Here is a 576716-nt window from a genome sequence, read left to right on the forward strand (position 1 = left end):
AATGGGGACCTGAAGTGAATGGAGAACACTCAGTGCATGTGCTGCCTCCTCCATTCAGTGCTATGGGACTTCAGATAATCCATAGTAAATCCCATAGTGAGGAATGGAGGTATAAGCATGCATGTATGATGTGCTAGACCTTTGCTTTTACAGCCCCATTCCTGAGATAGGAGCTGGTCACAGGGGTGGGACAAACACTTCTTGGACTCTTATGGCATATCCTATCAATATGCCATAAATGTACAAAATGGACCTAACCCTTTAAGACTGGGTCTACTTAGAGACCAGGGCCTGGGCGCAACTGCTACCATTTCACCCATGTAGTCATGGTAATTGTTAGACCGGCTTCAATCTAAAAATGAAGACATTGGGGGGTTGTATCAGGGTGCTGTGGCTTTAATATAAGCCCTGAAATCTTGTCATACTAAGGTCATATTTTGGAAATTGAAACCTTCTTATTTCTGGCATTTTTTGCTTAAACATACGATTCTATTATATCCATATCCTTCTGTAACAAATTGAAATCCTAAAGCTATTACTTCTTTTTGTTGTTCCGTTATCTTGATGTGTTTTCATATTTTTTTTTTAATTTCTTGCTTGTTTGCTATTTTGTTAGAAGATATGTGTCCTTGTGCCAAGAAGCTGATCATTACCCCGACCCCACGTCACCTTAGGGGTTGACCAGGATCAACTCCTATAAAGCTGAAACCCACAAACTAGCGGCTCTTTTAAAAGACAGCAGGAGGGAAGTGAGTTCATGAAATGTTTCCTTGCAAAGCGAATAAGAAACATGTGTTTCCTTTTCAAGTTTACTTAATGCAGTGCAATCAATGTGCCTTTCAGTCGGTGATAATATAATTGTAAGTGCGTAAACCAAATCTATAGCCCCCCCCCTTCCCCCAGCAGTGATGTCAGTGCAGGTAAACACTCAGTTATGAGGATGTGGACTTTGCAAACCGGGGACCTAATGAATGGGGTGGGACCTATGGCAGGACAACAGGTTACTTCTACTCCCCGGCTATAATAAACCATTCTGTACAGTATCCATAGGTTTCTATGGGGCAAGCGTATGTCAAAAGAGTCGCTTTTTTTGCAAAGACAGATTTGCATCTGGATCACTCTATGCTTAGGCACCTACGCTTTGTGAAAACGGGGGAATGGACGTATCCAAATGTATGAATGTATCTGTGCAGTTCGCATTTGAATCTGTGAGAAGGCCCGAAAAAATCCAAATATGTATGAGGATGTGTAATTACTAGTGTGGAGCGAATAGAAGTCCGCGAAAAGGTCTTCGATCCGAATTTCAGGGAAAATTCGATACGCTGCGTAGACGAATTTCCTCGTGCTTCGTTGGTAACAAATCTATTTCCCTGAATAAAAAAAAAAAATCATGCTTACCTCCTCCATTTGAGTGCGAAGATTCGGCTGCCGCCATTTTGATTCAAGATCCCGAGCAAAATTCCGTGCACGGGCCGAGCGAGATTTCGCACTGGATTTTCAATCAAGATGGCGACGGCTGGCTCTTTGCGATCAAATGGATGAGGTAAGTATAATTTTTATTTATTTTTATTTTATACTTTAAAATTAATGTGAGATGTGGCAATCAGCTATGAACACGACATCTGAGGGGTACAAAGACGGGGGCGGTGTAATTGTCGCTCCCTGTCTTTGCACTCACTGCTTACAAAGAAATGCTCTTCGTTACAAAGTAATTAGTCACAAAGTGAATTTTTTTTGTGAAATTCGGCGAAGCAGCCAAATACATTTTCCAATTCTTTTTTCATCTCTAGTGAGGATCACAAAGTCCCAAACTTCTGATTAAGTGACCTATCAATTCAATTTGTCATTAGTTTATTAATTGTTTGCGAGCATAGCCTATGAATTAAAAAAAAAAAAAAAAAAACCTTAAAGGGGCTATCTACCGTCAGCAAATGGCATTTATCAAGTAGAGAAAGTTAATACAAGGCACTTCCTAATGTATTGTTATTATCCATATTGCACCCTTTGCGGGCTTTAGGCCTAGTTCACACTTCAGTGATTTCCGCCAGTGATTTTCAGCCAAAGCAAGGTGTGGGTCCAAAATGCAGAACGAGTGCAGAGCTTTCCTATACCTTATCAATGGAGGCTCCATTCCTTGTTTTGGTTGAAAAGCCACTGAAGAAAATCACTGAAGTGTGGACTAGGCCAAAGGGCTCATGCGCACGAACATATTTTCTTTCCATGCCCTTTCAATTTTTTTGCGGACCTTATGTGGAACTATTCATTTCAATGGGTCCACAAAAAACTGATGGTACTTCATGTGCGTTCCGTTTCCATAAGTCCGTATTTCCGTTCTGTAAAAAAACTGAACATGTCCTATTATTGTCCGCATTACGGACAAGGATAGGACTGTTCTATGAGGGGCCAGCTGTTCCGTTCCGCAAAATATGGAATGCACACGGACAACATACTTACTTTTGGATCCTTTTTCTTGGGGACCGCAAAATACATACGGTCGTGTGCATGAGCCTTTATGCTGTGCTCATTTCAAGGGATTATGGCCCCTGCTGCAACGCAGATATGAGGTGGTCGGGAGCTGCTGCGCACGTGCGCCTATGTGCGCTCCCACAGTCCCTTCCACATTGTGCTGTCCGATTTTTTTCAGGACCCATAGAAAATGAATGGGTCCAGATCTGGTCCAGATCTGTTCCGCAAAAAACGGAACAGATCAGGAAAGAAACAACGGACATGTGAATGGACCCTAACCCTGGCTGTACTGTATGTGACCTCACTGTGCCTATTAACCCTGTACTATGATGTCACCCACTGTGCATGTTCACCCTGTACTGTTAGTCACGGTACAGGGTTAATAGGCACAGTGATGTCACATACAGTCAGGGTTAATATGCAATGTGACATCACAGTACAGGGTTAATATGCACTGTGACATCTCAGTATAGCCAGGGTTAATGTGCACTGCAAATATAAGCACTGTACTGTGTTGTCACTGTGCATATTAACCCTTTACTGTGATGTCACTGCATATTAAAGGGGTACTCTGGTATAGGAAAATAAATTCCCTATCCATGTATCTATGGGAGAGCCGCAGATACAGCACTTGTGTATCTTCAAATCTTCCATAGAGATACATGGAGGGGGAGTGTTGACCACACCACCGCTCCGTGCAGTGGTTGACACATCTTATTTATTGACGACGGAGCCGGGGTGCCGTACGGGAGATCACGAGCATCCCAGTGATCTTTGTGGGGGCCTCATGTTCGAGTTTCGCCTAAGGCCTCACAAAGTCTAGAGCCGCCTCTGATTCCAGTAGATGGTAACTGTAGAAATTCCTGTGCACTGAGCTCCCCCTAGTGGTGACTACAGGCAGCCAGTTTTGTCATTTCTGTACATTGGAAGCAGGAGATTTATCAATGTATTTTTGCGTCTGGTGTCAATACATTGAAAAATATGCTGTTCAGAATGAGCAACATATTTAGAGAGCATCAAAGCAACTTTTTCCAACATAGAAGTTGAATAAAGTGAGGTGGATCACCAATATTTTTATAAAATGTTTTTTTTTTTTTTTTTCTTCCACTTAATTTTTTAAAAACTTTAATTTGTTAGAAATCTGGGACGTTGCGTTTTACATTGCCTGGCGGTAATTGTCACAATTGAACTGGAAAACTCGGTTGGGCAGGGGGGCCTGTCACCAGGTAGCGTCACGGGTATCAAGATAGAGCGGAGGTGCACCCCCTGAGCTGCCACCCGGTCCCCTGTCCCTGCCTACTTGCACCACTCGCCCTAGGTGACGGGGCACAACTGGGCGACAGTCCCTGACCTGCGTAAGTGCAAGCAGACAGATAGAGACAGCCAATGAGAGGTAGCACTAGAGCAGACAGAGAGGTAGAACAAGCAAGGTACCACCAAAAACGGAAGGGAGAGGCGGGTCAACTAGCCAAGGTCAGTCCAGGAGGTCACGTCAGAACAAGGGAAGAGACAGAGACAAAATCCAAAAGCAAGCCGAGGTCAAAATCCGAGAGGTAGTGTCGAGGTTCAGGGAGCAGACAGAAGAGGTGTCAGGAAGCAGATCAAGGGTCAATTCCAGAGGTCAGCTTAATAATAATAATGATAATACACAGCCTAAGGGATGAAAATCACAGGCAACCTGTGGCCAGCAGGTTTCCTGTTTAAATAGTGGAGGGAAAGGGTCATGTGACATGGCCAGCGTCGCATGATCCCTCCTCCTTGACAGTAGCCGAGCGCCGAGTGCCTAGCTCGGCGCTCACCCCAAGTTGGTCCCCATGGCGACGGGGAGCGTCGGCCACCCCTGCAGGAGGAGTGCGGCCGCCCCTGCAGGAGGAGTGCGGCCGAACGTCCCGCCTCCCCCGTCACCATGGCAAACGATACGCCGCAACCAGGAGAGCGCAGCCAGGAGACCTGAATGTCCTGGCTGCCGCGAGATCGGGGGCTGACAGCGGCGCAGGGAACCAGATGCCCGCCGTCTGCCTCTCGTTGCAGGGGCCCATACTAAGTTTTGATTTGTAGCCCTATGAGATTTGTGTATGCCCCTGAATTTTATTTTTTCTTTATTGTAGCCAAAAAAATTCCATTATAAGCACAATCCACTGCTGATATCTGTGTCAGATTTCACTGTAGTTCTGGCATTCTATTCATGAACCAGAGGCACAGGATAGTAGGGTACTCACTAAAATTATATGGAAATATTGGTATATTATTTTTCAAAAAGAAATTCTGCCCATGTGGCTGTTCCTGAAAAAGATCTCTGACCGAGGGGCCATCCACTTTTCGGGCCACTTTTCTATGCCTGAATAGTCAGTCCATCCCTTTCTATAATGGGTATCAATCTGTTGCACTCTCAGACAAAAGTGCTCAATAGAAAATATAAAACATACGTGCCTGCTACACAAAAAGTGTCAATAGGATTACGATACATAGCGCAGATCACAATCTGTCCATTCTTTAATGGGTATACAGTCCTGTGTGCCCCCTCCTGGGGCTTATGGTATTAAACTCCATGTTTCAGACACCACGTCCTGGATTTTATTCTTGTTATTGTAGCAATGAGTTCACATTCACTGTCGCTTCTTACTTGGACAGGTGTAACAGGAAACATAGTTAATAGAAAGGTATTATTTCTGGACGTCTACAAGTTTGTGACAGGTCATTTCCACCTTATCCCGACAGAAAGCACTGGATATAGTGACAGCTAATAATAATAACGTGTTCAGCAAAACACTATAGTAGAAAAAACATAGTAATTTTGTAGCATATAGATAGATAGATAGATAGACAGGCTTTCTATTCTCAGTGTTGTTTGGTAATGACCACACCTCTTGTCAGGTGTAGCTGATGGTCATTACTGAATTCCCTATTTAGTTTGGTTTCACACCTCAATCCATGCGGTTGATATTCTCTGCTTGGATTTGGAAGAGTTGGTGTTTGGACCTTTCCTGTTTTCCTGCTCATCCATTTTCTATAAGATAAGTGGTACTGCTCTTTGCATTTGGTTGTTCCCTTCTGCTTGTTGTTACTAAGCCTCAGGGAGACGTTGGTTCATTCACCTAGGAAGGAACCAGTTGTCTCATTCCCTGTAACTACCTTAGGGCATTTCAGGGCTCCTATGGTTTAGTTTCCGGTGTATGTATTTTCCCACCTTCAGGGTTTATACATACTGACAGGAGTCAGGGCCAGGTTTAGGGGTTTCCTAGGAGGTGACCGTTCCCCTCTCCCTAGCCTTGAGGCCTAGCTCTCTGTCTTTCCCCTTCTGTTGTTATTCTGGTGTCCCTCCCCTCCTCAGTATCTGTGACAGATAGATAGATACTGTAGATAGTTAGATACCATAGAGGGACATCCACTTCAGGAGACTGTCTGATCTCTGCCCAGACTTCATCTTCATGGAGGAGGAAGAGAGACTCTCCATACTGCTGGGGGAAGAGGAGAACACAACGGCCATAGCAGCACAATATATTACTGCCTGCCATAGACTGAGAGGAGCCTGATATACCATGGACTCCTATACCCCCAACCTGGACGTGTCCCCACCCCCAACCCTACCCAATTATTTCCCACTTGCTTTGGCAATGCTAAAATGTATTTAGTCCTGCCAATAAAGTTTGTTTTATTTTATTTAGATAGATTGATAGATAGATAGTTAGATACTGTAGATAGAGATAGATACTGTAGATAGAGATAGATAGATACTGTAGATAGTTAGATACTATATATATATATATATATATATAATAGATAGATAGCTAGATAGACACACGGTAAATGAGAGAGGGGGAAAGATAAATAGGTAGAACATATGAGACAGAACATAGATATGAGAAAGATAGATAGATAAATTAGATAGTTAGATACTGTGGATAGATATTAGTGTTGATCACGAATATTTGAATTTCAAATTTTTATCGCGAATATAGGTACTTCGAAAATTCGCGAATATTTCGAATATAGTGATATATATTCGTAATTTCGAATATTCAATTTATTTAAATATTTTTTTAGATATATACAACGAATATAGAGCAATTTAGCTAATATAGTGCTATAATCTTCTTTGTCTAATTTTTGTCTAATAGTTGTAATTTTTTAATATAGTGCTATAATATTCTTTGTCTAAAAGTTTAAAAATTTGCATTACGAAAATTCGCATATTACACGATCATTACCTTGCCGATTTTTCGAGCAAAAAAATCGTAGAATATAACGAATATTCGAATTTGCAAATATTCAACGAATATTCTAGAAAATATTAAACAAATATTCTACAAAATATTTGCGAAATATCGCGAATTCGAATATGACCCCTGCCGCTCATCACTAGAAGATATAGATAGATAGATTACACATTTGTTTTATTCTGTAACTATGGAGATATAAGTGTCTGAATAGAAGCTGTATAGAAAATGTTATGAACTTTTTAAACAAGATTATTTGCAAATGTATATATTTATATATTTACAGTATATACTGGTAGTTAGATGCTTTGGAGCAATAAAAAATAATAGCAAAAGTATTGATACCCAAAAATAAATTTCTGACCTCCTTAACCTGTGGTAGATTACAACCCACATAGTTCGTCATTTCGTAGCACTGTTCTAAGATACTGCTGAAACATAGCGGAAATGTATTTGTCGGATGTTTCGTACATGACACAGGTCAAAGCATTTCTTTTAACAGTGATCTATTATCCACCCTCCTCCTCACATTCTGCATTCCTCTCCACCTATGTATTCTGTCCTCCTCACTTCTAGTGAGTAATAACAGCACATGTCTAACGTATGGGTTTAGACAGATGATGTCCCAGAAGTCAGAAGCCCCCCAAATCAGAATGTTATGGCATGTCCTCTAGCTGTTACAGCATGAGGCTTTCCTCACACCATTACTCCCTAAGGCCATGCAGAGAAAGATGGGCGCACCCTTTCTTCCTCCTGGACATATTCTGATGTTAGGGCTCCTGCCTGATGGTAGTTGTAGTGGCTCTGATGTTAAGTGTTTATATGGGTGTAGAATGCAATGTGCAGCGTATGGCATAAAATCAGACCAAGTGCAAAATAGGAGCTGTAGTACTACCAATTATAGCAGACACAGTTCCAATTATATACAGTGCAATTCTTTCCCAGATAGCAATGTATGGATTTAGGCAAGGATTGGAGTTATGTTAACTGCTATCTCTCTCAGTAGAATCTATGGCTGGTAACAGAACTTAATAGCAATATCAATAATAGCTATAGTGTCCACTGTGGGATACAGGGTTTTGAAGGCATGTCTGGCCAGGACGTGTCCAGGTGTGAAGGGTGTCTTAATGATGTCCCTCACTGCAGCAAAGTTTGAATGGCTATAGTAGCAGATTACCTTGCTAGCTCTTGTGCTTAGCCATGCAGATCCCAAATTCTCCTTTATCTTCCTCTCTTTCTCTTTTTAATACCAAGCACAGCCACTATCTAGTGCAGTGGTGGCGAACCAATTGCACGGGTGCCAGAGGCGACACTCGGAGCCTTCTCTGTGGCCACCCATGCCCTGGAAACAGTCTATGGTACCAATATACCTTAGACTCTTCCTGTCCTTCATCAGCACAGGGAGCACTATGAACGGCACAGGCAGTGCACTGAATGTGGGCAGGCCATGATAGCTAAATGATAAAGCACATAGAAGATATACTATATTGGACTGTAGTATTCAGGTTACATTGCCGTGTTGGCACTTTGCGATAAATATGTGGGTTTTGTGTTACAGTTTGGGCACTCTGCCTGTCAAAGGTTCGCCATCACTGATCTAGTGGATGGCACTGTGTTTGGTAAGCTACAAGGAGACCACAGCACTCACTGGGGTGCTGCACCCTCTTCAAACAACGGATCAGCAGGGTTGCTAGTAGTCAGACCCCCGCAGACCAGATATTGATTGTTGAGCGCGAATATTCGAAAAGCGAATTTTTTTCGCGAATATCGCAACTTTGCGATTTCGCCGAATATTTCGAATATAGTGCTATATATTCGTAAAAACGAATATTTGTTTTTTGTTTTTTTTTTCACAAAATTACAGTACACATATAATTGATTGTTTCCCAAAGGTCCAAAAGCTCAGATCTTACTCACATTGCCTAGAAAGTGATTGAGGCGCGAATCTTCGTAAGGCGATTTTATTAGCGCACATGCGAATATCTACACTTGTCCCCAGAACAGAGAGGCAAAGGCCTGTGCATGTGCATTCATATAGTATAGCACCATATTCGCGAATATTTCGAACTTCGTAAAATTCGATTTACGAATATTCGTATTTTTTATTTTAGTTTCCACCTTACAGATTACATTGATCAACTACAGTCATCACCCCCCACTGTATCTCGATTGATTCCCAAAAGTCCAAAAGCTCAGATCGTACTCACATTGCCTAGAAAGTGATTGAGGCGCAAATCTTTGTAAGGCGATTTTATTAGCGCACATGTGAATATCTACACTTGTCCCCAGAACAGAGAAGCAAAGGCCTGTGCATTCATATAGTATAGCACCATATTCGCGAATACTTCGAACTTCGTAAAATTCGATTTACGAATATTCGTATTTTTTATTTTAGTTTCCACCTTACAGATTACATTGATCTGTACTCTGTCAACTACTGTCATCACCCCCCACTGTATCTCGATTGATTCCCAAAAGTCTCACATTGCCTAGAAAGTGATTGAGGTGCGAATCTTCGTAAGGCGATTATATTAGCGCACATGCGAATATCTACACTTGTCCCAGAACAGAGGCAAAGGGCTTTGCATTCTTACATTAGTGATTGAATTGAGTTGCGAATCTTCGTAAGGCGATTTTATTAATGTAAATGCGAATATCTACACTTGTCCCCAGAACAGAGAGGCCTGTGCATTCATATAGCATAGCACCATATTCGCGAATACTTCGAACTTCGTAAAATTCGATTTACGAATATTCGTATTTTTTATTTTAGTTTCCACCTTACAGATTACATTGATCTGTACTCTGTCAACTACTGTCATCACCCCCCACTGTATCTCGATTGATTCCCAAAAGTCCAAAAGCTCAGATCTTACTCACATTGCCTAGAAAGTGATTGAGGTGCGAATCTTCGTAAGGCGATTTCATTAGCGCACATGCGAATTTTGCATAGCATAATATGTATTATGCGATGCGAAAATTCGAATTATCGCATATGCGAAATAATAACGAATTCGAATATTCGCGAATATTTTACGAATATTCTTTCGAATATTCGCGAAATTTCGCGAATTCGAATATGGGACATGCCGCTCAACACTAATATTGATGACCTTTCCTCAGGACACAATAAAATACTGTAGGTCATCAGTATTAGGCTACTTTCACACTAGCGTTCGGGTGTCCGCTCGTGAGCTCCGTTTGAAGGAGCTCACGAGCGGACCCGAACGCAGCCGTCCAGCCCTGATGCAGTCTGAATGGAGGCGGATCCGCTCAGACTGCATCAGTCTGGCGGCGTTCAGCCTCCGCTCCGCTCGCCTCCGCACGGACAGGCGGACAGCTGAACGCTGCTTGCAGCGTTCGGGTGTCCGCCTGGCCGTGCGGAGGCGTGCGGATCCGTGCGGATCCGTCCAGACTTTCAATGTAAGTCAATGGGGACGGATCCGTTTGAAGATGCCACAATGTGGCTCAATCTTCAAGCGGATCCGTCCCCCATTGACTTTACATTGAAAGTCTGGACGGATCCGTACTAGGCTATTTTCACACTTAGCTGTTCTATGCTAAAAATAATGCAGACGGATCCGCCCGAACGCTAGTGTGAAAGTAGCCTTAAACAATCTAAAAAGCTCTATAAGACAAAAAAAAATGCTTTGGCCATTGGTCAAGTTTTTTTCCCACTTTTACCTTTTATAACATTAGTAAAGATCAAGACCCTTTATTCATCTCTGTTTAGGTACAAAGAAGAGGAAGTGATGTTCTGCGTCAGCTCAGGTGACATCAGAAGAACCCACAGATTGCTGACTCTTCCCCAAATATCTTGTTACATGGAAAGGAAACATTGTCATGTATCACTTTCATTCGAGAGGGTCTTCTTGTCTCAACCTTTCCCTCAGGCAGCAACAAGCCTTTCTTCTTGATCATATTTCAAGACACAAATTTTGCAAAAGTTTTAGATCTTATCATGGGCTTCCAACTTCAGTCCCCATTAAAAAAAACACCTCTGCCTTAGCCCGACCGCAGACGGACAAAGTGTCATGAGAGTAAGAAATGTAACCGTAAGAGATAGAAAAAATAGATTAAGCAATTTGTAACAGAAACTACAGTTTTCTCCCCAAAAAAGCACATAATGTACCTTTCTCCAGTGGCGGAGCAGATAAATGGAGTGGTTCGGAGCTCTGGAAAAGGCTTTGTTTATTTGGAATGAGAGTGATGAGAGATAAGCACCATCTACGTTGCCAGTTTTCCTGAGTCGATGAGAAGCCTCGGTATCACTGGTTTTCCACTATGTAGTATATGTGCATGCTCACTTCAAGCTAAGATATGATTACTACCGCTATATTGCTTGCTATTCTACCACAAGGGTGCAGGGTTTTCTGTGCAGGGACAACATGGGTAATAGCTTCTGTTTACCCTCTGCCCATATCCTGTATGTCTGGGGTAGGCAACCTCTGGTACTCCAACTGTTGTAAAACTACAACTCCCAGAATGAAGACTGGCTCTGCTCTTCTAAGAAGTCTGATAGAAATGAAAGGAGCATGCTGGGACTTGTAGTTTCACAACAGCTGGTGTGCTGAAGGTTGTTGACCTCTGTTGTATGTTTATGCAATGTCTTAAGTAACACTTTCAATCGGTCTATAAGATGCACCTTTGTTTACAAAAAAAAGAAACGGTTACTTTGTATCAATATGAGCGAATCAAAGCCAAACGAACTGACTTCGATCTGAATATCAGGAAAAATTTGATTTGCCACGAAGCTGAATTTCCTTGCGCTTTATGGTAAAGAATCTCCAGTAGAGATGGCCTTGCGGTTCGCCCGGCGGTCATTTTGTGGCGAACTTCGTGTGTTCGCGATTCGTCGAACATGCAAACATATGGAGAAATTCGCGCCTGCCATATTCTTTTACATTGTGAAGAACTTTGACCCATGACACATCCATCAGGTGGTACAGGACAGCCAATTGAGACGTTTAAGCACATGGACATATGCCCTACCTTATAAATAAACCTGATCTGGCCGCCATTTTACATTCAGTGTTTTGCCAGTGTAGGGAGAGGTTGCTGTGTGGAGCAGGGACAGGCTGTTAGGGCCACCAAAAGCTAAGTAATAGGGCCACAAAAGTCCTTTTAAGCACTGGTATAGGTGTGCTATCGATAGGTGTGATATTACTGAGGGGTGCGATATACTTATAATATACTTTTATCATGAGTCAAAAACACATAGATCTATATAGTGATCACCTGGAAGTCAGGGTCCCTGGGGCTAGGGGCTTACTAGGGCCATTTTTATATAGGGTAAGGTTCCGGACAGGGTCGCTCTTATCAGGGCGGGTGGTCTGTGGTTAGGCTATCAGGGCCAGAATAGCACCCCCTGTAGGGCAATATCAGGGACAGTTCTTTGCTCATCCTGTCCTTCAATACCACATCATCATCTAGCCCAGGGATGGATGTTTTTTGCTTTCCCTCCGGGATACATCGATGTGCACTGGTTTGGTGCCGCCGAGCACCTGATTTAGTGCCGCCGAGCACTTGTTATTGCCGACCACATCTATGCTTTTTGCTTAACTTTAATAATTTCATTTGTTTTTATTTTGAAGGATATCTTTTCCATTCACACGTCAGCAAAATGGGTCCACATCCGTTCCGCAAAACCCATACAGACCCATACATTTTCAATGGGGCCGGAATGTGCTGTCCGCATCCGCATTTGCGGATCCGCACTTCTGCATACGCGTTTCCGTTTCCGCAAAAAAATAGAACATGTCCTATTCTTGTCCGCAATTGCAGACAAGATTAGGCATTTTCTATTATAGTGCCGGCGATGTGCGGTCCAAAAATTGCGGAATGCACATTGCCGGTGTCCGTGTTTTGCGGATCTGCAAAACACTTACGGACGTGTGAATGGACCCTCATAGTAAAATGATTAAAGGTTACGTTTTATCTTTATGTATATTCTAATGGATTGCCTTCCTCGTACAATGTTATAATATACTTTCTATGTTAGACAGTATATTATAGTGCATTTGTATTGCGCGGCAGTTGTGTGCGGTTCTGCTACGATACTGCAGGTATATAGAGGGACGAGCGTTATTGGAACAAATAATTTCTACTGGTGTGATATACCAGTCGTCCCCCAAAAAACGGATTGAAGCGGGGTGTTATATACCAATATACTTTCTTTATAGTGCATTTGGGTGCTGTATAGTGCATTTGTGCATGCGCGTACGCAAAAATAAAATTCTGATATTTTGCATTGAAAAAATTTATGAATGGAGATCGCAAATTCGAATAATACACCTGGTCGGTCACTGTCCATGTTGTGGGACTATTTGTGCACTTCTAGTAATTATTTCTTGGCTGCAAATATGAGCTGAAGGTTTTTCAGGTTCGCCTGCCATTAAAATGATTGGGACCCACCGCAAACTTGTGGTTCGCGAACATTTAAAGGTGTTCACGCGTTCGCGAACCGTCCCGGCAGATGTTCGTCCATCGCTATTCTCCGGTATTTTTCCTGAAATGGAGGTAAGCAAAAAAATATAAAACATACTCACCTTACCTATTTGCTTGCAGAGAGGCCGCCATGGCCATCTTGATTAAATAAACCACGTCACCATGTCACCTCGCCCGGCCAGCGTGATGACATGATGACATCACCGTGTGAGATTTTGAGCCGTTTCTTCAATCAAGATGGCCGAGATGGCCTCTCCGCGAACAAATCGATAAGGTGAGCATGTATTATTATTTTTTTAAATGATTTAATTAATTCATGTCAGATGCCACGATCAACGATGAACGTGGCATGTGAGGGGTACTCCGTTCTGATCTCCATTCCCCGTCATTGTGCCCGCTACATACAATGGAATGCGATTTGTGACAAAGTAATTGAAAAAAAATTAATTTTTTTATCCCCATGTAATGGATTATATAGTAATTGGAGGAAAAGCTAAATATTTTATGCAGAACAAAGAGTTATTTCTTTACGACCAACATTTCAGATTTCCATTAGATTATATATATATATATGTTATACAGAGAAACCTTTATTATATCACCAGAGGCACGCAAACCCTAGCGTTTTCAAGAAGTGTACAGAACAGGGAGCATATAGCGCAGGCGGGAAGTGAGCATAACCAGAATGTAACCAAAGGATCGAGATGTCCCGGGGCAGAGGAGCTTGTAATCGACTTGTTACAGTGTAATATTACAGAATGGTGAATTTAATTCACAAGAGATAAAATTACGTTAATAAGTTACACAAACGTATTCTACAACGATCACATTCAGATACAATGTTGCATTTAGGCCTAGAATGGAATTCATTCATAATATTCTTTTAAAATAACGTCCACTTTACGGAGTTCTCCTATACAAACAATCAAACTTCTATTATATACAACTAATATACACTTAAAGTTTTGTGTCACAAAACATATTCCATAGTTTTCAAACCAGCACCTGGATCCGAATACTTTTGTAATTGCATGAAATTAAAAAGTTTGCATAGCCACTGAGCTATTCAATAAAATGTATCTGTTTAGCGCCACCTGCTGTTTCTTCTCTCCTTTATGTTTTGTCCATCTCACTGAGCTGGTCGAACGGACTCAGTTTAAACCTTCAACTGCCACCAGCCTTATGTTCCGTTAGAAGCTGTGGCAGTTAAGCCTCAGTCACACAGCCAGTGTTCGGTCAGTGATTTCCATCAGTGATTTTTGAGCCAAAACCAGGTGCGGCTCTAAACACAGAACAGGTGCAGATCTCTCCCTTAGGCCTAGTTCACACGAACGTTTTTTTGTGGTCCGTATACGGTCCGTATACGGAACCATTCATTTCAATGGTTCTGCAAAAAAAAACGGAATGTACTCCGTATACATTCCATTTCCATATTTCCGTTTTTCCGTTCCGTTGAAAGATATGTCCTATATTTGGCCGCAAGTCACGTTCCATGGCTCCATTCAAGTCAATGGGTCCGCAAAAAAAATGGAACACATACAGAAATGCATCCGTATGTCTTCCGTATTCATTCCGTTTTTTCTGAACCATCTATTGAAAATGTTATGCCCAGCCCAATTTTTTCTATGTAATTACTGTATACTGTACATGGCATACGGAAAAACGGAACGGAAAAACGGAAAGGAAACGGAAGCACAACGGAACTCAAAAACGGAACAACGGATCAGTGAAAAACGGACCGCAAAAAAACTATAAAAGCCATACGTTTGTGTGAACTAGGCCTTAAACCTTATCTCTATGTAGCTTCCACTCCTGGTTTTGGCTCACAATCACTGATGGAAGTCACTGACCAAAACACTGACATGTGAATGAGGCATTAGAGGGAGAGAGCTGCAGCAGAAAGGACACACTCCCAGGCTGAAGATAATCTAGCAAAGCAATTGGGGCAATGAATGGGGAGATCTCTGGATCCATGGGAGGTACAGGGCTGGTTCTAGCTTTGTAAGAAGGAGATTGTCCTGTACTATATGATGTCTGATTTTAATTTTTTACATCAATCATGGGATAAACCTTATTAAGGGAAAACTGTCACCACAATGTTGGACTATTATTTTATTTATTGTGCTCATTAATAGAGGTGACATATTCCGCAGCGCTATAGAGACATTATCATTGTTTGCTGTCCCCAACGGAGCTCACAACCTAAAATCCCCATCAGTAAATCTTTGGGAGGAAACCCATGTAAACATACAGAGAACATACAGACTCCATGAAGATGTTGTCCTTGGTCATATTCCAACGTAGGACCCCAGCGCTGCAAGGAACCACTGCTAACCACTGAGTCACCGTGCTGCCTATTATCTGCTGTAATACATGAGTAGCACGTAAAGGGAACCTGTCATGTGGATATTTGATTATAATCTAACTAATTATATACAATCATTAACTACTAAAAAGTGCCTTAGATGTATTCACTTACTGGTGTGACAGATGGTTACTTCATAATATACACACAAAGATGCCGCATGCTAATGAGCTGATTTGAGTCCAGTGTGATGTCAGTGAGTCCAGCGTTTATTTAATTCAGAGCTATAGCCATTCCCCTGCCCACCTGCTGCTGATTCATATGGAAAAAAAACTGTCATTCAGCAGCAGGTGGGCGGGGAGAGTCAGGAGCTCATGAATATTCATGACTCATCATTATCAGCTGGAGCTTTTCAATACAAGATGTTGGCAGATTGACTGGGTCAATTAAAGAAAGTGACCCAACATTTTGCTAAGAGAATCAATCACTTATTTATGTTGCCCTTAGTTAGGACACCATAAAACTGGTGACAGGTTCCCTTTAAGGAGTCCAGATCACCACTTTTATTTTCCTACTACATCTCATTCTCCTGCTGTCAGCTCTCAAAGCTGCATTGAAATATATTATCAGGGCTGCTGTGCAATCTCCATTATATTAGCAGAGCAGTCCTGGCTTCGTATTCCAGTACAACTTTGAGTACTGACAGTGGGGGAAGGGGGGCAGTAGGAAAATAAAAAATAGTGTCCTGGACTCCTTATCTGCTGTTTTATTATTATTATTAAAGAGCCATCCATTCCATAGCGCTGTACATATGAAAAGGGGTATACAAACATAATACAGACAATTGCACTAAGCATGAACAAGACGAGTTACAGACCGGTACAGAAGGAGAGAGGGCCCTGCCCGGGAGGGCTTACAATCTACAGTCGTGGCCAAAAGTTTTGAGAATGACACAAATATTAGTTTTCACAAAGTTTGCTGCTAAACTGCTTTTAGATCTTTGTTTCAGTTGTTTCTGTGATGTAGTGAAATATAATTACTCGCACTTCATACGTTTCAAAGGGTTTTATCGACAATTACATGACATTTATGCAGAGTCAGTATTTGCAGTGTTGGCCCTTCTTTTTCAGGACCTCTGCAATCCGACTGCGCATGCTCTCAATCAACTTCTGGGCCAATTCCTGACTGATAGCAACCCATTCTTTCATAATCACTTCTTGGAGTTTGTCAGAATTAGTGGGTTTTTGTTTGTCCACCCGCCTCTTGAGGATTGACCACAAGTTCTCAATGGGATTAAGATCTGGGGAGTTTCGAGGCCATGGACCCAAAATGTCAACGTTTTGGTCCCCGAGCCACTTAGTTATCACTTTTGCCTTATGGCGCGGTGCTCCGTCGTGCTGGAAAATGCATTGTTCTTCACCAAACTGTTGTTTGATTGTTGGAAGAAGTTGCTGTTGGAGGGTGTTTTGGTGCCATTCTTTATTCATGGCTGTGTTTTTGGGCAAAATTGTGAGTGAGCCCACTCCCTTGGATGAGAAGCAACCCCACACATGAATGGTCTCAGGACGCTTTACTGTTGGCATGACACAGGACTGATGGTAGCGCTCGCCTTTTCTTCTCCGGACAAGCCTTTTTCCTGATGCCCCAAACAATCGGAAAGAGGCTTCATCGGAGAATATGACTTTGCCACAGTCCTCAGCAGTCCATTCACCATATTTTCTGCAGAAGATCAATCTGTCCCTGATGTTTTTTTTGGAGAGAAGTGGCTTCTTTGCTGCCCTTCTTGACACCAGGCCATCTTCCAAAAGTCTTCGCCTCACTGTGCGTGCAGATGCGCTCACACCTGCCTGCTGCCATTCCTGAGCAAGCGCTGCACTGGTGGCACTCCGATCCCGCAGCTGAATCCTCTTTAGGAGACGATCCTGGCGCTTGCTGGACTTTCTTGGACATCCTGAAGCCTTCTTAACAAGAATTGAACCTCTTTCCCTGAAGTTCTTGATGATCCTATAAATTGTTGATTGAGGTGCAATCTTAGTAGCTACAATATCCTTGCCTGTGAAGCCATTTTTATGCAATGCAATGATAGCTGCACGCGTTTCTTTGCAGGTCACCATGGTTAACAATGGAAGAAAAATGATTTTAGGCATCACCCTCCTTTTAACAGGTCAAGTCTGCCATTTTACCCCAATCAGCCTGACATAATGATCTCCAGCCTTGTGCTCTGCAACATTCTCACCTGAGTTAACAAGACAATTACTGAAATGATCTCAGCAGGTCCTTTAATGACAGCAATGAAATGCAGTGGAAAGTTTTTTGGGGGGATTAAGTTAATTTTCATGGCAAAGAAGGACTATGCAATTCATCTGATCACTCTTTATAACATTCTGGAGTATATGCAAATAGCTATTATAAAAACTTAAGCAGCAACTTTTCCAATTTCCAATATTTATGTAATTCTCAAAACTTTTGGCCACGACTGTACATGGTATGGGAGAAGGACACAGTAGGTATTTTTGCAGTGGAGTGTATAGTCCACAATTATGGTGACAGATTCCCTTTCACCTCTTCTGACATGTGTTAGTGTCTACTTATTTAATACCAAATCTGGCGCATCTATTTTTATGAGTCTATGTTGTGCTATTCCTCTATTATTCTGAGTAGAAGCTTATGGATGAATTGACAGCAGTTTGCCATAAAGGTCCACCTGGGTATTTGCAGTCGGGGGGGGGGGGGGGTGCCCCTTCACAATCTGACACTATTCAAGTCAGTGGCAGACCATCCAGTGACATACTCCCAACTGATAACACCAAGACCTTTATTGCAGACAGGTGGCAATTCATTTATAAAGTTATAGTATGAATAATAGAGGAATGACACAACATAGAGTCATAAGAATGGATGCTCCAGAGTTGTTATTACATGGAGAGTGCAAGTAGTTATAAAACAGACGTGTCAGGAGAGGGGACAGGTCCTCTTCGTTACAGTGAGTAAGAATAAATTCACAGTCATGTGTGTCCAGATTATATTTACCTCTGACCTGTTTGATTCTGTAACTAGAAATATTATTATGTAAAATGGTTTATATATGAAGAGTAGCAGCCCGAATACAAAATATAACAGCCAGGATTCATACTGAACACAATGAGATCTTGGAACGTTTAACATATGAATCAGTAAAAGATCCCTGAGCTGAAAGACGATTGTATAGGGCCACAGGAAACTCTGCTCCTCCTGGATTTCAAAGCTTTAGTGAGTCATATACTGTGACATTGCCCATTCAGCAGGAACCTTCTGCTTTGTGCTGGGATCTTATGGAATGCATGAAGTCACAAAGAGATGCTGAATGTAGAGGAAGTTATGGAACATTTCAACAGATACTAACATTGCTTCAATAATTCCAGTATTCCAGCTGCGTTCTCACAACAGGAAGAAGCACAGGTGGAATAACGAGACTGCATTCCCAGCATCCTGTCTATGCCTATTTATTCTATTCTATTCTATCTATCTATTGTGACACAGTGAGAGGTTTTGTCTGGGAAAACAGGTATTTTCCTCCCTGCATGTGCTGCTGGGCTGATTTACAGCCAGGTGAGGTCAAATAACGGACTGGATTTTAAGTGCTGGTCCGGGTTTTGGCAGCACCTGGCTGTCCTTAAATAGGCAGCTGGGCTCAGAAGCCAGGTCTTTCTGTGTCGGGATCTGGGAGCCTTGTGTCTGGATAAAGGCTTCAAACCACGGTCACCTGACCAAAAACTCCTTTTACGGGTCCTATCTATATGTTAAAACTTTAACCTTTACTATTTATTTTTAAAACAAAAATACTCAGAGAAACCAATACTACAAAGTAATTTAAAAATATCAGGTTGCAGTTTCGGGCTAAGTCAGTTCATTTTTGTCTTTTTTGGGCCGCTGTCGCTCGCTCTACATTCTATTTAAGAGGTGGTTAACCTCATGGATACTCTGTGGCCATGTATCACCGCAGGTTAGCAGGTGTGTTTTCGATGGTGAATTGTTTGGTGTCCCTATAGGTCCTAAGTATAGGAGTTTCTATTGTAAATAGATGAGATGTATTCCTATATCCCTATGCGACAGACATCCATCATTCATTCACACATTCACACGCTGGGAAGCTCCAAACACAATATGCACAATATGTATTGAGCTGGACAATAATTGCGACCCTACTGGTTGTGGATCTTGCCCTATACTGCAACCTGTCTAAAAATTGTAGATTGTCACTACCCCACCCGACATGTTTCGCCGCGATGCGGCTTCGTCAGGGGAGTTGGGGTAATAGCCGCTATCTTACCTTTGTCTTCATTGTTTGCTGCCCCATTGAAATAAATGTTTCCAAAAAAATGTGCGGAAAACATACAGCTGTGTGCACGGGGCGTAATGCTAATAAACCTAGAATATATTTACTGGCACAAAGTTCAATAATATTGCACTTTATGGAATAAAGAATATAGGCCTGATATTTCCACATTTGACTGGTGTAAAATTGTAGGACAAAAACAGGTAACAGGTTTACTGGAAAAAGTTGAAAACTGAATATCGGAATGGTCTACACATGGCAGTAAGATGGCCTTGTGATGGAAGTCTTTACTATCTCCCATATGTACGGTAATTATGAAATATGGAAACCTGCAGTCATTCACGTCAGTATTTCTGAGAACAGACAAGTGCCCGGCAGGCACCTTAAAGGGCTTGTGTCACTAAACATATTCTACATTTTTGAAACCAGCTCCTGGATCTGAATACTTTTGTAATAGCATCTAATTTAAGATGTAGTATAGCCTGTGAGTTATTCAATAAAATGTATCTGTATAGCGACACCTGCTGCTTGTTCTTTTCTTTACTTTTTTTCTGTCTCACTGAGGTGGTCACTAGGGATGAGCGAACTCGAACTGTATAGTTCGGGTTCGTACCGAATTTTGGGGTGTCCGTGACACAGACCCGAACCCGGACATTTTCGTAAAAGTCCGGGTTCGGGTTCGGTGTTCGTCGCTTTCTTCGCGCTTTTGTGACGCTTTCTTGGCGCTTTTTGAAAGGCTGCAAAGCAGCCAATCAACAAGCGTCATACTACTTGCCCCAAGAGGCCATCACAGCCATGCCTACTATTGGCATGGCTGTGATTGGCCAGAGCACCATGTGACCCAGCCTCTATTTAAGCTGGAGTCACATAGCGCCGCCCGTCACTCTGCTCTGATTAGCGTAGGGAGAGGTTGCGGCTGCGACAGTAGGGCGAGATTAGGCAGATTAACTCCTCCAAAGGACTTGATTAACTGATCGATCTGCAGCTGTGGATCATTGAGCTGCTGATCCTCAATTGCTCACTGTTTTTAGGCTGCCCAGACCGTTTGTCAGTCACATTTTTCTGGGGTGATCGGCGGCCATTTTGTGTCTTGTGGTGCGCCAGCACAAGCTGCGACCAAGTGCATTTAACCCTCAATGGTGTGGTTGTTTTTTGGCTAAAGCCTACATCAGGGTGAAGCTGTCACACCAAGTGCATTTAACCAGCAATAGTCTGTTCATTTTTTGGCCATATACAAAATCAGGGGCAAGCTGCGCCTGTCACCAAGTGCATTTAACCCTCAATGGTGTGGTTGTTTTTTGGCTAAAGCCTACATCAGGGTGAAGCTGTCACACCAAGTGCATTTAACCAGCAATAGTCTGTTCATTTTTTGGCCATATACTAAATCAGGGGCAAGCTGCGCCTGTCACCAAGTGCATTTAACCCTCAATGGTGTGGTTGTTTTTTGGCTAAAGCCTACATCAGGGTGAAGCTGTCACACCAAGTGCATTTAACCAGCAATAGTCTGTTTATTTTTTGGCCATATCCCAGTCTAATTCTGTCACTAAATCCATACCGGTCACCCAGCGCCTAAATACTAGGCCTAAAATTTATATCCCGCTAAATCTGTCCTTAGTGCTGTAGCTGGGCGAGTTATTTAGTGTCCGTTCAAGCACATTTCTTGTTCTGGGTTGAAATACAATTCCCAATTTAGCAATTTCATAATTTAGTGGTTTCTGCTATATCAGAGCTATTTGAAATCTATCCCTAAAAGGGTATATAATATTCAAGGTGCACATTGGGTCATTCAGAATAACTTCACACACACCCGCTACTGTGTATTTCCAAGTCTAATTCTGGCACTAAACCCATACCTGTCACCCAGCGCCTAAATACTAGGCCTCAAATTTATATCCAGCTAAATCTGTCCCTAGTGCTGTAGCTGGGCGAGTTATTTAGTGTCCGTTCAAGCACATTTCTTGTTCTGGGTTGAAATACAATTCCCAATTTAGCAATTTCATAATTTAGTGGTTTCTGCTATATCAGAGCTATTTGAAATCTATCCCTAAAAGGGTATATAATATTCAAGGTGCACATTGGGTCATTCAGAATAACTTCACACACACCCGCTACTGTGTATTTCCAAGTCTAATTCTGGCACTAAACCCATACCTGTCACCCAGCGCCTAAATACTAGGCCTCAAATTTATATCCCGCTAAATCTGTCCTTAGTGCTGTAGCTGGGCGAGTTATTTAGTGTCCGTTCAAGCACATTTCTTGTTCTGGGTTGAAATACAATTCCCAATTTAGCAATTTCATAATTTAGTGGTTTCTGCTATATCAGAGCTATTTGAAATCTATCCCTAAAAGGGTATATAATATTCAAGGTGCACATTGGGTCATTCAGAATAACTTCACACACACCCGCTACTGTGTATTTCCAAGTCTAATTCTGGCACTAAACCCATACCTGTCACCCAGCGCCTAAATACTAGGCCTCAAATTTATATCCAGCTAAATCTGTCCCTAGTGCTGTAGCTGGGCGAGTTATTTAGTGTCCGTTCAAGCACATTTCTTGTTCTGGGTTGAAATACAATTCCCAATTTAGCAATTTCATAATTTAGTGGTTTCTGCTATATCAGAGCTATTTGAAATCTATCCCTAAAAGGGTATATAATATTCAAGGTGCACATTGGGTCATTCAGAATAACTTCACACACACCCGCTACTGTGTATTTCCAAGTCTAATTCTGGCACTAAACCCATACCTGTCACCCAGCGCCTAAATACTAGGCCTCAAATTTATATCCCGCTAAATCTGTCCTTAGTGCTGTAGCTGGGCGAGTTATTTAGTGTCCGTTCAAGCACATTTCTTGTTCTGGGTTGAAATACAATTCCCAATTTAGCAATTTCATAATTTAGTGGTTTCTGCTATATCAGAGCTATTTGAAATCTATCCCTAAAAGGGTATATAATATTCAAGGTGCACATTGGGTCATTCAGAATAACTTCACACACACCCGCTACTGTGTATTTCCAAGTCTAATTCTGTCACTAAACCCATACCTGTCACCCAGCGCCTAAATACTAGGCCTCAAATTTATATCCCGCTAAATCTGTCCCTAGTGCTGTAGCTGGGCGAGTTATTTAGTGTCCGTTCAAGCACATTTCTTGTTCTGGGTTGAAATACAATTCCCAATTTAGCAATTTCATAATTTAGTGGTTTCTGCTATATCAGAGCTATTTGAAATCTATCCCTAAAAGGGTATATAATATTCAAGGTGCACATTGGGTCATTCAGAATAACTTCACACACACCCGCTACTGTGTATTTCCAAGTCTAATTCTGGCACTAAACCCATACCTGTCACCCAGCGCCTAAATACTAGGCCTCAAATTTATATCCAGCTAAATCTGTCCCTAGTGCTGTAGCTGGGCGAGTTATTTAGTGTCCGTTCAAGCACATTTCTTGTTCTGGGTTGAAATACAATTCCCAATTTAGCAATTTCATAATTTAGTGGTTTCTGCTATATCAGAGCTATTTGAAATCTATCCCTAAAAGGGTATATAATATTCAAGGTGCACATTGGGTCATTCAGAATAACTTCACACACACCCGCTACTGTGTATTTCCAAGTCTAATTCTGTCACTAAACCCATACCTGTCACCCAGCGCCTAAATACTAGGCCTCAAATTTATATCCCGCTAAATCTGTCCCTAGTGCTGTAGCTGGGCGAGTTATTTAGTGTCCGTTCAAGCACATTTCTTGTTCTGGGTTGAAATACAATTCCCAATTTAGCAATTTCATAATTTAGTGGTTTCTGCTATATCAGAGCTATTTGAAATCTATCCCTAAAAGGGTATATAATATTCAAGGTGCACATTGGGTCATTCAGAATAACTTCACACACACCCGCTACTGTGTATTTCCAAGTCTAATTCTGGCACTAAACCCATACCTGTCACCCAGCGCCTAAATACTAGGCCTCAAATTTATATCCAGCTAAATCTGTCCCTAGTGCTGTAGCTGGGCGAGTTATTTAGTGTCCGTTCAAGCACATTTCTTGTTCTGGGTTGAAATACAATTCCCAATTTAGCAATTTCATAATTTAGTGGTTTCTGCTATATCAGAGCTATTTGAAATCTATCCCTAAAAGGGTATATAATATTCAAGGTGCACATTGGGTCATTCAGAATAACTTCACACACACCCGCTACTGTGTATTTCCAAGTCTAATTCTGGCACTAAACCCATACCTGTCACCCAGCGCCTAAATACTAGGCCTCAAATTTATATCCCGCTAAATCTGTCCCTAGTGCTGTAGCTGGGCGAGTTATTTAGTGTCCGTTCAAGCACATTTCTTGTTCTGGGTTGAAATACAATTCCCAATTTAGCAATTTCATAATTTAGTGGTTTCTGCTATATCAGAGCTATTTGAAATCTATCCCTAAAAGGGTATATAATATTCAAGGTGCACATAGGGTCATTCAGAATAACTTCACACACCCGCTACTGTGCATTTCCAAATCTAATTCTGTCACTAAACCCATACCTGTCACCCAGCGCCTAAATACTAGGCCTCAAATTTATATCCCGCTAAATCTCTCGTTACCGCTGTCCTGTTGTGGCTGGGAAAGTTATTTAGTGTCCGTCAAAGCACATTTTTTGTTCTGGGTTGAAATACAATTCCCAATTTAGCAATTTCATAATTTAGTCGTTTCTGCTATATCAGAGCTATTTGAAATCTATCCCTAAAAGGGTAGATCATATTGAAGGTGCACATAGGGTCATTCAGAATAACTTCACACACACGCTTCTGTGCATTTCCAAGTCTAATTCTGTCACTAAATCCATACCGGTCACCCAGCGCCTAAATACTAGGCCTCAAATTTATATCCCGCTGAATTTGAATACAATACATTGGGCCAAATAATATATTTGTTGTTGTGGTGAACCATAACAATGAGAAAAACATCTAGTAAGGGACGCGGACGTGGACATGGTCGTGGTGGTGTTAGTGGACCCTCTGGTGCTGGGAGAGGACGTGGCCGTTCTGCCACATCCACACGTCCTAGTGTACCAACTACCTCAGGTCCCAGTAGCCGCCAGAATTTACAGCGATATATGGTGGGGCCCAATGCCGTTCTAAGGATGGTAAGGCCTGAGCAGGTACAGGCATTAGTCAATTGGGTGGCCGACAGTGGATCCAGCACGTTCACATTATCTCCCACCCAGTCTTCTGCAGAAAGCGCACAGATGGCGCCTGAAAACCAACCCCATCAGTCTGTCACATCACCCCCATGCATACCAGGGAAACTGTCTCAGCCTCAAGTTATGCAGCAGTCTCTTATGCTGTTTGAAGACTCCGCTGGCAGGGTTTCCCAAGGGCATCCACCTAGCCCTTCCCCAGCGGTGAAAGACATAGAATGCACTGACGCACAACCACTTATGTTTCCTGATGATGAGGACATGGGAATACCACCTCAGCATGTCTCTGATGATGACGAAACACAGGTGCCAACTGCTGCGTCTTTCTGCAGTGTGCAGACTGAACAGGAGGTCAGGGATCAAGACTGGGTGGAAGACGATGCAGGGGACGATGAGGTCCTAGACCCCACATGGAATGAAGGTCGTGCCACTGACTTTCACAGTTCGGAGGAAGAGGCAGTGGTGAGACCGAGCCAACAGCGTAGCAAAAGAGGGAGCAGTGGGCAAAAGCAGAACACCCGCCGCCAAGAGACTCCGCCTGCTACTGACCGCCGCCATCTGGGACCGAGCACCCCAAAGGCAGCTTCAAGGAGTTCCCTGGCATGGCACTTCTTCAAACAATGTGCTGACGACAAGACCCGAGTGGTTTGCACGCTGTGCCATCAGAGCCTGAAGCGAGGCATTAACGTTCTGAACCTGAGCACAACCTGCATGACCAGGCACCTGCATGCAAAGCATGAACTGCAGTGGAGTAAACACCTTAAAACCAAGGAAGTCACTCAGGCTCCCCCTGCTACCTCTTCTGCTGCTGCCGCCTCGGCCTATTCTGCTGCTGCCGCCTCGGCCTCTTCCTCCGCCTCTGGAGGAACGTTGGCACCTGCCGCCCAGCAAACAGGGGATGTACCACCAACACCACCACCACCACCTCCGTCACCAAGCGTCTCAACCATGTCACACGCCAGCGTTCAGCTCTCCATCTCACAAACATTTGATAGAAAGCGTAAATTCCCACCTAGCCACCCTCGATCCCTGGCCCTGAATGCCAGCATTTCTAAACTACTGGCCTATGAAATGCTGTCATTTAGGCTGGTGGACACAGACAGCTTCAAACAGCTCATGTCGCTTGCTGTCCCACAGTATGTTGTTCCCAGCCGGCACTACTTCTCCAAGAGAGCCGTGCCTTCCCTGCACAACCAAGTATCCGATAAAATCAAGTGTGCACTGCGCAACGCCATCTGTGGCAAGGTCCACCTAACCACAGATACGTGGACCAGTAAGCACGGCCAGGGACGCTATATCTCCCTAACTGCACACTGGGTAAATGTAGTGGCAGCTGGGCCCCAGGCGGAGAGCTGTTTGGCGCACGTCCTTCCGCCGCCAAGGATCGCAGGGCAACATTCTTTGCCTCCTGTTGCCACCTCCTCCTTCTCGGCTTCCTCCTCCTCTTCTTCCACCTGCTCATCCAGTCAGCCACACACCTTCACCACCAACTTCAGCACAGCCCGGGGTAAACGTCAGCAGGCCATTCTGAAACTCATATGTTTGGGGGACAGGCCCCACACCGCACAGGAGTTGTGGCGGGGTATAGAACAACAGACCGACGAGTGGTTGCTGCCGGTGAGCCTCAAGCCCGGCCTGGTGGTGTGTGATAATGGGCGAAATCTCGTTGCAGCTCTGGGACTAGCCAATTTGACGCACATCCCTTGCTTGGCGCATGTGCTGAATTTGGTGGTGCAGAAGTTCATTCACAACTACCCCGACATGTCAGAGCTGCTGCATAAAGTGCGGGCCGTCTGTTCGCGCTTCCGGCGTTCACATCCTGCTGCTGCTCGCCTGTCTGCGCTACAGCGTAACTTCGGCCTTCCCGCTCACCGCCTCATATGCGACGTGCCCACCAGGTGGAACTCCACCTTGCACATGCTGGACAGACTGTGCGAGCAGCAGCAGGCCATAGTGGAGTTTCAGCTGCAGCACGCACGGGTCAGTCGCACTACAGAACAGCACCACTTCACCACCAATGACTGGGCCTCCATGCGAGACCTGTGTGCCCTGTTGCGCTGTTTCGAGTACTCCACCAACATGGCCAGTGGCGATGACACCGTTATCAGCGTTACAATACCACTTCTATGTCTCCTTGAGAAAACACTTAGGGCGATGATGGAAGAGGAGGTGGCCCAGGAGGAGGAGGAGGAGGAGGAGGAAGAGGGGTCATTTTTAGCACTTTCAGGCCAGTCTCTTCGAAGTGACTCAGAGGGAGGTTTTTGGCAACAGCAGAGGCCAGGTACAAATGTGGCCAGCCAGGGCCCACTACTGGAGGACGAGGAGGACGAGGATGAGGAGGAGGTGGAGGAGGATGAGGATGAAGCATGGTCACAGCGGGGTGGCACCCAACGCAGCTCGGGTCCATCACTGGTGCGTGGCTGGGGGGAAAGGCAGGACGATGACGATACGCCTCCCACAGAGGACAGCTTGTCCTTATCCCTGGGCAGCCTGGCACACATGAGCGACTACATGCTGCAGTGCCTGCGCAACGACAGCAGAGTTGCCCACATTTTAACCTGTGCGGACTACTGGGTTGCCACCCTGCTGGATCCACGCTACAAAGACAATGTGCCCACCTTACTTCCTGCACTGGAGCGTGATAGGAAGATGCGCGAGTACAAGCGCACGTTGGTAGACGCGCTACTGAGAGCATTCCCAAATGTCACAGGGGAACAAGTGGAAGCCCAAGGCCAAGGCAGAGGAGGAGCAAGAGGTCGCCAAGGCAGCTGTGTCACGGCCAGCTCCTCTGAGGGCAGGGTTAGCATGGCAGAGATGTGGAAAACTTTTGTCAACACGCCACAGCTAACTGCACCACCACCTGATACGCAACGTGTTAGCAGGAGGCAACATTTCACTAACATGGTGGAACAGTACGTGTGCACACCCCTCCACGTACTGACTGATGGTTCGGCCCCATTCAACTTCTGGGTCTCTAAATTGTCCACGTGGCCAGAGCTAGCCTTTTATGCCTTGGAGGTGCTGGCCTGCCCGGCAGCCAGCGTTTTGTCTGAACGTGTATTCAGCACGGCAGGGGGCGTCATTACAGACAAACGCAGCCGCCTGTCTACAGCCAATGTGGACAAGCTGACGTTCATAAAAATGAACCAGGCATGGATCCCACAGGACCTGTCCGTCCCTTGTCCAGATTAGACATTAACTACCTCCCCATAACCATATATTATTGGACTCCAGGGCACTTCCTCATTCAATCCTATTTTTATTTTCATTTTACCATTATATTGCGAGGCTACCCAAAGTTGAATGAACCTCTCCTCTGCCTGTGTGCTAGGCCTAAATATATGCCAATGGACTGTTGCAGTGGTGGCTGACGTGAAGCCTCATTCTCTGCTATGACATGCAGACTGATTCTCTGCTGATATGAAGACAGATTCTCTGTTACGGGACCTCCCTCCTCTGCCTGGGTGCTGGGCCTAAATATATGCCAATGGACTGTTGCAGTGGTGGCTGACATGAAGCCTGATTCTCTGCTATGACATGCAGACTAATTCTCTGCTGACATGAAGCCAGATTGTCTGTTACGGGACCTCTCTCCTCTGCCTGGGTGCTGGGCCTAAATTTATGACAATGGACTGTTGCAGTGGTGGCTGACGTGAAGCCTGATTCTCTGCTATGACATGCAGACTGATTCTCTGCTGACATGAAGCCAGATTGTCTGTTACGGGACCTCTCTGCTCTGCCTGTGTGCTAGGCCTAAATATATGCCAATGGACTGTTGCAGTGGTGGCTGACGTGAAGCCTCATTCTCTGCTATGACATGCAGACTGATTCTCTGCTGACATGAAGCCAGATTGTCTGTTACGGGACCTCTCTGCTCTGCCTGTGTGCTAGGCCTAAATATATGCCAATGGACTGTTGCAGTGGTGGCTGACGTGAAGCCTGATTCTCTGCTATGACATGCAGACTGATTCTCTGCTGACATGAAGCCAGATTGTCTGTTACGGGACCTCTCTGCTCTGCCTGTGTGCTAGGCCTAAATATATGCCAATGGACTGTTGCAGTGGTGGGTGACGTGAAGCCTCATTCTCTGCTATGACATGCAGACTGATTCTCTGCTGACATGAAGACAGATTCTCTGTTACGGGACCTCCCTCCTCTGCCTGGGTGCTGGGCCTAAATATATGCCAATGGACTGTTGCAGTGGTGGCTGACATGAAGCCTGATTCTCTGCTATGACATGCAGACTAATTCTCTGCTGACATGAAGCCAGATTGTCTGTTACGGGACCTCTCTCCTCTGCCTGGGTGCTGGGCCTAAATTTATGACAATGGACTGTTGCAGTGGTGGCTGACGTGAAGCCTGATTCTCTGCTATGACATGCAGACTGATTCTCTGCTGACATGAAGCCAGATTGTCTGTTACGGGACCTCTCTGCTCTGCCTGTGTGCTAGGCCTAAATATATGCCAATGGACTGTTGCAGTGGTGGCTGACGTGAAGCCTCATTCTCTGCTATGACATGCAGACTGATTCTCTGCTGACATGAAGCCAGATTGTCTGTTACGGGACCTCTCTGCTCTGCCTGTGTGCTAGGCCTAAATATATGCCAATGGACTGTTGCAGTGGTGGCTGACGTGAAGCCTGATTCTCTGCTATGACATGCAGACTGATTCTCTGCTGACATGAAGCCAGATTGTCTGTTACGGGACCTCTCTGCTCTGCCTGTGTGCTAGGCCTAAATATATGCCAATGGACTGTTGCAGTGGTGGGTGACGTGAAGCCTCATTCTCTGCTATGACATGCAGACTGATTCTCTGCTGACATGAAGACAGATTCTCTGTTACGGGACCTCCCTCCTCTGCCTGGGTGCTGGGCCTAAATATATGCCAATGGACTGTTGCAGTGGTGGCTGACATGAAGCCTGATTCTCTGCTATGACATGCAGACTAATTCTCTGCTGACATGAAGCCAGATTGTCTGTTACGGGACCTCTCTCCTCTGCCTGGGTGCTGGGCCTAAATTTATGACAATGGACTGTTGCAGTGGTGGCTGACGTGAAGCCTGATTCTCTGATATGACATGCAGACTGATTCTCTGCTGACATGAAGCCAGATTGTCTGTTACGGGACCTCTCTCCTCTGCCTGGGTGCTGGGCCTAAATTTATGACAATGGACTGTTGCAGTGGTGGCTGACGTGAAGCCTGATTCTCTGCTATGACATGCAGACTGATTCTCTGCTGACATGAAGCCAGATTGTCTGTTACGGGACCTCTCTGCTCTGCCTGTGTGCTAGGCCTAAATATATGCCAATGGACTGTTGCAGTGGTGGGTGACGTGAAGCCTCATTCTCTGCTATGACATGCAGACTGATTCTCTGCTGACATGAAGCCAGATTGTCTGTTACGGGACCTCTCTCCTCTGCCTGTGTGTGTGCTGGGCCTAAATATATGCCAATGGACTGTTGCAGTGGTGGCTGACGTGAAGCCTCATTCTCTGCTATGACATGCAGACTAATTCTCTGCTGACATGAAGACAGATTCTCTGTTACGGGACCTCTCTCCTCTGCCTGGGTGCCGGGGCCTAAATATCTGAGAATGGACTGTTCCAGTGGTGGGTGACGGGAAGCCAGATTCTCTGCTATGGAACCTCTCTCCAATTGATTTTGGTTAATTTTTATTTATTTAATTTTTATTTTAATTCATTTCCCTATCCACATTTGTTTGCAGGGGATTTACCTACATGTTGCTGCCTTTTGCAGCCCTCTAGCTCTTTCCTGGGCTGTTTTACAGCCTTTTTAGTGCCGAAAAGTTCGGGTCCCCATTGACTTCAATGGGGTTCGGGTTCGGGACGAAGTTCGGATCGGGTTCGGATCCCGAACCCGAACATTTCCGGGATGTTCGGCCGAACTTCTCGAACCCGAACATCCAGGTGTTCGCTCAACTCTAGTGGTCACACATACTAAGTTTAAAACTTCAGCCATAAATTCTGTTAGGAGCTGTAGCAGTTACAGGAAGAGAGCTGCAGCAGAAAGGACACACTCCCTGATCTGCCAGGCTGAAGATAATCTAGCAGAGCAATTGGGACAATGAATGTGGAGATCTCTGGATCCATGTGAGGTCCAGGCCTGGTTCTAGCTTTGTTAGAAAGAGATTGTCCTGTACTATGTGATGTCTGATTTTCATTTTTACATCAATCATGGCCTAACCCCTTTAAATACATTTGTGGTAATAGGAAGTCCATGGAGTTCCTAAATATTCCCTAGTGCAGTGAGAGTATGCCGCCACGAATAGTTGAAGGCTGTAATAATTGCACACATGGTGACAATAAGGAGATTTATCTCCTCTTCCTTCTAGTACAGGATCCCTATGGTGAAAATGCCATAAAGTACGTACAATGCGGAGCATAGAGGTAAAACAAGATACTTAGCAGACAAAACAATACGCAATCAAACTTTGCTTAGTTCCAGGTTGTGGCGAAGAACAAATCCAGTCAATTACGGCAGTAATTTATACCGTTTCTCCTCATTGGAGTGAAGGCAAGAATGTTTGATTTTCTTTAAGATTTATTGCCACGTCTGCTGCTCATTATGCCTGCGAGCAGATATGTTTCCTGATGTTCATGTGAGTTTGAGTCCAGGCGGTGTTTTTATGACTGATGTCTGATAATAAACCATTTTTGATACCCCCCCCCAAAAAAAAAATTGTGACATAATCCATACCACTTTGTAAAAGAGGCGCTCCGCAGGGCCGGCCTTACAGGTATGCGACATACAGTATCCGGTCACCTAAATTCCATCAGTCTAAAGGTGTGGTAAGAGAAATACGGACCGCGCACCAAGGCGAACTGGTATCGATGCGTCAGAGCATGCCTGGGGGGCCCTCAAAGAAACAAAAAAAAAACTAAATAATCTAAAAATGCAGATATTTAATCCATAGAGTCAAGAAGTGCAACGTTTTGGCTGAGCATCAGTCTTTGTCAAGCTTGAAAAAGGCTGATGCTCATCCAAAATGTTGCATTACTAATCTCTGCAAATTTAAAGGGCATCTGTCAGCAGTTTTGTACCTATGACACTGGCTGACCTGTTACATGTGCACTTGGCAGCTGAAGCCATCTGTGTTAGTCCCATGTTCATATGTGTCCGCATTGCTGAGAAAAATTATGTTTTCATATAGGCAAATGAGTCTTTAGGAGCAACGGGGGCGTTACCTTTACTCCTATTGGCTCCGCTCTCTCTGCAACTGCCGTGCACTCTGCACTTTGATTGACAGGGCCAGGCAGTGAAAACAAGATCACTGCCTGGCCCCGTCAATGAAAGTGGAGACAGTGCAGCAGTTGCTGAGAGCGGGGAGCCTCTAGGTGTAATGGCGACGCCCCTGTTGCTCCTAAAGGCTTATTGTGATAGTCTGCAGGACCCAGTTTACATATGTGTATACTGTAGGTATATATGGGGGGGGGGGGGGCACTTACGCTGGAATCATATGCTGTTTTTGAAGCATAGCTCTTGATGTAAGAAAAGTGTAAGACAAGTCCTTCCTTCATAATTCTTACTTTTTTTTACAAAGGAAAATGTATCAAAAACTGAATGTGTCACCCCAGCGTTAGGGTCCATTCACACGTCCGCAAAATGGGTTTGCACGTCCGCAAAATGGGTTTGCATTCGTTCCAAAATTTTGCGGAACAGATGCGGACCCATTTATTTTCAATGGGGCCGGAATGTGCTGTCTGCATTTGCCGATCCGCACTTCCGTTCTGCAAAAAAATAGAACATGTCCTATTCTTGTCCGCAATTGCGGAGAAGAAAAGGCATTTTTCTATGAGAGTGCGGTCTGCAAAATGCGGAACGCACATTGCCGGTGTCCGTGTTTTGCGGATCCGCAATTCGCAGATCCACAAAACACATACGGATGTGTGAATGAACCGTAAAAGGGACACTTCCATTTTTAAAAAAATCACATATTAACAATTTATATGTCACTATTCTATGTATTTTTCTCTTTTAGTTTTTTTAGAAAAAATGGATGGCTTTCTGGATATATTATTTTTAGTCACTCCATGTATTCTACTTCCTGTCCTGGCTCTTTAACTTCCTCTTTGTTTGGACCTTTACCACAGCAGACAGTCTCTCTTAACTCTCTCAGTCAGACCCCCACTGCGACCAGAGGGAGGCCCACCTGTAGTGACTCAATTAGAGCATCATGCAATACAGTAACCAGTGGCATTTGAAGATGGAGTTTGTATGTTCTCCCCGTGTTTGCGTGGGTTTCCTCAGGGTACTTCAGTTTCCTCCCACTCCCAAGACTGGAGAAACCTTATAATGTGAGCCCCATTGAGGATAGCTTCATGCTAATGTCTGTAAAGCGCTGCAGAATATAGTAGTGCTATAAAAGGGCATAAAATAAATAATCAATGCAATGGGTGTCTTTATTTAGGCCTATCATGAGAACAATAGAGCTGTCATGGTGTTATCCTAATTCTACACCTACTATTATCATGAGGATTGCCTAGCAGATAACATCTTCCTCTCACAGCAGCAGTGAACTGACAATGAATTTCCCATTTTTATAGAAGTTGTATAATTCTGAGCTGACTGCTACAGCAGGACAATTTTTTGCATTTTGTTTTCAATGGTATAGAGTTGCCGAAATTAAAAAGAAAAAGAGCCACAAATTCGAATACAATTTGCTTTCTACAAATATTAAGCTTAAAGAATACCCTTTTCTGATGGAATTGTGCCTTTTAGCTGGTCATATTAGCTATCAGAACTTAGGTTAGACATGACAATGGAGACCAAAAGGAGCTGCAGAAATCTGCAGAAACCAATGTGACAGAGACGAAGCGGCCCTGCTGTTTAGCACGCAACCCTACGACCATGTCCATGGCGCTAGCGGATGTTCTATCAATGATCAAAACCTGATAAATCTTTTAACTGGTTTTGTACAAAACCTTCAGGCCTTGGCAGCAGCTGCCTGACACTAGTTGATGGAATTTTGTCTATAGTAGCAGTTTTAAATCCTGTGCATCTCATATTTCCCCCAAATGTATTCAATTTAAAGTCTAAATATCACATCTGTTATATGGTAAGAGCGCATAACCTTACTTTTATCCACATTAAATTTCTTCTCCTATTTCCATTAACAACCTACAATTTCTATAATTTTCCCAGCAGTGTAATCCTGTCCGCTTCTGTAAGAATTAGGCTATATAATTTAGGGTCATCTGCAAATATGGAAGTTTTAGACTTTAAACCCCCCTCCCAACCCCCTCCATGGAATTGATTGGAAAAAAAACCTGCTTGGTTCTGGTCCTAGAGGGACATTTGTGATAAGTTTTATTAAAGGGGTTCTCCAGCAATTTAATTTTGATGGTCTATCCTCAAGATAGGTCATCAATATCAGATCGGTGGGGGCTCTGACTCCTGGCACCCCTGCTCTCACTGGAGCTCTGGTGAGCTCTGCAGCCTCCTCAGTTTACCATAGAGGCTGTGTTTGGATTTGCAGCTCAGTCCCAGTCTTTTGAATGGGACTGAGCTGCACCCAGTCCACTTGACCAATATATGGTGATGTCACTGGCCTAGGAATAGTCCTAAGCTTTCATAGAGAGCTGAGGCCTCTTCAAAAAGTTGAGGGGGTGCTAGTAAACAGAAAACTAATATTGATGACCTATTCTGAGGATAGGCCATCAATATCCAATTCGCTGATAACCCCTTTCAGGACAAATCTGTATTTATCCATGTTGCCCACCAATTGCCCTAATTTTCTTGTCATACCAGACGCACCAAACTGGTCTGTTCCTGTAGACATCACGGGGAGTGCATAACTTCTATATTAGGGTCATTTATAAGGAAAAAATGTAATGTTAAATAAAAAATGAGAAGAATATGGATCATGAGTGCAGAGGTTTTAGACATGTTGCTGAGGCAAGTTCACTATATAATGTCTGACTTGGACAGTTCCCTTTTTTTCTGGAAGGGTCCCCTGCAAACATGAGAGAATTTCTTAATATTTGTTTCGGAGCTGATTCAGCCTTGTGATTCAGATATAAATCGATTCGACCCAAATTTGAAGTATTTTAAATGCTTGGAAAGGTTTCACCTAAATCGAATCTCAAAAAAAACGAGTCCAAATTTGTTTTTTGTAAAAGTTGTGTCGAAATTTGATTCTAAAGAATCGATTTGCTCATCTCTAGTCCCTTCATATGTTGACCAAGGTGGTCCTACAACTGAGATTGCCAATGATCAAGTGTAATCTGTGGGGGAACACAGCTGCAAGTGTTTAATTTCCCTGAGGTACGTCCGCAGAGAAATTTAAGCATTACACAATATTCATTGAAATCCAAGGGTTGTGCATGTTGGGTCCTACAGAGTAAGAGAGGATCTTTGTAGCTGCTCTGGCCAATTGACGAGGGTCCTAAACATGGGATCCCTAATGTGGGGACGGTCCTCCCCGAGTGCTGGCTCTCAGTTGGGTGCCAGAAGCAATGAGCGCTTCCATCAATACATATGGGAGCGCTCATTGCTGGAGCACAGAGAGCTGGGTACTGTCACTCACCACTCAGTTCCCCGCGCTCCCCTCCTCCTTCAGGCCGACGGAGCTCTGAATGGCAAAGCAGGAAGACTTCTCCCCGCTCCACTATTCAGCCTGCAGACACAAATCGCGCTGCTGGCATTTGTGGGTGGAGCCTGCAGCACAGAAATCTGCATAAGCTCCGCCCACACCGTGCTGTAGAGAGATCTGTGCCTGCAGGGAAGAGAGGTATGTGAGCTTCATGAATGGGACAAGGTAAGTAGTTACTGTGGGTTTTTTTTATACAGAGGCTGCACAGAGGGCTTTATTACTATGGAGGGGGCACAGAGGGCTTTATTACTATGGAGGGGGCACAGAGGACTTTATTACTATGGAGGGGGCACAGAGAGCTTTATTACTATGGAGGGGGCACAGAGGGCTTTATTACTATGGAGGGGGCACAGAGGACTTTATTACTATGGAGGGGGCACAGAGAGCATTACTACTATAGAGGGGGCACAGAGGGCATTAGTAATTTGAAGGGGGCACAATGGGCTTTTCTACTATGTAGGGGTCACAGAGCCAGAGGGCATTACTACAATGAAGGGGCACAGAGGGCATTATTACTGTGAAGGGGGCACAGTGGGGATTTCTAGTATGGAGAGGGCACAGAGGGCATTACTACTATTAAGGTGGCACACTTGGCATTATTACTGTGAATGGGCACAATGGGAAGTATTACTATGAAGGGGCACACTGGGCATTATTACTATAAAGTGGGCACAATGGGTATTATTACTATGAATGGGACCCAATGGGGATTATTACTATGAAGGGGGCACAATGGGGATTATTACTGCGAATGGGGCACAACGAGGGAATTACAACTATGAAAGGGGCACAGGGATGGCATAACTACTGTGAGGGGGCACAATGTGGGCATAACAACTGTGAGGGGGCACACATCTGTACAAAACTACTGTGAAGGTTGTACAATGAGGGCAATTCTACTGTGAGAAGTATTTAGGGGGGTGGTGCCAGAGAAAGGACCCGCCCCAGGAGCCAAACACCCTAGGCACGCCACTTGGACCCCTCTCTATTAACCTCCCCACCTCCAACTCTTATAATCAAACATGTAGCTGCTAAACAACCGTGTTTCCAAGCTCTCTACATTAATGAACAACTGAACTGGTGTGGCACAGCTAGAGCTTCTACACTTTTTCCCCCAACTGGCTCAAAAAGGAAAGTCTTAGTAGGAAGGAGTGGATCTTCATGGGAAAGTGGCAAAGTCTAAGATGCACTGCTTTGTGCCCAAATTGCACCACAATTCAGGCATAAAATAATTTTTCAAAGTAAGCCAACCAATTAGTGATGAGCAAATCGAATCGCCACACAGCCGAATTTCCTCGTGCTTCATGGCTAATTTGAAATAGTGTAAAAACAAAAAAACTATAATACTTACCTGATCCATTTGCTCACGACAGGCCAGCTGCCATCTTGCTTGAAGATCTCGGCTGAAATCCCATGCATGGTGATGTTGTCACGAGCAAATGGATCAGGTGAGTATTATATTTTTTTTATTATTGTACACTCTGTTATTAACATCAGGTCCGGCAATCATGTATGAACGCAGCATCAGGGGAAATGGGGCACAATCGCTGCTCCCAGTCATTGCACCCACTACTTACAAAGAAATGCACTTCATGACAAAGTAATTATGCTCCGACAGAGGAACAGCCTGCTGGAAATCCCCGTATTGGGCATAGACGTCACCATATCCCCATAGACTACAATGGAATGCTGACTTTTGGACAGACAAAAATTCCTAAATGCACGATTTTTTGTCAGGCAGAAAGCCAACAATTCGGACTGATCCCCTTTGGATCCCTTTGCAGTCTATGGGGATCCTTTTGCTGATGACATTATCTGGCTATGCTGTATACGGTGAACTCCATCAGGCTGTTCCTCTGCCAGAACAGCCTGCTGGATATCTAAAAGCAGATGTGACTCTAGCTTTTGACAAAAGTGTCTACCCCGAACCATATTTATCATCCAACCTAAGCCCTGTGATAAATTTGATGCAGGTCTAGATGACCTGTCTGAGTTTACGCCATCTACAGGATTAGTAAATCCAGGCCATTCTTTGTACAGTGCTATATTGGCCCTATAAATATAATGGGAGATCAATAACCTAATAAACACTCAAGCAAACAGTAGACTATAGACCAGTATATATAGTCAAAATTGGCCCACATGGTTAGCAAAAGACGGGGCACTTGTTCTTAAAAACAAATAAGCAGCACTGGGTAACATGGTTTTAGTCATTTTTTATTCAAAATCCAAGCTCTCGTGAAATCAACAAAAGCAAGTCACAACCCATAAAACCTAACCAAAAATAGCTCTTTTTCTGCAACTGAAAATCACACAGTTCACTAGAAAACACACATATGTGCACACATCGTTGTGGTTCTGAAGTTGGTGGTAGTACTTACAGATCATGGTGGTGATCTCCACTCTTGCACTCCCTAGAGCAGTAATTGGAGGGCACACCTTTTTTTCCTTTGGGCACATCTTGGTTTCGAGACTCCTGCCTGGGGTTGGTTAGAATGCCCTTGATGTTGGTTGATTTGTTGGGTTCCAGGCAGGACCGATGGATAGTGGAGACAATGATCAGTTGTAATAAATAAAGTCTCTCTTTACTAAGTGGATTATAGGGGTAGTAGTAGTACAAATAGCAACAAGGCACAGTTCCACTGTACAGTATATCACAGTGCAATATTCTCTCAAGAGCAGCATATGGACTCAGCAGTGATGTTGGTTACAGCCTTCCTATTTCTTTCTAAAGAATCATAGGCATGCAATAAGGACCTTAATTAAGTCCTTCAGCAGTTCCCAGGCTGATGGATGCAGAAATTCAAGAACGAGTGGTCAACCAGTCTTACAGTGTTGTTGGATGTTTTAGCAATATTTCCTTCCACAGCAGCAAAGCCTTTCTGCCTTATACGAGCACAAAGCTTGCTGTCTGAAGCTTGCATGGCCTTGTTAGTTCTAGATCTTCTTAGATGTCTGGATTCTCCTTCTCTCTGGAGTACTTTGGTAGTAGGATGACTTCCATGGCAATTGTAGGCTCAGAGATAAGGGTTCCCTGGACTTGGTCCTAGCTGTGCAAGAGCTGTAACACACACGTCTTCTCTATGCACTGCTCAGACTAGTCTCCCTCGACCGTAACTAGTCAGGGGGCGGACCTGGTCCATCCTCTGACAACATGGCACAATTTGCATTGTACTAAGTGCATGTACAAAAATTGCAACATTTAACTCAACAATCATTGCATTAACTTTGTGAATTACAAATAACACTTTGCAGTAGTCCTTGGGTACTGCAGTTGGGAAAAAAAGTTTGAGCTCGAAATTGTCTTTTTATTTTTATTTTAGAGAGCCTATTTTAAAATACTCTGATGTCCAGTACTGATCAAACAGATGGCGCTCCCCATTCTGGACCCTTATATCTTTAGATGGTCATAAATACTTGACATACATGTGTGGGGCCTCCTGGCTTTCCCCAGATGGCAGATAATAGGTAAGATAAGGACTGAAGAGTTAGAACTCCGTAGTAAAATTTTTGGGGTGATAAGCGGTGCCTGGCAGCGGCCCTTTTCTATCGCTATTCAGGATATGCTTCCTAAGCAGGGGCGCAGCTATAGGGGGTGCAGAGGTAGCAGTTGCTAATGGGCCCAGGAGCCTAAGGGGGCCCAAAAAGACTTGTGCCACATAAGAAGACACCAGTATTATACAAAGTGCATGCTGGTCAGGTTGCACCTCTGACTGGATGGAAGGGGTTAGGTCAAGAATTTGCTTCCCTACCACTGGCCACAGAGCACTGAGGGAAGGGGGGCACAGGGTGAACTCTTGCACCAGGGCCCATAAGCTTTTAGCTACGCCCCTGCACCTAAGTAGTACATGTCTACTGTATGGAGAGAACATTTTAAAGTTGCTTTTAGACATAGTTTTTCCATATTTTTCTGAATGTTTTCATCATTGATGTTCTCAGAAGGCTCACTGTTTTTGGATTCATGTTTTACAAGGTTTTCCAACAAGAAAGCAGGTGTGAGAACAAGAGAGCTTTCTCTGCTGACTGCCTGACACAGGGAGCAGCTCTATATCATCCTGTTCCATTGACTTTGGAGGTTACATCAATCAGTAGTTTCTCAACACCTCAAGGGACAGCACCGGAGACAGGTGACATACATGAAAAGATGTGCTTTCTAGTAGCAGAGAAAACTATCTATAATACTTAAGGGCAGTAATGTTGTTTTAATAAATTGACTTAAAAAATGTTCCACAATTATATATTACAAAGATATACAGGTAAAAGTAAAAAAAAAAAAATTAACATAAAATTCCTTTTGACAAAAACAGAAACTGATATCCGGGGTTACTAAATGGTTCTATAAATCTTTCTATTAGAAGAAGACAAGTAAAAATGATAAAACTTCCTGCTTCAGTTGATTATGTGCAGCAAGGACACTATTATGCACACAGATACTTTACTAGTCGGAGGAAGAAAACTGGTTTTCATGGACATGAGACGGGGCTCAGTCCCTTTATTTATAACACCCAAGAGTCAGTGCTACTCGCATTGTTCATACTGCATAAACTGCACACTGACAAACTACACACAAAGGCAACATAGTACGGAAATAAATGTGATTCTATTCCAAAATCTTCTATTTATCTTTATCTGATAGTGATCTATCTATGTAATATTTATCTATCTAATACTCATCTGTCTATCTATTTAATATTTATCTGTTATTTATCTAACTATATCTGTCATCTATTTAGCTAATATCTATCTATCTATCTATCTAAGGCCTCATGCACACGACCGTTGTGTGCATCCGCGGCCGTTGTTCCGTTTTCCATTTTTTTTCGCGGACCCATTGACTTTCAATGGGTCTGTGGAAAAATCGGAAAATGTACCGTTTTGCAGCCGAGACCGTGATCCGTGTATCCTGTCCGTCAAAAAAATAGGACCTCTCCTATTTTTTGGACGGACAGCGGTTCAAGGACCCATTCAAGTCAATGGGTCCGTGAAAGAACACGGATGCACACAAGATTGGCATCCGTGTCCGTGATCCGTGGCCGTAGGTTACTTTCATACAGACGGATCCGAAGATCCGTCTGCATAAAAGCTTTTTCATAGCTGAGTTTTCACTTCGTGAAAACTCAGATCCGACAGTATATTCTAACACAGAGGCGTTCCCATGGTGATGGGGACGCTTCTAGTTAGAATATACAACGAACTGTGTACATGACTGCCCCCTGCTGCCTGGCAGCACCCGATCTCTTACAGGGGGCTGTGATCTGCACAATTAACCCCTCAGGTGCTGCACCTGAAGGGGTTAATTGTGCGTATCATAGCCCCCTGTAAGAGATCTGGGGCTGCCAGGCAGCAGGGGGCAGACCCCCCTCCCTCCCCAGTTTAGATTTCATTGGTGGCCAGTGCGCCCCCCTCCCTCCCTCTATTGTAATGATAACATTGGTGGCACAGTGTGCGCCCCCCCCACCCCCTCCTCCCTCCCTCTATTGTAATAATAGCATTAGTGGCACAGTGTGCGGTCCCCCCTCCCTCCCTCTATTGCTTTAACATTGGTAGCAGTGTGCGCCCCCCCCTTCCTCCCTCTATTGTTTTAATACATTGGTAGCAGTGTGCGCCCCCCCCTTCCTCCCTCTATTGTTTTAATACATTGGTGGCAGTGTGCGCCCCCCCCTTCCTCCCTCTATTGTTTTAATACATTGGTAGCAGTGTGCGCCCCCCCCCTTCCTCCCTCTATTGTTTTAATACATTGGTGGCAGTGTGCGCCCCCCCCCTTCTTCCCTCTATTCTTTTAATACATTGGTGGCAGTGTGCAATAGAGGGAGGGAGTGGGGGGTGCACACTGCCACCAATGTATTAAAACAATAGAGGGAGGAAGGGGGGGGCGCACACTGCCACCAATGCTATTATTACAATAGAGGGAGGGAGGGGGGTCTGCCCCCTGCTGCCTGGCAGCACCTGCATGTACACAGTTTTTTTGTATATTCTAAACTGAAGCGTCCACATCACCATGGGAATGCCTCTGTGTTAGAATATACTGTCGGATCTGAGTTTCACGATGTAGCTCATATCCGACAGTATATTCTAACATAGAGGCGTTCCCATGGTGATGGGGACGCTTCAAGTTAAAATATACCATCGGATTGGAGAAAACTCCAATCCGATGGTATAAAAGAACTCCAGACTTTACATTCAAAGTCAATGGGGGACGGATCCATTTGAAATGGCACCATATTGTGTCAACGTCAAACGGATCCGTCCCCATTGACTTGCATTGTAATTCAGGACGGATCCGTTTGGCTCCAAAACAACTTTTTTTTGATGTCCGTGGATCCTCCAAAAATCAAGGAAGACCCACAGATGAAAAAACGTCACGGATCACGGACCTACGGACCCCGTTTTTGCGGACCGTGAAAAAATACTGTCGTGTGCATGAGGCCTAATACTTATCTATTTACTATCTATCTGTCTACATTCATCTGTCATCAATCTATCTAATATCTATCATCTATCTATCTGACTATATCTGTCATCTATCTATATAATACTAGTTATCTGTCTATCTAATGTATCTACAGTGCTGCCCATAATTATTCATACCCCTGGCAAAGTTACTTTTATTCAACCAGCAAGTAATGTTTTGACGGGAAATGACATAGGTGTCTCCCAAAAGATAATAAGACGATGTACAAGAGGCATTATTGTGGGAAAAAAAAACATTTCTCAGCTTTTATTTACATTTGAGCAAAAAGTGTCCAGTCCCAAATTATTCCTACCCTTCTCAATAATCAATAGAAAAGCCTTTCTCGGCTATTACAGCGATCAGACGCTTCCTATAATTGCAGACCGGCTTTTTGCAGGTCTCCACAGGTATTTTTGCCCATTCATCTTTAGCAATGAGCTCCACATCTTTCAGGTTGGAGGGTCTTCTTGCCATCACCCTGATCTTTAGCTCCTCCACAGATTCTCAATTGGATTCAAGTCTGGACTCTGGCTGGGCCACTCTGAAACATTAATGTTGTTGTCTGCTGACCATTTCTTCACCACTTTTGCTGCGTGTTTTGGGTCATTGTCATGCTGAAATGTCCACTGGTGCCCAAGGCCACGTTTCTCTGCAGACTGCCTGATGTTGTCGTTGAGAATCCTCATGTTTTGCTCTTTTTTCATGGTGCCGTTTACTGTGATTAGGTTCCCAGGTCCATTGGCTGAAAAACACCCCCAAAGCATTAGGTTCCCACCACCATGTTTGTCAGTGGGGATGTTGTTCTTTGGGTTGAAGGCTTCTCCTTTTTTACGCCAAATGAAGGAAACATCATTGTGACCAAACAATTCAATTTTTGTTTCATCTGAGCATAACACAGAAGACCAGAAGTCTTCTTCTTTGTCCAGATGAGCTTTTGCAAAGGCCAAGCGAGCTTTTGTGTGCCTTACCTGGAGAAGTTGCGTCCTCCTTGGTCTGCAGTTTGCAGTGTCCGTTGCATTGTCTGCCTTGAGACATTGCCACCAGCAGAGCCCGGATTCACCAGGATGGCCTTGGTGGTGATCCTTGGATTCTTTTTCACCTCTCTAACTATCCTCCTGGTCAGCACAGGTGTCACTTTTGGCTTCCGACCACGTCCTCTGAGATTTTCCACGGAACATCTTGTATTGCTTGCTCAAATGTAAATAAAAGCTGAGAAATATTTTTTTCCACAATAATGCCTCTTGTACATCGTCTTATTATCTTTTGGGAGACATCTATGTCATTTCCCGTCAAAAAATTACTTGCTGGTTTAATAAAAGTAACTTTAAGTCAAATTTGCCAGGGGTATGAATAATTATGGGCAGCACTGTATATATCTATCTATCTATTTACATCTATCTGACTATATCTGTAATCTATGTATATAATACTTATCTGTCTATGTATCTATTTAATATGTATCTGTTATCTATCTAACTATATCTGTCATCTATTTAGCTAATATCTATCTATCTAATACTTATCTATTTACTATTTATCTGTCTACATTGATTTGTCTATATCTGTTATCAATCTATCTAATATCTATCTATCTATCTTTCTACATCTTTCTGACTATATCTGTCATCTATCTATATAGTACTTATCTGTCTCTCTATCTATCTATTTATCTCATTCTTATTTGTCTATCTATCTATTTAATATTTATTTGTTATCTATATAGCTATATCTTTCTATATCTGTCATCTATTTAGCTAATATCTATCTACATTTATCTGTCATGTATCTATCTAATACTTATCTGTTATCTATCTATCTATCATTTTGCATATTGGAAATTGGGATAAGAATAAAGAAAATGAAAATAATGATACATACATAAAACACATTTATATGCGAAATAGATACTTTACTATATATCTGTGTGTTTTACTAACCCTTAATTAGCACTTAATTATCTCTGCAGGTTTCCAAGCACAATTTAAATGGTCACTTTCATTGGACTGTTAGATCTTGCAGAATACCCTATGGATTCCTCCAGGGTTCTGAAACATTTTTTTCTTTTCTTTCTAGGTTAATTTGTTTCATCGCCTGACCTGTACGAGTAACATGCAGCTGCAAACCCTCATTGCTAGAAGATGAAGTCATGGCAGAGAGCAAAACTCATAGGATGTTCTCAGTAACCCTATTCTTCTTCCAAGTGCAGCAAATGCACACACAGAAAAGCCATTAGGTAGAATAATGAGCGGGAGGGCGAATCTCCTCCATGGACTTTATTGTCCATGGCACCCCTCTAAGTCCCAAGGCTTTCCTGGAACAAATGAGCTTCATTGTGTTACCTGATAACCCATGGAGAGAGTAGGAACTCTACATCCTAAACATAGAATGACATCGAGTAGGTCTGCAGTCAATAACCTGGTCAAAAATAGCATGTGCAATTGCCAATGCCTGCCTTCATCATAGGGACTATCATGTCAATAATATACCATGTAATGCCATACCGCTCTAATTGCAAATCATCAGTAAGGTTCTCAGATTCGGAATTTAAAACATCTGTCCAAAAAGAGAGTTTTTCATGTTCTTATCAAGGTAAATCATATTTTGTGGCACAGCTGTGTTGTGTAATGTTAGCAGATCCGAGGTCTCCTTCAGGTCTCGGGCTCAGTGTACATAGAGTAACCCTTAATCTTTACAAACCAATTTAGATGCATGCGGCGCTTTTCATTATTTTAAATTGTATCCATTCATGACGGTGTTAGACACATATGAAGGCATTTAAGCCCGGGGAAAGAGAATAATTGCAGAATGTAAGGGTTCCAAACGGTTCTGAACATAATACGAAACATAATAACACACAAGGGCCTCATTTTATTGGCACCTTTGACAAGTAGAGTACGGCCGACTCGGGATATGTTTTAATGTGATACATGTGAACTTTAAAGAGAATTTCCACCTTTACAAAAATATCATTTTAGCAGTTTCTTAGTTCAAACTGTTTTTTTGGTAGTTTGATGAGAGTGGCGATCACTAAGGAAAGCCATCTCAGGTCCTATAGGGGTTTTTATCTGGATTTTTAGGTGACAACTTGTGTGGAAGTTGTAATGGTGACCACATTGTCAACCAACTGGGAACTGGCTTGATGACTTCTTCTTTAGGGCTTGTGCACATGGCACAGAGCCTTCCATAACCTTGTGTGCTGCCATGCAGGTTCTGATGGATGCCATATGTGCATTGCATCTAGTTCAGCATGCTACCCTTCTATTCCTGTTGGAATTACAGGATATAAGAGTAAAGTTCACTTCATGAAATCATTGGCTGACAGTGGTCCAGCAGAGGCTTCATGGACCTCTACAGTAGTGATGAGCGGCAGGTGCCATATTCGATTTCGACGAAATTCGCGAATATTCGATAGAATATTCGTTTTATATTCGTCGAAATCGAATATTCGTTATTATTCTAGTTATCGCGAATAATATGCGATTTAAATAATCGCACATGCGATTTTTAACTTAAAGGCTACTCTCCTATTGAAATAGCAATGTGATTAATTCAAGTTATATTAATCGCATTTGCGATTTCAATGTAATTCTCAAATCCGACAGTACATTCTAGTATATGGAGACATTCCCATGGTGATGGGGACGCTCCATGAGCATGGAATATAGCAGTGCTAACTAAGTTGGCACTGCTAAGTTGAAATCGCCATGCGATTATTTTGTGTTATATTAATCGCATTTGCGATTATCTTTTTTTTTTTTTTTTACTATGGTTGGCTTCAATGGTAGAATTAGCGAATATGACGAATATATTCGTTATAATCCACAAAACGAATATACGAATGTATTCGTCATATTCCACAAAACGAAGATAACGAAGTATTCTCCATCTTTGTTTTATCTACCTATTCATCAACTTCGCTAATTCTAGCAATGATATAGGAAAGTTTACTATAGAGACAGATAAGTATAATTCGCTATGCGATTATATGACTGCTTTTTTTATATAAATAGAATAATTATAATACCTGATAATTATTATCATCTATTTATAAAAAAAAGCAAAGTAATATAATCGCATAGCGAATTATACTTAGCTGTCTCTATAGTAAACTTTCCTATATGATTGCTAGAATTAGCGAAGTTGATGAATAGGTAGATAAAACGAAGATGCAGAATACTTCGTTATCTTCGTTTTGTGGAATATAACGAATATATTCGTCATATTCGCTAATTCTACCATTGAAGCCAACCATATAACACGAAATAATCGCATGGCGATTTCAACTTAGTAATGCTATATTCCATGCTCATGGGAACGTCTCCATATACTAGAATGTACTGTCGGATTTGAGAATTACGTTGAAATCGCAAATGCGATTATTTCAAGTTATATTAATCGCATTTGCGATTTTCTAGTATATGGAGACGTTCCCATGGAGATGGGGACGCTCCATGAGCACGGAAGGCGGCAGAAGCGGCAACGGGCACTGACTGGAGCAGCCAGGAAGCCAGGAATCCAAAGGACAGGTAAGAACAACTTTAGGGAAGTGGGAAAGGAAAAAATATAACAATTAAAAAAAAAAAAAAAAAACGAATATTCGAAATATCGAATTTATAGCACTATATTCGAAATATTCGCGAATTAGCAAAGTGCCGATATTCGCGAAAAAAATTCGCTATTCGAATATTCGTGCTCAACACTACTCTACAGCAGATATATTACAGCTACAGAAAAAAAGAGAAATTAAAAAGTCATGTGCATGAGGCCTTAGCATTATAATTTACCAGGGCCAGATTTTAGTTGATAGACCAAGAGGTACAATTCTGGCGTGCCAATCTTAAAGGAGTTATCCAAGACTAAACTTATTTTTACAGACTCTTCAGAGCGGGTGGACCCGCGGTGGGGTTCATATTCACCTGCTCCACACCGATGGATTTTGACTTCATCATTCCACTACTGCCTTGGCAGGTCTCGGGTCTCTGGGAATCAACATCCTGTTGACGGTTGTCACGTGACTGCCGAGACCTGTCATCTATGTGGTACATCATTGGGTTACATGCTGCACAGTGATTGTCTGCAACGGTCACATGACACCCGTCAACAGGCTGTTCATTCCCAAGAGACCCTTGCTGAGGAGGCCATGGACCAATGCAGCAGGGACCAAGGAAAATATGAACATCACCAACACTCAAAAGTTTAGTCTTGGATAACCCCTTTAATAAATAAATGCATAACCATTAACTTTTAGGTACCCTAAAATGGTAAAAGAAGTCCAACTTTTCCACTGATAAAAAAAAAATAAGCAAAAATAAAAATGCAAAACAATAAGGACTGCCAAAATGGGAACATAGAAGTGCATTCACACTTAAAGGTGTCACTCCTTCAAGAGTATACTACAAACTAAACAAAAATAACAGAGAAAAATACTCTTGGGAGTAGCATTTTTGCGCATATTTGTCCCACCTATCTCACAGGCGACCTTGATTAGGTGGTACATATAGGTGTGCATGCTCCTGGCTGAGAGTCTCAGATTTTATCATATAAGAATGAGGAATTAGTCCATATATAATGTTTGCATCTATTGTGTTAGTGCATTATTTTCTGTGATTTTCTTCGTCATGACCAGCAAGATATTTCCACTGAAACAGATGAGGTACTATTTCTCATTATGCAGTGTGCCTAGGTAGACATGAAGAGTCTTAGAGACCATTTATTCCAGGTCCCCCACAATGTGCATTCCTATTTTGTTAAGCAACTGTTATGTTTACGTGCAACGTGATTAGTTCACCAGCAGGTGGCAGCAAACACGGCAGAGCTGTACTTAGGTAGAATGGAGCGTTTTGGATCGTCAGGTTCTGATCCTTACTCATGAGGATAGGGAAGAGCTCACATATCACTTTGTTTTTCTTCATTGCAAAGGATTGAATTGAGACAGGTCAATTTCGCTTCTATCTCCTGTAGCAAGGAGAGAGCGCGATATGCAAGCACTTCTCTCTCTTAGTTTTAGCAATCAGTGGGGATCTCAGCACTCAAACCCCCACCAATCAAAATGTTTGATATTTCTCTGTGACATATCAAAAGTTTTCTCAAAACTCAGAGACCTTTTAAGTTTGGAAAAGAAAATTGTACACGGCGGGGTGAAGATTTCTTATATGAGTCATATATTAAGTAAAAAAAAGCATGTTATCTGAGCGTGATCTCCCAGGACAGGATCCAATCTATAAAAATATATGTACAGCAGATGTACAGAGCTATATTAGATATGTTCATCAGTCAAGTAGTCAAGAAGATATTTGATGTAGGCATGTGAAGGAGGCAGAGTCCTCCACAAACTTTTTCCTACTAGTCTCTGCAGTTATGGAGTCCATTTTGTTTCTCTTACATTACATTTTTTAGCATTTCAATGTTTCTATTGTCTTTTTTTAAGTTTTGCAAAAACACTTTACGTCAAATCATTGATCCATACAATAGGACCCAGCTGTAACAGTGTCAAACAATGACAAAATGTAACCAGGCATGAGACATCCCTCCACCCCAAAAAAAGCTATGACTTAAACAAAAGTTTTGTGCATTGTAAGTCCAATTTGGGAGTAATCATGAAGTCAGCCTAGTCCTTATCAACTGCATCCATCATTACATTCCCAAAATGACTTTGCTAATTAATTGGATAAGTACTGGAAACACTTACACTTGTGTAATGATATGAACTCTGATCTTTTCTTCCCTAAAACTCTTAATAAGAGTTACAATCTATTTAGATATGATTAGAGAAATCCCAGACCGGCCAACGTGTTTCATGTGCATGGAATCTAAGAAACAACAGTATTCATTCCTGAGGTCACACGCAGTCCAAGTTCGTTTGATTAATTTTTGTTGGATCTCATTTTCATACCTCCCCCTCATCTTGTTTTCCCATTGAGAGAACTGCTGTTGATGGAAATTTCAGCAGACCACCCATAAACATAATAACTTAGGGTCAACTTTACACCATCCACCTACTGTGATAGAATATTCGCCCTCATCACCAGGCACTGCACAGATGCCCTGGGTAACTCTGCAATATGAGGCAGGTTATGTATCACACAATCCTTGAGTCACTTCCTTTCCAGTATATATTTTCAGATGGCCGTGGTTAACTTTCAGAAGAAAGATCTCTGTCCAAAAACTTTTGTTAAGCTGTTGCATCAGGGCTCATCAGGATAAAGTTCATGACAAATAATCAATCAAAAGTCCTATGAGATCTTATGGTAGAAAATAGAAGGCTTCAAGGACAGGGATGCATATGAGCTGGTCTTAGAGTACAAGCTAAGAGAATTCTTACTATAATAGACATGTAGGACAAGGAAGGACATGTAGGACAAGGAACCTTACTGTCCAGACTTTATGTATCAAGTAAAATTCAATTTAGATTTGATTCGGCCGTTTGAGCAATCACATTCAATTTGGTCCAAATAACTTACATTTTTTCAAATCAAAGGGGGCCATATTTATCATGACTCTGACAGCTCGCTCCACTTTAGCATATGGCTAAAGTCAGTTTTAGCCAAGTCAGATTTATGATCGGCCTTTTAAGACTGTAATAAATGTGGTTTGACGGTAGCAGTTTATCCGTCAGTAAGCAGCTTTACACAAGTCGCACATCTTTACGAAAAAATTGCACGTTTTTATGAAAAAGTCGCACGTTCTATTAAAAAGTCTCATAAGATAAGCATGGTCCTCACTGGAGTGAAATTGCGACTTTTCGGGACTTTTTTGCAACTTTTTAAATAGTCCCAATAGCAAATCTGTCTAGAGATTCATTTACATAAGAAAACACGCCCACTTTCAGAAAACTGGCGAGCATAGTGCAGAGCAGAAAAAAGTCACAAATTTGTGCGCAGTTTTAGCGTTTGGGACTTTTTTTTGGGACTTTTTCATTCCATTATTCTGACCTGAGCTAATGATAAATCTGGCCCATTGAGTGTTCCAATTGCCTTAAAAAGTAGTGGATGGCATTCTGGGGTCTCCTAAGACTGAATGCAACTCATTGCAAGGTCTTTAATGCCAAACCAGGATTAGTAATCTTAAAGTGACAGCAACAGATATGGTTATGGGTAATCATATAGTTGCTGGTGGTAGCAAACAGCTTCTTTAAAAGCAAACTGCTCTGGAGAATTTTTACATAAAAAAAAGGTCTAAAAATGTTTAACTTTTTGTGAAAAATTTCTGCTGGTGTATATACATACACACAACACCTGGGGTCATGTGATCCTTCTTCCTCCTTTTTTTGTCTTCTGATCTGATGGCTGATACCATTTTGAGAAATTCACCCAAATCAAAGTGTCGAAAATTTGGAATTGACCAGAATTTTTGAAAGTTGCTCTTGTTCTGTCAATACCTATTCATCCTGGTCTCCCCAATATGCATGTACACTCAACCAAACTAACTGTACATGTGTTCTCAAAAAGGACATGGGAATAAGCCGCTGCCAGACACCTGTGGTGGCAGCTAATTTCCCTTGAGAGCAAAAGGATCGGGCATGTTGACACTCAACATGCCCAACTTTTGTTTTCCATAACATCTACCATTGCAGAAGAATTAGGAGGCTCCAATACACATTAGATGGACAGCTGACAGGTTTATCCTGCATTCTTCTAAGGTCTTCTTCTTTTTTCCCATGACCACCTTTTTGTAACCCAATAAAATCAAGATACTCTGACCCATGCTGCTGCACATTTAACCCTCCAAACCCCCTTACCGTATGCTAATTCCTCCTTCTCCACAAATGTTCTTTATGTATTAGTGACTGTACCAGAGGCATAGAGGGAACAATACATATTCATCGAAATGGCACAAATCTAACTGGTATTATGTCACAAGTTGCTAAACTATGATGATTAAATCTGTTAAACATGGTTTGCCTGTGGAGGACTTCTTTAACTTTAACTTCTTTAGTACAGCATTCGGTTATTTTTCCTATTCAGTTGGGGTTTTCTTGGGTGACAAATTCTTAACTATCACTGAGTTAGAGTTGTACTTGTGTTGACTTACATTTGGTCAATGACAGTCCTACTGCAGATTTGGCTTCAGCTGAGGCTTTAATATAGAGGACACTGAAGGTTCTCTTAGGCCTGTTTAGCTTTCCATTCTTCTGATCCATCAGATGAGAGAGAAAAAAAACTGGATCCTGGAGATGGAAAAAGTCCAACATGCAGAAGATGAGGGAGAGAAAAACAACTGGATCCTATGCGCAAGCAGAATGGATCCATCTGACTTCCGTTATCCAGGACAGAAAAAATAGTCCTGTTGAAAGGACTCATGTTAATGGTGCAAAACCGTTATGTCCTGCCATAGACAGGTATTAGGACGGAGCAAAACGGAATGCCTCTTAAAGGCTTCCGTTTTGCATTCTGTCCTAGAATTCCGTTATATTCCATTATAACTCTGTTATTACAGAACCTATAACGGAATTCAATAACGCCAATGCGAACCCACCCTAACTGATGCAACAGGATCCGTTTTTTCTTACAGGATACTTTTTTTTCCCCTCTTCTGATGGTTTAGAAGAACGGAAAGCTAAACGGTAATATGAACTCAGACTTAGTAGAGTTCCATAAATTTGAATTTTCAGCATTTGCCTGGAGTTAGTTAGACTTTCATTGTCAAATTGCGCTGTTGCCAATTCCTGTCACTCAGCCATCTCGACACCTCATTCTATAATTTTACTTACTATCATGCTATACGTGTCTGGACTGAAAAACATTTCAGATCTTGGCCCTTGGGAAATTTGAAGCATAGGGGACAAAAAAGTGTCCTTTTATTATAATGCCTCCATATGCTCCTAGCTGTATCTCAAAAGCAGGATAAGAGACGTGAAGCTGTAATCCTTAAATAAAAGCTCCGGCATTCTTTCCCTTCTATGGACATTTTCTTATCAGCAATTTTGCTACATATATGTTTCTTGACAATCATATCCACATTTGTGATGATGGAGATCTAAATAAACTTGCTTTCTGGTGTCCAAAGATATTTGCGGAAGCAGCTCCCATAGATCACTTCTCAGTTGCAGCAAAGGTTCCCAGATCTTATCTGAACTGATATATGTCTGATATATATCAATCACACATTTAAAGTGCGAGTTCAAATGTTTTAAAGAGTAACATTAAACCAAAGTAGAAACTAAACCTCCAACTCACCAAATATTTACACTATTGTGCATATCCTACCATATACCGGTATTAAAGAGGTTAACCCAGGATTATTGTAAGAAATTAAAATCAGACATCACATAGCACATGACAACCTCTTTCTACAAAAGCTAGAACCAGCCCTGTACCTCACATGGATCCAGAAATCTCCCCATTCTTTGCTCAATTTGCACAGTAAGTGTCACAAGGAGAGTCATGGGAATCAAGATAGAGCAGAGGTGCACCCCCTGAGCTGCCACCCGGTCCACTGTCCCTGCCTACTTGCACCACCCACCCTAGGTGACGGAGCACAACTGGGTGACAGTCCCTAACCTACTAAGTGCAAGCAGAGAGAAAGAGACAGCAGTGAAGAGGACAGGCACTGAGAAGTAACAATAAGCGGACAAGAGGTAGAACAAAATCGGAAGGCGAGGCGGTTCAACTAGCCGAGGTCAGTCCAGGAGGTCACGTCAGAACAAGGGAAGAGGCAAAGACAAATCTGTAAAAACAAGCCGAGTTCAAAATCCGAGAGGTAGCGTCAAGAGGTGGATCGAGGTTCAATTCCAGAGGTAGCTTAATAACAATAAAGAACACAGCCAATAGGACGAAAATCACAGGCAACCTGTAGCCAGCAGGTCGCCTGTATTTATAGTGGGGAGTGAGGGTCATGTGACGTGGCCAGCGTCACATGACCGACAGACAAACAAGTCGAGCACCGATTCATCTGCTTCGGCGCTCAAGGCAGACCTAGAAGCAGGGAGCCTCCCAGCTAGCAAGGCCACCCTGGGAACAAGGCCAAACACAGATCCTCGCTCCTGAAGCTAAGCAGCAGGTCTGTGGCTGATGGGAGACCGAGTGTGCCTTCGGTGACCCGTTACAGTAAGAATTATTTTAAGCTGGTAGCTCAGAGGCATGTCCTTTCTGCTCCAGCTCTCTTCCTATCACAGCTCAGAGGGCATGTTCTTTCTGCTGCAGCTCTTTCCCTGTAACTGTCACAACTTTTTACAGTTGATCTGGCTGGTAGCAGTTGAAGGATAGAACAATGGAACTGAGCATGTGTGACCACCTCAGTGATGTTCCTGAGGTGGATGGAGAAAAAGGGAAAAGAGCAAGCAGCAGGTGGATATAAATCACTATACAGATAGATTTTATTGAATAATTCAGTGACTATATTAATTATTTAATCACATGCAATTACAAAAGTATTCAGATCCTCGCTTAAAAATTTAGACTACATTTGATGGGACAACCCCTTGCAGTAATTCCCAATGTTTTAGGTCCTTTTCTGCTGCCATCAGGAAAAGAGTTCAACAACCCTGTTGGGAAACTTTGGTGAAAGCCAGACAGAGCCCGGGCACAGAATGCCTCCATAAGCTATAGCAAAGGGAGATTAAAGAGGTTGCTTGGGCTGTCGATATTGGCTTATCCTTAAAGGTGTATTAGGCAGCCCGATTTAACAGGCCATTGTTGGGAAGTAAGCGTTCTTTCCTGGTATTCATCTGCTCTCTAGCGGAGGAGACTACTACTGCAATTACATACAACTATCTACTCCTCAGTATAGGGAGGAGTGATCTTAATAACATAGATCTTCCCTATACTGATACGTGATTAGACACCACGATCTGCCGCCTGTAAGCAATAATTTTGTAACCTGTCAAAAGATTTGGATTGCCCAATGAACGATTGTTCAGTGGGCAATTGGCGGCAGTATTAGACTGCCAGATCATCACTAACGATCGTTACTATGAACACCCGTTGGTGATCATCTACTGAAAAATCTGCAGGTGTAATACTACCTTTAGGATAGGTAATCAATATCAGATCGGTGGGTATTCGTTACCCAGCACCCAATCAATCAGCTGTTCTTAGCAGGTGCCAGAAGCAAACTGTGTATTGACTGCAGCTCAACTCCCATTCCTGTGGTCCCACTTATGGACCTCTCATCTGCTGAGAGAATGCAGATCAGGTGACTGCTGTTTTCCGATTCCCAGACACCTAACTCTTAATACAGTTCAATAGAGAGGTGGTGGTGGTTGTCCATGACCCTCTGTATTGACGTCTATGTGAGATACGGGTAAAGACAAGCAAGTAACATAACAATAGGAATCATTACATTAGGACATCTCCACAATATTCCTTATCCTTTGTTCACCTTTTTTCTGGATCTCCGCACAGTTTCTATACCTAAGTACAGTAAGTTTAATGAGTACCAGAATCTTATAATTGAAAGAACATTGCTTCTAGTAAATAAAGTGTCTGAAAGATGAGTTCCTGACATGTTTAAAACCCGAGAGCTAGTCAGCAAAAGAGAATGTTCATTTTAAAGGTGGAGGAGACACAGGTGCCGATAAGTGTCTGTCCTTTAGCTGTCCCTGAAACAACACCGGATGTAAAAATTGGCAAATATTTAACAGCAAGCAAAATTTCTAAGTGTATTTATATTTACTTAATCTAAACAAATCATATTTGTCAGCCAATGATTTCATATTTCTTTGGGTTTGTTAAATAGAAAGACCTTCTATACTGGACACATTCCAGACTATATCACAGAATATGTCCATTTTAAGGGGAATGTCCAAGATTAAAAAAAGCTGCACCACATCTGTCCATGGGCTGTGTCCCATATTACAGTTCAGCTCCAAAAATGTCTGTGTTTCATCCAGGACTCATCTTGAAAAAATAACAGTTGTTGGTTTTAATTTGTATGGTGAGTACTAGATATAACAAACATTTTTGGAGTTTGGAGATGTACAGTATGCCTCTCCTTGCATTGTCCCCATCTCTTTGGGAAGTGTAAGTTGGATTCATTCACCTGAATGGTGGTAAGCGGAGATACGAGATAAAGCCTAAGCACAAGAGAGGAGCATTATTTTGTGGAAAAAAAGAAGACCCTTTGTTTTAAGAATCTAATGCTCCAAATTCATTTGAGAAATTAGCTGACCCTAGAGTTGAGCAAGACTTTTCCAGGCATTCAAAGTAGTTTTGATTCGAGTAGAGTCAATTTGTAACAGAATCAAATTTCTTGACCGATTTGGATGAATTTTGGGAAATTTGCTCATCTCAGGCTGACACTATTCGTTTTAGCTGACTCTAGCCTTGTTGCTACCTTGAGGTGGAGAACAAAACGACACTCCATATCCCTTCTAAATGGAAATGTGAAAGTTCAAGGATGGGCTACAGAGTAGCCTTGGAAAGCATTCTGCCTGAAGTCCTTATATCATTGGCCAATTTTCTTACACCAATGCCAAACAAATTTAATAGAAGCCCATAATTCCTCATCAAATATGCATAGCAGGGCTAGTTTGTAGCTGTCATCCTGGCTTAATTTGATGGGTCTAATGACAATCACATTTCTTTAAGGCTCGAAAGACCCATAGTTATAGGTTGCCATTCAAAGAAACTAGAATTGATTCCGCAATCTTTTGCCTTGACCTATGGGGAAGTAGCATCAGAGGTGTCTGGCAGCTTCTCATCTCATCCAGCTCTACTGAAACAACATGCTTGCTAATGAGTGGTTCAGGACTGCTTATTTTTGGCAAAATAGAACATAGAAACATAGAATGTGTCGGCAGATAAGAACCATTTGGCCCATCTACTCTGCCCAATATACTGAATACTATGAATAGCTGCTGGCCCTATCTTATATGAAGGATGGCCTTATGCCTATCCCATGCATGCTTCAACTCATTCACTGTATTTGCAGCTAGCACTTCTGCAGGAAGGCTATTCCATGCATCCACTACTCTCTCAGTAAAGTAATACTTTCTGATATTACTTTTAAACCTTCAAATGAGGTCTCACTAGTGCTCTGTAGAGCGGCATGAGCACCTCCCTCTTTCTATGTGTGTGATGACCTGAATTCAGAAACCTTATCACAGAAAGCTCCAGCAGACCTAGATCTACCAGCCAGCGCCCAGCTCTGAAAACTGGGAACCGAGTAGCAGAATTTATCTAAATCAGAATTACAATATTATTGAGGGTATTAATGGGCTTGTCCATATGAGAAGACTTAGACTATTAGATATGGCACCACGTTACATAGTTAATACGGTTCTCAATACCTTCATTTAGAAGCCAAGGCTGACAGTGGCAACAAAGAGCTTCTCCTTTTTTGGAAGACCTGGCACATCCATGCATTATATTCAGATTGTGTAATGTCTCATTTCTCCTGTTGTGGCACTGCAGGGAAAATAAAGATATGGTGCCAGCTTTTCTCAAATATTAGAACTGATCTCTGGAGGTCTAATCAGTTGAACGCCTGAGATTAGCTTATTTTCACGAAAACCTTCTAAAGAAATAATGTCCAAAGCAGACAAATCCTTTAAGTGTATGGAATACAGTATATAGAAAAACCTTATATGCCAAATTGAGGAGGTACAAAAAAAAAGGCAAAACGTGAAAAGGATTCATTTATACTTGTGGAGGTACCTCAGCTAGTTAGACATTTACCAGTATCATTCTTATTTTTGTACTTTGTTGTATATACTGTAATTGGTTACAGGTTCATATGTGTTCATTATAATTTAATAGAAAATATTCTCATTACATTATATTTCCAAGCCTAGATGACACATAATTTGCATAACAACATTTCTTTAAAGCCAACGATGGTCAAGGAAGCGATCTTAGACCAAGGAGATTCTCAATGGCCTTAACTATCAGAACTATTCTATTGGGCAATTTATTTAGTAGATAACGGAAATGCATGTCATGTATCTACCTTAGATATTCCCCTGGCTACAAAGCATATGCTTCCACTAACCTAAATACTCATAACTCAAAAAAAACCTTTTTTTTCCATAATCTTTGAAGGGACAATGTGCTTCTAATTATCAATGGGCTTCACACAGGTTACACTAATCAGCAATGAATTGCCAGTTACCAACCTAATAGATCAACCGGTGAAAGGTCTTTGTGGGCCACTAGATACAATGCCAATTTTCTGAAGGGATTCATCTGGAGGTCCCTTTGAATAACAGCACCTACATGTGAACATCTTTTTATTTACTTTGTTCTCCTTAAAAATGATGATTTGTGCTACTCCAGAGTGTGGAACCACGATGTCAACCAAAGATTTGAATTTGGGCTACTCTTAAACGTGTTAATTTCTCAGTCCTCATTCACTCTATAACCCCTTTACAGGGATATGGACTTTGCTGCAGGGGAACAACCAGGCCCTACCTCCTAGAGTAGTCTCTGTATGATTGACAGTTGACCCACAGGGGGTCAGAGGCAAGCTGAGGGCAGGACAGGCAGAGTACACACAATACTGTAAATTGTCTGAGGTCAGGGAGGAGAGCAAAGGATCAATATAGAGATCAGGTACAGGTCAGGCAGCAGAGGGCCTCAATCAAGGAAATTGGCAGAAGGTAGGTACATGGGCAAGCAACAAATCTAACACACTTTTGCAAGCTAGGAACCTATTGCTCAGACACACTACCACAGGAAAAGGTGCCTTCGGTACCACAAGATATCTAGCCACAGACTGGAGCACATCAGGGTGCGCAAGCCCCACATGTGCTGGACCTTTAAGAGCCAGGGCAGAGTGCAGGAGAAGAGGAAGGAAGACCTTTCCAGCAACCAGGACGCAGCCTGTTTTGAGGGACAGAACAACCCTCTTGGCCGGGCCTTCTGGGAAGGGGAGAGCAGGAGGTGGTTCTGTGCCACTAAAATACAGAAACCTATGGTGCCATGGACTTCTGTTGTGAGCAAATCTGACTTATTCTGTGTATAGGTGATGTTATTATGATTTATTCCCATCTGAGACACATGGCATAAAGACATAGTTATGAGTTAAATTTTTGGGGCTCCTGTCAATCATGAGAACCATTCCCATAAACTATAATGGAGCAGCATGCAAATGTGGCCACCTCATATTCTTCTGTTTGTGGTGCCAAACAGGATTAGAAGACCGTAGTTCTCCAAATATATGGGAGATCAGAGATGAAACTCCCACCTATCAAATATTTGCTCCAGGCCTGCACTAGGGATAACACAGTAACAGTTTTTCCAAAATTGTCAAGTTGCCCGCCATAATGTGCCCCCATAGAAGTAGCAGCCACATAATGTCATATAACTTTTCAGGGCAATCAAGACACATTTGATTCAGAAAGAATTTATTTGAACTGAATTGAATGTGATAACCGAATTGGATTTTAGGAACTTCACTCATCCCTTGTTAATAGCTGAAAGTCCTTTAACAAGGAACAGGGTCCTAAACAAGGAACTAAGTAAATTCCGTTACAAAGAGCTGTATTTAAATAAAAGTTAGCCCAAAATACAAGTGTACCTCCATCGTGTCAATTTTAGATTTTCTTTTGTCCAGTACCCTTAATTGCCTCCTTCTGTACATTATATATTCCAATGCCATAATGGAACATATAGCATTAATAGAAATAAATCCCATGGGTTTTCAATGTTCCTTGTTCTATTTAAAACCTAAACTTCCTCCATCTAAACATATCACAAGTCAAAGAGGAATCCAAAAATGTTTTTGATGTCTCAACATGACTTAGTTTCTCCTGTTGGCCAGAGGTGATTATTATTATTAGAAATTACATGGCAGGACCTAATATTTAGAGGAAAATGACGAGCCTCACATGATATTTGTATAAATAAAGGTCCGCGGCGATACAGTGCCGTATACAAGATTTTGTTTTCGAATGCAACTGGACTGTAAAATCAGATTACACAAAGATTTAATCCTCTGCCATGAAGCACATACTTTCACAGCAATATATTAAAAACAGACTCATTCTAATATTTTAAGGAACATTCTCTTTTTTTTTTGCCAAAATGCTAGAAAAAAAAGGAATAGTTTCAAAAACACCAAGTTTTCATTCCCAGCTCTGTTTTTCTTTTAAGTTCACTTTGTTCATAAACTTGCAGTCAGTCGTCATGGAATTAGGGCAGGATTGTGGGTGACTTTCTTTATAATTGGAAGATGTCACACTGAGGTTGTAGTTAATGTATCACATATGTCTACAGCATTTTACGACAATTTTTTATGCTCCTGTTTAAGATATAGACCAAGAGCTCGTAATGCTGGTGGTCCATGGCCATCAGCATCTTCCTGATCATGATGGCTGCTGCCACCAGGATACTCACCTCTCCCTTAGCTTTTTGATTCCACACTGTAGGTCTCTTCTGCCCATCTCTGTTCCCTATCTGTTAGTTCATGATCTGCTCCCTTAGGGTTTGTACCCTCTCCCTGGTTCTTGATGAGCCAGTGCGTAGACTGATCTGTTATCATCAGGCAATGTCCTTGTATTATTTAAGGGGTCTTTCTCCAGGGGAGGGTACATCATCAATATGGTATTAGCTTGTCTAATCCTGCAAAGGTGTATTATTGTTTTGTCCTTACCTCCTGTGCCTGATCTCTGCCTCTTTTACGGATTAACCCTGCTCTGCCCGTCCTGACTCCTGTCTGACCCTGTGCCATCTGCCCTGACCTTCTGCCTGTTTACCATATTGTAGGACCAAATCTTGTACTTTGACCTTGCTGTTGTCTGTCCCCTTGGTGTCACACACCAGTGTCTCTTGGCCCAACTGAGTCAGCTGTCACTGAACAGAGACTACTTCAGGAGGGAGCAGCATGGTGGATCCCCTGCAGACAGACTCAAGACTCCTGTCTCAGGCATGAACTAATGTGTACAGCGCATACAAAGTCCAACTCCAGAGCCCCTGCTGCATCTCCCGGGTGACGCTAAGGAGGCGCGTACCCGTCACTGCCTGCTATTGCCTAAAGATTTAATCCGTGCAACAGGGAGATGCAGCGGCGGCCATGCGGGGAGCAGGAGCTTCATGGGTGCTGGGGAGGTAAGTATAATTATATGAGGGGCCCGGGTATTTAGGGGGATGTTTTGCACATTGGATAACCCCTTTAAGGAGTCCAGCTGTTTCTGTAACTCCCATGGACTTAAATGGAAAGATCTATGTGCATGCAAGGTCATCTCTTCATTCAATTACTGTGTAGATATGGTGAATGGTCGCCTCACTTGGCAGAACCATGATAGGTTCTTCTGATAAATGTACATACATGCCATAAATGGTTTAGGCCATAAAATAACCTTTCACTAATGACATCCTCGTTAGATGCCATTGACAACAGAAAAGAAAAACCTGTATAACTGAAACTTTTGATCCCTGGATTGATCCAACAATTTTGAACCACCATTTTTAAAGCTTTCCAACGCTAGAGGGAGCTTTGATCATCACTGTAAATCTACTTAATAAAGGTTGTGTGGCAAAATGAAAGTAGCAACGGCTATAACATTACATTTTTTAATGGTACTTCATTTTAAGATTATCAAATATGGAAATACGTTGTTGTTTTTTTTTCATTGATTTATATATCATTACTGCATGGTGTTTTCATAGCTCCCATTCACTTCTACTGTCTTAGCTGTTTTCAAAACTCTATCCTCAGTTGGCCACCACATAGAACAAGTATTCCAATTCAGCCTTTCATGGAACATCAACTTAATGAATTTACCCAGTTTCTATTTTGTTATCCCATTGTTTTACCCTTCCTGTGAGTTCACTGGAGCTGAAGAAGGGCATGTCTTCAGTGTGAAATGTAAAGGACACTTGTTCCTGTTCTTTATTCTTCAGAGTAGCGACTTGTGACACTAATTGTAAGGTACAAAGCTGCTTAACTGCTAACACACAACTCAGGTTATTAGACAGCATGAAGTCTAATAAGAGACCTGTCAAAATGGAGCTGCCTCCATACGAACAGAATGGAGACTGCTGAATCCATGACCTGCTACTGCCTAGAGAACTAGTAATGTCTTCTACATGTCCAAGGTAGTGATGGACATCTAATAATCCTAACATTTTACCTTGGCTAAAAACTATGCAACAGTTCATACTTTGGCTGTGTTTTATATTCCCCATCTTCATTGTTGTCCCTTACATTCCCAATTCCTGTCTGTCAATATTCTCCAACAATGAATTTCCTCGCCATGCTTGTTTTCTAGTTAGTCCTTCCCAGGTTTCCTCTTGGGCTGCACCCATTCTCTAGAACTCACATCTTCTTACACCAAACATTCACATGGCGGAGAGTCCTAAAATGCCTACTGAACAGCAAAGTGATTAACTGATCTCTACTGTATAATAACTTTAAGTTAAGAAGGTTGTCTTCATTGCAAAACCTCTGTCCATTTTCCAGTTTTATTTCCCAATATCCATATATGCTCATTTTATCTAATCATGTATTCTTATTATTCATTATTAAAGCGCTATTCATTCCATAGCGCTGTACATATGATAAGCGGTGCACATACATGATACAGACAATTGCACTAAGCATGAACAAGACGAGTTACAAACTGTTACAGAAGGAGAGAGGGCCCTGCTCGTGAGGGCTTACAATCTACATGGTATGGAGGAAGGACACAGTAGGTGACGGTAAAGTTGGTCATGTCGGTATAGAGGCAGCAGGGTCACTGGTTTTAGGCTTGTCTGAAGAGGTAGGTTTTTAGGTTTCTTTTGAAGGATTCCACTGTAGGTGAGTGTCTGATATGTTGGGGTAGCGAGTTGCAGAGTGTGGGGTATGCACGGGAGAAATCTTGGAGGCAATTGTGGGAAGAAGTGATAAGAGGAGAGGAGAGAAGGAGGTCTTGTGAGGATCGGAAAATGCGTGTGGTGATGTATCGGGAAAGTAGCTCAGAGGTGTAGAGAGGGGACAGGTTGTGGACGGCCTTGTATGTATTTGTTAGTATTTGAAATTTAATTAGCTGGGCAATAGGGAGCTAGTGAAGGGATTGGCAGAGGGGAGAAGCAGAGGAGTAACAGGGTGAGAGGTGGATGAGTCAGGCAGCAGATTGGAGGATAGATTGGAGGGGTGCAAGAGTGCTAGATGGAAGGCCACAGAGGAGAATGTTGCAGTAGTCTAGGCGGGAGATGATGAGGGCAGGTACAAGCATTTTTGCAGACTCAAAGTTGAGAAAAGCGCAGATGCGGTAGATGTTTTTGAGTTGGAGGTGGCAGGTGGTGGAAAGAGCTTGGATGTGTGGTCAGAAGGAGAGGACAGAATCCAAGGTCACTCCAAGGCAGTGGACTTGGTTGACTGGGGAGGGTGTGAAGCCATTGATCGTGATAGATAAGTCTGTTGGGGGGGTTGAGCAAGATGGGGAAAGATGATGAATTCTGTTTTATCCATGTTAAGTTTTAGAAAGTGAGAGGAGAAGAAGGAGCATATGGAAGTTAGGCATTGTGGGATTCTGGATAGTAAGGTGGTGATGTCTGGACCAGAGAGGTAGATTTGTGTGTCATCAGCATAAAAGTGATACTGAAAGCCATGGGACATTATGAGCTGTCCCAGTCCGAAAGTGTAGATAGAGAAGAGCAGGGCTCCTAGAACAGAGACTTGCGGGACACCAACAGAGAGGGAATCGGATGAGGAGGTGGTGTGAGCGTGGGAGACGCTAAATGTCCGCTCTGTGAGGTATGATGTGATCCAGGAGAGGGCCAGGTCAGTGATGCAAGAGATTAGAGAGTTTGTAACAAAAGGGAGTGGTTGAAAGTGTCAAAGGCAGAGGACAAGTCAAGGAGAAGGAGGACAGAGTAATGTTTTTTGGTTTCGTCTGTTAGTAGGTCATTGGTGACTTTGGTAAGGGCAGTCTCAGTTGAGTGGTGGGGTCAGAAGCCAGATTGTAGCCTGTCAAAGAGGGAGCAGGAGGAGAGGTGAGAGGACAGTTCAGAATGGACATGTTGCTCAAGTAGCTTTGAGGCATATGGAAGAAGGGATATGTGCATATTATATGTAAAGCATATTATGCATATTGTATATAATAAAGAAAGGGAGCCAAAATCTAAAAGAAAAAAGGATACCTTCATGATTTCTTCAGAACAATAATTACCTAAAATTAAATCCTTTATAAACATACAGTGCATTTTCCTTCCTCCTTGACATATTACACCGAACACTACAGAGAGGCGCCATGCCGCCAAGACGTAGCAAGTCCCTTAAGTAGCAGGTCAAGTTAAAGGGTGATTGAATTTTAAATAGCAAAAATTAACAGCCTAACAAGATTTACCTGTTCAATCATCTGGAAGAGCTGCTCATTTCATTCACCCGTGAAACGTCTTCTTACCAAGCTGACCAAATGACATATTCAATATACACCAATGTCTGGACTGGGAATTTAATTCTTGTGTGTCCTTACTAGGTGAGCAATGACCTGGAAGATCTCAGTCATCAGAAAAAAAAATATTACCCCAGGCGCAGTTTCAATGAACCCGATCATCACACCTACAGTTCAGTGCTTAGGTATGTGGCTGTTTAAACAATTACTTCCACTTCTGTTGAAGAGTATAGGACTTGAGAGTAGGGAAGAATTAAAACATATACTTTGAAAGAAGACTATGGTCTCTTGACTTTTGCCCATGGTTATATTTTATAGAGGACATGCTAGGATGGATCTGCCCTGTATTGTATCTTTGGCACCCCCTCTGTGTACTCATAACTGTACCATGCTCTATCTCATTATAAAAACTAGGGATAAACAAATACCAGTAGATAAAAATTTCTATTGGGTTTCATTTAGCTGAATTGATTCTAATTTCCTCGCGTTTCATGGTAACAAATCATTTTTTCCTGAAAAAACAAAAATCATCTCATCCATTTGCTTGTGGAGAGGCTGTCGCAGCCATCAGAAGACGCGCCAAATCTCACGAGCGCTGCTGTGTGTAGTCACTACGTAATCACGCTGGCCAGGGGTGGTGACGTCATCACTAATGATGTCCCTGCTTCCGCTCAGCATGTTCATTTGGTGACATCATCACATCAGCTCGTGTGAGATTTGGCACGTTTTCTTCAAGTCCTCAAGTAAAAATAGAAGAGGTGAGTATTTTTAAACCCCAGATTAACCCCCTGATAGGCTGAATGTAACCCTCAGATGTCGCAATTAACATTGAATGCGGCATCTCAGGGGTTCAATAACGGGGGGCAGCTACATACAATGGATTGCGATTCGTGACAAAGTAATTTTTCGCAAAAAGATCATCTCTAAAGCAACTATAGGGGGCAAGCTGAAAATTAAAGGTTGTGCAAAGCTAGTAGTCAATAAAAACCAATAGGATTACATAACAAAGTCACCCATCCAAAAATGAATAAAATATGGCGATCTTTGTTACAGCCACAACAAGAAGATAAAATATTGACTCCAATAAAGCCCTATGTGTCCCTACATACATGTACACACCTAATATTCAATATGAACAACAATAATGCCTAGACAAGAAAGGAGAAAAAGCAATACATCCTTAATAAATGTCAAAGATATACCCATAAGATTTTAAAAAATGTCCAGGTTAAGGTGCCCCATCTTCTGGGTATTTTCATCCCACATAATGCTTTTGTGGCTTTAAAGCATACCTGAGTTTAAAAAAAAAAGTTTGCATAATGGCTGTGCTTTTTTGTACAATCATAACTGTGAAGGAACAGCCGTCTTATTCACTGTTTAAGCCGCACAGCTAGATGCATTTCACTCAGAAACAAGGGCGTCTTCCTTCTATGGATATCTGCCAAAACTGTACTGCTGCAAGTCCTTTCCCTTACTTCCCACTATGTTTGCTTTTAGCTCTGGAGCACACAGAACAGATAAGGAGGGATAAATCACTGAAAGGCAGGATGCTCCTATGAATTCAGAAGCTGTGTAGAAACAGTTCTTTTACTAGGCTCAGGGTCTCAGCTAGCTCTGACACGCCCCCACTTCCTTGCAGTCATCTTCTATGTCTCTATTATCAATGATGGATCCTGCCTGACAACAGGCAGTGGACTGCAAGATAGGTGGAAGTGAGACCCCTAGTGTCCATAGCTTTACGGCTTATTTTTCCAGCTGGATGCAGGGAGACTTTTTAGATGATGGGATTTAGAAATTTTCTAGTTACTCCATTCCCTATTAAATGAAATAAAATTGTGCAAAAATCCAGTAACTCTTATTATTCATTTTTGGATGTGCAACTTTTTAGGTAGTCCTCCTTTTCTAATGTTTAACACAATGTCTCAGCACCTATTACCATGTAGTGCTCAAATAATACCAACAAATGACATCTCTGTGCATAAATGAATCTAATTACAGTGTTCAATATCAAAACAATGCTACAATAAATTAATATTAAGATTTGTCCAAAACATGGATGATTCCTAAGCAGATGCACAGATCACACAACCTAAACGCCAGCCCTGGCCTGCACCTATAAATATTTTAACCTATTGCCACAACTTAGTCATAGCTAGGCTGTCCTTCACCCAGGGAATATATTTTGTTTTCTGTTTTAGCCCTGTATTTAAATACCCAGGCTAAGGAAGAGAGGCACGCTGTTACCCCACTGGCATCCAGCACCTGGGGTACTCCTGACTGCAAAATCTCATTCATCTGCTATCATAAGTGTACCTGGCTTTCTTCCATGTCTCTATATTGATATTCTATTAGGACAGATTTAACATAAAACTAAAATTCACATAAGTGTTCAATGAAATTATTATTACAGCCAGTACAAACCATTCACTGTGTATACATACTGTATATGAATGTTCTACTGCATATTTTTTACTTATCTTATCTCGATTAGATTCGGAATAACATTGTGTTTTCTTCTAAGCTAAATCCTGCACTACATTGCAGGAGCTACAATGGAAATAAGCCAAATGGGACTAAGCTGCTAGGTCACATGGAAAAATGTTGAGCTTTTAAGAATAGATCAGCAGATTTTTTTACTTCACTTTAGATGTGAATGGGGAAGAAAGAAGTAACAGAAATGTATTAAATTAATTTGCAGATTTTAACTTAAAGGGGTTTTCTGGGATTTTGATATTGATAGCCTATCTTCAAGCTAAGTTATCAATTTCCGATTGGTGAAGGTCTGCGTCACATTGTAGGGGAGGGGAGGTACATAGAATGACAATAGAAGGAAAATGACCAGAAACTAGGCCTCACAGCTAGGGAAAGGGAAAAGGTCACCACCTAGGAAACCCTAAACCTAGCCCTGACTGCTGTCAGTATCAATAGACCCTGAAGGTGGGAATATTCATACATCGTAAACCTAGGCCCTAGTAACCCTGAAAAGCCCTAGGAGTAGTGATAGGGTCTGAGACCACTGGTTCCTTCCCAGATGAACGAACCAGCGTCTCCCTGAGGCCTAGTAAACAACGAGCAAATGGGAACAACAAAATACAAAGGGACTTCAATAGAAACTGGATGAGCAGGAACTCAGATGAGGACAACACACCAGCTCTTCCAACTCCAGGCAGACAATATCAACCGCATGGTATGAAGTGTGAGTCCAGACTAAATAGAGGAGCAGTAATGACCACAAGCTACACCTGAGACAAGAGGTGTGGTCATTACCAACAACAACACTGCAACAAGTGAAAACAGATAGACTGTCAGATAACCTAATGTGCAGCCAGTCTCTCAGATCTTCTAACTTCTGTCACCAGAGAGACTGTGACAGTCTGACTCTCAGCATCCCCTGTAATCAGCTGTTTGCAGTTTTACAAGAACAGTGTCATCCATTGTATAGCAGCTGTGCTTGTATTGAAACTTATGCCAATATATTCGAATGGGACTGAGTTGCGCCTTCACCACGTCAGCGATGTACGGTGACGTCACTGGCCTAGGAAGAGCCAATGCCTCTTCACACAGCTGACCGGCGAGAGTCAGACCCCCGCTGATCTGATATTGATGACTTATCCTGAGAATAGGCAATTAATATTAAATTAATGGGTAAACCCTTTAAAGATGACCTTTCACCTCTGCTGACATGACGGTTTTAATAGCTTCATGCATTCCCCATGTTATAAAAATACTGTGACATCTATTCTCATGGCTCTATGTTGTACCATTCCTATATTATTACTACTAAAAGTTATCAATGAATTGCTAGAAGTCTGCAGTAAGGGTACAGAGGGGTGGTAACCAGTTGGGGGTGTTTACCTGCACAGACTCTCTCTAACCAATCAGTGCTGCCATTTTCAGACTGTGCAGGTACAACCCCCCCCCCCAACTTTTTAACCCCCTCTGTACCCTTACTGCAGACTGCTAGTTATTCATTCATAACTTCTAGTAGAAATAATAAAGGAATTGCTCAACAACAATTAAATAAATACCAATTATGGTTTTGTTACTATAGTTTTTTTGCAGACTTATGTATCTCTATGGTTACAGACTACAAACAAAACCCTGTGTAGTTGGATCTGCAGTCATGTGTTACTGCCTTCCTCATGATGTCCCTTCTACTGTCTGTAGGTTAGCCAGAAGAGGGGCAGTGGGAAGGAAGTAACACATGACTGAAAGATATGACCAACACAGAGTTTGTTTGTGGTGTATAAGTGTGGAGATATACCAATCTACATAGGAGCTGAATACCACAAAACAGTAGGACAGCTTTAATCAAAATCATGTGAAAAGTTGCCTTCTTTATTTTAGATGCATTATTCCACTTAAAAAACGATTGCAAAAATATGCATACCCCTTAAGTAAGTTGTCTCTATATACCTGCTATGAAATACCAAGACTTTCCAGACAGGAACATGTTATATCAGAGTGTGGTTTACACATTCATTGGTGCATGAATCTCAGCAACAGATCACTTTAGGGTGCCCAAACCACAAAACCTTTCATGTTTCCAGCCAAAAAATATTTATCTAACACAGATCAAATTGGCTTGTGTGTGGTCTACCAAGAGCTCATTCGTGAACGAAAGCATGCATATTTCATCTTAATCATGACCTGTCACATCACATTCCTAGTCTTCTCATCCAATCTAAGGCAACCTAATCCATGTGAGCCCATTCCGGCTGCTCTTGACTGAAGCAACATGATACAGTATAGTTGGGATTTGTCCTTTACAACTATATTTGTGGAATTCTGCTGTGTTTCCACTGGCAAATGAAAGTAAAATTCTGAAATAGTATGAAAAGTTCTGTTTGTGTGGAGCAAGATCGTGGTAAATGAATATAGGTTGTTTTGAAAGATGGCCATGAGATTCAATTCACCTATAAATCTTTCCATTTTGATCTTGTGGAATGCAGAAATTTAGGTTGGTATTTAGTCTGAGGAATGTGGAGCAGTGGAAACAGTATGGAGGAATTCCAGTCAAATACATAGCATACTAAATTCACTATAAAAGTTTTTTTATGACATCAAGTCTTGGAGAAGTTGGGCTACCAAAAAATGGGATTTTGAATGTAACTTTGGAACAATGATATTACAGTAAAAGAAAAAAAAAAGAACAACCAAATCTAAAGCAGGTTACAAGAATATCACAAAGTCATGTGAGACCCTTCAACCACAAATCCAAGAGTTCGATTTTGGCATGCCTTTGTCGCATTTTATGTCACATGCCATGTTGTTGCGTGATCAAAGTTGCCATGAAGATTTGGGATTACGGTTATCCTTTGAGTCAACCAAAGAAAGGTAGGAAGAGATGATTGCCCAACTGGACTGTTAGTTGACACTACTTAATCCATTAGAATTTGTCAGAACTAGAGATTAGCAAATTTCTTCGTTTTGGGTCTGATTAGTCCAAATCAACTGTAAGATTCAATTTGAGTACAAATTGGTTCTACATGAATGGAAAGTACTTTAAATGCCTGGAAATACTCTCTTGCTCTCTCCTAAGAATCCAAAAATGTTCTCAATAAATTCTGATTCTAACAAATCTGAATTTTTCAAGTACATTGGCCAAATCAGTTGGCTCATCTTAGTCAGAATCTATCTATATCCAAGTTTACATTGCTGTGGAATAAACCTGTTGGAGAGTCAGGTAGCCTTGGTTATGATATTGTAGACAAATTGCAGTCAATATCCTAACATCTGTAGCATTGTCATCACAGTGTGTGTAGCGCTCAACACAATGACTAACTAAAGCCACAACGCTGATGTGCACAGAGCTTAAGTCTTTGACAACTGCTTGCCCCTCATATTGCGACTGAAAGAAAGTGGTAAGATTTATTTTTCCATACTAAAAGTCTAAAAATCAATGTAAATACAAATATTGGTTAACAAATAAAATAATCTTTTTGATAATAGGAAAAGTTATGGCCAGCATGTTACCTGGTCATAAAGGTACAAAATATCTCTGGTACTAAAAGGTTAAAAAAAAATCTTCTGAGAAATGGCATGGTCATACTGCGGTAATTCTGGAGGCTCAGTACTAAATGGACAAATATTATGGACCTTTTTGGAGAAACTGACCTGGAACAACCACCTCATCAGCATTTTCCTAATCCAGTCCTGCTGTTGTGCTGTAATAAGACCCACATGGAAACCGTCTATTTTAAGAAACATTCAAAGAAACGCACGCATCAGAACTGAAGGGTAAATGTGAGATTAATTTTTTTTTAATGGAACACAGCAAATAAAAACAGAACAAATTAGTCATTTCCTAGAGAAAGTTGTTTCAAATTTTCAATTAATGGTAAAGTACTGTGGTTAAATTCCACCTCATCATTTTACTGATGTGCAGTGCAGGTACAGGATCTGGATTCAGGCTGCCAGTCTTGAGCCTGGGCAGGTCTGTTCCTTATGACCTCTCCAGTGACAAGGACCAATGTCCAGGGGCTACGATATGCATATACTTAATAGGATTATGATTACAACTTGCTTAACGTGTACCTACAAGAGCAGCAGAAGATACCTTCAGAAGACAATGCCATTTGGAAGTAGGTTTGAAGACATTTATCACTAGGGTCTATTTCTTATGGGTTAATTGAAAAATAGGGCTATCCAATATGGAGGACAAGGTGGCTCCCCTGTTTGCTGGTATGAAACCGGTGCACTAATCAATATCAATATGACTCACGTGGTCATTATTTAATTTAAATTTCTACAAACTGTAAATGATGGGCACTCTGCATCCAGAATCAACAACTGCCCAAAAAAATAAATAAAAAACTATGGCTCTTAGAATATGGAGACACTAAAACATGATTTTTTTTGTTTCAAAAATGCTGTTATTGTGTAAAACTTAAATAAATAAAAAAAAGTATACGTGTTCATATTAGGTATCGCCATGATATAACAAGAACTAACCCCTTAGATGAACACCGTAAAAAAAAAAGTGTAAAAAAAAAAGCAATTTTTTGTCACCTTACATCACAAAAAGTGTAATACCAAGCGATCAAAGAGTCATATGCACCCTGAAATAGTACCAATCAAACCGCCATCTAATACTGAAAAAATAAGCCCCTACATAAGACAGTTGCCCAAAAAATAAAAATAAACTATGGCTTTCAGAATAAGGATACACTAAACAATTTTCAAAAATGCCTTATTATGTAAAGCGGAAACAAACAACAACAAAAAAGTAGTCATATTTGGTATTGTCGCGTCCGTAACAACCTGCTCTATATAAATACCACATGATCTAACCTGTCAGATTAACATTGTAAATAACAAAAAATACAAACTGTGCCAAACCAGCTATTTTTTGTTACGTTGCCTCTGAAAAAGTGTAATATAGAGCAACCAATAATCTTATGTACCCAAAACTGCCACCTCATCCCTTAGTTTCTAAAATGGTGTCTTTTTTGGAGTTTCTACTCTAGAGTTGCATCAGGGGTCTTCAAATGTGACATGGCAACTTAAAATTATCCTATTGAAATCTGCCCTCCAAAAAAAATATGGCGCTCCTGTACTTCTGCACCCTGCCGTGTGCCTGTACAGAAGTTTACGACCAAATGTGGGGTGTTTCTGTAAACTACAGAATCAGGGTAATAAATATTGAGTTTTGTTTGGCTGTTAACCCTTACTTTGTTATTGTAAAAAATGGATTAAGATGGAAAATCTGCAAAAAAGGGAAATTCAGAAATTTCCTCTACATTTTCCTTTAATTCTTGTGGAGCACCTAAAGAGTTAACAAAGTTTGAAGTTTAAATACCTTGAGAGGTGTAGTTTCTAAAATGGAGTTTCTATTATGAAGCCTCACAAAGTGACTTCAGACCTGAACTGATCCTTAAAAAGTGGGTTTTGAAAATTTTCTGAAAAATTTCAAGATTTGCTTCTAAACTTCTAAGTCTTCTAACATCCCAAAAAAAGAAAATGTCATTTACAAAATGATCCAAACATGAAGTAGACATATGGGAAATGTAAAGTAATAATATTTTAGGAGGTATCACTATCTGTTTTAAAAGCAGAGAAATTGAAATTTTTAAAATTGTGAATTTTTCTAAATTTTTAGTAAATTTGGTATATTTTATAAATAAAAATGAAATATTTTTACTCAAATTTACCACTGTCATGAAGTAAAATATGTGACGAGAATACAATCTCAGAATGGCCTGGATAAGTAGAAGCGTTTTAAAGTTATCACTACATAAAGTGACATGTTAGATTTGCAAAAAAAAATGGCCTGGACCTTAAGGTGAAAAATGTCAGGGTCCTGAAGGGGTTAAGTCGGCTTTTGCATTTAACTTAAATTATTTCGATTAATGACCAAGTAAATTGGTACAGTGAATTGGGGTAAAATCTGTGTTGCTATACATTTTCTTTATCCCTTATTAAACAAAAACACTTTTGTGAGTTAAAAAAAAAATTATTGTTCAATTGGAAAATACCAAAACTCAACACCCGCCACATCTGTTATATAATATATATATTACCGGCTCTTGTATCAGCTAGTGGAAAAATGTCCTGTTAGGTCTGAGGTAATATGCACTTTATTCGGCATTGTGCAAATGTAAGCGCCATTCATTGAAGTGATATTTTACCAGGCGTGATCAATTCATTGTTTCCATAAAAAAAAACAACTCAAATTAAGCAAACACTTGACGTGCTGGTTATTTCAGCTGTAATGATTTGTCATTGGGTGTAAAGCTTTTATTTTACACACGGACTCTTGGTATTTATAGGGAGGTCTGGAAAGTCCATTGCTCAAACAGGTAACACTGTAAAGTTGTAGAGCCGCAATGAAACTCTTTGCAGCAGAATTAGAATGTAAAAGGTAACGCCACTAAAATGATTTAACAGAAATATTGGATGAGAAACGGCTGCATAGTGGAGAACAGCAGCACATCAGTGCAGAATAATCATAGGCAGAGTGCAAGATTGAAAAGATCTCATCCATAGTGGCCTATAATGGGGCTGCTCACTTTAACATTCCCTTTGGTATTAGAACAAGCAAAATAAGTAGTGTTGAGTGATCATGCTCGGCTGAACTGCTTTTCGACTCAAGCATCGCTATGCTCGGCACATGGCGGTACTCTGCCGAGTACAGCATGTGCTCGGGCGCCATTCTCGAGTCTCCTCCCCGCATGTTTCGCGGCTGCTATGCCTATAAACGTGCAGGTAAGTAATGCCCTCACTGTAATGCCAGTAGCCATGTTGGCTACTGGCATTACAGTGATTGACTGGCCGGAACACGTCATCGTGCTCATTTGTAGTCAGGGAGAGCTGCGCTTCGGAAGGGACAGAGTGTAGGGAATCTGATCGCCATTAATTCAGTAGAAAAACGTTTCAAAGTCCTTTTAAAGGCTATTGTGTGTGGTGGCAGGCTGGCAGTATTTTATAGCTACAGTACCAATTCTTTTTAACAGCATTTTCAATACTTATTCTATAGAGGGTGTCTGCAGTGACTAGTGACATCTGTATTATACCTTCCGTGTTTCAGGGCCAGAGATTGGAGAAATATAACTGAAAAAAATAAATAAAAATTCCATCATTTTTAATAAAAATTGAGTTGTGACATCTGTCCAATACCTTCTGTGTGTCAGGGCCAGAAATGGAAGAATATAACTGAAAATTACTATATTTTTTCCAGCATGTTTAATAATTTTTATATAGAAGGTGTCAGCAGTGACTTTTGACATCTGTCCAATACCTTCTGTGTGTCAGGGCCAGAAAATGGAGAAATATAACTGAAAATTACTATATTTTTTCCATAATTTTCAATAATTTTTATGTAGAGGGTGTCAACAGTGACTTGTGACATCTGTCCAATACCTTCTGTGTGTCATGGCCAGAGATTGGAGAAATATAAGTGAAATCTATTTTCCTTTTGCCATACTTTTAAGTACTTTTTCCATATACTGTGCTTGCTGAGAACTGTGACATTCGTGACACATCTTGTGTGTCAAGCGTACATATAACATTTAGTATGCGCAAGTCGAGCAGTAAGGGACAGGGAATTGGCTGTGATGCTGATGGTTCACGCAGAGGCCGTGGCCCTGGGCGTGTTGAAACTGTGCCTGCTGCCAGAGCACAAGAAAAACAATTATCCATGATATCTAGCTTCATGTCCCAGTTTGCAGGACGTCACAGGACAAAACTCTTGAAGTCAGACCAGTGCGACCAGGTGGTCGGTTGGATTGCAGCAGATAATGCTTCCAGTCGGTTGCTCCCTTGCTCCAAATGTTTTTGAGGGTCACCAGCAGGCCATCAATCATAATTTTTCATGGGTGTGTATGATGCCCTCCTTTATGTGTAACAAAGGGTGTTTTGGAGTGCTAGTTCCTTGTAATTTTTGGCAGCCCTTTCACTTAGTGCATAGGCTTTATGAGTGTAGGAGTCCCACTACCTGAACTATTGCACCACAATATGAATGAGGCCCCCCATTATGTGATATACAGGTTGTATCGGAGTGCCTCTTCCTTGTAGTTTTTGGCTGCACTTGCATTTTATATACAAGTAAATATACAGGAAAGAATGTTTCTTAACAATTTTTCGGTTTTGTGCGTATTATTGTCAGTCTGTAAAAGTGGCATACTACTCGGACAACATCATTCCCATCAGCGACCTGGGAGTCCAAGATGCATCCAGACATCCTCCTCATGCTGCTCCCGAACCATTTCACTGGTGTTTCCATCAATTTATGACCTTTTCCTATGAACCAGGCACCCTCCCCTCTTCATAGCAGGGTGTGCCTGGTTTAATGCTCGGGTTCTCCCATTGACTTCCATTATACTCGAGTGCTTAGTAGAGCACCCGAGCATCCCGATGTGTTCGGCCAGAGACCCGAGCACTTTGGTGCTCGATCATTACTAAAAATAAGTACAAGTGGTCCTGGTACCAATAATCAGTTGTAATCCCCAAGAGAAACCAGCAGTAAGTGTTCAATTCTTCTACAGTGCTGTCACAGGGGAAATAATGTATTACATGCTGTCCACTGAAATCAACAGTGATGGGTCCACTCAAGATGCACTTTATGAACATTCCAGCCAATTTAGGGACTTCTCTATTAACCGAAAATACCCTAAAATGCTACAACTATACAAAGTGCTGTCATCAATGCCAACCATGTGTCTCCATGTACAATATTTGCTTCCTCCAGTTTCCCCCAACTTATCGCTATATGGTCAGGAATTAAGATGGCCATCTACATGAGGTAAATATTGGTCAACAGTGCTGCATTCAGAGGAAATTACTGATCTATTGTGTATGGTGGAGGGTGGTCTACCAATTACCTCCTGACAGCAGGTGTGGAAAAAAAGTTTAGGTATGCTGGATTTCTACCTGCCAGATCCAAGTCAAGCAGGATATCTCCTCTCTGAAAGATCATGCACTCTCAGACAAGCCGGTAGAGTCAGGGCTAGAGTTAGACAAGGAAGGTACTTAGCCAAAAAAAGGGCACATGTTTACTTGGGGTTCAATCTAGAGATGAGTGAATCAATTCAATTTTTTTTACATTCTGATTCGTAATGGTCAAAATTTCTTTAGATTTAAAATGGTAGAATTTTTGCTGAGAGAGAGAAGAAGAAGAGGGAGGGAAAGAGATGGATAGAGGAGGGACAGAGAGGGAGAGAAAAGGTTGGAGAGAGATAGGCATACACTTTTCCAGGTCTTTAAATTACTCAAATCAAATTTCTCGTATCTGACCTGAAACTAATCTCTAGTTCAAACTTTTTCATAAGCAACATAGTCTATACTCTAAACTAGTTCTTGAGAGTAGATAATGGAGTAAGCTACTTCCATACAGTATTTTTATATATTTTTTTAATAAAAAAATATACTGTATATTTTGCTTTAAAAAATTACAATCTGACATTCCATCCAAGTTTATCTGAAAATGTAAATTGTCTTTTAATATGCAAACTATGCAAAATCAACATAGTTTTCCATGGAAATAGATTTAGCAGCCTTTGAATATCAGTCTTTAGGAACAAGGGGACTAAAAGGCGGTTGGTGGTCTGTAAAATGTCTGTAAAATGAAACATAATTTTTTTTTTTTTAAATGCAGATGCCAATGTGTCTCCAAGCCATAACCAATGCATGATGCAGTCATATAATTGTCACATGATGAAAGATGACACATCATCACTACTTTATTGCTTTCATTGGACACAGCATTTGCACATCATAAATGCAAGTAAGCAACTTTTTATTATTCAGCACATTTTCTGTCCTAAAACGTCCCTTTCAATATGTTTTTGCAGAACAAAAATAGTTTGCCCCAAAAATGTGTCAAAAACCATCTGTAGAAATTGCCTGTACATTTTTCCTCTGCGACACGTTATTGCACATAATGTTCTGCTCTAATTTTTATATAATAGCGTAAGGTAATATTTTTTTCTACTCTCCCTGCCAATAGAAAGTGATTCAGTAAAAGAAAAACATACAAAGAAACATATTACTGCAGTAACATGCTAAATTAAAATGATTCGAGTAACCAAAGACTTAAAGACGTTTGCCAGATTTCTGCTCAAAAGAAATTATATATTCCGAGCCTGATCTTCTCTCTCTTCGCATTTCTGTCTTGTACATATCAGCTCCTGGCTTAACATCAATTTCCTGCAGTTAAAAGTTTATAAAACGCAATGTTCCTGGGCACACTGCCATTTATATAGAGACTTCAATGCTCTCTATGTTTCTACTCAAATGTCACTTGGAGATTCAATATTGTAATGTTTTCTGTCATCACCCTCATCTTCATAAGGATACAATCTAATACCAATGATTCTGTATCTAATATTTTTGCTCCAGGCAAAGTTAGACTTTGCAGTGGTTACCGTGACTTACGTAGATCGTTTCTACCCATTCAATGATATCAGTGTCATTTGGCTGGAAAGGGTTCCATTGGATTTCATCATTTATGGTTGGTGCTGTCCTAGGCACAATGGACCTCAAGAATTGTTGCCAAAATTAACAAGTGCACTATGTTCACACTACATTTCAGGATTTCAGTCCTCCTCACTGAACGATCATCATGTTCCCTCTTTGTGGGTTATACTAAGCATTGGTGAGGACTAAAAAAATAAATAAAAAAAGTATTCTCCTTCCTTCCCATTGCGTCTTTTCTGACTCACTGATGGTGGTGAGTGACGTCACTAGTTGCTGCTCCATTCCAGACTAATCATGGTTTATGGCAGTGATCCCAAACTTCTTACCAGAGGAGAACCCCTGAAAAATGTTTCCACTTGTGGAGAACCCCTAATACCATTCCTGCCTCAATGAAACTTGGTGAAGCAGTCTATAATTCTTGTCCATTGCTAAAATTTGGCTCAGATATGGTTACTGATTGAAATCACTGCCTTCCCTGTTGTAAAATTGACAGGTCTTGTTGTTGGCATGTTCTATATCTCCTAAAAACCCTGGTTAGGAGGAACTGGTCTATAGGCATGTTAGGCATAGACATTGAGAGAATTGCCCAAAATTGACTCCAAACCTAATGGACATACATAGGGCGACCCTACATAATTTATTTATTTTTTCTTCTTGGTGGGATAAATGAATTCTGATTAATCTGTATGGAGTCTTGATGACACAAAATGTTTGGACAGCACTACATTTTAAGACTTAACGGTATTCTTTTTCATATTTACAGAAATATTGTTAAAGGGGAGTGCAGTAATATTGACCTATCCTGAGGATAGCTCATCAATATCTGATCGTGGGGGTCTGACTCCTGGTACTCCCACCAATCAGCGGTTTGAAGAAGCCGCAGAGCTCCACTGAGTGTTGCAGCCTCTTCTCGAAAATTAGATTTGGCTGCTTCGACGAATTTTACAAACAAATTCGCAAAAGTGCATTTATTTGTAAGTGACGGGTGCAATGACAAGGAACGCCGATTGCACTGGATGCCACATTCATCACTGATCATGGCGTCTGACATTAATATTAAGGTCTATAATACATTAAAAAAAAATTAAATCATATTTACCTGATCTATTTGATCGCGAAGAGCCTGCTGCCGCCATCTTGATTGAAGATCCAGCTTGAAATTGGCCTGCGTGGTGACGTCATACGTCACTACACACAAGATCTTCAATCAAGATGGCGTCAGTGGACTCTTCGCACTCAAATGGATGAGGAGAGTGTGATTTTTTTTAAAATTCCATTTCAGGTAAAATCAATTCCTTGCCACAAAGCACAAGGAAATTCAGCTTCGCTGAAAATTTTCCCTGAAATTTTGATCTTTGATTTGCTCAACACTACTAGTGACATCACATTCATCAGTCACATGGCCTATGTGCAACTCAGTCCCACTCAAGGGCCTTGATCGTATTAGTACAATGTACTCATGTGGTATGATGTATGTGTGTGGTATAGCGGTACTATGTACGGTTTGTACAGTATGTACAGCATTATAGTCCTTCCACAGTCAAAGAAATGGATTTAAAACATTTTTAGTTCATCCTTGCGGGGTATATAATATCCCGTATTCAAATATTTTTTTTTAACCCCATTTCAGGTAAAATCAATTCCTTGCCACAAAGCACGAGGAAATTCAGCAAATTTTCCCTGAAATTCCTGACGTTTTCTGCTATCATGTCGGCTTCATCAAGCACCAGGGAAAAGTTCTGAATTTAGCATTCTTGATTAGTGCTGATCGCGAATATTCGAATCGCAAATTTAATCGTGAATATCGCCGCTTCGAGAATTCGCAAAGATGTAGAATATATATATATTTTCATCAGTAACCTCCCTTCTTGCTTGTGGGCCAATGAGAAGGCTGCAATGTCTTTGTCTGAGCTTAGCAACATCCCTAGCAACCAATAGGAAAGCTGCCTCCTCCCCCTTACTATATAAGAACCTCCCCAGCAGCAATTTTCTGTAGTTTTATGAGAGTTCTGAGAGAGAGAGAGAGCAGTGTCATTGCTGTGCGCTGTGCTTTACTGTGTCATTACATTAGATAGATAGATAGTTAGATTATATATATATAATACAGATAGTTAGTGGGAGATAGTCAGTGTAGGTTATATCCTGATATAGTGGAGCCGATAGGTTCTGCTGTCCATACATACATGCTACAGACATAGTGCTGTGATGTCACCAATCACTAATATGTAGTCAGACCTGCTAAAATGTGAAATTGCACGTATTGTGCAAAAATATTTGCATCATTAATTGTCGATTTGCTCAATCGTGAATACATTGGAGCACTCTATCTGCATATAAAGCTATTGTAATGTTCTGCCGTGCCAACCATTTTCTCCAGTCTCAGGAAACTTCTAGCAGCTTGGAAAATGTAGCAAAAGTGACCCACGCCTGTATAGCGCGCGCTTTACGCGAATATTACATTGCTGATTTTCGCAATCAAGAAAATAATTGCGATATCTCAAATTCATTACATTTATGAATATTCACCCAAATATTGTGAATTCGTACAGTGTCCCTGCCGCTCATCACTATTCTTGATTAGACTTTGATGATTTATCCAGAACTTGGCTGCCCTTACATTCATCAGCTATGGCTTATGCAGTGATGACAGCAAGTTGGATTCCAAGTCAAAACTTTCTATAAAAAAAGACCAGTATATTTTTTTAATACATCGGAACATTTAGGTATAGGAACTGGAACCAGTCCCTACTTTAAACATTTGGAAGAGGGCTGTGCCAACAACATTTTAAATTATATTTTATTAAGAATTGTGCATTTGGTGTATGCAATTTCTGAGAGTGTAAAAGTGGGTTAGGTCCACAAGCTGACCATAGGATGGAAGAGAGAAAGCATACTCCTCCTCAGATTGGCTTTTTATACTTTTATTAAGGTTCATATTTCCTATGTAATAAAATTAGAGTGTTGCTTTTGGCATTTCAATTAGGCATCTTCCATGCGCTCCCTACTGGTCCATATTTTAGAACCAATGGCAATGTGTGCTGCCATTAAAAATCCATGAAGGTACAACAATGGCCTTGACATTCCTATGAGTGCTGTGTTAGGGAGCTATAGCGTGGCCATGTGTGAAGTTGAAGGACATGTCCACATAAGGGGTATGCATGCAAAACTTCCTCTTTGATTTCAGTGTGGAATCCACATGTCAGGGGTGTCACTACCATAGAGGCAGACCATGCGACTGCTATGGGGCCCCAGCCAAGAGGGGGCCCAGTTGGGATCATCTCCTTTTCTACTGGAGGTAAAATCTTTGTCAGGACTCTACCCTCTAAAGGAACAACTTTTAGCAATTTGAGGCAGTGGAAAATTGACCCAAGGGTCATTGAAAGGGAGTTAGGCGGAAACCCTTCTGTCCTGTGTGGGGGGAGGGGCTGGTTTGATCCTTGCTACGGGGCCCTTACTTCTCTATGTACGCCACTGCCGCATGTTAAACCATAAAGCAATTTTTTCCACTTGCAGTTTTAAAACATGCACCACATAAAAAAGAGGTGTCCTGTCCATTCTTGATGTGGATTCCATGTATAATCCGCTTCCAGAATTTCCATTTAAAATGGCAAGAATGAAAATCCTTGCCTAAACTGCACCAAAAACCACGTTAAAAACATGTCGCTATATTGTATAATGAAGGGAGACATTTTGATCTTTGCTATGGGGTTCTCCTCACTTTTGGTCCATGGTAGCGCACATTTTCATTTTTCTTAACAGTAACCTCCAGGAATAATAGATCAATAACTAAAAATCATAAAAATAAATAAAAATAATCTAACCAAAAACCAAACCCCGATCAAGTCAAATCCTCTAACAACTATGACCACTGACCACACATCTGCAAAGCCACCCCATGCACTTTCTGATCCTGAGATAAATATCCCTAATTCTCCTGCCAAAAGCTTGGCCATAGGGACGTAGAAGTTAATGAATTGACATAAATGCCTTGTTATACATCTGTTAATTAATTGACCTCATATGTAATAACTAAGTGGAAAACTCTGTACCAGACAACAGTGTCCCTGATGAAATCATGATCTTCCCATCGGTATGTCTGGATTTAAGCTCAGTAACAGACTCCACTCTGGAATCTGTTGTCTGAGTTTCGATAAGGACATATTTCTAATACTAGCTAATAAAAAACAAACCAGACTTTGGTTGGGCTCCGCTCCAGATCCCAGTCACTCGTGAGTTAGGGTGGAGCTATGATCTATTCCCCAACTTCTTATGATCTCCTTCCCTGACTCTTCAGGTGTTTATCCATGCAGTCTCGGACTCTGCCTAAAGACTGTCATTTGCCTGAAGCTAAGCTCAAGGAACAGATATCCTTGTAAGAACAACAACTAGCCTGGTGTAAGACTGACTGCCAAGATTTCAACAGAAAACCACTGTCAGCGAATGGTGCTTTCATATATGCCTCCTGAGTGCAAACAAAAATATATATTAATCATCTTTGAAGTACGTTCCGGAATTGGGAGGCTTGTTTTTTATGTGACCAGTCCACCGACAAAGAGTAAAGTGTTTATTTTCCACCAGTCAGGGCTGCCATCTTGAAAGGGTTAAAGATATCAGCAGGAGGGTTTAGGGTACAGCCACACGTCAGGTTTCCTGATGCAGCTTTGGAAGCCGAAACGAGGAGTGAATTCAAAAAAAGAGAAGTCATGTCTGTCCTTTATACTTTCTTTGCTTTTATGAACCACTCCTGATTTTGGCTTCCAAAACTGCATGCAGAAACCTGACGGCTTTGCCATACCGTTAGTCCTGTAATAGCAGTCCCCCTACCACCATCATTTTATGGAAGAGTCTTTTGCTTACTTGGGCTTCCTAAAGTTTACTTCAAGAGCTTTTCATAAAGTTTGATGGCCAAAATGGATAAAGCATTGCAGAATTGAATTAGACGACCCCTTGACTCCAGTGGCTCACAAATAAGAACCACAAGTAGGAATCAACCCAAGAGACTAGACGACAGGATGGATACTTGGCTCCTAGGAAAAGTACAACTGTTATAATTTAATTCATTCTTTTCTGACTAGTTGCCGATGGTGGAAGCCATGCCTGAGGTCCTAGAGCAGACATCTCAATTTTTTTCTTTAGTTAGAAGATATTGCAATAAGCCAAGTGAAGTTGCATGGAATATAAATATTAGAGATGATCGATTTTTTTAAAAATTCGATTCGCCGGTTAGCCCAATTTTTGGGGAAAAATTTGGTTCGATCCGAATATATTAGTGGCTAATTACATTTAAAAAACTATAGTTTCCTGGCTGCTGAGAGCATTTATAGCGGTGTGGAACACCGTGCCTTGTAGTAACACACATAGGGAGTCTGCCGTGGTAGTGAAATAATTCTGTGAGTCAGTATGACATGCAGATGACAGGCGTCACTCTTAGAATCACTGCCCACTTCACTTATTTGGGCAGTTATGGGGCCAAAACTGACCAAGTAACTCAAGTATGAACTCAGCCTTACAGGTCAATGCTAGCGCCAAGAAGAAGCGCACTCCTTTTATACCGTCGTCAGCTGATTCCACATAGATGTCTACAGAACCTGTTCTATTAAACGCTTATACAAGTAGAGCCCCCCCCCCCCCCCGACAGAGTGGAGAGGGTGTCAGCAGTACGTTTGTGTTGATGTCACAGATTATTTTGCCCTTCCTCTGATCCGTCAGTACAATAACCCACAAAAAACGGATCCTGTCTGGGGAGCATCCGCCTTTGCTCGGTCAGTATTTGGTCAATGATCCATCAGTATTGCTAATGCCAAAAAAAACAGGAGTGGATCCAAAACAGAGAAGACCGAGTCAACCATTCAGGAACCGATGGGTTGCTGGTCAAGACACAACCGCTCGATGACACCGGGAGCTCAGGCCTCTCGCTGCGACTCCTGCTGCTATGTCCCCTTACTCTGCTGCGACCTGTGCCTGCGCCAGAAACATTTAGGCCTCTGCCCCTCCCCTGTGCAGGGCCTGCCACTTCTCTGTCTGACTGTTAGATCAAATATTTTTTTATTTCATCACTAATACACAGCAAACAGGGCTTTAGAATATAGGCCCTAATTTTTTTCAACTCTTACACAACACAAAACGTTTTTCAACAGATACGTGCAACGCTGAACGGCGAATATATTTTTATTTCGCCACTAATACACGGCAAACAGGGATTTAGAATATATCACTGCACCGCAGAAGGGCAATATATATTTTTCTTTTCCCACTAATACAGGGCAAAAAGGGCTTCACAACATATAACTGCACGCACAAGGGCAAAAAAAACGTACTCTAGAAATATTTCCTTGTAATAAACCCTGTTAATGCCTGTATCACACAGCACTTGCACCCTAATAACGAGAACGGTTTGCTGGAATTACAGAGCTGTATAATGGCAATTTGGATCCGCAGTCAGTGCAGCAAGGTGTAATAGGATTGTTCCTGTTACCCAGGCTGTAACCTCCCCGACTGAACCCTGTTCTGCTTCAGTACTGTGGAACAATAATTCCTCCCATCCTTTCCCTGAACTTCTATACAGAAAAATAAAAGAGTTAGTCTTTTCTACCACTGTCCCTAGCGCCTGCTGACGTCTCTCTCTGCACTAAGTATGCTGGTAAATGGCAGAATCTAAGATGGCTGAGGCTATTTATAGGGCTGTGACATCACAGGGCTGTCTGGCTGCTGATTGGCTGCACGTATGGCATTATGGGTGATCCCGCCTTCCCAGAGTTCCTTTCTTCATGTCCTCACACGTGCAGCAGACATTTTAGGAAAAAATGTGATTCGTTCCCTTCCTTACCTTTGCTCTTGGCTCAACATATCTCAAGATCCATGGGTGCAACTACCAGGGTAGCAGGCATTGCAGCTGTTGTGGGGCCCCAATAACTAAGGGGACCCATCAGCACTTAGACGTATGTGCAGTTAGGGACCTACAGTATATGAACAATGGAAGAGTGCGTTACTTTTTGCATTATTTCTGTGCTGTGATATCCAGGGGCGTACCTAGAGCATTTGGCACCCGGGGCGATCCGATCCATGTATCAGTGGATCCGTAAAAATCATACGGACCTCTGAATGGAGCCTTACAGGGGGGTGATCAATTACAGGGGGGTGATCAGGGAGTCTATATGGGGTGATCAGTGGTTCATAAGGGGCATCTCCTCTCCTACATAGCGCCACATACCTCTTACATCCAGTGATGTCACCTTTGATGTAGACGTTCTCTTTCCTCATCTTCTCCATTCAGACCAGACCGCCATGATGATTTTTCTGCCATCTCCCGTCTCTGCAGAGATTGAGAAACAGACATTAGTTTCCTGCCACCCCCAATACTATACTGCAGAAACAGTCCCCCTGGGAATACTACTATAGTGCCCTAGTAATCATGTTCCTCATAGCCCCCAGTAGTAGTAAAGCTCCCCATAATACCCCCTAGTGGTACTAATTTTCCCTATAATATGACAGTACATGAAATACCCCCGCTTAGTGCCCGCAGTTGAGCTAATGTCCCCATAATGTATGCCAGTATAAAATACCCCTATATAGTGCCCCAGTAAATGCCCTCATACTGCTCCTCTCCCCCTTCCCCATAGTGTCCCCCATAATATGCCAGTAAAAAAAATGCCCCTTAGTGCCCCCAGCAGATGCCCCTATAGTGCTCCTCCCCCACAATGTGCCAGTAAAAAAATGCCCCTTCTTAGTGCCACCATATGCCTCAATAGTGCTCCACTCCCCCAAAGTGCCGCTCTCCCCTATAGTGCCTCCCATAATGTGCCAGTAAAAAATGCCCCCTTAGTGCCACCAAATGCCAGTGCCCCCCATAATGTTCCAATACAAAAGACCACTTTAGAGCCCCCACTTCCCCATAGTGCCCCCAAATAATGCCCCTATAGTAACACCAGATGCCCCATAGTGCTGCTCTCCCCTATAGTGCCCCCCAGAATGTGCCAATAATTAAAAAAAAAAGCCCACAGATACCCCCATAGTGCTCCTCTCCCCCATGGTGCCCCCCCATAATGTGCCAGTAAGAAATGCCCCCATAGTGCCAGCTCCCCCCCATAGTGCCAGCTCCCCCTCCCCATAGTGCCAGCTCCCCCCCATAGTGCCAGCCCCCCTATAGTGCCAGCTCCCCCTATAGTGCCAGCTCCCTCTAGTGCTAGTTCCCCCATAGTGCCAGCCCCCCCATAGTGCCAGATCTCCCCCATAGTGCCAGCCCCCCCTATAGTGCCAGCTCCCTCTATAGTGTCAGCTCCCCCTATAGTGCCAGATCTCCCCCCTATAGTGCCAGATCTCCCCCCATAGTGCCAGCCCCCCCTATAGTGCCAGCTCCCTCTATAGTGCCCCCCCCATAGTGCTAGTTCCCCCATAGTGCCAGATCTCCCCCCATAGTGCCAGCTCCCCCCATAGTGCCAGCTCCCTCTATAGTGCCAGCTGCCCCATAGTGCCAGATCTCCCCCCATAGTGCCAGATCTCCCCCCATAGTGCCAGCCCCCCCTATAGTGCCAGCTCCCTCTATAGTGCCAGCTCCCTCTATAGTGCCAGCTCCCCCTATAGTGCCCCCCATAGTGCCCCTCCATAGTGCTAGTTCCCCCATAGTGCCAGCTCCCCCCCCATAGTGCCAGATCTCCCCCCCCCATAGTGCCAGATACTGTGTGCATTACCCCTGTTCATTAGGAAAACCAACATAATCATAAGCTTCTCACATTCATGCTACTCTATGTGGTTAAGGTGGTGTAGGGCCCCATTCCAAGTTTTGCTATGGGGGCCCCATGGGTCCTTGTAATCAAAGAAGATAGGGGCACATCCAAAAAATCAAAAGGAAGAGTGCCGGTCCTCGGTATATAAACCACAATATATAACAAGAGAGAGAAAGAATACCGAAACGGGAGCCGCACATCTACAAAATTTACAAATTTATTAAGGTAACAGACACAGCATAAAAAAGTTTAAAATCGTTGTATACAACAGATCCGGGCCATGTAAGCCGTGTATCGGCGCATGCCCATCTGAATCACCACAAATTCATGTATGAACCCCCACATCTATCAGCATGTAATAATATAAAGTGCATGAAATCCATCAACAATAGATAAGAGTTAATGAATACTTATCATAGTATTGGCATGATGAGGGGGGTCTGTGGCGGTCAGAAAGAGAGCCCAACGCGTATCGCCAGACTTGCTGGCTTCCTCAGGAGTGCCTCAAGGGTCCTTGTTACATAACTGCCAAGATATGTGACACAAGATGACCAACTCTGAAAAAAAACATGATTTTTTAATACTCGCAGCAATACTTGCAGCGCTGGGGTTATGAGTTCAAGTCAAAATATCTACAGGATAGATCATCAATATATGATCGGGGGGTGAGGAGAATGGGGTCTGACTCCCAGCACTCCTGCCGATCAGTTGTTTGAAGAGGAGGCAGCTCTCATGCCAGTGCAACTCCATCTTTAAGACAATGTTGTGATGATTACTAGTACTGTGATGTAGCCATACTGTATATTTAATCATCCTTTTTTTAAAGGGTCACTGAGTATTCAAAAAGCTTTTGATATGTTATAGAGACCAGTGATAAGCGGCAGGGGAAATATTCGAATTTGCTAATATTTTGTAGAATATTTGTCATATATTCGTGAATTCGAGATTATATCCTTGATTGCGAAAATCGGCAATGTATTATTAGCGTAATGCGCACAAAATAACGGTGTGGGGTAGGCAACTTTTCTATTGGTTGCTAGGGATGTTGCTAAGCTGTGACAAAGCCTTCTCATTGGCCCACAAGCCAGAAGAAGGGAGGGATAATCACCTGATGTGTACTGTGTAAAAAAAAAAAAAAAACATTAAAAAAACGAATATCCGTCATTACGAATATATATCACTATATTCTAAATATTCGTGAATTCTTGAAGTGCTGATATTCAGGATAAAAATTTGCTTTTTGAATATTTGCGCTCAACACTAATAGAGGCATAACAAAAGTGTTAATCAGTGGGAGTCAGTACTGAGACCCCGACCGATTCCTAGAAAGAGGAGAGAGAAGAGAACGCATAGCTTGCTCTCTTTCCTTGCTGCGGAAAACAGAATCAAAATGGGCCCAAAGAATTCTATTCAGCCTGTCTCCTCTCAGCACTCAGACCCCGCACTAATAAAAACTTTTTCATATGTCTCTATGACATATCAAAGGTTTTTTGAAAACTCACTGACCCTTTGTAGGAACTGTCATGCATATTTTTCTTCTTGGAGATACCTGTGAAAGTATCAATGTAGTTCTTAAGGTGAATTGTCTGTGGACTTACCTGCTACTCAACTTTCATAGTTACAAAAACTTTTAAGATGTTTTCAAGAGGAATAATAATTTTTTTAAAGGACAATAATAATTCTAATAAGGTAAAAAAAAAAAAAAAAAAAAAATCATTACTCAGTTCCCTGATTCCTCAGAGCTGTGCTCAGGATTCTGCTCTGGTCCCTGCTGCTCTCCACCTCCTGGTCCTGACACAGGAAATGACTGGAAATGGCCACTCAACCAATCACTGGCAGAGGCAGGTATCTACTGCTGCCCATGATTGGCTCGATATACAGTTCCAGACAGCAGAGACCAAAGCATCCTTAGAGGCATTCCCTCTTTTAATGTCATGAGAAAGATTAGGTTGCCAAATTAAAGACAAAAAGTGCTTTAATATGTTAAACATGAACATCATGAGCAGTATATATAAGGCTACTGATCAGTCCTCTCCATTTGCCCACTAACGCAACATGGCTGTTGTTTGGAAACTGGCTGTGTCAACAATATGATCAAATACGCTATGGGACCTATAAACATTATATACCTGTCCTCTGCCTTCGACACGGTTGACCACTCCCTTCTGTTGCAAACTCTCTCATCTCTTGGCATCACTAACATGGCCCTCTTCTGGATCACATCATACCTCACAGAACGGACATTTTGCGTCTCCCACTCCCGCACCACCTCCTCGTCTCATTCTCTCTCGACTCTGTCCTAGGACCCCTGCTCTTCTCTATCTACACTTTTGGCCTGGGACAGCTCATAGAGTCCCATGGATTTCAGTATCACTCTTATGCTGACGACGCACAAATCTACCTCTCTGGTCCAAACATCACCACCTTACTATCAAGAATCCCACAATGTCTATCTTCTATATCCTCCTTCTTCGCCTTTCGCTTTCTAAAACTTAACCTGGATAAAACAGAACTCATCATCTTTTCCCCATCTTGCTTAACCCCCCCCCCCCCCCCCCAACAGACCTATCACGATCAATGACTGCACACTATCCCCGGTCAACCAAGTCCGCTGCCTTGGAGTGACCTTGTATTCTGCCCTTCCCTTCCGACCGCACATCCAAGCTCTTTCCACCACCTGCCGCCTCCAACTCAAAAACATCTCCCGCATCCGCGCTTTCCTCAACTTTGAATCTGCAAAAATGTTTGTACATGCCCTCATCATCTCCCGCCTGGACTACTGCAACACTCTCCTCTGTGGCCTTCCATCTAGCACTCTCACATCCCTCCAATTTATCCTCAACTCTGCTGCCCAACTAATCCACCTCTCACCCTGTTACTCCTCTGCCTCTGCCCTCTGCCAATCCCTTCACTGGCTCCCAATTGCCCAGCAAATTCACTTGAAAGTACTAACAAATACATACAAGGCCGTCCACAACCTGTCCCCTCCCTACATCGCTGAGCTACTTTCCCGATACATCCCCACACACACTCTCCGATCCTCACAAGACCTCCTTCTCTCCTCTCCTCTTATCACCTCTTCCCAGAATCACCTCCAGGATTTCTCCCGTGCATCCCCCATACTCTGGAACTCACTACCCCAACATATCAAACTCACCTACAGTGGAATCCTTCAAAAGAAACCTGAAAACCCACCTCTTCAGACAAGCCTACAACCAATGACCCTGCTGCCTCTATACCGCCATGACCAGCTTCACCCGCACCTACTGTGTCCTTCTCCTATATCATGTAGATTGTAAGCCCTCACGGGCAGGGCCCTCTCTCCTTCTGTACCAGTTTGTAACTCATCTTGTTTATGATTAGTGCAATTGTCTGTATCATGTATGTGCACCCCTTTTTATATGTACAGCGCTATGGAATGAATGGCGCTTTAATAATAAATAATAATAATTAAATATATTAGTAAACCTAATATAGACCAGACTGAGAATGCACATTGGATGACTGCTACATCTACCAGTTAAAAAGGCAAACTCGCCTCTCAGCAAAGATTACAGGAACGAAACAAACATCTGTCCTATTTAGAATGTTACATAAACACGTAATCACTGGCTGACTTCTACAGAGACGTGACAACCTTCATCTTCCCAAAACCGTAACTATAGAACAGAGCCTGCTAAGCCCGTCTCCGAAAGAAATCAACAAACTAGGTTCCAAGATTTAACTAATTACCCCTTAATTAACCAATTAATCTGCCTCTAATTAGAGAGAAGACAACTTTCCGTGATTTTACAACCTCAAGACATTTCATACCTTTCTGGTTTCTTTCAAGAACTTGATACTATATATATATATATATATATATAATGTGATACACATGAAAAAAAAAATTTTATAGTTCAACATAAAAAGAGATAAAATATTAAATAATATTTTTTAAAAAATGAAAAATTGTTTATTTTATCATTAATATGGTTTGCAGGTGACTAGGGTCAAAATGAGAAATGCCCACAGTAGTAGTGTGCTTCTATAGGTTGATGCAAATGTGTTAGAATGATCACCAAAAGTGGATCCAACCTGGCGTGGTCAATGAGTGGCATGTGTCACTGAAGATGTCGGGACAGGATGTGGGGATTTCTATATCAAAGGTTGTGGGACATTAAGAGTACCAGGAAAGTAGTCAGAATCAGAATTATTCAAGAATAGAGGTGTAATTTGAGGCTTCTGGGCCACTTGCAAAAGCCATAACTTGGTCCCCCCACATATTCCCATTTATAATGATGTCTTCTTATGTAGACAACGGACAGTTTGGCCCCCTTAGGCTCCACAAGCTGTGTACATCTGCTACAGCTGTACCACTATAGATATATTCTTGCAGGGAAGATTCAGAAGGTAACCAGATGACAGAAAACAAGGTTGATATAAGGTCCAGCAAAGAGAGTACCAAGCGTAAATCCAAAGGAGAGAGACAGAGGGAAGTTTTGGACGTATCAAGTATAAAAAAGTATAATTACATTCAGCTGAGATAGCCCTACAGGACATTGTGTCTGGTTTAAGAGTCAGTTTCCTGTGATAGACTCCTTTTAAGAATGTCCATTAGTCAGGACAAACGTGATCATGTAAGTGGACAGGTTATTGGCAGGACTGATATACAAAGTATCTAGGTCCCATACAGTCAAATAGTTATGTCTAGGTTACTTAGGATTTACTTGAAATTCAAAAAGTTCAGTAAAAAATTTTACCCCATAGTTATACGATGCATATATGTAAAGAAAAAAGCAAAATGTGGATGAAATAATTTCACAATATGACTTCATGCGACTTCGTGCTCTGGAGCTTTCCTAGAGGGAATTGTCGCCATTTGTCTCCTCTAATATCTAATTTGCATGTGATACAACTGGGATCTGTTGTAACAATCAATTAATGATGATGAAGACCAGAGTAGCTGGCCACACAAGAAATGACCAGGGTCGAATGCCCCAAGAGGAAAAGATTTGGGTGACACATGTGAAGAACCGTGGACAGATGAGAATATCATTAGTCTGGAGTTAATGAGACTAAACAGGAAGTAAAATAGTTAAATGTAAAAAAAAAGTCTACTGAGAATTGTATGTCATGTAACTACCAACGACGTGGATATTATTTACCATTAGAAAGTGTTGGCATATTTCTCAGAAGCAGTCATGTCTTTGTGTCATTTGGAAGTGGCTACAATTTCACTTTTCATCTTGTAGAACTCATTTTGATAATTAGTAATGAGCGGCAGGGGCAATATTCGAATTCACAATATTTTATGAATATTTGGCTGAATAGTCGTCATATATTCGGAAATTCGTGATCTCCAGTCATTTTCTTGATTGCGAAAATCGGCAATCGGAAAATTTGCACTAAAAATTTGCGATACGAAAATTTGCGATCAACACTACTCCTAAAGTCAAAGATATTGCAGCCTTCTCATTGGCCCACTAGCAAGAGGCAGTGAGGGATCATGGGTACTGATGAAAAAAATCTAGAATATTCGTGATTACGAAGTTATAGCATATTCTAGATATAGATTTATTCTAGATATTCGCAAATTCTCAAAGTGCCAATATTCACATAAAAACATTTGCGATTAGAATATTCGCAATCAACACTAGTGATAGTCAAACCTCTTGTGCTGCTACTGGTTTTGCTCTTCTTCACCATTAAACCCTCATACAATTATAGACTTTTTCCATAACTCCATGTGGGGTCCCCAGCTTGTGGCCCCCAGTGTAGTTGCAGATTGGTGGCAGTTGTACTTTAGCTGTAGTGGAAAAAACTAGTATGAAAGTCAGTATAGTGAAGGGTAATTACCAGGAAGAACGGTACAGCAGTGAACCATTGCTGTTCCACTCAACTTACCCAGTGGCCTGGATCCCTTCTTCCCAGTGGGTACAGCTGCCGGGTATGCTCTGGCTGTCCATACAGGTTGTTGAAAGTGGAACAGAGGAAAACAAAAATCCATAACCTGTGAAGTGGTAAAAACGACTCCGGGAAGGAGAGGACGAGCGCCAAACTTCTAATCTGTGATGTATATATAAGTGATGTAAAATAATAGATGGATAGATAGATATCCGGATAGATAAACATACAAGACAGATGGATATAGTATTGTTATCGTTGATTCTTGATGGTATTAGTGCCAAATGTCTTTCACTGTAATCAAAATAAAATTACAACTGGACTAGACCCGAACTCTGGACATTTCCCACCAAAGGAAGAATCTCAAACGGTGCTCAAAGAAGAAATAATATATATATAAAAGATAAATGCTTAAAAACAGGTGATACAAGCCAAAGGCTTTTCCACTCACTTAACAAGTGGGGTCACCTCCAGGATAAACTCAAGACACTTGGGGTGATTCCCCCCTGATCCGAGGTTGTTCGTAGAATGGTAGAGATCCAGGTAAGTGGACCAAATCTGCAGTGAAGATGGAAGCAGCAGCCGGATCCTTTTACTTCATGAAATCTCTCTTTATTGCAAATAAAACAAGCTCAACGCGTTTCGGGGGTCCATATAATATCCCCAGATGTGTTAAAACCTTGTTTACACTGATTTGAGCAGCCTACTTCTTTTTAGTGACTTTTCATCCCTATCTTTACATCATCACAGTCCTGTTGGCACCCTTCTCTCCTCCTCTTCAGGGACATTCAGTTGATCCCTAGATAGAGTTGGGATAACCTCGTTTTCTTTTTTAAGTTCTTGATAACATACAGGTTGTTGTCCATTGCTAGGACGTGTGTATATGCTCCCTTAAAGGGATAGCACTTGTGCTGCCTAACCTGACCTGTGCTTGACCTCCACATTGATTCTTTGCTGAATGCTTAGACCTCAGACCAATTCCCATATTGCATGCACTCCATCAGTCCTGACTTCAGCCTGTCTCTGACTATGTACACTGCCTGTCCCCAAAAGAAGTTGCCACCTGGATTTAACTAAACTAATAGTTATGAGCCTCCTATTGGATAATTACTGCCTGGGCGATTATCTTTCAGCTGGCAACAAGTTATTTAACCCCAACTGGTGCAATGAGTTGCTTCTCATTTCTTAAACAACCATGTCGAAAGACACATCTCGTGGTCGTGGAAAAGATGTTAGTCTGCTTGAGAAGGGTCAAATCATTGGCATGCATCAAGCCGAGAAAACATCTAAGGAGATTGCAGAAACTACTAATATTGGGTTAAGAACTGTCCCAGGATAGTGGGGACCCATCATATTTGAGGAAGAAATTTGGCGGGTAAAAAAAAAATCCTGAATGATCGTGATCAGCGATCACTTAAAGGGGTTGTCCAGGTTCAGAGCTGAACCTGGACATACCTCCATTTTCCCCCCGCCAGCCCCCCTGACATGAGCATCGGAGCAGTTCATGCTCCGATGCTCTCCTTTGCCCTGCGCTAAATCGCGCAGGGCAAAGGCATTTTTCTGAGTTCCGGTGACGTACCGGGCTCTCTATGGGGCTGACAGGCAGCCCGGTGACGTCACCGGCACTGATGGGCGGGATTTGGCTCTGCCCTAGCCAGTAAAACGGCTAGGGCAGAGCTAAAGCCCGCCCCTCAGAGCCGGTGACGTCACCGAACACACTGCTGGGCGGAAGTTACCGCCCGGCAGTGTGTTATTGAAAACACAAGAGCCGGTGCCCTGCGCGATCTAGCGCAGGGCACTGGAGCGCATCGGAGCATGAGATGCTCCGATGCTAGGCTCAGGGGGGCTGCCGGGGTGAAAATAAGGGTATGTCCGGGTTCAGCTCTGAACCCGGACAACCCCTTTAAACGTTTGGTGAAATCAAATCGAAGAAAAACAACAGTAGCACTCAGGGCTATGTTTAATAGTGAAAGTAAGAGCCTTTCCACATGCACAATGTGAAGGGAACTCAAGGGATTGGGACTGAACAGCTGTGTAGCCGTAAGAAAACCACTAATCAGTGAGGAAAACCAGAAAAAAGGCTTCAATTTGCTAGGGAGCATAAAGATTGGACTCAGCAGAAATGGAAGAAGGTCATGTGGTCTGATGAGTCCAGATTTACCCTGTTTCAGAGTGATGGGCACATTAGGGTAAGAAGAGAGGCAGATGAAATTATGCACCCATCATGCCTAGTGCCTCCTGTACCAGCCTGTGGGGGCAGTGCTATGATCTGGGGTTGCTGCAGTTCGTCAGGTCTAGGTTCAGCAACAGTATGTGCTCCAAGAATGAGGTCAGCTGACGACCTGAACATACTGAATGACCAGGTTATTCCATCAATGGATTTTTTTTCTTCCCTGATGGCGGGCTCAAATTGTGAAAGAGTGGTTCAGGGAGCATAAGACATCATTTTCACACATGGATTGGCCACCACAGAGTCCAGACCTTAACCCCATTGAGAATCTTTGGGATGTGCTTCAGGGGTTGTTTTTATGAGTTAGTTCCTTTTTATGAATCGTACCAGAAATTGTTAGAATATTTTACTTGTTACAATATATCAAATCACTTTAGGATGATAACTTCCAACATAAAGAATCATAAAATTGACAGTTATAATTATAATTGTAATTTTTATTTTAAAAATCATCTCATAAGAACTCATCAATTCAGAAGACTAAATGGTGAGTGAATACAAGATCTGACACAAAGAGGTGAGAAGTACAAGAGGAAAGATTGAAGCAACTCCTAGCTACCTTGTTACTATGTCCCCTTTACATGACCTTTTAGCCCTGCTCTATGTCTCATGTAGGTTGTTTTTTTTTTTCATGTTGATAGCGCTTGTCACTCATGTGGCTACTTAACCAGCCCTTACCAGCTCGGAGTCACATATTTAATCTTCTGTCCATCGGTAACCATGATATAACCCAGCTTCAAGTGAAAGCTCCCCAAGATAAATTCATTTATAATCATAGCTGGTGCCCCAGGGAAGATTTATCCACATGACAAAACCACCCTGAAGTATCATTCTTCCTGACATTTCTGCTGAGAACAAGGTCATGGTTGACCTGACACAACTGTGAATGTAATGCAAGATGAACCACATCCTTCAAATCTACAGCAGGAATCTCTGTAGGACTACTTCAGTAGCCTCATTACTGTTGGGTACAAGCCATGCCACATAGTCATAAATAAAATAGACGATTCTAGTTCCAATTCATGCTACATTGCCAAATTGTTCCCGAGTAGCTAATTCATGCCAATGCCACCAAGGTGTCTGGAGAGATTTCTGTTTTCCATGGTTAGAAAGAGAATTTACAGAAAAGATGTCTTGAAGTGTACCTCTACTGAATATCTCCAGGTCGATCTGATATAAAGAAGTTCAAGAGGGGCCTGGATGCATTTCTTAAGAGTAATAATAATATAAAGGGCGCTTGATTTCTGGAGATGGGTCGTACATCTAGGGATTTATTCTGATTCTGAAAATAAAAATCTCTAAATGTGACATCACATGGCCTAGGAAGAGGTCTAAGAGAATGCCACAGCCTCTTCATACCGCTGATCGGTGGGGTTGCCGTATCGATCCCCACCCATCTCGTATTGAAGACCTATCCTGATAGGCCATAAATATGAAAATCTCAGAAAACCCTTTTAGTTCACTGCAATTTTTCTCAACACAAAAAAACCCCTTGAAAACTGTCATGGAAAAGTAAAAATTTTCATTTATAAATTTTCATGCAAATTATACTCACACTCAAATTATGGTTCCTTACTTGTCCACAGGTTGTATGTGGTATTGCAGCTAAGCCTTATTTGGTTCAGTTAAGGTGAGTTGCAATACCATACACAAGTGGACAGGTGTGACACAGTTTTTTTTGGGGGGAGCCATGTTTTTCTAATCCTAGACAACCCCTTTAATTGCACTATATACAATACATCAGCATGCACTTCAATGGCATAGGATTTCAGCAACATGTCAGTCTACTGGTTGGACTTCTTGGCACTGTCTGAAGAAAAACAGTATACTGCGAGTTCAAATCTGCAAATTTTAAACGCAGACATTACTTTTGATAAATGTTTTCAGCGGGGGTGGGACCTTATTATTTCTGTGCACGCCCATGCATAAAACTGTTTATAGCTGAAAATAAATAAAATGAGACATAAATCAGGAAAGCTTTCATTGTCTGTTCAGGGCCAACAAAGGCATCTGGTGCACTTCAACATCATTCCTCCCACAATTCTCTAGGCTGCCCAAAGCTGAGTGGTGACAAAGCATCGATGGAACACTTGTCAGCTATGGGAAGATGACTTTCATCCTTCTCCTCCACAGCGTCGAAATCTCAGTTCCACCGGGACCATCCTTGGGCAGAATGAAATGAACAATGTGACAAAGACTTCCTTCTACGTCACCACGTTGTAAGTCCCTTGTATGTCTCCAGATTGGTTGTGTCAATATACTTATTAATCAAGCCTCTTGTGTGTTTTGCAGATTAGGGCATAAAGGACGGAACTTCATTTGATATATCTCATTATAATATGTGTCACACACCCTCTGCTCTCACCAAGGCTTATACTGACCAGATCACCTCGCTCAACGCAAGAACAAAGCATTTCAATGCACTGATACATTGCTAGTCAGACACACAGGAAGAAAACCTCATTCACAAAGGGAAACATTGTCTCAGGGGTTGGCAGACAGACTGCAGTTTGCCCTAAGTCGTTAGTTGTATGTTTGTTTTATATGGAGTGTGTCTTGCGTCTCTCATGTAAAATGGAAGCAATACTGGCACAGCAATTCTCCAAATGGTGGGAACTTCAGACAATTCTGCAATATTGAAAGGATTGTTCGATTGTTTAATATTGATGACCTATCTGGAACCCCCACCAATCAGCTGTTTGAAGAGACCATGCTCCATGACCAGCATGATCTCTTCCTAGGCCAGTAACATCACGTTCATTGGTCACATGGACTAGACACAGCTTAGTCCTATTCAAGTGAATGGGCCTGAACTGCAATGCCAAGCACAGCTGCTATCCAATGGTCGGCGCTGTGCTTGTTAAGCTGCGAGGAGGCTGCAGCTGTTCTGTCTTCATACACGTTCACACAGTGTGCAGTCTGGGGATCTGTCCTCTAGCCTTGTGAACTTGTAGTATGTCTCTTCCAAGGAGTAAGACTATCTGGGCTTCTGGGTCCAGTTCTGGTATCAGGTGAGCTATACGCTTCAGATAGGGGTGGTATGCTGCTACCTCTGGTGTAGGTATCTCAGAACGGTTGTCAGGAATGTGATTGCACTCCAGTATGGTTGGCAGGGACAAGCAGGTCTGACCATCTATGGACTTCACTTTGTACCCAGTTGCTTTCCTCCCCGCCGTCTCAACGGTACCTGCACACGTTTTTAAGGAGTAGGGAGAACCGGTCCATACGATGTTAAGGGTGTCGAAGAAGGTGGCTTTAGCTAAAGACCTATTGCTTTGATCATCCAAGATTGCATATATCTTGATCGCCTTATCTCGGTGACCGACTGGGTATACTTTGAAAAGGTAGATTTTTGAGCAGGACTTCCCTCCAGCGAGTCCTTTACAGATCTCTGTACAGTGAGAAGTGACTACTGCGGTGTCTATGTCAGTATCTATCTGCTTCCCGTCATGCTCCTCTGCTTGGGGTGATACCTGAGAGGGTGGTCTAGGGTGTAAAGCCGTGCTGTGTTCTGTGCTACCGCATTCTGTGCATGTCACACTGACCTTACAGTTTCTGGCGAAGTGCGATGTCGTAGTGTAGAACCTGAAGCAGATGTTGTTTTCTATGAGGAATTATTTGCGGTCCTCTAAAGACTTCTCCCTGAAGGCTCTGCATTTTAATAGAGAATGTGGTTTCTTGTGCAGGGGGCATTCTTTGGTAAGATCTTTTATTTTCTTCTCTTCTTGAGAAGACTTAAACAGCTTGTAAGGAGAACCTGTGCAGACAACGTTAGTTTTGTGGACTGCCACTGGTGTTTTTTGAGGTTTGACACCAGGGGTAGTGGGACATGACAATTTAAAGTCAAAACTGGGATTGTGTCTGATCCTTGCCTGTTGAGTAACAAAGTCTGCAAACACCACAAAGGGGGAAATGGTACATTATGAACCTGCTTATAAGGAAAACCATGCACGATCCACTTCTCCTGTAGGTTATAAGGGAGTTTTTGGACAATCGGATTGACACCTCTGGCAGTGTCCAGGAACGCTAGCCCCAGCAGATCTCCTTCTGCCTGAGCAACCTGTACCTCTATCAACAAGTCACTGAGTTCCCTGAGCTTCTGGTAACTCCTACCCACTATTCTGGGAAAATTATCAATTCTCTTAAATAAAGTATTTTCTATAGCTTCTATTGACCCATTACACTCATCAAGTCTTTCCCACACCATCTTTAGGCCTTTGCCAGAATAGTTTATGTTAATGTCTCTGATTCTTTTGGTGTGTTCAGCAGACTCGCTTCCAAGCCACTTTACTAAGAGATCTTACTCTTCACTATAGGAAAGATCTAAGTCTCTTATGGCGTTCTGGAAGAAGGCTCGCCATGCCCTGTAGTTCTCGGACAATCAGTGAACTTTATAAGTCCTTTGGTAACCAGCTCCCGTTTAACAAAGAACTTAGCGAAGTCCATGGCGCCCTCGTTAGCGCCAATACTACCCGGTGTGTTGTTATTATGCTGCTTGTGTGGTGTATCACCATACCTTTTAGGGGTTTATGGCAGTCTGTATAATACCGTTCTGACGGAAATGGTATCCCTTTAAGTCGAAGAAAAGGTTGCAGCTTTCGTTCTGCAGAGCAGTAGTTGTTGTCAGCATCGTGTTGTCGCATAACGTCCTGCTTGAAGTACTGTGGTTCACGGTAGGATCTTTGGCACTCTGTATAAGCTGGCTGATATACTGGATCACAGTTGTCATCTGTCTTGGGATGCTGATGGACATATTCTGAGACGCGTTGTGCTGGATCTTGTTGATCTAGGTCTGGCCCAGGTACTTGTGTTTCTCAGATTCAGGGTACTCCATGGCTTCTAGCTACTCTGCTTTGACTATTGCAGCTGGCACTTCTTTCTCTGCGGCAAGTTTTTCTAGTGATGCTTGCTGGAATACTCTCTCCTTTTCCATTGGCGCTTGCAGTGACACTTGATATGCTTGCTTTAACTTTAGTTGCATCTCTTGTGCAGCAAAGGAAGATTTTACTTTTGCAGCCTCAGCTTATGCACAGGCGAGAGCAGCTTATTGAGGCATTGTGTGGCTTTTACTGACTGCTAAATGTCTCTGTGCGGACTCAGTCTATGTAGAAACGGACTTCAGCGTGGTCTGGATCGTGCTGCACTTGCTGGGGGCTGCACTCTAGCTTCTTGTGACTGTATGGCAGCCGCTGCAATCTTATATGCAGGACCGCGTGTGGAATGGCGGCTCCGTGTAGTCAGATCCACTCAGGGGCGTACACAGAAATCACTGGGCCCCATAGCAAGAGTCTGAATTGGGCCCCAACCCCGCCCACTACCCACCCCTGGCCCATCCCACCTCCTGGCTCCTCCCCTGCCACACCCCCATTTGCCAATAAAAAAAATGTATACATGTTCTACTGAAACCGTTAGAAACCTTTAAGAAATAGGTGCTGAATTCAGGTGCTTATAGCGCTTTATAATCCATACTCTCTCTGTATGGGAGTAAGGATCTCAGCCATGTACAGCACACATCACTGCTCCTGCCCGTCTGCTTTGGTAAAGTCGGGCATAAATGGGCGATGTCAGGCTTTAGCAAAGTGGGCACAGGGCGCCATATGTATGCGAGCACAACTGAACGAGTGCAGGGAAGGAGCCCGCATATATATCACTCCTCCTGCCTGTGCCCACTGCGGTAAAGCCTGACACAGCTTTGTTACCAGCACCATTTTTTCATCACTTCTCTCACCCCAAAAAATGTAATAAAATGTGATTTAAAAAGTCACACACACTCCAAAAGGGTATCAATAAAAACTACAGTTCATCCCGCAAAAAATGAGCCCCCACACAGCTCAGTAGATCATATAACTATAAAAAAGTTATGGGGGTCAGAATATGGTGATGTAAAAAAGTAATAATTTTTTTTTTTATCAAAGTGTTAATGTATTTTTACACTATTTAGACATAAAAAACCTATACATATGTGGTATCGTTGTAATCGTACTGCCCCAGAGAATGAAGGGCACAGGTCAGTTTTGCCACAAAGGTAAAGCTGTAGGAACAAAACCCCTAAAAAGGTGGAAAAATTGTTGGGTTTTCCCACAAAAAAAAGTTATGGCTCAAGGAAGATAGGGAAGGAAAAATAAAATGCAAAAATGAAAAAACCTCTGGTATCCTAAGGGTTAAAGAGGCTATCTAATCCCTATTATGCCCCCCCAAATTGCCCAGGCACCGCATACAGTTAATACTTATGCCCAATGGGGGGGGTGCAGACAATAGCAGGCTGCGTCGGAAATGAGCCTCCCTAGCGTCACCCGCGATGCTAGGGAGGCTCGTTCCCATTGTGGCCTGCTATTGGCTGCTCCCCCCTATGTCGCTGGATGTATTAATCTGCGTGACGGGAGGGAGGCAGTGGCGGCTGTGTGGGCATCAGCGACTCTAGACTCGACGAGTACGGGGCACTTTAAGGATCACTCGCATCACGGCGTAGAGCGCACCGACATCAGTCGCACGTCCGGCAGCGCCTGCATCGCGCCAGTCAATTCTGGTTTGTGCAGGCGCGGCCACTCAGGAAGTGGAGGAACAGACTCTGAGGAGCACAGCTGAGGTACTCCCTGGTCTGTGCTGTGGGCCGTCGGGGATTGCTCAAAGGGGGGGGGGGGGGGGAAGGGCAGGCGCTGGTAATTTTGAAAGGGGTTAATAATACCTACTGTGTGGGTCCTGGGAACAGCTGAAAGGGGGAAATAAATAAGTGTGAAGAGGGGACTGAAGGGTCTATGTGAAGGCCCTTCACACTTTCACAGTATTTATTAACCCCTTTCAGCAGTTCCCCATTCACAGTATTTATTAAGCCCTCAGGGGACTGCTGAAAAGGGTTAATAAATACTGTGAATAGGGTACTGCTGAAAGGAGTTACCGTTAATAACTACTACTGTCCCTCCAGGACACCCATGACCCCTCCACAAGTTCTTACCTCTCCTCCACCCGTTTCCCGGCAGGCGATGGGGGCGTGGCTTCGCGGAGGTGGGCGTGGTTTGTAAGTTCTAGGGGCGTGGCCGGCGAGGTCCGTGAAGCCAGTGGCCACCCTAGTCTCTATGTGTGCCTGGCTCGCTGCTCCTGCTGCCTGATACACTGGCCAATCAGCAGCAGCAGGATCCTTGCCGGGGAGGGAGATGCAGCCCGAACAATGGGTGGGGTTGAGGGAGAAGTTCAAGAACGCCGCCTGAAACTATGAATACACCGAGTCTGTCACTGTCTTGTGCAGAGTAGGGGGCGGAGCCTTCCATGTGCTCCGGGCCCCCCTGTGCTGCGGGCCCCATAGCAACGGCGTGGTCTGCCTATATTGGCAGTACGCCACTGGATCCACTATTGCTGGTGACTAGCATCGGTTTTACTGTTCTGTCTTCATACACGTTCACACAATGTGCAGTCTGACATTCAGTATAAACCATTCCTGTCTTCGAAATAAGAGAACTGTTCTCTGTAGTCAAATTTTTTATTGGCAAAACAGGAGTATTGATGCAGTAAAACTTTAAGAATAAAAATAGTTTGTATAAGTATAAAGCATACAAGATAGCATGTACAGCAGAAAGCATAAAACCACATGCACTACAACATTACATTAAGGCCGAATGCACACGGCCGTTGTTCACGGCCGTGTGCGGGCCGTGGAACCGCGGCCTGGATCCCTGCCGAGAGCAGGAGCGCACGGCGTCATTGGTTGCTATGACGCCGTGCGCTCCCTGCTGCCGCCGCAATACAGTGATACACTGGTATGATCTATACCAGTGTATTACTGTACTGTGGCAGCAGCAGGGAGCGCACGGCATCATAGCAACCAATGACGCCGTGCGCTCCTGCTCTCAGAAGGAATCCAGGCCGCGGTTCCACGGACCGCTCACGGCCGTGAACAACGGCCGTGTGCATTCGGCCTAACTCTGAGCAAATGTCCAAAAATGGCTGCCTGTACATAGAACTGCATAGCTAACATCTAACAGCTACATGTTCCTAGAGTAATACTACAGCTAACTAAACATCACTGCATAACATATCCCTGAGTTTAAGATGGGGTTGGTATGCTGCTACCTCTAGTGTAGGTATCTCAGAACGATTGTCAGGAATGTGATTGCACTCCAGTATGGTTGGCAGGGACAAGCAGGTCTGACCATCTATGGACTCCACCTTGTACCCAGAAGGAGAGCTGCATGGAACAGCTCTGCTGATGTCCTGTAAAATTGAGACTGGGATTCTCTTTCCCAGAATGCCTTGCACTACCCACAATGTTTAGCACCTCCCAACAATACAATAATCTTTATTAACAAGAAACATAGGTGTAATACATTTTTACCACTGCTAGATGGTGCTGTTACCTAACTAATAACAAGAATAGCAAACTGAAAGCAGAATTGATCTGTAATGATACTGAAATGAAACTTCCAGTGCTGGAAGAAAACAGCAGCTCTCACCAGGGCGGTGGGTAACGGGAGTCGGACCCTCACCGATGGCATACTGATGATCTATCCAAAGGATAGGTCATTAGTAGGGTTGAGCGAACCCGTGGAAGTTTGGGTTCGCCGGGTTCGGTCGAACTTCAGGTCAAAGTTCGGGTTCAGGACAGGACCTTGACCCCAACTTCACCCCGAATCCGGACCCCATTTAAGTCAATGGGGACCCAAACTTCACTTTATTATTTTCTGTTATAACATGGTTATAACGGAAAATAATAGCATTCTTAAAACAGAATGCTAAATAAGATGTCTACTGAGCGGTAAAAAAACAAAACAAAACTCACCTCATCCATTTGATTGCACAGCCAGTATCTTCTTTTCTTCAGGACCTGAAAAAAGACCTGCGTTGACTACACTACATGGTGAGCGCGGTGACGTCACCGCAGGTACTGCTGAATGAAGATAGAAGGACCTGCGGTGATGTCACCACGCTCACCACATGGTGAGCGTTGTGATGTCACCGCAAGTCCTTTTGCAGGTCCTGAAGAAAAGAAGATACCGGCTGCGCGATCAAGTTGATGAGGTGAGTTTTTTTTTTTGTTTTTTTTTTACCGCTCAGTAGACATTTTATTCAGCATTCTGCTTTAAGAATGTACATTTTTTCCGTTATAACGCAAAATAATAAAATCACTCGAACACCGACTCTGAGCCCGAACTTCAGTTAGAAAGTCCAGATTCGGATCCGGGTACCTCAACTCTAGTCATCAGTATTAAACACTCGGACAGCCCCAATAAGGTGTTCTCAGAAGAAATCGAACCACAAGGGAGCAGCCATATGAACACATGCAGATGGTGAACAAGCACTTCAAACCGCAGTCACATAGTCCATAAGGCGGTAAAGACTATAACACACTCGACTGACACGTTTCAGACCTTAACGGGCCTTTAATAATGTGAACAGCAACATAGATTTCTATTAAAAACTATGGGGAGCTGATTACAATTGGATTTTGGCACAGAGTATTGCCTGGAATGCTGGCCATACACATTAGAGGAACATCATCTGAACCTTCAGATTTTAGTGGGACCGGCCAACCATCTAATGTGTTCAGGGTTGTTCCGATAATTCCCAGATGAAAGAAGGGTCGGACATGTTGGATTTCAACATGCCCAAAGTGTGCATGTGTATGGCAGGAATAATAGTAGTCCAAGCTGCCAACAGCAAGGTGCGTAAGGTCTCCTAATATTCAGATGTTGTGGATTTGATGTACAAAAATCTGCAACAATTTACAATACAATATACTAAGCGGTAATTCAGGGCATGCTGTGGATTTTCAAAAAACATATTCTGTTGTATCATGAAAGTTGCATGTAAATTATTTAACACATGAAGAATCATTCAAGGCCAAATCATTGCTTTTAAGAAAAAATGAATTGCTCATGGAGGTGCTGTAAGGGGGCACACAAGGGCCAATGACTGCATTTGCCACTTGCACATAGAGTCAGTAGCACATGTGCATGAACCTTAAGATACCTGCACAGAGGTGTGAGGTGTTGCACCAAAAATGTGTATGTGTTACTGCAGGAACCCCCAGGGGAGTGCTATGTGGAGGACAGGAGAGGTAGTGTTGGCCAGAGTGGGTGTAGTTTAATGGATGGAGGGTGTCTTATTTCTTCTCTCTGAGCATTCCCTGGCTTGGTGGTCCTACCTGGTGTTCGATGGGGTGCCTTTGGTGTAGATGAGTTTTGGCGTGCAAGACAGAATAGCAAGATGATAGGGGTTGGAGGATGGGGGGTGGGGTCAATGACTTGGCCCATTTGGTTACTTTTTGGGAATACTGTCAAGTAAACAAAGGAGCAGGGGAAGGTATCAAAATGTTAGCATTAAAGGGGTTTTCTGGTTCCATAATTAATTTTTTATTTGCTCAAACACTGAATATTTTTGCCTGATACCTGCATCACTGCATCCTGGCTGGAAGTTTACCCACTGTGTTTGCTAATCAAACCTAGCATGCTTTGTTCTGTATTGTTTCTCCACCTAGTTCACGTGGAGAGGAAATGTGCAGAGTGCATTACTGCTGCAGAGGGAACAGTATGGCAGGTGGAGCAAACCCTGAGAAACATTACAGAGCAAAGCATGCTAGGTTTGGTTAGAAAACTCAGCAGGAAGCTAATGAAACAGGAAGTTATACATGTAAAGATCCTGCCAGGATGCAGTGATGCTGAGAACAGGGGAAGGATGGTGTTGGTAAATGGGTCAAAATAGCATTTGGGTTTCTCTCCCCTTTAAGGCTTCTACAAAAGTAGAGGTTGTCGGGATTTTTACTATTGATGACCCATTCTCAGGATAGGTCATCAATATCAGATTGGCGGGTGTCCGACACACAGTACCCCCACCTATCAGCTGTTTGAGGAGACGGCACACGCAGTGCTCACATGCCGTCTCTCTTCCTACTCGCCGCTGTATTTCTATGGGACAGCAGCAGTGGATAGGAAGAGAGAAAGGAGACGGCACGAGCGAACTGTGCGCATCGTCTCCTCAAACGGCTGATCGGTGCCCGGTGTTGGACCCCCACCAATCTGATATTCATGACTTATCCTGAGGATAGGTCATCAATAGTAAAAGCCCAGACAACCCCTTAAAAAAAAAAAAAAAATCATACCCCAGGAGGAGTGAGTATCACTGGATGGATGAATTATCATTCAGTAGTTTGTGACAACTCTCTAGGGGCTACTCTGATTGTTACTACTGAGCTTTAACAAAATATATATTTCTAAGGATCCATTCACACAACCATATCCATTTAGTGGTCCGTAAATTGTGGATCTGCAAAACACACACACCGGCCTTGTGCATCCCACATTTTGCTGTCCTGGACATTATGCTAGAAATGCCTATTTCAGTCCGCAAATAGACAAGAATAGGACATGTTCTATCTTTTTTGTGGGGCCGCGGAATGGACATAGAGATACGGGCATTACACAGTGTGCTATCTACATCTTTTTTGGCCCCATTGAAATGAATGGGTCCACATCAGATCTGCAAAAAATGCGGAGCGGATCAAAAATACTGTGGATAGACCCTTAGAAACAGTTGAATATGATTTTTAACATCTTGACATCTTGCCCTTTTAGTAAATACATGTATTCCCTATGAAATAACATTGCTATACCATCTTATAATTTGACAATTGGGTGTTATTAGTCAGGAAAGGGTGGTGGGGGGTGTCCACATACTCTCCTACATTATCCAATGTGTACTAAGACAAACTGTGTAGAGACACACACCCCTTTGTCAAGGGAAATGCCCAGTTGTAGATTTTTTTTTAGGGATATGCTTGGTATTTCAATTCACCTTAGTTGAAACGAATGGGGATGAGCTGTAAAACTATACACAACGATAGGACAGGTGTGATGCTGTTTTTGAAAAAATAAGCGGTCGTGCGGTTGTACTGTCCTGTACAATCACTATGACGGGAATCTTTCACCCGTTTTATGCGACCCTATCTGAAGGATGCATAAACTGTTGACAGAAACCCTGATTGAACTGCTGGTTCACTTACTTTTTTGACCTGTTGTTTTCTTACAATCCCTGTTTAGCAGCTTCACCCCCAGTTCTCAAGTCCACTCAATAGAGTGTAAATCCTCATACTCTTGAGCCCCTTGCCCTCACTACCACCTCTGCCACTGATACCACCACCTCTGCCACTGATTGAAAGCTTTCTTCCTGTATGCAGTTAAGAAAGAGAGATGTTAGTCATCAGCGGGAGGACGGGTGTAGCCAAAGCTCATGAATAATGGAACTCAAGCTCTTGGAGTATTAAGAATACGACTTGATCAAAAAAGTAAGGGATCCAGCGTTTCATTCTGGTTCTCTGTCACCAGTTTTTTCTGCCCTCAGTTTGGTTTATTGAATTGTTACTAAGTAAGTTATAGAAATGAGCAAACTGATTCTGAAATTAGTAAATTTGACGGGAATTTTTCAAAATTCTCCTCTTTTTTTTTTTTATTCACTCTTGATCATCTTGGCTTCCAAAACTGCATGCAGAAACCTGAACGTGTGGCCAGACCCTAAGAAATTCACTCAGGTCTAGTAAGTTATTTTTGTTGTCTGTCTACATATTTGCCTTCACTTCTTAGCCTCTGGTGGATGACTTGCTTTTATTCAGTCTTTACTGGGTGCCTAAGATTAGCAGGGAATACCTGGAGGGCTTGAGCAGAGCACACCAAAAATAAACACTTTGCGGTTTTCCTATTGCTGCCGATTAGTAAAAGTCTTTTTGACACCACGTCTATAAGCACTTAATTGCCTCATTAATAGTTCATTACCGGGCAGCAGACGACACATTGACTTTGAAGTTCTGTCCTACTTAGTCCTTTTCGAGCCATGCTCCACTAATTAGACTTGAAGGTCACTTCCTGCTGATTTTGTGCACTGGTAATGACTTTTAAGAAAAATGAATTCTGGAATGGGAATAGCTTTTTTTTTTTTTACAATAATCATTTGTATTCTGGAGACAGCCGGGTTCCTCTGGGGCTTTGGGGAAACACTATTTTCATTGCACTGTGTAGAGTTAAACATAATTCAGTCACTTAGCAGGCCGGGATGAATGGAACTCATTGCCTTTTTGCTGCCGAGGCAAATCTTGTAGAGACGGGCAAATAAACAACATAGTGGAGTACAGCAAAAATGCAACGTACAATAACTCAATAGCACATAAGCATATAGAGATCTGGCAATGTGGGATTATCAGGTATTCTCTTGGTTTTTCTATCCAAATCTTACAGAAAAAAAACCTAAAAAGTTGGCAATGGACTTCATATGTACAGATTAGTGTTGAACGAGCATGCTCGGCCGAACACCGCGTGTGCTCGAGCTCGATGCTCGATTCAGTCTATTAAATCTAATTTAGCCTCCATTTCTATGCAGAAGATCGCTGTACAGTGAGGGAATCCCTCAGTGTGAGTCCGTGGCTTAGGAATCCCTGCTCTGACTCTATATATAGCTATGTCCATATATGGAGGCAGTGCTTGGGGACACCCAGAGGATTTAATTCTAATTTAGCCTGTATTTCAGAAAAGTTTCTGCCAGGATTCAAACTCACAACTTTCTGCATTAGAGGCAAGACACTTAACCACTCAGCTATAATAGCTTCATAGCCAGTTACTTACAAAAAAAAACTTCTACTGTATTGTACGTCTACTGAGACCTATACAGTAGAAGTCTCATATTTTATTTTATTTTAGTTATTGGTTATGCAGATATATAGTGTGGTGGTTAAAGTTCTGCGCTATGATGCAGAAGCTGTGAGTTCAAATCCTATCACAAACTTTTTTTCCAGGGCCACTTTTAGTTCCCCTGTGCACCATGGTGCCTGCTGCATACCTGTGTGCATAAGCCTGTGGTCACAGGAGCCTCAGAACTGGTAAGGCCTTATTCATACAGTCATTGTTTGGTCAATGGTTTCCAGAGATAAGGTTTAATGCTTTCCTGTGTTTTAGACCCGAACCTGTTTTTTGGCTTACAATTGTTGAAGGAAATTGCTGACAAAAACTGACTGTATGAACATACCAACATTGCAGTTGGTAAATAAGGTGAAATAAACACCACCCCAGGAATACCGAAAACTGCGTAGGACTGCCCATTTATGTAAAACCTTGCCCATTTTTGACCCAAGAAAGACCAAAAATGAGGGACAGTTCCTGCAAATTTGGGACTGTTGGCCACTATGTGTGAATTAGGCCTGACAGTTATGCAGTGCTACGCTGGAAACAAGATCCAGATTATCGGAATGCCTGGACTATTGGATGCCAGAAAATTCAGAAATTATATGGAGTGACGATTATATTTGTTGCTTGATTATTTTCATGAATTTATTCTCAAATCCTGACACCCCGGCACTAGTTTCATCTGGATGTTTGGGCAGGTTCACACATGAAAGACAATTTACACTATGGATATTATCAGATTTTCTGCAGATACTGTATTTACTGTATGCGGCAGATTTTGCAGTTTTTGTGAATGAATGAGTACTGAGTAGAAACAACAATATTCAGTCTCTGTAGTAATAATAAGATGGTTTATTATTTGTTGCCCCATTCCTCTGTACATTTTTTAAAGAACATATTACAAAATCTGCACTGTTATGGTACCAATCATGGTCTGTTAATGCCAGATTAATGCCATTTTATTGTGATTATAAATGCAATTCTACCACTACTACACTAAATACTACTATACTATTGCTGCTATTACTACTACTAGTATTGTTATTAATACTATTACTACAACTACTAATGCCACTACTACTACTGGTACTGATACTATTACTGTTATTACTACAACTGCTGCTACTACTACTACTACTACTAGTGTTATTACTACTAATGCTACTACTAATGCTATATTCATTACAACTCACACTACTACCACTACAACTATTATTTCTGCTACTACTACTATTACTACTACTACTACTGATATTACTAATTCTACTACAACCACTATTACTACTATATTATTACTGCAACTAGTACTACTACTGTTATTACTACTCTTGCTACCTCAACTATTACCAACACTATTACTGGTACTTCTATCACTACTACAGTTATTAGTACTACTGTTGTTACTACTGCTACTACTACTATTTATATATAAATATATAATTATACTACTGCTGTTTCTACTAACACTTCTGCTGCTACTACTGCTATATTGCTATTGCAATTAACACTTTTGTTACTACTACCGCTATTACTATGACTACAGGCTCATGCACACAAATGTATTTTCTTTCCGTGTCCATTCCGATTTTTTGAGTGCCATAAGCAGAACCATTCATTTCAATGGGTCCGCAAAAAAACAAAAAGAAACAGAAGTTACTCTGTGTGCATTCTGTTTCGGTATTTCTGTTCCACAATCAAAATAGAGCATGTCCTATTTTTGTCTACGTTACGGACAAGGATAGGACTGTTCTATTAGGGGACAGCTGTTCCGTTCCACAAAATACAGAACACGCGGGGATGCCATCTGTATTTTTTGCACATCCATGTATTGCGGACACATAATAAATATTATCATTTTTATTATGATTAATTTGTGTAGTATAAAATGTCATATAATGAAATTTGGCATGTTTCAGAGATGTAAGGATGGGTTCACATCTGCGTTCTGGATTCCGTTATGGCTTTCCGTTAGAACATGGTTATAACGTAAAATAACGGAATCCATAAGACGGAGGTCAAAACAGAAACCTTTAGAGGCATTCCGTTTTGATCCGTCTTAATAGAAGTCTGTGGGAATAATAACAGATCCGTCTGGGTCCCGTTATGCAAGACGGAAAACAAAGTCCTGTCGACAGGACTTTTTTCTCCGTTCTGCATAACGGAAACCAGACGGATCCGTTATTATTCCCATAGACTTCTATTAAGACGGAAAGCAAAACAGAATGCCCTTTAAAGGATTCCGTTTTGCATACCGTCATAATACAAGTCTATGGGCAGAAGAACGGATCCATCCTTCCATCTTATGGATTCCGTTATTTTCTGTTATAACCATTTTATAACGCAAAGCCATAACGGAATCCAGAACGCAGATGTGAACCCAGCCTATTATGTATGAGGGTGATGCTTACGTTCCATAAATGCATTTATTTGCTGAAAAGTCAGAAATGTATACATTGAAGCAAAAAAGAATTGGCTTCCTTTCACTCTTTCCCTGTGCGAATTCCCTCTTCATCTTATCCAAATGTTCATTTCCCTTCCAGTCCCTCATTATACTCCCCAGTGTCTTTTCCTCCTCGACTTCCATCAACACCTCCTTTAACAAGCCTTCTAAACCTCTATACCACCATTCAACCCTATCTCACCCTTCACACCCTTGTCACCTCCTCCACACTCCTCCTCTTCACTTATGGCCATGTCAAGTATTCACTTTCTAATTTTCCTACACTATGACCCTTGTATTTCCTGAGTTTTTTCTTCCTTTTTTTGAGATCTACAAAAATAAAGGATAAAGTGTCAATATTCGGTTTCCGTTGTGTAGCTGCAATCCAGATTTTTAGGATTGCATATGAAATATTTTTATAGGATTATATTCCATTTATAGATTAATTTAGAATAGTTGTCTCCTTATTATTAGTAAAATTATGGATATTTCCTATGTCACCCAGTGTGGCCCACCAGTCTTATAGATGCTTGAGTGATTGTAGTCTAAAGATCATGATCATATTGGATAAAAGTTGGCTATACCTGCTGATTCTGGTCAGAGGCTCATATTCTAATTTGCATGGAGCCACCTAACTGTTCCCCAAGGGTAGAGGTCAGAGGGAAAAAGTATCAGTCATGATGTAGAGTCAGGAAAGATAGCTGTCAGCTGGATAAGTACTTGGTCAACAAGCATCTAATATGTATGACCTTAAAGCTGGCCACTGACATTAAAGAGGACCTTTCACTTGAATAAAACATCTAAACTAACTATACAGGCATGTAGAGCGGCGCCGCATCTCCCTGCACTTACTGTTATACCTGGGCGTCGCTCCATTCTCCCGGTATAGCCTCCAGTATCTTCATAGTTAGGCTCCACCCAGTGGAACCTGCCGGCGTCTCATTCTCCCAGGCTGTAGCGCTGGCCAATCGCAGCGCTCAGCTCATAGCCTGAGAGAAAAAAAAGCCTCTCAGGCTATGATCTGAGCGCTGCGATTGGCCAGCTCTACAGCCTGAAAGAATGAGAAGCCGGCAGGTTCAACTGGGTGGAGCAGCACTAACCTGTTTTCACTCCAAACAGGTAGCAAGCCTTCATCCAGACACAAGGCTCCCAGACCTGAACACAGAGAACTGGCTTCTAAGCCCAGCTACCTATTTAAGGACAGCCAGGTGCAGCCAAAACCCGGACCGGCACCTAAAATCTGGTCCGGTATTTGACCTCACCTGGCTGTTATTCAGCCCAGCAGCACATGCTGGAAGGAAAAAACCTGTTTTTCCAGACAAAACCTCTCACTGTGTCACAATATATATATACACAAAATATTACATAGACATACTGTATGCTTCAAATTCTGAGGGGGGTTCAGTACCTCCTGCCTCCCATTGCCTTCTTAGAAATAGGCTATTAGTAATTAGGCAATGAAGGGCAGGGACTGAAGCATATGTCTATGGTGAGCTGCTGTGTGGTGAGCAGTGAATAGTGTCCTGTGTGTGTATATATATATATATATATATACATTAGTATATATATATATATATATATATATATATACACACTAATTACCGAGTGTAAACTCACCGTGTCCCCCTCCCTTCCACCCTGCAGCACATGTGTCTGTGCAATGCTGGAGATACCTTTCCGGCCGGCCGGGCTCTGCAGGTCACAGTGGTCAGGAGTAGGGATGAGCGAACTCGAACTGTATAGTTCGGGTTCGTACCGAATTTTGGGGTGTCCGTGACACGGACCCGAACCCGGACATTTTCGTAAAAGTCCGGGTTCGGGTTCGGTGTTCGTCGCTTTCTTCGCGCTTTTGTGACGCTTTCTTGGCGCTTTTTGAAAGGCTGCAAAGCAGCCAATCAACAAGCGTCATACTACTTGCCCCAAGAGGCCATCACAGCCATGCCTACTATTGGCATGGCTGTGATTGGCCAGAGCACCATGTGACCCAGCCTCTATTTAAGCTGGAGTCACATAGCGCCGCCCGTCACTCTGCTCTGATTAGCGTAGGGAGAGGTTGCGGCTGCGACAGTAGGGCGAGATTAGGCAGATTAACTCCTCCAAAGGACTTGATTAACTGATCGATCTGCAGCTGTGGATCATTGAGCTGCTGATCCTCAATTGCTCACTGTTTTTAGGCTGCACAGACCGTTTGTCAGTCACATTTTTCTGGGGTGATCGGCGGCCATTTTGTGTCTTGTGGTGCGCCAGCACAAGCTGCGACCAAGTGCATTTAACCCTCAATGGTGTGGTTGTTTTTTGGCTAAAGCCTACATCAGGGTGAAGCTGTCACACCAAGTGCATTTAACCAGCAATAGTCTGTTCATTTTTTGGCCATATACAAAATCAGGGGCAAGCTGCGCCTGTCACCAAGTGCATTTAACCCTCAATGGTGTGGTTGTTTTTTGGCTAAAGCCTACATCAGGGTGAAGCTGTCACACCAAGTGCATTTAACCAGCAATAGTCTGTTCATTTTTTGGCCATATACAAAATCAGGGGCAAGCTGCGCCTGTCACCAAGTGCATTTAACCCTCAATGGTGTGGTTGTTTTTTGGCTAAAGCCTACATCAGGGTGAAGCTGTCACACCAAGTGCATTTAACCAGCAATAGTCTGTTCATTTTTTGGCCATATACTAAATCAGGGGCAAGCTGCGCCTGTCACCAAGTGCATTTAACCCTCAATGGTGTGGTTGTTTTTTGGCTAAAGCCTACATCAGGGTGAAGCTGTCACACCAAGTGCATTTAACCAGCAATAGTCTGTTTATTTTTTGGCCATATCCCAGTCTAATTCTGTCACTAAATCCATACCGGTCACCCAGCGCCTAAATACTAGGCCTCAAATTTATATCCCGCTAAATCTGTCCCTAGTGCTGTAGCTGGGCGAGTTATTTAGTGTCCGTTCAAGCACATTTCTTGTTCTGGGTTGAAATACAATTCCCAATTTAGCAATTTCATAATTTAGTGGTTTCTGCTATATCAGAGCTATTTGAAATCTATCCCTAAAAGGGTATATAATATTCAAGGTGCACATTGGGTCATTCAGAATAACTTCACACACACCCGCTACTGTGTATTTCCAAGTCTAATTCTGGCACTAAACCCATACCTGTCACCCAGCGCCTAAATACTAGGCCTCAAATTTATATCCCGCTAAATCTGTCCTTAGTGCTGTAGCTGGGCGAGTTATTTAGTGTCCGTTCAAGCACATTTCTTGTTCTGGGTTGAAATACAATTCCCAATTTAGCAATTTCATAATTTAGTGGTTTCTGCTATATCAGAGCTATTTGAAATCTATCCCTAAAAGGGTATATAATATTCAAGGTGCACATTGGGTCATTCAGAATAACTTCACACACACCCGCTACTGTGTATTTCCAAGTCTAATTCTGGCACTAAACCCATACCTGTCACCCAGCGCCTAAATACTAGGTCTCAAATTTATATCCCGCTAAATCTGTCCTTAGTGCTGTAGCTGGGCGAGTTATTTAGTGTCCGTTCAAGCACATTTCTTGTTCTGGGTTGAAATACAATTCCCAATTTAGCAATTTCATAATTTAGTGGTTTCTGCTATATCAGAGCTATTTGAAATCTATCCCTAAAAGGGTATATAATATTCAAGGTGCACATTGGGTCATTCAGAATAACTTCACACACACCCGCTACTGTGTATTTCTAAGTCTAATTCTGTCACTAAACCCATACCTGTCACCCAGCGCCTAAATACTAGGCCTCAAATTTATATCCTGCTAAATCTCTCGTTAACGCTGTCCTGTTGTGGCTGGGAAAGTTATTTAGTGTCCGTCAAAGCACATTTTTTGTTCTGGGTTTAAATACAATTCCCAATTTAACAATTTCATAATTTAGTGGTTTCTGCTATATCAGAGCTATTTGAAATCTATCCCTAAAAGGGTATATAATATTCAAGGTGCACATTGGGTCATTCAGAATAACTTCACACACACCCGCTACTGTGTATTTCCAAGTCTAATTCTGGCACTAAACCCATACCTGTCACCCAGCGCCTAAATACTAGGCCTCAAATTTATATCCTGCTAAATCTCTCGTTAACGCTGTCCTGTTGTGGCTGGGAAAGTTATTTAGTGTCCGTCAAAGCACATTTTTTGTTCTGGGTTGAAATACAATTCCCAATTTAGCAATTTCATAATTTAGTGGTTTCTGCTATATCAGAGCTATTTGAAATCTATCCCTAAAAGGGTATATAATATTCAAGGTGCACATAGGGTCATTCAGAATAACTTCACACACACGCTTCTGTGCATTTCCAAGTCTAATTCTGTCACTAAATCCATACCGGTCACCCAGCGCCTAAATACTAGGCCTCAAATTTATATCCAGCTAAATCTGTCCCTAGTGCTGTAGCTGGGCGAGTTATTTAGTGTCCGTTCAAGCACATTTCTTGTTCTGGGTTGAAATACAATTCCCAATTTAGCAATTTCATAATTTAGTGGTTTCTGCTATATCAGAGCTATTTGAAATCTATCCCTAAAAGGGTATATAATATTCAAGGTGCACATAGGGTCATTCAGAATAACTTCACACACACGCTTCTGTGCATTTCCAAGTCTAATTCTGTCACTAAATCCATACCGGTCACCCAGCGCCTAAATACTAGGCCTCAAATTTATATCCAGCTAAATCTGTCCCTAGTGCTGTAGCTGGGCGAGTTATTTAGTGTCCGTTCAAGCACATTTCTTGTTCTGGGTTGAAATACAATTCCCAATTTAGCAATTTCATAATTTAGTGGTTTCTGCTATATCAGAGCTATTTGAAATCTATCCCTAAAAGGGTATATAATATTCAAGGTGCACATAGGGTCATTCAGAATAACTTCACACACCCGCTACTGTGCATTTCCAAATCTAATTCTGTCACTAAACCCATACCTGTCACCCAGCGCCTAAATACTAGGCCTCAAATTTATATCCCGCTAAATCTCTCGTTACCGCTGTCCTGTTGTGGCTGGGAAAGTTATTTAGTGTCCGTCAAAGCACATTTTTTGTTCTGGGTTGAAATACAATTCCCAATTTAGCAATTTCATAATTTAGTCGTTTCTGCTATATCAGAGCTATTTGAAATCTATCCCTAAAAGGGTAGATCATATTGAAGGTGCACATAGGGTCATTCAGAATAACTTCACACACACGCTTCTGTGCATTTCCAAGTCTAATTCTGTCACTAAATCCATACCGGTCACCCAGCGCCTAAATACTAGGCCTCAAATTTATATCCCGCTGAATTTGAATACAATACATTGGGCCAAATAATATATTTGTTGTTGTGGTGAACCATAACAATGAGAAAAACATCTAGTAAGGGACGCGGACGTGGACATGGTCGTGGTGGTGTTAGTGGACCCTCTGATGCTGGGAGAGGACGTGGCCGTTCTGCCACATCCACACGTCCTAGTGTACCAACTACCTCAGGTCCCAGTAGCCGCCAGAATTTACAGCGATATATGGTGGGGCCCAATGCCGTTCTAAGGATGGTAAGGCCTGAGCAGGTACAGGCATTAGTCAATTGGGTGGCCGACAGTGGATCCAGCACGTTCACATTATCTCCCACCCAGTCTTCTGCAGAAAGCGCACAGATGGCGCCTGAAAACCAACCCCATCAGTCTGTCACATCACCCCCATGCATACCAGGGAAACTGTCTCAGCCTGAAGTTATGCAGCAGTCTCTTATGCTGTTTGAAGACTCCGCTGGCAGGGTTTCCCAAGGGCATCCACCTAGCCCTTCCCCAGCGGTGAAAGACATAGAATGCACTGACGCACAACCACTTATGTTTCCTGATGATGAGGACATGGGAATACCACCTCAGCATGTCTCTGATGATGACGAAACACAGGTGCCAACTGCTGCGTCTTTCTGCAGTGTGCAGACTGAACAGGAGGTCAGGGATCAAGACTGGGTGGAAGACGATGCAGGGGACGATGAGGTCCTAGACCCCACATGGAATGAAGGTCGTGCCACTGACTTTCACAGTTCGGAGGAAGAGGCAGTGGTGAGACCGAGCCAACAGCGTAGCAAAAGAGGGAGCAGTGGGCAAAAGCAGAACACCCGCCGCCAAGAGACTCCGCCTGCTACTGACCGCCGCCATCTGGGACCGAGCACCCCAAAGGCAGCTTCAAGGAGTTCCCTGGCATGGCACTTCTTCAAACAATGTGCTGACGACAAGACCCGAGTGGTTTGCACGCTGTGCCATCAGAGCCTGAAGCGAGGCATTAACGTTCTGAACCTGAGCACAACCTGCATGACCAGGCACCTGCATGCAAAGCATGAACTGCAGTGGAGTAAACACCTTAAAACCAAGGAAGTCACTCAGGCTCCCCCTGCTACCTCTTCTGCTGCTGCCGCATTGGCCTATTCTGCTGCTGCCGCCTCGGCCTCTTCCTCCGCCTCTGGAGGAACGTTGGCACCTGCCGCCCAGCAAACAGGGGATGTACCACCAACACCACCACCACCACCTCCGTCACCAAGCGTCTCAACCATGTCACACGCCAGCGTTCAGCTCTCCATCTCACAAACATTTGATAGAAAGCGTAAATTCCCACCTAGCCACCCTCGATCCCTGGCCCTGAATGCCAGCATTTCTAAACTACTGGCCTATGAAATGCTGTCATTTAGGCTGGTGGACACAGACAGCTTCAAACAGCTCATGTCGCTTGCTGTCCCACAGTATGTTGTTCCCAGCCGGCACTACTTCTCCAAGAGAGCCGTGCCTTCCCTGCACAACCAAGTATCCGATAAAATCAAGTGTGCACTGCGCAACGCCATCTGTGGCAAGGTCCACCTAACCACAGATACGTGGACCAGTAAGCACGGCCAGGGACGCTATATCTCCCTAACTGCACACTGGGTAAATGTAGTGGCAGCTGGGCCCCAGGCGGAGAGCTGTTTGGCGCACGTCCTTCCGCCGCCAAGGATCGCAGGGCAACATTCTTTGCCTCCTGTTGCCACCTCCTCCTTCTCGGCTTCCTCCTCCTCTTCTTCCACCTGCTCATCCAGTCAGCCACACACCTTCACCACCAACTTCAGCACAGCCCGGGGTAAACGTCAGCAGGCCATTCTGAAACTCATATGTTTGGGGGACAGGCCCCACACCGCACAGGAGTTGTGGCGGGGTATAGAACAACAGACCGACGAGTGGTTGCTGCCGATGAGCCTCAAGCCCGGCCTGGTGGTGTGTGATAATGGGCGAAATCTCGTTGCAGCTCTGGGACTAGCCAATTTGACGCACATCCCTTGCTTGGCGCATGTGCTGAATTTGGTGGTGCAGAAGTTCATTCACAACTACCCCGACATGTCAGAGCTGCTGCATAAAGTGCGGGCCGTCTGTTCGCGCTTCCGGCGTTCACATCCTGCTGCTGCTCGCCTGTCTGCGCTACAGCGTAACTTCGGCCTTCCCGCTCACCGCCTCATATGCGACGTGCCCACCAGGTGGAACTCCACCTTGCACATGCTGGACAGACTGTGCGAGCAGCAGCAGGCCATAGTGGAGTTTCAGCTGCAGCACGCACGGGTCAGTCGCACTACAGAACAGCACCACTTCACCACCAATGACTGGGCCTCCATGCGAGACCTGTGTGCCCTGTTGCGCTGTTTCGAGTACTCCACCAACATGGCCAGTGGCGATGACACCGTTATCAGCGTTACAATACCACTTCTATGTCTCCTTGAGAAAACACTTAGGGCGATGATGGAAGAGGAGGTGGCCCAGGAGGAGGAGGAGGAGGAAGAGGGGTCATTTTTAGCACTTTCAGGCCAGTCTCTTCGAAGTGACTCAGAGGGAGGTTTTTGGCAACAGCAGAGGCCAGGTACAAATGTGGCCAGCCAGGGCCCACTACTGGAGGACGAGGAGGACGAGGATGAGGAGGAGGTGGAGGAGGATGAGGATGAAGCATGGTCACAGCGGGGTGGCACCCAACGCAGCTCGGGTCCATCACTGGTGCGTGGCTGGGGGGAAAGGCAGGACGATGACGATACGCCTCCCACAGAGGACAGCTTGTCCTTATCCCTGGGCAGCCTGGCACACATGAGCGACTACATGCTGCAGTGCCTGCGCAACGACAGCAGAGTTGCCCACATTTTAACCTGTGCGGACTACTGGGTTGCCACCCTGCTGGATCCACGCTACAAAGACAATGTGCCCACCTTACTTCCTGCACTGGAGCGTGATAGGAAGATGCGCGAGTACAAGCGCACGTTGGTAGACGCGCTACTGAGAGCATTCCCAAATGTCACAGGGGAACAAGTGGAAGCCCAAGGCCAAGGCAGAGGAGGAGCAAGAGGTCGCCAAGGCAGCTGTGTCACGGCCAGCTCCTCTGAGGGCAGGGTTAGCATGGCAGAGATGTGGAAAACTTTTGTCAACACGCCACAGCTAACTGCACCACCACCTGATACGCAACGTGTTAGCAGGAGGCAACATTTCACTAACATGGTGGAACAGTACGTGTGCACACCCCTCCACGTACTGACTGATGGTTCGGCCCCATTCAACTTCTGGGTCTCTAAATTGTCCACGTGGCCAGAGCTAGCCTTTTATGCCTTGGAGGTGCTGGCCTGCCCGGCAGCCAGCGTTTTGTCTGAACGTGTATTCAGCACGGCAGGGGGCGTCATTACAGACAAACGCAGCCGCCTGTCTACAGCCAATGTGGACAAGCTGACGTTCATAAAAATGAACCAGGCATGGATCCCACAGGACCTGTCCGTCCCTTGTCCAGATTAGACATTAACTACCTCCCCATAACCATATATTATTGGACTCCAGGGCACTTCCTCATTCAATCCTATTTTTATTTTCATTTTACCATTATATTGCGATGCTACCCAAAGTTGAATGAACCTCTCCTCTGCCTGTGTGCTAGGCCTAAATATATGCCAATGGACTGTTGCAGTGGTGGCTGACATGAAGCCTGATTCTCTGCTATGACATGCAGACTAATTCTCTGCTGACATGAAGCCAGATTGTCTGTTACGGGACCTCCCTCCTCTGCCTGGGTGCTGGGCCTAAATTTATGACAATGGACTGTTGCAGTGGTGGCTGACGTGAAGCCTCATTCTCTGCTATGACATGCAGACTGATTCTCTGCTGACATGAAGCCAGATTGTCTGTTACGGGACCTCTCTCCTCTGCCTGTGTGCTAGGCCTAAATATATGCCAATGGACTGTTGCAGTGGTGGCTGACGTGAAGCCTGATTCTCTGCTATGACATGCAGACTGATTCTCTGCTGACATGAAGCCAGATCCTCTGTTACGGGACCTCTCTCCTCTGCCTGTGTGTGTGCTGGGCCTAAATATATGCCAATGGACTGTTGCAGTGGTGGCTGACGTGAAGCCTCATTCTCTGCTATGACATGCAGACTAATTCTCTGCTGACATGAAGACAGATTCTCTGTTACGGGACCTCCCTCCTCTGCCTGGGTGCTGGGCCTAAATATATGCCAATGGACTGTTGCAGTGGTGGGTGACGTGAAGCCTCATTCTCTGCTATGACATGCAGACTAATTCTCTGCTGACATGAAGCCAGATTGTCTGTTACGGGACCTCTCTCCTCTGCCTGTGTGTGTGCTGGGCCTAAATATATGCCAATGGACTGTTGCAGTGGTGGCTGACGTGAAGCCTCATTCTCTGCTATGACATGCAGACTAATTCTCTGCTGACATGAAGACAGATTCTCTGTTACGGGACCTCTCTCCTCTGCCTGTGTGTGTGCTGGGCCTAAATATATGCCAATGGACTGTTGCAGTGGTGGCTGACGTGAAGCCTCATTCTCTGCTATGACATGCAGACTAATTCTCTGCTGACATGAAGACAGATTCTCTGTTACGGGACCTCTCTCCTCTGCCTGTGTGTGTGCTGGGCCTAAATATATGCCAATGGACTGTTGCAGTGGTGGCTGACGTGAAGCCTCATTCTCTGCTATGACATGCAGACTAATTCTCTGCTGACATGAAGACAGATTCTCTGTTACGGGACCTCTCTCCTCTGCCTGTGTGTGTGCTGGGCCTAAATATATGCCAATGGACTGTTGCAGTGGTGGCTGACGTGAAGCCTCATTCTCTGCTATGACATGCAGACTAATTCTCTGCTGACATGAAGACAGATTCTCTGTTACGGGACCTCTCTCCTCTGCCTGTGTGTGTGCTGGGCCTAAATATATGCCAATGGACTGTTGCAGTGGTGGCTGACGTGAAGCCTCATTCTCTGCTATGACATGCAGACTAATTCTCTGCTGACATGAAGACAGATTCTCTGTTACGGGACCTCCCTCCTCTGCCTGGGTGCTGGGCCTAAATATATGCCAATGGACTGTTGCAGTGGTGGCTGACGTGAAGCCTGATTCTCTGCTATGACATGCAGACTAATTCTCTGCTGACATGAAGACAGATTCTCTGTTACGGGACCTCTCTCCTCTGCCTGTGTGTGTGCTGGGCCTAAATATATGCCAATGGACTGTTGCAGTGGTGGCTGACGTGAAGCCTGATTCTCTGCTATGACATGCAGACTAATTCTCTGCTGACATGAAAACAGATTCACTGTTACGGGACCTCCCTCCTCTGCCTGGGTGCTGGGCCTAAATATATGCCAATGGACTGTTGCAGTGGTGGCTGACGTGAAGCCTCATTCTCTGCTATGACATGCAGACTGATTCTCTGCTGACATGAAGCCAGATCGTCTGTTACGGGACCTCTCTGCTCTGCCTGTGTGCTAGGCCTAAATATATGCCAATGGACTGTTGCAGTGGTGGGTGACGTGAAGCCTCATTCTCTGCTATGACATGCAGACTGATTCTCTGCTGTCATGAAGCCAGATTGTCTGTTACGGGACCTCTCTGCTCTGCCTGTGTGCTAGGCCTAAATATATGCCAATGGACTGTTGCAGTGGTGGGTGACGTGAAGCCTCATTCTCTGCTATGACATGCAGACTGATTCTCTGCTGACATGAAGCCAGATTGTCTGTTACGGGACCTCTCTCCTCTGCCTGTGTGCTAGGCCTAAATATATGCCAATGGACTGTTGCAGTGGTGGCTGACGTGAAGCCTCATTCTCTGCTATGACATGCAGACTAATTCTCTGCTGACATGAAGCCAGATTGTCTGTTACGGGACCTCTCTCCTCTGCCTGGGTGCTGGGCCTAAATTTATGACAATGGACTGTTGCAGTGGTGGCTGACGTGAAGCCTGATTCTCTGCTATGACATGCAGACTGATTCTCTGCTGACATGAAGCCAGATCCTCTGTTACGGGACCTCTCTCCTCTGCCTGTGTGTGTGCTGGGCCTAAATATATGCCAATGGACTGTTGCAGTGGTGGCTGACGTGAAGCCTCATTCTCTGCTATGACATGCAGACTAATTCTCTGCTGACATGAAGACAGATTCTCTGTTACGGGACCTCTCTCCTCTGCCTGGGTGCCGGGGCCTAAATATCTGAGAATGGACTGTTCCAGTGGTGGGTGACGGGAAGCCAGATTCTCTGCTATGGAACCTCTCTCCAATTGATTTTGGTTAATTTTTATTTATTTAATTTTTAATTTAATTCATTTCCCTATCCACATTTGTTTGCAGGGGATTTACCTACATGTTGCTGCCTTTTGCAGCCCTCTAGCTCTTTCCTGGGCTGTTTTACAGCCTTTTTAGTGCCGAAAAGTTCGGGTCCCCATTGACTTCAATGGGGTTCGGGTTCGGGACGAAGTTCGGATCGGGTTCGGATCCCGAACCCGAACATTTCCGGGATGTTCGGCCGAACTTCTCGAACCCGAACATCCAGGTGTTCGCTCAACTCTAGTCAGGAGGTCAGAGCAGTAAAGCGCTGCTAACCCTGCTGGGGCCGCTCTCTCTCACAGGGCTCTGCTGCTGCTAAAACTCTAATGATGACAGGTACATCATGCAGGAGAAGCAGCAGAGTATATCAGACTAAACGATTTGACAGGAAGCTGCAGGGGCAAGGAGGAAGGGAGCAGTGTACTCAGGTCAGAAAGGGGGTGGGCCATTCAGCCTGGCTGGGCCCCTTTAACTCACGGACCCCTTAGCAACTGCATAGTCTGCATCTATGGGTGGTACGCCAGTGCTGTCCACACACTCAATCACACTTCAACCTCTCCACCATGGCCAAGACCAAAGAGCTGTCTGAGGACACCAGGGACAAAATTGTAGATCTGCACAAGGCTGGGATGGGCGAAACACAGATCTGCACAAGGCTGGGATGGGCGAAACACAAGATGACTGTCAATCTTCCTAGGTGTGAGGCTCCGTGCAAGATCTCACCTCGTGGGGTAAGGATGATTCTGAGAAAGTTCTGGAATCAGCCCAGAACTACATAGAAGAGTCTCAAAGATTACCATTAGTAGCACACTACTCTGTCATGGATTACAATCTAGCTGGGCATGCAAGGTCCCTCTGCTCGTGCCAGCAGGGGCGGATTGACCATAGACCCTACAAGTAAATTTCATGGAGGGCCTATGCCCAGGGGGCCACCCAAGCTTTCCTGTTGGCCACTTTGAGTTTTCTTCCAGGGTCACTTTAAGTTCTCAATCCATCCCTCCATGCCAGCACATGTCTAAGCCCATTTGAGGTTCACCAATGACCATCTGGATGATCCAGAGGATACATGGGAGAAGGTCATGTGGTCAGATGAGACCAAAATAGAACTTTTTGATATCAACGTCACTCGCCGTGTTTGTAGGAAGAAGAAGGATGAGTACAACTCCAAGAACACCGTCCTAACCATGAAGCATGGGGGTGAAAATATCATACTTTAAGGGTGCTTTTCTGCAAAGAGGACAAGATGACTGCACTGTATTGAAGGGAGGATGGATGAGGTAATGTATTGCAAGATTTTGAACAACAACCTTCTTCCCTCAGTCAGAGCATTGATGATGGGTCGTTTCAGGGTCTTCCAGCATGACAATGACCCAAAACACACAGTAAGGGCAACTAAGGAGTGGCTCCATAAGAAGCATTTCAAGGTCCTGGAGTGGCCTAGCCAGTCTCCAGACCTGAACCCAATCGAAAATCTTTGGAGGGAGCCGAAACTCAAAGTACTACAGGAAACTTCTGACAGTTCAAGTGCACCCACGATAAAAATTACAGACCTCTCCATTCTTCGTAGGTGGGAAAACTTGCAAAATCACCAGTGTATCAAATACTTATTTTCCCCACTGTATATTGGGGTGAAACTCCCCTCCTGGCAAGACCTGCAAAAGGGAAGCATACTTTCCTGCTCCCCACTGTTGGGTCCCAGCTGGAGGACCCAAATGAGGCAGCCAAAGCCAGGGAGTGAAGGAGCCAGCTGTACAGAACAGGTTAGTATACTTCCTTTTTGCAGGTCTGGCCAGAACAGGTATTTGCCAAATATACCTCCAAAAGGTGGCCAACCACTTTAAGTAATGGCCTAATTTTTGTTATTTGATGAGCTATTCCTATGTACACTAAAAGACAAGAAATGACAAGAAATGCCCAGTGCTGTATAGAGTAAAAATATTCAAGTGCTTTATGGAAATGATGTACTATTGAGATTATGTACTGGTTAGAAAACAGTTAACTAGAGACCATCCAGTAAATTGAAGAAATTCCAGAATAAGTAAGGACATTTGGATAGAGCAATCATCAACAAACACAATGTACTACAAGTGCTGCCTGCACATCCACAGCCAGGGATTTATCTACTGTAGCTAATGCAAATGCAGAACCTCAAGCAAGAAGCCAGCCTTGTGTTATACAGCATGTGAGATCTGTCTCCGCCAACATCATTTCATCGGGAATCAAGTCATTTGTGTAAACTGTTTCAGCCACAAGATGTTTCGGTGCTGGAGAATGAGCGAGGGTAATCAACGAGTTAGTAAACATACTGTCTGGCGGAAGATCATTACCCCAAGCTGTACAAATCATTGCTTGCACAGTCAATTTCATGAAAATATTTTGTTCCATCTTATTACTTCTAAATGAATTCTCTCGCACAGTCTAATAAACTGAGGAGCCACAGGGGAAGAGTCCAGTGACTGCTCTCGAAGTGTTTGTAGGCAACTAGTAGGTGTGAATGTGTCTGGTAATTGGCTTCTGAAGTGCTATTTGGATGAAAAAATATACCTGCCGCCATAAGGAACAAGCTCATACTAAACCTGCAGCACTCCAGCTGTTGTAAAACTAGAGCACCCATCATGCCCTGCTGTAGGCTGTCCGGGGATGCTGGGAGTTGTAGTTTTGTAACAGCTGGAGGGCCGCAGGTTGGGAATCCCTGCTGTAAACCCTTGTTGAAAGGCCAGGAGGGCTTGCAAACAAGAGGGGATAAGCCACACATTTTCATTAGGACCTAGTGCATCTCCCCCGATTCATGGGCAGTTCTTTAAAACAGGGAAGCACATTCTGCTCTCCACGGTACCATTCGGGGTGGCTGCCATCCATCCGGATACAGGCATGCTTGTTTGCGTCTGGTAGCTGCTCACATATTGGGCCACATTTACTAATCCTCCAAATAATGCAAACTTAGTCAGTCTACAGATTTGCCATATTTATTGCAGTGGTTCAGGAAGGATGGTAAATTTTGTGCATGGCTTGACACTTTTGTCTTACTTTATACTACCTATTGGTTGTCTTACTTAGCAGCAGCATTTTGTCAGTTGTAAAATCATGTACTTCTTTGTGATTCAAAAATGCCCTTTAAACTTCTTTAAATAGTTAAAAATCATATTTATTGTGACATCTGCCCCCTGAGCGGTGACTCTCTTTATTATGTTCATCACAATGAGACCGATACTTCAGAACTAGAGATAAGCAAATCTATTGTTAAAGAATTGAATTCAACCTCGATTATTTGTAAAAATTAAGGTGAAGAGAGAAAAATATGCATCTGTAGCAGCTCACTGCCAGCGCCTGGGGTATCTCTTGCCCCTTAGGAGGTTTCTACTATTATATGTCCCTCTTATAGAGCAAGTAAACGTGACGCCAGCTGCCGTTAAGTAGCGGGAACTTGAAGTCCCCTTTGTAGATGGTAATGTTGGTACCCAGGGTAGGATTGCCAGAGTAGTTCAGAGTGGCCTACAGTCTCTGTAGATGTTATGTACACGTGTCATGCTCTTCCTGCCTGGATGTCCTTGGATCCCATACGTGGTGTAGTCCAAGGCAAGTGCAAAAAGGGTAGTTGAACTTGGATAATGAATAAGTAGAACAAATGGAGTCCAGAGTTGTAGTAATGTTGAACAGTTGCTTTACTTAGCATAAACGATGATCCAAACAGTTTCCAAACTGTATCTTGGTCATCAGCAGGTTTTGGCTTAACATTGGCAGGCAAATACTCTGCAACAATTTCAGCTCTGCTATGCTAGCTGGAGTAAATAGGAACTTTCCTCTTCTGCTGGAACTTAGTTTAGCTGTAGTCTCTTACTTGAATCCTAGGAACTTATTGTCCTGGCTTTAAAGTACCTCAAGCTCACTTATGCTTGGGTGTGCACAACCTCAAGTGATAAGGCTGGTGTAGGACTAACAGAACCTGTCCAGATAGGACCAGGCCTGATGCCTTACCCTAGCAGGGGTTAAGTCGAGGGGGTAGGGTAGACTGACCTACTCACTACCTAAACTCCTCCCTCTCTAGAGAGGGCTGGAATGGAACTAGAAGGTTCCTCTCCAGGTAAACTATCTTGCCAATGCAGCCGCCATCTGCTGGTGTACCAGGTAATTGCATGAACATAACCAGTTACATAGACATAAATATGCACATTATTAGGAGATGACAAGAGGTACATTAGGTAATATAACTTAGTATATAGGAGACAGTAGCAAGGTACCAAAAATAAGTGGTAATGGCACTCCAGGACATTACACATCCTAGGTGACCTCAGAGAGTGTTTCAAATCAGTTGACCTATTAGGCCAATTCAAACCTGAATTGAATTTTGAGCGTTTCACTCATTTTATTCAGAGAGCTCCGAAACTGTAAATCATGTCCAAAAGGAATTAATCTGGAACTTAAAGGGGTTGTCCGGGTTCAGAACTGAACCCAGACATACCCATATTTTCACCCAGGCAGCCCCCCTGACAAGAGCATCGGAGCGACTCAGAGCAGGGCAAAGGCTTTTTCAGGAGATCTGGTGACGAACCGGACTCTCCATAGGCCTGCCAGGCGGAGGCTTCCGCCCAGCAGTTAGCTCCATGACGTCACAAGGAGCAGCAGTGTATTATTGTTAAAAAAACACCCTTGCCCTGCGCAATCCAGCAGGAGTGCATCGGAGCATGACATGCTCCAAAGCTAACATCAGGGGGACTGCCTGGGTGAAAATATAGGTATAACCGGGTTCAGATCTGAACCCGGACAACCCCTTTATTGTAGAGAATCATTTAAACTGGCAAGGAATGCCCCAAAGGACATAATTTGAGAAGCTGCTTTATTTAAAGGGCTCTTAAGATAAACACAGTATTTATTTATTTATTTTAGGCACTTATTTAGCGCTACTATGTTTCACAGCCTGGGGTGGATTTGGAACTTAATGTGGCCCTGGAAACAATACTAAATGTGGCCCCGTTTTGTAGTTGGGCCAAATTGACAGAAGGCAGGGCAAGCAATACCATATTGTGGCACATTATACTGCACCAACAAAGCAAAATACCACAGTCCATCACAAAATACTGTCACCAGCAAAAAATATATCCCCCAAAACTTCCACTGGCCAGCCATGAGGAGGGCTCAGGAGGCCCCCTGGGCATTGGCCTACCGGGAAATTTCCCCGTAAGGTCTATGGCCAATCTTCCCCTATCCACAGGGCTTTACAGATATTAGCATCAAGCTGGCCCCAATGGGGTTCACAATCTAAGGTCCCTATCAGTATGAGAGGAAACCCACACAAACATAAGGAGAACATATAAACTCCAGGCAGATGTTGTCCTTGGTCATTTTTGAACCCAGGACCTCAGTGCTGCAAGGCTCCAGTGCTAAACACTGAGCCATTGCAAACTTAATTTCTGCATCTAAAAGTTCCAAATCAGTTATTGTCAAAATTCACATATTTGTATAAAAAATAACCCAGACTACTAAATACCAAGAAAATCAGATAATTATGTAATAAAATTGTTCCTGTCTATGTACTAGTTTGTCAATGTGTTCTCTTTTGTGTTCGTCTTTGGGTTCCAGTGGGAAATCATCATAAACCATTGTGGTATGGAAGCAAAGATTTTGGATGTTCTGGTTCTGAATCATCACTATTTAATGTCAGCCCTTGGAGGAGAGGAAACTATATTACTTATGTCCACAGGATTATCCTAAATTCTCGTATTTAGTGATACTTTTTTTCATCTGCGACTGATTTTAACCATTCTCAGTTATTTTAAGGGGTAGGGGTTCTGTATAGTACTGACAAGTAGCTAGAGATGAACAAAGTTCTAAACAAATGTATTTACCTGCTACACCAAATTTCAAAGAGATTTGCTTTGTGACGAATTGCTTTACTTTGTTGCGAAGCGCATCTCTTTGTGAGCAGCGGGTGGAATGACGGGACACAGCAATGGTGCCACCCCACCACCTCGCTCCCATCATTGAATCCCTCAGATGCTGCATTCATTGCTGATCGCGGCATCTGAGGTGACCATTGAGGGCTGACAGGGGTTAATCTGTTAAAAAGAAATAAATTTAAAATACTCACCTTATCCATTTGCTCGCGAAGAGTCTACAGTGACCATCTTCATTGAAGATCCCGCACTAAATCTCTTGCGGTGCTGGATGACGTCATCATGCTGGCCACACCATACGTCATCGTGCACAACATTTCAAGAGGGATCTTCAATCAAGAGGGTCACAGTGTACTCTTCGCGCACAAATGGATGAGGTGAGCACGGAGTATGATTTTTTTTTCACCACCATTTTAGAGAAAATGTATTCGTTACCATGAAGCTTTGCGACTAATCAAATTTTTCCTGAAATTCAAATCGAAGTCCACTTCGCGAACTTAGATTCGTTCAACACTACAAACCAGCTGTTTTTTTATAAATATAGTTGATTCATTGTATACATTGTTCACAGCCTACATATCGTTCCTATACAAGTTTTGCTCACAGAGGAGGATTGCTCGCTGCACGTTCAGGCTGGGGCTGCGTTCTGAATGTAGCACGACAAGTCCTTAGAAATGCAATTTTGCTGCAATTCAAAAATGTACAGTATAATGGCTACTCTGGCGTTGACTCGAAATGTATCTTAAGTCAAGATTTCAGACAGCTGCCTGCTGAGCAAACTATCTCTCCTAAACACTCACATGCACGCTCATCTTGGCTGAGAATGCAAGTGTTCTCAATCGGGAGAATCGAGTAAGATGCAGCATGACTCCTCTGACAGTGGCTTATCTTACTTGAGAAAAAAAGGATTGGACATGTTAAAATCCAACTCTCACCTCCAATATTCAAGAAAGCCATACACATTTATTGCAGCTCAGCCCCATTAACTTCTATAGGGCTGAGCTGGGCCTAGGCCATGCGACTGATGGACGTGATGTCACATGGCTTAGGGAAAGCTGAAAGAAGGCCGCGGCGCTACAGCGAGCACCGGTCTTTTCTCAAACAACTGATCTGTGGGGGTCCCAGGTCTTGGACCCCCACCAATCAGATAGTGATGACCCATCCAGAGGATAGGCCCTCAGTATTAAAGTCTCAGAAAACCCCTTAGGATATAATTGCATTTCACACCTTTACTTTTTGTTAGAAGAGATATAATGTGTCGAACAACAGCTTCCAAAAATACTGATACCACAACATTGTATCTAATCAACTTCTCGTGTCTATGTGCCCATGATAAACCGATCAATGGCACCTTTGGGTTTTTCTTAGACATATCTATCCACAAGGGAAACTTGAGGTAATCATTGATTGAGTTTTTTGTATCCTTAAACATTCAAACAGGTCATTAGAATAGCTGGAAGGGAATTTCTAAGTGATTGAGTAAATTAGATAAACAGAGAATTTCACAGTTTCCAGAGAAGGTCTATTCATTGTCAAATCTTAATGAATGCATTTCAAATGACTCTCAATGACTTGTGAAATAGAAAAGTCATTAGTCTGATACTCAGGATTGTGTTGCCAACCATTATCTGACATGAACATATATGCACATATATCAGCAAATGAAGGTCACATTTATTGATCTCCCTCAACAGTTTGGTTTCATCTATGTGACTGGTAGACCTAGGGCTCTGCAGTGTTACAACACTTCTCATTACCTAAAAGCTAAGAATTCTGACCGATGAAGCCAACTGTCTAATATAGCATCAACCAGTTCACCATCAAAGAATCAGAGAAATAAAAAAGTCAGCAAAAGCATAATAGCTATATTATACGATTTACAAAAATACATACAAATAAAAAAAATCAGTTACAAAAATTAGTAAGGGTAGGTTTACCGAAATACGGTAGCCTGATCCGGCAGAGGAACAAGCTACTAGATTGCACTGTATCTGGCATAGCCAGATACTGCAGTTTACTACTGGAGCCCATTGACTATAATGGAATCTGACGTGCTCCAACTTGGCTTTCGGACAGACAAATACCACAGTTTTTTGTCTGGCCAACAGCCTGCATTTATGTTGGAACAGGTTAATGGAACAGGCTGACGGATCTCGTGACGCTAGTATGAACCTGGTGTAACATAGTACGTTGCTTCATAGTTAAAAATGAGCAATTCTAAACTTAGGAAATTCGAGCTGAATTTTTCAAAAAGTTCTGTTTGTAATAAACCCGAATTTTGTGTGAATTCTTTTGGGAGAATCAAGATAGAGATGAGAGAGAGAGAGATAAAAATAGAGAGTTACAGAGAGAGAAGTTTCTTCAAACAATCAAACCTCTTTTGATTAGGGTCAAATTTTTTCAAATGCCTGATTGAGCCGAGTTGAACCAGAAACTATTTTTTAGAACTTTGCTCATCTCTAATCATAGTTATCTCAAGCTGGAGAAGTACTTAAAGATTTGTCTATGATACAACCTTTTTTCTTAATAGGCAAATATTTCCTACGGTAAATTCAGTGTGTATTTTTCTTGGACAATAATGAACTAAACTCTTTACAATAGCAGTTTTTTACAACTTGTGACTGGGAACATTTTTGAAGCATGAATAATAGTTTCCTGGACAATAGTGAATCAAACTCTTTTGTAGTTTTTACGACTGAAAATATTTTTGAAGCATGAATGATAAGTTTTCCAACTATGGAGCAGATAGTTCTTAATAACATACACATAATAATTGTAATGACTGAATCTTTTAGATCACTGACAATATTTGTTACTTTTATGGCCAGCCTAAAGGGGTTGTCCAGAATTTTTATAAGGATGGCCTGTCCTCAGGAAAGGCCATCAATATATGATCACTGATCAACTATTCTGGTGTAGTTCCGGAACTGGAGGCAGGTGACAGAACTACACACCTCCGTTCCATTGTGTAGTGGATGGAGTTGGTTATGGCAGCCCTGCTGCAATTCACTTCCATGGGAGAAGGCTGTGGTAAGCAGCTCCATCTACTAAACAATGGATGGAGTTGTGTAACTCTGACATGACTTTCAGTGGCGGAACTACTGCAGAAGAGCTGATTGATAGATGTGTGGGATGTCAGATTCCTGCAGATGAGATATTGACGTCTTATCTGGAGGAAATCGACAGCCACAACTCAACACTAAATCCAGATTTGCTTCAGCTTCAGTTTTCCCTGTGGATTTTCTAAGGCTTTGCTGTAGGAATATTCAACCCAACATTGGACTATCCTACCTGAGTAGCCGAGGATCCTCTGGTGGGTCCAGATTCTGATACCATTGTGGGCCCTAAAGATCTTGAACTTTGGAGCTCTCATAGGAGACAATAATTGGCCATTGAAACAAGACCTTTTAGAATTTATTGATAATATGGAGGTTGGGCCCCAATAATAAATTTTCTCTGATGGGCCTAAGGAACCCCAGTCCGACCCTGATCCAACCAATGTGAACCCAACCATATTGGCATTGTCCATTTGTGAGCAAAGTTTTCTATTCTCGTGCATAGAACTTTTTAGAGCATTATTTTTTTTTAACATCGACCTAGTCAAGAAACGAATCAACCCTTATTGAGGCTGAAAATTCCCTTGACATACTTGGTCATTTTCTCACATATAAAGTTACTAAACCCCTGCAGCCTTAATTATTGTAAAATTTACTTTTTTTTCATAACAAAGACTACAGTCCAAATCTCCAATTCCTAAGAAAATCCCCAGATAATGCTAATTTAGTCGCTGTCCGGTTTCACATAATTCTTGAGGTTCTTCCCCAGAACTGAATAGGTCTCAACTGACTTATGTGTGAGGAGTGTGAGCATTGTGTAATGGAATCTCAGGCCGGGTGGAGACACATTGAATAAACAGCTTATCTTCTCCTGAGGAGTTTCAGGCACGGGCCTCAAAGCCAAACTGAGTAGAGCCTCGGCCAATAATGTTTTTATGGGGAAAAAATGTTCCGGAAATATAGCAATAAAAAAATTGAATTTATGTGTAAAATATTATATATTAGACAGGTTTAATATTGGACGCATGTCAGGATACAAGTCAAAGAGCTCGGATTTCCCAATAAATAGACAGTTTTATTCCTTTTTCTTCCATTAACACACAATAGCGAACAGTGATAGTCTCAGTCCATGCAAATCGAGCTAAGAACACAATCATTTGACCCCTATCTGACCAGCATTCTGGTATCTATTTCTGTTGGGATGTTGATCATTAAAGGGACACTTCCATCAGAAATTGGAATTTTATTTAATCTTGATTAGAGATGAGCGAATCGAATCCAATGAAGTGGAATTTGTTCAGAATTTCAGGATAAATTTGATTCACCACAAAGCCGAATTTCCTCCTGTTTCCTGGTAGCGAATCAATTTAACCTGAACTAGTGTAAAAAAAACTAAAAAAAAATCATACTTACCTCCTCCATTTGCTCGCGACGGGCCATCTTGATTGAACATCTCGGACGAAATCCCGTGAGTGGTGACATTTGACGTCACCATGCCAGCCAGCGTGAAGACGTTATTAGAGATGAGCAAAATTTTCCAAATTTCCTTTGATCCAAATTTGTTCGCGGCAAATTATGTTAAAAAACGGCAATTTCCTGGCTGCAGAGAGCCTGTATAGTGGTGTAGAACACTTGTTTTGTAGTAACATGCATAGGGAGTCTGCTTTGGTAGTAAAATAATACTGTGAGTCCGTATGACATGCAGATGACAGGCGTCGCACTTAGAATCACTGCACACTTCACATATTTGTGCAGTCACGGGGCCAAAACTGACCAAATAACTCAAGTGTCAAATCAGCCTTACAGGTCAATGTAAGCGCCAAGAAAAAGCGCACTCCTTTTGCACATCGTCAGCTGATTCCACATAGATGTCTACAGAACCTGTTCTATTAAACGCTTATACAAGTAGAGCCCCCAACAGAGTAGGGAGGGTGTCAGCAGTAAGTTTGTGTTGACGTCACTGATTATTTTGCCCTTCCTCTGATCCGTCAGAATAATAACACGCAAATAAAGGATCCTGTCTGTGGAGCATCAACCTTCACTAGGTCAGCATTTGGTCAATAATCCATCAGTATTGCTAATGCCAAAAGAAACAGGAGTGGATCCAAAACAGAGATGACATGTGAATGGAATATTTGCATGTCTTCTGTGTTTTGTACCCACTCCTGCTTTTGGCTACCAAATCACAAGCCAATTCTAATGGGACCATACAGGCCTTACAGCTGCTACACAGACAGGATCCGTTGTGCATCTCATTTTACCTCATTTTGACAAATAAGAGGAAGGGTCAAATAAATGATGATGTCAGCAAAGCCAAAAATGATAAATAGTGGCCGGGTCATGACGTGGGGAGGGTGGGAACAGCATGAGAAGTCAACAGAGTGACCCTATAACATAGTGGTGAGGTGAAAGCAGCTTAAGGAGACCACAGAGTGGCTTAATGACAGAATGACAGAGTGTGGAGGTGGTGGCAGCTTGAGGAGACCACAGAGTGGACGAATCACAGAGTCTGTAGGTGGCGGTAGCATCAGGAGGCCACAGAGTGGCAAGGTGACATAATGTGGATGTGACAACAGCATGAGGAGACCACAGAGTGGCAAGGTGAAATAGTGTGGAAGTGGCGGCAGCATCAAGAGGCCACAGAGCGAAGATGATGGGTGAAGATGGTGGGTGAAAGAAGGAGCACTTGGCATCAGATGTGTGGCATCAGTCGGATGGCAGCATCAAAGTAGTAGCTAAGGCAGGTTGCCAGAAGAAACCAGTCTCTTTTGTCAAAGTGTTGGTGTGGCAGCATGGATGATCTAGTCTGATGCATCAGGAATTGGTGGGTGGAAATCCTGACTGATCCACACCTGATTCACCTTGACAAAGGTCAGTCAGTATCGCCACCTTTTTGGTGGACATGCGAGTTCTTCTTGGGGAAGCTATGGCCCCCTGCCGCACTAAACAACCGCTCTGATGCCACACTACTGGCCAGGCAGGACAGCTTTTCCAGGCAAACTCTGCTAGTTGCGGCCACAAATCTAGTTTGGCTGCCCAGTAGTCCAGTGGATCTTCAAGGTCGGCTGGCAGGGTGCACTCCAAGTATGCCACCACCTGCTGGTTCAGGTTCTGCTCCAGGTCTAGACGCTGGTGAGTAGTGTTGGGCGCGAATATTTGAATCACAAATTTTAATCACGAATATCGCCACTTGGAGAATTTGCGAAGATTTTGAATATAGTGCTATATGTTCGTATTTGCGAATATTCTAGATTTTTTTTTCATCTGAACCTATGATCTCTCCCTGCTTGTGTCTGTCTGAGCTTAGCAACGTCTTTAGCAACCAATCAAAGTTGTCTACCCCTTACTATATAAGAACCTCCCCAGCAGCCATTTTCTGTAGTTTTTTGCAGTTCTGAGACAGCAGTGACATTGCTGTGCTCTGTGCTTTGCTGTGTTATTACATTAGATAGATAGATTATATATATATAATACAGATAGTTAGTGGGAGATAGTCAGTGTAGGTTATATCCTGATATAGTGGAGCTGATAGGTTCTGCTGTCCATACATACATGCTACAGACATAGTGCTGTGATGTCACAACAATACATAGTGCACCAATCAGTAATGTGTAGTCAGACCTGCTAAAATGTGAAGTTGCACATATTGCGCCAAAATATGCACATAATCATTTACCGATTTGCGCAATCGCGAATATTTTGGAGAACTGTATCTGCATATAAAGCTAATGTAATGTTCTGCCGCATATTACATTGCCAATTTTCGCGAACTAGAAAATGTATGATGAATATTTGCCCAAATATTCGTGAAATATCGCAAATTCAATTATTCCCCCTGCCGCTCATCACTATTGTTGAGTAGTTTCTTCACTATGCGAGTGAAGAAAGCTGCTCATCAGTGACTGTCGACTCAGGCTGCTGCTGATGGAGCTGGTACTGCACCTGCCACCCCACCCCTCCCCAGCAGCCATGGCAGTGAAATGTGAGAGCAGAGGGCCCCCCGGTCAGACCTGCGAGAGATGGACGATGGCGCAGATAGGCTGCAGCCAACTGACTACATAGGATGTCTCTATAGCACTTCATTTTGTCCTCCATCTCAGCGGGTGTACAAAAGGCCCCCATTTTGGACCAGTAGCAAGGGTCCAATAAAGTGGAGAGCCAGAAGTCATCCCTCTGCTGAATGGTGACAATTCGGCTGTCACTACGCAAGCAAGTAAGCCTGCAGCGTGCCATTTGCGCAAGTGACTCGGAGGGACTCCCTGCCTCCATCTCCACTGCATACTTCCACAGTTTGTCTGGGTCCTCTGCCGCATCTTCCTTATTGCCCTGTAGCTCCTCTGGCAGCTCCTGCTCCTCCTCTCCTGTCACCTGTGTAGAAAACAACTTTTGTCTCTAGACATTGCTTGTGCTCCAATATCCTCCTCCTCTACCTCCTCCTCCAGTTCAACCCCCACAGGGCTTATATGGCCGTGAGATCTAGGCGTTACATCTCCAGTCCCCTGACCAGCCATATTTACCAGCATCTGTTCCAGGACATGAAGCAGTGAAATGGCATTGTTCATCCCGTAGTCCTGGCTACTGACAAATAGCGTGGCGTCCTCAAAGGGCCTGAGCAAACGGCAGGTGTCACGCATGAGCTGCCACTGGCTAACATCGAAGTTACACAGGGGAGTACTTCTGTCCGCCTGGATCATCAGGAAATCGTTGATGGTCTTTCTCTTTTCTTACAGTCAGTCCAACATATGGAGGGTGGAATTCCAACAGGTGGAAACGTCGCATATCAGCCTATGTTGGGGGATGCCGTTCTGCTGCTGCAGCTCAAGAAGGGTGTGTTTTGCGGTGTACGAGTGGCTAAAGTGAATAAAAAGATTTCCTGCCATTTTTAGGATTTCTTCCAGATGGGTGGAAAACTTCAGGAACCACTTGACAACCAGATTGAACACGTGTGCCATGCAGTGCGTATGGCTCAGCCCTCCTTGATGCATTACCGACACCATGTTCTTCCCGATGTCAATCACCATGGTTCTGATTTTTATTTGTTTTGGAGAAAGACAGGATTTGATTTCTTGCTGAAAGACATGAGCAGTTCCTCCTCTGTGTGACTCCATTCTCCTAGGCAAGCGAGGTGCAGAACAGCGTGACACCGTCGTGCCCTGCACATGTGGTATGCTGGAGGAGCACTGTGACTTGTCCCTGCAGTGGAGGATGAGGAGGCAGAGGCGAACATTGTTGCTGAACGGCAATTAGTCCCTAATTATTTTATATTTTTACACAAAAGGCTTTTCAAAAGATAAGTGCAACGATGAAAGGCGAATATATTTTTATTTTGCCAGTAATACACGGCAAACTAGGCTGTAAAATATCTCACTGCACCGCACAAGGGCAACTAGGCCCTAATTTATTTCTATTTTTGCACACAAGGCTTTTCAACAGATAAGTGCAACGATGAAAGGCGATTATATTTGTATTTCGCTAGTAATACACGTCAAACTGGGCAAATAGGCCCAATTTTTTTCTATTTTTATACAAAAGGCTTTTCAACAGAAAAGTGCAACGATGAACGGCAAATATATTTGTATTTTGCCACTAATACGTGACAAAAAGGGCAGTAATTTTGGCACTTCACCACACAGCGGCTAATAAGCCCTTTATTCCACTAATAGAAGCTAAAAAATGCTTTAAAACAGATACTGTAACTGCACCGCACAAGGGCAAATAAGACATAGAAATATTTCCTTGTGATAAACCCTGTTAGTGCCTGTATCAATCTGCACTTGCACCCTAATGAGAACGGTTTGCTGGAATTACAGAGCTGTATAATGGCAATTTGGATCCGCAGTCAGTGCAGCAAGGTGTAATAGGATTGTTCCTATTGCTCAGGCTATAACCTCCCCGACTGAACCCTGTTCTACATAAATGCTGTGGACTGATTACTCCCTATCCTTTCCCTACACCTTGAATAATCTTTCCCTGAACTTGTAAATTGTTTTTTCTTAGCACAATGATGTTTTTTCTATCACTGTCCCTAGCGCCTGCAGACACGTCTCTCCCTGCACTAAGTACGCTGGTGAATGGCAGAATCTAAGATGGCTGCCGCTATTTATAGGGCTGGGACATCAAAGGGCTGTCTGGCTGCTCATAAGCTGCATGCATGGCATTATGGGTGATCCCACCTTCCCAGAGTTCCTTGCTCCATGTCCTCACCCGTGCAGCAGCCATTTTAGGAAAAAATGTGATTCGTTACCATGAAGCGCAAGGAAATTCACATTCGGTGCGAATCGAATTCTTCCTGAAATTCGTAACGAATTCCACTTCATCAGCTTCGATTTGCTCATCTCTAGACGTTATCTCGGGCCGCACGAGATTTCATGCAAGATCTTCAAGCAAGATGGCGGAGGCCGTCCCGTCGTGAGCAAATGGAGGCGGTAAGTATGATTTAAAAAAATTTATGTTCATTTTACACTGTATTATTATTCTCAGATGCCATGAGCATGTATGAATGCAGCATCTGAGGGGTACAATGATGGGGAGCGGCTCCTTGTCATTGCACCCACTTCTTACAATTTTTTTTTATCTGACAGGTAATCCTCATGATACGAATAGGTGTAGAATGGGTATACCAGTATGATAGCTATATCGTTCTCTTGACTGGCCTAGGCGAAGCTGTCTACAGAAGAGCATAGCATTAATTAGTGGAACGTGTGTTGCTATAATTGAGTCACTAAAGGGAAGTGCTCTCTGGCCGAGATGGTCTGACAGAGAGAGTTAACGGGACTTGAATGGCGTATTGCTAAGATATGCCCTCAATATCAGATAGGGACAGGTCCCATGCCTGAGACCTGCTGCTATCTCCAGAATGGGACTCCAAGTGCTTGCTTGAGTCATAGAGGTGAATGGAAAGGTGGCCATGGGGTGGTGGGCTCGCCATTCCCAAAAATAGCAGGGTATGCTTGCTTTGCTAATTTTGGAACTCCCATAGCGATGAATGGAGAATGCGCTGTGCATGTGCAGAGAGCTTACCTTTAGTTCGGGGACCCTATTCTCTAGATAGGTGCGAGTCCCAAAGGTGGGACCCACACCTACCTAACATTGATTACATTTCCTAGCCATATGCCATGAATGTCCCAATAGTCCAGAAAATCATCCACCCATTTTTTTTCACATCTAAGCTGTTAATATGTGAAACCATTTTGATAGAAGCGTCCTTTTAAAATAATTGTCTCATGCAGATAACCCCTGTCCATAAGTCCTGTTAGGGCATATGGACACCATAGAGGGGGTCAAGCAGTCAGGCCACTCCGCCAGAATAGACAGTGGCTGCCCTCATGGTGGACTCCAGCAGCTCTTCCATTACATGTATGAATGTACATCTGAATCGGTGGCCTTGTAATACTACATTTTCCCTGCCTTGGCCTTGCTTCCCCAAGTAAAACCAGTAGATTCCTCTGGTAGCTGCATTTTGAACGGGGGTTATCGCTGATGAGACAACCCTCTTCCAACCTTATGATGGGGATGATCTGCACATGTATTTCCTCTGCCCTACGAAGGAGATTTATGAAACTGAAAGAAAAATTATCTTTGTTGCCAAAAGCAACCAATCAGAACGCAGCATTTATTTTTCCTCTTGCTCTTGGAAAATGAAAGCAGTGCTGTGATTGGTTGCTATGGGCTGCAAGTTTTTCTTTAAGGTGCATCCACAAGAGACCGAAATGCTGCTGCTCATTTGCATATAATACAACTTAATTTTTCTCAGCAATGCGGACACATATGGATGTGGGACCAACACAGATGCCTTCAGCTGCCAAGTGCACATGGAACAGGTCAGCCGGTGTCATAGGGACAAAACTGCTGACAAATGACACTAAACTGTGTAAAGTAATTAACACTAAAGAGGATAGTATACTGCTACAGAGGGATCTGGATAGATTGGAGGCTTGGGCAGATAAGTGGCAAATGAGGTTTAACACTAACAAATGTAAGGTTATGCACATGGGAAGGAATAATGCAAGTCACCCGTACATACTAAATGGTAAAACCCTCGGTAACACTGACATGGAAAAGGATCTAGGAATTTTAATAAACAGCAAACTAAGCTGCAAAAACCAGTGTCAGTCAGCTGCTGCCAAGGCCAATAAGATAATGGGTTGCATCAGAAGGGGCATAGATTCCCGTGATAAGAACATAGTCCTACCACTTTACAAATCGCTAGTCAGACCACACATGTAGTACTGTGTACAGTTCTGGGCTCCTGTGAACAAGGCAGACATAGCAGAGCTGGAGAGGGTCCAGAGGAGGGCAACTAAAGTAATAACTGGAATGGGGCAACTACAGGACCCTGAAAGATTATCAAAATTAGGGTTATTCACTTTAGAAAAAAGACGACTGAGAGGAGATCTAATTAATATGTATAACTATATCAGGCGTCAGTACAGAGATCACTCCCATCATCTATTTATCCCCAGGACTGTGACAAGGGGACATCCTCTGCGTCTGGAGGAAAGAAGGTTTGTACACAAACATAGAAGAGGATTCTTTACGGTAAGAGCAGTGAGACTATGGAGCTCTCTGCCTGAGGAGGTGGTGATGGTGATTTCACTAAGAGGGGCCTGGATGTATTTCTGGAGTGTAATAATATTACAGGATATAGCTACTAGAGAGGAGAGGGGTCGCTGATCCAGGGAGTTATTCTGATGTCTGATTGGAGTCGGGAAGGAATTTTTTATTTCCCTAAAGTGGGGAAAATTGGCTTCTACCTCCAGGTTTCTTTGCCTTCCTCTGGATCAACTTGCAGGATAACAGGCCGAACTGGATGGACAGATGTCTTTTTTCGGCCTTATGTACTATGTTACTAGATGCCCTTTAAACCTACGATTCTAAAAGTTACTATTATAAGTGATTATAAAATGACAGCTCCCTGGTTTCTATCATCCTTTCTAGATTCTCTGCCGCTTTTCAACATGGGATTTTTAGAAAAACTTCTCTGAAAAAGTTTGTGGCTTAAAACAATTTTAATTGCCATAAAGAATGTTATTTAATCTGATCCATACAGAAATATGGGAGGAAACGACAACAACAAAGGAGAGTAAAATGCTGAAAAAGAGAGAAACAATAAACTTCAGACGTTTGAAACAAAAACAAAGGGAATTAGGCAATTCCTAAGGCTTTGTAAGTGGTTGAAGAGAGACGCTAATTATGCAGAGCAAGAATATTTGTGAATGTCTTTGTACGGGCGGATGTAGCCTTATATTTTGAAATTTCTTGCTACGGATTTCATTGTAAGGCGATGCCAGCAACGACTCACTGTGTGATCCTTGATTAAGCCTCATTCACACAGTCAGTGTTCAGTCAGTTATTTCCATCAGTGGTTTTGAGCCAAAACCAGGTGCGGCTCTAAACAGAACGGGAGCAGATATTTCCCTTATACCTTATGTCTGTGGAGGCTCCAGTCCTGGTTTTGGTTCACAATGACTGATGGGATTCACTGAACAAACACTGACGTGTGAATGAAGCTTTAGGAAGATTTATTTTAGATGAATGTCATTGTCCATTTTCTTAAATTCTAAACAGCTTTTTTTCAGTAATAAACTTTAGCAATGCTTTATAAATAAATATTATTAACCCCTTCATGACTGCCATAAACGTGCTAATTACACATGACCCGTGCAGCTAGCACGTATATAAACGTTATGGCACCTCTTTAATCCAAACACTACAAAGCGCTTCTGCCCCTGCAATGCTGCTTTCACGGACAGCATACAGTCGAGTAATGCCGGCAAGGGACCAATCAGGGTGGTCCCTTGTTGGCGATCGCCCCGATTGGCTAGCCTACGCAGACTAACCAATCGGTGTGCGTCACTGTTAAAATGCCGGTTTCAGGCTCTGATCTGCACTCTGCAAATCAGAGCCTGAAATCAGGTACCATATCCTCCATGCCTTCAATCTGTGCCCCCAATATGTGAGCCCCCTTCTGTGCGCCCTGCCTCCAGCTTTGCCGGCCGTGCACTATGTATATGCCGGCAACTGTGCACCCATCAATGGCCTCTGCCCATCTGTGTCCCTTCCCCAGCCCTCATCTGTTCCCCTTTGTGCGGTGCCACTGCTGTATCTGATGGCGGCGGCTCTGTTCCCGAGCCGCCACCATTAGCAGCGAGTGTCCACTGTATGCTGAAACTCTGCTGTAACCCCTTAGATGTCCCTCTCTCAACCATTGGTCTACCGCGCTGCGATTAAAATTATAATAAAGTATACTTAAATTCGCCAAAACTGACCAAATAACTCAAGTATGAACTCAGCCTTACAGGTCCATGTTAGTGTAAAGAAGAAGCGCACTCCTTTTACACCCACGTCAGCTGATTCCACATAGATGTCTACAGAACCTGTTCTATTATACAAGTAGAGCCCCCCCCCCCGACAGAGTGGAGAGGGTGTCAGCAGTGAGTTTGTGTTGATGTCACTGATTATTTTGCCCTTCCTCTGTTCCGTCAGAACAATAACCCACAAAACAAGGATCCTGTCTGAGCATCCGCCTTCACTCGGTCAGCATTTGATCAGTAATCCATCAGTATTGCTAATGCCAAAAAAAAACAGGAGTGGATCTAAAACAGAGATGGCACGTGAATGGAAGATTTACATGTCTTCTGTGTTTTGTACCCACTCCTACTTTTGGCTACTAAATCACAAGCCAATTCTGATGGGACCATGCAGGCCTTACAGCTGCTACACAGACAGGATCTGTTGTGCATCTCATTTTTCCTTCCTTCTGACAGATCAGAAGAAGGGTCAAATAAATTATGATGTCAGCCAGACTGAAAGGCAAAATAGTGGACCAGTCATGAAGTGGGGAGGGTGGGAACAGCATAAGAAGTCCACAGAGTGGACCTATGAAATAGTGGTGTGGTGTAAGCAGCATGAAGAGACCACAGAGTGGCCCAATGACAAGGTCTGGAGGTGGAAGAAGTATGAGGAGGCCACCGAGTGGCACAATGACAGATTCTGGAGTTGCCAGCAGTATGAGGAGGCCACCGAGTGGCACAATGACCGAGTCTGGAGGTGGCAGCATCAGAAGAAAGCCACCGAGAGGCACAATGACCGAGTCTGGAGGTGGCGGATGCAGCAGCAGCATCATGAGATGGCCACCGAGTTGCATAATGACAGAGTCTGTAGATAGCAGCAGTATGATGAGGCCACCAAGTGGCAAGGTGACATAGTGTTGATATGGCAGCATCATAAGGAGACCACAGAGTGTCAAGTTGACATAGTGTTGAGATGGCAGCAGCATCAGGAGGATACCATAGAGTGGCAAGGTGACATAATGTGAAGATGGCTGCAGCAGCAGGAGGAGACCACAGAGTGGCGAGGTGACATAGTGTGAAGATGGGGACAGCAGTAGGAGAATACCACAGAGTGGCAAGGTGACATAGTGTGGAGAAGGCAACAGCAGGAGGAGATGTGTATTGATTTCTATTATGTGTATTGATTTCTAACAAAATATTGTATATCTTTTATATATTGTTTACGTGAATTTTGTTGGGGGTTTTTGGATTCTGTGTAGGTTTATAGTTATGTTCAGCTTGGCCCTTTTACCTTTTAAATGTGTTTGGAGGTTCATATTGGTAATCTATTACAGAATATCTGGCAGTGCGGCACCTCTCAGTTCCTACAGGTTATGTCAAATTGCGGCATTAACAACCCAGAAACATTTTCCGTTCTCACAATTATCTTTCTAGTTAAAGTAGGATGTGTAGATTTCAAAAATGCAACATTTTCCTAAACCTCCGGCAATGATTTTTTAGCTACAATAAGAACAGTAAGGAATATAAAACTTTACATTATGTTTTATTCTTCATCCTGGAGAAACCGACCACATTTTTCAATGCCAAAAATAAAAAAAGAGAAGCCCTCCGGGTATTATCCAAAATACAAGATCAAATGTATGATCAAATGTATGATTAAGCTGTTACATTTTTTCTTTTTCTCGTCATGAATTAATGTGCACCTTTTTTGATCTGGGATTTCCCCCCATAATAGAAAGTACTGAATGCTATTTATCAAAAGCCTCGGGGAGCTAACAGAGCCGTTGTGAAGGTAACAATACCTACCTTTTAGTTTTATTAAATGTCAAGGTGCCTCAAATACAACAAACCATAGCTGTTCAATGTGTGGATAATATAATAATCGGATATGTAACATAACATTTCAAATTTGTATTCCCAGTACAATTCTGCTGTATTAAAGCGACCCTTGGGTTCAAGAAAAGAAATTCACATGAAAACAAAAAGAACGCTTACCTGGTGCCCTTCTTTTTATCTTTTCAGCTGCACCTCCTCCAGTTCCCAAGCTCTTATTCTGGCATCCAAGATAGCTGCAAAGATTCTGATGCCCATTACCTGATGCCCACTGTGTGCTGGTTGTCCACAACACTTCCTGCTTGCCCAGCCTGCTTTTGGATTGGCCAATCTGGGGGCAGCAGAAAAGTGTCTTGGACTACCACATGTGTGTTGGATGAGAAACATTGCAGTCATCATCAGGGGTGTAGCTAGAGGGGATGCAGAGGTACCAGTTGCTACCGGGCCCAGGAGCCCTAGGGGGGCCCAAAAAGCCTTGTGCCTCATAAGAAAACAACCAATATTATAGAAAGTGCATACTGTTCAAGTTACACCTCTGGCTGGAGGGAAGGGGTTAGGTCAAGAATTTGGAATGGGGGAGGAGTGCTGTTTCAATTTTTGCCTCGGGCGGCATGAAGGCTATGTGCTTCCCTACCCCTGGCCACTGAGGGAAGAGGGGCCCAAGCTGAACACTTGCACCAGGGCACATGAGCCTTTATCTACGCCCCTGGCCATCATCGATGGAAGAAGAAGAGATGGGAATAGGCAGAAAAGATAAAAAGGAGGGACCTATGTTCTGTTCGATCCCCAGTTAATGTGAATATTTTTTAAAACTGAGGGTCACTGTAATTTACCATCAATGGGACCTGAGTTTCGGTCTAGAAATAACAATGTGTATTCCACTATGATCGAATATGTATTAGAAAAATAATGCCATATGTACAGATGATTTTTTTTATAGCTAAAGCTTAAAGATGACCTCTGGGTTCCTGAGCTGTCTGTTTTAGTAAATTCTTGCATTCTCTAGCACATATCGGTATCTCACATCTGTCGCAGGCCCCCCTCACCAGATGCTAACTGCCCCTTAATGTTCACAGAATTACAGTTACAGCTGCAGAGTCCTCTCGATCTCCTCCTTACGTTCACCCTTGCAGAGATGAAGTAGGAAGTTAAAAGTAGGGCAATTCTAGAGCCTGGAGAGGTGAGTAACCTGTGATCCATTAATCACTGCCATAGAGTACCAAGGATCCTTACATGAACCTCTTCATTGCACTAGACCACCAGGTATACTATAAGTAACCCAAATACTGCCTAGGGAATTAACCCCTCATAGTCCTAGACCACCATCTATACTTAAAGGGGTTGTCTCACCTCAGACATTGGGGGCATATTGTTAGGCTATGCCCCCAATGTCTGATAGATGCCTGCCCCGTCTCTGGGACCCACACCTATCTTTAGAACGGAGCCTACAAAGTGAAGGAGGGTGCACAGTCACCCGTGTGTGATGCGTCCTCCTTCACTTTGTGGGCTAAGGTCTTAAGATAGGTGGGGGTCCCAGAGGTGGAATCCGCACCTATCAAACATTGAGGGCATATCGTAGTGATATGCCCACAATGTCTGAGGTGAGACAACCCCTTTAAATGAATCCCTTAACTGCCTTAGAACACAAGAAGTTGTCTAATTATCCACTTCACTGTTGTAGATCCCCAGTAAATTTTACATTAGCCCTTTCACTGCTCTAGATTACCAGGGATGTGGATCCTAACACCATTACTGTCATAGATCAACAGATATTGACATCAACCCCTTCACTGCTCTAGACCACCAGGGAAACAGAGAGAGAGAGCAGACAGTGCCAGAGATGCATCTGAAGGTTATAGGTGGCCATGAAAAGAAGTTACATAAAGGGGCCCAAGCTATAATTTCGCACTAGGGAATTAACCCCTCTTAGTCCTAGATTACACTATATACTGGCATTAACCCCTTCATTGCATTAGAGCACATGAAGTACTGTCATTAATATCTTAACTGCCCTAGACCACCAGTAATATTGTCATTGGCCCTAGGTTACCAAATAGGAATAGAAATTAACCTCTTTACTGACCGAGTTCACCAGAGATACAAATAATTAGAAATAATATTCCCAGAGATGAAAGTTATAGTTCGGATGCAGCCAGTGGCCATGAAGGGGCCCAAGCTATATTTTCGCACCAGGGCTCATGAACCATTACCTATAGCCCTGGTTCCAAAATATCATCATTAAAAGTAACTGACCGCTTACAGAACAGTGCAACCTTTAGGGACCACTCAAACTCCAGGGCCCGCATATGACCATACCTGCTGCATTCTCTTTAGCAGCACCCCTGGCGTTCTTAAAGTGGGTGCTCATTGCACAACCCTCATCTGTTAGCCAAAGTGTAGCTCTTGGTCTGCCTATCCCTGCTTGTCCGTGGACACATACCGAAAAGGTGATTGATTTATTTGAAAACTCTTTAATACTTAATTTCTGCTGTGGTGGCTAGTGTTCAGCCAATAAAATTATCCAAAGTGGACTTCTATACGAATTTCAGGGAAAATTCAATTCACCGCGAAGCAGAATTTCCTCGTACTTCATGGTAACAAATACATTTTCCCTGAAATGGTGGTAAAAAAAAAACAAAAAAAAAATGGTTACCTCTTCCATGAAAAGGCCGCCACAGCCATCTTGATTGAAGATCTTGTGCAAAATCTTATACGCAGTGATGTCACCACACCGGCCAGTGTGATGACGCCATCATGAACTGTGAGAGATTTTGCGCTGGATCTTTAATCAAGATGGCCGCGGCGGCCTCTTCACGCTCAAAGGGATAAGGTAAGTACAATGTAATTTATATATATATTTTAGATGATTAATCTCAGAGGCTGAGATTAGCGATGAACGCGGCCTCTGAGAGGGTCAATAACGGGGGATGGTGCAATGGTCGTTCCCCGTGATTGCACCCACTACTTACAAAGAAATACGCTTTATGACGAAGTAATTCGCCACAAAGTAAAACTCGCCGAAGTAGCCGAATCACATTTTTAAGAACTTCGCTTATTTCTAGTGGTAGCACTGCAGGGAAATTAAATAACTTATGCCAGAATCTTCACAAATTATGGTTGACCATGGGCGTCCCAGCAGTGACATCCCATGTGTTCCTCTTGTGGTCAGGAGAACATTCTAACAAAAATTGATTCTCCAAATTGTGCAATCCTTGAATAAATATTACTGTCCATTATGTTGAAAAAAACTCTTATCCTTTCCATCCTTCCAGCATGGAGTGTGAAATGTATGGTCATAAGCAGTAGTCCTAAGTGCTAGTTGATACTGAAAGTTCAGTAGATAGAGGTGGCTGGGCATTCGTCTAAGACACAGGTCTATTTATCAGCCGCTTACAGCTGAATACATCCCAAGAACTGGCAAGCAGATTGAAAACATCCAAAGCAATTAGAAGCACAATGATTCTTTCTGCCGTCATCTGACAAGCTGATTTTACGTTTCACTGCAGGCGGAGTGCACACAGTTGTTATTCTGTCCCTACACCCATTCAGCATTGTATCCCATGAGCTATACGTTGATGGAAAGCAGTTTGCCTATAAAGATGAATACATATACAAATTTCGGAATGTGGTACGTCATGCTACACTCTCCTGATAGGAAAAAGAGGTGTAAAGACTAATTGTTACGTCTCTTGAGTAGAAAGTGGAACTTTAAGGCTGTAACTGGTTTGGCGCTGCTGGTTAGTCTGGGCTGTGGAGTCTAAGGGATCACTCTGGGTTTTACACTTAACACAGTCAAAGAGGTATGGTTTTTGTTGCAGGATGACCCCCTCCAGGTCGCAATCACCAGTAGAAAGCCGGATGCAGCAGCAACTATACCTGAGAATAGTCAGGAGAAAATCCACTGGCCATCACAATGGCCAAGTCAGAGGAAGAGGCTTGAGAGAAGTCAGAGCAGGGCCAGTAGGGCTAAACTGGAGCATTGTCAGACAGAGTCGTGGGTCAGAACCAAGAAGGTAGTACTAGAGAGTAGGGATGAGCGAACTCGAACTGTATAGTTCGGGTTCGTACCGAATTTTGGGGTGTCCGTGACACGGACCCGAACCCGGACATTTTCGTAAAAGTCCGGGTTCGGGTTCGGTGTTCGTCGCTTTCTTCGCGCTTTTGTGACGCTTTCTTGGCGCTTTTTGAAAGGCTGCAAAGCAGCCAATCAACAAGCGTCATACTACTTGCCCCAAGAGGCCATCACAGCCATGCCTACTATTGGCATGGCTGTGATTGGCCAGAGCACCATGTGACCCAGCCTCTATTTAAGCTGGAGTCACATAGCGCCGCCCGTCACTCTGCTCTGATTAGCGTAGGGAGAGGTTGCGGCTGCGACAGTAGGGCGAGATTAGGCAGATTAACTCCTCCAAAGGACTTGATTAACTGATCGATCTGCAGCTGTGGATCATTGAGCTGCTGATCCTCAATTGCTCACTGTTTTTAGGCTGCACAGACCGTTTGTCAGTCTCATTTTTCTGGGGTGATCGGCGGCCATTTTGTGTCTTGTGGTGCGCCAGCACAAGCTGCGACCAAGTGCATTTAACCCTCAATGGTGTGGTTGTTTTTTGGCTAAAGCCTACATCAGGGTGAAGCTGTCACACCAAGTGCATTTATCCAGCAATAGTCTGTTCATTTTTTGGCCATATACAAAATCAGGGGCAAGCTGCGCCTGTCACCAAGTGCATTTAACCCTCAATGGTGTGGTTGTTTTTTGGCTAAAGCCTACATCAGGGTGAAGCTGTGACACCAAGTGCATTTAACCAGCAATAGTCTGTTCATTTTTTGGCCATATACAAAATCAGGGGCAAGCTGCGCCTGTCACCAAGTGCATTTAACCCTCAATGGTGTGGTTGTTTTTTGGCTAAAGCCTACATCAGGGTGAAGCTGTCACACCAAGTGCATTTAACCAGCAATAGTCTGTTCATTTTTTGGCCATATACAAAATCAGGGGCAAGCTGCGCCTGTCACCAAGTGCATTTAACCCTCAATGGTGTGGTTGTTTTTTGGCTAAAGCCTACATCAGGGTGAAGCTGTCACACCAAGTGCATTTAACCAGCAATAGTCTGTTTATTTTTTGGCCATATCCCAGTCTAATTCTGTCACTAAATCCATACCGGTCACCCAGCGCCTAAATACTAGGCCTCAAATTTATATCCAGCTAAATCTGTCCCTAGTGCTGTAGCTGGGCGAGTTATTTAGTGTCCGTTCAAGCACATTTCTTGTTCTGGGTTGAAATACAATTCCCAATTTAGCAATTTCATAATTTAGTGGTTCCTGCTATATCAGAGCTATTTGAAATCTATCCCAAAAAGGGTATATAATATTGAAGGTGCACATTGGGTCATTCAGAATAACTTCACACACACGCTTCTGTGCATTTCCAAGTCTAATTCTGTCACTAAATCCATACCGGTGACCCAGCGCCTAAATACTAGGCCTCAAATTTAAATCCCTCTAAATCTCTCGTTACCCACCGCTGTACTGTTGTTGCTGGGCAAGATATTTAGTGTCCGTCAAAGCACATTTTTTGTTCTGGGTTGAAGTACAATTCCCAATTTAGCAATTTCATAATTTAGTGGTTTCTGCTATATCAGAGCTATTTGAAATCTATCCCTAAAAGGGTATATAATATTGAAGGTGCACATAGGGTCATTCAGAATAACTTCACACACACGCTTCTGTGCATTTCCAAGTCTAATTCTGTCACTAAATCCATACCGGTGACCCAGCGCCTAAATACTAGGCCTCAAATTTAAATCCCTCTAAATCTCTCGTTACCCACCGCTGTACTGTTGTTGCTGGGCAAGATATTTAGTGTCCGTCAAAGCACATTTTTTGTTCTGGGTTGAAGTACAATTCCCAATTTAGCAATTTCATAATTTAGTGGTTTCTGCTATATCAGAGCTATTTGAAATCTATCCCTAAAAGGGTATATAATATTGAAGGTGCACATAGGGTCATTCAGAATAACTTCACACACACGCTTCTGTGCATTTCCAAGTCTAATTCTGTCACTAAATCCATACCGGTGACCCAGCGCCTAAATACTAGGCCTCAAATTTAAATCCCTCTAAATCTCTCGTTACCCACCGCTGTACTGTTGTTGCTGGGCAAGATATTTAGTGTCCGTCAAAGCACATTTTTTGTTCTGGGTTGAAGTACAATTCCCAATTTAGCAATTTCATAATTTAGTGGTTTCTGCTATATCAGAGCTATTTGAAATCTATCCCTAAAAGGGTATATAATATTGAAGGTGCACATAGGGTCATTCAGAATAACTTCACACACACGCTTCTGTGCATTTCCAAGTCTAATTCTGTCACTAAATCCATACCGGTGACCCAGCGCCTAAATACTAGGCCTCAAATTTAAATCCCTCTAAATCTCTCGTTACCCACCGCTGTACTGTTGTTGCTGGGCAAGATATTTAGTGTCCGTCAAAGCACATTTTTTGTTCTGGGTTGAAGTACAATTCCCAATTTAGCAATTTCATAATTTAGTGGTTTCTGCTATATCAGAGCTATTTGAAATCTATCCCTAAAAGGGTATATAATATTGAAGGTGCACATAGGGTCATTCAGAATAACTTCACACACACGCTTCTGTGCATTTCCAAGTCTAATTCTGTCACTAAATCCATACCGGTGACCCAGCGCCTAAATACTAGGCCTCAAATTTAAATCCCTCTAAATCTCTCGTTACCCACCGCTGTACTGTTGTTGCTGGGCAAGATATTTAGTGTCCGTCAAAGCACATTTTTTGTTCTGGGTTGAAGTACAATTCCCAATTTAGCAATTTCATAATTTAGTGGTTTCTGCTATATCAGAGCTATTTGAAATCTATCCCTAAAAGGGTATATAATATTGAAGGTGCACATAGGGTCATTCAGAATAACTTCACACACACGCTTCTGTGCATTTCCAAGTCTAATTCTGTCACTAAATCCATACCGGTGACCCAGCGCCTAAATACTAGGCCTCAAATTTAAATCCCTCTAAATCTCTCGTTACCCACCGCTGTACTGTTGTTGCTGGGCAAGATATTTAGTGTCCGTCAAAGCACATTTTTTGTTCTGGGTTGAAGTACAATTCCCAATTTAGCAATTTCATAATTTAGTGGTTCCTGCTATATCAGAGCTATTTGAAATCTATCCCAAAAAGGGTATATAATATTGAAGGTGCACATTGGGTCATTCAGAATAACTTCACACACACCCGCTACTGTGTATTTCCAAGTCTAATTCTGTCACTAAACCCATACCTGTCACCCAGCGCCTAAATACTAGGCCTCAAATTTAAATCCCTCTAAATCTCTCGTTACCGCTGTCCTGTTGTAGCTGGGAAAGTTATTTAGTGCCCGTCAAAGCACATTTTTTGTTCTGGGTTGAAGTACAATTCCCAATTTAGCAATTTCATAATTTAGTGGTTCCTGCTATATCAGAGCTATTTGAAATCTATCCCAAAAAGGGTATATAATATTCAAGGTGCACATTGGGTCATTCAGAATAACTTCACACACACGCTTCTGTGCATTTCCAAGTCTAATTCTGTCACTAAATCCATACCGGTCACCCAGCGCCTAAATACTAGGCCTCAAATTTATATCCCGCTGAATTTGAATACAATACATTGGGCCAAATAATATATTTGTTGTTGTGGTGAACCATAACAATGAGAAAAACATCTAGTAAGGGACGCGGACGTGGACATGGTCGTGGTGGTGTTAGTGGACCCTCTGGTGCTGGGAGAGGACGTGGCCGTTCTGCCACATCCACACGTCCTAGTGTACCAACTACCTCAGGTCCCAGTAGCCGCCAGAATTTACAGCGATATATGGTGGGGCCCAATGCCGTTCTAAGGATGGTAAGGCCTGAGCAGGTACAGGCATTAGTCAATTGGGTGGCCGACAGTGGATCCAGCACGTTCACATTATCTCCCACCCAGTCTTCTGCAGAAAGCGCACAGATGGCGCCTGAAAACCAACCCCATCAGTCTGTCACATCACCCCCATGCATACCAGGGAAACTGTCTCAGCCTCAAGTTATGCAGCAGTCTCTTATGCTGTTTGAAGACTCCGCTGGCAGGGTTTCCCAAGGGCATCCACCTAGCCCTTCCCCAGCGGTGAAAGACATAGAATGCACTGACGCACAACCACTTATGTTTCCTGATGATGAGGACATGGGAATACCACCTCAGCATGTCTCTGATGATGACGAAACACAGGTGCCAACTGCTGCGTCTTTCTGCAGTGTGCAGACTGAACAGGAGGTCAGGGATCAAGACTGGGTGGAAGACGATGCAGGGGACGATGAGGTCCTAGACCCCACATGGAATGAAGGTCGTGCCACTGACTTTCACAGTTCGGAGGAAGAGGCAGTGGTGAGACCGAGCCAACAGCGTAGCAAAAGAGGGAGCAGTGGGCAAAAGCAGAACACCCGCCGCCAAGAGACTCCGCCTGCTACTGACCGCCGCCATCTGGGACCGAGCACCCCAAAGGCAGCTTCAAGGAGTTCCCTGGCATGGCACTTCTTCAAACAATGTGCTGACGACAAGACCCGAGTGGTTTGCACGCTGTGCCATCAGAGCCTGAAGCGAGGCATTAACGTTCTGAACCTGAGCACAACCTGCATGACCAGGCACCTGCATGCAAAGCATGAACTGCAGTGGAGTAAACACCTTAAAACCAAGGAAGTCACTCAGGCTCCCCCTGCTACCTCTTCTGCTGCTGCCGCCTCGGCCTATTCTGCTGCTGCCGCCTCGGCCTCTTCCTCCGCCTCTGGAGGAACGTTGGCACCTGCCGCCCAGCAAACAGGGGATGTACCACCAACACCACCACCACCACCTCCGTCACCAAGCGTCTCAACCATGTCACACGCCAGCGTTCAGCTCTCCATCTCACAAACATTTGATAGAAAGCGTAAATTCCCACCTAGCCACCCTCGATCCCTGGCCCTGAATGCCAGCATTTCTAAACTACTGGCCTATGAAATGCTGTCATTTAGGCTGGTGGACACAGACAGCTTCAAACAGCTCATGTCGCTTGCTGTCCCACAGTATGTTGTTCCCAGCCGGCACTACTTCTCCAAGAGAGCCGTGCCTTCCCTGCACAACCAAGTATCCGATAAAATCAAGTGTGCACTGCGCAACGCCATCTGTGGCAAGGTCCACCTAACCACAGATACGTGGACCAGTAAGCACGGCCAGGGACGCTATATCTCCCTAACTGCACACTGGGTAAATGTAGTGGCAGCTGGGCCCCAGGCGGAGAGCTGTTTGGCGCACGTCCTTCCGCCGCCAAGGATCGCAGGGCAACATTCTTTGCCTCCTGTTGCCACCTCCTCCTTCTCGGCTTCCTCCTCCTCTTCTTCCACCTGCTCATCCAGTCAGCCACACACCTTCACCACCAACTTCAGCACAGCCCGGGGTAAACGTCAGCAGGCCATTCTGAAACTCATATGTTTGGGGGACAGGCCCCACACCGCACAGGAGTTGTGGCGGGGTATAGAACAACAGACCGACGAGTGGTTGCTGCCGGTGAGCCTCAAGCCCGGCCTGGTGGTGTGTGATAATGGGCGAAATCTCGTTGCAGCTCTGGGACTAGCCAATTTGACGCACATCCCTTGCTTGGCGCATGTGCTGAATTTGGTGGTGCAGAAGTTCATTCACAACTACCCCGACATGTCAGAGCTGCTGCATAAAGTGCGGGCCGTCTGTTCGCGCTTCCGGCGTTCACATCCTGCCGCTGCTCGCCTGTCTGCGCTACAGCGTAACTTCGGCCTTCCCGCTCACCGCCTCATATGCGACGTGCCCACCAGGTGGAACTCCACCTTGCACATGCTGGACAGACTGTGCGAGCAGCAGCAGGCCATAGTGGAGTTTCAGCTGCAGCACGCACGGGTCAGTCGCACTACAGAACAGCACCACTTCACCACCAATGACTGGGCCTCCATGCGAGACCTGTGTGCCCTGTTGCGCTGTTTCGAGTACTCCACCAACATGGCCAGTGGCGATGACACCGTTATCAGCGTTACAATACCACTTCTATGTCTCCTTGAGAAAACACTTAGGGCGATGATGGAACAGGAGGTGGCCCAGGAGGAGGAGGAGGAGGATGAGGAAGAGGGGTCATTTTTAGCACTTTCAGGCCAGTCTCTTCGAAGTGACTCAGAGGGAGGTTTTTTGCAACAGCAGAGGCCAGGTACAAATGTGGCCAGCCAGGGCCCACTACTGGAGGACGAGGAGGACGAGGATGAGGAGGAGGTGGAGGAGGATGAGGATGAAGCATGGTCACAGCGGGGTGGCACCCAACGCAGCTCGGGTCCATCACTGGTGCGTGGCTGGGGGGAAAGGCAGGACGATGACGATACGCCTCCCACAGAGGACAGCTTGTCCTTACCCCTGGGCAGCCTGGCACACATGAGCGACTACATGCTGCAGTGCCTGCGCAACGACAGCAGAGTTGCCCACATTTTAACCTGTGCGGACTACTGGGTTGCCACCCTGCTGGATCCACGCTACAAAGACAATGTGCCCACCTTACTTCCTGCACTGGAGCGTGATAGGAAGATGCGCGAGTACAAGCGCACGTTGGTAGACGCGCTACTGAGAGCATTCCCAAATGTCACAGGGGAACAAGTGGAAGCCCAAGGCCAAGGCAGAGGAGGAGCAAGAGGTCGCCAAGGCAGCTGTGTCACGGCCAGCTCCTCTGAGGGCAGGGTTAGCATGGCAGAGATGTGGAAAACTTTTGTCAACACGCCACAGCTAACTGCACCACCACCTGATACGCAACGTGTTAGCAGGAGGCAACATTTCACTAACATGGTGGAACAGTACGTGTGCACACCCCTCCACGTACTGACTGATGGTTCGGCCCCATTCAACTTCTGGGTCTCTAAATTGTCCACGTGGCCAGAGCTAGCCTTTTATGCCTTGGAGGTGCTGGCCTGCCCGGCAGCCAGCGTTTTGTCTGAACGTGTATTCAGCACGGCAGGGGGCGTCATTACAGACAAACGCAGCCGCCTGTCTACAGCCAATGTGGACAAGCTGACGTTCATAAAAATGAACCAGGCATGGATCCCACAGGACCTGTCCGTCCCTTGTCCAGATTAGACATTAACTACCTCCCCATAACCATATATTATTGGACTCCAGGGCACTTCCTCATTCAATCCTATTTTTATTTTCATTTTACCATTATATTGCGATGCTACCCAAAGTTGAATGAACCTCTCCTCTGCCTGTGTGCTAGGCCTAAATATATGCCAATGGACTGTTGCAGTGGTGGCTGACATGAAGCCTGATTCTCTGCTATGACATGCAGACTGATTCTCTGCTGACATGAAGCCAGATCCTCTGTTACGGGACCTCTCTCCTCTGCCTGGGTGCTGGGCCTAAATTTATGACAATGGACTGTTGCAGTGGTGGCTGACGTGAAGCCTGATTCTCTGCTATGACATGCAGACTGATTCTCTGCTGACATGAAGCCAGATCCTCTGTTACGGGACCTCTCTCCTCTGCCTGGGTGCTGGGCCTGAATATATGCCAATGGACTGTTGCAGTGGTGGGTGACGTGAAGCCTCATTCTCTGCTATGACATGCAGACTAATTCTCTGCTGACATGAAGCCAGATTGTCTGTTACGGGACCTCTCTCCTCTGCCTGTGTGTGTGCTGGGCCTAAATATATGCCAATGGACTGTTGCAGTGGTGGCTGACGTGAAGCCTCATTCTCTGCTATGACATGCAGACTGATTCTCTGCTGACATGAAGCCAGATCCTCTGTTACGGGACCTCTCTCCTCTGCCTGGGTGCTGGGCCTAAATTTATGACAATGGACTGTTGCAGTGGTGGCTGACGTGAAGCCTGATTCTCTGCTATGACATGCAGACTGATTCTCTGCTGTCATGAAGCCAGATTGTCTGTTACGGGACCTTTCTCCTCTACCTGGGTTCTGGGCCTAAATTTATGAAAATTGACTCTTACAGTGGTGGGTGACGTGAAGCCTGATTCTCTGCTATGATATGAAGACTGATTCTCTGCTGACATGAAGCCAGATTGTCTGTTACGGGACCTTTCTCCTCTGCCTGGGTTCTGGGCCTAAATTTATGAAAATTGACTCTTACAGTGGTGGGTGACGTGAAGCCTGATTCTCTGCTATGATATGAAGACTGATTCTCTGCTGACATGAAGCCAGATTGTCTGTTACGGGACCTTTCTCCTCTGCCTGGGTTCTGGGCCTAAATTTATGAAAATTGACTCTTACAGTGGTGGGTGACGTGAAGCCTGATTCTCTGCTATGATATGAAGACTGATTCTCTGCTGACATGAAGCCAGATTGTCTGTTACGGGACCTTTCTCCTCTGCCTGGGTTCTGGGCCTAAATTTATGAAAATTGACTCTTACAGTGGTGGGTGACGTGAAGCCTGATTCTCTGCTATGATATGAAGACTGATTCTCTGCTGACATGAAGCCAGATTGTCTGTTACGGGACCTTTCTCCTCTGCCTGGGTTCTGGGCCTAAATTTATGAAAATTGACTCTTACAGTGGTGGGTGACGTGAAGCCTGATTCTCTGCTATGATATGAAGACTGATTCTCTGCTGACATGAAGCCAGATTGTCTGTTACGGGACCTTTCTCCTCTGCCTGGGTTCTGGGCCTAAATTTATGAAAATTGACTCTTACAGTGGTGGGTGACGTGAAGCCTGATTCTCTGCTATGATATGAAGACTGATTCTCTGCTGACATGAAGCCAGATTGTCTGTTACGGGACCTTTCTCCTCTGCCTGGGTTCTGGGCCTAAATTTATGAAAATTGACTCTTACAGTGGTGGGTGACGTGAAGCCTGATTCTCTGCTATGATATGAAGACTGATTCTCTGCTGACATGAAGCCAGATTGTCTGTTACGGGACCTTTCTCCTCTGCCTGGGTTCTGGGCCTAAATTTATGAAAATTGACTCTTACAGTGGTGGGTGACGTGAAGCCTGATTCTCTGCTATGATATGAAGACTGATTCTCTGCTGACATGAAGCCAGATTGTCTGTTACGGGACCTTTCTCCTCTGCCTGGGTTCTGGGCCTAAATTTATGAAAATTGACTCTTACAGTGGTGGGTGACGTGAAGCCTGATTCTCTGCTATGATATGAAGACTGATTCTCTGCTGACATGAAGTCAGATTGTCTGTTACGGGACCTTTCTCCTCTGCCTGGGTTCTGGGCCTAAATTTATGAAAATTGACTCTTACAGTGGTGGGTGACGTGAAGCCTGATTCTCTGCTATGATATGAAGACTGATTCTCTGCTGACATGAAGACAGATTCTCTGTTACGGGACCTCTCTCCTCTGCCTGTGTGTGTGCTGGGCCTAAATATATGCCAATGGACTGTTGCAGTGGTGGCTGACGTGAAGCCTCATTCTCTGCTATGACATGCAGACTAATTCTCTGCTGACATGAAGACAGATTCTCTGTTACGGGACCTCTCTCCTCTGCCTGTGTGTGTGCTGGGCCTAAATATATGCCAATGGACTGTTGCAGTGGTGGCTGACGTGAAGCCTCATTCTCTGCTATGACATGCAGACTAATTCTCTGCTGACATGAAGCCAGATTGTCTGTTACGGGACCTCTCTCCTCTGCCTGTGTGTGTGCTGGGCCTAAATATATGCCAATGGACTGTTGCTGTGGTGGCTGACGTGAAGCCTCATTCTCTGCTATGACATGCAGACTAATTCTCTGCTGACATGAAGACAGATTCTCTGTTACGGGACCTCCCTCCTCTGCCTGGGTGCTGGGCCTAAATATATGCCAATGGACTGTTGCAGTGGTGGCTGACGTGAAGCCTCATTCTCTGCTATGACATGCAGACTAATTCTCTGCTGACATGAAGACAGATTCTCTGTTACGGGACCTCTCTCCTCTGCCTGGGTGCCGGGGCCTAAATATCTGAGAATGGACTGTTCCAGTGGTGGGTGACGGGAAGCCAGATTCTCTGCTATGGAACCTCTCTCCAATTGATTTTGGTTAATTTTTATTTATTTAATTTTTATTTTAATTCATTTCCCTATCCACATTTGTTTGCAGGGGATTTACCTACATGTTGCTGCCTTTTGCAGCCCTCTAGCTCTTTCCTGGGCTGTTTTACAGCCTTTTTAGTGCCGAAAAGTTCGGGTCCCCATTGACTTCAATGGGGTTCGGGTTCGGGACGAAGTTCGGATCGGGTTCGGATCCCGAACCCGAACATTTCCGGGATGTTCGGCCGAACTTCTCGAACCCGAACATCCAGGTGTTCGCTCAACTCTACTAGAGAGTAGTCAGATGGAGTCATTGGTCTGATCCAGGAACATTTTACTAGACCGTAGTATGACTAAGTCATGGGTCAGAGCCAGGAGGATCATCTGGAGAGTAGTCTGATGGAGCTGTGGATCAGAGATCAGGAGGATCATACTGCAGTGTAGTCTGATGGAGCTGTGGGTCAGAGATCAGGAGGATCATACTGGAGTGTAGTCTGATAGAGTTGTGGGTCAGAGATCAGGAGGATCATACTGGAGTGTAGTCTGATAGAGTTGTGGGTCAGAGATCAGGAGAATCATACAGAAGTGTAGTCTGATGAAGCTGTGGGTCAGAGACAGGAGGATCATACAGGAGAGTAGTCTGATGGAGCTGTGAGTCAGAGATCAGGAGGATCATACTGGAGTGTAGTCTGATGGAGTTGTGGGTCGGAGATCAGGAGGATCATACTGGAGTGTAGTCTGATGGAGCTGTGGGTCAGAGACAGGAGGATCATACAGGAGAGTAGTCCGATGGAGCTGTGGGTAAGACATCAGGAGGATCATACTGCAGTGTAGTCTGATGGAGCTGTGGGTCAGAGATCAGGAGGATCATACTGCAGTGTAATCTGATGGAGCTGTGGGTCAGAGACAGGAGGATCATGCTGGAGTGTAATCTGATGGAGCTGTGAGTCAGAGATCAGGAGGATCATGCTGGAGTGTAATCTGATGGAGCTGTGAGTCAGAGATCAGGAGGATCATATTGCAGTGTAGTCTGATGGAGCTGTGAGTCAGAGATCAGGAGGATCATACTGGAGTGTAGTCTGATGGAGCTGTGGGTCAGAGACAGGAGGATCATACAGGAGAGTAGTCCGATTGAGCTATGGGTAAGACATCAGGAGGATCATGCTGCAGTGTAGTCTGATGGAGCTGTGGGTCAGAGATCAGGAGGATCATACTGGAGTGTAGTCTGGTAGAGCTCTGGGTCTGAGACAGGAAGATTGTACTGGAGCATAGTGAAATGGAGCTGTGGGTCAGAACCAGGAGAATTGTGCTGAAGCTTAGCCAGATGGAGCCATGCGTCAGAGCCACTAGGATTGTACTGGAGTGTGGTCAGATGGAGGCTTATCCAAGTCTGGAGGATTGTACTGGAGCATATTTAGATGGAACTGGGTGTCAGAGTCAGGATGATCATGCTGGAGCATAGTCAGTAGAGATGTCCCGAACTATTCGCTGGCGAATAGTTCCCGGCGAACATAGCTTGTTCGCGTTCACCGCTGCGGGCGAACATATGCGATGTTCGGTCCGCCTCCTATACGTCATCATTGAGCAAACTTTGACCCTGTACCTCACAGTCAGCAGACACATTCCAGCCAATCAGCAGCAGACCCCCCCACCGCCAATCAAAAAGCAAGGACGGCAGCCATCTCAGATTCATTCTGAAGCTGCAGTGTCACAAAGTTGTAATCGCAATGCGATTAATACAGGTTATATTATTCGCATTGCGATTACAACTTAGAGCTGCTGGGTTCCTAATGGTTGTATTGCTAGAATATAACGAAGATTGAGAATATAGCGCTATATTCCTTATATTCGTCAATTCTAGCAATACAACCATTAGGAACTCAGATCTAAGTTGTAATCGCATTGCGAATTCAACTTAGAGATAAGTTCCTAATGGTTGTATTGCTAGAATTGACGAATATAAGGAATATAGCGCTATATTCTCAGTCTTCGTTATATTCTAGCAATAAAACCATTAGGAACCCAGCAGCTCTAAGTTAATTTGCAATGCGATTAATATAACCTGCATTAATCGCATTGCGATTGCAACTTTCTCAAATCCGACAGTACATTCTAGCATGGAGCCGTTCCCATGGTGATGGGGACGCTCCATGAGCACGGAAGTCGGGAGAAGCTCTAAGTTGAAATCGCAATGCGATTAATTCAAGTTCTATAAATCGCATTGCGATTTCAACTTACCACACTCTGCGTCAACTACGTAATTTTCCATGGGAGTTTTGCCATGGATCCCCCTCCGGCATGCCACAGTCCAGGTGTTAGTCCCCTTGAAACAACTTTTCCATCACTATCGTGGCCACAAAGAGTACCTGTGGGTTTTCAAATTCGCCTTCCTATTGGCTGGCGCATGCGCACTTCGCTCAACGAAGCCGCTGCCAGGAGTCCGCGGCGCATCAGGCTGAGCCTAGTGCGCAGGCGCCGGATCTGGCACAGGGACGGGTGGATTGAGGAGGCGGCGCTGAGGTGAGTAAGGCAGCGCTGGGCACCAGACGCGATGGGTGCGGGCGGGCACCCTGGATTAACGTAAAACCCCCTGGGCACCTTAGGTAGGTGAGTGACAGCTTATAAAAACCTGTTTTTTGGGCTAATAGAGCCACAAGCAGGTTTAATAAGGGAAGTTTAGGATTAATGTTATTAGCACCGACATGGCCATATGTTTAGCTTATAGGGCTCAAATCTCATGACAGAATCCCTTTAAAAGGATCCTCTGCTCAGGATCCTCATATCTTAGCCAGAGTACAGTTATAAGGAGCACTTCTTTCTCTGGAAGACCTATTGTGTAGACAGACAACTCAGCTTAAACAGGGGACTGGATCTCCTTAAAGAGACCAGCCCTGTTGTAGACTTCCTGGAAGTACCATCTGGTTTGGAGACTTATTCAAAATAATATGTAAAGAGATCTCATTCAAGGAAAGGGAACCATCTTGCTAGCGCCAACTTGTGGAATTGGCTCCCTATGAGTCAAAGTCCAACTTTTTAACAAGCCTGGGGACATGCCAAGGGAAAATAGGCAAGCCAAACATCCTATTAATTTGAAAAGGTATTGTGTAATACTTCATTTCCCCTGTGGGGGTGCTGCAGGAAAAACAAACTCTTCTGCTAGGTTTCCCAGCAAACTATAGCTAATCAGCTAAGAAATTGCCATGTATTATACATTTATTGTACAATTGTGGGGATACCAAATATGTGTATGTGTATATATAGTTTATTTTACTTAAAATATGCGTTTTCTGTTGTTTTGTTGGATCTATCGGTATTATTGTTATTTTTATTATTAATCATTTTCTTTATATATATTTAACTTTTTAGAATGATTTGGAATTTTCATGTATTTTGCACTTTTTCCCACTTGGGCTCTTCTTGTTAGGATCGACTTTTGCATATAATCACACGGTCACTGTGTATCTAGGGCATGGATGAGTGATTTGCATTGCAGAAATAATATAATGTTATAAACTAAACTAAAGTGGAATATGTCAGCACTATATAAGTGAGTAAAATAAATAAGCAAAAAGGAACTTCACTACAAGGGAGAAAAATTGAATTTTCATATAATTGTTACCCCTGTAAGAAGCTTCGGCAAAGGGAAACCTTGATTCGAAAGAGGAGATTAAAATCTGCACTGAAAATCGAAATATACTTATAGGTTGTTAGAGTGTAATACCTTCTTTAGAGGGAGAAATGATGTCAGGAGCTTCTGATAAGTCATAGATACACGTGAGAAGATCACACTGATCTTTACTTGATAGATAGCGTGCACTGATTTCCAGATGAGTTGCTAGAACAGATCTCATGGTGAATGTATTATTTCTGAATTATGCATTGAAATGTGACTTTGACCACTAGATGGCGCATCATTTCAAGGCTTTGCTCCTCCCATTAAACTGTTATTGTTGATGACACCGCTGCTTTGAACATTTACAGGTGAAACTCGAAAAATTCTAATATCGTGCAAAGTTCATTTATTTCAGTAATGCAACTTAAAAGGTGAAACTAACATATCAGAGACTCATTACAGGCAAAGCGAGATATTCCAAGCCTTTATTTGTTATAATTTGGATGATTATGGCTTATAGCTTATGAAACCCCAAAGTCACAATCTCAGGTCCCCTTTGCTTAGGGGGTATGGGTTAATTAGCTGACTAGAGGGGGACACTTTGAGCCGAGAATATTGAACCTTTTCACAAAATTATAATTTTAAGCTGCATTAATGCAATTCCTTTTAATTTGCATCACTGAAATAAATGGACTTTTGCACGATATTCACATTTTTTTAGTTTTACCTGTATATCATGTAACAGAAATAAACAGCGGCACTTCCAAATCAAATTCCATCAAAATCCATGAATTGTGGGTGGTATCCCTCCAAGGCCAGTGAATATAAAATTTAAAGTAAAGCGAAAGGGAGATGGACTTGCCTTATTCACCCCCAAATGCAAAGTTTCTGACCAACACAATGTATACAGTATATATAAATATTTTTCTTTCTTCCTACTTTCACCACTAGAGGGATCTTATGAGCTTACTGCATAAAACATATACATTTGAACACAATGAAAAAAAAAACTATGCAGTAAGCCCCCCCTAGTGGTGGTTGCAGGCAGGTACAATTTTATATTTTAGATGTATCTCTGTGTAGTGTGTTTGGGGGTTTGAGGCTCTGTAGCAGGAAAATGAAGCTCCAGCCGCTATAAAGATATTCTAAGAAATGAATCAGCATGGAATGCTGTACCTAAAATTGACATGGTGTTAAAAAGGCAGACATTTACTGACACCTATGAGCACATGCTATTAGCACAACATGTTATAAAGAAGGAGGGTATGAGCAGACTGATATCTTTGAAAATAATCTGTATAATTTGCAGTCAATCTATGTAATGCTGTGTTCTTCCTGGGTTTAGGAGTCCAGGGGGCGGTCCTAATCAGTGATTGACAGCCTCCCCTGTGCATATAGGAATATCAGCTCAAATTTCTACACCTGATCTCTGCTATTGAGATGCATGCTATCTCATGCTAAATAAGAGAATAAGAGATTTGGAACAATTTGCTTTTAGTAAATAAAATATACTATCATAAAAAATGCAGACACTAAGACAATGGTACACTTTAGATGTCAAATGCACACAGCTTTTAACAGCGACATGGGTTCCCACAGTGAAAAGATAATTATATTGTAATAATACAATAAACCCACTACTTACTATACCACTTGTTTATCCACGTTAGTGAAAGGTCAGGAATGCTGGCAGAATCCAGCTCTGAAGCCTATAGAATAGTGAATGCAGCTCTGAACAATAAGAGCAGGTTCACACATTGTAGCACGGTGTGGAAACATTCTGCGCCACGTGTTTGTACATGTGTTATAACTAAATCCTGTTTAAAGGGGTTGTCCAGTATTTTTCTACTGATGTTCTGTGACTCTTCAAGATACGTCATCAATATCTGATCAGTGGGGGTCCGACACTCTGCAATCCCGCCACTCAGCTGTTTCAAGGTATCTCCTGTTCCATCCGTTGTGTAGTGGACGGAGCTGGTAATCGCAGCAGTGAATGGAAGCAGTAAACATTTATCACCTATCTTGTGAATAGGTGACTACCCTTTTCTTATGGGATAACCCATTTAATTGGGTTTTCTGTGATTTTTAAGTTTTATGATTTTCATACTCATGTAGTTGCTTACCTCATATACAGCTTCTCCATGATTTTTTATTTTTTTGTAATGTGGACTCTCCTGACCCAGTTGGCGTAAACCAATCTCTCTGGTTTGTTTCCATCCTGTAGGTAGCACTTCCTGTTGCTGTATCCATCCAAACCCATGATGCACTTCTCCTTCCTCTGCCCCAGCACCGCTCCTAACCACACCCAGCTAGTTACATAGCCACTCCCCTATTACTGCTCCTAACCACACCCAGCTAGTTTATGGCTCTTCCCACTAGCTAATTACATAGACACTCCCCTATCACTTCTCCAACAACACCCAACTGTCACGGCTGTTTAAGGGTAACAAGAGTATACACAGTAAAAAGAGCTACTGACCGGACCCAAACTAGGGAAGAGAAAGGGTGACCCCTGTCAGACCCTCAACACTCTCCCTATGCTGCTAAAGCACATGCCCGGATCCAAATGGTGGAACGAGGCATGCCCGCGTACCTTAGACTGATGAGCCCTGTAACCCCTACAATAGTGGAAGGGGCACGGCCTCCGATGCCCTGCACAGAATAAGGAGGGAACCGGGGCCACCTCAGATCCAGTCAGGAAATCACCAGGTACATAACAAAGTCTGCACACTTAGCTGATGGAGCTGCAGCCGTAGAGAAGACGGATCCAAGGACCGCTGGCAATATCCGGAGTGCTTGCAGCAGCAGAACACAGGTCCAGAGAACTAGTAGCTAAAGGAGTGAAGATACTCAAGGCAGAGCTACAACTGAAAGGAGAAATATAATCCACGCCCTGCAATAGGAGGAGGGGTGATTTAAAGGCAGAGAAATCAAACGCAGGAGAGACAGCTGAGAGTAAGACCTCATCACAGGGGCGGAGAAACAGAACAGTGAGAAAACCTCCAACCCTAAGTGACATCATCACAGGGGTGGAGACACAGAGCTTTGAGAACGTCTCAAAGCTCTGGTAGTGACAGTACCCCCCCTTCTACGGGTGGACTCCGGACACCCAGGACCCACCTTCCCAGGATGAGCCCTATGAAATGCCCTGATAAGGCGAGTGGCTTTAATGTCCGACATCGGAACCCACATCCTCTCCTCAGGACCATAACCCTTCCAATGAACGAGGTACTGAAGAGAACCGCGGACAATGCGAGAGTCCACAATTCTGGAAACCTCAAACTCCAGATTGCCATCAACCAAAATCGGAGGAGGAGGCAAAGAGGAGGGTACCGTGGGCTGGACATATGGTTTTAAGAGAGATCTGTGAAAAACATTATGTATCTTCCAAACCCGTGGAAGATCAAGGCGGAAGGCAACAGGATTGATGACTGACAAAATTTTATAAGGCCCAATAAACTTGGGGCCCAATTTCCAGGAGGGAACCTTCAGTTTAATATTTCTTGTAGACAACCACACCAGATCACCCACATTCAGGTCCGGACCAGGCACACGTCTCTTATCAGCCACACGCTTATACTTCTCACTCATCTTTCTGAGATTACTCTGAATCTTTTGCCAAATGGTAGACAAAGACGAGGAAAATCTCTCCTCCTCAGGTAAACCAGAAAGAGCCCCTCCCGAGAATGTCCCAAACTGCGGATGGAACCCATATGCACCAAAAAATGGTGACTTATCAGAAGATTCCTGACGACGGTTGTTCAAAGCAAACTCAGCAAGAGGGAGAAATGAACACCAATCCTCCTGGTTCTCTGCCACAAAACAGCGCAAATATGTCTCCAGATTCTGATTGAGGCGCTCAGTCTGACCATTCGACTGCGGGTGAAAAGCAGAAGAGAAGGACAGCCGAACCCCCAGGCGAGAACAGAAAGCCTTCCAGAACCTGGACACAAACTGCGTGCCTCTATCGGAAACAATCTCAGAGGGAATGCCGTGCAATTTAACAATATGATCGACAAAAGCTTGCGCCAACGTTTTAGCATTGGGTAAACCAGGGAAAGGAACGAAATGAGCCATCTTGCTAAAACGGTCCACGACCACCAGGATCACCGACTTCCCCGAGGAACGAGGAAGATCCGTGATAAAGTCCATGGACAGGTGTGTCCAAGGACGGGAAGGTATGGGTAACGGGAGAAGGGAACCTGAAGGTCGTGAACGAGGGACCTTAGCGCGAGCGCACGTCTCACAAGCCGCCACAAAACCCTCCACAGACTTACGAAGAGCCGGCCACCAAAATCTCCGAGCAATGAGATCTACCGTGGCTCTACTCCCGGGGTGACCAGCAAGAACTGTATCATGATGTTCCTTAAAGAGTTTGTGACGTAGCTCAGGAGGCACGAACAACTTCCCGGAGGGACAACGGGCAGGTGCCTCAGACTGGGCAGCCTGGACCTCGGCCTCCAAATCGGAATATAGAGCAGAAACAACTACCCCCTCCGCCAAAATGGGACCCGGGTCCTCGGAGTTTCCTCCTCCCGGAAAACAGCGAGAGAGAGCATCAGCCTTCACATTCTTGATCCCAGGGCGGAAAGTAACAACAAAATTAAATCTGGAGAAGAACAGAGACCATCTGGCCTGTCTCGGATTCATACGCCTGGCCGACTCCAGGTACGCCAGATTCTTATGGTCGGTAAAAACGGTGATAGGGTGCCTGGCCCCCTCCAACCAATGGCGCCATTCCTCGAAAGCCAACTTGATGGCCAACAACTCCCTATCTCCCACATCATAGTTTCTCTCTGCCGGGGAGAGTTTTCTAGAGAAAAAGGCACAAGGTCGCCATTTGGCAGGAGAGGGGCCCTGGGACAAAACTGCACCCACACCCACCTCGGAAGCATCCACCTCAACAATAAAAGGTAAGGAAACATCGGGATGCAGCAAGATGGGAGCAGACGCAAAACTCTCTTTAATCTTAGAAAAGGCTGCAAGCGCCTCCTCCGACCAAGAGGAAAAATCCGTCCCCTTTTTTGTCATGTCAGTAAGGGGTTTGACAATAGAGGAATAATTCAAAATGAACTTTCTGTAGTAGTTAGCAAAACCCAGAAAGCGCATCAATGCCTTCTGATTTTCAGGAAGCTCCCACTCCAGCACAGCACGGACCTTCTCCGGATCCATGCGAAAACCAGAAGCAGAGAGGAGAAAACCCAGAAATTGAATCTCTGATACCATAAAAAGACATTTCTCCAGCTTGGCATACAGTTTATTTTCCCGCAGTATCTGCAGGACCTGAAAAAGATGATCCTGATGAGTCTGAACATCAGGGGAAAAAATCAAAATATCATCAAGATACACCAATACAAATTTCCCCATTAAATGATAGAAAATACTATTAACAAAATGCTGAAAGACGGCCGGAGCATTCATCAGGCCGAAAGGCATAACGAGATTCTCGAAATGCCCGTTAGGGGTATTAAAGGCCGTTTTCCATTCATCCCCCTCTCTGACCCTGACCAGGTTGTACGCGCCTCTCAGATCCAATTTGGAAAACACCTTGGCCCCAACAATTTGGTTGAAGAGGTCCGGGATCAGAGGAAGGGGATAGGGATCGCGAATCGTGATACGGTTCAGCTCCCTAAAATCTAAGCAAGGTCTCAGAGAGCCATCTTTTTTTTTAACAAAAAAAAAAACCCGCGGCAACAGGCGACTTTGAGGGACGAATATGCCCCTTCTCGAGACTCTCAGAGATATAGGTTCGCATTGCGAGTCTCTCCGGTTGTGAGAGATTGTAGAGGCGTGCCTTTGGCAGCTTGGCGCCGGGAATGAGGTTAATGGGACAGTCAAACTCCCGGTGAGGAGGTAGCTCCTGAACACCGCTCTCGGAAAACACATCCGAGAAATCAGAGAGAAATGATGGCAGAGTTTTAGTAGACACCTCAGCAAGAGTGGCTGTGAGACAATTCTCTCTACAAAAGTCACTCCACTCATTTATTTGCCTTCCTTGCCAATCAATAGTGGGGTTATGTCTAGTGAGCCAGGGTAGCCCCAAAACTAGAGGAGAAGGCAATCCGTTAAGGACAAAACAAGATATCTCCTCCACATGAGTGTCACCTACAGCTAGCCGGATATTGTGAACAATGCCTTTCAGAGATCTCTGCGAGAGTGGGGCAGAGTCAATAGCAAAAACAGGTATATCCTTTTCTAATGTACAAACCTGAAACCCATGCAAAGCTACAAATTGAGTGTCAATAAGATTGACGGCCGCTCCACTATCGACAAAAATCTCACAAGGAATGACCTTGCTCTCTAGCGCCACCCTGGCAGACAGGAGAAAACGGGAACTGCAGGTCAGAGGAAAAGCATCAATTCCCACATCAACTTTGCCCAAAGTAGCAGATGAAGCAGAACTTGATGATCTACCTCTTGAGGTTTTTCTCTTATTATCGCTCTTAGTACAGTTCAGGAATCTCCTAGACGGACAAACATTTGCCAAATGACCTATGCCCCCACAACAAAAACACACCATATTCTGAGGACTAAATCCTCTTTTATCAGGGGCAAGTCGGCCTAGCTGCATGGGCTCCTCCTCAGAGGGGAGCGAGACAGGATGAGACCCCTGCATACTGAATGAGTCCGCACCATTGCCCCTAGACTGACAATGGCTGGACGGAGAGGTCTTGTTTCTTTCCCTTAGACGCCTGTCAAGGCGTACCGCCAATGACATGGCAGACTCTAAGGATGTTGGTCTCTCATGGAAAGCAAAGGCATCTTTCAAACCCTCTGAGAGACCATGACAGAACTGACTTCGGAGTGCAGCATCATTCCAGCCTGAATCAGCTGCCCATCTCCGAAATTCAGAACAATAAAGCTCCGCAGACAGTTTGTTCTGGCATAGAACACGTAAGTTCGATTCTGCCAGAGCAACACGATCCGGGTCATCATATATCTGCCCCAGGGCCACAAAAAACCTCTCCACGGATCGCAGGGAAGGATCCCCTGATGGCAGCGAAAAAGCCCAAGTCTGAGCATTACCTCTGAGCAGGGAGATGACAATCCTCACCCTCTGTTCCTCATTACCAGAGGAGTGGGGACACAAACAAAAATGGAGTTTACATGCCTCTCTGAAGCGAACAAAATTCTCACTGCCCCCGGAGAACGTTTCCGGAAGTGAGACCTTTGGCTCGCAACAGACTCCATGAGCCGGAGCAGAGCCCAATGCTTGTAGCTGAGTCAGAGATTGACGGAGATCCGCTACTTCCAAAGAAAGACCCTGCATGCGGTCAACCAGGTCAGAAAGCGGATCCATGTCAACAAGGACGGTTTTGGTGGATTATAATGTCACGGCTGTTTAAGGGTAACAAGAGTATACACAGTAAAAAGAGCTACTGACCGGACCCAAACTAGGGAAGAGAAAGGGTGACCCCTGTCAGACCCTCAACACTCTCCCTATGCTGCTAAAGCACATGCCCGGATCCAAATGGTGGAACGAGGCATGCCCGCGTACCTTAGACTGATGAGCCCTGTAACCCCTACAATAGTGGAAGGGGCACGGCCTCCGATGCCCTGCACAGAATAAGGAGGGAACCGGGGCCACCTCAGATCCAGTCAGGAAATCACCAGGTACATAACAAAGTCTGCACACTTAGCTGATGGAGCTGCAGCCGTAGAGAAGACGGATCCAAGGACCGCTGGCAATATCCGGAGTGCTTGCAGCAGCAGAACACAGGTCCAGAGAACTAGTAGCTAAAGGAGTGAAGATACTCAAGGCAGAGCTACAACTGAAAGGAGAAATATAATCCACGCCCTGCAATAGGAGGAGGGGTGATTTAAAGGCAGAGAAATCAAACGCAGGAGAGACAGCTGAGAGTAAGACCTCATCACAGGGGCGGAGAAACAGAACAGTGAGAAAACCTCCAACCCTAAGTGACATCATCACAGGGGTGGAGACACAGAGCTTTGAGAACGTCTCAAAGCTCTGGTAGTGACACCAACTTGTTCATAGCTTCTCCCACCCAGCTAATTACATAGCCACTCCCCTATTACAGCTTCTAACCACGCCCAGTTAGTTTATGGCTCCTCCCACCCAGCTAGTTACATAAACTCACTCCTTTATCACTGCTCCTAACAACCCCCAGCTAGTTTATAGCTCCTCCCACCCAGCTAGTTATATAGACACTCCCCTATCACTGCCCCTAACCACACCTAGCTAGTTTATAGCTCCTCCCACCCAGCTAGTTACATAAACTCTCCCCTATCACTGCCCCTAACAACCCCCAGCTAGTTTATAACTCCTCCCACCCAGCTAGTTACATAGACATTTCCCTATCACTGCCCCTAACAACCCCCAGCTAGTTTATATCTCCTTCCACCCAGCTAGTTACATAGACACTCCCCTATCACTGCCCCTAACAACACCCAGCTAGTTTATAGCTCCTCCCACCCAGCTAGTTACATAGACACTCCCCTATCACTGCCCCTAACAACCCCCAGCTAGTTTATATCTCCTCCCACCCAGCTAGTTACATAGACACTCCCCTATCACTGCCCCTAACAGCACCCAGCTAGTTTATAGCTCCTCCCACCCAGCTAGTTACATAGACACTCCCCCTAACCACACCTAGCTAGTTTATAGCTCCTCCCACCCATCTAGTTACATAGACACTCCCCTATCACTGCCCCTAACTACACCTAGCTAGTTTATAGCTCCTCCCACCCAGCTAGTTACATAGACACTCCCCTATCACTCCCCATAACCACACCTAGCTAGTTTATAGCTCCTCCCACCCATCTAGTTGCAAAGACACTTCCCTATCACTCCCCCTAACCACACCTAGCTAATGTATAACTCCTCCCACCCAGCTAATTGCATAGACACTCCTCTATCACTCCCCCTAATCACACCTAGCTAGTTTATAGCTCCTCCCACCCAGCTAGTTACATAGACACTCCCCCTAACCACACCTAGCTAGTTTATAGCTCCTCCCACCCATCTAGTTATATAGACACTCCCCTATCACTGCCCCTAACCACACCTAGCTAGTTTATAGCTCCTCCCACCCAGCTAGTTACATAGACACTCCCCTATCACTCCCCCTAACCACACCTAGCTAGTTTATAGCTCCTCCCACCCAGCTAGTTGCAAAGACACTTCCCTATCACTCCCCCTAACCACACCTAGCTAATGTATAGCTCCTCCCACCCAGCTAATTGCATAGACACTCCTCTATCACTCTCCCTAATCACACCTAGCTAGTTTATAGCTCCTCCCACCCAGCTAGTTGCATAGCCACTCCCCTATCACTGCCCCTAACCACACCTAGCTAGTTTATGGGCTCCTCCCACCCAGCTAGTTTCATAGACACTCCTCTATCACTGCCCCGCCTATGGACATGGCATCACAGGAAATACAAAATAGCTGCATAGACAACAGCCCAGAACATAAGATAGGAATAATAAAGGTAAAAGAAAAACATTACAAAATTACAGCGACCTTTATAAATTATCAATTTTAAGGGTATTGATGCAAACTGGAAAACCCTTTAAGGCAAGTGGGGCAACAGGGGGGTCAATAGTGATCAGTGCACTAGTAAAGGGCAGTGTCTTTGTATACTGATGAAGCAGCGGTTTTGTGTGACTACCTAATGCCGTCCGATAGGGTTACCCTGAGATAATACCGGTAAGGATGCGTTCACACACATGTACTTAGCAAATCCATTGTGATTTTTACAGCATCCGTAGTTCGAAATTGGATTTCTGCTACAGATTTGCAGTTCCTAAAAAAAATCCCAAAAATCTAATAAATGGATTTTCGGATTCCAAAATCTGCGCCGCGGTAATTATTCTGCACCAACTTTTCCCGGTACAAGTGAATGGGGCATAAAATATCGCATTCATGTGTATCGTGGGTAGAAGGTTGTGGATGTTGCCGGGATCTTATCGTCATGATCTCCAAACTTTTGTAGAAGAAAAGGGACACAATCTGAGATCTTTGAAGACATTTTCCATCACACAGAATACACCTCACTGCAAATTTGGGGAAATCCTCACAAGATCTCCTGTGTGTGAATAGTCTCTGTGGTACTGGGCGTCCCTGCTGCGTCAAAGTAAGAGAATAGAAGCCAAGGATTGTGGCTCTGGTTTAGCATTGTCCTCAGAGTCCTCTGTTCCCAGCCCAGCCTTGCACAAGCTCACAAATTGCAGGCGAACATCTTTCTGCTGGACTTGGGGGGGGGGGGTGGAGAGAGCTGTGTGGCTGCACCCTCTAGTGGGAGGAGAACACTGACAAGGAGTTTAGGATGGGACTCTCAGTAACTTCCCAGCTGTTACAGAGTGTGATACTGACATGCAGAGCTGGATCTGCCTTCATGTGCCTCTCCACCTAGCAGCCCCCAGCACACCCCTCGCCCCCATTAGCCCCCTGTCACCCTGGCAATACCTCCACGCCACCTCTTTTATAGCCAGGAGCATGGAGGAGCCTTGCATTGCCCTGCCACCCCATCCCTTCTGAGAGAGCACAGGGGATTCTTGCAGGCAGCCACAAATAAGAACTTCTTTGCACTTGTTCAATGTGGAAAGAGGCTTTCTGAAGTTGTCACTTTACAGGGGGAACCATGTGGACCTCGGCTGGCATCCTGTGCTACTTGGTCGCGTGCGCGCTTTTGTGGCAGGAGATCCTGTGCAGGAGACTTCCAATGGATACTGGTCAATGTGGACTGCCCAAGTCGGTGAGTGAGATACCAAGTACTTCTGGAGTCCTCTTTAGAGTGCAAGCTCTTTTGCTCAATAGAGTCATTCGTCTTGTGTCCTCCTGAGTGTGTGAATTTTGAAACTGTCTATCTGTCTATCTACTAGCATACATGCAACTTTGTATATATTTTTATTTATTTATTTTATTATGTATGTATTATTTATGTTCATATATAAACATATCTATCTATCTGTCTCATATCTATCTATCAATTTATTATCTATTTATCTATCGATCTATCTATCTCATATCTATCTATCTATGTATCAATTTATTATCTATCTACGGTATCTATCTATCGATCTCATATCTATCTATCTATCTATCAATCTATTATCTATCTGTCTATGGTATCTATCTATCTCATATCAATTAACCTATCAATCTATTATGTATCTATCTATGAGATCTATCTATCTACGGTATCTATCTATTTCATATCTATCTATCTAGCTATATATCTATCTATCTATCTATCTATCTATCTACATATCTATCTCTCTTGTATCTGTCTATCTCATATCTATCTATCATCATCTATCTTGTAAATGCTATATTTAAATTAACTTTTTTTTCTCCTGAAAAATCCCCCCCCAAAAAAATGTGAATTATAGCCCAAAACACAATGAATCTTATGGGTTAAGACGTGCAATAACGATCCTACTGTTCTGTAGGAACTCATCAGTCTGGTTTAGGATGGGGGGCTGGGGTGGAAAGAAAGCTTTTGATTTAAATCCTATTTATCGGAATCTGCACTGAGAGGATTCAGTCCATTATTTGCGCACCCCATGGTGTCTCTGAACTGGGATTGACCGCTGGACAAGATGCTGCTTGCTGAGGAGATGTCTTTCTTGACGAGTGATAGGAAAATTACCATGTGTCACCTAAGCTGGCCTGATGATAAACATTTATTTGGGGCCTTAGAAGAATGATATGCTTGGTAGGGGACAGGACCCCTTTCCTAAAGTGATATTAAAAGGCAGGAACCTTCTACTTAAGAACTTTGAAAAACTTTGATTTAATGTTCTCCTTCTGTTTTTTTTAATTTATTTTAGCAAGAAGAGCTGAATTCTTTCCTATGGACAATCAAGAGGAATCCACCTGCTTATCTCTTTGGAACTATACACGTGCCTTATACCAGAGTATGGGATTTTATACCCCAGAACTCGAAGAAAGCATTTCAGGATAGTAACAATGTCTACTTTGAGCTGGACCTTACAGATCCTTACACCATCTCAGCTCTGGCCAGCTGTCAAATGCTTCCTCAGGGGGAGAATCTACAGGACGTTCTGCCCAAGGACCTGTACAGGAGACTTAAGAGGCACCTGGAGTATGTGAAGCTAATGATGCCCCATTGGATGACCCCAGACCAGAGGGGCAAAGGGCTCTACGCTGATTACCTTTTCAATGCCATCGCTGGCAACTGGGAGAGGAAGAGACCTGTATGGGTGATGCTCATGGTGAACTCTTTAACGGAGACAGATATAAGGTCTCGGGGCGTCCCAGTTCTGGATTTATATTTGGCACAAGAGGCTGACAGGATGAGGAAGAAAACTGGAGCTGTGGAGAGGGTAGAGGAGCAATGCCATCCACTTAACAGGCTCAACCTGTCCCAGGTAAGACCTTGAGTTTTTGATGTAAGTTAACAACATGGAGTTTTTTTCAGAAATAGGAGCTAGTGGCATCAATGAGGCATAAGTCACACTGTACCTCATGTCTCAGTGATATGCACTTTAGAATTGCTTACATTTTGGCTTGGGAACTATACGTAGACACCTATTAGTATTATATCTGGACAGTGCCCATAGCCTTACGATGGAGAACGATGACACCGAGGGGTAAAAATGTGGCATCTTGTATTTCATTACATCTTGACCATGGCATCTGATTAGGGCAACCCAGATGAGTGCATTGTGATGTTGCTAGGGTCATGAAGCAGACCTTTCCACAGGGCCGGAAAACCATGCGTTGATACTCTACAGGTAGCCATGGACTACCACAATGTGGACCACCAAAAGATGCATTTGATAAGACATACATGTCTGTTGAATTTAGATACTGAAGCGCTACAGTCAGGGGCGGAATGGAAACTTAAAGTGGCTCTGGAAAAAACACTAAAAGTGGCCCCGTTTTGTAGTCGGGTCCAAATCGATGGAAAGCAAGGGCCAGCAATACCATATTGTGGCACTATATACCGCCCCAACAGAGCCAAATACCATAGTCCATCACAAAATACTGCCAGCAGCACAAAATACATACCCAAAAACTTCCACTGGCCGGCTGCGAGGAGGGCTCAGGTGGCCCCCTGGGCATTGGCCCACCGGAAGATTCCCCATGTAAGGTCTATGGCCAGTCTGCCCCTGGCTACAGTGGTGTCCATTTACTTGCATCCCTTCAAAGGATTCACCTTCAGGTTGTCCCAGCCACAATGTCCAACTCCTGGGCAAGCTGCAATCAGTTGAAACTTGCCTACAGGTTTCCGTCAGGGACTATGAGACGCATAGTCTATGGGCAAAGATATGATGTGACATTGCAGCGGGGACTGATGGCAATGGCCAAATGACACTGGAGCGTATCCCAAAACTGAGAAGAACCCTTCATAAACTTCCAAAGAAAATCCACAGTAACTTTTTAATGGTGTCAAGAGCTTGTAAAATTTGCTGACACCAGAGACGTAACAAGGAATTAGCAGCTCATTATTACTGCCCCCATGTCCAGCTCCAGGAGTGCTGGCAGTACTAGGTGTCCACTTCGGCCAAGTCACGAACGAACACAGGAAAAATAGAACAACGCCCAGGCCTGACCTTATCACGTGTGACACAATACACACATGTTTCAGCAATCTGGCTTTTATCATTGCACATGAATGGGAATTCTCATTAGCAGAAATCTTACTCCATTGATTCCCATTCAAAGAGTTTAGAATTGGGTGAGCGTCCCTTTTCGGGGTTATCAGAGATGATTAAGCATTCTCTCCATCAGCGTCGGGTGGTCGCAGGTTGCCATCAACCTTATTCTTCTAAGAAGGTGTTTGCAGAATTGTTTGAGTTTTACTGGGGGAGGACGATGTCTGTAGGGTCCTGGTGTTTGCTTCTCTCCACATTGAAACACAGGGGCCCGATGATGCATAAAGGGGTCTTCTGGATTTACTGAATACATATGAAAAATAGGAGAAAAAGAGAGAGAGAGAGAAAGACAGAGAGAGAAAGAAAGAAAGAAAAAGAGAGAAAGAAAGAAAGAGGGAGGGAGAAAGAAAGAAAGAGAGAGAGAGAAAGAAAAAGAAAGAGAGAAAGAAAGAAACAAAGAGAGAAAGAAAGAAAGAAAGAAAGAAAGAAAGAAAGAAAAAGAGAGAGAGAGGAAGAGTGAGAAAGAAAGAAAGAAAGAGAAAGAAAGATAAAGAAAGAGAGAGAAATGAAGAAAGAGGGAGAGAGAAAGGGAGAAAGAAAAAGAAAGAAAGAAACGAAAGAAAGAAAGAGAAAGAGAAAGAAAGAAAGAAAGAAGAAAGAAAGAAAGAAAGAGAGAAAGAAAGAAAGAAAGAGAAAAGTAAAAGGGAAAAGGAGAAAGAAAGAAAAAGAGAAAGAGAGAAAGAAAGAAAGAAAGAAAGAAAGAAAGAAAGAAAGAAAGAAAAAAAGAGAGAGAAAGAAAGAAAACTGTAACTGAATATTAATAGTGTATTATATATGGGATAATGTATCCTCTGGTGTGAATTATATGGCTGTTGTAAACCATGGGGTTAGGCGATCATATGCTTGAAACATACAAGGTTGCTTTTTACAGCTCTTTGTAAATCCAGGTAAATAATTTACAGATGGAAGTGGGATATGAGATAGATAGATGGATATAGTATTAAAATAGTTTTTCCACTGACAGATATTTGTGACCCATTAATGAAGGATCAGTGTGTGATTGGTTGGGTCTTACTGCTCCTTTTTTATTGTACTCTGTTACAATGTATCATATTCTTTTCAGCCGTTTCTCAGTTATATCTATATATCTATTTCTAGGAAAGCTGGGTGACAATCGATATCACTGCTATCCTAAGTGGTGTCAGCTTCTGAATGGCTCATGTGTCTAGTGAGGATAATGGGGGGGGGGGGCTGTATCTCTGCTTGCTGTGCCTCTTTAAAACATCTGTCGCCGCTCTGCATCGTAGTTTTGCTGCGGTTTTCTCCTTTGACTTCAATGGGAAATCTGCTGAAACATCTTTGAGGCTTTTGGCACTGAGTCATTCCCGATTCAATGTTTTCCAGGTCCCCTGTGTAAAGTGTGTTATCATGGGGCACCGGGCGGGTTGTATGTTTATCCGCAGCCTACACGTGCTGGATGCAATATACATCTGGGCTCCAACAACAATACTCGCCCGCAGACAAGTTTACAAATTCTCTGTCACAAGTAGACAAACTGCAAACACAGTAACACTGCACAAAGCGCAAGGCTGCGCCGGGGGCGAGGGATAGTCAGAGGGGCAGACATCGGTTCCTCAGTTATTCCTCCATATTTATTAATAACTTAAAATCTGTATATTATATAGCGCTGAAATACTCTGCATCGCTGTACCGACATCAACCCCACTCATTTCACACACCCATCACTGGAGAGAACGGTTTCCCTTTAGAAAAAAAATAAAATCTTCGCTTTATCAAAATGATTAGGCTGAATTCACACACAGCGGATTTCTTTCAGAAATGTCTTCATCTGCCCAACTCTTATAAATGGGGGTTTTACAAAAATATCCACGTGCGGCAGAAACAGCGCCATTAGTCTCAGTGGAGGTAAAATACGAACATTATTCCTAACATGAAACTACATTTGGAGCCACCTTAAATAATAAAGTTGAGCATTGCATAAATAGCAATTCCTAAAGATGATTTACAGCATTAAGATATGGAGTTATTCTAAGCATTACTCCCAAAACTGCCAGGGTTACACGGATGCGATTTTTATTGCAGCATTACCTATAATATTACTGAATACGCTATTATGGAATTGCTACTTATGCAATTTCTTTAGATATTTTTTAAGGTGGCAACAAGATAAAAAATTTACTTTCGAAAATCAAAGCGGAAGGGAAATTTGACTCTAAAGCAGCTGCAATTTTATCCACGTCATTTGGGAAATAACACAAGAAGAAAGGGTGTCATATTATTATTTTTTTGGGTGGTGTCACCTAATAGCTCGCGGGATTTGATCGCCCTCCGTACATCCGCGAAGACGTCGGACTGACAATTTTCTCCTCAGGTCACAAACTCTGTCACAGCCAAAGAAAAACACGACTGGCAGAAAACCAACGTTATTTGATACCGCCTGTCTGGATGTCGGTAATAGTGATCAGAGGGACGATTATTTACCCGCCATCCGCACGCCAATTATAATAATGGCCGCCCTGTCATAACTGCTTGTGATTGGATCTTTGGTTCCCGGTGACTTTGATTGACAGGTCAAGAACGCTCATCTGTGTGCATAATGTCACTGTGAGCATTCCTCAGGAGCGGCTTCGATAAAAGGGGAAGTATGGTAACCAGTTTAACGCTAGATGCCTTGCAGAAGGTGACGAGGAAATGTTCTGCGCAAACTTCCGATGGTCCGGCATCCAGGCGACCGTAACGAGATGTTCCAGACTATCAGCATTTCAATAAGGGCTCATGCACACCAACATATTTTCTTTCCGTGTCCGTTCCGTTTTTTTTTTTTTTGCGGACCGTATACGGAACCATTCATTTTAATGGCTCTTCAAAAAAAAAACGGAAGGTACTGCGTGTGCATTACGTTTCCGCATGTCCGTAGTTCCGTTCGACCAACGGATCTGCAATATGCGGATCTGCAATTTGCGGAACGGAACGGGCGGCCCATTGTAGAAATGCCTATTCTTGTCCGCAAAATGGACGAGAATAGGACATGTTATAGTTTTTTTTTGCGGGGTTACGGAACGGAGCAATGGATGCGGATAGCACACGGAGTGCTGTCCGCATCTTTTGCGGCCCCATTGAAGTGAATGGGTCTGCATCCGAGCCGCAAGAACGGCGGCTCGGATGCGGACCAAAACAACGGTCGTGTGCATGAGGCCTTAAAGAGGACCTCTCCTGACGTGACTACTTGCATTCCCTATGCAATGACAATTCCGGTGCATTTATTCCTCCATTATTCCTGCTATGAGTTTTATAACTGGGTGTTACCAGTGGGGGGGAGGGGGGGAGTCCCTGCACAGTTACCAGTGAGGGGGGGGGGGGGGTGTCCCTGCACAGTCACCAGTGGGGGGGGGGTCCCTGCACAGTTACCAGTGGGGGGGGGGGGAGTCCCTGCACAGTGGTACCATGTGGGGGGTGGGCCCTGCACAGTCACAGAGGGGGGGGGGTCCTGCACAGTCACCAGAGGGGGGGGGGGGGTCCCTGCACAGTCACCAGAGGGGGGGTGTCCCTGCACAGACTGGCACTAGCAGCACTGATTAGAAGAGTCAGACTGTGCAGGGCTTCACCTCCGACTGGTAACACCCAGTTGTACTTCTATTTCCAACTTCTAGGAGGAATAACAGAGGAATGGCACCGCATAAGGATACATGTTCCATCCAGAATTGCCTTTTCATGGGAAATAACATAATTTACTAAAATAGACATGTCAGGAGAGGTGACAGACCCTCTATAAGTTAGACATCTCGGCCCCTCGGCCTTGGCAAGGGTGTCCGGATACGGAACGGGGGCAGAGAAGTGACTCTAGGCAGTTGGGGAAGGAAAGGATAGCCGTTATCCGGAAGAACGTGTCTGACCCCCATGGGTGGCCATAAACTCCAAATACATAGATTCTGCTGCCCCCTCCGCACACATGAACACTCGGTCTGGCCGGGCATGCGTGTGTTCTCTATAGAAGGAGGGGAATATGGGAGGTGTAATAATTATCACCCATAAGAACTAAGGATTGGGCATGTTGATATTTTTTTCCTGACATCTACCGTCGAGGGAACGTCACACATTAGTCAGTCCTGACACCTAAGGGGGTCTGACAGCGCCCCATACAAATTAAACCGTAGGTGAATTGCGGGATCGATCTATGGAGCTCTGTACCTTGGACCGTGTTCACATGGTGGGTTTTTTTCTGCACCAGAATCCAATTTCAAGGGAAACCCGTGCTGTAGTTCATATGTCCTATTTATGGATCCTATGTCGCATAGACATGCAGTATGTGCCCAAACGATCTGTGGAGATAAGTGGCTGCCTCAGATTTCTGGCGCCACTTATCTCACGAGGAGAAGAAAAATCCTGTGGGATTTACGGAGGGTCTGCAGGGTAAGTCCAATCAATGGCTATGCTACGAATGAGATCCCAGGGGGGCCCGACCCAGCCCTGATTGGAGCACTGATGGGATTACCAGGGTGCTAATTGTGTTTTCCAGAAGAATAGGAGACTGTTCTCACACATCCCTGTACAATGGGCCGGTTTTCTCAATGGGTTAACCCTTGCAGCTCCAGAGGCTGAAACTCCCACCCGCTGTGATTGAGTTATCAGTAATTCAGGGACTTTCAGTACAGATTATTTGGCTTTTTGATGTCAGTTTGCCTCTCATCAGTATCTGCCGCGCAGATGTGCGAACCTGATTTGGACCCAAATGGTGCATCCCAGGTCCTGTGAATATTATCAGGACTTGTCAACAGAGGTCAGCAGCCCTGCTGTGTCCAGCAAGGGGTCGGTGGCCGCAGAGATAATAAAGTCTTCTATAAACCTTTTGATGTAGTTTATGAAATATTTGTAGTTTACTGGTACAGTATACAGATGTAGCAGAGCTGAGTATGTCATTGAACTGGTGTTTTAAGCCTAAGGTTGGGGCTACATGGCGGTCTTGGCTGCGACCATCAATCGTTGTCTTCTATAAATCCTTCAATATCGTTATGCAACATGTATAGTTTACTGGTATAGGTACAGTATACAGATGTAGCAGTGCTGAATCTGTCATTGAAATGGTGTTATATGCATAAGGCTGGGGCTACGTGGCAATCTTGACTGCGAACAATTATCAGCCGCACAGCCATTAAACTGAATGCCGTTGGAGCATGACTTAATGCAAGTTGCTGTGACCACGGCCCCAAAATCACAAAAAAGTGTTGTGTTTTTTTTTTGCGATTCTGGGGTCTCTGCAACTAGCAAGTTTGACAACCTCATTTAGTTCAATGGCTGCCCTGCTACATCCAAGGAAAGTTATTTTGTGCCTTTCTATTGTTCTTTATTTTTATTTTTTTTATAGACCGTGTTCAAGAGTGAAGGGTGTCTCAGCAATGTCCCTCTCACTGCAGTAAAGTCTATCAGCCTTTAACAGCCAATACCTTACTGACTGACTCCAATGCTCGGCCATGCAGATTCTGGACCTTCTAGTTCTTTCCTTTCTCTTTTTCTGGAGAACTGTGCAGTAGAGATGGCTTTCTCTCTGTGGATCCCTCAGAGATAGTGATTCTCAGGAGTTCAGGCCTAGTCCTCTGAGGAGTGAGCACATCTAGCTTCCTCTCACTTCCTCCTCTAGCAAATTACTCACTGAGCTAGGGGCGGACCTAAGTCCAACACCTAACTTCTCACACAAGGGCAAGATTTTTAACCCCGACTGATCCATAAAGTAATATGCTGGTACAAGGCATAAACGTATGAAATGACATCAAATAGCATTACATAACAAAAACAATTCGCAAGTGCCCTACTCTGGGGTACGGCAAATTATTCCCTGGTCCTGGGTTTCCAAGCATCAGAGACTATCCTGAGGAGAGTGGGCATTTTCCCCTTTTGACTTCCCTCTAGTCCGGCGCAGGCTTCCTTTGGTAGATATTCCTTCATTTCCTCAAATCTGGCACCGTACCTGCACCGTTGACGTTTCAACTTTTCGTAGACTCATCATGGCTTTTCTCAGAAATGTATGAGGCGGCCAATGGTCCCCTGCCTAAAATGTTATGGCTGACCTCCGTAAACCCATCCAAACACTTTTCTCACTTTTAAGTCATGAGTCGCGTTACATTAAATCAGGACTTTAGCAGAGTTTTTCTTTTAATAAGGCAAAAATCGGTGTCACGTTATATTACCGCCGTTTCCTACACCGCTATATTCTTTTCACCTCCAACAAAATGAATTTCCTTGCATAATATTTCTGCTTTTATCAGTTTCCCAGCCAAAGTAATTTAGCCGTGGCAGACATCCATTCTGTGAGCCCTTGGTGTAATTAAATATAACATTTTAAGATGACTCTGGCACCATTAATGTGTTCCTGACCTTACATTACTCTGTTACGCATTTTAAGCATTTGGGGGTTAACCCCTTAAGGACCCTGGGATTTTCCATTTTTGCGTTTTCGTTTTTCACTCCCCACCTTCCCATAGTCCTAACTTTTTTATTTTTCCATTCACATAACCTTATGAAGGCTTATTTTTTGCAGGACAAGATGTACTTTCTAATGGCACGATTTACGGTTGCATACCATGTAGTAGGGAGAGGGAAAAAAATTCCGAATGGGGTAGAATTGGGAAAAAATGCAATTCTGAAAAAGGTTTTTATTTTTTTACACTGTACACTATGCAGTAAAATTGACCTGGCATCTTCATTCTCCAGGTCAGTACAGTTCCAACGGTACCACACTCGTATAATTTTTCTTGTGTTTTAATAATTTTTCTTGTGTTTTAATACTGAAAAAAAAAATTCAACCTTTGAGGAAAAACTATTTTTTTTTCATAACCATATTCTAACCCCTATAACTTTTTTGTAGCTATGTGTAAGGGCTGTGTGAGGGCTCAATTTTTGTGGGACAATATGTTCTTTTCAGTGATACCAATTTTAAGTGTGTGCGACTTTTTGATCACTTTTTATGAAAAAAAATTATTGGGTAGTTAAAGTGACCAAAAATGGCAAATTGCCAATTTTTTTTTTTTCAGCTACGCCATTTGCCGTATGCTATTAATATTGTTATATTTTAATAGTATGGGCATTTTCACACGTGGCAATGCCTATGATGTTAATTTTTTTATTAGTTAAGTATTTTTATTTTAAGGAAAGGGGGGTGATTTGAACTATTTTTTTATTTTTATTTCTTTGTAAAAACTTTTTTTACTCCTTTTTATACTTTTTTTTAAGTCACCTTGGGTGACAATAACTGGCAATCATTTGATTGCTCATAGTATTCAGTGATGTCTAAATAGCCATCATTGAAGACTTAATTTGCACTATATCAATACAAGGCTGCCTCCTAGTGGCCTGTATTGATATATACATCTAATTGACTCTGAAGCCTGCTTGAGGCTTCGGTCAATTAGCGCAAGGAAACAGGTTCCCCGATCTCAGCCGGGGAAAGCTGTTACCGGACCGGAAGCGCACGACTTCCGGTTCCGGTCTGCGCAGATGCCGTGGTCACATTTGACTGCGGCATCTGAAGGGTAAGCCATGTTTAGGGAGCGGGCGCCATGACGTACAGCTACATCATGGGTCCTTAAAGGGACATATGTACTCTATACGGTATTATTTTAACTTTTTTTTAAAACTTTGTAGAATTCTATATGGAAATGTTCCCATAAAAACCTGAGGTTTCCTAGGGTGAATTACAGACACGGGGTGGCCTAAATCAAATACTGCTGTCCAAAAGTTACTGGAAAAAGTTCTGAAAACTCTTTATAGCCACTAGGTGTTGACTCAGAAGATGTTTCTTCCAGAGGGTATGATGTTCACCAAATATGCCATGCTCTGGGAACGCCCCCAAACAGCATGGGGACCACCTATTAATGGGTGGTGTTAACTAGGGATGAGCGAACCCGAACTGTATAGTTCGGGTTCGTACCGAATTTTGGGGTGTCCGTGACACGGACCCGAACCCGGACATTTTCGTAAAAGTCCGGGTTCGGGTTCGGTGTTCGTCGCTTTCTTCGCGCTTTTGTGACGCTTTCTTGGCGCTTTTTGAAAGGCTGCAAAGCAGCCAATCAACAAGCGTCATACTACTTGCCCCAAGAGGCCATCACAGCCATGCCTACTATTGGCATGGCTGTGATTGGCCAGAGCACCATGTGACCCAGCCTCTATTTAAGCTGGAGTCACATAGCGCCGCCCGTCACTCTGCTCTGATTAGCGTAGGGAGAGGTTGCGGCTGCGACAGTAGGGCGAGATTAGGCAGATTAACTCCTCCAAAGGACTTGATTAACTGATCGATCTGCAGCTGTGGATCATTGAGCTGCTGATCCTCAATTGCTCACTGTTTTTAGGCTGCACAGACCGTTTGTCAGTCTCATTTTTCTGGGGTGATCGGCGGCCATTTTGTGTCTTGTGGTGCGCCAGCACAAGCTGCGACCAAGTGCATTTAACCCTCAATGGTGTGGTTGTTTTTTGGCTAAAGCCTACATCAGGGTGAAGCTGTGACACCAAGTGCATTTAACCAGCAATAGTCTGTTCATTTTTTGGCCATATACAAAATCAGGGGCAAGCTGCGCCTGTCACCAAGTGCATTTAACCCTCAATGGTGTGGTTGTTTTTTGGCTAAAGCCTACATCAGGGTGAAGCTGTCACACCAAGTGCATTTAACCAGCAATAGTCTGTTCATTTTTTGGCCATATACAAAATCAGGGGCAAGCTGCGCCTGTCACCAAGTGCATTTAACCCTCAATGGTGTGGTTGTTTTTTGGCTAAAGCCTACATCAGGGTGAAGCTGTCACACCAAGTGCATTTAACCAGCAATAGTCTGTTCATTTTTTGGCCATATACAAAATCAGGGGCAAGCTGCGCCTGTCACCAAGTGCATTTAACCCTCAATGGTGTGGTTGTTTTTTGGCTAAAGCCTACATCAGGGTGAAGCTGTCACACCAAGTGCATTTAACCAGCAATAGTCTGTTCATTTTTTGGCCATATCCCAGTCTAATTCTGTCACTAAATCCATACCGGTCACCCAGCGCCTAAATACTAGGCCTCAAATTTATATCCAGCTAAATCTGTCCCTAGTGCTGTAGCTGGGCGAGTTATTTAGTGTCCGTTCAAGCACATTTCTTGTTCTGGGTTGAAATACAATTCCCAATTTAGCAATTTCATAATTTAGTGGTTCCTGCTATATCAGAGCTCTTTGAAATCTATCCCAAAAAGGGTATATAATATTGAAGGTGCACATAGGGTCATTCAGAGTAACTTCACACACACCCGCTACTGTGTATTTCCAAGTCTAATTCTGTCACTAAATCCATACCGGTGACCCAGCGCCTAAATACTAGGCCTCAAATTTAATTCCCTCTAAATCTCTCGTTACCCACCGCTGTACTGTTGTTGCTGGGCAAGATATTTAGTGTCCGTCAAAGCACATTTTTTGTTCTGGGTTGAAGTACAATTCCCAATTTAGCAATTTCATAATTTAGTGGTTTCTGCTATATCAGAGCTATTTGAAATCTATCCCAAAAAGGGTATATAATATTGAAGGTGCACATAGGGTCATTCAGAATAACTTCACACACACCCGCTACTGTGTATTTCCAAGTCTAATTCTGTCACTAAACCCATACCTGTCACCCAGCGCCTAAATACTAGGCCTCAAATTTAAATCCCTCTAAATCTCTCGTTACCGTTGTCCTGTTGTAGCTGGGAAAGTTATTTAGTGCCCGTCAAAGCACATTTTTTGTTCTGGGTTGAAGTACAATTCCCAATTTAGCAATTTCATAATTTAGTGGTTCCTGCTATATCAGAGCTATTTGAAATCTATCCCAAAAAGGGTATATAATATTGAAGGTGCACATAGGGTCATTCAGAATAACTTCACACACACCCGCTACTGTGTATTTCCAAGTCTAATTCTGTCACTAAATCCATACCGGTGACCCAGCGCCTAAATACTAGGCCTCAAATTTAATTCCCTCTAAATCTCTCGTTACCCACCGCTGTACTGTTGTTGCTGGGCAAGATATTTAGTGTCCGTCAAAGCACATTTTTTGTTCTGGGTTGAAGTACAATTCCCAATTTAGCAATTTCATAATTTAGTGGTTTCTGCTATATCAGAGCTATTTGAAATCTATCCCTAAAAGGGTATATAATATTGAAGGTGCACATAGGGTCATTCAGAATAACTTCACACACACCCGCTACTGTGTATTTCCAAGTCTAATTCTGTCACTAAACCCATACCTGTCACCCAGCGCCTAAATACTAGGCCTCAAATTTAAATCCCTCTAAATCTCTCGTTACCGTTGTCCTGTTGTAGCTGGGAAAGTTATTTAGTGCCCGTCAAAGCACATTTTTTGTTCTGGGTTGAAGTACAATTCCCAATTTAGCAATTTCATAATTTAGTGGTTCCTGCTATATCAGAGCTATTTGAAATCTATCCCAAAAAGGGTATATAATATTGAAGGTGCACATAGGGTCATTCAGAATAACTTCACACACACCCGCTACTGTGTATTTCCAAGTCTAATTCTGTCACTAAATCCATACCGGTGACCCAGCGCCTAAATACTAGGCCTCAAATTTAATTCCCTCTAAATCTCTCGTTACCCACCGGTGTACTGTTGTTGCTGGGCAAGATATTTAGTGTCCGTCAAAGCACATTTTTTGTTCTGGGTTGAAGTACAATTCCCAATTTAGCAATTTCATAATTTAGTGGTTTCTGCTATATCAGAGCTATTTGAAATCTATCCCTAAAAGGGTATATAATATTGAAGGTGCACATAGGGTCATTCAGAATAACTTCACACACACCCGCTACTGTGTATTTCCAAGTCTAATTCTGTCACTAAACCCATACCTGTCACCCAGCGCCTAAATACTAGGCCTCAAATTTAAATCCCTCTAAATCTCTCGTTACCGTTGTCCTGTTGTAGCTGGGAAAGTTATTTAGTGCCCGTCAAAGCACATTTTTTGTTCTGGGTTGAAGTACAATTCCCAATTTAGCAATTTCATAATTTAGTGGTTCCTGCTATATCAGAGCTATTTGAAATCTATCCCAAAAAGGGTATATAATATTGAAGGTGCACATTGGGTCATTCAGAATAACTTCACACACACGCTTCTGTGCATTTCCAAGTCTAATTCTGTCACTAAATCCATACCGGTGACCCAGCGCCTAAATACTAGGCCTCAAATTTAATTCCCTCTAAATCTCTCGTTACCCACCGCTGTACTGTTGTTGCTGGGCAAGATATTTAGTGTCCGTCAAAGCACATTTTTTGTTCTGGGTTGAAGTACAATTCCCAATTTAGCAATTTCATAATTTAGTGGTTTCTGCTATATCAGAGCTATTTGAAATCTATCCCTAAAAGGGTATATAATATTGAAGGTGCACATAGGGTCATTCAGAATAACTTCACACACACCCGCTACTGTGTATTTCCAAGTCTAATTCTGTCACTAAACCCATACCTGTCACCCAGCGCCTAAATACTAGGCCTCAAATTTAAATCCCTCTAAATCTCTCGTTACCGTTGTCCTGTTGTAGCTGGGAAAGTTATTTAGTGCCCGTCAAAGCACATTTTTTGTTCTGGGTTGAAGTACAATTCCCAATTTAGCAATTTCATAATTTAGTGGTTCCTGCTATATCAGAGCTATTTGAAATCTATCCCAAAAAGGGTATATAATATTGAAGGTGCACATTGGGTCATTCAGAATAACTTCACACACACGCTTCTGTGCATTTCCAAGTCTAATTCTGTCACTAAATCCATACCGGTGACCCAGCGCCTAAATACTAGGCCTCAAATTTAATTCCCTCTAAATCTCTCGTTACCCACCGCTGTACTGTTGTTGCTGGGCAAGATATTTAGTGTCCGTCAAAGCACATTTTTTGTTCTGGGTTGAAGTACAATTCCCAATTTAGCAATTTCATAATTTAGTGGTTTCTGCTATATCAGAGCTATTTGAAATCTATCCCTAAAAGGGTATATAATATTGAAGGTGCACATAGGGTCATTCAGAATAACTTCACACACACCCGCTACTGTGTATTTCCAAGTCTAATTCTGTCACTAAATCCATACCGGTGACCCAGCGCCTAAATACTAGGCCTCAAATTTAATTCCCTCTAAATCTCTCGTTACCCACCGTTGTACTGTTGTTGCTGGGCAAGATATTTAGTGTCCGTCAAAGCACATTTTTTGTTCTGGGTTGAAGTACAATTCCCAATTTAGCAATTTCATAATTTAGTGGTTTCTGCTATATCAGAGCTATTTGAAATCTATCCCTAAAAGGGTATATAATATTGAAGGTGCACATTGGGTCATTCAGAATAACTTCACACACACACGCTTCTGTGCATTTCCAAGTCTAATTCTGTCACTAAATCCATACCGGTCACCCAGCGCCTAAATACTAGGCCTCAAATTTATATCCCGCTGAATTTGAATACAATACATTGGGCCAAATAATATATTTGTTGTTGTGGTGAACCATAACAATGAGAAAAACATCTAGTAAGGGACGCGGACGTGGACATGGTCGTGGTGGTGTTAGTGGACCCTCTGGTGCTGGGAGAGGACGTGGCCGTTCTGCCACATCCACACGTCCTAGTGTACCAACTACCTCAGGTCCCAGTAGCCGCCAGAATTTACAGCGATATATGGTGGGGCCCAATGCCGTTCTAAGGATGGTAAGGCCTGAGCAGGTACAGGCATTAGTCAATTGGGTGGCCGACAGTGGATCCAGCACGTTCACATTATCTCCCACCCAGTCTTCTGCAGAAAGCGCACAGATGGCGCCTGAAAACCAACCCCATCAGTCTGTCACATCACCCCCATGCATACCAGGGAAACTGTCTCAGCCTCAAGTTATGCAGCAGTCTCTTATGCTGTTTGAAGACTCCGCTGGCAGGGTTTCCCAAGGGCATCCACCTAGCCCTTCCCCAGCGGTGAAAGACATAGAATGCACTGACGCACAACCACTTATGTTTCCTGATGATGAGGACATGGGAATACCACCTCAGCATGTCTCTGATGATGACGAAACACAGGTGCCAACTGCTGCGTCTTTCTGCAGTGTGCAGACTGAACAGGAGGTCAGGGATCAAGACTGGGTGGAAGACGATGCAGGGGACGATGAGGTCCTAGACCCCACATGGAATGAAGGTCGTGCCACTGACTTTCACAGTTCGGAGGAAGAGGCAGTGGTGAGACCGAGCCAACAGCGTAGCAAAAGAGGGAGCAGTGGGCAAAAGCAGAACACCCGCCGCCAAGAGACTCCGCCTGCTACTGACCGCCGCCATCTGGGACCGAGCACCCCAAAGGCAGCTTCAAGGAGTTCCCTGGCATGGCACTTCTTCAAACAATGTGCTGACGACAAGACCCGAGTGGTTTGCACGCTGTGCCATCAGAGCCTGAAGCGAGGCATTAACGTTCTGAACCTGAGCACAACCTGCATGACCAGGCACCTGCATGCAAAGCATGAACTGCAGTGGAGTAAACACCTTAAAACCAAGGAAGTCACTCAGGCTCCCCCTGCTACCTCTTCTGCTGCTGCCGCCTCGGCCTATTCTGCTGCTGCCGCCTCGGCCTCTTCCTCCGCCTCTGGAGGAACGTTGGCACCTGCCGCCCAGCAAACAGGGGATGTACCACCAACACCACCACCACCACCTCCGTCACCAAGCGTCTCAACCATGTCACACGCCAGCGTTCAGCTCTCCATCTCACAAACATTTGATAGAAAGCGTAAATTCCCACCTAGCCACCCTCGATCCCTGGCCCTGAATGCCAGCATTTCTAAACTACTGGCCTATGAAATGCTGTCATTTAGGCTGGTGGACACAGACAGCTTCAAAGAGCTCATGTCGCTTGCTGTCCCACAGTATGTTGTTCCCAGCCGGCACTACTTCTCCAAGAGAGCCGTGCCTTCCCTGCACAACCAAGTATCCGATAAAATCAAGTGTGCACTGCGCAACGCCATCTGTAGCAAGGTCCACCTAACCACAGATACGTGGACCAGTAAGCACGGCCAGGGACGCTATATCTCCCTAACTGCACACTGGGTAAATGTAGTGGCAGCTGGGCCCCAGGCGGAGAGCTGTTTGGCGCACGTCCTTCCGCCGCCAAGGATCGCAGGGCAACATTCTTTGCCTCCTGTTGCCACCTCCTCCTTCTCGGCTTCCTCCTCCTCTTCTTCCACCTGCTCATCCAGTCAGCCACACACCTTCACCACCAACTTCAGCACAGCCCGGGGTAAACGTCAGCAGGCCATTCTGAAACTCATATGTTTGGGGGACAGGCCCCACACCGCACAGGAGTTGTGGCGGGGTATAGAACAACAGACCGACGAGTGGTTGCTGCCGGTGAGCCTCAAGCCCGGCCTGGTGGTGTGTGATAATGGGCGAAATCTCGTTGCAGCTCTGGGACTAGCCAATTTGACGCACATCCCTTGCTTGGCGCATGTGCTGAATTTGGTGGTGCAGAAGTTCATTCACAACTACCCCGACATGTCAGAGCTGCTGCATAAAGTGCGGGCCGTCTGTTCGCGCTTCCGGCGTTCACATCCTGCTGCTGCTCGCCTGTCTGCGCTACAGCGTAACTTCGGCCTTCCCGCTCACCGCCTCATATGCGACGTGCCCACCAGGTGGAACTCCACCTTGCACATGCTGGACAGACTGTGCGAGCAGCAGCAGGCCATAGTGGAGTTTCAGCTGCAGCACGCACGGGTCAGTCGCACTACAGAACAGCACCACTTCACCACCAATGACTGGGCCTCCATGCGAGACCTGTGTGCCCTGTTGCGCTGTTTCGAGTACTCCACCAACATGGCCAGTGGCGATGACACCGTTATCAGCGTTACAATACCACTTCTATGTCTCCTTGAGAAAACACTTAGGGCGATGATGGAAGAGGAGGTGGCCCAGGAGGAGGAGGAGGAGGAGGAGGAAGAGGGGTCATTTTTAGCACTTTCAGGCCAGTCTCTTCGAAGTGACTCAGAGGGAGGTTTTTGGCAACAGCAGAGGCCAGGTACAAATGTGGCCAGCCAGGGCCCACTACTGGAGGACGAGGAGGACGAGGATGAGGAGGAGGTGGAGGAGGATGAGGATGAAGCATGGTCACAGCGGGGTGGCACCCAACGCAGCTCGGGTCCATCACTGGTGCGTGGCTGGGGGGAAAGGCAGGACGATGACGATACGCCTCCCACAGAGGACAGCTTGTCCTTATCCCTGGGCAGCCTGGCACACATGAGCGACTACATGCTGCAGTGCCTGCGCAACGACAGCAGAGTTGCCCACATTTTAACCTGTGCGGACTACTGGGTTGCCACCCTGCTGGATCCACGCTACAAAGACAATGTGCCCACCTTACTTCCTGCACTGGAGCGTGATAGGAAGATGCGCGAGTACAAGCGCACGTTGGTAGACACGCTACTGAGAGCATTCCCAAATGTCACAGGGGAACAAGTGGAAGCCCAAGGCCAAGGCAGAGGAGGAGCAAGAGGTCGCCAAGGCAGCTGTGTCACGGCCAGCTCCTCTGAGGGCAGGGTTAGCATGGCAGAGATGTGGAAAACTTTTGTCAACACGCCACAGCTAACTGCACCACCACCTGATACGCAACGTGTTAGCAGGAGGCAACATTTCACTAACATGGTGGAACAGTACGTGTGCACACCCCTCCACGTACTGACTGATGGTTCGGCCCCATTCAACTTCTGGGTCTCTAAATTGTCCACGTGGCCAGAGCTAGCCTTTTATGCCTTGGAGGTGCTGGCCTGCCCGGCAGCCAGCGTTTTGTCTGAACGTGTATTCAGCACGGCAGGGGGCGTCATTACAGACAAACGCAGCCGCCTGTCTACAGCCAATGTGGACAAGCTGACGTTCATAAAAATGAACCAGGCATGGATCCCACAGGACCTGTCCGTCCCTTGTCCAGATTAGACATTAACTACCTCCCCATAACCATATATTATTGGACTCCAGGGCACTTCCTCATTCAATCCTATTTTTATTTTCATTTTACCATTATATTGCGAGGCTACCCAAAGTTGAATGAACCTCTCCTCTGCCTGTGTGCTAGGCCTAAATATATGCCAATGGACTGTTGCAGTGGTGGGTGACGTGAAGCCTCATTCTCTGCTATGACATGCAGACTGATTCTCTGCTGACATGAAGCCAGATCCTCTGTTACGGGAGCTCTCTCCTCTGCCTGGGTGCTGGGCCTAAATTTATGACAATTGACTGTTGCAGTGGTGGGTGACGTGAAGCCTGATTCTCTGCTATGATATGAAGACTGATTCTCTGCTGACATGAAGCCAGATTGTCTGTTACGGGACCTTTCTCCTCTGCCTGGGTTCTGGGCCTAAATTTATGAAAATTGACTCTTACAGTGGTGGGTGACGTGAAGCCTGATTCTCTGCTATGATATGAAGACTGATTCTCTGCTGACATGAAGCCAGATTCTCTGTTACGGGACCTCTCTCCTCTGCCTGGGTGCTGGGCCTAAATTTATGACAATGGACTGTTGCAGTGGTGGCTGACGTGAAGCCTGATTCTCTGCTATGACATGCAGACTGATTCTCTGCTGTCATGAAGCCAGATTGTCTGTTACGGGACCTCTCTGCTCTGCCTGTGTGCTAGGCCTAAATATATGCCAATGGACTGTTGCAGTGGTGGCTGACGTGAAGCCTCATTCTCTGCTATGACATGCAGACTGATTCTCTGCTGTCATGAAGCCAGATTGTCTGTTACGGGACCTCTCTGCTCTGCCTGTGTGCTAGGCCTAAATATATGCCAATGGACTGTTGCAGTGGTGGGTGACGTGAAGCCTCATTCTCTGCTATGACATGCAGACTGATTCTCTGCTGACATGAAGCCAGATTGTCTGTTACGGGACCTCTCTGCTCTGCCTGTGTGCTAGGCCTAAATATATGCCAATGGACTGTTGCAGTGGTGGGTGACGTGAAGCCTCATTCTCTGCTATGACATGCAGACTGATTCTCTGCTGACATGAAGCCAGATTGTCTGTTACGGGACCTCTCTGCTCTGCCTGTGTGCTAGGCCTAAATATATGCCAATGGACTGTTGCAGTGGTGGGTGACGTGAAGCCTCATTCTCTGCTATGACATGCAGACTGATTCTCTGCTGACATGAAGCCAGATTGTCTGTTACGGGACCTCTCTGCTCTGCCTGTGTGCTAGGCCTAAATATATGCCAATGGACTGTTGCAGTGGTGGGTGACGTGAAGCCTCATTCTCTGCTATGACATGCAGACTGATTCTCTGCTGACATGAAGCCAGATTGTCTGTTACGGGACCTCTCTGCTCTGCCTGTGTGCTAGGCCTAAATATATGCCAATGGACTGTTGCAGTGGTGGGTGACGTGAAGCCTCATTCTCTGCTATGACATGCAGACTGATTCTCTGCTGACATGAAGCCAGATCCTCTGTTACGGGAGCTCTCTCCTCTGCCTGGGTGCTGGGCCTAAATTTATGACAATTGACTGTTGCAGTGGTGGGTGACGTGAAGCCTGATTCTCTGCTATGATATGAAGACTGATTCTCTGCTGACATGAAGCCAGATTGTCTGTTACGGGACCTTTCTCCTCTGCCTGGGTTCTGGGCCTAAATTTATGAAAATTGACTCTTACAGTGGTGGGTGACGTGAAGCCTGATTCTCTGCTATGATATGAAGACTGATTCTCTGCTGACATGAAGCCAGATTCTCTGTTACGGGACCTCTCTCCTCTGCCTGGGTGCTGGGTAGTGTTGAGCGCGAATATTCGAAAAGCAAATTTTTTTCGCGAATATCGCAACTTCGCGATTTCGCGAATATTTCGAATATAGTGCTATATATTCGTAAAAACGAATATTCGTTTTTTGTTTCCCCCCCCCCCCCACAAAATTACAGTACACATATAATTGATTGTTTCCCAAAGGTCCAACAGCTCAGATCTTACTCACATTGCCTAGAAAGTGATTGAGGCGCGAATCTTCGTAAGGCGATTTTATTAGCGCACATGCGAATATCGGCACGTCCCAGAACAGAGGCAAAGGGCTTTGCATTCATACATTAGTGAATTGAGTTGCGAATCTTCGTAAGGCGATTTTATTAGCGCACATGCGAATATCTACACTTGTCCCAGAACAGAGGCAAAGGGCTTTGCATTCATACATTAGTGATTGAATTGAGCTGCGAATCTTCGTAAGGCGATTTTATTAACGCAAATGCAAATATCTACACTTGTCCCCAGAACAGAGAGGCAAAGGCCTGTGCATTCATATAGTATAGCACCATATTCGCGAATACGTAGAACTTCGTAAAATTCGATTTACGAATATTCGTATTTTTTATTTTACTTTCCACCTTACAGATTACATTGATCTGTACTCTGTCAACTACTGTCATCACCCCCCACTGTATCTCGATTGATTCCCAAAAGTCTCACATTCCCTAGAAAGTGATTGAGGTGCGAATCTTCGTAAGGCGATTTTATTAGCGCACATGCGAATATCTACACTTGTCCCAGAACAGAGGCAAAGGGCATTGCATTCATACATTAGTGATTGAATTGAGTTGCGAATCTTCGTAAGGCGATTTCATTAGCGCACATGTGAATTTTGCATAGCATATGTATTATGCGATAATTCGAATTATCGCATATGCGAAATAATAACGAATTTGAATAATCGCGAATATTTTACGAATATTCTTTCGAATATTCACAAAATTTCGCGAATTCGAATATGGGACATGCCGCTCAACACTAGTGCTGGGCCTAAATTTATGACAATGGACTGTTGCAGTGGTGGGTGACGTGAAGCCTGATTCTCTGCTATGACATGCAGACTGATTCTCTGCTGACATGAAGCCAGATTGTCTGTTACGGGACCTCTCTCCTCTGCCTGGGTGCTGGGCCTAAATATATGCCAATGGACTGTTGCAGTGGTGGCTGACGTGAAGCCTCATTCTCTGCTATGACATGCAGACTAATTCTCTGCTGACATGAAGACAGATTCTCTGTTACGGGACCTCTCTCCTCTGCCTGGGTGCCGGGGCCTAAATATCTGAGAATGGACTGTTCCAGTGGTGGCTGACGTGAAGCCTCATTCTCTGCTATGACATGCAGACTAATTCTCTGCTGACATGAAGACAGATTCTCTGTTACGGGACCTCCCTCCTCTGCCTGGGTGCTGGGCCTAAATATATGCCAATGGACTGTTGCAGTGGTGGCTGACGTGAAGCCTCATTCTCTGCTATGACATGCAGACTAATTCTCTGCTGACATGAAGACAGATTCTCTGTTACGGGACCTCCCTCCTCTGCCTGGGTGCTGGGCCTAAATATATGCCAATGGACTGTTGCAGTGGTGGCTGACGTGAAGCCTCATTCTCTGCTATGACATGCAGACTAATTCTCTGCTGACATGAAGACAGATTCTCTGTTACGGGACCTCTCTCCTCTGCCTGGGTGCCGGGGCCTAAATATCTGAGAATGGACTGTTCCAGTGGTGGGTGACGGGAAGCCAGATTCTCTGCTATGGAACCTCTCTCCAATTGATTTTGGTTAATTTTTATTTATTTAATTTTTATTTTAATTCATTTCCCTATCCACATTTGTTTGCAGGGGATTTACCTACATGTTGCTGCCTTTTGCAGCCCTCTAGCTCTTTCCTGGGCTGTTTTACAGCCTTTTTAGTGCCGAAAAGTTCGGGTCCCCATTGACTTCAATGGGGTTCGGGTTCGGGACGAAGTTCGGATCGGGTTCGGATCCCGAACCCGAACATTTCCGGGATGTTCGGCCGAACTTCTCGAACCCGAACATCCAGGTGTTCGCTCAACTCTAGTGTTAACTTAAGTCCCACCCATTTTGAGTTGGGCCAGCCTGAATTTGTAGGGACAGTCGCTGCAAATTCGGAACTGTTGGTAACTATGAGGAGGATTTATCAAAAAATAGAATAATCAGATCCCAGTTCTCCTTTTTCAGAGCTGCAACCTGATTGGTTACCATGAGGAACTTCTCGACCAGTTTTGATACTTGTCCCTCAAGGAGGCCAAGGATCTATTGCTAGGACGTGTCAAGGATTGCACCAAAATTTGATTGTGAAGCTTTTTGGACAGAAAAGGTTGAAGGGCTTCTCTAATTCAGTCTCCAATGTCTAATCTAAGGGATATTTTCATATATTCGCCACTTGAGGTTCTCCAGATCTAAGAAGCCTTTTGAAGCTAACCCTGGAGAGAAGACACTTTGAGATGTACTCACCCTTCCGTCGCTCCACCAATTCTGCACCGTCATGGCGAGACTGGCTCTTCCTCCGACCGGATGTGCTCCTCTTTCTTCCTGTTTAGCTGTATTGTGTAGATGTAGCTGAACAGGAAGAAAGTGGACCACATCCGGTCATGTCTCCAGAGGAAGAGCCCGCAGCCAGTCTGGTGGTCATGTCGTGGAATCGGCGAAGTGACGGAAGAGACGGTTCCGCTCAAAGTGTCCTTTCTCTAAAGGTTAGCGGAAAGAGGTATTTTAGGCACACTCCTGGAGAACCCCTTTGATGTATTTTTTTTCTTTCAAATTCATAGATGTGGGTTGTAAATCCATCAACTTGTAAGTGAGAGAGCGGACTAGTAGGAAACTGGAAATCACCGACCACATGGTTCCCATTCTCGGATCATTACAGCTGTCATTTATATCATGCCAGGCACAGAAACTAAAGGTGCCGGGGATGTAGTGATAATCTGGAGGCGTCACTTCTGTCAGTAGCAAACCACTGGGGAAACGTGGTCACAAGTGAGGACCTCATCAGCGGCTCTCACAATGTGATGAAAGGGCTATAACAGCTAAAGTTTAGCTTGGTTTGGTTGATATGAGCTGATTTTCATATTTAGACTCATTGAAAAAGACCTACAGGAGAACATTATTTAAAGGGGCACTGCTGACAGAAAGGGTATTTTTTCATTTAATATGTATAGAAAACATTTTTAGAATTTTGGGCTATATTTCCTTGATTTCAACAGTACTATGCCACTGACTTTTAAGTAGAAATGATTGTCTTTCTGTAGCAGCCAGCACAAATGATAAGACCTCTTATATAGATAGGTAATCCATTATCAGTTTACAGCTGTTGTGAGGGGAAGATGTTATCTGAAGGGTAGTTGTCATGATAATAGCAGATGTAGAATTAGGGTGATAGTATGACAGCTCCTTTTTTCATTTCATTGACCAAGATATAGATGTCAAGAGAAGAGCTGTTAGGTCTGTGGTCCATGCCCGCCCCCCCCCCCACCCCCTTTCTGTCCCCTGCGGGCATGGACGTCGCATCATGTCGTCTGGTATACAGGTCAACAGCGTTCTCTTCATGCTGCTGTTTCCATGCTCCTTAGGGCAAGCATGCTGACCTCCAACCTCATAAAGGGCCAGTGTGCAAGCTCCCACATCCTTCCCCAGCCAATGGCTAAATGGTCCTTGGGTATTTAAGGCACCCTCTCTAAGCATAGGGTGCCTGAGCATTAGGTTCCTTGGTGACCAGCGAAGGTGTTTGATAGTCTAGTGCTGTTGAGATTCACTAACGTTTATCCTGCGTTATTTTCTGCCCATGTCCCTGCTGTGCTCCAAGTTGTGTTTCCATCTTGCCTGTTTGCTCCTACACTTTTAAGCCCAAGTCCAGTTGGTGTTTAGGCTAACTCAGTCTGTCTTCTCTGTTTGTGCTCCAGTCAAGTTCCCAGCCTGCCTGCCTTGTGTGTGCCTCACTACTACCCCGACCGTAAGTCTTTCTTATATGTATGTTAACTGTGTGCTGCCTGGATCTCTAAAACCAGCATGCAAGCCTTGGTGCCTTTTCAGACTGTACCTGCGGTTTTCCTGCATTTTTGGTGCGTTTTCTATATCCAGAGCTCCAGGTGCTTTACTACACTGGGACTATCCCAGGAGTTAGTGGTCTGGTTGCTCACCTGCAGTGAAGTCCAGATCCCTGTATAGAGGGTTAAAGGTTGAGTACCGTAGAAACACCAGAAAAATGTTCTTAGGGTTAGCCCTACGCCAAATTGGTTAGTTGGTTTCACACTTGCTGATCTGTAACAAGAGCATTGGATTTATTAGTGTAAAGTATGATGCTCTAATTGAGTCTGTCACCTCCCTTCACTCTCTGGTCACAGTAATGGTCTGATTGAGAGAGTTGAGTGTGGGATTTGTCCACCCAGGACCCAAAGTATTCCTACCCCTCAATGTCCTTCCATGACCCATGGACCATCTCACCGTCTTGTATCAGCTCTCACCAATGGCACAAGGCATGTTGTGACCAACCATAACTGGTCCCTCAGGTTCCAGGGGCTCTATAGCACCCCTGAGCATGGGTCAGTCTAGCTATATCTAATTCATCTTAGGTCACAAAGTTTTAACAAGATTTACAATTTTTCACCTGAATCTCCCCTTTCTTTGGAATCTTTTCTATTTCTATAAAAATATGAGTTATTTTTTTATCAATGATTTTGATTAAAACAAACAACAACATTTTTTAAGGAATTTCTCTTGAGTGTGTGCCTTCACAGCTTAGTGAGCCATAATAGACTTGGCGCCTTTCTTATACAGTAGACCGCAGATTTCATCACGTTAAAACCACAGACTATAATTGCTAAGAGATTTCGCCAACTTGTCCCACAGAAGAATCACCAGTCTGGCATTACAGAGGAATTCTGCTTCTCTTCTCTCATGCCATGTAGGTAAATGCAGAAATCTAATGCATAATACTTCACTCCGAGAAAGATCTAGGTTTAGGAACTGAGAAGCCATTTTTTCATGGTCAATTCTTTATTTTCTATATTGTATGTAACTATGCATAGAGACTTTTTTATTTGCAATTTGCAGAATATTTTTACCCTCCTCCCTACCCCAACGCATGTTTATTGCATGTATGTATAAACCTGCAACTTTTTGGTTGGACTTGTAGGACACTCCTTTGGAAGATACAAAAATATTGATCTGTTATCCATCTGCCACTGAAAAATATGTCCGTTGGTCTATAGTAATTTATCAACCTTCTACTTTAACCTTCTAAATTTTCAAAACATTTTCCTAAGGCCAATTTATAGCTGACATTATTAATTTAGATGCAGACCAAGTGGTCCCAAAACAGGTTGGCTGCATCTCTTAGTTATGGTCATGGAGAACCTATTCCTAGGAACAAGAGTATGGGGGGAATAAACCCAAGGATCATAAAAAGGAGGTGGTGCAAACAAGCACCTCAGACGGTTATGGATGTGGTTGTATTAGCTAGTGGACCCTTCACAGTTATGTACGCCATGAACTATGGAAACCTATGGAATCCAACTACCGTCAGCAACCACCATATTGAACTATACCTTCATCCTCCTCCTTTATCAGTGCCCCATAGCGCCCCTAGTATCTTCAGTGCCTGCCAACACCTCCGAATTAAAAACCATAAAATGCTAGTGGGATCTAAGTTTGAAGGGGTTATCCCCTGACTTATGTAAAATCTGAAAATCATAAATATAAACCTACATATCTAGAACATGACAACTTATTTCTAACAAATCTAGAACCAACCTTGTTCCTTACATTGATCCCGGGATCTCCCCATTCATTGCTCCAATTGTTGTGCTAGATTTATGTCAAACTGTCAGCTTAGGAGGTGTGTCTTTTCTCAGGGTGGTGTCCTTTCTGCTGCAGCTGGTGGTAGTTGAAGGTGGAACATGAGCCTGTTCTTCCATCTCAGTGAGCAGAAGAAATTAGAAAAAGCACAAACAGCAGGTGGCGCTATACAAATAGATTTCATTGAACAATTTAGTAACTAGAATATATTTTTAATTACATGCAATTACAAAAGTATTCAGATCCAGGTGCTGGGTTAAAAACTGTAGAATATTTTTCATGGGACAACCCCTTTAAGAATTACATTTTTAAAGGGGTTTTCTGTGTGTTTAATAATGATGGCCTCTCCTCGGGGAAGGTCATCAGTATCTGATCAGTGGTGGTCTGATACCTGATCAGCTGTTCGAAGAGGAGGTGGTGCTCGCAGCTTACCAAGCACAGCACCATACTTTGGATAGTGGCTATGCTTAGTATTGCAGCTCAGCCCTAATCATTTGAATGGGACTTAGCTGTGTCTAGGCCATGTGACCGATGAACTTGACCTTACTAGCTTAGAAAGACGCAAGGTTGATCATGGAGGTACTGGGTGTTGGGTGCCCACTGATCAGATACTGATGACCTATCCTGAGGATAGGACATCAGTATTAAATATTTGGATAATCCCTTTAATATAAATAATTCCTGCTGAATTATAATGCCATGGGTGTCGTCTTCTGAGGATGTGGGTAATGCGTTGTGGTGGCTCAACACTGACTTTGCTGTCAGGTTTTCTGATTTGCACAAATGTTCAGTTATCGAAAATGGTGTCAATTTGTTTTGAAATTGGAGAAACATGTATGATGGAGACAACAATTCCAAATTATGTGGCCATGTTCAGATCTGCTGCCGAGGGTAACATCAACTGTAAATTGAGTCCTCTGTAAACAGGAGAATTAATCTGGTTGTCTGTGGGTAAAGCCTTCAGCCATTTAACACCTTCTCACACATCTCAACCAGCAAAGACCTAAACAACATGACTGAGTCCAAGTCAATACACGTGGTTCTTATTTATTCAAATGTACGAAGCAGATTATTTAAATGAAAACAAAATGTCCTAAACTTGTGAGTAAAAGGGTGTCGAGAACAGCATGTCAGCCGAGGTGCTTAACAATTCCTCCATATGAACCCCCCACAGATTACTTATATAAACAGAACAGATGCATAGAGACTGGAGATGAGAAAATTTCTCAGAAATTCGATTCGGTCGGTTCAAGGAATTTGCCGAAAGGATTTGTTTCTATCCGAATTAATTTGTGGCGAATCACATTAAAAACAGCTATTTCCTGGCTGCTGAGAGCCTTTATAGAGGTGTAGAACACTGTGCCTTGCAGTAACACGCATAGGGAGTCTGGTAGTGATACAATACTGTGAGTCCGTATGACAGGCAGATGACAGGCGTCGCACTTCACTGCACACTTCACGTATTTGGGCAGTCACGGGGCCAACACTGACCAAATAACTCAAATGTGAACTCAGCCTTACAGGTCGATGTTAGCGTCAGGTATAAAGAACCGTGCAAAGGCCCAAGATCCTACTATAGCGTGAAAGAGCGCACTTCTTTTTTACCGTCGTCAGCTGATTCCACATAGATGTCTACAGAACCTGTTCTATTAAACGCTTATACAAGTAGAGCCCCCGACAGAGTGGAGAGGGTGTCAGCAGTAAGTTTGTGTTGACATCACTTTGCACTTCAGAACAATAACCCCCCAAAAAACGGATCTTGTCTGCTGAGCGTCCGCCTTCAATTGGTCAGAATTTAGTCAGTAATCCATCAGTATTGCTGAAGATATGTGGATGACAGTGTGTCATCCACAGAACCCTCATAAGTGTTTCATCCACAGATCCTCCATAACAGTGTGTCATCCACAGATCCCCCATAACAGTATCATTCAAAGATCCACCATAACAGTGTCATCCACAGATCCCCCATAACAGTATCATTCAAAGATCCTCATAACAGTGTCATCCACATATCCTCAATAACAACGTCATCCACACAGTCAGTGCAGCAAGGTGTGATAGGATTGTTCCTATTACCCAGGCTGTCACCTCCCCTACTGAACCCTGTTCTGCTTCAGTACTGTGGAACAATTCCTCCCTATCCTTTCCCTGAACTTCTATTGAGCAAAATATAAGTTTTCAAGTCTTTCCTGGCACCGTCCCTAGCGCCTGCTGACGTCTCTCCCTGCACTAAGTACACTGGAAAATAGCAGAATCCAAGATGGCTGAGGCAATTTATAGGGCTGTGACATCACAGAGCTGGCTGCTGATTGGCTGCATGCATGGCATTGTGAGCGATCCCTCATTCCCAGAGTTCCTTGCTCCATGTCCTCAAACGTGCAGCAGCCATTTTAGGAAAAAATGTGATTTGTTACCACAAAGTGTGATGAAATTCAGATTTGGTGCAAATCGAATAATTCATGAAATTTGGATCGAATTCCACTTCGTCAGCTTCGATTCGCTCATCTCTAATAGAGACTACTTCCAAAAGCTATAAATGGCCAGCTGGATTCACGCAGGATATGTATATTGTGTGGTTTGGTAGGATCAAGGTATGGTTGTATTTCGAGATGAGCGAATCGAATCCCAAGAAGTGGAATTCGATCCGAATTTCAGGATAAATTCAATTCACCTTGAAGCCGAATTTCCTCGTGATTCGTGTCAGCGAATCGATTTAACATCAAATAGTGTAAAAAACAAAAAAAATCATACTTACCTCCTCCATTTTCTCGCGACGGGCGTAATGACGTAATCTCGAGTCTGAGAAGTCAATAGGGAACCATTAGAATGAAGTTATCTTAAAATTAGAGCCAATTGACCAACTTGAGACAGTAGGGGGGACATTTATGTAGATGCCGGTCCTCGTCCCTTCTGTGCTGGTGGTTCATCAGCCTAAGTTATGTAGGGATGCCGGCCTCTACTTAACTTAGGCGGACTTTACACTTGTCTAAATATACCCCAACTCCCTTGCTTGCATAGATTTAGACCATTTTCTGTTTTATACGTAGAAAATTATAAATGAGACCGGCCTGCCGGCCCACCCTTTTACCCACCCATGTCATGTCCCCTTTTTTAGACCTGGCGTGAGCGGTGGAAAAAGTTGTATATTGTTGCGCAAATAACTTTGCTCCACAATCTGCGACAGATAGACGCCAAAAAGTGGTGTACGTCTGTTCATAAATGACTTAGTTTAGGACAAGGTTTCTTTTCAGGGTGTCCTAATCAAGGATACAAGCATGCAGCTCCTATGCAGGCATATGTGTCTCCATGGATACAGACTACAAACAAACCCTGTGTGTAGTCTGATCCTGCAGTCATGTTTGACTCCGCTGTCTCTGTCCCTTATTTGACAGGGGAAATGAGGAAAGATGGAACACATGTTTTCAGGATTAGGCTACACTTCTTAAAGGGATTGTACACTAGTTTCCAAACCTCTTAAACTCGCGGGACCTGCATTGGTGATCATACTTACCTGATCCTCGAGGCTGGGTCCTGGCTCGTTCCCTGCTTGTTTCAGGTCCCTCTTTTTTTATGCGGTCAATCACTGGCTTCTGCTCCTCTTGCATCATGGCAAATGGTCTTGTGACACAAGGAGAGCAGATCACCGTTGCGGCCAGTGACTGGCTGAAGTGGCGTCAAACTGGAAGTTTACATGAAGGGACCTGAGATAAGCAGTGGATGCTGGGAAGTGAATGAACTGGGACCCAGTACCAGGGGTCATATAAGCATGATGACCAACGCGGGTCCCATCAGTATGGAAGGTCTAGAACTTAGTGCACAATCCCTTTAAAAGGGTTGTCCAAGGGATAAAAAAGGGGCAGAATAGATTAAAAATATAAAACAAGCAATAGTCATGGATTCCTGCTGAGATGATTTCAAAGCTTAGCAGGTACTCACCAGGCCTATACTTCCTGGTACTTCTTGATATGCAGGAAAGGCCCGCTTGGCCAATCACTGGCTTAGTAAAGTCCCTGTAGTCCAGTAGATGATCCAGTAAGCCTCAGAGAATGGCTACAGTGGTGGATCTGTGAGATGAGCATTGCTTATTTTATTTTCTTAACCCATTTTTCCAATTTTCTAAGAATTTTAGATCTGCCAGACAACCCCTTTATCCTTATCATTCCGAACATTTAAAATAATGTACTGAATAAGATGCAATCTCTGCATTGGAAGAGTATCTTTACTTTAGAGCTTGCACTGGTGAAGATGGTGCTAAGCCAAGTGTCCTACCCTAAAGAGGAAGTTGCCTTTTCCAGGGCTTTCCAAAGAAGCCAAAATAAAAAAGAGAAAGTTTGATTAGTTCTTGCTTCGACAGTGTTGGAACATGGCTGAGTAAATGAGGTCAGCTATCTTTCAAGTAAGTAGAGCTGAGTTATCAACCACTCTATCTTAGTGGATGAAACATTCCTTTAACCCATCCTTTGTTGCAACATGATTAGGCTGAAGTTCAGATATCGGAGACAGGACAAGTGGGATAAAGTCCATTCTTCACCTTCCAAGTAAAGAAAACAAAACATGGAAACAAAGAGGTCTGTGTCAGCCGTGGAGAAAGCTTCTCCAAAGTCATGAGGAAGACTTTCAAGTTTCATACACCTCAAGTTTCCCCCTCGGTGGGGGAGGCCATGCACTCAGTAGTCTTTGTTGACTCAGATAGAATGGACAGCTACTTTGGTGTCGTCTTAAGTCTTAATTCTACTTTAACTCTACTTCTTTCACTCTTAATTGGTTTGTCATAAAGATATGTCTTCTGTCTTATCTGTGGATGACACTTTACCTCCCTTCTCATGCCTTTCATGTCTGGTGGTGACTAGACATCCTGGAAAAAAGTCTTCTTAGTCTTTCCATACCATGAAGATGAGTTAAGAAAGCTGTGGGAAGGTAGTGAGTGCAGTGGTGCAAGACAGGGACTGTTGTAAGGATAATAATTGATTCTTATTAAAGGGGTTAATCAAGAGTAAAACAGACCTCCCAGAGTGGCCGATCTGCGGTGGTCCGCACCACTGGGTTCGTGTCTAATGCACCTGAGATGGCTCTTCCTCTCCTTTCCGCACTGGGACTAGGTCACCGCTATGTGGCCACCTGTTGAGAGGAAGAGCCGGCCTGGGAGCGTTAGACAACAAACTCAGTGGTGGGGACCAAAAAGTATGATCTCCACCGCAGCCTGCCCATTCTGAGGAGTCTGTGTTACTGTTTTACAGCCCCTTTAAAGGGGTTGTGCAAGAATGGGGGGCGGGGGGGGGAAGGTTTGGCAAACACCAGAGGTTGAAATCGAAGGAGCCCAGTGGAGCAACACAGGCCTGGAGAAGGAGCAGGGAGCCGACGCTGGGAAGCAGGTAAGTCATCTTTCCTTTACAGGTCTGGTAAAGTTGGGGGCGTTGCCAAATCTCCCCCCCCCCCCCCAACCCCTTTAATGGTGGGACATGGAGTAATATACATCTAAGCTAGTAGGTCTTTTTTAATCAGCCTCAATATGCAAATCAGCTGGCACCAAGCAAACCAGAGAAGCCCGTCTTTCTTAGCAGTAGCAGTGAATATTTAGGCGGGTTGGATGTTGCCCCTACTGCAGTTAGTCAAGACGGTAATGAATACAGAAAAGGTGACAAGAAAGTCTTCAAGCAGCAAATTTACTTCAGGTCTGAGAAATGTGACACTCGTTCAAAGCCTGGGCCTCGGAGAAAATGAAATACACCACCTGTCACCATGGATTTTTGGAAAATGCCCAGATCACAGCCATCTCTGCTTCATTACGAATGTCAGAGACTGTAAGTGACTCTGGCATTTCTGTAAGAGGTGGCTTTGGATTTCAGTCTATAAGCCATGACTCAGCCTTTCAATCTACTCGTCTTAAGCAGCAATGAAAAGCTGACAAGAATAATGGCGCTCCGGACCCGCGTTCCTGACCTCGTCTACCTGGATGTCTGAACTGCGCAGAGTCAGCAGTCATCTTATTCACAACGTCTCTGCGTAGAGTGACTATCGCCTTCCGGAAATATAGAATAAAAAATAAGAGAGAAAGAAAACACTTTCCGTATGGATTTACGATGTAGGGGAAGAGATTGTATAACTCCTGAAAGCAGTAAAAAAAAAAAACTCTGGCAGTAATTATTTTAATAGCCAAATGCGGGAAGATGGGGGGGGGGGCAGATATTTTATGGAAAGATGGATTCTCATCAGGGGTGTAACTAAAGCGTTCAGGTCGGAGGTCATTCATAACACACAATGCTCCGGGTGCCATGTTTTAAAGCCTCTTGTTGGAAGAAGGAAGGATTTCTATTACCGTCCATTGACTTACTGTATTCTTCCACTTCTCTCAGAAACAAAACAAAGTTGTTTTGTGTATCATATGGATGACTGGAGATGTGGAACTAAAAGAGAATCTATCTATCCATCATCTATCTCATATCTATATCCATCTATCTATCATCTATCTATTTATCTATCATCTTCTATCTACTACTATCATCTACTTGCAGTTAGTTAGGACAGCAATATACCGGGCATTCTTTTACTCTGCGATTTGGGTGTGTACTATCATCTACTATAGCTATCTATCTATCTATCTATCTATCTATCTATCACAACTATTATCATCTACTCTATGTATCTATCTATTTCTCTATCTACTACTACTATCATTATCTATCTATCTATCGTGTATCTCATATCTATATCTATCTATCATCTATCTATCTACTACTACTGTCAAGTATGTATCTACTATCATCTTCTATCTACTACTACTATCATCTACTATATCCATCATCTATCTCATCTATCTATCTATCTATCTATCATTATCTATGGGTACGCCCATTGCTCATATATAGTTCAGTACATTATTCTCTGCTTAACTCTGTGTGAAATTCGCAGTCCATGCATAGTTCACATGCATAGGAAGACGGGTGTGCGGATTTGTGCCCTGTGACTTATTCTGGGAATAATCCTCATGCCGATCTGTGGCGGTGAAGCCTTGGATTTCTGCCGAGGAATATACAGGGAACACGTCAGACAGTAATCTGACATGTGAACATAGGCTGTAGACTCTTACCGAATTCCCTTCAACTGTTTGCTTTAGAAGTCACCCTGGCATTGGAATATTCTGTATACATAAAAAGACAGTGGATGATAGAGAAAAGGCTCACATAATATTTCATTATAGGACTGTAACCTTGGTAAAAAGTGCAAGCAGTATTACTGATGAAGCTAGAAAAACATGATAATATGAGCTCTCTGGCTTGTACTCAGGACACAGGGTGGCCTCAACTCAATGGAGTCTTAACTTTACAAGAAATTGCTTGATCCAATAATTAAAATTTCTTATTCCCCTAAAAAAAAAAAAAAGTTTAGATAATGGCTGTGCTTCTTTGTACAATCATAACTGTCAGACCTCATATAGTACAGGACAATCTCTTTCTAACAAAGCTAGAACCAGCCCTGTACCTCACATGGATCCAGAGATCTCCCCATTCATTGCTCTGCTAGATTTATATCAAGCTGACAGCTAAAGAGGAGTGTCTTTTCTGCTGCAGCTCAGGGGGCGTGTCCATGCTCCACCTATCACAGCTCAGGGGGCGTGTCTCAGATCTCCCTATCAAAGCTCAGGAGGCAGAGGAAGGATGAAACTGAGCATGTGCGGCCATCTCAGTGAGCAGGACAAAGAAATAAGAAAAAAACAAACAGCAGGTGGAGTTATACAGATACATTTTTTTAAATAACTCAGTGGCTATGCTAAAGTTTTTATTACATGCAATTACAAAAGTATTAAGATCCATGTGCTGGTTTGAAAACTGTAGAATCATTTTCATGGGACAACCCCTTTAAGCTAAATTCTTATCCGTTTGATCTAGTGTTAATGACCCTACAGATCTCTGATGGATTTCAAAATGTTTAATGAAGACCAACTGGATTTTTTATTTTTTTTGCCAAAATACGTAGAATGCAATAATAAAAAAAAATAAATAATAATAATAATAATAATAATAATAATAATTATTATTATTATTATTATTATTATTAAGGCCCCCAGTTGTGTCTTAAATAGAATTTAAGGGATTAAAAATGATATGTAACAATTCACTTTATAATGATTTCTGACAGTATAGATGAAACATAGAAACATAAGAGGGGCAGCCTGCACCATTTTCAAGACCTCTGCTTGCTTTCAGGTTTACAGGTTTACATTCAAAGACTAGGTTAGTAACGAACCCTTAATGATTATTATAAGCTGTCACTTTTTCCCATTCTCTTTGTTACGTATATGGGCCCCCTTGGTGACTGTGTCATGGTCTTACCTTCTTGCTGTTCTCCTTCGTTTGACATGTGCTGGCGGCCATCTTGGTTTCTGGGTTTCTTGTAGCCTCCCACCCTGCGGCTTCTCCTTCCCACTGGGAGGAGCTGGATGCCTAGCTCATATATATAGGAGGTCTGTGGCTTCAGTTCCTTGCTTGGTCCTCCTGTGTTCACATGCTTCTAAGACTGCTGCTGCTTCTGGTTCCTGATCCTGGCCTCGTCTGACTACCCTGCTGGTTCCTGATCCTGGCTTCGTCTGACTACCCTGCTGGTTCCTGATCCTGGCTTCGTCTGACTACCCTGCTGGTTCCTGATCCAGGCTTCGTCTGACTACCCTTCTGGTTCCTGACCTCTGGCTTCGCAAGACCCTGCTTCGGTTTAGCCATCCGTTTGGACTTTTGCCTTACAGCTTGATTTTCAATAAAGCCTTCTTATTTCCACTTATCTCTTGTTGTACGTCTGGTTCATGGTTCCATGACAGACTGCTCACTACGGCCCTAGCAGTCAATCTATCTTGTATTGGCAGGCTCTAGGTGATATGGTCAAATTTAAATACAAGTATTGGCCCCCTCCCAGCCCGAGAGTATCCTGAAATCCTACTCCAGAAAACCAGAACAGAGCAATTTAGTGTTGGAAGGAAGCATTACCAGGTACATTAAGATGCTTATCTTACAAACAGACCTGAGGGTCTCATTTATAGTTTTTAACCCTTTCCATGCCATGGTGGAAACAACTTTATGTCTGGGGTCCTGTCATTGTTATCGAGATATCAGAATATAAATATTCACACGTAGGAGGGATATACACAAATACAGCATGACATCTATTATGTTACATGGGTTCTCTAATACTGTATGTATCAATTCTCAGCTTTCTCACTGCTTGCCGTCTGGGAACGGAAGCCACATTTTTTCCCTCCATCAAAGACAGAAAAGATCACCTTCTTATCCCTTCACTCTCAGGCGCACTACAAAGTGCAGCAGAGCTCTCTCTTGTGCCAAGCTACACAGCATAACGGCGAGAATGAATTTTTAACAGTGTGCCACGGCCGGTTTTTACGCATGCGCATTAAGTGGGCGCTTCCTCCGCGGGGGTGCTATAACTTTGAACTACCCGTGGATCTGCGCTGATTCTCATCACTTCCGGTGCGGCCGCGTCACCGGAAGTGACTAGGGTATAGCATCCTGATAAGGTATAGTATTCTGAAAGAACACCGGCAGCAGAGCGCCTATTACACAGCACGATCCTCCGCCTGCAAACCAGGATTTGTTAATATGTTAAAAGATCCCTATTTCCCGATGAACGAGCGCTTGTACAGTTCTGTACGCCTTTACTCAGCTGATCGGAGCCTGGAGACATTGATCAGCTAACCTAAGGATAGGAAATGAAGGTCCCAGCAGCAGTGATGGTCAGTTCGCAGTGTTCGCCAGCGAACACATGCGGGCTGCCATCTTTAGTAAGGTAGACTCACCTGTCCGGTGATGCACAGGTAAGCCCTTACCTGTGCCTGTGCCAGGAGCCGGTCTGAAATCAAATGCGGTCACTGGGAGCAGGCAGTTCCGAGAACAACCCGATGAAGGCCCCCGACGGCTGTTCTCGGAACTGCCTGCTCCCGGTGACTGCATTTGATTTCAGACCGGCTCCCGGCACAGGCACAGGGTAAGGGCTTACCTGTGCATCGCCGGACGGGTGAGTCTACCTTACTAAAGGTGGCAGCCCGCATGTGTTCGCTGGCGAAAACTGCGAACTGACCATCACTGCCCAGCAGTTTAGAGCAAAATCAGGATATAGGGTAAAGGCTTTTACCATTCAGATCTCCGTACTCCGTGCACTCAGATGACCCCTCGCTCAAACACAACAAAACAACCAGCAAAACAAGAATAAAAAATAAGAATTCATAAGTAAAAAACTGAAACAGAGAAACAAACATTTCCAATAAGCACTTGCGGTTCCCAAATCTGAGCTAATGTTTTCCTAGAGGCTGGAAATTGCTTCCTCCAGGATATCTGGGATCAGGACTTTCCAACCTCTAAAAAAAGAGAAGAGAGACCAGGACTGTTATTTATTATGGGGGATAGAGGGTAATTTGAAGTGACAGCACAAATTGGACCCGGAAAGAAGGTAATGACAGGGGAGCAAGACATTCCCCCATTAGACAGGAACAGCGTGTGTTCTGAGGACAGCGTTCACGACAACCAGAAAAACGTACACTATGTCAAGTATGTAAGAAGTCAAACATATCAAACCACAATCCTTTCACTGATGTATCCAGAAGACCCATACTTTATAAACAGCATTATCTATCCACCTATCTATCTTCTACCTATCCTTCCGTTTCCATGTGTATTAATTCATCTATATCTATTGTGGGGTTTCGCTCTGGTAGACAGGATTAGCGGACGCAGTATAGAGGCAACAGCAAGTTCTTTGGATCAAACCAAACAGTTCTTCACACTTTAGGCAAGTGACAAAACAAGCAGTCATAGACAAGCAAAAAGTCACCTTGCGGTGTTGGTGGTTATTCACACCATGCGGTAATTCTGCCTCAAAGAGTCCTTGCTGATAGCAGCACCAACCTGTTTTCACGCCAAACAGGTAGCAAGCCTTCATCCAGACGCAAGGCTTCCAGATTCCAACACAGAGACATAGCTTCTCTGAGCCCAGCTGCCTATTTAAGGACAGCCAGGTGCTGTCAAAACCTGGACCGGCACTTAAAATCCAGTCCTGTATTTGACCTCACCTGGCTGTAAATTAGCCCAGCAACACATTTCCCCGACCAAACCTCTCACTGTGTCACACTGTACAATACGTGGACATTTGAGTTAAGCATTCCCATTAAATGGTTGTACATCGTTATAAGCTCCTACTATCAGAAGAAGTAACACAATGTAAGTGGAAAGATTAGTTAACCCTTTAGATTGCTTGTTCTAACTTATGATGTTTTTATGACTTTACACTGCTCCTTGCTCACTTACTAGTGGATTAGTAACATAGTTTATAAGGCTGAAAAAGACATCCGTCCATCCAGTTCTTTCTCACAAGAAAGAAAGATAGATAGGTAGATAAATAGATAGCAGGGGCGGATTGGCAATAGACCAAATTTCCCAGTGGGCAATGCCCAAGGGGCTGCCCGAGCCTCCTCATGGCCGCCCAGTGGAGGTTTTTGGGCATGTATTTTGTGATGCACTCTGCTATTTGGCTCTGTTGGGGCAGTATAATGTGCAGCAATATGGTATTGCAGGACCTAGCTTCCATCAATTTGGTCCCAACTACAAAATGGGGTCACTTTTAGTATTTTTTCCAGGGCAATAAGTTCCCAATCCACCCCTGATAGATAGATAGATAGATAGATAGATAGATAGATAGATAGATAGAAAACAGGAAGATAGATGGATAGAAACAGATGGATAGATACAGGGCTGGTCATAGACCCTACAGAGAAACTTCCCTAAGGGCTCATGCACACAAACGTAGTTTTTTTCCATGTCCATTCGGGGGGGGGGGGGGGAGGGGTTTCGGACCATATGCGGAACCATTCACTTTAATGGGTCTGAAGTTAATCCGTGTGCATTTCGTTTCCGTATGTCCGTATTTCCGTTCCGCAAAAAAATAGAACATGTTCTATTATTGTCCGCATTATGGACAAGGATAGTACTGTTCTATTAGGGGCCAGCTGTTCCGTTCCGCAAAATACGGAATGGCACATCTGTATTTTTTGCGGATCCGTATTTTGCGGACCGCAGAGAACATATGATCGTGTGCATGACCCCTAATGATCTGAGGGTAGATAGATATGAGATAGATAGATAAATAATACATAGATAGATGATAATAGATAAATAGATAGATGATAATAGATGAAATGTAGAACCAGTTATCTATTGCTGTAACTAGCGCTCTGTGTGTGCGGCTCAGCAATACTCCGCAGTTCCCCCTCGTCGTTACAGATTTATACTTGTTAATCTTCCGGTAACCCCGAGTGTCAGGGTGAGTCCGCTCTGCTCGCTGTTTTGTTACATGTGGGTTTAATCCACAATATTTTACCGAAGGAGAAGAGAATGTGCCATGTATGAGTGTAAAGCAGAGCAGGGCAGGGTTATGAAAATGTGAGTCGTCCAGACGCGGCTCTGCGTGAGCCCAGGTTTAATTGAGCTCTGGCTATGATATGATGGAGGGTTGTCACGGACCCTCACAATCATCTTATTCTCAGCAGTTAGGAGCCGGGGTTACTGCAGGGAGGACTTGTGGTGAACCCTATCCTTCAACCTGATGTTTGGCCTCTGTAAGCCTCCTATGTGCATGCTGGGCCTAACCAAAGAAAAATGTTGGCCGCTGGCTTTTCATCGATATCAATGAAAATAGATGATGATATTTGCTTGTTTTATCTGGTTCTCGTTTCTTTAAAAAAAGTTGAGTTTTCTTAAAGGGGTTGTTCACTTGGAGCAATTATTTTTGCAAGAAGAGACCTCAATGATAGCAGATTAAAGGTCACCCCACTGTCACGACACCCAGCGATCTGCTGTCATGTGTGTAGGAACCTTAGCTGTAGTGCCATCACAGGAGAAAGGGTCTATTACAAAATGTATGTGTCACGACCATGTTGATGGCCGTGACTCCTTGGGAGCCGCATACAGTTGCCCGCGGTTTGGGTTGTAGTGTCAACCGCAGCGGGAGGCATATTGTTGTGGGAGAGGATGCAGCTGGCAGCGACTTCCTGGGAACCATGTCCTGAGAGTGGAAGTTCCCTTCTCCTATCCCCTTGTCTGAGTCCCTCACGAGTTTTTTAAAAAAATTAGGGGACGCCAAACGAGGCAACGGTGAAGGGATGGCGGGGAACGCCACTCACCGCGCCGTCAGGTGAAACCCCCATAACGCTCTCCCTCCGAAGAGCACGCATGCACCCCATCAAAAAAACTCGTGAGGGACTCAGACAAGGGGATAGGAGAAGGGAAATTCCATTCTCAGGACATGGTTCCCAGGAAGTCGCTGCCAGCTGCATCCTCTCCCACAACAATATGCCTCCCGCTGCGGTTGACACTACAACCCAAACCGCGGGCAACTGTATGCGGCTCCCAAGGAGTCACGGCCATCAACATGGTCGTGACAGTATGTGTCTTTCAGCAGAGGAAGAATAGTCTTCTGAATTTGTAGGAGGTAGTGACCAGTTCACGGATGAGGGTTATGGAAACAACCACAGGGCTCCAACTTAGAGGGGCTTTGACATGGACAGGATGCTTTATTTTCTATAAGATTTTGGGAGTGATTACAGCAGCAGAAGATGAGTTACATAGTGAATACGGTAGAAAAAAAGATATATGTCCATCAAGTTCAACCAAGAGATAGGTGGGGACGCGAATCCCAGAGTTTTCTGCTCTTGTGGAAGGCAGTAACCTGCCCACTGATGTGATTATGTGAACAGCCTTTATAGGGGCCGTGTGATGCATTGGGTGGTGATAGAACACCTTGTAGTCATGGAAATGATTGCAACAGCGGGGGATGAGTGTTCTGATCCTATGGAAGGCAGTGACCTATGCATTCATATGTAGTCAGAAGTGTTGAGAGTGAATATTTGAAAAGTGCATTTTCTTCTTGAATATCGCAACTTCGAGAATTTGCGAATATTTCTAATATAGAGCTATATATTCGTTTTTTGAATATTCATCATTAAAAAGAAGCAGGGACGAATCATTACTTTAGATGGAAAAAAATTGCGAATATTCTAAAAACAAATATATAGCACATTATACTACAGCGCTATATATGAATTTTTGACTAATGCCTCTATTGATCGCGTAATATTTGCATATTACGCGATCATTACCTTGCCGATTTTCAAAAAAAAGAAGAAAAGAATGTAGATTATAACAAATATTTGAATTCACGAATATTCTACGAATATTCTAGAAAATATTTGCGAAATATCGCAAATTCGAATATTGCCCCTGACGCTCATCAGTCAACACATGGCTGTATGTGAAGGATTCGAAGTCGCGGCTTCTTCAGCATCTTAGTGGTCATGCTAAAAGGTTTCCAGGGACGCTGCTTCTTTCAAGACCTTAGTGGTCATACTAAGGGGTTTCCAGGGACTCAAATACTGACGACCTAACCTCAGAATAGGTCATCCATATCTGATATCAGTGGAGGTCAGCCTGCCATCACCTCTGCCGGTCAGCTGGCAGCGCTCAGGCAAGCTTTGTGGCCTCTTCTTCAGTTTGTGACTTCACTTTCATTGGTCTCCTGGCCATTTTGCAGCTCAGTCCCATTCAAGTAAAAAGGACTTAGCTGCAATACCAAGCACAACCACTATCCAATGGATGGCGCAGTACTTGGTATACAATGAAGAGGCTGCATCATGCACTGCGACACCTTCAAACAGCTCGTTGGCAGGGATGCTGGGAGCAGCCCCACCACCACCACCACCACCAATCAAATATTGATGGTCTATCCTATGTGTAGGCCATTTATGTCCAGGACAATCCCTTTAGTAGGAGGCTAATGTGGTGTTACATTTTGGAGATATTCCCCTGAGAAACCAAAGCTTTAATTTCATTTTCTGCATTATACTTGGAAAGTGTGGTGGTCACCGGTATATTTTGGAAACTAGACACAGAATGTAAGGAAAGTAACTGAACGTTCAATGCCATTTATGCAAATATACGCGTTCTCCGCATTGTACATCGTGTGCCAGGCCGTGAGCAGCAGCATACAGAAGCAGGGTTTAAGATATTAGAAATTCCTATTTTCAGAGACTTGTAACATTTCATGAATCATGCAGAGACGAGGAGGATAATGATTGGACTCGGCAGACACCTGGCGTTTAAACGCCAAGCCGCGATCAAGGGAAGCGTTAAGATTCTAGGAATAATCACTTTAGCAGACCTGACTCCGTACATTAAATACCAGTTGGCTGACTGCATCAGTCACCGGATGCCAAGTGCCCAAATTATTCCAGCTGGCATGAAATCAAAACCAGAAGCTCAATAAGATATGAATGATATCAGGTCCTTCATTCCTGGTGTAAAGAGGAAGCTGAACTGTGTCACCAGGTTAGCCGTGGAAAGAGTCCGTCCACTGATCAGTCCAAATGATCCCTACAGTATCTGCAAAACCCATTAGGTACCCAGCCAGCGACTAAACTAGACTGGGGCGTAACATGGGGAAAGTAACCAGAGAAACCAGTGAGACCTCAGTGGACAGAAAGGTGTCATGGATATAAAAGACTGTATGAAAACAATCTAGAAATGACGGCAAGATTGTAGAATAACTATCTATCTATTTATCTATTACTACTATCGTTATCTATCTATTAATACTATGATCAACTGTCTATCTACTACTACTATCATCTAGTATGTATCTATCTACTATCTATCTACTACTAATACCTATCTACTGCTACTACTATCATCAACTGTCTATCTATCTATTACTACTATCGTTATCTATCTATTACTACTATCATCAACTGTCTATCTACTACTACTACTATCATCTACTATGTATCTATCTACTATCTATCTACTACTAATACCTATCTACTGCTACTACTATCATCAACTGTCTATCTATCTATTACTACTATCAACTATGTATCTACTATCATCTACTCTATCTATCTATTATTACGATGATCAACTGTCTATCTACTACTACTACTACTATCATCTACTATGTATCTATCTACTATCTAAAGTGCTGCCCATAATTATTCATACCCCTGGCAAATTTTGACTTAAAGTTACTTTTATTCAACCAGCAAGTAATTTTTTGACGGGAAATGACATAGGTGTCTCCCAAAAGATAATAAGACGATGTACAAGAGGCATTATTGTGGGAAAAAAACATTTCTCAGCGTTTATTTACATTTGAGCAAAAAGTATCCAGTCCAAAATTATTCATAACCTTCTCAATAATCAATAGAAAAGCCTTTCTCGGCTATTACAGCAATAAAACGCTTACTATAATTGCAGACCGGCTTTTTGCAGGTCTCCACAGGTATTTTTGCCCATTCATCTTTAGCAATGAGCTCCAAATCTTTCAGGTTGGAGGGTCTTCTTGCCATCACCCTGATCTTTAGCTCCCTCCACAGATTCTCAATTGGATTCCAGTCTGGGCTCTGGCTGGGCCTCTCCAAAACGTTAATGTTGTTGTCTGCTAACCATTTCTTCACCACTTTTGCTGTGTGTTTTGGGTCATTGTCCTGCTGAAATGTCCACTGGTGCCCAAGGCCACGTTTCTCTGCAGACTGCCTGATGTTGTCGCTGAGAATCCTCATGTATTGCCCTTTTTTCATGGTGCCGTTTACTGTGATTAGGTTCCCAGGTCCATTGGCTAAAAAACACCCCCAAAGCATTAGGTTTCCACCACCATGTTTGACAGTGGGGATGTTGTTCTTTGGGTTCAAGGCTTCTCCTTTTTTACGCCAAATGAAGGAAACATCATTGTGACCAAACAATTCAATTTTTGTTTCATCTGAGCATAACACAGAAGACCAGAAGTCTTCTTCTTTGTCCAGATGTGCTTTTGCAAAGGCCAAGCAAGCTTTTGTGTGCCTTATCTGGAGAAGTGGCGTCCTCCTTGGTCTGCATCCATGGAACCCAGCAGTGTGCAGTGTCCGTTGCATTGTCTGCCTTGAGACATTGCCACCAGCAAAGCCCAGATTCACCAGGATGGCCTTGGTGGTGATCGTTGGATTCTTTTTCACCTCTCTAACTATCCTCCTGGACAGCACTGGTGTCACTTTTGGCTTCCGACCGCATCCTCTGAGATTTTCCACAGTGCGGAACAGCTTGTATTTTTTGTTCAAATGTAAATTAAAGCTGAGAAATGTCATTTCCCCTCAAAAATTACTTGCTGGTTGAATAAAAGTAACTTTAAGTCAAAATTTGCCAGGGGTATGAATAATTATGGGCAGCACTGTAGATATCAACTACTACTATCAACTATCTATTACTACTATCATCAACTGTCTATCTACTACTACTATCATCTACTATCTATCTATCTATCTATCTATCTACTATCATCTACTCTAAATATCTATCTATCCTATAATTTTGCTATTAAAAGAAAGCTAAATCTGGACTGTCCCTAGTAGGCGATATACTAGCAGTGCCATTGCCCAGCGTGTTCCTGGTGCCCGTCTTCGGCTGGCAGAGCAGTCTTTTGCAGTCTTCTACAAGATACTCTACTTCAGCTGAGGTAGAGGAGCACAGATGGAAATGTTTGACATTTCTTGGCACAGATCTGCCTATGGTCTGTGGCTTGTTGAAAAACTAAACACTGCAAATTAGCATTCAATTGAGTTTGCAGTTAACTAGCGGCGGTCCTTTCAGGCACTTCTTTATTGACACATCTTTGAAGTCTATAGAACAATCTTTAATAGTAGAAAACCCTGGAAATGAGACATAAAGTGTCTACTGCAGCAGCTGAAGGATCAAGTGAAAAGCAAACTGTGAAATAAACATCTAGCGCCATGTGCACAAACAATGCATGAGCTTCAGCTCTGTCTGCCGGAAGCCGCTGCTCTTCCTTACATCTCTCCATAGCCACATTTATTTACACTGCCTTGAGATACGACAGACACTGGTTTGCTCTAATGAAGTAAATTAGAAACTTTGATGCTTTTAAAAAAAATTACAGGAGTGCATTGAAAAGCCAAAGTGGTAAATATCCTCCACAAGCCAGAACATCTAGAAGGAAACCAAGGTATTCGGAGTAGATGTGGCAGACCAACATGCATATGCCACCTCCTCTGCCTGGCGGAGAAAGGTGTCCTTCAGGAAGACGAGTGTGTCAGTGTGTAGAGTGCTAAAATAATACCGCCATACAGTGATCAAATAATACCTCCATACAGTGATCAAATAATACCGCCATGCAGTGTTTAAAACTTACCTCCATACAGTGATCAAATAACACCTCCATACAGTGATCAAATAATACCACCATGCAGTGTTTAAAACTTACCTCCATACAGTGATCAAATAATACCACTATACTTTGCTTAAAGAGTAACTAAACTTTTAAACTTGTATTCAACTTCAAATGCCTAAAATAATTTTTCTAATATACTTTATTAATTGACTTAGACTTTTTATGAAAGAAATTCCCGCCTAAATCCCTGATTTCAATTGCGCTTTAAATTCACTATTCTGGCACTATGCTGGCGGTGTACGGAGTACGGACTCTGCATTGTATCAATGGGGCTGCAGAGAACGGAGTAAGGGCAGGAGCACACATTGCTGCTCCTGCCTGTGCCCCCTGATGATTGCTAAATCCTGGCATAGCACATGGGTACCCTGTAACCATGTGCTGTGCCAGGATTAGCTGAGCGGAGCGTGCTCCTGCCTGTGCCCGCTTCACTAAGCTAAGAGCTTACGTGCAGGACTTTACGTGCACAGGCAGGAGCACGCTCCGCTCAGCTAATCCTGGCAAAGCACATGGGTACGGGGTCCTGATGAGCTATGCCAGCATTTATCCAACCTCAGAGGCCACAGGAAACAATGTGTGCTCCTGCCCGTACACCATTCTCTGCGGCCCCATTGATACAATGCAGAGTCCATACTCCATATACCAAAATAGAGGGTTTAAAGCGCAGTTAAAATCAGGGTTTTCGGTGGATTTATTTTTTGTAAAAAGTCAAAATAAATTTAATAAAGTACATTAATAAAATTATTTTTAGGGCATTTGGGACATTTAAAAAAAAAGTTGAATAAAAGTTTAGTTGAATAATACCACCATACAGAGATCAAATAATACCACTATAAACAATACCAGCATAGTAACATAGTACATAAGTCCGAAAAAAGACATTTGTCCATCCAGTTCGGCCTGTCATCCTGCAAGTTGATCCAGAGGAAGGCAAAAAAAAAAACTGTGAGGTAGAAGCCAATTTTCCTCACTTTAGGGGAATAAAAAATTCCTTCCCGACTCCAATCAGACATCAGAATAACTCCCTGGACCCACGACCCCTCTCTAATAGCTATAGCCTGTAATATTATTACGCTCCAGAAACACATCCAGGCCCCTCTTGAATTCCTTTATTGTACTCACCACCTCCTCCGGCAGAGAGCTCCATAGTCTCACTGCTCTTACCGTAAAGAATCCTCTGCTATGTTTGTGTACAAACCTTCTTTCCTCCAGACGCAGAGGATGTCCCCTCATCACAGTCCTGGGGATAAATAGATGATGGGAGAGATCTCTGTACTGACCCCTGATATATTTATACATAGTCGTCTGTTTTCTAAAGTAAATCATCCTAATTTTGATAATCTTTCAGGGTACTGTAGTTGCCCCATTCCAGTTATTACTTTAGGTGCCCTCCTCTGGACCCTCTACAGCTCTGCTATGTCTGCCTTGTTCACAGGAGCCCAGAACTGTACACAGTACTCCATGTATGGACTAGCGATTTGATAGTGATGAAATTTTGCCAACATACATACAGTAATTAAATACCACCATACAGTGATCAAATTATATGAACTTACAGTGCTTAATTGGACCCCCATACAGTGACCAGATAATACCACTATACAGTGCTTAAAAATTACTGGCATACATTGATCAAATAGCTCCATACAGTGCTCAAATAATACCATTATACTTTGCTTATTAATCCCACTACACAGTGCTCAAATAATACCACCATACAATGCTTAAATAAAGTGATCAAATAATACCACCACGCAGTTCTCAAATAGTACCACCGTACAGTTATCAAATAACATCTCCATACATGCACTTATAAAAACACAATATGTTGTTGAATTAATATTCAGTAGAATTAATAATGGGACTCGTGGTGCTCACAATCCTTGGATGCCAGGCCATCTATGGTGCCCCCTTCAGGAGGGACAGGTAATGCACCCTGTTCGACCTCACTGGTTATAGACCTCTAAGGCTGGCCCTGACCGGCCCTGAGATTCAATATTCGCAGTAGCGTAAAGAGGACTGGAAACATGATTTCTCTGGAAATAAAGGAGTTGGGGAGGGGGGGGGGGTGTGTGTTAAGGTTTCAGATGGAAATTTCACCTCTTTTTACAATTATTTTTAGACCGAATTTTACAACGTTGGAAAGTCGAGTCAAATTTAACAGATTAACTTTGACTCGGGGCTTTGCGTGATTAAGTACTTAGGGTCCTTTAAAAGACACATTGAACCTATGAAACAGATTTCCTAATTTATAAAAGTAAAACTTGCAGATCAATGGGGATCTATCGGTCTGCTCGCCCTTTATTTTTCACCATCCACATTCTATACAAGGGTAACATTGTGTGGAGCAGGTTTATGAACCCATTCGACCACGATGCGGGGAAGTGGCATTTACGGCGTTACCCCCTGTGCACGAAAAGCCCTATTTTCTCCAGGACACAAGAGCATTTGTCCTCTCTGTAGCGGCACAGCCTGCCATACGATCCGACTACGTATAAACCATGAAACAATTTACTTCCACGACACGCCGGTGAAAATGTCCATTAAATTTAACAGTTCCATAAAAAAAAAAGCTTTAGTTAAGGATTCTTTGTTAACTGCTGAACGGCTGCGAGATGTGTGAGGGTATCACGGCCAGCGCTGCGCAGGGTAAGCTAGTAAAAGCAATTTTGCAAGCCTAGAAGAGAACATTCTGCACTGGTGAAGGGGACTCAATCCACTCTCGCCATTCGCCATAAAAAGGACTGTCTTTATGGCGCACAGGTGCAATGTAGACGTTATTAGCTGACGTCCCCTTTAAAAGGAAGACGCTTCTAGAAAAAAGCTTTAAAGGGCGCTCCACGTGACGCTTTAAGGAGAATATTTGGGTAAACTTCTACATGTGGGCATTCCAGTCGTATTAAAGAAAACCTTCATATTGATGTCTCCTGCTGACCCTTTACTAGTCCAGCATGGGGGAGTATGTGCGAAGGTGGGTGCAGGGTTCTAGAAATGGGGTAATTTGCAAAGCCAAAAATAACAAAGATGGACATACCACGTGGACAGACTGTGCAGCTGCATAGGGTCCCTGCAGATAAGGGAGCGCACTGGTACCCTAATAAAAACCATAATAGTAATAGCGCTCTTTTTAAGCCACTGAGATTAACCAATGGTGTTTCAGTCAGGTAGGCAGTTATGACATCAAAAATGTCTTTCTATCAGGTACTGTATGTAAGCTGCTGTGACATCACAAGGGGGTTTCAGTCAGGTAACTGCTGTGACATCACAAGGGGGTTTCAGTCAGGCAATTGCTGTGACATCACAAGAGGGTTTCAGTCATGTAATTGCTGTGACATCACATAGGGGTTTTAGTCAGGTAATTGCTGTGACATCACAAGGGGGTTTAATTCAAGTAACTACTGTGACATCACAAGGGGGTTTCAGTCGGGCAATTGCTGTGACATCACAAGAGGGTTTCAGTCAAATAACTGCTGTGACATCACAAGGGGGTTTTAGTCAGGTAATTGCTGTGACATCACAAGAGGGTTTTTGTCAGGTAATTGCTGTGTCATCACAAGGGGATTTCAGTCAGGCAATTGCTGTGACATCACAAGGGGGTTTCAGTCAGGTAACTGCTGTGACATCACAAGAGGGTTTTTGTCAGGTAATTGCTGTGACATCACAAGGGGGTTTTAGTCAGGTAATTGCTGTGACATCAGGGGCGTTGCTAGGGTCTGAAGACATCCGGGGCACGAGCCCACATGAAGCCGAGCCCACATGAAGCCACGCCCCCATCCAATGAAGCCACGCCCTCATGGGGGGGCCTTCACAGTAGTTATTAACCCCTTTCAGCAGTCCCCCCTTCAGTGAATGGGGGACTGCTGAATGTGGTTAATAACTACAGTGAAAGGCCTAGCCATCTGGGCAACCCCATAGATCATCCATAACAGTGCCATCCACAGATCTCCCTCCCCATAACAGTGCCATCCACAGATCTCCCCTCCCCATAACAGTGCCATCCACAGATCCCCCCTCCCCATAACAGTGCCATCCACAGATCTCCCTCCCCATAACAGTGCCATCCACAGATCTCCCCTCCCCATAACAGTGCCATCCACAGATCCCCCCTCCCCATAACAGTGCCATCCACAGATCTCCCTCCCCATAACAGTGCCATCCACAGATCCCCCTCCCCATAACAGTGCCATCCACAGATCCCCCTCCCCATAACAGTGCCATCCACAGATCTCCCTCCCCATAACAGTGCCATCCACAGATCCCCCCTCCCCATAACAGTGCCATCCACAGATCTCCCTCCCCATAACAGTGCCATCCACAGATCTCCCTCCCCATAACAGTGCCATCCACAGATCCCCCTCCCAATAACTGTGCCATCCACAGACCCCCCTCCCCATAACAGTGCCATCCACAGATCCCCCTCCCAATAACTGTGCCATCCACAGACCCCCCTCCCCATAACTGTGCCATCCACAGATCCCCTCCCCATAACAGTGCCATCCACAGATCCCCCTCCCCATAACTGTGCCATCCACAGATCCCCCTCCCAATAACTGTGCCATCCACAGACCCCCCTCCCCATAACTGTGCCATCCACGGATCCCCCTCCCCATAACATTGCCATCCACGGATCCCCCTCCCCATAACTTTGCCATTTACAGATCCCCCTCCCCATAACTTTGCCATTTACAGATCCCCCTCCCCATAACTGTGCCATTTACAGATTCCCCTCCCCATAACTTTGCCATTTACAGATCCCCCTCCCCATAACTGTGCTATCCACAGATCCCCCTCCCCATAACTGTGCCATCCACAGATCCCCCTCCCATAACTGTGCCATCCACGGATCGCCCTCCCCATAACATTGCCATCCACGGATCCCCCTCCCCATAACTTTGCCATTTACAGATCCCCCTCCCCATAACTTTGCCATCCACAGATCCCCCTCCCCATAACTGTGCCATCCACAGATCCCCCTCCCCATAACTGTGCCATCCACGGATCCCCCTCCCCATAACATTGCCATCCACGGATCCCCCTCCCCATAACTTTGCCATTTAGAGATCCCCCTCCCCATAACTGTGCCATCCACAGATCCCCCTCCCCATAACTGTGCCATCCACAGATCCCCCTCCCCATAACTGTGCCATCCACAGATCCCCTCCCCATAACTGTGCCATCCACCACAGATCCCCCTCCCCATAACTGTGCCATCCACCACAGATCCCCCTCCCCATAACTGTGCCACCCACCACAGATCCCCCTCCCCATAACTGTGCCATCCACCACAGATCCCCCTCCCCATAATTGTGCCATCCAGCACAGATCCCTCTCCCCATAATTGTGCCATCCACCACAGATCCCTCTCCCAATAACTGTGCCATCCACCACAGATCCCACTCCCCATAACTGTGCCATCCACCACAGATTCCCCCTCCCCATAACTGTGCCATCCACCACAGATCCCCCTCCCAATAACTGTGCCATCCACCACAGATCCCCCTCCCCATAACAGTGCCATCCACAACAGATCCCCCTCCCCATAACTGTGCCATCCACCACAGATCCCTCTCCCAATAACTGTGCCATCCACCACAGATCCCCCTCCCCATAATTGTGCCATCCACCACAGATCCCTCTCCCCATAATTGTGCCATCCACCACAGATCCCTCTCCCAATAACTGTGCCATCCACCACAGATCCCACTCCCCATAACTGTGCCATCCACCACAGATCCCCCTCCCCATAATTGTGCCATCCACCACAGATCCCTCTCCCCATAATTGTGCCATCCACCACAGATCCCTCTCCCAATAACTGTGCCATCCACCACAGATCCCACTCCCCATAACTGTGCCATCCACCACAGATTCCCCCTCCCCATAACTGTGCCATCCACCACAGATCCCCCTCCCAATAACTGTGCCATCCACCACAGATCCCCCTCCCCATAACAGTGCCATCCACAACAGATCCCCCTCCCCATAACTGTGCCATCCACCACAGATCCCTCTCCCAATAACTGTGCCATCCACCACAGATCCCCTCCCCATAACAGTGCCATCCACCACAGATCCCTATCCCAATAACTGTGCCATCCACCACAGATCCCTCTCCCAATAACAGTGCCATCCACAACAGATCCCCCTCCCCTGCAAGTGCAACTTTAACTTTTGCTTAACTAGTCTTACTCAGAGAAGAGTCTCTCTCTCAGCTAGTCAGCTCCAGGCAGTTCGGGTGGTGCTCACTCACTGACGTCCCGCGCCTGCGCCGCCTAGTGGGAGGAGCAGGCGCCTGACGTCAGTGAGTGAGCGCCGCCTGCACTGCCTGCTGTTACCGGAGGCAGAGCTGCAGTAAGAAATCTAGTTAGATGAGCGGCGCGGGGGGGCGGATGATTATTAAAGTTAAAAGTTAAGTCTGCAGGCAGGGCAGGCGGAGATTAGGATTATTTAAACATACAGTTTTGGAGTGTGGCGAGCGGCGGGGCCTGTGTAGCGCAGGAGAGTCAGAGCGCCAGCCGGCCCTGCCAGTGCCAGCAATACATTCGGGGCACTGGTCAAAACATCCGGGGCTCAAGCCCCGAATGTTTTGACCTAACGACGCCCCTGTGTGACATCACAAGCAGGTTTCAGTCGGGCAATTGCTGTGACATCACAAGAGGGTTTCAGTCATGTAATTGCTGTGACATCACAAGGGGGTTTCAGTCAGGCAATTGCTGTGACATCACAAGGGGGTTTCAGTCAGGTAACTGCTGTGACATCACAAGAGGGTTTTTGTCAGGTAATTGCTGTGACATCACAAGGGGGTTTCAGTCAGGTGATTGCTGTGACATCACAAGGGGAATTTAGTTGGGCAATTGCTGTGACATCACAAGGGGGTTTCAGTCAGGTAACTGATGTGACATCACAAGGGGGTTTCAGTCAGGCAATTGCTGTGACATCACAAGGGGGTTTCAGTCAAGTAACTGTTGTGACATGACAAGGGGGTTTCAGTCAGGTAATTGCTGTGACATCACAAGGGGGTTTTAGTCGGGTAATTGCTGTGAAATCACAAGGGGGTTTCAGTCAGGTAACTACTGTGACATCACAAGGGGATTTTAGTCAGGTAATTGACGTGACATCACAAGGGGGTTTCAGTCAGATAATTGCTTTGACATCACAAGTGGGTTTTAGTTGGGTAATTGCTGTGACATCACAAGGGAGTTTCAGTCAGTTAATTGCTGTGACATCACAAAGGGGTTTTAGTTGGGTAATTGCTATGACATCACAAGGGGGTTTCAGTCGGGCAATTGCTGTGACATCACAAGGGGGTTTCAGTCAGGTAATTGCTGTGACATCACAAGGGGGTTTTAGTCAGGAAACTGTTGTGACATCAGAAGGGGGTTTTAGTCAGGCAATTGCTGTGACATCACAAGGGGGTTTCAGTCAGGCAATTGCTGTGACATCACAAGGGGGTTTCAGTCAGGCAATTGCTGTGACATCACAAGGGGGTTTCAGTCAATTAACTGCTGTGACATCACAAGGGGGTTTCAGTCAGGTAACTGCTGTGACATCACAAGGGGGTTTCAGTCAGGTAATTGCTGTGACATCACAAGGGGGTTTCAGTCAGGTGATTGCTGTGACATCACAAGTGGGTTTTAGTCAGGTAACTGCTGTGACATCACAAGGGGGTTTCAGTCAGGTAACTGCTGTGACATCACAAGGGGGTTTCAGTCAGATAACTGCTGTGACATCACAAGGGGGTTTCAGTCAGGTAACTGCTCTGACATCACAAGAGAATTGTATTCTGTTAAGCTACCATGATATCACAAGGGGGTTTCAGTCAAATAGCTGCTGTGACATCACAAGTTGGTGCCAGTCAGGTACGCTAAAGTGACATCACAAGACAGGAAAGCGATTGACAGTGACATCACAAGTGAGATTGGGTTAGTTAAGCCACTGTGACATTAGAGGTGTGTTGTTTGTCGGGAAACTGTTATGTCTAAGCTGAGCAGACATGTGTCTTTTGTAAGACTCTCCTGCCCTCCTGGAGTCTCGGAGCGCTTTGTTTTTTAAATTATTTTTATTTTATTTTATATTTGAGATTTCGGGACATTCCAGGAGGATTGGTAAGTAAGAGACGCATCGTATACTTCAGCTATAACTGCATGGCTTATCAGGCTTTTAGATAATGTTGTGACCGATGGAAGACCACTGCTCTAGATTCTTCCAAACTTCTCCTTCTTTCTATGTGGTTTGGAAAAGCTTAATGAAAGTCATTAGATGAAGTAACTCTACGCACCTCATCATTTTTTCATACCTCAGCCATGAGTGCGGGTGTGAAATGATAGTTCATGAAAAGCTGCGAAGAGCAGGAAGAGAGGTGGGGAGACTGCTTATGTGCGCGGTAATGAAGTGTTCCTTCCAGGCTAAAGTTTGGATGGTACTCCGGGTAAATGGCTGCAAATATTGTAGTGGGCTTTAAATTTCTACCACAGCTTCAGGTTAGGTTTATCATACAGCTAATAAACTATCTGTTCAAGTGTATCTGTCACTTTATGCTTGTGCCTGACTATATCACTATAGCCGTATCTCTTAGAGAACTGGTAGACCGCCAGCTACAGAGTCAAAATATATGTATCTCAAAAATTAAATTTTATATACCCTTCTATCAACATATGACAATCTAGAATACTTTAGAACCTGGTACCTGTCATGTACCGTTAAAGCTGGATTTTTCCATAGCTAATAGGTAACTGTTGATAAGGTTGGGAATATAATGGCGGATTTATTACCAGCACCAGCATCCACCCTTCAGCCCCATATACTTCAGTAGTAAAGCCTCTTAGTTCTAGTCACCTACCTTTCCGTTTTATGTTGGGTCATGATTAGTGTTGAGCGACGTGAATCTTTCAAAGTGGAATTCGGTCCTAATTTTGGGAAAAATTCTAAACTAAGCTGAATTTCCTCACAATTCGTGGGAACTAATAATTTTTCCAAAAATGGTGGCTGGAGTTGCCTTAAAAAGAATGAAAAAATAAATAAAAATACTCACTTCATCCACTTGCTCGCACAAAAGCAGTCCACTCCTCTTAGATCACTGATGACGTCACCATGTGATCATGCTGGGAGCGCGTGGTGACGTCATCACGCTCAGCGCAGGTCCTTCGGCAGGTCTTTTTCAATCAAGAGAGGAGCAGACTGCCTCAGGGCGCGCAAGTGGATGAGATTAGTGATTCTTTTGGGGTTTTTTTTAAACCCAAAAGGCCCTATTGCACTAGCGTATTACCGTTTTTAACAGCCGTTAGACGGGTGCACTGTCTAAGCAGCCATTCAAAATTGTCCCATTGATTAATGGGCTGAATGGGGTTTTAACATTTAACGATTCATGACAAATTAATTTGTAATGGATTAAATTTCTTGTCAATCTTCGGCAAAGAATCAAATTTTTCAAAACTTGGCTTATCTCTAGTCATGATCAAGTCATTCAGACCTCTGAATTTAAAGCGAATGTTTCCCCCTTTTACCTCTTTAGCATTGATAGATCCTAGGTTCTGTGCTGATTAATTTCTTAATACTTCTCAAGAGTGGTTGGCACTCCATCGATACGGAGCCCCAGATGCCTTGCCTCCATATAGTAAAATTGCTGGCTGCAGTCACCACTAGAGGGAGCTTGCTGCAAACTGATTCTACAGTACATTCAAGTCAGTAATAAAACAGTAGGCAGTAAGCTCCTGAGCTCCACTAGTGGCGGCTGCAGACAGACAGAACTGGCTGTCATAAAATGGTATAAAAGTATATTAAGAAATAGATCAGCAGTGCATTCTGTTGCTATTTCATGGTGTGCAAGGTTGGAGATTTATATCAATGTTTAAATGTTTAAAGGATAATTGTCATATTTTCATAAAAAAATCAATTTTTGCATATGTTACTGCTGTAGCAGCATTATTCATAAAGCAATCTTTAGTTTCTTCACTTACCACTGTTTTCCTTGAGTTTTGCCCTTATTTATGGCTGTTTTGAATCCTACATTATGAGGATCTTCTCAAGATGGCTCCTTTGCCAGTTCTCTGAGGCCAAAACTGCATTCCCTCAGGTCACATACAAACTTGCTGTAGCCAGCAGCTTCCTGCCAGCCAATCAGATTGGATTACTGAGAGACACGCCTCCTCACTCTGAAGCCTAATGCAGGCCTGCAGTGTGAAGGACCGCCCCGCCGTCTTCCTAGCCGGAGACCGACAAGCCATAGCAACGGTCTTTTAAGGGAGCAGTGGAAAGGGACAGGAGACATTACTGAAAGCTGTTATTATAAGGTAATTACAGATCTTTTGGCAATCGTTGACAGACTAACTCAGGTATACATGCCGAGCTCTAATAAACTAGCAAAAAAAATAAAAATATGACAGTTATCCTTTAAGGCCAAACAGTGATAGATTTCAAACGGGAAAAGCCAAAGTTATTTGTATATTTTTAGGCAAAAGTCATAATTGCAGGGTGATGGCCAAATATGTCCACAATCATCGCCCATGTAGCCCTATCTTAATTCTGCAAAATAGACAAACGCAGGTGGGACGACTCTCTGTAGGCTGGTGGCGTTGAGACGATGACAAAGAGGACAATAGGCTAAAATTTAGGAATGTTAAGCCTTGACCATCATGGGTATTAACTTAAGGACTTTAGTATTTATCCATCCCTGAAGTTAAATTAACATCAAGCTCTTTAAGAGATCTGGACTCACAATGTCCACTTTGTGTGGATAACCAGGCACTTAGGTAGGACTATGTAGATACAGTCTCAGTAAACATTTTTACTTCATGAGGCCAGTACTTTCCAAATAAGAATGCAAATCCAACTTTAGACTTCACTTTGACTTAATGATCAAATGGTCATTTACCTTTTGGTAGTTCTTACGGTCCTATACCCAACAAATTTATCATCAGCTTCTGGTTTCTTGTCATTGAAAAGTTTGCACATCTAATGGAGAACTTTAATGTTTAAACCCAGGAGAACTCCACCTGTTGTCAGGATTATAAAGTGGCCTCTTGCTGGTAAAGTACTCTTAGTTTTGCCGTAGTTGGCATCCTGAGGCTTTTCAATGGAAAGTAGGGATGCAAAGTATCTTTCCTACAAGAAGAAGAAAAACTCTTTAGTGCCACAGGAGCTTCCTTATATAGTCCAACATCACTAGGACATAAGCCTCAGAAGAACCATCTCCATAAGGAAGAGAGATCCATCTACAGGCAACTGTTTTGTGGTTTTTTGCTTCTCATCAGTGCAAAGCAGAATACCGGATGGTTGGGTTAGAAACCTTTGCTGTGGGTCTGGGGAAATATATTTCTCCTTGTGAAGACTGCCAAGTTGGCATACAGAGTCTTATAAGTCAGGCACTGATACCTCAAACCCATGTCAAAGGCCTCTCATCGAGTCACCCAGATTCACGTCAAAGGCCTCTCACTGAGCCAACCAGTAGCCTGCTCTCTACCAATGAGGGTCAAAAAACAAACAAACAACTGTCTGCAGGTTGGTCTCTTTTCCTTATTGTGTAGATGTTGGTTTTGCTTATATCCTTAGTCATGTTGAAAGGCCTGTTCAAATGTCAGGCACTGACTTAAAGGGAAGCTACCCCCAATAGGTGGCACTAGAGAGATAGTTTTTCTTTTTCCTGGAGGAAAGCTGCTTTGCATCTGATTTTCAGTATCATGACATGCTCCTTTGGACTTTATAGGTAGATAGATAATTATCCCTAGAAACATTGCTTGAATTTCTTTGTACTAAAGGCATACCCATGCCACTATGTATGAGCTCTTGTAGAATTTGATTAGATTCTGACTCATCAGATGATTGACAATTAGCACTCTTCTGGTCTACAAAACCCCAACTGACTGAAGTAACGCAGAAGCATTTTCTTCATTTCAAAACTCGGCGCCTGTAATGTATTTAACACCGAATTCCCACTACCATGGAAGTTATTAACCCTATCACATCTTTAAATCAGGCCTTTCTGCCTCAAGATGAGCTATTCATTGATCTAAAGACTGTTTATGTGCCTTTGACTGCTCGGCGCTTCATGTTTATATGTTCAACTCAGCAAGCTACTTGTTCTCCGAAGTAAAGAATTCCACCCATGGGGATTTCTATCGACTAAAGATGTTCCACTGTCTTGTTCATATGATTATGGCACCAGGGAGCTAGCTAACGATAGACAGACAAGTCCCATCTGAAAGACATTACCATAGTCTGTCCCAAGGTCTGTTCTCAATCCACAGCACAATGAATCAACTGAAAAAGATTACACCATCCAACGAGTCAGGATAATTTGGGTATTTAAACAAAATGGTGCTAAGGTGTTACCGGACTTGTATACGGTGTCTCTTCCACTTGAAGCTGTCAGCAGCTCATGACGTACGCTACTACATGGTAATATTTACTATAATAAAACTGGATATGTTAAGAAACTGGACTGGTTCAAGGAAGAAGCGTCTTCGAATCATGATTTCATGTCTCTTATTGCCCTCCCAAAGGAACAATTTACCAGTTATGGGTCTAGTTATTCAACTAGAATCCAAGTTTGTGTAATGGGATTTTAAAAAATATTAGAATTTCATAAACAATCTGTTATATACCAGGGTAGAGGGTATAGCTAGAGATGTGTCAGCAGGTCATGTGCCCCCACTAATAGATGCCTACCAACCAGTCTCTTTGCTTTTGTCAGGGTATTTAGATACAGAGCTAGGGCAGTAAGCAATATATTTTTCCAAGTTGATGGAAAGCCTAGCAACGAGTCTATTCCCAGGTAATGCAAATTAGTTCTCCTCCACATGGAAGAAAACTTTCTCCCTTTTGCCACCTACTAGAGGTAGCTATGCTTTAAGTTAACGTTTGACCCATTAAAGAGCTTTGTAATTATGACTTCCAACTTAAGCCATTCCTAGACTGTTCCAAAAAGAAGAAACACCCATCTGTAGATAGTTCTTTAGGGGTTCTTGCCCCCATCAGGGTACTTTTTGGCTAGGTTAGAGGTAGCTCTCAAAGGTACAGTTCCAGGAAACAACAGGGTGTTCCTTACTTTTGGTGGTCTCTGGTTTAGATAAAGTTTCTGGTCGTGTCCCATGGCTCCTTAATGGGTCATACATTGACTTACAGGCTAGCTTCCTCCAATAGATGGCACTAGAGAGACAGTTTAGCGGTTTCTGGAGGATAGTCATTTTCATACCTTTTCCCAGGGTGCATTGCTTGTAAGACTAGCCACGCCATCTGGCAGTCTTTGCAAGGAAAGACAATACTCTCCAAGGGTAATGGTAACATGTATCAGTGACATGTAGCCAAAATTCAGATTAAAATTGTGTAAAATGTAACAATAAAATGTCCTAAGCAAAAATTTCAGACTGACTATTAAAGTGTGAATTGCCCCAGGACAGCGTATATTGTGGAAACGTTCCTCTGTGCCTTTGAGACGTCACTGTCATGGAAACCATACCGTTAGTGACAATTTTGTCAGCTTGTTCCACGGAGCTTGGTGACAGCAGCTCATAACGATGAAGTGTTTATTCCTCATAAAACTGTCTACGGGGTTTTTCATATTATTATTGGCCCCAGAAGAATATTTTGTTATATGGCTACTTGTAAAATCTACTGTACATTTCCATCTAGTTTAATTTGCATTAGGTTTTAGTCCCTTTGCTATAAAATGTCGTGTTATATTTACTTCCTGTGAAGTAGATTTTTTTTGTGTGTGAAGTAAAGTCTGATTTCCCTTACCAGGTAAAATTTTAAGTTCTTTTGTGTCAAATTTATGATTGTACTAAGGTTAACTAAACGAACCATCAATGTCTGTCACTTTCAATATCTCATGGTTATATTTAGTGTTGAGCAAATTGATGTATCTTAGGTGGACTTTGATCTGACTATCAGGGAAAAATAGATTTGCTGTGAAGCCGAATTGGTTCATGCTTTGTGGTAACAAATCAATTTTGCCTGAAATGGTGCAAAAAAAATAAAATCATACTCACCTCATCCATTTTAGTGTGAAGAGGATGAGAATGACTGCCTTGCTTCTCTCAGTCTGATGATGCGTCCCCCTCTTAAAACCTGTCAACTTGGCAAAATGTGCATCCAAAAGTAGCCTCTGAGAGCCATTTTATAGGACATCGAAATAAGCACTTGTACGCCCTCTCGTGCCAAGAACCAGTGTCCTACTAGACCACACCTGAAATCATTTACATCTTCCTTGAAACATACCTATAACTGCATGCTGAGATTTGCAGCAATCCAACATTTCTGTCCAGGTGCGGTATTTTTTTGTGAATGAGTGTATGTGATTTAATAAACTGCATTGATTCATACTTTTCTGTTGTTTGAACACTTTAAGCAAAAATGGTATAGGACTCATTGAGACATTGCTCCATTTGCCTTCTTAAAAGGGCTTACGCCATGATTGATGCAAGAAATAAAAATCAGACATTATAGAGTACGTGACACTAATTCTAACAAATCTAGAACCAGCCCTGCACCTCACATGGGTCCAGAGATCTTCCCATTCACTGCTCCAATTGCTCTGCTAGATTTTCTTCAGGGAGCATGTGCTTTATGCTGCAGCTCTCTCCCATAACTGCCGCAGCTTCTAGCAGAACATATAACTGGTGGCAGTTGAAGTTTTAAACTGAGCACGTGCGACCACCTCAGTAAGTTGGACAAGAAATAAGGAAAATAAAAAACAGCAGGTGGCGCTATACAGATATATTTTGTTGAACAGCTCACTGGCTATATGAAATGTTTAATTACACTCAATTACAAAAGTATTCAGATGCAGGTGTTGGTTTGAATAGAATATTTTTCTTGGCATAACTCTTTTAAGATAAAAAAAATTGTGAAAAGCCAAAAATCTGAAAAAAGTGTCTGCTTAACCAATATTTTTCCATTATTGCTGCTTTTCGAAGTATATTTTTGTCGTATTGACATAGTCATCTTTCAGTGAATGCATTCATTGGAGAATTATTTTCACCATGTACAAAACCATCTTCCTAACTTGACCTCATGGCATTAACTTGGAAGGGCAAAGTCGAAGGAAGTCTCCTATATAAACACGGCCTGCCTTAATTTTTTATTTTATACTGAAGACTTTTTTTGCAGACATCGTGTCTCTAACATCCAGGCTGATATATAGGTTTCCTAATGGGGTTGTCAGGTAAACACATCAAAGAAAATGATCATGGCTGTATCAAGGGAACTTTACTAAAACAACTCCTGCAGAATTTGACCTAGTGTTACACCTCAGGAGAGGGCAGACGAGATGCCCCTTACAAGGCTTCTTGTTTCTTGAAGAACTGATCGTGTTGCTTTGGTTATTCAATACTCATGTCATTACATGAAAACTCATATTAACTCATTTGTCTTGGAGCTTGTATACATCAATCGTTGACTACATGTAGAGGCATGAGAGTCTAATGCAACTGGTACGGTCATGTCATTTTCTTGTTTGATCTTGTTAGGTTCTTGTTAGGTTATTTTAGGTCATGAATATTAAATTACATTGTCTGCTATAGATTACATTACTAAATAAATCTGTTTATAGTGACCTGTCTGTTGACAGTGAGGGGTCCAAGGTAACGACTGTCATAGGCTGCCCCTGACCTACCAAATTCACTGGTTGCTAAGAATACACTGTTTGTCAATTTGTCAGTCCACATTTCCTTAGCAACTAGGTCTGTCTCAGATTACTTGCCAACTCTCCTGCATAGTCCTGGACTCTCCAGAGAAATATCTCTCATCGAGAAACCAAGAAATCTGGCTGGTACTGTTTACAGTGGATAGTAATGAGAACATTTCTGGAAATTTCATTTCAGTCCAATTCAACCAAATTGGCTGTCCTGTTTGATTCAGCTTCTATTTGACCCGAATCAGAAGTGCTTCAAATGCCCTGAAAAGCTGTGGATGATATATATTCTGGTTTTCTATCTCTCCCTAAATTCTTCCGAATCGAATCAGCAAAAATTTTGACTCTATAAAATCAAAAATTTTGGTCACATTTTTATTCTACACAATTGATTTATCTCTAACAGTAGGCATCTATATTGGCACTGTATATAGCTGGAGCCAACTACCAACTAACTGGCTCTGTTTATGGGGACATGCTGTTAACCATTGTTAAAATTGTCCCTCTACTGCAATTTTGAGCATGTAGTCATCGTATTTAAAGGGGTCGTCAAAAGGTTATCAATATCAGATCGGCAGGGGTCTGACACCCGGCACCCCCGCCATTCAACTGGTTGAGGAGAATGCGCGCGCTATGTCAGTGCAGACTTCCCTTCAATGTTTACCTGCTCGCCGTCCCAACCACAGTGGTGAACAGGTGTAATTACAAGAAGTCGTCTCATTCATTTCAATGGAACAGCTCGTTCTTATACACTTGAATAGGAACAAACCATCCGATTGAAATGTGACAGCGAGCAGGTAAACAATGAAGGTAAACAATAAGGGGAAGGCTGTGCTGGCATGGTGCGACCCTCCTCTTCAAACAGCTGATCGGTTGGGATCATGGGGGTCAGACCTCCTCTGATCTGATATTATTGACCTATCCTGAGGATAGGTCATCAATAAAAATAACTTGGACAACCCCTTTAAGGCTATGGATACCTTTACAGTGATTTATTTTCTTAACTTTCTTAACAGTCATAATCAAAAATGACTTACTCTTTTGCTTCTACAAAGTCACTCAACTAGATCCTGCAGCATCTGAATCTGACCACTGCTCCTGCTACCTTCAGTGTTAGAGATAGCAAAAGGAGCTTGTGAAGAGGGAGCAGAGGATACAAGGAGGAAAGCTCACCCAGGCTCTAGATAGAGAGGAGAGCACACATAAGGCATTTTGTAGGGGGAGAAGACAGAATCATCCTGGACACACAGATCAAGCATGCATACTGAGAGGCACATGTCCACATTACAAAAATCTGTAAACTGAATATCCGGGGGTCTGAAACTGAACAAAGGAATGAAGAGTGCAGACTGAAAATTACTGCAACTTTTTGTTTTCAAAGTTTCCAGCAGCATACTGTAAAAAGTTTTTCTCCAGAATGAAGCAACGGAAGTGAAAGCTATCATTACATTCAGCTGAACAAGCTAGCTGGTTTACCAATGAGCTTCCTGGTGACAGATCCCCTTGGTATTGCATGCTTCAGGCAACACATCTTCTTTCTTCCTTAAAGCTGTCAAGTATGTAAAAAGGTACAACCTAAAGGAGGAATCTGGCTTCCAATTTTTGGTTGACGGGAACAGTTAATACTGCACATACTCATTGACTCCTCCAAAATATGAAACACACCAATAATAGGGGATTTATGCTCTTTCCTTTTGATCTTTAACAGTCACGTAGTATCTTCCTTCAGACTCAGCAAATTACTCAAAATCTTCAAGTCCATGCAGTAGCCAGCCTACAGGATATTGAAACTTTTGTGCGAAAAATTGAACGTGACAGGCACAAGAAAGTTTCCTACATGGCTGTCTAAATTTAGCTACTGGTTGCATTACCTCGGATTGTGATAGATCGCTTCGTATTTCGTCTCTGTCCTCATGCAATTCATCCATGCCATGCCTTATATTAACATTAGCATTTCGAGTTCCAAATAAATGGCCAAGTTTGTCCGGCTAGCAATCATATCAAAAGCTCTGCAACCCAATTCTGACCTCAGATCAAAAGCAGATGCTCTTGCAACACTTTGCAGCAAGGGCCTAGTCACCAGGGGGAAAAGCTTCAGTAAAAGACAATTTATCATTGCAACATGAAAGCCTGTTCAATACTAAACAGATGTATAGAAATATGGGTGTCGGGCATTTGATTCATTTGTCTCCTGCCAGAAATCATCCTCATTTTGATGCAGAGAAAAAAAATTGGTGTTTTTATGTGCCGAGATTTTCATCCACGCACTCAAGGGCATACAAAAAGTTACCAGAGATTATTATTATTTATTATTAAATTTCCATGACATACATACATAATACAGACAATTGCACTAAGCATGAACAAGACGAGTTACAAACTGGTACAGAAGGAGAGAGGACCCTGCCCGTGAGGGCTTACAATCTACATGGTATGGCAGAAGGACACAGTAGGTGAGAGTGAAGCTGGTCATGGCGGTATAGAGGCAGCAGGGTCACCGGTTGTAGGCTTGTCTGCAGAGGTGGGTTTTTAGGTTTATTTTGAAGGATTCCACTGTAGGTGAGAGTCTGATATGTTGGGGTAGAGAGTTCCAGAGTGTGGGGGATGCACGGGAGAAATCTTCGAGGCGATTGTGGTTCTTATGACAATACTATGAATCCAATAGATGCGCTGTTCATGAGTAGTGTAGATCGCAAATATTCTAATCACAAATTTTTATCGCAAATTTTCCATGCAAATGGTTTTTCAGCTGAAAAACAAGGCAGATTCTGCTCATTTGCACGTCTTTCCCATATGCCCATGTTTATGCAAATGAGTTGACATTAGAAAACTGTATAGAAAGGTTATTGAATATTATGTTAGGACGATCAGAAAACTTTTTGTCACCCTAATGATAATGATCTAGGTGCGCAGGTCCACCCAAGCCATCCAACAGATATGAAGCAATTTTGAGGCTTACTGGCTCTCAGTCAGAAGAGAGCTGGTTTGGAATGTCTCCTAGTGCACAAGGCTGCCATTGTAAGGTATGCTGTTATCTGTCTGATGGATAGGTTGTTGGCTTGCACATACCCGGCTTTTGGCAGATAGCCTTTGTGTGGTTGTCTATTGTATGTCATAGGTAATAGGAGTCCAAGATGCATCCAGATGTCCTCCCTATGCTATTTCCAAACTATTTTGGTGGAGTTTCCATCAATTTCTAACCTTTTCCTGTGAACCAGACACCCTTTCCTCTTCAGAGCAGGGGGTGCCTGGTTTAATGTTTGGGTTCTCCCATTGACTTCCATTATACTCGGGTGTTCGGCCAGAGCACCCGAGTACCCGGGCACCAAAGTGCTCAATCAACACTAGTCATTTGCATTAATATCATATATGTCATATATCTTGGAAGCAGAATACCATAGAGATAAATTACAGGTGCCATTTTACTCAATCATATTCTGAGCGGACACCGAACGGACCCCATTATAGTCTATGGGGTCTTTAAGCTCCGTTACGCTCAGTTAAGTCTCAGTTATCTGCAGAATCCGTCCTTTCCGTTCTCCTGCTCCTCAACGGAGCCGGAGAAATGGTGATGTGAAAGGAGCCTAAGAATTAATATATGCTTGCAGGGAATAGCGTCCAAGTCTGTGAAGGGGAATAACATACCACCATGGAAAAATAATTTTTTAACTTGCTGCTCTGTATATAAAGTCTGTTTTATTAATTGCTAGAAACAAAATGTGCTTATTTTCCCCCCAGAAGAAAAATTTTGCTAAGATGTTTGATGCTTTTAACCTCTGAGAACCACCAAATACAGTAGTAAATTATAGAACCAAATCTTTTCATGTACATTTTTTTTACAAGTGTTAAGAAATGGGTCTAAAACAATAAAAGCTTGTTTTCATTTCTACTGCGTACACTGTAACGTAGCTAATGTACCATCTCAGGGATACAGGACTTATGGCGTGCAGTAAATTCCCCCAAAAATATGTAATGCGCCATTTTTACCTTTACCATTTTACCGTTTTACCATTTTGGCTGGCACTTACTATACGTGTCTTTCAAAGTGGGTATGATTTTACTGCGTGCTGTATGGCACATATTACACTGTAATTCAGGGGCGTAGCTAAAGGCTCATGGGCCCCGGTGCAAGAGTTAGGCTTGGGCCCCCCTTCCCTCAGTGCTTTGTGTGTCTTCTTATGCAGCACAAGGGTCTTTGGGCCCCCTCAGGCTCCTGGGCCCGGTAGTGACTGCCACCTCTGCACCCCCTATAGCTACGCCCCTGCTGTAATTTCAGTCTGGTATTAAATAGAGATGAGCGAATTGAAACCCACAAAGTGGAATTCGATCTGAATTTCAGGATAAATTCGATTCACCTAGAAGCCGAATTTCCTTGTGCTTTGTGTCAGCAAATCGATTTAACCTGAAATAGTATTATATTGCTCACGACGGGCCACCAGCCTACATCTTGCTTGAAGATCTCGTCCAAAATCCCGTGCAGCGCGAGATTACATCATTGCGCTGGCCGGTGCGATGACGTCATACATCACCATGCCAGCCGGTGTGATGACGTAATCTCACGCCGCACAGGATTTCGGCCGAGGTCTTCAAGCAAGATGGCGGCGGCCGGCCTGTCGCAAGCAAATGGAGGCGGTAAGATTGATTTAATTTCTGTTTAATTGTTAATTTTACACTCAGATGCCGCGATCATGTATGAAGGCGGCATCTGAGGGGTACAATGACGGAGGCGGCGCTATCGCAGCTCCCTGTCATTGCACACGCTACTTGCAAAAAAATGCACTTCGTGACAAAGTAATTCATCATGAAGCTAATTTTTGGGTGAAATTCGGCGAATCAGCCGAATCAAACATTTAAGAAATTCGCTCATCTCTAGTATTAAACCTAGAAAATTAATCTGCAACCAGTGACTGTCCAGCTGCTGTGCAACTACAACTCCCAGCATGCCCTGACAAAGATCAGAGTATTCTCATTTAGGCAATCCCTTGTAAATGGAATATATCAGCAGTGATAGTTTGCTACAATGTATCAGTATGGTGAAATGTATTAGTCTTGGGTCCTGGGTGTTTGTTTTCGCCTACAATGATTTATCTATTCCGCGTTTTGGCTTCTCAGCAGCATATAAACAATTTAATTACTTTGACGGGTTGTGGAATTGTTTGCAGTTTGCTAATTACTGCCAACTTCACTGCCGATGTTTTATGCTTCTGTCAACTATTTCCAGACTGGAATTTTGGAAATTAGAATAAGGAAACATATTTATAAAGATTTTTAGGTTGGAACGATGCTGTGAGACATTGATAACTCAGCGGGATGTCAACATTTACGTAGTGCAACATTCTAGAACATAGGTTTAAATGTGCAATTGTGATTAAAACTCAAGAAATCTGAATCATCCCCACTTGGATTGTCTCACAAAGACAGCAGCTTGTTGAATAGAAGTTAGCTTGGGGAGCAGCTGATCTCAATGGGTCTGGGATCTCTAATCCTTATAGATCAGCTGATCGCCATGGGTCTGTGATCTCTAACCCCCTGAGATCAACTGATCGCAATGGGTCTCTACCTTTGAAATCAGTGGATCATTATTGGTTTGGGTCAACTAATGTTCAGAAATCAATCTGATCGCCATGGGTCTCTACCTCTGAAATCTGTGGATCGTCATGGGTTTGGGTCCTCTAACGTCCAGAAATCAGCTGATGGCCATGGGTCTGGGATCTCTAACACCCAGAGATTCACTGATCACCATGGGTTTGGCTCTAACCCCCTGAGATTATTTGATCGCCATGGATTTGGGTTCTCTTCTAAGATCAGCTGATAACCTTGGGTCTGGCTTCAATCCTCTGATATTAGCTGTGACTGCAGATGTTCTGTGCAGATTTAGTGAGGCTGTCTGCCTATATGAAGATCATATTAGAGTGGGGGACTCACTATCAAGTCCCCTTTTAAATTGTTTCCTCCATTTTGCATTAACAGATGCCATTCTCCGAATGTAGTCTCTGTAGTGGAATCATTATCCCAGTTTATGGCGTCACGCTGCAATAAAACCTTCTTTTTTTAAATGGCTGAGCACATGCTTGTCATATTCTATCTCACCTCTTGTGACCTCCAGGTACTAACCTTGGGAAAAACTAAATCTGTTTTCTTAGCACTATTAATGAAGAATGCACCATAACTGAAAAATACTACAGGAACCACATAAATATCTCATAGCAAAAGGCCTGACCGGCTCATTTTTTTTGCCTCAAATCCCTCATGACATCAGCTCATTTGTCCAAGATGTTATAAACTTCAGCTGAGAGGTTGACTTCTCTCTAGATGTCTAGTGTCGACATAAAGATGTTACTGAATTAGGGTTGTCATCTGGCACATCTTTTTGTGAAATGTATAACTATGAATCATTTATACTTTTAGGGTACAGGCACAAGTTCAGGTTTCCTGCTGGAGTTTTGGAAATTAAAACCAGGAGTGAAAGTGCAGTATCTGTCCTTAATGCTTTATCTCCTTTTTCCATTCCTGATATTGGCCTCCAAAATTGCATCAGGAAACCTCACTGGGTGGCCATACCTTTAGTTACAAAGTAAGAATTTTTTTTTTATTCCAGTCCCGATAACCCTTCTTTCACTCCTCCTTGCCTCCATTAGGTTCTGTGTTTAGGCTATGGACACTTTTGAAGCAGTTTTTTTTTATCATTCCATTCTACTCATTTTGAACTAAAATATTTTTTCAATTTGTCTTCATAAAAAATTTTCAACAGTCTTTCTTCTATAGCTTTCAGTTTCAGTACATTTGCAGATGATTGCTTCCCCCTTTTCAGGAAAATCCACCAGAGAACTGCTCTGATGGATAAATCCGTAGCCTTTATCTTTACACCCCCGGTGGCTCATAATTCTCATTATAGCTAATTTCTAATCAGTTCAAAAAGAATTTAGCTTAAATGCCTGTTCATGAGCTGTCAGAGGTTCAGAGATAAGGGCTACAGATCAAGCCTTCAAAACTGTTTTCTGATGGATTCACTGAAAAGGAGAAGACTTGTCTGCAGATACACTGAAAATGAAAGCTGTGAAGGGAAAACTTTTGAAAATGCTTAATAAAAAAACTTTTGAAAAAATTATTTTAGCTCAAAATGAACAGAATGGAATGATAAAAAAAAAAAAATGCACCAGAGGTGTCTGTAAAGGGATGCTCCATAAAAAAAACTAGGATTTCACATTTAACTATGTGTTTAATTTCTTATTCAGACTTCCTATGTACCAATCAGAAGCTCAAATCTAGCAGCTAAACCCATCAACCTTGGAGGGCCTTCTGACTCCCTCCCAAAGGCAGATGTCTGGGGAGAGAAAGGTTGGGTCTTCTGGATTCTAACATGTCCAATTCTCTTGTTGCTGGAGAAATAAACCACTACTGACATGTCTGGCAGCAGTTTTCCCCCCTTTATCATTCAGAACAGAGGACCGGGGAAAATAGCTGTTGACCGAATGAGCCAATAGTTAGCTCATGTGAATGGCCAGCTCAAAGTTCTGCTTGTATGAGTGCTGGGTTCCAGAGTTTTTGACCAAAACACTGGAAATCTGACAGTCTTCAGTCATAACTCAATGGAATTTGTTGGATCATACCTGCAATGGGTAAAGGTATTGGATATCCCTTATAGTTGGGAAGCAACTATTATTAGAAATTTACTGGTGCCTACATTTTGGAAAATTTTTATTCTCTGAACACCATAAATTGTAAATTCCAGTTGAGGGCCTTAGGCTACTTTCACACTAGTGTTTTTGCTGAATCCGACAGGGTTCAGCAAAAACGCTTCCGTTACTAAAAATACAACCATCTGTATCCGTTATGAACGGATCCAGTTGTATTATCTGAAACATAGCCAAGACAGATCCATCATGAACTCCACTGAAAGTCAGTGGGGTACAGATCAGTTTTCTACTGTGTCAGATTGTGTCAGAGAAAACTGATCCGTCCCCATTGACTTACATTGTCTGTCAGGACGGATCCGTCCCCATTGACTTGCATTGTGGGTCATGACGGATTCGTTTTGCTCCGCATCCTTGGACGGAAAGCAAACCGCAGCATGTTGCGGTTTGCTCTCCGATATGAGAATGGAACGGAATGCATTTTGGAGCACTCTGTTCTGTTCAGTTAAGTTTTGTTCCCATTGAAAATGAATGGGAACAAAACGGAAGCGTTTTTTTCCGGTATTGAGCCCCTATGACGGATCTCAATACCGGAAAGTATTAACGCTAGTGTGAAAGTAGTCTAAGCTGCTTTAAACCCTTCTCACCATCATTATGAATATTAATCTATCTGATCATACACTTTAGAAGAATGTTGGTGATTTTGGTGGAGCCAACTGACCATTTAGCATGTATGGTGTTCTCCCGACTCTTCTTTGACAGAAGATGTCAGTGGAAAGAATGCTTGAGTGTGTCGAATTTAAAAATGCCCTTTACTTCTATGGGGAAGCTTCCACCATCTGTGGTGGTTGTGCTTGCACACTATAGGAAAAAGCATCCTGGTGACCGGACTTAGGCTGGTGCTTTTTCCTATATTGTGCAAGCACGACCACCACGGATAGATGGCAGGGTGGTCTGTAACCATGGAAACAAGCAGTGTATAATGTGATGGAAAAATGAATCCAGCCAGCAAAGGAAGCAATATGGATAATAACAATACATTAGTAAGTGGCTTGTATTAACTTTCTCTACATGATAAATTCTACTTAATGAGAGGACCCCTTAAGTGAGAGGACCCCTTAAGTGAGAGGACCCCTTTAACACAGAAGTGAACATGCCTTAAAGTGTATCGTTAGCTTTATATTTCTGAAGCCCTTTCCTGTTTATCGTGGCTTTCGTTCAGTCTGGCTGGTTTCATCATTTGCTCATCCGGCAAGCTCTATATACTGTATAAGGTGAAGTATTTAGGGGTTTTGACTATGCAAGCATGGCAGATGTCCAACTCTCAGGCTTGAGTTAGATTTTGAACTCTGGCGATGACATTTATTTGAATGAAGATAAATACGGAACATTTTATCATTAATAATTTAAACAATAGGGAGCATCTGATAAGAAACATATGTTTGGAGACAATTACCAACCAGACGGAAAAAGTGATCCCCTCAACCATCTCATTTACTTAAGAAAGCCTAGATGCAATCCAAACCCATACATTTCAGCTCGCTGGCTGGCGTGTAGCACGCACTCCGGCCTGTTTCTGTTACGTCCTAAATAAACCATTTTTACTCTTCTTCTATACATCTTTTTAAAAGCAGACTTTGGGACAAAGGGAACTTTGCAACAACTGCTAGTAAATATTCTGAAAGGAGTTATCCAGAAAAAGATACTTATGACATCCTCAGGATAGGTCATCAGTATCAGATCTGAGAAGATGCGACACCTTGGGACCCCGCAGATCAGCTGTTAGAAGAGCCCTCCAGCGTTGCAGCCATGTGATGTCACTGTACATTGGTCATATGGCCTAGTTGCAGAAATCATCCAGCGAATTAGGATATATATATATATATAAGGTGGGTTATGTATTCAAAAGTAATAAAGTCCAGCTAATAAGTAACCCTAACAGGATAAATATTTATAAATTTTAATTACTATATAAACAAAAAATGTCCCAATATGTCCAGGCGTACACCAGGCCAGCCAAATGATTAGGCCAGAGTGTATGTCTTGGAAAGCCCTAAGCTATGATCCTAAATCTTGGCCCTAAGCCCAGGGGCGGCCCCTAATGGTGGAGACCCCCTGTCCTCGAACCTATCTATACACTCCTACTTGTACCCTAGTACATTAGGTTCGTTAGTGGCCTAGATTTAAATGTGGTGGGCTGGTGTAGGCGTGGACACAGAGGATCAGTGAAAAAAGCGCACAGTGTATACAACCCTGCCCATGCGGAGATGAGCAGGTACACGGTGCGACACGTTAAATCTAGAGACACCAACAAAAAAGGATGGTATATAATTTCACAGACTAAATCTGTATAAACCCCAACGCGTTTCCCCCACTGTGTGGGATCATCAGGGGGTAGGTAGAAATACGGTAAATAGATGAGAAAAACAAAAGAAAGTAACTCTGACAAACGGAAGGAAGTCCAAACAGTGTTGGCATATCCATGATATATCCGTATGGCAGGTGGTGTCACAATAAAGACATACAACGTTAAAAGATTGGACAAATGAAGTTCCCGGGAGGATTTAGAGGGAAAGGGAGTATTAGTACCGGACGTCTTGATCTATCAGATTTGTGTATGTCACAACATAAACATGGATATCTGTAAAGAAAAAGAGAGAAGGTACATGCTATATAGTGCGTCCAAATGTACTCAAATATATAAGCACCCGGTAATGTGAGACACCTCCACCAGCGTATATCAAGTAACAGGAGGTAACTCACTGAGTCAAGACAAGATATAGAGCACAATGGTGGCCAGGATTGATACCAAGAGGCACACCCCACAGTCTTCGATGTACTGGTACTCAAAGTCTTAATTTTGAATGTCCGGAATCAGCGTGACGATACACTAAAAGGTAATACAATGCCACATAACTGTAAAAACAAACGGCAGATAGGTCAGTGGCCAGATGTAATAGAAGCGAAAGTTACCTTAAGATGTTCATTAGATAGCGTGACCCGACCTCTCAGGTTATGGCCATCTACTGGTTAAAATCCACTAAGTGGCAAGAAAGTGCATGTCACATATACGAACAAAAAGTCAGCTCATGTCTAGGCACCATATAATAAGTATTACTCACTGTTGGTGGTGAATCCCTCAAATAAAGTGGATGTCCTTGCCTCCCAGGGTCCAATAGTTAATCACTAGAAAGAGACCATATTTATACTGGACGCCTAATTGGTAAATGGCGTTACCTGTCTTAGGGCGGTCCCTCCGATGTGTATACTAATAATCCCGCCATGGATATGATCTGTGCCGCAGTGAAAAGCGGCGTGCGTTCCACCGTGGAACGCCTGCCGCCGAACATCCGGTTCCACCAACCGGATGTAACGTCAGGGAGCCATGCGTTCCACTCTGGAACGCAGGCCGATCCCAGACCAGCGCAGCGCAGGAACAGGCGGTCAGGTGTGGCATCATCAGAATAGGCCCTGCGTTCCAAGCTGGAGCGCATAGGGCCAGGAGAATATAGAAAAATTAACGAGGATTAAGCCTAACCGATATATAGTTATAAGACAACAGAGGCTGAATCACTCATGAGTGATGACACATTATGAATCCCTGCCAGTCAGGAAATATCAGAGATAGATTAGGCAGCAGAAAAGGATACACTAAGTAGATCGATGATAAAGAATTTATATAAGTGAATATAGACGGAGGGATATGAAGACACCCTAAAAGACCTCTCCAGATAGGGACATGGCAGGCAGAGGCCACCGGGTCTAGAGGAAAAGTGGCCTACAGAAAACATGAGAAAGTCAGTCTTTCATTCATTTCATTCAGGCCTAGTTGCAACTCAGCCCCATGCAAGTCAATGGGGCTGAGCTGCAGTACCAAGCTCTGCCACTATACAATGTACGGCGCAATCCTTGGAAAGCTGCCAGGAGCCTTCATTGCTCCCCAGAGCACCGGGCTCCCTGAAACAGCTGATCGGAGTGGGTAGCGGGACTTAGACCGCTGCTGATGTGATAATGATGACCTATCCTAAAAATAAGTCATCATTGTCTTTTCCAGGATAACCCCTTTAAGCCAATGTTTTTCAGCAGAACTCATCATCATTTTCTCACCAGAGCTAGTAAATCTTCTTTTGGGTGTGAACTGAGAGACCAGCATCAATAAAAGATAAAGAAATGGTAAGGTCGGCATTCTATGGCCACTGGGGCAAGAACGCTGTCATTTGATAAAGATCTAAATTGTGTGAGATCCACATTGACTTTTATTGATTGTATTTGATTTTAATCAATACGCCATGTCACTTAAAAGGAACGTATCACCTATATTTTTCCTTATTAGAACCAAATTCAGATAGACATTCCTTTTATCTGTTTTTCATTTTATTTATTTTTTATGCAGATTTTGTTATTCTATTTACTGTACATGATTATGGGGGTGTCCACCATGCCCCGAGCCGCTGTTAACAGCTTTCAGAGATTTGCTTTACAGCAGCCGTTTGCACTATAGGGCATATTAGGCAGGAGCTGTTCATTGACTTTTATGGGAGAGCGTTGTAGACATGACCTGTGCAGAGGTCACTCTGCAGGGAGGGGGAGGAGTTGAGCTCTGACCATCAACTATGAATGTTGGAATCTGTGTTATCAATATACAAGTGTTATCCTTCAATGTAATCCTGCCTTTTGATCATACTGTAATGACTGCTGAGAAGTGATCTTTACAGAACTGGAATTGCCAACCTATTATGAGTCTAAGGGGCCAGAAGGAAAATCTGCAATAATTCAGGATAGTAGCAGGGGAAATTTTATGGACTTCTAATCAACAATGCAAACATTTACTTTTCAGGTCAAGGGGATCCTTGTTTCCTATAGGGCTTCCCCTGGCCAAGCTCCATAGACATTAAATATGGGAGAGGGTTGTAGATATGCTCTGTGAGCAGTGCAGAGGTCACTCTGCAGGGAGGGGGAGGAGGCGAGCTGTAACCATCAACTATAAATGTTGGAACCCATGTTATCTATATACGGGTGTTATCTTTCAATGTAATCCTGCTTTTGATCATACTGTAATGACTGCTGAGAAGTGATCTTTCCAGAACTGAAATTGCCAATCTATTATGAGTCTAAAGGGCCAGAAGGAAATCTGATATAATTCAGGATAGTAGCAGGGGAAATTTTATGGACTTCTAATCAACAATGCAAATATTCACTTTTCAGGTCAAGGGGATCCTTGCTTCCTATAGGGCTTCCCCTGGCCAAGCACCATAGACATTAAATATGGGAGAGGGTTGTAGATATGGTCTGTGGCCTTGCAGAGGTCACTCTGCAGGGAGGGGGAGGAGGCGAGCTGTGACCATCAGCTATGAATGTTGGGATCTATGTTATCAATATACAGGTTTTATCTTTCAATGTATTCCTGCTTTTGATCATACTGGAATGACTGCTGAGTAGTGATCTCTGCAGAACTGGAACTGCCAACCTAATTTGAGTCTAAGGGGCCAGAGGGAAATCTGCAAAAATGTAGAATAGTAGCAGGGGAAATTTTATGGACCTTCAATCAACAATGCAAACATTTGTTTTTCACGTCAAGGGGATCCTTGTTTCCTATAGGGTTTCCCCTGGCCAAGCTCCATAGAAATCTTTTGGACAACCAGTTTTGGTGGGATCTGTGAGCCATCTAATCTCTACTGCCCATCAAAGACGTTGGATTTTATGCAGATCTTACCAATATTGTCTCAGTCTTAAATAGCTCTTGTCTATGGCCCCCGTTCTATCATCCTTTGTCAGCGGGATCTTATAAATGCCTAAAGCTCTCTTCAGTATCCAGCTGGTAACTGGAGAATTATGTGGTTGATTCATGGAGATTCATCTTGCTTCTACCCAATGATAATAATCAGAAACCACATTAATAATTCTTAAATTTCGATTTCTGTGACCCTTGCCCAAGATCTGTCAGCCATTAGAATAATTGTTGCACACTTTTACGTCTCTTGATAAATTCCTTCTCAGGATGATGTTATAACCACCAGAGAACACAGATAAGATCCACTGGCTACTGGTCGGTAGAAGGAAAGCCTGCAGTAATGAACATTGAGTAAACACAGCACTTATCTGTAAACAGATTTAATTAGAAATCTGTTAAAGCTAAACCACCATGACCGGGCTGCCCGGGGATTAGCTGCAATTTCATGCTTTTCTGTGGTCGGCAAATAAAATGTCTTTAGTATCTCAAATTCCTTTTCTCTACTTATTCTCTTCAGTCATTTTTCTTCCTTTTGCCACTCCAAAGCGACTCTCCATGCTCAATAGCCGATCAATATTTATCTATGTGTTCCTAGCAAAGAGCTCCTTGACACTGCAACATCTGTGTTTGCTCAGCTACCAGGACAACACAGTGCAGACTTTCATCAAATCAATCTTTCACTTGACGGGTCAGAATAACGGAGGCTTTTCAGGGTGGCTGTCTCTAAGCAGGAGGTGTATCTAAGGAGTCCTAACATTGGAATGAGACTTTGGAGTGAAGGGAAACTTTTTTTTTCCCCTAAAGGTTTTCAAAAACTTTTTATTTTCCCAAAAGTAAATTACAACTTGTAAGGGTTACATTGTAGCTGAAATATGAAATTCTGTCCAGATCATATGCCTATTAGGGATTTGTTTTTCTTTTATTGGCTATTGGAGAACTAAATGTTTCATGCAGTAAAAAAAATTATAAATATTTTCAATAATTACGAATGCTGGAACCTATTCCCATAACAAATGGGTTGAGTGTAGTTGGATGAGTAATATAATTGGTGTTCTTGTAGGAATAAAAGGGTTGAGCCACCTATTTGTTTTCCATTCCTGGAATGCATTGGTTGAATGGTTCACCAATAAAACTTAGCCAAGTGATTTGACCAGCATGTACATATTTATAGCTGGAGAATCAGTAGACTGGATAAAACAGTCTACAGATAATGGATTTCAGTACAAGAGATCAGATATGAACTGACTGCATCATAAAACCCTATGATACAGGAGCCCTGGAGATCCGGCAGACACATGGACCATGTTTCCCCGGCCGGTCATGGTCATGAGCAAGAGCCCTTAACCAAATGGAATTGATTAATCTCCCAGCCCTATGTTCTGGGCCTCCTAAGGTCCAGGGCATGACTGCCACCTCTGCACTCCATGCCTAGGTATTGGACAGCTGTCAGACTGGCCATGCTAATATGAAGAGATATGCAGTAAGTTTAGTGAATGCAATGTTCACCTTGACATTCAGTCCCCGCCATGGTGGGAGCCTGTTTAAATTTCACTGAGAAGGCGGCATTGATACTTTAAATAAAGAGGTTTTTCAGCTTCTGGGGGGAAATCCATGCAGTCGGTTTTATTTCTGTAAACTATCTTATGTTCTTCCCCCCAAAAAGCCCTTAAAGGAATCAGAGCAGATACTCTGTATAAAGTTATCAGGAAATAGTCATAAAATTGCTATGCTCTAAGGAATACGTTTATTCATTGCGAGCACTGAAACCACAGAGCGGAGGAATGCTTACACCGAGTCAGATCGGAACCCAAATAATTAATATCTCAGGTACTGTAGTTCCTTTATCCTGAAGGAGTACGGCACAGATCTGAATAGTAAAAGGGACTTGTGTTATGTTCTCTCCCTTGCCTTAGTTGGACACAAAGATATTTTAAGCCTTTTTTATATATTTTTTTATTTCTTTCAGGATATTACCTTCTCTAAGAGAGCAAAACAACTTGTTCATTTAAGCCCCTGGGATCCAATCTGTCAAGAATTGGAAAGTCATAATCCCACTCCTCCCTGACACTTCATGAAAACTTGTTAAACTGCAAAGCAGGGGTGGGTCTATAGAGTTGTGGCCCACGCCCTAGAAGATAAATATCTCCATTACTAAACCCCTACTAATGGCTCTGAAAGGACCTGTTGAGGATGGATCTTCTCTAGCTACCAAGTTCCATAGTAACTGAGGCCACCAGAAATATTTGACTGCGTCCTCAACAGGGCCATCTACAGTACTTTGTAGAAAGTATTTCTATTATGATCCTTCATTTTCCAATGTCAACATTTAACATGGACTTGGCCCCCAAAACCCTATTCCATTGGACCCCATAACAGCTCTTTGTAAGAATTAATTGTTTCCTTCAGTCTTCTAAATCTTTATGAGATCTTAAAGACATATTCCCTGTCAAGAATACTTCTCATGACAGTATAACCGGTAGGGATTCTTTGAAGAATAATGGGGCCCCATTATCTTTGCTTGGGTGGGGTATCATATCTTTAATGCAGAGTCGTAACTTGAAGCTGTTGGGCCTTGCTGCAAAATCTGTAACAGACCCCACCCCCCACCGTCTGTATAGATGTCTTCATATCTGGCACAGGACAATGGCCACCTATGAACCCTCTACATCTACATTATGTCCCAGTTTCCATGCATTCCAATTAAATGTAACTACACAAGGTCACCCGTGACTCTATTATTAGTCAGACGTAGAGATGAGTAATTTGTATTGTACATAAATTAGAATCGACCCAGACTTTGTAAAAACATGAGGTGGATCCGAAACCACATTTTTTGTGATTTGATTGGGTTGAATTTTGGAACGAGAGAAAGAAAGACCTTACAGTTCGCATTTCAGGCCAATTGGAGAATTTTCGATTAGGGTAGAATTGATTCAAGCCCAAAACAAATCGGGCTACAGATTCGGTCAATGGACCCTGAATTGAATGTTGAGTAATTCTCTAGAGGTTTCCATATTTCACATCAGCTTGTATGGCCACCTCTTCATTGAAGACATGGAATTGGTCCCTCTTGTTCTTATCAATGGTGGTGGTCTGACTGCAGTGACTTCCACCGAAGGACACGTCATGAATTCTTCTTGCAGTACCCCTTTATGAAAACCGATACCCCTGGAGTTGTAAGTCAGCAGCAGCTGGAATGCTACAATTTGCCTGACGCTGATTTCCTTCGTGGATTTATCTTTACACTCAGACACATGACATTCATCTTGATCAAATAAGTCAAATCAGGCCAGTCATTATGAGTTTGGAAAGAGAAGAAAGCGATGCAGAGTAGCTGTTCCACATGCATCTATAATCAAACCCCCATTAGCTCATTTGTTCGTGTTTGTTTTATTTCTCAACAAGGTTAATGTTTATTTTATGAGATGAAAAGGGGAATGAAATGGTCCCTAATCTCATGGTGTATCCATAGCATAGTTTATCGCTGAACATATGGTTATGATACGTTTTTTCCAGTTCCACTTTGCAGTCATCACAATGCCGGCTACGTTGTGAATTATGAGCGGGGTGGAATGTATTTGTATCATGCACTTAACCCTAAACATACCGGACAAGCATCTACTTGAGATGGTAGAACTTTACCTTTCTGAGGTTTCTTGGCCTCATGCACAATGCACAGCAGTATTATGGATCTGTAATACGGTGCCTGTAGCCTGCTGTGGGACCAAACTGCAGTATCCTATGGAAATCATTATAAAATAGCGGCATCTGATGCTATGTAAAGCAGGTAGACCTTAGAAGCATTGCTCCTGTGGTGCTTCAATATGATAGCACTTTAGTGATCTATGGCTCTTTAAAATGGAAATGTGAGGACTATATGTATCCCTCATCCAGAGGTTTTTCCTATTAGAGTCCTTTCAAATACAGTAGAAAAAAAATCACAGTATACCCCATCTTATGACATAAAAATGGAGGTATTGTCTCCTAGAAGTCTTGCTTTTCTCTGAAGATATGTTACCCAATGGAGCCTATAAGGATGCACTGTTCTGTACTAAGGAACCATACAGCCTTGTTCACATAGTTCTGGCGTGTGCATGATTCGTTAGGTCTCCTGCACACTATGCACATTTTGACATTTAGCCCTCCATAGCTCCTGGTCAGGGGTGGATTGGCGATAGACCTTACAGGGAAATTTCCCGGTGGGCCGATACCCAGTGGCCTGCCTAGGCCCTCATCACAGTCGACCAGTGGAAGTTTTGGGGATGTATTTTGTGATGGACTGTGATATTTAGCTCTGTTGGGGTGGTATAATGTGCTACTATATGGTATTAGTGGCTCTTCCTTCCATTTGGACCTGACTACAAAACGGGGCCACTCTTAGTGTTTTTTCAAGCACCACTTTAAGTTCCCATTCCACTCCTGGTGATGTATCACATCTCAGAAGCATCCCATGAAGCATCGGTGATCCACCACAGCCAATGGTTGGCGGAGTGGCATTTCCTATAGTTTCCTCTGTGTGTAGAGCCAGGAGCAGGAAGTAGAGAGCAGCAGAGACCGGAGCAGTGGCTGACAATGGCCGTGTGCTGTTAGTGAGTTAGTTCGTTTTTATTTTTAACTGTTTCTGCCCACCCCTTATTTTTTATTTCTCCCTCCAGAAAATCCCTTTATTACCATATGTAGAATTTATGTGATATAGATCTGATCTATTGTTGTGTGCATGAGGCCATATGGCAGACAAAATAGTAGCAATAAATGATGTCACCCCTAAGAAATGAATGTATAAAATATTTAAAGAGGTTGTCCGGGTTTAGCTCATATCCCTTTCTATCTCGTTCTTCCCCTACTCAGCCCCCTGATACGAGCGTCGGAGCATTTCATGCTCTAATGCTCTCCTTTGCCCAGCGCTTTATCGCTCAGGGCAAAGGCATTTTCTGGAGATCCAGTGATGTACTGGGCTCTCCATAGGTAAAGCTAGGCGGAGGCTTCCACCTAGCAGTGAGCCCGGTGACGTCAGCGGCACTAACGGACAGGCTTTAGCGTTGCCCTAGCCTGTAAAACGGCCTCTGCCTAGCAGTGTAAAAATGTAAACAATAAGGCCCTTGTCCTGCACAATACAGTGCAGGACAAGGGAGAGCATCGGAGTATGAAATGCTTCGATGCTCATATCAGGGGGGCTGAGTAGGGGAAGAAGGGGATATGGCCAGGTTCTTCTCTGAATCCGGACAACCCCTTTAACAGAAAATAATGACTCCTGGGTGTGTAATAACTTCTGACTTTCTTTTTACTTTTAGCAACAAATGCTTTAAAGGGGTTCTCTATTCCCACAAAGGTTGTTTTCTATTTGCATTCAGAACCTCAAACTTTGCATATGTATGTGCTGTTTTTCATGTAAGCAGTTTCCTTCCCATGCTCTCAGCATCAGTGCATCCAGGCAAGATGTTTACATACCGAACTTCCTGTTCTCATCATCAGCTTCCTATTATGTTTTGAAACCAAACCCAGCATGCTTTGCTCTGTAATGTTCTGCTTAACTAACATGTACAGGGGAGGTCTACTGGGCGTGACTACTGCAGAGGGAACAGTGTGGGAAGTGAAGCAAGCCCCGCGAAACATCACAGAGCCAAACATGCTAGGTTTCGTTAGAAAACCAAACAGAAAGCTGATGACAACTAGTGACCAGTGATGGCCAGTTTGCAATGTTTGCCAACTAACACATGCGGGCTGCCATCTTAACTCACAAGTCCGGCGATGCACAGTTAAGCCCTTACCTGTGCCGCGAGCCGGTCTGAAACAAATGCGGTCACCGGGAGCAGGCAGTTCCGAGAACAGCCCAATGAAGGCCCCCGTTGACTGCATTTGTTTCAGACCGGCTCGCGGCACAGGCACAGGTAAGGGCTTACCTGTGCATCACCGGACTTGTGAGTTAAGATGGCAGCCCGCATGTGTTCGTTGGCAAACACTGCGAACTGGCCATCACTGCTAGTGATGAGCGACATAGGCAATATTTGTTTTCACCATATTTCACGAATTTTTTGCATAATATTCGCAATAAATTAGTGAATTTTAGAATTAGCGATCTCCAGTCATTATTTCCACGGTTTTGCAAATCGGCACTAATAATGCAAATTTTTTAGCGCAATACATGCAACTTCACATTTTATCAGGTCTGAGTAGATATTACTGATTGGTGCACTATGTGACATCAAAGCACTATGTCTGTAGCATGTATGTATGGACAGCAGAGAAACAGTAATTCCTATCACACTACCTAACACCCTGCACTGGATCAGCTACACTATATCACTATCTAACCTACACTGACTATCTCCACTAACTATCTGCATTTTATATATATATATATATATATATATATATATGTATATAAGCTAACTATCGATCTAATGTAATGACTCATCAAAGCGCAGAACACAGCAATGTCACTGCTCTCTCAGAACTGCAAAAAAACTGCAGAAAATGGCTGCTGGGGAGTTTTCTATATACTGTAGTAAGGGATAGGCAACTTTCCTATCGGTTGCTAGGGATGTTGCTAAGCTCTGACAAAGATATTGCAGCCTTCTCATTGGCCCACAAGCAAGAAGCAGTAGTACTGATGAAAAAAAATAACAAGAATATTTGCAATTACGAATATATAACACTATATTCTAGATTTTTGCGAATTCTCAAAGTACCGATATTCGTGATAAAAATTAGCGATTATAATATTTTGCGATCAACACTAATGACAACAGGAAATTCCTCATGTAAACATCCTGCCAGGATGCAGTGATGCCGAGAACAGGGGAAAGGAAATAGTAATGTAAAAAAAAACAGCACATGTTTGGGGTACTGAATACAGATTTATAAAAATCATTATGGAACAAGAGAATTCCGTTAAATATGTGCTTGAAAATTGTAATCATCATAATCTGCAGCATTTATTTTTCATCTTAATTGCAAAGAACTTGCACCATTCTTTTTCTTCCCTAAAAATGGCCCGGCTTGTCTCGAGTCAATGGTTTGGTTTTCCTATCAGCGATTATTTTATGGGCAGCTGACAGGCTGTGTAAGAGGATCAGGATACTGGGTTTATTAGAGGTGACTTTAATACAGGCTAACACAATAGTTGTATTGTTAGCGAGCGCTGGGTGCCCTGTGCCGAACACTTAGACCAGGCGCTTATCGCAGCGTCACTCTATAAACAGCCCATTAAAGTCAAACCTTTTCTGATTTTCACTCAGTGGGATATTTGTGCACATCCTTCTCACAATCCACGGCTGACGACTCTCGCCCTGTGCTATAGTCTCCGGTAGGAGCCAAGTCTATCTGTAATGAAACAAAGCTGCTGTCTGGCGTTCTCTGCAATCTCATGGGTACATAGCGCTTGCTTACCGTGTGCACTTATCTTTCTAGTTCATATCCTGGAAGGAGAAGTAGGAAGCATTGCTAGAACTTGAATGCGGTGTAATACAAATTTTCAAAAGATTTCAACGGTTGAAAAGATTTCAAAAGATTTATGCGGATTTCACCCTCTGAATTGCAAATAACTTACATATGAACCCAACGTTATAATACATTTTCTATGACAGTCTGACAATCCAGAATATCTGATACACTGACTGACACCTGTTAGCTCCCATTGATGTTAGGTTAAAAGTAGGGATGAGCGAACCCGAACCTCACCACCGGGTTCGGGTAGTGAAGGAATTCGATGACATAATGCAAAATGGAAGCCTTTAAGAGGCATTCCGTTTTGCATTCCGTCAAAACAGAAGTCTATGTCCAAGCATAACGGATCCGTCAGGTTTCCGTTATGCGGGACGGAAAACACTGTTATAACAGAATCCATAACGGAATTCCTTCACTACCCAAACCCGATAAGGTTCGGGTTTGCTCATCCCTAGTTAAAAGAAGTGCATTTTGACTATAAAAATATGAAAAAAATGAAATTCATATACTTTAAGGGGTATTCCCATCTCACACTCTGAGACCCGCTCCTGTCCTCAGAATGGGGCTCCCAAAGTGAAGGAGAGCTTCCCTCACATGCACTGGGTTCTCTCCATTCATCACTCTGGAGAGAACCCAGCTGCTTTTTTGAATCACATAACAGTCAATGAAGAGCGCCAACATGGAGACCACACCTATGGGACTGCCAGAAATAGCTGAGCATAGGAGCGAGCGCATGCTCGGCTGCTCTCCGATTACTTCGGGGGCCCTGTTCTAAAGATAAGAGTGGGGACCCACACCTATCTGACATTGATGACGTATCCTAGCAAATGCAATATGTCATCAAGGTCTGCTCTGAGACAACTCCTTTAAATTGAACTGACTTTATTTCTATTACCTTATATCAAGTATGCTCGACACAAGCGGTAGGTAGGCGCATCATGATGATCCTACTCATCTTGTTGGTCACTGAAGAACAGGAGGACTGAAAAGCTAAAAAAATAATATTTTTTACCTTAAAGGCGTGATCCAGCCTATTCTAACTGATGGCCTATCCTCAGCTAATCGGCAGAGGTGCAGAGTATCAGGTCCCCACCGATCAGCTAGTTATGAACTACTTAGAAAAGGCTGGACAAAAATTGGCCTGACCTCAAGCGGTTTAGTGAAAAAATGCACTCTTCCTCCAATATCTCAATAAAAAAAAAATAATAATAATCTGTTTAAAAATATGAACCCCCTCCGACCAGCAGGAGAAGGGTTGTGCACATAGGAGCTGAGGTTGATGTCGAGGTTTTATAGAATGGGGGGGAAGGTGCAGCAGACTAGGTGGGCCGAGCCGCTCTGAACTGCTGTCAAGTTCCGTGTTTCTACAACAAGACCAGTGCATGCAATAAATCTCACAGCATAGATTTACAAGCCGAATGAAACATTCTGAAAAATGAAACTCAATATCGCAGGCAAGATAAATATTCCCGTTTCACACCGAGGACTTCATCTTTTTTTTTTTTTTCAGGCCTTTTCATTCCACTGATGTCACACAGTGAATATTTTATATCCAGTAAACAAATGCTCCGGGGAGATATTAAAAGGAGCTGCTGCTAATTTGTAGTGTGCCACTTTTTCAGTGCTGTCCAAAATTTCACATATATAAGGGGGGGGGGGGGTCCTTGGCTGGAAAGAATGAGTTTTCTGTATTTTCTATGCTGTTAATATTTGATCTTATGGAGACGCGGGATAGAACAGAGAGTCTTTTTAGCATGTACATATATAAACACGTGTATATTTCTATAATCTATGCACAGAAGGCCCGTTAATGTCATATACAATCAGATAAAATATAAGAAATCAAAGGTCTGTATAAGAGGAGCCTTATCCAGGCTGGCCTACGTGTTCTATGAATGGGGTATCATTAATATACAGGTGGATTAGTAGGTGGTCCATTCATAAAATGAAATGTATTTGAGTTGTCCTGATCTGTTAAAATCCCTTTCATGCATTTGTGGGTAATGACCAATATGGAGGTCATGTCAGTTTTTGTAATAGTAAAATAAAAAAAATGATATAATATAATAAAATATATAATAGTAAAATATAAAATATTAAATTAATTTTTATCAGTGGTACATGTCAATGTACTGTATGCTTCTTTGTGATAACTATTATAAGGGCAAAGTGGCATCTTCCATACCTTCTTGCAGCTGCAAATTCATTTTTCCCTGTAGGCTCTCTATAACAGTTCAGGAACCTTCTCTGTCACCAAAACAATCCTTCTAGTGTAAAACAGAAAATAGAAGCTAAGAAAGAAGAGGTGAAGCTTCTGAGCTTGTGAGCTTCATGCTGTGAGAGGGGAGAGGGGGCATCTACTTGGTTCAGAGCACCCTTCACCTGTTTAGGACAACACGTGTTAATTGTATGGTGGGTGGTGCTGTGCTTTAAACCCATTGTAAAGATCTGGCATGGGTTTAGTAATGTAGCAAGAGCAGGTTAGTCTCTGACAGCTGGGGACTAGAAGAAGACTGTCTACATAGCGCTCAATGTGGGCTACGTAGTGAATACAGGCAGCAACCATGTTGCTCCTCTTTTGGATCCAAGGGTCACATGATCAACAGGTCCTACATGAAATAGAAGAGCTGCAAATCAGCAAGGACTGCATATCTTCCAGCAATGCAGGGGATATCAAGTGCACCGGTCTTGATAAATCTCCCCCAATATGTCTGCCAGTGACTAATAATACAACAGGAGGCAGTTTTTTCCTGTAATTGTGGCTGCAAAACAAACAAACAAAAAATTTAAGATGAATGCTCTCTGGGAACATATTGGGGGAGATTTATCAAGACCGGTGCCCTTGATATCCCCTGCATTGCTGGAAGATGTGCAGTCCTTGCACCTAAACAAAAATCTACAGCAGCTCTAAGATGCCATAAATTGTTGGCTTCATTTGCACTAGAAAACTGGTGGAAATGGTGATAAATGTGTTGCTTATGCTGACCACACCCGCAGTGAAAAAACTGCCTTTTGCTATCTTTTTAGTTAAAAAAAAATTGCATTCAAAAAGGAACAAACACATCGTTAGCAACTTTTTAAGGAAATGTTTCTTCCACAAGGAGATGATAAATCTCCCTCATTATGTTCCCAAATATCCAAACATGAATAAAAATAAAATACAACTTAAAAAAAACTACACTGCCCACTTCATCAAAAAAGTAGCCATTACTGCTTTGTTCACCCCGGAATATACATATTAAATATCAAACTAACAAAACAATATGGAGAACCCATTCTAGCACTTTGTTTCAATGTGAATTTGAAGATTTAAAGAATAACGATCTTTTTTGTTACTTTTACCTACAATTTTTTTTAATAATAAAACTAAATAAAGAAAAATAACATTCTAAAAATGTAATAACAACAGCTTTATCTGTCACAAAAGAAACAACACAGCATATAAAAAAAAAAAACTTAGAGCCATTAAACCACCACGTATGCAAAATCCTACTCAACAGGCATGGATAGAGAAATGGTATTTTTAGAGAAGCGAGGGTATGGGTTGGTCAGGAGAAGCAGGGTAAGGACCAAACTATGGGTTACACTAAAGTTGCCTAAAGAAAGAAGAAAACACTCCATTTGCCCATCCATCCATACAGGATCTTGCGGCACAGGAATTTTGGCAAAACAGCAATGGAGACCAGGTCATTTAAACCCGCCTATTAAACAAAGCTCCTCCTCTATAATATGACCAGAAGGAGATGGTTTCTTAAATAAAGTGTAGGGTTACACTGCACCAAATCCTACTGCCCACCCACGTTCCGTAACAATTTCAAAAATATAAAAGTCCAAGGAACCGGAACTCCAGTAAAATCACAAATTTATTTATTTTATTTTAATTTTTTTACATTTTATTATATTTATAATTTATCATTTTTATTTTTGTTCGTTAACACATGCTTGTTTGCAACGTTTCTGCCACACATGACCTTTATCGAGCCAGTGTCTAGCTTTTATTTATTCATATGGAATAGAATTTCAGATTCCCATGGTTTGATGTTTATTTATGCAATTACAAGTAGGAGGTATAGCCACAATAGGGCTCTAAACTAGGTAAGCAGGACACGTAGAACGCACAGGGCGGTGGATGCACAAATGAACATACAGGCAGCCATACACCATGAAACCACGGTTTAGACAGGCTATCTGCGTTGAATATTATTAGACTGTGATGCGGTGTCAGTGGTCGAGTGCATCCACCGCCATGTGCTTTGTAGGGATGAGCGTCAGGGGTTATATTTCGAATTTGTGATATTTCACGAATATTATGTCGAATATTCGTCATATATTCGCAAATTCGTATATATGTTATATTCTACATTATTTTTTTACGCGAAAATCAGCAAGGTAATGATCGCGTTATATGCAAATATTATGTGCTCAATACAGGCTTGGGTCCAAAAAATATATATAGCATTATAGAATATAGTGCTATATATTTGATTTTACGAATATTCGTCATTTTTTCCATCTGAACACATGATTCCTCCTTGTTTGTGGGCCAATGAGTTATTGACCCACAAGCAACTTAAGCAGGGAGGAATCATGACTTCAGATGGAAAAAAAAATTATGAATATTCAGAAATATATATATATATAGCACTATATTAAGTATAGTGCTATATATTTGTTTTTTAGAATATTCTTCATTTTTTTCCATCTGAAGTGAACACATGATTCCTATCTGCTTCTTGCTTGTGGGCCAATGATGTCATTGGCCCACAAACAAGAAGCAGGGAGGAATCGTGTTCAGATGGAAAAAATGACGAATATTCAATATAACGAATATATAGCACTATTCGCGATTAAATTAGTTATTCGAATATTCGCCCTCAACACTAGTGCTTTGTGTGTATCCTGCTAATCTGGTGGATTGCCCTATTATGGATATAACTTCCACTTGTGATTGTGGAAATAACCATCTAACCATGGGAATTATTCCATATATATAAGTGAGATTTTGGCTAGATAACGGCCATATGTGGCAAAACTTTGCAAACAAGCATATTTTAAGTAAATTTAAAAAATTCTGATTTTATTTCAGTTCTTGTACCTTGGACTTCCATTTTCTATAAGGTTTTTGACCTATGGGCCAGATTTCTGCAAGAATTTCCTTTTGTTTATTTATTTGATTTTGTGCTTTTTTTGTTTTTGTCATTTCTAGTTTTAGTTTCCCTTTAAGACTGTAACGTTTAATGAAGCAGAATATTAATTGGACAGCTGTATCTACCTCTCTGGACTCCGTGCTGCCTTTTCATGTTAACTATAGCTTTCTAAATTCCCACTGGCATGCCAGACACTCTCGGGCAGTGACAGCCTTGCCCCTTACGTGATAGAACTGCTGATGGAGAAGGTGTGGGGACGTCATTCTCTGACCTTAGTTAATCTACGCTACTCCGTCTCCACAAACACAGCTTGTTCAGACTACTGATCTCCCTCTTTTTTTTTTTTTCAGTGTGTGGTTTCTTTATACGCCGGTCTAGAAGCAATAAATATTTGGGAATAAAGTAGCTGGTATTCATTTAAGGTTAGTTTGGGGCTTGAGGATATGATGAATAGGCTTTAATTTACATGCCGGCGGTTTGGTAAGTGGTGGCTTTTGCCACTAGACAGCCCAAAGCCCACAGCAGTCACATGTAACTAGATCTAATGAGCTGTGTGCTGCTATGTTTAGTGAAGATAGATGGAACGTGTAGAGGTCTGGTGGTGCTTTTGATAAGTTACGACACCTTAATTAATAAAGAAAACTTCATCTTGAAGATTGGAGAGCTGGGAAAGTAAAGTTGTGTAGGCCAGTTACGAAAAGTAAACACCATGTAAATTGATATTGTAGAAATAAAGGCTATAGGACTGTAAAACATATTTATTTCATTTGACCAACGGCCATCCAGATAAGAGATGATAGACGTGGTGGCCATTTTATTTGAGCAACATTTACAATACAGGGTTTTTTGGGGATTTTCATATTGAAGGCCTAGCCTCAGGATATCTCATCAATATCATATCTGCAGGGCCGAACACCTGGCACCTCGGCACATCAGCTGTTTGAGGAGTGCCTTCTTGCAGCTTACCAAACACAGCATAATACAATTAATAGCAGCTGTACTTATTATTACAGCCCAGTCCTTCCTTTTTTGGGCAGTGGATGTGGATCCACTGTGCCAAACAACCCATTTAACTTTGGGTTAGTCTTGAGCGCGCTATCCTGGTTGTCCCTGGGTACATATCATTTAACCTTTATACAGGGATCTGGCCATCGCTGCAAGAAAGTCACCAGGCCACTACCTCTTGGACTAGTCCTGATGTGGTTACTTGCTGACCCATGGGGTTCAGAGACACAAGTTCATGGCATCAAGAAAACCCGTAAATGTGTATTCAAAAACAGGTCAGGGTCCAAAGGTCAGGGAAAGCTGCTCTGTATCAGGATGGTGAACAGGTAAAGGTCAGGTCAGATGTCAGATGGTTAAGATCCAAGGCCAAGGTCAGTACACAGGCAGACAAATAGATTCTAGCTCTATACAAGCGCCAGCAAGCCAAAGAGGCCTAGCAAGATCTATAGAGACCAATTGCACAGGCAAAGGTCAGCAGCATAGATAAATAGGAGGGTTGATGAGCTCATTAGTCAAACAGCTAAGCACAGGGTCAGAAAGGGCATTAACTCCTGTAGTGCTGCAAAGAAAAGTCTCTCTGATACCCTCACATGAAGGGACCTTACAGCCAGGCTGAAGCCTACAACAAGGGACACAGGAGTCTGATGGCCAGGCAGAAGCTAGGTGAGTTATGCAGCACCCATGCCCACCACAGAGAGCAGAATGAGGGGGGTAGTCACTATGACAAGCCCCATTCACTTTAATGGAACTAAGATGTGCCTTGCTCATGTAACTGATGAGAGTGTTGTTACATGGCCTAGAAAGAGGCCTAAGCGCTCACAGAGTGCTGTGGTCTTTTCATATAGACTGCAGTACCCCGGCACACCCTCTACAGTTTGTCTGCTTCCAGCTTTGCGCACTGAAGCTGCTGATCAGTGGGGGTGCTGGGTGTTAGACCCCCATACATTTTCTATTGATGACCTATCCTGAGGATAGCTGTATGGGCAGTTTAAGGGTAAGGGTTTTAATAGAAAACTCTGCACAGCCCACCATCAACTTAGGTTGACCCAGTATAAACTTTTGGATGTCCAATTGTGTAAAGACTTTCATGAATCAATGGAATGATTGATCCTAGTATCCCGAACAGGTCTTTGATTGCCTCCCTGCTTTATACAGGCCCCGCTCAGCCCATAAATCTGAATCTTTATGCAGTGTTACATTTTCTCCTCTTTGCTCTCAACTTCTGATTTTCATGCGTGTCAAATTTATTCTAGATATTCCGGAGTTAACCATGAGCCAAAAATGGTACATACTAGATATATTAATAAATAATGCAAGTTCTATATGTGGGAGCAGGCTCACTGAACCCTCCTAAGTTTAGTGCATGTGAAGCTATTTTGCAAAAGCCTTAGGCTAGGTTCCCACAAGGAGGTCACGATGTGAGCAAACCCCCACTCACCCACAGAGGCCAATGACTGCATGGATTTGATTCATACCCTCTAATTCCATAAATGGAAGCTGGGGTGAAGTTTTGGCTACCTTGTGACCACTCCGGTGGACAGCGGATCAAGACTGGCATACGGGAACACCAATCTTGATAAATGTCCCTCATAATATCCAATGTCATTGAGAATGTAACAAACTTTTAGCTCTCTGTGAGGTTAGTGACCGCACATAGTGACTGACAGGAAAACCAAGGACGGATAACTCTGTTTTTAATAATCATTTAATCTATGCCCAACCCCAACATGTGCTCAGTATAATGATGATCTCTAACTCTCTGTATGCACCACAAATAAGGTCTCATGCACACGACCATTGTTTTGGTCCACATCTGAGCCGCAGTTTTTGCAGCTTGGGTGCGGACCCATTCACTTCAATGGGGCCGCAAAAGATACGGACAGCACTCTGTGGGCTGTCCGCATCCGTTGCTCTGTTCCGTGGTCCGCCCAAAAAAATATAACCTGTCCTAGTCTTGTCCGTTTTGCGAACAAGAATAGGCAGTTATATCAATGGCTGTCCGTGCCGTTCCGCAAATTGCGGAATGCACATGGACGCCATTCGTGTTTTGCGGATCCGCAATTTGCGGACCGCAAAACACGCAACGGTCGTGTGCATGAGGCCTAAATGTGATGGCGATTACTATGGCTTATGATGTATTAACTGAAGTTATGAGGTTGAAAAATTCCAGGAAACAGAACACAAAATATTTAGTCATCTGATATGTATTTTGAGATTCTTCAATTTATTTTGCAATTGTAAATCAGATAGAAAAATGATCAAATATATAGACAGTAGGAGAGATAGACAGATAAAAGAAAGAAAGAAGATAGATAGCAGATAAATACTGTATATGCATATGGTATAGATAGAACCTGGATAGGTAGATAGATTTTTGGTTTGATTTGTGTTAATCATGTATTAGGATCAATTACCCTGTGGGCCTATACACTCACTGTTTTTCGCTGGCCCAGTGACGTCACGACTAGTATTACTGACCTGGGCGTGGCTAAGCTCCGTTCCCTTGAATGGAGCTTAGCCCCGCCCACGCTAGATGATACTAGTCGTAACGTCACTGGGCCGGCGGTAAACAGTGAGAAGGCTGCGGCACTGCTGGAGCACCGCTGCCTTCACAAACAACTGATCGTCGGGGGTCCCGGGTGTCGGACCCCCGCCGATCAGATGCTGATGATCTATTCAGAGGATAGATCATCAGTTTAAACAAAGTGCAGAACCACTTTAATTTACTTTTTGGAAGTGCCGTGGAATTTTTCAAATTTAGATAGATAGATAGATAGATAGATAGATAGAATGTAAGTAAATGGTTCCCTCATACAGTCTATGTACACAGGGAATATAGTGTAACTATCACTGCACAGCAGTCCTCTCATCACTCTTGTGGGTATCATCATCATGTTTAGGACAGCGGCTCTTCCTCTGATATCATGAGAAGGCAGATCCCATATTTACCATCTGTCACTGAGCTTTCCATGGAACCAGACTGTCTTCTCCATGATCTGACAGATGACATTTCAGGCTCTAATTATGGGGCAGGAATTCTGCGTGGCTCTACAGGATGAACCCTGGAAAATACTTGCAGGAAAGGGTAAGCAAGGCAATGACCTAAAGGAGTATCTTCATGGTATAACTGGGGGACAATTAATAATTACATCGCCCAAATTTCTTAAGTCCTGAATGTCCAATCTTCATAATTATAATATGGAAGATGGAGGTGGATTCCTACTGGCAGTTGCCATTTTTGGGGTCTATTCAGTGGATACAATCGGGCATAATAGTGTTGAGCGCGAATATTCGAATTACGAATATTTTTTTGCGAATATCGCAACTTCAAGAATTCGAAAATATTTTGAATATAGTGCTATATATTCGTTTTTTGGAATATTCATCAATGACGAATTTGAATTCGCAAATATACAACGAATATATTCTACAAAATATTTGCAAAAGTTTGCGAATTCGAATATGGCCCCTGCCGCTCATCACTAATTGTAGGATGGTTTAAAGGGTTATGCGGTGGGATTGGGGATCAGTGTTTGATTTTGTGGGGGTTTGGGCACTGGGACCCTCAGCAGTTGCTAAATTGGAGGACCCCAGCCTATTATCCTCTTCCACTGTGGGCAGCAGTTGTTCTGAGCAGTTGCCAAGAAGGCCATTTCCCTCTATGGGAGGTATTGAAATATTATCCAAGTGATTGAACCCCCACAGATCTAGAATTTATTGCCTATTCTGTAGATAGATGTTCACCTCTCTCTAGAATTTTCATAGAAATCTAATCTGCTGGAGAATTATTTGCACAGGAGGAATGTCACCTGGGGCTGGGGGTGTATTCAGGACATGATGAAATGTTTAACACATAGAAACCTGCAAGAAAAACCATCTCAAGCCAAAGCTCGCAGTCAGGCTATGAATCTGACCCAGATAATGTTTGATCAGGGAGGTAATATAGTGACATCTGTTATTAATATAATACCTGCCGGGGTGAAGTGAAGGCTGTGACAGAGACGTATGGTGCCCACACACACATTGCACCACAGCTGTTGGCACAGACCTAAGTGTTGAGCAATTCTGGCAAATAATTCTGCCTCTCTCCAAAAACTATATAAAAAACACTTTACCAATTGATGTGCCTTTGTCGTGATACAATCACATAAATCATTGAACATAATGGAGGAAGAACTTCAGAATAAACTCTTTGTAATAAGCAGTTACGGGGTCACTACTAATAAACCAGTTCAGATAATTTTCAGTGAGGACATCCCCAAAGTCCAGGGATTGTGGTTTGGGACCCATGGCAATCATCTCCTGAGAACCACTTCCTAGTTCTTCTTACATAGTATCCAATTAAATCATCAGTTGCCCTTTAGAAGGATTATGCCTTGATGATGTGAAAAATGAAAATCAGACATCATATAGTACATGACAGTCTCTTTCTAACAAAGCTAGAACAAGCCCTGGACCTCACATGGATCCAGAGATCTCCCCATTCATTGCTCCGATTGCTCTGCTAGTTTCTTCAGGCTCAGCAGATTGGGGAGTGTCCCTTCTCAGGTAACATGTTCTTTCCACTGCAGATCTCTTCTTATCACACATGGGGGGGGGGGGGTGACCTTTCTGCTGCAGCTCTCTCCCTATCATAGCTCAGGGGGCATGTCCTTTCGGCTGCAGCTCTCGCTCTATCACAGCTCAGGAGGCATGTCCTTCTGCTGCAGCTCTCTGCCTATCATAGCTCAGGAGGCATGTCCTTTCTGTTGCAGATCTACTCCCTATAACATCTTAGGGAGAGGGTTAATGCACAGCCAGTTCACATGAAGAGACTTTGGAAATTTCCAGACTCTGCACTGAGAAGCTAGTCATTTTCCACTGCTGTCATAAGGGACTATGCGGAGCAGAGTTTTGAAGGGAAAAGTCAGAACCAGTGAACTTTTGACGGTCTGGTTTGGCTCCGTCAAACTGTTGTTTATGACCAAAAACTGTTTGGTCATTCCCATTGACTAATATTGAGGCTTATATGGCAGCCTTGAATTGCAAAATTGTTTCTGTTAGGCTGTACTTCTACGGCTTCACCCCCCCCCCCCCTTCCACTAGAACATTCTAGATCAGTTAGAAACTTTATAGAAGTAGAGCAGTGAGAGTCCCTAGTTGTCTGCAGATATGGACCAGCGTTTAGTAGAAAAGACTGTGCCAGACTGCACGAGTGACCAGAAGAAGATGCCACAGACCCTGGGTCATCAGCCCTTTGGCCAGAGTTCCAGACTTTTATGAAATAAAGGCACAGCTAGTTCAGGCCTTTCCTCTGCACAAAACCTTCTGCTACCAGAGTGGAGACTGGCGAAACGGGCTCAGTGCACTGCCTGCATTGTTTTGCACTTGATTTCCTCCAGTAATGAAGCACACTGGACTGAACTTATTTCCCATTGGGGTGCATCATGCCTTACTGTCCCCTCTAGAGACCAGCAACATGTGGTGACACCTGAACAGTGCCCAGGACTTAGCTTAGCATTGGGAGCAACCTCAAACCTGGCCACTGAAGATATACTTTTCAACAATTTATTTCAAGAGAGATAAGCTGCCGCCAGAGTTGTCTGGCAATGGTTTACTCTCTTATTCCCATTGAGAACACATGCACGTTCCATGCATGACCACTGTGACTGACCAAGGATGCATAGCCTATTCTGATTATTGTGATTTGTCCCCGTTCTGCAGAAGTGTCCAGGTCCTTTCAAATGTAAATGCCACCACAAGATGCAGATGCTCCTGGAAAACAGCTGTGGTTGACACTTCAGTTAATGTTTATGTAGAGCCCGACACCCCATCCTGCAGATAAGATAATGGACCCTCAAATAACTTTTTATACTTTTGCATCCTTTGTGGCATCGTCCATTCCATAACTGAGTCAACAGAGGAACTCTCCACTCGCCTAAATTTAGCAGCGGGTAAACCGTGACACACGGCTCAGCAGGCTCCGGCTTGCCAAAATCTGATAAATAGGTTAAATCCTGTTTATTTACTGCTCAGAATGGGTGCATGCAGCAGTAATTGTATCTCAGCTCTGAATTGTCCTCTTCCTGGAGACCAGGACCTACAAATCTGGTTCACATCAGACGACGCTTTGACGAACACTGTCAGGGAATTAATGCCGAGGAATTTCTCTTGTTTTTCTATTGACCAAACACATAAACATGACATTTTGAGAGAAAGTTGAACGTTCCTTCTGATTAAATGTTGTTTATAGATGCACAGATGTAGCAGAGCTGAATTTGCTATTTAACTATTTCTTCGGTGCACTCGGACAAGCCAGTAAATTAGGATTGTCAGTAGGTGGACATTGGCACATTGTAGCTGCTTGGTTTCAGTTCTGCTGCACTGCTCTGCGCATGATTGCATGAAGAAATGCTGAAATAGAGAAGAACACTGCACAGGGAGGTAAATATGGTCCAGATAGGTGGCTGATGCCTGCAAACAGTAGCTCAGGTGCTCTTCTGCAATGGTTGTGCACAGGGATGGGATTCAAATTCCTACTCAACATCGGACACACGGCGTCACGACACATGATAATATATACATTTACCGTATATATGCAACACACATAAATACACCATATACATGGTACACATATATAAATACACCATAAATACACTACACACACATACCACCCAACTAAGGAGCTAAACTATCAGCGGCGCGCAAAGCAATGGAATTAAACATCTCCAGCTGCCCTGCCGCCGCCAGAGTACCGGAACGGGACTCAGCCGGTAACACGGTTCTCTGATTCAGTTGTAATTTTAGCAACCGGATCTGGAGAACTGGAGCCAACAGGTTGAATCCCATGCCGGTTGTGCACATGCAGAACACTTGGTAAGGTAATATGTGGGGTCCAATTTTCATTTTACTGAGTCCCCCATCTCTGTATTTGCACCCTAGAATTTTTGGGTTAGGTCATAGCTAGGCTTTGGGGCAAAAATCCAGTCTTCTGCCCTACCTGCCTTCGTAAACATTCTGGATAAGACCCTATCATAGAGGCCAAGGATCGGGCCAATATTGGAAATGATGGTACGCCGTTCCCGATAACTGGCCTATGGAAATGTGCCACCGATCATACAACAAATGAGCAAAATGCTAAGTTGCGGGGTGATCGCATATTTCATGAGGCGCTTAAAATGGTCGTCAGCAAAACGTTGCCATGTGTAGACATGTGATGCAAATAGTATGTGAATGGGGGCGAATGATCGTAATAACGATTGTCCAACCCTCTTTCACTCTGCATTGGAAAAGCCCTTTAATTGAGCTCCAACTGAAATATATTTCATAAGAAGACCCTAAGAGGGGCATTAACCATTGTGGCTTAAAAAAGTCACAAATTATAGGGCACGTCAGAGATGCACCTAATTTATTAAGAGGCATCCCATGATTAATGTCAAAAATGAAAATCATATATCATATAGTACCTCATCCAGGGATCTCCCCATTCACGGCTCTAATCGCTCTGCTAGATTTATTTCAAGCTGGCAGCTCAGGGGGGGGTGCACTTTCTTAGCGGGGGTGTATTTTCTATTGCGTATGTTGGCAGTTGAAGGATGGAACTGAGCATGTGTGTCCATCTCAGAGAGCTGGACAGAGAAATTTGTAAAAGAGCAAACAGCAGGTGGCAATATACAAACAGATTTCATTTAATAACTCTGTAACTATAATACATTTTTAATTACATGGCATTACAAAAGGATTTATATCCAGGTACTGTTTTGCAAAATGTAGAATAAGTTTCATGGGACTTTAATAAATTAGGTTCATTTCATTCCGATGCACAGGGGATCAAAACTGGCTGTCACGAGAAGGGGATGGGGAAGGTGCAAACTGACTCCACCCACACCTCTGTCCCTGCCTACTTGCACTTACCCGTCCTAGGCAACGGAGCCCAACTGGGCGTCAATCCCTAACCGACAAGCCGAAATACAAGAACCAAGTCAAAAGTCAAAGGGAATATACACAAGGTATAGGACCTTAATCACAGGCAACCTGTGGCCAGCAGGCTGCCTGTAAATTGGGGAGAGAATGAGTTGTGGCCAGCATCACATGACTCATCCTCCTGCATATTGCTGAGCGCCGAGTGTCCAGTTCGGCGCTCAGACTTATCGCCGAAACTACGGGGGCGGAGGACACTGACCACACTAGGGAGGCGTGCGCGTCCGGGTCCTCTCCACCCCCCGTTGCCCTGAAGAGGAGGACGCAGTGTACATCCTTGCTCCGAAGTTATCGTATGGGCGTCGGCGGCACAGAAGAGAAGGAGCGCGAAGCTGGTGCCCTGTGACACTGGCATATGGGAACACTAGTCTTGATAAATGTCTCCATAAGACTCCCAGTAGTTTGTTGATGTTTTCCATGATACCCAGCACCTGGGCCACATACCTGACCAGTTTTTAAAACATGCCCCTGATTGGGGTGTGGCCTATGTTAAAAAGAGGTTCATAAATATATAAAGGTGTAAACTATTCAATTGATATGAAATTTGGTTAAAAAAGGGGCTATGTGCACAGAAAGCATCTGCTCCCGGAGGAACCAGCATAATGCAGCGTGAAAATACAAACATGTGCACTTTTCCAGTTCATTGCCAAATCCAGTATCATACTCCACTGGTGCAGCGTGCGTGTCTTTTCCCTTCACGTAAAACAAACAATTATTTTCTGCGAGATAAACATATCATTGGGGTTTTTGTGCCGTGGCCAAGTCTTTGATTAAAATAGGATGGAGCGTAACACGACTTATTAATAGCGTGTTATTCTAAACTGTTTGGCTTTTTTAAGATCGGTCTGTCTGACCTCATTAAGAATGACATGAAGACAGATACGAAAATTACAGCGGTGGTATCATACGGTGGATCGCCGGCAAGATATGGAATGAGTGATAATATCTGAGAGACCAATCTAGAATATATTATAATATGAGCGGCACTAGCCCTTTTAAGGCTCCGCATCCATTCCACAAAATTAATTTCAATTGTGTGCCGTTTGCATCCGAAGTTCTGTTTCACTCCCCGCAAAAAAGATAGAGCATGTCTTATTCTTGTTCGAAATTGTGGGCAAGAATAGGAATTTCTATCATAGGGCCAGCCATGTGCGGACCCAGGGGCGTAACTAAAGTTCTATGGGCCCCGGGGCAAACTTTGATTTGGGCCCCCCCCACTGGGCCCGACCCCCCCCTTCCCGTCATACACAGGGGACTGGCATAGCAGCAAATCCTTCATAGGGGCCCAGCCTTGGGGGCAAAATCATGAAATATATACAGAGCGGGCAAAATGGATATATATATATATACAGGGGGCAAGGGCAGGGTCATAACGATAGGGTCGTAATGCCCCTGCCTTTATATAAATCCATTTTGCCCCTCTGTATATATTACATGTGTCCCCTGTGTATATATTACATTTTTTGCCCACTCTGTATATATATATAAAAAAAAACACTTTACCCCTATATATGTCATGATTTTGTCCCCCAGGCCGGGCCCCTATGAAGGATTTGCTGCCATACCAGTCCCCTGTGTATTGCCACTGTGCCACACTGCCAGGTGCCCCTCTGTGAGTTAAGAAGCCAGCGGTGTTTGCACATTTACACACCTTATCTGAGAAGACTGCTCCACTCCCGTCATCCGGCGTGCGCCGTGGGCCCGGAACTGGTGAGATTACAGCAAGAAAGCAGCGCCGGATTGGTGGAGGTGTGGCCAGGGGTGGGGCAGGATGGATCGTGTAATTAACTGTGAGAGCGCAGAGCTGTGCCGCCGGTCAGGCACGACCTGACTGGCCATTATAAGATTAAACATTTTTAAATCACTCTGCGACCGCGATCGTTACCACTGGCAAAGGGGGCCCTCTGGGCCCCCCTGGCTTAGGGGCCCGGTCGCAACTGCGACCGCTGCGACCCCTATAGTTACGCCACTGTGCGGACCGCAAAACACTTACAGACGTCTGAATTAACCCTAAACCAGTTTCCTTCCAGAGCATTTGATAGTGTAATCAAGATGGACCGCTTAATAAGTCAGTAGCGTCTATTGGACATTTTTTTTGCAGGGGCTGTCTCCAGGGGCTGATTGGATACTTAAAGTGCCCCTGGAAACCTAAAAGTGGATCCATGTTGTAAACAGGTCCAAAATGACAGAAGGTGGGGCAACACAGGTAGGCAGGGTAAACAATACTGCAGTGCAGCACAAAAATACTGCCCCTGCGTAACCAAATACCACAGTGCAAAATGCCACCACCCTCGCTACAGTATTCAAACCATAAGTACCTGATGCTCCTACGTTAGTGTTGAGAACATTATGTTCCCGGACAGTGGCCCCTTCAGCATCGGCCCACCGGGAAATTTACCTGTAGGATCTATGGCCAGTCCACCTCTGGCTGTCTCTAATTTTCAGAGACAAGAAAAACTACAGGCCGGGGGTAATTCCCTAGTGTGATATCTCCTATACCAGTGAAAGGCCTCTAGAGTGGTAAACTCATTACCAACTGGTGTTGTGCAATTCCAAACACAACACCAGATAAGAGCATAGAGCCTCTTGGACCAAGCAAACCTAGGCTGCTGCACCTCTCCTGCCAGACACATCCACCGGAGGCCGGAAGCAAACTTAGGAACAGAAGAGAGGGAAAACTTGGGATTGGGATAGAAATTTTCAGAGACAGTCACTGCAAATTTGGTCTTTCCCAGGCCAAACATGGGTGTGGCTTGTGTAAACGGTCTGTTACAGGAAGAATTGGGCACTGTGTTGTGGTCTCCGTTATAAACCCAAACCACAAGGTAGATGTAAACAGGAGCTCAACTGGCATGATGGCCATCAGTCTTTTAGTTTCATTATTATATAGAATTATTGTCCCATATTAGGGAATTTCTTGCTCTGATACAGTACATAAAGTGTCTTTTAGACCTGATGTACACTCTGGGACAGTCTATTTAGAACCTACCTCTACCACACATATGCCAAACATTTCTGTTGGTAAATTTGGGGCATTTAAGTGGACACACCCCAAACTCAGTAAATCCGCTTCTGTGACCCACATTGATCTTCTCTAATCTGGCAGCAAGTGTTTCGTGCCCCTGCAGTGCCACCACAGGAGAAATAAAGTATTACACAGGTCCGATTGACATTAATAGGCTATCATTTTAATGCATGGACAAGGTGGGTCCTCCAATGCAAGAGGTGCTCCATGAAGACTTTGTTCTTAAAGGGTTCTGCAGTTCTTTTAAACTGATGATTTATCCTCTGGATAGATCATCAGCATCTGATTAGCTGTTTGAGAAGTGCCAGAGTGCCGTGTCCTTTTTTTTTGTTACACTCAGGTTCAGTGACATCACAACTAGTATCACTGGCCTGGGCGGGGCTAAACCCCAATAAAGTGAACAGAATATGGCTATCTCAGTCAACCCCATAGACAGCGAATGGAATAGCAGGGACTATGTTCTTCCTCTCTTCCTCCCTGTGATATTGCAGTATGGAGAAACAGTGATTTCAAAACCCCCAACTTGTGATTATTGGGTTCCCCGCAGTCAGACGTCACCTTGAGTAAACAATTTATAGCCTATCCATATGATTGATTAGGGTCTTACCAATGAAATGCTATATTAGCTTCATTCTGATCATTGATGGAGATCAACCCCCCCCCCTCCCAACAACAATGATTATGTTTGGTGGGTTCTAATCTCCACCAGTGATCAGAATGAAGGAGAAATAGCATTTCATAGGTAGAGATTGCACCCTCATCAATTAGATAGATAGTCCATCAATCATTTACTCATGATAGTTGAGCCCTGGGAATCCCACTGCTGGGTCCCATATGATCATTAGAATGGGGGGAGGGGGGGGTCTCAAGCCACATGAAGAAGGAGGGAGGAAGAGCTTGAATGGAGTTTGTGAGAAACCCCCTTCAAGGTTAATACTGCTTCAGTCAATCTACCTGTTGCTTCTAACTACTCACACCATCTAAGTATCATGGGACAAGTAGCAGAGCAAAGCCTAAAGCCAAAATAACTTTTTTGTTGTTCCCATCACGAAAGCCAAGTAGTATATTTCTGCCATATCCCTTAATCCGAGCACAGAGATTGAAATCCAGGGCATCACTAATGAGGTATGACCTCTTCTCTCCCACACAGGCGCACATTGCAATTACTGTGCCCTGATTAATGGGAGGTCATGTTAATTATGGCTGCAGAAAGAACACTAAAGAGACCATTTGACAAAATCTGTTTGGAGCATGGATTAGGCCGCCACCAGTTAATGTTTGTCGAAACCCTTCTCCTGAAAAGGTCCCTTTCAAAACCTAATTCTCCACAATACAGTATTTCACCCAAAGGGAAAAAATGGCTTCAGAAAGACGTGCAGGGAGAGATCATAAATCAGGAGAATTGAAATGTTATTTTCCAAACACTGAGTAATAATTTTCCATCATTTCCTTGAGTAAATAACTTGCATTTTATTTATTAGGTGGCATTTTCTGCAGGCACTGACTTCATAAGTGGATTTAGTTTTGAAGTAGAAGGCTGAATAATCTTCGAGGAAATTGTAAGGGAGAGCCATTTTGAGAGTCTCCCATGGGATGGCATTGCTCTCCATTAGTTGAGGTGGTAATGATAGCAGATGAGACAACGACTTTGGGTTAGGTCCTATATCAAAATTTTGCTGAAGGAGTAAAGTCACCAGAGATAAATTGCTGCAAAAATCACAAGAGATTTCAAAGCAATTTTCATGTTACTCTGTGGAGAAAAAAAGGAGCTACAACTTTTTGGGGATAGGGCTATAATTGGACTTTGAGATATAAATTGCTAAATTTTTGAGTACCTTGCAGATTTCTTAAAATTTCTTGCTGTGAAATCACTCTATAATCCCCGCCTGTAGCAATTAAAAAACATCACTAGCTACTCACTCGACAGCAGGGATTTGAAAAAAGTTTGCAAGCGACTAGAGATGAGCGAATCGATTCTAAAATTCGGAAAGTCAAAACTTTCAAAAACTTCAAAATTTTGTGTGAGGAGAGTCAGAGAGAGACTTTTCCAGGCAATCAGAGCACTTTTGATTTGGGTCGAATTTATTCAGAACTAAATTAAATTGGACAGTCGATTTAGTCGATGCAAATAGAATTTTATGAAATTCACGAATCTCTGCAAGCTACTCATTACATTCCTATGCATAGCGATCACTCACTTTTTTTTTCTTTGGTGGGGGCATTTTATCATTGTAAACATTTTTCTGAATACGAAAAACAGTCTTATCTTTTTTTCTCTTTTCATAGTTCATGTGATATGAGATAGTGACTTGGTAATGCAGTTGATTGTTGCAGTGATTTTATGCTCTTTAATTTATTTTTTATTTATTTTTTTAAATCATTTATAAATAGTATTTAAATATAATTTTTATTTTATTTTTGCAGAATAAATATAATTGGACATCAGTATTTTTGAAGTGTACTCTATCATAATGTTGATTGCGAATATTCGAATCGCAAATTATAATCGTGAATTTCACCACTTTGAGAATTCGCGAAGATGTAGAAGATAGTGCTATATATTCATATTAGCGAATATTCTAGATTTTCTTTTATCTGAACCTATGATCCATCCCTGCTTCTTGCTTGTGGGCCAATGAGAAGGCTGCAATGTCTTTGTCTGAGCTTAGCAACATCCCTAGCAACCAATAGGAACGTTGCCGACCCCTTACTATATAAGAACCTCCCCAGCAGCCATTTTCTGCTGTTTTATGGAGTTCTGAGAGAGAGAGCAGTGACATTGCTGTGCTCTGTGCTTTACTGTTTAATTACATTAGATCGTTAGATAGCTTATATATAATACAGATAGTTAGTGGGAGATAGTCAGTGTAGGTTATATCCTGATATAGTGGAGCTGATAGGTTCCAGTGCAGGGTGTTAGGCAGTGTGATAGGGATTAGTGTCCATACATACATGCTACAGACATAGTGCTGTGATGTCACAAGTTCACAACAATATTTAGTGCACCAATCAGTAATATGTAGTCAGACCTGCTAAAATGTGAAGTTGCACTTATTGCGCAAAAATATTTGCATCATTGGTGCTGATTTTGCAATCGCGAATATATTGGAGCACTCTATCTGCATATAAAGCTATTGTAATGTTCTGCCGTGTCGACCATTTTCTCCAGTCTCAGGAAACTTCTAGCAGCTTCAAAAATGTAGCAAAAGTGACCCACGCCTGTATTGCGCGCGTATTTGCACGAATATTGCATTGACGATTGTCGCAATCAAGAAAATAATCGCGAATTAGCGAATTTATGACGAATATATATACACTGCCTGACCAAAAAAAAGGTCGCCACCAAAAAAAAAAAGGTCACACACTCTAATATTTCGCTGGACCGCCTTTAGCTTTAATTGATTATTAGCCTTCGCTGTGGCATTGTTTCGATAAGCTTCTGCAAGGTCACAAGATTTATTTCCATCCAGTGTTGCATTAATTTTTTCCCAAGATCTTGCATTGATGATGGCAGAGTCTGACTGCTGCGCAAAGCCTTCTCCAGCACATCCCAAAGATTCTCAATGGGGTTAAGGTCTGGACTCTGTGGTGGCCAATCCATGTGTGAAGATGATGTCTCATGCTCCCTGAACCACTCTTTCACAATTTGAGCCCGATGAATCCTGGCATTGTCATCTTGCAATATGCCTGTGCCATCAGGGAAGAAAAAATCCATTAATGGAATAACCTGGTCATTCAGTCTGTTCAGGCAGTCGCTGACCTCATTCTTGGAGCACATACTGTTGCTGAACCTAGATCTGACCAGCTGCAGCAACCGCAGATCATAGCACTGCCCCCACAGGCTGGTACAGTAGGCACTGGGCATGATGGGGGCATCACTTCATCTGCCTCTCTTCTTACCCTGATGCACCCATCACTCTGGAAGAGGGTAAATCTGGACTCATCAGACCACATAACCTTCTTCCATTGCTCCAGAGTCCAATCTTTATGCTTGCTAGGAAACTGAAGCCTTTTTTTCTGGTTTTCCTCACTGATTAGTGGTTTTCTTACGGCTACACAGCTGTTCAGTCCCAATCCCTTGAGTTCCCTTTGCATTGTGCGTGTGGAAAGGCTCTTACTTTCACTATTAAACATAGCCCTGAGTTCTACTGTTGTTTTTCTTCGATTTGATTTCACCAAATGTTTAAGTGATCGGCGATCACAATCATTCAGGATTTTTTTCCCGCCACATTTCTTCCTCGAATACGATGGGTCCCCACTATCCTTCCAGTTTTTAATAATGCGTTGGACAGTTCTTAACCCAATTTTAGTAGTTTCTGCAATCTCCTTGGATGTTTTCTCTGCTTGATGCCAGTGATCTGACCCTTCTCAGACAGACTAACATCTTTTCCACGACCACGAGATGTGTCTTTTGACATGGTTGTTTAAGAAATGAGAAGCAACTCATGACGCCTGAGCGTCTGTGATGTTTGTGCACTATATACTTCTCGCCTACCACAGCCATATTGGAAAAGTCAAAGGATCATACAAGTCCTTGCGCATGCGCCGAACACCATGAATTTCCAAATGTCTAATTCCACACTGGCCGGGCAGCCATAGTAATGGTACAATGTAAGTAAATACCAGGGCAATTGGAAGAACAGACCACGGAGTTGGATGAATGTCCACCTGTCAAGCGGGCATCACCCTCTCTTCACCAGGAGAACAACGGGGGCAGAATTCCGCATATCACTGCGGGCTCCGCCTCGATCATCCCTGTGGATCCAATCTATAAGCCCATGAGGGTTCTCCTCAAAACATAACATCACAAAAATATAAACCTTTCTTTTTGTCATGGCGCAACCTAGGTATGATTGAAAATAAAAGTTATAAAAACTAAGGGGTCGTAGATGTCTCCGGCCAGTGCAGCAAACATCCATCCTTCCTCTTGTCCTCCATCAGTATATCATCTATAAAAACTTTTAAAAAAAAGCGTGTTAGTGAAATAATAATAAAAATTATATTAAATATATATTTTCGTCCTAATATAACTACCAAATAAGCTAGAGAAGTCCCTATCACACCTGCAGGGACCGAGGGCAAGCCACCATATCACAATACATTCCACATGTTATACTCCACATTCAGGCCATTAGGCCTAAGACTATTAAGGGTATGCATCTATTGTAATTCTTTTTTCTTAAGAAGATTCAATCTATTCCCCCCTCTTCAGGGCATGGGAAGTTTGAATCCACTATTTTTACGAATTGGAGTGCTGCCCGCTTTTTGTCTTATATATATATACAATTTTCATATCAAATAGCCATTCTTTATTTCTACCAGTGTGTAACTTGCCCGCAGAGCTGCACAAGATCACGCACTTTTAATATTTTTGTACTTGATTGTTTTAATTATCCAATAATCACACGTGTGGTGTAAGGGCTCTTTCACACTTGCGTTCTTGTCTTCCGGCACAGAGTTCCGTCGTCGGGGCTCTATGCCGGAAGAATCCTGATCAGTTTTATCCCCATGCATTGTGAAATGTGTGAAATCCGTTCAGGATGCATCAGGATGTCTTCAGTTCCAGAACGGAACGTTTTTTGGCCGGAGAAAATACCGCAGCATGCTGCGCTTTTTGCTCCGGCCAAAAATCCTGAAGACTTGCCGCAAGGCCGGATCCGGAATGAATGCCCATTGAAAGGCATTGATCCGGATCCGGCCTTAAGCTAAACGTCGTTTCGGCGCATTGCCGGATCCGACGTTTAGCTTTTTCTCAATGGTTACCATGGCTGCCGGGAGCGGGGGGGGGGTGGGGGGGGGGGGGGGGAGTATACTTACCATCCGTGCGGCTCCCGGGGCGCTCCAGAGTGACGTCAGGGCGCCCCAAGCGCATGGATCACGTGTTCGCATGGCACGTCATCCATGCGCATGGGGCGCTCTGACGTCACTCTGGAGCGCCCCGGGAGCCGCACAGACTGTAAGTATACTGCTCCCCCGCTCCCCGCTCCTATTATGGCAACCAGGACTTTAATAGCGTCCTGGCTGCCATAGTAACACTAAACGCATTTTGAAGACGGATCTGGACAACGCAAGTGTGAAAGAGGCCTAAATATGTCATTTGCACCATGAATTTGTCACTGCTTGATAAAGGTTCCAAAGGGAGAACCGAAACGTTGCATCTGGTGAAATAAACACAGATCTATTTTTGGGAAGTGCCGTGGAATTTCCTTTTTCATTTATGGTTTGACGGGAGGATCGCCGCCGCAGCCGCTGGCACCCTTTTTTCCTACTATTGTTTGCAGTGCTGCCCAGCCGCTTTGACATATATATAATTTTCGTTTCAAATGGCCATTCTTTATTTCTAGCATGCCCGCAGAGCTGCACAAGATCAGTTACAATAAATGCACTTGTTCTATCATCCATGGACCCCTGCACCTCAGAAAAAAATTCACATCCATTTTGACATAATTGTGTGTCTACTGGTGTCAGCTTTTTTTTTTCTCCAAAGAACAAAGGGATAGTGTGTTTTCTTGGTGTCAAAGTTGGAAATGTAAGTAATTTTGTGGACATGGGAAGCTGGAGAGGAGAGTAATGCCCTGAATTCCTGAGGGACATGAAATGTATTTTAGATGAATAAGGGTCAGTGTTGATTTGTAGGGCTGACAATCATAGTCTTCCAGAAGGAACAGTAAAAACTCTTTTAAGTTACACTTCAATCATGTGCTCTACACCCAGTAAGGACATCTGTATATCCTGAGGTAGGAGAGGCTGGTTTGCAAATTTTTGGATATTATGTCAAATCACCTTCAGGATCATTAATTGTAGACATTCCTTTGATATTTACAATCCTACCCATTAACTACTAATTAGGTAATATGTACAGTATGTCATGTGATCCATGAGAAATTTAGGGCATAAATTCACAATTTTTTATATAATTGCAACGTTATTTTGCACTGATTCCTGACTTATGGCATATAATATACTCCAGAGCTGCATTCACAATTCTGCTGTTTTGTATCGGAAACAGTCAATAAACATGGTGTAAAAAAATGTGTAACAGATTACTGATGAAGTAGGAATGGACTGACCATTAGGACATCACAGTAGTCTCAAGAGCCTATACTTTAAAGGGAATCTATCACCAGCGACCTCACTTTCCAACTGTTTGCATAGACACCTAGCTGTGGTTCACCTGATTAAAGGGGTTTTCCAGGATTTTAATATTGATGAGCTATCCTCAGGATAGGTCATCAATATTAGATCGGCGGGGGTCCGAATTCTGGCACCACCACCGATCAGCTGGTTGAAGAGAAGGCTGTGCTTCGTGCCAGCGCTGCCTTCCTTTCATTGTTTATCTGCACGCTGTCGACATCGCAGCTCTGAGCAGGTGTAATTACAAGAAGCCATCCTGTTCACTTCTATGGGACGACTCTGTAGTATACAAGAGTATAGGAACGAGCTGTCCCATTGAAGTGAATGGGATGACTTGTAATTAGACCAGCTCACTGCTGCGATGTCGATGGTGAGCAGGTAAGCAATGAAGGGAAGGCAGCGCTCGCACAGAACATGGCCTTCTCTTCAGCCAGTTGATCGGTGGGACTGTCGGCTGTTGGACCCCCGTTGATCTGATATTGATGACCTATCCTTAGGATAACTCATCAATATTAAAATCATGGAAAACCCCTTTAAAACAGTTTTTTTTTTGTAAATCATTGCTCTTGGTTCACCCAAGCTCCACTCCTTTCTGTCCCTAGCTGCTGTGCCACTGCCTGGTCATGTCAATTAAAGCAGCGAGGGAGGGGTTGGGCACAGAAAGGAGCTGGGTTTGGATGCAGCAAGAGCAATGGTGACGCCCTCATTGCACCAGAGTCCTAATTTGCATATTAAGAAAACATATCATGAATCAAGAACGGAGCCTCAAATCAACAAAAGAGCAGAGCAGGTGAACTGAACTACAGCTATGTGTCTATGCAAACAGTTGGATAGGGAGGTCATTGCTCACAGATTCCCATAAATGTGTATATGCCGTCCAATTGCATTGTGTTACCCCAGGTCAAGGTCATTAGAACTATCATGGTTGGTAGGGGCTATTCACCCCCTATTTTTGAGATTGAAAATTACCAGAGCAAAGTCTCTGAATCCATTAAGCCAGAAAGGAAGGATGAGGGATTTCAGCTCTGAAGTCTGTAGAATTGTGAGTGAAGCTCTGAGCTGTAATACAAGCTGTAACTCAGTATCATCACAAGAGAAATAATGTACTGAATGTGCAATGTTTATCCACTTATTATGCAGATTTACAGTGACAGGGGGCTCAAAGCACAGGCATGGTTGTAGAGCAGGGGAGTCAATGGCTCCCATAGTGGCACTTAAAGGGGTTATCCAACCCTTGAAATGCTCACCCATATGCCTGGGCCCCTCCTGCTATTGGCTGCAGTGGCTGCCGTGCGGGCTTCAGAAGCAATGTGGGTGCCAGGGAGCAAGGTAAGTACATTGTGTGTGAGGGACCCGGGCATATGGGGGAGCATTTCAGGGGTTGGATAACCCCTTTAATCCAAACACCCACTAGAGTCAATATTGTTGGAAGCCAGTTTACTTCTTAGTACATTTTTGGAGCATGAGGGGAAACCAGAGTACCCGGAGGAAACCCATACAAACATGGGGAGAACATACAAATTCCATGCAGATGTTGCTCTTGGTTGGAGTTGAACCCAGGACCCCAACAGTGCTGACCACTGAGCCACCATGCTGCCGAGATTTAAGAGGTATTCCCATCTTCATCCATAAAATATGCCATAAATGCCCAATAGGTGCAGGTCCCACAACTGGTGGCCCCCATTCTCCATATGCTTCAGAGGGCAAGTGGCCATACTTATTCATTATAGTTCATACAGTGATCGCTAGCTTGCGTTGTGTTGATGAAGGATGGTTACTATGGATTAGATCATGTTTGCTCTTTTTTCCTCAATATAATAAAGCAAACATTTGGCGGTTTTAATTTGGGTGATTGATCGTAGAGGACACCAGCTGCGCCAGCCAAAAAGAAGTGTATCTAAGCAAGCAGAGTTTACCATCCCATAGCACTTATAAGGGTCCAGTAACCCTGGCCAGAAGAAACAGATAGGTTGCCCACAGAAACCTGTTAGATATGTGCTCTCATTTTCTAATGGTACAATGGGAATGGTTGTCTTGGACAAAATTATGTTTTTTATTAACTTTCAATGAAATGTCCCACGTTATATGGCAAGATAGAATGTTCTTCCTTTGTTGATTCTGTTTGCGGTGATCTATAAAGAAAATATATTTAGGTAGGAGACACTAATCATTTTTATATTCTTCATTTCCAGGTTTTATTTGCTTTAAACCAGACATTGCTGCAACATGAAAGTCTACGGGCAGGAAGCTTTCAAGCCCCCTACACGACTGAAGATCTTATAAAACATTACAACTGTGGAGACCTCAACTCCATCATCTTCAGCCACGAATCTTCACAGGTTTGTGCTCATTGAGAATACATGTGTGGGAAATTATTTTCTTCCATGAAAATTTGCGGTATATCATTTAAAGACTAGTTAAATGTTCTTTGGGAGGGATCACTGGTTGACATTCTTTCTACACTGAACAACATAGAAACTACACAGTGGCTACGGAAGTGTCTCGGGAGCCCCAGGAGAGGAATAGTGATGATGTCACCACATGGATGAGATCAACCAGCATAGAAAGTAATCAACTGCATATGGGGATATGCTCCTGGGCTCCATTGTCTTCATTGGGGCATAAGGAGCTTGTTGAACCCAATAGAGTCTATACCTTCAGGCTCTACTCCATAACTTGCTCCAAGTCGAAGGGTTTAATAACATAAGTTATTATATATATATTCGTAATTGCTCTTTTTGAATTATGAGTATTTTGTGTAAAACTAAATAAATAAATACATTTACAGATGAGAAAGCCCATTTAAATTTTGAGCCAACACCATGATCAGTGAACAGCAGATATTGCCTAGAACAGTGATGGCTAACCTCTGGCACTCCAGCTGTGGTAAAACTACGACTCCCAAGATACCCCCTTGCTTGGCTGTTCAGAGATATGCTTTACACTAGGGCCATAAGAACCTTTAGGGTCCATTCACACGTCCGTGTGTGTTTTGTGGATCCGCGGATCTGCAAAACACGGAAAGTGGCAATGTGCGTTCCACATTTTGCGGACCGCACATTGCCGGCACTAATAGAATATGCCTATTCTTGTCCGCAATTGCGGACAAGAATAGGACATGTTCTATTTTTTTCGGGAACGGAATTGCAGACCCGGAAGTGCAGGTCTGCAATTCCGTATCCGGGCAGCACATCGTGCGGTCCCTTAGAAATGAATGGGTCCGCAATTCCGTTGCGCAAAATGCGGAACAGAATTGCGGACGTGTGAATGGACCCTTAGACTGGAGATGACCGTTGCCCTGATGCCCCATTACTTAAGTTGCCGTCTCCTCTGTTTTCCATCCTGCTCCTCATTTCCCAGCCACGGTGGTTGCAGTAACGGGTGTCTTCTGTAGGCTGTGGCCTGCATGTTCAGTCTAAAGGCCTTGAGGCCTGTATCATAGAGTGCAGACTCACTCCCAAACTTTTAAAGGACCAGTATGCACGTCCAAATCCTTCCTCAGCCAATGGTTGGTCACTCCTGTGTATATAAGGTGACATCTACAGTGGAAGGGTGCCTTAGCTTTAGGTTTTCTAGTCACTAGTAATCTGCAAAGGTATATTCTCTGTCTGACTACCCATGTACCGTACTCTATCCTGACTACCAACTCTCACTTATAGCCGCTTGCCCTGACCTTTGCCTGTTTCTCAGGTTTCCCTACTGCCACCTGCCCTGACCCTAGACTTGCCTCACGGATAGATTTGTAGGCTGCCTGCCCTGGCATAAGTTCATCTACAGACTATGAATATTGACTGACCCCTTGGTGCTTCACACCAGTGTTTCTGACCCCTCCTGGGTCATACGCCAACCATTCCAGCACTATCTCAATATGTAGCAGCCTGGCAGCTTCCCCACAGCCAAGTCTAGATCCCTGTATAGGGGTTACAGGGTACATACCAAGGGACTGCCAAGATAACGGCTTTGGCTTTAGCTCAAAGCCAAACCAGATGGTTGGTACAGTGCATCCACACCCACTGCCCGTAACATTGACTTCTATGACCGAGTGCTGTACTCATACTCTGTGGCCTGTGCAGGGAGTGGAGGGGGTGAGCTGTGAGCATCACCTATTGTTAATAGTGGACCCTGTGTCACCTTTTATTGTAATCCCACCTGGGATGATATTGAAATGACTGTTGAAAAGTAACCTCTTCAGAACAGGAAGTGTAAGCCTGCTGTGAGGCTCACTGGCTAGATTGAAAACTGCAGAATTTCATGATCTTTTTCTATATAGTTACTTACATGGCAATTAAAAAAAATGCCAAAAATCATTAAATAAAACATGCTTTTGTCATTTTCTGATGACACATTCCCTTTAAAGTAGAAATTAGCTACATAATTTACTGTTAGCAAGAGGACAAGAAGGCGATTTTTCACTCCTTTACTTCTTTTTTAATATTTTCAGCAGCTGACAATGCTGCTTACTATACACTGGTCCCTTAGGTGCCGCCTTCCACTATGTTTAGGTTGAGTCAGTCGGACGTGAATAACCTCTGCTCACAACTGGCTCTACCTTCCCCCTTCATGCCCTTATGACACATTTACTCTACACGTGGCTCTCATTTGCCCAGGGAAATAATGGGATTACAGCTCTGTCCCTCTGGTTGGCCCTCATGAGCACTAGGCTTGTTGATTCGTCTGAAAAGATTTGGAAGGAATGTGCAGCAACAAAGCCCAATTATATGGACTTCCCGAGTCTTTGCACATAAGTCCTCTCATCATAACTAAAGGCTTAAGAGCAATTCTTAGTTTATATTCAAAGGGAAGGCCAGCGCATTGCCTGGTAGTCTAATGATTATCGGAATAAGTCGCTGCACTAACATACTCTCTCGGCTTAAGCCCTCTGAGTCATTCGCCACTCAATGGATTACTACACATTACCCAATGTCAAGGAGTCTTAAAGGAGATGTCCATTCTATATGTTGCTATATATTTTACAGAGATACATTGTTATCAGTGAATGTTGTACACTCACTTTCACAATTATAGGCCTACAATCTGTGGTTCTCCTTGCTGTTGTAAAACTAAAACTCTCAGCATCCTGGTTTTGCAACAGTCAAGGGTTGGAGACCATGGATCTAAAAAATGCACCTGTATGGGGAAATTCTCAACATATATAATGCTATTGTATGGGATTCAATTCCATTTGTCCATTTTGATGTGTCTGATGGCAACCAGTCATTGAGGTTTCTACAGTCGTTACATTGCAAAGGAGCTTCTTCAGCAGTCATATTAGTTACATTGCTACTATGTATTTTTTTATGCACAACACTTTACAGACATTAGCATCAAGCTGTCCCCAATGGGGCTCATATCTAAATTCCCTATCAGTATGTCTTTGGAGTGTGGGAGGAAACCAGAGAACCTGAGGAGAACATATAAAAACTCCATGCTGATGTTGTCCTTGGTCAGATTCGAACCTAGGACCCCAGCGCTAACCACCGAGCCACCGTGCTGCATTGCAAAACCAGTTAATATCCCTACTAAAAACTTAGAACTTAAAATGATTCATATTGAAGTCAATTTTTTTTATGAAAACAAAATGATAACAAAATTTTGAATCCAAACACCAAGTGTCAGTTCCCCTTTACAGATAACTTAAAGCGGAAGAAATTTTTTGAAAAACACTTCCATATTTGTTGTCATATTCCTTCCTGTCTGTGGCCGGTGGGCAGTGACCTTTGGATAGTAGTGTGGGGGGGCCTGAGGCTACAAGTTGACGTTATGATAAATGGACGGCCTGTGTGCTTGACTGACAGTCTGAAATGACCTCTTGTGTTACTCTTTCGCTGACTCATTCATTTAGTAGCATAAGATTGTTATCAGTGATGGTCTGATGCCTTGTCTCATAAAGATCATGGTAGACTCTGAACTACTTACTGCCATCTCGTTCTGGAGAGATTTTTTTTATTTATTTTTTTTACTCTACAGCGGTTTGTAGGTGAGTAAAAGTTATTCTATTATTCTGCTATAAGTCATCAATACTTTAGGATTTTTCTACTGTGTCGATAAAGATTTTACTTACAAAAGCGATCACATTTGAGAGGAGTCTATTTCATTAAAGTTTACAAAGACATCAATTACAGTCCTTAAGGCCTCTTTGCCACGGGTATGTGCGCCCCGTGGTCGTGCTGCGGCCTGCAAAATGCGGGCCGCAATGCATGAGCACAGTCCGTGGGGCAGCCGCAGCGGATTGCAGACTCATTCACTTGAATGGGTCCGCGATCCTGCCGTTCCGCAAAAAGATAGGACATGTTCTATCATTTTGCGGAACGGAAGTACGGGACGAAACCCCACGGAAGCACTCCGTAGTGCTTCCGTAGGGTTCCGTTCCATCCTTCCATTCCGCACCATTCCGCATCTCCGGATTTGAAGTGAATAGGTCCGCATCCGTGATGTGGAATGGCCACGGAACGGCACCTGTGTATTGCTGATCAGCAAATACGGTCCTCAATACGGCCACGGGGCGCACACGCCCGTGAGAAAGAGGCCTAAATCGTTTTTTTTCTGCAAAACATATTCTATATTTTTCAAACCAGCAGCTGGATCTGAATACTTTTGTAATTGCATCTAATTCAACATTTACTAAAGCCACTGAGTTATTCTACGAAAAGTTTCTGTATAGCGCCACCTGCCGTTTGTTCTTTTCCTTATTTTTTAGTCCACCTCACTGAGGTGGTCGCACATATTATAACACAGGTAGTTGCTTCATATCTGTTCTCTGCAGTGAATTAGATGTCATATGGCCCTGTTCGTAGCAACGAGAATCCATACAATTTACTTTCACTTTCTTTGCCCAAGTCACTTTTTAGAGCCACTCTTCATAAAGTTACATAGTTCAGATAGTGTTGCAGGCATGCTCTGTGGCCTGTAATTGATGTCATTGTGCAAGGAGGGGAGTAGAAAAGCTTTGTCCATCACCTACTGTGAATGGAGGATTCTGGGTTATCTATTTATAGCTGTTATCCTTCCTTGCAATTTTGCCTGTGTTGGTGATGAGATGACTTCTGAGAGGTGATCTCTTCCAAACAAGAAAGATCAGACTATTATTAGGCTCAGTGGTCAGAGTAAAAAAAACCTGCAAAATGTAGATTTTTTGTAATCTAGTTTTGATGTGAAAAATGTAAATTTTTATAAACAATATTGAGCCTTTCTGTCACAAAGTTTTTCTAGCTGTGTGAATAGTACTTTTTACTTTCACTTTGTGCCGGTCATCTAATAACCCTTATCTCTAATTTACGAAGAGGCCATAAGCACTTATTTAAGCCACATTCTTATCTGCAAGATGAGAACTGAGTTATAAAGAGTGTTTATGATGTCAGAGATGAGGAGCCAGTCAGATTAGCTGGCTGAAGGAGCAGAGAGAAATTTCCGATCTCTCTTTTAGAGCATTTCAGCCCTGTGTAGAGAAAAGGGCTCCATATTTGTAATAAAGACCAATTGAAAAAAGGATTTTTAGCTCAAAATGAATACAATGCAATCAGAAAAAATGCCCCAAAGGTGTACATAACCTTTAACCCTTTCACCCCCGGAGTTCTTTTTGTTTGTTTGTTTTTTTGCGTTTTCATTTTGCACTCCCTGCCTTCTCAGAGACATAACTTTTTTATTTGTCTGTTCACATAGCCTTAGGAGTGGTTGATTTCTGCAGAACAAGTTGTACTTTCCAACGCCACCATTTAATATTGCATATGATGTTGTGGGAAGCGGGAAAAAAATTCCAAATGGGGTGAAATTGCAAAAAAAAGCAATTCCACCACAGTTTTACGTTTTTTTTTTTATGACGTTTGATGTACGATAAAACTGACCAGTTACTTTTATTCCACAGGTCAGTACAAATCTGGCGATACCTTATATGTATAGTTTTTCTTGCGTTTTGATAGTGATAAAGAAATTAAAAAGTGGGCATTTGGACGCTTTTTTTTTTCGTTTTGCCGTATGGGGAATAAATTTGTTTATTTTTTTATACTATGGGCGTTTTCGCACATCGCGACACCCATGATGTGTATATATTTTTATTTTTTTAGTTCTTTTATTTTTAATTTAAGAAAAGGGGGCAATCTGAATTTTTATGTTTTTTTATTTTTAAAAACTTTTTTTTTTACACTTTTTTATAGTTCAATCATCTGATTGCTATTATCAGAGACTCCAATGCACTTGCATTGGAATCTATGATGATTTCAGTACTTTCCTATGGAGCCCTATTACAGGCAAGGGCTCCATAGGAAATACTATGCAGCAGCCTCCTGTCATTCACAAAGATAGGGGCTGCTGCACACACGCTCCGGCTCCTCCGATCGCAACACGGGGAGCTGGAGCATAACCAGAAGAGAAAGCTTTCGGTTTTCAGCGCGCTCAGATGCCGTGGTCAGGATTGGGCTGAGGGGTTAAATGTCTGCAATCGGCATTACTGCCAGTTGCGGACATGATCTGTGGGTGTCTTCTAAAAGAAGCAGGCGGCCACCCGCGGCTATTGCGTCTGCAGTGGGCAGGAGTGGGCGCCATCTTTAAAGACCCGACCAGTGCCGTACTATTACGGCGCTGTACGGGAAGGGGTTAAAAATATATTTAAATTTAAAAAAAACTTGATTTGAATAATAGGTCATTTTCTGATGACACATTCCCCCGTAAGAACCGACTGAAACCAGAAAGTGATTTTACTGTTTAAACATAATTTTTGAAATGAGTATGTTAGCAATGATTGTTGAGCTGAATTATGGCAGCAGATATCATCACACGAATAAATTTGACTACAAAAAAAAAATGAAAAGAGAAATATGATAATGATGGAGGAATCTCATGTCAAATGTGCTGTAATCTCCGGTGATAAAAGTGTCACGGTTTGTCTAAGAAGCTATCCGGCACTTAAGAGAATTTCAAGTGAAAGCAGAATTCTGGAATCTGAGAAGCAGATGTTTCGGGCCGGGCTCAAACAATATCATGATCCTCAGTAAATGAAAGACAAAATAAGAATCAGATGGTGAAGACCCTATCGTGATCAAGAGATAGAATGAGACGGCCCCAGTCCATTTATTAAAGAGAGATGATAGCCTTGTAAGGAGAAAGGATCATCTTGTCATCATGTACAGCATTTTGTCATTTTGTAGCAAAAGAAAAGCAGGACCGGTACAGGGGTTAAACAAGAATGGCAGCTCCATTAAGTTAAAGAAAGCAGAGATGGCAGCCTACTATGTTGAGGCGTAACTTGAAGCTCCTGGGCTCCTATGCAAAATCTATATGGTGCCCCAGCTACCTAGAGGCCTTTAGGCCTCCTTAGGCACCAAGGCCCAGGTGTGACTACTGCCTTTGCCTCGCCTATAGTTAAACCAGGTCCTACATTCAAAAGAGAATCAGCTCAGGTCTAAACAGGAGATTCTCTCCAAAGTTGTCAAAGCCAGGAACGATTTCTCTACTGTTTCTTTAGATTATCACTAGGGATGAGCGAACTCGAACTGTATAGTTCGGGTTCGTACCGAATTTTGGGGTGTCCGTGACACGGACCCGAACCCGGACATTTTCGTAAAAGTCCGGGTTCGGGTTCGGTGTTCGTCGCTTTCTTCGCGCTTTTGTGACGCTTTCTTGGCGCTTTTTGAAAGGCTGCAAAGCAGCCAATCAACAAGCGTCATACTACTTGCCCCAAGAGGCCATCACAGCCATGCCTACTATTGGCATGGCTGTGATTGGCCAGAGCACCATGTGACCCAGCCTCTATTTAAGCTGGAGTCACATAGCGCCGCCCGTCACTCTGCTCTGATTAGCGTAGGGAGAGGTTGCGGCTGCGACAGTAGGGCGAGATTAGGCAGATTAACTCCTCCAAAGGACTTGATTAACTGATCGATCTGCAGCTGTGGATCATTGAGCTGCTGATCCTCAATTGCTCACTGTTTTTAGGCTGCCCAGACCGTTTGTCAGTCACATTTTTCTGGGGTGATCGGCGGCCATTTTGTGTCTTGTGGTGCGCCAGCACAAGCTGCGACCAAGTGCATTTAACCCTCAATGGTGTGGTTGTTTTTTGGCTAAAGCCTACATCAGGGTGAAGCTGTCACACCAAGTGCATTTAACCAGCAATAGTCTGTTTATTTTTTGGCCATATACTACATCAGGGGCAAGCTGCGCCTGTCACCAAGTGCATTTAACCCTCAATGGTGCGTTTGTTTTTTGGCTAAAGCCTACATCAGGGTGAAGCTGTCACACCAAGTGCATTTAACCAGCAATAGTCTGTTTATTTTTTGGCCATATACTACATCAGGGGCAAGCTGCGCCCGTCACCAAGTGCATTTAACCCTCAGTAGTGTGGTTGGTCAAGCTATCACACCAAGTGCATTTAACCAGCAATAGTCTGTTCATTTTTTGGCCATATACTAAATCAGGGGCAAGCTGCGCCCGTCACCAAGTGCATTTAACCAGCAATAGTCTGTTCATTTTTTGGCCATATACTACATCAGGGGCAAGCTGCGCCCGTCACCAAGTGCATTTAACCCTCAGTAGTGTGGTTGGTCAAGCTGTGACACCAAGTGCATTTAACCAGCAATAGTCTGTTCATTTTTTGGCCATATACTACATCAGGGGCAAGCTGCGCCCATCACCAAGTGCATTTAACCAGCAATAGTGTGGTTATTTTTTGGCCATATCCCAGTCTAATTCTGTCACTAAATCCATACCGGTCACCCAGCGCCTAAATACTAGGCCTCAAATTTATATCCCGCTAAATCTCTCGTTACCGCTGTCCTGTTGTGGCTGGGAAAGTTATTTAGTGTCCGTCAAAGCACATTTTTTGTTCTGGGTTGAAATACAATTCCCAATTTAGCAATTTAAAAATTTAGTGGTTTCTGCTGTATCAGAGCTATTTGAAATCTATCCCTAAAAGGGTATATAATATTCAAGGTGCACATAGGGTCATTCAGAATAACTTCACACACCCGCTACTGTGCATTTCCAAGTCTAATTCTGTCACTAAACCCATACCTGTCACCCAGCGCCTAAATACTAGGCCTCAAATTCATATCCAGCTAAATCTGTCGTTAGTGCTGTAGCTGGGCGAGTTATTTAGTGTCCGTTCAAGCACATTTCTTGTTCTGGGTTGAAATACAATTCCCAATTTAGCAATTTCATAATTTAGTGGTTTCTGCTATATCAGAGCTATTTGAAATCTATCCCTAAAAGGGTAGATCATATTGAAGGTGCACATAGGGACATTCAGAATAACTTCACACACCCGCTACTGTGCATTTCCAAGTCTAATTCTGTCACTAAACCCATACCTGTCACCCAACGCCTAAATACTAGGCCTCAAATTTATATCCAGCTAAATCTGTCCTTAGTGCTGTAGCTGGGCGAGTTATTTAGTGTCCGTTCAAGCACATTTCTTGTTCTGGGTTGAAATACAATTCCCAATTTAGCAATTTCATAATTTAGTGGTTTCTGCTATATCAGAGCTATTTGAAATCTATCCCTAAAAGGGTAGATCATATTGAAGGTGCACATAGGGACATTCAGAATAACTTCACACACCCGCTACTGTGCATTTCCAAGTCTAATTCTGTCACTAAACCCATACCTGTCACCCAGCGCCTAAATACTAGGCCTCAAATTTATATCCAGCTAAATCTGTCCTTAGTGCTGTAGCTGGGCGAGTTATTTAGTGTCCGTTCAAGCACATTTCTTGTTCTGGGTTGAAATACAATTCCCAATTTAGCAATTTCATAATTTAGTGGTTTCTGCTATATCAGAGCTATTTGAAATCTATCCCTAAAAGGGTATATAATATTCAAGGTGCACATTGGGTCATTCAGAATAACTTCACACACACCCGCTACTGTGTATTTCCAAGTCTAATTCTGTCACTAAACCCATACCTGTCACCCAGCGCCTAAATACTAGGCCTCAAATTCATATCCAGCTAAATCTGTCGTTAGTGCTGTAGCTGGGCGAGTTATTTAGTGTCCGTTCAAGCACATTTCTTGTTCTGGGTTGAAATACAATTCCCAATTTAGCAATTTCATAATTTAGTGGTTTCTGCTATATCAGAGCTATTTGAAATCTATCCCTAAAAGGGTAGATCATATTGAAGGTGCACATAGGGACATTCAGAATAACTTCACACACCCGCTACTGTGCATTTCCAAGTCTAATTCTGTCACTAAACCCATACCTGTCACCCAGCGCCTAAATACTAGGCCTCAAATTTATATCCAGCTAAATCTGTCCTTAGTGCTGTAGCTGGGCGAGTTATTTAGTGTCCGTTCAAGCACATTTCTTGTTCTGGGTTGAAATACAATTCCCAATTTAGCAATTTCATAATTTAGTGGTTTCTGCTATATCAGAGCTATTTGAAATCTATCCCTAAAAGGGTAGATCATATTGAAGGTGCACATAGGGACATTCAGAATAACTTCACACACCCGCTACTGTGCATTTCCAAGTCTAATTCTGTCACTAAACCCATACCTGTCACCCAGCGCCTAAATACTAGGCCTCAAATTTATATCCAGCTAAATCTGTCCTTAGTGCTGTAGCTGGGCGAGTTATTTAGTGTCCGTTCAAGCACATTTCTTGTTCTGGGTTGAAATACAATTCCCAATTTAGCAATTTCATAATTTAGTGGTTTCTGCTATATCAGAGCTATTTGAAATCTATCCCTAAAAGGGTATATAATATTCAAGGTGCACATTGGGTCATTCAGAATAACTTCACACACACCCGCTACTGTGTATTTCCAAGTCTAATTCTGTCACTAAACCCATACCTGTCACCCAGCGCCTAAATACTAGGCCTCAAATTTATATCCAGCTAAATCTGTCCTTAGTGCTGTAGCTGGGCGAGTTATTTAGTGTCCGTTCAAGCACATTTTTTGTTCTGGGTTGAAATACAATTCCCAATTTAGCAATTTCATAATTTAGTGGTTTCTGCTATATCAGAGCTATTTGAAATCTATCCCTAAAAGGGTAGATCATATTGAAGGTGCACATAGGGACATTCAGAATAACTTCACACACCCGCTACTGTGCATTTCCAAGTCTAATTCTGTCACTAAACCCATACCTGTCACCCAGCGCCTAAATACTAGGCCTCAAATTTATATCCAGCTAAATCTGTCCTTAGTGCTGTAGCTGGGCGAGTTATTTAGTGTCCGTTCAAGCACATTTCTTGTTCTGGGTTGAAATACAATTCCCAATTTAGCAATTTCATAATTTAGTGGTTTCTGCTATATCAGAGCTATTTGAAATCTATCCCTAAAAGGGTATATAATATTCAAGGTGCACATTGGGTCATTCAGAATAACTTCACACACACCCGCTACTGTGTATTTCTAAGTCTAATTCTGTCACTAAACCCATACCTGTCACCCAGCGCCTAAATACTAGGCCTCAAATTTATATCCTGCTAAATCTCTCGTTAACGCTGTCCTGTTGTGGCTGGGAAAGTTATTTAGTGTCCGTCAAAGCACATTTTTTGTTCTGGGTTGAAATACAATTCCCAATTTAGCAATTTCATAATTTAGTGGTTTCTGCTATATCAGAGCTATTTGAAATCTATCCCTAAAAGGGTATATAATATTCAAGGTGCACATTGGGTCATTCAGAATAACTTCACACACACCCGCTTCTGTGCATTTCCAAGTCTAATTCTGTCACTAAATCCATACCGGTCACCCAGCGCCTAAATACTAGGCCTCAAATTTATATCCTGCTAAATCTCTCGTTAACGCTGTCCTGTTGTGGCTGGGAAAGTTATTTAGTGTCCGTCAAAGCACATTTTTTGTTCTGGGTTGAAATACAATTCCCAATTTAGCAATTTCATAATTTAGTGGTTTCTGCTATATCAGAGCTATTTGAAATCTATCCCTAAAAGGGTATATAATATTCAAGGTGCACATTGGGTCATTCAGAATAACTTCACACACACACGCTTCTGTGCATTTCCAAGTCTAATTCTGTCACTAAATCCATACCGGTCACCCAGCGCCTAAATACTAGGCCTCAAATTTATATCCTGCTAAATCTCTCGTTAACGCTGTCCTGTTGTGGCTGGGAAAGTTATTTAGTGTCCGTCAAAGCACATTTTTTGTTCTGGGTTGAAATACAATTCCCAATTTAGCAATTTCATAATTTAGTGGTTTCTGCTATATCAGAGCTATTTGAAATCTATCCCTAAAAGGGTATATAATATTCAAGGTGCACATTGGGTCATTCAGAATAACTTCACACACACCCGCTACTGTGTATTTCCAAGTCTAATTCTGTCACTAAACCCATACCTGTCACCCAGCGCCTAAATACTAGGCCTCAAATTTATATCCTGCTAAATCTCTCGTTACCGCTGTCCTGTTGTGGCTGGGAAAGTTATTTAGTGTCCGTCAAAGCACATTTTTTGTTCTGGGTTGAAATACAATTCCCAATTTAGCAATTTCATAATTTAGTGGTTTCTGCTATATCAGAGCTATTTGAAATCTATCCCTAAAAGGGTATATAATATTCAAGGTGCACATTGGGTCATTCAGAATAACTTCACACACACCCGCTACTGTGTATTTCTAAGTCTAATTCTGTCACTAAACCCATACCTGTCACCCAGCGCCTAAATACTAGGCCTCAAATTTATATCCTGCTAAATCTCTCGTTAACGCTGTCCTGTTGTGGCTGGGAAAGTTATTTAGTGTCCGTCAAAGCACATTTTTTGTTCTGGGTTGAAATACAATTCCCAATTTAGCAATTTCATAATTTAGTGGTTTCTGCTATATCAGAGCTATTTGAAATCTATCCCTAAAAGGGTATATAATATTCAAGGTGCACATTGGGTCATTCAGAATAACTTCACACACACCCGCTACTGTGTATTTCTAAGTCTAATTCTGTCACTAAACCCATACCTGTCACCCAGCGCCTAAATACTAGGCCTCAAATTTATATCCTGCTAAATCTCTCGTTAACGCTGTCCTGTTGTGGCTGGGAAAGTTATTTAGTGTCCGTCAAAGCACATTTTTTGTTCTGGGTTGAAATACAATTCCCAATTTAGCAATTTCATAATTTAGTGGTTTCTGCTATATCAGAGCTATTTGAAATCTATCCCTAAAAGGGTATATAATATTCAAGGTGCACATTGGGTCATTCAGAATAACTTCACACACACACGCTTCTGTGCATTTCCAAGTCTAATTCTGTCACTAAATCCATACCGGTCACCCAGCGCCTAAATACTAGGCCTCAAATTTATATCCTGCTAAATCTCTCGTTAACGCTGTCCTGTTGTGGCTGGGAAAGTTATTTAGTGTCCGTCAAAGCACATTTTTTGTTCTGGGTTGAAATACAATTCCCAATTTAGCAATTTCATAATTTAGTGGTTTCTGCTATATCAGAGCTATTTGAAATCTATCCCTAAAAGGGTATATAATATTCAAGGTGCACATTGGGTCATTCAGAATAACTTCACACACACACGCTTCTGTGCATTTCCAAGTCTAATTCTGTCACTAAATCCATACCGGTCACCCAGCGCCTAAATACTAGGCCTCAAATTTATATCCTGCTAAATCTCTCGTTAACGCTGTCCTGTTGTGGCTGGGAAAGTTATTTAGTGTCCGTCAAAGCACATTTTTTGTTCTGGGTTGAAATACAATTCCCAATTTAGCAATTTCATAATTTAGTGGTTTCTGCTATATCAGAGCTATTTGAAATCTATCCCTAAAAGGGTATATAATATTCAAGGTGCACATTGGGTCATTCAGAATAACTTCACACACACACGCTTCTGTGCATTTCCAAGTCTAATTCTGTCACTAAATCCATACCGGTCACCCAGCGCCTAAATACTAGGCCTCAAATTTATATCCCGCTGAATTTGAATACAATACATTGGGCCAAATAATATATTTGTTGTTGTGGTGAACCATAACAATGAGAAAAACATCTAGTAAGGGACGCGGACGTGGACATGGTCGTGGTGGTGTTAGTGGACCCTCTGGTGCTGGGAGAGGACGTGGCCGTTCTGCCACATCCACACGTCCTAGTGTACCAACTACCTCAGGTCCCAGTAGCCGCCAGAATTTACAGCGATATATGGTGGGGCCCAATGCCGTTCTAAGGATGGTAAGGCCTGAGCAGGTACAGGCATTAGTCAATTGGGTGGCCGACAGTGGATCCAGCACGTTCACATTATCTCCCACCCAGTCTTCTGCAGAAAGCGCACAGATGGCGCCTGAAAACCAACCCCATCAGTCTGTCACATCACCCCCATGCATACCAGGGAAACTGTCTCAGCCTCAAGTTATGCAGCAGTCTCTTATGCTGTTTGAAGACTCCGCTGGCAGGGTTTCCCAAGGGCATCCACCTAGCCCTTCCCCAGCGGTGAAAGACATAGAATGCACTGACGCACAACCACTTATGTTTCCTGATGATGAGGACATGGGAATACCACCTCAGCATGTCTCTGATGATGACGAAACACAGGTGCCAACTGCTGCGTCTTTCTGCAGTGTGCAGACTGAACAGGAGGTCAGGGATCAAGACTGGGTGGAAGACGATGCAGGGGACGATGAGGTCCTAGACCCCACATGGAATGAAGGTCGTGCCACTGACTTTCACAGTTCGGAGGAAGAGGCAGTGGTGAGACCGAGCCAACAGCTTAGCAAAAGAGGGAGCAGTGGGCAAAAGCAGAACACCCGCCGCCAAGAGACTCCGCCTGCTACTGACCGCCGCCATCTGGGACCGAGCACCCCAAAGGCAGCTTCAAGGAGTTCCCTGGCATGGCACTTCTTCAAACAATGTGCTGACGACAAGACCCGAGTGGTTTGCACGCTGTGCCATCAGAGCCTGAAGCGAGGCATTAACGTTCTGAACCTGAGCACAACCTGCATGACCAGGCACCTGCATGCAAAGCATGAACTGCAGTGGAGTAAACACCTTAAAACCAAGGAAGTCACTCAGGCTCCCCCTGCTACCTCTTCTGCTGCTGCCGCCTCGGCCTATTCTGCTGCTGCCGCCTCGGCCTCTTCCTCCGCCTCTGGAGGAACGTTGGCACCTGCCGCCCAGCAAACAGGGGATGTACCACCAACACCACCACCACCACCTCGTCACCAAGCGTCTCAACCATGTCACACGCCAGCGTTCAGCTCTCCATCTCACAAACATTTGATAGAAAGCGTAAATTTCCACCTAGCCACCCTCGATCCCTGGCCCTGAATGCCAGCATTTCTAAACTACTGGCCTATGAAATGCTGTCATTTAGGCTGGTGGACACAGACAGCTTCAAACAGTGTCATGTCGCTTGCTGTCCCACAGTATGTTGTTCCCAGCCGGCACTACTTCTCCAAGAGAGCCGTGCCTTCCCTGCACAACCAAGTATCCGATAAAATCAAGTGTGCACTGCGCAACGCCATCTGTAGCAAGGTCCACCTAACCACAGATACGTGGACCAGTAAGCACGGCCAGGGACGCTATATCTCCCTAACTGCACACTGGGTAAATGTAGTGGCAGCTGGGCCCCAGGCGGAGAGCTGTTTGGCGCACGTCCTTCCGCCGCCAAGGATCGCAGGGCAACATTCTTTGCCTCCTGTTGCCACCTCCTCCTTCTCGGCTTCCTCCTCCTCTTCTTCCACCTGCTCATCCAGTCAGCCACACACCTTCACCACCAACTTCAGCACAGCCCGGGGTAAACGTCAGCAGGCCATTCTGAAACTCATATGTTTGGGGGACAGGCCCCACACCGCACAGGAGTTGTGGCGGGGTATTGAACAACAGACCGACGAGTGGTTGCTGCCGGTGAGCCTCAAGCCCGGCCTGGTGGTGTGTGATAATGGGCGAAATCTCGTTGCAGCTCTGGGACTAGCCAATTTGACGCACATCCCTTGCTTGGCGCATGTGCTGAATTTGGTGGTGCAGAAGTTCATTCACAACTACCCCGACATGTCAGAGCTGCTGCATAAAGTGCGGGCCGTCTTTTCGCGCTTCCGGCGTTCACATCCTGCTGCTGCTCGCCTGTCTGCGCTACAGCGTAACTTCGGCCTTCCCGCTCACCGCCTCATATGCGACGTGCCCACCAGGTGGAACTCCACCTTGCACATGCTGGACAGACTGTGCGAGCAGCAGCAGGCCATAGTGGAGTTTCAGCTGCAGCACGCACGGGTCAGTCGCACTACAGAACAGCACCACTTCACCACCAATGACTGGGCCTCCATGCGAGACCTGTGTGCCCTGTTGCGCTGTTTCGAGTACTCCACCAACATGGCCAGTGGCGATGACACCGTTATCAGCGTTACAATACCACTTCTATGTCTCCTTGAGAAAACACTTAGGGCGATGATGGAAGAGGAGGTGGCCCAGGAGGAGGAGGAGGAGGAGGAGGAAGAGGGGTCATTTTTAGCACTTTCAGGCCAGTCTCTTCGAAGTGACTCAGAGGGAGGTTTTTGGCAACAGCAGAGGCCAGGTACAAATGTGGCCAGCCAGGGCCCACTACTGGAGGACGAGGAGGACGAGGATGAGGAGGAGGTGGAGGAGGATGAGGATGAAGCATGGTCACAGCGGGGTGGCACCCAACGCAGCTCGGGTCCATCACTGGTGCGTGGCTGGGGGGAAAGGCAGGACGATGACGATACGCCTCCCACAGAGGACAGCTTGTCCTTACCCCTGGGCAGCCTGGCACACATGAGCGACTACATGCTGCAGTGCCTGCGCAACGACAGCAGAGTTGCCCACATTTTAACCTGTGCGGACTACTGGGTTGCCACCCTGCTGGATCCACGCTACAAAGACAATGTGCCCACCTTACTTCCTGCACTGGAGCGTGATAGGAAGATGCGCGAGTACAAGCGCACGTTGGTAGACGCGCTACTGAGAGCATTCCCAAATGTCACAGGGGAACAAGTGGAAGCTCAAGGCCAAGGCAGAGGAGGAGCAAGAGGTCGCCAAGGCAGCTGTGTCACGGCCAGCTCCTCTGAGGGCAGGGTTAGCATGGCAGAGATGTGGAAAACTTTTGTCAACACGCCACAGCTAACTGCACCACCACCTGATACGCAACGTGTTAGCAGGAGGCAACATTTCACTAACATGGTGGAACAGTACGTGTGCACACCCCTCCACGTACTGACTGATGGTTCGGCCCCATTCAACTTCTGGGTCTCTAAATTGTCCACGTGGCCAGAGCTAGCCTTTTATGCCTTGGAGGTGCTGGCCTGCCCGGCAGCCAGCGTTTTGTCTGAACGTGTATTCAGCACGGCAGGGGGCGTCATTACAGACAAACGCAGCCGCCTGTCTACAGCCAATGTGGACAAGCTGACGTTCATAAAAATGAACCAGGCATGGATCCCACAGGACCTGTCCGTCCCTTGTCCAGATTAGACATTAACTACCTCCCCATAACCATATATTATTGGACTCCAGGGCACTTCCTCATTCAATCCTATTTTTATTTTCATTTTACCATTATATTGCGAGGCTACCCAAAGTTGAATGAACCTCTCCTCTGCCTGTGTGCTAGGCCTAAATATATGCCAATGGACTGTTGCAGTGGTGGCTGACATGAAGCCTGATTCTCTGCTATGACATGCAGACTAATTCTCTGCTGACATGAAGCCAGATTGTCTGTTACGGGACCTCTCTCCTCTGCCTGGGTGCTGGGCCTAAATTTATGACAATGGACATTTGCAGTGGTGGCTGACGTGAAGCCTGATTCTCTGCTATGACATGCAGACTGATTCTCTGCTGACATGAAGCCAGATTGTCTGTTACGGGACCTCTCTGCTCTGCCTGTGTGCTAGGCCTAAATATATGCCAATGGACTGTTGCAGTGGTGGGTGACGTGAAGCCTCATTCTCTGCTATGACATGCAGACTGATTCTCTGCTGACATGAAGCCAGATCGTCTGTTACGGGACCTCTCTGCTCTGCCTGTGTGCTAGGCCTAAATATATGCCAATGGACTGTTGCAGTGGTGGGTGACGTGAAGCCTCATTCTCTGCTATGACATGCAGACTGATTCTCTGCTGTCATGAAGCCAGATTGTCTGTTACGGGACCTCTCTGCTCTGCCTGTGTGCTAGGCCTAAATATATGCCAATGGACTGTTGCAGTGGTGGGTGACGTGAAGCCTCATTCTCTGCTATGACATGCAGACTGATTCTCTGCTGACATGAAGCCAGATTGTCTGTTACGGGACCTCTCTCCTCTGCCTGTGTGCTAGGCCTAAATATATGCCAATGGACTGTTGCAGTGGTGGCTGACGTGAAGCCTCATTCTCTGCTATGACATGCAGACTAATTCTCTACTGACATGAAGCCAGATTGTCTGTTACGGGACCTCTCTCCTCTGCCTGGGTGCTGGGCCTAAATTTATGACAATGGACTGTTGCAGTGGTGGGTGACGTGAAGCCTGATTCTCTGCTATGACATGCAGACTGATTCTCTGCTGACATGAAGCCAGATCCTCTGTTACGGGACCTCTCTCCTCTGCCTGGGTGCTGGGCCTAAATTTATGACAATGGACTGTTGCAGTGGTGGCTGACGTGAAGCCTGATTCTCTGCTATGACATGCAGACTGATTCTCTGCTGTCATGAAGCCAGATTGTCTGTTACGGGACCTCTCTGCTCTGCCTGTGTGCTAGGCCTAAATATATGCCAATGGACTGTTGCAGTGGTGGGTGACGTGAAGCCTCATTCTCTGCTATGACATGCAGACTGATTCTCTGCTGACATGAAGCCAGATTGTCTGTTACGGGACCTCTCTCCTCTGCCTGTGTGCTAGGCCTAAATATATGCCAATGGACTGTTGCAGTGGTGGCTGACGTGAAGCCTCATTCTCTGCTATGACATGCAGACTAATTCTCTGCTGACATGAAGCCAGATTGTCTGTTACGGGACCTCTCTCCTCTGCCTGGGTGCTGGGCCTAAATTTATGACAATGGACTGTTGCAGTGGTGGCTGACGTGAAGCCTGATTCTCTGCTATGACATGCAGACTGATTCTCTGCTGACATGAAGCCAGATCCTCTGTTACGGGACCTCTCTCCTCTGCCTGTGTGTGTGCTGGGCCTAAATATATGCCAATGGACTGTTGCAGTGGTGGCTGACGTGAAGCCTCATTCTCTGCTATGACATGCAGACTGATTCTCTGCTGACATGAAGCCAGATTCTCTGTTACGGGACCTCCCTCCTCTGCCTGGGTGTGTGCTGGGCCTAAATATATGCCAATGGACTGTTGCAGTGGTGGCTGACGTGAAGCCTCATTCTCTGCTATGACATGCAGACTAATTCTCTGCTGACATGAAGACAGATTCTCTGTTACGGGACCTCCCTCCTCTGCCTGGGTGCTGGGCCTAAATATATGCCAATGGACTGTTGCAGTGGTGGCTGACGTGAAGCCTCATTCTCTGCTATGACATGCAGACTGATTCTCTGCTGACATGAAGACAGATTCTCTGTTACGGGACCTCTCTCCTCTGCCTGTGTGTGTGCTGGGCCTAAATATATGCCAATGGACTGTTGCAGTGGTGGCTGACGTGAAGCCTCATTCTCTGCTATGACATGCAGACTGATTCTCTGCTGACATGAAGCCAGATTCTCTGTTACGGGACCTCTCTCCTCTGCCTGTGTGTGTGCTGGGCCTAAATATATGCCAATGGACTGTTGCAGTGGTGGCTGACGTGAAGCCTCATTCTCTGCTATGACATGCAGACTGATTCTCTGCTGACATGAAGCCAGATTCTCTGTTACGGGACCTCTCTCCTCTGCCTGTGTGTGTGCTGGGCCTAAATATATGCCAATGGACTGTTGCAGTGGTGGCTGACGTGAAGCCTCATTCTCTGCTATGACATGCAGACTGATTCTCTGCTGACATGAAGACAGATTCTCTGTTACGGGACCTCTCTCCTCTGCCTGTGTGTGTGCTGGGCCTAAATATATGCCAATGGACTGTTGCAGTGGTGGCTGACGTGAAGCCTCATTCTCTGCTATGACATGCAGACTGATTCTCTGCTGACATGAAGCCAGATTCTCTGTTACGGGACCTCTCTCCTCTGCCTGTGTGTGTGCTGGGCCTAAATATATGCCAATGGACTGTTGCAGTGGTGGCTGACGTGAAGCCTCATTCTCTGCTATGACATGCAGACTGATTCTCTGCTGACATGAAGCCAGATTCTCTGTTACGGGACCTCTCTCCTCTGCCTGTGTGTGTGCTGGGCCTAAATATATGCCAATGGACTGTTGCAGTGGTGGCTGACGTGAAGCCTCATTCTCTGCTATGACATGCAGACTGATTCTCTGCTGACATGAAGCCAGATTCTCTGTTACGGGACCTCTCTCCTCTGCCTGTGTGTGTGCTGGGCCTAAATATATGCCAATGGACTGTTGCAGTGGTGGCTGACGTGAAGCCTCATTCTCTGCTATGACATGCAGACTGATTCTCTGCTGACATGAAGACAGATTCTCTGTTACGGGACCTCCCTCCTCTGCCTGGGTGCTGGGCCTAAATATATGCCAATGGACTGTTGCAGTGGTGGCTGACGTGAAGCCTCATTCTCTGCTATGACATGCAGACTAATTCTCTGCTGACATGAAGACAGATTCTCTGTTACGGGACCTCTCTCCTCTGCCTGGGTGCTGGGCCTAAATATATGCCAATGGACTGTTGCAGTGGTGGCTGACGTGAAGCCTCATTCTCTGCTATGACATGCAGACTAATTCTCTGCTGACATGAAGACAGATTCTCTGTTACGGGACCTCTCTCCTCTGCCTGGGTGCCGGGGCCTAAATATCTGAGAATGGACTGTTCCAGTGGTGGGTGACGGGAAGCCAGATTCTCTGCTATGGAACCTCTCTCCAATTGATTTTGGTTAATTTTTATTTATTTAATTTTTATTTTAATTCATTTCCCTATCCACATTTGTTTGCAGGGGATTTACCTACATGTTGCTGCCTTTTGCAGCCCTCTAGCTCTTTCCTGGGCTGTTTTACAGCCTTTTTAGTGCCGAAAAGTTCGGGTCCCCATTGACTTCAATGGGGTTCGGGTTCGGGACGAAGTTCGGATCGGGTTCGGATCCCGAACCCGAACATTTCCGGGATGTTCGGCCGAACTTCTCGAACCCGAACATCCAGGTGTTCGCTCAACTCTAATTATCACCCATTCATCCACTTTAAAGGGCTTCTGTCACCCCACTTTTTTTTGGGCTGGTGAAATTAGTTATATTGCGATATATGACAATATAATTGTGTTACTTACTTTGATCCAGCAGTTTCTGCAAAAAACGAAGTTTTATAATATGTAAATTCGGTCTCTAACAGCAAGTAGGGCGGCTACTTGCTGCTAGCTGCTGCAGAAATCCGCCCCCTCGTCGTGTTGATTGACAGGGCCAGCCGGGATCTCCTCCTCCGGTCGGCCCTGTCGGCATTTCAAAAATCGCGCGCCTGTGTTGATTCGGCACAGGCGCTCTGAGATGAGGAGGCTCGTCTCCTCAGCACTCCCTCAGTGCGCCTGCGCCGATGACGTCTTCTATTTCGGTGATGTCATCAGCGCAGGCGCACTGAGGGAGTTCTGAGGAGACGAGCCTCCTCATCTCAGAGCGCCTGCGCCGAATCAACACAGGCGCGCGATTTTTGAAATGCCGACAGGGCTGGCCGGAGGAGGAGATCCCGGCTGGCCCTGTCAATCAACACGACGAGAGGGCGGATTTCTGCAGCAGCTACCAGCAAGTAGCCGCCCTACTTGCTGTTAGAGACCGAATTTACATATTATAAAACTTCGTTTTTTGAAGAAACTGCTGGATCAAAGTAAGTGACACAATTATATTGTGATATATCGCAATATAACTAATTTCACCAGCCCAAAAAAAAAATAATCACTTTAGTGGGGTGACCGAAGCCCTTTAAACCTTCACCAGGTGTTCAAGAAATCCAATCTCATCTATGAAGCAGGACAACCATTCATGACTGATGTGCTGCAACTTTTAGCTTCCTTTATTATGCAAAATGTTGAAACGTTGGGCACAGCCACTTCCAGATCCCTAAATCACATGATGACATGGATTATTTAAGTTGAGATTGGTAGAAGTTCCACTACCTTGACTTGCCCAGATATGTTTGTACTCTATAAAGTCTGTGGACCCATTGGTGCTCCTTTTGACTTCCCCATAAATCTCTCCCTGTGCCCGCCTGCATGACTGCTACATGTTGGGGGGCCACTATTGTGTAGAAGTTCCACTACCTTGACTTGCCCAGATATGTTTGTACTCTATAAAGTCTGTGGACCCATTGGTGCTCCTTTTGACTTCCCCATAAATCTCTCCCTGTGCCCGCCTGCATGACTGCTACATGTTGAGGGGCCACTACTGTGTTGGATTTTGAAATTATAAGAGATTTTTTATGCAATCCCAGTCTCAAACCTACTATGAGGGCAATGAAAGACCTCAACCAATCTTAGATACAGATTGATAAATGTCATCCACTGACAAATTTACTTTTGGAATGGAATATGGAGACATGAACTACCTTGACCATACATTTCATGGCCATGTAGTTGCAGGGGATCCAATGGTTCCATGTCCCAAGTGGCAATGGGGCCTACACCACATGTCAAAGGAGAAGAACCTGCAGCAGCCTCTCAATTGCATGTGTGGTGATGCACTGGAGTGCTGCACAGCATCATGCTTGCAAGAGAGATGGCTGTCTTGGCTCATGTACATGATAACACCTCATGGACTCTGTAGAATGGTGCACATAGTCCATATAGTTCCATATTTCAGACCCATAGGCACTTGTACAGTACCATAGATGTTGTGTTCTAAACCTGCAATGCAGTTATGTCAATGGGGTCTGGTTTGCATTCAATTCCTTTGAAGGATCTTTTGAAGGATCAATGGCCTATAGAAACAGCAGTGTAACCTACCTCTAGTATACTGTGGTAGCAGATATTTCAGTGCCCCCTGTTTTTATGTTAGTGATTAAGATACCCTTAAACAACAACATACGTTTCTGGGCAAGTCAGTCCACATGCCTGCACGGAAATCTATGCCACATGTGTAACCACTTTACAACAAATTGGAACACAGTGAGTGTTTAATTTATTAAATGCATTTTAATATGGAGCAGTAACACTGACTGTCCCACTCATTAGTTGGTGAAATATATGCACAGGGTTCCGGAATGCTGTAGAAAAATACCCAGAATTTCATCATTTGAAATGAAGCCAGTCTTTATGTGTCTCATTTGTAAAAAATAAAATAAAAATATTTTAAATACTTCATAGAGGAGGTTCTGGATCTTAGATCTTCTTTAAATTGAATCAGAATAAAGTCATCTCAAGAGGGTTGTCTACTTTTAATAATCTCTTTTAAGTAGATGGGCCACCAGAGGATAAAGCGATCACCAGCCCCAATCAGTGAGGGAATCAGTTGGCATGCATTCAGTTCCCCTATAGTGCCACCACAGGAGAAATGAAAACGTACCCAATTTCCATTAAAATCAATTGGCTTTGTGCTCTGGCTAATAGATCAGGAACCTTAACGTAATTAAGGACTTTCCACAGAAGAATACCCCATTTCAGAAAGTAATCATCCTGCCAAATCCGATTCTTGCTGATATTATTTGGATAAACCTGCAACCTCTGCAGGGTAAATGCAGTATTACATGACAACCATTCGAATCAGGGGCGTAGCTAAAGGGGGTGCAGAGGTGGCAGTTGCTACCGGTCCCAGGAGCATGAAGGGGCCCAAAGACCCTTGTGCCACATAAGAAAACACCGGTATTATAGAAAGTGCATGCTGGTCAAGTTGCACCTCTGGCCGGAGGGAAGGGGTTAGGTCAAGAATTTGGCATGGGGTTGTTGTTGTTTCAATTTTTACCTCAGGCAGCACGAAAGCTATATACTTCCCTGTCCCTGGCCACAAAGCACTGAGGGAAGGGGGACCCAAGCTGAACTCTTGCACCAGGGCCTATGAGCCACTTGCTTTGTCCCTGATTCGAATAAATAGTGTTCCATGTAATGCATGAATCACTCAAGCCTCCAGAAATAGCTACTCAATTCTGGTCCATGGATGGTGGATCTAAGTGAGGAACACCCTTCTAGAACATTAATATGTACGCACAGGGGTTGTCTTCCTAGGACAGATCCTTTAAAGATGCTTCTTACCAACTTTGTCCATTTTTCAACTGAAAACTAAATTAAATGAAGATGGGAAAATGTATTTTTGGAATACTCCCAAGTGGACTGAAGGGAAAATCTTTATGGTATGCAGAAATTGTTATGGATATTGTACTAATCCTTCACTGAAATCCTTTAGAAATGCATATGAGTGATAAAGCGGATTTGATTTGGAAGCAATAGTTTTTTTTATCTCTATAAAAAGAGGCAGAGACCCTGGCTTCATTATCTAGGATGTTCTCTGTCAGATTGGAGATAAAAAATATGGGAGAATATCTGATAAGTGGACGGTGAAACAGCTGCCGAGATATTTTACATGTGGATAAAAAGAAGGAAGAATGCAATGAAAAATATCTATATGAAGATAAAAATGCAGCTGGATTTCACTTGGGTCAGGTCTATCTGCGTGCAACATATTGGTTTTATTTGGGATAAAGGGAACTATGTAAATGGTAGGCTCTTAACATTACAGATCATGATCGTTAATGGGATCTAGATTCAGGAATGTATTATGATTTACCCATCTGATACCCATACGGTGCAATGTTTCTTTAGGTGGAAATGAATTTATAAGCCTTTCCCTCCAATAAACCGTATGTATACTTATGTAACCACACATATGTTTTCCTTCTCTTATTCTGGAGACTATTTAATCTGACAGCAGTTTGTGCAGTGTCAAAAAAAGAGGGCCAAGAACCCCAAAACAGATGGGGTCTTCAGATGGGTCTCTGATTTGGCTGATGGGATCAAATTTGCATTTTTCCCCATGGAGCATTGCCTCAAACATAAGTTCCCATACACCACTAGGTCTTTAATGAGGACCAGTATCCCCCTCAGCTGCATCCAAGGCAGCCTCTCCGAGCAACCAATACACTGCTCTTTACTAGGGTTGAGCAAACTCGTGAAAGTTCGGGTTCGCCGAGTTTGGCCGAACTTCAGGTCAAAGTTCGGGTTCGGGACCCGACTTTGACCCGAACTTCAACCCGAACCCGGACCCCATTTAAGTCAATGGGGACCCAAACTTGAGTGTGGTGATGTCACCCCAGGTCCTTTTGCAGGTCCTGAAGAAAAGAAGATACCGGCTGTGTGATCAAGTATCAAGTGGATGAGGTGAGTTTGTTTTGTTTTTTTAACCCCTCAATAGACATTTTATTTAGCATTCTGTTTTAAGAATGTTATTATTTTCCGTTATAACCATGTTATAACGGAAAATAATGATATCACCCGAACACCAAACCCGAACTCGAACTTCAGTGAAAAAGTCCAGGTTCGCGTCCGGGTATCCGAACTCGGAAAGTTCGGTATGAACCAGAACTTTGCAGTTTGGGTTCGCTCAACTCTACTCTTTACTGATCAGGGGCAAGAACTCTGAAACAGCTGTCTATGTTACACATGGGTGTCTCTGGTTTAGCAAAGGCCCTCATTCGTTCCTGATAATTGTCTGCTTGTCAGAGGAGGTGAGAGCAACATTTACATGCAGCAATCATCTCCGATGTAAGAGGACAAGAGATCTCTGTTGTGATCACTCATCCCCATAAAGAATCGTTATTTCTGAGCAACAGAACGTGCTGCGTAAATGATGATTTCCATGTCCACATTTGCTTGTTCATTGGGTGATCGGCAGCACAAGACAATTATCGGGAATGAGAGTTCCTGAAACTTTCTTTCTCAATAATTTCCCTGATCATTGGCCTGCATAAAGGGGCCTTCACACATGATTACTAGTGTTGAGCGAGCATGCTCGGCCAAACTGCTGTTTGGCTCGAGCATCGCTATGCTCGCACATCCGAGAGCTCAGCCAAATACTGCGGGCGCTCGAGTACAATTTAATACAATGAAAGTCAATGGGAGACCCGAGCATCAAACCAGGCACCCCCTGCTCTGAAGAAGAGAGGGTGTCTGGTTCACAAAAAAAGGTTAGAAATTGATGGAAACCCCATCAAAATGGTTTGGAACCAGCATTAAGAGGATGGCTGGATGCGTCTTGGACTCCTATTATCTACGACATATAATAGACAACCACACAAAGGCTATATGCCAAAAGCCAGGTATGAGTCATGAACAGCACCATCTATTGGTTTCATGGTCTTATGACAAGACTATCAGTCTTGTCACAGGACTATAAAACTAATAGATGGCGCTGTTAATAGTAGTATAGATCTAAAATTTTCCATGCAAATGGTTTTTCATGCTGCATGTCTTTCCTATATGCCAATGTTTATGCAAATTCGTTTTTACATGACAAAACTGTATAGAAAGGTTATTGAATATTATGTTAGGACAATCAGAAAACGTTTTGTCTCCCTAATGATATTGATCGAGGTGCGCAGATCCACCCAAGCCATCCAACAGACCTGAAGTAACTTTAAGGCTCACTGGCTCTCAGTCAGATAACCTCCAAAAAACTACTTTAAAACCAATAGGCTGTCAGTGTAGTGCATGGAAAAGGAAGGTACTCTAGGGAAAAAGTCACTCTCAGCATTAACTAGAGAAGGTCCTGAATGGGGGGGCCTCTATTAATTCAGAATTCACTACTAGGGTAGGCTTCTAAATCAGACAAACCCTTTATAGCTATTATAGCTTCCCATCCAAAAAGTGAAAGATTTTTTTACAAATTTTTCCTCTATGAGTCTGTGAGTACAGACATTACTAAACGTAGATTAAATGCAGTCTTGCCCCAAGCATTGCCTGATTAATAGGTGGGATTTTACTCAGTCTTGTATATTTAAATTAATTATGGCCAAGTTTTAAAATTTATGATCACGACCATGGTTTTGTCAGTTTTTTGAAGCAATGGAAGTGGAAAGTTGGCGTGTCAAGCGCTAAGCACTTCAGGGAGTTCTGTGCAGTGCTGACTCCATGTCTTACAGTGCAGCTTCAAGCTGTGCCGGTGGTTAATGGCCTGCTAATTGCCTTGGACTGTGTCTTGAGTTCCTGATCTGTGTCTGGTCGTTAAGGAGGCAAATGGCGAAATAAATCAGTGTAACAACAGCTGTCTTTACTGCAGTGAATCATGGCGAATGTCAAACCTTAAGAATGGAGATTGAGCTGCAAGAAGTTGGGATGATTAATGCAGCAGGCGTCAAACAGCTGGAGCCTGATTATACGACTGTAGACTGCAGGGCAGGGCAGAATCATCATATGTCTTACTTTAGTGGCCATCCAGGAGGAACCACTGATATCTCCATCATGAGAGATACTTCTAAACCAGGGATGCTCAACCTGCGGCCCTCCAGCTGTTGTAAAACTACAACTCACACCATGGCCTGCTGTAGGCTATCCGGGAATGATGGGAGTTGTAGTTTTACAACAGCTGGAGGGCCGCAGGTTAAGCATGCCTGTTCTAAACCGATCGTTGTCCACTGCCTTAGTGTCCCGAAGATTTCTGGCTTCTCTATGTTCTACATCTCAATAGTCTAAGCGAAAATATGAGTGTCCACCTAGTTCTGGTTTACAGGCCCCCCCCCCCCTTCCTAATGTCATTTAAAGGGAACCTGTCATCAACTTTATGCTGCCCATACTAACAGCAGTATAAAGTACAGACAGGTGCGTTGATTTTAGCGGTCTGTCATTTATAAGTAAAAAGTAAGTGGTTGCCAAGAACCAACATCACAATCATTGCAGACTGGGCCTGGAAAAGAGTCACGGCCACCTAAGAAGAGACATGGTTATTAATGATCTCCTGCTCTCCTACCCACCTGCTGATGACTGACCGTCTTCTACCTAGTCTTCTCCCTTTCTCTCTAGGAGAGAACTGTCAGTCATCAACAGATGGGTGAGAGTGCAGGAGATTAGGAATAACCAGGACTCTTCTCAGGTAGATTTGACTCTTTTCAAGGCCTCGGCTGCAATGATTATGATGCTGGTTCTTGGCAACCATTTACTATTAGCTCATGAGTGACACACCGCTGACATCAGCATTTCTGTCACTAATTTAGGCTGCCCTCAGTGAAGTCAGCAGAAGGTTGATGACTGGTTCCCGTTAAGGATGGCAAGTTTTTAAAACACTGCAATCCCATCTACATGAGAGAGGCCCTGTAAAACATGAAGTGGTTATCCCTCAACAGGAGAACTCAATTAAAACTGTCATGGTTATAAAGCCAATCTGATATAGGGTCACCTACCCCAGACCTCCATACGATGGCTTTTGAACATTGACTATTTTATACTGACTAAACACAGTTTTGGCAGCTATTTTTAAGGCATGATGGTCTTGGAGAATTGACTTCTATTGACCACTTCACCTAAAATGCTAAATTGGTGGGATTGAGTTATCTCTGTTCTTGTCCATTGTTGCACATTATAAGCGGTAAAACTCCTGGCACAGAAAGTCTTTAATGTGGGATAACCTTTTTTTTTATTTATTTTTACAAAGAAGTGAGCAGAGTGAGTTAAAGAGAATTAAAGAAGTCTTACTAACCTCAGTAATACCCCACCGCTGTCGTTCTGATGCCTTGCTGGTCCTCGATGGTCTCGATTTGCCAGTCCCATCTCAACACACAGCAAAGCACAATCTGCAAATCACTGACTACATTGGTAATCCATCTCAACCAATTAATGTCTGAGTGGCTATTTCCTGAAATTTTTTGTGTGTTGAGATGGGACCAGGAGGTGAAGACCAGCCGGGACCAAGTAAGTGTCCAGGGATTGGTTAGGTGAGTAGTGCTTCTTTTATGTGTTAATTTTTTTTAGCCACCTACCTAAAATGTTATCCTTTGCCAGACAACCCCTTTCAGAAAATATAGTAGAACAGTGGTGTACATAGAGAAGTAAGGACCCCGTAGCAAGAATCAAACCAGGCCCCCCACACAGGACAGAATGATTCCTGCCTAAACCCTTTTCTATGACCTTTGGGCCATTTTTCCACTGCCTCGTTTGCTAAAAGTTGTTCCTTTAGAGGGTAAAGTCCTGACCAAGCTTTCACCTCCAGTAGGAGATGATCCCAACTAAGACTGGGCCCCCTCTTGCCCTGGGCCCCATTGCTGTCGCATGGTCTGCCGCTATGGTAGTTACGCCCCTACAGTAGAGTTACCTGCTGTCCAGTGAAAACCCACATGTAGCATATTGTGATATCATCATGCTCTGTGCGTCTGTATTATTTAAATACTTACATCTGCTACATTTGTACTTAACGCCAAAGGTCTTAACACCAATATAGTGTCTGTATAATGGCAGCAAGACTTGGACCCACTGTGGTTCTACTGAACCAAACGTAGATTAGATAGAAACTTTAAAGCACTTGGCTGTGTTTTGGATATTGGTGGCATATCGCTAGGGTATGCCAATAATGTCAGATAGGTTTGGGTCCCACCTCTGGGACCCACTCCTATCTCGACAACTGGTCTCCCAAAGTGAAGGAGATCACGCCGCACATTTGTGGAGAACTCTCCATTCATCGTTATGGGATTTCCAAAAATAGCCAATAGTCCCATAGCTTGGAATGGAGAGTTCACCATGGATGTACGGCCACCTCACTGCTATCGAATTGCCAGAAAAAAAACCTCAGCCAGTTCAGAACTCACATAGGGGTGACTTTGTATGCGCGGCTGCTTTCTGTTTAATTTTGGAGGTCCTGTTCTGGAGATAGGAGCAGGTCCTAGACATCTATTTGATACTGATTGCATGTTCTAGCTCCTAACTCATAGAATTGGGCTGTGTCTCAGATGGGAATACTACCCCTTTAAGAACTTTGAGCCTTCCGGTTTTATATGTAGCTTACAATAAGAATCTAAAACTGGATAATGACTGGTAACGGGCTATTTAAAAAAAAAAAGAAGCTTCCATCCTGTAAATATTCAGGTGTTGCAAAACTAAAACTCTCCAACTCCTGACAGCTATATATCATGCTGGGAGTTGTAGTTTTGCATCAACTGGAGATTTACAAGATGGAAGCCTCTTCTTTAAAACAGCACAGGACCAGTCATTATTCAGTGCATTGCAAAATGCCAAACCTTGTCTGGTATCTGTCTGCATGTAACATAAGACCGGGAATTTATTCAGATTGGAAAATATTTGAATTTTAAGATTTGATTTGACATTTTATCTTCAATGTCAATGTACAAATCAACAAAAACAGGAAAATAAATAAATAATATATATATAAAGTGAATAGCTCTGTTAAAAGGCATCTGGCACCGAAGGGGTTATTTGCCCTGAGGCTCACACGAAGCAACATGAGTAATGCTATATTTAAGCTGCCTGCACTATATATGGTATAATGAGTGCTGATTGTGATCATTCCTTGTCAGATGTTTTGGTAGAGTGAATGGCTACCTTTTACATCCAGTCTTTCCCGGGTGAGCTGCAGGCCGGTCTATACATGGCTCCATCAATCATAATTAGGGTTTGTTTTATGCAACATAAAGAAATGTCCTTTTACATCAAACAATCCAGGCAGAGACTGATTGCCCAGGTCTGCACGCTGCTCCGTCCTCAATGTTTTGACAGTTTTGCAGCGAGTCAATGTAAATTGGTGGTTATTGTGTGCTGCTAATGTCTGCATTTATTCTCCTGTCCACCTTAAAAGCTCCTAACGCATAGCATTGGGCTGTGAAGCATGGGTGTCGTAGGAAAATGCTTTGAATTTCCACACAGTCCAACAAAGGGCTGGAATGCGATTGACGGTGCTGTTCTATGTACTACAGTTACAGAATATGATGTATATAGTCTGCAAATGTCATCTGTAGTCAACAAAAAGCATAATAAGGACACAAATAGCAATTGTCTCAAGGACAGAGCCTAATTATATGTAACAACTGTCATAACTATGTCTGTAACATTGTATCTCAGCCTCAGGATAAATATTATGAAAGTCACCTGCCTACAACATTAAGACACTTTGATAAACCTGCCGCTTGTGTAAAAAGTTAAAAAAGTATTAAAGAGACACTTTACTTTAATCCCATCATGCAATAAAAATATGTATTTATAAAAATTAAATAGGTTTTTCCATTTCAGACATTGATCATCAGTGTCAGATAGGTGTGGGTCCCACCTTATCTCCAGAACGGTTCCCCCAAAATGAAGGAGAGAGTACGGCTACAGGAGTTTCGAAAGTAGATGAGTGCTGGCTTGGCTATTCCTGGCAGTCCCAGAGCAGTGAGTGGAGCGCCCATAACAGCGAATGAAGCTCCATTCTGGAGATAAGAGCGGGTCCCAGAGTCACAAGGGTGTCACGACCTATCGCTGAACCTATTGTGCCCGGGGTCAGAAGGTTGCGGTGGGTGGCCTCTTGCTCGGTTTCAAGGGATCGCTCCATGACTTAGTTGTTGGAATGGATTCCGGTCCAGGTTTCCCTGCTTTGGTTTGCGATCCTTTTTGTCCCATTTAGGAATCGGTAGCTTTTCCTTTCAGCTGTTCTTTGTCAGTCACTCCCAGCTACTATATATTTTCCCCTTCTACCTCCCTTGTTGCCAGATATAGACCTGCCTTCCAGATTTTCTATTCTGACCTCTAGTGGAGTTGGAGTTGCTGTGGAGCTGTTGGAACAGTTGGAACTGGTGCTGTCGGATCTCCGGTTCTCTCCTGTTTGTTGTCTGCTCTTTTTTGTCTCCCTCCGGGATTTTATGTGGTGTTAGTGTTGTGTGTCCTTTCCCTGTTGTTACCCTAGATGTCAGTGGTGAGGACTAGTGCTCCCATCGCCCTACTCACTACCTAGGGCTTCTTTCAGGGTAAGCCAGGGGCGAGGCACGTGAATGGCGTATGGGTGAGCAGCCCGTCTAGGGACATCAGGGCAGCCAGATGCCAGTGCTAGGTGAGTTAGGGGTCACCACTCCTCCCTCTCCCTAGTGAAAGGGTACTCTCCTTCCCTCCTCTCTGTGCCGCACATCTGTTACCTGCCATATCAGATGGGATACCCAGAGGTGGAACCCAAACAATTATAAGCACTGAAAGCAACTAAAAATTTCTTCTGGTCAATGTTTTGCCACCACATAGTTTTTTGGTCTAATATTCTTTGCTGTTTATTTTCTTAACATTAAACAATTTGGGCAGCCTGCAGCCACCACTAGGGGAAGCTTGGGAGCTTATGGGGGTTTTACCCAGAAATTACTACTGTGGCCTTTTTTTCCTTTAGGTTCAACATATACTAAGATGTGTGACACGAAATTACCATCTTTTTACAAAAAAACAAACAAACAAACATTCACAAAAAATGTTTTCACAATATTGTGTCATGAGATTTCTATCTTGTGTCTATGCACAGCCACCCCGTGGTAGTATTTTGAATTGCAGCCTGTCGAGAGTTTTGATAGCTTGTCTCATTATTGTGTTGAATTTGATTCATGAGTAAAGATGAGCAAATTGATTTGGAAATTCAGCCTAAATTGTTTGAAAAGTTCTGAAAAGAAGAGTTTTCAATGTTGAGCATTCAAAGTTTATCGAATAGAAGAAAACAGCTGAGCCTCCCAAAGGCATATACTTATCAGCTATGGATAGATAATACACTTATTTCATTGAGAAAACCCTCTTAAAAGGTCTGTCCATCTTTTTGGACTTTTTTAACTGTCAACCTCGACATGTTGTACCCATTGAAAAAAACATACCTGTTTCCTGCTGCTCCATGCAAGCTATTTGCCTTCATTTGGTAGACTTCAGGTCCGGTCCCGTAAACTTTCAGACAGAAGGGGTCATGTGTGCCACTGACCCAGCAGTGACATGGCGCTTGGAGACACCTCACCATTTAGGGCAGTCATTGGCTGCAGTGGTACATGTGACCCCATGCATCGCATAGTTTGTAGGACAGGGACCTAAAGACTGCTGAAGGGAGCCAGAGACCGAGGGAGCTGGAATGGGGCAGTGAAGACAACAAGCTGGGGGTTGACGGCTAAAAATGTCCAAAAAGATGAACAACCCCTTTAAACTCAATTATAAATGTGGAAAACATAATCTTTTATGTCAATACCAATAATATGTATAGATTTTCCATCATTTTGGATAATGATGACATTTTCTTTTCTTTTCTTTTTTTTATTGCAGGTCCCAAATTTTATCAACACCACCCTACCACCACATGAACAGGTCACAGCTCAGGAAATAGACATTTACTTCCGTCAGGAGCTTATCTATAAACGCAATGAAAGGATGGCCAGAAGAGTGATGGGTCTTCTGAGAGAAAACCGGGACAAAAGCTTCTTTTTTGCCTTTGGTGCAGGTAGTGTCACTGCATACTATATATATAAAAATGTAAAGAATTAGGCTCTGCTCACATCTATGCTATTTGTTCCATTCAAATCAGTGTGACAGATTCTTCATACAAGAGGTCTGAATGGTGCTCAGTGGACACTATCAACTTTTGATGGGGCCCATTGGGTTTCCATTGAAGTTTCCATCATTTTGACAGAAAATCTTGATATTGTTTTTTCTTTGTCTTTGTAAAAATGATCAACAATGGTCATGGGTAGGAGTTCAAACATTTAACAAGAGTTGCTTATCCATGTATGATACCTATTATTTGAATTCATAGTATATGACAATGAGAATATTAAGGCAATCTCAATCCAGTGCCAGATCACCCTGGTTGTACCTCATCTTCCGTGAGGCAAAGGATATTGTGATCTTCTCCCCCCCCCCCCATCCTCACGTCTTTGGTCATGTAATATTTCTAAGCATGATTTAGCCTTTAGAATGATAATCTTGACCATAGACTTTGGAGGCCCAATGTACATCTCTATGTAGATGGGAGATTGAGCCTTCAGACAATGTGAACACCAATTACCTTGGGAGAAAATAATAAACCAGTAAAATGCAATGGAAAAGATCCATAATTCCCATAAATATTCACCTCCAGTAGTGTCTGATATTAGACTGTTAGTAGATCCAGATCATTACAAAAAAAAAAAAAAAAAAAAAAAACAGGCTCTTGAGAACTATCTAATCCTAATGGGTTATAGTAGGCAACTTTAAAAATCTGGTGTGTAGATGGGCAGCCCATCCAAGTGCAGGGCCATGTAGCTTAGTTCCCTATCTTCAATCATGAGTCTTCTAAGTAGTCAGATTCCATAAAATGTGTTCATGGGGTCAACTTGTCTATAGGAACAGACAATTTTACAAACTTGTTGAGGAACGCTAAAAATTTTTGTAAATTCCTGCACATGACATGGTCTATCACCATAAAGTCCTAATGTCTAGAGATAAGGTGAAGGTAACCATAACAAGATGGATATTGTTGACAGATATGTCTCCCAATTTGGCTGAATGTGCAGCCAGACCCCTCTGGCAACTGCTTATCTTCTGCCTCATCCTACTTTTCGTTGATTTTTCAGGAGGCCAATATTCACATTAGATTGTTTGCAAATCCTGCCAAAATTGATAAGTTTTGACCAATTTTATCTAATGGATGCAAGAGTAATCGAGTGGTAGTTCTTTGCCTTTCTTGTAGAAGAAGGCCATATCAGAAATGATCATTTTAAGGTTTACTAATCCTTATACACTGGACTTTTTACCATATTTTTTTTTGCTTTTTTAGGGTTTGTAGACCTTTAAGAACAATGTTCTTGTCTAAGAACGTTAGGGACAAAACATACGGAAATGTTATGGCTGTCAGAGGATACAGAACATGACCCACTCAAGTAAAACCAACACAAAACTGTTTTTTTTTCTTTGTCTACCATATTTACTAGAATGAAATAAAGTTTATTCATAAAGCAGCCAACTTCTGCTTCCTGCCATGGAAACCATTTTTTTGTTATCGAGCCCCAAGGAAAGAAGATGGCCTGCCAAAAAAACAATGAGCTGCTGAAAGTAGGATTAAACTCAGGGTTACCCACTTCAAAGGCAGTCATGTTGGAGACCACTTGTGAATGCTAATCAGACGTCCAGAGCTGACTGTAAAGGAAGATTATACCCCTGGCTCTTTGAGATGGTAACAGCCATCATTCACGGGGCCACTATCTCAGCTGGAGGTGCCATATGCAAATAGGGGTGCATGGTGTGGTTCATGTTATACATTTACTGGATTACAGGAGTTGACAAAACGTTTCCCCTTTCATCTCTGTCTCACAGACAAAGCTTTTTCTGTTCCCTCTTAGCCTGAAGGAAGCCATACGGGCAGAGCCATTAATATTAATTATAGAATTAATTCAGAAGACGTTCACACACAGAACGTTTCCTTGTTTAGAGTATAGGAGCAGAGCCACCAACATGTGTGATTCCTGGAGAGCCGTCCAGACATTCACAAGAGCTTTCATTCTGGGAACCCCTTATCTTACAGAGGGGACAGTTTGGGACTTCCTACCCATTACCATTGACCTTGGTTTGCTAACTGTGGATAAACACTCATTCAGCAAGATGCATTGCAAGTTCTGCTTTATGGTTAGTACATAGGTGTAAATTGTGGTGCATGCTGCAAAGGGAATTTGTAGCCGGTTGAAGAGAGGTATACTGTAGGTAAATTTGATTCGCCGCAAAGCCGAATTTCCTCGTGCTTCGTGGTAGTGAATCGATTTAACCTAAAATAGTGTTAAAAACAGAAAAAAATCATACTTACCTTATCCATTTGCTCGTGATCGGCCGGCCGCTGCCATCTTGATTGAAGATCACGTACGAAATCACGTGCCGTGGTGACGACGTCATCTTGGGCCGCGTAAGATTTTGCGCCAGATCTTCAAGCAAGATGGCGGCGGCCGGCCTGTCGCGAGCAAATGGATAAGGTAAGTATGATTTTAAAAAAAGTTCTGTTAATTTTACACAGTTTTTACTCCCAGATGCGGCGATCATGTATCAACGCGGCATCTGAAGGGTACAATGATGGGGAGCAGAGCTATCGCAGATTCCTGTCATTTCACTAACTACTTACAAAAAAATGTGCTTCGTGATGAATTAGTTCGTCAGTAAGCGAATTTTTTTGCAAAATTCCGTGAAGCAGCTGAATAATTTTTTTAAAACTTAGCTCATCTCTAGTTATAATGATGAGTGTAGTAGGACATGTAGCTTGCACCACCCTGGTGCCCCCTGGAGAACGCACTCTGGTGTTGGGGCTCCTGCTTGATGGTAGTTGGGGTGGCCTCGATGGTGATCAGTTGGCGGGGTACAAGGCAAGAGGTGAAAGACAGAGGCAGAGGGACGGTCAATAACCTGGCCCGTGGGTTGCACTAAATAAAGTCTTTCTTTAGTGAATTGAAGATGGGAGTAGTAGTACATGCAGCAGTAAAAGGCACAGTTCTAAAGTATATCCATACGCGACATTGATGGTAGTTGTAGTACTCCCTGGTTCTCTCTCTCTCTCTCTAAGGACACTTTGCAGTTTCTCAAAATACCCACAGGCATGCAGTTAGGTCCTTGTTAACCCTTTCTGAAATTCCCAGACTGACGGGTGCAAATCTAAGACACGGTCAATCCGAACATGTGCATGTATGGGGGAGTTGGGAGGGTAGTCATTCGGCCAACCGCCATTGTAAAACTAGCTTAAGTCACGGAGTCACCTGGGCTTCATTAAAATGCCTAGTCAGTTCTCTCTTGTTCCATGGCTTTATCTATGGCAGATTGGGAATGAATGTATACAAAGATCAAACAAAAATTTAATTTGTAGGGATTTTTTATTGTAAAGCAAGAGATAAGCAAGAGATAAGCAAGCATAGCCAGATATATTTGGCAGCTGCTTATCCCCAGATTTCTAGTTCATGGTGCAAGCAGAAGACTAAAGATCCAGCCTCTAGTAATACAGTATATCAAAGCTGCATTGTCACCTCTTCTGATGCCTACTAATACCTATATATTGATGGAGGCATGATTTCCGTGTCTTGATGCTAGGAGTGTCTGGGAACCATTGGAGGCCACTGGATGGTGGGGGCCCTGGACAATTGCCCCCTTTGTCCTCTTGTATTCCCATCCCAGGGTATGAGAGTCAGTTTACCTGCACACATTCTTTATAGTGGCTCCATTGCACGCAGCCTATCTTCATTTTCAGGTTGCTAGTCCAGGCTTAGCATCATGCTGTATGTGAAAGTGACTGCAATACAACGCAGCATTATGGGACTTGTCTGTGCATTTGGCAGAAGTTCCCGTCTCCGGCTTTAATTAGTCAGTCAGGTATTTTTTATATGTATTTTATATTTTTTTGCTTTACTACCTGCTAATATAATTAGCTGTGAACGGCAAAGTATAAAGTCTCAGATTTGCTGGTATAATTGGAGGCAATCATCTGTAGACAGCACGCATCCCTTACTACGGAAGATGTGCCATTTCTAGGAATTTTCTCTAAGCTTCTGCAGGTATATATATATCTAGAATAGAGTGAAAAGTATTACCATGCAATGAGCAGAACATTTTAAATGAAGTATTAGTGCAATATACAAGCAATAGAAATATTGTAAGGTTTTTATGTACGTTACATTTTTCTTTTCTGGTAGCGCCCCCTGCTTGTTCTCCTTCTGGTCCTTCCACTCCCTTCACTTCTGGATTTTCTTGCCCTCTTATGCAAAAATATAGATAACATTTTAGGATTTTAAAGAGAGTTGTGTCAATGACAACCTCCGCTCTGCTATATCTATTGTCTATAGATGTTTTGAACTAATTTAAAGGGACTCTGCTGATATTAGGAAAACTACTGGGTGAATACAAGTGTCCCAGTGTTCTCATTGCGGTCTCTGTCGCCAGTTTTTGTTGTCCTCAGAAAGACAAAGGAACTTACGTGAACACATGAAAGCGCAGATTTTCTGTCAATTTGTGAGATTAATATTCCCAATTACAATAAAATCTTACACATTGAACTTATTTCATCCTGAAAAGCTTTAGAAAAGTTCATCATTTTTGGAGGGCTTGTGCCTAGAGACATCGGGAATGGACTCATTTACACGTATTGGACTCCTCCCTATCAGAAATAAGGACTGATTTATAGCGAGAATGCCATAAATCCAAGTTGTCCCCTTCCACTGCTGCATGTCCGGCAGGCACATATTTGTAAATACAGAGATGCTGCTATAACACTAGCTGAAGAGCGCCTTCTGCTGGTGGGCAGATGCAATGACTGCTTAAAATGTCAACACATGCAATGCAATGAATATAATGAAACTGACACCTGGCCCCTGACTCTCTCGTTCTCCATAAACAGCACTTTCAGGACCTCTGAGGCTATTTATCCTATCCAGATGTACGGGATTAATTGTTTAGCCTAGTTGAACTGAGAAACCACCCCAGAATTCAGGGCTTTATGTTTTTTGTAGATTTTTCTTCTAGTTTTAATCTCTTCGTGATTACTTTGCTTGTTTGACTGTATTGACTTGGACAACCTGTGGACGCCGCTTGCTTTAAAGTTTAAGCGTATTGTGTATATTTTGTGCCTAATGTTGGGTGTTAATACTCAGCTGTGGTAGATCAGAGGCAACGTAGGACCTGGTGACCATTTGCTTCGTCTATGGTGGAAATTCACACAGCAACTGAGAACAACTATATTATTGTTTTATGGAACTGGGGAAACAGAAGAAGTGATTCTCGGGTGCAGGAGTTCTGTAAAATGTCATCAAAACCATTTCAGTGGAGATCCAGAAAATGGAAGCCCAACCAATGTTGAGAACATACAAAGTAGTGAGGTGGTTACTCTTGCCTGGTCACTTCCCCATTGAACAGGTCTTCAAGTCCTTGGTCAGAAAACCATTTGGAACTATATATTATTTTTTGATATATTTTTTTTAGAGTTAAATCATCAGTGTGAGATAGGCATAGACTGCAGGCAGGCCTGGGGGCCATCATTAGGCCCTGATTTGCAGGGTGTTGATGCCTGAGAGAAGGACCCTACTGCCTTTAAACCCCTTAAATGCCATTGACCGCTATTGACCACACCATTTAAGGGGTTAAGTGTCCTGGATTTGTGCTTCTGCTGATCTGGGCTATGCAGACCTTATTTTAGGCCTCCATAAAAAGGTGGCGGCCTAGAATAAAGCCCATTAATGACCACTGAAAAACCACTCTCTGAAATCTTAGTTTCATCATATAATTTTTTACAACTTTTTGTCATACGTTGTAATAGACTTTTCATGTGTAATAATGTTGAGTTTGTTGTTGGGGAAATATTGACTGTAGTGTTCTTTCTTCAATGAGAAGAACCACTGAAGACTAGAGGTGAGAAAAATTTCTTGAAATTTGCTTTGGGTCTGATTCTAACAGATCAATTGTTAGATTCAATTTGGTGGATGAATAAATTGTCCCTAATCAAAAGTGTCCCAACTGCCCTCCCCAAAAAGTTTTGTATGACACTCTGGTGTCTGCTAGGACTGTATCCCACCCCTTTTATGTTCTTTAACGCCAAGACAGCATTACTAATTTCAAAGTGATGGTGACATACTGTATATGGCTATGGGAGAACAAATGGCAGGCAGAGGTGGCAACAAACAGCCTGTTTAATAACACACTGCATTGTCAGATTATTTTTTTAACCACTTCAACCCCGCTAGCTGAAACCCCCTTAAAGGGCATCTGTCAGCAGATTTGTCCCTATGACACTGGCTGACCTGTTACATGTGCACTTGGCAGCTGAAGGCATCTGTGTTGGTCCCATGTTCACATGTGTCCGTATTGCTGAGAAAAATGATGTTTTAATATATGCAAATGCGCCTCTAGGAGCAATAGGGGTTTTGCCATTAGACCTAAAGGCTCTGCTTCCTTTGAAACTGCCACACCCTCTACTTGAATTGACAGGACCTGGTGTGATGACGTTTACACTGCCTGACCCTGTCAATCAAAGTGCAGAAGGTGCGGCAGTTGGAGAGAGAGCTGAGCCTCTAGGTGTAACGGTAACACCCCCGTTGCTCCTAGAGGCTACTTTGCATATATTAAAACTTCATTTTTCTCAGCAATGCGGACACATATGAACATGGGACCAACATAGACGCCTTCAGCTGCCAAGCGCAGATGTAACAGATCAGCCAGGTGTCATAGGGACAAACCTGCTGACAGATGCCCTTTAGATTAAAACATGGTTTACACATTTTCCCTTTTTGTTGTTCTCTTTTTCCTTTACTGTCTTCTGACCTATAAAATTATTTGCCGCCATTTTGAGAAATTTTTCAGAATCGAATCGCAAAAGATTCTGATTTGACTGGAATTTGAATTCTCGAGAAATTGGATGGGAATTTGATTCATTTTGAATTGACTCTTTTGCACACTGTTTTGGGCTTTTTGTCATGTACTAGTCAAGCAGCTACAAACTTTGTAGGTCATTAAAGTAATTTTAGAATTTTTGAATTTTTTTTTAGGAAAAGTCAGGTTTTCATTTTTTCTTTTTTTTTAACCAAATAGAAGTAGATTTTTTAGCAATAGTAGCCTATTTTTGCTGTATATGGGGGGCACCAACAGCAGGGAATCTTACAGCACATATGCACCTGGTATGGTCAAAGCCATTGATGCTTTTCTTGATTATTATAAATATACTTATATAGAGATAATTTATACAGCTTGGCTCATATAGCCAGAGCCTGAACTCCCCTGTGATAATTGAAAATGGAGGTAAAGTTCCCTGAACATTCCAGATACTGGAAATGCTGCAAAAACTCTTCCGAGACGAGGAAATATTTCTGATTCACTGAGCATTGTCCAGATGGCTTGCACAATTGTAGCTGCAAGCTAATAGACTTCTGCTCAAGATATGTGGCAATTGGAGATCGATTACACCGTCTTCCAGTCCAAGAATGTCTGTCCTTTATTACGGAGCAGTGAGTCATATCAGTATCCTTATATGAATATGCTCGGTTTTCCAGAGAGAACCCTTAAAGTTTTGTCAAATTGAACCATAGCCAAAGACACTTAAGCTGTTAGAATGGAAATTAATTTTTTGGCACCAGTCCTTCTGCTTAGAAGTTAATGCAGAGTTCTGGTACATTTCATTTTTATGTTAAAATAATGTTATAGGAGCTGTTAGTAGAGAAAAAGTTTAGGTTTCAATGGTAAAATTGTCCTCCAGTACAGACTGCAGTTAAACAAACCAGACCAAGAGAGGCACAAGGACTAATTCATAGACCGGTTCTTACCTGATTATTGCTATTTAGCTTGTTCTTTACAAAAAAAGTTAATCTTTCCATCTCCATGAGCGCCTTCAGTTGTCTCAATTGTTAAGTGCTTCACATCTATCGACTTGTATGTTGCAACAACAGTAGGACAGCCTTGTTAGACGTTCTCAAGGGTCAACTAGACCATAGGTCTTCTTGACACATTTTAACCTCTGGGCCGAAAACAAGAGTAGACCCATACTGTAGTTTAGGGCTTCCTAATCTTCTACTGTCAGAACATTAAATGTCGGGACCTCACCATTGGTCAATGTCTACTCCAAAAATTACACATACCTCAGTTTATGTTAAGAAAATTGTCTTCTAAACACAGTCAAACATTAAAAAAACAGCTAGTTATGTTTCTTCACCAGCAATTAGTGTAACCACAAAAGGACTTGAGCAGCAGATTGCCTTCAACTGGACCTCACCAGCACCTTAAAATTTGAGAAGCACTTCTGTAGTTAAAGGAATTGTCCCATAATCAACACTGCTGACTCTGGCTATCTTTATCACTTCCAGAAACTTTGAAAGGAGACCCAGTACATGACCATTCCCCATTGAAGCAGGGGATGTGGGTCCCCTATTCAAGTGATGGATGGGACTGTCAACGATCAGATACTTATAACTTATCCCATGGAAAAATGCTTATTATAGGACAACTGTGTAGACCAAATCTTGCATTTGCTATTTTTTTTTAAAAGCTTGGTCCAAATGGGTGTTTCTGGGCTATAAAGTTTTTTTTGAGGAGTTCATTATCGATGGCCCAACCTCAAGATAGGTCACACTCCTGGCACCGCTGCTGTTTGAAGAAGTAGTAGTAAGCGCTGTGGCCTCTTCTTGTAACCATGATGTCATGTTCATCTGTTACATGGCCTATGAGTCAAGTGAATGGGCTTCGGCCTCAACACCAAGCACAGCCACTATACAAGTACAATTTATGATGCTGTGATTGGCATGCTGTGACGAGGCCGCAGTCTCTTCAAACAACTGATTGATGGGGGTTCTGGGAGTTGGACCCCCACCGATCAGATATTGATAACCTATCCTGAGGACAAGCCATCAATATTAAACTCCCAGATAACCCCTTTAATGATGGTGAAGCAGATCGAGGGCCAGTGGGGCATTTTATATTGTTATGGAACCCCCTTTTTTCTTGGTGTATATATCATAGATAGAGATGAGAGAGTCTGAATGTACTCTGTGATTCGATTTGGATGCAAATCAATGCTACCCAATCAAAAGTACTTTGAATGCTTGGAAAAGTAGTCTCTCTCTGTGTCTCTTCCTCACTCTCTCTGTTGCTCTTTCTTTTCTTGAAAAATTTCCCCGAATCGAACCTCAAGAAATTCTGATTCTAACAAATCAGAATTTGTTTAAAAATGTGGGTCCAATTTTCATTCTAAAGAGTCGATTTGCAAATCTCTAGTCATAACAAATCCAACTTTCAAGAAGTAATGTCATTGCTAAACCACCATTGAGATGTGGTGTGACATTAAAACAGCATACTGTATACTTAGGTGGGTGGTAGGTACATTAACAGGGTCAACCAATCATATCTAATTTTCCTGATATCCTGATGTCTTACCACTACCATGCAACTCCTTTGGTCATTTTTATATTAAGACAAGTAGATAGAGTAAAATAGAAATGTAAAAAAGTGAATAAAGCTATGAAATTCCTGGAGCTATTCATATAGAATCTGCCGCCCTATACATTTCGCATTGGAGACTATTTACCTTTCAGTGTTTTTTTACCCTCGCGGGTAGTTCACGGTCTAATTGCCCCATTTTCATTGTTTGTGTTTAATGCCGAGCGTCGGCCTTACGCTAAGTGCTACTAAGGGATTGTTGTGGTTTTAGCAGGGTCGTAAGGATCTCCCATGACATCTTCCAGTCGGGCGGCAGGGTTGGTTACCACTGATCTTGTCACGAGACCTTCTACCCAACATACAAAGGGGTCTTTGAGAGCGCTACCTCTGACATCCCTCTGAACCTCCTGCAATTCTTGTGTGTTTATCATCACCTATGGTAACAGGCTTTAAATATCAAGTGCTTGCCGTGTCAAACTGGACCCGTTAGAAATGGCTTTTAACCTCCATCTACTCAAAGTATCCCGCAATAAACTCACGGGAATTACTCAGGAACAATTTCCCCTTTGTACGGCTGAATTCCTCCTGCACAGGAGAGGAGAATTGTAGGACATTTCAGTAGCAAGTACCAATAGGTCTATTAACCTCTTCATTGCCTCAAGGTAGAGAGGAACTTTTATAATCCGGGAAGCATTATCGTCATCATGTTTTAAGCACATTTCCGCTATGCTATTTTTATACTGGGAGGCTATCAACGTTCCTATGTAATTTCAAAAGGAACCTGTTGCCTCTCCTGACATGTCTGTTTTAGTAAATACTTATATTCTCCTTATAATTCTGGGGCATTTTTTCTCATAGCTCTATGTCATACTGTTCCACTGTTATTCCTCCTAGAAGTTTATGAAGAAATTAACAACTGGGTCTTACCAGAATGCCTGCACAGCACATGGACCTTAGAAACCTGTAGTTTGGAGATGGCTCATTGAGGTGTTGTGGTCATGCTCTGGACTTGTAGAGAGAAAGGAGAGGAGGAAAGCTGTTACCATCAAAAGCATAATATTAAGAATAGTCATGGACTGAGGCTGTGACGATTAATTCTGCTGATAAGTGTTTTTGTTTAGAGTTTGCTTCCCTGCCTCGTCTGGCCTCCATTCTTGATGTTGAAAGCCACGTACTACGGTGACAGACTCGTAAACTAATCTGTTATTTATCCTCATGCACCACATTATGTAGCTTGGATGGGGAATTGTTATTGCTGCAAATGATCTTGGTAAATTAATTACATGTTATACCAGCAGAACCTTTTCATTTTGTTTGCCTTTTCCCTTGCTTTGCTTATTGCTGCAATGCAATTTATATAAACAGTTTTCTTTGCAAACCACCATTACCCTCCTAAGGCCATCCCTGTCTGTAGACCCAAGAGGATTTATCATCTATATACAGGGCAACCAGAGAATTTTTTTTTGAAAATCCCTGCAAATTCTTTACAGGATTCTTGGGTATTTGAAATTCCAGAAATTATTAGAAATTTTTCAAGACCAGAAGCAGCAGTCGGGTTCAAAAATGATAGTAGCGTATTTCATCAAATTATTTTATTTGGATTCAATTTTGGCAGGAGACATCTTTATGGTCTTCCAATAATTTCCAATATTTCACAATCTGCCACGTCGTCAGGTTCTGTTGATGGAAGATTAAAAACTTCTGCAGATTTGACAAAAACAAATTTCACTAAATGCAGCATGACTCCGTGACGGACCCCAACAGACCCCATTGTAAGTCGGTGGGTCCCATGGGAGCCGTGGTGTCCATTTGAACACCATTTCTCTGCTTCACTGTAACACAGATGTAAATCAGATCCTGTGGGACAATTATTAAAAAAAAAAGATTCCCGTTTTGGCCTACTAAGGAGGTCATCTTCAGATGACGTATAAAATCTGACTCATCCGGCGATGATTCTATGACAAACAGTGTACGGTAGCTATAAGAAGTGCAGAAGTGGCAGGTGCATCTGAGCCCTGATGCCTGAGGAGCTAGAAAGATCTTCTACCATATAAGAGAAAGCCAGTATTATAAATGGCACATGGTAGGGGGGTGGGGGTCCTGCTATACATATTGCATTGGGGTTCGGGAACTTTAGGTTAGGCCTCCGGACTGGACCTTGAATGCCAGAACTAATATTGTCTCCCTAAAGCCTCCTTTCTTGCCACTCCATTTTTTGCGTTCCGTATACGGACGGTATACGGAACCATTCACTTCAATTGATCTGCCAAAAAAACGGAAGGTATTCCGTATGCCTTCCGTTTCCGTATTTCTGTATTTCTTTTCCGTTCAAAGATAGAACATGTCCTATTATTGTCCACATAACTGACAAGGATAGTACTGTTCTATTAAGGGCCAGCTGTTCCGTTCTGCAAAAAACGCAATGCACACGGTTGTCATGTGTATTTTTTGCAGATCCGTTTTTTTTTGTGGTCCGCAAAATACTGAAAGCCATATGGTCGTGTGAAGGAGGCCTAGGGGTAAGTTCACATCATCATTTAGATTTCCGTTCTTCTGATCCGTCAGAAGAAGAGAGAGAAAAAAAACAGGATCCAGTAAAAAACGGATCTTGCTGCATCAGTTGTCTTCCGTTTGAGCCGTTTCCGTCTAAGATCCGTTTTTTTTAGATGGAAACAAAAGTACTGCATGCAGGACTTTTTTTTCCCGTCTAAGGGTACTTTCACACTAGCATTAGAAGAATCCAGCAATGGATTGCCGGAACTGCCTGCCAGATCCGGAAATCCGTATGCAAACAGATATCGTTCTTTTCTGGATCCATTAAACTTTTGCATTGAAATACCAGATCCGTCTTTTCGGTATCATCCAAAATAACGGATCCGGTATTTAATTTTTTCAAAGCTAGAAAGAACTGTGCATGCACAGACCGGAAAACCGGATCCAGCGATGCGGCAATTTCCGGAACACTTGGTACCGGATTCGGCATTAATACATTTTAATGGAAATTAAAGACAAATGCGGTAGTGTTCCGGGATTTTGGCCGGAAAAAATACCACAGCATGCTGCAGTATTTTGTCCGGTCAAATACCGTACAAGGGACGGAACGAAAGTCATCCTGATACATACTGAACGGATTGATTTCCATTCAGAATGCATTGGGACAAAACTGATGCGTTTTTTTCGGGATTTCCAGATTTTTTACTGGATTTCAATACCGGAAAAGAATAACGCTAGTGTGAAAGTACCCTAGAAAAAACAGATCTCAGGCGGAAATGGCTCAAACGGATGACAACTGATGCAACAGGATCCGTTTTTCTTTTTCTCTCTCTCTTCTGACGGATCAGAAGAACGGAAAGCTAAACGGTGATGTGAATGCACCCTTACATGATCATGATGATGGACGTCATGAATTTCAGAAGTGAGAGATGAGCAAATTTAGAATCAAAATTTGACCCAAATTTAAAACAAAACAAACAAAAAAGAAAGAAAGATTATTTCAAATCAGAATTTCTTTAGATTCAATTCAGGCAAATTTTTCAGAGAGAAAGAGAGATCAAAACTTTTCTGGACATTCAAAATACTTTCCATTTGGGTATTTAAGTTCAATGAATCGGACCCGAAAGGAATATTAAGAAATTTGGTTATCTCCATTTCAGAGGTTTTTATTGAACACAAATCACCAAATACGCAAAAACCGCAGACAATTTTAAGGATTGGTTGTGCTTACTTTGTTGAAACGTGCAGTTACAAGGAGCTTTTTTCTTAAGGGCCTCATATCTGTATTACGCACACAGCCCATTGCAGTCAATGGGATCCATATAATGGCAGTGATACATGGAAATGAAGCACTTGTTGCCAGGTGCCCCCCAGATGACAGAGCGCAATACCAGCCAGAAGCAGAACACCCTATGATCAGCTCATCAGGGAACCTCTCCATGTATGTGTTCTATGTAGGACACTGTACAGATTTGCTTAGAAATACATAAAAATATTGACTTTCTTCTTATTATTTCCTTTTTCTGTTTAGATACATTTTTAATAGTTTAGCCCTTGAGGTTAAAAAAATATGTTTTTAACAAAATATCAAACTGTAGCCAAGTGCAAGATACGAGATACAAATCACATAGCATTTTGTGTCTCCATAACCTAATAAAAAACTTCTTCCCCCCAAGCACAAGGTCACTGTTTTTGACCTTAAATGTGCAACCATTTTTATGCTGCTTTATGTTATTTATTAGAAAAACAGAGGGGTGTACTCTGCCCAAAGGGGAAGGGACTGATAAAATGCAGAGCATTTCCCAATGTGTCCCCTGCCGAAAGTAATGATGCTTTCCTCCGATGCCATGGATATTAAAACTCAGAGTTCACACTGAAAGCATTGTTTCTTTTTTTGGATATGTAGGTGAACCATACTTCTTGTAATAACTAGTTCAATATTTTGATAATGACCCCATCTCCTAAAGACAATCCCCAAAAGTCTACAGTGGTAAAAATAACATATGGTCAGAAACTTTAAAGGAGCTCAACCGTGTCTCCCTCTTCCTCCTCGCAGTCCTGTGTCTGGCTGTAAGACAGCTGGCTGCAGCAGGATCCTCTCCCTCCTCTGCCATGTCCTGTAGTAGGACAAGATTATTATTAAACCTCCCCCTTTTAGAAAGCACTGTCTTCTCAGCAAGAGATTTCTGTAAGACTATTTGTTCCAGAATCATAGAGAAAATGCTATAGGTGGCACTGGTGAGACACTTTTCCTTCTACTGGTGCAGATTTTGACTCGTAGGGAGCCACTTCCACAAGGTGGAGCTAGGGAGGGAGATGATTCTCTTTCTTTGCATATTATGTTCCCATGGAGCATTGCCAATAAGTCTCCGTATCATGGAACACTTCCAGTGAGTCTCCATACAGGACTGGTCTCTACTACAATAAAGACAGTTGAACAGAAGCCCTTTGTGATTGGCTGCCCCTTCATCTTGTAACATTCTAGAAGCGATCCAGGCTGGGGGGGGGGGGGGGGTGTAAGGTTTACAGGTGTATTATGCTTAACCCCCCCCCCCCCTCGTGAAGTGAGTAAAAGTCTATGATACTTTATGTATACTATTATACACGTGTCTTTTTAGGTTACCGATTTTATGCATAGCTTTACAAATATGTCTTAACCTTTTATGGTCTATATTTACCTACTATCTGTTGGCTTTACGGTTCCAAGTACACTCATCCCCTGGACACTCACCTACGCCATATTCATTGCACGAGGTGTTATTACCATTATATAGACCACATAATATAAACCAAAGATTACATACAGGATATTGGCGCTCGTTTGGGGTTTTCGGAATAGGTGTGTTTGGGTGGGACCCCGCCACCCTTAAGCCTCCTATCTCCTCTTATCCCTCTTTAATGAGAGTCAGTACCCTGCTTAAGATTTTACTGGAGAAGAGTTATTCTTCATAGTACAATATTTCCCATTGACCTAAAGAATCCCTAACAATGGAGAATCAGTAGTATAGATAAGCAGGTGCTCTAAATTAGTAGCAGTAGTGTGTCTGTATCAGCTGGCATGTGTTTTCTGCCTGTAAATTAAAGGGGTTCTGCAGTTTGTTTAAACTGATGATCTATCCTTCTCACTGTTTACCGCCGGCCCACTGACGTCACGACTAGTATCAACTTGCGTGGGCGCGGCTAAGCTCTGATCACTTGAATGGAGCTTAGCCGCGCTCAGGCCAGTTGATACTAGTCGTGACGTCACTGGGCCGGCGGTAAACAGTGAGAAGGCCACGGCGCTGCTGGAGCACCGCTGCCTTCTCAAACAGCTGATCGGCGGGGGTCCAGGGTGTCGGACACCCGCCGGTCAGATGCTGATGATCTATCCAGAGGATAGATCATCAGTTAAAACAAACTGCAGAACCCCTTTAAATGTATCATTTAGGCTTCTTTCACAGTTGCTTTCGAGCACTCCAGCGGGCTGTTCTGGCAGAGCTCTCTGCATCCGGCATCGCCGAAAGTTACTGCAGTGCCTGCCCGACACGTTAACTATAATGGGATCCGGCAGATAGGACTGCTACCCAGCAAATATGCTGGATTTGGCTGGACAAAAAACATTGCATGCAGCGTTTTTTTCGTCCAGCCGAATCCCGGTATATTTTCCGGGTACTGGCCAGATCTCTGCCAGACCCCATTATAGTCAATGGGGCCGAAAGACATTGTGGTAGCATCTGGCAATGCGGGATGCAGAGAGCTATGGCCAGGCTCGTACTGGCCCACAGGGGTACAGGGGAATCCACTGGTGGGCCCCTGAGCAAGGTGGGCCCCTAGTCTCCCAACCCCTGCACATGTAGCACATAAGGCTACCGGATCCGTGCTGCCGATAGTGCAAGCGTGCCACCGGAAGTTCCTGCCGCGGTACGGCATACATGCTGAGAGGCGGCCGGAATAAAACTACGAAATGTTCACCCGCCGGAACAGCCTGTCGGAGAAGGCTGCCGCTAATGTGAAAGTAGCCTAACACAGTACACTGACTGCACTACATACATATATTCAATTAAAGAAACCACCCAGTGTATTATTATAGACACGGTCAGAGCTGATATGGCTTCTAGGTATAGAGGAAAGTACCAGTGTCCTCTTTTCCCCAGGACCTACCTTCTCAAAGTAACTCCAGGGACCCCCATATTCAATCATCTGGCAGCATCCTGCTGCTGTGTGAGCAGGTAATATTTGAATGCATCCGTACGGCGGGCCCCCAAAATACATTTTATTGGTGCGCCCTAGGCACCCCAGTCCGACACTGGCTCCGGCAGGCTGTTCTATACTGAAACTAGCATTACTTATACATGTTTAATATTACACTTTGGGTGCAAATTCTTTTTAAAGAGTTTTTACAAGAGTCTAAAATCATTGACCTATTTTCCGCAATATCGGATTAGTGGGGGGTCATCAATATCAGATCAGTAGCACCCCTACTGATTAGCTCTTTGAAAGGGACGAAGGGCTTGGACGACTGCTGCGGCTCCTTCACAGCTCACCACGCACAGAGCCATATACTGTATAATGGCTGGGCTCGGTAGTGCAGCCTAGGCCCTTTCACTCGGATGGGACTGAGCTGCACCGAGGCCAAAGTGACCGATGAATGTGACATCAGTGACCTAGGAAGTGGCCACAGTGCTCACAGGAGCGCAGCGGTCTCTTCAACGGGGGTGCCGGTAGTTGGACCCCCACTAAATATGTTATTGATGACCTATCCCATCAATATTTTACTCCGGAGCCCCATATGGAATGCAGTAAAACCCTATTGCAGGGATGGACAAACTGCGGTTCTCTAGAGGTTGTAAAACTACAATTCCCACCATGCCCTGCATGTAGGCTGATAGCTGTAAGCAGTCTTTGCATGCTGGGAGTTGTAGTTTTGCAACAGCTGGAGAGCCGCAGGTTGGCCATCCCTGACCTATTGATTATCTGGGTAATACGGATCCTGAATAAACCTGTGTGCCGAGTAGTCTAGACTTTATAGAAATGTAGCCAGTACTCAAATAAAAACTCACTAGAAACTAATGAAAAACACATAAAAAAGCATAAGGTGCAAAACATTTCATACATTACCGGTATTTCTATATATATCCATTTTTTTATGTGATCTGCGCCCGCTGCTCACATAATGGTGGAGGTGGATTGTGACTTCGCACAATGCCTATGGGCTCATGCACACGACCGTTTTTCACAGTTACGTATACCTGAGGGTTTTTCCCCCTGATTTAAGTCCTCTTACGTTCCGTTATTCCACAAAACATATCCATATGGTTTCGATATGCGATCCGTTTTTTGCAGATCGGAAACTGAAACAGTAACTTATTAATCACCGAACACATGAGTAATATAGGCTGGGCATAGCATCTCTACAGTATGGATCCACGAAATACGGATGACATACGGATGTGTTCCGTGTGCGTTCCGTATTTTTTGCTGACCCATTGACTTGAATGGGGCTTCGGACTGTGATTTGCGGACAAAAATAGGACATGCACTACTTTTTTGCAGAATGGAAATACGGAAATGGAATGTACCTTCCATTGTTTTTGTGGACCAATTGAAGTGAATGGTTCTGCATACAGTCCACAAAAAAAACAGAAGCGGAAAGAAAATACGTTTGTGTGCATGCAGTATGCTTTACCCTTCTATGGAAAGCTGAGAGATCTGCGTCCTCCGGCTTCTTAAAGAATGCAAAAAAAATGAACAGTCCGAGCAGCTGTATAGAAGCCGGTCAGTCATAACATCCAACAGCTAAAAGGCCCTTTATTGCCTGATCTGGCGGCATGGCATTCTTCATTACCGTCCAAATGATCCTAAATTTTCCTGATTCTGCAATCCACCCACTAACGCCAGTCTTCATTAAGATAACAGTACTGCTGCATTGATGTGGGAGGTCATGGTTGAATGAGAAAGAAACCAGGTCTGTACTTTGTGAAATTATCAGATCTGATTTGTTGTAGTTGGGAAAGTTGGTGACACACACCAAGAACCTCAACGTCTCACTGTTACAGGCAGTGTTTGTGAAACCACTATGTCAACCAACTGGTTTGACTTTTGTGCTAATTCTATGGGCATTATCGTTATCTTGGCAGTTCCCTGGTATTCACCCTTTAACCCCAATACAGGGATCTGGGCTTCGCTGCAGGGAAACACCATTCTGCTACCTCCTGGAGTGATCCTGGTGTAGTTGACAGATAACCCATGGTGGTCAGAGACACTGGTGCAAGCAGGGACAGACTGGGAACTTATAGTGGCCCTGGAAAAAACCCCTCAAAGTGGCCCCATGTCTTACGCAGGTCCATATTAGGTGGGGTTTGCAATACCGTCCCAGCAGAACCAAATACCACAGTGCAGCACAATATACTGCCCCAAATGGTGTCCCTCTGTGGTGGCCATCAATAGCTGCCATGTTCTGTCCTCCTCTTCCAGTTGTCTCTGATAAAGATATGGAGCAGGGGACTTAAGAAGTTAGATGCGGGCCCCAGCAGTTGAATTAAGGAAAGCATATGCGGTTTCCGGCCAGGTACATGAGTACCTCATTCTCACAGCGTTAATTACTGCCAGAAGCTCATTTTGAACCCGGCCAGCAGCAGAGGGAGGGCTTGGGTGGATCCCTGGGCAGCGGCCCACCTAGAAATTTCCCTGTAGAGTCTATGGCCAGTCCGCCCCTGGGTGCAAGAGGCAGGATGTAGTCAGCAACAGGCCAAGGTCAAGGCAGGCAGAGTCCATATGAATCTGTGAAACAGGTTCAAGGCCAAGGTTGGCAGCAGAAGACCACAATGGTAAAACAGGCAAGGTCGGTACATGGGCAGACAACAGAGAACAACACCTTAGCGAGGAGCTAGCATGCAAGGAACCTTAACTTCTTAGGTATGGAGTCAGAGGTCAGCACTGCATAGATAGAGCAAGAGCTAATTAGTAATTAACAGCCAGGCAGTAGAACACAGAGCAAAAATGGGAGTAGTAGTTCAATGAATAATGTTCCTAATAGCAGGTCTGCAATGGACATGGACTGCAGATGTAACACTCAGACTGCCAACTGTATTTCTTAATGATGTGAGGCTGTAAGATGACTTTACCAGACAGAAGGACAGCTTCATTTATACCTGCATAAAAAATTGCGATAAAAAATTGCAATACGAAAATTTGCGATCAACACTACTCCTAAAGTCAAAGACATTGCAGCCTTCTCATTGGCCCACAAGCAAGAAGCAGTGAGGGATCATGGGTTCAGATGAAAAAAAAAATCTAGAATATTTCCGATTACGAAGATATAGCACTGTATTCCAGATATTAGCGAATTCTAGAAGTGCCAATATTTGCGATAAAAATTTGCGATTAGAATATTCGCGATCAACACTACATAGCACTTACATGGCAAAGGTCTTGATAAAATATGTCCTAGACAAGTAACAACTGGCTTAGATCAAGCAAAGTAGCCAATGTGCCTCAAAATTTGCCGGCCTCTTACAGAGGACCTGTCACTGCTGTTTCATAAACTATTGTATTCCCCATGTAAATGAGCATTCTTAAGATCTTATGTTGTAGATATCCTCTATCATTCCTACTAGAAGTTTATTAATAAATGTACAACTAGATGTTACCAGTTGGGGGGGGGGGGGGGGGGGCGGAGTGTCCCTGCCCCGTCTACTCAGTACTGCCAGTGTCAAACGGTAACACCCAGATGTACATTTATTCATAAACTTATAGCAGGAATAATAGAGGAACGGTACAAAATTGAGTTATATGAAAAAGATGCTCCAGAATTGTTATTGCGTGGGTAAGGCTACTTTCACATCTGCGTTTTCCTTTTCCGGTATTGAGTTACATCAAAGGAGCTCAAAACTGGAGGAAAACGTTTTAGTTTTATTCCCCATTCATTGTCAATGGGGACAAAACTGAACTGAATGGAGTGGAGAGCACCAGAATGCATTCCGTTCCGTTTTCGTTGCGTTCCCATGATGCACACAAAAGCGCTGCGTTATGGGATACTGATCAAGACGGATCCGGCATGAAAGACAATGTAAGTTCGATGATGCCGGATCCGATTTCTTGGACACAATAGAAAAACGGATCAGGCGCCCATTGACTTACAATGGTTTTAGTGAGGGATCCGTCTTGGCTATATTAGAGATAATACAACCGGATCCGTTCATAACGGATGCAGACTGTTGTATTATGATAACGGAAGCGTTTTTGCTGAACCCTGATGGATCAGGCAAAAACGCGAGTGTGAAAGCAGCCTCATACAAGCAGTTTCTAAAGCACGCATTTCAGGAGAGGTGACAGGTCCTCTTTAAGAAAATGGCTGTTGGAATGATGTATCTGACCCTTAGGCCTCTTTCACATGGGCGTGTCCGGATTAGGTCAGGAAGTGTCCCGGTGCGTTGCGGCAAACCCGCGCGAGTAGGAACGCAATTGCAGTCAGCTTTGACTGCTATTGCGTTCCGATGTTCAGTTTTTATCACGCGGGTGCAATGTGTTTTGCACGCGCATAATAAAAAACTGACTGTGGTACCCAGACCCGAACTTCAGGTTTGGGTTCAAGGTTGTGTAGATTGTATTATTTCCCCTTGTAACATGGTTATAAGGGAAAATAATAGCATTCTGAATACAGAATGCATAGTACAATAGCGCTGGAGGGGTTAAAAAAAATAATAATAATTTAACTCACCTTAATCCACTTGTTCGCGCAGCCGGCATCTCTTCTGTCTTCATCTATGAGCAATAGGACCTTTGATGACGTCACTGCATTCATCACATGGTCCATCACCATGGTGATGGATCATGTGATGAGCATAGTGATGTCATCAAAGGTCCTATTGCTCACAGATGAGGACAGAAGAGATGCCGGCTGCGCGAACAAGTGGATTAAGGTGAGTTAAATTATTATTATTTTTTTTAACCCCTCCAGCCCTATTGTACTATGCATTCTGTATTCAGAATGCTATTATTTTCCCTTATAACCATGTTATAAGGGGAAATAATAATGATCGGGTCCCCATCCCGATCATCTCCTAGTAACTGTGCGTGAAAATCGGACAGCATCCGCACTTGCTTGCGGATGCTTGCGATTTTCACGCAACCCTGTTCATTTCTATGGGGCCTGCGTTACGTGAAAAACGCACAAAGAGGAGCATGCTGCGATTTTCACGCAACGCACAAGTGATGCGTGAAAATCACCGCTTGTGTGCACAGCCCTATAGAAATGAATGGGTCCGGATTCAGTGCGGGTGCAATGCGCTCAACTCACGCATCGCATCCGCGCGGAATACTCGCCCGTGTGAAGGGGGCCTTAATGTTTTTGCCCACGCTACGCCCAGGTACTACATACTACACCCAGATACTGCACTATAACACAGCTATACAGGAGACAATGGCAGCTTAATCCAGTGCTTCCCAAGAAGCAAACAGTGAATGCTGTGAAATGTATGGTAAGTATTTGAAGGGTTAAGGGGGACACTTTTTCCAACGTTTTAAGACATTTAAACAAACCCAGGCAGTTTGATGTGACCTTGACTGTCATGTTTAATCTCAGGTAGAAGTTACTTAACGCAATCTGCTAGAGCGGTCAAGACAGTGTTTAACTGGGATAGTGACGGCCCTTGTGTTAGTGGGAGCTGTTAGCCCCGTGTTATTGCTAAACTCAATTAGCCACTGAATTGCTATAAAACAGATTTTACAGGCGTGCGGAGCAGTTTATAACATCCCCTCTGTTTGACTCTGAGGAGCTATTTTCGCTTCCCTTTAAAATTGTTTGAATTTCCAAATGATTAAATTTTGTGTAAATATGCTAAGGACAAGGCTTATCAGCATCGGTCATACACCCCACCCCACCCCCGAAACCACTGAATCCCTGGAGGAGGACAATGAGTAACACTCCAGCTACAGGGGAGTTTCAAGCTCTGCATTTCAGACAGAGGTTCAGAAGAGAAGTCAAGTATTATCCATTTTATCAAAATATTGTGTCCTTGAAATCATTTTCTAGACAAGGACACGGCGCGGCTAAGAAGTTACAATATTGCAACATTTGTATCATTCATCACATGATTCTATTTATCGGCAGGTTCCTTCTGTATAAAATGTCTAATTTTGCAAGTGCATTGAGAAACATTGGGGCACATTTATTGAGAACAGCGTTTTTGAACGCCGGTCTTAATAAGCCCCTTCGCCGCCTTCTACATAACGTTGGCGTTTCCACCGTCGGTCTAAATGTAAGTCAGCTTCCTTGCTGTTTTACATTTAGACCATTTTCTACGCCTTAAAACAGGCGTAGAAAATGATGAATGAGAGGGTCCGGCACGCCCATGCCACGCCCGCTTTTGTAGACCTGGCGTGAGTTGGGAAGAATTTGCAGATTCGGCGCCAGATATACGCCACAAAAGTGGTGCTTTTCTTCTCTATGTACCATTGTTGCAGTATATGGAAAAGCATAGTTATGGGCAGGTTTGATGAAAAAAAATAGACCTCAGCAAGGTCCCCTCTTGAAGGGCCCAATAACATCTGCATGCTTAGCCTTCTTGGTTAAATATCCTTTAGGCACTAATTATCTAAGACCTCAAGGTGGGGCCAACCAGAAAACTTGTGCATCCATTGGCCACTGTGGATGGACATCGTTTGGCCATTGTTATCGAGCAGCGAGTGTGAATCCACTGTGCAAACTACCAGTTTGGCATAGGGCTAACACTAAGAGTATTATTCCGTTTTTTCTAGACTTCGCTGCGGGTCAGCAACCCGACCACTATCTCAGGGGAAAGTCCTGGTGTAATTGGCAGCTGACCTACCGGGGTCAGGAAGAACTCCAGTGCAAGCACCCGGAGCCCAGAATGCAGAAACCTCAGCAAAGCCACAGGGAAACCACAGGAGCAGACTGAGCAGTCACCAAAGCTTGAATGCGGGATTAGAGATCCAGACAGCACAGTTGTAGCATAGCTGGTAGGAGGTCCAGGATAAACAGGCATGCAGGGTGGTAGTGATGACATAGACGTGGCGGGCAGGCTGGATACTTGGCAGGAATACAGACAAGGAAGAGGGACAGGGTAAAAATAAACACAAACAGAACTAAAAATGGGACTGATAATGCAGGAACAGGCAGGGCAGGTACAGGGCTGGAGACAGACAGGAACACAGGCAGGATAAATGCAGACAAAACAGGAGAATGTCAGAAGCATAAGGCTTCAAATATCTTTGCTCTGGCACAATCTGCCTGGAAAGGGTGCCTTAAATACACAGGGACCCCCAGACATTGGCTGGGGAAGGATTTGGAAGTGCATGCACTGGCCTTTTAAGGGGCTGGAGGTGAGTGCACACCCTAAAGGAACAGAGGTTGGAGCACTAGGCAGAAGAGAAGCATGGAGGAAGCAGCATAGTAAGTAGGGCGGCGTCCATGCCCGTAGGCTGTCCTAACCGCCTTGTGGGTCTCACCCTTAGGGTTCCTTGACATGGCCCGATGATGAGCCACAGTGAGGGGCGAGCAGTGCTCTTTTGAAGGGTCTTTACACCAGTCGATGCAAACTGCATGGGTGCTGAATGATTTTTAGTACATCTGCATATTGTCAGCAGCATATCCCCTGTTTACACTGGATGATATGCCGCTGACTATTATTGTTGCGTTTGCGTGATATTTGCTAATTTGTTGGCTGATCGGTTGGGTGTTTAGATGGGTTGATCATTGGAAAAATGAACAATCCTAGGAACCTTCGTTCCCAATCATGTGTCCATGTGAAAGGACCTTTAGGCTCCTTGGACACCACTGTCCATCGAGAACATTGTGCTGTGCTCCTTGCTAACACCCTATGAAGCCTGGGGTCCTGGGTTCGAATCTGACTAAGGACAACATCTGCATGGAGTTTGTATGTTCTCGCCATGTTTGTGTGGGTTTCCTCCGGGTTCTCCGGTTTCCTCCCACACTCCAAAGACATACTGATAGGGACCTTAGATTGTGAGCCCCATAGGGGACAGCTTGATGCTAATGTCTGTAAAGTGGTGTGGAATATAGAAACCTAGAATGTGTCGGCAGATAAGAACCATTTGGCCCATCTAGTCTGCCCAATCAACAGGCGTAGCGCTATATAAGTGCATATAATAATATGAATGCCCAAATTTCAGCTTATGCATACGTCACTTTTACCTTGAGCTAGCGCTCTAGATACCAAGCTATTCTCCCATTAGGTAGATCCGGACCTTCTTGGGGTCTATTCATTTGGAAACCGCGAGGAATACCCCTGAAAGGACAAAATAGCTTCCAATGTTACAAAAGTTTTGGCAGCTCTTAAGAAGAAGTACCTTTGTGGAAGTGTAAATAAAACTTGAGGGGTATTTTCTTCACAAAGTACTCTGTTTATAGAAAAAAACGTAATTACTGAAATATGCTTCCCATCGGGATATCTGCAATTATGTTTTATTTAAAGCCTCTTTTTGCAGAAGAGAAAAACGGCTGAATTTGTTTAAAAAGTCTATTCTTAATTAAGTGGAAACCTAAAGGAATGCAATTATTTCAGAGAAGTCATTTAAGATGTGAAGGCTTTTTTTTTCATCCCAATACGAGTCCATTTTTCCACAAATCATAATCAAAAATAGGTTCCAATTTGTTTCACAAACTTTCTCAAAATGAATTTCTATGGAGCACAGATGTTCGAAGGGATTTCTGAACGTTTCTCATTTATTGAGAAATATATCATTTTGTTTTAGGAAAGACATATATTACCCTCAGTAAAGGGGGAAAAACCGATTGGAAACTTTTCTAGCATGGATGGTAAATGTATTACTCGACATTACGTCCCGTGGACAGTGCCCCCACCCCTCAGAGATCTAATGTCTCTTTTTTAATAATTATATTTTTATGATTTGGAATAGGAATAGAAGAATACTTATGTTAATAGCGTATCTGTGTTTGCCAGGTCTGTGAAGACCGAGTCGTTAGTCTGCGTCTGACATCGTGTCTGATGGATGACATATTTGTGAGCATGAACTGGTGCACATTAAACTATTAAACTTTCAGTTTCCTCAGCAGATAGATAGAGAGATAGATAGATAGGAGATGGATAGATAGAGAGATAGATAGATAGATAGATAGGAGATGGATAGATAGATAGATAGATAGATAGATAGATAGATAGACAGATAGACAGATAGATAGGAGATAGATACATAGGAGATAGAGAGGAGCCTGATATACTATGGACTCCTATACCCCCACCCTGGACCTGTCCCCACCCCCAACCCTACCCAATTATTTACCACTTGCTTTGGCAATGCTAAAATGTATTTAGTCCTGCCAATAAAGCTGATTTGATTTGATTTGATTTGATAGATAGATAGATAGATAGATAGATAGATAGATAGATAGGAGATGGATAGATAGATAGATAGATAGATAGATAGATAGATAGATAGATAGGAGATGGGTGGATAGATATATAGATTCCATAGATAGATAGATAGATAGGAGATGGATAGATAGATAGATAGATAGATAGATAGATAGATAGGAGATAGATAGATAGACAGATAGACAGATAGATAGGAGATAGATAGATAGATAGATAGATAGATAGGAGATAGATAGATAGGAGATGGATGGATAGATAGATAGATAGATACCATAGATAGATAGATAGATAGATAGACAGATAGATAGGAGATAGATAGATAGATAGATAGATAGATAGGAGATAGATAGATAGGAGATGGATGGATAGATAGATAGATAGATAGATAGATACGATAGATAGATAGATAGATAGGCAGATAGATAGGAGATGGATAGATAGATAGATAGATAGATAGATAGGAGATAGATAGATAGTAGATAGATAGATAGATAGATAGATAGATAGATAGATAGATAGAAGATAGATAGATAGATAGATAGATAGATAATAGATAGATAATAGATAGATAATAGATAGATAATAGATAGGAGATAGATAGACCTAGAACTCTGCAAACACTTTCTCCAGGTCCACAGGGGCACCTCAAACAGCGCCTGTCGAGCAGAACTGGGCAGATTCCCACTCTACCCTGCTGTCCAGAAGAGGGCGCTATCATTCAGATTCCATCTACATAGCAGCAGTCCCAGCTCCTACCATCACAAAGCCTTGCTACACCAAGAAGCCCCAGAAAAACAAAGCACCCCGCAACAAGTCACCCAAACCCAGCCTGCCCAATCCACCAACCAATATAGCCTGACAGAGGGCGAAATCCAAAGGACGATACACAAGTACAAAGAGGAGTATATTAGCGTCTAGAGGAACGACATAAGAACATCCCAGAAGCTGACAGTATACCAGAGCCTGCAGAGGGAGTGCAAACTGGCCCCATATCTGGAGAAACTCCCCAATCCAAGAGACCGACAGATCCTGAGCGTGTACAGACTGAGCGCCCACAGCCTGCTCATCGAATCCGGGCGTCATCGACAGAGGTACATGCCCAGGGAGAGCAGACTGTGCCAGCAGTGCGACCAGGAGGACCGTGGAGGATGAGGCTCATTTCCTGCTGCGGTGCCCCAAATACTCAGCAGTGAGGGAGACTGACTTCAGGAGACTGTCTGATCTCTGCCCAGACTTCACCTCCATGGAGGAGGAAGAGAGACTCTCCATACTGCTGGGGGGAAGAGGAGAACACAGCGGCCACAGCAGCACAATATATTACTGCCTGCCATAGACTGAGCGGAGCCTAAAATACCATGGACTCCTATACCCCCACCCTGGACCTGTCCCCACCCCCAACCCTACCCAATTACTTCCCACTTGCTTTGGCAAAGCTAAAATGTATTTAGTCCTGACAATAAAGCTGATTTGATTTGATTTGATAGATAGATAGATAGATAGTAGATAGATAGATAGATAGATAGATAGATAGGTAGATAGGAGATAGATAGATAGGAGATGGATAGATAGGAGATAGATAGATAGATAGATAGATAGATAGGATATAGAATAGATAAGATAGATAGATAGATAGATAGATATATAGATAGCTAGACTCGATCGCTAGCTCGATATCTAGACTCGGCTCTCTCGATGCTCGATCGCTCTAGGCCTGGCTAGATCGCTGCCTCGCTCGCGCTCGCTAGCTCGATCGAGCTCTCGCTCGCTCGCTCGCTCGCTCGCTGCTCGGGTTCTCGGCGCTGGCTCGCTCGGCGCTCGCTCGGCGTCGCTCGCTCGCTCGCTCGCCTCGCTCGCTCGCTCGCTCGCTCGCTCGCTCGCTCGCTCGCGCTCGCTCGCTCGGCGCTCGCTCGCTGCTCTCGTTAGGAGATAGATAGATAGATAGGAGATAGATAGATAGATAGATAGATAGTTAGAGATAGATAGATAGATAGGAGATAGATAGATAGATAGATAGGTAGATAGGAGATAGATAGATAGATAGATATTTAGAGATAGATAGATAGATAGGAGATAGATAGATGATAGATAGGTAGATAGGAGATAGATAGATAGATAGTTAGGAGATAGATAGATAGATAGATAGATAGATAGATAGATAGATAGATAGGAGATAGATAGATAGATAGATAGATAGATAGATAGATAGATAGATAGGGTCACCATAGAGGGCTTAGGGGGATATGTGGTTGGGGGCTTGTTACCAGATAGAGGGCTGATATGGCAAATTAAAACTTTGCTCTAGATAGATAGATAAATAGACAGACAGATAGATTCTAGATATACAGGGACACATCTTAGGGGACTGTGGAGGACATGTGGTTGGGGTCTGGGTGCAAGGGAAAGTGGCAAAAAACGACCTACCTTGGCTGGGATGTGTAGACACAGGGCTAGGAGAGAAAATTGAAACATCTTGAAAGACAGACAGATATTTAGGCTACTTTCACGTTTGGTGCGGATCGGTCATGGATCTGCACAGACGGATCCGTTACTGATAATACAACCGTCTGCATTCGTTCAGAACGGATCCGGTTGTATTATCTGTAACATAGCTAAGACGTTTTCTATTGTGCCAGATTGTGTCATAGAAAACGGATCCATCCCCATTGACTTACATTGTGTGCCAGGACGGATCCGTTTGGCTCAGTTTCGTCAGACGGACAACAAAACACTGCAAGAGGCGTTTTGTTGTCCACCTACAGAGCGGAATGGTGACTGAACGGAGGCAAACTGATGCATTCTGAGCGGATCCTTTTCCCTTCAGAATGCATTAGGGCAAAACTGATCAGTTTCGGACCGCTTGTGGGAGCCCTGAACGGATCTCAGAAACGGAAAGCCAAACGCTAGTGTGAAAGTAGCCTTAGATAGATAGATAGAAGATCTACAGAGAACCTTTCCTGAGTAACAAAACATCATTTTTGTAGCTCTGAACTATTTTAGAGGAAATACACGGATTCTACAAGTCAAATAAACCACATAATTGGGGAGCAGGACGCAGGCACCAGCCATGCGCGGTCAGTGCTGCGTTATCGGCAGTATATTTGTGCTGCAACCTGAAGACTTTCTGAAAGCAGTTCTCATCTGGATGAGCAATAACGAGTCTTTTCAAGTGCTGACAAGCTATTTATAAGGGCAATTTTCTCCTAACCCAATCTGGAGGGTAATTACTGCTGCACATGTTTTATAACTTGTAACTTTCTCCAGTCCTTTCATGTCTCCCGCGCGCCGCGTACGTCAGACTTTATGTTTACGTTACAGATTCATTTTGCAGTTCATTTCTAAGCTGATTGGACAGATGTCCATGCGATCGCAGTAAATGATATGGAAGCTACTTATGACTAAGAAATGACGAGAGCCCTTTAAGAAAATGTTCACAAGTTCTAGAACACACGCGGCTTCCTGTTCCCACTCAACGCGTTTCGTTGTCACATTCCTCAGGTCACTTCTGCGGTTCACCTCTCTGTTTGCAAAACCGGTTATAATTCTGAAACATATTTCTTAGGATTTGCTGAAATGGGATGTCTGGCAGACGGTATATATGTATTTTCTATCCATAGCAAACCTGTGCACAGCCCTTATGGGTTGCCTGAAGAATGGGATCCCAAATCAATATCCCTGCACATTGGCAATAGGGAACCTGCACAAGGATCCCACAAGCCACAACCATGGAAGCTACAACCATCTCAGTGGGCACAGGGATGGGGTGAAGAGAAGCTCAGTTCTAGGCCCAATTTTTTAGACATTTTTGTTAGTCGACCTATTACCAAAAGGGCGTGCCCTTTTTAATTTTGCCCTTTGGTTCATTCTCCCCTATGTCGTAGGTTTACACGTTGGTACTTAAAGGGGTGTACCACCATTTAATGTTATGGTAACATCCTCATTTAGCATGAAAAACTCTTAATTAAATGTAAAAAAAATTCTCCAGTCGTGAGATATTTTCTATACGTCACTATGATGGTGCACTATAAAGTGTTTAATCTTTATAGTAATGTGCACGTCCACCGACAGAGGTGGTCGCACATGATCAGTTCCTTCCTTCAAGTGCCACCAGCGCTATCTAGTGTTAGAAGCTGTGACAGTTACAGGAAGAGAACTGCAGCAGAAAGGACATGCCCCCTCAGCTGTGATCTAAAATAATAGTAACATAGTTTATAAGGCTGAAAAAAGCCCTCTGTCCATCCAGTTCAGCCTGTTTTCCTGCAAGTAGATCCAGAAGATGAGCCGGCCGCCCCCATCTTGCTGGAAGATCTGGCGCAAAATCTCGCACAGCCCGAGATGACGTCATCACGCCGGCCTGTCATACGTCACCACGCATGGGATTTCATGTGAGATCTTCAAGCAAGATGGCGGCGGTACGTTATGATTTTTTTTGTTGCACTATTTCAGGTTAAGTCTATTCGCTACCACGAAGCACGAGGAAATTCGGCTTTACGGCGAATCAAATTTATCCTGAAAGTGGAAAGCCATCACTATCTGATTGGTGGGGGTCTGACAGCTGAGACCCCCTGTCGATCAGCTGTTAAAAGAGGATGCTGCACTTCGTTGACCACTGAGACCTAGGCCAATGATGTCATGGCCTAGGCGAAGCTCAGTCCCATTTAAGTATATGGGGCTGAGAGCGATACTGAGCACACCGCTATACAATGTACATGGTAAGCTGTAAGGAAGGCCTCCCTAAACTGCTGATCGGCAGGGGTCCCGAGTGTAGGACCACCACCGATGAGATACTGGTGACCTCTCCAGAGGATAGATCATCTATATAAAGCAGTTGGAAAACCCCTTTAATCACTGGATAGCCCCTTTAAGGGCTCCTGTATATGGCGTAAACCGCGCTATTTTTTCCGGGGAGGTTGTTGCAGAATTTCTCATCACGTCTTGAAGCACGGGCCAGTCCTATTTAGTTACAGCTGCCTTTTCGGCCCCTGAACCGTGTTCACAGCACAGTATGCCGGTATATCTATCTCCCAAATCAAATAAGCACTAGAGTCCTTCCTTCCACCACACGTCGCGTCTTCTCAATAACATTACCATTTAAAAGCTGCCGTCGCATTAATTCCAGACTAAGGGTAAATACAGCCTCGCGGGTGGAATAATCCATCGGGCGGCATACTTCTGAAGACATGAAAAAAAAAAACGGAATATTTCAGGACCTGCCCCTCTTTATATGGAGCGCTGTGAACTTTATCCATTATCAACAACATTCCACTTGAACCCAGAACTATGCAAACACAATAACATTATCTGATTGTGGCGCCTAAATTAGAACAAAGTGTTTAGGAAATGAATGATGCTTAGCGGAGAATTTACATTCGCAATATGCTAGTCACACAGTGCTTACCGCCATGTGCTGCTCGCTGTGCACTCAGGATTCTCTCCGTTGTGGTTTACTCATTATTTCTTCTTTATTTACAGTCAACATTTTTTTTAGTGGAATTTTCAATATTTAGATTTCACCCCAAAATTGGGAACCTCTACATACAAGCTGTAGGTAGCATGAATATAATGTACAGCTGCCAACTTCAAACTGACCACAAAGGATGCGATCGGACTGGATTGCTCTTGTCACTAATGCAGGATAGCATGTCATCAATGCAGGACGTGATGTCACCAGCACAAGGTGTTATGAGTGCAGAATGTGATGTCACCAGTGCAAGATGTCGCATCATGAGTGCAATGTATTACATTACCAGTGCAGAATGTTATGTCACGAGTGTTATGTCATCATTGCAGGCTGTGATGTCATCAGGTTAGGATGTTATGTCATTATTGCAGGATGTTATGTCACCAGCACAGGGTGCTATGCCACCAATGCAGAATGTAACTTCACCAGTGCAAGGTGTTGTATCATCAGTGCAGAATGTTATGTCACTACTACAGACAGGTGCATAGCTAAGTGCCTATGGACCCTGGTACAAGAGTTGAGCTTGGGCCCCCCATCTCTCAGTGCTTTGTGTGTGGCCAGGGTCCGAGAAGCACATAGCCTTTGTGCTGCCTGAGGGTAAAATTTAAACGGACCCCCCCCCCTTCCATGCCAAATTTTTGACCTAATCCCTTCCCTCCAGCCAGGGGTGTAACTTGACCAGCATGCACTTTCTATAATACTGGTGTCTTTATATTAAACAAGGGTCTTTGGGCCCCCTCAGGCTCCTGGGGCCCGGTAGTGACTGCTACCTCTGCACCCCCTATCGCTAGGCCCCTGACTGCAGGATGTTATGTCACCAGGATGGGGTGTTATGCAATCAATGCAGAATGTAATATCAGCAGTGCAGAACGGGATGTCACCAGTACAGGATCTTATGTCACCAGGACAGGGCTTTTATGTCATCAATACCTGCTGTGATGTCACCAGTGCTGCATATTATGTCACAAGTGCAGGCTGTGATGTCACCAGTGCAGGATATTATGTCACAAGTACAGGATGCGATGTCACCAGTGCAGGATATTATGTCACAAGTGCAGGCTGAGATGTCACCAGTGCAGGCTGAGATGTCACCAGTGCAGGATATTATGTCACAAGTACAGGATGTGATGTCACCAGTGCAGGATATTATGTCACAAGTGCAGGATGTGATGTCACCAGTGCAGGATATTATGTCACAAGTGCAGGATGTGATGTCACCAGTGCAGGATATTATGTCACAGGTGCAGGCTGAGATGTCACCAGTGCAGGATATTATGTCACCAGTGCAGGATGTGATGTCACCAGTGCAGGATATTATATCACAAGTACAGGATGTGATGTCACCAGTGCAGGATATTATGTCGCAAGTACAGGATGTGATGTCACCAGTGCAGGATATTATGTCACAGGTGCAGGCTGAGATGTCACCAGTGCAGGATATTATGTCACCAGTGCAGGATGTGATGTCACCAGTGCAGGATATTATGTCACAAGTGCAGGATGTGATGTCACCAGTGCAGGATATTATGTCACAAGTGCAGGATGTGATGTCACCAGTGCAGGATATTATGTCACAAGTGCAGGATGTGATGTCACCAGTGCAGGATATTATGTCACAAGTGCAGGATGTGATGTCATAGGTTCAGGGTGTTATGTCAGTAGTGCAGGATATTATGTAATCTCATCAGTGTAGGATATAATGTCACCTGAGCTCTTACGCTGCAGTGCAACACGTAGTTGAAGCCGTAGGAAAAGCATTTTTGCAGACTCGTCACCAAGGCTGGAAAGCCTGATGCGTGATTTCAGCTCTGCTACATCCTTCTGGTTCGTGAATTCAGCTCGGAAATATAATCAAGTTGATACGCAGTCTTAGCACGAGATAAGTATTGCAATACATTAACTAAATTCTTAAACTTTCTATGTAGAAAAACTCTTTCTCATAGAAGGTTATAGAAGAAGGCAATGGGGCCAAGGTGCAATACCACACACAACCCACAGAAAGGTGTGGTGCTGGAAGAAAGAAACCATGGTTTTCGAATCCTCTGTAACCTCTGTAACCCTTTACTTCACTCAGTCATGGTCCCTAAAAGTCTCAAAATAAGCACCAAATCTTTTGTGGACCAATTTTGAGAAACTGAGGTGATCAAACAAAAGCGATGCTGTGCAGTAAGCGTTCCTCTGTCAACGTCTTTCCATCAGTTTCCATCTTCAAGGCGTAAACCTTTAGGTCAGATAATAGTCATTGTCACAGGCGTGGTGCCAGCTCTTAAGCAGATCTCGGAGACTGAGAAGCCTTTATGGACTCTGGTAATCAGTCTGCCATGGTTCCTTAATGCTCATCACCCTCCCCCCTACCGTCCAGTCCTTTATAATTACATCTTTTGTCACCTTGGGAGAAATTAAAATAAATTGAGGAGAAATCGCCTGTTTAGATTACAACATGCTAATTACACTCCAAGGAGAGAGTGTCTAGTTGGAGGGCCTTTGATGTGGGAATTGCGGCCCGCACGGTCCTGCTTGATTCATGTTCTTCCTTACAAGTGCTTGGCAGCTGAAAGTACTCAGGAATTTACTTACTTTGAAGTGAATCGGAGAAGTCCGAATGAGAACCCATAAAGGGAATGTCGGATTGTTCTTATTGCCTCATTCATGTCCATGGCAACTGAAATGAAACCAGAGAGAAAACATTTAGGTCTTGTCAGAAGAGGGTCCATGGATGGAGGATCAGCTTGCTGCCCACACACGTACTACAGTCCTGAGGGGTTTTAAGGATGTCATCCCGCATGGCGAGGCATGCTGGTGCTGAAACGGAGAAGGCACTCAACCATGTAACAACATCTCTGCCATTGCCAAGAGTTTTCCTAGAAGTGCAGTGTTTAACCTTCTCAAGGCATCAATAGGCATCGGCCCAAGGAATCCAAGTTTTTGATGTGTATATTCCCTATTCACAGAACCACTACACATTATTATTTTTATTGTTATTATTATTATGTTTTTATTATTATCACAATGATGATGATCATTATTATTCTTAATATCGTGTTATATTATTATGATGATGATGATCATCCTCATCATCTTTATTATCATTATTATTATTTATATACACTGCCTGTCCAAAAAAAAGTCGCCACCTGGATTTAACTAAGCAAATAGTTCTGAGCCTCCTATTGGATAATTACTGCATGGGTGATTATCTTTCAGCTGGCAACAAGTCATTTAACCCCAACTGGTGCAATTAGTTGCTTCTCATTTCTTAAACAACCATGTCGAAAGACACATCTCGTGGTCGTGGAAAAGATGTTAGTCTGTTTGAGGAGGGTCAAATCATTGGCATGCATCAAGCAGAGAAAACATCTAAGGAGATTGCAGAAACTACTATAATTAGGTTAAGAACTGTCCAACGCATTCCAAAACTGGAAGGATAATGGGGACCCATCGTACTCGAGGAAGAAATGTGGCGGGAAAAAAATCCTGAATGATCGTGATCGGCGATTAAACGTTTGGTGAAATAAAATCGAAGAAAAACAACAGTAGAACTCAGGGCTATGTTTAATAGTGAAAGTAAGAGCCTTTCCACAGCCACAATGTGAAGGGAACTCAAGGGATTGGGACTGAACAGCTGTGTAGCCGTAAGAAAACCACTAATCAGTGAGGAAAACCAGAAAAAAAGGCTTCAATTTGCTAGGGAGTATAAAGATTGGACTCTGGAGCAATGGAAGAAGGTCATGTGGTCTGATAAGTCCAGATTTACCCTGTTCTAGAGTGATGGGCGCATCAGGGTAAGAAGAGAGGCAGATGAAGTTATGCACCCATCATGCCTAGTTTCTACTGTATAAGCCTGTGGGGGCAGTGCTATGATCTGGGGTTGCTGCAGGTGGTCAGGTCTAGGTTCAGCAACAGTATGTGCTCCAAGAATGAGGTCAGCTGATGACCTGAACATACTGAATGACCAGGTTATTCCATCAATGGATTTGTCCTTCCCTGATGGCACGGGCATATTCCAAGATGACAATGCCAGGATTCATCGGGCTCAAATTGTGAAAGAGGGGTTCAGGGAGCATGAGATATAATTTTCACACATGAATTGGCCACCACAGAGTCCAGACCTTAACCCCATTGAGATTTTTTATTTTTTTTTTTGGTGGTGGTACAGGCAGTGTATTAACCCTTAGAGGACTTTGCATTTTTCGGTTTTTTGAGTTTTCATTTTTCACTCCCTACCTTCCCAGAGTCATAACTTTTTTATTTTTCCATTCACATAGCCTTATGAAGGGTTAATTTTTTGCGAGATGAGTTATATTTTCTAATGGCACCATTTACGGTTGCATACAATGTAGAAGGAAGTGGGGTAAAAAAATTCAAAATGGGAAGGAATTGGAAAACAATGTAATTTATGTTTCTTTTGTTTTTTTTATGGTGTTCACTACACAGTAAAATTGACCTGTTTCCTTTATTCTCCGGGTCAGTACGATTAGAACTTGCATTTTAATACTGGGGAAAAAAATAAAACCTTGAAAAAATGTGTTTTTCCATCATAATATTTTGACCCTTAACTTTTTTGTAAATATGTGTATGGAGCTGTGTGAAGGCTCATGTGGGGCGATCTCATGTGGGGCGATCTTTACTCTTCATGATACCATTTTGAAATGTGTGTGACTTTTTGATCACTGTTTGTAAAAAATGTTGGCGAGTTGAAGTGACAAAAAATGCAGTGTTTTTTCTGCAATTCGCCATACGGGATTAATATAGTTATATTTTATTAGAACAGGTGTTTTCACACTCGGCGATGCCCATGATGTAAATTTATTGGTTATGTATTTTTATTTTGTAGAAAGGAAGTGGTCTGAATTTGAACTTTTAAATTTTTTGTATTTTTATATTTAAAAAAATGAAGATAAGCTTGTCGGGGCAGCTGGTAACATCCCCTTCCTTGGCATGCCCCTTTTAGGGAAGGTGGCGAGGACGGCAAAAAAAATCAGACAGATGCGACAAGTTTTTACAAAGTTGCAAACACATAGGGGGCAATTTACAAAAAGATATACGCCACTTTTGTGGCAGAATATGCAACTTCTTCCCCACTCATGCCAGGTCTAAAAAAAGGGGGTGGGGATGGGCCGACAGGCCCGTCTCAATCATTATTTTCGACTCCCGGTTTAGGTGTAGAAACTGGTCTAAACGTAATACAGCTGGGAAGCTATTTTACATTTAGAATTGGCAGTGAATACACCGAAGTTATGTAGGACCCTAAAGAGAGAGTGGACCCCCTCCATTGACTGAGATTATCCTAATAGTATATATAGGAATGGGTTTTCTAAATGGGACAACCCCTTTAAACCAAAGTTAAGCATAACTTTACTACTGTATTTTTTTACTGTTTTTACTTTTTTTTATATTTATACTAGTCCGGGCTTGGGGGAAATTCCTTGTATTAATGATCTGTGTCAGATGTCAGAAGTTAGGCATACTTTTTTTTCACATTTCACACAGATGTAAAAGAAATCGCTTCTATACTGTGACTAAACTTTGCCGAAACAAAAGCTACTGTGCTAAAGACCTGTCACTCGTTGGGTGCGTGAACTGGTATTCAAAAGGCACCACAACCTGCTTTTTATGTTTCTCCTTTGTAACTGTCTCATGTAGATACTAGGAGTTGAATAGATGAAATATTTTCTCGATATGGCTTTTTAGAAGTTGGGAATGGAACAAGTGATGATCATGGCGGCCATTTGGGTGATGATCATGGCGGCCATTTTGAAGTCAGACATTTTGAATCCAACTTTTATTTTTTCAATAGGAAGAGGGTCTTGTGACACATTAAACTTATTGGGAATTTCACAAGAAAAACAATGGTGTGCTTGGTTTTAGCGTAACTTTATTCTTTCATAAGTTATTTACAAGTTTCTGACCACTTATAAAATGTCTTCAATGTGCTGCCCATTGTGTTGGATTGTCAATGCAACCCTCTTCTCCCACTCATCACACACTGATAGCAACACCGCAGGAGAAATGCTAGCACATCCTGCTAGATGCTTGCAGTATCCGTAGTTTCAGGAGCTGCACATCTCGTATCCTCACAGCATAGACAATTGCCTTCAGATGACCCCAAAGATAAGAGTCTAAGGGGGTCAGATCGGGAGACCTTGGGGGCCATTCAACTGGCCCACGATGACCAATCCAGTTTCCAGGAAACTGTTCATCTAGGAATGCTCGGACCTGACACCCATAATGTGCTGGTGCACCATCTTGCTGGAAAAACGTGCCAGCTTCAGTGCATAAAGAGGGAAACACATCATCATGTAGCAATTTTGCATATCCAGTGGCTTTGAGGTTTTCATTGATGAAGAATGGCCCCACTATCTTTGTACCCCATATACCACACCATACCATCAATTTTTTGGTTCCAACAGTCTTGGAGGGATCTATCCTATGTGGATTAGTGTCAGACCAATAGCGGTGTTTTTTTTTGTTAACTTCACCATTCACATAAAAGTTTGCCTAATCACTGAACAAAATCTGCGTAAACTGAGGGTCCTGTTCCAATTTTTGTTTTGCCCATTCTGCAAATTCAGTGCGCCGATCTGGGTCATCCTCGTTGAGATGCTGCAGTAGCTGGAGTTTGTAAGGGTGCCATTTGTGAGTAGCTAATATCCGCTGAAGGGATGTTCGACTAATGCCACTCTCCAGTGACATGCGGCGAGTGCTACGCTGTGGGCTCTTGCTGAATGAAGCTAGGACAGCCACTGATGTTTCTTCATTAGTGACAGATTTCATGCGTCCACATTTTGGCAAATCTAACACTGAACCAGTTTCACGAAACTTAGCAAGCAGTTTGCTAACTGTAGCATGGGAGATGGGTGGTCTCGTAGGCTGTCTTGCATTGAAATCTGCTGCAATGACCCAGTTACTGCGTTCACCAGACATCAACACAATTTCTATCCGCTCTGCACGTGTTAACCTCGGCGACATGTCAATGGCTGTAAACAAAGAGAAACTTGTAAATAACTCATAAAAGAATAAAGTTATGTTAAAACCAAGCACACCATTGTTTTTCTTGTGAAATTCCCAATAAGTTTGATGTATCACATTACCCTCTTCCTATTGAAAAAACAAAAGTTGGATTCAAAATGGCCGACTTCAAAATGGCCGCCATGGTCACCACCCATCTTTAAAAGTTTCCCTCCTCACATATACTAATGTGCCACAAACAGGAAGTTAATATCACCAACCATTCCCATTTTATTAAGGTGTATCCATATAAATGGCCCACCCTGTACAAGGAATGTGTTTGCAAATATGCATAAGCCACCCACTTTCAATCCCACAAAAACAGAATGGTTGAGTGGAATACCCAACAAACAAGGCTTTCCCTCAGTTGGGTATACTTGTTCGGTATCTGAGTTTCCTGACCAAGTTTGTGTAGTTTGTTTGCACCCCAGCCTCCCAGGACCTAAAGCACATGACCCTCCAGGCCCCTTTCACCCTAACTGCAATCTAGGAGGGCCCCCTGCAGGGATGTGAGTCTAAGATGCCATCCCCCATGCCCCGACCATTTGTTTAATGTCCCACCAACTAAATCCTCATTTGAAGGACATGTTTAAACTCTACCCTTTATCTGAACAAATGCACCCATATACAGAGAACACCCAATTTTTTGCAAATATGCATACGCCTGTCCATGCACCAATTCCAAGCATACAAAAACAGAATAGTTGGGTGGTATGACCAAAAATCAAGGCTTTCCCTCAGTTAGGCACAATTGTTTAGTGTCTAAATACCCTGTCCAAGACTGTATGGATTGTTAACACCCCTGTCTCCCAGGCCCTTAAACACATGGCCTGATAGGGCCTTTCCACTCTAACTACGCTCTTGAAGGTCTCCATGGAGGATTTGATTCTAAGATCCCTTCCCTCAGTTACCCAGAATTATTTCATGTCTTCTAAGTATTCAAAAAATATTCATCATCACAAGCCAATAACAAAGTAGTAAAATAACCTAAAAATGTCCTAGCATCATGCCATCTACTTCATCATCTATCTATAGCAGAGCTGTCCACTGATGAACCCCATTGTCTGCGTTGTGTGTGGGCTCTCATACAGGGCCAGACCATGGGCCCATCTTTCTTCTTATTTGCTAGTATGACTGTGAGCATGATATGATGGAAGCCAGTTCTAGATGAGGACATCTTCTACAAAATGAAATATTCTCACTTATGTAAAAAATCACGTAACCATGTTTGAACCAGTCCTCTTGATTTCCTCTAACAACTTAGAGTAGGACAAATACTGACCTATAAAATGAAGACATTCTGAGCCCTACTCCGAGGTTAATCTGTTTAACCCATATGTTGCTGAGGGATGTGAAAAGCATGAACTAGACCCCCAAGAACAGAAGATGAAACAGCTTGTCTGCGGACACTATCTGTATAGGAGGCTTCTTCCAGCCTTCACATTTTCATGGTGACTATGAACATGCAACTCACCTTTGAACTCAAAATTGGTGAACCAAGAGACCTTTCCCTGACACTGGCGACCCACCTCCCTAACAGACCCTGTAATTTGCTGAAACAGTTCGAGCTGACTTGTTCCTTTGTCTCCTGAAGCTGCTTGGCTGTCGGGATGTTTGTGTATCTCCACACATAGGCCCAGTTTTCCAACAGGAATCTGTGCCTTTCATTTCACACACTGGTAATGATTTTTTTCCCCCTCTTCTCCTTTTTGATGTTTTGGAGCTAATTGCCCTCCATGAAAAGTGTTTTGTTTCCTGCCTAGACTTGGCTGTGAGAAGCCTCTCTTCCAAACGCCAAAGGGCTTATATAACTCACAGGGATACTCGGCCAAAATACATGAAATTTTAGATTTTTTTAAAAATATTTTTATTCTTTGAATGTCACCTTTTCATCCTTAGGCAATATCAACCAATTGTCTAGCAGGTATGTGACATCAGTTAAAAATAATTTGCCAAGTTTCTCAATCATGTGAATGTTATTTTTTGAAATATTACATTAGATAAGAATGTAATCACTGTATTCCTAAGTTTATCAACTTTTTGTCTGCATTTCTTTGGCAGTAGAATTTGTTTTGTGTTTGAGCAGCAGAACTTTCTGGAATAGCTTCAGTGCAATAATGTACATGTGTTTTTTCTTCGTGGACATGGATAATGCTCAGGGAAAAATTAATTTTGACTTCTGTAGTTCCAGAATATTTCACAGCAAGATTGTCCTCATATCAGACCTTGTCCCCAGTGATGCTCACAATCTAAATTTCATATCTAAAACATAAACTCGGGAAACCAATTAACATTTAGTATGTGTTTTTGAAATGTGGGAAGAACCTCATGCCAACACTATGCTCTCCATACAGAGTTTGTCCTTGGTCAGAATTGAACCCAGGGTCTCACATGCAGTGCACATCCATGAACAAGTGAACACTCATGTGTCTTTAATAAAAAGCGAGGAATAAGACAGAAACCTTGAGTTTCAGCTTATGCCTTCTGAGGAAATCCAGCAGCCACATTCTTTTTCACCACAACACCTGCCTACTGTAGAGTCATGACAACACATACACATTAGATGGTTGGCCAGTCTAATGTGTATAAGCAACCTAAAGGGCCATTTCATGGTTTTAATATTGATGACCTTTCTTCAGGATAGGCCATCAAAACCTGATCAGCAGTAGTCCAACAACCAGCACTCCCACAATAAGCTGCTTCAAAGCAGCTGCATAACTGGAAGTTGGCACTGGAACTACACAGCTCCATCCATCATATAATGGTTGGAGCTGGCAACTGCAGTGCTTTTCCCATTGAGGTGAACGGGAGCAGTGCTGATGCTGAATCAACTGATCGATGGGGTTGTGGGCTGTCAGATCCGCACCTATCAGACATTGATGGTTTATCCTCAGACCATTAATAGTAAACTTCTGGAATGTCCATTTAAGTCAACACGGATTGACGGGGTGGATTTTTCCTATGACCATTAATAGTAGACTTCTGGAATACCCCTTTAAGCCACCATTGCATCATCCAACCCCTTGTTATTTTTTCACCATATATTAGAACAGTCTGGCCTCTCCCCATTGATATCACATGCTAAGCATACATGTGTACAGTGGGATCATTGGCCAACATCTAGCCAAGGCTTGGGTACAATCCATTTAGATTAAATGTCAAAAGGGTGTAAAAAATGAAAATCAAATATCATATAGCCTCATGCACATGGTTGTATTACAGATCCAGTTTACAGCCTTAAGAGGGCATAAGCCACCTACTTTATTTCTGTTAGATTCCATATAGATTCCATAAATGTGGCATGCACTGTCGGACTCCTTGTGAATGGAAGTACCAATGGGCTTAGCTATAGGGGAAGCAGCTGCTTTGGGACCTAAACTCAAAAGGGGCCCATACAGGGGAAGAACTAAAAAATTTTATTGTCTGAACCCCCTCAACTGTATTATACAATGACATTATATACAGTGTCACTGTAGGAAACGGATGAAGCGGCTGCCAGGCCTTGTCTAAGAGATTGATCTTGACTAGCCACAGGAACTGGGGTTGAATGGGAGGAAAGGGTTGCAAGAAGTTTTGGACGGGGGCCCTTTCAAAAATTTGCTGTGGGGCCCAGTCATTTCTAGATATGCCACTGAAAGTACTGTATGCTCCTATAGAAGCATTGTCTCTAGGGAGGACGATTACGGTACACATGGGGTCCCACAAAGCCTGCATAGAAATGCTTGGTCGCCGTAAAGCTCTGTACCAGTGTGCATGATCCCTAAGTGCTTTGGAAATGCTTGTCCAGTGGGCCCTGATCTACTGAATAGCCCATTGGCTTTTTTTAAGGGTAGAAAAGCTGACACCGATTACATTCAGGTTTTCAAAAATATAAGGGCTATCCCTATCATTAATTTCCTTAAGTATCTATGAACCATGTTTTTTTTTTTTTTTTCCAGGCCCACCATATTGATGACCTCCCTTGAATGGTAGTGGAGCTGCAGCGCCCCAGCTCAGCCACAACAAAGTATATGGAGCCTTCTGATTTTTTGCTCCATCCACCGTATAGTGCCAAAAACAGCTGATCGGGGGGGGGGGGGGGTCTGGTGTTCAATTCCCTTCCTCCCCGATTTAATATTGATGACCTATCCTGTGTTACTGGTTATCAATATCACCAAGCTGAGAAGCCCCTTCAAATTGTTCATTTCGCTTACTCAATACTCTACTCAAATCTGCTTGACTTTTTTTTTTTTTTTTATTGAAAATATTTGCTTTACCCTGTGTTGCCCTATTTCAAATCACATATCTGCATTGAATTTAATTTAAAAACAAGGAAAAAAAAAATACTATAAATGTAAAATTGAAGTTAACTTATTTCAGGGTAACATTTCTAGTGCACATTTAGCAGAGTCTACCTTTCCTTAAGTGTAGGAACCAAATCCTTAAGTAAACTGTGTTTTACAAAAAGCTTGTTTTAATAGCTGAGGATACTGAAACGCAGAAGAGCCCTCGTAGGAAAATGTTGTGTATGCAGCCGACCATTTACCGGTTCCTTACTTTCCTTTCCACTAATATTTATATAAGAATGCGGAGGATTTCTGCAGAATGTTGAGGTTGGAGCAGACACAACGGAATAATGTTGAGTTATTATCAGGTAGGTTTTGTAGACCCTCGGATAATAATGCATCATTCCTGTACGTTCTCAACATTTATTTGACGTGAATGTGACTAACCCATTGTATGATTGAGAAACGTCTTTACATTTTATTCTATTGAATTGTTAACGTAGGCTTAAAGGGGTTGTCCAAGATCTATATATCAATGGCCTATCCTCAGAATAAGTCATCAATATCTGATCATTGCTGTCTGACTCCTGACACCCTTGCCGATCAACTATTTGAAAAGGCCAGTGACATCACGTACATTGGTAACATGGCCTAAGTCTAACTCACTCCCGAATATATGCCGGCTTGTGTGTGTAGTATTTTTTTTTTTCATCTGAAAGCCAGCATATATGCCGGATAGTGACTGCATCAGAGTGCCAGAGTTCACAACTCAGATGTGAACCCGGTCTTCTGGCCAGGGTGAAAACTGCAGGATTTTAGGATTTGTTTGAAATGAACTGTAGAAGTTTAACATAAAAACTTGATTTCACTCCTTGGTTACCTCCACCATACATGTAGTCAGGGTTTTAAACTGACCAGTCATTATTTGATTGGACATTTCCTGTAATTTCCTGTGTGAAAGTGGAAACCAGCGGGGACCCGGTAAAAATCTGAATGGCAGCGATGAGGTATCGGTGAATTGAGTATTGCTTCTTTTATTGTATTTTTTTTTAAACTCATTCTGACACTTTTACAAAATAAAAATCCCAGATGACAACCCCTTTAACCACATGACCAGCCTATTGTGGGCTGACCCAGCATTTTTCTTCCATTTTTCATCGTCACCTTCCAAAAGCTATAACTTTTTAATCTTCTGTCTATGTAGCTGTACGAGGGCTTGTTTTTTGCTGGACAAGTTGTCATTTTTAATGGTGCTATTTTGGGGTACACAACTTTCTGATTAACTTGCCACTGAGTTTTTATGTTATAAATTTAGCGGTGTTCATTTTTTAGCATAAATATAATATCTTTATTCTCTGGGTCAGTACGATTACAGCGATACCAAATACATATATTATTTTTTTACGTTTTACTACTTTTGTGCAATAATTTTTTTAAATGAAAAAAATCTTTTTGAAGGACCCATAACTTTTTTTATTTTTCTTTCTATTGAGTTGTGTAGAGGCTTGATTTTTGCAGAAAGATTTGTAGCTTTCATTGGTCTCATTTTGGGGTAAATAACTTTTTGATCGTTTAAGTTTTTTCGGTGGGGACTAAGAATAAATGAGCATTTCTGGCATTTTGTTCTGTTTTTATTTTACGGCATTTACATGATAATTGTGTAGTGTGGGTCATTGCAGACCCGGTCATACTAAACATGTGAGGGAGATTTTATTTTTGCAATATTTGAAAAGAGTATTTTCAATGGAAAAAAAAGTGTATCTTTAAACTGGAATTTTTTTAATTTAACATATTTTTTTGTAACTTTTTTTTAATATTCCCACAAGGGGGCTACGTGACAACAGGTCAAAATTTTGATTGCTTTTAAAATACAATGCACTATCCCTATAGTTCATTGCATTTTAATGTTAGTGCTATACTGACATTGATCAGCAGGCTGCGCCAGAGAGGCACAGCCTGCTGGAGAAGTGGAGACCACTCAAGGCAGGCATGGGGACTACACCAGGTACCAGCCTGCCTATACACACATCGGCACCCTGCAATCGCATTTGTGGGGTGCCGATGGGAGATAGAGGAAGTCCACTCCTTCTGTCCCCACTTACATGCAGTGGGTGCCATTGCTCAAGGCATGTAAGGGGTTAAACAACCTGGATATGCACTAGATTTTGAACTGGATTTTTATTGTATTGTATGTCTTACTTACACTCCCCTTATAGGCTCTTAAAACATGTTTCACCTGTAATGTACAGTATATCGCACATGCAAGTATCACATTTGTGTCCAAGGCAGTAAGGTTTACATATCAATACAGCTATATGCAGTAAACTCCTATATGCAGAGACGAGACTTTGATCACATTGCATTGGCCTAATCAGAAACAGATTACTCCAAGAATATTTAGGGATTTTTGCAATTCTGAATCTGAGTTTATGATTTAAAAAGACGTCTTACAATACCCTGTACTTACTGATCAAGGAGAGGCATTCCACCAAAGGACTTTGATGATAAGTCTCCAATCTTAAAAACCAAATGTGATCTGTGTAGCAGAAGGAATTGACTTTCCACATCTGGTCAAATAACTATGGAAGTTTCACCCGTAAGAGCAATCTACATGATTCAGATGACATCCTATCGACACATGATTAAAGATGACCGTAGATTTAAAGAGGACTTGCACTTGCTAAAACCTTTTAAGGTACCTAACTCCAGCAGTTCTACCCCCCTGAGTAATCTGCAGGATTTTTTTTTCCATTTGACCCTTCCCCACATTCCCAAATTTTAAGGGCTGGAAGGTTTGATGCCCAATATTCAAATGAGCCACGTATAGAGGGCACCAAGTGGAATTCCTGGTAAACTCAAAGAAATGGGCAAGAGTAAAGATCTCAGGGACTTTGACAAGGCCCAAATTGTGATGGTTGAATGACTGGGTCAGAGCGTCTCCAAAATGACTTGTGGGGTCTTGCCAGTATGTAGTGGTTAGTGCCTTCCAAAGATGGTCGAAGGATGGGCAATTGGTAAACCAGTAGCATTTTCATGGGCGTCCAAGGCTCATAAATGCATGAAGCCTTAGCATTCATGTGGATGTGACACATACCAGCTATCTAATCATTGTAAGGACCAAGCACCCCCCTTATGTCAGCGGCATTCCCTCATGACAGTGGCCTCTTTCAGACTTATAATATGCCTGTTGAACTGCAAACATAGTTCAGGGACAGTTTGAGGAACATGGCAAGGAATTCAAACTATTGGGGTGACTTCCAAATTTCCCAAATCACAATCCAATTGAGTATCTGTAGGATCTGATGTAAAATCAAGTCCGAACCTTCGAGGTCATGCCTCACAACTTACAGGACTAAGAAGATATTCTGCTAACTTTTGAAACCATATAGCATAGGACACCTTCAAAGGACTTTTGGAGCGCATGCCAAAGCAATTGGAGTTGTGTTGGTGGCAGCAGTGGGGTCTATATAATATCAGGCAAGTGATTTTAAAGGGGTTGTCTGAGTTCTTTTTTTTGTTTTGTTCTTTATATGTTTCTAACTAGGCAAATGTAAGGACTTTGCAATTCACTTACTTTATCTCCAGTTGCTGCTTTTTCAGGTTTCACTGAGGCACTGAGGGTCACATGACCTGTGATGTCAGCTTCTCTCCCTGCTCTGACGATGTTTCATGTACAAGGTACAAGCCTAAGAGATCAGATATGAGTCTGTACATGAGATGTCACTGTGCTGGCCACCCCATGCCCCCCCTGCACTGCCGTCTTCTGCAGTCTGCTCTCTCCCTGGATTCTTATCCCCTTCAGCTGCACAGACTCAGGGCTGAAGGCTTTACTGAGTAGCTGCAGGCAGTGAGGAGACAAATGCTGGGCACAAGATGCTGACAGAGGAGTTCTGCAGAGCATTGCATAAGAACAGGTAGGGGGAAGATCCTGTGTGTATCAGCAGTGTCATTATACAGCTGGGACTTGTAGTTCTACACATACAACATGCTGCTGAGTCTCCCAGCAGGCAGACATGTCACTCAGGGCACCACGTGTATTCACTCCCTTTGCAGAGCAGGGGGAGGGGCAGAGAGTGTTGTTATTGCAGGTAAAAAAGGGCCAGAAGAGAACCAGGGAAATTAGGAAATAGATATTTTTTCCTCAAAAACTTGCTTAGCTTAGTTATATATTGCTACCCATCAGATTTATGGTGCTATGTATATTTTTTTCATAACTCTAACAACCCCTTTAATGTTATGGCTGAATAGTATATAAAAATATAGATAGATAGATAGATAGATAGATAGATAGATAGATAGATAGTCCACATAGTATAGGAATGTTCAGAAAGGTAATCCATGAACTCTCAACACTTTATTATCAATTCTATCCGTGAGAAAATGAGAAGGAACTTAAGTGTGACCTGGTATTCTTTCATTGGCACCAGATTGTTAAGAGTCTGCCAAGCTTCCCTCTGATAAGACATGTAACACTTTCACAGAGCTGTTTCTTTTCAACAGGGGCTCTTTTCAGAAAAGCCATCACTTTTTTTTTTTGTGCCCGGTGATACTGTTCCACTTGTGGCGGATAATGTTGAAACTTGGCTCTCAGAAATGTCATATAGATGAGGAAACACTGTAAGGTCAGGAGGACAGGAGGTACTGGCCAAGAAACATCAGTGAAGGCTAAAATGGCACCTTCTTCTTACATAGCAAAATTATAACTTATAATTTACTAGACTGTTACAGACCTATACATGTTCCAGGGATGCTATATTATCCACTAGAATCAATGCTGCTAAAAAGGGTTTGGTTAATTTTAACGAGGAACCTCAAATAATGTGGAATCCAAAGTGATGTGCAATGGGAACTTACAGTGAGCCATGAAAAATGGCCTAGTAGATACCAGCACAAGCAGTTCCTTATATTAGAGCTTAGACACAAGGCTAGACGAGAATAGAGGGGAGTGCCCACAAAAGTATGAAATAAGTGATGCATCAATTCATAAGCCCTCTCCAAAACAGAAATACTATCAAACTGTTCCCAAACCCTCTAAACCAGAAGGACTTACAAGAGTCAGGGACCACTGGCTTCCCATCTTTGAAACCTAAGGTAAGCCCATCTGTGTTTTAGTATTTACAGAAGCTGTCTATCAAACACACTTTGCAAAGTGTAGAGATGACTATACACTTTCAGTAGGCCTTTCAATACAACTTGGCAGGCAGTTATTTCTAATAAATGACCCATATTATTATTATTATTATACATACCCATACACATGAATCCTCAGTGTTTTCAATGGGGGAAAGATAATAAACCACTGTCTAACAATTTTACCAAATGTTGGATGGTCCCACCAAAATCGGCAGGTTTATGGTCAACTTTTTTTTGTCTTCTACAGAAGGATCTGGGCTACAAGGGCTGAGAAACTTGAAAGCCAACCCTCATCCTTTTTTAAGAACCAATGTTGAAAGTTTCAAAACCTTGGAAACTGATGCACAACCTAACTCAGTGTCTTCTGTGGATCTCAGAGGGTAGCGTTTCTCCTTGTGGGAGCACCGGAAGTGGCATAGTTAGTCTTGAAAACCAGGAAGTGCTCAGTGGGGAAAAGGATATGCAGATTAACTGTCTGTCATGTCACCTTGTGAAGGTAGCTACACTTTGGTCAATTTCCAACCATTTACCAGGTTCTCTACCATGATTTTAACCCTGTGCGAAGAGTCTTTTCCAAAAGGAGAAGAGGTCCCGTCTGCAGACAGCTGTCTCTGAGATCTTGACCATCATTGGTAAAGAGTAGGCTTGACTGACTAGATTAGAGACTTTTGATGTACTGTAGGTAGGAGAAACTGTGCCTTCTTGAAGAGAGTGCCAGTACTGGCATAGGCAGTCTTATAGACCACAGAGTGCTCCCTTGGAAACTGGATATGCAGATTAGCTCTCTTCCAAGAGAAAGAAAGCTGCTTCTGTAGTGAAGAAGAAACAATTTAGTGATCATAAGAACAACACCATCCAGCCATGAACACTTTTAGATCTACAATGTAGTATTGAGATTGCCTATCAGTTCTGGACTTTGCTATGTAGTAACATGCACAAGAAAACCATTGGTCGAATAAGATGATGTTCTTCTGATCTCTACAGAGACAACAAAGTCAACAATTAGTGGACAATTGGGGGCTCATCAGAATCAACTATATGGTTCTTCATGGTAAATGCTGTTAGCTAGGACACTTAAAATGCAGACCAAACTTATCTAGAGAAGAGATCCCTCTGATTTCTGCAGTATGAGCGGTACATGTTGGGAAAATCCTCATATAATTATGTCACACGACAGGAAGAGATAAACATTAATTGAGGATGTGACGGTTGTACACCTGGTTTTGAAAGGGTTACCAGTCGTAGCTGCATGATTACACATCAGTGAAACTCTCCCTGGGGTGTGCATGCATGTGCACTAGCGTGCACGCTACAGCTGTTCCTCTCACATTTGCAATACGTTCCCAAGGCAGGAGACACACTGACCTGAGTTTTCACCATCTGTCACAATAAATTAGGATAATAGCATTGTGTCTTTTATGTTTTATTACATGGAGGACGAAGAGGGGGAGGCAGTGAGAAAACTGCTCAGCAACTGAACACCTAACCTGTAATAATTAATAATTATAAGATAGCCATCTCAAGGTAACCAGTAAAGTGACGCTCTCAGATTACTGGAAAAAGTATTAAGCAGAGTGTTTAATACTAATGATCTATCCTCAGGATAAGTCATCAGTATGTGATCGCTGGAGGTCCAACTCGCTTTGGTGAGCACTACAGCCTCCTTGCAGCTTGCCAAGCACATGGCACCATCCATTGGCTTGTGGCTGTAAATGGTATTGCAGCTCAGACCCATTTACCTCGACAGGTCATGTGAGCGGCACTCCGTTTTTCAAGCAGCATATCTGCGGACCCTCACCAGATACTGATTACCTATCCTGAGGATAGGCCATCAGTGTTAAACACTCCGACGGCCCCTTAAAATACTAAATGTAGCCAAGATGTGAACGTAATTTCGCTGATCCAAATGTGCAAGACAGAGCCATACTTGAGAGTCTATACAGCGACATAAGGGTCTTGTGTGCCGCCATGCAATGCTCAGCCGATTGCTGTGTGCTACAAAAAAGGCCCATGAAAGTACAGTAAGGCCCCGGGCACATCTAGCGGTATCTTGTTACTACTCCATATGTTGCAGAGCCATAATTCTGCCATGGACATTTTCCTGATTGACACTGTTTAACCAAAATGGTAAAAAATAAATTAAAAAAATTGAGTTTTTTGTGATAAACAAGTTTATATTATAGAATTATCACAAAATACTTTTGTATCTGGAGGAGGGAAGGCTCTAGATCAGGGATCAGCAACCTCAGGTACTTCAGCTGTTCTTAAATTGCAATGCCCAGAATTCCCCCTTTCACTTCTGTGGGAGTTACAAGAACAGCCAAGTATGTGTACATGCTGGGAGTTGTAGTTGTAGTCACAGCAGCTGGAGTGCCGAAAGTTGCTGATCCCTTCTCTAGATGTGTGTGGCTGTTAGGTGACAAAGTCCTGGTCAACCCTGCTCTGCTCCAGTCTCAACCAAGTACAGAACATGTTTGCCTAGCGGATATAAGCTAAGGTTTGATTAGGTTAGACATTGCACGCCATTTTCACATACCCTTGCTGTGGGATTCTGATGCTGTGGACCATCGTCTTATGACAGCCAAAAAAAGCACCTCTTAGGTCTCATGGACACGAACATATTTTCTTTCCGTGTCCATTCCGGGTTTTTTTGCAGACTGTATATGGAACCATTCATTTCAATAGGTCCGCAAAAAAAACGGAAGGTACTACCTGGGCATTCCGTTCCGCAAAAAAATAGAATATGTCCTATTATTGTCCACATTACAGACAAGGATAGGACTGTTTTATTAGGGGCCAGCTGTTCCGTTCCGTATGTCATCCGTATTTTTTGTGGATCCATTTTTTTTGCGGACCGCAAACTACATACGGTCGTGTGCATGAGTCCGATACCTATTCCTTCTAACCTCCCATGCACATGCATGTGTTCTCAATAGGGAGAGGAGAATAAGCTGATGCCTGATACCTCTGGTAGCAGATGATCTCCCGTGAGAACAAAAGGATTAGGCATGTTGAAATTCACCTACCCGATCCTTTTTTCTCTAGAGTTTGGATACCTTCATTCACTTTTGGCTACTCTCAAATTCACAGCACAGCCGTCCAGCAGGCTGTTTCAGCATAGAATTCTGGGAATCAGCCGTACAAAAACCATTGCGTGCAGCGTTTTTTGTCCGGCCAAATAATGACATATTTGCCAGATCTCCGCCCGACCCCATTATAGTCAACGGGGCCAGCAGGCATTCTGGTAACATCCGGAAATGCTGAATCCAGGGAACTCCAGCATACTGTTCTCTGCTGGAATAGCCTGCCGGAGAGCTGTGCCGCAAATGTGAAACTAGACTTAGATGGTTGCCTCCAAAACTGATGGGCTTGGACAGAAATCATCTAGCTGTCTTGATACTACAACTCCCAGCATGCATACTCCGTGCTGCTCTTCTCAGAACTCTCATTGAAATGAATGGAGCATACTGGGAATAGTAGTTTCACAACACCTGGAGTGCAGAAGGTTGCTAACCCCTGATCAAATCTGTATGGCCACCTTTAATCTGGAGGACTCAGCACGTGCATGTGTTCCTTCCTTCATTTGTTCATCTGCTCTGGTTTTAGTGGCTATAATTTCCAGTAGGCTGCGCATTATTTTGCATTGCACATGTTAATGGCATTTGTCTTACGTTCATAGGTCATTTCCTGGGAAATAATACCGTGATTGATGTTCTGAAGCAAGTAGGATATGAGGTTGAACACACACCTGCAGGACAAAGCTTTACAAAGTAAGATTATTCTGGATTTTGTACCCTCATGCTATTATTTTTGAACATGTGCATTTTATAGCTGTCACTTGTGGCTTTTCCCACCCAGGATTAAAATACCAAGGAAGCCTCCACCAGTGGCCAACTAGCTGAAAGGGCTGGCCAGTGCTAAGGATATTGCAAAACTTTCTGAGACTGCCCCATTCATCTGAACAGGGACTGCAGTAATCCAGAAAACCAAAAGAACCTCATTGATGAATAGAACTGATTTTCAGTCCCAGGAGTTTCTGCAACAAATCTTAATATATATTGATAAGGAGCTGATACTGCAGCAGGTTAGGGTTGAAGAAGCTTTAATACATGGTTTTAATATTTTGAGGCAATGGTCAATAAGTTGTCACAATAACCTCCTCTTGAATGTTCTTCTTTAAGATCCATAGTTCCTACTTTTGACTCAAATGTCTCCATTCCTGGAAGTGACTGGTTCATATTGTTTCCAATGTGTATATAATGTCATGATTTTTTTGCAACTTAATCCTATTATAAGTCTCCATTTTTAGAATTATGGGTCATTGATTGAATATTAAAAAAAGTTTTGGAAGGTTGACCTTTCCCACAACAAACCATAAGGATCTTTTTCAATGGATGCCTTTCACACAGTATTTATATATTTTTTTCACATTAGTGGTTACCTTAATTTTTTAAAGGGTTTCCCTAAATTGAAATCTGCAGTCTTCTTTCCTTCATTTATGTTAAGACCACTTGATATTCCGTATGCAACCTGCTCCTAGTTTCAGACTCATGTACAGTAGTTGTTAGAGATGAGCAAAGTTTTGAAAGATTCGATTCGGCAGCTTCACCAAACTTTGACAATAAATTTGATTTGTCATTAATTATTTTGTCACAAATCACTTTGCATTGTATGGAGCGGGCGGAATGACGGGGAACAGCAATCACGTCGCCCCCCCCCCCCCCATCATTTAACCCTTCAGATGCTCAGGGGTTAATTTGATGTTAAAAAAATAAATAAAAATAAACTCACTTCATCCACTTAATCGCGGAGAGGCCGCCCGCTCCCGTCTCGATTGAAAAAATACCGTCACTGCATGGTTACGACACTGGGCGCGCCCCTCAGCTATTTTGTTTTTAAAGAGCAGAATGGAGAATTAAATGAGTTCTTTAATTAGTTTCTATGGGTAACAAAGTTTCTTAAAGAGGTTACTCCATGATTAATGTGAAAATGAAAATCAGACATCATATAGGAAATGACAATCACAAGGCTAGAACCAGCCCTGTACCTCACATGGATACAGAGATCTCCCCATTCATTCCTCTAACAGTTCATAGACGTGTCCTTTCACGGGGGGGGGGGGGGGGTCCTTTCTGCTGCAGCTCCCTACCAATCACCGTTTAGGAGCGTCCTTTCTCCCTGTAATGCTCACAGCTTCTACCAGTAGGTCCAGCAGGTGTCAGTTGAAGGATGGAACTGAGAATTTGCCACCACCTGATAGATAGTATTTAGATGGACACAGAAATAAGGAAAAGAACAACCAGCAGGTGGCGCCATGCAGATAGATTTACTAATCTATACGAAAAATGTAATTACATGCAATTACAAAAGTATTCAGATCCAGATGCTAGAATATTTTTCATAGGACAACCCCTTTAAATGTCCCCAATTGTATTTGTCTGACCTTCCCCATGAATGATACTGCAAGAAATTTGATGGATTTCACATGAATTTACTGTACTCTTTTGTCACATTGCTGGTGGTCTTGCCGCAGAAGTGTCTGCCTCCGTATCCATAAGTCATAAAATTTAATTTTAGTACAGACAACGTTTTGGATGAGAATTCCACCATTGGCACAAAAATCTTGTAATATCACTTTGAAACGACTACTTAGAAGGAGAACATAGTTTATGTTCAAAACCACTGCAGTATAATAAAACCACTCAGTCTGGAGACATGAAGTGGAACAAGTTTTCAAAAAGAAAGAATTGACAAAAATGGAGTCTCTTCAAGGGCAATACCATGATTTATGCCATGATCTGGATTAGTTAATAAAAGTAGAATATCATTTTTTTTGCAACACCAAGTAGGGCAATAGCTATAGGCGATGGAGAGGTAGTATCTGCATACAGGCCATTGTGCCTGAGGAGATCCTAAGGCCTCTCTGTCAAAACCTTGATATAATAAATTGCACATGGTCGGTGGGAGCCTATCATGGATTTTGCCTTAGGGCCCAGAAGCACTTTTGCACCTAATATATGTCTAAGTATTGAAAGATTTTGTATATTTTCAACTTTTTTAGCGAAGAGAATGTTTAACTGATCGTCCTACACAATTCAAAGTCAGTGAATGCTTGCTGCTTCAACTAAAGAACAACCACATCCCTTAGTCTCTGACTTCTGTAGGTCCATTCAGCCCATTCAGCCAATCAACACCTATAGTCATGATTATACTTTGATCTGCCCAGTCGCAACTTTGTATACTAATCTTGAAGACTACTCTTATTCAGTAAACTATGTCAAGAAGGTCCAGTGAAGATGTGGTATGAAAGGGGTTGTACAAGATTAGAAAACCATAGCTACTTTTTACCCCAAAACAGTGCCAAACTAGTCCACAGGTTGTGTGTGATATGGCAGCTCAATCTTATTCACTTCATTGGAGTTGAAATGCAGTGACCAAAATAATCCATGGCACTGTTTCTGAGGATCCTCTGGTAGACTCAGGCCCTGATACCATAGAGAGCCCAAAGGTCCAGGAGAAAAAAAAAAACATTTGGCTTCCTTTGGAGCCAATCCATGGCCACTATGGTCTATTTCTTTGATTAAAAACCTATTAGACATTATTGATGATATAGCGGTTGGGCCTCAAGAATAAATTCCTCTAATGGGTCCAACACTGAAAAAGATATGATTTTCCAATCCAGCACAACCCTTCTAATGGGGTATGCATGTTCTAGTAGTCTTTTAATCTAGTTTCTGATAGCAGGGGATGTCCAGTAATCTGTGCATCCATAAATCTTCAGCCCCTGTCTTCTCTACTCTGGTATTTCAGTGCACCCAAAAATTTGCAATACTCAGGCTACCACACTTAAAATGAGATCAAAAAGCAGATCAAAGAAGTACAATTAGCCTTAGTATGGTCAAGGAGACCTATGAAACCCCCTGGCAACTGCGACTGGTGCAACTCCTATAGTTACGCCATTCATCCTACTCTTGAACCAGTAGCAAAGGGTGCCTTTCCTACTTTTGCTACCACTTTGTGGTAGAAATTACAATATGTCACAGTGATAGGAGCCCTCCTTGTTGATGACATATCCGACTGGCTTTATTTGACCCGAGACGACTCCTTTGAGTTACGACAAGTTAGTGCAGTACATTCCAGAAAATGAGAATAAGTTATGTTAACAAGTCATGTGGTTGATATCTGTGATGCGTACTTAAAATTTAATCGTACACATTAGAGATACAGTATTACAGTATAGTGGTCAAACCCAGTGGGTGCAGATGACCATCTAATGTGTAACGGGGCATGAAGATGTCAGCGGGAGAAGAAGGATTGGGCTGTTGGATTTCAAAATTACCGATCAATTTGATTTTGAGGAAATAAGCCACCGGCAAAGTTATTTGTCTGTGGTGTTTGTCAGGCTCCCGACTGAAAGCACATGCACTCATGGCCAGGCATGGCAGTGTACTGTATAAGGAGGATGGGAGAGATAGCCAACAGGTATTTCATGTGTATGGTCACTCTAAGGCCTGCGGGTTGTACTGAACCAAAGGATTGATTGAATTATACATACCATACTTAGTGGGGCGTGAGGGTCAACTTGGTCTTTATTATTGTACTGTACATGTATCCTTATGCTTTCCTGCTACTGTATTGGGGTTATACTCTGGTATAATAATTGTATATGTCTTTATTCCAGATTGGTTACTTGTATTCTACTACATGGTTAACATGGACAATGTAATTTTGGGTCTTGGCGGTCATGTCTTCTAATTTTATTTTTTCATTCTATGTTAGGCACCTCTTGTAAAGGGAGTTATTTTCCATTGAAAAATTAAGTTTGAAATAGTAAAAGAATATTTTCTGACCACATGTTATTTTCCAGATTCCATCGCTCTATACTTCTTTTTTTATTTTTTTTTAATCGGCCAATATTGCCAAAAGTAGAGCTATGAAAGTAAGTAAGTCTAGCCAATGTTTCGGCTGACTTCTTGAACCTGAAACAATCCCCTCTGATAGCGCATACCCTGGTGTCTGATTCCAGCTATTTAAAAGCGAGCTATTGATTTTGGAAACGGATCATGGCTTTAGATTTAACAAGTCAGCATTGTATACTTGTGATCTAGTGTTGATAAAGCACCAAAGTGCTCGGGTGCTCGAGTAGAACACTTTGGGATGCTCGGGTGCTCTACAGAGCACCGGAGCACAATGGAAGTCAATGGGAGAACCAAAGCATTAAACCAGGCACCCCGTGCTCTGAAGAGGGGAGGGCGTCTGGTTCACATGAAAAGGTCAGAAATTGATAGAAACATCACTGAAAAGGTTCTGGAACAGCATGGGAAGGATGTCTGGATGCATCTTGGACTCCCAGGTCACTGCTGGGAATGATGTTGTCCGAGTTGAACGCCAATTTTACAGACTGATATGCACAAAACCGAAGAAAAAAAAATCGACTTTAGTGGAAAAGTTTTTAGGAAACATTCTTTCCTGTATATTTACTTGTATAAAAAGTGGAAGTGACAAAAATTACAAGGAAGAGGCACTCCGATACAACCTGTATATCACATAAAGGAGGGCCTCATTCACATTGTGGTACAATTGTTCAGGTAGTGGGACTCCGACACTCATAAAGCCTATGCACTAAGTGAATGGGCTGCCAAAAATTACAAGGAATCGGCACTCCAATACACCCTTTATTACACAAAAAAGGAGGGCATCATACACACCCTTTAAAAATTATGATTGCTGGCCTGCTGGTGACCCTCTAAAACATTAGGGGCGAGGGACTGCTGATGATCTGACCATCTAAAGCATTAGGGGTGAGGGTCTGCTGATAAGCTTGCCATATAAAACATTAGGGGTGAGGTTCTGCTGATAAGCTTGCCATATAAAACATTAGGGGTGAGGGCCTGCTGCTGAGCTGACCATCGAAAAAATTATGGTTGAGGGCCTGCTGCTGAGCTGCCCCTTTAAAACATTAGGAGCGAGGGCAGCCTAATAAGCATGTTGATATGATAAAGGAGGAGGAAGAGAAGGACGAGTAAAGGAAGATCGACCAACCATATACCCTTTTTTGTGGTGGAAGGGCTGCATGGGAATACAGTGTATTCAATACACCATAAAAGCCACATTTAAAGTTCCTTTATGTTCAGCCGCTTTCCTCTGGTGAGTAGATAAGTCAGGAGCAATCCAGGCCTTGTTCATTTTTATAAGAGTCAACCTGTCAGCATTTCCAGTTGACAGGCGGATGCGCTATTCAGTTATTACGCCCCCAGCAGCACTAAATACCCAATCTGACAAAACGCTAGTGGCAGGGCAGGCCAGCACCTCCAAGGCGTAGAGCGCCAGTTCGTGCCACGTTTCTAGCTTGAACACCCAATAGTTGTAAGGCACTGAGGGATTATTGAGGATGCAGACAAGGTCTGCCATGTACTCCTTCAGCATCTTCCAAAATGTTTCCTCCTTGTGACAGTAGGCCGCGTATCAGGGTGAGGGTGCTGTCGGGGTGTCACGAAACTGTCCCAGGCCTTGGAGATTGTTGCCCTGCCTCTGTTGGAACTGCTGTGTGTTCCCCTTCGTCTCCCCTCCTCGGTTGCCCAAGGAACTACGTACTCTGCTGCCAGCGTTGTCAGCTGGAAATGTTTGGAGCAATTTTTCCACAAGGACCTTCTGGTATTGCACCATTTTGCTAGTCCTCTCCACCACAGGAATGAGAGATGAGAAGTTCTCTTTGTTGTGGGGGTCGAGAAGGGTGAACAACCAGTAATTGGTGTTGGCCAAAATGCATATAACGCGAGGGTCACGGGAAAGGAAGCATAACATAAAGTCAGCCATGTGTGCCAGAGTCCCAACAGACAAGACTTCGCTGTCCTCATCAGGAAGATGACTCTCAATCTCCTCATCCTCTTCCTTCTCTTCAGCCCATCCACGCTGAACAGATAAATAAACCTGCTGTGGGTACTACCCTCTGTAGCGGAGGCAACCGTTTCCTGCTCCTCCTCCACCTCATCATCCAATTTGCGCTGAGAAGATGAACGGAGGGTGGTCTGGCTATCACCCTGTGTACTGTCTTCCCCCATTTTAACCTCTTCAACATGCAAAGTGTCCTCCTTTATTGTCAGCAGCGAGTGTTTCAGTAGACACAGAAGTGGGATGGTTACACTGACAATAGCGGCATTGACGCTCACCATCTGTGTTGAACAGTTGCGGGCCTGTTTGGTGTGGCCAGCCTTCTACCTTTTTCCACCCCACTGCCTCTTCTATCCTGTTGCGGTGCTGTGAATCAACCCTGCCTAACAAAAAAATAAAATTTAATTCCCTACACTATCTGTCCCTTCTACAGCACAGCTCTCCCTGACTAAGACTGGCCGAAACCATGTGTCATCGGGTGCTTTATAGTACCCGATGACGCGTTCCAGCCAGCCAATCACTGTAATGGCAGTAACCAACATGGCTACAGCATTACAGTGAAGGGCAGTACTTACTGCTGGTTGCGGGGAGGAGACTCGAGCAACGTGCTCGAGCATACATGGTATTCGGCTGAAGACAGCGATGTGCTGAGCATCGCGATGCTCGAGCCGAACTGGTGTTCAGCCGAGCATGCTCGATCAACACTATTGTGATGCTTATATGATTGTCCTCCGTCTTGGAGGCATGGTGCCGAAAGCAAAGGCGTTGGACGTTAAGTATTGGAATGTGGCTTCTCTGGTGAAAAATCCAACTGGAGAACCTACCGAGAATTACGTTTTGATCTGTGTTCCTGCAAGATCTTGCGGTCAACTGATTGTCTACTTCTTTAATATTTATTGACAATCTACAATGAATAAAATCTCAAATGTTCAGAAAATATTTTCAGACCAAAAACAATAAAGTCGGAATTAGAACTTTTAAAGTCTAGAGCCGCACTCCTATAGACGTGCCAGGATGTGTGTGGATCACACGGATAATGTTTCTAAAAGTAATAGAAGAGACATCAGAGGCTTAACATGAAATAGTTTAACCATAATTATAGACAGCATGACCACAACACCGTTCTATTAAAAAAATAAAGGTTTTGAAGTTTATACACCAGACCACACGAATATCATATTAGTGGACGTTTCAACCAGAAAAAAATCATAGATAGGTCTGTAATGTTGGAGAACATTTACGGCCACTAAAAATATTCTGTAGTTTGTTTTTTGTCTTTTTTGTGCCACTCACTGTCTGGTCACTGATTTTCTTTTCAAAAAGGGGGCTAGAATGGATAAAAAAATAAAAACGTCATACCTTACCCAAAGATTGGTATTGTTACAATGGATTTGCAAACACAACACAGATATCACACAGACTTCATCCGTATTTTTGCAGATCCGCATTTTGCAGACTGCAAAATACATACGGTAATGTGAATGCACCCTTAATCAGTAACAAATATTTACCAAAAACAACTATAGGGACAGTGTCGGACTGGGGTACCCACGGCCCACCAGTAAAATTTATTTTGGGGGCCCACAGTACGGATACATTCAAATATAATAAATAATCTAACAAGTTTTTTACATAAACATAGGCTGGTGGTGGTGCTGTACATTCCCTGTGGGCCAGTCCGAATCCCCTGTGATTCCCCTGTACCCCTGTGGGTCAGTCCAAGCCTGTATAGGAAGCCATTACAATTCCTAAATAGGTCATTACCCAGACCACCAAAGACCTACTTGGGATAACAGTCAGTATGGCTGCCCACTATTGGCAGCCATTACAATTCCCAAATAGATCATCACCTACACCTACACCACCAAAGACCTACCTGGCATAATAATCAGCATTTATGGAGTCATGTTCCATAAAAAATAAGATTTGTTTGTCTAGGGTTTGTAGACCACTAAATAACAACCTATAAACACCCTATAAGGCCCATTAGACACCCAGTATACATTAAAGGGGTTGTCTCATGAAAAATAGTCCACTTTTTTCAAGCCAGAGCCATGATCTCAATACTTTTTTAACTGCATGTAGTAAAAAATGTAGTATAGCCAGTGGTTGTTCAAAAAAAAAGTATCTATATAGCGCCACCTGCTGTTTGTACTCTTCCTCATTTCACTGTCCACCTCGCTGAGGAGGACACACATGTTCAGTTCTATAAACTGTGACAGTAAGAGAGCTGCTGCAGGAAAGACACAGCCACTAAGAAGGTACATGCCCTTGAGGTACCAGTCTGAAGAAAGGTACCTGCGAGTAATTGAATCCATGAATGGGGACATCTCTGGACCCATGTGAGGTACAGGGCTGGTTCTAGCTTTCTTAGTAAAAGATTGTCATGTTTTACATCATGTTTCTTTTTCCTTTTTACATTAATTGTGGGATAACTCCTCTAACCATGTGGGGAACTAATAACATGTATAAAAATTAGACAAATTAAAGACATATTTGCAGATATATTTTGTTTTTTGGAAAATATCTTCATGGGATTAGCGAAAATAACACGTGGACATCTATGTAGTGCCTATACCTCGGTGCGGTGCTTGGTTCTTTCAGATTTTTACACTAACGAGGCGTTTAGACATTTGTACGCCCCTTGCTTTAGAGAGAGAGCCTCAGCAATAACAGACACTGAGGTCCATGGGGAGCGTCCCTTTTTGTGTTTCTGAGAATCTCAGTTCAGTGTTTTAAGTTTAAATACTTTGTGGTCACATTTCACAGGGCCTTCTGGGGCTTCTAAAGATTATGATACACTTTCTTTCACCCCAATAAATCCTGTTTTATGAGTTGAAATCGGGACCTCCATCTATAAATACAACAATGGCAGCATTAGAGCGTTAGGATTTCCTTCCAGGCAAAGGACCTGCAATCTTCACAGTCAGTGTCGCTCCAGGCGATGTCAAGCACTGCCTAGCAGGGCAGGCAGAGATACTCCGCCATACGGTGCACCTACTGAGTACTGGATAAAGCACAATGGTGCATTGAAGCTTTACAATGACATATGGTATTGCTTATGCGGATGTTCTTTAAGACGTGTACACACATGGGCACCTTCCCAATTACTTCTGCTGCCAGTAGATAACTCTGTATCTAAAACAGGATTCCCATTTAAAGGAGATGTCCACCATCACAACCATTATTTAAATTGCTAGTCCAGTGCATCAAAAAATTTGACAATAATCCTTATTAAGCTATCCTACCGTTTTGTGTCTACAGCTATGCGTCTCCATGGTAACAGACTACAAACAGACCCTGTAGTCACATCCTTTTTATTCAGCGCCCCTTGTTTTCTGATCTGCCACATGTCAGTGAAGAACAGATAAGAGCACACATAGGAGTGAGTTTGACTGCAGGGTCAGACTACACAGGGTCTGTTTGTAGTCTGTTACCATGGAGATGCATAGGAGTTGTACACACTGTAGTACTGTATGAAATCTATTTGAAAAGTTGCATTTTTCATTTTAGATGCATCAGGGGAAAAAAAATATAAAGTACTGAGAAGGTCGACGTTTGTCAGTTCCTTACTCTTCACAAGCCAATCGGAGGGTGCTGGTTCCTTAGCCATCTACTTTAGAGCACTGCGCAAGTGGCTAATTTCCCAGTAAGCGTCACCACAGTGGAAACAAAGCATTACACAGCTTAATTTGAAATAACTGGGCTCTTCCTGGATTCTGAACACTGCCACTGGTATTGAAAATCAGATGCAGGGAAGTGAATGGATTGAAGCTGTAATACAACATACAACCTGCGGTCAGATGTGGTGCTAGTAGTCCCGAACAACCCCTTTAGGCTAGAATCACACATACAGTTTTTGGTGCAGTTTTACTGAGCAGTTTTTATCTCCATACACGACTATTTGGAATACACAGTGTATGAGTGCTTTTAGCATTGGAGCATAGCATTTAATATTTGGAAACAATCAACCTATAGCAGTAATCCACTGGGTCACTGCAGTAATCGTCACGCAGATCCTGCTGCCAACTCACACTGTGTATGGGCACTCTTAGGCTGGTTTCAGACGAGTGAGTTCCACGTTCCAGACTCCCAGGGTGAATATCAGACAGCACCCGTCCTGACCTCCCAGAACTGCGGGGGTCGCATAGCATTATATTGATTTACGATGCTATGTAACCCTTAGAGTTCTGGAATGTATTAGATAACAGCATAATGCTGTCAGTGTTATCCAATACATCCCAGACCTGTAAGGGTTACATAGCATCATAAATCAATAAAATGCTATGCAATCCGGCAGTGCTGGGAGTTCTGGGTGCGGTCTTATACTCACCTTGCGAGTTTGGAGCATGAAATTCGCTTGTGTGAAACCAACCCTAAAAGGGTTAAACTATGATTAATGTAATAAAAGAAAATCAGACAACATATAGCACATGTCAATCTCTTTCTAGCGAAACTGGAACCAGTCCTGTACCGCAAATGGATCCAGAGATCTCCCCATTCATTGCTCCAATTGATTTGCTAGATTTATGTGAAGCTGGCAGCTTAGGGGTGTGTCCTTTCTCAGGGGGCAGCTCTCTTCCTAACACAGCTCAGCGGGTGTGTCCTTTCTCAGGGGGCAGCTCTCTTCCTATCACAGCTCAGGAGGTGTGTCCTTTCTCAAGGGGTAACTATTTTTCTATCACAGATCAGGGGGTGTGTCCTTTCTCAGGGGGCAGCTCTCTTCCTATCACAGATCAGGGTGTGTGTCCTTTCTCAAGGTGTAACTATTTTTCTATCACAGATCAGGAGGTGTGTCCTTTCTCAGGGGGCAGCTCTCTTCCTATCACAGATCAGGGGGTGTGTCCTTTCTCAGGGGGCAGCTCTCTTCCTATCACAGATCAGGGGGGGTGTCCTTTCTCAGGGGGCAACTCTCTTCCTATCACAGCTCAGGGTGTGTGTCCTTTCTCAGGGGGCAGCTCTCTTCCTATCACAGATCAGGGGGTGTGTCCTTTCTCAGGGGGCAGCTCTCTTCCTATCACAGCTCAGGAGGTGTGTCCTTTCTCAGGGGACAGTTCTCTTCCTATCACAGATCAGGGTGTGTGTCCCTTTCTCAAGGGGCAACTATTTTTCTATCACAGATCAGGGGGTGTGTCCTTTCTCAGGGGGCAGCTCTCTTCCTATCACAGATCAGGGGGTGTGTCCTTTCTCAGGGGGAAACTCTCTTCCTATCACAGCTCAGGGTGTGTGTCCTTTCTCAGGGGGCAGTTCTCTTCCTATCACAGATCAGGGTGTGTGTCCTTTCTCAGGGGGCAGCTCTCTTCCTATCACAGATCAGGGGGTGTGTCCTTTCTCAGGGGGCAACTCTCTTCCTATCACAGCTCAGGGTGTGTGTCCTTTCTCAGGGGGCAGCTCTCTTCCTATCACAGATCAGGGGGTGTGTCCTTTCTCAGGGGGCAGCTCTCTTCCTATCACAGCTCAGGAGGTGTGTCCTTTCTCAGGGGGCAGCTCTCTTCCTATCACAGATCAGGGGGGTGTCCTTTCTCAGGTGGCAGCTCTCTTCCTATCACAGCTCAGGGTATGTGTCCTTTCTCAGGGGGCAGCTCTCTTTCTATCACAGATCAGGGGGTGTGTCCTTTCTCAGGGGGCAGCTCTCTTTCTATCACAGATCAGGGGGTGTGTCCTTTCTCAGGGGGCAGCTCTCTTCCTATCACAGATCAGGGGGGTGTCCTTTCTCAGGGGGCAGCTCTCTTCCTATCACAGCTCAGGGTGTGTGTCCTTTCTCAGGGGGCAGTTCTCTTCCTATCACAGATCAGGGGGTATGTCCTTTCTCACGGGGGCAGCTCTCTTCCTATCACAGATCAGGGGGTATGTCCTTTCTCAGGGGGCAGCTCTCTTCCTATCACAGATCAGGGTGTGTGTCCTTTCTCAGGGGGCAGCTCTCTTCCTATCACAGATCAGGGGGTGTGTCCTTTCTCAGGGGGCAGCTCTCTTCCTATCACAGATCAGGGGGTGTGTCCTTTCTCAGGGGGCAGTTCTCCTCCTATCACAGATCAGGGGGTATGTCCTTTCTCAGGGGGCAAGTCTCTTCCTATCACAGCTCAGGGGAGTCAGGGGGTATGTCCTTTAGGCTGCAACTCTATCCCTTTCAGAAGAACAGGGGGGGGGGATCTTTTCTACTGCACCTTTCTCTGCCATAGTTTCTAGCAATAGATGTGGTTGGTGGCAGTTGAAGGAAGGAGCTGAGCATTTGTGTCCACCTCAGCGAAGTGGACAGAGAAATAAAGAAAAAGAGCAACCAGCAGGTGGCGCTTCACAGATACGTTTTATTGAATAACTCTGTGGCTGTAATATATTTTAATTACATGCAATTACAAAAGTAATCAGACCCAGGTGCTGGTTTCAAAAATGTAGAATATTATTCATGGGACAACCCCTTTAAGCACGTTTGATGGACCTTTATCTTGGAGAAGCTCTCAATCAAATGCACAGAATTGGGTGCACCAGTGAAAATGCTGCTCTTGCAACGGCACTAATATATGTACATTCTGAAATAATCGTATCTGTTAGTGCTTGGAACGGACAAATATTTTGGACAAGTCCAACACGTTGGTCACAGGTGTTTCCGGGAACTGCGATGTTTCGGGGTAGTTGCCCTCGGCTAAATTAACAGCAGCTGCGGTGTGTGATGCACTCAAGTAATCGGAATCTGCCAGTGAAAGTCTTTCTAAACCAGCAGATAGACGAGGCCGGAGATTTGCCCTGGAATGTTCCTTCTTGCCAAATGAAGCTGACGAAAGCCAAACCGTTTTTGGGGGGTTTTATTGCAGTAGTAAGATTCCTGTTTATAAGTTTACTTTGCTGGGTCTGTAGGGGTGGAAGAACATGCCGAGAAAGATCCCAGTGTTGTTCTAGCACACAAACCTCACATCTAACAGATCATTAGTGTCTTAGAGCTGGCGCAAGGAGTAACACATGGCGGGGGGGAGGACGGGTAAAGGAGAGACTTTCTGCGCAAAACGCTGACAATATGTTTTCTGGTGTTCTGCACAGAAGGGGAATAGCTCTGCATTGAGGGATCTCTATAGAAAGAGATGTAGCAGAGCTGAATATGTCATTTGATAGGTTGACTTTGTAATGATAAAGATGTAACAGGCGGATTTCTGTCTCTTTGGGGCTGTATTATTTGTACAGTGAGATAGATAGATAGATAGATAGATAGATAGATAATAGCAATTACCTATGTGTCTATCAATCTATCTATCTATTATCTATTTGTTTACCTATTATCTATCTATCAATCATTTATCTATCAGTTTACCTATTGTCTATCTACTATCTACCGTATTTTTCACTTTATAAGACGCACCCGATGATAAGACGCACCCCAGGTTTAAGAGGAGGAAAAAAATATATATATATTTTGCATCAGACCTCCTATCAGATCCTCAGATCAGACTCCCATAAATATCAGGACATCAAATCAGCCCTCCATGTCAGACCCCCATCAGACCTCAGATCAGCCCACATTGTCAGACCCCCATCAGACCTCAGATCAGCCCACATTGTCAGACCCCCATCAGACCTCAGATCAGCCCACATTGTCAGACCCCCATCAGACCTCAGATCAGCCCTCCATGTCAGACCCCCATCAGACCTCAGATCAGCCTTCAGTATTAGACCCCCATCAAACCTCAGATCAGCCCACATTGTCAGACCCCCATCAGACCTCAGATCAGCCCACATTGTCAGACCCCCATCAGACCTCAGATCAGCCCTCCATGTCAGACCCCCATCAGACCTCAGATCAGCCTTCAGTATTAGACCCCCATCAAACCTCAGATCAGCCCACATTGTCAGACCCCCATCAGACCTCAGATCAGCCCACATTGTCAGACCCCCATCAGACCTCAGATCAGCCCACATTCTCAGACCCCCATCAGACCTCAGATCAGCCCACATTGTCAGACCCCCATCAGACCTCAGATCAGCCCACATTGTCAGACCCCCATCAGACCTCAGATCAGCCCTCCATGTCAGACCCCCATCATACCTCAGATCAGCCTTCAGTATTAGACCCCCATCAGACCTCAGATCAGCCCACATTGTCAGACCCCCATCAGACCTCAGATCAGCCCACATTCTCAGACCCCCATCAGACCTCAGATCAGCCCACATTGTCAGACCCCCATCAGACCTCAGATCAGCCCTCCATGTCAGACCCCCATCAGACCTCAGATCAGCCTTCAGTATTAGACCCCCATCAGACCTCAGATCAGCCCACATTGTCAGGCCCCCATCAGACCTCAAATCAGCCCACATTCTCAGACCCCCATCAGACCTCAGATCAGCCCACATTGTCAGACCCCCATCAGACCTCAGATCAGCCCACATTGTCAGACCCCCATCAGACCTCAGATCAGCCCACATTGTCAGACCCCCATCAGACCTCAGATCAGCCCACATTGTCAGACCCCCATCAGACCTCAGATCAGCCCTCCATGTCAGACCCCCATCATACCTCAGATCAGCCTTCAGTATTAGACCCCCATCAGACCTCAGATCAGCCCACATTGTCAGACCCCCATCAGACCTCAGATCAGCCCACATTCTCAGACCCCCATCAGACCTCAGATCAGCCCACATTGTCAGACCCCCATCAGACCTCAGATCAGCCCTCCATGTCAGACCCCCATCAGACCTCAGATCAGCCTTCAGTATTAGACCCCCATCAGACCTCAGATCAGCCCACATTGTCAGGCCCCCATCAGACCTCAGATCAGCCCACATTCTCAGACCCCCATCAGACCTCAGATCAGCCCACATTCTCAGACCCCCATCAGACCTCAGATCAGCCCCTATTGTCAGAGCCCCCATCAGACCTCAGATCAGCCCCCATTGTCAGACCCCCATCAGACCTCAGATCAGCCCCCATTGTCAGACCCCCATCAGACCTCAGATCAGCCCTCCATGTCAGACCCCCATCATACCTCAGATCAGCCTTCAGTATTAGACCCCCATCATACCTCAGATCAGCCTTCAGTATTAGACCCCCATCAGACCTCAGATCAGCCCACATTGTCAGACCCCCATCAGACCTCAGATCAGCCCACATTCTCAGACCCCCCATCAGACCTCAGATCAGCCCACATTGTCAGACCCCCATCAGACCTCAGATCAGCCCTCCATGTCAGACCCCCATCAGACCTCAGATCAGCCTTCAGTATTAGACCCCCATCAGACCTCAGATCAGCCCACATTGTCAGGCCCCCATCAGACCTCAGATCAGCCCACATTCTCAGACCCCCATCAGACCTCGGATCAGCCCACATTGTCAGACCCCCATCAGACCTCAGATCAGCCCACATTGTCAGACCCCCATCAGACCTCAGATCAGCCCACATTGTCAGACCCCCATCAGACCTCAGATCAGCCCACATTGTCAGACCCCCATCAGACCTCAGATCAGCCCTCCATGTCAGACCCCCATCATACCTCAGATCAGCCTTCAGTATTAGACCCCCATCAGACCTCAGATCAGCCCACATTCTCAGACCCCCATCAGACCTCAGATCAGCCCACATTCTCAGACCCCCATCAGACCTCAGATCAGCCCACATTCTCAGACCCCCATCAGACCTCAGATCAGCCCTCCATGTCAGACCCCCATCAGACCTCAGATCAGCCTTCAGTATTAGACCCCCATCAGACCTCAGATCAGCCTTCAGTATTAGACCCCCATCAGACCTCAGATCAGCCCACATTGTCAGGCCCCCATCAGACCTCAGATCAGCCCACATTCTCAGACCCCCATCAGACCTCGGATCAGCCCACATTGTCAGACCCCCATCAGACCTCAGATCAGCCCACATTGTCAGACCCCCATCAGACCTCAGATCAGCCCACATTGTCAGACCCCCATCAGACCTCAGATCAGCCCACATTGTCAGACCCCCATCAGACCTCAGATCAGCCCTCCATGTCAGACCCCCATCATACCTCAGATCAGCCTTCAGTATTAGACCCCCATCAGACCTCAGATCAGCCCACATTCTCAGACCCCCATCAGACCTCAGATCAGCCCACATTCTCAGACCCCCATCAGACCTCAGATCAGCCCACATTCTCAGACCCCCATCAGACCTCAGATCAGCCCTCCATGTCAGACCCCCATCAGACCTCAGATCAGCCTTCAGTATTAGACCCCCATCAGACCTCAGATCAGCCCACATTGTCAGGCCCCCATCAGACCTCAGATCAGCCCACATTCTCAGACCCCCATCAGACCTCAGATCAGCCCACATTCTCAGACCCCCATCAGACCTCAGATCAGCCCCCATTGTCAGAGCCCCCATCAGACCTCAGATCAGCCCCCATTGTCAGACCCCCATCAGACCTCAGATCAGCCCCCATTGTCAGACCCCCATCAGACCTCAGATCAGCCCACATTGTCAGACCCCCATCAGACCTCAGATCAGCCCACATTGTCAGACCCCCATCAGATCTCAGATCAGCCCACATTGTCAGACCCCCATCAGACCTCAGATCAGCCCACATTGTCAGACCCCCATCAGACCTCAGATCAGCCCCCATTGTCAGACCCCCATCAGACCTCAGATCAGCCCCCATTGTCAGACCCCCATCAGACCTCAGATCAGCCCCCATTGTCAGACCCCCATCAGACCTCAGATCAGCCCACATTGTCAGACCCCCATCAGACCTCAGATCAGATTAAAATAAAAACCTCCTCTTACCTATCCTGCGCCGCAGCTTCTCTACACCTCCAGCAGAAGTTGCGCTCCCCTGTCTTCCTGGCCCGCGCTGCTCTGTCACCTGACTGCGTGCAGCATGACAGTGAAGCGCCAACACCAGCAAGGAATTCTGTGGAGGATGAGTACTACAAGCAATTGCGGCGCTTCGCTCCCAACTCCTTGCACCTAATTCATACTATTGAGCGCTTCCATAATGTTAGTGCTCACTAGTATTCGCTTTATAAGATGCACGGCCATTTTTTCTCCCACTTTTGGGGGGAAACAAGTTTGTCTTATAAAGCAAAAAATGCGCTATCTATCTATCTATCTATCTATCTATTATCTATCTATCTCTCTTAATAGATAGATTTGAAATAGATAGCTAGATAGATGGTAGCAATTACCTATGTGTTTATCAGTTTACCTATCATTTATTTATCTATCCATCATTTTAAGGTCTATGGGACTTATTTACTAAAGACCAGTGTTTCAGACATCAGTCTCAATAATCAGCAAGCATGTCTCTTTAGACATTTTTTACATATCTGTAATGTCCAGGCTCCAGAAACTGAAATCTATGTCTCCTGGGATCTGGCGTAGATTTTCAGTTGTAATTTGTGCCAGTTTTCTGGAGTAATTTTCTATAAACATGTCATGCGGCAGTGGTTCTGCTCCTCTCACTAAGGACTGTGTATTACAAATTTTTGTGCAAGATATACAGATAGATAGATAGATATGTAGATAGATATGTAGATAGATAGATATGTAGATAGATAGATAGATAGATAGATAGATAGACTGATAGATATGTAGATAGATAGATAGATAGGAGATGGATGGATAGATAGATAGATAGATACCATAGATAGATAGATAGATATGTAGATAGATAGATAGATAGATAGATAGATAGATAGATAGATAGATAGATAGATAGATAGATATGTAGATAGATAGATATGTAGATAGATAGATAGATATGTAGATAGATAGATAGATATGTAGATAGATAGATAGATAGATATGTAGATAGATAGATAATTAGATAGATAGATAGATAGATAGATAGATATGTAGATAGATAGATAGATAGATAGATAGATAGATAGATAGATAGATAGATAGATAGATAGATAGATAGATAGATAATAGATATGTAGATAGATAGATAGATATAGATAGATAGATAGATAGATAGATAGATAGATAGATAGATAGATATGTAGATAGATAGATAGATAGATAGATAGATAGATATGTAGATAGATAGATAGATAGTAGATAGATAGATAGATAGATATGTAGATAGATAGATAGATAGATAGATAGATAGATAGATATGTAGATAGATAGATATGTAGATAGATAGATAATTAGATAGATAGATAGATAGATAGATAGATATGTAGATAGATAGATAGATATGTAGATAGATAGATAGATAGATAGATAGATATGTAGATAGATAGATAGATAGATAGATAGATAGATATGTAGATAGATAGATAGATAGATAGATAGATATGTAGATAGATAGATAGATAGATAGATAGATATGTAGATAGATAGATAAGATTGGACGGGTCACGGTGTCAGTTCTTTCTTGCTCTGCTTCCTACGATCTTAGCAGCAGTGAGAATTCCGCAGAACGCACTGATTTGAGGTCGCGGTTTGGAGGCCTGAGAAGAGGCTGAGATCTTCCAAGTACTGGCAGCGCGATGGAAAAAGCCATATTGCCGGATCACATGCAGAGTTTTTATTATTTTGGCAGCCGGTGAGTTTCCCTTTCTGTAGAGGCAAAAGAGGGAAATTTGGCCTTCTTTACTGCTGAGGAGGTGTAAGGATTTCGCTTTTTTTCCCTTTTTCATAGAATGAGCGCACTTTGTAGCCTGTGTGCTATTATATTACTTCTATTCAGAGTAACAGCTCAGCAGGTCTCCGCATTACATACTACAGCCAAACGCGCGGTTGGGGGGGGGTCACTAATGGGGTACTCCCGGGGATTTGTAGTTGGGTTATAGAGATATGACTGCCATGAACCCGCAAAGTGCTTCTCCTCAAATGATTCAAAGGTCCTTGTTTTTTGCCTTTAGCGTAGAGATAGTTCTGGCGATGCTGCTCGGTGGCGATGTAGCAGTGCTGGATTTGTCAATGAACGCTCATTCAGCTGACATGATTATTCCTCTCCACTGTGCGCGTTTGTCTTTGGCTCGGCCAAGCATGCATGTCTTTTCAGTGGTGACAGTGAAATCAGTCACTTATCTAGCACAGACATATCTAGCAGTCAGTTATCTCTTGTGGCAATAAAGAATCCAGTGTGTTGAAATCCAACATGCCGGATCCTTCTTTCCGCCGGCATGTGTCTTTGTAGGAAAATCGGTAGGCCGGCCACAATGGGAGGTTTCCACTGACTTACATTGTACGTGGCGATCTTATCTGTTAGAGTCTATGTCACAGATTCCAGGAAACCTGCCATGCCAAATAACGCTGAACGCAGCTCTATTGTATCCAGAAAAATGATGGACACCACGATGGAAACCTGGCCGGTCCCATTATGGTCAATGTGGTCCACTGAGTGCCGTCAGGGTTTTACCCATAATGTTCCTATAGCATTTGCCTTATTACAGAGGTAGTCTCCTCTATAAGGATATTTAGTAATGTCTGTGTGTTTGACTAGTTAGATAAATCATCAGGGGCGGACAGGGAACATAAAGTGGCCCTAGAAAAAAACAACTAAAAGCCGCCCTATTTTGTAGTAGAGCCCAAACTGACAGAAGGCAGGGTCAACAGAAGAAGGCGGGGCCAGCGATACCATATTGCGGCACATTATACCGCCCCAGCAGAGCCAAATACCGCAGTGCAGCACAAAATACCTCCCCAAAAACTGCCTCTCTGTGGTGGCCAGAGATAATGATGCATAGATAGATAGATAGATCAATATTAGATAGATAGATAGATCGATATGAGACAGATATATTAGAAAGATAGATATTAGATAGATATTAGATAGATAGATAGATATGGGATAGATATTAGATAGATACATAGATATGAGATAGATAGATATAAGATAGCTAGATAGATAGATATATTAGAAAGATAGATGATAGATAGATATATAGATAGATAGATAGATAGATATTAGATAGATAGATATTAGATAGATAGATATTAGATAGATAGATAGATAGATATGATATAGATAGATAGATACATAGATATGAGATAGATAGATAGATAGATAGATAGATAGATAGATATGAGATAGCTAGATAGATATATTAGAAAGATAGATGATAGATAGATATGATATAGATAGATAGATAGATAGATATTAGATAGATAGATAGATATATTAGAAAGATAGATATTAGATAGATAGACAGAGAGATAGACTGAATGAGTTAGTGATTATATGTAGGTGATATATCAACACATATCTATAGATAATTTTTCCCCTTAGAATTTAATCATCAGGGGTGGACTGGGAACATAAAGTGGCCCAATTTTTCAGTGGGGCCCAAATTGACAGAAGGCAGGGTCAACAGAAGTAGACGGGGCACATTATACCACCCTAGCAGAGCCAAATACCACAGTGCAATGCAAAATACCTCCCCAAAAACTACCCCTCCAGAGATAATGATGGATAGATAGATAGAACAGTGCCGAATTAACTCTGCCCTCACTGAATTTATTGCTCCATCTTCCTTGATTGATAAACAACGTAAAGCTATTTTCAATACAACCCAAGACGTCAGATAGAACTTAATTAGAACCAAAAATGTCCCTCCCAATATCCTCATGTTGTAAGTAGGGATGAGCGAACTCGAACTGTATAGTTCGGGTTCGTACCGAATTTTGGGGTGTCCGTGACACGGACCCGAACCCGGACATTTTCGTAAAAGTCCGGGTTCGGGTTCGGTGTTCGTCGCTTTCTTCGCGCTTTTGTGACGCTTTCTTGGCGCTTTTTGAAAGGCTGCAAAGCAGCCAATCAACAAGCGTCATACTACTTGCCCCAAGAGGCCATCACAGCCATGCCTACTATTGGCATGGCTGTGATTGGCCAGAGCACCATGTGACCCAGCCTCTATTTAAGCTGGAGTCACATAGCGCCGCCCGTCACTCTGCTCTGATTAGCGTAGGGAGAGGTTGCGGCTGCGACAGTAGGGCGAGATTAGGCAGATTAACTCCTCCAAAGGACTTGATTAACTGATCGATCTGCAGCTGTGGATCATTGAGCTGCTGATCCTCAATTGCTCACTGTTTTTAGGCTGCACAGACCGTTTGTCAGTCTCATTTTTCTGGGGTGATCGGCGGCCATTTTGTGTCTTGTGGTGCGCCAGCACAAGCTGCGACCAAGTGCATTTAACCCTCAATGGTGTGGTTGTTTTTTGGCTAAAGCCTACATCAGGGTGAAGCTGTCACACCAAGTGCATTTAACCAGCAATAGTCTGTTCATTTTTTGGCCATATACAAAATCAGGGGCAAGCTGCGCCTGTCACCAAGTGCATTTAACCCTCAATGGTGTGGTTGTTTTTTGGCTAAAGCCTACATCAGGGTGAAGCTGTCACACCAAGTGCATTTAACCAGCAATAGTCTGTTCATTTTTTGGCCATATACAAAATCAGGGGCAAGCTGCGCCTGTCACCAAGTGCATTTAACCCTCAATGGTGTGGTTGTTTTTTGGCTAAAGCCTACATCAGGGTGAAGCTGTCACACCAAGTGCATTTAACCAGCAATAGTCTGTTCATTTTTTGGCCATATACAAAATCAGGGGCAAGCTGCGCCTGTCACCAAGTGCATTTAACCCTCAATGGTGTGGTTGTTTTTTGGCTAAAGCCTACATCAGGGTGAAGCTGTCACACCAAGTGCATTTAACCAGCAATAGTCTGTTCATTTTTTGGCCATATCCCAGTCTAATTCTGTCACTAAATCCATACCGGTCACCCAGCGCCTAAATACTAGGCCTCAAATTTATATCCAGCTAAATCTGTCCCTAGTGCTGTAGCTGGGCGAGTTATTTAGTGTCCGTTCAAGCACATTTCTTGTTCTGGGTTGAAATACAATTCCCAATTTAGCAATTTCATAATTTAGTGGTTCCTGCTATATCAGAGCTATTTGAAATCTATCCCAAAAAGGGTATATAATATTGAAGGTGCACATTGGGTCATTCAGAATAACTTCACACACACCCGCTACTGTGTATTTCCAAGTCTAATTCTGTCACTAAACCCATACCTGTCACCCAGCGCCTAAATACTAGGCCTCAAATTTAAATCCCTCTAAATCTCTCGTTACCCACCGCTGTACTGTTGTTGCTGGGCAAGATATTTAGTGTCCGTCAAAGCACATTTTTTGTTCTGGGTTGAAGTACAATTCCCAATTTAGCAATTTCATAATTTAGTGGTTTCTGCTATATCAGAGCTATTTGAAATCTATCCCTAAAAGGGTATATAATATTGAAGGTGCACATAGGGTCATTCAGAATAACTTCACACACACGCTTCTGTGCATTTCCAAGTCTAATTCTGTCACTAAATCCATACCGGTGACCCAGCGCCTAAATACTAGGCCTCAAATTTAAATCCCTCTAAATCTCTCGTTACCCACCACTGTACTGTTGTTGCTGGGCAAGATATTTAGTGTCCGTCAAAGCACATTTTTTGATCTGGGTTGAAGTACAATTCCCAATTTAGCAATTTCATAATTTAGTGGTTTCTGCTATATCAGAGCTATTTGAAATCTATCCCTAAAAGGGTATATAATATTGAAGGTGCACATAGGGTCATTCAGAATAACTTCACACACACGCTTCTGTGCATTTCCAAGTCTAATTCTGTCACTAAATCCATACCGGTGACCCAGCGCCTAAATACTAGGCCTCAAATTTAAATCCCTCTAAATCTCTCGTTACCCACCGCTGTACTGTTGTTGCTGGGCAAGATATTTAGTGTCCGTCAAAGCACATTTTTTGTTCTGGGTTGAAGTACAATTCCCAATTTAGCAATTTCATAATTTAGTGGTTTCTGCTATATCAGAGCTATTTGAAATCTATCCCTAAAAGGGTATATAATATTGAAGGTGCACATAGGGTCATTCAGAATAACTTCACACACACGCTTCTGTGCATTTCCAAGTCTAATTCTGTCACTAAATCCATACCGGTGACCCAGCGCCTAAATACTAGGCCTCAAATTTAAATCCCTCTAAATCTCTCGTTACCCACCGCTGTACTGTTGTTGCTGGGCAAGATATTTAGTGTCCGTCAAAGCACATTTTTTGTTCTGGGTTGAAGTACAATTCCCAATTTAGCAATTTCATAATTTAGTGGTTCCTGCTATATCAGAGCTATTTGAAATCTATCCCAAAAAGGGTATATAATATTGAAGGTGCACATTGGGTCATTCAGAATAACTTCACACACACCCGCTACTGTGTATTTCCAAGTCTAATTCTGTCACTAAACCCATACCTGTCACCCAGCGCCTAAATACTAGGCCTCAAATTTAAATCCCTCTAAATCTCTCGTTACCCACCGCTGTACTGTTGTTGCTGGGCAAGATATTTAGTGTCCGTCAAAGCACATTTTTTGTTCTGGGTTGAAGTACAATTCCCAATTTAGCAATTTCATAATTTAGTGGTTTCTGCTATATCAGAGCTATTTGAAATCTATCCCTAAAAGGGTATATAATATTGAAGGTGCACATAGGGTCATTCAGAATAACTTCACACACACGCTTCTGTGCATTTCCAAGTCTAATTCTGTCACTAAATCCATACCGGTGACCCAGCGCCTAAATACTAGGCCTCAAATTTAAATCCCTCTAAATCTCTCGTTACCCACCGCTGTACTGTTGTTGCTGGGCAAGATATTTAGTGTCCGTCAAAGCACATTTTTTGTTCTGGGTTGAAGTACAATTCCCAATTTAGCAATTTCATAATTTAGTGGTTTCTGGTATATCAGAGCTATTTGAAATCTATCCCTAAAAGGGTATATAATATTGAAGGTGCACATAGGGTCATTCAGAATAACTTCACACACACGCTTCTGTGCATTTCCAAGTCTAATTCTGTCACTAAATCCATACCGGTGACCCAGCGCCTAAATACTAGGCCTCAAATTTAAATCCCTCTAAATCTCTCGTTACCCACCGCTGTACTGTTGTTGCTGGGCAAGATATTTAGTGTCCGTCAAAGCACATTTTTTGTTCTGGGTTGAAGTACAATTCCCAATTTAGCAATTTCATAATTTAGTGGTTTCTGCTATATCAGAGCTATTTGAAATCTATCCCTAAAAGGGTATATAATATTGAAGGTGCACATAGGGTCATTCAGAATAACTTCACACACACGCTTCTGTGCATTTCCAAGTCTAATTCTGTCACTAAATCCATACCGGTGACCCAGCGCCTAAATACTAGGCCTCAAATTTAAATCCCTCTAAATCTCTCGTTACCGCTGTACTGTTGTTGCTGGGCAAGATATTTAGTGTCCGTCAAAGCACATTTTTTGTTCTGGGTTGAAGTACAATTCCCAATTTAGCAATTTCATAATTTAGTGGTTCCTGCTATATCAGAGCTATTTGAAATCTATCCCAAAAAGGGTATATAATATTGAAGGTGCACATTGGGTCATTCAGAATAACCTCACACACACCCGCTACTGTGTATTTCCAAGTCTAATTCTGTCACTAAACCCATACCTGTCACCCAGCGCCTAAATACTAGGCCTCAAATTTAAATCCCTCTAAATCTCTCGTTACCGCTGTACTGTTGTAGCTGGGAAAGTTATTTAGTGCCCGTCAAAGCACATTTTTTGTTCTGGGTTGAAGTACAATTCCCAATTTAGCAATTTCATAATTTAGTGGTTCCTGCTATATCAGAGCTATTTGAAATCTATCCCAAAAAGGGTATATAATATTCAAGGTGCACATTGGGTCATTCAGAATAACTTCACACACACGCTTCTGTGCATTTCCAAGTCTAATTCTGTCACTAAATCCATACCGGTCACCCAGCGCCTAAATACTAGGCCTCAAATTTATATCCCGCTGAATTTGAATACAATACATTGGGCCAAATAATATATTTGTTGTTGTGGTGAACCATAACAATGAGAAAAACATCTAGTAAGGGACGCGGACGTGGACATGGTCGTGGTGGTGTTAGTGGACCCTCTGGTGCTGGGAGAGGACGTGGCCGTTCTGCCACATCCACACGTCCTAGTGTACCAACTACCTCAGGTCCCAGTAGCCGCCAGAATTTACAGCGATATATGGTGGGGCCCAATGCCGTTCTAAGGATGGTAAGGCCTGAGCAGGTACAGGCATTAGTCAATTGGGTGGCCGACAGTGGATCCAGCACGTTCACATTATCTCCCACCCAGTCTTCTGCAGAAAGCGCACAGATGGCGCCTGAAAACCAACCCCATCAGTCTGTCACATCACCCCCATGCATACCAGGGAAACTGTCTCAGCCTCAAGTTATGCAGCAGTCTCTTATGCTGTTTGAAGACTCCGCTGGCAGGGTTTCCCAAGGGCATCCACCTAGCCCTTCCCCAGCGGTGAAAGACATAGAATGCACTGACGCACAACCACTTATGTTTCCTGATGATGAGGACATGGGAATACCACCTCAGCATGTCTCTGATGATGACGAAACACAGGTGCCAACTGCTGCGTCTTTCTGCAGTGTGCAGACTGAACAGGAGGTCAGGGATCAAGACTGGGTGGAAGACGATGCAGGGGACGATGAGGTCCTAGACCCCACATGGAATGAAGGTCGTGCCACTGACTTTCACAGTTCGGAGGAAGAGGCAGTGGTGAGACCGAGCCAACAGCGTAGCAAAAGAGGGAGCAGTGGGCAAAAGCAGAACACCCGCCGCCAAGAGACTCCGCCTGCTACTGACCGCCGCCATCTGGGACCGAGCACCCCAAAGGCAGCTTCAAGGAGTTCCCTGGCATGGCACTTCTTCAAACAATGTGCTGACGACAAGACCCGAGTGGTTTGCACGCTGTGCCATCAGAGCCTGAAGCGAGGCATTAACGTTCTGAACCTGAGCACAACCTGCATGACCAGGCACCTGCATGCAAAGCATGAACTGCAGTGGAGTAAACACCTTAAAACCAAGGAAGTCACTCAGGCTCCCCCTGCTACCTCTTCTGCTGCTGCCGCCTCGGCCTATTCTGCTGCTGCCGCCTCGGCCTCTTCCTCCGCCTCTGGAGGAACGTTGGCACCTGCCGCCCAGCAAACAGGGGATGTACCACCAACACCACCACCACCACCTCCGTCACCAAGCGTCTCAACCATGTCACACGCCAGCGTTCAGCTCTCCATCTCACAAACATTTGATAGAAAGCGTAAATTCCCACCTAGCCACCCTCGATCCCTGGCCCTGAATGCCAGCATTTCTAAACTACTGGCCTATGAAATGCTGTCATTTAGGCTGGTGGACACAGACAGCTTCAAACAGCTCATGTCGCTTGCTGTCCCACAGTATGTTGTTCCCAGCCGGCACTACTTCTCCAAGAGAGCCGTGCCTTCCCTGCACAACCAAGTATCCGATAAAATCAAGTGTGCACTGCGCAACGCCATCTGTAGCAAGGTCCACCTAACCACAGATACGTGGACCAGTAAGCACGGCCAGGGACGCTATATCTCCCTAACTGCACACTGGGTAAATGTAGTGGCAGCTGGGCCCCAGGCGGAGAGCTGTTTGGCGCACGTCCTGCCGCCGCCAAGGATCGCAGGGCAACATTCTTTGCCTCCTGTTGCCACCTCCTCCTTCTCGGCTTCCTCCTCCTCTTCTTCCACCTGCTCATCCAGTCAGCCACACACCTTCACCACCAACTTCAGCACAGCCCGGGGTAAACGTCAGCAGGCCATTCTGAAACTCATATGTTTGGGGGACAGGCCCCACACCGCACAGGAGTTGTGGCGGGGTATTGAACAACAGACCGACGAGTGGTTGCTGCCGGTGAGCCTCAAGCCCGGCCTGGTGGTGTGTGATAATGGGCGAAATCTCGTTGCAGCTCTGGGACTAGCCAATTTGACGCACATCCCTTGCTTGGCGCATGTGCTGAATTTGGTGGTGCAGAAGTTCATTCACAACTACCCCGACATGTCAGAGCTGCTGCATAAAGTGCGGGCCGTCTGTTCGCGCTTCCGGCGTTCACATCCTGCCGCTGCTCGCCTGTCTGCGCTACAGCGTAACTTCGGCCTTCCCGCTCACCGCCTCATATGCGACGTGCCCACCAGGTGGAACTCCACCTTGCACATGCTGGACAGACTGTGCGAGCAGCAGCAGGCCATAGTGGAGTTTCAGCTGCAGCACGCACGGGTCAGTCGCACTACAGAACAGCACCACTTCACCACCAATGACTGGGCCTCCATGCGAGACCTGTGTGCCCTGTTGCGCTGTTTCGAGTACTCCACCAACATGGCCAGTGGCGATGACACCGTTATCAGCGTTACAATACCACTTCTATGTCTCCTTGAGAAAACACTTAGGGCGATGATGGAACAGGAGGTGGCCCAGGAGGAGGAGGAGGAGGATGAGGAAGAGGGGTCATTTTTAGCACTTTCAGGCCAGTCTCTTCGAAGTGACTCAGAGGGAGGTTTTTTGCAACAGCAGAGGCCAGGTACAAATGTGGCCAGCCAGGGCCCACTACTGGAGGACGAGGAGGACGAGGATGAGGAGGAGGTGGAGGAGGATGAGGATGAAGCATGGTCACAGCGGGGTGGCACCCAACGCAGCTCGGGTCCATCACTGGTGCGTGGCTGGGGGGAAAGGCAGGACGATGACGATACGCCTCCCACAGAGGACAGCTTGTCCTTACCCCTGGGCAGCCTGGCACACATGAGCGACTACATGCTGCAGTGCCTGCGCAACGACAGCAGAGTTGCCCACATTTTAACCTGTGCGGACTACTGGGTTGCCACCCTGCTGGATCCACGCTACAAAGACAATGTGCCCACCTTACTTCCTGCACTGGAGCGTGATAGGAAGATGCGCGAGTACAAGCGCACGTTGGTAGACGCGCTACTGAGAGCATTCCCAAATGTCACAGGGGAACAAGTGGAAGCCCAAGGCCAAGGCAGAGGAGGAGCAAGAGGTCGCCAAGGCAGCTGTGTCACGGCCAGCTCCTCTGAGGGCAGGGTTAGCATGGCAGAGATGTGGAAAACTTTTGTCAACACGCCACAGCTAACTGCACCACCACCTGATACGCAACGTGTTAGCAGGAGGCAACATTTCACTAACATGGTGGAACAGTACGTGTGCACACCCCTCCACGTACTGACTGATGGTTCGGCCCCATTCAACTTCTGGGTCTCTAAATTGTCCACGTGGCCAGAGCTAGCCTTTTATGCCTTGGAGGTGCTGGCCTGCCCGGCAGCCAGCGTTTTGTCTGAACGTGTATTCAGCACGGCAGGGGGCGTCATTACAGACAAACGCAGCCGCCTGTCTACAGCCAATGTGGACAAGCTGACGTTCATAAAAATGAACCAGGCATGGATCCCACAGGACCTGTCCGTCCCTTGTCCAGATTAGACATTAACTACCTCCCCATAACCATATATTATTGGACTCCAGGGCACTTCCTCATTCAATCCTATTTTTATTTTCATTTTACCATTATATTGCGAGGCTACCCAAAGTTGAATGAACCTCTCCTCTGCCTGTGTGCTAGGCCTAAATATATGCCAATGGACTGTTGCAGTGGTGGGTGACGTGAAGCCTCATTCTCTGCTATGACATGCAGACTGATTCTCTGCTGTCATGAAGCCAGATTGTCTGTTACGGGACCTCTCTGCTCTGCCTGTGTGCTAGGCCTAAATATATGCCAATGGACTGTTGCAGTGGTGGGTGACGTGAAGCCTCATTCTCTGCTATGACATGCAGACTGATTCTCTGCTGACATGAAGCCAGATTGTCTGTTACGGGACCTCTCTGCTCTGCCTGTGTGCTAGGCCTAAATATATGCCAATGGACTGTTGCAGTGGTGGGTGACGTGAAGCCTCATTCTCTGCTATGACATGCAGACTGATTCTCTGCTGTCATGAAGCCAGATTGTCTGTTACGGGACCTCTCTGCTCTGCCTGTGTGCTAGGCCTAAATATATGCCAATGGACTGTTGCAGTGGTGGGTGACGTGAAGCCTCATTCTCTGCTATGACATACAGACTGATTCTCTGCTGACATGAAGCCAGATTCTCTGTTACGGGACCTCTCTCCTCTGCCTGTGTGTGTGCTGGGCCTAAATATATGCCAATGGACTGTTGCAGTGGTGGCTGACGTGAAGCCTCATTCTCTGCTATGACATGCAGACTGATTCTCTGCTGACATGAAGCCAGATTCTCTGTTACGGGACCTCTCTCCTCTGCCTGTGTGCTAGGCCTAAATATATGCCAATGGACTGTTGCAGTGGTGGCTGACGTGAAGCCTCATTCTCTGCTATGACATGCAGACTAATTCTCTGCTGACATGAAGACAGATTCTCTGTTACGGGACCTCTCTCCTCTGCCTGGGTGCCGGGGCCTAAATATCTGAGAATGGACTGTTCCAGTGGTGGGTGACGGGAAGCCAGATTCTCTGCTATGGAACCTCTCTCCAATTGATTTTGGTTAATTTTTATTTATTTAATTTTTATTTTAATTAATTTCCCTATCCACATTTGTTTGCAGGGGATTTACCTACATGTTGCTGCCTTTTGCAGCCCTCTAGCCCTTTCCTGGGCTGTTTTACAGCCGTTTTAGTGCCGAAAAGTTCGGGTCCCCATTGACTTCAATGGGGTTCGGGTTCGGGACGAAGTTCGGATCGGGTTCGGATCCCGAACCCGAACATTTCCGGGATGTTCGGCCGAACTTCTCGAACCCGAACATCCAGGTGTTCGCTCAACTCTAGTTGTAAGTCCATGACCCGGCCCAGCGCTTCACTGGATGTCTTCACAATTCTGCATTATTAACGCACCGTCAGTAAATTATCATCTGTTGTAGCCAAGTTCTTCAGCAACTGTTGACAGGAACCATACAAGATTCATTACTCATTGATTAATATGTATCCAGAAGCTCACGGCCAAGCGTTCTTTTGGCTGATAAACGCACGTTTATATTGTACAGGCGTAAATCACTGGAGAATGCCTGGCCTGCAAGATGGAGAATCCTGACACCTGGAAAGCAGCAGCGCTATGGCTGCGATGGACCTCCACTACGGCTGCTGGCACCATGTAACTGGCAAACATATCATAGAAATGCTCAAGGAAGGAGTCAGGAGATTTTTTAGATCTTCGGCGCCTCTGGTTTGTCTAATATGTTCTGCTCCTTTCTTTAACTTTGTGCACCAGAATTACAATTCCCAGGATGCCCTACCTTAAAGGGGTTCAGAGCTGAACCCGGATGTATCCCCATTTTCACCTCTCCAGCCCCCCTGATATGAGCATCAGAGAATTTCTTGCTCCGATGCTCTCCCTTGCCTTGCGCTGGATCACGCAGGGCAAGGGCTTTTTAGTTTACAATGGCACATTGCTAGGTGGAGGCTTCCGCCTAGCAGTGTTCCTGGTGATGTGTCCAGCTCTGATGGGCGGGCTTTAGAGCTAAAACTGTCCCATTAGTGCTGGTGATGTCACCGGGCTCACTGCTGGGATGAAGCCTCCACCTAGCAGTCTCTATGGGGAGCCTGGTACATCACCGTCTCTCCTGCGCAATTCAGCGCTGGGCAAAAGAGAACATTGGACCATGAAATGCTTTGATGTTCAAATCAGTGGGGCTAGAGGGGCGAGGATAGGGATATGTCCGGGTTCAGCTCTGAACTTGGACAGCCCCTTTAACTGGAAGTGGCACAATCACTTTCGGCACAACACTTGTCTAGCTACTGGCAATTGCTTTAGGGAGATCCCTTTAGAGGGGTTGTCTCAGCTCAAACATTGTGGTATATCGCTGGGATATACCTCCAATGTCCGAGAGGTGCCATAGATGGGACCTGCACCTATCTCTAGAACGGAGCACCCAAAGTGCCCTCCATTTATTTATTGGAGTGCCAAAAATAGCTGTGTGCTCGGCTATTTTCAGATGTCCTATAGAAATGAATGGAGATCTCACGGCGCAAGCAAAGCAACCACTCCATTCGGTTATATGCCCCTGCTGGAAATAGCTGAGCCAGCACTCGGCTATTTTCGTGACTCCCATAGAAATTAATGGAGGTCGAGTGCTCACGCGCGGTGCACACTTGTTGACTTTGGGGGCTTCATTCTAGAGATACTTCACTTCTGGGACCCACACCTATCTGACATTGATGGCATATCCTAGAGATATCAGAACTTTTTTTTATTATTGTGTTTTACTCATTTTGGGCTAAAAATCATTTTTTGGGTTGGTCTTTATTTAAAAAAATGTAACAGTTTTTCTTCTACTGCTTTCACTTTAAGTGCATTTGCAGACTGGCAGGCTTCCTGTTTTACACTGAACCCATCAAAAAACTGCTCTGACAACTCAATCTGTAGCCCTTGTCTCTGAACTCAGGACAGCTCATAAACACTCATTGACGCTAAATTATTATCAAGCTGATAAGAGTTTAGCTAGAATGAGTGTTTATGAGCAAACAGATCGAGCTGTCAGAGCAGTTCCCTGACGGATGCATGGTAAAACAAAAAGCCTACTAGTCTGCAAATGAAAGATGTAGAAGAAAAACTGGTAAAAATTTTAACTAAAGACCAATTGAAAAAAAACAACATTTTGGCCCAGAGTCAGCAAGATGATGGTGACTCCTTCTCCCAATTGAACCTAGTAGTTGAAAGGAGTCCTCTAGTTTGGGAACAAGTACCTGCGGCACATGTGGCAGGCTTTCCCAGGACAATGCCTGGAATCCAGGACTGTTCCACTGGATCCGGGATGGTTAAAACTGAGCTATGTACTATGAGTTGAAGGTGAAGGACACATAATATGTGAATACAGTTCACAGCCTGTTCATCATAACATGGAGATATTTTCCTGAGCATGTGAATGGGGTAAGAAACCTGACATTCACATGCATTACCAGTGAAGTTTTGCCAGATGCTCTCAGGATATAGGTGCAGAATCCACACCATGCTCATTTTAGAAATCTTATGACTTGTCCAATGAGCTTTGTCCATCTTGAAGTTCTTGCATTTCTGTGACAGAGAGAGATTGAGAAGGAGTTGGAGCCCTTTCATTCTCGGGAACATGGGATCCCTAGCAGTTAGACGTCCACTGTTCCCAGTATGTTACAGATGTTTTTACCCTTATCTTTCCAAAAATTTCACCAGCAACCTCAATTTCTCACAATACAAATTCAGTACATTATCTTGGCATGCTGGAAAACCCTCAACAGGATGCAATGCATGCCGAAGCCATTGGCTGGCCACATGTAGACACATATAGCATAATCGTCTATATAGCAGTATCGGAAAATCATGTATTTTTTTTAAGGCTGGTAATCTTGCGCTACGCATCTCATGTTAGGTCGAACCAAGAGGAAAGGTATAGAAGGACACATGTGCACATGATCTGCAAAAATAGGCAGTTAGAGCAGTTTTTGGACTTTTACCCACTTCAATTTTCAGATTGCGCAACTATGAGTAATGCTAGTACCGTTTTACAACCGATGGTCATGAAGGGAAAGGTATGTACTATAAGGTCATGGATGTAGCCTGACACGTTTTCTGATGTGGTAATCTGCCATAACTCTTCAGCAAGCCAACAAGGGTAATATGGCATGATCTCCAGTAGGGGTCCAGTTTGGTGGCCACTACTTCAGTTTTGACAGAAACTTGTACAGATACCATAAACTTAAAAAAAAAAACTTAACTGACGACATGTTTTCCAAAAGTGATGACATTGCCTTTCATACCTACTAGATGACATACTCTCACGCAGTCATCAGTCAGCTTTCATTAAGGTCATTAGTACATGAGATATATATTTTAAAAAGGTGAAATGTATTATTTTTTAATATCGTGTCCCATTAGCACAGTTTACTGGACTTTACGTAGTGTACAATGGGAGCATTGTCATGATGTGTTCATTGGAAGAGCAACAGCAGCAGACCTTGGCTGAAGTTCTCAAATGACTACGTTCATACCAGGCAGCGACTTAAAACACCAATCACTTCAGAGCTACCACAAACTGTATAAACTTTAATTACGACTTTCAGTTTTCATTGGTGTGTAACTTGGCCGAAACGAAGGCTCTGAATTAAATTTGGCACAATTGTTTCTGCTTTAAGCCAGAGGAAATTTTCTTAATTAAAGAGAGTCGAAGAAAACTCATTGGATTTTTTTTATTTTATTTTTGCTACGAGGTTTACCATGTAAAATGTTTATTTTACTGTTCACAGAATCTTGTTAGACTAAGGGAAATAGACACCTTGACCAGTTCCTTGTCGCCACAGTCCATGGCTTTAGCATGCACATAACATGCTGCATTGAGGAATCATGAGTTTTCCATGGGTTCGTTGCTGACTTAAGGTTGAGGTCACTACAACTAGAGGAGATAGAGCAGAACAAGAAGCACAGTCCCAGCTGCTTAGGTGCTAAAGGATCAGGATTTGTAATATTCTGTAGGCTCGTCATGTCAGTTTTTCCATCTGTAGTCAATTTAATACATGGTTAGGCTGAGCCTGTCTTGGGCTTGGACTAGTAAAGTCACCGTGGCCAACAGTGGTGTTACTTCATGTGCACTCTTCAGCTGATTTTTGAAGTTTGCCTGTTCCTTGGGCCAGCAGACATCTTGATAGTTTTCTCTTCATCTTCTCAAAGTAGATAAGCACCCTCAAATATAACTACGCTTAACCATGCTGCACCATTAATCCCCATGAGCCCATGTCTGATATATTTATAATCCCCCTTATCTATTGGACAGTTGCCGAAAGCCTCATCCTCAACTCTACCTCCATTGCTAGTGGCACTTCTGTATAAACTTCAGTTTTTGAAATTTTCTTCTGTAGACCTATCTGACCACCCCTATAGGCTTTCAGCAAATGATAGATATCGGTTTGCCTGAACCGGCGGTTTCTCAACCATGATGGAAACTGTACAGCTGGACAATCACAGGTTGGGGAACCTTGGCTTATAGTTATACACAGATTTTAGCCATGTGCAACCATGTTAAATATACTTGATATATCTCATTCTTCTTTATTTCATTTTTTGACATCTGGAATCACTTCTGCTATGAAAGAAAATGTAAGCAAAAAGTTTCTCATCTACATGTTCTACGTTGGCTCGGCCTTAATGTTAGGGCATGGTAGCCTAATGCAGAGATCTTTTTCCGACAATAATTAAAATGGTCATCTAAGTGTTCAACAGAACCTACTGTATCTTGGCATATCACGAAACAGAAAGACGAAAAACAAACACATTTACTTTACAAAGTGGCTCCAAGAGTAGCAAACTTTGGGGGAACCAATTTGCACAGCAGGTCCCCTGAAAAGAATACAATCTGTGCCGTCAGATTAAATCTCTTATTTATTTTACTCTGCACATGTTTCCAGAGGGAAAAAGTTCAACAGGATATATAGATTTGTCGAGTTTCGTAAATGCCGCTTCTGAGGCACACAAAAGCTCCTTCAGTGCAGAAGTTGGCACAATGGGATAAAAGTGAATGAATGGCCACAGAGCTGTCTCGCTATCTATTTTGTCCAATGTCTCACAAGCAAGGGTATTTATTTGTACAACCATCAACAATATGCAGTCTGTCAACAAAAAGTGCAGTCTGGTATGGACATATATCATTGGAGAATCAATGGGTAGCATTTACAGCACTGTGGTCATGGATGTCCATGGGTTTGCATCCAATTTGGTCAAATCTCCACATATTTTTTTCTGTGAGTTTCAACTCAAGCTTTCGACCCACATTTCAAAAAAAGTTGAAATCAGTTGTTAGCACTTGCAGCACTGTCGCCAAGGGTGAACATAATTTTGGATCCAACCTGGCCAAATTTCCATTGAGCTGTGTTTCTCAGGGTTTTCAACTAACTCAAGCTTTTGACCCACATGCCAAAGACATGCTAAGATCAATAGACATCCTATGACATTGACCTTAGATCTTGAGCTTCTATGGGCCTACAGCGTGTGATTATGTTATCTTTGCAATATATAGCTGTTATGTACAATGAATACCATATCTGCAGGTAGTATTTACTGTCCTGCACTCCACTAATTAGTAGAACTTGGACCAAAGATGAGGAAAAACTTGATATTAAGGATGAGTGAATCAGGATTTAATCCCCCAAAAATTTTGTGTGAGAGAGAGACTAGTATGCAACTCTGGGTTTCTCAGCAATACATATGCATTGTCTGGGAGGTGCTCTTTCTCATTATGTAAAGAGCCTAGTATGTGTAGCGTACTTGTGCAGAGTATTAGAGGCCAGGCAATGTCCCTCTGGGTTACTGGGGAAGATATTCAAATTAGCTTTCCTAAGCCTATTTGATGCCAGCAGATGTAAGATGTGCTAATTTTCATACAATTCTCCCAGAAACCCAGAGAAAAACTGAATGGCTTACAATACTCCTCATGCATACTCGGCGCCCTCCAAAAGAAGAAATAGTACCCCAACAAAGGCCATTCAGGTTGCCAATCAAAGTTTCTCACAAAAAATATAAGTCCCATGAGACCAGAGAATGTCATATACCAACTGTCAAGGCTATTCGACTATATTTACATCAGGAGATGTAAGCTAGAGCTACAGCCGATCGTTAATATTGCAGTTGAAATTAGACTTATTTGGATAACTCCTAGCAACAAGGAAGGATATAATATTGCGTGTATGTATTATACCGTGGATAATGTAAGTGGGCTTCAAACTCGTTCCTGATCTCTGCAGGACCTCTTAGCGTTCAGTTGTCAATCAGCATTCTTCTGTGCTATGATCCACTCTTTTTAGCAAGACAGTTTTACAAAGCATAACAATGATTGCCAGCTGTGCTGCCCAGGAGGCTCTGCTCAGGCTGAAGCTTTTTAGTTCCACAAATCAGCACCATCGGTATTTAGTAATAAGATTTTCCAAACATGCTTGTTTACACAGCCAAAGAGATGTGTGGGCTACAGCTGCCCTGAAATCATATTTTACTCACTTTCATTTTACTTTACCTCTAAAGACCATTTATGGGTCACCTCTTCATATGCATGGCTGGACTTTATGGTGGATTTCCAGATTATTGGTTCCAACACAAGACATTAAGCTTGAAACTCTTGGGTCTTCACATCAACATATCTCATTTCACAGTGCACCATATACAGTATAGTGGTATATCAAACTTTTTTTCTCCAGAATGAAGCAATGAAAAGTATCATTACATTCAGCTGAGGTAGCTCTACACAAGGCATTATGCGTGGCATAACAGAGACTGGGGACAGATTTCCTTCAAGCATACTTTGGTATAGTGTAATGTCTATAGCTAATTGGCTGTTCTTTTGTGTTGCAGATTAATCTTTATGGCTAAATCTTTAGAAGTAAACCGTTTTAGTTTCCATTTTGGTTTCTATCCCCATTATTCTTGGAGGTCACAGTTTTTTCTTGACAGACCGCCACCCTGAAACAGCTGTCTACAAATGGATATCTCTCCCTTTTGGTGTACACTCTGGCTTGGCTAAATTCCCCAGTCATGTAATGGGTCGGACATTGAGTTGGTGGACTTAGATGGTTTTCTTTTTTCTGAATAAGAGAGAATCCCATTACTAGTTGTACCTTATTAGAATAATATTATCAAGTACTCCTCAATAGGGTTGGGAGAACCCGAACTGCAAAGTTTGGGTTCGTACCGAACTTTGTGAGTTCGAGTACCCAGACCCAAACCCAAACTTTTTCACTGGGGTTCAGTGTTCGGGTGATTTTATTATTTTCCGTTATAACATGGTTATAACGGAAAATAATAGCATTCTTAAGACAGAATGCTAAAAGAAATGGGCATTGAGGGGTTGAAAATAATTAAAAAAAACTCACCTCATCCATTTGATTGCGCAGCCGGTATCCTCTTCTTTCTTCATGACCTGCAAGAGGACCTGTGATGACGTCATTGCACTCACTACTTATCTTAAGAATGCTATTATTTTCCGTTATAACCATGTTATAACAGAAAATAATAAAGTGAAGTTTGACCTGAAGTTCGGCCAAACGGGCGAACCCGAACTTCCACGGGTTCGCTCATCCCTACTCCTCAACCTTTCTGTGATCTTATTAAGATATCGATATGACCTATTTCACTACACACAAGACAAAGCACATCTTCAATCAGGATTATTTATATAATGCAATGTCATAACTTCCCCATTGTGTTCCTGTATGGACCTTACGTAATGATCTTTTGGCCAGTACAGCCCTAATCCGTATCCAAGTTCAAGACTCCTTAAGAAGAAACTAATACCTGGCTTGGATTATGATGACTGAACCATAGAATGTACCTCCATGATACATTTTTCAACTTATAAAAACAGCCGACACACTTGGAGTCACTACCCCTGAGTCCAAATGCTGTATGGGTCCTTCAAAGGTCTTCTCCAACCACTTTGAAGGAGTTTTAGTGATGTTTCCAAATGACGACAAACCAATTGTCTGAGTTATAGTTGGCTCAGTACTCATGCTTGATCTTTGCTTTTTGAACTTTGAAAATTTAGGGTGATTGAGGAATCCCATGTTATAATGATCTTGGAACTTTTTAATAGATGCTTGACTGACTTGATTAATAGAATGTTACCTTACAATTCAACCATGTAATGAAGTTGGCCATATATCTTCAATAGCTATGTGACAACACTTATTCGTCCCCACTGCCTCATACACATGCAAGCTGGACTTGTGAGAATGTGTTCTCAACAGGGTGAGGGGAGTAAGGGGTGGAATCCGTAAATATCGGGCACTACTATGCGCTGCCTAGATACTGTCCAGCCCCATTCACTATATTGGGGACTGGCAGAGAACCAGCCGCCACCCGGCTGCTCACAGCAGTTTTTGTCATCCGCTTCTTGGCATATTTGCTGGGTAGCAGCAGAATCTCCACCAGTCCCAATTATAGTGAATGGTATCTAGGCAGCGCACAGTAGCGTCCAGTATTCATGGATTTCCCGGCCAGAACAGCTTGCCGGATCTGTTTTAGCACAGATGTGAAAAAGACCTAAGCCACTTATAAAAACCTCTGGTGGCACCATACCTCCCTGGAGAATAAAAGGATTGGGAGTCAAAATCAACATATAGCTTCACTAGTATGATGTTGAATCGGCACAACCCATAGATATATAAGATAGTTGACCAATCCTGCTCAATCGGTAGTTTTGTCCTACTATACTTTTATGTGTACAGTCACCTTAAACCCAGATAGACTTACAGTAGGGCACGGTGAACCTGGCAATGGCCTACAGCTTATGGTAGAATAGTCTGAAAACGTGTCTTCATCTCTCTAAAAGTCAATCAATTTTTTATGCTTGATTTGCTTTTTTTAATTGACTACATTTGTATTCTTTCAAAGACTTTATAACCAGGGCTGATAGAAATTCCATAATGTGTACTAGCCACAGGTCTGATAAAATCACATCTTCTAAGTACATTATGCCAGACAGGCTGTCCATTGACATAAATACCCGTAGCTAAAGTTTTCAAACTCAAGCACTAAGTTGTCACGAAGGAACATTTTTGCAAATTGATGTCATTCATGAAGTCAATTTTACTGTCTTACCCTGGTCTTGTTCAGTCTCTAATGTAAATAGGTGTTTCACTCATCTCGGTTCTCAAACTATTTATGTACAGGTCCTTCTAAAAAAATTAGCATATTGTGATAAAGTTCATTATTTTCTGTAATGTACTGATAAACATTAGACTTTCATATATTTTAGATTCATTACACACCAACTGAAGTAGTTAAAGCCTTTTATTGTTTTAATATTGATGATTTTGGCATACAGCTCATGAAAACCCAAATTTCCTATCTCAAAAAATTAGCATATTTCATCCGAACAATAAAAGAAAAGTGTTTTTAATACAAAAAAAGTCAACCTTCAAATAATTATGTTCAGTTATGCACTCAATACTTGGTTGGGAATCCTTTTGCAGAAATGACTGCTTCAATGCGGCGTGGCATGGAGGCAATCAGCCTGTGGCACTGCTGAGGTGTTATGGAGGCCCAGGAGGCTTCGATAGCGGCCTTAAGCTCATCCAGAGTGTTGGGTCTTGCGTCTCTCAACTTCGCTTCCCAATATCCCACAGATTCTCTATGGGGTTCAGGTCAGGAGAGTTGGCAGGCCAATTGAGCACAGTAATACCATGGTCAGTAAACTATTTACCAGTGGTTTTGGCACTGTGAGCAGGTGCCAGGTCGTGCTGAAAAATGACATCTTCATCTCCATAAAGCTTTTCAGCAGATGGAAGCATGAAGTGCTCCAAAATCTCCTGATAGCTAGCTGCATTGACCCTGCCCTTGATAAAACACAGTGGACAAACACCAGCAGCTGACATGGCCCCCCAGACCATCTCTGACTGTGGGTACTTGACACTGGACTTCAGGCATTTTGGCATTTCCCTCTCCCCAGTCTTCCTCCAGACTCTGGCACCTTGATTTCCGAATGACATGCAAAATTAGCTTTCCAGTCCAGTGCTGCTTCTCTGTAGCCCAGGTCAGGTGCTTCTGCCGCTGTTTCTGGTTCAAAAGTGGCTTGACCTGGGGAATGCGGCACCTGTAGCCCATTTCCTGCACACGCCTGTACACGGTGGCTCTTGATGTTTCTACTCCAGACTCAGTCCACTGCTTCCGCAGGTCCCCCAAGGTCTGGAATCGGTCCTTCTCCACAATCTTCCTCAGGGTCCGGTCACCTCTTCTCGTTGTGCAGCGTTTTCTGCCACACTTTTTCCTTCCCACAGACTTCCCGCTGAGGTGCCTTGATACAGCACTCTGGGAACAGCCTATTCGTTCAGACATGTCTTTCTGTGTCTTACCCTCTTGCTTGAGGGTGTCAATGATGGCCTTCTGGACAGCAGTCAGGTCGGCAGTCTTACCCATGATTGCGGTTTTGAGCAATGAACCAGGCTGGGAGCTTTTAAAAGCCTCAGGAATCTTTTGCAGGTGTTTAGAGTTAATTAGTTGATTCAGATGATTAGGTTAATAGCTCGTTTAGAGAACCTTTTCATAATATGCTAATTTTTTTAGATAGGAATTTTGGGTTTTCATGAGCTGTATGCCAAAATCATCAATATTACAACAATAAAAGGCTTGAACTACTTCAGTTGGTGTGTAATGAATCTAAAATATATGAAAGTCTAATGTTTATCAGTACATTACAGAAAATAATGAACTTTATCACAATATGCAAATTTTTTGAGAAGGACCTGTATGTGTGAAGAGGGAACTGTCTAAGCCGAGCATTACGTTTATGTGAACATTGTCTACCAAGCATGACTAGGTGGTAATTGTTACCATTTAAATTCCTCTATCGTGTGCGCCGTGCCCCATGCTCGTGTTGGAAACTTAAACTACTTTCTTGAATGGGAGTTCCATAGACTGTACCACTACCGGACGTTTCATATGGTTGTTTACCACACGCCATTTAAAAGGCCTTTGTTTCTTTGATTTGATTGGAATCTGTCTTGCATATTTTCGACATCTGCCGTGCTCCAAATTTAGAAAGTGTTTTTGAAAAATGTTTATTTCAGCTTTTCCCCAAACACAGCCGAAAGCTATTACTGAACTAGTTTATAAGAAGATGTGGATATAAATATAAGAGGTGGATATAAATAATGATACAAGTACTAATGTATTATGCATTAATTACAATGGAGGTCATTTTACTCTACGCCAGTTTTCTGGTGTACAAAAGTGGCAATAAAATGTATAACTTTTTGGCTTTTTACCACATCCTTGACACTTTTCCCAAAAAAAGCGGGCAGGTTGCGTGTGGGAGGAGGTAGGCCACGGGTGGGAACTAATCATTTAACATATATACAGCCCTACCCATTTAACACGTGCCCCAGAAAACTGGGGCCCATTACGCCAGAACAAGGTTGAACTGGCCCACCAGAGAACCAGAAGATACTCCGGTCGTCCTAGGCTATGATACAATAGCGGCCCCTTAAGGTCCAGGATGAAACAAAAAAAACATTTGGATCTGCCTTTTGAGCAACTCACTTGCCATTAGGGCCTATTTCTTTGGTTCTGAACCTTATACACCTTATTCATGTGTTTGGGACCCGAGAATAATTTCTTCTGGAGAACCCAAAGAACCCCAGTCCAACACTGCACTAGAAATTTACTCCAACCCCTGGCTGGAGAAGACTTAATTTCTGGTGCACGGGCAACAGAAGATGCAACACATTTATTAAGAGGCATGCAGCTTTTAATAAATTTGTTGTATCTTTCTCCAGCTGTTTTTACAAAGGCTGGCTGTCTAGGTAAATGGCCACCATTGCATCTTGCAACCTTTTAAGCAGTAAGCAAAATGCATAAATCAGAGTGTCAATGGGTATAGTTTGCAATAGTTAAAGGAGTGGATTCATGTAACAGCCACAAATATGGCATATGGACATCATAGAGGGGGGTCCCATGCTTGGGACTTCACTGTATGAACAGGAACCCACCAAGGTAAACTTACTTTATTCTGTCCATGTATGACATCTAACTATCAGGAAAAAACAGCTTATCTTTGGGAGGGGGTCCGCTGTTCAGGTCTCTCATACCTCATATATTAACCAGAGCAGATAGTGGATGCAAAGAACATCTCTCACTATGGAGAACCCACCACATCAGTGCATTACACAGACAGTCTACTGCTGCCAGGGACCACTTTTGAATGCTTTGTTTTCCTGTGGTGGTGCTACAACCTATTGCTAGAGTACCAGGTAGCAGGACACTCTATGATCAGCTCATTGGGAAATCTGTGATCCAGGATTGTAAAAGGTTTCAACTGTTTTAAAGAGAGTCTGTCAACCGTTTTGATCATGTGTACCTGCAGATAGAACTAGGTGGGTGCCAGGAAGAGAGGGACAAACATACCAGTGCTTTTATTGTCAGGAGCAATGTGAATATGAAGTTTTATTTTGCCATATTCTGCTCCTGCAAGTGCCCAGGGCTCTCTGCACTGAGCTGCTTCACAGTCCCTCCCCTCTGCTCTGATTGACAGCCACATTGGTCTCCTGGTTGGATGCAATAGCTGCCACTCGAAGCAGAGGGGATGGGCAGCTCAAGGTCTATCACAGTGGAGCTAAACCTACTGGCCACTTGCAGGAGCAGAACCTGGAACAATAAGACTTCATACTTCTACTACTCCTGATAAAAGCTCTGCGAAAGGTCAATTTACTGTACTTAAATTTTGATTGATCATCAATGAATTTTATTGAATAAGTATGCCAATTTGTAAGTTATAGGTTACTGAAGCAAAAACGGTTACTAAGGTCAAAATCAAATGTCTTTTTCACTTGCAAGACTCCGAATGGTATTTACATCCATTTTAAATCAATAATGCTACTTCCGTCACCAGCTCTAGCCATGGGTGTTAACACCTCAATCTCACAATTTGTAAAAGAACTGCTTGAAAAGTGGAATGACGCATTTTACATTTAAAGAGAACCACAGAAGGTTTGCATTAGGACCTGGAATTAAAGGGGTGCAGAATGTGAGCTACGACTCTGAGGCTTTGTAAACCTGTTTTGGGTTTTTATGGTTGTAAGTGGCCAGAATGTCTGAGGTTGTGGCACATAAATACAGCAAGATGAAGTGTTTCAATACAGACATATGTCATAATAACTCTACTTAGATTTTCATTTTTGCTCTCAGTAATGTGCATTAGACCGCTCACAATGATGTGTTATTGTACTGACATCACTTGCTGTGTAAGAACAAGTCCTGCATTATAGACAGGCTTTTGATCCTTTTCGCCTGGTAGACGACGGTATGCAGGACGCATAGCGGTTGTGCAGCACACCTAGCATCACGCATGGCTTATCTACAATGAAGTCATGGTTGTATGGAGCCATTTCAAAGTCCCAGACTTAAAATTACACCCAGACTTAAAATCGGACATCATGTAGTTCATGACAATCTCCTTCTAACAAAGCTAGAACCAGCCCTGTACCTCACATGGGTCCAGAGATCTCCTCATTCATTGCTCTGCTAGATTTATACCAAGCTGACAGCTCAAGGGGAGTGTCTTTTCTGCTGTAGCTCAGGGGGCGTGTCCATGCTCTCCCTATCACAGCTCAGGGGGCATGTCCATGCTCTGCCTATCACAGCTCAGGAGGCAGTTGAAGGATGAAACTGAGCATGTGCGGCCATCTCAGTGAGCAGGTCAAAGAAATAGGAAAAAAACTAACAGCAGGTGGCGCTATATATACATTTTTTTGAATAAATCAGTTGCTATGCTAACTTTTTAATTACATACGATTACAAAGTATTCAGATCCAGGTGCTGATTTGAAAAATTTAGAATATTTTTCATGGGATAACCCCATGAATTCTGCCCCAAAAGAAGCACGCTGTAGGGGGTAAGTAAAGTCCTCTATAATTCTTGCCTGACAGTTGCTCCTGCTATGTCTGCCCCATGCCAATCAGTTTGCCAGTACAGGGCTGGTTCTAGCTTTGCACAACATGAGATCTGATTTTCATTTTTTACATCAATCATGGCATAACCCCTTTAATGGAGCGCAAACTTATCAAACCCATCCTTTAAATAAGGATAATGGTATAGATGAAGAAACCATAATCACTAGGTGTGTACACATTAGAAGATAACTAAACGCTCTAGTGAATGGGGCTGACCTGCAATACCAGACATAGCCTGTAGAAAAGAGTGGCACTGTTTCTGGGAAAAAAAGGTATTGAATATAACCAAATGCAACAAATAATTAATGTAACTGACCTTCACTTAGCTGCTTCTCATGTTAATAATAATGTCTTATGAAAAGTACTGGTATTTATCATATATTAAAAAGTTTTATTCCAATTTTCAGCATAAAACTAGAGGCCAGCCAAGCTGAAGACCACGTGACAGATGAACCTTCAATGAAGTATTTTGACCATATGCCATCCACGTCATCTTTTCCTGAAGAGCCCGATGATGAAATGCTGCCTCCTCATCTCCTTCTACCAGACAGTATTAGTCAATTAGAAGAATTTGGGAAACAAAACAACTGGCACCGGAAACACCACAGAGACCAGCGCAGGCGGCAGTTTAATGACCTCTGGGTCAGGTTCGATGACAGGTTTGTAACTCTTCTGCATTCCATTAAAAGGGGAAGTCGAGTCATAGGAGTTTTGACATCTAAGTTCATTCTTCATGAATCCATATATCCTCTGAGAGTTCTCATGTTTAGCGCAGAAGTCTTCATTCTTACTATATAGATGACACTGCTTCATTTCATGGTGGATTAGTAGAATGGGTAGAGCCTTGAGGGAGCTATGCTTGGTGTTCTTATGAGAGACCACCAAAGATGGCACATGATGATCTTGAATCTATGGTCAATTGCTTGGGCAGGCAGTCAAAAAGTTGCTGTCAGAGTCCATGGTACGTCGGGAAGAGGTTGTTGATACAAGCCTAAAAATTCTAAGAAGCATTGTAAGAGAAGAGTTAACCAGTTATGCAGTAATGGGATAATGTGGAGATTGGAAGTTTCCTTCTTCTTTATTTCATGGGATTAGGTTGGACTTGGTTGGTTGCTCATTTGGTTACCGTTGAGATCATACTTTGACCCATATAGGGTATTTCATGGGTGGTGTAAAGGAATTTTCCCACTTTATGAAATGATGGCGTATCACTACAATATGCCCTTAATTTAGGATTGGTGGGGTTAGACCACTAGGACCTTCACCAATCCACAGAATACAGAAGACGGCGCACTGGTGTAGTACTGTGTTCCCTTAACTTTTTTCTCTGCACAGCGGCACCCTGGCTGCCCACTGCAGGTAAAGCTTAGAAAGGGAGTTAGTGCTAATTATTTTCAGTATCCATGTGGGTCCCAGAACTTAAACCCTCATTGAATCCAGCATGTGGCACCAACTCAGATAAGCTTCATCTGCACTGCAGACTTAGGGTATTCTCACATGGGCCAAAGATAGATCAACATCGAGCAGAGATTGAGGATATACAAGTGCTCGTTATAAGTTCCTTTCGCACAGCCCGATGCAAAGTGAAACAGGGACAAACGATTGTTATTACGGTCATTTTGCCCCTATTCACATTGAATATTGTTGGTGGGACATCCCTGTGCTACCAACAAATCACAATTTTAGGTGCTGCTGGAAAAATTTGATCACTCTACAGATGATCCTTTTGCTCGTTTTGTCTAGAGATCGGTAGGAGCTTTACATCGACTAATTATTGGGAACTAGCATTCGTATGAATGTTCATACCCAAGAATGTAAAAGGGCCTGATCAAACAAGAAAAAAAGTTGAATGAATGTCAGGTCCTCCTGTTATGGTATGGAGCTGTGGAGGTGGGCCCATTTTGATCATTGCCATCTGACCCCCATTCTCTATGGTTGCCCTCGTTGTCCACAATTTAAGCATGCAGTGACCCTCCATGGTTTATTCTGAAGAGGTGCTTGTAGACCTTTTCCAGTATCAGCTAGTACATTGAAGATTGCCCAGGGACTTTAAGAAGAACTCGGGTAGATATTAACCTTGCTTCTATTGACATCACCGGCCACCAAAGAAAGTGTTTTTTGTAGATATTTCTACAGCCTTTATTCTAAAGCAATCTCTCATTCAGATCAGAAAGCGGCGTCTTGACTCTTGAGATAACTTCTGCCTCTGTTATGTCATTTAATCTCACCGTGTTTTTTACTTCATTGAAAATCTCTAAATGTTACCGCTACAACCAAACATTTAATTTCCTCTGACTGCATCTGAAAGGTAAATTTCCCTGTATGAATCAGATCTGTTTCCATCACAGAGAGATGGAATGCGATACCTTTTCAACATAGGAAAATAATTTCCTCTTGAAAGCCAGACGGCACGACTTCTAACCGGAAGTTTGCGGTGAGCTCATTCCTCGCCATATGGCGGATTTGACGCTTTACATTTTCAGCATCAACTTTTTTCAAATCTGGCTACAAGGCTTTTTTTCCCCTTTTTTCTCCTTATAAGAAAAAGTCTTAAGTGACTTGCTTGACCCATTCATGTCATTAGGTTTTACATGTATCCAATCCAAGCAAATAGTAGGTGACAGTGTATAAGTGTATTACTTGGATTTGGTTGCATTCACACGACATTTCATGGTCTTTTTGGATTGGGGTGTGCATCCATTTTCTGGTCGTGTATCGTTTTTTAACGGACATTTTGCATTCATTTTTGACTGTTAAAAAACAGCCATTAAAAACGGATGAATTTCATAGGTTTCTTTTTTAAATCCCAGCTCCAGCAGTGCCCTCAGTGTATACAATGCCTTTCTGTAGTGCTCTCTGGACATATAATGGCCCCTTTGGTGCCTCCAGGATCTATAATAGCCCCCATAGTGCCCCCAGTCTATATAATGGCCCCATAGTGCCCCTTGTTTATATGACCTCATAGTGACAATAATAATGTCCAATAATGCCCCCCACACCACACCCTTAGTGCACACGCTTTACACACTTACACACATTCCCAGCGCGTTATGTCACATTGTGTATGGCATGTGGTACTGATACTGTATGAGTTCCAAAGTATTTTAAAACCAGTCCTCTATACCTTTATTTGGTACAGCATGCTGTTTTTCATGGTGGCATATGTAGTGTACCCCAAAAAACTTCCATACAAGTATATGAGATGACATGGGCATACAGAAAACTGTAGGATAGTGAAAACTGGGTCAGAGCCACCATATGGTAGTATGCACGAGGACTTAAAGCGGCATTCCCATGTCGGACATTTGTGGTATAACCAACGGATATATCATAAATGTCCAATATATGTGGGAACCACAACTATCTCTGGAACCCGCACCTATCTCAAGAACGGTGTTCTTTCACATGCCCAGATTTCTGACTGGAGTGGTAGCCACATAAGCATACTCAACTGTTTTTGAAACACCCACAGAAGTGAATGGAGAGAGCAACATATGTGCAACCACCTCTCCAGTCACAGCAGCCATGAGATGAGGGACCTTTCTCAAAAGAGTTGGGAGCCATATACGTATATTGGACATTTAAATATCTGGGATGGTAATGACTAGAGTTGAGCGAACACCTGGATGTTCGGGTTCGAGAAGTTCGGCCGAACATCCCGGAAATGTTCGGGTTCGGGATCCGAACCCGATCCGAACTTCGTCCCGAACCCGAACCCCATTGAAGTCAATGGGGACCCGAACTTTTCGGCACTAAAAAGGCTGTAAAACAGCCCAGGAAAGAGCTAGAGGGCTGCAAAAGGCAGCAACATGTAGGTAAATCCCCTGCAAACAAATGTGGATAGGGAAATGAATTAAAATAAAAATTAAATAAATAAAAATTAACCAAAATCAATTGGAGAGAGGTTCCATAGCAGAGAATCTGGCTTCCCGTCACCCACCACTGGAACAGTCCATTCTCAGATATTTAGGCCCCGGCACCCAGGCAGAGGAGAGAGGTCCCGTAACAGAGAATCTGTCTTCATGTCAGCAGAGAATCAGTCTGCATGTCATAGCAGAGAATGAGGCTTCACGTCAGCCACCACTGCAACAGTCCATTGGCATATATTTAGGCCTAGCACACAGGCAGAGATGAGGTTCATTCAACTTTGGGTAGCCTCGCAATATAATGGTAAAATGAAAATAAAAATAGGATTGAATGAGGAAGTGCCCTGGAGTCCAATAATATATGGTTATGGGGAGGTAGTTAATGTCTAATCTGGACAAGGGACGGACAGGTCCTGTGGGATCCATGCCTGGTTCATTTTTATGAACGTCAGCTTGTCCACATTGACTGTAGACAGGCGGCTGCGTTTGTCTGTAATGACGCCCCCTGCCGTGCTGAATACACGTTCAGACAAAACGCTGGCTGCCGGGCAGGCCAGCACCTCCAAGGCATAAAAGGCTAGCTCTGGCCACGTGGACAATTTAGAGACCCAGAAGTTGAATGGGGCCGAACCATCAGTCAGTACGTGGAGGGGTGTGCACACGTACTGTTCCACCATGTTAGTGAAATGTTGCCTCCTGCTAACACGTTGCGTATCAGGTGGTGGTGCAGTTAGCTGTGGCGTGTTGACAAAAGTTTTCCACATCTCTGCCATGCTAACCCTGCCCTCAGAGGAGCTGGCCGTGACACAGCTGCCTTGGCGACCTCTTGCTCCTCCTCTGCCTTGGCCTTGGGCTTCCACTTGTTCCCCTGTGACATTTGGGAATGCTCTCAGTAGCGCGTCTACCAACGTGCGCTTGTACTCGCGCATCTTCCTATCACGCTCCAGTGCAGGAAGTAAGGTGGGCACATTGTCTTTGTAGCGTGGATCCAGCAGGGTGGCAACCCAGTAGTCCGCACAGGTTAAAATGTGGGCAACTCTGCTGTCGTTGCGCAGGCACTGCAGCATGTAGTCGCTCATGTGTGCCAGGCTGCCCAGGGGTAAGGACAAGCTGTCCTCTGTGGGAGGCGTATCGTCATCGTCCTGCCTTTCCCCCCAGCCACGCACCAGTGATGGACCCGAGCTGCGTTGGGTGCCACCCCGCTGTGACCATGCTTCATCCTCATCCTCCTCCACCTCCTCCTCATCCTCGTCCTCCTCGTCCTCCAGTAGTGGGCCCTGTCTGGCCACATTTGTACCTGGCCTCTGCTGTTGCCAAAAACCTCCCTCTGAGTCACTTCGAAGAGACTGGCCTGAAAGTGCTAAAAATGCCCCCTTATCCTCCTCCTCCTCCTCCTCCTGGGCCACCTCCTCTTCCATCATCGCCCTAAGTGTTTTCTCAAGGAGACATAGAAGTGGTATTGTAACGCTGATAACGGTGTCATCGCCACTGGCCATGTTGGTGGAGTACTCGAAACAGCGCAACAGGGCACACAGGTCTCGCATGGAGGCCCAGTCATTGGTGGTGAAGTGGTGCTGTTCTGTAGTGCGACTGACCCGTGCGTGCTGCAGCTGAAACTCCACTATGGCCTGCTGCTGCTCGCACAGTCTGTCCAGCATGTGCAAGGTGGAGTTCCACCTGGTGGGCACGTCGCATATGAGGCGGTGAGCGGGAAGGCCGAAGTTACGCTGTAGCGCAGACAGGCGAGCAGCAGCAGGATGTGAACGCCGGAAGCGCGAACAGACGGCCCGCACTTTATGCAGCAGCTCTGACATGTCGGGGTAGTTGTGAATGAACTTCTGCACCACCAAATTCAGCACATGCGCCAAGCAAGGGATGTGCGTCAAATTGGCTAGTCCCAGAGCTGCAACGAGATTTCGCCCATTATCACACACCACCAGGCCGGGCTTGAGGCTCACCGGCAGCAACCACTCGTCGGTCTGTTGTTCAATACCCCGCCACAACTCCTGTGCGGTGTGGGGCCTGTCCCCCAAACATATGAGTTTCAGAATGGCCTGCTGACGTTTACCCCGGGCTGTGCTGAAGTTGGTGGTGAAGGTGTGTGGCTGACTGGATGAGCAGGTGGAAGAAGAGGAGGAGGAAGCCGAGAAGGAGGAGGTGGCAACAGGAGGCAAAGAATGTTGCCCTGCGATCCTTGGCGGCGGAAGGACGTGCGCCAAACAGCTCTCCGCCTGGGGCCCAGCTGCCACTACATTTACCCAGTGTGCAGTTAGGGAGATATAGCGTCCCTGGCCGTGCTTACTGGTCCACGTATCTGTGGTTGGGTGGACCTTGCCACAGATGGCGTTGCGCAGTGCACACTTGATTTTATCGGATACTTGGTTGTGCAGGGAAGGCACGGCTCTCTTGGAGAAGTAGTGCCGGCTGGGAACAACATACTGTGGGACAGCAAGCGACATGAGCTGTTTGAAGCTGTCTGTGTCCACCAGCCTAAATGACAGCATTTCATAGGCCAGTAGTTTAGAAATGCTGGCATTCAGGGCCAGGGATCGAGGGTGGCTAGGTGGGAATTTACGCTTTCTATCAAATGTTTGTGAGATGGAGAGCTGAACGCTGGCGTGTGACATGGTTGAGACGCTTGGTGACGGAGGTGGTGGTGGTGGTGTTGGTGGTACATCCCCTGTTTGCTGGGCGGCAGGTGCCAACGTTCCTCCAGAGGCGGAGGAAGAGGCCGAGGCGGCAGCAGCAGAATAGGCCGAGGCGGCAGCAGCAGAAGAGGTAGCAGGGGGAGCCTGAGTGACTTCCTTGGTTTTAAGGTGTTTACTCCACTGCAGTTCATGCTTTGCATGCAGGTGCCTGGTCATGCAGGTTGTGCTCAGGTTCAGAACGTTAATGCCTCGCTTCAGGCTCTGATGGCACAGCGTGCAAACCACTCGGGTCTTGTCATCAGCACATTGTTTGAAGAAGTGCCATGCCAGGGAACTCCTTGAAGCTGCCTTTGGGGTGCTCGGTCCCAGATGGCGGCGGTCAGTAGCAGGCGGAGTCTCTTGGCGGCGGGTGTTCTGCTTTTGCCCACTGCTCCCTCTTTTGCTACGCTGTTGGCTCGGTCTCACCACTGCCTCTTCCTCCGAACTGTGAAAGTCAGTGGCACGACCTTCATTCCATGTGGGGTCTAGGACCTCATCGTCCCCTGCATCGTCTTCCACCCAGTCTTGATCCCTGACCTCCTGTTCAGTCTGCACACTGCAGAAAGACGCAGCAGTTGGCACCTGTGTTTCGTCATCATCAGAGACATGCTGAGGTGGTATTCCCATGTCCTCATCATCAGGAAACATAAGTGGTTGTGCGTCAGTGCATTCTATGTCTTTCACCGCTGGGGAAGGGCTAGGTGGATGCCCTTGGGAAACCCTGCCAGCGGAGTCTTCAAACAGCATAAGAGACTGCTGCATAACTTGAGGCTGAGACAGTTTCCCTGGTATGCATGGGGGTGATGTGACAGACTGATGGGGTTGGTTTTCAGGCGCCATCTGTGCGCTTTCTGCAGAAGACTGGGTGGGAGATAATGTGAACGTGCTGGATCCACTGTCGGCCACCCAATTGACTAATGCCTGTACCTGCTCAGGCCTTACCATCCTTAGAACGGCATTGGGCCCCACCATATATCGCTGTAAATTCTGGCGGCTACTGGGACCTGAGGTAGTTGGTACACTAGGACGTGTGGATGTGGCAGAACGGCCACGTCCTCTCCCAGCACCAGAGGGTCCACTAACACCACCACGACCATGTCCACGTCCGCGTCCCTTACTAGATGTTTTTCTCATTGTTATGGTTCACCACAACAACAAATATATTATTTGGCCCAATGTATTGTATTCAAATTCAGCGGGATATAAATTTGAGGCCTAGTATTTAGGCGCTGGGTGACCGGTATGGATTTAGTGACAGAATTAGACTTGGAAATGCACAGAAGCGTGTGTGTGAAGTTATTCTGAATGACCCTATGTGCACCTTCAATATGATCTACCCTTTTAGGGATAGATTTCAAATAGCTCTGATATAGCAGAAACGACTAAATTATGAAATTGCTAAATTGGGAATTGTATTTCAACCCAGAACAAAAAATGTGCTTTGACGGACACTAAATAACTTTCCCAGCCACAACAGGACAGCGGTAACGAGAGATTTAGCGGGATATAAATTTGAGGCCTAGTATTTAGGCGCTGGGTGACAGGTATGGGTTTAGTGCCAGAATTAGACTTGGAAATACACAGTAGCGGGTGTGTGTGAAGTTATTCTGAATGACCCAATGTGCACCTTGAATATTATATACCCTTTTAGGGATAGATTTCAAATAGCTCTGATATAGCAGAAACCACTAAATTATGAAATTGCTAAATTGGGAATTGTATTTCAACCCAGAACAAGAAATGTGCTTGAACGGACACTAAATAACTCGCCCAGCTACAGCACTAAGGACAGATTTAGCGGGATATAAATTTGAGGCCTAGTATTTAGGCGCTGGGTGACAGGTATGGGTTTAGTGCCAGAATTAGACTTGGAAATACACAGTAGCGGGTGTGTGTGAAGTTATTCTGAATGACCCAATGTGCACCTTGAATATTATATACCCTTTTAGGGATAGATTTCAAATAGCTCTGATATAGCAGAAACCACTAAATTATGAAATTGCTAAATTGGGAATTGTATTTCAACCCAGAACAAGAAATGTGCTTGAACGGACACTAAATAACTCGCCCAGCTACAGCACTAAGGACAGATTTAGCGGGATATAAATTTGAGGCCTAGTATTTAGGCGCTGGGTGACAGGTATGGGTTTAGTGCCAGAATTAGACTTGGAAATACACAGTAGCGGGTGTGTGTGAAGTTATTCTGAATGACCCAATGTGCACCTTGAATATTATATACCCTTTTAGGGATAGATTTCAAATAGCTCTGATATAGCAGAAACCACTAAATTATGAAATTGCTAAATTGGGAATTGTATTTCAACCCAGAACAAGAAATGTGCTTGAACGGACACTAAATAACTCGCCCAGCTACAGCACTAAGGACAGATTTAGCGGGATATAAATTTGAGGCCTAGTATTTAGGCGCTGGGTGACAGGTATGGGTTTAGTGCCAGAATTAGACTTGGAAATACACAGTAGCGGGTGTGTGTGAAGTTATTCTGAATGACCCAATGTGCACCTTGAATATTATATACCCTTTTAGGGATAGATTTCAAATAGCTCTGATATAGCAGAAACCACTAAATTATGAAATTGCTAAATTGGGAATTGTATTTCAACCCAGAACAAGAAATGTGCTTGAACGGACACTAAATAACTCGCCCAGCTACAGCACTAGGGACAGATTTAGCTGGATATAAATTTGAGGCCTAGTATTTAGGCGCTGGGTGACAGGTATGGGTTTAGTGCCAGAATTAGACTTGGAAATACACAGTAGCGGGTGTGTGTGAAGTTATTCTGAATGACCCAATGTGCACCTTGAATATTATATACCCTTTTAGGGATAGATTTCAAATAGCTCTGATATAGCAGAAACCACTAAATTATGAAATTGCTATATTGGGAATTGTATTTCAACCCAGAACAAGAAATGTGCTTGAACGGACACTAAATAACTCGCCCAGCTACAGCACTAAGGACAGATTTAGCGGGATATAAATTTGAGGCCTAGTATTTAGGCGCTGGGTGACAGGTATGGGTTTAGTGCCAGAATTAGACTTGGAAATACACAGTAGCGGGTGTGTGTGAAGTTATTCTGAATGACCCAATGTGCACCTTGAATATTATATACCCTTTTAGGGATAGATTTCAAATAGCTCTGATATAGCAGAAACCACTAAATTATGAAATTGCTAAATTGGGAATTGTATTTCAACCCAGAACAAGAAATATGCTTGAACGGACACTAAATAACTCGCCCAGCTACAGCACTAAGGACAGATTTAGCGGGATATAAATTTGAGGCCTAGTATTTAGGCGCTGGGTGACCGGTATGGATTTAGTGACAGAATTAGACTGGGATATGGCCAAAAAATAAACAGACTATTGCTGGTTAAATGCACTTGGTGTGACAGCTTCACCCTGATGTAGGCTTTAGCCAAAAAACAACCACACCATTGAGGGTTAAATGCACTTGGTGACAGGCGCAGCTTGCCCCTGATTTAGTATATGGCCAAAAAATGAACAGACTATTGCTGGTTAAATGCACTTGGTGTGACAGCTTCACCCTGATGTAGGCTTTAGCCAAAAAACAACCACACCATTGAGGGTTAAATGCACTTGGTGACAGGCGCAGCTTGCCCCTGATTTTGTATATGGCCAAAAAATGAACAGACTATTGCTGGTTAAATGCACTTGGTGTGACAGCTTCACCCTGATGTAGGCTTTAGCCAAAAAACAACCACACCATTGAGGGTTAAATGCACTTGGTCGCAGCTTGTGCTGGCGCACCACAAGACACAAAATGGCTGCCGATCACCCCAGAAAAATGTGACTGACAAACGGTCTGGGCAGCCTAAAAACAGTGAGCAATTGAGGATCAGCAGCTCAATGATCCACAGCTGCAGATCGATCAGTTAATCAAGTCCTTTGGAGGAGTTAATCTGCCTAATCTCGCCCTACTGTCGCAGCCGCAACCTCTCCCTACGCTAATCAGAGCAGAGTGACGGGCGGCGCTATGTGACTCCAGCTTAAATAGAGGCTGGGTCACATGGTGCTCTGGCCAATCACAGCCATGCCAATAGTAGGCATGGCTGTGATGGCCTCTTGGGGCAAGTAGTATGACGCTTGTTGATTGGCTGCTTTGCAGCCTTTCAAAAAGCGCCAAGAAAGCGTCACAAAAGCGCGAAGAAAGCGACGAACACCGAACCCGAACCCGGACTTTTACGAAAATGTCCGGGTTCGGGTCCGTGTCACGGACACCCCAAAATTCGGTACGAACCCGAACTATACAGTTCGAGTTCGCTCATCCCTAGTAATGACCCTTTAAGGGAAAGCAGAAATCCTAGTGGTTTGGGACATTTCACTTAATGTAGACATCTGGTCAGTACCTGCACCATGCATTAGAGCTGAAAGGTCATGGGCCAGCATTTTAGACACCGGTCTTAATAAAGCCTTGCACTGGCGTTGGACCCGCCGCAGTTATGTAGATGCGCCGGCCTGTACATAACTTTGCTTTATCCAGTGCCGCTTCTAAATGTAAGATAACTTCCTAGCTGTCTTACATTTACACCTTTTTCTACACCTAAAATAGGCGTAGAAAATGGTAAATGAGACCGGCCTGTCCCCTTCCACATCCACTTTTTTAGACATGGCGCGAGTGGGGAAAATTTGCAGACTTTTGGGCCACAATCAGCGCCAGAAATATGCCTAATATAGGCGTATTTCTGTTTAATATATGACCCCCATAGTGCTTACCCCTGTTTTTGAACACTATGATAGCACACGTAGCCATGTATAGAGGGTGAGCCAAAAGTGAGGAATCACCAAATATCTGTACAATGTTTAATGTTGGATTAATCACATCGCTAAGGCTACTTTCACACTAGCGTTAATATTTTCCGGTATTGAGATCCATCATACAAAAAGCACTTCCATTTTGTCCCCATCCATTGTCAATAGGGACACAACGTCTTCTCATACCAGAGAGCAAGCATGCTGCGGTTTGCTTTCCGTCCTGGGGACGGATCCGCTTTCTCTGACACAATCTGACACAATAGAAAACGAATGCGTCCTCTATTGACTTTCAATGGAGTTCATGACGGATCCCTCTTGGCTATGTTAAAGATAATACAACCGGATCCGTTCATAACTGATGCAGACGGTTGTATTATCAGTAGCAGAAGAGCTTTTGTTGAACCCTGCCGGATCCAGCAAAAACGCTAGTGTGAAAGTAGCCTAAAACAATATATTAGATTACTACTTGCTGGTCTATTGCTTGAAGCCGCCATCTTTAAAAAATTGCAATTGAAAATTAAAAGGAGGTCATTTTTGATGCTGTATTTTTGTTGATAGCAATGGGTGACATCTCTAATATCATGTCCTCAGCTTTTAACAGATGTCTGGGCCCTCCATATTAAATGAATGATGTGGCCAATACACATCTGTCAAAGTGAACAAAACTCTCGACAATCTTTTGCCATTTTATGTAAGAAATTCTAATCATTTGACTCTTTTTCTTCTGGTAACAAAACCACTTCTCATCATATCAGATATTTATCAGATGAGAACAGCAATGAGGGTAATCGTTTCCATTCGGCAAAAGTGCTTTCAGCTGAAGTTGTTTTTTTGAAGTTCAAACTTTTCCTTTTTTTTTTCTTACGGTGGAAAATATTTGAGAAATAGCTTCCATCATCGTCAATTTCTGTCATTTTTTTCTGATTTGCCCCTACTTTGGATGGCAACGGATCTCATTGCAAATCCAACCAGCCCATGTCTGTGTTAGGTATCGAAAGAAAAAAAATATAAACACCTTGGCCAAGCTAAAATCATAAATGGTGACAAAATTAAATTGGAAAAAGCACAAAAATGACTTGATGATCATGTCTATGGCAGACATAATGTTGTTGCCTGATCTCCCAGCTGCATCCTTCCCCTCCAATGGATACAAGGATCACTCATGTCAACCTTATGGAAGTTGTCTCCTCTCCATTGTCAGAACAGAAGTTCCATTGGTGCATTTTAATACATGTCACCAAAAACTGATCTGAATGTAGGTGTCATATTTAGGTTAATATAAAAATTATTGTATGTCATCTGAAAACAGCTCCTGCCCATATGTCAATTTCACATGACTAATGGATCACAACACCTGGACCTCCCAACGATCCACTGAACCAGACTTAGATCAACCTAGGATCCTGTGATGATCTAAGTCCAGTTCATTGAAACCATGGGAGGTCTGGGCGTCAATAACATATTCAGGCTTGTGCTACAGTATTTGCTACCCTGATCATGTTGATATTGAGCATATCCAAGAAGAAGAGGACTAACCTGAGCTGAGGCCACCTGTTCTCTTCATGGGCTTCTTCAAATGCACACTTAGGCTACTTTCACACTAGCATTTTTGATGGATCTGGCAGGGTTCAGCAAAAACGCTTCCGTTACTGATAATACAACCATCTGTATCCATTATGAATGGATCCGGTTGTATTATCTTTAACATAGCCAAGATGGATCAGTCATGAACTCCATTGAAAGTCAATGGGGGGCTTGCATTGTAGGTCATGACGGATCCGTCTTGCTCCGCATCCCATGACAGAAAGCAAACTTCAGCATGCTGTGGTTTGCTCTCCGGTATGAGAATGCAACCAAATGGAAAGGAATCCATTTTGAAGCATTCTGTTCTGTTCAGTTACATTTTGTCCCCATTGACAACGAATGAAGCTTTTTTTTCTTTTTTATATTAACGCTAGTGTGATAGTAGCCTTAGCTGTGGCTGTCTCGTCAGTGTGGCCTAGGATAGGGAGAAGCTGCAACACTTATCAGAGCACCGTGGATAATTGATAGTGGTGAAGGGGGTTGAACCTAAGAAGGACAAGCAGTAAGTTAGTTCAAGTTAAGAAGTAGCTAAGGTCACATTTTTTTAAGCATGTAGCGCCAATCTGAACCAGTAGTATGGTCCCAGTAGCCGTTCTTCAACAGTACAACACCAAGCCGCATGATGCTTGTGCTAGTATAGCCTTTAGCGTCTCTGGACTTGTCTCAAATCAAGCTTGACCAAGTGCATTTAGTGTGGCAGAACATTCCTCGGACAACCATTGATGCTCATGGATAGCATGCCTAGGCACGTAAATGTATTTCTGCACATGGCACTCATACTGAATAAGTCAAGAAGATGTTCTTAATATTTAGTTTCCATTTTCTATCATTTGTATATCATTACCATGTCTATCCATCTTGTGATTTCCATAACTCCGTGACTTTTCCTTCTTGGTGTTTTCAATTTCTATGTTAAAGTTATATTATATGTAGACGATCACCTTTCGAAAACTATCAAGACCTCATGTTCCATGTCAGCAGCAGCAAATAATATAAACTCAGAAACCACTGCACTTTCTTGGGGGATCACAAAAAGAAACCTCCTCTCCTTTAAATGGAAGACATTTAGCAATTACATGTGCAGTTCGTTTTCTTGTGTTGTGCCATGGCGACTGTGTGTTGACAAGTCTGGTCAACTCTCTCTTGGCCTGCCTGGTGCAATATAAATAATGTCTGCCTGTGTTTCTATTCCACCTACTCCTGTCCTCCAGATGATCAGCACCTCATAGCCGTCCTTAATTGACCCCTCTTTCACATGACAACCCCACCCTATGTTTATGTGTATCATAGACGTGGTCCATTCCGTTGTGTTTTTTGTTGTCCAGAGTAAACAGACTTTGTAACGTCACATAGACAAAAGCTGCTTTGTAATGGGTGAGAAAAAGTTCACAGCATTTTTTTTGACCTTCATTCCAAAAACTAAACAGACAAAATCAAAAAGAGGACACCTTAGGGCTCCAAGTTAAAGGTCTGGTCTAATGTGCTTATATCCTATGCAGGTACATGCAGATGCAGTCAAGCTAAACTTGATGGTTAATGTGTTAAGTAAAGAATGGCAAGAAAAAGAGAACTAATTTTTCAATGGATTTCAATGGCTTTTATCACAAGATAACCAAGATAACACTGTGACATGTGTTATCCGAGTCAAGTTTAGCTTGACTACATCTGTACTAATCTGGACCAGAATGGAGATATTGAACGTCTGGTCTAAGGTTTTTGTGTCCTATTCATCTACGTCCCAATCTGAGCTAGAATGGTAATACTGAATGTTTGGTCTAATGTGCTCATGTTCTGTGGAGGTACATCCCAGTCTACAGTAGAATGGTGATATTGAATATCTAGTCTATTATGTTCATGTCCTAAGCAATTACAACCCAATTTACTTACTAGGAATCCCAATCTATACTGGGCTATAGTGTTGATATTGAATATCTGCTCCTTTGTAGTCATGTCTTATGCAAGTGAATTCCAGTCTGGGTTAGACTGGTGATATTGAATGTCATGAACCAGCGGGTGTGAACCCACTATGCCACGTGTCCTACCTCCTCTAAGGGCGTTGTCTAAGTGAACCCCTCGATTTTCACAGTACCCCTGATGGTGAGGATAGACTTTCCCGAGGGGAACACCAGGTCGCTACCTCTCGAGGAGGATAGGCACACGAGGCAGCTTGTCCAGGTGGACCAGGAGGTACCAGAGAAAGGTACCAGAGGTACAGGCATTGTCAGCAGGCTTAGTCGTAACCAGGAGCAACAGTGCAGGACTGAAGGATGAGGCATAGGCGTAGTCAGACAGGCAATAGATTAGGGCAGGCGGCACAGGTACAGGTCAGGCAATCCGGATCAGCAACAGGAGAGTCAAGGCAAGCAGGCAGAGATCAAACAGGTAGCAGACTCTAGGAATACAAGTACGAGTCAGGAACACAAGCGGATATCAGGAACCTTAGCAGGACACAAGGACCTTGACACTGAGGCATCTGGTAAGGGGGCTGAGCCATTTATATATGTGCAGGAGGGCTAGGATTGGTGAGTGAGGTCACATGACCTAACCCATAAATCACAGGAAGTGACGCGCGCTGACTTTTAAGGAAGTGCTGCAGGAAACAAACAACAAGCATGCTGTGGCCAGGGCTGAGAGCAAACTGTGGAGAGGATCCCAGAACAACAGTACCTACACAGACAGAGGCCAGGACTGCAGCTGTGAATGGAAAGCACTAGCAGCAGATCACCGCTGAACATGATGCCCGGGACCGCGGTGGTAAGCAGGGGAACAGCGGCGCACAGCAGCCGCTGTTACATCGACAATCTGGTCCAGGGTTGCCAACTGGCTAGAAATTTATGGACAGTCTATAAAAATAAGCAACCTGTGTCCGTAAAAGAATTATGTTTTAAGGCTGGTAGCACTTGATTAGAATATTTCATTAGTAATTATCATAATTTTACAGCTCACAGTAAATGCTGGTACATTATCATCAGTATATTGAGCTATTGAACTATTCATAAGTATTACTTAAAATTTTTGTCATTCATTATGGTTTTTTCACCATGGTCCATGGTTTTGGGACAAGTTGTCCTGGTGGTCATGTCCTGCAATAGACCATAGGAGACCAGATGGATGACTTGCCTTGAGTCTACTTAGTAAAGAACAACTATAAGGTTAGATGATACAGTTTTATACTAAGTAATTCATTGTTTCTTTAGATACTTTATTAACACACAGTTCTTCTTAGTTCAGTATTCAAAGCACCTTTTTGATGTTCATGTAATAAAATTTTACCCTTTACGATCTGGACACTGTTGACAAAAAACTTTGTTAACAGCTCATTGCAATCTCCTCATAAATACATTGCTCTAGGATGTTTGAGGAATGTTGAGAGTTTGTTATAAAGAAGACACTTTGGTCGTAATCTTGTTTTGAATCCTACCCAAGACCACCCAAACAATTTGTCTTAGCAAATCAGGCTTGCTTTTAGCTATGCAATATGAATTGCTTTTCTTTGGCGTATAACAATGTCCAGGTCTCTCGTTAGGATGACATCGTTCTGATCCTGAAGGACTAGTTTAAACATAATTGCATCTCTTTTCCAGGATGGAGAGACATCTTTAAGTGATTACACACGGATTAGGGTGTGTTGAAGAATTTTTAATAAAAACGATAATGCATCAATATGGAGTTAAGTCTAGTTGACACATAAAAAAGGCCATTTAAAAAGATTTGTCTAAACTAATAAAAAAGTCTTTGTAGGTGTTAAGCCTCAGTTTAAATTACATTTAAAATGTTAGGTTCACCTCTGACATTCATACTTCTTTTGGTTGTCAACTTTAAAAATTATTTATTCAGTTTATATATGGATAAAACTAAGCAACTAACTTTACAGCTCGACTTATGGCACACAGATGGGAGGGGCTGACAACATGTTGACAGGCACACCTCTTAAAAGTATTTTTCAGTTTGCATCCACATCCTTTAAAATAATCATTTATGGAGGTAGCTGTAATTTTGTAATATAGGACTTTTACCTTTATTACTCTTATCTGTGCTGTGGTCACATGGCCATGTCCATGTAGCTCTTTCCTATTTCCTATGTTATTTACATGGGCGGGGCATTGCTAGAGGAGTGCCTATGTAACCAGCTGGGTGGGAGGAGCTATAAACTAGCTGGGCGTTGTTAGGGGCAGTGATAGGGGAGTATCTATGCAACTAGCTTGGTGGGAGGAGCTATAAACTAGCTGGATGTTGTTAGGTGTCACGGCCTATGGTGTACGCTGTGACACTGTTGCCACACTTGCAGTTGCCAGCGGCAACATGTTGCTGTGAGCACACGCAGTGGCAGTGTCTCGGCCTTCTGGGTAATTGCCGTGACATGATTGTCACGCCTGCTGTTGCCGGTGGTAACGTGTGTTTGCTTGTGTGGCCACTTCCCCTTTAAGTGGCTTCCTTCCCCTGTCTGGTGTTGGAAGGGTTAACTCCCTTCCTAGGGTTTTGTGAACACTGGGTTTGTGTGGGTGTGGCTGCTTGGGCTATTTAGTCTCTGCTGGAAGCAGCCTGTAGCAGATTGTTCCTCCAGGCTTGGTGTGTGCTGTGTGTGCTGGTGGTTCACCGCTCCTGGCTTTACCATCTTTCCAGTGAAGGCCACCCTTGTGGTCATAGATGTTCTTATGGTGTCTCACGTTATTGCAGCTATGGTGTCCTGGGTTTCTATGTGGTTTGTGGTGTGTGCTGTGTCCTTTTATGTTGGTGTGGACATCTGCACTTGTGCACGGGTTCCAGTCAGTGTGTTTGTGGCAGGTAAGTGTGTTATGGGTGTCACTTACCTGCCATCTCCATATGCTGTATGTGTTCCCCTCTTCTTACAGCCTGGCCTTAGATAGAGAGTCCTGTTTCCTTCATTACTGGGATGAACAGGTCATCTCTCCCCTGCTCCTAAGTGAGAGATTTCCAGGGCGACTCAGAATATTAGGTATCCAGGGTCTGAGCCGCCCCACCATCGGGGTCTGCTCATACGGTGAGGAGTCAGGGAGAGGATTAGGGATGTTGTAGGAGGTGACATGCTCCCTTATTACTCCTTTTTGGCCTGGCTGATCCCCTTTACCCTTTGACACCACACGGTGGGGGGTTTCCCCCACTCCCCGCCATGACATTAGGGCAGTGATAGGGGAATGTCTATGTAACTAGCTGAGTCGGAGGAGCTATAAACTAGCTGGCCATTGTTGGGGGCAGTGATAGGGGAGTGTCTATGTAACTAGCTGGGTGGGAGGAGCTAAAAACTAGCTGGACGTTGTTAGGGGTCGTTATAGGGGAGTGTCTATGTAACTAGCTGGGTGGGAGGAGCTATAAACCAGCTGTGGCAGAGGAAGGAGAAGTGGATCATGGGTTTGGCTGGATACAGCAACAGGAAGTGCTACATACAGAATGGAAACAAACCAGAGGATTGGTTTACATGGGTCAGGAGAGTCCAGATTGAAAAAAAAAAAGCATGTGGAAGATATACAGTCGTGGCCAAAAGTTTAGAGAATTACATAAATATTGGAAATTGGAAAAGTTGCTGCTTAAGTTTTTATAATAGCAATTTGCATATACTCCAGAATGTTATGAAGAGTGATCAGATGAATTGCATAGTCTTTCTTTGCCATGAAAATGAACTTAATCCCAAAAAACCTTTCCACTGCATTTCATTGCTGTCATTAAAGGACCTGCTGAGATCATTTCAGTAATCGTCTTGTTAACTCAGATGAGAATGTTGACGAGCACAAGGCTGGAGATCATTATGTCAGGCTGATTGGGTTAAAATGGCAGACTTGACCTGTTAAAAGGAGGGTGATGCCTGAAATCATTGTTATTCCATCGTTAACCATGGTGACCTGCAAAGAAACGCGTGCAGCCATCATTGCATTGCATAAAAATGGCTTCACAGGCAAGGATATTGTGGCTACTAAGATTGCACCTCAATCAACAATTTATAGGATCATCAAGATTCAAGAACTTCAAGGAAAGAGGTTCAATTCGTGCAATTCTTGTTAAGAAGGCTTCAGGGCGTCCAAGAAAGTCTAGCAAGTGCCAGGATCGTCTCCTAAAGAGGATTCAGCTGCAGGATCGGAGTGCCACCAGTGCAGAGCTTGCTCAGGAATGGCAGCAGGCAGGTGTGAGTGCATCTGCATGCACAGTGAGGCGAAGACTTTTGGAAGATGGCCTTGTGTCAAGAAGGGCAGCAAAGAACCACTTCTCTCCAAAAAAAACATCAGGGACAGATTGATCTTCTGCAGAAAATATGGTGAATGGACTGCTGAGGACTGGGGCAAGGATCAGGAAAAAGGCTTGTCCGGAGAAGAAAAGGTGAGCACTACCATCAGTCCTGTGCCATGCCAACAGTAAAGCATCCTGAGACCATTCATGTGTGGGGTTGCTTCTCATCCAAGGGAGTGGGCTCACTCACAATTTTGCCCAAAAACACAGCCATGAATAAAGAATGGTACCAAAACACCCTCCAACAGCAACTTCTTCCAACAATCTAACAACAGTTTGGTGAAGAACAATGCATTTTCTAGCACGATGGAGCACCGTGCCATAAGGCAAAAGTGATAACTAAGTGGCTCGGGGACCAAAACGTTGACATTTTGGGTCCATGGCCTGGAAACTCCCCAGATCTTAATCCCATAGAGAACTTGTGGTCAATCCTCAAGAGGAGGCTGGACAAACAAAAACCCACTAATTCTGACAAAATCCAAGAAGTGATTAAGAAAGAATGGGTTGCTATCAGTCAGGAATTGGCCCAGAAGTTGATTGAGAGCATGCGCAGTCGGATTGCAGAGGTCCTGAAAAAGAAGGGCCAACACTGCAAATACCGACTCTGCATAAATGTCCTGTGATTGTCGATAAAAGCCTTTGAAACGTATGAAGTGCGTGTAATTATATTTCACTACATCACAGAAACAACTGAAACAAAGATCTAAAAGCAGTTCAGCAGCAAACTTTGTGAAAACTAATATTTGTGTCATTCTCAAAACTTTTGGCCACGACTGTACATGAGGTAAGCAACTACATTACCATAGTAATTCCAGAAACCCCTTTAATTCAATTTTGTAGTGGAGTCTGTGAGATCTAGGTTTCCATATATAAGGTTAATCTGCAGTGGTGTAAATACTGCATATACAGAATTGTAGCTAGACGTTCCTTCACCTGGGGCATAGATTCCGTTTGCTACCTTAGCCCTAGACTTGTCGACTATATAGATAGATAGATTTTTTTTTTGTAAGAACTTGCATTCCCCAATAAATATTTTGGGCCAGTTTTTGTTAGCGCTCTGCATACTGTCAGCACTGATTGGATAGTATAGAGAAACGTCCCACTGACAAGGAGAATGGTAACGTACAGTTGTCAATTTGTTCGCAGATTTCCAGAAGAATAGCAGAGAAATTGCACATTGCAGGATTTTAAGAAAAGATGCTCTTTAAATAATTGTACCTCTTCAGGGGGACTGGGAGATGTTATTTTTTCTACAGCTGGTTACCATGCAAAGCCTTGTGTGAGGAATATACTTTCAACAAAATAAAGTGGTATATAAAGCTCTGTGCAGACTCTGAACAAGAAGGGAATTCTTGAGCTCACTAGCTATGAACATCGTGAATGTAGTTGTCGGATAATGCTCTGTATCATTCACTAGTGTTGGACTTGGGGTTCCTTGGGTCCACCAGAGAAAATTATTCTCCGGGTTTGACCTTTATATAATCTATAAAGTCTAGTATGTTTTGAATCAAAGAAATAGACCCTGGAGGCAAGAGATTGGTTCCAAGGTTAGCACCAATATTTTTTTTTTCTATTAGACCTTTGGGGCCCACTATAGTGTCAGAGCCTGGGTCCACCAGAGGATCCTCTGGTACTTTGGCAGGCCAGTCTGGTCCTGTGTATAACAATGCACATCACTACTGACACTTTACACCAATGTTCCCCAACCTGTGAATCTCCAGCTGTTGCAGAATACAAATCCAATCATGCCCTGACAGTCCTGATAGGGTCACTTTGCTTTAGACCATGAATTCCCTCTGCGTTACTCGACACCTCCATAAATGAACAGGTCCACCCCCTGCCAATGAAGAGTTAACTTAGTTACTGTCTAGTTATATAGTGAGTAGAGAACCACAAGGAACTGAAGATTTAGGCACAGACATTAAGTCCATTTACATATTATAAGGTGCGAGAAACCATTTTTATTATGTCTTTATTAAAGGCAGCACCACCTTAAATCTTTTTTTTATGGAAAAACCAAGCTGAAGCAGTCTGCCAAGAATGGTATGTTAAGCTTAGAGCGGCCAGTAAATTTGACCTAAATCAGGCAGACGTACAAAGTAAACAGAGAATAAAATGGGAATGTGGATGTGAAAATGCACCGTTCTGTAAAGCTTCCCATTTTTGGTGGTAAAGTCCAACATTCCTGGACCTCACTCCTCATGTGCCACTTACCGTAAATGTCATTCTCTGCCCTTGCAGAGCCTGTGTCTTCTCGGTGACACAAACAGATTCAGCTCAGGTTTTATGCCTGCAGTTGACTATCATATAGAGAATAGTAGAGCAGTTCCTAAACAGGTGAGTCTTCATAACAGTTCTTCTTCTGTAGTAGGTTTTTCCTCCAATGGAAGGCTCCGATGTCTAGGCATACAGTGGTGCATGTTGCCAGAGGTGGACTTTACCACCACAGAAACTAAGCAAACGTTTTGGGCACCAGAGATCAGGGGGCTCCCTGCTGTCTACAAATGGTTGGCTGAAAAACTGACTAAAGGGGTAGACCTTCTGCCTGAGCAGCAGGTTCAACTGCACTGCTCAGCTGAGATTGGGGATTATCAGGCCGACGGGTGCAGAGCTTAATGATACAATGGGGGCCGGTAAGACATAACTTTACTTGGAGACCCAGAAATGCCAAATCTGCCCATTGACTGAAATTGTAAAAAATAAAATAAATACAATGTACATTTTTTGTTGTTGTGGCACACTGTTTCCTATACAATTGAGCAAAGATATGCTGATGCATACCACTCCTTCTATCCTCCGTCAGGTAAATGGAGCCTTTTTGATATGTTTAATGTAGGTCCTAGTCAATGGAATGGCTGGCCGTATTCTTCTCCGTTAAAGCAAAGATACAATTTTAGACAACTCTAAACGCCTCCACCTTCTTTTACCCAAAGGCGACAATTTCAGACTGTGGAACTTTTTATGGATAATTTGCACCCAGCAGTCTCCAAGTTATTAAATACCTTTAGATGATTTTTCCACCCAAATCCATAAAAGTGTACAACATCAAGAGGACTAAAACAATGGCCTGTACAATTTATATGTCCACATTTTAACTACAGTTTGGAAATTTCTAAAAATACGGGTTGGAGAAATACATGCACTATCCAAAAGGACCATTAAATATCCCCTATGGCTACCTCAACCTTCTTCGTGGTAAATATCTGACAACGGTCCAGGAAAATATAATGGCAATGTTACGGTAATGGCAATTGAATGTATTCTATAAAATATTAATAGAAAATCTCCAGGTTTGCGAGAGGATAATGTATACCTCGGGATGAAAGAGAACACCTTTCAGCAATTTCAGTCCTGAACGTTCTAGTATTGTTGCATACCACTTCTTTAAATATTGGATGTGCCAAACCAAGTGTGTGGTTCTGGTCCTACAAGAGAATTGTGTGTGTCTCTTAAGTTTGCATGCACACAAATACTCCATCTGATTCTTACCCAAGCTGTAGTTATAAGTGGAAAAATGAGAAGTAGTAGAAACCTTTATTATCCTTCTCTAGAAGGTCTCAGTGGGACCGTTTCTTCTTGTGGAGAGTGCCGAAGCTGGCATAGGGAATCTTATTGGTCAAGTAGTGGGGTAAAGTATATGCAGATTAGCTCACTTCCAAGGTAAAGAAAGCAGTCTGTGTAGTGCTACCTATTGGAGGTACCTAAGCTATGATCAATGTATGACCTTTAAATAGGCCTTGCAATATAACTAAGGATATCAGCCAGCCATAGAGCCTCCTCCAAAATGAATCCCATCCTCAGACATCGGTTTTAGGGTTTTTGCTCCTCATCAGTACAGACCAGGGTGCTTGGGGGCTTCATGAGAGGTTTTTGTTTAGTCTCGTGATGAATATTTCTTATTGTGGAGAAAGCCAAACCTGGAATAGGTAGTCTACGACTTCTCACGCAGCCTATAAAGCACCCTGCTCTGTACTGATCAGACACTGACTATAAAGTAGATACCTTCAATAGGTGGCACTACAGAGACAGCTTCTATCTGCATATCCTTTTTACCAAGGAACATTGAATAGTCTGTAGGACTCTCTACTCTAGCTTAGCACCTCCGTGAAAGGTCTCTCACCTAGCCAACTAAGTACCCTGCTCTGTACTGATGAGGTGTAAAACCCTTGAGTTGGAAAACCCCATGAGAAACCTGGCTCCCTTATGACACTTTGCCTTTTCATATCTTCTAAACCTTGTACAAAGTTGCCGTCCAATGTCTTTCAGAGTTCGTTAGTGAACAACCACTGAGTAGACCATAGAGATCATTAACATATTTTACAGGAGCTATAAGAACACAATGGCTCCGATACTTTTATATCAGTATGTCACTGGGTCAAAAAGCTGGGTTTACACAGGTGATGCAGCGGCCGATTGTCCACTATCCGCCGAGTGCGAACAGTCCACTGCTCGTTAAGTGAAGGAGACCACACATTTACATACAGGGATCTTCACTGTATGTGGACAGGAGATCACTGTTGCAATCCCTCATCCTCATCCAGAATCATGGCTTCTGAGCAGCAGATCGTTGTTTAGACCACACAATCGGCTGGCCAGAAGCCATTATCAGTGGTACCTGCACAAGCAACAGGATCACCCGATGAACGAGCGTTTTGCTTGTTTATCAGGCGATCAGCGACACATTCAGATGGGCGGATTGTCAGGAACTACTGTTTGCAAGAACTGTAGTTCCCGATAATCTGCCCGATAATTGGTGCGTCTAACTCTTGTAATCTCTTTTTCCATTCACTCTCAATCTAACTCTTGGAAGGTTTTCCAATTCCGTAGAACGTTGTATTTTGCTTTGGCCATTGCATGCAGCGATAGGCACAGAGCAGAACTTACAAACCACAGAACTTACCCAATAATTCAACGAAACATGCACTATTCATGTCACATAAAGAGGCACATAGAAACCGTGGACCACCCTGTTTGTAAAAGTTATTTTTCCAGCAAATGTGAGTAAATTGAAGGTTTGGCCAGAAAATTTATACAGAGGACATTTGGCGGCAAGAATATAAATGCAGGTTAACTGATACCTAGCCGAAAACCCAATACAGTTTAATTCTGGCCATGATTGACTTTCCAGTAAAGAGTGAGACGTACCCTGTTAAGTTTTATATACATTTCTCCACTAATAATATTTAATTGGTTCCCTGTAAATTTATTGCACAGAACAATATACCATACAAATGTACCATTTAAGGTTGCAATGGGCAATCATTTATTAAAGGGAAAACTTACCCCATTCATAAGTGTTTATTTCCTCTTCATTTCGAAACCAATGTTGAGTGAAATTTATAGATGTGATGTAAAACTCAAATTTCTAGGAGAAAAATGTTTCTAATGGGAAATTTATGATGGAGAATTAGAAAAAATAAACCTTATCAATTCTAAACTTGGAATCATTGAGGAGCAAAGAGGAAAAAGTGACCAAGGATGAAATGTCTAAAGACATGGACAGGATCAGGACATTGTGGAGTAGCTTCAACTTTGCAGCACTGTAAAAGGATTTCAGAAATTTAAGTTACAATATACCCACAGGATCGCCATCAGACGAGGGAATGGGCTCCCATGACCCCTATTTCACCAGGGCAGATGACCACTGGTCATGGAGAATAAATGAAGAGGCAGCTGCACATCCATGTGACTCTGCATTCAAAACAATATTTAGCACCTACCCACAAGGAATATTTAGCAAATACGAACTGTTAGGAACCCCACGATCACTAGAATAGTGGTTGTGAGTCCTCCATTCCTCCTCACTGCAGGACCACGGTAAGGAGGTGTTTGATTACTGTACATCTGAGGAAAGCTCTCTCCATTGACCCCAGTGCTCAGCTGTTTATGTCTGCCCTCTAGCTATTGAATGGAGTGGCAGGGCGTATGCATGACCACTGCTTGAAAGTTCAAACCTCCCTACAGTGGTCATGTATTGAATAAGAACAGGAGTTTCGGGAACTCCACCAGACATTTATTAAGGTGCTTTGAAGGACAGTCCCTTCAATGACAATATTTCATGTTGAATCCCCCGGCACCTGTGGCACTACCAGTCAATTATTTGATGTAGAATATTCTGGTAAATGGTAATCGTTAAACATCAGATATCAAGGTTAAACATTTCTGAGAAGGTCCATCATTTGCTTTTGAAATGCCTCTCTGTATTCATAGTTCAGTCCTTCCAGGGATGGTTCTTATTATTTCTGGCATGTCTTTGTTGGCGTCTTATTTTTTTATATGATTGTATGAGTAATATATATACTGACAGTTGTGTTGGTTATGTGTGCGCTTTGAAGAGTACACATCTGCTACTTGTCGTGCTATTGGGTGCTTACTTGTAGCACTTTATAGCTGTGTGTATTCAATGTGCATACAATACTACTTCTGGCCTCTTTGTTCTTCAGCCGCCTCAATATCATATGGATTCTACGCAATACCCCGTTACTCTTTACTCATCTGTCCATGTATAATAGTAACATAGTATATAAGGCCAAAAAAATACATCCAGTTCGGCCTGTTATCCTGCAAGTTGATCCAGAGGAAGGGAAAAAAAAAACTGTGAAGTAGAATCCAATTTTCCCCACTTAAGGGGGAAAAGATTCCTTCCCGACTCCATTTAGGCAATCAGAATAACTCCCTGGATCAGGTCCTGCACCCTTGCTCCATTCAGCTAGCTTCCAGTCCCTGACTTATTCCAGGATATGGACAGGATTGCGTGCACTGCTGCAGCCAATGACTGGCGTCAGCAGTGCTGTGTCTCCAAGCAGAATATCACTGCTGGGTCATGTATGTGGGTAATTAATTTTATTGATCACTGCTGGGTCATGATGATGTTGGGATTTAATCTCATTGTCCATGGTAGAGCAACTCAGAGAACTATAGCAGCACAAGAAAAGTCTTGGAGAGTAGAGGGAGAGAAGGCTTGGACTGGCCCACAGGGGAACAGGTGAATCCCCTGGTAGGCCCATGCACAAAGGTGGGCCCCCAGTTCCTCATCCCCTGCACATAACACAGACGACTGACACAGAAGACAACACATATAGATATGCAGTGTACAGAATTTCAAAAAACCCTGATACCTTATTTAACAAAACACACAGTTTATGTGGTTTATCAGGTGGCGGAGAAGACTTTTTAGCAATAGAGGCACGCCAACCAGTATTCTTTTTTCTCAAGGACCTGCCTTCTCAAAGTTGCTGCTGGAACCCCCATATTCAATCATCTTCCTGCTGTTGTGGTAGCTGGTAGTATTTGTTTTTTAGTTTTACAGTGGGCCCTTACAATAAATGTTACTGGTGGGCCCTAGGCACCCCAGTCCGTCACTAAGTGAGAGGTTCAGATCATGAAGTATGTTAGTTTGCATGGATGGACCGACGGGTGGCTAGCCATACATATCCACAAGAAAGATTGTTCTAAACAAGGCACTCTATTCTATTAACTGAAAATTCTATTGGAAAGAACCGAAAATGCAAAACAAGAATTACCGTATATACTTCTTGGAGGCACAGCAAATATTTCATCCCCTATTAACACATTTAAGGATTTTATTTAGAGACTATAAATATTTCATACCCCGCTCTGACCTTGCTGGAGAGAACTGAACATTGCTCCTCACACCTAGCCACCAAGAGCTGGATAAGATAGGCCAAAGTGCCTGTGTTTACAATATAGTCCCTGCTCTAGATAACCGAATTATCAGGGAGCAAATAGCTCTGACAGCTGGGCCTGTAGGTCTGCACAAGGCACTTTGCAACCTGTCACCAACTGTCCCTGAAAATCCATGATATCTGACCAGAGAATGTGTCTGTCACAAAGGTGAATGGAAAAAAGACACAGAAGATTGCTGTAATGCATCTAAGTGTTTTCATGTAAGCTCATGCATAACTTGAAGTTCCAGGGTGCAATGAAAAATCTGCAACAAGGCCCCAGCTATCGTGAGCCATTTATATTACAGGTGTCTGCTTCTGTGGCATGACCCTTGAGCCTCTTCAGGCACCAGTACCAATAAGCAGTGGCTGACTCTGCATGCCCTATAGTTATGTCCTTGAGGCTGGGTAAGGTTCTGTTCACACCAATGTTTGGGAGTAGGTTTAGAGACCATATCCGTCAAGCCTTTTGCCTATCAGAGACTGTAACAACCAAGCTGTGTGCCCATTAGAGACCATAACTGCCAAGCTGTGTGCCATTACTTGTAACTGCCAAGCTGATCACTTAGGTCTGGCAGTTGAAACCCTCAAAGGCTAGCTACTCTTGCTGGGGTAAGGTACATCTTTCCCTTGTATTGGCCTCTCTGCCCGTGCAGAATAAAGGCCATGGGTATATTACCAATCACTGTTCGGGATCATAGACTTTATTTAGGTTCATGAAATTAATTTCAAGAGTCAACTTTAATGGGTTTCTCCAGTTGCATTAATGAATTTTTTTTTATCTGCCAATAGTGCCCAAAATACTGCCCCAAATACTGCATATTTTTCCCTAATTACCTGTTTTGTCAGTGCTTTCCTTCCCCTGTTCTCAGCATCACTGCATCCTGGCAGGAAGTTTACATACAGAACTTCCTGTTTTAGGCAGATTCCTGTTGGGTTTTCTATCTAAACCCAGCTGTTTTTTCTGTAATGTTTCCTAGGGTTTCTCCACCTGCCACACTGTTCCCTCTGCACTATTCATGCCCCCTGCACCTCCCCTCTCTATGTCTTGTTGGACAGAAGCCAATGAAAACAGGAAGTTCTGAATGTATACATCCTGCCAGGATGCAGTGATGCTGAGAACAGGGAAACCAAAGTGTTGACATGAAAAACAGGTATTAGAGGCATAATATGCAGTGTTTGGGGTACTCTGGCCAGATAAAAAGGTTTACTGTGAAACTGGAGAACCCCTTTATGGGGTTCTCTAATTAACCAAGGTTCTGTAGGCTTCCTCTGGTCATACACTCTTAGGCATTGTACAATTCCCTAAGGTAAGGCATATAAACCATTTGTATGTATGAGAATTCTCATCTACTGTCTATGGCCAGCTTTATGCTTTAATTGCCACCTGCACCTTTCACAGCACTTGACGTTTATGCTCCTTTATACTACTCACATGTCATTTTGTATAAAAAGCAGCGGAATGCATGTTTATCCTTGGAGTCTGGACACAAAGAATAATAACCTGTAAAGAATTTTTATTATTTTTATTATTCCGTCTTCATAATTCACGGTTAGATTCTGCTTTATTCAGTAAGGATAATGGCAAGCCAGTAGCTAAAGTAGAAAATATCTCTTTGTAGCTAAAAACATACAAAGCCTTGAGCACTGAAAGAAAAGAATCATTGCATAAACATTAAATATAATAGTATAGAATAATTGTGTTGGCCATGTAAATACAAGAGATGAGAACATTAAGGATCTGTAGATGTTGCGGCCTGAACCTTATTCTAGTACATAATTCTACATGAATGTTTTTCTTAAAAAAGCTCTAAAGTTTTACTAAAAGCCCCATACACATAAGAGAAAAGTGAGCTGAACCCAACAATCAGAACCGGCCAACTATTGTATGTGCATAGGGGCCAATAGGTAATGCCGGAGGAAAGAAGGATCGGACATGTTGAATTTCAAAGCCGAGCCTATTGTTTTCAGACGAGATAAGTCATCTCCAGAGGTATCTATCAGCAGCTTTCTCCTTTTTCCATTGAAAACACATTCACACAGGATGTCGGACAACAGCACTGATAGATGGGCGCCTCAGGCTATATTTTTTAAACGTTGCTTTCAAAACATGTTACATGAATAAAGAGACTCTGTTGTATCCAGCGCTCCTCAGCCTGCTTCTTTGGGACGTTTTTCTGCTCTCATGAGAACAAAGGATTGGGCATGTTGCAATTCAACATGTCCGATCCTTCTTTCCTGCAACATCATCTACATCTATCATCTACATAACATAGTTGGCTGGTCCTGCTGAAATCAGTGGCTTCAGACAAATTTAAGCCTTGCATCAGTCTGAGTTCACATCAGTGTTCAGCCTTTCCGTTCTCCTGCTCCGTTATAGGAGCAGGAGAATGGAAAGGACAGATTTGGGCCCCATAGACTATACTTTCCGCCTGGAGGAAAATTTTGGAAGCGGAGACAAAAGTTGTGCGTGCAGGACTTTTGTCTCCACTTCAAAAATCTTTCTCTGAGCGGACACCTAACAGACCTCATTATAGTCTTTGGAGCCCGTAGGCTCCGTTCGGCTCAGTTATGTGCCGAATCTGTCCTTTCCGTTCTCCTGCTCCTATAATGGAGCAGGAGAACGGAAAGGCTGAATGCTGATGTGAACTCAGCCTTAGGATGGAAGTAAATACGGTAATAATTAGCAAGCAACTGCTCTGTCCCATACTTACTATCTTTGGATTGATGAGTTAATGAAACCAGATGCTTGGCATGTTTTAGTTTTTTTTTATTGAAGCCAAATCAGTTTATACTGTATTTCACTTTTTGCCACCAGCATAAAATAACTTCTGCTTTCCGTTTTTGCAGCACAACCACATTGCCTTCAAACACCAGAAACCTCAACGAGGAGCAAACCGCAGATTCCCTCACGTGGCTTTCCGACCAAGATGACCAGTCCGATGTGTACGTGGAGCTAATGAACGTTCAGAGCAACACAGCACCCACACGTGGCCTGGCTCTGTCTATCATCTTGCCTCTTCTGTTAACTGTATATTTGGCCACAGTCATGAGAACTGGATCCTGACAGTATACAGATCTGGAAAAACATGTTTTGGATATAATCTGGATGAACTTTCAATGAGAAGAAGAAAACAATAAAAACACAATCAATGCAAGCAAGTGAAAAATAATAGTGTTCTCGGGAGAGGAAGCAAAAATAAGTGTTGTGTACTTTGCTTTCTTACACCGTTTGTGCCTATAAACTATGAGGACCTCAACTTTTCTTAAGCTAGAGCCACGTTCATGAAAAGATGTCTTAGATATGTACTAGGAACCGGTCACGTTACTAGTGATTGCATCTTCATGGATGGTAGAACCACCACAAAATGGAGAACTTTGTCCTGGGACATAACCTTAAGCTCCTGAACCCCAACACATGATATGTAACATGGTCTCACAACTACCATTTCCAATCTGTATTGGTTTCTGGGACTAATGTGACTTACCTCCAAACTCCCTATAGTTATGTTCTTTCCTTCAAATTTTGATTATTAGGGGAGACTCCTTTAAATTTTGTAATTTATATAACCGTGTAAGGCTCGGTTGACACTAATGTTGTGGCTTCCCTTTCTATCTCTGGCTTATAATTGGGTCTACCAAGGTCCTTCGGTGGTTTCTTGTTGGTTTGATGAAATGAGTACAGCTACATGCCGCACTCGTTTTTCAATCAAATCTACTGAGACTGTCAACAAAGGCTCCCAATGCAGCCCTGTGATGTCAATTTGAATGGAAACTTAGTGAGTCCTTGCTATTTCAAACCAGTTCATCGGTCAACTGAACGGCCAATGAGAAGAAAAGACTTAGGGTATGGCCACACAATGCCGTTTTGGAAGCCAAAACCAGAAGTGAATAAAAAAAGAGGAGAAGTCGTATCTGTCCTTTATACTTTCTCTCCTTTGATCCACTCCTGATTTTAGCTTCTAAAACTGCATCAGGAAACCTGACCGTGTAGCCGTACCCTTAGGGCTCATGTACACAACCACATTTTGCATTTTTTGCGAATAGCACATGCAAAAAAAAGACGAACAGCACACAATGTCATCCCTGGGCTGTCCACATCTTTATGTCTGTTCCACGAATTATAGAACATGTCCTATTCTTGTCCGTATTGCGGATAAAAATAGTAATTTCTATTGAAGGGAGTGAGAAAAAAGTGGAGGGCACACAGAAGGTATCTGTATTTTGCAGATCTGTGGTTTTCTGAACGCGGTACAGGCACGGTCGTGTGCATAAGACCTTATAGGGTACATAAATTGGGCAGTGCCCAATCACTGAGGCCTCTTTGCCAGTACCAACTTTACTAACATGATATTACCCTTACAAGAAGACTCGTTAGAAGTCGAAGGGCCTTGAAGGATTATTTTTCTGTGTTTATGAGTGGCCACGAGAGATTGTTGAGAGGGTGGACTATATGAATCAAATACAATTTATATTTTTTCCTTCACTGACACTTTGAAAGCCAATTTTATAATCCAAAATAATCAACAGGTTATACTAGAGGCCTTATTTTAATTTGGCCAATCTACTGGCGAAGTAGATCCAACGCCTCTCCTGACATGTCATCAATATCAGACCAGTAGAGGTCCAGCACCCGACACCCTCACTAATCATCTGTTTCAGGCAGTTACCAGCACCGGAGACTACCGCATGCACTGTACGGAGCTAGAAGTAGACAGCACTGTTCAGTAAGTAGTGGCTGTAGTATTGCAGCTCAGCTCCTGTTCAAGTGAATGGGAGCCGAGCTGCAGTATGCCAATGTTGGAAATTAGACAGTGTCCAGAGCCTTCTGCTTCCACTTCGTACACTCTTTAGAACCCCTATCATACCCTTATTTTTTCCTGTAGATTGGAGGAACGGAGATGGGTGACAAGTAAAGAAAAGATTAAAGCATACCTTATAAAATATAGAAAATGATGCAGAATTAAAAAAACGGCTATATCAGTAAGTGCCATATAATCATGTTACACACACATTGGTCTACAGTGGCCAACCCCTTTAACCAAACTATATTTATTATGGACAAAAAAAAAGTTTTTTTTTGCTGAAATGATGTTGTCCATTCTGTTGTGTTTTGGCAAGTACCCAGGGGCGTAGCTATAGGGGTGCAGAGATAGCAGTCGCTACCTGGCCCAGGAGCCTGAGGGGGCCCAAAGACCCTTGTGCCGCATAAGAAGACACTGGTATTATAGAAAGTGCATGCTGGTTATGGGTACTTTCACACAGCGTTATTAGAATCCGGCAGGCAGTTCCGGCAACGGCAACCGTATACGAACGGATATCCTTGTTTTCCGGATCAGTTAGATGGATCCAGTGAAATACTCTGTCATCCAGTATCATCCAAAAAAAAACGGATCCGGTATTTCAATTTTTCCAAAGATCAAAAATGAAAATAGCTCCTCCTATGTCCCGGCGCAGACTGGAAACCCAGATTCGAAAATGCAGAAATTTCCACGACACTTGGTACCGGATCCAGCATTAATACATCTCTATAGAAATTAATGCCGGATCAGGCAAGTGTGGTATTGTTCAGGGATTTTGGCCGGAAAAAATACTGCAGCATGCTGCGTATTTTGTCCAGTCAAATACCGTAAAAGGGACGGAACGGAAGACATCCTGATGCATACTGATTGCTTTCCATTCAGAATGCACAAAACTGATGCTTTTTTTTCCCGGTATTGAGACCCTTTGCCGGATTTCAATACCTGAAAAGAATAACGCTAGTGTGAAAGTAGCCTAAGTTACACCTCTTGCCGGAGGGAGGGGGTTAGGTCAAGAATTTGGCATAGGGGTGTCGATTTTTGCCTCCGGCAGCACCAAGGCTATGTGCTTCCCTGCCCCTGGTCACAAAGCACTGTGAGGTGAGGGAAGGGGGGCCCAAGCTAAACTCTTGCACCAGGGCCCATGAGCCTTTAGCTACACCCCTGCAAGTACCATATAATTTTCTATAGTCCGCTCACACAAGCCCGATCTCACCATTCCACCATTCTGGACCATGACCATGCCATTTGTCACTGACTCCACCCACTTTGCGGAATTTCCTTCGAGTATTTTCAAAAAGATTAAACTTTGAATTGGGTCTCTTTTCACTTCTACAAAAAGAAATGCTGGATAAGATGGGAGTCTTGGTTTATAGTTACCCCACCTTTGCTTGTCACGAATCTTGTACGAAATCATATTTTTTCCCATGTAAAGTGTCTACATGAGGAATGACATAAAACCATAAGGCAAAGAAGGTTTTGGGGTCTATTGCCCAACAGAGAAAACAAGGTGCTTATTTCTGCTTCCAGAATTGGCATTTGGGACCTACCCCGAGCTCTGGGGGTCTGCCCCTAAAATGCTTCCAATACTGGGGTAAGGAAGTTTGAGGTACCCGGAATGGACCTGCATAAGAAGAGGCTCATTTTGATTTCAGTATGGGCCAAGTGTGTAATGAAAGTTTTCTGTCTGGTACTGATCACCAGGAATATGTTGGGACTACAGGACTGTTGTCAGTAAGGGCTCATGCGCATGGCCCTTGCCCGTCCTTTACGTGCATTGGGGTCCACAATTTGCGGTTCCCAATGCACGGGCACCTTCCGTGCTGTTTCCACAGACGGATCCAGACACATTCATGATCCGTCAGCACAGCAAAAACATAGAACAAGTGAATGGGTCCGCATCTGTGATGTGGTGCAAAAACTGCGGGGGCCCGTATATTGCAGACCAACTGTTTGCGGGCCACAATACGGGCACCAGCCAACACACGCTCATGTGCTTGAGCCCTAATGCAAAGACTCCTATGCTTGTTGACTTTCAAGGAGATATTATTGGAGGGCTAAAAAATGTAATCCAAAAAAGTCAAATAAAAAAAAAAAATATAATAAATAAATATCAACACAAATGTAAAAGATCAAAAAATGTACATCTAAAATATCATAACATGTAACATACATTTTAGTTCTCTCTGCCTGCAATACATTAAGACCTCATGCACACGGCCGTAGCCGCTTTTGCTGTCCGCAAATTGCGGATCCGCAGAACACGGATACCGACCGTGTGCATTCCGCATTTTGTCCTGCCCTCTGTAGAAATGTCCTATCCTTGTCTGCAAAACGAACAAGAATAGGACATGTTCAACTATTTTTGCAGGGTCGCTGAACGGACATATGGATGCAGACAACACACGGTGTGCTGTCCACATCTTTTGCGACCCCATTAAAATGAATGGGTCAACATCTGAACCGCAAAAAAGGCGGATCAGATGTGGAACAAAACCACAGTCGTGTGAATGAGCCCTAAAACTATTTTTGGTTGTATTTTTTTTTTTTTACTTTTCTTTTTTCAAATCGATTTGACGAACTTGTTTTTCCCAAGATTTTGCAAAGCAAAACACATTGGGGGGAGAGTTATCAAACTGGTGTCAAGCAACCAATGAGATTCCACCTTTCATTTTTCAGCGCTCCTTTGCAAAATGAAAGGTGGACTCTGATTGGTTGGTACGGACAACTAAGCCAATGTTCCTTTACATACAGTTTGATCAATCTCCCTCTTTATCGCTAGGTTTCCTAGTACCAGGAGGAGGAAAGTTTAGGGTAAGCGGCTCCGATGTATAGTGTTATACAGTGTTATAGTATTGTTATTTTTTTTCAGGCCTCCATCAGTACTGGAAGGGTTAAATTGTCACAATGCAATCACCTATATTGTCTTAACATCTTCTTTTTCTAGAAGGATCTTTTATTTCCCATAGTGCTATGGGGCTATGTAAATTGTATGTTGTGTTCATACAAAAGTGTATTTATTCTTGTTTTGTTTTTGTTTCTTTGCCATGTACAATAACATTCTAAAGTAGTGCCTTAAAAATACCTAAATTAATATTTTATATGACTTTATTGCACAAGTTTATCAAACATAAACACATCCAAAATTAATGCTGTTTTATACAAAGACATAAAATATCTATGTGGATAAAATAATAAAATAAAAAAACTGTATCTGAGCGCTGTGTCTGGTGTGGTTTGTACAAGGAGAAAATGTAGATCGGGAGCAACTACAGAAGAGCTACCCCAGCCAAGCCGATCCTGACAGCCGTGGTAGAGTAACATTTGTCAGCTCATATCTTTTATTTTTCTTGCTGTTTCTATCACTATACTGTGGCTATACTGTGGCTATACTGTGGCTATACTGTCACTATACTGTCACTATACTGCCGCTACACTGTCGCTATACTGTCACTATACTGTCACTATACTGTGGCTGTACTGTCGCCATACTGTCGCTATACTGTCGCTATACTGTAGCCATACTGTCGCCATACTGTCACTATACTGTCACTATACTGTCTCTATACTGTCTCTATACTGTCGCTATACTGTCGCTATACTGTCACTATACTGTCGCTATACTGACTCTATACTGTCGCTATACTGTCGCTATACTGTCACTATACTGTCGCTATACTGTCGCTATACTGTCGCCATACTGTCACTATACTGTCGCTACACTGTCGCCATACTGTCGCTATACTGACTCTATACTGTCACTATACTGTCAATATACTGTTGCTATACTGTCACCATACTGTCGCTATAGTGTCACTATACTGTCACTATACTGACTCTATACTGACCCTATACTGTCACTATGCTGTTGCTATACTGTCCTATACTGTCACTATACTGTTGCTATACTGTCACTATACTGTCGCTATACTGTCCCTATACTGTCACTATACTGTCACTATACTGTCGCTATACTGTCCCTATACTGTCCCTATACTGTCACTATACTGTCACTATACTGTCACTATACTGTCACTATACCGTCGCTATACTGTTGCTATACTATCACTATACTGTCAGTATACTGTCGCTATACTGTTGCTATACTGTCAATATACTGTCACTATACTGTCACTATACCGTCGCTATACTGTCGCTATACTGTCAATATACTGTCAGTATACTGTCGCTATACTGTCAATATACTGTCAATATACTGTCACTATACTGTCAATATACTGTCACTATACTGTCGCTATACTGTTGCTATACTGTCACTATACTGTCGCTATACTGTCACTATACTGTCGCTATACTGTCACTATACTGTCACTATACTGTCACTATACTGTCACTATACTGTCGCTATACTGTCACTATACTGTCGCTATACTGTCACTATACTGTCGCTATACTGTCACTATACTGTCGCTATACTGTCACTATACTGTCACTATACTGTCGCTATACTGTCACTATACTGTCACTATACTGTCACTATACTGTCACTATCAGATCGGGCACAGCCGAGGCTTCAGTGACACCTTCTTTCTCCATGATTCACCCTCAGTGACTCATTGTCAGTCGTACTCTATGATGTAGTCCCTTGGACTGCTCCACGGAGTGTGCTACAAACTACTATCACAGATGATTACACAGTCAGGGCTCATACACAGAGCGTTGCATGTTTTGCAGATGCCAGCCGTGTGCATCCCACATTTTGCAGAACGGAATGGTCGGCCCCTAATAAAACAGTCCTATCCTTGTCAGTAAAACGAACGAGAGTAGGACATGTTCTATTATTTTTGCAGGGCTGTGGAATGAACATTCGGATGTGGACAGCACATGGTTTGCTGCCCTCATCTTTTACGGCCCCATTGAAGGGAATGGGTTCCCGCCCGAACCGGATGCGGACCAAAAATACGTTTGTGTACATGAGCCATTATATTGAAGAAGTCGAAGACTAAGGGACTGCCAGAGACAGCTGACTACAATCCTCCTGTTTGTCGATCCGATAGACATTGAATGGCGCAACAGTGTGCGAACGTGATCATCTCTTCTTTCAAACTCCTTCTCACTGGGAGGAGTTTGTGGAAGAATGGGCTTGGGACCATTGTTCTAATGATCAGTGGAGGTCCCAGCAGTGGACGAGTGATACAGCAGTGGACATGTTCCTTTAAAAGGGTTATCCGATGATTCATATGAAAAAATGAAAATCATATAGCACATGACAATCTATTTATAACAAAGCTAGAACCAGCCCTGCACCTCACATGGATCCAGAGATCTCCCCATTCATTGTTGCAATTGCTCTGCTAGATTTATTTCAAGCTGGCAACTCAGGGGGTGTGTCCTTTCTGATGCAGCTCTCTTCCTATCTCAGCTCAGAAGGCATGTCCTTTTTCTGCAGCTCTCTCCCTATCACAGCTCATTTGGCATGTTCTTTCTGCAGAATCTCTCTCCCTATCTCAGCTTAGTGGCTGTGTCCTTTCTGCTGCAGTCTCTCCCTATCTCCGCTCAGGGGGTGTACCCTTTCTACTGCAGCTCTCTCCCTATCACAGCCTGTACGGCATGTTCTTTCTGCAGCATCTCTCTCCCTATCTTAGCTTAGTGGCTGTGTCCTTTCTACTGCAGTCTCTCCCTATCTCCGCTCAGGGGGTGTACCCTTTCTGCTGCAGCCTCTCCCTATTACAGAGGGTGTGTTCTTTCTACTGCAGCTCTCTCCCTGTAACTGTCACAGCTTCTAACAGTAAATAAGGCTGGTGGCAGTTGAGCATGTGCATTTACTTCAGAGAAGTGGGCAGAGAAAAAGGGAAAGGAACAACCAGCAGGTGGCGCTATAAAGATACATTTTATAGAATAACTGGGATTACACTACATATTTAATTACATACAATTACAAAAGGGTCCAGAGCCAGATGCCGGTTTGCAAAATGTAGATTATTTTTGACTGGACAACCCCTTTAAGCAGTAAAATGTTGATAGGAGGATAATCACATTAAGGCTACATGCACACGACTGTATGTGTTTTGCGGTCTGCAAATTGCGGATCTGCAAAAAAAATTAAGTATGCCATCAGTTTTTTGTTTGCGGGTCCATTGTAACAATGCCTAAAATGGACAAGAATAGGAAATTCTATTTTTTTAGCGGGGCTACGAAACGGACATACTGATGCGGACAGCACACTGTGTTTTTTGCTGACCCATTGAAATGAATGGATCTGCATTCTATCCGCAAAAAAAATTGAATGGACACGGAAACAAACAACGTTCATGTGCATGTAGCCTTACCCAGGCAATCAGAGGTTGTACTTGCTCCCCCTGTTTATGGGACGCTAGGCTAATAAAGGTAGGAGGGTGCTGTGAGGAAACATTTCTATTGGAGACCCTCTCAGAAGCATTCTACTGCCCCCTGCTGAGTGTGTGCTGTGCGCGGCCTGGTGAGATGATGTGGAGGATGATGAGGTCCCAGACCTCACATGGCATCCAGGTCATGCCAGTGACGTGTGCAGTTCGGAGGAAGAGGTGATTGTCATGCAGCGCCAGCCGCACAGCAAAAGAGGGAGCAGGATGCAAAAGCAGAGCGGCCGTCCACCAGCCAGAACGTCTGCTGTTGCCCAACGCGCCAAGAGAAATAACACACCAAAGCCGGTGCAAAGGAGTTCCCTGGCGTGGCAGTTCTACAGGCAGTGTGCTGACGTCAGGACACGGGCAGGGGCGTAACTACCATAGCGGCAGACCAGGCGACTGCTACGGGGCCCAGGGCAAGAGGGGGCCCAGTCGTAGTTGGGATTATCTCTTCTACTGGAAGTGAAAACTTGGTCAGGACTCTACCCTCTAAAGGAACAACTTTTAGCAAATGAGGCAGTGGAAAAAATGGCCCAAGCAGGACCGGTGCAAGGATTTTGGTGACACCCCTACCCCCCCCCCCCAGCTCACCTGGCCCTGGTCCCGTCTGCAGCAGCTGGCTTCCCCTCGGTGTGGTCCTGGTATCTTCTCTCTGCTTCTGACAATCGCTGGTTTGAGGACCGTATTTTTTGCCCTATAAGAGGAGGATAATATGAAAAAAATATTTTCCATTACACCTCAGGTCAGACCAGCAACCAGACCCCCAATGTTAATCAGACCTCAGATCTGACCCCCATGTCAGCCATAAGCCTTCATTGTCAGCCATCAGCCCCCCATGTCACATTTCTCCCCCCATGTCACATTTCTCCCTCTCCATGACAAAACACCTATGTCACATTTCTCCCCCTCCATGGCACATCACCCCCTCCTTTTTACATCACCCACATGACCCCCTATTGTGTCACATTTCTTTCCCCCCCGCCCCCCTATGGCACATCACCCCCATCCCATGGCACATCACCCCCCCATGGCACATCACCCCCCCATGGCACATCACCCCCCCATCCATGGCACATCACCCCCCACCCATGGCACATCACCCCCCACCCATTGCACATTTCTCCCCCTCCATGGCACATTTCTCCCCCTCCCTGGCACTGGCACAGACTACATACAATCCCCCCCCCCCCCCATTAATGTTGTGTAAGTAAGTTACAGTAAAAAACATTATGCGCTCATCATCACCTACCAGTCGGCAGTCTGGCTGTGTGTGAGTCACCAGCTCCCTTCAGTCCCAGCTGCTGCTGCCCGCCGCGCCGCGCCATGCCAGTCACAGCCCCTGCTGACCCCGTGATCGCAGGCTGAGGCGGGCACCTGGCGGCGCTGCGGCGCAAGAACTACTCAGAGTACTCGCAAGTGATTTATTTGAAAAAATAAAATAAAAAAAGGTTCATGTTTCCGCCCACCCTTTCTCTGCGCCGGTTGTGCCCTAAGGCACTTGGTCTGCCTTATGGTAGCGCCGGGCCTGGGCCGAAGGGTCACTGAAAGGGGCTTAGGCGGAAACCCATCTGTCCTGTGTGGGGGGCCTGGTTTGATCCTTGCTATGGGGCCCTTACTTCTCTATGTACGCCCCTGGACACGGGTGGTTTGCACGCTGTGCAGTCAGAGCCAGAAGCGAGGCATATATGTTCTAAAACCTGAGCACCACCTGTACGACCAGGCATCTGAGCCACTTTTTTTTAGGTATCTAATTTTTATTTTTATAACCATAACTGAAATGAAGACACTGTATAAATTACCATGCAGTTCTCCCATTAAAATCAATGGAAGGTGGATTGAATGAATTTTCTGTTTGGATTGTTTAGATGAAACGCTGCATGTGAACTCAAGCTAAGGGTTACTTTTGCAACACGTGTGTTTTTACAATGATTTCTGCACCTCATAGTGACTTGTAATAACCGGTTGTATATATGGATGAATCTATGACAGCAGACATCTGGAATTGCCCCGGTGGGCTGACGCCCTGGAGTTTTCTTACTGCAGCATTTTACAAACTAAAGTGAAAATCTTATGGAGCTCAGAATAATGTAACCTCGGTCTCTCTTCCAGGTGTTTCTGTCATGCCACATCAATATCCGTGTAAAGTCAATTCAGCTTTTTTTTATAATGGCCAAGGTGCTAAGAACATCTCAAGAACATCGAATCCTGCAAGACGATGTCTTACTTTATTGGCTATTAAGGAGTTTATTGTCCAGAAGGAGACAGTGATTCCTATGCAACACACCGCACTGTCCATATGGAAGTGATAGGCAGCCCCTGGTGGAAAGACATGGCCAGAGAGCGCCCTCTTGTGGGAAATTTTTGGAAAGGCGGCAAGACAGGGTTTAGCACAGTCAATTACAGATTTATTGATCCAAAATCTGGTGAATGTTCTTCATCATCTACTACTCCCAGCAGAATTTAAGTCAACAATAGGTCAACGCTAAGTCTGGAGGTAGACTGGAACTATATACACTCACCTAAAGAATTATTAGGAATTATTTCTCATTAATGCGATTATCTAGTCAACCAATCACATGGCAGTTGCTTTGATGCATGTAGAGTTGTGGTCCTGGTCAAGACAATCTCCTGAACTCCAAACTGAATGTCAGAATGGGAAAGAAAGGTGGGCTACAACAGCAGAAGACCCCACCGGGTACCAATCATCTCCACTACAAATAGGAAAAAGAGGCTACAATTTGCACGAGCTCACCAAAATTGGACTGTTGAAGACTGGAAAAATGTTGCCTGGTCTGATGAGTCTTGATTTCTGCTGAGACATTCAAATGGTAGAGTCCGAATTTGGCGTAAACAGAATGAGAACATGTATCCATCATGCCTTGTTACCGCTGTGCAGGCTGGTGGGGGTGGTGTAATGGTGTGGGGGATGTTTTCTGGGCACACTTTAGGCCCCTTAGTGCCAATTGGCCATCGTTTAAATGCCATGGGCTACCTGAGCATTGCTTCTGACCATGTCCATCCCTTCGTGACCACCATGTACCCATCCTCTGATGGCTACTTCCAGCAGGATAATGCTCCATGTCACAAAGCTCGAATCATTTCACATTGGTTTCTTGAACATGACAATGAGGTCACTGTAGTAAAATGGCCCCACAGTCACCAGATCTCAACCCAATAGAGCATCTTTGGGATGTGGTCAAACGGGAGCTTCGTGCCCTGGATGTGCATCCCTCAAATCTCCATCAACTGCAAGATGCTATCCTATCAATATGGGCCAACATTTCTAAAGATGCTATCAGCACCTTGTGGAATCAATGCCACGTAGAATTAAGGCAGTTCTGAAGGCAAAAGGGGGTCCAACACCGTATTAGTATGGTGCTCCTAATAATTCTTTAGGTGAGTGTATATTACAGGGCTTGTATGCTACAAATATGCCTGTACCTACCTCATGTCTGTGGTTTATTATAAATGTGTCTACCTGCAGAATAATTCGGCTGGACTCCCACCTTACTGAGGCTCATAAGGCTCACTATATATTTTTTTCTATACGGTGATTTAGTTGCTTACAATTTATATTCATTCTATCTTTGCCACAAGGAAACTCCTATCAATATACTCTGAGTTTGTACTCATCATAGCAGCTTAACTAAACAAGCAGTGCTGCAGTATAAATCATAGGTGAGACCAAACAGCCTAATGCTTCCTTTTGATGCCTAGAGTACCATGAATCTCAGCTCCAGGAAGAGATTATAGGTGTGCCCTAATGCAGAAGGTATAGAAAGTAGTCAACAGTGAAGTCAACAAATAGGAGGAAAGCATTCACTGTGGAGTTGCGGCCTTAAAAGGGGCATCCAGGACTTAAATATTGATGATCCATCCTAGGTCATCATTATCAGATGGGTGAAGGACTGACTTTGGGCACCTCTGCCAATTGCTTGCTTCAATGGGCTGCAGCCTCTTTATAGTATACCAAGCACAGCGCCGTACATTGTATAGTGGCAGTGCTTGGTATTTCAGCTCTATCCCATTCACTTGAATTGGGCTGAGCTGCAGAAAGGCCAAGGAAGATTGTACTGCATTTGCCCAAGCACTGTAGCCCCTATTATAAGCTAACCTGTGAGCATGCCCCCACAGATGAGATAGTGATGGCTAGTAATGTTGAGAATCATCAATATTCATCAATATTTAGCCCATGTACAAGGCGGATGGCGGATGTCAGATCTTTATAGATGTCGCCCGCTCAGGAGCTGAGCAGGCGCCATAGCCGCCAGACACCTACTGTTTTATAATGCAAATACCCAGAGGCATTGTGCTGTAGTTTTATCCCCCATGTTGCGGCCGGACCTGAATGGGGCCGCAGCGGACTTCCGCCAGCACAGTGGACTTGCGGTAGCACGGATCGGGCAGGCTGTTCCCCCGCCGGAACAGCCTGCCGAAAAACGCTACCGCCAGTGTGTAAGCAGCCTAACTGAGCTGGTGGAACATGCTCAGTTTATACCTTCAACTGCCACCAGCCATATGTTCTATTAGAAGCTGTGGCAGTGACAGGGAGAGAGCTGCAGCAGAAAGGACACAGCCCCTGAGCTGTAATAGGAATAGCGCTGCAGCAGAAAGGACACAACCCCTGAGCTGTAATAGGAATAGAGATGCAGCAGAAAGGACACACCCCCTGAGCTGTAATAGGAATAGAGCTGCAGCAGAAATGACACACCCCCTGAGCTGTAATAGGAATAGAGCTGCTGCAGAAAGGACAGAACCCCTGAGCTGTAATAGGAATAGAGCTGCAGCAGAAAGGACACAACCCCTGAGCTGTAATAGGAATAGAGCTGCAGCAGAAAGGACACAACCCCTGAGCTGTAGTAGGAATAGAGCTGCAGCAGAAAGGACACAACCCCTGAGCTGTAATAGGAATAGAGCTGCAGCAGAAAGGACACAACCCCTGAGCTGCAATAGGAATAGAGCTGCAGCAGAAAGGACACAACCCCTGAGCTGTAGTAGGAAAAGAGCAGCAGCAGAAAGGGCACACACCCTAAGCTGCCAAGCAGAAGACATCAAAAAAGACATCACAAATCTAACAGAACAATGGGAGCAATGAATTCAGGGAAATCTCTGGATCCATGTGCGGTACGGGGCTGGTTCTAGGTCGTCCCGTCCATCAATCATGACATAACCCATTTAATATAAAAATTTTACAGTATAGGGAACGCCATGAAGAGTTGTTTTTTTCAATTCCACACCATTTGGATTTTTTTTCCCAGTTTTCTACTACATCGTAGCCAATGTAATATTGGTGCCATGAGAAAGTGCAACTTGTCCTGCAAAAAAAACTCCTAATAAAGTTATGTAAATGGAAAAATAAAAAAAGTTATGGCTCCGGAAAGGCAGGGCCTAAAATACAAAAATGAAAAAAAATATATAAAAATTAAATAAAATCACTAAGTCCAGGATAACCTCTTTTTTTTTTTTTTTTTTTGAACAATAATTTTTATTAAGAAGTTTTAAAATAATAGGTTACATAGCAAATGAAAAGCACTACAAGTGCATCGAGTAATAGGTAACATTATGGCATAAATGTAGCTAATATACAGGTACATAAATTTTCCCAGCATACAGTTGCAAGTGTTAAGCTTGGAAAAGGTAGAGGGTTGTACGGGTACAATTAAAGGCTGCGCAGGAGGAAGATACAGAAAAGGAGTATTTCCTCGGAGAGACTATAGCTAAAATAGTCATAAATCAAGAACCTTACATTCTAATGGAGGCACTTTGAGGTAAGTTACAGCTTTTGTGGTTCAACCAAACTTCCCATCTCTTCAGAAATGTAGTTTTCATATTATTAGAAGATGCCCATAGACCTTCATATAAGCAGCTATTGTCCAAGGATCTGCAAATCCTACTAAGATTGGGAAGGCTCCCAGATTTCCAACAAGCAGCTATTTTCAAGCGAGTAATAAAAATTAAGTGACCAGCTACGAATCTAAAGTGATACGGGAGGTCTATCAACCCCACAGACAGTAAGGCCATCTTAGATGAAGGTTCAACGGGGTAGCAGGCTAATGCTGATATAAATTTAAAAATTGAGATCCATAAGAATTTAACAGTTGGGCAGTCCCACCACATATGCAAGAAACTACCTGGGTTATGGCCGCATCTCCAGCACTCTGGGGATGAATCAGGAAAAATTTGGTAAAGATGCACAGGCGTTCTATACCATCTATAGAGTATTTTTCTCGACCCTTCCAAATGATCAGAGCATTTAGACAATTTGGATACAGAGATAAAGGCTTCTGACCACTCTGATTCCGATAGAGAAAAACCCAATTCGTGATTCCATAGGTCTAGGGTGTTCTGTAAGGGGTTAGCGCATGACTCTTTCAGTAAGGTGTACCCTTTAGTGATGCCTTTGTCCAGCCTTTGGGTCAAGTGTATCCACTGTAAGAAAGCTTGATTGTTTGTATTGTATGAAAAACACTTTGGGGATTTCAGTAAGTGTCTTAACCTTAGATATTTGTAGAAATCTGTATTGGGAATGTTAAAGTTTTTATTAAGGTGGGCAAATTCTACAAACACCTTATCTCTCCATAGTTGTTTGACTTCAGTAATGCCCAGCCTCACCCAATTGTCTAGACTAATGTCTGGAATGGCTAGCTCACAAGCCTTCAGGGGCAATGTGAAGATAGAAGTACTAACTAATTTATCTACTCTAGCAACAGAATACCAAGTGTTTAGCATTGTTGTCAAGGTTAATAAAGGAGAGTTATGTCTGGTACCAAAAGCCGCTACGGCAGAAAGGCGCATTTCTATATTATAGGGACCCAAAATAGTTTTTTCTAGTGCTACCCATTTTTTTGTGGAGTCATCTTTGAGTAGAGTTGAGCGAACACCTGGATGTTCGGGTTCGAGAAGTTCGGCCGAACATCCCGGAAATGTTCGGGTTCGGGATCCGAACCCGATCCGAACTTCGTCCCGAACCCGAACCCCATTGAAGTCAATGGGGACCCGAACTTTTCGGCACTAAAAAGGCTGTAAAACAGCCCAGGAAAGAGCTAGAGGGCTGCAAAAGGCAGCAACATGTAGGTAAATCCCCTGCAAACAAATGTGGATAGGGAAATGAATTAAAATAAAAATTAAATAAATAAAAATTAACCAAAATCAATTGGAGAGAGGTTCCATAGCAGAGAATCTGGCTTCCCGTCACCCACCACTGGAACAGTCCATTCTCAGATATTTAGGCCCCGGCACCCAGGCAGAGGAGAGAGGTCCCGTAACAGAGAATCTGTCTTCATGTCAGCAGAGAATTAGTCTGCATGTCATAGCAGAGAATGAGGCTTCACGTCAGCCACCACTGCAACAGTCCATTGGCATATATTTAGGCCCAGCACCCAGGCAGAGGAGGGAGGTCCCGTAACAGAGAATCTGTCTTCATGTCAGCAGAGAATTAGTCTGCATGTCATAGCAGAGAATGAGGCTTCACGTCAGCCACCACTGCAACAGTCCATTGGCATATATTTAGGCCCAGCACACACACAGGCAGAGGAGAGAGGTCCCGTAACAGAGAATCTGGCTTCATGTCAGCAGAGAATCAGTCTGCATGTCATAGCAGAGAATGAGGCTTCACGTCAGCCACCACTGCAACAGTCCATTGGCATATATTTAGGCCCAGCACACACACAGGCAGAGGAGAGAGGTCCCGTAACAGAGGATCTGGCTTCATGTCAGCAGAGAATCAGTCTGCATGTCATAGCAGAGAATCAGGCTTCACGTCAGCCACCACTGCAACAGTCCATTGTCATAAATTTAGGCCCAGCACCCAGGCAGAGGAGAGAGGTCCCGTAACAGACAATCTGGCTTCATGTCAGCAGAGAATTAGTCTGCATGTCATAGCAGAGAATGAGGCTTCACGTCAGCCACCACTGCAACAGTCCATTGGCATATATTTAGGCCTAGCACACAGGCAGAGGAGAGAGGTCCCGTAACAGACAATCTGGCTTCATGTCAGCAGAGAATCAGTCTGCATGTCATAGCAGAGAATGAGGCTTCACGTCACCCACCACTGCAACAGTCCATTGGCATATATTTAGGCCCAGCACCCAGGCAGAGGAGGGAGGTCCCGTAACAGAGAATCTGTCTTCATGTCAGCAGAGAATCAGTCTGCATGTCATAGCAGAGAATGAGGCTTCACGTCAGCCACCACTGCAACAGTCCATTGGCATATATTTAGGCCTAGCACACAGGCAGAGGAGAGAGGTCCCGTAACAGACAATCTGGCTTCATGTCAGCAGAGAATCAGTCTGCATGTCATAGCAGAGAATGAGGCTTCACGTCACCCACCACTGCAACAGTCCATTGGCATATATTTAGGCCCAGCACCCAGGCAGAGGAGGGAGGTCCCGTAACAGAGAATCTGTCTTCATGTCAGCAGAGAATTAGTCTGCATGTCATAGCAGAGAATGAGGCTTCACGTCAGCCACCACTGCAACAGTCCATTGGCATATATTTAGGCCCAGCACACACACAGGCAGAGGAGAGAGGTCCCGTAACAGAGAATCTGGCTTCATGTCAGCAGAGAATCAGTCTGCATGTCATAGCAGAGAATGAGGCTTCACGTCACCCACCACTGCAACAGTCCATTGGCATATATTTAGGCCCAGCACCCAGGCAGAGGAGGGAGGTCCCGTAACAGAGAATCTGTCTTCATGTCAGCAGAGAATTAGTCTGCATGTCATAGCAGAGAATGAGGCTTCACGTCAGCCACCACTGCAACAGTCCATTGGCATATATTTAGGCCCAGCACCCAGGCAGAGGAGGGAGGTCCCGTAACAGAGAATCTGTCTTCATGTCAGCAGAGAATTAGTCTGCATGTCATAGCAGAGAATGAGGCTTCACGTCAGCCACCACTGCAACAGTCCATTGGCATATATTTAGGCCCAGCACCCAGGCAGAGGAGGGAGGTCCCGTAACAGAGAATCTGTCTTCATGTCAGCAGAGAATTAGTCTGCATGTCATAGCAGAGAATCAGGCTTCACGTCAGCCACCACTGCAACAGTCCATTGGCATATATTTAGGCCCAGCACCCAGGCAGAGGAGAAGGTCCCGTAACAGACAATCTGTCTTCATGTCAGCAGAGAATCAGTCTGCATGTCATAGCAGAGAATGAGGCTTCACGTCAGCCACCACTGCAACAGTCCATTGGCATATATTTAGGCCCAGCACACACACAGGCAGAGGAGAGAGGTCCCGTAACAGAGAATCTGGCTTCATGTCAGCAGAGAATCAGTCTGCATGTCATAGCAGAGAATGAGGCTTCACGTCAGCCACCACTGCAACAGTCCATTGGCATATATTTAGGCCCAGCACACACACAGGCAGAGGAGAGAGGTCCCGTAACAGAGAATCTGTCTTCATGTCAGCAGAGAATTAGTCTGCATGTCATAGCAGAGAATGAGGCTTCACGTCAGCCACCACTGCAACAGTCCATTGGCATATATTTAGGCCCAGCACACACACAGGCAGAGGAGAGAGGTCCCGTAACAGACAATCTGGCTTCATGTCAGCAGAGAATTAGTCTGCATGTCATAGCAGAGAATGAGGCTTCACGTCAGCCACCACTGCAACAGTCCATTGGCATATATTTAGGCCCAGCACACACACAGGCAGAGGAGAGAGGTCCCGTAACAGAGAATCTGTCTTCATGTCAGCAGAGAATTAGTCTGCATGTCATAGCAGAGAATCAGGCTTCACGTCACCCACCACTGCAACAGTCCATTGGCATATATTTAGGCCCAGCACCCAGGCAGAGGAGGGAGGTCCCGTAACAGAGAATCTGTCTTCATGTCAGCAGAGAATTAGTCTGCATGTCATAGCAGAGAATGAGGCTTCACGTCACCCACCACTGCAACAGTCCATTGGCATATATTTAGGCCTAGCACACAGGCAGAGGAGAGGTTCATTCAACTTTGGGTAGCCTCGCAATATAATGGTAAAATGAAAATAAAAATAGGATTGAATGAGGAAGTGCCCTGGAGTCCAATAATATATGGTTATGGGGAGGTAGTTAATGTCTAATCTGGACAAGGGACGGACAGGTCCTGTGGGATCCATGCCTGGTTCATTTTTATGAACGTCAGCTTGTCCACATTGGCTGTAGACAGGCGGCTGCGTTTGTCTGTAATGACGCCCCCTGCCGTGCTGAATACACGTTCAGACAAAACGCTGGCTGCCGGGCAGGCCAGCACCTCCAAGGCATAAAAGGCTAGCTCTGGCCACGTGGACAATTTAGAGACCCAGAAGTTGAATGGGGCCGAACCATCAGTCAGTACGTGGAGGGGTGTGCACACGTACTGTTCCACCATGTTAGTGAAATGTTGCCTCCTGCTAACACGTTGCGTATCAGGTGGTGGTGCAGTTAGCTGTGGCGTGTTGACAAAAGTTTTCCACATCTCTGCCATGCTAACCCTGCCCTCAGAGGAGCTGGCCATGACACAGCTGCCTTGGCGACCTCTTGCTCCTCCTCTGCCTTGGCCTTGGGCTTCCACTTGTTCCCCTGTGACATTTGGGAATGCTCTCAGTAGCGCGTCTACCAACGTGCGCTTGTACTCGCGCATCTTCCTATCACGCTCCAGTGCAGGAAGTAAGGTGGGCACATTGTCTTTGTAGCGTGGATCCAGCAGGGTGGCAACCCAGTAGTCCGCACAGGTTAAAATGTGGGCAACTCTGCTGTCGTTGCGCAGGCACTGCAGCATGTAGTCGCTCATGTGTGCCAGGCTGCCCAGGGGTAAGGACAAGCTGTCCTCTGTGGGAGGCGTATCGTCATCGTCCTGCCTTTCCCCCCAGCCACGCACCAGTGATGGACCCGAGCTGCGTTGGGTGCCACCCCGCTGTGACCATGCTTCATCCTCATCCTCCTCCACCTCCTCCTCATCCTCGTCCTCCTCGTCCTCCAGTAGTGGGCCCTGGCTGGCCACATTTGTACCTGGCCTCTGCTGTTGCCAAAAACCTCCCTCTGAGTCACTTCGAAGAGACTGGCCTGAAAGTGCTAAAAATGACCCCTCTTCCTCCTCCTCCTCCTCCTCCTGGGCCACCTCCTCTTCCATCATCGCCCTAAGTGTTTTCTCAAGGAGACATAGAAGTGGTATTGTAACGCTGATAACGGTGTCATCGCCACTGGCCATGTTGGTGGAGTACTCGAAACAGCGCAACAGGGCACACAGGTCTCGCATGGAGGCCCAGTCATTGGTGGTGAAGTGGTGCTGTTCTGTAGTGCGACTGACCCGTGCGTGCTGCAGCTGAAACTCCACTATGGCCTGCTGCTGCTCGCACAGTCTGTCCAGCATGTGCAAGGTGGAGTTCCACCTGGTGGGCACGTCGCATATGAGGCGGTGAGCGGGAAGGCCGAAGTTACGCTGTAGCGCAGACAGGCGAGCAGCAGCAGGATGTGAACGCCGGAAGCGCGAACAGACGGCCCGCACTTTATGCAGCAGCTCTGACATGTCGGGGTAGTTGTGAATGAACTTCTGCACCACCAAATTCAGCACATGCGCCAAGCAAGGGATGTGCGTCAAATTGGCTAGTCCCAGAGCTGCAACGAGATTTCGCCCATTATCACACACCACCAGGCCGGGCTTGAGGCTCACCGGCAGCAACCACTCGTCGGTCTGTTGTTCTATACCCCGCCACAACTCCTGTGCGGTGTGGGGCCTGTCCCCCAAACATATGAGTTTCAGAATGGCCTGCTGACGTTTACCCCGGGCTGTGCTGAAGTTGGTGGTGAAGGTGTGTGGCTGACTGGATGAGCAGGTGGAAGAAGAGGAGGAGGAAGCCGAGAAGGAGGAGGTGGCAACAGGAGGCAAAGAATGTTGCCCTGCGAATCCTTGGCGGCGGAAGGACGTGCGCCAAACAGCTCTCCGCCTGGGGCCCAGCTGCCACTACATTTACCCAGTGTGCAGTTAGGGAGATATAGCGTCCCTGGCCGTGCTTACTGGTCCACGTATCTGTGGTTAGGTGGACCTTGCCACAGATGGCGTTGCGCAGTGCACACTTGATTTTATCGGATACTTGGTTGTGCAGGGAAGGCACGGCTCTCTTGGAGAAGTAGTGCCGGCTGGGAACAACATACTGTGGGACAGCAAGCGACATGAGCTGTTTGAAGCTGTCTGTGTCCACCAGCCTAAATGACAGCATTTCATAGGCCAGTAGTTTAGAAATGCTGGCATTCAGGGCCAGGGATCGAGGGTGGCTAGGTGGGAATTTACGCTTTCTATCAAATGTTTGTGAGATGGAGAGCTGAACGCTGGCGTGTGACATGGTTGAGACGCTTGGTGACGGAGGTGGTGGTGGTGGTGTTGGTGGTACATCCCCTGTTTGCTGGGCGGCAGGTGCCAACGTTCCTCCAGAGGCGGAGGAAGAGGCCGAGGCGGCAGCAGCAGAATAGGCCGAGGCGGCAGCAGCAGAAGAGGTAGCAGGGGGAGCCTGAGTGACTTCCTTGGTTTTAAGGTGTTTACTCCACTGCAGTTCATGCTTTGCATGCAGGTGCCTGGTCATGCAGGTTGTGCTCAGGTTCAGAACGTTAATGCCTCGCTTCAGGCTCTGATGGCACAGCGTGCAAACCACTCGGGTCTTGTCGTCAGCACATTGTTTGAAGAAGTGCCATGCCAGGGAACTCCTTGAAGCTGCCTTTGGGGTGCTCGGTCCCAGATGGCGGCGGTCAGTAGCAGGCGGAGTCTCTTGGCGGCGGGTGTTCTGCTTTTGCCCACTGCTCCCTCTTTTGCTACGCTGTTGGCTCGGTCTCACCACTGCCTCTTCCTCCGAACTGTGAAAGTCAGTGGCACGACCTTCATTCCATGTGGGGTCTAGGACCTCATCGTCCCCTGCATCGTCTTCCACCCAGTCTTGATCCCTGACCTCCTGTTCAGTCTGCACACTGCAGAAAGACGCAGCAGTTGGCACCTGTGTTTCGTCATCATCAGAGACATGCTGAGGTGGTATTCCCATGTCCTCATCATCAGGAAACATAAGTGGTTGTGCGTCAGTGCATTCTATGTCTTTCACCGCTGGGGAAGGGCTAGGTGGATGCCCTTGGGAAACCCTGCCAGCGGAGTCTTCAAACAGCATAAGAGACTGCTGCATAACTTGAGGCTGAGACAGTTTCCCTGGTATGCATGGGGGTGATGTGACAGACTGATGGGGTTGGTTTTCAGGCGCCATCTGTGCGCTTTCTGCAGAAGACTGGGTGGGAGATAATGTGAACGTGCTGGATCCACTGTCGGCCACCCAATTGACTAATGCCTGTACCTGCTCAGGCCTTACCATCCTTAGAACGGCATTGGGCCCCACCATATATCGCTGTAAATTCTGGCGGCTACTGGGACCTGAGGTAGTTGGTACACTAGGACGTGTGGATGTGGCAGAACGGCCACGTCCTCTCCCAGCACCAGAGGGTCCACTAACACCACCACGACCATGTCCACGTCCGCGTCCCTTACTAGATGTTTTTCTCATTGTTATGGTTCACCACAACAACAAATATATTATTTGGCCCAATGTATTGTATTCAAATTCAGCGGGATATAAATTTGAGGCCTAGTATTTAGGCGCTGGGTGACCGGTATGGATTTAGTGACAGAATTAGACTTGGAAATGCACAGAAGCGTGTGTGTGAAGTTATTCTGAATGACCCTATGTGCACCTTCAATATGATCTACCCTTTTAGGGATAGATTTCAAATAGCTCTGATATAGCAGAAACGACTAAATTATGAAATTGCTAAATTGGGAATTGTATTTCAACCCAGAACAAAAAATGTGCTTTGACGGACACTAAATAACTTTCCCAGCCACAACAGGACAGCGGTAACGAGAGATTTAGCGGGATATAAATTTGAGGCCTAGTATTTAGGCGCTGGGTGACAGGTATGGGTTTAGTGACAGAATTAGATTTGGAAATGCACAGTAGCGGGTGTGTGAAGTTATTCTGAATGACCCTATGTGCACCTTGAATATTATATACCCTTTTAGGGATAGATTTCAAATAGCTCTGATATAGCAGAAACCACTAAATTATGAAATTGCTAAATTGGGAATTGTATTTCAACCCAGAACAAGAAATGTGCTTGAACGGACACTAAATAACTCGCCCAGCTACAGCACTAGGGACAGATTTAGCGGGATATAAATTTGAGGCCTAGTATTTAGGCGCTGGGTGACAGGTATGGGTTTAGTGCCAGAATTAGACTTGGAAATACACAGTAGCGGGTGTGTGTGAAGTTATTCTGAATGACCCAATGTGCACCTTGAATATTATATACCCTTTTAGGGATAGATTTCAAATAGCTCTGATATAGCAGAAACCACTAAATTATGAAATTGCTAAATTGGGAATTGTATTTCAACCCAGAACAAGAAATGTGCTTGAACGGACACTAAATAACTCGCCCAGCTACAGCACTAAGGACAGATTTAGCGGGATATAAATTTGAGGCCTAGTATTTAGGCGCTGGGTGACAGGTATGGGTTTAGTGCCAGAATTAGACTTGGAAATACACAGTAGCGGGTGTGTGTGAAGTTATTCTGAATGACCCAATGTGCACCTTGAATATTATATACCCTTTTAGGGATAGATTTCAAATAGCTCTGATATAGCAGAAACCACTAAATTATGAAATTGCTAAATTGGGAATTGTATTTCAACCCAGAACAAGAAATGTGCTTGAACGGACACTAAATAACTCGCCCAGCTACAGCACTAGGGACAGATTTAGCGGGATATAAATTTGAGGCCTAGTATTTAGGCGCTGGGTGACAGGTATGGGTTTAGTGCCAGAATTAGACTTGGAAATACACAGTAGCGGGTGTGTGTGAAGTTATTCTGAATGACCCAATGTGCACCTTGAATATTATATACCCTTTTAGGGATAGATTTCAAATAGCTCTGATATAGCAGAAACCACTAAATTATGAAATTGCTAAATTGGGAATTGTATTTCAACCCAGAACAAGAAATGTGCTTGAACGGACACTAAATAACTCGCCCAGCTACAGCACTAAGGACAGATTTAGCGGGATATAAATTTGAGGCCTAGTATTTAGGCGCTGGGTGACAGGTATGGGTTTAGTGCCAGAATTAGACTTGGAAATACACAGTAGCGGGTGTGTGTGAAGTTATTCTGAATGACCCAATGTGCACCTTGAATATTATATACCCTTTTAGGGATAGATTTCAAATAGCTCTGATATAGCAGAAACCACTAAATTATGAAATTGCTAAATTGGGAATTGTATTTCAACCCAGAACAAGAAATGTGCTTGAACGGACACTAAATAACTCGCCCAGCTACAGCACTAGGGACAGATTTAGCTGGATATAAATTTGAGGCCTAGTATTTAGGCGCTGGGTGACAGGTATGGGTTTAGTGCCAGAATTAGACTTGGAAATACACAGTAGCGGGTGTGTGTGAAGTTATTCTGAATGACCCAATGTGCACCTTGAATATTATATACCCTTTTAGGGATAGATTTCAAATAGCTCTGATATAGCAGAAACCACTAAATTATGAAATTGCTAAATTGGGAATTGTATTTCAACCCAGAACAAGAAATGTGCTTGAACGGACACTAAATAACTCGCCCAGCTACAGCACTAAGGACAGATTTAGCGGGATATAAATTTGAGGCCTAGTATTTAGGCGCTGGGTGACCGGTATGGATTTAGTGACAGAATTAGACTGGGATAAAATAAACAGACTATTGCTGGTTAAATGCACTTGGTGTGACAGCTTCACCCTGATGTAGGCTTTAGCCAAAAAACAACCACACCATTGAGGGTTAAATGCACTTGGTGACAGGCGCAGCTTGCCCCTGATTTAGTATATGGCCAAAAAATGAACAGACTATTGCTGGTTAAATGCACTTGGTGTGACAGCTTCACCCTGATGTAGGCTTTAGCCAAAAAACAACCACACCATTGAGGGTTAAATGCACTTGGTGACAGGCGCAGCTTGCCCCTGATTTTGTATATGGCCAAAAAATGAACAGACTATTGCTGGTTAAATGCACTTGGTGTGACAGCTTCACCCTGATGTAGGCTTTAGCCAAAAAACAACCACACCATTGAGGGTTAAATGCACTTGGTCGCAGCTTGTGCTGGCGCACCACAAGACACAAAATGGCCGCCGATCACCCCAGAAAAATGTGACTGACAAACGGTCTGGGCAGCCTAAAAACAGTGAGCAATTGAGGATCAGCAGCTCAATGATCCACAGCTGCAGATCGATCAGTTAATCAAGTCCTTTGGAGGAGTTAATCTGCCTAATCTCGCCCTACTGTCGCAGCCGCAACCTCTCCCTACGCTAATCAGAGCAGAGTGACGGGCGGCGCTATGTGACTCCAGCTTAAATAGAGGCTGGGTCACATGGTGCTCTGGCCAATCACAGCCATGCCAATAGTAGGCATGGCTGTGATGGCCTCTTGGGGCAAGTAGTATGACGCTTGTTGATTGGCTGCTTTGCAGCCTTTCAAAAAGCGCCAAGAAAGCGTCACAAAAGCGCGAAGAAAGCGACGAACACCGAACCCGAACCCGGACTTTTACGAAAATGTCCGGGTTCGGGTCCGTGTCACGGACACCCCAAAATTCGGTACGAACCCGAACTATACAGTTCGAGTTCGCTCATCCCTATCTTTGAGCAAATATCTCAGTTGGTCAAGGATAGAAGAGGCATGATAATGCTTAACAGAGGGTACATTAAGGCCACCCGTTTTGAGTGGTTTATTAAGTATGAGGGTTTTCACTCTGGGTCTTAGTTTACCCCAAATGTGGCGATTAATTAGTGATTGGAGCTTAATTATGTATCCAGAGGGAATAGAAATAGGGATATTGCGAAACAAGTAAATAATTTTGGGTAGAATAACCATTTTCACAGCGGCTATTCTCCCTAGCCAAGAAATAGAATCCATCTTTAAGCTGTTCAAGGAGCTATTAATTTTATCATATAATGGCCAAAAATTGACCTTAAATAGTTTGCTAGTTGGAAAGGCAAGCTGAATACCTAGATAAGTCAGGGACTCATGTGCCCAAGGAAATTTATATAATCTGGAAATTAAACGTTTAGTAGAAGGGGGTAAACCCAAGTCCAGAATTTGAGATTTATTAACGTTTACTTTATAGAAGGAAGCTTTACCAAATTTTAAGATGATGTCATTAATGGCAGGCAAAGCTATGGTTGGGTTTGAAGTAATAATTAGGACATCGTCCGCAAAAAGACCTATGCGATGGTCTACTTCTCCTACTTTTATCCCTTTAATAAGCGAGGAGGATCTAATATGCTCTGCAAAGGGTTCCATTGCAAGCGCAAATATCAAGGGTGACATAGGACAGCCCTGTCTAGTTCCGTTGTTGATATTAAAAGGGGCGGAAAGAAAGCTAGATGAGTATATAGAGGCACTTGGATTAGAGTATAGAGACATCACCGCGGATAAGTAAAAGTCTCCAAACCCAAACTTTTTCAGTGTTGCTGAAATATAGTCCCAGTGTATTCTGTCAAACGCCTTCTCTGCATCCAAGGATAGAAGCAGAGAAGGCGTTCGAGTATAATGTGCCACATCCAGTAAGTCTATAAATCTTCTAGTACCATCTGACGATTGTCTATTAGAGACAAACCCTATCTGGTCATTGGATATTAATGTGGGTAGGATATTGGACAACCTTTTTGCCAGTATTTTTGCAAAAATCTTAATATCGGAATTTAAAAGTGAAATGGGTCTGAAATTAGCTGGAGTGTCTGCTGGTTTACCAGGCTTTGGCAAAGTTATGATCAGTGCACTTAACATATCTTTTGGGATTGACTTTTGAGCTGCTATTGAGTTGAAGGTTCTGTTTAGGAAGGGATTTAAAATATGTGAAAGAGTTTTATAATACTCATTTGTGAGACCGTCTGGACCAGGGGATTTGTTATTTTTGAGGGAATGGATTGCTTCTGAGATTTCTGAATGCGTAATTTCAGCATTTAGAGCTTGTTTTTGACTTGATGATAGTGAAGGGAGGGAAACGCCATCAAGGAACTCGTTAATATAATTAGATGTGGGCTGCAGAACGTCCGTTGAATTTCCTAAGTTGTATAAATTTGCATAATAGTTTGCAAATTCATCTGCTATTTGTTTAGGGTTGAATAGTTTTTTGCCTTGGGAGTCGTACAAAAAGGGGATTCTAGATCTAACTTCTCTCTTTTTTATTCTCTTTGCTAGGATTTTTGAAGCTTTGTTGCCTTGTGAGTAATGGTCTGCTTTGATTTTCCGTAAGTGGAATTCATGTTTCTCATGCAAGTAAAGATATAAGTGGTGTCTAGCCGTTTTTAACTTGCTGAGAATTTTCGGGTCAAGAGAGGATTTAAATGTATCCTCAAGGGACTTAATATCAGATAATAGATTATCTAAGGTTATCTTTCTATTTCTTTTTTGGATGGCCGCGTGTTTTAACAGTATCCCTCTTATGAACGCCTTGTGTGCACTCCAGAGTGTAGTATCTGATATCAGGTTATTATCATTAGTCTTAAAATATTCTTTGAGCGAATTTTCCACATCCACTCGGATACTTGAATTCTGGAGTAGTGAATTATTAAGTCTCCAAGGGGAGTAAACTCTATTGTTGTACATATCGTCCAGAATAAGGGTTATAAATGCATGATCCGACCATGTTATATTAGATATGGATACATCTAATACTTTTTGGAGAAGCCATTTATCTGAGACAAACAGATCAATTCTAGAATATGCATTGTGTGGATGTGAAAAAAACGAAAAGTCTTTTTCATTTGCATGGTGTACTCTCCAAATATCATGTAGACCTTCTTGAAAAAAAAAATCTTGTAGATGGGAGGACTTATTGGAGGGGGGATGAACAGGAAGCCTATCAATTGAAGAGTCAGGGCACATATTAAAGTCCCCACAGACAAGCAGAGAACCTTGTTTGGATTCTTGAGCCAATCTAATAGTGCGTTTGATAAAATTTATCTGATCAGAGTTGGGAGCATAAAGATTTACTAACGTGTATCTGGTATTATTTATGTCACAAATGATTATAATGTATCTACCCTCCTTGTCTAATAAGATATTGTGGCACTGGAATGCAATAGTGTTTTTAAAACCTATAATCACACCTCTCTTTTTTTTTGAAGCTGGAGACATAAATACGTGTGGGAAAGAGGGGTGACAGAACCTGTGGGAATCCTCCTCATTAAGGTGAGATTCCTGAATGCAGATAATGTCAGCTCTCTGTCTTCTCACTTCATTCCAGTATGTGGAGCGTTTATAGGGGCTATTCAAACCTTTAACATTTGTCGATAGGAACTTTATGCCATTATTAGCCATCTTGAATTTTCAGATGAAGTAATCCTGTTGAAAACAATATCCTGAGGAAATTGAAGAAGAAAAAAGAGAACAGGTAATGCATAGCAGAGTACCCCAATATTACCATTGTATGATTGAGGGGACCGTGGAATATTTCTTTGTTTTCATATTCATGACGAGGTGAGAATAGACCCCCTATGTGTAACCTTAAAAAATAATAAATCAAAATGTAAAACATAACATAGATAATACATAACAATAACATAGTAAGGGTCTAACAGTGACCGTATAAATAGTGATGTCTATCACTTAGTGTAAGAGGCGTAAAGTGAACAAAGGATTAGGGATTGTGAACACTTAGATGGAAAAAGTGTCCTGAAAAAAATAAGGTAGCAGGGCGTGGATCCCCGCAAGGCTTGTAAAACAAGCAATTTAGACAAAGGGAAAAGTAGCTATATTTACTGTCCCGGAGTGAAGTCATGGTGGGGTTCTTCCTACTCTTGTCCATTCTGGAGTTAGGTTGAGATGACTCTTATCAGCAGGCGGTTTAGTAGGGGAAGCAATCGTAGCTTTAACTTTGTCTTTGGTGCCCTCTTGTGGTAGAATAATGTTCCATTTGGAGAAAGCTTCTGACGCCTCCTGAGGAGAAGCTAGGACATGTGATGAGTTTTGATGTCTCACAATAAGTTTGACAGGAAAGCCCCACTTGTAGGGGATATTGTTATCCCTTAACACTTTAGTATATATTTGAAACTCCCGTCTCCTGCTTAGTGTCGCTGGGGATAAATCTGTGAAAAGGAGGACATCATTGAATCTATCAGGAATATCTTTCTTCTTTTTTTGAGCTTCCCTCATCAGGGAATCTTTCAAGTGGTAAAAGTGGATCCTAGCAAGGACGTCTCTAGGAACAGAGGCAGGGAGAGCTTTGGGCTTAGGAACCCGGTGTACCCGGTCAATGATTAGCTCTGACTCTGGGGTATCTGGAAGATATGATATAATAAGATCTGAAATAAAATCTTGCAACTGAGAATCTGAAACGTTTTCAGGGATATTTCTAAATCTGATGTTGTTTCTTCTGGAGCGGTCTTCCAGATCAGCAATTTTAAGCTTAATGGCCGCTATATCATCCTCGACCACGTTGTGATTGTCCACTAATGAGTTGTGAGCTGTAACAAATTCCTCCATTTTTTCTTCTAAATGCGCCGTCCTCTCTCCTATGGCTACTATATCAGCATGGATAACTGAGATTGTCTCTTTGAAATCTCCATGAATGGATCTTTTTAAGTCTGTCAGCATGTCCTGCATTGCATTGACAGTGAGTCCAGGGTCTATGCCTGGTGAAGCAGGGTAAGTATGAAGGGGAGGTATAAATGTATGTTGCTCACTCACCCTTTTTTGTTTTTTAGGCTCCTGTGAAGCTGGAGGGCTGGAGCCTGCTGAGGAAGGAGACCCTGAAGAGCGCTGGTCCGGAGTCGCTGCTGGAGATGCACGGAGCGCTCCCTCCGTGTGGCGGGAATCGGCGCCATTTTGGGTCGAGCCAGGAGCCGGGTGAAAAAACGCGGTCATTTTCTGTGGCTGCGATCCCTTCTTTTTCCCCCTCGTCATCATCAGAGGAGCTGCGGGGGACAAGGACCGTCCAGAGGCAGGTAGGGTCGAAGTAATTGCTTGTTTTTTTTTTCGCTTTAGGCCGCTGTATGGGGATCCACGGACGGAGCTCAAGCTCTAAGCGTCCTCTCCTCCCGGCATCCGGCCACGCCCCCCAACCTCTTTAATATACCTCCTAAAAAACAACAACAAAAAAAGGGCAGCCTTTCCTGTAATTTCTAGAAAACCATATTTAATGACAGATTCAGCTCTGCTACATCTGTAGGTATAAAACAGGCACAAAGGAGTCAAGCACATAGAGGACGCCTGCCACAGCATTACCACAGCATAGAAAGGTGGTAAAAAAAACATGGACAAATACTTGTATTTTCAGTGTGGTCCAGTCTTACAGGGACATCTCTTGGATATGAAATAAATATATAATTTATTTGTCACACGACTGAGACGTTTTCTCAGATACCAGCATGACACCAAGTAGACCTCATGGGGAAGATTGATCAAAACTGGTGTAAGGTAGAACTGTCTTAGTTGCCCATAGCAACCAATCAGATTCCACCTTTCATTTTCCAAAGGTGCTCTGAAAAATGAAAGGTGGAATCTGATTGGTTGCTATGGGCAACTAAGCCAGTTCTATTTTACACCAGTTTTGATAAATCTCTCTCATTTATTTATTTTTACTCCCCAATGTGTTCCTCTGAACATCGGTATGGCCGCCCTGTTGCTTCTCTTGGACGCTCCAGGTGTCCTGAGAAGAGACCTTGCCATCTGCAGCTGTGCGTTCCCTTCACGAGCTACCGGAGGCCTGTCGTTTATGCGCTTAAAGTAATATCCAGCGCGTAACACAAGTCTGGGGAGACATTAGCGCTCACTACGTAAGCTTCGTTATTAACGCCGTGCGTTACGCTTATTAAGAGACGCTCGCCTATTATGTTTGGATGGGCTCCTTGCTTGTTTTAGCCTAATTCCTTCCATCGATGTAAAGCCACTCATTTTCCATCAGGTCTAAGAAGCCCCCTCTATGGACACATGTCGGGCCTATGGAGTAACACGTTGGAGCGTGCCAGTTAACAGCTGACATTTTACAACCGCTATATCCCCCACCCCTTTGATTCTGTACCGGGGTCTGTAGAAGTCACAACACACACAGAGGACCTTGTGGTGGAGAATGTCTAATGCCTGATGTTGGCAGATCACCTGCCGCCTGATCCCAGGTATTTACTGACTGTGAAAGCCTGGAGAGGCATAAAACTGCGCAGGTTTCCTGTGCATTAGATACAAAACCGCTTAGAAAGCACATCTGTCACTGCAGCCATTTCTATACATTATTTGCTTTGCAATTTAAATGTTTTTCCCGCAATTACTATGGTTTTTAAGAGATCTGCTCATGTAATGCTTACCTCATGTCCTCATGTACACCTTCCCCATGTTTTTTTTTTGTTTTTTATTAGTTTTTTTTTATCCTGAACCATTTTTACAGTGTAAATAAATTCCTCTGGTTTGTTTTCATCCTGTATGTAGCACTTCCTGTTGCTGTATCCCACCAAACCCATGATGCCCTTCTCCTTCCTCTGCCACAGCCCCAGCACCGCCCCTAACAACGCCTAGCTGGTTTATAGCCCCTCCCACCCAGCTAGTTACATAGACACTGCCCTATCACCGCCCCTAACAACGCCAAGCTAGTTTCTAGCTCCTTCCAGCCAGCTAGTTACATAGACACTGCCCTATCACTGCCCCGCCCATGGATATGACATCACAGGATATGAGGAAGAGCTGCATGGTCATGTGACCACAGCCCAGAATGGAAGATAGGAGCAATAAAAGTGAGAGAAATGCATTACAATATTACAGCGACTTTCATAAATGGTTGTTTTAAAGGATGTTAATGCAAACTGGAAAATCCCTTTAAAGGTAATATCCACAGAGGGGCAACATTTTTTATTTTTTTTTCCAATTTAAATACTAGGTGCCGTCTCCATTTTTTGTGAACCCATGCAAATGAATGTGTCCACATGCAATCCGCAAAAAAAGCCAGACTGGACGTGGACTCAAACTATGGTTGTGTGCATGAGGCCCGACTTACAAATCAGTTTATCGTTATATTTTCCGCCACTGCTGTTGGCTAGAGATAGGGAATTTTTTAAAATTTTGATTCGGCCAGTTCGCCGATTTTTGGGGAAAAATTTACGGCAAATCGCGTTAAAAACCGTCTATTTCCTGGCTGCAGAGAGCCTGTATAGCGGTGTAGAACACTGTGCCTTGCAGTAACACGCATAGGGAGTCTGGTAGTGAGTTAATACTGTGAGTCCGTATGACATGCAGATGACAGGTGTCGCTCTTAGAATCACTGAACACTTCACTTATTAGCAGTCACGGGGCCAAAACTGACCAAATAACTCAAGTATGAACTCAGCCTTACAGGTCAATGTTAGCGTCAAGAAGAAGCGCACTCCTTTTACACAGTCGCCAGCTGATTCCAAATACAGCCAGGTCCATAAATATTGGGACATCGGCACAATTCTAGCATTTTGGACTCTGTACACCACCACAATGGATTTGAAATAAACTAACAAGATGTGCTTTACCTGCAGACTGTCAGCTTTACCCGCAGACTGTCAGCTTTACCTGCAGACTGTCAGCTGTAATTTGAGGGAATTTACATCCAGATCAGGTGAACGGTGCAGGAATTACAACAGTTTGCATCTGTGCCTCCCACTTGTTAAGGGACCAAAAGTAATGGGACAGAATAATAATCATAATTCAAACTTTCACTTTTTAATACTTGGTTGCAAATCCTTTGCCGTCAATTACAGCCTGAAGTCTGGAACGCATAGACATCACCAGACGCTGGTCTCATCCCTGGTGATGCTCTGCCAGGCCTCTACTGCAACTGTCTTCAGTTCCTGCTTGTTCTTGGGGCATTTTCCCTTCAGTTTTGTCTTCAGCAAGTGAAATGCTCAATCGGATTCAGGTCCGGGGATTGACTCGGCCATTGCAGAACATTCCACTTCTTTCCCTCAAAAAACTCTTTGGTTGCTTTTGCAGTTTGCTTTGGGTCATTGTCCATCTGCACTGTGAAGCGCCGTCCAATGAGTTCTGAAGCATTTGGCTGAATATGAGCAGATAATATTGCCCGAAACACTTCAGAATTCATCCTGCTGCTTTTGTCAGCAGTCACATCATCAATAAATACAGGAGAAGCAGTTCCATTGGCCGCCATACATGCCCACGCCATGACACTACCACCACCATGCCTCACTGATGAGGTGGTATGCTTAGGATCATGAGCAGCTCCTTTCCTTCTCCATACTCTTCTCTTGCCATCACTCTGATACAAGTTGATCTTGGTCTCATCTGTCCATAGGATGTTGTTCCAGAACTGTGAATGCTTTTTTAGATGTCGTTTGGCAAACTCTAATCTGGCCTTCCTGTTTTTGAGGCTCAGCAATGGTTTACATCTTGTGGTGAACCCTCTGTATTCACTCTGGTGAAGTCTTCTCCTGATTGTTGACTTTGACACACATACACCTATCTCCTGGAGAGTGTTCTTGATCTGGCCAACTGTTGTGAAGGGTGTTTTCTTCACCAGGGAAAGAATTCTTCGGTCATCCACCACAGTTGTTTCCCGAGGTCTTCCGGGTCTTTTGGTGTTGCTTAGCTTACCGGTGCGTTCCTTCTTTTAAGAATGTTCCAAACAGTTGTTTTGGCCACGCCTAATGTTTTTGCTATCTCTCTGATGGGTTTGTTTTGTTTTTTCAGCCTAATGATGGCTAGCTTCACTGATAGTGACAGTTTTTTGGATCTCATCTTGAGAGTTGACAGCAACAGATTCCAAATGCAAATAGCACACGTGAAATTAACTCTGGACCTTTTATTTGCTCATTGTAATTGGGACAATGAGGGAATAACACACACCTGGCCATGGAACAGCTGAGAAGCCAATTGTCCCATTACTTTTGGTCCCTTAACAAGTGGGGGGCACATATGCAAACTGTTGTAATTCCTGCACCGTTCACCTGATTTGGATGTAAATCCCCTTAAATTAAAGCTGTCAGTCTGCAGTTAAAGCACATCTTGTTCATTTCATTTCAAATCCATTGTGGTGGTGTATAGAGCCAAAAATGTTAGAATTGTGTCGATGTCCCAATATTTATGGACCTGGCTGTAGATGTCTACAGAACCTGTTCTATTAAATGCTTATACAAGTAAAGCTCCCCGACAGAGTGGAGAGGGTGTCAGCAGTATGTTTTGTTGATGTCACTGATTAATTTGCCCTTCCTCTTATCCGTCAGAATAATAACCCACAAAAAACGCACAGAGTGGCAAGGTGACATAGTTTGGAGGTGGCGGAAGCATCAGGATGCCACAGAGTGGCAAGGTGACATAGTGTGGAGATGGCAGTAGCAGCAGCAGCATGAGCAAGATGACATAATGTGTAGATGGCAGTAGCATAAGGAGGATACCACAGAGTGGCAAGGTGACATAGTGGGGAGGTGGCAGCAGCAGGATAGGCTGGATGGCAAGGTGACCTACTATAATGTGGATATGGCAGCAGCATGAGGAGACCACAGAGTGACAAGGTGACATAGTTTGGAGGTGGCGACAGCATCAGGAGGTCACAGATTGGCAAGGTGACATAGTGTGGATATGGCAGCAGCATGAGGAGACCACAGAGTGGCAAGGTGACATACTTTGAAGATGGCAGTAGCAGCGGCAGCAGCATCAGGAGACCACAGAATGGCAAGGTGACATAGTGTGGAGATGGCAGTAGCAGCAGCAGCTGCATCAGGAGGATACCACAGAGTGGCAAGGTGACATAGTGTGGAGTTGGCTGACATAGTGTGACCTTGTAACAGAGTAAAGCAGTGGGTGGCAATACCAGTACCCGCTGATGAAGATGTGTGAAATGAGGAGCACTTGGCATCAGATGTGTGGCATCAGGCGGGCTGTAGCATCAGAGTAGTAGCGAGAAGAAACCGGTCTCTATTATCAAAGTGTTGGTGTGGCATCATAGATGATCTAGTCTGATGCATCAGGAATTGGTGGTTGGAAATCCTGGCTGATCCACGCCTGATTCATCTTGACAAAGGTCAGTCTCTCCACATTTTGGGTGGACAGGCGAGTTCTCCTTGAGGTAACTATGGCCCCCGCCGCACTAAAAACCCGCTCTGATGCAACACTACTGGCAGGGCAGTACAGCTTTTAAAGGGCAAACTCTGCTAGTTGTGGCCACAAATCCAGTTTGGCTGCCCAGTAGTCCAGCAGATCTTCAATGTTGGGTGGCAGGGTGCTGTCCAAGTATGCTACCACCTGCTGGTTCAGGTCCTGCTCCAGGTCTACCTGCTGCTGGTGAGTAGTTTCTTCACTATGCGGGTGAAGAAAGCTACTCATCAGTTACTGTAGACTCAGGCTTCTGCTAATGGAGCTAGAACTACTCCTGCCACCCCACCCCTCCCCAGCAGCCATGGCAGTGGAACGTCAGCACAGAGGGCCCCCCCCCCCCCCCCCCCCCGGTCAGACCTGAGAGAAGATGGACGATGGCGCAGATAGGTAGCGGCCAACTGACTACATAGGATGTCTCTGTAGTAGTTTCGTTTGTCCTCCCTCTCGTGGGTGTAAAAAAGGCCCCTATTCTGGACCGGTAGCGAGGGTCCAACAAGGTGGAGAGCCAGAAGTCATCCCTCTGTCGAATGGTGACAATTCAGCTGTCACTACGCAAGCAAGTGAGCATGCATCGTGCCATTTGTGCAAGTGACTCGGAGGGACTCTCTGCCTTCATCTCCACTGCATACTGCCACGGTGTGTCCGGGTCCTCTATCTCGTCTTCCTCATCACCCTGTAGCTCCTCTGGCTGCTCCTGCTCCTCCTCTCCTGTAGCTAAGTAGAAAAACCACCCATTTGGCTACACATTGCCTGTGCTCCAATGTCCTCCTCCCCCTCATCCTCCTCTTCCAGTTCAGCCCCCACAGGGCTCATGTGGCTATGAGATCGTGGAGCCAAGTATCCTGTCCCCTGACCAGCCATAGTTACAAGCATCTGCTCCAGGACATGAAGCAGTGGAATAATGTTGTTTATTCCGGAATCCGTAGTCCTGGTGACTGACAAATAATGTGGCCTCCTCAAAGGGCCTGAGCAAACAGCAGGTGTCACGCATGAGCTGCCACTGGCTGACTTCGAAGTTACACAGTGGAGTACTCCTATCCGCTTGGATCATCAAATAATTGTTGATGGCCTTTCTCTGTTCCTACAGTGGGTCGAACACATGGAGGGTGGAATTCCAACGGGTGGAAACATCGAATATTAGCCTATGTTGGGGGATGCCGTTCTGCCACTGAAGCTCAAGGAGGATGTGCTTTGCAGTGTACGAGTGGCTGAAGTGCATGCAAAGTTTCTTGGCCATTTTTAGGATGTCTTGCAGATCGGGTGGAAGACTTCTGGAACCGCTTGACAATCAGATTGACATGTGTTCCATGCAGGGCGCATGGCTCAGCCTTCCTTGACGCAGCGCTGACACTATGTTCTTCCCATTGTCGGTCACCATGGTTATGATTTTCAGCTGTCACGGAGAAGGCCAGGATTCGATTTCTTGATGAATCACAGGGAGCAGTTCCTCCCCTGTGTGACTCCGTTCGCCCAGGGAAACAAGGTGCAAAACAGCATGACATGTGGTATGCTGGAGGGGCACTGTGACTTGTCCCTGCAGTGAAGGCTGAGGACATGGTGGAGGATAAGGAGGCAGAGGTGGACATTGTCGCAGGACCAACGGCATGACAACGAGGAGGCGGAAGCAGCGTGACCTGGCCAAATTGCTGGTGTGGCCGTGCGGGAACCACATTCACCCAGTAGGCCGTAAAGGACATGTACTGTCCCTGACAGTAGTTACAGCTCCATGCGTCGGCGCTGCCTTGCACTTTGGCAGACAATGACAGGCTCAAGGACTGGCCCACTTTCTGTTCGACATATTTGTGCAGGGCTGGTACTGCCTTTTTCGCAAAGAAATTACGGATTGGGACTCTCCACCTCAGCTCAGCACAAGCCATCAGTTCTCTGAAAGGTGCAGAGTCCACCACTTGGTAAGGGAGAGACTGCAGCTTCAGCAACTTGGACAGGAGCACGTTCAGATTCTGCGCTGTTGGATGCGTGAACGCATACTGCTTTCTCTTGGCAATCGCTTAGGTGATTGATTGCTGACGGGATGACTGACAAGAAGTAGGAGGAGGAGGAGCAGAATCATCTGGACCAGCAGAAGATGGAAATGACAGAAAGTTTGCTTCGGCTGAGGCAGTGGCGGATCCAGAGCCTGGTCTTAGGAAGGGCACTTCCCCGACAATAGGAGATTATGGGGCCCCGGTGTCCCCACCCACCCTCAAGCCACACCCACACACAGCCTCACCCATATTTCGTGCCCATACCTCTTACATCCAGTGACGTCTCCTTTGATGTAGATGTTCTCTTTCTTCATCTTCTCCATTCAGACCAGACCACCATGATGATTTCTTTCAGCCATCTCTCATCTCTGCAGAGTTTGACAGACAGACAGACAGACATCTTAGTTTCCTACTTTTCCTCTAACCTTCTGGGGGGGTTTGCTCTGGTAGGCAGATGGTAGCGGTGGCAGTATAGAGGCTCAGGAGAATTCACACAACAGCAATGTCCATAAACCCCACCTCCCACAAAGGATCCCCAAACACTGCAGGCGTCTTGGTGCCTGTTCACACAGTCTCTCACATCCGTGGTCAGTACTACACCTTGTCATGGGGTGGGTTTGTCCAAGTTCAAGCAAGTTAGACAGGCCACGTGTCGGCCTGGACAAGGGATTGGCTCCGGCCACAGGATACCTTCTTTTGGTCCTTTGCTGAGCCTGCAGCAATTGGGCAGTCCTTGTTAGATGAGCGGACTACAGCGCTCAGCCCGACCGAGCGATCAGCCTCCCATACAGCTTCCTGCAGTGAGACAGGAGACCACACTTCATCAGCAGCCCCACAGTCAGTGAGCATCAAACATATATTCACAGCCCTGGGTGTAGCAGGCAGACCACACCCAGCAAGCATAGTGAAGGATTAACTCCTTCCCTACCCAACTAAGGCCAGAGATAACCAACCTGCCAGGATCAGTGTAGACTGACACCAACAACTGAAACCCGTCCACCTGTGGTGGTCCGTGGGGAACAGACACCCACCCTGCTCTTACTCCACCAGGGCCACGACCCCCGGTGGTACGTATCTTCCATCCACTACCACTCCAGACATTCTCTTACACTTCTCAACATCCCATCATGCACCCCCAATACTTAGACGATGTACCGCCCAAAACTATACTGTAGAAACAGAGAAACCCCCTGAAAATACTAGTTACACACAGATAGTGCCCCCCTTGAATAATTATTGAAACAATGCCCTAAAAAATAACTGCACCCAGCAAATAGTGTCCCTGACACTAATAGTGTAACCATAATGTCCCCCAAAAATAACTGTGCTAAGCTGATACTGATGCTGTGCCAGGGTGCCCCCACAGTAATAGTGCTCCCCAAAATCCCAACAATAGTAATAATTCTGTGCCAGAGTGCACTTAGTAGTTATAGTGCTCCTACAGTGCCCCCAACAGTAATTGTGTCCCAGAAGTAATAATGCTCCCATAGTCCCCTAGTTGTAATAAAGCCCCCTAATGTACGCCAGTACAAAAAAATGCTCTGCTGTGTGGCAGTAAAAAAAACAAAAACCTCCTTTTAGTGCCCCCAGTTAATGTCCCCAGAGTGCTTCATTTGATCTAATGACCCATACTGTGTGCTATTACAAAAACACTTAGTGCCCCCAGTTGAGCTAAGGTGCCCATAGTGCCCCTATAATTTGTGCCAGTATTAAATAATCCTATATAGTGCCCCCAGAAGATGCCCCATAGTGCTCCTCCCCATCCTATATAGTGCCCAAGAAGATGCCCCATAGTGCTCCTCCCCATCCTATATAGTGCCCCCAGAAGATGCCCCCATAGTGCTCCTCCCCATCCTAGATAGTGCCCCCATAAGATGCCCCTATCGTGCTCCTCCCCCATTCCCATAGTGCCCTTCATAATGTGCCTTCCTCTCCTCAGGACCATAAACCTTCCAATGAACGAGGTACTGGAGAGAACCGCGGACAACACGAGAATTCACAATCCTAGAGACCTGAAATTCAAGATTCCCATCAACCATAATCGGAGGAGGAGGCAAAGGCGAGGGTACAATGGGTTGAACATAAGGTTTTAATAAGGACTTATGAAAAACATTATGGATCTTCCAAGTCTGAGGAAGATCAAGATGGTAGGCAACAGGATTGACGACAGACAGGATTTTGTAAGGCCCAATAAACTTAGGACCCAACTTCCAGGAGGGAACCTTCAATTTAATATTCTTGGTAGACAACCACACCAGATCACCAACATTCAGTTCCGGACCAGGCACACGTCTCTTATCTGCCACACGCTTATATCTCTCACTCATGCTCTTTAGATTATCCTGAATCTTTTGTCAAATAGATGACAAAGACGAGGAGAATCTGTCCTCATCAGGTAAACCAGAAGACCCCTCTCCCGAGAAAGTCCCAAACTGCGGATGACATGCAACTTGACAACGTGATCAATAAATGCCTGCGCCAGCGTCTTAGCATTGGGCAAACCAGGAAAAGGGATGAAATGCACCATTTTGCTAAAACGGTCCACCACCACCAGAATCACAGTCTTCCCCGAGGAATGAGGCAGGTCCGTTATGAAGTCCATAGACAGATGTGTCCAAGGACGAGAAGGAATGGGTAAGGGAATGGGTAAGGGAAGGAAAGGATCTGATGGCCGTGAATGAGGGACTTTGGCACAAGCGCAAGTCTCGCAGGCTGCCACAAAACCCTCAACCGACTTACGAAACGCAGGCCACCAGAATCTCCGAGCAATGAGATCCACTGTGGCTCTTGCCCCCGGGTGCCCAGCAAGGACCGTATCGTGGTGTTCCTTAAAAATCTTGTTTCTTAAAGCGAGAGGCACAAACAACCTCCCAGGAGGACAAAGATCAGGAGCCTCTGACTTGGCTGCCTGCACCTCTGCCTCCAATTCAGGAAAAAGAGCAGAGACCACCACACCTTCAGCCAAAATGGGACCCGGGTCTTCAGAATTCCCACCTCCCGGAAAACAATGTGACAGGGCATCTGCCTTCACATTCTTAACCCCAGGGCGGAACGTGACAACAAAATTAAACCTTGAAAATAACAAAGACCATCTGGCCTGTCTCGGGTTCAGACGCTTGGCTGACTCCAAGTAGGCCATATTTTATGGTCAGTAAACACGGTAATAGGGTGTCTGGCTCCCTCTAGCCAATGGCGCCATTCCTCAAAAGCCAACTTGATGGCCAACAATTCCCTATCTCCCACATCGTAATTTCTCTCTGCGGAGGAGAGTTTCTTCGAGAAGAAGGCACAAGTTCGCCATTTGGCAGGAGAGGAACCCTGAGACAAGACCGCACCCACACCCACCTCAGAAGCATCAACCTCAACTATGAAGGGTAGAGAAATATCAGGTTGTACCAAGATGGGAGTGGAAGCAAAACTCTCCTTGATATTAGAAAAGTCCTTACGCGCCTCTACCGACCAGGAAGAAAAATCTACCCCCTTTCTGGTCATATCAGTGAGTGGTTTAACAATTGAGGAATAATTCAAAATAAACTTCCTGTAATAATTGGCAAAGCCCAAAAAACGCATCAGCGCCTTCTGATTCTCAGAAAGCTCCCACTCAAGCACAGCGCGGACCTTCTCGGGGTCCATGCGAAAACCAGAAGCGGAGAGAAGAAACCCCAGAAATTGAATTTCTGGAACCGCAAACACACATTTTTCCAGTTTCGCGTATAATTTATTCTCCCGCAGGATGAGCAAGACCTGACGTAAGTGTTCCTTATGAGTTTTGAAATCAGGAGAAAAAATCAAAATGTCATCTAGATACACTAATACAAATTTTCCCATTAAATGATAAAAAATGCTGTTCAAGAAATGCTGAAAAATGGCTGGGGCATTCATCAAACCAAAAGGCATAACCAAATTCTCAAAATGGCCCTCAGGGGTATTGAAGGCCGTCTTCCATTCGTCTCCTTCTCTGACCCTGACCAGGTTGTATGCCCCTCTTCTAATTTGGAAAAGACTTTAGCCCCAACAATCTGGTTAAACAGGTCCGGGATCAGAGGAAGCGGATAAGGGTCACGAATAGTGATACTGTTCAGCTCCCTGAAACCCAGACAAGGTCTTAAAGAACCATCTTTATTCTTAACAAAGAAAAAAGCAGCGGCAACAGGTGACTTCGAGGGTCGTATGTGTCCTTTTCTCAGACTCTCAGAGATATAAGCACGCATAGCGACCCTTTCAGGTTGGGAGAGATTGTATAAACGAGATTTAGGCAGCTTGGCGCCTGGGGTGAGATTAATAGGGCACTCGTACTCCCTGTGCGGGGGCAAATCCTGAACTCCACTCTCAGAGAAGACATCCGAAAATTCAGAGAGAAAAGGTGGTACAGTCTTAGTAGAAACCTCAGAAATAGATGTCGTGAGGCAATTCTCTCTGCAAAAGTCACTCCAACCATTTATTTGCCTCGCTTGCCAATCAATGGTGGGGTTATGTTTAGTGAGCCAGGGTAGCCCCAACACAAGAGGAGTAGGTAATCCGCTAAGGACGAAACATGACACATCCTCAACATGAGCATCATTCACAATTAAACGAATATTGTGAACTATGCCCTTTAATGATTTCTGAGAAAGTGGAGCGGAATCAATAGCAAAAACAGGAATATCCTTTCCCAAAGTGCATACCTGGAAACCATGAGTTATCGCAAAATGATTATCAATGAGATTGACAGCTGCTCCACTACCTACAAAAATCTCACAAAAAATGTTCTTGCTCTCTAGCACCACCCTGGCAGGCAGGACAAAACGGGAACTACAAGCAAACGGAAAACCTTCAATTTCCGCCTCAACCCTGCCAATAGTAACAGATGGAACATTTTTAAAAGATTTTTTTCCTTTTTGTTTCTTTATTACTCCCAGAAAACTGCCTGAATCTCCTAGAGGGACAAACATTTGCCAAATGATTTATACCTCCACAACAAAAACAAACCTTCCCATGCGGGCTGAATCTATTGTCAGAGGCAATCAACCCCAACTGCATGGGCTCCTGCTCAAAAGGGGCTGACAGCGACTGAGACCCCTGCGCACAGAATGAGACCGCTGCACTGTCCTGGGACTGAGTATAACAGGAAGGAGAGATCTCTCCTCTCTCTCTAAGACACCTGTCAATACGAACGGCCTGAGACATAGCAGAGTCCAAGGAGATAGGCCTCTCATGAAAGGCAAATGCATCTTTCAATCCCTCTGAAAGACCATGGCAAAATTGACTTCGGAGTGCAGCATCATTCCAACCAGTATCAGCTGCCCATCTCCGAAATTCTGAGCAGTATATCTCTGTGGATTGTTTACCCTGGCATAACAGACATAGTCTAGACTCAGCCAAAGCAACACGATCCGGATCATCATATATCTGACCCAGGGCTAAAAAGAATTCATCCACTGAACGGAGGGGCCGTGCCCCCACCGGCAGCGAAAAGACCCACGACTGAGCGTTACCCCTGAGCAGCGATATAATGATCCCCACCCTCCGTTCCTCATCACCAGAGGAGTGGGGAAGAAGGCGAAAATGGAGTTTGCAAGCCTCTCTGAAACGCACAAAATTCTCACTACCCCCGGAGAACGTATCCGGGAGCGAGATCTTAGGCTCAGAACAAGCTCCATGAACGCAAGCTGAACCGGTCACTAGAAACTGAGAAAGAGTCTTACGGAGATCAGCTACCTCCAATGAAAGACCCTGGAAGCGTTCAGTAAAAAGTGAAACTGGATCCATGCTTGAGACGGTTTTGGCGGTTTATAATGTCACGGAAAGCTGTACAGGAAACAAGACAATGCAAAATGAATATATGACTCACTGGATCCAAAGCTAAGGAACAAAAGGGAGACCCCTGCATAAGACCTGGCACTCTCCCTGACTGCTCAGCCTATGCAAACACCCCAATGGTGGATGATCGCATATCCTCGTACCTCAACTATATGACACCTGAACACCCTACAATAGTGAGGGGACACGACCACCGGCTCCCTACACTAGACACGGAGGGAGTCAGGGTCACCTGGGATCCAGCAAACAGAAAATCACAAATGAATGTACAGCACTTATCTTGTAGAAGACTGGGAAATAGGATCAGCATGCACACACACTCCAGGAAGTTGTATAAACCGCACACTACTGAATTATGGGGAGAAATTTAAAGGGATGCAATCAGTCCAACTACAAGACAGCTGAGAGAGGCTAACGAGATGAGGAACTGAAAACCAAAACAAAGAAAGCTCAAGGAGGAGGTTCTGAAAGGCATCTGTCAGAGCTTTTCAGATGTCTGGTTGTGACATACACCCCTATACGCTTTCACCAGAAATAACTGCATCAGTGCAGTGCGTATATATATGTTTATGAAATACGACCCTATACGCTTTCACTAGAAATAACTGCAACAGTGCAGTGCGTATCTATTTTTCATATTGTACTGAAATACGCCCCTATACGCTTTCAACAGAAATAACTGAAGAAGTGAACTGAGAATATATTTTTCTTGTTGTACTGAACTACGCCCCTATATGCTTTCACAAGAAATAACTGCAACAGTGCAGTGCGTGTATATTTTTATTGTTGTACTGAAATATGCCCCTATCAGCTTTCAAAAGAAATAGATGCAGAAGTGAAATGCGTATATATTTTTCTTGTCGTATCGAATAAGATACTAAGATATAAGCCACTAAAAGCTTTTAAACACTTGCAGCCCAATAACAAAAAGCTGGAATATCTGTAAAGAATAAATCAAGGCAACTGGACGTACTGTAGATTTATTGAAAACGTTTCACTCGTTCTTCTAACGAGCTTTCTCAATTCTGAGTGACTGTACAAGAATTCTCTGGGAATAAATATGTAACTGAATCAACATCTGGTAATTATACCTAGCATGGGGTCAGAGGTCATTATATCCAGCATGGGGTCAAAGGTGTTAATTCCATTATCCTAATTGGAGTCAATAGGTGATAATGACCTCCCAGAAAAAGGTGTCAAGACAGCATTGTATGTGGCAGACAATAGCTGTCTAACCCCCCCGCCTCTATTCAAGCTTGGCTTCTCCATTTTTACGTAGATGGCCTCCTTCACACCTCGTTTGTACCAATCAGCCTCCTTATCCAAAACACGTACTTGACTGTCTTCAAAGGTGTGACCTGTTCCTTTTAGATGTAAGTACACGGCTGAATCTTGACCAGTGGTTTTGGCTCTTCTATGCTGAGCCATACGCTGATGTAGTTGTTGTTTTGTTTCGCCGATATACAGTTCTGAGCCTTCCTCATTGCACTGGACTGCGTAGACAATGTTGTCCATCTTGTGTTTAGGCGTTGGGTCTTTGAGGTGAACCAGTTGTTGCCTCAGTGTGTTGCTGGGTTTAAAGCAGACAGGGATGTGATGTTTATAAAAAATCCTTTTGAGTCTCTCAGACACCCCAGCTACATATGGGATAACCATATTCTTGAAAAATAAGCTGGAATTACAGAGCCGTCTAATGACTATTTGGATCCCCAAATAATTGTTCCCTGCACTTGTAAATCACTTTCCTGTCAATGTCCCTAGCGCCTTCTGACGTCTCTCCATGCACTAAGATGCTGTGAAATGATTCCTATCCTTTCCCTGGACTTATAAATCATTTTTTCTGTCTTTTTTTCCACAATCATTTTTCCACTTGCTGTCCCTAGCGCCTTCACCCGTCTGTCCCTGCACTCTGAACGCTGGAAAATGGGAGAATCTAAAATGGCTGCTGCATTTATAGGGTTGTGACATCACAGGGCTGGCTGGCTGCTGATTGGCTGCATGCAGGCATGTCAATCTGTGCGATACCGCCTTCCCAAAGTTCCTTGCCCCATGACCTCAGTCCTCACACGTGTAGCCGCCATTTTAAGAAAATTGCGATTCGTTACCACGAAGCGCAAGGAAATTCTCATTCGTTGCGAATCAAATTTTTCCTGAAATTAGGATAGAATTCAACTTCGTCAGCTTCGATTCACTCATCTCTACTGTTGGCAGTTACATGATTGACAAAAATCCTGTTGAAAAAATTTGGGCCGGGCTGTGTTTATTGCGAACATTCTAAAATCAAATTTTTATTATGAATATCAGCACTTCGAGAATTTGCGAAGATGTAGAATATAGTGCTATATATTCGTAATCACAAATATTCTAGATTCTTGCTTGTGGGCCAATGAGAAGGCTGCAATGTCTTTGTCAGAGCTTAGCAACATCCCTAGCAACCAATAGGAACCTTGCCTACCCCTTACTATATAGGAACCTCCCCAGCAGCCATTTCCTGCAGTTTTTTGCAGTTGTGAGAGAGCAGTGTTATAGCTGTGCTCTGTGCTTTGCTGAGTCATTCAATTACATTAGATAGTTAGTTCATATATATATATATAATACAGATAGTGGGAGACAGTCAGTGTAGGTTAGATAGTGATATAGTTAGGGTGGGCAGACGTCCGGTTTTAGTCCGGACAGTCCGGTTTTCTGGCTCCCTGTCCTCTGGGATGTCAACCCTTTCAGTAGCTCATGCTCAGACAGCAGCACTGCGCTGTCTAAGCGTGAGCTGCAGCAACTAAATGAGGCTTCTCTCACTAGACTCCCTGTGGCTGACTGAGGCTGCCCCCAGCTCACCTTCCATTCAGAAACTTCTTCCCTCTCCTCCCCCCGTTTTTTTCCAGGGCGGCGATGAGGGCATGGCTTTACGGAGGTGGGGGCGTGGCTTTACATGGTTTATCGGTGTGGGGGCCTGACCTGTGAGGTCCGGCTTTCTAGGGTGAAGCCAGTGGCCACCCTAGATATAGTGTAGATGATAGGTTCCAGTGCAGGGTGTTAGATAGTGTGATAGGAATTACTGTAATAGGGATTAGTGTCTTTGTCTGGCAGGAAAATGGAAGTGCAATGTGCATGTGAGAGCTATTTCTCTGCTGTCCATACATACATGCTACAGACATAGTGCTGTGATGTCACAACAATACTTAGTGCACCAATCACTAATATATAGTCAGACCTGCTAAAATGTGAAGTTGCATGTATTGCGCCCAAAAATATGCGCATCATTAGGGACGATTTGCGCAGTCGCGAATATCACTCTAACGGCATATAAAGCTATTGATCTGGCATGCATGCGAAATGCAATCAAAAACAGTGCTGTAATGTAAAATTACTTACAGTGATCAGGAGTTCTTTCTCACAGTCACGAAAGTTGCTGCCAACCATTTTCTTCAGTCTCAGGAATATTTTAGCAGCTTGAAAAATGTAGCAAAAGTGAGCCACACCTGTATTGCGCGCGCAATACGTGCATATTACATTGCTGATTTTCGCAATCAAGAAAATAATGACTGGAGATCACCAGTGGCGTCTCTAGCTTTCAAATTTTGGGGGGGCAAACTGGGGGCCAGGACAAAAGTAGGGGGGCAGCTATAACAACGATACAGTTACACAAGTATGCTGTAGAAATGCTGCGATACTTTACCCAATACCTAAAACTGCAAACGGGAAGAAAAACACCAATCACTCAGATTTCAACATGTCCTAGCTGCCTGGGCATGCTGGAATTACTACAATTGACCCTTATTACAATCGTACCTTTCTCTAGTGTGTCCCTCGTCCAGATAATGAAAAAACACTTATTAAACTTATGCAAATGATCTTCTGAAGGTGCGACGGACGTCACGAGCGGCACCAGAGGACGGCGGGCTGGGAACTGGACCGCACCTGCGCACTGCTCTGCCCATTATGGGGAGAGGAACAGCTTTTCATATTGCGCATGCGCCGGCCAACTAAAGACAGCCGGCCGGCGCATGCGCTATATGAAAGGATGTTCCTCTGCCCATAATGGGCAGAGCAGTGCGCAGGTGCGGGCCAGTTCCCAGCCCGCTGTCCTCTGGTGCCGCTCGTGACGTCCGTCGGCTGGAGGTGTTTTTTTCTGGGCACATCGCCCAGTAACGCCGCCCCTGGGCACCTTCAGAAGATCATTTGCATAAGTTTAATAAGTGTTTTTTCATTATCTGGACGAGGGACACACAAGAGAAAGGCAAAGGTACGATTGTAATAAGGGTCAAAGAGTCTATAACCTGATCTGAGCGGTCTAAAACGCTCAGATTAGGTGAAAGACTCCCTTTAACAAAAATAGAGGCACAAAGGAAATGGCGGAAAATTGTGTGCAAATATTACTCCTAAATAACTGCAGTGTAAGGAATATCTTCAGTTTTATACATACCTTTGCAGTCTTCCCTTCTTTTCTGCAGGGGGGCATCAAGCTCTCATGGGCTCGCCACCCTGAAGCTGAGCCTCACCCACTGCCCTTTCACGATACAAGAGTTCGTGTCACAGGGTTTTTTTATCTTGTGTTCTTAGGACCTTCAGCATTGATAAAAATAAAAAAAAGTCAATAATATATATATATACACACACACACTTGAATAGCGTATCCCTGTTTACAGTAGAAGAGCAGGGGTTCCTGTCAAAATGATAGAATAACATTAAAGTGCAGAGACTCCTAAGTGCAAAAGGTGTGCCAACTCTAGCTGGGCCTGTGGCCATCAGCACTGCAGTATAGTATAACTATCAGTATATTATGACAGTTCGCCTGTGAGATCCAGGTTCTGCCACCGATCTCGAGGTGCAGTGAGAATGCAGGACGTATGCATACGTCCAGTTGTGTGAACATTGCAGCTGCAAGGACATATACATACGTCCTGAAGCGGGAAGGGGTTAAAGGGTTTTTCCTATCTCTTTAAGTTATATATATCCACAGTATATGTGATACCAAGCAGATAGGTGGGAGTCTGACTGCTGGAACCCCTGCCGATCCTAAGAATGTAGACATGCATAGGGAATGGCTGGAGTGGTGGACACGCAGGTGCAGTCCCCACTATTCACTCCAGGCACAATTATGTCCCATTCTCAGGATTGGTGGGGGCCACAGCGGTTAGACTTCCATCTGCTGCTTTAGCTTATAGAGCAGTGGTCTCCAAACTGTGGAGCTCCAGATATTGCAAAACTACAACTCCCAGCATGCCTGGAGGGGACAGCCAACAGGAGTTGTAGTTTACTGAGGGCAGTGATGCGGCTGAATTCAGGAAAGCGCCCGCAGCTGCTGACCGAAGCTCCTAGCATTAAGTAATGCTGAGAGCATCAGATCATTAGGATCTGTGGGTGACACTTATGGAGGGGGATCTGTGGGTGACACTTATGGAGGGGGATCTGTGGGTGACACTTATGAAGGGGGATCTGTGGGTGACACTTATGGAGGGGGATCTGTGGGTGACACTTATGGAGGGGGATCTGTGGGTGACACTTATGGAGGGGGATCTGTGGGTGACACTTATGGAGGGGGATCTGTGGGTGACACACCGTTTATAGCATCTTATGCGATATGTGTCATCCACAGATCCACCCCATATCAGTGTCATACCGGGATCCCTCTCCCTATAAGGCCCCATTCACACATCCGAAATTTGCATAATGGAATTGTGGACCCATTCATTTCTATAGGGCAACACGACATGCTGGCGGATACGGAAATGTGGACACGCACTTCCGGGTCCGCAATTCCGTTCCCGAAAAAAATGCGAGACCCGCAAATTGCTGCTGTTACGGATGTCTGAATGGAGCCTAACAGTGTCAGCCACAGAGTGGCACAGATCCCCCCCCATAATCGTGTCATCTACAGATCCCCCCCCATAATCGTGTCATCTACAGATTCCCCCCCCCCCCATAACAGTGTCATGACATCCACAGACCCCCAAACCCCATCCCTATAACACTATAAGAGTATCATCCACAGATCCCTCCCCCCTATAACAGTGTAATGACTCATGACATCCACAGACCACAGATCACCCTCCCACCGCTCACATTTGAACATGATTTCTCTAAACGGTAAAGTAGTAAACACTGTAATCATCCAGGCTGCTCTGACAGTAACTTTAAAGGGGTTCTACACTTTCATTTAACTGATGATCTATACTCTGGATAGATCATCAGCTTCTGATCGGCGGGGGTCTGCCGCGGCCTTCTCACTGTTTACCGCCGGCCCACTGACGTCTCGACTAGTATCAACTAGCCTGAGCGCGGCTAAGCTCTGTTCACTTGAATGGAGCTTCGCTGCGTCTACGCTAGTTAATACTAGTTGTAACTCGTGACATCACTGGGCCGGTAAACAGTGAGAAGGCTGCGGCGCTACTGGAGCGCCAGTGCCTTTTCCTTCTCAAGCAGCTGATCGGCGGGGGTCCCAGGGGTCGGATCCCTGCTGATCAGATGCTGATGATCTATCCAGAGAACAGATCATCAGTTAAATGAAAGTGCAGAACCCCTTTAACTTTTAAATCAGGAAGATTCAGGGAATCAGGGGCAGCCGCCATCCAGCTCTCCTCTCAGACTCAGTCAGAACTCAGATCTAATCTAATAGAAATATAGAAAGAGACTTAGTCCACGTGCCACGTCCACTAAGTCACTAGTAATTTGTACCTTATGACTCCTGCTACACACCTTCACCTGTTCTCTTCACCACTAGGTCTGGTCTCTTTGGTCAGTCAGTCAGTCTCAGTCCAGTCTGTCTGTTTGATATATCAATCGTGTAGGTTAAGGTGGGCCACGCCGACTCCATCCACACCACTCTGTCTGTCTCTAGTCTGGGCCTGGCTGGCTCAAGCAGGTTAGACTACAGGCAGTGGGCGGGCTGCTCATGGTGACGTCACGCGCCGGAGGAGGACGAGCGCCGCCCACACTGCTGCCAGTCAGACCCAGACGGCGACGCCTAATGAATTAATCTAATTAGTGACTCAGCAGCTGAGCCTGAGGGTCGACTAGCGCTAGCGGCAAGAAGCTGAGATGATTTATGCACAGCACCTCCAGCCAGGCTGTCTGCAGTGCCACTGAGTCTGAGGTCTGACTCAACTCGTCAGGGCCTGGGGGCGGGGCTAGGGGCGGGGCTAAGGACGCGGCGCGGCGGCGGTGGGTGGAGTCGGAGAGAGTCAGTGAGACCACAGAAGAAGAGAGTAAGGGTCCATTCACACGTCCTGTTTTTTTTCATCCTGAAAAACGGTCCGTTTTTTGCGGATCCGTTGTTCCTGAAAATGTTTCCGTATGTCATCCGTATGTCATCCATTTTTTGCGGATCCGCAAAAAACGGGAACATGTATACATTTCAATAATCAAATAAAGTTGTTTGGATTTCTTTGAAAAAAAAAAAAAAAAATTGTTATGTGTTTCCAGGAACGGAATCCGCAAAAAACGGATGACATACGGAATGACATCCGAATGTCATCCGTTTTTTGCGGATCCATTGACTTTGTATTGTACCAGGATCCGATTTTTCAGGACAAGAATAGGACATGTTTTATATTTAAACGGACATGCGGAACGGAACAACGGAAACGGACAGCACACATTGTGCTGTCCGATTTTTTCCAGGACCCATTAAAAATGAATGGGTCCAGATCTGGTCCTGATCTGTTCCTGAAAAAACGGAACAGATCAGGAAAGAAAAAACGGACGTGTGAATGGACTGAGACCGCAAGTGAGTGAATGTCCGATACCCGGTGGCCGGTACAGTCAGTGCACAGCAGCACAGCAGGCACGACGCAGCAGGCCAGCAGCAGCACATGTCACACAACTCACAGACAACTAGTAGTGCCAAAATGAATGGGGGCATTTTAGATGGGGGGGCACAGCTTGATGTAGGGGGGCCGTGGCCCCCTCTGGCCCCCCCCCCTGGCGACGCCACTGGAGATCACGAATTCTAGAATTAACTAAACGAATATCGCGAAAAAGAATACTGCCTATGCTGCTGATCACTACTTATACATACCCCACCCATTTTAGGCCTAGGACAGACCAGATTTGTCAGGACTGTCGTACAAATTCAGGACTGCATGCAAGTGACGCCAGATGAGACTCGCTGGATCCCATGTGGACAGGAGCTGAGTTTTCATTCCTGTGAAAATAACATCTACGGCCTAGAGAATCTGATGTCCTGTCCAGACTGGACATGCTGTAGCATCCAGTAAGTCTCATGGGGAAGGGGGGGGGGGTCACATGATCTAAATGCCAACAGTTACTGAAAATACATCAGTAAATTGATATACAGTGGATATAAAAAGTCTACACACCCCTGTTAAAATGTCAGGTTTCTGTGCTGTAATGAGACAAAGATAAATCATTTCAGAACTTTTTTCACTTTTAATGTGACCTATAAACTGTACGACTCAATTAAAAAACTAACTGAAATATTTTAGGTGGAGGGTAGAAAACCAAAAAAACTAAAATAATGTGGTTGCATAATTGTGCACACACCCTTAAAACTGGGGATATAGCTGTGTTCAGAATTAAGCAATATCATTCAAAATCCTGTTGAATAGCAGTCAGCATACACCGGCCATCATAGTGCCTCTGATTAACCCCAAATAAAGTGCAGCTGCTCCAGTTGGTCTTTCCTGAAATGTTCTTAGTCGCATCCCACAACAAAAGCCATGGTCTACAGAGAGCTTCCAAAGCATCAGAGGGATCTCATTGTTAGAAGGTATCAGTCAGGAGAAGGGGACATAAGAATTTCCAAGGCATTAGATATACCATGGAACACAGTGGAGACCGTCATCATCAAGTGGAGAAAATATGGCACAACAGTGACATTACCAAGAACTGGACGTCCCTCCAAAATTGATGAAAAGACGAGAAGAAAACTGGTCTGGGAGGCGACCAAGAGGCCTACAGCAACATTACAGGAGCTGCAGGAATATCTGGCAAGTCCTGGCTGTGTGGTACATGTGACAACAATCTCCTGTATTCTTCCTATGTCTCGGCTATGGGGTAGAGTGGCAAGACGAAAGCCTTTCCTTACGAAGAAAAACATCCAAGCCAGACGACAGTTTGCAAAAACACATCTGAAGTCTCCCAAAAACATGTGAGAAAAGGTGTTATGGTCTGATGAAACCAAGGTGGAACTTTTTGGCCATAATTCCAAAAGATATGTTTGGCGCAAAAACAACACTGCACATCACCAAAAGATCACCATCCCCACAGTGACGCATGGTGGTGGCAGCATCATGCCAAGGGGCTGTTTTTCTTCAGCTGGAACTGGGGCCTTAGTTAAGCTCAAGGGAATTATGAACAGTTCCAAATACAAGTCAATATTGGCCCAAAACCTTCAGGCTTCTGCTAGAAAGCTGAGCATGAAGAGGAACTTTCAGCATGACAACGACCCAAAGCATACATCCAAATCAACAAAGGAATGGCTTCACCAGAAGTTTTGGAATGGCCCAGCCAGAGCCCAGACCTGAATCCGATTGACAATCTGTGGGGTGATCTGAAGAGGGCAGTGCACAGGAGATGCCCTCGCAATCTGTGAGGTGACCTGAAGAGGGCCGTGCCCAGGAGATGCCCTCGCAATCTGACAGATTTTGCAAAGAAAAGTGGGCAAATCTTGCCAAGTCAAAATGTGCCATGCTGATAGACTCATACCCAAAAAGACTGAGTGCTGTAATAAAATCAAAAGGTGCTTCAACAAAGTATTAGTGTAAGGGTGTGCACACTTATGCAACCATATTATTTTATTTATATATTTTTTCTTTCCTCTACCTAAAAGATTTCAGTTTGTTTTTCAATTGAGTCGTACAGTTTATAGGTCACATTAAAGGTGGAAAAAGTTCTGAAATCATTTATCTTTGTCTCATTTTTTTACATCACAAAAACCTGACATTTTAACAGGGGTGTGTAGACTTTTTATATCCACTGTATTTTTGTTAATTACTTAGACCAGCTCACTTATAAATGAGAAGACACGTTTTCTTTATGAGAGTGCCTCTGCCTGTCTGCAGTCACCACTAGGGGGAGCTTACTGCATACGGTTTATACAATGTGCTCAATTTATAAAACTGTATACAACAAGCTCCCTCTAGTGGCGGCTGCAGGCAGAATAGATTTTATCATTTGGCTTTATGCAGGGGATTTGGAGCTCTGTACCAGAAAAAAATCTATTGAGTTTACCCCACTAAATAAAAGAGGTCTGTAGCCCCTGGCAATCAGCAGTGCCATTTTTAAGGAAGGTTCTGCCCCCACCTTACACAACTCTCACTCCCTCAGCTCTGTGATACTGTGATAGCCTTCCTTGCACACTGTTTTTTTCTTCATTTTTTTTTTAAGAACCAAAGTCAATGCTTTGCTTTTATGCCTAGAGTTATGCAATACATTGAATTTTGGAGTCTCCGGATGGGCGCACTCTATTTAATGTGAGAAAATGAAGCCGGTGGCATTATCATGCATTTTGTCCCCTTTATAACACAAAATTGTGCCCTGATCAAAAGAGCCTATCACTGGGTGTGTGCGCTGAGGAGGATTTACAGAGTGCACTTCACAGAAATCACACACCAACGGGATATGGAGCAAACTAATGAACCCGAAGCCTAGGCAGGGTGCATGACCCCTAAACTGCCTGCGTCAGTTATGTAGACATATGCATGTAAACCGTACAGGATCATATATTCCATGTGCATACAGGAGTGCGACTTGTACATTATCTTAACTCATGAGTCACGGCTGCAGGACTAAAGCCAAATAACAAACTCAGCTCTGCTAAATCTGTGCTCTTAAGATTACAATTGCATTCATTCCTTAATTTAAGTGTTCCACCAATTCCTCTGTGTATGTACGGTAGGTCAGAATACTGGAGACAGCCCAAGCTTTTTTGTATGTGGTTTGATGATCAGGATGTGGAGGTTGGTGGGGGGTTGGGGAATGAGATCTTCTGACCAGGGGTAAATTGAGGGTGTGCAGGACCTCACAGTAGTCACAATTGAGACCGGGTCTCTAAGCCAGGTGGACCCACAGGGCTCCTCTTGCCAGTGGTGCACTGCCAATTACCGTATTTTTACACTTTATAAGACGCCATGCATAGTGACTACTAGTGTTCACTAGTATGCAGGTGTCATGGGGAGCGGTGAGTAAAGCACTGTACTCACCCCTTCTCCCTGGTATTCTTCGGGCTGCACTGCACTGTCCTGACTGCGTACAGCATCGGGACGTAGTGCGCACACTATGACCTGACGTCATACGCAGTCAGGTCACAGTGCGGTGTAGGCACAGAGAAGACCAGGGAGCATGACTGTACGAGAAACCGCCAGACCTGCAGAGATGCAGTGGAGCAGAAGAGGTAAGTGCATTTATTTATTTTGGGTTTGATCTGAGGTCTGATGGGGGTCTCATCTAAGATCTGATATCAGGCCTGACAATGTGGCCAGGTGAGGCGATCACCTCAGGCAGCACCAGGTAGGGGAAAGAGGGGGGGGGCAGCGGAAGGGCCATGGGCAATGAGCGATTTCATTATGGCAAAGGGGTTAGGTTAAGAAATTGGCATTGGGGAGACGCCATTTCAGTTTTTGCTTCAGGCAGCAGAAAGGCTAGATGCACCCCTGCATGGAGGTCTAAAAGGGGTCTGATCTGAGGTCTGATATGGGGGTCTGATCTGAGGATCTTATATGGGGTCTCATATGGGGGGTTATAACATGAAGGTCAGATGACGGTCTCATCTGAGGTTTGATGTGGGGGTCAGATCTGAGGTTCTGATATGGGGGTCTGAGGATTTGATATGAAGGTCTGATTTCAGAATCTGTTATGGGGGTCTGATCTGAGGACTGATATGGGGGCCTGATCTGATGATCTAATATGGGGGTCTCATCTGAGAAACTGATATAGGGGTCTGATGTGAGGTCTGATATGGGGGTCTGATTGATGGTCGGGTGGGGGTCTGATTTGAGGTCTGATCTGAGGATCTGATATATGAGATCTGATATGAGAGTATGATCTGAAGATCTGATATGGGAGTCTGATTTGAGGTCTGATATGAGAGTATGATCTGAGGTGTGATATGGGGGTCTGATCTGAAAGGTAAGGGGGTATGTAAGAGGATATTTTTTGTACTGACACACATTATAAGGGGGTATTTTTGGTACTGACACACATTATAAGGGGAGATTTTTGTACTGGTACACATTATAAAGAGAATTATTACTACTGGGGGACTATGGGGAACATAATTACTAGTAATTTTTACTATTGGGGGCACTGTTAACACTTAGGGCACTCTGGCAGATAATTATTTCTATTGGTGGGACTTTGGGGAGTATTATTACTGCAGGGCATCCTGGAATAGTATCAGTTTAACACAAATATTTTGGGTGGACATTATGTCTACACTATTAGTGTCAGGGACACTTTTTTCTGGGCGCAGTTATTTTTGAGGGCACTGTGTGCCAATAATTATTAAAGGGGCACGATCTGTGTGGTACAGGGGGACTGTTTCTGCAGTATAGTACACAGGATAGGGTGTTAAGAAGGTGAGGATGATGGAAAAGTAGGAAACTAAGTTGGCTGGCAAACTCTGCAGAGACAAGAGATGGCTGAAAGAAGTCATCATGGGGGTCTGGTCTGAATGGAGAAGATGAGGAAAGAGAACATCCACATTCTTGCACCAGGGTCCATGAGCCTTTAGCTAGGCCCCTGCCCACTCCTCTCTATATCTATCCCCAAAATACTGCTATAGAGTGCTACAGTGCCATGTAACACCTGAATTATGCATTGCATAAGTACTAGTACCACCACATGGTGCCTAAATAATATTGACTTCCAATGTACAACAGCCAGTGTGTCTTCTTATGTCCTAATGACTAGGAAGCATCCATATGCTACCACCAGTTTGGGCACAAACTCAGAGTCTTCACTTTACTGCCCTGGGCTTAAAGGGGTTATATCAGAAAAAGTTTTTACAGTATCACTTACCCAAAAAATAGGTGATATATATTGAATAGCTGGGGGTTGGACTGCTGGGACCTCCAGTGTTCCAGAGAGCGAGTTCTCTCTGCCCATTCTTCTTGCTAACCTACCAATAGCAGCAGAGAGTGCACAGGGAAGAGAGTAACACATGGCTGCAGAATCAGACTACACAGGATTTGTTTGTAGTCTGTAACCAAGGAAACATATAGGTCAGTATAGGACAAACAGTAGGAGTTTGTTTTCATGCGTCTATGCTACAAAAGCTGCACCTGACTACTGCTTAAAGACGTCGTCCCACGAACAATATTCCACAGTTTCAAACCAGCACCTGGATCTGAATACTTTTGTATGGGAATAAAAATGTATTATAGCTACTGAGTTATTCAATTAAATCTATTTGTAGAGCGCCACCTGCTGTTTGCTCTTTTTATAATTTCTTTGTCCTGCTCAATGAGAAGCACATGGTCAGTTCCACCCTTCAACTGACACCAGCTGCAGCAGAGAGGACATGCCCTCTGGGAAAGAACACAACCCCTAAGCTAACAGCTTGAAATAAATCTAGCAGAACAATTGGAGCAATGAATGGGGAGATCTCTGGATCCATGTGAGGTCCAGGGCTGGTTCTAGATTTGTTACAAAGAGGTTGTCATGTACATTATGTATGATTTTCTTTTCATTACACTGGATAACCCCATTAATTTAATCATTTAATATGTCATCTACAAGGCAGGCAGATTGCCCGGTATAATATATATTGTATATTTTTAGAATAATAACAGAAAATCTGTTTTTACCATTCACTTTTGTGATGTCACAAAACTGTGCCAAAGCTATCCTGCCGACTTGGCCTTGCTTAGTTTGCCCTCTGGTGGCCTCTGCTATAAACTGCAACACTAAGGTAAAGTCATTTATTGAAGAACGTCACACACAAAGATTTGCCACTTAAGTGATTGCAAAATCTATAATCCATTTTTATTTTTATTTTTTTAAAGGATAAATGTAAAATTTTCATTTTTTTCAAGTCCAACGTAAGCCAAGTGTGTAAGGCTGAGTTCACATTAACACACCACTTGCTGTTTTAGGTATGATTATAGGGTAACTAAACCTATATAAAAAATACAAATTTACAAAGGGTAAGCATAGTTTCTCTGCTGCTGCCCCTCTCTGCCATCGCTTTATGATCAGTGGGGGTCTGACCTCTGCACACTCCTGGCCACCCAACTGTGCAGGGAACTGCAGCCGTCCAGATTCACTTTAGGGCTCATGCACACGGCCATAGCCATTTTTGCAATCCTCAAATTGCGGATCCGTGAAACACGTATACTGGCTGTGTTCTCTCCGCATTTTGTAGAACGGAATGCCCGGCCTCCATAGAACTGTCCAGGGATGAGTAAATCTGTACAGTATTAGAATGTATTGGCTCCGATGAGTAAAAGTTATTACTATGCAAAGTCTCGCGAGTGGTACCTTGGAACCGAACCCAAGTTCGGGAAATGGTTTTCTACAGTGTAAATCAGTTTCTGAAGTTATTATGCGAAGTCTCGCGAGACTTCGCAAAGTAATAACTTCGGCTCATCGGAGCCAATACATTCTAATACGTTACGGAGCGCTCGCTCCGTACAGTATTGAAACGAAGTTTCATCCGAAGTCGATTCGCTCATCCCTAGAACTGTCCTATCTTTATCTGTAAAACGGACAAGAATAGGACATGTTCTACTTTTTTTGGGTGTCACGGAATGGACATACGAATGCGGACTGCACATAGCGTCTCAGAATCTTTGGGTTGACATCCGACCTGCAAAAAATGCGGATCGGATGCGGAAAAAATATGGACGTGTGCGTGAGTGAGTCCTTAATGGGGCTCTGCCGAAAAACCTTTAATTGTTATGCAAATGAGGAAAGTACAGTCTTCACAGTTGTCGTATACAGTTTCCCCTTGCTGTGTATGAAGGGCAGTGGGCTCAATAAAGTTCCCTTTAAAGGGGTATTCCCATCATAACAATCACTGTTAAATCTGTTAATGAGTTGACAGTGATCATTTTTGTAAATATATTTGATTAACAAATTCCCACCATTTAGGATAAAATTCTTCCCCACTTACCTCATTGTTGTCATTCGGTCTCCCCTGGTTACGGCCACCGCTCTTCTCCGGAATCCCGGTGGCCGCGCTTGCGCAGAAGACTCCTTCTTTTCTCCCGGCCGGGCTGCTCGCTGTCCTAAACGCACGCGCTGCCGCGCATGCGCGATGGTGACTTCTTCCTGGCCTGAATAGTATAGAGCCGCGAACACGCATGCCAGCTCTGTACTATACTGGACAGGAATAAGTCACCATGGCACATGCGCAGCGGTGTGCGCGTTCAGTCCAGTCCCGGCCGGGAGAAGACTTCAATCAAGATGAAGCCCGCCCCCAGCCAGAATCCAGGAAGTGAACGGCGCTGGCAGCAGGTAAGTATGAAAACGCGAAGTGGGCTAACCCTTTTAAGTCTCTGTCTATATAGTTTGCACAATCTTCCCAAATCAACCAAGGGGTTCGACTTGTCTATTTTTATCTTTTGCACTAAATTGATATCTCCACTGTATGCTCAGCGGAATTCAGTCTATCAACAGTCCATGATGGAGAACTTGAAGCTGATTACTCCCACCCACATGCAGTAAAGTCAGGCAGGTGTTGTCTATAGCTGCTTAACTTTCTGTAGAGTCCAGTAACTCCTTCGCTCCATTGCTGGCCCATGTGCTGTCACTTTACTGCATTTTAAGCCTCAGGGCTGAATCCCCGGGAGTTCTTGCTCTGTTTTGCTCCTTCACTCACAACTTTCTCTCCTAGGGGAAGGGGCGGTGCCAGCCCAACCTAGAACCAGTAACCAGGAACTTCTTGCTCTCTCCATACACAGCTCATGGGACATATAAGGCATAGCGTACAGCTCACAAAACCCTGCAGTGGGACACTACACATGTGCCAATGCTGGTCAGTATGGGAGAGGCGTGGAGTTACAGGACAAGACAAGAGGATTCTGCTGATGCACCCTTTAGTGCACTTAAGCCATTCTTTGCAAAGGGATTAGTGTTGATCGTGACGATTCTAATCGCTAATTTTTATCGTGAATATCGGCACTTCGAGAATTTGCAAAGATGTAGAATATAGTGCTATATATTCGTAATTGCGAATATTCTAGATTTTTTTTTACATCAGTAACCTCCCTTCTTGCTTGTGGGCCAATGAGAAGGCTGCAATGTCTTTGTCAGAGCTTAGCAACCCCTTTACTATATAAGAGATTCCCCAGCTGCCATTTTCTGCAGTTTTTTTGCAGTTCTGAGAGAGAGAGCAGTGACATTGCTGTGCTCTGTGCTTTGCTGAGTCATCTGGATCCTTATTCAATTACATTAGATAGTTTGTTAGCTCATATATATAATACAGATAGTTAATGGGAGATAGTCAGTGTAGGTTATATCCTGATATAGTTAGGGTGGCCAGAAGTCCGGTTTTAGGCCGGAGAGTCTGGTTTTCTAGCTCCAGCCATTCAGCACTGCACTGTCTGAGCGTGAGCTGCAGCAACTGACTGAGGCCTCTTTCAGAGGGGCTATGCGGGAAAAGGTGCGGGTGTGGGAACATGCGCGATTTTTCCGTGCGAGTGCAAAACATTGTAATGCGTTTTGCATGCGCGTGAGAAAAATCGGCATGTTTGGTACCCAAACCCGAACTCCTTCACAGAAGTTTGGGCTTGCGATCGGTGTTCTGTAGATTGTATTATTTTTCCTTATAACATGGTTATAAGGGAAAATAATAGCATTCTGAATACAGAATGCATAGTAAAATAGCGCTGGAGGGGTTAAAAAATAAATAAAAATGTAACTCACCTTGATCCACTTGATCGCGCAGCCCGGAATCTCTTCTGTCTTCTTTCTTTGCTGTGTGCAGGAACAGGACCTGTGGTGACGTCACTCCGGTCATCACATGGTCCATCACATGATCCATCACCATGGTAAAATATAATGTGATGGATCATGTGATGACCGGAGTGACGTCACCACAGGTCCTGTGCCTGCACACAGCAAAGAAAGAAGACAGAAGAGATGCCGGCTGCGCGATCAAGTGGATTAAGGTGAGTTAAATTATTTTTTATTTTTTTTAACCCCTCCAGCGCTATTGTACTATGCATTCTGTATTCAGAATGCAATTATTTTCCCTTATAACCATGTTATAAGGGAAAATAATAATGATCGGGTCTCCATCCCGATCGTCTCCTAGCAACCGTGAGTGAAAATCGCACCACATCTGCACTTGCTTGCGGATGCTTGCGATTTTCACGCAACCCTATTCACTTCTATGGGGCCTGCGTTACGTGAAAAACGCACAAAATAGAACATGCTGCGATCTTCACGCAACGCACAAGTGATGCGTGAAAATCACCGCTCATGTGCACAGCCCCATAGAAATGAATGGGTCGGGATCCAGTGCGGGTGTAATGCGTTCAACTCACGCATCGCATCCGCGCGGAATACTCACCCGTGTGAAAGGGGCCTAAGGGTTCTCTCACCCCCAGTCAGTCACTAGAGCCGTCGACATGGCTCCCTGTGGCTGACTGAGGGGGAGAGAAGCACCCTGGGCTGCCCCAAGCTCACCTTCCATTCAGAAACTTCTTCCCTCTCCTCCCCCCATTTTTTTCCCGGACGGCGATGAGGGCATGGCTTCACTGCTTCAGATAAACATGGGCATATGGGAAAGACATGCAAATTTGCAGAATCTGCCTAGTTTTTCAGCTGAAACACTATTTGCATGTTTTTCCCATATGCCCATTGTTATGCAAATTAGTTTACATAACAAAACAGTATAGAAAGGTTATTAAATATAAATGTTAGGACAATTAGAAAACTGAAAATTTGTATGCAGCCCCCTAAGCAGTGAGAGAAGAGTTAGCTGGCATCCCAAAAATACATTTACATTTTTGTCACCCTAATGATAATGATCTAGGTGCGCAGGTCCCCCAAGTCATTCAACAAAAATCAGGCAACTTTGAGGCTTTCTGGCTCTCAGTCAGATGAGAGCTGGTCTTAAATGTCTCATTGCACACAAGGCTGCCATTGTAAGGTATGCTGACTTACCTGTCTCATGGATAGGTTGTTGGCTTGCACATACCTGGCTTTTGGCATATAGCCTTTGTGTGATTGCCTGCTATATGCTGTCGATTGTATATTATAGGTATTGATTTATTTTAAAAATATTCTAGCATCTATAAAAAGAAATTATTAATGATAGATAGAAAAATATTTAAAATAAAAGTTAATTCATGATAGGTAAAATAATAACTATAAAAAAGGTATGAATGATAGCATAATAAGGATAAAGAGAAGCTATATACAATAAGTGAAAAAAGATTATAGGTTTATCTAGTGATAAAAAAAAAATCTAGAATATTTGCGATTGCAAAGATATAGCACTATATTCTAGATCTTCGCTCGCGATGAATATTCACGCTCAACACTACAGTGGAATAGTGGATTGAAGAATCCGACCAGAAGAAAACCTATAACAATCTCTTAGTGTACAATATAACAGGAGGCATATCCAGCAGTATAAAGTACAAAGTGCAGTTTCTGGCACCAGTTGAGGAGATATGGTGGCTGGTTGTGTGGCTGTTTAATGGCACTTGCAGTCAAAAAAAAGTCGAAAGAAGAGACAGAGGGGAGATGAGAGAGACTGCTAAATACATAAAGGGAATCAACTCGGTAAAGGAGGAGAGCAGATTTAAAAGAAGAAAAACTACCACAAGAGGACACAGTTTTAAATTAGAGGGGCAAAGGTTTAAAAGTAATATAAGGAAGTATTACTTTACTAAGAGAGTAGTGGATGCAGGGAATAGCCTTCCCGCAGAAGTGGTAGCTGCAAATACAGTGGAGGAGTTTAAGCATGCATGGGATAGGCATAAGGCCATCCTTCATATAAGATAGGGCCGGGGCTATCCATAGTATTCAGTATATTGGGCAGACTAGATGGGCCAAATGGTTCTTATCTGGCGACACATTCTATGTTTCTATGTTTCTATGTCACTTGGGGATATAGGTGTCCACTGTGTGATACAGGCTTGATGTTTGTCTGGCCGGTGGTTATTCTAGGTGATGGGTGTCTGACCTGTTTTCCCTCATCGGCAGCAGGGTCTGTGAAGCTGAATCTTGCTGGTCACTCTTCCTGGAGTAAGAGTATCACAAGAGAATAGTATCAGGCTCATAGAGTAAGAGTTTAAAGGGGTATTCCGGTTACACAAAGTAGTATCTATGTTACAGGGTTTTACCATGCAAATGGCTCACTTTATCTGTAATAAAAAGACCTTTTTTGGGCAACCAGCCTTTTTCTTATTCAGCATTTTCCATGGACACGACCTGTAGTTTTCTGTGCAGCATGGTTGAGCATGCTCAGTTATTCTCTGCCTCCAAGCTTCCGTAATCTGTTTCCAGCTCATGTGATGTAAGGGAAAGTGCTGTCACAGGGGATTACAGATCAAAACGGTAGAAGAAAGGTAACGATGGACCCCTGAAAGCTGTTTCTGCCCGAGTTAAGACTGACAGTATCGCACAACAGTCACTCCACCCCTCACATTTTTGTAAATATTTTATTCTATCTTTTCCTGGGACAACACTGAAGATCTGACACTTTGATACAATGTACAGCAGTCGGTGTACGGCTTGTATAATAGTGTAAATTTGCTGTGCCCTCAAAATAACTCAACACATTAATGTCTAAACCGCTGGCAACAAAAGTGAGTACAACCCTAAGGCCCCATGCACACGGCCGTGTTTCACAGCCGCCGCAATACAGTAATACACTGGTATGATCTATACCAGTGTATTACTGTACTGTGCCGGCAGCAGGGAGCGCACGGCGTCATAGCAACCAGTGACGCCGTGCGCTCCTGCACTCAGGAGGGATCCAGGCCGCGGTTCCACGGCCCGCACACGGCTGTGAAACACGGCCGTGTGCATGGGGCCAAAGTCAATGGGTCCGTGAAAAAAAACGGAAAACGGCACAACGGCCACGGATGCACACAACGGTCGTGTGCATGAGGCCTAAGTGAAAATGTCCAAATTGGGCCCGATTAACCATTTTCTCTCCCCGGTGTCATGTGACTCATTAGTGTTACAAGGTTTCAGATGTGAATGGTGTATTAAAGTGTCATATCTTCAGTGTTGTCCCATGAAAAAAATATAATAAAATCTTTACAAAAATTTGAGGGGTGTACCCACTTTTGTGAGATACTGTATTGCAGCGCAAAAGTGCAGTTCAGAAAAAAATAGCTTAGGGCTCTTTCACACTTGCGTTCTTGTCTTCTGGCATAGAGTTCCATCGTCGGGGCTCTATGCCCGAAGAATCCTGATCAGTTTTATCCTAATGCATTCTGAATGGAGAGAAATCCGTTCAGGATGCATCAGGATGTCTTCAGTTCCGGAACGGAACGTTTTTTGGCCGGAGAAAATACCGCAGCATGCTGCGCTTTTTGCTCCGGCCAAAAATCCTGAAGACTTGCCGCAAGGCCGGATCCGGAATTAATGCCCATTGAAAGGCATTGATCCGGATCCGGCCTTAAGCTAAACGTCGTTTCGGCGCATTGCCAGATCCGACGTTTAGCTTTTTCTGAATGGTTACCATGGCTGCTGGGACGCTAAAGTCCTGGCAGCCATGGTAAAGTGTAGTGGGGAGCGGGGGAGCAGTATACTTACTGTCCGTGCGGCTCCCGGGGCGCTCCAGAATGACGTCAGAGCGCCCCACGCGCATGGATGACGTGATCGCATGGCACGTCGTCCATGTGCATGGGGCGCTCTGACGTCACTCTGGAGCGCCCTGGGAGCCGCGCGGACTGTAAGTATACCGCTCCCCCGCTCCCCGCTCCTACTATGGCAACCAGGACTTTAATAGCGTCCTGGCTGCCATAGTAACACTGAACGCATTTTGAAGACTGATCCGTCTTCAAATGCTTTCAGTTCACTTGCGTTTTTCCGGATCCGGCGTCTAATTCCGGCAAGTGGAGTACACACCGGATCCGGACAACGCAAGTGTGAAAGAGCCCTTACACAACTTTCAGGATAAGAGGCCGAACTGGATGGACAAATGTCTTTTTTCGGCCTTATATACTATGTTACTATGTTACACAGCCGGAATAACCCTTTAAGCCTATGTTTCCTTCCTCTACACTCTCTACTCTGGATCTCCCCCTTCTGTCAGTAAGTAGAACTAGCGGACTCCTTCCAAGAGGGCAGGAACAGGGTGGGTAGCCCTATTCCTGCCAACCATTGCCAACTTCACCTCCTCTTGCAGGAGTACACGGCAGAGCATAACAGTATATACCATTACATGTGGCACTGACAGGGATGCTCAACCTGCGGCACTCCAGCTGTTTCAAAACTACAACTCCCAGCATGCCCGGATAGTCTACAGCTATCATCCTACAGCAGGGTATGGTGGGAGTTGTAGTTTTACAACAGCTGGAGGGCCGCAGGTTGAGCATCCCATATAGTATATATCGTTGTGTACACAGTATGACCTTAGGCTCATATGTAGACCAGTCATGTAGATATACTGGGAGGATTTACCCTCAGACCTGGATGAGACGGGTTGACATTGACGCCACTCAGTTGGCGCCTGAGTATCTCCAGTCTGTTATGTAATTGCTCCTATGACAGGTTAATAGGTGACGACCGCGGGCAGAAATGACACCGCGGAGGGGAAATTGCTGTTCAAGCGACATAAATTATTTGTGTGTTATTGCCCAGGGTTTGATAAGTAACTGTTCTATATGACCTCTACCGAGCAGCTATAAACCCAGGTTGGACCCGATCATGCTGCATTTTATTTTTTTACAGGGCATCAATTGTATGGGTTGTGCGTGCATCCAAGGGTTGGAAAGTCTTATTTAAACAGTTGCATTAAAGGCGTCTACAATAAATCTCTGCAAGGTAACGACTGAGAAAATATTTGCTTGAGTTCCTGTCTTTTATGGGACTTTCAGTATGGGAAATAAATGTATGTAACAGACTTTGTTTGTCACTTAGCAGCTTTTACTCCTGAAGATGCATGCAATCGGTGAAGCTTTAAAGAGCACCTGCCAGCAGGATCAACTCTATCAAACCAAGGTTGACTCTGCCGATGAAAATGTTACTTGACTTGGTAAGATTGGTTGAGGCGTTGCAAATGGGAGCTTCAGTGCACCTAGTGCGGAGCCTAGCCCCTTGGAGCACCTCAGCTCTTCAGCTTTCCAGTGTCGGGCACAACCCTCTGAAGTGAAGCATAAATCTGCATAAAGAATGGAAGTCTTTTTCGTGGGAACGCCACAGCTGATTTCCACAAGACAGGGGTCATTTTTGTCAGTAGGATGAACCCCGCCGGGTATTATACCTGATTTAATAGGGTCGATCCTGCTCTTTAAGGTTAACAAGTTGAATTTTTATTTAATTGGGTTATGAGAGTCAATTCAGGTTTGGAATTTTGTAATATATACCAGGTTTTGAAAATAGTTGAAGCCACAGTTTCACTCGTTTTGGTCTACAATTTTTGATTTAGGCCCCTTAATACCATATGTTTGGTCCACATCCGATCCACATTTTTTGTGGATCAGATGGAGACACATTCATTTCAATGGGGCCACAAAAAATGTCTGTTCCACAGTCCATTTACCAAATGATTCCTGTGGAGGTTAGAAACAGCAATGCAGAAAGATGGACATGACCCAAGAAAATATAAGCAGATGCTGGAGAACAATTCTACAGCAAAAAATGAGCACAGTGCAAAAGTGAAATTTTTAAGAATTTATCTAAGGTTAGGAATAAAAGATTCTGCAATGTTTTTCGGAAACAGAGCCACTCTTGTCCATGGTCAATGTCTAGTATTGCAGCTCTGCTCTGTCGAATTTACCGCCAATGGATAAAAATTTGAGATGAGAAAATGGATTCTACACAAATCTGGTATGAAGGAGGCTGGCACTGCTCTGGTTACCTCTCCCAGTAAGACTGGACCCACCTCCCACTGTCTCCCTCTTGTTGGCTACAGCCTTCTTGATGGCTAGACCTCTACTCCTTTGCCTGTAGAGTCCACGAGTTCCCTTCACCTCTTAAAGAGCAGTGTGCACACCCTAATCTTCCCCAGCCAATGTATGGAAACTCTGGGGTATTTAAGGCAACTTACCCTGTGGAAGGGTGCCTGAGCAATAGGTTTCTTATTTTTCTACAAAGGCTTGGTGTTTCTGATGTTTGCCCGTGTACATTCTTTCTGCCGTTTACTGAATTCTGACCCTCTGCCTCCTGACATGACCTTGAACTGTTTAGCAGATTGCTTATACTCTGCTTGCCCTGACCTTGGCCTGCCCCTGACTATGGTTTTGCCTGATCCCTCAGTATTTTTACCCCTGTGGCCATCTGTCGATCACACAGAGATGCATCCAGTAGGTAGCAGCCTAGTAGTTTCTCTGCAGCGATGTTCAGATCTCTGTATAGTGGTTAAAGGGGGAAACCAGGGGACTGCCAGAATGATTTCTTTACGAGTAGCCCAAAGCCAAATCTGTTGGTCGACACAGTGATTCCACACCCGCTGCTGTCACAGAAGTCATCCTCAAATTTCATAAAATTCAGGTTCCAGACAAATCTGAACCTTTTTAAATTTGATTTGAACAAAGGTCTCAAAATTCTGCATGTCAGAAGACAGAGGAGAAGGCATCTCCCACCAAAATTGACATTACTAATGATGTATTGCAGTTAAAGAGTTTGAATGGTGTTAGAGACCTCATAGCATCCTCTACATCTTTTCACAGTAGGAACCTTCCAATTAACCCACAGTACTAACACAGCACTATTAGGGTGCATTGGGTGCCTAATTCACTTACCAAAGTGCAAATTGATAAAGTAATTATAGCACCTGCATCCTGTAAAGAGGACGGGTCACCACAAAATGCAATGCATTTGAATAAAGTTAATGTACTTTATTACTTCTGATCATCTTAAACCCTTTGCAAAGGAAATTTGTGAGTCACATTTCTATCCCAAAGTGCATAATTCATGTTTCATAGGGACTGAAGCAACATCTAGTCCACAAGGACATTCTACTGTAGGTTTATTAGTCGGTCATTGAAATGATAAGTACCGTTACAATAAGTGCTATTGGAATTGAGGAAAACCACAATTTCCAAGAAAACATGTCATGAATAGATAACATTTTGCATGGTGGTAATGAACAGCTACCATGGACATTTGAATGCTTATCATGAAGGTCAATGTGTCCAAACAACACAAAGCTAATGCTTAAGTAGAATAAAACATTTAGCATAATAAGGGAAACAAGAATAACTTGGTATGGAAGATGGATGGTTCATTATGACTTAGAGCATATACAATGTGTAAGATATTGTTAAACAAAGGTAAGACTTTGATGTGAAGAAAATTATAGTGAGAAGGAAACAAACAGAATACAGAGTGATCATTGAGGAAAAGTAGCGCTATAGAAGGTGAAAAGTTACTAAAATCAAGTAGACCCTTGAATAGTGGTGGCGAACCCATGGCACGCGTGCTAGAGGGGGCACTCAGAGCCCTCTCTAGAGGCACGTGGATCTGTGTGGGCCGTGCATAGGGTTGCCACCTGTGCACTATGATTAATAAGCGCTCCCATTGTTGAGTGCTCATTAGTACAGCCTTTGCCCCCTACTTCTGCTTGTGTTAAATAAATAAATCAATACAACTCACCTCATCTATTTGATTGCGCTGCTTAGAACATTCGCTGCTCACTGGATGTGCACCAGTGCCCCCAGTATTAATAAGGCCCCCATTAATGGCCCAGAGCAAAATAATGCTGCTATTAGTGCCCCCTAGTATTTTTTTTGCTCCATTTGTGGCTCATAGTATTAATAATGCATGCTTCCCCAATCTTCTTGCGCAAAAAAAATAAAAAATAAAAAAAAAACTCATCTCACATCCATTTGATAGCGTCGCTAGAACGCTCGCTGCTCACTGGATGTGCAGAACTGGACCTGTGCTCCAGCATGATGACATTTTGCAGCATTAACTGGAGAATGCAGGTCCTGTCCTGTGCATCCAGTGAGCAGCGAGTGTCCACCACGGCGTCATCAAATGAATTAGGGAAGTTTTATTTTGTTTTGTTTTTTGCACAAGAAGACTGGGAAAGGGGGCATTACTAATACTGTGGTCTCTAATGGGGGAATTATTAATACTGGTAGCCACTAATGGAGGAAAATGAATACTAGGGGGGCACTAATGAGGGCATTCATTTTAGTGGGGGACATTAATGGGGGCCTTATTAATACGGGGGGCCACTAGGGCATTATTAATACTGGGGCCACTAATTGGTGCTTTATACATACTAGGGTCCACTACTGGGGCATTATTAATACTGGGTACCACTTGGGGGCAGTACTAATACCAGTGTCACTAATGGGACATTTTTAATATTAGAGGCGCCTACGACGACATTCATTTTACTGGGGCCTCTGCTAAGTCACGACTTCACAGCTTAACTTGGCTGGTATTCAGGTTAAATTGCTGTGTTTGTACTTTGCGATAAATAAGTGGGTTTTGGGTTGCAGTTTGGGCAGTCGGCTTCTAAAAGGTTCGCCATCACTGGTCTAGAACATGGAAGAATACTGTATTCAGAGTGGTAGCTTGGATTTTTCAGCGTATGCCTCCCCTTTCTTCACCCAGCAATATCCCTGGACACATTTTTAGCCTAGAATCCAAATTTCTCTCTCTCATCTCACAGTATTTGGGGTCAGTAGAATCAGAACCTTTTGAAAAAATGTTATCGAATTTCTGAAGTTTAGAATCCCTCTGCTCATGTAATGAGGACACATAGGGCAATGTAAAGGTTTTTGATAGTTTTTTTACTTCCTCTTGGACATCGCGTCCAGAGCAGGATTGACCAAGCATATGCAAAGACTGGTATGAGAGAGATGAGTGTATTTATTAAAATTAGTTTTGGGTCTGATTCATCCGAATCAACCATGTATGAATCGATTCTACCCAAATCAAAATTGGTTTGAGTGCCTTGAAAAGTCTTTTTCCCTCTCTCTCTCCTCACTCAGAATCGAATTTCAGGAAATTCTGATTCCAACAAATCAGAATTATTTTTTTTTAATTGGGTTGAATTTTGATTCTTAAGCTGGTATGCATCGAGCAGAGGCTCACATTGAAAAAATGTATAACGAATGCCATAAGTTTTTTTTCTCAGTTGGGTCTTATCGGCAACATAAGCTTCTACAGTGACATATGACAGAGGTATATCTATGTCAGGAAATTCTTCTGTCGTATACCGCCGATGGAACCCTAAAATGCAAAGTAACCAGAGCCTTACGGAATCTCTACATTATAGTGATTCCGTGTGCTTTTAGTGGGTCAGAGATGGCTGTTACTATGGGTAAAAACAGAGGGGGAAATTTCCTAAGGCCACCAATTTAGACGCCGGTCTTAGTCCCTGTCTGCTGGAGCTTTCTACTCCTAGGTTATGTAGAGGCGCTGGCGTATGGTGTATAATTTGGTGGCTGTTCAACAAGATTAAATCTACGCCAGATCCCTTGCTGACGTAGATTTAACTCATTTTCTACGATAAAAGCAGACGTAGAAAATGATGAATAAAACAGGACTACCACGCTCCTTTTTCTCAGAACTCAAGAAGAGAGGCGTAAGTGGCGTACGGAGGGAAATAGGCATAGATTTAGCCGCAAAACACAAAATAGGTGGCGTATATTTTTTCATAAGTGACTCACAGAATTTTTTGCTCTTGCTTCAAGTTACAGTCGAACTATGGAGGAAAGAGTAGACCTGAATGTGTGAGACATGTGATAGATGACTCCTTGACCCCAGTTCGGTAAACTGTCAATAATTTAGAAAGGTAAACCATAAAATACGCACTCCACCAGGTCAGCAACGCTTACAGAGCTATTGTAAAAATGCCTGGCTCTTAAATAACTTAATCAGTATCATGAAAACTAAAACATGCAACACAAACATTTTCTTCGCGCATAGAATCAGGCTGCAATGCGCTAATGTTGTTGATCCATAAAAGGATAGACTGTATGCTTAACGATAAAATATGTCAAAAGAAATCATTCAGTTAACTGTGGCCAAAGTCCGGGTTTGTAGAGTATCACAAAAGGCATATTAAGCTAAGGATGCTCATTAAAGTAAAACAAAGTTTAAACCTAGTCATTGTAAAGTGTGGATTCACCTTGGAATAATATTGGCAATATAGTAAGTAAATGTGAGATCTTGTATCTGTGTAATCTATCTTTGTTACTTTTTTACTGTTTTATGTTTTATGGAAGAAAAATTCTTTGACCCTTTAATGACCTGCCTATTTTGGGCCTTTAAGAGGTTATGCCAAATTTGAAAATTATCTCCTATCCATGGGTTAAGGGATGAATAACTGATCATTAGGGGGTCTAAGCCCTGGGTGGAGGAGGTCCAACGGCGGAGACCCTCTCCGATGCTGATAACCATGGTCCCATTCCCCCATCCTGGTGGAGATGCAGGTCAAGCATATGTAGACCCATAGAGAATAAATAGGTTGACAGTGCGCACGTTCGACGTTAATACGTGAATGGGACCCCTGTTCTCAGTATTGGTGGCTGTCCCAGCAGTCTGCCCCCCACCGATCAGTAAGTTATCCCCTAATCCATGAATAGGAGATAACTTTGCAATATTTTTCACCCTCACACTTCAAGAATCATAACTTTTGTATTTTTGATATGGGATATTTTTGCAGAACAAGTTGTATTTTTAATGCCACCATTTTGGGCTACATATAACTTTTTGCATTAACTTTTATTCACTTGGGAAGGTCAAGCAAAAAAAAAAAAATCGCAATTTTTATAGGCTTGTTTTATAGGTTTCATTTCTGTAGTGTTCACCTAACAGTTTAGCTTTATTCTTAGGATCAGTATAATTACAGTGATACCACATTTATATAGTTTTTATGCCAGTTTTGCTACTTTTGCCCAATAAAAACACTTAAAAAAATAAAATCATTTGAAAACCATAAGGTCCCTTTCACACGAGCATGATTTTCGTGCAGGTGCATTGCGTGACGTGAACGCATTGCACCCGCACTGAATCCTGACCAATTCATTTCTATGGTGCTTTGTACATGAGCGTTGTTTTTCACACTTCATTTCTGCGTTGCGTTAAAATCGCGGCATAAGTGAATGGGGCTGCGTGAAAAACGCATTGCATACGCAAGCAAGTACGGGTGCTATGCGTTTTTCACTGATGGTTGCTAAGAGATGTTGTTTGTAAACCTTCCGTTTTTTATCACGCGCGTGAAAAACGCATTCGAAACGCATTGCACCCTGCGCGGAAAAAACTGAACAACTGGACGCAATCGCAGACAAAACTGACTGAACTTACTTGCAAAGTGGTGCGAGTTTCACTGAACACACTCTGAACGCATCCGGCCCCAATCCGCAACGCCCGTGTGAAAGGGGCCTAACTTTTATTTTTGAGCAACAATGGAATAAACTGCAACTGCAATTTGAGATGAGCGGTGAGTGCCGCGGTGATTTCTTTTCACTCAGTACAAATAACTTTCATTAATGTTTCCTTCAAAGGAGCTGTGCGAGGTCTTTTTTGTGGGAAAAGTTGATAGTTTCACAGACCATTATGGGGTTTGATCACTTTTTATTCCACTTTTGAGAAGCAAAGTTACAAAAAAAAAAAAATTCTGGTATTGCTTTTTTAATTGGTTTTTGGAGTGTTCACCATGTGGGTTAAAGAACATGATCATTTTATAGTTTAGGTTGTTACAGACGAGGAGATACAAAATATACAGTATGTGTCTTCCTTCTGCCATAATAATTTTTAATGGGGAAAGGGGGTTTTGTCTTTTTTTAGTCCCAGTTTGGAATGTGATAAGCTAGATGACTACATCACATCTATAATATATTGCAATACTTCAGTTTTACACTGACAGGCATCCTATTATATAGGGCCTAATAATAAGCATATGTATATGGCAGACTTTGAGGTTCATGTTTACAGCCCCCTTGTTGCCAAATGAACCACTTATATGCTGCAGTTGCTACTGATCATTGCACCTAAGAGGCTAAATTGATGGAGATCAGAGTTCCAGCAGGAGCAGAGCACCTACAGCTGATCTGGGAGGTACACTGAGAGCACACAATATGATGGTTCAAGAACAAACACATGATTGTGATGTACATTTATGTCACAAGTGGATAGGTGAAATATGATTGCTGGGGATCCCACCTTGGAGATATTCACTGATCATGAGAATAGGGTTCTCATGTTCCTAATTTGAATGAAGTGGCGGCTGTGCATGTTGAGGAGGGTCACAACTCCAAACAGTAGGCAGCTCCTATGGGTAGGGACGGCACCTGGAAGTAGATACCATCATGGATTGAGCTAGCATCGACTGAGGTTGGTGGAGGTTCGGGGAGTATCAACTCAATTTTTTTGTTTTTAAACCTACTCTGAGCTCTTTAAAAAAAATACCTTACTACTCAACCTTTTTATGGTTCAATCTTTTTTATTGAAGTATTTGTGCAATAAAGCAATACAACATTACAAACTGTCGAGTGTTGTCATTGAGGTATCAGAGAACATTGGAGATAATAGGAATCAGATGTCTAAGACAACTGTGAATATTGTACATCGTGTTTACAGAAAGATGAGGTACAATTTTGTGGAGAGGTCGGTTTGGCCCACTGAAAAAGTAAATTTAGTGGACGTACACAGAGACAAGACAGGAACAATAGGTTGATAGGGTGGGTGGGGGCGGGGGGGGGGAGCCCATCCTTGGACCAAGGGAGATGACCAAGTGTGGAAATAGTTACGCGACTACGCCATTGGCCAACTAACCGAAGAAGTGTATAGATATGCGAAACTGGAGCCATGGTTTCTAAGACTTAGTTTAAATTGATTCAGTGCCCCGTTCCTCAGCTCCAAATTCCTCCATGTGGGCCATTTCATCTAGGGCAGTCACCCAGGTAATCCTCTGAAGGCTCTCAGTTGACCTCCATTTGCAAGGTATTATTTGTCTTATTGCCAATAAGTTTAAGTTTGGGAGCGAACCTATTCCAGATTTTTGCTAGGGAGAGTAGTAGTGGGGAAAGCTGAGACTTGAGTATCTGATTCAGTGTTACCATTGGAAGCCAGAAGATACCTGGTGTTAGGTTAGGGGCCGTTTCATGCTCTATCTCCACCCATATTTTTGTGTCAGTATTGTGGGTAAGGTCTAGAATACAATTCGCTACTGCTGCTCTATAATATGTGAGGAAATTAGGAAGTCCTCCACCCAGTGACTTTGGTCGCGTCAGCAGATCATAACTGAGTCTGGCCCTCGAGCCCTTCCAGATAAATTGAGTGGTCAGTCTCCTGAGGCAAGTGAAAAACATTAAAGGGATCTGACATGGGATCGTCTGAACTACTCAACCTTTTTAAAGAGTTGTCAAGGATTTGGAAAACATGGCAGTTTTCTTCTATAAACAGCACATCAGCTGTTCACTGGTTGTTCATAGTTTTGCCGTTAATTATCATTCACTTCAAAGCTAGATAAAATCCATTATGCAAGTGCAATGTTGTTCCGTTGTTCCTGTACAACCCCTTTAAAGGGAGTCTGTCAGCAGTTTTGACCTGCTGACAGCACTACATAGGGGCTGGGAAGAGTAGTACAAAAATAACTTTTGTGGCACTTTCATCATCAGGAGTAGTGAGAAAATGAACTTTTATTCTGCCAGATTCTACTCCTTAAATGCAATGGAGGTGGAGCTTCAGCTACAGCTGCCACAGAGCAGTTGGGAAAGGCTGCATAGCAGCTCAATTCGGTGAGTCCTTCAAAGTGAAATCATATCCTGGGCACTTGCAGGAGTATAACCTGACAGAATACAAGTTTATATTCACACAACTCTTTATGATAAAAGCTCTATAAAAGGTATGTTTTTATTGCTCCTCCAGCCCCTACCTAGCACTGTCAGCAGTTTATCATTGTTAAAACTGTTGATAGATTCCCTTTAAATATTATTGTTTTTACCGCCCTACATTGTATCTCTCTTTAAAAAAAGCAAGTGATTTCAAGTATACGGCCGACTCCAGGATAGCAACAAGGCTCCTGTCTACTATAATAAATAATGAATTACTATATAAAACTTACGTTTGACCCAGGAGACACGGGGAAATCAAAATCTCTTTCTACCCTTTGTGACATATTGATAATGCAGCATTTGAGTTGAGGCTTGAGTCTACTTTAGCTTATATCACTCTTTTTGTTGTCTGTTAGTTTTAGTGTTTTTTTCCGCTCCGTGGCCCCCACCTCAGGTTTGCCATACTCATTCGAAAGATGAAAAGACAAAAGTTGCTGCATCCTTTAGAGCTAGAATGAGGTTTTAAAAGCCTCCTCTGACATAGACAAAAGAAGATCTCGCCTTTCGCTGTTTTTAATGATGTGGTTTAATTCAGCCGAGGAGACTGCTCATAATGCCGTGTTTATTTGATAGCAGGAGTGCTGCGTACTTGACATGCATTACACTAAAAGCCGGTAACAACTGTGTGGCATGAATTTCAATAGCAAACATATCATTGTATTGTCCTCTTTATAACAGATGAGATGAGGACACTACAGAACTAAGTTTCTTACCTAGGTTTATAAAAAAAAAAAATCATAAAAGCCCACTATTTCTTGTAGAGATGTGTCTCGGGTGCATAACTAAAATATTATATTTTTATTTAAAAACTTCAAGCTATAAACTTTATTGAAATGAATGCATATTTAAAATAGAGAAAAATTGGTGTGTGGGCTGTTATGTGGACATCTCAGTGTTACTACACGGTGGCCTTAGGTTGATTGGTGCCCTGTGTGGGACTTTCTGTTGATGCCTTCTCTTAGGATTTACCATATAGTGGCCAATAAAAATGGCAAACAGTTTCCTAAATAACACCATCCTATAAATAACTGTATCCACATACACATGAAGCATGGTATCGGGGTACAAGCAGTGCCCACGTCTGGATTTTAGTGGATTTGGGTAAATCAATGGATGGCTATTGACATCAATGGCAGTGGCTAATAATTCATCTGAATCTACAAAAAAAAAATCCACGGTGGCTTTTGCCAAATTACAGTAGACCATGGAAACTCTTCACTTCTCCATGATCGTCATGATCATAAAGCCTTTTGGGTCCCACCTGCTAACGACCGTTGTTGTGTTCTGTTCCGCAAAATGGGGTTCCGTTGTTCCGTGATCTATTTCCGTTTTTGTTTCCGTGAGTCTTCCTTTATTTTTGGAGGATCACCAGACATGAAGGAAAGTAAAAAAAAAGTCTAAGTCAAGTTTGCCATGCAAATTATAGGAAAAAAACTGACGCGGAAGCGCAGATGCGGATGATGGTTTTTATATCCCAGCCAAAACCTGGAGCGTGGGGAGCAGCCACCCACCCTGCACTTTGGCTGCTCCCAGTAAGAGCCGGATCGGCTCTACAGCCATACTAACTAACAAATAGTGTCAGTCAGCACTAACTGCCGCTGACACTTAAAATTACCGTCCTCTACCTCACCGAGGGCAGGAATCTCAGTGACACATACCTTCCGTCAATGACGGACCCTTGCGCCTTCCTACTATATATATATATATATATATATATGTATATACAGTACAGACCAAAAGTTTGGACACACCTTCTCATTCAAAGAGTTTTCTTTATTTTCATGACTATGAAAATTGTAGATTCACACTGAAGGCGTCAAAACTATGAATTAACACATGTGGAATTATATACATAACAAAAATAGTGTGAAACAATGAAAATATGTCCTATTCTAGGTTCTTCAAAGTAGCCACCTTTTGCTTTGATTACTGCTTTGCACACTCTTGGCATTCTCTTGATGAGCTTCAAGAGGTAGTCACCTGAAATGGTTTTCACTTCACAGGTGTGCCCTGTCAGGTTTAATAAGTAGGATTTCTTGCCTTATAAATGGGGTTGGGACCATCAGTTGCGTTGTGGAGAAGTCAGGTGGATACACAGCTGATAGTCCTACTGAATAGACTGTTAGAATTTGTATTATGGCAAGAAAAAAGCAGCTAAAGAAAAACGAGTGGCCATCATTACTTTAAGAAATGAAGGTCAGTCGGTCCGAAAAATTGGGAAAACTTTGAAAGTGTCCCCAAGTGCAGTCACAAAAACCATCAAGCGCTACAAAGAAACTGGCTCACATGCGGACCGCCCCAGGAAAGGAAGACCAAGAGTCACCTCTGCTGCGGAGGATAAGTTCATCCGAGTCACCAGCCTCAGAAATCGCAGGTTAACAGCAGCTCAGATTAGAGACCAGGTCAATGCCACCCAGAGTTCTAGCAGCAGACACATCTCTAGAACAACTGTTAAGAGGAGACTTCAGGCCTTCATGGTAGAATATCTGCTAGGAAACCACTGCTAAGGACAGGCAACAAGCAGAAGAGACTTGTTTGGGCTAAAGAACACAAGGAATGGGCATTAGACCAGTGGAAATCTGTGCTTTGGTCTGATGAGTCCAAATTTGAGATCTTTGGTTCCAACCATCGTGTCTTTGTGCGATGCAGAAAAGGTGAACGGATGGACTCTACATGCCTGGTTCCCACCGTGAAGCATGGAGGAGGAGGTGTGATGGTGTGGGGGGGGCTTTGCTGGTGACACTGTTGGGGATTTATTCAAAATTGAAGGCATACTGAACCAGCATGGCTACCACAGCATCTTGCAGCGGCATGCTATTCCATCCGGTTTGCGTTTAGTTGGACCATCATTTATTTTTCAACAGGACAATGACCCCAAACACACCTCCAGGCTGTGTAAGGGCTGTTTGGCCATGAAGGAGAGTGATGGGGTGCTGCGCCAGATGACCTGGCCTCCACAGTCACCGGACCTGAACCCAATCGAGATGGTTTGGGGTGAGCTGGACCACAGAGTGAAGGCAAAAGGGCCAACAAGTGCTAAGCATCTCTGGGAACTCCTTCAAGACTGTTGGAAGACCATTTCAGGTGACTACCTCTTGAAGCTCATCAAGAGAATGCCAAGAGTGTGCAAAGCAGTAATCAAAGCAAAAGGTGGCTACTTTGAAGAACCTAGAATATGACATATTTTCAGTTGTTTCACACTTTTTTGTTATGTATATCATTCCACATGTGTTAATTCATAGCTTTGATGCCTTCAGTGTGAATCTACAATTTTCATAGTCATGAAAATAAAGAAAACTCTTTGAATGAGAAGGTGTGTCCAAACTTTTGGTATGTACTGTATATATATATATATATATATATATATATATATATTTATATACATATATATATATATTGCAAAGAGGGGTGGTAATCACAAGACATAAACTTACCCTGATGATGTCCTCATTGGAGATAAGCTGTTGGTTACATACATAGAAGTTTGTACTTTCTAGCTCCTCTTAGCCCTTCCTAAAGATATTCAGTATGCAATACACATGTGCAGTTACCTCAATCCTTAGGAACCAGAGGTACCAGTTCTGATAACTGTAGACCAATAGGGGCCTGTATATGCTCACTAACTACATTTCTAGGAATTTCACTACATTAGAAGGGTAGGGAATAATTAAAGGGAAATAACCAATACAAATAAACCTTGCCACATAAGCTTGCTTACCGAGAGAAAAACAGAGTACTTTTCAGGATTGGGACCACCCTTGGGGCACTTGCTGGCTAGTTTGCATACAGAATTAATCTTACTTTTCTCTGCAGTGAAGAGGCTATGGCGGGATACAAAGTTACAGTATATGTGAACATGTTGCTCAGTGCACGACCATGCTTGGAGAGTAGGTTGGTGGTCATAAAAGTGCTGTCAGATTCCTTTTAAAGGATTTAGGGGGGAAAGCATCTTTTCTCCAATTCTTCCCATGGGCTACATCTGGTATTGCATTTCAGCCCTATTTACCAGAATGCTGTAATACCAAACGCAACCAATGGACAAGAGTGGTGCTTATCTTTGACACCTTGGTATTCTGGGCACATATAACAGAAGGTTCCTAATAGTAAATGTCTTAAAATTTTACTATACTTTTACTATATTTTTCGCCCTATAAGACGCACCTGCCCATAAGACGCACCTAGGTTTTTGAGGAGGAAAATAAGAAAAAAAATATTTTGAAAAAAAAGGTGTGCTTTTGGTGGGTTTTGAACTAATGGTGGTCTGTGGATTACACTATTATGGGGGATCTGTTGAGGACACTGTTATGGGGATCTGTGGGTGACACTGTTATGGGGGATCTGTGGGTGACACTGTTATGGGGGATCTGTGGCTGACACTGTTATGGGAGATCTGTGGCTGACATTGTTATGGGAGATCTGTGGGTGACACTGTTATGGGGGGGATCTGTGGATGACACTTATATGTGTCATCCACAGATCCCCTCCACAACAGTGTCCCTGTAGTGTGAATGACCCCCAATATAGGGGGTGGGGGTCGCATCTGGTTTTAAAATGACAGCGTGGCCCGTGCAGTGACTGTATTCTACTACACGGGCCCCGCTCACTGTATATACCGTAATCTTATCTATAATTGTGGCATTGTTAATAGTAATCAGCGCTGTGTATTACTTACAACAAGCGCTCGGTAGCAGAGAGGAGGGAGGAGGCAGGCCGGGAGGACGGGCGCTGGCAGCGTGAGTCACTACGTCATGCGCCCACGCCGCCTGCTTCATTCATAAAGTGGGCGGCGCAGGCGCGTGACGTAGTGACTCACACTGCCAGCGCCCGTCCTCCCGGCCTGCCTCCTCCCTCCTCTCTGCTACCGAGTGCTTGTTGTAAGTAATACACAGCGCTGATTACTATTAACAATGCCACAATTATAGATAAGATTACGGTATATACAGTGAGCGGGCCCCGTGTAGTAGAATACAGTCACTGCACGGGCCACGCTGTCATTATAAAACCAGATGCCAGCCCCCAGCCCCTCCTCCCTCTCAGCTGATACACCCGCGGCGCGGCGTATCATTGACAGTTCGGCAAAATGCAGCATTCGCCCCATAAGACGCACTGTTATTTCCCCCCTACTTTTGGGGGGGGGAGTGAGTCTTATAGGGCGAAACATACGGTACTAATAGGGTACATTGATGAAGAATTCCTTTGACCCCTTGAAGGGGTAATCCCATGAGTAATGTAAACAATGAAAATCAGACATCATATAGTACATGACAATCTCTTTCTAACAAAGCTAGAACCAGCCCTGTACCTCACATGGATCCAGAGATCTCCTCATTCATTGCTCCGCTGGATCTATATCAAACTGACAGCTCAAGGGGAGTGTCCTTTCTGCTGCAGCTAAGGGGGCGTGTCTCACCTCTCCCTATCACAGCTCAGGAGGCAGTTGAAGGATAAAACTGAGCATGTGCGGCCATCACAGTGAGCAGGTCAAAGAAATAAGAAGGCATCAAAAAGCAGGTGGCGCTATACAGATACATTTTATGGAATAACTCAGTGGCTATGCAAAATTTTTAATTGCATGCTATTACAAAAGTATTCAAATCCAGGAGATGATTTGAGAACTGTAGAATATTTTTCGTGGGACAACCCCTTTAAGGACAGGACCAATTTTTGCTTTTGCATTTTTGTTTTATTCTTTCTACCATCCAAAAGCCACAACTTTTGCATGTTTCGCTTACTTCACAAGTATTTTTAATGTCCCCATTTTATTTACCATTCTTTGTGGGGTGAAATTGAAAAAAAGTTTTCTTTGGGGGGGGGGGGGGGGGGGTTTGATCATTTGTTCAGGCTTTCAGGCAGCTAGCCATGACAGGTCTGGGAACCTTCACAAGGCCCTAGGCTCTCATGGCAAATGATCAGAGCCCCAAATGGGGATTCTGATTGGGGGACAGAGGGAACCCCCTCCCTCTGTCTAACCCCACAGATGGGTATAAGAGAGAGAGAGAGAAAGTGTGAGGGTCAGACCGATCTGTTGGAAAGGGGTTCCACTAGATCTGAAAGACTTGAGGCGCCTCGAGTTTATAGGAGCGGAAATGGAGAGAAGGTTGGGTGTTGAATACTAAAGGCTGCTCCGGGTATAGTCAGGTCGACAAGATGTCTGCCTGTAGAGAATACAGTAGTGAGCCAAGTAAGGGGACTGGTGGGTAGAGATACCCTTCAGATCTCGCCTATTTGGAATATACCCTTTTGAGCGCCAATAGTGGTTGATTGTTACTGATTGGTATTTGGGCTTTGTGTTGGTATGAGGAGCAAGTTTTTTTGGATGTAGGGGTGTGTATATATGTCTCGAGCTGTGAGATAAAAGCACATATATGTTTATGCATATATAAACGCGTATAAAAATCTGCAAAAAAGGTCAAAAGATTGTATCTATATAAAAGTCTAAAACATTTTCACATGGGTAGGATTACTGCAAACTGTCTCAGGTGCCTAAGAGACTGTGCTCTGCAGCATCGTGCGCTGTATGGTATGGTACAGTACGTAAATCAATGGGTTAAAAATCTGTGTCCAAGGGTACCATTATACATATATTTAAAATAACATATATATAATATAAAAATAAAATTAAATAAAATAAAAAAGAATATTTTTCAAAATATTTTTAAAAATAATGTAGTAACGTGGGTTCAGTTACTCACTTCACGAGGGGGGCGGTTTACCAGGATAAGCATAAAACACCTGTAAACCAAGTACCCCCCCAGCCTGGATCGCTTCTAGAGTATTAACGGATGAAGGCAGCAAATCACACGGGTGCTTCTCTTCAAAGGTCTTTATTTGCATATGTAAGTAAATCCGGCTCAACGCGTTTCGGGACAGGCACGTCCCTTCATCAGGAGCAATATTGTCCATGTCTATATTCCTGGGTATATATACCCTCAATGTCTTGTTTAATTGTTTGTTAAAATGGCCCCTAATTGGCAAAAGGGCGCCAAAAGACGAAAAGTGGCGCCAAAATATCTTTGGGGGACCGCCCATGTGTGGGAGAAGGCATTTTTCAGCCTATCCGTGCGATCGGCCGAAAGTAAGGGTAACCGGCTGTGCTTTTGCGCATGACCGGAAGTAGGTGCGTTCCACGCTGGAGCGCATCGTAACGTCCGGTCTAGTCAGTGGTTTTCTTCTTCCTCTATTTCGTGCGCTGCGCATGTCCGGAAGTTCGGCCTTGCGTTCCAAGCTGAAACGCATGTTCTGCTTCCGGTATTTGCGATCCTTCTGGTCTCAAGTCTTTTGCTGTTAAGGCTACATGGGAGCGTTAGTTTTTAAGAGGATACCTGTGATGATTTAGTGTATTTGGTGGGGTGGGCTTATACCTGGGGTGAATCGGTTGGACTTTTGGGTTAAAATTCGTGTGGGGGTTGAATTAAAAAAGGAGAAGAGAGGTCTTTTCTAATGGCAAAGAGTGGTGTGCCAAGTGTAAAAGTCCTATAAAATCTGTCTTCCTTAGTTCTGGCTCTTTTTATGGGGTTTAGGGTGGAAGCATTGTATGGTGAGTGTCAGTGGTACTGAAGAGGGGAAGGGGGGGGGGTTAATATTTATTAGGGTGTATAATAATTTATAGATATGTAGGGCAGGTTCTATTCAGATGGGGGTAAGTGGGATTAGATGTTATTATCTCAAATAAATAGTAAAAAATATGTAAAATACATAACATATATTATATGAAAATAATAATGCATAATAGAAAATAAACCATTAAAAATATGTAAGATGAGGAAAAAATATATAAGATGAGGAAAGGGTGTTGTATCACTTGAAGATGGTACTGATGGTGGGATTATATCTCTTGGGGCAAGGGGGGGGGGGTTCGGGTTAGGCGGTCAAAGACATATGTATTAAAATGTGGTAATACAATAAATACAATAAATAAATGTGGAATTAGTATGTTCTGTTTGTGTCGTTGTTTCCTTGATTCTTGTGTGTGCATATACATATACACACGTGCACATATATACACATACACATATATATACACACACACACGCGCATGGACACGCACGCATCCTCTCCATGTATAGTTTGCTTTCATCGTTCTTGGTTAAAACCGTTTTTTTGAAAAACTTCTTATGTGTTTTGTGTTTATATATTCTTTTTCAGGTTTTTTCTTAGGGAAAGTGCTTGGATGTTTTGGTTTTGGTCTTTCTAGTGGTTTAAAAGGTTGAATGTGCATGTTAATTGAGTAGTGACGGGTGGTTGTATTGGGTGCGGTAGTTGATGATTAGTGGTACTTGATGATTTAATAGTGGTACTTGCTGATTTAATAGTTGGCGTGTTCAAGTGCTTCGTTGAGTCCAAATGGGGTAAGGGTATTGAGTTTAAAAATCCAGAACATTTCTTTTCTACAGAGTTGTTGATAGGAAGTGGTTTGTTCTAGGGGGATAACTTTTAGATCGAGGGGGTTGCCTTCGTGTACTAGTGTAAAGTGGCGTGAAACGCTGTGTGTCGTGATTTTCCTCTTTATGTTTGATCTGTGTTCATTCATTCGTTCTCTCAGGGTTTGTGTCGTGCGGCCAACGTAATAGATGTTGCAGGGGCATTGGAGTAGGTAGATGACATTTCTACTGGCACAGGTCATTTGTTGTAGGAATACGATCTTGTTTATGGGGTGTGGGATGTCTATTTCCCTGTTTGCTGTTTTGATCATTTTGCAGCATTTGCATTTTTTTACGCCGCATTTTGAGGAACCCTTGAATTCTGATGTTTGTTTGTAGATTTTTGTTTGTTTCGTCGTTTTTTGGTTGTGTTTGTTTGGGCATGATGGGGCTAGGATGTTTTTAAGGGTTTTTGCTCTTCGAAAGGTGAGTTTTGGTGTTTTAGGGATTTCTTTACCTAAAATGGGGTCTTTAAGTAGTACTGACCAATGTTTTGTTAAGATCTGTCTGATTGTCTGATGGTTTTTGTTATACCTTGTGATTAGTCCTGGTATGAAGGGGGTTTCTTTATTTGCTTTTTTTCTTGGCTGAAGGCTTTCTTTCTGATCTATTTGGAAGATTTTCTTTTTCAAATTTTTTATGAGTTGTGGGGGGTAATTTTTTTGCAGGAATCTTTGGCTAAGGGTTTCTATTTGTGTTTTCATGGTATCTGTGTTTGTGCAGTTGCGTCTTATTCTTTTCATCTGGCTGAAGGGTATATTGGTTTTCCATTTATGGTAGTGGCAACTGTTGAAATCAAGGAAGCTGTTGGCGTCTACATTTTTAAAATGTGTGCTGGTGAGGATAGTGTTGTTTTGGCTATTGAGGTGAAGGTCTAGGAAAACTGCGTTGGTTGGATCTGATTCGAGTGTGAGTTTGATGTTCCAATTGTTTTGGTTGAGGGTCTGTACAAATGTTTTGAGGTCGTTATTATTTCCTTGCCAGATGAAGATGATATCATCAATGTACCTCTTGTAGAATTTGATGTTGGGGTGTTTGAGTAGGCCGTGTTGGTCCTCGAAGGCCCCCATGAATAGATTTGCATATGAGGGTGCGAATTTGGTACCCATGGCTGTACCTTTGGTTTGGATGTAGAAATTGTCTTTGTATGTAAAATAGTTATGGTTAAGTATGAATTCTATGGATTTCGAAATGAATTCTTTTTGGGTTGGTGTCATGATTGTATCATTGTCTAAATATCTATTTGTAGCGTTAAGACCTAGTGAATGTATGATGTTACTGTATAGTGATGTTACATCGAGTGTGGCCCAGATGTAGTTGTCTTGCCACTTGACTTCCTCTAGGCTCTGAATGAGGTGTGCCGAGTCTCTAAGGTAGGATGGAAGCATGATGACGTATCTCTGAAGTATGCCATCGATGTATTCTGACAGGTTCGAGGTGAGGGAATCTATGCCCGAGATGATTGGTCTACCCGGTGGGTCTGATAGGGATTTGTGGATTTTGGGGAGGTAATAAAATCGGGCAGTAGCTGGATGGAACACTTTGAGATATTTTTGTTCTTTTTTGTTCAGGATTCCTTGCGATGTGCCGTAATCTATTAGGTCGTGAAGTTGGGTTTTATATTCTTTAGTGGGGTCGTCAGTGATCTGTTTATAGTAGTTAGTATCTGATAAAATTCTTTGGGCCTCTTTCTCGTATTGGTCTGTGCTGAGGATCACTATTCCCCCTCCTTTATCTGCACTTTTTATAACGATGTTAGGGTTGTCTTTTAGGTTCTTTAGGGCTTTTTTCTGGTCATTGGTGAGGTTATCCGCTTTTTTTGTTATTATTGGTTTCGAGATGTCTGATCTTGTGGGGTCTTTACCTTTATGTTGGGGGTGTGTGGTGAGTGAGAATGCATGTTTGAGGTCATCTAGAACCATGTTATAATAGCTTTCTAGATGTGGGCCCCGGCTTTCTAGGGGATAGTAGCTGGATTTATTTTTTAGTGGTGGTTTGATAGTGATGGTCGGTTCTAGTGTTTGTGTCTCATTATATATTGTGTTTGGTGCTGTTGATGTGGAGGCGATTGCGTCGTTTGGACTATCGTTAGTTGGACTTCTGGTCGTGTTAGTTATGTGATTTTTAATACTAAAATGGTTCTGCAAGGTAAGTCTTCTAATGAATTGGTTAAGATCTACGAAAAGTTCGAAGAGGTCTGGTTTGTTGGTGGGGCAAAATGATAGGCCTTTACTTAGGAGCTCTATTTCTGTTTCGTTTAAGTTATATCCCGAGATGTTGAAAATACCCTTTTCTCTTAGTGTGTCAGAAACTGATTTTACCGTGATTGGGTTTTTGGTCTGTGTTTTTTGTTTGTTTGCAGGTTGTTTCCTGCCACCTCTACATCCTCTGTGGCGGGGTTTGGTCTTTTTTTGGGGTTTGAGATGGGGCTGTAGAAGTTGGTAATTTTTTGTGGTTCCTGTGTTTTGGATTGGGTAGGTTGTGTTGGGCCTGGTGTGGAGATCAGTGTATTTAGAATTTGTGTGCTTGATAGGTTGAGGCGGGGAGGTGGTAATGTTAGGGAAGGAGACCCCCCTGTTGGTCCTGTCTTGTTGAGCGTGGATAGTTGCTCTAGGAGAGGACTTTCTGTTAGAGTGGGGGGTAGGTCTAAAAAATGTTGGTCTGGGCTTGGGTAGGATGAGCTGACTGAGTGTGTTGTGATGTTAAGTGGAGATAGTGGGTGTATTGAGTCATTGTCTATATCTGCTGATTCTTGGTTTTGGAGACTAAGAGGGGCGGTATTTGGCGAGCAATGTATAGCTGTGCATTTGGGTTGTGTGGTTTTTTCTATACAGTGTGGCTGGATGATGGATCCTTGTCTGTAGGATGCTTGAGGTGTGGTGTAAATTGATATATCTGGGTTGTATTCGTGTGGTGGGGTTAGGTTGTTTGGGGTGTTGAGTATGGGGAGATTTTTTTGTTGTTGTTGTTGTCGTGCTCTTCTGTTGATGAGGCTTGGGATAGTTGGAAATGGTTCGGGTGGGTCAGGCGGTCTATTGTATTTGTCCCACTTGGTATTTTGTGTTGGGTATTTTCTATCCCGTCCACTTACAGCCTCGGCATAGGTTTTTTGTTTCTCTTTCGTATCTGTATTGTAGTTGGATCTCGTGGGTTTGAGGTTCTGCCTAGTTGTTGGGGGGAAAAATTTGTGAGGGGACTTTCTTTCTGGGGGGATATGGTATGTAGGAGCTCTTTTGTGGTGTTTCCTTTCCCAGGTTCTTATTAGGTCGTTACTATAGTCTCTGAGGTCTCTGAGAAGTTTGGTGCATTTGGACCGTACAAGGTTGTATTCGTATATTCTTAGGGGTTCTTTTTGGTAGTTTAGGGGTGGGCTTGTGTTGGGGTTGGTTCTGTTACATTTAAGGTGATAGTTCAGATTGGTAGCGAGGTTTATACTTGTGTTTCTCCGTTTGGCTATAAGGATCTTCATGAGCGATTGAGAGCAGTTGTCACTAATGTGTAACCAGTCTGTGTTAAAAATGTGGTCATTGGGAAATGTGGGTTTGAGTGATAGTCTTAATCCTCTGGGGATGAGGTTAAGGGCCAGATAGATCCTTAGAAAAAAATGGTCTATTTCGTTACTACTTAAAGACGCCAACAGCTTCCTTGATTTCAACAGTTGCCACTACCATAAATGGAAAACCAATATACCCTTCAGCCAGATGAAAAGAATAAGACGCAACTGCACAAACACAGATACCATGAAAACACAAATAGAAACCCTTAGCCAAAGATTCCTGCAAAAAAATTACCCCCCACAACTCATAAAAAATTCGAAAAAGAAAATCTTCCAAATAGATCAGAAAGAAAGCCTTCAGCCAAGAAAAAAAGCAAATAAAGAAACCCCCTTCATACCAGGACTAATCACAAGGTATAACAAAAACCATCAGACAATCAGACAGATCTTAACAAAACATTGGTCAGTACTACTTAAAGACCCCATTTTAGGTAAAGAAATCCCTAAAACACCAAAACTCACCTTTCGAAGAGCAAAAACCCTTAAAAACATCCTAGCCCCATCATGCCCAAACAAACACAACCAAAAAACGACGAAACAAACAAAAATCTACAAACAAACATCAGAATTCAAGGGTTCCTCAAAATGCGGCGTAAAAAAATGCAAATGCTGCAAAATGATCAAAACAGCAAACAGGGAAATAGACATCCCACACCCCATAAACAAGATCGTATTCCTACAACAAATGACCTGTGCCAGTAGAAATGTCATCTACCTACTCCAATGCCCCTGCAACATCTATTACGTTGGCCGCACGACACAAACCCTGAGAGAACGAATGAATGAACACAGATCAAACATAAAGAGGAAAATCACGACACACAGCGTTTCACGCCACTTTACACTAGTACACGAAGGCAACCCCCTCGATCTAAAAGTTATCCCCCTAGAACAAACCACTTCCTATCAACAACTCTGTAGAAAAGAAATGTTCTGGATTTTTAAACTCAATACCCTTACCCCATTTGGACTCAACGAAGCACTTGAACACGCCAACTATTAAATCAGCAAGTACCACTATTAAATCATCAAGTACCACTAATCATCAACTACCGCACCCAATACAACCACCCGTCACTACTCAATTAACATGCACATTCAACCTTTTAAACCACTAGAAAGACCAAAACCAAAACATCCAAGCACTTTCCCTAAGAAAAAACCTGAAAAAGAATATATAAACACAAAACACATAAGAAGTTTTTCAAAAAAACGGTTTTAACCAAGAACGATGAAAGCAAACTATACATGGAGAGGATGCGTGCGTGTCCATGCGCGTGTGTGTGTGTATATATATGTGTATGTGTATATATGTGCACGTGTGTATATGTATATGCACACACAAGAATCAAGGAAACAACGACACAAACAGAACATACTAATTCCACATTTATTTATTGTATTTATTGTATTACCACATTTTAATACATATGTCTTTGACCGCCTAACCCGAACCCCCCCCCCCTTGCCCCAAGAGATATAATCCCACCATCAGTACCATCTTCAAGTGATACAACACCCTTTCCTCATCTTATATATTTTTTCCTCATCTTACATATTTTTAATGGTTTATTTTCTATTATGCATTATTATTTTCATATAATATATGTTATGTATTTTACATATTTTTTACTATTTATTTGAGATAATAACATCTAATCCCACTTACCCCCATCTGAATAGAACCTGCCCTACATATCTATAAATTATTATACACCCTAATAAATATTAACCCCCCCCCCTTCCCCTCTTCAGTACCACTGACACTCACCATACAATGCTTCCACCCTAAACCCCATAAAAAGAGCCAGAACTAAGGAAGACAGATTTTATAGGACTTTTACACTTGGCACACCACTCTTTGCCATTAGAAAAGACCTCTCTTCTCCTTTTTTAATTCAACCCCCACACGAATTTTAACCCAAAAGTCCAACCGATTCACCCCAGGTATAAGCCCACCCCACCAAATACACTAAATCATCACAGGTATCCTCTTAAAAACTAACGCTCCCATGTAGCCTTAACAGCAAAAGACTTGAGACCAGAAGGATCGCAAATACCGGAAGCAGAACATGCGTTCCAGCTTGGAACGCAAGGCCGAACTTCCGGACATGCGCAGCGCACGAAATAGAGGAAGAAGAAAACCACTGACTAGACCGGACGTTACGATGCGCTCCAGCGTGGAACGCACCTACTTCCGGTCATGCGCAAAAGCGCAGCCGGTTACCCTTACTTTCGGCCGATCGCACGGATAGGCTGAAAAATGCCTTCTCCCACACATGGGCGGTCCCCCAAAGATATTTTGGCGCCACTTTTCGTCTTTTGGCGCCCTTTTGCCAATTAGGGGCCATTTTAACAAACAATTAAACAAGACATTGAGGGTATATATACCCAGGAATATAGACATGGACAATATTGCTCCTGATGAAGGGACGTGCCTGTCCCGAAACGCGTTGAGCCGGATTTACTTACATATGCAAATAAAGACCTTTGAAGAGAAGCACCCGTGTGATTTGCTGCCTTCATCCGTTAATACTCTAGAAGCGATCCAGGCTGGGGGGGTACTTGGTTTACAGGTGTTTTATGCTTATCCTGGTAAACCGCCCCCCTCGTGAAGTGAGTAACTGAACCCACGTTACTACATTATTTTTAAAAATATTTTGAAAAATATTATTTTTTATTTTATTTAATTTTATTTTTATATTATATATATGTTATTTTAAATATATGTATAATGGTACCCTTGGACACAGATTTTTAACCCATTGATTTACGTACTGTACCATACCATACAGCGCACGATGCTGCAGAGCACAGTCTCTTAGGCACCTGAGACAGTTTGCAGTAATCCTACCCATGTGAAAATGTTTTAGACTTTTATATAGATACAATCTTTTGACCTTTTTTGCAGATTTTTATACGCGTTTATATATGCATAAACATATATGTGCTTTTATCTCACAGCTCGAGACATATATACACACCCCTACATCCAAAAAAACTTGCTCCTCATACCAACACAAAGCCCAAATACCAATCAGTAACAATCAACCACTATTGGCGCTCAAAAGGGTATATTCCAAATAGGCGAGATCTGAAGGGTATCTCTACCCACCAGTCCCCTTACTTGGCTCACTACTGTAACCCCACAGATGACACAGTCGCTATTGACAGCAGCATCTGAGTGGTTAAATTACCTAGATCGGTATCATTGCCGATCCCGGTCATTGCCGGAGAGTGTATGCTGTATTATACAGTCGGCACCCACCATGTATGAAGCAAGCTCGGCATGAACACTCGCTCCATACATCCCCTGCACGCCAATGCTGTACATGTATGGCATTATGGGTTAAGTGGTTACTTTTTTATTTATTTAAAAAGCCACATGTTTATGCCTTGAAGACCAGTCCTTGAACCCTGACACCTCTACATCCAGGGTGATCACAGTTAAGTCTTTTCCACTAAAGCATTTTTAACGATGCCTTGCCTTTTGGCCTAACAAAACCCTTATCCTTCCCCCCTCCCCCATGTAAAGCACTAAAAAGCAGGAACAAGTTATACAAACAAGCTAATCAGAAAACCTATAAAAGACGAGAAAGATAAATTGGTAAAGAGAACTTTACGATCGGTTACGAAAAGAACAATCATTGAAATGGAAGCCACTTGTTCCTCATCATGGGGCATGGCTTTTCTCAGTAGGAATTTCTTTTTTTTCCATCGAGTGTACACAGCTACCTCTATGTCCAAATCCATAACATTTTAAGAGTTATAATCCATCTAGTAATAATTAATCAAGACCAAAAATGTGTCTGACATTGCCTGATTTGGATTGTGTGCTAAGAGTCTGTCTCACAGTTCAATGTCAAGCCTGTCTTATAAAATGGCTCCATAAAAATTGTGTAAGTTGGTTTTTGGCTTTTACAAGGCGGTTTATAATGTACGGGTTTATAAGGCTCTGCAGGTGTGAATCCAGGTTTAGAAGCAGGCTTACTTAATATGTTTGTTCTATGGGTGTCAGGAAACATCCGGTGTATGACTTGAGCGCTAAGAAACTCCTAGACGGGTGCAGCTGCCAACACGCAGCAGGAACATTATGTTTTTACAATGAGGTTGCTGTGAATATGCTTTTGTGCTGGGCCCTTCTACTTTTTTACATTTTCCTTAACAAATAAATACTGTTTCTATGTCGTTTTCATTTGTGACAAAATAATGGATGACAATGACTAATTATATCCACCACCAGTCGGGTAGTTGTAGAGGTGGATGGATCTACTAGGCTTATTCTTGGAGGGGGCCCGGGACTGATCTGCTTCCCCTTCTTCATGTCACATATTCATATTGTTGAAAGCATCTGCAGCCACTGCATAAAAATGTATGGGTTCAAACTTACATGTAGAAATCCACGTGAGCTCCCCCTAGTGGTAGCCAAAATTGCATAATTTACCTATAAGTCTGGAACCAGGTCTTTAAAGGGACTTGATTTTTTTTTCCTTCAAAATTTCAGTCCTAGCCTGTTGTACCCTAAAAAAAACATTCTAATCTCCTCCCTGCAGTACCATTCCCGCTCCCTGCCTCCCTTCAGTGGTGTTCTGGTCCCCATCTGTAAACTAACAGATGGAGTCCTATGCATCACTGCAGCCAATGACTGGCCTCTCTAGTAACGTGTCCCCAAGCAGCATGTGACCAAGCAGTGACATCCCACTGCTTGATCCAAGATGGGAAAGGAAACTAACCAAAAACATAGGGGAGAAGAATCTACTCAGGGCCTGGAGCTGCAGAGCATTACTGTGCTAAACTCAGAGCTTCCCCAGCTTTCTACAGACCCTGAATGGCACGAAAATCGCCCAATTCTGCAGAGATTCTTTCCCATCTGCTCTGCTCTGTTTCTACTTGCCAGATCTGCAGGTGAATATGGGCCATGGGCTGATAGGGAAAAAAATCTATAAAACCTTTGAAGATCAGCGAGGAATGCTGCATTCATAAAAGGGATTTATGAGGGTGCTCGTGTCATTACTATGAATAGCACTTCTACAGAAATTCTTCATATATTCAGCTAAACTTTTCCCCATGTCCTTCATCATAAATTAAGGTTCCCATACAAAAATAAGCCCATACAGCAGTCAGCATATAACCCTTAAAGTGAATGTTCATCAATGAATATATTACTTTCTTAATGTTAGGTTTGTGGTCCTTGCCTGCCGCCCTCCTGCTGTCCTCTGTGGGTGTGGACCCATCGTCACTTACAAGGCCACCTGACATCCTGGTCGCTGACATCCTCTCTGTGCTGTTGCCTGATGCTCCCTTAAGGCACGGATTCACTTTTGGTCTCTTAAAGAGCCAGTGCATGCTCCCAAATCCTTCCCCAGTCAATGGCGGAGGATTCCTGGATATTTAAGGAACCCTTTCCACCAGGAGGGTGCCTGAGCTTTAGATTCTCTGGTGTTCAATTGTCGAGTGCTATTGCAATTTACCTGCGTTTATCCTGCATTATCTCCTGCCTGTATTCCTGACGTGTTTGCCATGTGTGCCTTTTTGCCAGTGTGCCCCTGCACTTTTAAGTTCAAGTTCGGTTTGTCTTTAAGTTAACCCAGTCCATCTTCTCTATCTGTGCTCAAGTCCCTAGCCTGCTTGCCTCATGTTTGTCTCTTCACTACCCCATCCGTAAGTCTTTCCTGTGTCTGCAGTGTCTGGATCTCTAAAAACCAGCATTCTAGTTTTTGCGACTGTCCAGAGTATAGCTACAATTTTATAGCATTATTGGTGCCTTTCCTAAACCCAGAGTAAGCTGACAACTACACCAGACCCATCCCAGGAGGTGGCAGTCCGGTCACTTCCCTGCAGCATATTCCAGATCCCTGTATAGGGGTTAAAGGGTGAATACCAGGGAAGCATTGGAATAAGCCAGAACTGGTTAGTTAGCACAGTCGGTTCACACTCACTGATCCGTAACATTTAAAATTTCTTTGTAGTGGTTGGAGCTTTGCTTTTCTGATACAGAGTCCCAGATCATCTGATAAGGCTAAACATTACTTGATTAAATTTTGGTTACCTGAATCTGACACTAGAGGAAGCAGAGGACCTTACCGCTTTCTTTTTTTACCTTAGCCCCCATAATAAAAGTTTGCAGTATCCCCCTAAGTGTTAGCATTAGGCAGACACAGTCATAGTTTATCCCCTTCTACCCCAGGCCAGTTTTCACCTTCCTTTTTTATTTTATTTTTTTCAGTTTTCACCTTCCTGGACAGGCCTATTTTTACAAATCTAACCGATTCTGACAGTGTTTTCTAGCGACACATTGTACTTCATGTTAGCGGCAAATTTGGGTCAATATTTTTTACTTTATTTATTTAAAACATTCAAAATTTACAGAAAATTTGAAAATTTTTTAAATTTTCTAAATTTGACTTTCTCTACTTTTAAGACAGATAGCGGTACCTCATTAAATAGTTATCAGTCAACATTCCCCATATGTCTTCTTTATGTTGGAATCATTTTGTCAATGTCATTTTATTTTTTTAGGACATTAGAAGGCTTAGAATTTTAAAAGCAATTTTTTAAACTTTCGAGAACATTTTCAAAACCGTCTTTTTAAGCACCAATTCAGTTATAAAGTGATTCTGAGGGGCTTACATAATATACACCACCCATTTTAGAAATTACACCCCTCAAATTATTCAAAACTTATGTTACAAACTTTGTTAACCCTTGAGGTGTTCCACAAGAGTTAAAGGAAAATGGAAGAGATTTTTTACTTTAATCCATTTTTTTTTCTGCAACACAGCAAGGGTTAACAGCAAAATAAACCTCAATATTCATTGCCCTGGCTCTGCAATTTACAGAGAAGTGCTCTATGGGCACATGGTGGTGTTCAGAAGGGAAGGAGCGCCATATGGTTTTTGGACGGCATATTTTGTTGAAATGGTTTTTGGGCACCATGTTGTATTTCAAGAGATCCCGAGGTACCCCTGAAGTGGCCCCCAAAAGTAACCCCATTTTGGAAACTACACTTTGACCCCACAGCTGTATTACGGAAAATGAAAAATCTAATTTCTTCTAAGAAAATGTTGCTTTAGCCCCAGTTTTTTTTTATTTAACAAGGGGGTAAAAGGAGAAAAAGCACACCATACCTTGCAACCCATTTTCTCCTGAAAATGGCAACATATACAGTTGCAAGAAAAAGTATGTGAACCCTTTGGAATTATATGGATTTCTGCACAAATTGGTCATAAAATGTGATCTGATCTTTATCTAAGTCAGCACAATAGACAATCACAGTCTGCTTAAACTAATAACACACAAAGAGTTAAATGTCACCATGTTTTTATTGAACACACCATGTAAACATTCACAGTGCAGGTGGAAAAAGTATGTGAACCCTTGGATTTAATAACTGGTTGAACCTCCTTTGGCAGCAATAACTTCCACCAAACGTTTCCTGTAGTTGCAGATCAGACGTGCACAACGGTCAGGAGTAATTCTTGACCATTCCTCTTTACAGAACTGTTTCAGTTCAGCAATATTCTTGGGATGTCTGGTGTGAATCGCTTTCTTGAGGTCATGCCACAGCATCTCAATCGGGTTGAGGTCAGGACTCTAACTGGGCCACTCCAGAAGGTGTATTTTCTTCTGTTTAAGCCATTCTGCTGTTGATTTGCTTCTATGCTTTGGGTCGTTGTCCTGTTGCATCTTCTGTTGAGCTTCAGCTGGTGGACAGATGGCCTTAAGTTCTCCTGCAAAATGTCTTCATAAACTTGGGAATTAATTTTTCCTTCGATGATAGCAATCCGTCCAGGCCCTGACGCAGCAAAGCAGCCCCAAACCATGATGCCCCCACCACCATACTTCACAGTTGGGATGAGGTTTTGATGTTGGTGTGCTGTGCCTCTTTTTCTCCACACATAGTGTTGTGTGTTTCTTCGAAATAACTCAACTTTGGTTTAATCTGTCCACAGAATATTTTGCCAGTACTGCTGTGGAACATCCAGGTGCTCATGTTCATACTGTAAACGTGCAGCAAAAGTTTTTTTTGGACAGCAGTGGCTTCCTCTGTGGTATCCTCCCAAAAAAATCCATTCTTGTTTAGTGTTTTACTTAACGTAGATTCGCCAACAGGGATGTTAGCATATGCCAGAGACTTTTGTAAGTCATTAGCTGACACTCTAGGATCCTTCTTCACCTCATTGAGCAGTCTGCGCTGTGCTCTTGCAGTCATCTTTACAGGACGGCCACTCCTAGGGAGAGTAGCAGCAGTGCTGAACTTTCTCCATTTATAGACCATTTGTCTTACCGTGGACTGATGAACAAGAAGGCTTTTGGAGATACTTTTATAACCCTTTCCAGCTTTATACAAGTCAACAATTCTTAATCGTAGGTCTTCTGAGAGCTCTTTTGTGCGAGGCATCATTCACATCAGGCAATGCTTCTTGTGAAAAGCAAACCCAAAACTGGTCTGTGTGTTTTTTATAGGGCAGGGCAGCTGTAACCAACACCTCCAATCTCATCTCATTGATTGGACTCCAGTTTGCTGACACCTAACTCCAATTAGCTCTTTGAGATGTCATTAGTCTAGGGGTTCACATACTTTTTCCACCTGCACTGTGAATGTTTACATGGTGTGTTCAATAAAAACATGGTAGCATTTAATTCTTTGTGTGTTATTAGTTTAAGCAGATTGTGATTGTCTATTGTTGTGACTTAGATGACGATCAGATCACATTTTATGACCAATTTGTGCAGAAATCCATATAATTCCAAAGGGTTCACATACTTTTTCTTGCAACTGTAGGTTGTAAACTGCTGTAGGAGCACAATGCAGGACTCAGAAGGGAAGGAGCGCCATATGGCTTTTTGCAGTGAAGATTTTGATAGATTGGTTTACGGGTACCATATTGGTATTGCACAGTCTCTGGGGTACTACTAATACTGCTATTTTCTGACAACCATATGCTTTTCTCCATGTGAGGATTTCTGTTTTGTGATATGAGTTGCCATCATCATTGGTTCTATTTAGGGGCACATATGAATTTTTGATCACTTTTTATTTTATCTTTTTGGGAAGCAGGATAAAGAATTTTTTTTCAGGATGGAATGATGGTTTAATTGGTACCATCGCCTGGTATTACGCTTTTTGTGAGGCAGGGTGACCAAAAAATGGCTGTTTTGGCGCCGTTTATATATATATATTTTTTTACAATCTTAATCTGTTAGGGTGGTTCATGTGATATTTTTATAGAACCGGTTGTTACAGATGTGGCAATACCATATATGTTTTTTCTTTCTTTTTTTTCTATTTTTTTTTTTTACAATTTCATGACCAAATTATGGGGTCGAAGAGGGAGCTCCCTTTTCTGCAAACCCTGTGCATGCCGCGATTAGCATTCACCAATGCTGGCGTATACAGATGGGCCCCTGCCACTTATCGAGCAGGTGCAACTCCTGCACTCACCTGATCAGAGCACTGTACATGTACGGAGCTGGGTGGCAAGTCATGTTCCTCAGCGCCGTACCACACTTGTTGGGAAGGGGTTAAGCTGCTTTAGAGGCAGACCATGCCATATGAAGTACCTGCTTCATTTTTTCAACATCGACATTAGATAAGATGGGTTAGGCAGAGGGCACCTTTTTATTAAACATTTTACTAATGAAAAAAAAGTCATTAAAAACCTTGAATTGAACAAAATTGTTAATTTGCCCAAAAATACGGAGAGTCATGCTTTGATTTCCACATTGCCTGGGAGTGGCAAGGGGACCCATACTAAGTTTTGCTATGGGGCCCTATGAGATCTGTGAACGCCCCTGTATAGAGAGGCAAAATGAAGAAATCATTCAGCACAACACTTCAAATTGTATCTTTTTTTGAGGCTGGCTACTTGGAAAATATTATAGTTCCTTAGAGATTCAGATATCCAACATGTATTTCACCCGTAGTTGCTTTGATTCTACAAAAGATCAACTCCTATGTGTGCGAGCCGTAGATAATATACAGACGGCACATACAGTAATGAATGACACAATACACAACCGGCATCCACGGGCTTTAGAAGAATTTCGTCAGAGGTGGCCATCAACAAGGCGGAGAGTCCTTGACTCTGAATTCTCAACACATCCCTTAGTTGTATAATTCAATTGTGATGTTGAGGAATCGGATAGGTTATACATCAGTTCCAAATTAAGACAGGAATGCTTTTTAATTTACATCTGCACCCTTCATCTTCACCGTGTGAGTATAGACAGTAACATTCTTGTAATTAGACCCCGATGGGGCCTGCTGCAAATAAAATGTGCCCATCTAGATTAATGTCGCCCCTGATGACTTTATTTTTATTCCACATTAGAATCAATATCCAGCATCGGGATTTTTCAAATCAATTTAAAAATTATTTTAATGTTCATATCTACAGCTCAACATCGGGCTGAAAGGATTTTTTGTGGCGCAAATTCCAAGTCAATTGTAAGACAGAGAAAAAAGTTGACTATGAACGAAAAAACCATTAATAAAATATTATGCTATAAAGTGTCTGTCCTGTCGAAGAGCTATATTAGGCACTGATAAGGGCATAAAAATAATTTTAAAAATAATTTCAAAAAGTTACACGTGTCCTTAAGCTTCGAAATGGCCCTAAAGAGATTAAAACGAAGAGATAATTACAATAGGGACACGTACACAAAACACAAAAATTGTCTCTTGACATCATAAGATACACAGTAAAATACATGAGCACTGCTAGCAAAATATTACACTATAGCTATTTCCATCAAAATGTAACAAACAGCTTTTATTTTTTACAAAAGCTACCGCAATCCACCAGCACATTGAACGCAATTCAGTTTTCTGCCACTAGATGGTGGCAGATCAGCAAGTTGGCATCGGCATATTCAGCTTGGAAATAGGTCAGGCAGTCAGACTACTGGAGCCTAACCTTCAGTTTAAGTCCCATGCACACAACTGTGTCTGTTTTGCTGACCGCAAATCGCGGATCTGGAAAATACGGATGCAGTCCGCCTGCTGTCCGCACTTTATTTGATGAGCCATTGTTTTCAAGGAGTCTGTGATCTGCATTTTGCTGATATATTCTATCTTTTGGGGGGGACAAACGGATGCGGAAAACAAATAGATGATCCGTGTGCTTTCCGCATCCATATGTCCGTTCTGGAAATAAATAGTACATGTCCTTTACTAGTCGGTAAAATGAGGACCCATTGAAGTCAATTGGTCTGCAAAAATGCGGAGGCCACACGTACTGTGACGAATATGGAAAGCGGAAAGTCGTGTGCATGGTGCCCTATGCATAATCGGGCTGCATGACATATGACAAAAAATAATTATAATCATAAGCTTCTAATTTGCAAAAATGTATTTATGCCAATCGTAGCAACAGATTTTTGCAATGGACTTTTATTGACAAATATTGAAATATAAATAAATAACATTTTCGATATATACTGTATATAATCTAGATAATTCTACATCATCTCGTCCCTCTTCCCCAGATGATAGCCCTGCAAAATGAATATGCCTACCCTGGACGTCAGTTTGCAGAGGTAACGTGCCTATCACATCATCAAGATTGTCTATGAAAAGGGGCCAAGCAGAATGAAACATTGTATAATTGGTGACGTTTATTTTTCATCATCTTATGGATTTATGGAAATCCCCTTAAAATATCCATAGGGTCAGGTATCAGTTGTAGGGGAGAGCGCCTCCATACAATAGGTCATATCAATGACATTCCTAGGAGCAGGTATTGTGATATATTACAGCACATTCCTCTTCATATTGAATATAAGTTAATATTTAACTAGACCTAATGGTGTCTCTTCTCTATAAGCTGCACGTTCGTTGTAATAAACATGAATGTGAACTGGTGACGCATCAGTCCACGAGCTTTAGTGTAAAGTCTGTGTCAGGTCCTCCGTAGGTCATGGGCCTTGTAGCCTCTGAAGGTGATATACAATTGGCAATGTCCATTCTAGCTATTTCTAGACTCCCCCACTGCATATACGTGTAACGATCCAGAGGGCCGTTACCACCTGTGCACCTCACTACTATCTCCTATGGTTAACCTAATGTCATCATATGTATTAATTTCCAGGTCTTGCAAAATTTGTATTCATATCTCTTGTTATGTAACTGTTCAGGTGTAATATGCCTGGCTCACCAGCAGATGGCAGCATAAATAGCAGAGCTATTTTACCTAGAATGGAACCCTTCTTTCCATTCCAGCTCTCTCTAAGAGAGGGAGGGACTAGGAGTTAGTTTCAGTTTACCCCCTGACAAGGGAGGGTGTGGAGCAGGAGCTCGCCCCAGTTGGACAAGCCCTGTCTGGGCAAGCTTGAGCACCTTCAGCTTTGCTGGACACAGAGGCCAAAGCCTGAAGCTTCAGAGACCAGGAGTAAAGTGTTCCCTGGACCAGTTTAGAGACAGACTACAGAAGTGGCAGCCCACAGCTAAAGCTAACTTATACAGCTACCCTGTCAGCACAGCAGAGCCAGAGAGCAACAGACGTAGCAGAGAGGAGTTTGCCTTCCACAGTTAATGCCAAAGCCTGCTGGAAACCAAGACAAAGCCTGTAAATCATTTTGGAGAAAAGTTTATTCAAGTAAAGGTCCATTCACACATCCGTGTGCGTTTTGCAGATCGACGGATGGGCGGACCCGCAAAACACGGACAGCGGCAATGTGCGTTCCGCATTTTGCCGGCACTAAGAGAATATGCCTATTCTTGTTTGCTATTGCGGACAAGAATAGGACATGTTCTATATTTTTCGGGATCGGAATTGCGGGCCCAGAAGTGCGGGTCCGCAATTCTGGATACGGGCCGCACATCGTGCGGCCCCATAGAAATGAATGGGTCCGCAATTCCGTTCAGCAAAATGTGGAGCGGAATTGCGGATGTGTGAATGGGGTCTAAAGCTGTTATCAACCTCATCACAAGGTCTAGACTCAATGTATTAAATCATCCCCTTCATCAACTATCCCTTTTCTGCATCGGAGCCAACGCCTGGGGTTCCAGCGTATTCAGGTATGAGCACCTGTGACACGTGCAACGCAAGTAAGGGACATTCAGGCTACCCTACACCACTCTGGCATTCCCACACCTGGGTAGCATCCTCAGTATCACTAAAAGGGTTCCTGTGCCCTTGTTGCTTCGCTGCAACTGACGTCACAACAAAACAAATCATTTTTTCCCTCTTAAAGGGACCCCTAGTGGCGGCGTAAGCTGGATATGTGCCCAGTTTGGCCATCCAGGAAAGTAGGGTGTAGTATTTTTTCCACTTTATGCCCATTCTATAACTCTTTGGCCAATTTTTGCATCCCCATGTTTGCTACCAATGCATGTCCTCTGGAAAGGAAAACCTACACAGGTTCATGCCAGTGGCGTATCCACCATGGAGGATCATGTGACTGCTTTAGGGTCTGGGGGAGGGGTGCCTGGTGCTGAGCTCCTTCTACTGTTTTCGACATAGAATCACAGCACTTCCCTGCAGCCACTACTAGGTGGAGATCTTACAGCTGCTAAAGAGTTCAGTGGTACCTATAAATTCCTATGCATTGAGCTCCCCCTGGTGATGGCTGCAGACGGACAGTTTTGTAACATATCGAGGGAAATCTATCATGAGGTTAATAGTTGAAGTCAGTTTTCCTTGAGTCTGCGTTGGAGTTCTTCGCACCTACTGCTAGCGCTGGTGCCTTCTCAAACAGCTGATCGGTGGGGTCCCGAGTGTCAGACCCCCACCGGTCAGATACTGATGACCTATCCAGAGGATCTGATGGCGGCTCTTACTGCCAGATGGCTACGTGGAGACATTCTGAGAACCTAAAAAACAATGAATTATGTTTATGGATTATTGCTCCGTGTATAACAACATATTTGAAATATTAAGGTCTATACTATAATACGATAAAATTTCATCTTTAGACTTAATTGTCTTCTCAATAGCTGTTCCATATCTGCTGCTCTACTGCTCTATTTATTTCCCTCTCCTCATTCTTCTCCAGATGATCCTACTCCTCCTTCGATGATATTGATGGTGTCTGGGGACCTCTCTACCGGAATCCAAGGGTCCTCCTGCAGTGACTAGTTATACTGCAGGCTTGTGCCATAGCTGTAGAATGGCTGCCCAACATTTACCATAATGGATAAGGTGACGTCAAAGGCAAATAGATCCACCAGATGGTTCTACGCTAGAAAAGTTGATGCCGTTAAATGGAAGCAACATGGAAACATCTGAATTATGGTTATTTTCCTATAATGAATGCTCCTTATTTGGGGGCAATGTATTCTAATCCACAGTTCTGCACGTCCTCCCCAAATGCAATGATTGCCGCTAGTCCAAAATCAGCAATTCTGATGTGTCTGATGTTGTCTCGGAGGACATTACCAGGGCTTTATGTCACTGGAGAGAGAATGTTTCTGACATTTATTTTGATGGATAACTAGTCCGAGTTATTTTAAAAAGTTCTTAGCTACGAGTAGACATGTATTATCTTATAACGTTGCTTCTCAAGGGGGATGATGCTGCGTTGATGCAGGAATTGGAGTCCACAGACTGAAGTAGAGAAGAAAGCTGATCAACGTTTCCATACATGATCATACAGAGGACAGACAGTGATGAAATTAACATTTACGTTGTCATAGTCATGTTTAGAGGCAGTTTTCCTGCCATGAAATGGTGCAGGTCTCTTCCAACCACATAAACCATGAAAATCAGGTCGGTCAGGAAACGACTCCTGACGATCTCTGACTTGGCAGATTCTTTCGGGTCTTTGTTCGCTTTACTCTATAATGTTGACTGCCAGGATCGCTTCAGTGCCACAATCTCGCTTCAGTGCCAGAAGACACAAGACAGATCAGACCATATCTTGGGGGAATGGATTACTGATGCAATAAAATAAAAATAAAAACGCTGGTGTACAATGCGCCAGAATTATTAAGAGGTAATAATTCTGGTGAACCAGAAAATTAAATCCACGCCAACGTGCGCCAGTTTTCACACTTCCCACCCAAAACCTGAACACTTTTTGTAAAAGTCTAGAGGGTGGAGGGAAAGTGCAAAAAGTTGCAAATTTTTTATCCAAACTGCACTTGCACCAAAATGTGTACTTTTTGTAAACACTGTTGGTAATGATTTTTCATTGACATCTGCCTCCAAGTCTTCATACTGACTTGGCCATTAGTTTGCCAACATGGAGGCAAGCCTAACTGGAGGCAACTTGTGTATCTGTATCATCATGAGGAGAGCAGCAAAACTAGTGCTGGCACCCCGCAAAAAAAATACCATGTATGGTATACTTTTTTATAGGATGGGAACCAAAGAATGATGTGCCCATAACACGTCCCATACAGTTTTACCTGTATACACCACCAAAACAGCCTTTCTCTCCTCCCTCTTCTCCTTATCTATCACCCCAGGAACACAGCTCTCCTCCTAGGTTCCTCTTATTTGCCATGCATGTGCCAAGAAAGATCCTAGGGCAAGCAATGAATCACATGGCAGTTTTCCAACTCTTAGCACCTAGCACATGCCAGCTAGTATCCTTTGGTAATACTCTTGGCCAAGATTTTTCTTCCATGTGTAGGAAAGCCTAGCCTGCTGGACTTTCCTATACAGATGGATAAAGTATAATCACATATACGGTGAGGTATATGGTTTTTTACAATGGGAGATAAAGGGAACCAGTCATGTGGTTTGGTGCCACCAGACCACCAGCATATCACTATGCAACTTAGGTTTAGGGCCCGATACCTCAATCAAACTCATCGCTTTCTGCAAAGAAAAGTGTATGCTTGACTGCCAGCAATTCTTACAGAGAGACCCAGGATCCCGTTCTTGTATTCAATGGTGGTCTTATTAATGGGCAGAACCCCCTATCCTGTGGATACGAGATATGTTGTCTAAGTGTTTAACCCCTTAAGGACATAGGACGTACCGGTACGCCCTATTTCCCGAGTCCTTAAGGACCGAGGACGTACCGGTACGTCCTGACTTAAAAATGTAATTCCGGCGCCGCGGGGGTTAATCGGAACGGGATTTCGGCTGAAATCATTCAGCCGGCATCCCGTAACAACGCAGGGGGGGGTCATTGGACCCCCCCCGTATCGGCGATCGCAGAAAACCGCAGGTCAATTCAGACCTGCGGTTTTCTGCGTTTCCGGTCCATTCGAGTGTCCTGTGACCCGATGAACCGGAAAAAGACTGCGATCGGTGGCGTAATTTTACACCACCAATCGCAGTCCGAGGATTTGAGGAGGCGGTGCTGGCCCTGGTGCTGAACACTGCTGTCCAGGGTGCTGATTGGTGCAGGGGAGAGAGGCGCGAGATTCAAACTTCGCTCCTCTCTCCCCTCCTCTTCCTAATCTGCACGAGCACCCGGCAGCATCGTCCAGCACCAGCTCCTGTGTCCCCCTAATCGCCATCCATCACCCTCCTGCACCCATCGCCACCCAGGTAGGTATGGGTCAGTGAGGGAGAGGCACCGTTAGGCAGGGAAAGAAGGGAAAAGTAAGTTAGGAAAAAAAAAAAAAAAAGTACTTTTATTCCAAACTTCCAAACTTCCATCTATCCATCTAACCCTAACCCCGACCCCCCCTGCCACTTGCCCCCCACCCCCACCAGCCCCCCCCCACCCCCATCCTCACCACCACTTTTTTTTTTCTGCGTGCGCTGACTGGCCGGCACTTTTTAACGTCCGTCCACTGTTAGCGCATCGCCCTCCCCACCGCTGATCAGTGTTGTACCGCTGATTAGCAAGTTTTAACTTTTTTTTTTCCTATCACTTGCCCTTTTTTTCTTGCCTTTTCTAGTACGCGAACACCCGTTGCCCCCACACACACGCACATATAATAAAGTTTGCCACACACGCACACCTACACGCACACACACCCATGGCCCGCCGGGTGTTCTCGGCCGAGGAGGCATACGCCCATCCGCATCCTCCTCATCATCATCGGATGACGATGAGCCACCAAGGCGGCGGAGACGCCGCCAGGCGGAGCCAGGGGCCGCACATGCTAGGGATCCTGTGGCCCACCCTAGTACGAGCCGCCCTGGGGTTCGTACTGGTTTCCCGGCCAACCAAATAAGTCCACCGGAGCCCCCTGCCGATGAACTTAGCTGGTGTCCCCCAGTGGACTTTGAGCCTGAGATTCCGGATTTCGCTGGCAATCCTGGAATCCAGATTCCCACAGTGGGGTTTACTGAAATAGACTTTTTTAGTTTTTTTTTCAGTAACCCACTGGTGAATTTGATGGTGGAGCAGACGAATCTGTACGCCCAACAGTTCGTCGCTCAAAACCCAGGCTCAGTTTTGGCTAGACCCGGTGGCTGGACGCCGGTCAGTGCAGCCGAAATGAGAACATTTTGGGGCCTCGTGCTGCATATGGGTCTAGTCTAAAAACCCAGTGTCAGGCAATACTGGAGTGGGGACGTCCTGTACCAGACCCCACTGTACAGTATGGTCATGACACGTCACCGGTTTGAGGCCATCCGGAAATGTCTGCATTATTCCGATAATGCAGCATGTCCACCCCGAGGTGATCCTGCCTATGACCGGCTGTATAAGATACGGCCGGTCATCAATCACTTTGGGGCCACATTTCAGCAGGCCTACGTACCTGGAAGGGAGGTCGCGGTTGATGAGTCTCTCGTTGCGTTCAAGGGGAGACTCAGTTTCCGCCAATACATTCCCACAAAGCGGGCGAGGTATGGCGTGAAGCTATACAAAATTTGTGAGAGTACCTCAGGGTACACTTACAAATTTCGTGTGTACGAGGGGCGAGATTCCCGTATTCAACCCCCAGAATGTCCCCCCACTCTGGGTGTTAGCGGGAAACTCGTGTGGGACCTTATGTACCCACTGCTGGATAGTGGTTACCACTTGTACGTGGATAACTTTTATACCAGCATTCCCTTGTTCAGGTCCCTTGCCGCCAGATCCACGTTCGCTTGTGGGACCGTGCGGAAAAATCAACTTACCCCCTCCAGGTACCTATCCCCAGGGGTGAGACCCGTGCACTTACCAGTGGAAACCTGTTGCTGGTCAGGTATAAGGACAAGAGGGATGTCCTTATGCTGTCCACAATCCACGGTAACAGCACCACCCCAGTCCCTGTGCGAGGTACCGCGGCAACGGTCCTCAAGCCCGATTGTATCGTCGACTACAATCGGTATATGGGAGGAGTTGATCTCTCTGATCAAGTCCTCACGCCATATAACGCCATGCGCAAAACCCGGGCATGGTACAAAAAAGTTGCGGTCTACTTGGTGCAGGTTGCCATGTACAACTCTTTTGTACTATCCCGAAGCGCTGGCAGCACAGGGACATTCCTCCAATTCTATGAGGCAGTCCTCAAGGACCTGATCTTTTCGGACCGGGAAAGAGCAGGCCGGAGTACCTCGGGAACTGGAGGCGCCCGGATCGTCCCTGGCCAACACTTTCCAGGTGTGGTCCCCCATACTGGAAAGAAGGGACGAACCCAAAAAAAGTGCAGAGTGTGTCACAAGAGGGGGATACGGAAGGACACCACCACTCAATGTGACACGTGCCCCGATCATCCGGGCCTCTGCATTATCGATTGCTTCAGGGAGTATCACACTTCCATGGAGTACTAAATTTTTATAATCCCCAACAGTTCACTAGAGAACATAAAACACTATGGCTCTCAGACTTTGGAGACACGAAAACAATTTTTCTTTCCCTAAAAAATATTAGTTTTAGTGCAGGCATCCTCAAACTGCGGCCCTCCAGATGTTGTAAAACCATAACTCCCAGCATGCCCAGACAACCTACAGCCATCATCAGGGCATGGTGGGAATTGTAGTTTTACAACATCTGGAGGGCCGCAGTTTTAGGATGCCTGCTTAGTGTCTCCAAAGTCTGAGAGCCATACATATTGGGCATCGTCGCGTGCGTAAAAGTCGTCGCTATAAAAATAACTTTTTACCAAACGCCTCGGATGAACGGTGTTAAAAATATAAAATAAAAACGGTGCCAAAACACCAATTATTGGGCAAAATTTAAATTTAAATCCATTTTGCCGGTAATAAAGCAAGGGTTAACAGCCAAACAAAACTAAACATTTATTGCCCCAATTCTGTAGTTTGCATAAACACCCCATATGTGGTCGTAAATGGCTATATAGCCGCACGGCAGGGCATAGAACGAAGGGAACTCCATACGGTTTCTGGAAGGCAGATTTTGATGGACAGTTTTTTTTTTTTACACCATGTCCCATTAGAAGCCCCCCCTGATGTAGCCTAGACTAGAAACTCCAAAAAAGTGACCCCATCTAAGAAACTACACCCCTCAAGGTATTCAAAAGTTACTTTACAAACTATGTTAACCCTTTAGGTGTTCCACAAAACTAAATAGCGAATGTAGAAACAATTTTAGAATTTAATTTTTTTGTTACATTGCCTCAAAAAAGAGTAATATAGAGCAACCAAAAATCAAATTTACCCCAAAAATAGTCCCAAAACAACAACCACCTTATCTCGTAGTTTCCTAGATGGGGTCACTTTTATGGAGTTTCTACTCTAGGGGGGCATCAGGGGGCTTGAAAGGGTACATGGTGTAAATAAACCAGTCCAGCAAAATCTGCCTTCCAAAAACCATATGACGTTCCCCTTCTTCTATGTCCTGCCGTTTAGCCAAATAGTAGTTTACCACCACATATGGGGTGTTTCTGCAAACTACAGAATCAGGGCAACCCATTTTGAGTGTTGTTTGGCAGTTAACCCTTGTTTTACTCCTGGAAAAAACTGATTATATTGGAAAATTTTCCAAAAAATAGAAATTTCAAAATTGTTTCTCCATCTGCCATTAACTCTTGTGGAACACCTAAAGGGTTAACAAAGTTTGTAAACCCAGTTTTGAATACCTTGAGGGGTGTACTTTCTTAGATGGAGTCACTTTTTTGAAATTTCTATTCTAGGGGTGCAACAGGGGGCTTCAAATGGGACATGGTATAAACAAAACCAGTCCTGCAAAATCTGCCTTCCAAAACCCATATGGTGTTCCCCTCCTTCTATGTGCTACCGTTCGGCCAAACAGTAGTTTACGACCACATATGGGGTGTTTTTGCAAACTACAGAATCAGGGCAACCCATTTTGAGTGTTGTTTGGCAGTTAACCCTTGTTTTACTCCTGGAAAAAATTGATTATATTGGAAAATTTTCCAAAAAATAGAAATTTCAAAATTGTTTCTCCATCTGCCATTAACTCTTGTGGAACACCTAAAGGGTTGACAAAGTTTGTAAACCCAGTTTTGAATACCTTGAGGGGTGTACTTTCTTAGATGGAGTCAATTTTTTGAAATTTCTATTCTAGGGGTGCAACAGGGGGCTTCAAATGGGACATGGTATAAACAAAACCAGTCCTGCAAAATCTGCCTTCCAAAACCCATATGGTGTTCCCCTCCTTCTATGTGCTACCGTTCGGCCAAACAGTAGTTTACGACCACATATGGGGTGTTTTTGCAAACTACAGAATCAGGGCAACCCATTTTGAGTGTTGTTTGGCAGTTAACCCTTGTTTTACTCCTGGAAAAAATTGATTATATTGGAAAATTTTCCAAAAAATAGAAATTTCAAAATTGTTTCTCCATCTGCCATTAACTCTTGTGGAACACCTAAAGGGTTAACAAAGTTTGTAAACCCAGTTTTGAATACCTTGAGGGGTGTACTTTCTTAGATGGAGTCAATTTTTTGAAATTTCTATTCTAGGGGTGCAACAGGGGGCTTCAAATGGGACATGGTATAAACAAAACCAGTCCTGCAAAATCTGCCTTCCAAAACCCATATGGTGTTCCCCTCCTTCTATGTGCTCCCGTTCGGCCAAACAGTAGTTTACGACCACATATGGGGTGTTTCTGCAAACTACAGAATCAGGACAACCCATTTTGAGTGTTGTTTGGCAGTTAACCCTTGTTTTACTCCTGGAAAAAATTGATTATATTGGAAAATTTTCCAAAAAATAGAAATTTCAAAATTGTTTCTCCATCTGCCATTAACTCTTGTGGAACACCTAAAGGGTTAACAAAGTTTGTAAACCCAGTTTTGAATACCTTGAGGGGTGTACTTTCTTAGATGGAGTCACTTTTTTGAAATTTCTATTCTAGGGGTGCAACAGGGGGCTTCAAATGGGACATGGTATAAACAAAACCAGTCCTGCAAAATCTGCCTTCCAAAACCCATATGGTGTTCCCCTCCTTCTATGTGCTACCGTTCGGCCAAACAGTAGTTTACGACCACATATGGGGTGTTTCTGCAAACTACAGAATCAGGGCAACCCATTTTGAGTGTTGTTTGGCAGTTAACCCTTGTTTTACTCCTGGAAAAAATTGATTATATTGGAAAATTTTCCAAAAAATAGAAATTTCAAAATTGTTTCTCCATCTGCCATTAACTCTTGTGGAACACCTAAAGGGTTAACAAAGTTTGTAAACCCAGTTTTGAATACCTTGAGGGGTGTACTTTCTTAGATGGAGTCACTTTTTTGAAATTTCTATTCTAGGGGTGCAACAGGGGGCTTCAAATGGGACATGGTATAAACAAAACCAGTCCTGCAAAATCTGCCTTCCAAAACCCATATGGTGTTCCCCTCCTTCTATGTGCTACCGTTCGGCCAAACAGTAGTTTACGACCACATATGGGGTGTTTTTGCAAACTACAGAATCAGGGCAACCCATTTTGAGTGTTGTTTGGCAGTTAACCCTTGTTTTACTCCTGGAAAAAATTGATTATATTGGAAAATTTTCCAAAAAATAGAAATTTCAAAATTGTTTCTCCATCTGCCATTAACTCTTGTGGAACACCTAAAGGGTTAACAAAGTTTGTAAACCCAGTTTTGAATACCTTGAGGGGTGTACTTTCTTAGATGGAGTCAATTTTTTGAAATTTCTATTCTAGGGGTGCAACAGGGGGCTTCAAATGGGACATGGTATAAACAAAACCAGTCCTGCAAAATCTGCCTTCCAAAACCCATATGGTATTCCCCTCCTTCTATGTGCTACCGTTCGGCCAAACAGTAGTTTACGACCACATATGGGGTGTTTTTGCAAACTACAGAATCAGGGCAACCCATTTTGAGTGTTGTTTGGCAGTTAACCCTTGTTTTACTCCTGGAAAAAATTGATTATATTGGAAAATTTTCCAAAAAATAGAAATTTCAAAATTGTTTCTCCATCTGCCATTAACTCTTGTGGAACACCTAAAGGGTTAACAAAGTTTGTAAACCCAGTTTTGAATACCTTGAGGGGTGTACTTTCTTAGATGGAGTCACTTTTTTGAAATTTCTATTCTAGGGGTGCAACAGGGGGCTTCAAATGGGACATGGTATAAACAAAACCAGTCCTGCAAAATCTGCCTTCCAAAACCCATATGGTGTTCCCCTCCTTCTATGTGCTACCGTTCGGCCAAACAGTAGTTTACGACCACATATGGGGTGTTTCTGCAAACTACAGAATCAGGGCAACCCATTTTGAGTGTTGTTTGGCAGTTAACCCTTGTTTTACTCCTGGAAAAAATTGATTATATTGGAAAATTTTCCAAAAAATAGAAATTTCAAAATTGTTTCTCCATCTGCCATTAACTCTTGTGGAACACCTAAAGGGTTAACAAAGTTTGTAAACCCAGTTTTGAATACCTTGAAGGGTGTACTTTCTTAGATGGAGTCACTTTTTTGAAATTTCTATTCTAGGGGTGCAACAGGGGGCTTCAAATGGGACATGGTATAAACAAAACCAGTCCTGCAAAATCTGCCTTCCAAAACCCATATGGTGTTCCCCTCCTTCTATGTGCTACCGTTCGGCCAAACAGTAGTTTACGACCACATATGGGGTGTTTTTGCAAACTACAGAATCAGGGCAACCCATTTTGAGTGTTGTTTGGCAGTTAACCCTTGTTTTACTCCTGGAAAAAATTGATTATATTGGAAAATTTTCCAAAAAATAGAAATTTCAAAATTGTTTCTCCATCTGCCATTAACTCTTGTGGAACACCTAAAGGGTTGACAAAGTTTGTAAACCCAGTTTTGAATACCTTGAGGGGTGTACTTTCTTAGATGGAGTCAATTTTTTGAAATTTCTATTCTAGGGGTGCAACAGGGGGCTTCAAATGGGACATGGTATAAACAAAACCAGTCCTGCAAAATCTGCCTTCCAAAACCCATATGGTATTCCCCTCCTTCTATGTGCTACCGTTCGGCCAAACAGTAGTTTACGACCACATATGGGGTGTTTTTGCAAACTACAGAATCAGGGCAACCCATTTTGAGTGTTGTTTGGCAGTTAACCCTTGTTTTACTCCTGGAAAAAACTGATTATATTGGAAAATTTTCCAAAAAATAGAAATTTCAAAATTGTTTCTCCATCTGCCATTAACTCTTGTGGAACACCTAAAGGGTTAACAAAGTTTGTAAACCCAGTTTTGAATACCTTGAGGGGTGTACTTTCTTAGATGGAGTCACTTTTTTGAAATTTCTATTCTAGGGGTGCAACAGGGGGCTTCAAATGGGACATGGTATAAACAAAACCAGTCCTGCAAAATCTGCCTTCCAAAACCCATATGGTGTTCCCCTCCTTCTATGTGCTCCCGTTCGGCCAAACAGTAGTTTACGACCACATATGGGGTGTTTCTGCAAACTACAGAATCAGGGCAACCCATTTTGAGTGTTGTTTGGCAGTTAACCCTTGTTTTACTCCTGGAAAAAATTTATTATATTGGAAAATTTTCCAAAAAATAGAAATTTCAAAATTGTTTCTCCATCTGCCATTAACTCTTGTGGAACACCTAAAGGGTTGACAAAGTTTGTAAACCCAGTTTTGAATACCTTGAGGGGTGTACTTTCTTAGATGGAGTCAATTTTTTGAAATTTCTATTCTAGGGGTGCAACAGGGGGCTTCAAATGGGACATGGTATAAACAAAACCAGTCCTGCAAAATCTGCCTTCCAAAACCCATATGGTGTTCCCCTCCTTCTATGTGCTACCGTTCGGCCAAACAGTAGTTTACGACCACATATGGGGTGTTTTTGCAAACTACAGAATCAGGGCAACCCATTTTGAGTGTTGTTTGGCAGTTAACCCTTGTTTTACTCCTGGAAAAAACTGATTATATTGGAAAATTTTCCAAAAAATAGAAATTTCAAAATTATTTCTCCATCTGCCATTAACTCTTGTGGAAGACCTAAAGGGTTAATAAAGTTTGAAAAAACAGTTTTGAATACCTTGAGGGGTGTAGTTTCTTAGATGGAGTCACTTTTTTGAAATTTCTATTCTAGGGGTGCAACAGGGGGCTTCAAATGGGACATGGTATAAACAAAACCAGTCCTGCAAAATCTGCCTTCCAAAACCCATATGGTGTTCCCCTCCTTCTATGTGCTCCCGTTCGGCCAAACAGTAGTTTACGACCACATATGGGGTGTTTCTGCAAACTACAGAATCAGGGCAACCCATTTTGAGTGTTGTTTGGCAGTTAACCCTTGTTTTACTCCTGGAAAAAATTGATTATATTGGAAAATTTTCCAAAAAATAGAAATTTCAAAATTGTTTCTCCATCTGCCATTAACTCTTGTGGAAGACCTAAAGGGTTAATAAAGTTTGTAAAAAACAGTTTTGAATACCTTGAGGGGTGTAGTTTCTAGAATGGGGTCATTTTTGGGAGGTTTCTATTATCTAAGCCTCACAATATGACTTCAAACCTGAACTGGTCCATAAAAAGTGGGATTTTGAAGATTTCTCAAAAATTTCAAAATTTGCTTCTAAACTTCTAAGCCTTGTAACATCCCCAAAAAATAAAATATCATTCCCAAAATGCTACAAACATGAAGTAGACATATGGGGAATGTAAAGTCATCACAATTTTTGGGGGTATTACTATGTATTACAGAAGTAGAGAAACTGAAACTTAGAAATTTGCTAATTTTTCAAAATTTTTGGTAAAAAATGTATTTTTTATGCAAACAAATTTACTTTTTTGACCCAATTTTAGCAGTGTCATGAAGTACAATATGTGACTGGAAAAACAATCTCAGAACGGCCTGGGTAAGTCGAAGCGTTTTAAAGTTATGAGCACTTAAAGTGACACTGGTCAGATTTGCAAAAAATGGCCTGGTCCTTAAGGTGAAAATGAGCCTGGTCCTTAAGGGGTTAATACTGATCATCTTTCCCCAAGATAGGTCATCAGTATCTGATCGGTGGGTATCTGACCCCTGGCACCACATCAGCTCATTGAAGAGGCCACTATGCTCTGGTGAGCCCTGAGGCCTCTTCCTAAGGCCTCTTGCACACGAACGTTGTGTGCCCATGGCCGTATTGCGGCCCACATACCGCGGGTCTGCAATACACGGGCACCGGCCTGTGTGCACTGTGCATCACGGATGTGGACCCATTCACTTGAATGGGTCCACAATCATGGAGATGCGGAACGGAAGCATGGATCGGAACCCCACGGAAGCACTACGGAGTGCTTCCATGGTGTTTCTGTCCGTGCCTCCGCACCGCAAAAAAATAGAACTTGTTCTTTTTTTTGCAGTGCAGACAGATCATGGACCCATTCAAGTTGAATGGCTCTCGATCCGTCCCGGCCGCCGCACGAACGTTGCCCGTGCATTGGGGACCACAAATTGCCCAAAGTCCTCCAATGCATGGAACGTTCGTGTGCAAGAGGCCTAAGCCACTTCATCGGTCACAGATAGCACAGCTCAGTCCAGGGCATGGCTGCTATACAGAGAACGGCCACTATCCAATGGATGGTGCTGTGCTTGGTAAGCTGTGAGGAGGCCGTGGCATTCACCTGAGCGCCACAGCCTTTTCAAACAGCTGATTGGCAGGGGTGCTGAGTGTTGGACCCCCTCCCCGAGGACAGTTCATCAGTATTAGGGTTCATTCAGATGGCCGTAAGCTGTCCTCAAAAATTCAGATCCGTTTTTTGCAGCCAGTTCAGCATGTCTGCAAAACAACGGATTGGATTATGTATTTTTGTGGACCCGTAGAGTTCAATGGGGCCACATCCTGATTTTCACTAACAAGTATAGGACATGTTTTATATGTTTTGCGGAGCCGTAGAACAGAAGGAACGGGCCCCATAGAAGTGAATAGGTCTGCATCTAATCTGCAAAAATCGGATCTGCATTTTTGAGGACAGCATACAGCCGTCTGAATGAGCCCTGACTCTCAGACAACCCCTTTAACTCTTGGACACTTTACAATCCATTGTATGCCTATACAGTGGCCTACGTCACAACCGGTTATTCTTCGGGGAGTACTACAACCCACTCCTTTACCAGAAGGAAGAAGCATTATGTGAACAGAGCCTCACACTCTCATAGGCGCATATTTAGCTTGAATATATTTGTAATTATTATTTTTTTCAGTTTCCAGCAGGATCCGGCTGTAGTCTATATTGTATAGACCACTGAGTCTCCACCATTTGTATTCATGCTCCCCCTCCCCGCCGGGTGTCGAGAGGTGTTTGTAATAAGAAACAGTTGCCTAGTGTAAAGAATAAGTCTTAAAATAAACAGCTTTTCTCCTCTTAATGCCTCACATGACAATATTTACTTTTCTAAAATATCATTTTTGCCATGGCTTTGAGACCCAGCTTAACAAAACGGGGTCTTCGAGTAGTTCAAAGTGTCTGTGACCTACAGCTGAGAGGGAAAGCTGCATATAAATAGGGACATTACGGGCAGATCAATCCTTGGCTCGCTCATTTCAGGCGCTTTACTTCTCCTCTTGTGTAAAACTCCCGGTAATTACTTTCACAAGACACATTTTCGCCGTCTCTTCACAAGTTTGCTAAATGAAGGTTAAGTTAGTTTACCCACCTAGGATTTGTCAGTCATGTGTGAGCATAAAAATGTGCGGACCCCAGGGCGAGTCTGCCAGAGAGGAAGTGTGGATTTAGATACTCCGGGGTTAAATGCAGGTTTTGGGTCCAGCTTAGCTTATCATAATGTTACTTACACATCCCCTGCAGTTCAGAAAGCACGCACGGTTTACTTAACGGGTTTTGGAGTTAAGATAGCAGCGTCTCTGCTCCTTTTCCAACATCAATGTCGCTGATCCTTTGTCGTGGCTTGTACGTCAAAATATGGCCGACCCGCTGACTACCAAAGGAATTTTGTGGCTGATGCCGCTAACGGCGAGATCACATCACCGTTTAGTTCTCCGTTCTTCTGATCCATCAGAAAGATTTAAAAAAAAACGGATCCTATATTTTAAGCAACTGTTATGCTTTTAGACACTTCCATCTGAGATCCGTTACTTTCGATGGAAAGAAAAAATTCCCATACAATGTATTCTTTTTTCCATCTAAAATAACGGATCTGAGACGGAAATAGCTAAAACAGATGCAAAATGTGCAGAACTGAGCCAAACGGATGCTTAAACCATAGGATCCGTTTTTTTTGCTTATTTTTCTGTTATGACGGATCAGAAATATGCTAAACGGTAATGTGAACTTGCCCTAAGAAAAATTCAATCTTAGGACCAGTGATGGTCAGTTTGCAGTGTTCACCAGTGAACACATACGGGCTGCCATCTTTAGAAAGGTAGACTCACCCGTCCGGCGATGCACAGGTAAGCCCTTACCTGTGCCTGTGCCGGGAGCCGGTCTGAAATCGAATGCAGTCACCGGGAGCAGGCAGTTCCGAGAACAGTCGCTGGGGGCCTTCATCGGGCTGTTCTCGGAACTGCCTGCTCCCGGTGACCGCATTTGATTTCAGACAGGCTCCCAGCACAGGCACAGGTGAGGGCTTACCTGTGCATCGCCGGACGGGTGAGTCTACCTTACTAAAGATGGCAGCCCACATGTGTTCGCTGGCGAACACTGCAAACTGACCATCACTGCTTAGGACATGCTCAGAAAAAAAAATATGGCTGCTTTTTTTGTCCGTCTCTGCTCCTTTTTCAACATCAATGTCGCTGATCTTTTGTCATAGCTAACAATTTCTTTGTACGTCAAAACGTGGCCGACCCGCTGACTGCCAAAGGAATTTCGTGGCTGATGTCACCAACAGCGACATTCACATCACCGTTTAGTTCTCCGTTCTTCTGATCCATCAGAAGAAAAGAAAAATTATTTTAAAAAAAACCTGATCCTGTATTTTAAGCATCTGTTATGCTTTTAGACATTTCCATCTGAGATCCGTTATTTTAGATGGAAAGAAAAAAAATCCTACACAAGGTATTTTTATCCATCTAAAATAACGGATCTCAGATGTAACTGCCTAAAACGGATGCAAAATGTGCATAACTGAGCAAAATGGGTGCTTAAAATACAGGATCCGTTTTTTGATTATTTTTATGTTCTTCTGACGGATGAGAAGAACAAAAAACTAGACGGTGATGTGAACTTGTCCTAAGAAGAATTCAATCTTAGGACGTACACAAAAATGCAGCCTTAATTTTTCTTCTGATGATATTTTTGTAATAGCGTTATTTTACAGAACACACGGTATAATGTATTGAAAATATTTTTTTATTCTAAATTGTGGAAAAAACTCCGCATTTTAGAGGCTTTGATTTTTGTTTTTTTCATTTTTTTTAACCCCCTTTGCAACATCCGTCATACATGTCAGTTCTTTAAAGATGTGCCGGCTCCATAGCCTGAAGGTTCCTGCTAATTCATACAACAGACTCCCCCACCTCCCATCAGTGTCCATAATCAGAGAAAATGCCAATCGCAGACACTTAACCTCCCATTTAGAGGTAAGGGTTTACCTTCGATGACCGAGAAAATCGCTCGATTAGTTTGATTGTTTTGACAGCCAGGAGCCTTGCGAAGGCTCACAGAATTGCCAATGTAAAGTTCCTATGGAGCATCTGAATCAGACAGGGCTTAATAGGAACATAGCGCTATTGGCAATAACTGCAATAATAAACTGTTGCAGTCTATGCCCCCCCCCCCCCCCCCAACAAATAAAGGGCTCCAATATTACCTATTACCACCGTGTGATTAAGCTTAATCCACCACCTCAATTAGGAATTCCACATCACACAGTGTACAATTATTTAAAAATATATATCTTTATTAATACATCATTCATAATATTAAAAAGTTTATTACAGCTGCATGCATATACGATAAAAGGAGGCAGACTGGGCGGTGTAATCCAATTAAACTATCCCTCTGTCGAACCAAGCGCAAACAGATTACGTGTTTCCCTCTAACACAGGTATGGCCAACCTGAGGCTCTCCAGCTGTTGCAAAACTACAACTCCCAGCATGCCCAGTCTGCCTACAGCTATCAGCCCACAGCAGGGCATGGTGGGAGTTGTAGTTTTACAACAGCTGGAGAACCACAGGTTGGCCAGCCCTGCTCTAACACATCGCCTCCCTATTGCTCCCCAAGTAAAGGGCAAAGTGCCAATCTTAAGAGGGGTTAAAATAGGGCGTTACATAATCATGACATAGTAAATAGTTCATACAGGGACAGTCCACCAGGGAATAAATAATCAAATAAACAAATAAATACAGACCAGGATGACTACAACCCCGGCGTACGTTTCGCTTCAAGCTTCCTCAGGGGATGATTTTATTGTATATGCATGCCGCTGTTATAAACTTTTTAATATTATGGATGATGTATTAATAATAAAGATATGTATTTTTCAATAATTGTATACTGTGTGATGTGGAATTCCTAATTGGGGTATTGCAGTCTAGGGTATAAGCGATCACATATTCTAACCCCATAAGAAAGTTAAAAAAACATATTTAAAAATATAAACAATAAAATGTTAAATCACCCCTTTCCCCATTTTACTTATAACAGGGGTGCACCTAGCCTTTCTCCTGCCTGTGGCGAAAACTGAAATGGCGCCCCCCCATGGCAATTTTTTAACCTAACCTCTTTGCCACAATGGAAGCGCTCATTGCCCATTAGTGATGAGCGGTAGGGGCAATATCCGAATTTGCATATATTTGAGAATTTAAGATTATTTTCTTGATTGCGAAAATCGGCAATGTAATATGCGGAACAGATGGCCCCTAATAGAACAGTCTTATCCTTGTCCGTAATGCGGACAATAATAGGACATGTTTCATTTTTTTGTGAAACGGAAACAAGGACATACGGAAATGGAATGCACACGGAGTAACTTTCGGGTTTTTTGGGGACCCATTGAAATGAATGGTTCAACATACGGTCTGCAAAAAGAAAAACGGAACGGACACGGAAAGAAAATACGTTTGTGTGCATGAGCCCTTAGTCAGTAGATCAGCTGGTGTGTTAATGGACAATCCCAGATCCTAAGGACAGTTAATGACTTCTGTAGTCCTGGAGAAGCTCTTTAAGATAACCTAAATGGGCAGCATGTCATTGAGTCCACAAGTGTCTGGAACAGAATCTTCTTAGTAGCTCTTGGGAGTAATTAGTTATCCTTGTGATGATCCAACTGGCAAAAGGCATTCCCGGAGAAAAAGCAAGCACAATATATCTCCTCCTCCTCCTAGATACACATCTTTATCATTACAAATCTGGAGTGAAAATTGAATGTGTTTGTATTGTTTTTTAAATGTTGTAACCATTTCTTTTTAATTTTAAAAAACTTTCCTGGGGGCAGCCCGAAAGAGGCCCACCGGGGAGTAGGACTGAAACATTTTATTGTCAGGGCCCCCTCAACAGTATTATACAATGACATTATATACAGTGACATGACATAACGTATATATATATGTATAGGAAATGGATTGAGTGGCTGCCAGCGCTGGGCTGGGAGAGTTAGCTTCGCTAGCCAAAGGAATGAGGGTTGCACAGTAGGAAGGTGTTTCTGGGGGGCCCAGATAGGGGGGACATTTAAAAATTTGCTTTGGGGACCAGTCACTTCTTGTTATGCCACTGGTGCCACAGGTTGCATGTGTGCTTTATGGTGGCTGAGATGAACAGGAGTCGACTGGAAGAGAAATGTTCTAGATTATCACAGTCTCCAGAAAATGATGGCGTATAGCTGCTCCATCCAGAGACTAGAAAGTGACAGGGAAGCTGTATAATGCATAGTGTTACAACCCTACGGCCTTATGTAGATCTCCAGCTGTGCAGCCGCAATCTCTAATGATAATGAGATGGTTCTGCTCATTCTCACCCAGTCTATACAGTAAAGCCAAGAAGTAAGCTGCTGAAATTTCAGCCTATTGTATCTGCTCTAGAGACCAGTGCTTCTTTATGGGTCACAAAGTGAATGTTTATAATAAAATCCAATGTGAATAATATTTTATTTCTTGATGATACATTCCCTTTAAAGAGCTTTGAAGCATGTCTTAGTTTATCAGCCAAACCAGAGGCACTGTGATAATCATCTCGATGAGTGAATGATCCATGGTTTTGGAGATCTCCATCTTCAGATTGCTCCACATCATGATTTGGAGCTAGTTCCATCCCGCTTAGTGCTTCTGGCTGAAGGAACCTGAGACTGTAGAGGTTGGTAGCTACAAGCTAGCTATCAGTAGGGGTCCAAGCAACGTAAAAAAAAACGCCATTCAGTTTGGGGAAAAAAAGGGATGGATTGTATTTTTTTAACATTTTACTTGCCCTTTCATAACTCACCCCAGATGTGTTATAATGCTTCTCCTACAGTTGCCATAAATGATCTTCGCTGTTCCACCCAAGGACGTTACTGTCTTTACAAAAACAGATGAGCAAATCTAGCTTATTTTGGTCAAGTCATGTTTAGACAGATCATATCTCTCCTTTTATTGCATACATTACATCAATTAATCTTCTCCTTGTTTACTTTCAGCTCAGTATAAATGATTAAACCATGCGGCGTCCCATAAGACCCCACTTCCAATGAAACACTGTATTCCCTCTGGAGCCCATTTCAACTTCAGAAAAGATCAAGTTGTCCTAAAGTCACCAGAGGAGGGAAATAAAGGAATGTCTTGAAATAAGAAAACATGTCTCTTGAATGACAGGAGCTCCAGAATGTAGAGTTTTCTATGTTCGTTTGGAAGAAAATCTGACAAAAACCATTTCAGAAGTCTAAGTTTTCTACAAAATATCTCTACTAGGCGGCCATTTTCCTTGACTCTAAAGCCCAGCGAAGTCTTGTTGCTTGACTGTATATAATGGTTCCTTTATGTTAGCGGCTACGTAAGCGTGGATATGTTTATTTTCCACGTATTTTACTACACTGGGGACTGAAGGGAACGTACAGTCGTGGATGATAGATTACAATCATAGCTTCTCTACTGGGGCTTAACACAACTGCCAATAAATTAATCAAATGAATGTGACTCTGCATCTGTTATATAATCTTATTTCACATAAATTACTTATATTTTTTTCCCAAAACATCCCATCTGACAATTTCCGTTTTGGACAGAAAATAATTATTCTTTACTTTGCACCAGCTCTTTCGGCTTCAAACATCTGAAAAATAACCTATTAGTTTAATGAAAATGGATGATTCCATAATAGTCGAGGTAAGAGAAACCAGGAATGTTGACTGTTGGCAATAGCGGGAGTCGTCGGGGTGCAGCTAGAGAAGGTCCACTTGCAGGGGTTGCATGCAGACCCTGGTGCCCAAGGCTCTTCTAACAAAAAAAGACTAGTATTAGTATCAAGGGTGCAAGGTGGGTGGGTGGCCCTGATTTTTCATTGGGGTCCCGGAGCTGGCAAAATACATAAAAAATAGGGGACTCCATAGCAAAAATGCTCCCCCCCAAAAAAATAAATTTAAAAAAATTATATTTTAATGCTGGACTATGCCACTCAGTGCAGAAAGAGCTAGTGTTTTCTTAGTCCCTCCATTAATTTTTCATTACCCTTGGGCCACTTCATCGCTCTATTGAGAGTGCAGCACAGGTTATCGCCACCTAATAGCAAAGCAGATGACACCAGGGTTTGGGTCTTCTGTCTCCAAGGGCCACCTAGCAGCTACTTTGTCTGCCCCTATTGCATGTATGCCCTTGAGTGGAGGACTGGCAGGCAATAACATAACGGCTTAAATGTCAGTAGTGGCCGTAGGCATCATCATCATTTTTATTTGCTCTAGATGCAATTTTTTGACTCTTTTACTTCTTTAGATGTCTTCTAGAAGCTATGAATGAATTACTAGCAGCTTAAAATGAAGCTCCTGGTGGGTGTTTCCATTTGGGGGGTGTCCCTGCACAGTCAGACACTAGCAGCACTGATTGGATGGTGTCAGGCAGTGCAGGGAAACACCCACAACCGGTACCACCCATCTGGACCTTCCTTGCAAACTGCTTGCAATTCATTCATAACTTCAAGAAGGGATAATAAAGGAATGGAACAACATAGAGTCATAATAGATGTTCCAGAATTGTTATTACATGGGGAATACAAGTAGTTACTAAAGCAGATATGTCAGGAGAGGGGACAGGTCCTCTTTTAGGGCTCATGCACACGACAGTATTTTGCGTTCAGTATACTGCCCGTTTTTTAAGTTCAGTATGCGGTACATATACTGAACCAATCATTTCAATGGTTCAGCAAAAAAAAATGAAGTGTCTCCGTGTGCATTCCGTTTCAGTATTTCCATATTTCCGTACCGTGAAAAGATAAAACATGTCCTATTCTTGACCGCAAATCACGGTGCTTGGCTCCATTCAAGTCAATGGGTCCGCAAAAAAAACAGAACGCATGCGGAAATGCATCCGTATGTCTTCCGTATCCGTTCCGTTTTTGCGGAACCATCTATTGAAAATGTTATGACCAGCCCAATTTTTTCTATGTAATTACTGTATACTGTATATGGCATACGGAAAATGGAACGGAAAAACGGAAAGGAAACGGAAACACAACAGAAACAAGAAACGGAACAACGGATCCATAAAAAACGGACCGCAAAACACTGAAAAAGCCATACGGTCGTGTGCATGAGCCCTAAGGCTTATGTTAAAGACTAGAGATGAGCAAAGTTTTCAAAAATGTAATTTGTTACTAGCTACTTCGTAATGAATCACATTACATTGTATGGAGTGGGTGAAATGACAGGGAACGGCGATCGTGCCACCCTCCGTCATTTAATCCTTCAAATGCCGCGTTCAACGCTGATTGCAGCATCTGAGAGTCACATTCAGCCTGTCAGGGGTTAATACAAAATATATATATACAATCACCTCATCCGTTTGATTATGGAGAGGCCGGCGCAGCCATCTTGATTGAATAAAACACACCAATTCTTGCGCACGCTGACGTATGAAGTCACCACATCACCACACTGGGCAAACGCCACTGTGCCCCCAGCGTGATGACGTGGCGATGTCACACATCAGTGCGCACAAGAATTGGCGTGCTTTCTTCAATCGAGGTGGCTGCGACGACCTCTACGCGATGAAATGGATGAGGAATGTTTTTTGTTTTTGTTTTTTTACCACCCTTCCAGGAAAAATTGATTTGTTAGCACAAAGCGCCAGGAAATTGAGATTCATGGTGAATCAACTTTTTCCTGAAATTCGGATCAAATTCCACTTTGTTAACTTCGATTCGCTCAACACTATTGACTGAGACCTTTTGTAAGAATTTTAAAAAAAATGAACATATATGAATTGCACTTACGATGAACCTAGTGGCAGAGAAAAATGTTCACTTGTGGATTCTTTCAAAAGCATTTTTTAATAAATAAATAAACATAACAAAACGTAGATCATGTGTTGACTCAATGAGGAAATTTATCAATAAAATAAAGGATAAAGACAAAGAAAAACAAAACTAATACAGAGTCTAAGAAATAGATGGAAAACATTGATGACACTGGACATAAACCCAAACTTAGGGCTCTTTCACACCTGCGTTCTTTTCTTCCGGCATAGAGTTCCGTCGTCGGGGCTCTATGCCGGAAGAATCCTGATCAGGATTATCCTAATGCATTCTGAATGGAGTGAAATCCGTTCAGGATGCATCAGGATGTCTTCAGTTCCGGAACGGAACAGTTTTTTGGCCGGAGAAAATACCGCAGCATGCTGCGCTTTTTGCTCCGGCCAAAAATCCTGAAGACTTGCCGCAAGGCCGGATCCGGAATTAATGCCCATTGAAAGGCATTGATCCGGATCCGGCCTTAAGCTAAACGTCGTTTCGGCGCAATGCCGGATCCGACGTTTAGCTTTTTCTGAATGGTTACCATGGCTGCCGGGACGCTAAAGTCCTGGCAGCCATGGTAAAGTGTAGTGGGGAGCGGGGGAGCAGCATACTTACCGTCCGTGCGGCTCCCGGGGCGCTCCAGAGTGACGTCAGGGCGCCCCAAGCGCATGGATGACGTGATCGCATGGAAACGTCATCCATGCGCATGGGGCGCTCTGACGTCACTCTGGAGCGCCCCGGGAGCCGCACGGACTGTAAGTATACCGCTCCCCCGCTCCCCACTACTACTATGGCAACCAGGACTTTAATAGCATCCTGGCTGCCATAGTAACACTGAACGCATTTTGAAGATGGATCCGTCTTCAAATGCTTTCAGTACACTTGCGTTTTTCCGGATCCGGCGTGTAATTCCGGCAAGTGGAGTACACGCCGGATCCGGACAATGCAAGTGTGAAAGAGGCCTTAAAGCATTGACCGCACACAGGGCCAATGTCTCATTCTTTACTTTTTCCAGACAGATAAAAATTCGACTCAGAAACTGATAAAAGAAAAAATATATATTAATGTAAGGGTCAGCTCCCACTGTGTTTGTATTGTATGCTCGAGGTACAGTATTTACATCGGGATGATTTTTCTCTAGCGTATGCCTCTGACGTATGGCACTCTCTATAACCATTGGATAGGTATGATATACAATTTTTTGTGGAATGGAATAGCGCAGAAGAAAGAAAGGCCATACGGAACTGATGAAGGTCAAGAGGAAGCTCTTTTGGACCCCGTTGGGTAGGTTGGAGCCTATGGACACATTTGATGTATTTGTCGGGTGCTTTTTCCAGTGCATACGGCAAACAGACACGGCAAAGGATAAAATCATTCCTATTGTGAGCACATTATTATTCATCCCATGCAGATCCTGAATGAATGCTTCAGGGAGCGGCTCCAGCCTCCAGGACTCTTCTTCTGCGCATGCTGTGGTCTGTTCTGCTCTGTTTCCAGGCTTTATTTCCACAATTCAGTTCATCAAATGCTGCAAATTCCTCTAAAGACTTTGTTGGTGTCTCGCTCGGTTTCATTACAGGATGTTTTTTTGTAAACTGTTGAGTGACAAAACTATACAATAGAAGTAGCCCTTGGGTAATAATAAAGTGCACCCCACAGGGTCCATCCATGGTGCCTTCATTAAGCTGCATCTGTTCAGAAGATGTTCTGGCCAGAAGAACCAAAGCCACGAGCAGAGATGAAGACTGTGTACAAGAGACGTCACTTATGAAGTTATAACATCTCATTCTGTGGTGACATGCTTCTGTCCTTTATAGGGGTCAGTGTTGAGTGAATCAAAGTGTCCAAAGTGGACTTCCATCTGAAGTTCAGGGAAAATTTGAAGTCGATTATACCTAAAATGAGGTATAAAAAATATATAAAAGTTACCTCATCTGTTAAAGCGCGAAGAGCCATCTTGATTGAAGATCCCACACTAAATCTCGTGCGCGGTGATGTATGACATCACCACGCCTCTTGATGTGATGACAAGATTTTGCGCTGGATCTTCAATCAAGATGGCAGCTCTACGCGATCAAATGGATGCGGAATGATTTAAAAAAAAATTGTAGACCTTAATATTAGGGTGCATTCACATGTTCGTAAGTGTTTTGCGGTCTTCAAATTGCAAATCGGCAAAACATGGATACTGGCCGTGTGCGTTCCACATTTTGCAGACCGCACAAGGCCGGTCCTAAGATAGAAATTCCTGTTCATGTCGGGGCATGCCCTATCTTTTTTGCAGGTCCGTGAATAGAAGTATGGATGTGGACAGCAGACGGTGTGCTGTCCGCATCTTTTGTGGCCCCATTGAAATGAATGGGTCCGTACCCGTATCGCAAGATTGCGGAACGGATGTTAACCGAGAAATACAGTCGTGTGAATGGACCCTTAATGTCAGATGCCGCGATCAGCATCTGAAGGGTACAATGACTAGGAGCAGCGTAGACAACGTTCCCTGTCATTGCACCCACTACTTACCAGTGATGAGCGGCAGGGGCAATATTCGATTTCTCAATATTTCACGAATATTTTGGCGAATATTCGTCATATGTTACTAAATTCGAGAATTTGTGACCTCCAGTCATTATTTTCTTGATTGTTAAAATCAGCAACCGGAAAATTTGCGATAAAAAAGCGCACTACGAAAATTTGCGATCAACACTACTCCTAAAGTCAAAGATATTGCAGCCTTCTCTTTGGCCCACAAGCAAGAAGCAGTGAGGGATCACGGGCACTGATGAAAAAAAATCTAGAACATTCGCGAATGACGAAGATACAGCACTACATTCTAGATATTTGCGAATTCTTGAAATTCCAATATTCACAATAAAAATTTGCGATTAGAATATTCACGATCAACACTACTACTTACAAAGAAATGTGCTTCGTGGCGATGTCATTTGTCCCGAAGCAAACTTTTTTGTAAAATTCGTCGAAGCAGCCGAATCTAATTTTCAAGAACTTCACTCATCTCTAATAGGAATGTCCGAGCAGTGCCCAGGGGTAGAAAAAATGTGCCTACTTTTTTATTTCAGAAATAGTGCCATTTTATCCATAGGCTGTGTCCGATATCGCAGTTCTGCGCTGTTACCTCAAAAAAGGATGAGCCGCAAATTAACCCCAAAGTGGGAGGTTTGTGAGCATTTTTTTTTATGTCTTTAAAGCAGTTCCTGGGAAAAGTCTTATATTTTGTTGGCAACTATCCAGATCCAGGTTGTGGGTAAGAGTGGCGCTGTTTCAAGCCCCTGTATGACAATTGTGACCATACGTGATTGTCCTTACCAACAGGATATATTGTCTGAACTTTTCATTAATTGTATCCAGTCTTGGCGATCTTCTGTGAGCAGATACGTCAGCCGCACAGATATCGCTCTTGTCCTGATGGTTTGCCACAATGTTATAATTAGTGTTGCGCGAATCGAAGTTGACGAAGTGGAATTTGATCCGAATTTCACAAAAAATTAGATTCACTACGAATCCACATTTCTTGGCGCTCTGTGGGAACTAATCAATTTTTCCTGAACATACTAACCTCATCCATTTGAGGAGAGGCCGTCGCGGGCATCTTGATTGAAGAAAACACGCCAATTCTTGCGCATGCTGATGTGTGATGTCACCACACCCAGCGTGATGACTAGTGTTGAGAGTGTATATTCGAATTACGAATTTGAATCGCGAATATCGGCACTTTGAGAATTCGCGAATATTTCAAATATAGTTCTACTGTGTGTATTCGTTTTTCGAATATTCGTCATTTTTTCCATCTGAACACATGATTCCTCCCTGCTTCTTGCTTGTGGGCCAATGAGTCTTTGGTCCACAAGCAACTTAAGCAGGGAGGAATCATGACTTCAAATGGAAAAAAATGATGAATATTCTAAAATCCAAATATATACAGTAGCACTATATTCTATAGTGCTATATATTCATTTTTGACCCATGCCTTTATTGATTGCGTAATATTTGCTGATTTTAAAGTAAAAAAAAATAATGTAGAATATAACGAATATTCGAATTCGCAAATATTCGACGAATATTCTACAAAATATTTGCTAAATCTAGTGAATTCGAATATGACCCCTGCTGCTCATCACTAATTATATATATATATATAAGGTAACTATCTAATGTAATTAAACAGTAAAGCACAGAGCACAGCAATGTCACTGCTCTCCCTCAGAAATTTAAAAAACTGCAAAAAAATGGCTGCTGGGGAGGTTCTTATATAGTAAGGGGCAGGCAGCTTTCCTATTGGTTGCTAGGGATGTTGCTAAGCTCAGACAAAGACATTGCAGCCTTCTCATTGGCCCACAAGCAAGAAGCAGGGAGGGATCATGGGTTCAGATGGAAACAAATCTAGAATATTCGCAAATACGAATATATAGCACAATATTCTACATCTTCACGAATTCTCAAAATGCTGATATTTGCAATTTGAATATTCGCGCCCAACACTAATAGATAGATAGATAATAGATAGAGAGATTGGATGTTGTGTTTCCTACCAGTGTTTGCTAAATGTTTTAGTCCTTATAATGTAAGCCTAAAGTCAGGGCAGCGGTAAACGCCAGGAACCATCAAACAGCCCCAACACATCTTTAAAAATAAATTAGAAATGTCATTGTTATGACAGGTACTGAAAGAAATGCTGGAAGAACTTTTCTGAAGACATCGCTCATCAAAGCCTTGAAGTGCAATTACTGCCATGTAGAGCTATTCCCAGCCCCTGGCCACAGTGCAGCCATTAGTCATCTACGAAACGGTCCCTGGTCTTGTATAAAAGGGGTGTCCAGGATTAGAGAAAGGGGTCTGCTCATTTCCAGAAACAGCGCCACTCTTGTTCATGGGTTCTGTCTGGTATTGCAGCCTACATATTGAGATAGGGGATGCCAGACACAGACTATATGTAAGCGTGGACCGTTTCTGGGGGAAAAATGCACCTTTTTATCTAAGCCCAGAGATCTCTTTTTAGGTGAGTGATGCAAAGTGAAATCTCTTTGAGACCAACCAACAGTGTTGTTCTAAGGGTTGTGGTAATCTGATCTGGATGAGGGGGTGGTCTTCTCAAAGAGATGGTCTTGTGGAGAGGTCTCCAAATATATCAAGTGCTTTAATGGCTGCAGGAATGTACACATCATCAAAAATAGCATCATTTGTCAGTGTAACCTGGGTTCACACCTGAGCGTTTCTGAGACACGCATTTTACGCGCGTATTTGTCACGCGTTTTTATGCGCGTTTTTTGCAATAGTAAACGCGCATTTGACGCGTGTTTGTGTGATTGACTGCAGTGTTGTCCAATGAGTCTATGGCCAAAACGCGCGACAAACGCCCCAAAAAAAGCTCAAGAACTTGTTTATGCGTCGGACGTTTTACAGCGCGTTCAAACGCGCTGTAAAACGCTCAAGTGTGAACCAGGGCCATAGGGAAGCATTGGTTTTCACGTGTTGAGCGTTTTACAGCGCATTTGAACGCGCTGTAAAACGCTCAGGCGTGAACTTAGGGTAAGGCCTCATGCACACGACCGTTGTAGTGTTCCATTCCGCAAAATGGGGTTCCGTTGTTCCGTGATCCGTTTCCGTTTCTTTTCCCGTGTGTCTTCCTTTATTTTTGGAGGATCACCAGACATAAAGGAAAGTAAAAAAAAAAGTCTAAGACAGGTTTGCCATGCAAATGATAGGAAAAAAACGGACACGGACGCGCAGACGCGGATGACAATCTTGTGTGCCTCCGTGTTTTTTAGCGGTCCCATTGACTTGAATGGGTCCGTGAACCGTTTTCCGCAAAAATATTAGGACAGGTTGTATTTTTTTTTGACGGACTGGAACCACGGATCACGGACGCGGATGACAAACGGTGCATTAACTGAGTTTTCAACTGACCTATTGAAAGTCAATGGGTCCGCAGAAAATCACAAAAAATGGCACAATGGACACGGAATAAAACAATGGTCGTGTGCATGAGGCCTTACAAAAATTTGCTTAAATGACACAAAAATGTGATGCAGCTCATTAGGCACACGTCTTCACCGCACAACCTCAGGGCTGCAGCACCGTGTACTTTGCACCATAAAAAGGGCTCATGATGAGTTGTTTTTTTCGGCAAGGTACTGTAGGTGTAAAAATGTATTTTTTGGGAAAAGCTTTTTTGATGGATACAAAGGGATTCTGATCTTGTGTTTACCTCTAAATATGTGGCTCCCAAATCTGTACACTACCACTAAGCATCTTTCCGTGGTTCTTGACTTTTGACTGATATAGGCCGTACCCATGTCGATTTTTGAAGCCAAAGCCAAGAGTGGATTTAAAAAAGAGAAGAAGTATCTGTCCTTAAAGGGAATGTGCCACATATATATATATATATATATATTTTTTTTTTTTTTTCTAGTAGTTAAGACCAGATATTGACACATAGTCTTCTTTTCTAATGTTTTTGTTTTCTGATTGTAGATTGTTTAATCCATTTCCTGATCATGATTACGGGGGCTGCCCTTCTGCCCAAGCTTAATAGCATCTAATTATGTTACAGCAGTCACCATGGGCCGTAGATACTATAGACCAGAGGGGAATCATTGACTTCTACGGGAGAGCTTTCTATGGTGTATATACATATATCATTGTTATCCTGCCTGTCAGTATAATGAAATGACTGCTAAAAAAAATAAACAGACAAAACAAAAAAAGTGGCACCTATTTTTAGGCTTAGTGGCCAGTTCAAAAATTGCAGGATTTCAGGATTGTTTTTTTTAAGACAGATAGTGATATGGAAAAGTAAAAATAACATAATAATATATTTTAAAATATGTTTAACATCAAAAAACATTTAAACAATAGGTCATTTTCTGAAGACATACCTTTCCTACACTTTTCAGGCACAAGTGTCTCTCTCCTGGTGTTTTTGGGTTCATCTGAGAGCATCCATACAAAAAGAACCCAAAATCAAGTCTTCTATTGTCTTTTTTTTTATTATTTCTTGCCTCATAGCAGGGAAAATTTGGGGTCCTATAACAAAAATGAAAGCCCCTCTCTGGTGATGGATCATTCTCATCCATCTATTCCAAGATAGGGGAGTCACTAGCTATTTCATATTCTTCATTCCCATACCAGATAGGAAACACTGCTGAAGAATAGAGTCCCTCACAGAGCAGAAGTTTCTTCTTGGTTAAGGCCTCATGCACACGACCGTTGTTTGCCTCTGCGTCCGTTCCGCCGATTTTAGTGTTTCAGGGGCGGACCCATTCATTTCTATGGAGCCGTTGAAAATGCGGATAGTGCACCGTTTGCCATCCGCGTCCGTGATCCGTGGTTCTAGTCCGTCAAAAAAATATAACCTGTCCTATTATTTATTTACGTGGAAAACGGTTCGCGGTCACATTGAAGTCAATGGGACCGCTAAAAAAACGCAGAGGCACACAAGATTGTCCGTTTTATTCCTATCATTTGCATGGCAAACCTGTCTTGGACTTTTTTTTTACGTTCCTTTATGTTTTGTGGTCCTCCAAAAATAAAGGAAGACACACGGAAACAAAAACGGATCACGGAACAACGGAACCCCATTTTGCGGAACGGAACACAACAACGGTCGTGTGCATGAGGCCTTACTGTGGAAATGAATCAGAGAGCCCTATGCAGGTCAACACCCCCACAGAGAAGAGGAGCCTGATCTGGGATGACTCCGGTACTGAACTCTTTAGAGTCTACTCTCTGAGATTCCACCTACCAGACACAGAAAACATGCACTCGCAGGACAGTAAGGTATTAGGTTATTTGCAAATCATCCCATAAGAAATAGGCTATAGTGGCAGGAAATTGGGTTGACTTCTGCTGGATTTTTGGTTTCCCATTATTATGGCAAGGGTACCCCGATCAGAGGATTTGGGGTGACCAAAAGCCATGCATATCACTTTGAAAACTTTAGCATCACTGTTTCTTTTGTTGTTTTTTTTTGTAATTTTTTTGTTTTCTCCCTCCAGCCTCCCAGTGAAGCTGCACACAGGGGGTCTTGGGATGCACATCATTTCTAAGGAGATATGTGTCATTTGGCCAAATACAATAAAATTAGTCGAAAGATTAGAGCATTTGATTGCCAGTGACCCCTTTTAAACAGTGATATCACCACCAGCTTGACATACCACAGTCTGGGATGTGTGTTTGACTCATATTGTGTAGTAAAACATTATACATATTGAACAGTGGATTAAATAATTTACCAAAGGAAATAAAATCCAGATGGGGAGTTCTGTTGTGTTAAATTGTCTGATCTGGTTTCCTTTTATAGGAAAGAAAACTCCGCCGCGCTGTGTAAAGTTCGGGCACACAATGTTATACAAATCCCATCTTATACAATTCGATTCTCTGTTCTTCAGACACACGCAGACCCTTTGTGATCCGCTCTGGAATGTAACAGTTATCTGAAATGTTTCTCTTGGTGTAATAACAATCCTGTTACCAGGCAACCGGCTATGTCATTGATACAATGTTTATAAAGATCCCTTCGCTCTCCTTTCATATGTAGCCAGTTAAAGATGAGCTGTCACCTCTCCTGACATGTCTCTTTTAGTAACTACTTGCATTCCCCATGTATTCTTCTGACTCTGTGTTGTGCCATTCCTATATTATTCCTTCTATAAGTTTATAAATGATTTGCAAGCAGTCTGGGTGTTACCAGTTGTCGGTGTGTCCCTGCACAGTCTGACCATCTCCAATCAGTGCTACCAGTCTCAGACTATGCAGTAAGGACCCATCGGTAACACACTGCAGTCTGCTAGTAATTCATTCATCAATTCTAGAAGGAATAATAGAGGAATGGCATAATTAAAGTTTATTACATGGGAATTAAAAATAGTTATTAAAACAGAGATGTCAGCGAAGGTGACGGCTCCTCTTTAAATCTGTATTACCACCATACTGAACTTTGTATTGTTTCTACAGATGGTAAATTAACCAGATACTGAATAGTATTAGGCCTCCTGCACACGACCGTATGGCTTTTTCAGTGTTTTGCAGTCCGTTTTTGGCCTCATGCACACGACAGTATTTTTTGACGGTCCGCAAAACGGGGTTCCGTTGTTCCGTGATCAGTGTCCGTTTTTTCTTCCGTGTGTCTTCCTTGATTTTTGGAGGATCACCAGACCAGAAAAGTGAAAATAAAATCTAAGTCAAGTTTGCCTTGAAAATGATAGGAAAAAAAACGGACACGGATCACGGACGCGGATGACAATCTTGTGTGCCTCCGTGTTTTTTCACGGACCCATTGACTTGAATGGGTCCGCGAACCGTTGTCCGTCAAAAAAATAGGACAGGTCATATTTTTTGGACAGACAGGAAACACAGATCATGGACACGGATGACAAACGGTGCATTTTCAGAGTTTTTAACGGACCCATTGAAAGTCAATGGGTCCGCAGAAAATCACGGAAAATGGAACAACGGACATGGATGCACACAACGGTCGTGTGCATGAGGCCTTTCACGGATCCGTTGTTCCGTTTTTTGTTTCCGTTGTGTTTCCGTTTCTGTTCCGTTTCTCCTTATGGCATATACAGTATACAGTAATTACGGTGTAAAAGGAGTGCGCTTCTTCTTGGAGCTAACATCGACCTGTAAGGCTGAGTTTATACTTGAGTTATTTGTCAGTTTTGGCCCCGTGACTGCCCAAATAAGTGAAGTGTGCAGTGATTCTAAGAGCGACGCCTGTCATCTGCACGTCATACGGACTCACAGTATTATTTCACTACCACGGCAGACTCCCTATGTGTGTTACTGCAAGGTACTGCAAGGCACAGTGTTTTCACCACTATACAGTCAGTGTTACACCACTATAAAGTCTCTCAGCAGCCAGGAAATAGACGTTTTTCAGCATAATTTGTCGCGAATATATTCGGATCAAACCAAATTTTTCCCTAAAAATTTAGCTAACTGGCTGAATCAAATTTTTTTAAAATTCGCTCATCTCTAGTCACCACGCACAGGATGTCGTCTGAGATCTTCAATCAAGATGGTGGCATCCGGCCCGTCACGATCAAATGGAGGAGGTAAGTATGCTACAGGACCTTTGTAGAGAGAGAGAGAGTGTGTAGTGGGTACCACGCTCAATTGATTCCTTTCATTATGAAATTGTGTATACCTGCTGCCACCACTAGAGGGAGCAGTCAGCATAATCTTGAATTAAAATTGGTTATAAAACCGCATGAAGAACGTACTGAAGCTGTTCACATTGAAGCAGAATGTTATAATTTAAAGGGCTTGTCCCACCATTACATGTCATATTCCTTTTATAGCTCATTAAAAAATGAAGCATATTAAAACAAAACAAAATTAAAATTGTCCAGAGAAAAATGATGACATTTTCTCCTATAGCATGGCGCCACCTGTTGGTAAAGTATAATGAGTGCTGATGGTCACACATACTCCGTCACCCTCCTTATGGCCAGGTCTGTGCATAGGGATCATCTGATTACTGCAGGGGATTCAATAGAAATATCTTTCTTCCCTGTTTTCATTGCCGGGGAGCTAATAAAAAAGTCTCACTTCCCTGCAGAAAGCTAATCAGTGAATACAGGATCACTATGCAGAGTCCTGGATTTAGTTAGATTGAGCATGTGTGACCACAGCACTGATCTTGGTAGATGAGCAGGCCCATTGTTATACACTGTGACCACCAGGTGGCAGCATACTCGATGAGAAAATGTCATTACTCTTCACTAGAGCATTTTAACAGCTTGCAATTGGCAAATATTTTTTCATTTTTTTATGATCTGTAAAATGAATATGCTGTGTAATTGTAGGGCACCCCTTTAACACTATGTCTTTGCATGTGATTTGGAGCTCCGTATCAAAAAGATGAAGCTTTAGGATACATTAAATCCACTGATCAGAACAGAATGTTTAGCCTAAAAATAACATGGTGGTAAAAGGTGGATATTCACTTTAAAGGGATCTTCCAGTTGCTAAAAATATGCCTTGATCATTGAAGGTGCCATCACTGGACTCGATTGCTAGAATGAAATGCCTGCTGTATGTTATTTGCTACAGCTGGAATACCCCTTTAAGTTTATTACTCTGCATTGACTGACTTATCATCTGGGCTGCAGACTATAGGAGCAGCGTGAAATAAATTTGCTTTTATGGAATTGTCATGATATCCTGAATACAGTCACTGTATATCCCTGCATCTGGAATATCATCTGAAGTTTAAGCAATAATATTCCTAACCCTGCTAAACCTGTGTGTGCGCCCTGAACAAACATTTATACAGCTCGAATATTCCTTCATAAACGATTTATACATCTAAGACAAACATTTATACAACTTTCCCATCCCTATCTGAAAGACGCTGGTGTGTCTCATGCAAACATTTGGTCAATTATACAGTTATTAGAAAGGAGAGAAAGTGTTTACACCAGGAGGGTTTAATAAACTTTCCTATGGAAACATTTACACTTTGGGGTGATTTTTTATTTAGAAAAGAAACAATGAAACAATCTACGTTTTATATGATGACATATTTCAAGAAAATAACACATGTTTTGCTCCATAAGACTCACTTTCCCCCAAAAAAGTGTGGGGAAAATAACATTGTGTCTTATGAAGCGAATACTAATTAACGCTTCAATTTTGGAAGCACTCATTAGTACACAATAGAGTAAAAAAGTGGTGAATATACCATTCCTGGTGCTGGCTTTACTCACCACTCCCTGGTCTCCTCCTGTGCTGTGTCCTGACTGCGCACAGCGCCAGGTCACAGTGTAGTCAAGAGCAGGAGAGGTAAATGTATTCCTATTACTTATTTTATGCCTTATATGAGGTCTGATGAGGAATGAGGAGCTGATTTGGGGGTCTGATCTGAGGTCTGATGAGGATTGGAGGTCTGAATAAGATATTGGGGGGGGTCTGATCTGAGGTCCGATGAAGATTGGAAACTGATTTGGGACTCTGATTAAGATTGGTCTTAATCAGGGGTCTGATTTGGGGGTTTAATGAAGACTGGGTTCTGATTTGGGGGTCTGTTGAAGATTGGGAGTCTGATCTGAGGTCTGTTGATAACATGTGGTCTTATCTGAGGTCTGATGAAGATTGGAAACTGATTTGGGTCTCTGATTAAGACTGGGGGTCTGATTTAGGGGTGTGGTGAATATTGGGGTCTGATTTGGGGGCCTGTTGAAGATTGGGAGTCTGATCTGAGGTCTGTTGATAACATGCGGTCTTATCTGAGGTCTGATGAAGATTGGAAACTGATTTGGGTCTCTGATTAAGACTGGGGGTCTGATTTAGGGGTGTGGTGAATATTGGGCTCTGATTTGGGGGTCTGTTGAAGATTGGGGGTCTGATGAAGACTGGGGGTCTAATCTGAGGCCTGATGAAAATTGAGGGTCTGATCTGAGGTCTGATGAAAAATATTTTTTCCTATTTTCCTCCTCTAAATCCTAGGTGCGTCTTATAGTCTGGTGTGTCGGATACATACAGTACAGTACCTGAGTCGTATTTCATTAACGGTAGTTATGTAGATGAATATCTCTGTATGAGACACATTGATCTCTAACAAATATAAACCCTGCACCTATTAACCCTATTAATTTGCTTAGTTACTTAGTCACTTTTCCTGACTTGTCTGTATTTATAAATACTAGTATTTCCCATGTAATTATGTAGCATCTTTTTTTGTAGATCTACGTTGTGTTCCAACTTGGGAGTTACCATTCCCTTTGTCAAAGGACGTGTCTACCTAGACTATCTGACAACGTGAGCAGTCATTGAACAGTGTCAGAGCGTGGAGGGACACCCCAACAGGGAACACCCAGTTATTCATACACTTCCAAGTGGAATAACAGAGGAACAGCACAATGCAGAGCTGTCATATTATGAAAAATATACGGCAGGGGTCTTGACAGGTCCAATATCTATACTGTAGTAAACTCCCTGTTTGTAAAGAAAACTGCAGGGGTGGGTGCACATCCATGAATCCATTCCAAACATTTGACTTTTTAAAGATGTTCTGCAGCAGCTGGAACATAAGTATTAAATGCTATAGGCAGAGGCATAACAAAAGTCTGAAGCTGGAGTCCACCAAGTCCCTTGTGTCTTTTTCCATTGAAGGTCAGGGGCGCCCAAGGGGCGGACTGGTAACTTAAAGTGCCCTGGAAAAAATAAAAATAAACGTGGCCCCAGAAACCACAGTGCTGCCTAAATGAATTAATGCTGAGAGCATCCGCTCTTTATGTACCTGGCTTTTGGCCAAGAGGAGGGCTTAGGTGGCCCTCTGAGCATCGGTCCACCGGGAAATGTCTCTGTAGGGTCCAGTCCACCCCTGGGTGCGTCATATTATGACTGTGACTCCAGCTGCTGCAGAACCTCGCTGCAAAGAAAATGGGAAAACTTTGTAAATGATATGGGTATTCATTACATAAATCTCCAGGAAAGTTCTCTATGGCACTGATACCATAATCTCTGAAACCATGAAAACTATACCCTGCACATGTCATATCTCATATCTTTTTTTTTTTTTTCTGACTGTATCCCCAATTACTGTTCAATGCCAGCTTAAGCCAGGAATCCATAAATTGTGCAGCAGACGGCCACTTTATTTGCAGAGATGTTTTCCATTACATGAGCCGGGAGCAGTCGATGCAATGCAATTATATTTAAGTGCCCCCTCTGTCTCAATGAAATAACATTTGATTTCATAAAATTAGATTTCCGACTGATCTAAAGACATTATTTTGCGGCCCACATTCAAAGCAAAGCGCATGCAGTTATTGAACATTGGAAACCCATCCGTCCGACATGGCCAATAATAATATATTAACTGCAAGCAAATTATTATTTTAGCTCAAATCCATTCATCTGATCCCACAGCTCCCTCCCCCCCCTGCGCTCTTAACCCTTTCAATATCACCCAAGCAATCACATTTCCCCTTTTACTACCCATTCGAATTCCTAGCACACGCAGTCCCAACGGTAACCTCCCGGGAATCGGAGGAACAGACAGGGGCGCGTAAACACCTTCCAAATGAAGTTTCAAATACTCTCCTGTATTAAACCATCTGTTTACACGTAGAGAGAAAATCTCACCAATTTTCTGTAACCGGATCCCCTTGCAAGATCCTTTGGGTGGTCTGCATGTCAAAACCTGATTGAAAAGCCATTCCAATCCGTGGGCCTCTGCTGTGACTCCTGAAATACCATTCCAGCGCTGTCAAAAGGAAAAACACGCCGCCAAACGGACCAAAGTAATAAGCGATGTGTGTGTAATGACTGAGCGCTAATAGCACCTCCGTGGAATAATACTGTGCTCACAATGAAGCATTCCCCATTGACCTTCGTTGATAGACCCTGTAATGAAATAAATTACGAAGAAGAGAGTCCCAACTCGATACCCCGTTCTAGCACCTGCAAGAAAGGACTGCTACAGTGAAGACCTCTTGCTCTGCAGGACCCGTCACACATTGGTTTCATTGGGTGCCATGTAGGGTCTTCCTTGGCATTAGGGGGGCATTGCCATCCCATAAAGTGATAGAATATTGCTAGGATAAGGCATCAATTTATTATTAGTAGGGATCTGAAGTCTGGTGCCCTCATCGATACTGAGGGGGGCATTGCTGCCCACGTTACTGGTCCCCATTTAGTTTGTAGACTGGTTCTGCAGTTTCCTTGCACAGCTAGATAGCAAGGGCGCCCTGTGCAGGTGCAGTGTCCTAAATACCCTGCAAAGCATTGAAAGTGTAAATATCATAGCATTTCATGTATTATGTGCATATACAGTATGTATGTGGGAGGTCCCGTGAGGCTAGTCAGGGCTAGCTTCACCCTTCCTCCCTAGGCTGACTGATGAGGAGTAAAGACCTCGGAGCAGCTCTTGGAAGGAAAATCCATTCCCCTACCGCCCACAAGCTAATGATGTGCTATAGAAGGTTTAGCTGACAGAAAGGGATCGCAGACTTTGGTAAAGAAGGTGATCACTCCTAATCTGGCTATAGCCTCCTCTGCATGTGGTGGAAACAACCTGTCCGCCATCACCACAAGGACAGCAGGGCACCCTGTTCAGAGACTGTATTCCTCTGACGATACTGTGGATATCATATACTTATATATATCTGATGATAGAAAAAGTGCATTCCTTTAGGCCGAGAAAAGGAGAGATTGCCCAGTCTGATTGAGAGAGAGAGAAGCTAGCCTCCATATACAACCTTTGGGAACTACTTGAATTGACTGTAAAGACTGCATTTCATGTGAATACTGCTTGTGTGGACCACATGTGGATTTGTTATACCAACACCGGTCTCATCATTATGCCTCACTACATTTGACCGCAAGGTGCTGGCATCATGACAACGGGGACCTTACCTCCACCGTAAAACATCAACATCAAGGTCCTCAACCGCCATCAGGTACGAGAACCCCAGAACCGGAGTGTGCCCTAAAGGGAAGAACCTGTGCGCCCTTCCCGTCACTACACACCGGCCCAGGGAGCTTCAGGAAATTGGGAGTACCACTACTGCACCCATCCTCTGCCCCTGTGGCCCGGTCGCGGCACAGGAAAAACAGTGGAGTGTATGAGGCACTACACTAATGCTGTGGCACCTTCTTTTTCCGGATCTGTGGCTGGGCGTGCACAGATCTCACAGGGCCCCAAAGCAGAACTTTGTAAGGACCCCCCTGCCTCATCCACTTTCCCAGTACGCATGCATCAATCACTTCCAGCTAATACAGAACTCAAAGTGCAATGCCCCAGATTTCAAATGTAGACGTGGAAGACATTTTATTTCTAAAAATTGAATAAAAAAGTCACACCTGGCCTTACCCAAAAGTGGAACAGATACTTCATAAATATGGCCCTCATTCTGACCACCATATTTCTCAATGCAGAAACTGGCATCAATACATTGATAAATCTCCTGCTGCCATTCTATTATAAAACTGGCTGCCTGCAGCCGCCACTAGGGGGAGCTCAGTGCATAGGTATTTATACAGTTACAAATGAGTGAATTAGATGCTGTAAACATCTGTTTGCAATGAGCTCCCCCTAGTGGTGGCTGAATGAAAATGCAATGCTTTTACATCCAGAAAAAGGAGATCAGCACTGGGTGCCCCCGAGCCCTATAAGAGTGACATAGTCTGCCTCCATTGATGGTGCACCACAGATCTGTGGGGTTCCAGAGGTCAGACCCCCACAACCATAAACTTATGATATATCCTTGTGATCACCTTATGAGATTATCATCCCCTTTTAAGCAAATTTTGGCTAATCCAAAATTTTTGTGATTTGTTATACACAAAATGCTCAAGATGGCACTATATTTCATGGAAATTGGGGCACTTTCAATTCAGCCTGAATTTATTTGGACTGATTAAAATCTAAGGCCAAGTCAACTGAATCAGACCCAAAATGAACTCGGAATATCATGAATACTTTTTGAATTGCATGTAATTGAAAATTTTGTATAGCCAGTGAGCTATTCAATAAAATGTATCTGTATAGCGCCACCTGCTGTTTGTTCTTTTCCTTATTTATTTTTTGTCTGTCTCATTGAGATGGTCAAATGTGCTCAGTTTAAATCTTCAGCAGTCACCAGACCATATATTCTGTTAGAAGCTGTAGCAGTTACAGGGAGAGAGCTGCAGCAGAAAGGGCACGCCCCCTGAGCTGCCAGGCTGAAGATAATCTAGCAGAACAACTAGAGCAGTGAATGTGGAGATCTCTGGACCCATGTGAGGTACAGGGCTGGTTCTAGCTCTGTTAGAAAGAGGTTGTCATGTATTATATGATGTCTGGTTTTCCTTTTTTACATCAATCATGGAATAACCCCTTTAAATCAGCTTGACAGGCTAATCACCACCACTTTCCTGCCCACTGAAAAAAATGCAAATGCTGCAAAATCTTTGGCCAAAAAGTGGCAAATCCCAATTTTCGGAATTGAGTTCTGGAGTACAGGGCTTGAAAAGTTCCTCCTTATTTATTCTGGAACCACTGTAGAGAAGGCTCAGGCTTCTCGTATCGGTAGAAGAACTGTGCTACAGGTGAGTATGGTAGTATTGTTTTATTAGTGGTAAAATTATGCGTTTCATATTGGTTCTAATCTGAGGAAGGGGCATGTCTGGCCATGAAATGCGTAATTTTACCACGCATAATTTTAGGTGTCAGACAAGGGTAATTTTTGGGTTAGACAGGCCCCTTCCTCAGATTATGGCCAATAGGACCAAGGTCCTATTGGTTCTAATCTTAGGAACGGGTCTGTCCAGCCCTGAAACGTGTAATTTTACCAATAATAAAATAATATAACCATACTCACCCGTGCCGCTGTCCTTCTGCCGACACGAGCAGCTCGCCTGAGCCTTTTCTTGTCTACAGTGCATCGTCACAGTCGGCCTGGTTTGGCTCCGATTTCTTTGCCCATCATGCTTGTTTTGTTCCTCAAGGTGAGCATAATCTTCTTTACTATCTCTCTTCCTCCCAACGGTCCGACCTGTCTGCGCTTCTCTCTAGTCTCAATTTATATATTTTGGAAGGCGGTCATTGATGTTGATAGGACATTGAGTTCTCGGCAGTTACATTGTAGCGATATGTAGCACAACATACTGCTATTATTTGAGAATGTTTAGACAACGTACCTGCAATTACTTCCCAGTGGAGATGATGGAGGACATGTGCATTAAGTCCCAGAATTAAGGAGCTAAAATAAATAATTGCCATATTAGACCTCTTTAAGTATCCTCAGTGATGAGACCTGAAAACCAGCATCTTACAGGAACCAGTTGTTACAATGTTACAAAAATGTTCTCCATTCTGGGCTGTCTGCAATGTGCTACATTTCCCCATTTTTTTTCTTACCGTACACAATGCTCAGTGAGACTCAGATTTTCTCTCTTCTTTTGTTTTCTGCAGTAATAATGTGTTTTTCAGTGAAGTTCCATTTTCGTGCACAATGAATGTCACCAGTCTGGAATTTGAAGACCAACTTACATACTGGGCGTCCAGACTCTGCCTATTATTAATATGAAAAGGAGGATGCGACAGAAACATTCCTAGCTTCAGGCAATAAGAATACTTCAGGGCTGTGTCGACCACATCAAATATTGTGTTTCCAAGAATTCTAATAAATTGCATAGATTTACAATGCTACTAATGGTCCCTGTCTCGAAGGCATCATGTCTGCCATGCCGCAAACTTCAGTGGTCGTTCACAGATCTGCTCTGTACTTTCTTCGTAGGGGATACTGTTACTTGGGCCCTGAGTATTTCAGGCTCTGTAGTAAGCAGACAAGATGGGCCTTTTTCTGCAGTGCATATATAATAGTACCAGCCACGGTACATACATCATGATGTCAAATGTAGGTGTAGTCTACCGACAGCATAAAGCCATGATACCATTAACAATGTCAATATACTTAGCGTAATCAGGGGCGGACTGGGAATTTAAAGTGGCCCTGGAAAAATAAAACCTAAAAGTGGCCCCAAATTGTAGGGTCCAAATTGACATAAGGAGGCCAGCACAAGTTGGCAGGGTCAGTAATACCATAGTGTAGTATAGAATACCATCCCAAAGAACCAAATAACACAGTGCAGCGCAAAAAATTGGTGGCCATGAATAGTTGCCATGTCCTCCTCCAGTTGTCTCTAATATGGATATGGAGCAGGGGCCATAGGAGGGTGAGATGTGGCCTACAGCACCAAGACTGCCCTACCTTTAGCATGCTGCCTAGACTTCCTCAAATAATGACCCCTATAGTCCCCCCAGCTTAAATTTCCCCGATGGGATCAGAATCGGACCTCCGCTGATTGGCAAAGGGTTGTCTTCTCCGACGAGTCCCGTTTTCTGCTTCATCGAATGGATGCACGTTGGCATGTCAGACAAGAAACATCAGAGACCAAACACCCTGAAACCATTGCTGGAAGAACACAAGCGGGTGGTGGCAGCGTTATGGTTTGGAGGATGTTTCCATGTCATTCTCTGAGCTTACTCATCCATGTGGAAGGCACTCTCCACCGATTTTGGTATTACTCCATCCTTGCAGATCACGTACACCCATGCATGCTGATTGCCTTTCCTCGAGTGGATATGATCTTCCAGCAAGACAATGTGACATGTCACACAACTAGACATGATGGTCAGAATACCGTGACTCGACTGTGTAATAAGAGCAATATAGTGTGCATGACATGCTCCCATATAGTGTCCATATAATAAGAACAGCATAGCATTTATGCTATTCACCACATAGCACCTAAAAGGATAACATAAGTAGATATTCACCGTATGATGTCCATTTAATAATATCAATACTACTCTGGGTGGTAACAGGACTCTAGACTTGAATAAAGGATAAAGAGCAATTAGAAAGTAGCTGCAGTGGGATTCCCCTTCTTTTCCTAGAAATTTGCCCCCAATATCCCCAAAAAACGGTAAATAAGGAGATGTTAAAACAAAAAAATACGTCTAGCTGAAGAAATTATCATTTAAATAAAGATTACTACTTAATTTTATAATACTTTCTGCAACTTTCTAATATACTTTGGGTTTCCATCCCTCACCATTTTTGGGATCTTTACTTGCCGTCGGTGAATTTTACATTCAGTAAATAAAAATCTTTTGCCTTTATTTTCTGCTCACATCAGCTGTAGGGTTGGCGAAGTAGTTCTAAAGAGAGCATCCACAGCTGGGCACGTGACATAGAAGGTCCAGTAAATGGGATCTTGGGGACCATAGACAGCTGCAGGTGACATAGGAGGTCCTCAGTCAATGAAGGAGGAGAGGGAGTCTCCCTGGCTGCAGGAGCATCAAGAGCGGCGGGCACCCCAATGCTGTGCCAGAATGCAAGTCTGTTATCGTGGGCAAGATTGGTTATCGTGGGCAAGAAGCCTCTCATTCTCCAAGATGTGGTAAATGGAGCCTTGTGTATGTAGATAGATGCACACAGTAATACGTGTCTGTGTCAGAATCCCATGCCCTCAGCGTGGCAGTCAGCAAGGCAGATATGAACTTGGCTGCACTTACTGCAGATCTCTGGATCTCAGGCTGTCAGTTCTTCACAAATGACTGCACATGCACACGCTTTGACCCGTGTTACACGTCAAGGGAATATCTTTCCTAAAAGTCATTTGTCATACACATTTTTCAACATTGTGTTCTTAATCATTGGGATTTTGTGATGGTTCAGACTATTAAAAAGTGTTGGTCCATCAGAACCACTAACCATAAAGCAGCTTCACCATTGATAAATTGATTGACGAGAGTCTGTAGCATTACATAGAAATAAAATTGGATATCAAATTAAGACAATCCCTGTCCATATGTCCTATAAGGGTGTATGGATGTCATACAAGAGCTGCTTTGTCTGAATAAACCAAGGGTCAATCCTCTGTTCAGGATCTCTACCTCTTGGCCAGAGTGAAGAAGGTCTACAGAGAGTACCTCTTGCTCTGGAAGACCTGAATCGACACTGTGTAATCTTTCATTTCACCTGCGGTGGTGCTGCAGGGAAACATTAACTATCACTTTTCTTTACAGACTGTCATGTTGGAGGTCCCTGCCCATTGCCGCTCCTCTCCTCCTGGTCTCCTCCTCCTGCTGGACATGGCTGCATCCTTCTATGGCAGGGCCAGCAGCTGGAGTAAAATGTCAGTGTTCCTCTCCTCCATGAAGTCTGGCCTGCATTAGCTGTGCCCATAGGGCCATGTGAACACTCCATCTGGTTATTAAAAAGCTAGCATGTGCACACCTTAATCTTCTCCAGCCAATAGATGGCCACCTTGGAGTACTTAAGGCACCTTGTCCTGTGGGAAGGTGCCTGAGCAATAGGTTCTAATTCGTAGGTGTTCTGCAAAAGTGTGCTGTATCTGTGTTGGTCTGCCTGTGTACCGACTTCTGCTTGTTTCCTGGATTTTGACCCTTTGCTGCCTAACCTGACCTGTGCTTGATCTCTGTTCTAACCCTGAGTTGCCCACCCAGTCCTCGGACTGCTTATTGGATTGCACAAACTCTACCTGCTCTGACCTTGGTCTGTCTCTGATTATGGTTTTGCTTGTTTCCCCCAGTGGTCCTCATGGGTGTCTCTTGACAACCTCATGGGTCAGCCGTCACTTGAACAGAGGGTGCACCAAGGGTAAGAAGCCTGGTGGTTCCCCTACAGCAGAGTCTAGATCCCTATATAGAGGTTAAAAGGTGAATACCAGTGGTGCCTCTTAGATAATACCCTTAAGAGTAGCCCTACGTCAAATCTGTTTAAGTGACACAGTGGCTCCACACTTACCTCATAACTCAGACAAAAGCTGATCGCTGGGGGGTCCTAGAAGAGGGACACTTTGAAATCAGTTTATTGTCAAAGAACCATTCTGTCCATAGTGGAACCCCTTTAAGTTACTGCCTGTTTTGTACTTTCAAGATTTTTTTTCCACCAGTTTCCAAAAGCCAACTTTTCTGGTTGATACCACTGTAGGATGGCTGGTATTTTGTTAAATAAGTTGTAGTGTTTATTGGCAACATTTTTAGTGTTTTTAATATATTAATTAACTGCTATACACATTTCATTTTTGTGTGTGTGCCAATACGCCACTATATTTAATTTTTTATGTTACACACAGTATGGTATGATTATTTACTGTCCAGTCATGAGCTCAGACTTTATACTGTAGTTACTGTAGGTATTTTTCTGTAACTTTTTATGGTCACATCTACTTATCTGTATGAAGGTATGTTTCGGTGTAACCCTGCGGTTTGTGGGAATTACTCATTTACACAACAGATTTTTATGTTGTCGGGGGAGAAAGGGTTAACGAGATTAAATGAGCCGATCCATAGGACAGAGGGTCCAGAGTTTTCCGTTCCTCCTCAATGAGCAGGAGTGTTAATAGTAGTGCTGATTTTCAGGGAAAATTAGATTCGTCGTGAAACCACATTTCCTCGTGTTTCGTGGTAGCTAGGGATGAGCGAATCGACTTCAGATTAAATATCCGAAGTCGATTTGCATAAAACTTTGTTCTACTGTACGGACCTGGATTAGAATGTATTGGCTCCGATGAGCCGAAGTTATTGCTTTGCGAAGTCTCGCGAGACTTCGGGTAATAACTTCATAAATTAATTTATACTGTAAAAAACCATTTCCCGAACTCGGGTTCGGTTCAAAGTCCTACCTTGGAACCGAACCCGAGTTCGGGAAATGGTTTTTTAAAGTATAAATTAATTTATGAAGTTATTACCCGAAGTCTCGCGAGACTTCGC

General features: G+C 43.4%; 1 protein-coding gene across 1 annotated transcript; it reads left to right on the forward strand.

Moving 5' to 3' along the window:
- Positions 1 to 169767: 169767 nt before the first annotated feature.
- TRABD2B (TraB domain containing 2B) lies at positions 169768 to 437648 on the forward strand. Its single transcript, XM_044302192.1, has 7 exons — positions 169768 to 170151; positions 171230 to 171790; positions 277790 to 277936; positions 310724 to 310898; positions 361703 to 361793; positions 405580 to 405831; positions 434882 to 437648. The coding sequence occupies exons 1-7, from the start codon at positions 170038 to 170040 to the stop codon at positions 435096 to 435098; spliced, it is 1557 nt and encodes a 518-aa protein (XP_044158127.1). The 5' UTR covers positions 169768 to 170037; the 3' UTR covers positions 435099 to 437648.
- Positions 437649 to 576716: the final 139068 nt, after the last annotated feature.

Source organism: Bufo gargarizans, chromosome 7 (genome assembly GCF_014858855.1).
Source record: "Bufo gargarizans isolate SCDJY-AF-19 chromosome 7, ASM1485885v1, whole genome shotgun sequence".
NCBI lineage: Eukaryota > Metazoa > Chordata > Amphibia > Anura > Bufonidae > Bufo > Bufo gargarizans.

Excerpts from the sequence above, each read along its gene's own strand:
- TRABD2B (XM_044302192.1), top strand. The coding sequence starts at position 170,038 with ATGTGGACCTCGGCTGGCATCCTGTGCTACTTGGTCGCGTGCGCGCTT. Across the intron at positions 171,791-277,789 it reads ACAGGCTCAACCTGTCCCAG|GTTTTATTTGCTTTAAACCA; the intron begins GTAAGACCTTGA and ends CTTCATTTCCAG. Across the intron at positions 361,794-405,579 it reads GCAGGACAAAGCTTTACAAA|CATAAAACTAGAGGCCAGCC; the intron begins GTAAGATTATTC and ends TCCAATTTTCAG.